Genomic DNA, 576,716 nt, shown 5'->3' on the forward strand with positions numbered 1-576,716 from the left:
ATGGAGTCTTTTTTCAGATGTTGAGGAATCTTGCCGAAACAAGGAAGCAAGCACTATTGCTTGTAATCAATGAAATCTGGAATATTGGAATTCCCCACAGAGTGGAAACACTTGGTCATGATGCCACTACCGAAACCAGGCAAGAAACCTGACACCATAGACAACCTTTGATCAGTCTCACTCACATTGACAGTGTGCATATTGACTGAAGGAATGTGCCTCGCGAGGCTGAACCAGCATCTGGGAAAGACAAGACGATTTCCACCTGTGCCAGATTGGTTTCTGACCTAAGGTTGACATGTGCCACAATAGCCTCTTTCTGCATCAAACCACCGCCAATGCCAGCTGCTTTGGAGGAAAGATGTATGGGTTCTTAGTCACAGTCCAACCAAGAAGGATGTTGAGCACAGTCTGCAATGAGGAGGTACTGGTGGCCTTTCGTGAAGCCTGCCCAGTCATTAGTGGTGTGAAAGCCTCTAATGCAACCATATGTTTGAATATGAAGTTATAGTAAACAGCCAAAGACTTTTACCAACTGCACAGGTGGAAATGCAGGTAAAACCCGGACCAGCACACTTGGTTGCAGAAGTGATTCGCTGATGAGGTAAGAAGGTGACTTAACAGTTGGTGATAAGGTACACCGAATGCAGGTATGCGCAGTATGTATACATACTGTTAGGCTGAAACAGATTAATTTTCTCCAAAGCAATATCAAAAGCTCAATTTTGTTTAGGATGCCACTCATGTGCTTTAGGTAAAGTGTGGACATCATCATCATCAGTCTGGTTACACCCACTGCAGCGCAAAGGCCTCTCCCATACTTCTCCTACTGCCCCGGTCATGTACTAATTGTGGCCATGTTGTCCCTGCAAATTTCTTAACCTCATCCGCCCACCCAACTTTCTGCCGCCCTCTGCTACGCTTCCCTTCCTAGCAGTGTGGACAGGGTTATATACAGCGGCATAGGCAAATGATACAACTAGATACAGCTGTTATGCATAATATTTTTTTCTGGACTAAATTCTTGCTCCTTGAACTCATTCGAGATCATTAACTGTAGCACCAAAGTAGTGGAACACTACCGAACAAAGGCATGTAGCGTGCACACCTCAATTCTTCTTATGCCAGTCTTCTTTTTTACACCAATAGCTGCTATGGGCCAACTCCCCTGGTTCTGATGTCTACTGGTGTTGTCACTCTAATTCCCAAATTTATTGGAGATAAAGTTCTCATTGTGATGCGTGGATTCAGACATATGATCAAAATATTGGCAGTCTACAATTCTACATTTCAGCCACTCTGCTGAAGGTACAGTCGTGGCGAATACTGATCCTGGAGAGTGCGATCTAGCCAACAGGTGCCATGATTGGCTAACACCTGTTCAATGCCTGAGTGCTGTATATAGAGCTGGCGTCCACGCCTTCAAATTCTTACTCGTCACTTTCCCCACTTGTGAAGGCAGTACTATGTTAATTTTTCTTCTTACATGTAATGACAGTGATTGGGTGCATCTGCTTTATTAATCTTCTAGTGCTTGGCTTCTCAGATTTATTGGATGGGGCTGGTTGATGGGGCAGAGCGTGAGACCTAGCAATGGGTAGCTCAAATATAGATTTGAGAAAACCAAATTAATTCAGCAGTAAGAAGCTAAAGGGTTGTTTTTCTGGAGACCAGAGACCAAGTCTGGATGTGAAAGAGGAGGAAGAAAACTAGTCTTTCCACTTCAACACTGGGAAGCACAACTCCCACTTATTTTACTTCTTTAAAGGAGATTACTGACTTGCATTGGCAAGTGTTCACTTCAACAAACACCGAATGAAGCAAGCTTCCTGCGCATATTTCACCATTTATTGCATCACTTTCACAGTGTGAGTGAAACTCCAATTTTCGTTATGCCACAACTTGCCCAATCTTGTGTTTTGCAGTAGGATGTTAGCAGTGCTATTAAGGCACTTACATATTCGTGAATAGTAGTAGAGAAAAAAAAGTAAAAAAACGGTGGCTTTTTGTGCATCGACTATGCATGCACCTGGTGCTCTCATGTCCATTTTTTCCGCTATCTGCTAAACCATTCTAAACAAGAAAAGCTCATACGCAATTATTGTGCAGAGTCAGACAACTAAACCAGTATCCTTGGTAAGCAAGGTTTATTTATTTGGTGGCATTTTCTGTGGCCCTGCTATTGGGCTTTCTTTTCATCCTTTTCCGCTGTGCAGATTCATTAAGAAGTGACAAGACAGTTTGACAATTTTAATCATTGAAAGACTTAGCAAAACCTTTTTTGGGTTGTTTTTCCTTGCTTTCAGACTCTGCACATTGCCTTTTAAGGCATGTTTTAAGTGATTCTTTTTTTTATGGAGAGGACATGTTAGCATCTTTTATACCATGTCAATTATGTGGTGCCATAGTGTGTTCTTGGATGGAGTCTTGCCCTTTCGTTCAGTACAATATAATGTCGTTTTTTGTGTCATAGGCCATTTTACATTTGAGTATGAGTGTAGCATTTCGCTAAGTTTTGCCTCTGTCACCGAAGCTTGCTACCCACTGCTGTTGACATGCGACACACATGTGACTTTTGTTCAATAAAAGGAAGTCTGTCACTTATCCTGTGCACTGGTTGTCTTTTTGAATTACAATTTGTTGCCTATATTAGTTCTTTTGTTGTATCTCAGATTAGGAATGGCTATCACAGTTGTCATCATTTAATCATATTGCACACAATGTGGATGATATGTACTTGCAATATATGGCCACCATGAATAGAAGTTAATTCAAGAATAGTGCCTTTGCATGGTGGGGCAGCCATGAATTGTAGCTACAAGTTACCAGCACTGCAAGTAGCACTGTTTGTGCAGAATATAGTTCAACTCTACTACTTTCGAACATCATTGTTTTTATCTACATTTGTATAGCTCCAGTTCCTGTGAACAACACGCATCTGGCGAAAGAGTGGCTTGCACCTGCAGTGGGGCCCAATGAATAGCCAAATTTCTGCCCGTTTTCATGTTATTAGCATATTAGTTGAGGCAGTCGTTCTTATAGTAGCCTGTTTGCCCAGTGTAGAAGCCACTGCGGGTGTCAGGATCTTGCACACATCTTCAGCTTTGCAGGGGACACAGCATCTGGCACATAGTTTGTCACAGGCCATGTTTTTGGGGCAAGTTGGGTTTACTCACTTGCAAAGAGAGAACCAAGCTTGTTGGATGTGAATTAAACCGCCTGTACACTCGGTGGCCTTCTTCATTTTGTGTGACATATATGATTATAGCTACCCTTGCACTTCTTGTCCGGCAGCAGTTTTGCTTTTGAAACACTGAGGATAGCTTTCAGCAAGCTGGACAGGAATAGCACTGAAAAACCAGCAGATGTTAATTGTCGCACTTGTCATGCGATGCTTCCTACAGTATGATGAGGCCGGAAATTAATGAAGGTGTTCCTCAAGGCCTTCTAGCTTGTCATGAGTTTGGAGCAACGTGATGTATAGCACTTTTCTGATCGCATACTATAGGTTCAGCAGCTGTGGCCATGGTTGAAGTGCAGTGCAAGGTCAAGAAAATAGATATCTATCAGCAGCACACTGGTAAAGGAGATGCTGGGAAAACTAGTGGGAAGCCTGTTGAACATCTAATTGACCAAGTTGCTGGCTTCATCAGGCAAACTGTGATAAAGAGAAGGAAGTCATCAACACATCAGAAGGTTTTTGCGTATAGACACTGCTAAGGTTCTCAGGCACGTCTCTCGTAACACGCCAACAAATCTTAGTGCGCAGGCTATGCATGACCAACTACATATGCCTTCTGTTTGGACAAAGAACTGCTCATTGTAACTGATGAAGATGGAGTGGACAAAAAAAATGGCAGCTCCACTAATCTGGTTTCACTGGTATCAGCAGTGCTTTGTAAGTATGCATCGCCATACTCCTCACTGCCTTCTTGGTTGACCTGAGCAAGGACCGGCTTGAGGCAAGGGGTAATAGACATCTTTACAAGCTAAAGATGCATGCATGCATGGAGAGCACATTGTGTCCAAAAAGTAGGCACTTCACAGGGGCACTGGAGAAGAAACAGATTATTGACAGTGGCCAAAGGCAAGCTTATCTGCTACTAAACACCCAACACTGTTGCCATGTGACACCTCTGAAACAATCCTTCTGAAAGAAGAAATCATCCTTGTGCATCCATAAAGAGGGCGGATAGGCAAAGCCCCTTCAGCAATGCTGCCAGCTTCAAAAGGCCCACTTGGCACATCCTGAATGCTTCCTTCTTAGACTTTGCTGGGTGCAAGCATTCTACTGTCCAAAAGTTGTCATTGAGAGCACTGTTGGTTTGGTGGCAATACAGTTCAGAAGCGACTGCAAGAAACCTTTCTTCCGAGTTGGTCTGGAGGCTCATGGTGCTCACAAAGCGACACCATGAGACAAGCAAGGTGACCGGATGCCTCCAAGCCCTTGTTCGTGTATCACACTGTTCTGTTAGTAACAACCATCAGATCTGAAACCAACAAGCTCAAGTTCAGCACTCGTGTGGTTACTGTGGAGGATCCATAATAAAAAGCACAAAACAGAAAACTGAAGGGAAAGGATAAGGCACCATTTAACACCTAGTATTGCTGCAGCCCACCCCCTTTTATTTTGTCTGGTCATGCTACATTTTTTTCTATATATAGGCATGAACTTATCCTGTGCACAGCTTACTGCAGAGAGCATAGGTGATGTTCCCAATGGGTGTCCGATTTTTATATACACTATATGCTGGCTCAAAGAGGCTCGAAACACTGCAATGGAAGCTTCTAATAGAAAAGGTGCCTGGAAGAAAAAAAGGCTGTGCTGCAACCATCTTGGCAACATCGTGTCCCCTTAATAAAAATTGTGCTTCCGTATAAACTTCAGCCCTCCAGTTTAGAGTAAAGTACCACTGCACTTATGAAAAACGAATCACTTCTCAAAGAGCATGTGCAGTCCAGCCAGAAGCATAGGTATGAATCTGCATTGTGCTCCTGCATTGAAGCTGAATAATGCGTTACAAAATGACGAATGTGCCTTAGTAAGCTTCCCTGCAATATGAATTTGTAATGTACAAAGAATTGTCAATTAAGCTTACCAAGAGCACAGATGCACTTGCAAATTATATCACAATTGAAAATAATGAGCAAACCTATGTGCCCTTTCCACTATTAGTATGCTTTACTGCACGATGCTTATTTCCACCTCTGTATTGCGGTGTAGCAAGCTACGAAAGAAACGTTGCATAATTGAGCTTTTTAAGATTACCTTTTTTGCAATACACCTATGTTCTGCGGTGAAGCCTAAGCAATGTACTGCGTTGAAGCATACTAAAAGTGGAAAGGGGCCACTGTTACTGGACATAAAAAGAGTTCTTTAATTATGCCCTATGATTATACACTCGCGCAACCGCCGCCTCTCAGGTCGCCTGAGTGGACGTACTATGCTGGGTGATAGCGGCCCCCTCCCACTTTTAGTATCCTTTACCGCGTAACTAAAATGCACTGCGGCGAAGAAGCAGTACATTTGTATTGAGTGAATAAACAAATGGTTTTTACAACAGTACAGAAATAAACGCGCACCAAGCATCAGTTTACCGCATGGAAGAGCGTCGCAACAAAAGGTAGCTGATTCACACAGGCTGTGTAGCCCACTTATCAGTCGTAAAGGCTATTCTGGGTAATTCATAATTTCACACACACAGAAATATGTTTATATGTTTACGTTCGTACTCCTTGCGTAATAAGACTTCCAGAACTTCCACAACAGGAAGTAATTTACAACACACAAACGAAAACAACAGATACATATGCCTTGTTTTCAACTCGGTCGTCATGCAAATGACATATAGCACGGAAAAACGTGAACATGCTGTGTGTTAGCATCGTAAACTTCATACTAGGCAAGGAGCACACCACAATCCCGCGACAGCCGCTAATGAGACCAAAACGGGAGCACATATCTGTGAACGTGCAAATGGAGACCCTAAGCCACTCTGCTCCTCCACCACCCCCCGCTGCACGGCTGAACCACTCGTTTCAAGCACAGCACACCTAACACACATTCAGCACTGAACAGTGGGCGGTCGACGCAGTCGCATTTACATGACTTGTAGCGAGCAGCACATCCCTCGATGTCCGTTAAGCAAAGTCGGACACGGCGACGCCACATCGCGGTTCGCAGAACTTCGCTGCCGATGCGCTAGGCCACTTCGACATTTCAATTGTCAAGCAAGTACGGGTCACACAACGCAGATTCTCTACTGCCAGAGCTCACCGAGGCGAAAGCCGCACTGCCGCACCACCACTACTCGCGGCTTTCCGCCAAGTAACGCAGAACCCACAACCAACACACAAGCAACGCACGTACAATCACATGAGCAATGTTGAACAACGCGGGGTCCAGAGAACGATCACGCCGAGGACGAACACGCCACGGCGTCGCTCGCGCCAGCATCGCGCCTTCTCAAAAATCCCTAAACGAGGCTGTCCCTAGGCATCTAGGATCAGGTCACGTGAGGGATTTTTGTACGACAAATAGACGCACGCAGAACGAACACGCCACGGCGTCGCTCGGCGCAACCATCATGCCTTCTCAAAAGTCCCTAAACGATCCTGTCTCTAGGCACCTAGGATCAGGTCACGTGAGGGATTTTTGTACGACAATTAGACGCGCGCCGGCTTTTCTAATATGGTGGGGAGATCAGCGTCACTAAGACACAATTTAATTTTCGTTTTCGTTCAGGGCTGCCCACAGCCAAAATACTGCAGGCCATAGTACCTACGACGATTTTTGTGAAGTTGTTGTTGGGCAAGATATGAATGTCGGCCTTCAATTTTGTAAATAAAATGTTGCCGCTAAAATTGGTAGTTAAAACATGGTTAAAACTTTTTAATTTTTTTTTTACTTGTGACGTGACCCGTATTTTCTACGATGCCACATTTGTATTGGTTGCCAAGCCTTACAGTTTGACAGAAGATGTGCACATGCGCTTATTACAAGTTATCAGTGCAGCACCTTGTATTATTTGGCGCAGAAAAAACAGCGTGTACTGGCTTCGAGCTGCACCACTGGAAAATCGCGCCACCGTGCTATTAGGGATCACGTGGACATAGCGGCCGCGTCGGCTGCTTCGGGAGCGCCGAAGCGAGCGGAAAACGAGAGTTTAAGTTCCCTTGTACGCTGGGGTCCTCATTTAGTGGCGAGATTTTCCCCCTTCGAGTGTCTCCTTTACAACGATTGAAAGCACTACAATAGGTAGTGGCTGCCTTTGAAGGCGCGCAACATGGTAAACTACTGCTCGGTGCAGGAGTGCCAGACGTACGCAACGGAGCCCGGTGTCAACCTTATTCACAAGTAGCCGTAGGACAAGAAGCTGTGTGATGCTTGGCTCGCGAAACATAAAACCGGCAAACAGTCATCGCGGCTACAACTCGGGTATGCAGCAAGCACAGACACGAGGAAGATTTCTGCTACGGCGCCGGGTCTGCGATGTTCGGAAAACGCGCACTGAGACGCTCGCCCGAGTCCGCTGCGCGACTAATGTCATGACGGTTTGGTCTATGAACTTGTCGATGCTATAGATACTTGCAAGTTCACTGGAGGGGAAAGGGAGCGGTAAGAAGCACATAAAAAAAGAAGCATGGCATATGATCATGTTTGTGTTATGAATTAATGCACTGGATTACAAAAAAAGAAGCAGCGGGAAATCGCACGCTGGGAACACTGATAAACATATAGTGCGACGCAATTCGAGAAATAATATTGAAACGTCCAATAATTTAGAAAACAAAAAAGATTGAATCGTCGCGACGGCACATCACAGTCCCCGTAGGCGTCGATCGATCGAAGTACGTCTCTACAATGAAATTATTTTTGAACTGCTCTGATAGTGCCCACGCGACAATGGTTGCTTGTATACTGTCAAATGCTCATATTCTGCGGCCTAAAGCTCATGGCAAGGTGCGAAAACGCGCACACGGCGAAAGCGAAACAGTACGCGGACAAGCATGCATGCAGACGCGCGCAGTCGTTCGCTGCGAAGCTGTGCGATCGCTGCATTGAGGCTTCATTCTATTACGCTCCATTTAGTTATACAAACACTATAAGAACATATTTCACATAGTTTGCTCTCAGCGTTTGCCTATCTTTCACGCAAGAAGCCGGTTCGGGAGACTCCATCGCGGCGACCGTGCACATGCAGTGGCGTTCACTGTACGTATTCGGCAAAAAGGTAGCGTCTCTAAACGATTCTGTGCTTTCAGTGCAGGGCCTATTAAACGCAGAAATAAAGACGTATTAAAAAAATAAAACTCTTCTGGATTGGCCCACGCATGAAAAATTGTTGGTCTATGTTCACGGAGACGAGATCCGCCAGAACGTAACCATAAACAGCTTCGCTGTAAAATAGCAGTTCACCTGGCTAAAGCTACAACTGGTGCCAGCCGACAAGGTTCGCGGGCGCACCAAAGCAAGTAACCCCATAAAAATTTTTTTCTGCACTACATTTTGTGCAAGGAAAACTTGCCGTCCGCCAGCGTCCGCGCAACGAACGCGCGCCCGCTAAGTCTACGCACTATACAACGACAGCAAAATTGAAGACGTCATTGTGTATAACCCATGCCTCAAACATTTATACGTAGCAAAAACGTATAAATATAAATTTGCAGTTGAAATAACACATCATTATAAGAGCGTACGCTCCATCGGTCTCAGCGGCTGCGGCGGAATTACGTTGAATATGCCGCGAAGCGCGTCTCCGCCCCAATCCAGTTAAATCCAGTTCGCTCGCGGCGCCCTCGCGCAATTTTTCCACGCGCGGCGCCTGAGCAGGAGAGTTGGTGCCGTTGGTACACTCTAAGTGCCAGGCAATGGTCTGGCGCAGTCTGGCGTGCGGATATAGAGGTGGTCACTGAGATGGCATTATTCGATGTGGCATAGTGTGTACGCGTACACAGTAGCAAAAGGAGTACGCCGAGCTCGACGACCAAAGTTTCTTTTTATCAGCTGCAGTTGTGGTGGTGCATGCTGGCTCTACGACGTCTGTCTGTCGCTCCCTGCTGCCATCCACGGTGTTCTTGAGCTTTCCTCGTGCTGGCTGCGAAAGCATTGGTAGTGGCGGTGAGTAGTCGACTGCTTGGGCGCCGTGCATCATGACCGCACCGGTGGGCACACTGGCCCAGGTGGCCACCTACTTGGGATCCTCGGAAGCCGCTTTTCGACTTCTTCTCACCATCCTGTCAGGTGAGCCCTCATTTCATTTCTCGCGTCACCGCCGCCGGGTTGGCCCCTGTGTTGACGATACGCAGTGACGTGTCAGTACTATGTAAGCGCCGGGTGGTTAAACACGAGAAAAGCGAAAGGCCGCGTGGCCCTCGTTCCAGCTGAGATCCGACTGTGGTTGGGTTCGTTGGCCGAAGCGCCAGAATAGCAGGAGGAATGTGCGCGAGGTGGAGACAGCGACTGGTGAATGACGAGGAGCTAGCTGTGCCTCAATCCTTACGCTGCGTTATGTACGCTGGGAGTCGGGCGCATGCACTGCATTTATGGGTTTAGGATCAGATGTGTGCCATGGATGGACGTGCGCGCCGTAATACTGGTCTTGTGTCGCTGTTAGGTGCCACTTTGATGCCGGAGATTTTTCTTTTTCACTGTTGAAGACGGCGTATATCGTAGTTCCATCGTCTTTTACATGTTGCGTGCCATTTTGCAGTAACGTTCAGCTTTTAATAACTTCTGTTTGGGATCGCACCGCTGGTACGATCTGTTGGGAACTCGGCGCTGACGCCCGTGGTTGTACCTGGGTCGCAAGCCCCAAGGGTAGCGTTGGCCTGGCGGCCTGGGGTACAACTGGAAGCATCCGAAGGTCCCGGCAAAGCATGAGTCGACTGGTAACAACGAAACAACTTGTTTATTTTAACATCGCAAAGAGTTGGCGGTCAGGTTTGACCGAAGTAGAGAGACGGGAGAGCACTTCACTCAACAGAAGAAATCGGAGCCCTCCTTCTTGGCGTCCGGGGGCAGCTGTTTTTATACTCTCGCAGTTGAGGGCAAGAAGGAACCCCTCAAAAGACGAGCACGTGAATGTACAATGGGCTAATGGTGACGCACACTGTCGTAGCGCTGCCGTAGCACCATGTCGAGCACGATCTCGTAGCACCCTGTCGAGCACGATCTCGTAGCACCCTGTTGTAGCGCTGCCGTAGCACCATGTCGAGCACGATCTCGTAGCACCCTGTTGTAGCGCTGCCGGTCGGGCACAATGACTGTAATGAGAGGATGATCCCTGCTTTGGCATCGCCTGTTTCGGGCACAATGACTGGAATGAGAGGATGATCCCTGCTTTGGCATCGCCTGTTTCGGGCACAATGACTGGAATGAGAGGGTGATCCTTTGCGGTCGCATCGCCGCAGTCGCGCCTGGAAACACCTGCCGATGAGTGTTGCGGCGACGACGATCGGGCCAAAATGTCTGCCGCCCCGCCGCAGTCGCGCCGGCAAAACCACGTGTCGCAGGCGAAACGCAACAGACCGCCCCGCCGGGGGAAGGAGATCCCGATGGACAGGGGACTGCATCCGCTGTCCGGAGGGATGTCGCTCGATGATGCTCATAACCGAAGTCGGGCGTCCCTCGACGTTTCTTGAGCGCAGCGCACAGAGAAGGCCTCGTTCTCTCGTTCAGGTTCGCACGGGACACTGCAAAGTGACTTCGGGAGAGTTCACATTTTTGTTCTCGTTCCCGGCAAGCGTTAGAACTACGCTGAAACTCAACCGCTCAGTCAGCAAGCACGGCACAACCCTCACTAAGCCCTGCCAGGCTCTTTCCCCTTTTTATACCACTGCCTAGTTCCTTACAGTAGTCTAGCATCACTCAGAACGCGTCCACAAATTGAAAAATTGCACTAGAAAGCATATCATCACTTTGAAACACTAAACAAAAGCAATATGTTAAAAAAAATCCTGCCTCAGGAAGAAAAACATCAGTAACAAACAATTTTGAGGCTGATTCCTACGTTAGGGGCTTCGACTTAAGCCATCGGCGTTACCGTTGAGACTCCCCTTTTTGTAACGCACCTCAAAGGAATATTGTTGTAAAGCGAGGCTCCAGCGCAGGAGGCGGCCATTTTTGGGAGAGATGGTCTGCAGCCATTGGAGAGGGCAGTGATCCGTCTCAATGATAAACCTCGAGCCGGCTAGATAGCATGACAATTTCTGAACGGCCCACACGAGACACGCACACTCTTTCTCGGTGGCGCTATACGCCTGCTCACGACTGGTCAGCTTACGACTAGCATACAGGACGGGGTGTTCTACTTCTCCATTTTCCCGTTGGCACAGTACAACGCCCATGCCTCGCTCACTAGCATCGCACTGAACAATGAACCCTTTTGTATAGTCTGGCGATCGTAGCACAGGCTGGCTTGTTAGGGCACTCTTTAGGGCGCTAAAAGCTCTTTCCTTTGTCTCGTCCCAGACGACTGTTTGAGGCTCTGTCTTTCTTAGAGCATCCGTCAGGGGAGCCGCGATATCAGAGTACCTAGGGATGTACCTCTGATAGTAGCCGGCGACACCCAAGAACGACCGAATATCGGTCTTGGTGCGCGGTTGCGGAAAGTCTCGCACAGCGGCCACTTTTATTTCAGAGGGGCGGCGACGACCCTGACCAATCACGTGACCGAGGTAGACAACCTCGGCCTGTGCTAACTGGCACTTAGGAGCCTTTACTGTCAAGCCCGCTTCGCGCAGGCGGGTTAGCACTGCCCGCAAGTGTGTCATATGCTCAGACCAGGATGCGGAGAATATCGCTACGTCGTCTAGATACGGTAAAGCGAATTCTTGCTGTCCCCGCAACACTTTATCCATGAGGCTTGAAAAACAGTATGGCGCGTTCTTCAAACCAAAACTCAACACTTTAGGACGGAATGTTCCCATTGGTGAAATGAACGCCGCATACCTACTAGCCTCTTCTGTAAGTGGAACCTGCCAATAACCCCTGACAAGATCTAGGGTGGGAATAAACTGAGCGCTACTAACTTTCTCAAGGCGCTCCTCGATGTTAGGGATCGGATAAATTTGATCCTTAGTGATGGAATTAAGCCTGCGGTAGTCGACGCAAGGACGAGGTTCCTTGCCCGGTACCTCAACTAAAATCAAAGGGGAGGTATAATCACTCTCACCTGCCTCAATAACACCGAGCTGTAGCATTTTCTTTACCTCAGCCTCCATAATATCGCTCTGGCGGGGTGACACCCGATACGCCTTGGATCGTACTGGCTCTGGGGAGGTAAGTTCTATATCATGAGTAAGTACCGAAGTCCTACCAGGCCTCTCAGAGAACAGACCTTGAAACTCTTGTAATAGCTGGTGTAGTTCGGTTTTCTGCTCAGGCGACAGCGGTGCTTTACTGATAAGGTCACTAATGACTTGACCGGTGTCTTCCCTGTTCGTCACTGAGCCTAGTCCCGGAAGCTCGACCGGAAGCTCTTCAGGAACGTTTACCATCATGCACACCACTGCTTCCCTTTGTCTATAAGGTTTGAGCAGATTACAGTGGTAAACTTGCTGTGCTTTCCGCTTTCCTGGCAGACTTACCACGTAGTTAACGTCCGACAGTTTCTGAACAATTCGTGCTGGGCCCTCCCACTGCACGTCTAGTTTGTTGTTTAGCGATGTGCGCAATATCATGACCTCATCGCCAACCTCAAAACGATGGGCCCTGGCTGTCCGATCATAATAAACCTTGGCCCTCTGCTGGGCCTTTGTCATTGCTTCACCTGACAACTCCTGTGCCCTTCTTAAGCGTTCGAGGAGCTTAAGTACGTACTCAACCACGACTTGGTCGTCGCCCCTACCTTCCCACGATTCTCGAAGCATGCGAAGCGGAGATCGAAGCGAGCGACCGTACACCAGTTCAGCTGGCGAAAACCCCGTAGCCGCATGCGGCGCGGTCCTTAAAGCAAACATCACCCCAGGCAGACACAGCTCCCAGTCAGTTCGATGTTCAAAACACAACGCTCTCAACACGCGCTTCATGACGGAGTGGAGCTTCTCAACGGAATTCGACTGTGGGTGGTACACTGAGCTGTGTAGCAGCTTTACCCCACACCTTTCGAGAAAAGTTGTCGTCAAAGCGCTAGTAAACACTGTGCCCTGATCTGATTGGATTTCCGCAGGAAAACCAACTCGCGCAAATATGGACAGTAGTGCATTGACTATCTCAACTGAGCTGAGTTCTTTAAGCGGCACTGCTTCAGGGAACTTTGTCGCTGGGCAGATCACAGTCAAAATATGTCTGTACCCCGTGGCTGTTACCGGCAGAGGTCCCACTGTATCAATAACGAGCCGTCTAAAAGGCTCCGTAATGATAGGTACCAATTTCAACGGCGCCCTCGATTTGTCCCCTGGTTTGCCCACCCGCTGACAAGTGTCACATGTCCTCACGAAATGGTCTGCGTCCCGAAAACACCCTGGCCAATAGTACTCTTGCAAGAGACGGTCCTTAGTTTTCTTAACTCCTAGGTGTCCGGACCACGAACCCCCGTGTGACAAGCGCAACAGATCCTGACGATAGCATTGAGGCACGACCAGCTGATCGAACTCCACTCCTCTGCGGTCTAGATACTTCCGGTACAGGACTCCACCTCTTTCCACAAAACGCGCAGTTTTCCTGGCGATACCTTCTTTGACATTGCAGCGCACGTTTTCCAGGCTGCCATCCTTTTTTTGCTCGGCTATCAAAGCCGACCGGCTGACTTTTAGCAACCTATTAAGTCCGTCTGACGTAGGCGCGATGAGCAAATCAGTAGATAGCTCTTCTAACTTTCCCGCATCGGGATTTTCCTCTCCGCTATCTGGTGCCTTTAACGTTACAGACTCAAGTTTATTCAGTTCGGGCGTGCTCTGAATATCAGCTTGCTGCGCCTCTGACCCTTTTTCGTTGTTTGATAACGTCGGCCCCGCAACTACCGCCTTTGCAGCGAGCTCCCGAACCTTCGACCTGGTTAAGGCCTGAACACTAGCTTCACCAAACAAAAGCCCCTTCTCGCGCAGGAGGTGATCGGACCTGTTTGAAAATAGGTACGGGTACTGGGGTGGCAGCACAGATGACACTGCCGCCTCCGTCTCAAGCGCTCCGAAAGGTCCTTCAATAAGCACCTTTGCTACTGGCAGACACACGCTATGAGCTTCCACGGCTTGCTTGATCCATGCGCACTCGCCCGTGAACATATGGGGTTCTACGTAAGACGGGTGAACTACATCCATCGTAGCTGCGGAATCGCGAAGCACTCGGCACTCTTTCCCGTTCACGAGGAGGTCTCGCATGTAAGGCTCGAGAAGCTTCATGTTCTCGTCAGTGCTGCCTATTGAAAAAAACACAACTTTTGGTGTTGTTTCCGGACACTGCGCCGAAAAGTGACCCGGCTTCTGGCACGTATAACAAACGCGCGCTCGCCTCATCTCGAACCGCTTTCTGCGTTTGGCTGCCGCCGTCTCTTTACGTTTGGTCGGACTGCGTTCACTCGCATCCTCACTACGCGTGTCCCCCTTTGCTCTCATGGGTGTGAACTTCGGCCTCTCAAACTTCGAGCCAAATTCACCCTTTTGACCGTCCTTAGCTCCGCGAGCCCGACGCGTCACAAACTCCTCGGCTAGCTCAGCGGCTTTAGCCACCGTACAAACGTCTGGCCTATCCAAGACCCAGTATCGCACGTTCTCCGGTAACCGACTATAAAACTGTTCTAGCCCGAAACACTGCAGAACTTTATCGTGGTCACCAAACGCTTTCTCTTCTTTGAGCCACTCCTGCATGTTCGACATAAGCCTATACGCAAACTCTGTATATGACTCACTTCTGCCTTTCTCATTTTCCCGAAACTTCCGACGGAACGCCTCCGCAGACAGCCGGTACTTTTTTAGCAGACTCGATTTTACTTTGTCGAAATCCTCTGCTTCCTCTCTATCCAAGCGAGCGACTTCGTCGGCCGCCTCGCCGGGTAACAAAGTGAGCAAGCGCTGTGGCCACGTTTCCCGAGAGAACCCCTGCTTCTCGCACGTTCGCTCAAAGTTAACCAGGAACAAACCAATGTCCTCTCCAAGCTTAAACGGCCGCATCAGGTCAGTCATTTTGAACAATACTCGTTCTCCTGCACCGTGTGCCTGACTTCCATTACGAGCGCGTTCCATCTCTACCTCGAGACGCTTCATTTCCAAAGCGTGTTCGCGCTCTTCTTTTTTCTCTTGTTGCTCTCGCTCTTTCTGTTCTTTACGTTCACGCTCTTCTTTTTCTTTCTGTTCTTTAAGTTCGCGCTCCTGTCTCTCTTTTTGCTCTTTAAGTTCGCGCTCCTGTCTTTTTGTCCTCTCCTCAATAGTCTCAAGGCATTCCGACAGCTCGTCATCCTCAGCCTCTAACTCAAGAATAGCCTTTATCAGTTCTGGTTTTCTGAGTTTGTCCGAGACATCCAGACCCAACTCCCTTGCAAGCTCCAACAATTTCGGTTTGCGCAACGACTTCAAATCCATGGCTGCTCTGAATGCTGCTTTCTCTACTGCTTACTATTGTCTTGCCGCAAACTAACCCGGCAGCAACGACAACCACAATTACCAGCTCTGTTTCTAACACTAACAAAAGCCTGGCAAAGCTCAGAAGAAGAAAGTCCCGCACTCACCAAACCTCGCAGGCAGGAATTCCGCGCAGTCGTTCCGCTGCAGGCAACCAGTCGTCACACAGGGCTCGTTGCACTGCTCCCGGATCGTCGTTGAGCTGCTCAGCATACAGTCAACTGCATCTCTTCGCTGCTGGCCTCCGTTGTCGCGATCTCCCCGCTGGCAGACAGTTGTTTTGGAGTCGGAGGCGATCCCACCGCTGCCAACCAGATGTTTGGGATCGCACCGCTGGTACGATCTGTTGGGAACTCGGCGCTGACGCCCGTGGTTGTACCTGGGTCGCAAGCCCCAAGGGTAGCGTTGGCCTGGCGGCCTGGGGTACAACTGGAAGCATCCGAAGGTCCCGGCAAAGCATGAGTCGACTGGTAACAACGAAACAACTTGTTTATTTTAACATCGCAAAGAGTTGGCGGTCAGGTTTGACCGAAGTAGAGAGACGGGAGAGCACTTCACTCAACAGAAGAAATCGGAGCCCTCCTTCTTGGCGTCCGGGGGCAGCTGTTTTTATACTCTCGCAGTTGAGGGCAAGAAGGAACCCCTCAAAAGACGAGCACGTGAATGTACAATGGGCTAATGGTGACGCACACTGTCGTAGCGCTGCCGTAGCACCATGTCGAGCACGATCTCGTAGCACCCTGTCGAGCACGATCTCGTAGCACCCTGTTGTAGCGCTGCCGTAGCACCATGTCGAGCACGATCTCGTAGCACCCTGTTGTAGCGCTGCCGGTCGGGCACAATGACTGTAATGAGAGGATGATCCCTGCTTTGGCATCGCCTGTTTCGGGCACAATGACTGGAATGAGAGGATGATCCCTGCTTTGGCATCGCCTGTTTCGGGCACAATGACTGGAATGAGAGGGTGATCCTTTGCGGTCGCATCGCCGCAGTCGCGCCTGGAAACACCTGCCGATGAGTGTTGCGGCGACGACGATCGGGCCAAAATGTCTGCCGCCCCGCCGCAGTCGCGCCGGCAAAACCACGTGTCGCAGGCGAAACGCAACACTTCCCAGATATTTCTTGCTTAGAAACGTGACGGATTTTGCATTCGTTCGCTGCTGATGCGAACCGTTTTAATCATACACGGGTAGATTTCGATTTATACCAAACTGACCTACACGCATAGGCGGAAGGTTTAAATTTTTTCGCGGGATGGGTAGGTGGGGGGCTGGGGCCTGATTAGCTTTCCGTACCCCATATATATATATATATATATATATATATATATATATATATATATATATATATATATATATATAATAGTTGCACTCGAAGAAACTTAGCGTGGCCTCGAAGAATTGTTCACAGAAGTGACGGCCTTATACGGGTGTATACAAGACCTCATAGTACGAGTCAGTTCAATTTCACGTCCTGAGTCATTTTGCACCACCAAGACAGAGGGAGAAAAGTAAACTTTATTAGAGGTGCATTAGTTATTCAGACCCTAGCAGAGGAGCTAGTGTGGAGGCCATGTGGCCGCGACGCGGTTAACCCACTCTGCCACCATAACTTGGTATTTTGGGTCATCAATCTTGATTGTATGCTCCCAGGCCTCGAGTTTGGGAACTTGCCAAAGAATCGTGCTTGGTTGGGGGTAGGATGGGCACCCCCAAAGTATGTGATCTTGGCCTGCGGTTAGTGTTTCGCAGTGGCTGTAGTTAGGTTTAAACTCTTGCTTAGGAATTTCAGCCAACCTTTTGGGGCTTAGCATGGATTGGATCTGTGCTTGCCATAGAGTGGTTCCCTGCTCTCGGGAGAAAATCGTGATCGGGTACAAATACATTGTGTGAATCCTTGCAAAATTGAGTTAACTCATGGTATGTGAGGATGGGTTCAAGCCGACCATCCAGGTCGAGCGATTCTACCTCCTGGTTATCTGCTGCTTGGCCGGCTAGGTGAGATGCTTTGTTAGCTGAGTTGCTGGCGTGAGCTGACACCCACATTAGGTGGATAGTGTCTGGTGGTTTGAGAAATCTGTTTGCAATGAGGCTGATTGCCCCAATAGAGTAGCTTCTTATGGCCGATTTAGAGTCTGGCACAATTAATTTAACATGAGGTAGGAACGCGCCCATGGCAATTGCAGAGTCTTCCGCCTCCACAATGGAGGATGTGTTGACCGTGGTAAAACTAATGGTCCGACCACAGCCATAAACGGCAGCGATTGTGCAGCGGTCATTGCCCAGGCAAGCGGCTTCCACATAGATGGCCGGTTTGTTTTTAAGACCTCGCCAGAGAGTGTCTGCTCAGGCTTTACGTCGATCCGTGTTGTCCTTTCCCATGTTATTGGGGAGAGGGTTAGTAATTTTGGTGCGGATGTTGTTAGAGACTCCCCCGGGACATTCAAGCACTCGTTCGATGACGACAGCACTCCTCAGTTAAATTCTGTCACTAGTACTCAACTACTCGTTGCAAAAAACATGCTCGTATTGTATTATAAGATTAAATAAAGTGCTACTTGTCCAGTACCATTTCATGCTTGGAAAATAGAACTCATTGAAATTACCGTTGACAACGACGCAGGGGGTCGAAAGGTTTCGTTTTCAGTGGACTCTGCGCCGCCCACACCTTCGCGTTTCAGTACTTTCTTGATTGCATAGTGCTTTGATAGTTTTGCTGGCTCAACGAAGCTCGCACAAACTGCAAGTAGCAGAGACTTCAACTTCCATGTGATGTCGTGGGATGCCTGAATGGTCATGCCACTTGACGAAAAAGCAGCTGCAGCAGCGAATCCGCCGCTCTGTCTTGGCTCGGTGCTGCTGTCTGTCAGACGCCGTTTTACTCACCGATGGCAGTAAAGGGCAGTAATAGCTTATGCAACATCACCGCTACCGGTGGCAGGAAATGTGAAATTCGAAAACGGTATTCGAACCCTTCAGATACAATTTTCTTATAAACTAAGTCTCTTCTTGGCACTTAAGCATTTCAGTGTTTCTGGAATGGTATCTAAACAGTCCATTCAACTTCATATTTGCCTTTAGTGTCACTTTAAATACCTAGGAATGCAAATTTTTATTTATTTGTTTATTTATTTATTATACCCTCAGGGTCAAAGGCATTACAAAGGGGAGTGGCTAATATAGGATACAAAGACAATCAATACAATACAGTGAATTTTGTTAAAGCACAAATTCAGCGTTCTCCTAAGTAAACAAAGGTTGTTAGTGCATTGTGAAATTGTTAATTATCTTCAATGGTTGCAATATTTGTAGTGTGGTGGTTCTATTCAACAGATGGCCAGGGAAGGTAAGACTGAAAGAAACCTTTAGTATTGAATTTTTTTTTGTGCCAACCTTATGCCGATGATCAATGCGACGGGAGATGTATTCTGCTGGTGAAATAAGATCTTTGTGTAGCGTGATGTGATGATATACCTTGTGGGATAAAGTTAGGCGACTGATTTTCTGGCGAGATATTAAAGGTGGGAGGGAAAGGTTGGTTTTCATGACTGTGATACTTGCGGTACGGTTATATCACGAGAAGCCAACAAACACTGACACCAAGGACAACATAGGGGAAATAACTTATACTTAATAAATGAAATAAAGAAATTAAATTAATAATGAAATAAGTAAATTAATAAAGAAATAATGGAAATTAAAGGGAATGAAAAAACAACTTGCCGCAGGTGGGAACCAAATCCACAACCTTGCGGCACGGTTGTAATTTGAAAAGCTGAAGCGAACGGAGTTATTGTGGATAATTTCAAGAGAAGATACAAGATTTTCATGTGCAGGGTCCCATATAGATGATGCGTGTTCAAGTTTAGGTCGTATTAGTGTTTTATAAAGTAGTTTTAAGGACGATGGAGCATAAGAGAAGTTCCAACGTAAATACCCTAACATGCGCTTAGTGTTGTTAGTCAGGTATTCTGTATGGGCATTCCATGTTAAGTTTTGTGATATATGTACGCCTAGGTATTTGTATGATGTGACGAAATCAAGAGGAATGCCATTAAGACAATATGAAGGGGAGTGTTAGAGCAGCAAGAAATGTGCATGAACTTACATTTGTTAATATTGCATTCCATTTTCCACCTGTTGCACCAGTTAGAGACCAAATTAAGATCGGTCTGGAGAGTATTAATGTAGTTGAAGTTGCTTATTTCTTGGAAAATTGCACAGTCATCAGCAAAAAAGTGGATGGCGGAAGATACAGTGGACAGAAGGTCATTAATATAAATTAGAAATAGGAGTGGTCCAAGGACGGATCCTTGCGGTACACCAGATAGCACATTCGTAAGTGGTGAAGTTGTGCCGTTAGTGAAAAAACTGCCAGCGGTTAAGAAGGAAAGATTAAATCTATCTAAAGACATGTGGATCAAGATTAAGATGACTTAATTTATAAAGCAACGATTGATGGCACACCTTATCAAATACTTTCAAGAAGTCTAAAATGATGCAATCAGCGCAAGGTGACTTGTCAAGAATGCAATGGAATTTATCGATGAATGACAGTGACTGTGTTTCGCAGGAATATGTTTGACGGAAACCATGTTGCACAGAATCAAAGAAAGAGTTGTCATCAAGAAAGGTGGCAATGTTTTTAAAAATTATATGTTCTAGTAATTTGCGGCATGTGCTAGTGAGTGAAATGGGGCAATAATTTTGAGGTGAGTGCTTATTACCGGATTTGTGAAGTAGGACCACCTTCCAGATTTTCCAGTCGTTAGGGAGGTTTGATGAATCGAGCGACTGCTGAAAAAGTTTTGTTAGTGTAATTGAACTATAAGCGCAAGTACTTTTTAAGAATTTAGAACTAAATGCATCAGACCCAGGAGATTAATTATGTTTTAAAGACTCAATTAATTTAGCAATGCCAGGAGCATCAATAGTTATTGGTGACATAATGGTAAATCTGTAGTGTGGCATATTGGGAGGATCAACAGTCGTGCGCAAGGAAAAGCTTTCAATGAATGTGCAATTCAGTACGGTAGCACGAAGATTATTTGGGACGATGTTGCTAGAGGTATCTTGCATGTGATTAAATGGTCTTGTGCAGGGTGTATAGTGCGCCAGAACTCTTTAACACCGGTTTCCAAATATATAGGGAAGTAGAAGAGGACAAGTTGTTCTTTGTAAGTTTCAGGGAAGCAGTCCTCAGGGAAGCAGTATCGGAAGCAGTCTTGTATGTTTACCATCGCTCAATAAAAGGTGAAAGCTTGGCAAGACGGTATAAACATTTTTTTGCCTGCTCTCTGAATTGTACCAGGGTAATTGAGCGTTAGAGGTGACAACACGCTTAGGAATATCTTTGTCTGATAGTTGGTGTACCTTCGTTTTGAACGGTAGCCAGTTTTTTTCGACAGAGTGAGTGTCGAAATTAACAAGAAAATGCCCTATAAATGCAGGTAGTTCATTATTCATAGCAGCACAGTTAGCTGGTTTGTAATCTAGAATGGTTGTTCTATTTTATTCACTTTAGGACGTGGTGTATTAATGACGAAATTAAACAGAAGGTGATCACTGATACCTGGCAGATATGTTAGATCTGTAGCTAACTCTGAATTAGTGGTTAGGAGTAAATCTAGAGTATTTGCAGTACTTCTTACAGTCCTAGTGCCTTGCATTACTGAGTTAGTGAAAACAATGTACATAGGTACAATGTACAAGAATTCTTTAGCTTGTGACAAAGGCGGTGATGAATAAGGCGGTCGAGCAGTCCACAACATTGTTGGAAAGTTAGTCTCCGAGTATAAAAAGTGGTGATGAAGGATATGTGTGCGAACCAAGTTTATAGCATCATGGAGTTCTTTCAGGGTGTCTACCAACCGGGAAAACGGGGAATTCTCAGGGATTTTGAGTAATCTGGAAAAACTCGGGGAAAACTCGGGGAATTTGTGCCTCTATCAGGGAAAATTGGCTGTAATTTTATTGAAAGGGTCGAAAGTCGTGGTAATGCTGGCTCGAGCAAGACAGGAATCGTAATGAATCATCTTTGACATCCTGTTGTCGGCTGGAGGAGTTGCCAGTTTGCAGTGAACCACCGACTTTCAGGATTACTGATAATTTGGACGGCTTCGCGGAACCACCACGTACACCATAGAGTCAATGTATCAGAACGTCTGAAATTTCGGACGCAAGAACTCTTCGCCGTCCAATTTTCCGGACGTTTTGCCGTGACCGCAGGTCCGAAACAGCATTAATCAAAGCCATCACTGCTGCCATTTTGATTACCTCGCCGCCTGAAACCGGCGCTCTCGCACGCAGATCCGCTGGCAGCCTTAGCCACCGCTGCGCCAGCGCTAGGCCTAGCTGCTTCGACGTTCACTATGAAGCTTTTTGCCGTTGGGTGCCGTGTTTTTTATTGAAAGAATTCGCTGCTGTCAGTAATGCCGCGTACTCCGTCTTTGCGGTCCTCGTGATTGGCTTAGAAGCTTGGATAGCAGAGTGCGTTGCATAATGCCGGTTCCTGAAAGTCATCTTCGCCTCTGTACGGAAATGTTATTTGGTGAAGCATACGCCAAAGTATTGCAGTGAAGCGTAACAAGCGTGGGAAGGGGCTGTTGCCACGGGACGCAGTATGTATTCCTTAATTATACACACGTATTTCCAGTCACAGTATGAGCACCGATATGCCTACTGCGTGTACCGACAGTCCTTCAGAGTGTTTTCAAATGTGCCTGTGGAGGCTTGAGCCCTTAAGGCCAGTAAATGACATGCATTTATTTTTTTCCAACTGGCCAACTTTTCGGACGTTTTCACGGCCCCTAAGGAGTTCGAAAACCAGGACGTGGACTGTGCGACTGACCAAGAAGATGCTTCAAATGGTCCGTGAGGCGAACGAGTGACGGAAGGAGTACAAGAACAGAAAGGACCTACGCATTGAGGAATGAACGGGAAAGGAAGTGTGCTGCCGCCGTTTTGATTTGGCTTGAGCTCTAAAAACAAAGTGTTGGCTGATGCCGAGATGCAAGTGTCCCTCATCCAAACCAAAATAAACTCTTTGAAGCAGTGAAACACAACAATGAGGCGTCGCGCGCGGACTGAGAGTATGTCAGGACAGTTGAGGTTGATTTACGAGCCGTTGAGAGAGAATCTCATTTTGTGACAAAGTTCGGGCCTCATACCACTGAGCTTGCTTTCAGTTGATAGAAATAGCACATATTCGAAAATATTTGCTTTTGTATGCATCTCCTTTTTTATTCGTATTTGAGAATGTTCGACTCAATTCGCATTTTTTTCGAAGACATCTTATTTGCTGTGCATTTTACTAACCCCTCCCTTCTATTCTCTTCTTGAATAACATGAACACTACTCCTTAGTATTCAAATTGGATTAAGTCGTTTTTAAAAATTTTTTTGATATGCTTACCAGAAAGTGACCGCATCAGGCGATATGGTTTCAGCTCGTCTTGACATAAAACAGTTCTGCATCACTCAGGGAATTTTGCAAAGGCACTCGGGGAAAACCTGGAAACTCAGGGAATTTGGAAATGTCAACTTGGTAGACACCCTGTCTTTAGTAAATGGGGACGAATAGGATGAAGGGCGGTAGCAGACACGGATAATTATTTTCAGATGACTGATGGACCACCGAAGCGAAAACTAGTTCCAACTCGCTGCAGATTTCAATGCACGAAGAAGGAACATCTTTTGAAATAGCAAGCAGAACACCACCGCTGTGTCTTGCCGTCCTATTGCAACAATACATCGAGTAATGATCAGCGTCGTGAAAGATTTCAAAATCTGGCACATGCGTTGGGAGCCAGGTTTCTGTTATTGCAACAATGTGAGGCGCACATGTGTCAATGGCAGAAGATAAGTTAGCATGCTTATTAAGAACGCTTCTTGGGGGGGGGGGGAGTGTTAGTAATAAGGACAGACACGGGAGATAACTTCCCACTGCCCCTCGAGATTCCTTACGATACTGTCAGTCCCATTGACAGTGTCAGTGGTCACTGTCCTCTGCACACCATGTTCGTCACATGTCTTGACCTCGTCTACAGTGCCAGTGATTGCATTGTACATAAAGCATCTGTTGTTGAAGCATAGCTTGTTGCATCGTAGTTTACATGAGCGAGGGCCAGCGTTAGTGGTTCCGAATTCAGTTTTTTTTTTAGCCATGCGTGTTGCAGGTGAGAAATCTTCAGTGATTGTGATGCCTTCCGACTTGAATTCATTACGCAGAGACAGTATCTTTGCTTTCATTTTTGAGTCGGTAAATTTAACTATGACAGGACGACACTTATCATGCGAAAAAATGTCCGGGCGATGTGCACGCTGGATTAAAGTACTAGAGCATGAGTCGGCGACCTCAGTCAATGCTTTCAATAGTTTAGATTCGGTATCTGCCCAAGTCTCTTTAGCATCTGATATACCCTCAAATATTAAGTTCTCACATCGTGATCCATCTTCAGCTTCATAAACACGAGACTGCAGAGAATCATTTCGATTACATTGCTCTTCCACCGTTTTCTTTAAAGGGGTGGAGACATGAAAATTTTCGTTCATGCGTTCTTCAATTCAAGCGTTGCGTACTGCTTCAGGAAGCACGATACACACCGCGGAATTCATATATACCCGATAAATGATTTAATAATAGCATTATTATACCGAGCAATTTCGGTTTCGGTTTCTGGGCTCCGGGTGATGCTATGACGTCATAGGAGAGGAAATGCAACACGGCTTGGTCACGTGGGTAAAAAAAATAGTGACTTAAAACTATGCTGCGTCGTCTGCTTGTGCATACGCGTGCTCTGTCAGCAGCGGTAAACATCTGCCGATTCGAAGTGCATGTCGCGATTATTATAATTATTGCGAAGAGCGACAACAACGTAAAAAAATATTGTGACTTGTGAGAGTTGGGGATTCATTCCGAAGTGCCGTAAGCTTTAGCTTTGGAGTGAACCGGAAAAGGCCTAGCGACGATGTTGGCGGCGTCGAACGATCAGAGGCAGTGAGGCTGCCGTCGGTGCCAGAGTGACCACTCCTCGGTTGCTGATTGGCCGCTTCGCCGTACGGCTGTTGCACAAATGGGTTCCGGGCACGACCCCTCTATGGCAAGGAAATCTCGTCGTTCGCGAGCAAAACCGTCATCGCACGGGGACCCGCGAACGGTGTGCGGCGAGTTTCCATGCGGGTAACGTGGACAGGCCTTCACATTGAGAAAGGCCAAGCGAACGAGAGACTGCTTCGAGCTGCCTAACTATGCGACTATGCGAGGAGAGAAGCGGACAACACGAACGCCGCATATCCTGGTCCCTTTCGGAGTCGGCCGGCTAGTGTTACACTCAACGTGTCCGTCCGCACGGCAACTTGCCGCACGCAGTTTGCCGTTTGCGGGCCGCTGTACGGCGTTCGTGTTGTCCACTTCTCTCCTCCTGTGTCCGTGTCTGCACACCTTACTCGTTCTTTGCATTAAAAAAGGATTTCTATATGCCTGTAGCTCGGTCATAGTGGAGGCTGTGCTGGGTGCTTGGCTCAGCAGGCTCTGTAATCGGCATTTCATCGCTGCTCATCATACGTCACGTTTCTGTGCTAGTGTGCTATGACGTCAATATTTTCGTTCCTTCGCTGTCACGTCGTAACTGCCGCGCTAGCGATGGGTCTCGACCACGAGAAGGAGCTTTTAATGACTTTTTGGAGCTGAATTAAAATTATTTTGAAATGTTTGCAGTGTCCAATACCTCGTTGTGGGTGTCCTTGCATACGGAAGCAGCCTACAACATACTTTATATAGCCTCAAAATTTGGTGTCCCAACCCCTTTAAATATGAAAGCTCTTGACTGTCAAATTTCGTGGTCTTTTCCTCGGGTTCATCAAGCCTCTTATGCATGCCAGCTAGCTTTGATTCAACATTCTTTTGACTATTTTTAATGGCTTCTATGGCTGCAGTTATTTCAGCCTGACCTTTATTTGCAGCATACGAGAGTACTTCTTTCAGGAGCTGAAACATAAGCTTCGTTTCATCAGATGGATTGTCTGGTCGAATATCCATTTCTAGGAGGGCCATGAGAGCGAGTTGTAGCACCCAGATTTGACTCAGTGTAACCTGAGCGCAATAGCAGGAGAACCAGCGAAAAACAATTGCAAGCAATATCACAGCCAACCCGTGGGCATGGGAACAGTAACAAACGGCGATCTTCGTTCCTTTTTGCGTGCGAAGAATACTGCGTACAGACTTGAACGGTGAAAAAAACGGAGCATTGGAGCCATGCCGTTGTCACTGCTCCCATACCCATTGAAGGGCATGGGAGCTCCTCCATGATGCTGAGCCTCCGAAGATAATGAGGCACGGGGGGTATGCATACCCATATATTGTTGCAAAACGCGGCACGACACTTTTCACTAACAAATCCTGGCATGTAAAATCCCGGCACTAACGAATCCCGGCACCGCACTTTGAGGGCACATACTGCTTCACCGTAGCCAAAGCTATCGTGCGTTGGTCGACGTCCTGCAGTGCAGTTTCAGTTTAGTGTTCATTCAGGATACATAGTTGGTTGTTAGTAGTATACAGGCAAGGGTCCCAAAGTCAGACTGCAGTGGGACCCTCAGTTAACAACTAATGTTTGTGAGGTCACTCGAAAACCACAAGCGGTCATGCAAAACACAGGCCACACCAAATTGGTTCCCCACAAACTTCCTCCTTTGGTTATATTTATATATACTGCGACGAGGCTTATTGTTGTTCACAACGTTGTGGAACGCTAGGTAAATCAAGGCACTGCAAGGGCTGTCCATAGCACGGGGCTCGCTCATGGCCCTTCGTCTTCCTCTTCAGACGGCACATACACAGGGGCGCGTCTGCTTCATTACAATGCCCCGGGAGTGTAGTGTAGCCATCCTGGCGACTCAGGGCGCGGAGAAGATGAGCGGGTCATAATATGGTTTCAGGCGTTCAACATGCACTGTCTCTCGCCCATGACGACGCAGGTCTGGTGACACAGTGAGCGGCTCGATGATGTAGTTGACCGGTGAAGTGGCCTCGATGATATGGTACAGACCGTGATAACGCGCCAGGAGTTTGGAAGAAAGGCCAGAAATGTGGGCTGGTATCCAGAGCCACACAAGCGAACCAGGAGCAAAGTTGTGCGGTGGTTGATGAGCATGGTCATGTCTTGTCTTTTGATGTTCTTGAGTCTCACTAGTCAGGGCACGTGCCAGCTGACGGCAATTTTCAGCATATTTGGCGACTTCGGAAAGCAGAGTAAACTCTGGTAGCGTCAGGTTGGTACGGCAGTATGGTGTCCAAAGGGCATGAAGGCTCACGGCCATGCACAAGGACAAAGGGGGAAAAGCCGGTGGTCGCTTGCATCTCGGTGTTGTACGCGAACGTAACAAAGGGGAGTATGGTGTCCCAGTTGTAGGGGTCAAATGAAATATACATCCGCAATGTGTCGCCAAGTGTGCAATTGAAGCGCTTGGTCAGACCGTTGGTTTGGGGATGGTACGCGGTCGATTTGCGATGAATTATTCTGCACTCAGTGAGGAGGGCTTGAATGCCCTCCGACAGGAAGACACGGCCCCTATCACTCAGTAATTCTCGGGGAGCACCGTGGTGAAGAACAAAATTGTGAAGGATGAAGAAACCAACGTCACGGGCGGTCGCTGCTGGCAGAGCTGCAGTCTCAGCGTAGCGAGTAAGGTGATCTACGCTGACAATAATCCACCGATTTCCACGCCCGCTGCATGGAAACGGGCCATAGAGGTCAATGCCGACGCGGTCGAACGGACGAGACGGGCATGGTAGCGGCTGCAACAGTCCTGTGAAACGCTGGGTAGGTGTCTTGCTTTGTTGGCATGTAGTCAAGACTGAATGTGCTTTTGCACAAAGTTGTACATGCCTCTCCAATAATAGCGCTGACGCAACCTTGTGTAAGTTTTGAGGAGGCCGGCATGAGCGCTTAGGGAATCAGCGTGAAAAGACGCGCAGACGTCGGAGCGCATATGACGAGGTATAGCGAGGAGCCACTTGCATCCGTCGCGCATGTAGTTGTGGCGACATAGAATGTTGTCCCGCATGGAAAAGTGGGCTGCTTGGTGACGCAGTGCTCATGTCGAAGGGGCATCAGACGGAGCACCAAAATAGTCAAGTAACATTGCAAGGGTTGGGTCCTTGCGCTGCTCTGTGAGCATGTCAGTGATGGTGAACGGTGACAGGGTGGACGAGGAAGCTGACAAAGATGCCAAATCGGGCGACAGTGGGGAGCGAGAGAGTGCATCAGCGTCGGAGTGCTTGCGACCGGAGCGGTACATGATGCGGATGTCGTACTCTTGCAAGCAAAGCGCCCAGTGTCCCAAGCGTCCAAACAGGTCTTTCAAGGAAGAAAGCCAACAAAGGGTATGGTGGTCAGTAACAACGGTGAAAGAATGGCCGTAAAGGTATGGGCGAAACTTGCTTAGTGCCAAGATGATTGCTAGACACTCTTTTTCTGTGGCGGAGTAATTTAATTCTGCTTTCTTAGAGTACGGCTCACATAAGCGACGACGTATTCATCATAGCCATCTTTTCGTTGCGCTAAGACCACGCCAAGGCCAACTCCGCTGGCATCAGTATGGACTTCTGTGGGAGCATCAGGGTCGTAGTGGCGAAGTATCGGTGGTGAGGTCAACAACTGGCGCAACTGCTGAAACGCTGCATCACATTTAGGTGACCATGCTGCTATGCCGTTACTGGCGGAAAGTAAACTTGCCAAAGGCGCCATGATGGATGCGAAATTGTGTACGAAGCAACGAAAATAGGAACATAAGCCAATAAAAATTCTGAGGGTTTTGATAGACATGGGCGTTGGGAAGTCTGCAACGGCGCGGAGCTTGTCTGGGTCCGGGAGGACGCTGTCTTTTGAGATAATGTGACCCAATATGGTTAGCTTTCTTGCAGCAAAACGGCACTTCTTGAGGTTAAGCTGTAGGCCGGCAGATGCGAGACAGAATGTCATGGTCAGAATGTCATGCAGGCGAGCGAGGTGTGTCGGAAAATAGGTTGAGAAGACGACGATGTTGTGTAGGTAACATAAACAGGTCTTCCATTTGTGGCCATGAAGGATGGTGTTGATCATATGCTCAAAAGTAGCTGGTGCATTGCACAACTCGAAGGGCATGACGTTAAACTCTTACAGGCCATCGGGTGTAACGAATGCAGTTTTCAGATGGTCAGGCTCGGCCATTAGAACTTGCCAGTACCCGGAGCGCAGATACAAGGAACTGAAGTATTCTGCGCCTTGTAAACAGTCGAGAGCGTCATCGATTCGAGGCAGAAGATAAACGTCTTTGCTCTATATCTTGTTTAGGCGTCTGTAGTCGACACAAAAGTGAATGGAGCCATCTTTTTTTCCTCACCAATACGACAGGTGAAGACCAAGGACTTTGAGAGGTACGGATGACTTTACGTTTGAGCATGTCGTGCACTTGCTCCATGATGATTCGGCGCTCTTCGGCGGAGACACGATACGGGCGCTGTTGCAAGGGGGAGTGGGAACCGGTGTCGATGGTGTGAGAAACAACGGTGGCACGGCCCAGTGACCTCTGATGACAGTTGAAAGAAGAAACAAAGTTGTGAAGGAGAGCGAGAAGTTGGCGGTGATGAGATGGAGAAAGAGCAGGGTCGATGGAGTTGTCAAAACCCACTGAAGGTGATGAGCCGGAGACCGAAGCGATGGCGTCAATGTGACAAAGGGAGTCGGTAGGAACATCAAGGTCGTTGACGTAGTCGACCGCTTGGAAGTATCCTACGGTCTCTTCACGAAGTAGGCTGATCGGGTACTGGTAGTAGTTGGTGACCAGCATCACAGGTGACCCAGATGTTACAGTAAGCACGGCAAATGGAAAAACAATGCCCTTGCGTTGAGCAAACACATCGGACGGCGTAAACACTACAGTGGTCGTCTGATGCCGCATCTGACGCAAGACAACAGCCACCGACGACTCGGTAGGTATGGTTGCGTCGGCATCAACAGTGAGTTTGTCGGCAAAGTGAGAAGAGCTGGTCGGCAGTGATTCACATACTGGTAAAAGCGACACTTCTGCACGCAAACAGTCAATGACAGCATGATGACGTGACAGGAAATTCCAACCAAGAATGAGGTTGTGAGAGCACGATGGTAGCACGAAACACTAGATTATGTACAGAATGTCGTTGATGACGACACAGGCCGTGCATAGAGCTGGAAGGTGAATTCGCTGCGTGCTGGCAGTGAGCGAGCACCAGGCCAGAGCGAGCTGTAGTCACTTTTTGTAGCTTGCGGTAAAGGCTCTCGTGAATGACAGAAACGGTTGCTCCGGTATCGACTAGTGCCACTGCGGGTACTCGCTCTACAATAACAGTAATAACATTTTGTGGCGAAGATTGATGTCTTGAGAACGTCGATGTATTTGCAGTTCTTGCTTTAGGAACTGCACCAGTCAGTTTCCCTTTTCAGTGGGAACACGACGACGCAGGGGCGAAATCGAACGCCGAGTTTCCGACTGGTGATCAGTGTCGAGACGTCGCGGTGAAAATGGAGGCGTGGCAGCGTATTGTGGTGCATAGCTGGGCGTGTCAAAGCTGGTACGCGCAGTTGGGGTGTGGCGGCGACAGAAGCGCGCCACATGGCCAGCAATGCCGCAGACGAAGCAGATAGGCTGGTTGTCTTGAGTGCGCCACGTCTCGGTGGGATGAAAAAACTGTGGTGACGGTCGGGCAACTGGAGATGAAGCCGGATGCATGGGCGATGAAAAGGAAGCTGTCTGCGCGGTTAGCTGTGCAACCACGGCTACATAACTGAGTGGCAGCGGCGTAGGGTTAGTGGCAAAGTTGGTATGGGCCAGTGCCACACTCATAGGATTGGGTGGGGGGGGGGGGCTTGTAGCAGCTGCAGAAAGTGCTTCAGATATCCGAGTTCGAATGACTTGCTGCAGCGTTAGAGGCAAAGCGGCCGTAGGTGCGTCACTGTGACGCAGCAGCGAGAGCTGCCTGGCCACCTCTTCACGAATATGCTGTGAGAGGGTCGAGTTGGTTATTTCGGTAGAAACCCCGATGCTCGAGACGGAATCGGCGTTCTGAATGTTCTGGCGGGCGATGGAACGTTGGTGGTGCAGCTCGTCAAAGCTCTGGCAGAGGTTAATGAGGGCGGATACGCTAGTTGGGCTTTAGGTCAGCAACATCTGAAATGCGCTGTCCTCAATTCCCTTGAGGATGTGTTTGATCTTGTCATCCTCTGACATGCTGGGATTTACCCGCTTGCACAAATCGAGAACATCCTCGATGTAGCTGGGGAATGTCTCTCCAGGCTGCTGTGCGCGCTGGCGTAGATGCTGTTCAGCGCGTAGCTTATGCACAGCTGGGCGATCAAACACTTGGCTCAAAGTCTTAAGCAAAGTCTTAAGCAAAGTCTTAAACGCGGACCAGCTTGTAAAGTCTGATTCATGGTTGAAGAACCAAAGTTTGACTGCATCAGCTAGGTAGAACGGCACGTGGGTCAGCTTAGACTGGTCGTCCCATTTGTTATGGGCACTTACACGTTTGTACGATGACAGCCAGTCTTCCACATTGTGTTTGGCGGTCCCACTGAAAACGGGTGGGTCACGTTGGCGAGGGACGCCGGCGCAGATGACAGTGGCAGCCGGTGGTGCAGGCAACGAGGTGGCGGGATCAGGCATAGTGCAAGGTGATCTCGTTGGCAGGGTTCGAGTGCGGAGCTTCAGGACGAGGCGAAGGACCTTAGCAACCTCCACCAAATGCGACGAGGTTTATTGTCATTCACAACGTTGTGGAACGCTAGGTAAATCAAGGCATTGCAAGGGCCGTCCATAGCACGGGCTCGCTCGCGATCACGGTACGGCCCTTCCTCTTCCTCTTCAGATGGCACATACTCAAGGGCGCGTCTGCTTCATGACAATACATTTATTGTCGTGGGTGCCGCTGGTACTGTATAAATCTCTATAGAACTCCTCAGCCATTTCAACTATCTCATCCACATTAGTAATGATATTGCCGGCTTTGTCTCTTAAAGCATACATCTGATTCTTGCCTATTCCTAGTTTCTTCACTGCTTTTAGGCTTCCTCCATTCCTGAGAGCATGTTCACTTCTGTCCATATTATACTTCCTTATGTCAGCTGTCTTAAGCTTGTTGATTAACTTGGAAAGTTCTGCCAGTTCTATTCTAGCTGTAGGGTTGGAGGCTTTCATACATTGGCGTTTCTTGATCAGATCTTTCGTCTCCTGCGATAGTTTACTGGTATCATGCCTAACGGAGTTACCACCGACTTCCATTGCACACTCCTTAATGATGCCCACAAGATTGTCATGCATTGCTTCAACACTAAGGTCCTCTTCCTGAGTTAAAGCCGAATACCTGTTCTGTAGCTTGATCTGGAATTCCTCTATTTTCCCTCTTACCTCTAACTCATTGATCGGCTTCTTATGTACCAGTTTCTTCCGTTCCCTTCTCAGGTCTAGGCTAATTCGAGTTCTTACCATCCTGTGGTCCCTGCAGCGCACCTTGCCGAGCACGTCCACATCTTGTAGGATGCCATGGTTAGCGCAGAGTATGAAGTTGATTTAATTTCTAGTCTCGCCATTTGGGCTCCTCCACGTCCACTTTCGGCTATCCCGCTTCCGGAAGAAGGTATTCATTATGCGCATATTATTCCATTCTGCAAACTCTACTAATTAACTCTCCCCTGCTATTCCTAGACCCTATGCCATATTCCCCCACTGACTTGTCTCCAGCCTGCTTCTTGCCTACCGTGGCGTTGAAGTCGCCCATCAGTATAGTGTGTTTTGACTTTACCCATCGCCGATTCCACGTCTTCGTAGAAGCTTTCGACTTCCTGGTCATCATGACTGGATGTAGGGGCGTAGACCTGTACGACCTTCAATTTGTACCTCTTATTAAGTTTCACAACAAGACCTGCAACCTTCTCGTTAATGCTATAAATTCCTGTATGTTACCAGCTATATCCTTATTAATCAGGAATCCGACTCCTACCTCTAGTCTCTCCGCTAAGTCCCGGTAGCATAGAATGTGCCCGCTTTTTAGCACTGTATATGCTTCTTTTGTCCTCCTAATCTCGCTGAGCCCTATTATATCCCATTTACTGCCCGTTAATTCCTCCAACAGCACTTCTAGACTCGCCTCACTAGCTAACTTTCTAGCGTTAAACATTGCCAGGTTCAGATTCCAATGGCGGCCTGTCTGGACCCAGAGATTCTTAGCACCCTCTGCTGCGTCTCGGGTCTGACCGCCGGGGTTTCATTGTTGTATTCATATGGGAGGTTGTGGCAAGTACTGCACCAGGGTGGCCAATCCTGCTCTGGTGAGAGTACGTTACCGGTTCTGGTCACCGATATCAGGCCGCACTCCAGGGCTGTGTATGCAATTTTATCAACACACAGATTTAAAAATTTTTTTTAATCTGGTGGAAAATTGCGCAGCACCGGCATTCGAACCACGGTCCTCCTGCATGCGAGGCAGATGCTCTACCTCTACGCCATCGCTACAAGAGGGAATAGTCTAGAGGAATTTGACATTCCACAAATAATGCTGAAAGAAGTAAAGAAAGCTTTGGGAGCTATGCAAAGGGGGAAGGCAGCTGGGGAGGATCGGGTAACTGCAGATTTGCTGAAGGATGGTGAGCAGATTGTTCTAGAAAAACTGGCCACCCTGTATACGCAAATGCCTCATGATCTCGAGCGTACCGGTATCTTGGAAGAACGCCGACATAATCTTAATCCATTAGAAAGGAGACACAAAAGACTTGAAAAATTATAGACCGATCTGCTTACTGTCTGTTGCCTACAAAGTATTTGCTAAGGTAATCGCCAATAGAATCGGGAACACCTTAGACTTCTGTCAACCAAATGACCAGGCAAGATTTCGTAAGGGCTACTCAACAATAGACCATATTCACACTGTTACTCAGGTGATAGAGAAATGTGCGGAATATAACCAACTCTTATATAAAGCTTTCATATATTATGAGAAAGCGTTTGATTCAGTTGAAATCTCAGCAGTGGTGCAGGCATTACGGTATCGGGGTGTAGACGAGCAGTATGTAAAAATACTGAAAGATATCTATGGCGGCTTCACAGCCACCATAGTCCTCCATAAAGAAAGCAACAAAATCCCAATAAAGAAGGGCGTCAGGCAGGGAGATACGATTTCTCCAATGCTATTCACAGCGTGTTTACAGGAGGTATTCAGAGACCTGGATTGGGAAGAATTGGGGATAAGAGTTAATGGAGAATAACTTAGTAACTTGCGATTTGCTGATATTACCTTGCTTAGTAACTCGAGGACCAATTGCAATGCATGCTCACTGACCTGGACAGGCAAAGCGGAAGGGTGGGTCTAAAAATTAATCTGCAGAAAACTAAAGTTATGTTTAACAGGCTTGGAAGAGAACAGCAGTTTACGATAGGTAGGGAGGCACTGGAAGTGATAAGGGAATACATCTACTCAGGGCAGGTAGTGACGGCGGATCCGGATCATGAGACTGAAATAATCGGAAGAATAAGAATGGGTTGGGGTGCATTTGGCAGGCATTCTCAGATGATGAACAGCAGGTTGCCATTATCCCTCAAGAGAAAAGTGTATAACAGCTGTGTCTTACCAGTACTCGCCTATGGGGCAGAAACCTGGAGGCTTGCAAAAAGGGTACTACTTAAATTGAGGACGACGCAACGAGCTATGGAAAGAAGAATGATGGATGTAATGTTAAGGGATAAGAAAAGAGCAGATTGGGTGAGGGAACAAACGTGAGTTAATGACATCTTAGTTGAAATCAAGAAAAAGAAATGGGGCATGGGCAGGACATGTAATGAGGAGGGAAGATAACCAATGGTCATTAAGGGTTACGGGTTGAATTCCAAGGGACGGGAAGCGTGGCAGGGGGCGGCAGAAAGTTAGGTGGGCAGATGAGATTAAGAAGTTTGCAGGGACAACATTTCCACAATTAGCAATGACAGGGGTAGTTGGAGAAGTATGGGAGAGGCCTTTGCCCTGCAGTGGCCATAGCCAGACTGATGATGATAATGATATATACATTTGGTTATATTTTATATACATTCACATGGGAGAACGGGACCGTTGCCCCAAGGAGCCAGAGGAAACTAGATGCGTGACGTTTCTACAGGACTGCCACCACAGGAGAGCGGAAGGAAAGGAAAGGAGATATGCAAGCACTTGGAACGCCGACAAAGAGAGGGCAGTGCGAACGTAGGCAATGCCGAGGCGGGTCAAAGTGTAGTATCTGTTCTTATCAGCTTAATATCTGATACTGGTTGTGTTTGTTCCCAAGATATTAAACTTATTTTTGCACGTTGGCAGAGTGCTTGAAACCTGCTTCACGTCCACCACGGGTCAGCCCGTTATTGCACTATTTTCGGAATCGGCTCATGTTTTTAGCCTACAGACATCGATCCGCTGGAAACTAGCAATATACAGATTCGCTGTAGAAAGCAAACATTTATTTATGTATGTTTAATGCACTAATCTGAGAGCTAGTCTGAGAGCTAGTCTGAGAGCACAACAAGGTTGCAGTGTGGATTACAATTGCTCGATTGCTAAAATCTTTATTACCGCAGCTTGACCGGCCTGAAGGCCTTCTAAACATCACTGTGAATAAGCTATTCCAGTAACGCAGTAAGATATAAACAAAAATTTATGATATTTACACAGCAGGGCTTCTGCTACGAAAATGAAATGATATCGTTTTGACTTGGCCTTTTTGGGGCAGGTTGTTTCTGGACCGCCGCAGTACCTGGGTAGGTTTACTTGACAAACCCTTCGTCACGATTGCGACACCTCTCCTTGGCGAATGAGTGACGGCGCATCTTTTCTAGTAATTGCAGACTGGCAGCGGCTTTTGGGATGAAGCGGGGTCTTGGACGAGATGAGGCGCACGGCCAAGGCTGTACTGACGATGCATGTCGCTACAGAGCTACTGTAGCAAGCATGTGAAATGCACACATGCAAAGGCACTGCAGCGATCAAAGAAGATTCTTTTCTGAATAACCTGACGAATACTTGCAGCAATGAGGCTTCATTTTTTTGGTCAGAGGGCTGAACAAATCGAACCTGATGTCCAAGCGAAAGTCTGCTACGCACTTAAAGCTGTGGGCTGTTGCCGCTTAACTGCCTCACGTAATTTGTGAACATATTGATTAGTGGCAACATTCCTTGCTTTGTGTGCTCTGTGTTCTGGGTTCGGTTACACTGCACTTCAGCGACGTGACTGGGATCCGCGCATGGCCAAGGTTCAACTCTGCCCAGTAGCCGAGCAGAGTTCGCATGGAAAGGTATTGAAACTGGCTCAATATGTGAACATCTATGGTTTCTAGCCGATGCTGTTTGCTGTGCCTGCGTTTTGCCGCTTATGTGCTGCATAAAGACGACACATGTATCCTGCGTGGTATATGTATGCTGCCTTCAGTTACACAGCACTCGCGATTATGCGACCTCAGCAGGGCGAAGCTTATTCTCTGCCAAAGAGGCCTGTGAGCAGAAGGCACCTGAAAAAGCGGCTATTACATCCTAGGCACGAACTTGCCGGTTCATGCAAGCAGACCAAACAATTCTAAAGGTGTTTATTTGGCAGAGCTCGGAGCAGCGCAACGTCGACTGGCAGGGCAGTCACAGCTTCCAAGCACGAGAGCCGTTGCTGAGCAGGAGTGCTTGACCCACTAGTGTTTAGAGCCAGTAGCGCTGAACCCACTAGCGTCCCTCTTCGCTACAATCACCCCCCGGGAACGAGAAGGGAGCCGTCCGGCGACCGAACAGGTCGTCACGATGAGCGGGTCGTAGTAACGTTTTAAACGGTCGACATGGACAATGTCTCGTCCACGGCGGCACATGTCTGAAGATGGCTCAACTGGTTCTATGACATAGTTCACAGGAGATGCACGTTCGAGAACACGATAAGGGCCTTCATACTTAGGGACCAGTTTTGATGAGAGGCCAGGGGCAGTTAAAGGAACTGAGAGCCACACGAGCGCTCCCGGATCGAAGGTGATCGTGGCAGTGGCATCACCGCGAGTGCTCCTCTGGCGCTCTTGATCAGCGGAAGGCCCGTGCGAGGTCGCGGCACTCTTCTGCGTGTCTGACCGTGGCAGAAATAGGCACGCACTCGGATGCATCCGGCCGGTACCGAAGAATGGAGTCGATGGTGTGCGAAGGGTGTCGACCATACAGCAAGAAATAGGGTGAAAATCCAGTGGTGCTCTGCATAGCGGTATTATACGCGTAGGTGACGAATGGCAGAACGGCGTCCCAGTTCGTGTGGTCGGAGGCAACGTACATTGAAAGCATGTCGCCGAGCGTACAGTTGAAGCGTTCTGTGAGGCCGTTCGTTTGAGGGTGGTACGCCATAGTCGTACGATGAACAACGGGGCACTCTTTGAGAATCGCTTCAACTACTTCCGACAGAAAGACGCGTCCGCGATCGCTGAGCAGTTCTTGAGGTGGACCATGCCGCAAGATGAATCAGCGAAGCAGGAATGATGCAACATCGCATGCTGTAGCTGCTGGGAGAGCGGCGGTTTCAGCGTATCGTGTAAGGTGACCTACTGCCACAATGGCCCAGCGGTTACCAGCCGACGTCAGGGGAAGTGGCCCATACAAATCGACGCCAACGCGCCCGAACGGCCGGATAGGGCAGGGTAGAGGCTGCAGACAAGCTGGCGAGTGGTGGGGTGAAGATTTTCGGTGCTGGCAGCCGGGGCATGAGCGAACGAACTTTTGAATGTAGTTGTACATTCCTCGCCAGTAGTAGCGTCGTCAGAGGCGCTGGTAGGTTTTGAAAAGTCCCGAGTGAGCATACTGTGGATCAGAGTGGAACAATGCGCAGATTTCAGAACGCAGGCTTCGAGGTACAACCAATAACCACTGGCGGCCGTCAGAGGTGTAATTGCGTCGGTGAAGCAGGTCGTCGCGAATGGCGAAATGGCGAGCTTGACGGCGCAATGCACGAGTGGTTGGCTGTGATGACGGATCAGCAAGGCAGTCTATGATGGAGGCAATCCAGGGGTCCTTGCACTGCTCAGAAGCGATGGTCCCAATGTTGATGGAAGAAACGTCAAGCTGGGATATTGCGCAGCAGGCATTGTCGTCTGGCAAGGGAGAACGTGAGAGGGCGTCGGCATCAGCATGCTGGTGTCCGTTGCGGTACAGCACGCGGATATCGTAATCCTGTAAGCGAAGCGCTCAGTGGGCGAGACGGCCTGAGGGATCCTTCAATGACGACAGCCAGCATAGTGCATGGTGGTCCGTGACATCAAATTGTAGACCATACAAATAGGGCCGGAACTTGGTAAGCGCCCAGATGATCGCCAGATATTCTTTTTCCGTGACGGTGTAATTGGTCTCGGCTTTAGTAAGCATACGGCTTGCATATGCCACAACATATTCAGGAAACCATTCTTTGCGCTATGCTAGGACAGCGTCAAGGCCAACACCGATGGCATCTGTGTGCACCTCAATAGGTGCCGTTGGGTCGTAGTGGCGCAAAATGGGAGGAGACGTCAGCAAACGACGGAGCTTAGTGAACGCCTCGTCGCACTCGGACAAGCACGAATGGAGAGGTCCGTTACTGCCAAGGAGCTTCGTCAGGGGCGTTATGACGGTGGCGAAATTGCGAATGAAGCGCCTGAAGTAGGAACACAAACTTACAAAACTGCGCAGTTCTTTGACGGACGTCGGTTTAGGAAATTCAGCTACGGCACGAAGTTTGTCTGGATCGGGGAGGATTCCATCCTTCGAGACGACGTAACCTAGTATCGTGAGCTGCCACGCTGCAACTCGGCACTTCTTTAGGTTCAATTGGAGGCCAGCGTTTGCTAAGCACGTCAAAACACGCCGTAGGCGTTGAAGGTGCGTGGTGAAGTCAGAGGCAAAAACAACAATGTCGTCGAGATAACATAAGCACGTGTGCCACTTCAAACCGCGGAGAACTGTGTCCATCATGTGTTCAAAGGTTGCTGGCGCATTAGAAAGTCCAAACGGCATGACGTTAAATTCGTGTAAGCCGTCGGGTGTGACAAAGGCTGTCTTCGGCCTATCGACGTCAGCCATGGGTACTTGCCAATAGCCGGAGCGTAAATCTAGAGATGAAAAGACTTCTGCTCCGTGTAGGCTATCGATGGCGTCATCGATTCGCGGCAGCGGGTATACATCTTTGCGAGTGATCTTGTTCAGGCGCCGATAGTCTACACAGAACCGTACCGAGCCGTCTTTTTTCGTAACGAGGACGACAGGGGATGCCCATGGACTGTTCGAGGGTCGGATAACTTCGCGGCGAAGCATATCGTCCACTTGCTCATTAATCACACGACGTTCTGTGGCAGAGACGCGATATGGTCATTGCCGCAATGGCGGTTGGGAGCCGGTGTCAATATGGTGAGTGACAGCAGACGTCCGGCCCAGGGAAGGTTGCCCGACATCAAAAGAAGAATGAAATTCTTCTAAGATGTGCAGAAGCTGCGAACGCTGAGGTGGGGTGAGGTCATCGGCAATAGATGAATCGAACACACCTGTGGGCAAAGGGTCCGACGTAGAGAGAGAACCGAGCGTGTTGTAACTGGCGCAGGACGTGTCTTCGGGAACATCCGTAATTTGTACGGCTTCTATCGCTTCTACGTGGCCAATACATTCGCCTTGAAGCAGCATCACAGGGTATGAGAAGGGGTTACAGACAAAAATAGCTGTGGAGCCCTGTTTGATGTTCACAGTCGCAAAAGGCAGCAGCAGACCTTTTCGAGTATAAAAGTGGCCCGACGGAGAAAGTAGTGCGATGGCGTCAGAGAGGCTGCTGCAATGCATTGATACAATCACTGACGAGTTGGGAGGAACGTTTGTGTCGTGCCTGATGAGTAGTTTGTTCGCAAAAGAAGCATTATCGGCAAGCGTCATATCTGAGATCGGCGACAGTTCTAGTTTGGCCCGTGTGCAATGAATGACGGCATCGTGGCAGGCAAGAAAGTTCCACACCAGGATAACTTCGTGGGAGCATGAGGAAATCACAATAAATTCGACGGCGTATACAACGTCCTCGATGAGAACACGAACAGTGCACGCCGCAATCGGCTGAATATGCTGTGCGCCTGCTGTTCGGAGGGCGAGTCCAGCAATGGGCGGCGTAACCTTTCGAAGGAAGCGACAAAGCTTTGCGTCCATAACTGATACAGCGGCTCCGGTATCCACGAGGGCATATGTGCGCACACCGTCAACTAACACGTCTATCACATTGGTTGGGCTACGTTGAGGACTTCCGCGTTTAGACGGAGTCGCAGGCCTTGCCTCATGGACTGTGACGATTAGTTTTCCTCATCCCGAGCTTCGGGACGAGGCATTGGTGATCGGGAGCGTCGGCGTGGAGAAGTTGAGCGGCGGATGTTGGTGGACCAGCGGAATGGTAGTGACGTAGCCCGAGGTTCGTCGTCGTAATAAGGGTGCGGAGAACCCGCCATAGAACTTGGCACATATGGTGTAGCGCTAGGCGACTGCACGCGACTCACCCGCCGTGGTTGCTCAGTGGCTATTGTGTTGGGCTGCTGAGCACGAGGTCGCGGGATCGAATCCCGGCCACGGCGGCCGCATTTCGATGGGGGCGAAATGCGAAAACACCAGTGTGCTTAGATTTAGGTGCACGTTAAAGAACCCCAGGTGGTCAAAGTTTGCGGAGTCCTCCACTACGGCGTGCCTCATAATCATAAAGTGGTTTTGGCACGTAAAACCCCAAATATTATTATTATTATGCACGCGACTACAGTGGCGTGCGACGTGGCCTGCATAGCCGCACGCAAAACATATTGGTCGATTGTCCGCTGTACGCCACCGAATCGTTGTGGCAGGTCCCATCCATGTGGAAGGACGCGTTGGACGTGGCGGCTGGTGAAGTGATTGCATAGCAGGCTGTTGTCGGGGCATAGTGAGGAGTATGTGAGAGGTCCCCCCCCGTTGAGGGAGTTGTTGAGGCTGGGTAACGACTTCTGCGTAGCTGAGTGGCACAACTGTCGGGATCTGTTTGCGCCTGGCCTTGACTTCGGCGTAGCTGTGAGGCGCAGCCGCAGGAACATGCTGGTGGTGCCCAGACAAAACCTCTTGCAGTTCTTGCGCTATGACGTGGCGAAGCGGAGGCGCAAAACTTGGCGTAGGCGCGTGTACCTACTGCGGCTGTGCAAAATCCATCAACGAGAGTTGCCGGGCAACTTCCTTGCGAACGAACGCCTTCATTTCTGCGAGCAACGCTGCCTGGTTGGACATGGCAGCCAAACCAGCGAGGTGTTCGTCACGCGGTAGAGATCGACGGGTCAGTGACCGCTGCCTGCGGAGTTCTTCATAGCTCTCACACAGTGTGACAATTTCAGCCACAGAGCGTGGCCTTTTGGCCAGCAACATGTTAAAGGCGTCTTCTATGCCCTTCAGGATGTTTCGGATTCGATCAGACTCCGCCATGGTCGAATTGACTTTCCTGCATAGGTCAAGGATATCTTCGATATAGCTGGTGAATGTTTCGCCTGGCTGTTGAGCTCGTTCTCGCAAACGTTGCTCGGCACACAGCTTGTGAACAGCAGGGCGACCAAATACATCGGCGAGGGAAGTCTTAAATTCCGACCATGTCTGGAACTCTGCTTGATGGTTGTTATACCACAGGCTGGCCACTCCAGCGAGGTAGAACAGAACATGGCCCAGTTTGGCTGCTTCGTCCCACTTGTTATGGTCACCTACCCTGTCGTACGCCGTGAGCCATTCGTCCACGTCAGTGTCGTCCTCTCCAGTGTAAATAGGAGGGTCCCGATGACGAGGCACCCCGGGACACGCAGTGGGTGCAGGAGGAGGCGTTGGCTGGGAGGTGTCTTGGGGCATGGTAGATGGTAGGGTATGGGACTGGAGTTCCAGGATGATTGTCTGAGGGTCTGATGTCTGAGGATGATCGTCTGATCTCTCTTCGCTACACAATGAAGAAGTGTAGCCCATTTTAAAATCTATTTAGAACTGTTGGAACCATTTTTATTTTATTGTGGCAGTTTGCGCTGTATTTCATATTTCAAGTGCCTATTCTATCACAAGCGAGAAGGTAATTGCTTGTGATCAGAAATTTTCTATAATAAATTATGCTTAAACAAGGCCGTCATTTGTAAGCAGCACTGCCTCCAGATTATAAGACATCAAGATTGACATTTTGTTTCATACTGCCTACCTTGGGTCAGCTTTTCGGCGCTATTAGGGGGGGGGGGGAGGCAAAGGGGGGCAGGCAAGAATTCGGGGGGTGGCTGCCCCACCGTGCCCCCTCTGGTGCTGCCCCTGTCCTGACCATGCCATTGTCGGTGCATATTGTATGTTTGATGTGGTGGATCATGTGAAGACAGGCAGGTAGATCTCTCATAGTGACATTGAAAAGAAACGCAGAAAGCATGGCGCCTTTTGGCGTGCCCCGTGTTCCTATTTCCATGGTGTTGATTTTAATCTCTCCCATATTTAGAGTAACACTGTGCCCCTTGAAGAAGGTAGAACATTCCTATACGCTCTATTCCCAACATTCATTCTAGAAAGGTTTTCGAGCACAACCCTGTGCGAACCCGCCGTGGTTGCTCAGTGGCTATGGTGTTGGGCTGCTGAGCACGAGGTCGTGGGATCGAATCCCGGCCACGGCGGCCGCATTTCGATGGGGGCGAAATGCGAAAACACCCGTGTGCTTAGATTTAGGTGCACGTTAAAGAACCCCAGGTGGTCAAAATTTCCGGAGTCCTCCACTACGGCGTGCCTCATAATCAGAAAGTGGTTTTGGCACGTAAAACCCCAAATATTATTAAATTATTATTAACCCTGTGCGAAACGTTATCGAAGGCTTTGTGAATGTCAAGGCCGAGTATGGTTCTTGTCGCATATATGTGGGCTGGACTGAGAACGTCTTTTTGAATTTGCCAGAGGATGTCCTGCATTAATAATTTAGGCCAAAATCCTATCATTGTCGCCAGGAAGAGCTGGTCAATTTCTGCGTAATCCACTAGTCTGTCGAGGACCACATGTTCCATTGCCTTCCCTAAACAGGAGGTCTGTGAATATGGCCTCAAGTTTTCCAGGTTGAGTTCTTTCCCAGGTTTCGGAATGAAGATTACCTTGGCATCCTTCCATTCTTGAGGGAGAGTGCCTTCCTGCCAATGTTTGCTGAATAATGTGGTGAGGTTTATGATTGATTGATCGTCCGAATTTCTGAGCATCTTGCTTGTAATTTTGCCCTCCCTGGCAGCTGATGTCGTGCGTAGTTGGAAAAGTGCAGCTCGAACCTCTGCCTCTGTGAAGTCATCGTCTAAAGCTGCATTTGCCTATCCGTTATACCTTATGCACACATTGTTATTTTTGTCCCTGTTGGGATATCATGCTGCTAAAAGATTGATTAGAGCCGTGTCTTTGCCAGGAAAAATGCGCAGGATTTTCTGGATTCATTTCTGGGATGCGCTTTTCGAGTGATCCGGATCAAGCATGGGCTTAAGGAGGGCCCATGTGTCCTTCTTTCCCAAGTTGCCATTGATGCTATCACAAAGTTGTTGCCATTGCATATTGCTTAGTTGGTTTCGAATAGTCTTGTATTTATTTTTCCAATTCTGCAAGTTGTTTTCTAAAATAGTTGTGGAATTTGTTGCCCATCCACCTTCTCTGAAGGTCCTGCTGTTTCTACCATAATGTTACTAATTTTGAGTCTGGCATATGGCCCTCCTCCTCAAGGGGTGTTTCTAATGTTGCATTTTCGGCATCTTGTACAAGGTCTTCAGTCCATGCAAAGAGGTCTGCGATGTCCGTGAGCGACTTGCAGTTACACACGTATCGGAAGGCATTGAAAGGTATCGGAAGTTGGTATGCAACTGTTGACTGTGTCCGAGTTTAAATATTTGGGAGTGTATTTCACCACTGATTTATTTTGGGCGTGTCACATTGATCACATTACGGGCCAAAGCATCTCATGTTCTAGGCTTTATGAAAAGAAACAAAACAATGTCCAATGAAACCAAAGGCTTTGCTGTATCTTTTCAGTGTCCGATCAATACTTGAATATGCCAGCATGGTTTAGGATCTTGAATATGCCAACACGGTTTGGGATCCTCGGACATGGGCGAACATAGACAAATGAGAAAGTGTACAGAGTAGGGCTGTGTGCTTTTTATTTAAAAATTACTCATGAAATTTTAGCATATCAGAGGCCAAAAAGAAAATTGGGCGGGACATGCTGTGTGGGTTTCTCACCCATGCTCTTGGGACAAAGAAACAACAACGCAGCAGTTCAAACAATTCCAAGGGCATTTATTGCACCTTTCATAGACTAATGCCCTCATAGCCGAGTTGCTATCCACAAAACATGCCGATGGGCGCGCAACAAATCGGGAAAGTCTGACTCATCGCGACCGGATAACGAGCGAATATGTTCGCCCCATGCTGGTCACCAAACGCTTAGTCGTTCGCGCGTACGGTCATGCGAATGGTGGTGCCTTCGAACAATCGTGTTTGTCCATTTTGGGGTAGGCTCCACGAGACAGTCTCGCAGAAGCATGGATCGGCGCACGCGCAGAACGTCCGCGCTGCATGCTGATCCCGAGCCAAATAAGAAGAGCCTTCTCCTTTCCGCACCCAAGTAACACTGCCGTTAGGTGGTATTAGCAGAGCCACACTCGCACCATCTCTCGCAATGCACTTCAACCACACCGACTGCTGCAGGCACCAAGCCACGCGGCGAAGCCGGATTACAGGAGACTCGAGATATGCGGGAAAACAACATATCAGGGGATGCGTGAGAGTCGCGCGTCCCCACAGCTGCAAGACTGACAATTAATTCATAGAGTAAAACTGTTCTATGATATTTTTAATTCAGGAACAGGTATCAATAACACAAACTACTCGTATTTAAATATGCCCGACTAAGTCTTTGTGAGAGTCGATCACATACTCAAGGTGAAAGAAGCTTCAAATGATTTGTTCGTACAATTGCTTCATGATGTAATAATATAGACATCAGCATCTTCTGGTGTTTTATCCTATGTGTTCTGTATTATGCATCTTTATTTTTTTCTTTTATGTAATCCTCCCTCCCCCCCATCCCCATCCACTGTAATGCCTATTGAATGTACTGTGGGCACTCTGGTAAATAAATAAATAAAATATATACAGCAGGAACTTGTATCCAAAGTGTTGCGAGGCAAAAAGAGGTAGCGACTTGCGACGTTACTGGACGAGTGAACCGAACTCTTCTTCCAAGGTTGAAACTTGCCATTTTTCCGTCAGAGGGACTGGCTGTAGTCATGGTCACTGTGGGGATATGCAGACGGCACTCAAAGTCGATCATTCTTATTTTCCAGTGCGTTGCCTCATTGGTGCAGCTACATATCTAACCTATTTCACACAGTGACTTAAGTTGTCTGCCAGCTTGGACTACTATGTATGCACTGGCTGTTGTCTTGCTGAGCAAATAACTTGGGTTGCTAGGTATGTGCCCCAATAAAAAAAACTTGCTACTGCTACCTGGCCTAGTAGACAACTTGGGTCACAATATGTGTCGGAACAGACAACTTTGAAGATGTCTATGTGATATTGTTAAGTGCCCGTTCTTGGACAATCCCCCAGAAAAGAAGTGCCAAAGTAACACAACGGTCATGTAGCCTCAAATATTGTTATGGTGCAACCAAGAGTGGCACCAAAGTCAGAAGACTATTTGACGTGTCGAGGTGGAATCGGTCTAGACAGCCATCTTGTTTGTGCATCATTGCCTTTTCTGTAAATATTGTAAATACATCTTTATATGTGACTTCCCTAATGTATAACATTGGTGAGAGGTGCGGGGTACCTACCAGAAACAACAACGGAACTCTGCAGTAGTCGTCACGTTGGGGTGGATGTGATGGATGAAACGTGACCCAAAATGGCGAGGCCCACATGAATGCCTACAATCCCGATGGCTGTCCTGGCTCAGCTGTGGGATCCAGAAATGTTCTGTGGCACCGACCACCTCGGTGTGGAAGACTGAATTGCCACGTGTGGGCGTGCAAGTGCGCACAACAAATAGGATCTGACGAGTATGTTGGTTAACCTGGTGTTCTACCTACAAGGCACGGCGAAGGTATGGTATGATAACCACGCAGAAGAGCTTTATGACTGGGACACGGGCAAGCAGAAGCTGAGCGACTTGTTCGGCCATCCTGCTGGGCAGAAGGGCACTGTTAAGAAAGAACTAGGACCCCTCGTCTAAACTTCCGCAGAATCGTATGTCTTTTACATCCAGGACGTGCTGGCTCTGTGGTATGACTGAGCCAGAGTTGGGCATGTACTGAAGGGAATCGCTGATGGTGCTTTCAACCTGCTCATCTGCAAAAATTGTGAGACATTATAGGACATCATAAAAGAGTGTCAATTCTTTGAGCAGGCCAAGAGCCGCCACATTGCAACAGTGTTTGCATGTCTGCTGAGTACAGCTGCAACATCCTTTTGTGACGATGGGCTAGGAATGCAGCCACCATGATCATCAGACAACCTGACGTAAATAGTGCGGCATGAAGTTGAAGCCATGTCCCCTGCAGCCTTTTCTTTCTTGCCCCAGAAAGCCAAACAACTTGCCTACATCTGTTTTGCCTGCCGGCGTATCTGTCACGTTGCTCGCCATTGTAATAGCCGTACTGTCCCGTCTCCTCTGCGACTGCCATTCACCAGTTATTATCGCCCTGAACAGAGCCCATGTCGTTACCAGCCTCCATTTGAACCGCAACAGCCAAACAGTGACGCTTGTACCTCTTGGAACAGTCCCTCGTCATCATTCCAACATCGTCAGTCCCATTTGCCACCAGCTTGCTGGCCATCATACTTATCACTGCAGGCTCGTCGCCCACCGTCCCCGATGCAGCCACATTACCCCCCTTCAGAAAACTAAGCGATGAATCTCCTGGAGGAGACGCTGCATTGACAATTCGACTGCAAAACCTTCTGATCACTTTGCTGACCAAACAGAACATTATGGACGTTGTAGTTAGTGGCACTATGTCCCTACACTCGTTGACATTGGCGCACACATATCCGTGATGAGTGCCCAATTGCGCTAACGACTGAACAAAGTTCTCACACCTGCTGCACTACGCACCCTCTTCATCGCTGGTGGAGGAACGCCTACTGTGTTTGGTAGGTACACTAGCATTGGCATCATGGGGCACCTAACCACTGTTTTGTTTGCCATTTTGGAACAATGCCCTTACGATGTTATACTTGGCTGGACTTTTCATCAATCCATTCAGCCCTCTTTGACTGCGCGTCTAATGTTATTCGGCTTGAACTTCCCCACGGCTGCTAATAGTCCACCAGTCACACAACCACTGTTATGCTTTCCCAAAGACATCTGCCTGTTGCCTCAAACCACTATGTACGTCAGTCTAACGTCGTTTCCATCTGTTCCTGATGACGTCTAGGTGTCATGTCCCACTACTGACATAATGCTTAAAGGAATTTGACTGTTCCCCATACTGTGCTCACTGTTACAGGCAATCAGCCTTTGCTCCCTCGCCTTAATTTTAACTGCTCGACTAAAATTGTTCCCAGAGGCATGTCTTTGGGTGGCATCTTGCCTGTTAACGATGGCGAGATATCAGCACTTGATGCCGGAATTCGATCGCCCTCTGCAGGAACCTACGATTCACCGACTCTAGTCACAGATGAACTTAGCAAGATGATTGCACCTGACCTCCTTCCTGCACAAGCTGTTGATATCCGCCGTCTCTTGGAAACTTACCACAATATTTTAGACCTTGATGGCTGCACTTTAGCCAAGACATCGGTGGTCACCCATTCTATGTGCACCGGAGGTGCCATTCCAATACGCTGCTGACCGTACTGTGTTTCACATGCTGGACAACAAGTAATACAACAAGAGGTTGATAAGAGTTGATTAAAGGCATTATGGAGCTATCTTCCAGTTTATGGGCTTCTCCTACTGTTCTTGTCAAGACAATAGACAGCACTTGGTGCTTTTGTGTCTATTACTGACGCCTCAACAAGATTACACACAAGGATGTCTACCCCTTGCCATGTATTGATAATGCTTTGGGCTGCTTGTACGGAGCCAAGTACTTTTCATAGACAAATCTTTGATCAGGCTATTGCCAAATCTCGGTAGATGACGTGTGAAAACTGGCTTTGTGAGATCTGACGGCCTCTACCAATTCAAGGTTATGCTGTTCAGCCTTTGTAATGCCCTGGCAACCTTTAAAAGATGATGGATTCTTTACTGCGCCGCTGTAAATTGTCCACATGTCTGCATTATCTAGATAATGTGATAGCTTTTTCACTAACTTTTGGCGAGTCATCTAATGCGTCTGCTGGACATTCTTGCTGCTTTCCGAAGCATCGGCCTGTAATTGAAATCGTCCAAGTGCCACTTGGATGTTGTCAAGATGTTGTCAAATTACCATTTTTGTCCCTCTCGTCAGTGCCACTGGTATTCAACCTGAACCGGACAAGATTCGCGTGCTGTCCAGAACTTTCCTGTTCTGTCTTCCACTGCAGATGTAAGGAGCTTTGTTGAACTATGTTCATATTTTTGTTTCATCAAGAATTTCACCGACACCACTTGCCCACTCACTGACTTACTTAAGAAGGACGTTGCTTTCACTCAGGGCCTTGCTCAAACCAAAGTGTTCTCCGCCATCGTATGCATGCTAACAGCTCCCCCATTGCTGGTTTGTTATGATCTATCGCCGTCACTGAACTTCACATAGCTAGCAGTGGCTATGGAATTGGGGCTGTACTCGTTCAATGGCAGCGTAACACAGTGCGTAATTAATTGCATATACCAACGGCCTCCTGTTAAACACTGAGAGGAGAGAGAGAGAAGTGAACTTTGTTACAGGCATATTAGTTATTGATACCCTGGCTGAAGAGCCATACAAAAGTATAGGCAGAATTTGACCACCGCCAATGCGAACGCCATTTACCTTCCAAGAGGAATTTTTCAAATACTGAACGGTAGTGCCTGGCGTTAGTTTTGGCAGTGGCCGTATTCCACCCATACTTTTGTACGGCCACACAATTTCCGTGGTTGCCAATTACTATGCCTTGTGCTGGCTCTTGTCACTTAAAGACCCCATTGGACGATTGGGTCAATGGGCACTATGGCTCCAAGAATATTAATTTGTTGTTTTATACATGTCAGACCGCTTGCACAAGGACACTGACTGCCTGTTCCGTCATCCTGTTGACCGCGCTGAATCTGATGCGCATGACACTGACACTTGTGTCCTGGCCATTTCTGATCTGCGTGACATTTGCACTGAACAACGCCATGATGACTGCTTGCGTGTTCTCTTCGATCATTTCCAATTCTGGACATTCCGAGCCCACCCTGCTCATGTTTGTACCCTGCGATGACATTCTCGATTGTCGCAGCTTACGCCCTGAAGAACCAAAATGTTTACTTGTTCTACCACGCCATTTTTGGACATCAGTTCTTGAGCAGTTGCATGATGCACCTACCGCAGGCCACCTCGGCGTTTCTTGCACTTACAACCATGTACGGTGCCGCTTCTACTGACCAGGCCTGTACCACTCCGTGTGCTGCTATGTTGCAGTCTGTGCGCTCTGCCAGCACCATAAAAAACTGCTGTGCTGCCTGCTGGATGCCATCACCCCTTCCATTTGCCCTCAGAACTATTCTTCCAGATCGGTCTCGATCTTCTTGGCCCGTTTCTGACGTTGAAATCTGACAAGTGGATCGTAGCAGTGACTGATTATGCTACTCGGTACGCAACACGCATAGAGTTTCATATTATTATAACTAGAGGGAAATCTGGCGCTGCGATCGCTCAACCATCACAGGAATGATGGGAAGTACAGGCTACGGATTGGCATTCTGTTGACTGGCAAACTAGTCTACAAGTATTTTTTGGCAGTTTTGGTTTCGCTTCAAGCTCAAATGCTATAACCTGCAGTGGGACAGTGCAACGCAAAGCTCTCTTCCTTTGTTCTGTTGCTCGAAGGGGCGATACCACTCTGGGCTAGCGGCTGGGATGATGTTTGTGTCATGGTATGGTGTCGAAGCCCTGATGAGAAAGCGACGGCATCGTAAACGTTGAAAGAACATGTTTTGACCATTTGGACCTTAGTTTGTGAAGTGTGTTAGGCTAGCATGGTAGCGTTACGTGCTTTATAAAACTTCAGAATATTAAAAAGAAGGCACTACTGCTACAAGACACAGACATTTGTACTTCTAGTGGCTTTACAATCAAATTTTATTGCGGGCTTTATTATGCATTGTTCGTTTATGTGCTCACTGACATGTGTGTTTTAGGACTTTGAGAACACAAACTTACTTGTGGCAGGAAAGGTTGCTGCTTCCTGGCTGTAGTCTAGTGTCACAAAATGGTTAAGTGCAAAGCCACACCATAATGATTCGGAAGCAATACGCCAATATAATATATAATGAAGCATACTCGTAGGAGGCCACAAACGCCCTAGCTAGCACTGCAGCAGATGTGCTTAAAAGTACTTGAAGACGTTCAGCAATCGTCACAGCCGATGCAGCGTTTCGAAAGAGCGAAAGAGTTCGCAAGTGCCTATCGTCTGCGAGAAAAGTCTCGCGTTCGCAGCAAGCAGGCGTTGTAGCAGACGACCTTTGTAGTATTCCTCTCAAGGGCGCAACACTTTCTCACAATACAAAACTTTTCTTTCCATAAATACTTGATGAGTATTTTTATATAAGTACATGCGCGGTTTCATTGCTGTTGTAAAAATAATTATTCTCTGGCGTTAAATCGGAAACAGAATTGCATAAGAATGCATACGCTGGTGTGCCCTGGTGATAAACCATAGTAAACTGTGCTTCAGTCTCAGTCATACAAAGTTTATGTAACGTGTTGTACATTATATAAGATAATGCAGAAATAAAATTACATTTTACGCCATAATATTTGAGTATAGCTTTGTTTACTGCGCCCCAAGCAAATGCCGCTAATGTAAAGATCGAAGTCAATCTGACGCGTGCACTTCCCATTATTCCCATGTAGGTTGAGGCAACGCTCATGACAGCCCCCACAAACACTAGCGCCACATTTCCCTCTAGGGTATTTATTTAGAAACCCAATGCAACACGTGAGCTTGGTGCACAGGTTGCGCAACTGAGGGGGCAGATTTTCTTTTACATGATGTCATCCTCCACCACGGCGCACTACGGCAGCTCCGCACTGATTGCGGTCGCACCTTCTTATCTCAAGTAGTTGAAGACCTATTTTGCGCCTTTTCTGCCAAGCGCAAGCTTTCTGCTGCCTACCACCCACAGACAGACTGACGGAGCGGTTCAATTGCGCATTGAGAGAAATGCTGCCTATGTACATTTCTGACAACCACAGTAATGGGATAGCACGTTATCGTTTGTGACCTTTGCCTATAATTTGTCCCATCACGAGACCGATGACTTTTTGCCCTTTTACCTTTTGTTTAGCCACCACCCCTTGCTTTACTTTACTGCTTTGCTTTACCAACTGCTTCCTTCTTCAACAAACACTCTCACTGAATGCGCTCAAGACGTCTTCGCCTAGGCTTGCACGGCACGCCAGATTGCCGGCTCCCGGCTCACTGAGTCTCAGATTTATTTATTTATTTGTACATATTGCAGCGCAAAAAGTGCTATAGCAGGAGTGGATTAACAGAAGAAAATCATACAGAAAAAAGTATGATACAATGATAAGGTAGACGTTCTAGGACCATTCATCCTGGATGGCAGATACAAAACTTCGAGTGCGCATGAACGAACAGAACCAGGTAAGGAATTCCAGTATTCTATGGAACAAGGGAAAAAGCTTGCGAAAAAGCGCAGAAGATCCGGTTCGGCTGCCGACATCGGGATGTTTGATTTCCTCCCGATTCCGTTGTCCTCCTGTGGACGCCATGTTGCTGCATCAGCTTGTCTGAAAAGCTGGTGCCGCGCTACACAGGGCCCTACATGATATTGCGTCCACTTGGTGATGTGAAGTGCGAGATTGCTCCACAGGACTTGCATGTCCCCACAGACATTGTGCGTTTGTCCAGACTGAAGCCTTACTTTGCCGTGAGTTCAGCTCCTTTATAGCGCAAAGATGGCGGCGCCTTTACAGGGGGGAAGGTAATGTTACGGTGCAACCAAGAGTGGCGCTTGTAATAAAAGGACGACTTTGACGTGCAGAGGTTTGGAATCAGTTTCAACAGCAATCTTGTTTATGCATCATTGTCTCTCTTGTAAATATTCTAAATACATTGTTATATGTGACTTCTGCAAACTAAAATATATATTCAAATGATAGTGCACCATATGCAACAGACACCTCAGTGTTGAGTGCAGCCGCTTGATTAGTAGCCGTTGCAATGAAGTTTGCAATGGAGTTTCAACTGGGCTGCAGTGCATTGCAACAGTACATGCTGCTGTTAGCGAGGTTGATGCTGTGTGTGTCTGTGGTGGCTATAGACAAGAATTTTGCAGTGCCTGTCGAATGCAGCTGTCTTGTCCAAAGGGGGAACAGGGGAACAAGCAAGATATTGCCTTTGCATGCGCAGTCTTTGCACAAGCTGCACATGCCACAAGAACATGCATAGTGGTCTCTTTTGCGAAGTTCCCAGAACAAGATGCTGTCCCCGACAGGCACTGCAATATTCTGCTCTATAAAGGTGCACAATTTTCGAGTGATCGTGAAGAGCGACAGGTTTGGCTGTTCCGGAGGTCAATCCATTGCTGTTGTTTGTTGTGTCGCCGGGTTTTAGCCAGCCAGAAAACATTGCTTGTTGCCTGCAAGTCCTCGCAGTGACTTCTGCTGGGGATAGCTTTATTGTGCAACAACATGGCAGCAGCCAGTCTGCTCTGGTCTGCCCGCTTCAATCTGAATTTGCTCGTGCTACTTGCTCTCTGCCATGACCGCAAAAAAAGAAATAGTAAAATCAACCATCGTTTCACATCAACTCAAGCTTTGGCCAAAGTATTTGCATTGTCTTGTCATTGTTATTGAGATCAATTGTTTGTATTGATGCTGTTAAGCCTGAGGTGTGACAAAGAGTTGCGAAAGTGTTTTGAGTTTTGCTCACCAGATGGTGCCATGCCATTTCATGCTGACTGCGTTGAATGGATTTCCACTGGTAATGACAGCATAATAAAGCTAGGTCTTATGCACCTTGGTTAAAACATTGGCCTCATGATATGTTTGCCATTCTTTTACTGACATACGATTCTATTTATTTGGAGAACAATGTAAATTTATCGCTACATTTTTTTACCATGTTGTGTTCATGTGGTTGCACTAAGCTGTGATGCAACAGTGTTTGCCTAGGGCACGTCGCTGGGCTAGTTGGCTTGTATTTATAACAGACACGAAGCAGCGCAATACGACAGGGGCCAAGGATAAGAAAGACACACACACAGCGCTAGCTTTCTACTAAAGGTTTAATTTTCTCGCACATCCCAAGTAGCACAAACCCATCTAGAAGACATCTTTATTTGGGCTTGTTCATGCCAAAAGGTTGTCTATAATCCGGCTTGTCCAAGCTGAGCAATAGCCCTAGAACTCTGCAAGTACTCCTTTAGCCAAACTAATGCTCTCTCCATATTCGTCTTGGCAAGCTGTTCGTTAGTCTATGTGTAGAACTCGCATATGAAGGCTTATTTTGCTTGCCTGAAAAAATACAGGGTGTTTCAGCGAACACATGCAAACTTTAAGAAAAAAAATTCCTGGGGCAGATAGCACAATTCTAGTCTACTCGAAGAGACGGGCATTACTTGCAGAAGAAATTGAAATGCATAATTGACTAATTAACAAAAAATTAATTCAGTTTTAAACTAATTGCATTATGGCACTTTTGTAATTTAGAAATTCCAACAGGTGAGACTGCCAGGCATATCCACTTAAAAAAGCTCTTCGAGTAGACCAGCTGAATGAGTATAATTGTGCTATTTGCCTCAGGCAATATAAAAGAAATTCGTGAAAGTGTTCGCTGAATCACCCAGTATGCAATTCGCACTGTAAAGAAAAAAAGTTAACTATGTTACTGATGTGTTAACGCAGATCACTGGTACTGGTATGTCTTTCTTGGAGCCAGTGTCATGATTCTGGATTTCTAGTACATGTACATGTATTCAATACTACTGCTTCTAACTGCAAAATTAAAACATGCAAAAATCTAGTAATCTGAAAAACATTCTGTATTATGGGCTAAATGCATGCTTTTGCAAAGGCACACATTATTGAAAGCATCTGCATAGATTCCACAGTTTGGAATAAAATCTGTGAAGGTATAACATTGAGAGCCTGTGTATGACACACTAACATGTGTACACATGGCAGCCATGTCACTTCTGCACTAAAATGAAATTCTTCACGGATGAATAGTCTCGCAACAGCATAGCACTTTGCAAGTGAACAGCACTTTAGAAATTTGGGTACTGCTAACACAAGAAAAATACATGCAGCACACGAGGGTGTTGAATGCGGCGCACTGAAAAGACATCTTGTAAAAACACTGTGAAATGCCTTTTTGATAACCAGCATTTTATAACAATGTTTAGGAAGTAAGAAAATCGGCAAAAATTTTTATTCTTGCAAATTATGTACATCTGCTTGCCTTGCATTGATTGTGACTAAATTGATATATAGGTAATGAATGACATGCCATGCTTTGCATTGACTGGCTAGAATATATATATTATGAATGGCATGTTCTAGAAAAACTGACCCCGCATCCAGATCCTAAGAATAAGGCACAGTACTAAGGAGGACGCTGCAACTTGGCCTCCTCGTTTGAATTTGTCGAGGGATCAAATAGATGAATGACTGCATCGCCATTGCCAAGGATGCTGCAAACGAATTCTTGAACGCTACGCAATGTCAAGATAAGTGAAATATCAGTTTTTTCATGGAAATATATACTCCTATGTCCCAGAAGTTGTACCCAAAATAACTGATATAAATGCTTCCTTGTTTTTTGTATATTTAATAAGTATATAAAACATCACACAAACTTTAGAACTATATCAGTTCGAAACCAGCAAAGAAGTGCAGTGCATGCTGCTGATATGAAAAATGTAAAGGCCATGAAATGAGCAAGTTGAGGGAAAATATTTGAATGCAACTGTCATTCAAGAAGTTTACATTTTTTGCACAAATGCAACGACCAGGGAAAAAGCTCAGTGACGCTGTACTTTGTTCCAATGTATTGCTCAGGAGCAGCTTTCAGTGGTCGTGTATTTTGAGTAATTGCACCGAAATTATATTCTCAACGGAAAGCACATGTAGAAAGCAGGAGTTCTGCAAAATATGTGAGGGGTGAGTCAAATGAAAGTGAGCCAATGCGAATATATGACAAACGAGGTACTTTATTTAAAAGTACCGGTCACAATTGCAGACAAGAAGTCGTCACCCTCGCCAGTGATACCGGATCAGATGAGTCAAGGCACCACCGAACCTGTGTCTTCTGGCCATGGTTCAAAATCTTGGGCAACCATTGCGCACACAAGAGGCGATAACCGAGGTCTTCATGAATTTTGGTGTGACCCAAACCGTGGCTGATGTTCGCACGCTCTACCAGTTCATCGATGTTTATCCTCCATTTTTGTCTAATCAGCTCATCAACCTTTGCATTTGTGTTCGGGGTGATGGCACGATGGCTTTGGCCCGGTCGTGGATCGTCTTGGCAACTTTCACGTCCTTCTTTGAACTGTTTGCTACAATGCTTCACAGTGGCCAATGAAATGCAATGTTCAATGTACACGGCAGCCATGCGGTGACTAATTTATTTTTGGGAAACACCTTCAGCTGTCAAAAACTTCATGACACCACGCTGTTCAACTTTTGGAGGGCCCATTATGTCACGCAACCATGTTCAACCCCAGTGTATGAAAGCGTTAAAAAAACATTTATCCTCACACCTGTGTGTCACTTTTGTCAATGAGAGATGCTTGTGTGCTATGCACATGCCTCGCAGATGGTAACCCAAACCATTATTGCACGGGATGGGTTGGCTCATTTTCATTTCGCCCTCGTACATTAGAAATGCGAAGATACAATGGAATATACAAATGCGAAGGTAAAGCTTGATAAAGGACAAAAAAGTGTCACTGGAAACAAAGTTCAGTGCACGTATACACAAAACCTTACAACAAGATATTTAAATCTATGTATAAGTTCCAATAAATCTACATATTTAAGAAAAAGTAACCATATATAATGCGTCAAAAAAAAGGCAAATAAGCATGTTGCGCAATCACAGATTCACAGATCACAGAATCCTAAGGTCCGCCCCCCTCCCGGCACTCCCCCTTACATATCCCGTGCGAAGGAAGGCAGCACGCTTCCTTTCTGCTTTTCTCCCCTGTGCACACAAGACCGAGCCACCATTGTCACATGCGGAACATGAGGGTGATGTCAACAGCAGGAATGCGCCTAAATTGTCCATATAATTGCTATCGCCATAATATGAGAGTATCCGGCAACTGAGGCGTCCTGCAGCTCATCACTTGGCGCGAAAGAAGTAACAGAATCGACCTTTCACCATGCGAATACTCGCTGCGCCGCAACAATGCCTTCTTTTTTCTTTTGTGGGGGCACCAAAATGAAAACAATCCAAAGGGGAGCACAATCGAATGCCTACTTTGGGCACCTAATGTGGCTACCGAAGGAAGTACGAAAGGCTTCGTCCATAAAGATAGTGCTTGGTATCATACACCGGCGATACAAGGTTTTCCAGAAAGGTTGCGCTCAAGCGAAAGCGTTGCAATCTGTCGAGTCCCTGCAGTGCTGCTGGCAAACGACCATTGTTTCTTTTTCTTGTCTGCTAGCCGTAAAGGATCTAAAGCTCTGCCAGGTGAAAACGGCCAGAAAAAAATCAAATGCACGCCAAAGTGCACTGCACGGGGGTCAGGGCAACACGAAAAAATTGCATGCACTCTGGCTGGCTCTGGTAGCCCATGAGTAGCGAGAACAAAAAAATTGAAGAGTCTGTACTTGTGAATAAAAGTCAAAGTAAAAAAACAAAAAGAACCCCATAAGACTGCAGTTACCTTTGCTGGCTTTAAAGGGAAGCTGAAACGGTTTTCAATTTCCATGAATTGCTGGGATTGGGAAGAACAGACCTAATAATTTACGGTTCCGAAATTTTTTTCTTCGTTTTGTTAATATAAGAGGCGGAAATAGCTTTCTAAATCACCCCCGCAGACACGCCCCCATCGCTTCCCGGAGTGCCGGGTGAGGTGGTTGCCAGAGGAGAGAACCGGCGAGAGTGACATCACGCGCGGGGACCGAGCTGCCGGACCGACGTGCTGGCATGTGTTGGCATGCCTCTCTCTCTGTCCTGCGCTTTATTGAACGACGCTACGAGAGATTTGCCGCCGCCGCCGCCGCTCACGTTTGTTTTAATTTGCGATTTTCGTAAACCGTTCTTTCCTTCGGTGCTGCGTGAGTGCATACAACCAAGGGCGCCCAACATGCCCTCGTTCTGTGCAGCATTCGGCTGCGCGAACACAGGCGGGCGAGACGATGTGATGTTTCGCAGGTTCCCGAAGGACAAGAAGCTTGCAGCGCAGTGGGTCCGTGTGGTGAGCAGAGATAAGTTCGTGCCGACGAAGTCAACTGTGCTGTGCTCGGACAGTTTCCGCGATAGCCGGATAGCCTTACGACAAATGCAGAAACGCGTTGTTGCTAGCGTTGCTATACTCCGTTTCATACATCAGGTGCAACTCTGTGGAGGCTTGAGATACTTCTTGCAGTGGCTGCGTTCGCACTTAGAAAAAGTTCGGTGTTTCTTGACCCGATTTTTGAGAAAATTTTTCATATATAAGCTCAGTTCTGATTGAGAAAAAAAAAGAATTTACCCATAGAAACAATACGGCTGCTAACACGTTCTTTTAAATCAATTTTGTTTTCGGCACTTTTTAATTGCAGCCCGTCGCGGCAGCTTCACGTGCATGCTCGCGCAAGCAAACGCCGCTGGCACGCTGCGAAGCATAGACGGAAACGTGCGCAGTAATAAATTTTGGTGACCGGACTTCGTGCGTAGCTTCCACAGTGTTGCACCTGAGGTATGAAATAAAGTATAGGCTTGCCTAGTGACATTCGACGTACGGTTGCAGTTATAGTGTTTACCACACGGCGGTGCTAAAACTGCCTAATATCTTTATGTCAAAACTAGCATGGAGCACGCATACCGATTCTTGATTGAGCCACAATCGCAAAGTCGTCGAACCATAGTATGAATATTGCACATATAATACCTCTGGCCATCTCTGGATATGTATGATAAGCAACTTCCATGACTGTACCTCGCAGCACTGCATGTGCGCGCTTTGAAACGCGGCACTTATGTTCGCGATCGTGTATCAACGCTCAACAAACCACGGTACTTTAGACAAGCAGCGGCAAGGTGCTTGACATCGCGGAATTGCATCCGTGTTTACAATCTAATGAGAAGTTAGTGCTTCGGCATTCTTCCAGCAGCAAGTTCTTAGTGACACATTAGCGAATTTTTTCTCCCGTCATTGGAATGTGCAGCTACATGAAAAAAAAAAAACAGCATACGCACCAGCTAAGATTTCCAACGCGCGAGAAGGTGCACACATCGCTCTCGCTTTTGGCACACTCAACATCGTCATTGCCGCCGTTGCCGCCATCGTTTTCCGTATCGGCTGTCGGTTCGAACATGTACGGCGAAAATACAAGCTGTCCGAGACAGCGAGAATGTTCCATAATGCTTACAACTCGGCTATGAAGCCAGAACAGAACAGCGTGCTTACGCTCTGAAACGGCGGTGCCGACCGGCGACTGCCACGAGTGACGTCACAGCGGCCCCGACCAATCACGGGCATCAGCGACGTTCGCGCGATACCCTGAGGCGCTGGTGCGCGTTTTCATGAAAAAACAGCCGCTTGCGCTTGTTTCCGCGCTTTTTGTACCAGATATTCGTGTTCAGGGGACTCAAAACTGTAGAATGCCGTAGAGAACTCATTTTTTTCTAAAAGTGTTTCAGCTTCCCTTTAATGTCTTGACATGGATGCATTGGCGCAGGTGAAAAAAATGTTATTCTTTTCTGTGACATAACGGCACAAATGAACCACTACAATCCTTCGTTTCATTGTACCTCGCTGCACGCTTTGTCAACTTGTCTGAAAGTGTGTCGATTTCACTTGTCTCATTGTATGGTCCATTGTACTACTCACCTTTGGCGTCCAATGTTTATGACATTAAACCCACAAAGTTCTGGAATTGAAAATCTAAAGCACAACTTTGGAAATGTCAATGTACCTTTTGCATCAAAAGCTTATGAGAACTTTATGCCCATAAAGTTTCACAATTGAAATCCATGCATTCCATAGATTCCGCAGCCTCCATGAGATGTCACGATGAGCTCGCTGGCCATCAGAATGCCCTTGAAACTGTGCTCAGATGGGGCTTCTTGTGCTATGTGCCTCAAGGTGCATGGGCATTGCCACAAAACGCAGCCCGAGCTCCCAATGTTCACGCTGAAATATCTTCTCGAGCGTGAAAAAGACATTCTAGGAAAAATCCAGAATGATTTCCAGTGCCGGGGGTTGTTTTGGGTGGTGATGCATGACAGCACGAAAAAATTTAAGGGGGGGGGGAGAAGCTGAAGCCCCATACGTCCCCCCCGCCCCGGCCACGCCCCTGTCTTTGGACGTTATCTGGCCATTGTCAACGGCTATTTGAAGACCACATGTTGATGTAAAGAGTTTAAACGACAAAATATTTTAAGAGAGAAGAAAGACAAAATATTAATCACATACCATGCACTAAATTCTTATGTAGAACCAGCAGTAAATTTTATTGAAATGTAAACATGCTACACAACGCTGACTTAGTCAATAACATTAGTGTAGTTTAAATTTCTTAATAAAATCTAACTGAACAATAAGCATAAGATAATGTGCCAACTTCTTACCCACTTGGGCAAATGGCATGGGTCGTTGCATTTTCCCATGTCAAATAGATTCGAAAAGCTTCTAGAATACTATACCATCTAGTCAAACAATGCAAGTAACACAGAGTATCAGCAGTCTTGGCTGATATTCGAATCGGTGTCACATATGAACAGTTTTGCAATTATTAAATTAAATTTGTGGAAATTCAGTTCTGTAGAGCTGCAAATGAGAGGGAGTTTTATATAAAAATTGCCATCCAGCCAACTGTAGCTACACTGTATGCAGGACATTTTTTTCTTAAAATGTGACTAACAGTTTTTATTTCATTCCGAACACCATGAATTTCGGGAGAAAGAATTGCTGCATTTATGCCTAGACAAACAGCCCTCTAAAGTTACCTTCAATGACACTGTAGACATGCAGGTCTCGGGCTCCTTTTCTGCCACGGGCCTTAGTGCTGAAGTTTCCACCCAAGCTGTCTGAAAATACTCGGCAGGATGCCCGCAATGAAGCATCTCAAGTCCCAGTGCCTCATAAGAGAGAGCCGTCATGTCTGAAAAAAAAAGAAAGAAACCCTTAACAGCAAAAGGAATTCAAAGCTAAAAACTCTAACATACACAATGTGGCTATTACAATGCCTGCATTAAGGCAGGAATGAAAGCCCCAGAAAAGGTAAGGTAGAAGAGCAAATGACACTGGATGATTATGCATTCCGGAGAAATAATTGTAGCAACATTTATGCACAAGAACTGCAAGATATACATAGCATAAAAAAAGTATAACTGTACCTACTTTGCATACAGTTCGAAAACATGAAGTCGCAAAATGTCAAATAATACATTCGGGGAGCATGCGTGGGTTTGTTGACCAGCTGCCTTTGCCCAAAAAGATCATGTACTCAGACGCCGGCGGCAGATGTGGAACATCTGCCGCGAAGGTATGCGAGTGGTGGCGCTGGCTAACACTCCAAGGGTTAGTTCTGGCAGTAATGCACGAATGGCTCTGAAATGGATGGGCAAACGGCACCACGGTAGCTCAATTGGTAAGAGCATTGCACATGTAATGCAATGACGTGGGATCATTCCTCTCCTGTAGCCAGTTTTTCCATTCATTTTCATTTCAATTAATTTATCATTTCTTTCATTCATTTAGTAAGTACAAGAAATTTTCTCTGTGTTGTCTTTGGTGTCTCTGTTTGTTGGCTTCTTATGATTAATAAAAATCAGGCCCCTAGGTTCCCTTTCTTCTCGTTAATAAAATTATGAAGCCACCTTAACATGCGTGCCACATTTTTATAGCTCGTGCCAGGTGTAACCTTTTAGTTAAACCTTGCACAAATTGTAAAAACGTGCTCACATTTTAAATTCATAAATCTGTTGCTTACAAGGTGACATCGAAAAGCAGGATCGTAGCTCAACCTGGATTCTAACGTAGTCACATTTTCCTATTTCTAGAAGGGTAGCTTGTAATCGGCTATTACCATTCTGCCAGTTTTGCTGGGAACACTGATAGCTGTTAGGAGCCTTTTATCTTGATGTTTTACAGTCTTCCCATGTCTTTCAATAGTACGCAAGAACTTACAAAAGACAGACAGGAGTCATGGACATTTTGCCTGCTTGGACTGTAGCTAATAACATGCTGCATGACACACACATGACACACACAGGGTTGTATAAGACAAGCTGTTCGCTGTCGTGGACAGCCAATTTTTTATGCGGACACCCCCTGGTACGCTTTGGCCTCCGCAGCCCCAACTTACGGGCCACCCGGCTTCAACTTTGGTTCCCCACTAACCCTTGGGTGTCCTGGAGATCCTGCGCCACCTCCTTTATTATAATCTCGGGTGCTCTCCTGAGGCCTCTGTTTGCCGGTTACATATGCCCTCCTGGAACAGTACCCATAAAAAATCCAATCTATCGTCACATTGAGAAAAAGCCGCCCGCAACTTATACAACACCAGTCAGAACCTTGCCTCACTTTGTTGTGGTGCGCTACATTGCTTTTTGTTCTTCTTTTGCGCTTCCTAATATATATGTTTAGTTTTGTTTTCTTTTTGTCACTGTTGTAACCACTTGCTGAATTATGTAGGTGTGTTGAACAATTGGGTCCCATTACTAGCCAGCCAGGCTATAGGACCAAACAAGTTTTGCGAAGTTTTCTGTAATGTGAAGATCAAAGTGACAGTAAAAAGTACTAAAACAGTGGACACCATGAATGTACATGTTTGCATGCCGGTGCAATTAGTCGGAGGGACACAGATATATTATTCGGATCGTGATGCACTTTTCAGACTGTCAATGAAGTAATACATGTCAATAAACGGTATAGCTTGCATTTATATAGTTACAGCACTAGCTTAAAGAGTAGGCAATCTTAGACCATAAGGAAACTACACGGGGACTTAGCGAGAATCGGTTAACGATGTAACAATTCTAACACGGAGAATTGATACTAGCGGCATCGAGTGATCCTACACCAACCAAAATGTAATCTCAACTAAACCAGTTTATTAAGTTGTGTCCGTGGGAACGGACATGCCACAAGGAAATTTGAAATAATAGCCGACATGCATTAATTGATGTGAAACAATAAACCAAGTTGCTCATGGTGCTAAAATCACGCAACAGAGCTTTTGAAAGAGGCTAAAAGTTTGATCACTTACCCGAATGAAGCTGCGCCTTCAATGCAGAAAGACACAGACCAGGTGATACGCGCACGGAACAAACCCGTTTAACACATTAAAAAGCGTGGTAGTTAAGCGGTCAAGCATATGCAATGCATGATGGAAGTACCCAAGCCACAGTTGCGCACCTATTGTTGCGTTATGCCGTGTTACGTTAGCTTGTGAAACGTAATTAAAATATCTTTTTACAAAAATAAGTAATACCTTTACATATTTTTTATAGAAAATTTTTGTTGCATTGTGGTCAAAGACACACGAAACTTTGGCCTGGCTTTAGTTTTGGATGACGCATAAATTTAAATTGGTAGATATTCATACGCGCTGTCACCGACGGCGGTCTTCGCGAAATCGTCTCATGTATAAGCCTTGCAGTATACTGGTTGATTATTGTATTTTGCAGAGCGCTGTTATATGATGGTATCATACCGATGTAATCATTCCACTGATGGTGTTGTTGAACGAATCGTTGCAAGCCGGAGGTAAAAAAAAATGTGTGCAAATTTTGATTGTAAGACTTGGAGATCGACTTTAAAAACATACTAGAGCCTTTATGTCTCCATCAGATCTTACAGCAGAAGGCTTGAAGACATTTACGATAAGCTGTACAGAAGACGTCTAATTTGGAGCTTAACTTAGCACTAGCCAGGCCAAGCTGGGTCAAGAGGAGCCAGGAACGCTTGTAGACAACTTTTTCTTCCTGGGATGCTATTTATACATTGACAACGGTTCAATAATAAAACCAAGGAGACAAACACACAAAGATACAGTACAGAACCCATACATGTTATCACCGTAAGCACATCGCACCTGGTCATTTGAAGGCAATCATTCCAGAAACCTCTTTTCCTTCTCGATAAGGCCAAAGATGGAAGGCTCACACACTTTTCTTTCATTTTGTCAATTTTATATGTTTCAATTATTTCTTGTCATTCTGCCATCATTGGGCCTCACTTAGAATGGTTGTGTTTTCGTAAACTGGAACACAACTGCAATTCTAGCGGTGGATTCCTATTATTCCTATTATTATTGATCCGCTGTCATTGTATAAATAACACGTGTGATCAAATGAAATGTTTAGGTGAAGGTTAGCGCTGTGTATGTATCTTTCTTATCCTTGGTCCCTGTCGTATTGTGCTGCTCTGTGTCTATTATGAGGATCTGCCTGTTGCATCGCTTGAATATTGTGTGCATGTGCTTGCCGCTTAAAGGGCCCCTCACCAGGTCTGGCCATTTAGAGCTGACAATCGTAAAGCATACATTGCACAATAATAATCATGTCTGCAAAGTGTTACATCGCTGCGCGCCATGGAAAGACCTGAAATTTCAAACAGAAGACCGTTTTTTCTTCTCCTTGCTACTGCTGCGCCCCAAGTTGGAGGATGACATACGCGTGCTAGTGCGCCTACATACATGTGTTTGCACTGTGATGTTGCTCGTGGGGACATGTGACTTCGAGAAATATTCAAGGCAACATCTGTTATTTGTGTAATATGTTGCCTGAATAGACTAATTAAAGCTTAGAGAAAAAATAAAACACAAACTGGATGTCTGCATGTTTTTGTTTTCACTTCACACTGCTGCAAGAGAGATGTACTTTCATTTTGTCTGCTTGTTCCCACGTCGTGCAGTCGTGCATGCAGACACCGAAACTACGTCATTTCCTACCATGTTCCAGCGCGGGATGATGCTCTGTAATTCGCTTGAGTCTGCTTCAGTGATTGTGTAGCACTGATTTATGTTGTTAGTCAGGTGTCCTCAGGCACAACGCGCAAAGTTGTGTGCTACGCGAAACGATACAATTACAACAGCTGGCGCACAACACTGTCAGTGTAAGTGTGCCGTGCTGCAAAAAAGCGAGGCGAGAAAAGAAAAGACTACTTCCGCAATTCCACATTTCGCACTCGTTCGCGCGCCAGGCGGGGCCCGTGATGTATGCGTCATGCAATCCTTGAGGTCTGGTAAGGGAGAATGCAGCGAAGGAATTTCACTTGCGTTGTCTAGACGGTGTGAGTCGAGAGAGTGTTTTGCTTTGCAGTGGCGCTCGCCTCCTGAAATCATGGGTGCTCGGCACTGAAATATTTCTATCTCCGCTATTAATGAACTGATGTGAAAAATTTTTGTGGCAGAATGCTCCCTAGAGGACATGTAACAACTTCCAGTGTATAACCGAAGTTTGCTTTGTGGCCCGAGGAGGGGCCCATTAAGGCATGTCTCTACATTACTTTAAATTTTATCACATTAATGCATCTCGCATTCATTGTCAACATTTCGATGGGGGCGAAATGCAAAAACACCTGTGTACCACAGATTGGGCGCACTTTATTGAAAACCAGGTAGTCAAAATAGACCTGGAATTCCCTCACTACAACAGGCCTCATAGTCATATTGTGCTTTTGGCACGTAAAACCCCAGAATTAATTTAACTACTTAAACTGACATTCATCATGGAATGGGTTCTGCTGGAATTTTTTGTTCTCATGGGGAAGTGATGTTTCCAGAGAGCAATAAATGTGGCAAATGTGTTCATTTTGATGTCCTCTAAGAATGTGCTGATTTAAAAGCACTACACAAAGAAACATGAGTTGACAGGACAAGATGTCTTGTTTCTCTGTTTGGTGCCTTTAAATCAGGATGCTCTTAAATGAAATCAAGGTCTTTTAAGGCAAGAGAACAGCAGTGGTTCTGTTTTCTTGTCTCATGCAACTTCAAAGTGTGTGAAAGTTGCCCAGGAGAAGAGAGCATTTGTACAAGTGGCAATGTAATGATGCCTGCTTTTAAATTGCTGCCTTGCAGGTTGAGGAATTTTTTATTCTCTTGTGCTCATTGCAAGCAAGTAAATGCTTGCTTTCAGAGAAAAACAGCAGTGACAACACTTTTTTTAATGGCACTATAACAGGGTAACTGGCATGCCATTGTCACTTTCAAGCCACGCCTGATACACTGGCAAAAATGTGTAAAGAATTTCAACTACCAATAGCAATAGTATTTCAGAATGCTTAGGTGGCTGAGCAGATTTGTTGCAAGGGTTGTGCCACAGCAGAGGGAACAGTTGCTCCCACTATTAGCTGAGTGCAAGTTTATGTACTTGATTCGGATGGGTGGGAAAAGAATCTGCTTTGTGTGCACCCCCAGATGGTTGAAGTGAATCTTACTGCTCTCCACAGTTTTAATTTAGTGAACAGTTGCAAAGTTACACACATAATCTAGCTAAGGGTATGTGAATATTAAGTAGGTATATGGCAGCACTAAGCACTGAAAGGGTACTACTGAAACTACAATTTCTGGCATAGCTTTGATATACCTTATCTTTATGTGGTTCTTTGACGAAATCTTAAAATTTCTGGTGGGAGAAAATAGTTCAAACTTCTTGGAATGGTTTGTTCGTGTACATCACCTCAGAATTATCACAGGGAAAGAGCATACATTTATTTTGTACAAAAACTTGAATGCAGGGAGTGAGATTCAGGCTGCGACTATTGACATGATGATCAGAGTAAGAAAACACTCCTCAGAAACATGTCTGGTTGGGCAAACAGAGATATTTGCAGTTATGGTAAACCACTTTGGGAAAGGCCTGCTTTTCACTAACTTACGTTGTAGGGAACAGTTCGTACAGTTCTGACTTGCTCCTTTTACTGTGCAAAATGCGCTAAGGTTGTAGCATATCGATTGCATCTATAGTTTCGCACTCAATGCACACATTCTCAGGCTAAGAAAAGCATAGAGAAGATTTTCAAAATTTTAAGGTTGTTGGAAAATTAGCATAGTCATAATCAATTGCCGAAAATTGGTGAAGATTGGTTGCTGCAACATTGATTTCAGTGCAGCATTTATTCTCATCATTCCTCTCCTGATAACAGCTTCTCTTTGTTGTGCTAGATGAGAGTCAACAATGTGTTGTTGTCATCGTCACCTGATTGTTATTTTTTCACTGTCGTTCCTGTCATCTTGACGTCTATGATGACAGCTTGATCAGAGGGTGCCATGTTTGAAGAGGCTGACTGTGGTGTGTGTCTGTGTGTAGGCTACCCGCTGGCCCTGGTTCATCGTAATTTTCTGCTGGGCAAGAGTCCCAACGCGCAGCACTTCTACTTTGCTGCCTGTGGCCTGGTGCTCTGCTGCTTCAACTATGGTGAGTGTTGCTGCACAGTGTGGCAGTTCTTTTATTTGCAGAGTACCAAATTTTGCACTCTTGTCTTTCTGGGCCACAACGTCGGAAACAGCTCTCAATGACTACCAGTACAGCTCTTAGATATATTGGTGCTCATACTGTGACCGGAGGTAAAGCATGCATGCATGTTTAATGAGGGAGCACTTACTATATCCTGTTGGAACCTTTCCACTCCTAATATGCTTCGCCACATAACAGGTATGCACAGGTGCAAAGTTAGCCTGGGAAAACTGGCCATTATGAAACTAGCCATTATGCAACACATAATAGACCTTTATTTATTTACAAAATGCTGCAGGCCGATGTGTGGCCAGGTAGGAGGGGATTATTGTTTATACAGTTGTGATACCTAATACATTCCAAGGAAACGAAGAAAAATAATTGTGTACAGTGAAGAGGTAACGTACAATGCAAGGAACTGCATACATGTCATTAAAAGCAAACAAAACCTTTTCGTGAAAAGAGTAAAATATGAGCAGTATAAAATACATGAAATAATCAAGCACAATTTTCCATTGCAAGTGCCACATTATTGGACGTGAATACATTGACTGGCGGGGCGTTCCATTAAGTAATTTTTCTGGGGAAAAAAGAAAACAAACTAATTTGTGTTTTTGAAAGTTGGAGTTATCTTGTTTGGGTGATGATGCCTAGTTAGTCTGATAGCACAAAGGATCAAACTGAGCCACGTTTCGAGAGGCCAAAAAGAAATTTTAGCTGCGCCACCTTTCTTTGAGCTTCAAGTGTGGCAATATTATTTTTATTCTTTAAGTGAAATGTCGTGATGTCCATAACAATTAAAATGAAGTGTACGGCTAGTCTGTTGATGTGCTCCTGTTAACGCCCTTTTTCGTAAAGGGGTTCCAGGTGACACAACCCCCCCCCCCCCCTTCCCTGCCCTGCCCCTTTCAGGGGTGTCTGCATCAGCAGGCAGTTTGGTGGGTTGTGATGTGGCACCACGACAAGAGAGTTGGACCCTCCTGTGTGTAGCCGAGCGTGGCTGAGTCATGTCTGGGGAAAGGGAAATCCTGGGAGTTGAGCCACTGCCGGGCGTTTAGACCTTTAAGGCCCCCCGGGGGAGACAACAAACCTCTTTTGTCTCAGCTTTTCCTCCAGACTGACCGAACTTGGAGAAAATTGCCATTCACCTTTTCCTATCCTCCCCTGCAATCTTTGTCTTCCTCTCTCACTTTCAGTTGTTCCTGTCTTCTACTCATTCCCTTTTACTTCTGACTTCCCGGGTGGCGAGGGTTAACATTGTGTAATATATTCAGTCTTGGGTATATATACATATTAGGTTACAGCGGCAATGCATGGCTGGTGTCTGCAGGTATTCTTCCAACCTAGTAGCGTCTGCTTGTTGGGCTCGGTGGTGGGTGGCCACCATCACCACCCATATTTAGAAGGATTACACGGCAAGCGCTTTCCCCCCCTTCAATATTGCCCCTAAAAACAGAGCACAATGAAGCAAGTTCGTAGTTCTTTTTGAAAGAAAACATAAACACCTTCCCTAAGTACCATGTTGCTCACAGTGAAGGCAACACAACCATAAGAAAACTGTCACCCTTCCTAGTATCCGAATACTTAGCAAACACGATTAGACCTGGCTCATCATCATCATCATTATCATCATCATCAGCCTGGTTACGCCCACTGCAGGGCAAAGGCCTCTCCCATACTTCTCCAACTACCCCAGTAATGTACTAATTGTGGCCATGTCGTCCCTGCAAACTTGTTAATCTCATCCGCCCACCTAACTTTCTGCCGCCCCCTGCTACACTTCCCTTCCCTTGGAATCCAGTCCGTAGCCCTTAATGACCATCAGTTATCTTCCCTCCTCATTACATGTCCTGCCCATGCCCCCATTTATATTTCTTGATTTCAACTAAGATATCATTAACTCGTGTTTGTTTTCTCACCCAATCTGCTCTTTTCTTATCTCTTAACGTTACACCAATCATTCTTCTTTCAATAGCTCGTTGCGTCGTCCTCAATTTAAGTAGAACCCTTTTCGTAAGCCTCCAGGTTTCTGCCTCGTAGGTGAGTACTGGTAAGACACAGCTGTTACACACTTTTCTCTTGAGGGATAATGGCAACCTGCTGTTCATGATCTCAGAATGCCTGCAAAACGCACCCCAGCCCATTCTTATTCTTCTGATTATTTCCGTCTCATAATCCGGATTCGCGGTCACTACCTGCCCTAAGTAGATGTATTCCCTTACCACTTCCAGTGCCTCGTTACCTATTGTAAATTGCTGTTCTCTTCCTGGACCTGGCTACAAAGCCTCAAAGATGGCAAGCGGAGGCCTCTTCTTCTAACTGACAAAGAAAGACCAAGTAGAAAAGCTCACTAAACTCACCAGTATCGGTGACATTAATGTGACAATCTCTCCACATCACTTGCTCAACACAGGCAGGGGAGCAATATCAGAAGATTTCCTGAACCTTAGTGACGAAAAGCTCCTTGAAGGTTTCCATGATCAAAACGCTATTAAAGTACAAGGAATAACACTCTGCTGAAATGACCAACAGATCTGCACGAAACACGTGATACTTGCCTTTGATATCAGTACTGTGCCCAGTTCACTTGACGCAGGATACTTGAAAATCAATGTCCAACCATACATACCGAAGCCGAAGTGGTGCTTCAAGTGCCAGAGGTTCGTGCATGCCTCACAATCATGTAGATAGAAAGAAACATGCACAAAGTGCAGTGCCAATGACCATCCTTCTGACAACTGCAGTACTCCTGCACAATGTGTCTATTGCAAGGGAGGCCATCCAGCTTACCCGTGGAGCTGCCCTTGCTGGAAAACAGAGAAAGAAATTATCCTAGTCACTGTAAAAGAAAAAATACAGTGGTGGAACAGCTGTGCCAATTGTGCCAAACTGCGCCAAGAGCAGGCCTTTGCGCCGTGCTGCGAGAAAACGGCATTTTAGCGGAAAATTGTGCCAAGCCTGCACCAAAGCAAGCATACGAGCGAAATCCTCCTTCCATCTACGCTTCGCAGGTCAAATCAAAATTAACCACACGCTATCATCATTGTCATAGAAGGAAGCATACGCCCGTCAGAATCATCCGGTTCATCCCTCCCAAATTTTTTTCTGGTGGATGTACAATGTAGTGGTGCTGTACCATCTTGGTCGCACTTTATATTGGTGTTCATTGAACCTGCATGGTATTGCAAAGTTTGCCATTGAGGATGCTGCATTCTAGGATTAAAGGTTAGTTTTTCCTATGTTTATGGGTGATAGCAGGGTTTTGTAAAAGAGTCGCTGTGATCAGAATTGCACATGGTGCATAGTTTAGAATAGTATTAGCGAGCACATGCTGGCTTTCGCATCTCTGAGTTAGTGAATAATTATAATTCATAATAGTGCCGCCTTGTACCACTTGCACGGATATGGGCCAGATTGCCAATTTTGGCATTATGTGTAAGCGCTTGGTGTGAACACATGGGGGCCGTTGAGAAAAATAAATAATGAGCCATTGCACTCTGTGAATGTGCATGACCAGCAAAGCTGTTTAGTACACGATACAGAGGTGACACACAATTTTGAACAAAAGTATGAACACATTTATTGTCTTGATCAGTGGTCATCGTGATGATAGGTATGCACACACATTATTGTATCACGTCTGTTATTATTATGCTAAATTCATCATATTTGCGTATAGTCTAGACTCCTGAGGAGCAACACTCCTACGAACAGCGATGGCAGGAACAGAGACGAGAATGTAATCGTTGCCAGCTGGTGGCAAACATCACCAATGAAAATCGTGCACAAAATGCCAAAGGCATGCGGGACATTGCTTTTTGTAGGCGCATTGATCCTCTGGAGTCCAGACTAAACAAGGCCACCCTATTATGATGACAGAAGTGAAGTGAAATCGAAAATGGACAACGGCAACTTGTCTTTCTGATTTTTTATATACATCTGCATGGACGACGGGACCACCGCCACGAGGAGCCGGAGGAAACTAGACATGCATGACATTTCAATGTCACCACCACCATGGGAGAGTGGAGGGAAAGGAAACTAGATATGCAAGTGCTTGGAATGTCGACAAAGAGAGGGTGGCGCTAACGTAGGCAGGGCTGACGTGGGTCCGCCTTTTAGCCTGATTCGATTGTAGTATAGTAGTAAGATTCAATCGTATCCCTGGGACCACTTTGGGTCCCAGGTATGACAAGCTTAGTTAAAGGGCGCATTACAGATTTCGGAGCCCACCACCCGGAGTCCCCAGCAGTATATGCCATTGTGCTTGGACCCTTTTGTGCACTATCACCAAGATCGGCCCACATTTTCGTTGACGCACAGAACCCTAGCCATAAACAGCTTTGCTGTGAAAGAGAACCGTGCGAGTATTCATTGCTGGCCGAAGTGCGTTCTGCAGTAATGTTTTATATGTATTCTTGAATTTATTTCCATGTCCAGATATTGCGACTGTTTTCGCAGCGCCATTTCGCACTTGCGACTTAGCTATCAGTGCACCTCGAAGTTCGTGACCTGTTGGGGTAGCGTTTACAATGGCTTTGGCATTGCACTGCTGAGGTCGAGATCGTGGGTTTGCTTGTGGCTGTGGTGGCCACATATTGATGAGGGAAAGATGCAAGAACGCTTTTAATGCAAAAATTGCAAAGGGGCAGAAATAAAATTTGTTTGCGTAACTTTCTCATGTTGTGCTATGCTTTATTGACAGATGAGAGAAAGCGAGAACCTACGACACCGTTTATTGCATTTGATGGCTACAGATTTACGAGGACTGAGGTCGAATGTAGTACATGTACACGGTGAGAGCCGCCACTTTGATGGGTGCCGTCACGTTTATTGAAGCAAAACTATTGTGTCGAGTTTGAGTCGCTGTACTGTGTTGGGGAAGTAGCGTCGCTGATGCAAACGCAAAACCCTTTTTGCATCTCGCACATGCGCAGTTGCGCTGATCCTTTTTCTTTGTTCAAAAACTTCCTAATGTGCATGGCCTGGCACGAGTGTATTGCGTGGTGTTATGTTCAGTGCAGGCGTGCATACTCGATTGGTCTTGCAGTGAGCCTTTGCCCACAAGCCGTGACTGTCGCACTGTGTTGCATCCCCGGTTAATAAACCCGCATTTGTTGACAATCTGTCTGGGGTGCCTTTTCTGTGTCTTATCGGAGAGTCGACGAACCTGGCCGCAGCACTCTTTCTGCATCGTGGTTTGAAAGAGCGTCACATCCTTTCGTGACTGAGCTGACAAGGTATGCTTATGCAAACCTGTCTCCACAATATGTCGACTATATCAATTAAAATTTGTATGGTATATGATAAGCACACGTGAGTATGATCATGTGCCACAAGTGCTTGCTGCTGTGCCAAATCAGCTGTTTGCCTGTGCCAGGACTTGTGCCGGAAGGTGAAATGTATGTTCCACCACTTAAAAATATTGTTCTATGAAGCGAGGAAAAGGCTAGGGTTATTGCCTCAGGTAAGCTACGCCATTACGTCACAGCAGGGGGCAGCTCCACACCATTTCTGCAGTCTACACTGTGCATGCCTGGTATTCCTGTAGAAACTCCATCCACCCCCTTGGTGGCGGCAGCCAGTGCTGCTCCATCATCATCAAAGATGGGCCGGCAGACCGCAGTGTCACAGGGCCCAAAGTTGAACCAAACTCCACAGCCCAATATGCGCGCTTTGGCACCTGGCTCTCGATCATCCAGTGCCTCTGAGAAGGCCCAGGAAGCAGGCAAACGAGTGAACACAATCAACAGCTGGATAGAGGAAGGTGGTGGGGAGGGGCACTGGCCTCCTCGCCATTATAGTTTTTTCACATTAGCTCTGCCATCCCCTTATTTTGATTTTTTTCATGCAATCCGGTTATAACAATGGAATTGTGGAACTTGAATATTGTTGTAAGTGGGTTTGACTGTATGAATCTGTTGCAGTCACTGCCCTTTATTTTCAATCACAATATGTTTTATGTATCTTGAACCGAGGGTGTCTACCAACTGGGAAAACCAGGAAAACCGGGAATTCTCAGGGATATTGAGTAGTCTGGAAAAACTCGGGGAAAACTCGGGAAATTTGTGCCTCTATCAGGGAAAATTAACTGTAATTTTATTGAAAGGGTCGAAAGTCGCGGTAATGCAGGCTTGAGTAACAGACAGGAATCGTAATGAATCGTCTTTGTTGCCCTGTTGTCGGCTGGAGGAGTTGCTAGTGTACAGTCAATGACCGACTTTCCGGATTCCCGATAATTTGGATGACTTCGCGGCACCACCATGTACCCCATAGAGTCAATGTATCAGAACGTCTGAAATTTTGGATGCAAGAACTCTTCGCCGTCCGATTTTCTGAACGTTCTGCCGTGACCGCAGGTCCGAAACGACATTAATGAAAGTCACCACTGCTGCCATTTTGATTACCTCACCACCTGAAACCGGCGCTCTCGCATGCAGATCCGCTGGCAGCCTTAGCCACCGCTGCGGCAGCGCTAGGCCTAGCTGCTTCGACGTTCGCTATGAAGCTTCTTGCCGTTGGGTGCCGTGTTTTTTATTGAAAGAATTCGCTGCTTTCAGTAATGCCGCGGACTCCGTCTTTGCGGTCCTTGTGATTGGCTTAGAAGCTTGGATAGCAGAGTGCGTTGCATAATGCCGGTTCCTGAAAATCATCTTCGCCTCCGTACGGAAATGTTATTTCGTGAAGCATACGCAAAAGTATTGCATTGAAGCGTAACAAGCGTGGGAAGGGGCTGTTGTCACGGGACGCTGTATGTATTCCTTAATTATACGCACGTATTTCCAGTCACAGTATGAGCACCGATATGCCTACTACGTGTACCGGCAGGCCTTCAGAGCGTTTTCTAATGTGCCTGTGGAGGCTTGAGCCCTTAAGGGCAGTAAATGACATGCATTTATTTTTTTCCAAGTGACCAATTTTTTTGGACGTTTTCGCGGCCCCTAAGGAGTTTGAAAACTTGGACGTGGACTGTGCAACTGACCAAAAAAGATGTTTCAAATGGTCCGTGGGGCGAACGAGTGGCGGAAGGGGCACAAGAACAGAAAGGACCTACGCATTGAGGAATGAACGGGAAAGGAAGTGTGCTGCCGCCATTTTGAATCAGCTTGAGCTCTAAAACACAGTGTTGGCTGATGCCGAGATGCAAGTGTCCCTCATCCAAACCAAAATAAACTCTTTGAAGCAGTGAAGCACAACACTGAGGCATCGTGTGCGGGCTGAGAGTATGTCCGGACAGTTGAGGTTGGCTTACTAACTTTTGAGAATCTCAATTGTGACAAAGTTCGGGCCTCATACCACTGAGCTTGCTTTCAGTTGATAGAAATAGCACATATTTGAAAATATTTGCTTTTTTATGCATCTCCTATTTTATATTCGTATTTGAGAATGTCCAACTCGATTCGCATTTTTTTCGAAGACATCTTATTTGCTGTGCATTTTACTAACCCCTCCCTTCTATTCTCTTCTTGAATAACATGAACACTACTCCTTAGTATTCAAATTGGATTAAGTCGTTTTTTAAAATTTTATTTCATATGCTTACTAGAGAGTGACAGCATCGCGTGATATGGTTTCAGCTCGTCTTGACATAAAACATAGTTCTGCATCACTCAGGGAATTTTGCTAAGGCACTCAGGGAAAACCTGGAAAACTCGGGGAATTTGGAAATGTCAACTTGGTAGACACCCTGGAACCATAGCTCACAGTTACACTTTATGGCTTAGAATTGCTTTTAAAGCAACTGCCAGAGCTGTACCTCCTTGTTCAGGACTTTAATCCTCAATCTAGTCTTCGGAGAAGTGAGCAAATGGACACTAGAGGCCATATTTTAGAAGATCTAATCCTATGCAATAATGTATGCCTGCTTAACAAAGGAACAAACACATACTGCTCTCCGAGTTCAGAAAAAGAGTGGTTTTGATTTATATTTTAGTTCTCCTTCAGTTCTCACAAATTTCAATTGGGATGTTCTTGATAACTTCTACTGAGGCGATCACCTTCCTTTCGTAATAAGCTTGTCAGTCCCATGACAAACCATTCTGAGTAAACCCTCTTGCTGGAAGCTCCACCTATTTGACTGGTTACTGTTTTAAGAAAAGGCCAGTCTCCTTAAAACATTTCTGATATTCCTAGTGTCGACGAACTGAATGAAATAATCGCAACCTGTATCATAGATATCGCACGCATAGCAATCCCTCTGTCCTCTGGAATAGCACAGCAAAATCACAAAGTTTGGTACACACGAGAATGCAAGGAAGCCAAAAAAAAGTAAAATAAAGCATGAGGAATTTTTCGCAGGTACCCAATGCATGAAAACCTTGTTGATTTCAAAAAGGCGAGAGCTAAAGCACGGCACATCCGTTACGTTGCGGAAAAAAAAATCCTGGAACAGTTATGTATCGTCGATAAACAGTTCCATCACATCAAAAAAAATGTGGGAGCAAGCCTCTAAAATAAATAGTAGCTTCTCCCCCTACACAATCCCTTTTGACACCCCCTGGCACATAAACTATTGACGAACAGGCAGACCCACTAGCCAAAGATTTTTCTAAAGTTTCGAGTTCCTTTCACTACACAAAATCATTTTTAAAGTACAACACAGTTGAAAAGCAAATACTTTTTGCAAGTGGCAGCACGAACGAGCCTTATACAGTCTAGCTCACTTATAACGATACCGGTTTTAACAACATACCGGTTACAACAATGTGAACCTGCTCCACCGTGAACTTTTGTATGTTTTCCATGGTGAAATAACCCGCTTACTACATTGCCCTGATGCCTCATTATCGCCTATAACGATCAAGTCTGCCTGCCAGGTGTCCGAGCTGAAAGGTAGCGAAATGCGAAATCCTTGAAAAAAAAAAGAAAAAAAAATACGAGAAATTCAACCCGCTGCACGATGGGCCACTGCTTCAACAGCTGCCGCACGCTCATTTTCCAGCCATCTCCGCATGCCTCTCTCTCCCGTTGCCCTTGTGCTCCTCCGAACACGATGAGGTTGTGCTCGCAGCTCTAAGCTGCCCCACCCTCCGAAACACTGCTCGCAGTGTTCGGAGCTCCTCGCAGGTTGCTCGCATGTTGCTCGCTGGCTCCTCATTCAGCACAGTTCTGCAAACAGCTTAATCACTCGCATTCGTCTTTGCTGGTTGCGTTGAAACCGTTCCTGGCCATGCGGTTTCTCAGCCTCGTTTGACCAACAGTTAGTTTGACTCGCCGCCGAAACGGAAGATGGCTGATGCGCCTCTGATCATAGGCAATACACGGTGTTGCCGATGAAAAGAAAGCGCACGGCTATAGATTTGGAAGCTAAGTGCTTCTAACGGATGAGATGATCGTCGCGAACGTGCTTGCATCAGATAGAGACGGCGACGAAGCCAGTGATGACACGGTAGGGCAGGCTGCCTCAGCTTTGCCCTCACATGAGGCCCTGCAGATGATTCAGTCCCTTCAGGGCTTCGTTTTCGCAAGGAACCTTCCACTTCATTACGTGGAGCACCTGGATGCCTGGGAGAAGGATGTCGGCAAGCTTCGCTTATAGCATGCAAGGCTGACAAAAGTCAGCTTTTCTCATGCAAGTCAGTGATAAGTATGTGGTGAGATGCTTGTGGCGATCACTCCTCAGCTGACAGGTGGCCACAGCGGCCTTCTTGCAATTTTAAAAGGCCCCTTTCGGGGCCACCAAAGTGGCGCCTTGGCGGTACTCGCATATCGCTTGCCACCCATGATACCTCTTTGCAGTTGTTATAGCAGCGGCATTCCTTAAAGCCGACAGCCGCGGCTTGTTATACGTGATCGGAGTGCCCAGGAAGCAGGTAAATGAGTGAACACAATCGGCAGCCAGATGGAGGAAGGTGGTGGGGAGGAGCACTGGCCTCCCCGTCATTATAGTTTTCTCATATCAGCTCTGCCATCACATTATTTTGATTTTTTTTCATGCAACCCGGTTAAAACAATTATTGGTTATAACAATGGAATTTTCGTGGCACTTGAATATTGTTATACCGTATTTACTCACATAATGATTGCACTTGCGTAACGATCGCACCCCTGAATTTTGTCGTCAAAGTAAGATTTTTTAAATTTCCCATGTAATGATCGCACCCCGAACCTGCCGCAGCGATATGTCGTGTGCCAAGTCTAGCTAATAATGATCACGCTTCATATGTCGAATGCTACGCGAACGACTCTTAAAGACAAACCAAGTGGTCTGCATGCACCAAACATTCTTAAGCAGATGCCCCACTTCATCCCTTTCATCACTTTCCGCACTTCCACGACAAAAAAAAAAAAAAAAAAAAAAAGAAGGATACAACCAAGCTTGCCTTTATTATGTGTAGGCTTTATAATGGTTGTGGTCAACAACAACAACAAAAAAGGCACCTTTCGATTCTTTTCGTCTGCATTCGTGGGCACACAACAAATCGCGAGCAGCAACAATAGCAGCCATGTTTGCACTGATACGTTAGAAGTGTACCCTATTCATACACCGACGCTTGTAACACAGCTAAGATATTTGCCTACCCTTAGCGGAAACGTGCCGTTTTAGAATAGCAGTGAAGACAAATACCGCAGTTTCCGCAGCATGCCCGCCATGTGTTTCTATGTCATTGACAGCTAAGCACGCCCATTAGTCTCTGTCCCCTAAAGTTGACATCGCTACTGTCGCAAACTTGCCGATGTTAACAATATTATTCATTATTGATACGGAAGAAACTGTTTCAATGCGTGTAATGTACTCGCGAGAAGAAAAAAAAGTCTCATTCGGTACGTTCAGTTTGCTCCGCCGGCCGCCATTTTTGTTTTAGTGTCCCTCACTGTTACAGCGGCAGCCACCTATTTGTTGATGTGTTGTCATCTCCCAGCAAACCAGGATGAAAAAAATTTTTTTTTTTCGGGAAATTTAACTCGCGTAATGATCGCACCCCTAAATTTCTGTCAATTTTTTAAACCAGAAAGTGCGATCATTATGCGAATAAATACAGTAAGTGGGTTTGACTGTAACACCTTAATTTCAATGCATGAACTCCAAAATGTGCTGGCCACCGGTAAACAGACTGCACCAGGACCTGACAAAATACATGTTCAAATGCTAGCTCATCTCTCAGAATCTGCTGTAGAGGCACTTTTAAGGTTTTGTAACAAAATATGGATGGCAGGAAAACTGCAGGAAGCATGGAATGAAAGGCCTATAACTATCCATTCCTGAAACTCGGAAAGCCACCAACCTCCCCATGTAGCTATAGACCCATTGCACTTGCAACTTGCCTCACCAAATTCTTGGAAAGCATTCTGAATATTAGGTTAATGTTTATATTCTAATCCCATGAACTTCTTGATGTTCACCAATGTGGTTTTAAAAGAACATGCTCAACAGTTGACCATCTCGTTCACCTTGAAAACACAGTTCGAGAAACTCTCATACTCGAACAACATCTCTGGCAGTTTTGTTTGATATGGAGAAAGCTTACGATACCACTTTGAGGTTTGGGATTCTCCATGGCCTTGCAGACCGTGGCATCTGAGGCAAGATGCTGAAGTGCCTGAAAGACTTCCTCTGTGATTGATGATTTCAGGTATGCCTTGGTTCAACCCTTTTGAGGAACTTTGTTGAGGAGAATATAGTGCTGTCAGGGTTGTATTGCTACACTCTTAATAGTAAAAATGAACTCCATAGCAAAAATAATCCCAAAGTCTATTATGTACTCTGTTTATGTGGATGACCTTCAAATTGCATGCATGTCCTCTGGCTTGCCAACATGTGAGAGAGAGATACAACTCACATTGAACAAACTCGCGATCTGGGTAGACAGGAATGAATTTAGGTTTGCCACACAAAAAGCAGTTGCTGTTCTTTTCTCAGGTTGGTCCTGCCCTGCACCTCAGTGAGGCAGTACTCCCAGTAAAACAGGAACACAAATTTTTGGGCATTTGCATTTGATAGAAGCTTGCATTCCTGCTGTGCACATAAACAGTTTGAAAGTCGAAGCTTACCGAGCTCTGAACATTCTTAAATTACTCTCAAATAAGTGCTGGGGGTCTGATAGCACATGCCTTCTACACATCTAACATTGTCTGGCATGTTCTTGTCTAGATTACGGGAGCATAATGTGTGGTTCAGCAAGACCCTCATATTTAAAGCGATTAGATCCTGTTGATAATCTAGGTCTGTGCCTTTCATGCAGAGCATACAGAACGTCCACTGTAGTAAGTCTTTATGTAGAAGCAGATGAGCCCTCATTAGACGATAGAAGAATAGCACTCACGTGTGCATATGTTCTTACAATCAGAGCGTGAACACATCCATGTTATCCGATTGTTACAACTTGTCCTTCTCGAATGTTGTTCACCAATAGACCCCAAGCAACAAGGCCATTTGTTCTGTGCTTCAGAGATGCCAGGAGCTGCATTTATTGGGCCTGACATTGCCTGACGCTGCACAAAACCACCTCTCACTGCCCCCTTCATACAGTTTTCCATCAGTGTTGGATCTCATTCTTACACAATTCAAGAAAAGACAAACCCTTAGGAACACATTGTGCAAGTATATCTTGCACTTAAAGAAAACTTCGATAACTGCACTGAATTTTTCACGGATGGTTCCAAAGCCGCAGCTTACGCCGGAAGTGCAGTAGTGGATGGGAATGGCAAGACTCCCTCAGTGTGCGTCAATATTTGCTGCTGAGAGTTACCCTGTGTTGCTAGCTGTAAAGAAAATAATATGCGAGAATATAGAGAGCACTATTATCTACACTGATTTCTTCGGTGTAATTGGAGCACTACACTGCAGAAATGCAGGCATGCTGTCACTTGGGGAAGTAATACATATTATAACAAGGATCACAACACGAGGACATAACATAAAGCTCTGTTGAGTTCCAAGTCATTTAGGAATTGATGGCATTGAGAGAGCAGACGTATGCATTGCACAAGCTCGCAACAATTAGGGAATATATGCATGGCCCATAAAGATTGCATGAAGTTGGTACACAGCAAACTTGGGGACATGTGGCTGTCTACATGGAGCGATCAACTAAATGACAAGCTACAAATGATAAAACCCACCTAAGGAGGATGGAAGTCATCCACAGGTCAGGAACAGTTTTTTGAAGTTATATTGTGTTGTTTGCACCACTGGGCACACACACCTCACACACAACTTCATTCTGACTAAAGAAAACAAGCCTGGTTGTGTAAAATACAGAGATAAACTGACAGTAAACTGCATCTTATTCTCATGCACAGAACTTGAAACATAGAGGAAAAAAATATTTTGCCCCATTTTACAATGGGCACATTTCTTTTTATCCAGTATTGATTTTAAGTGAAAATGCACTTGTTGACATCACACATGTTTTCAGCTTTTTTAAGGAAGCCGGGGTTTTTGATAAACTCTAAATGCTGATCATGTGCTTCGTTACATATTGTGGTACACCTCATCCATCTTCCTATGTCTGAGAAGGCTGAGGCCTTTACCTAATTTGCTGGCATGATCAGTGCCCTTACCCAGACAAGGACTCGCTGAGGGGACCCAGCCCCTTTAAAGAAACTATACCTTGTGTTCGGTATATGATAGCCTTAGTTGCCTATGTGCACTAAACCCAACACTACAGCAGACGACGATTCCAATCTCAACATTACCACTGGGTTGAACGCTAATAGTTTCATGGATGAAGGCGAATGTTTAAGCTTGCGCCTTAACAGGCATTTGCGCTGAGCAGATACACAGACATTATTGCTGTGTTCCAAACAGTTCAAGCTGTTCTTCAGTGTGACATCTAAATATTTAAAAAGTCTGTTTTGATGATTGCACATTCCTTAATAGTGCACTATTGTTGAGGGTGTTTCTTTTTAGTGATGGGCATAAACATTTTTTTCTTCATTAAGTTTCATTTCTTAAGTATTGCACCTTGAGAAATTGGGCCGAAATCATATTGAGGGTTACTTGCTCATTAGCATTGTTAATCACTTTGCAGAGTAAGCAGTTATCCACGAACGACCTCATACTAATGCCATCATCGATGCATGTTGTCATTAATATACACTAGGAAAAGTAAAGGTCTGAGCATGCACTCTTGCAGCATTCCTGAGATTACTGGGAGTCACCCACAGCAACGACCTTTGACAGCGACAAATTGCCTGTGCATGCTCAAGTAATAAGATGTCCAGGTTGGGTGGAAAGTCATGGTTGCTAAGTTTCATTATCAAACCATAATGAGAGACCCTGTTAAAAGCTTTGCTAAAATCGAGGAATATAACATCAATCTGGGGTGTTTATCAAGAACTGAAGTAAAAGTGTTGAGCGGTAGAGAGAAGCTGAGCAGATTTAGACAATCCCTTGTGAAACCTGTGTTGATATGAGGGCAGAATGTTGCATTTTTCTAGAAATTCTACGGTAATATTTGAAGTAATATGCCCTAGAAGCTTGCATGATGGGCATGTTAGGGATACGGGACGGTGGTTTGTCAGTAAAGCCGCGTCACATTTCTAAAAGAAAGGCACATGACGAGTGACAGGCGAGCATGATGGAATGATTCCATGGGAAATAGATGTGCTAAAAATTATAAGAAAATGGCAAAGCCACTCTGCATATCAATAAAAGAAAGCATTCAGAAGAGTCTGAGAACCATATGCCTTTTTCGATTTCAGATTTAAAAGCATGGAAAATAGGTCCTTGTGTGTTATAAAATTAGTAACATTTTCTGCATTGTCACAATTAGCACTGATTTGACTCTGAGAAGACAAAGTAAAAGTAGCGATTAAACTCGGAAGATTATTGTTGCTTATGAATTATCGATTAATTTTTAGAGGGCAATTATTTGAGTTGAAGTGGCACCAAAATTTTCAGGGTAAGTCTTAAAAAGCCCCTCGCCAAGTCTGGCCTTCTAGATCTCACAAGTGCTGTGCACTTCCGTAGGCACTGCCAACCATTTTATCTCAGTTTTGAATCTTGTTTAATCATTGGGATGTACAGGGATGGAACTCGAGCCAATAATTTTGGTGCAAATTTAAATTTAGATACGGTGGCTTTCAGGAGTGCCATAATACACGGCCACTAGAAGCTTTTTTAATTGAAGGCCAACTGCAACGAAATGACAGACCATGTAAAAAGCCCTGTTTCAGATAATTTATACCTACAGATAATTTATACCTCTGTGAAAAATTCTACGCTTGAAATGTGAGTGGGCACTTCACAAAATGCTCGCAAGAATTGATGTTTCTCATACCAAAACTGGAAAAAGAAAAATACTGCTGCTGTTATCAGTCGCCAAAAGTTATTTACTGTGGAGACTGTAGAGAACCAGCGTCTGGGTTGTCTGCTTCCCTTGCTTGTATTGGGAGCGAGGACTTACGGAGTTGCCATTTGTCGGAAGTGCCTCCCTTGCATAGTATGAGGGATGACTTGGCACGCTCCTCACAGGTTTCGCTTACGGTGCTCAATAAAAACGATGGGGCAGCCCTCCTGGACATTTCTGTAATTACTCTCAAAATGAGGGAAGTTTTTTACTGTCAAAATAATCATCTTGGGCCAAATGAAAGCACAGAATCGTTTACAGACGCTATCTCATTACCGAATACGTATAGTGAACACCACTCCACGCAGTCGCCACGATAAAGTCTCCCGAAACGGCTTCTTGTGTAAAGGTAGGCAAACGCTCAGAGCTAACTGCGAAATATGTTTTTATAGTGGGTGGTCTGTATAACCAAATGGAGCATAACAGAATGAACCCTCAATGCAGCAATTGCACGGGTTTGCAGTGACCGACTGCGCGTCTGCATGCATGTCCGCGCACAATGTTTTGCTTTCGCTGCGTGCGCATTTTTGCTCCCTGCTGTAAGCTTTAGGCCACAGAATATGAGCATATGGCAGTACACAAGCAACCATTGCTGAGTGGACGCTATCAGAACTGCTCAAAAATAATTTCGTTACAGAGACTTCAACGCCTACGGCGGCTGTGATGTGTTGTCGCGACAATTCAGTCTTTCTTTTTTTTTTCTTCTAAATTCCTGGACGTTTCAATACAACTTCGAAAATGTGCTCATTTTAGGAATCAATTGAAGGACCTTGTGGCAGCAGGTGCTTTTCAACTGTGTGGTGACAAGTGATTTGGTCTAGCTGTGTCAATAGATTCACTGCTTTGCACTAGCACTGCTGAAGTACTTCAGAGCTGTGTAGTGTTAGTGTGCTGCACCAGTGCAGTCCCCAGCAGGTGTTGCTCCACTTGTTTCCTAACCCTTTCGGGCACCTTTATCTCTGTTGAATAAAGTCTCTTTCACTGCATTTCTCGCCCGTTCAGAATCGTGAAAAGTCTACAGCAGCAGAATAAATTACGGATTTTCAATTTTATGTTGTTTTGTCAAGTTTACAGACAAACCTGCTGCAGAAATATTACATATGAGAATATCAACTACTTTATATGTAGTGGGCTTGAATTGCACCAATCGAGGGCCATTTGAAAATTAAGCCTGGAGTAACACATTGGGTGATGACTTTGAGCATTAATGCATGGAATGCTTTTTATGTGTCACCTGGTCACACTGGAACAACCTACAAGATTGGATTGGGAAATAACCTAGCATCACACTGAACCTCATCGCTTCTGTGCCCTTTTGGTGCAATGCCTGCACGCTATAATACATTAGCTTTTATTTCTGTTGATGCATTTGTAAAGCTGCAGCTCTTTTTCACTGCGGCTGCTGTTTGTCGTCGTTGACCCGTGGACGTGCACTTGTTGCACCTCTCTGTCCATGCTTTGACAAGTGTGATCTCCCTTCCATACCTTGAAATAAATTTGACCGAAATAAATATGCAGGCCTGGCAGTGTACCACTCGCTGCTCAACATCATGGTGGTGTATGCTGTGCTCAAACTGGCTGGTGGCACACGTGCTTCGGTCGCCTTCAGCTTCATCTTCTGCATGGTGAGGGCAGGACTGCTGCTGCTGCTCTTTCAGTTGTGTACACTGTGTGCCCCCTTTCTCACTGGTGGTGGTAAGAGAAAACAGTCTATTTACCTGAAGTAGCTAATTTCAGAGTTCATTGTATTGCTGTAGACTTTGCATTGTGAGCACCTCTGTGTGTTGGACGCAGTGTACAATGTGCCGTATTCTGTCAGAAATGATGAAAGAATTTTTTTCTGCCTTGTAATGCTTGTAGCCAAGAATTAACTTCTGCATGTTCTTTGAGCCAGAGATTTAAACGCTAATAATAAAAATAAAAGAAATGAAAAACTACATGACTGACTGACTGACAATAATTAGAAATTTAATTAGTCTGTAAGTATTATGATGGCTCACTAGCAATTGCAGAAAGCATCATCCTACCACCTTGACTTATCTTTCGTGCAGTATCGAATGCCTTCGAATAACATTATTTAACTTTGACACATTTATTGATAGTCTATTTTGTGATTGTATAGTGCATTAGCCAGCAAACTAAAAAAAAGCTTATTTTTTTGCTCACGGTATTTAGGTATTTTTTTGCTAAGTGGGGTAGCAAAGGGAAGTGAGCAATTCAGTTTGTTGTGCCCCACCAGTTTGAGTGTGCACTCTGCCCTTTTGCTGGCTTTGTTTCTTATGTGCTGCTGCGAGAGGTTTCATGGAAGCATCCGTGAAAAAGAAAGCTGCTTTTTTTTGTGTGTGTTCATCCAACTTCACTGCAGTAAGGTGCTGTTGTTTATGCTGGCACGTACTTCACTTCACTTTATTACCTTAGGGACCCTTCTAGGGTGTATTACATTAGGGGTGGATATACAGAAATAATTGGAAATGTTAACCACATGTTATTAATGTGACAGGCAATCTGTTACATTCCATAAAGAAAGTTGACGGACAAGTTGTCGGAAAGGTTGTTGCAATCTGTGGCTGCATGTGGAAAGAAGGAGGTGGGAAATGTAGCAGCGTGGCGTTGCACGACTTGTCATGACTTGGCATGACTGGTGCTGAGATGTGCACACTGTTAGGGTGATACAGCTTGGACGGTGACGGGTGCAGGCTAGAGATGCGACTTGGCAACAGTGTGCAAGAGTGGCTAGAGCTAATTGCGCATGTAAAGATGTATGGTACAAAGAAAAGGAATGAATAAACCAGGCTGCACGATCCTGTACTGCTTCAAAAGTATAAGGTATATTTGATGCAGCCTTCAAATGGCAGCAGCATATTCAAGCTTTGGTCTGGTAATGGATATGTAAGCCAACAACTTTAAGTGATGAGGCGCATGACATAACCAATGTTTTAGAAAGTTGGGCACTACTGTGTTAGTGACATGCATGTACCAAGCTAAATCATGTGGCAAGGGGACTCCCAAGTACTTCAAGACTGTTCTGAACCACCCCTTGGTCTTGGTGAAAAAACACAGTCCGTGGATAGCATATGCTGCTGTGAAAATCTCAGCCAGATTTTGCAGTCATGCGTGGTGAGTGTATCTCACAAGCAGAGTGCGAAATCACCTTTTTCACAAATGCTCTCTATTCAACAGAAGCTTGCTCCCAACTCTTTTCGTGTTGCTTTATTTAATAACATAGCAGATTCCCATGTGCGACTGCTGTTGGCCGATAGCTGACACCAATCGGGAAGGGTGTTTGGACCAGTGCGCTTCTTCCTACTGTTACTGTGTTTATTTATCGATGCACCTATATAGACCAGCTGAAGTAAGCGAAAGATCCGCTTGCTTAAAAATTACATATTTCCAGAAGAAGCTGACTATCATCTGCTCAGGCCTGGCCGCGGCCCCCCACATAGGAATTGCACTTTGGCCACCCTGCTTATCGTAGCCGTTGGGTGTTGCTAATTTCTACTAGTCTTGAACACTCAACTAGCCTCGAACCATGCGAAACTTAAGGTCAGACTACACGTACACTTGCCATTGCAAAGTTCGTTAGACGCCTTGACTGACTTACTTCATATTGAGCTATTGATAGCACTTGTAAATGTGCAAGTTGAATGTGGCTATTATCTGTTGGTCAAGCTGGTGCAGGACAAAGCAGGTCCGTACCACGTAGTGTGGCCAGACTGGAGCATATAAGCGCGATTACGCACTCTAGCGCTGTCGTGCACAAAGCAAATGTTGTGCATACACACTACACTTGCATGTAACTGCAGTCTGCTACGTAGCGTAGATACCGTAGTCGTTGCGGGGTGCCACGACAAGTCCGCTGACTGAGCTCACTGCTGCTTGACGAAGACAACCATGTTTGCCGCGTCATAGGCGCCAAAATTGGAAGTAGCAGTGTCTACGTGAACATCCAAAATGAAATTTGAACGGCTTGCCCCGGTGATGTTCAGTAGGTTGAGTGTTGTAGGTACGTCCCGCTGCTCTGTAGCCTTTGCAGTGCAAGTCGTTGCAGAAGGAGTGGAAGTGCTGTGTAGGGGACGTTTGACTGCCAATTACTTTGTGTCTGCTGAACGCGTTGAAGTACTTTTTACACAAAGTATTTAAGTAGTCTATTTTAGCTTCAAATACATTTCCCTACTTCAATAAAAAGTGGTTAGGGGCTCCTTTAAATGATTTGACTGCTTCCGTGTGGATGTTACCAACTGTTTAAGGGAAAGACAAGGGGTCACAACGACATGAAAAGATAGTGATTTACGTTTACTAAGGGCTCATTCCACGCCAAATCGGCCAGGGTTTTTTCAACCAATCACAGATATAGTTGAAAAGTTTTATGCATGTTGTTGATGTTCAAAACTAGTTCTCCACATTTATTTTTCTTCCGAATAATTTTCTAGCATTTTGACGAAAATTTACTGTTAGTGCTCAGCTGAGCTAGAAGAGACCAATCAACATTTTTTTTCAAGAGGGCTTTGCTTGATCTAAGCATTAAGGTGGTGTGTATGGCAATCTCGTTGAGAAAAATAGCCAATACTTCAAATATTTAAACACTTTGGCTGATTTTGGCACCAGCAAAAGTGAGTAAAATTGCAAAGTATGAATTTTTTTCTCAGAGTGCAGGAAAAATGTACCGTGGTAGGCTGGTCGACATAGTATAGCAAAAAAAAAAAAAAAATATTTGAAGCTTAGATTGCTTGAGAAAAAAAAGCTGCGAAGTTCAAATTTTTCTCAAAAAGCTTCGGGTTCAAGGCTGAAAAAGTTGCTTTAGTGGTTGGCTTTAATATATCCATGATATTCCTCATGTGTCTGCTAGGCATGTGAGAAGTTACAAGAAGGTATATTTTTTAACTCAAGAAATATATTTTTTAATGTTCATATATGAATCGCACAGACAGCATAAATATGGAATCCGGGCCGTCTAGCAAATAGAGATTGTTAATAAAATGAGCCTGACAAACTATTCAGCCCACTGTAACCGTTCTTTTTTTTTTGTCAATGACAGGACAACTGACGTCAAGTGCCACAGCCTCGAATTCAATTTTTTTGTATTTCCATGAATGGCGAAAAGTGAATGTCAACCACAGTTGGGCACATCAGCCTGAACATATGAATTTAATTTATTTGTTTATACAATACTGCGGACAAGAAGTCCAAGCAGGGTGAGCAAAATACAAAGTTGATATACACAGAAGAACAAGATGAAACAAGTGTGTAACGCGTTTTTCACACAAATTCTTTGGTCGTAAGGTAGACGATTAAGAAAAATTTTAACTTGATTACAATACAACTATAATTAATACACAAAATAACAAGATTATTTACACAATTGATATACAGCTCATGGGTGCTGGGGGTATGCTTCAGTTATGCTTCAGTATGCTTCATTCCAGTCATCTATTGTTTGTGGAAAAAAAGAGTACCGAAAATTGTCAGTCCTTGCGAAAATAGGTGTTCAAGAATGAGGGTAGTGGTGTTGAGTGGGTCTGCTTATCAAGGGGGATACATATTTTGCGGTGTCTAAGGCTATCCTATGAATAATTAAGTTTGAAAGAAACTGTAGTCGACTTTTCTTTCTTCGAATTTGTAATAGTTCAATGTAGTTATCAGTTAGTAATGCAGTGGGGGAGTCAGTAGCCTTAAATTTACTGTAAATAAATTGTACTGCTTTTCTTCGAATTCTTTCTAGGTTCTTAATGTTAATTTTTGTGTGGGGGTCCCAAACTATGGAAGCATACTCAAGTTTTGGCCTAATTAAGAAAAAGTAAAAGAGTAGTTTAACACTAGGTGGAGCAGTCTTGAGTTTGTGGCGCAGAAGACATAGTTTCCGGAAAGCGGCAGAGCAGATATTATTTATGTGCAAGTTCCATGATAAGTCACTCGTTAATGTTAAGCCTAAATATTCATAGCAGGTTACTTTCAGTAAAGGTGCTGCAGCCAAATTGTAAGTGTAGTCTAAGGGGACTTTTTTGCGCATTATGGGGAGAGACACACTTAGTTGCATTAAGAAGCATTCCCCATTGCTCACACCATTTCAACGCATTGTCTAAGTTAGAGTTAAGGTCTAAGTTAAGCTAACGTTAAGGTAATGCAGGTAACTTCTCTAAACAAAACACAATCATCAGCAAATAGACGAATGTGAACTGGAGTGTTAACGACATTGACAACATCATTAATATGTAGTAAAAAGAGTAGAGGGCCGGGTATGCTCAGAACGCCAGAAATTACTGGAAGGCAGCCAGAGAGTTGTTCTCCCACTTGAGCGTACTGGTTGCGGTTGTTCAGATAGGCTGAAATCCAGGAAATGAATAATTCTGGTATGCCAATCATCCGAAGCTTAGTAATTAGTTCATCGTTTGGGACTGTATCGAATGCTTTGCTGTAATCTAGGAATATTACATAAATTTGTCTGTTCGTATCTAGACAAGCCGCAAAGGTGTGAACTATAGTAACCAATTGTGTTGTAGTAGAAAATCCTTGTCGAAATCTATGCTGATGATTTGATAAAACTGAGTTTTCTTCTAAGAATTCGTGTAATTTGTTAGCTATTATGTGTTCGATAAGCTTACAACACGAAGATGTTAAGGAGATCGGGCGATAATTTTGTAATAGACGGTCGCCTTTCTTGAATATAGGCACAACTCGGGCTGACTTCCAGTTATCTGGCAATTCTGCTGATAGCAGAGAGACAGGAAAAATAATAACTAAGTATTTAGCAACAGACTCGGCATAGCGATGAAGAAATATGTTCGGTATATTGTCGGGACCGCAAGAAGGTTTAGTCTTAGAGTCAAGTAACATAGCAAGGACGCCAGGATAAGAAATGAAGTTTACATTTACAGCATGGTCCATGTTTCTGGTGGGTAGAGAATCACTAGCGGCAGAATATACACTATGGAAATAGTCATTGAAGTGTAGAGCAATGGCGGTCTGATCAGATGAACCATGGACAAGAACCTTTCATAGCCGAGCATATTCAGGCTGTCGAGCAGTGGTAACTTTGTCCGCGCTTGTGTGGCCTGTTGCAATTACGAAGGTGGTTTCTACTTGCATCATCTTGCGACAATCTTTAGGTTTTGAGGCGCAGGGCACAAGGTGTTCCTCTTAACGTAGACAAGAAATTTACCGATTGCTGTGTTGCATGTCTTTTAAAATGCTTTGCCTAAATGATATCGGGGCTCTTTCTGAATATATTTCCTACTGGGGTATAAATATTTCTATTTATAAACTGCATGAAATGCACCTTTCAGCTCTGCAGGACTCCCTGACTAAATTAACACATTGTGATATGCCATGTGCAATGCCTGTCTGGTACACCTGGCACACACCAAGTACAAGCCGCATTGCTCGAAAGCTTGTGTCTCTTGGCAATAAAATGCAGACCATGACACAGTTTCTCTGTCATCTGTGTTGCACACGAAGCCAGCTTTGTCATCTGCATCCCAGGCCGACACATCGAAGGAAATCCGGTGCCGACACAAAAATTCAAAAACTAATTTTTCGCATTTAAAAGTGATTTTGGCTAACTTCTCACATGCCTAGCAGACATGTAGAGCTATGTAGTGATGTATCAAATATAATTTTAGGCCAACTACAAAAGCTATTTTTTTACCTTGAACACAAAGCTTTTTGCAAAAAGATCTGAAATTTACAGTTTTTTTTCAGGCGATTGGCTGAACCTTCGAATACTTATGTATTTTTTGGCTATACTAGGTCAACTGGGCTACCCTTCTATATTTAATTTGTACCTCCTAGATTTTTCTGCATTTCGGGAAAAAGTTAAGACATTTCAGGTTTACTCGCTTTTGTCCGTGCCAAAAGCACTTGAATTATTCAAATATTTGAAAAATTAGCTGTTTTGGCAGTCGCACCACTTCACTGTGTTGCCATAAACGCCATTTAAACGACTAGATCATACGATGTGCTCCTGAAAAAAAAAAATTTTTGATTGATGTCCCACGCTGCGGTGGCTGAGCGGCTATGGTGTTGCACTTCTAAAGCACTAGGTCGCGGGATCAAATCTCAGCTGCATTTCGATGGGGGAAATGCAAAAATGCCTTTGTCCCATGCATTGGGGGCACGTTAATGGTCCCTTGGTGGTCAAAATTAGTCCGTAGTCCCCCACTACGACATGCCTCATAATCAAATCTTGGTTGTTTCACATAAAACCCCAGAAATCAATAAATTCTCGCCAAAATTTGACAAAATTTTTTGGCAGCAAAAGTAAATGTGGATGAGTTTTGAACTCCTACAAACATCTGAAAATTTTTTCAGGTATATCTGTGATGTTAGAAAATATGCTGGTTGATTTGCTACGAAATGACCCTAGGGTTAAGTGTCGTGAGTCAATGGTTATCATTTTGAGGGCTTTGTTGTCAGACGCTGACTGCCGGCGCGGAGAAATAGTTGAAGCAGTGGGCACTGATGCCCCATGTAGCGTCCGCTGTGCCGGACAGTCCTGCAGCACTCGTGCTGACAAGTCAGTCGTGCCGGAACATAGCTTTCCCATACCTTAGGGCGATGTACCTGGAAAATAGCATCACAGATGTTTCCATGAGAGTAGTAGGGACTGTAGTAGAGTCTGGTTCGCATGTATTGAAAATCTAGAAGGCAGAGCAACTTATTAGCAACCACAGTTGAACACTAGTGGCTGACAGGTGATGCTGGACGCCCATGCAACCACTATGACAATAGGTCGCACTACCCAAACACCTCTTATGCTAAGCTAACCGAACCTAACCTAAGGCCTTACCTAACCTAACCTTTTGCCTAACCTAACGTTAACCTAAGCAGACGTGGCCGAGACACAAAGACAATAATGTCACGGCATAACCGCTGTGAGAATACGCCGTGACACCCTATTACCTCTTACGCTAACCTAACCTAAGCTAAGGTAACCTAAACCTAAGCTAACCTAACATTGGTAAGATACAAAGCCAATAATCCTCACGCCGTGACATTAGGCAGTGATGTTCAACCGCAGTTGCTAAGGCGCTGTGCATTTATTTCATTCAAAGGGGACCACTCCAAAATGCTCCTGAAAAGTTGCGGACCGCAGCATACAAAAAGCCTGCTAAGAGCAAAGATACTACAGCAGGACAGCAGGCTCAGCCTCTAATACAGCCCCTTCTGCTTCCCCAGAAAAATCAGTGATGTTTTTTGAAGGTAGAGCGTTGTAAGGGGCAAGAAAGGTTTAAAATGGCATCACTGACTCGGCACCAGCACTGCAGGCGCGAGAAAGTCTCACCAATGTACCTGCAGACACAGCGATCACCAAATGGGGTGTCCGTGCCCACTGCTTCATCGTGCGGGTGGCCAGTGTCTGAGCGTAAGAAAACTCAATCCCACTCCGCAATGCCAGTACACCTAGGAGACAAACGCATACAACACTAGCGAAGAAACTTCTCCGTAGTGCCTAGGCAAAGTCAGATATTAAAGGAGCAGAAGCCCCCAGATTTTCTCACTCGCACCCACTCTTACTCTCGCCTACACAGAAATGTCGGGCGCCTCCGAAAGTGCTCTGCCTCGCTGTACTTACTAGCAGTTGTAAAAATGCCTCCGGGATAACCCCCCCCTCCGCTCCACTTTTTTGGTAATTTCAACTTTCTGAGGGGGTGCACTTGCTCGGAATTTCGCGGTATTAGTTCATGCGTTCTGTTCTTAAAAAGCGACCAGTTTTCTTGTACAGATTTAGGCGGCACACAGTCGCTATCTGAGTAGGACAATAGTCTTGAATGGCAGTTTAGTCATCTTTGAAAAGTGTGTGACCATGTGTACAACTGAGTCTTGATATTGAAGGAGTACTGACACACATTTTCCATGATACCACATACTTCTCTGATCAAAAAGGATCACATTTAGTTGGGAAACATACTTTAATCTGATACAAAATTAATCTTGAAATGCTTGATGCCATGGCACAGAGCAAAATTTTATGTTGTGTAGTAGCGCAGTTAGGTATGATGGCGTTGCTTGTAAAAAATGATAAATGCAACTGCTGCGTGTGTTCACAAGATGCAAGCAGTGGCTCTCTGGACAACAAGTCTTGAAGGCCATGCTGTTGCTAGCTTTGTGTGGCAAACCAGTGTAACTAGCTTACGCCTATTTGGGGCACACTTGCCAATATTTTTTTAAGCTTTTAAGGGTTCACACTTTCATGTAACATAAAAAATATAAATAACAAGTCAATAACATCCATGCTTTTAAGGTAAGTACTGTGCAAGTGGTGATGTAAAGGAAAATTGTAAATGCAACATATCTAGTGAGTTGTGCTGGCCAGTATAGAACGAGGACCCACACGTTGTGCAGGGCTACCTGGTGCTTGGATACTACAACACAGCCACCAAGGACTACGACATCACATGGACCATGCCCCACTGCATCCTGTCCCTGCGGCTCATCGGTCAGTCCTTCACACTTGTCCTAGCCAACATGCATCAATGTGACATGTTGTGATTGTGGCATTCAGCCTCACACACCTTACCGATTCGGGTTCATTAATTGCCATGCCAGCAGTTTCAACAGCTATTGCTCCAAATGGTTGTTGGGTTCATTTGCATTTGACCAGTATTATACTGGTGTGACAAGGGCACTTTTGATCCTCATTGGGCTCAACTACAATCAAATGTAACACCTGCATTATACCATCTTAGAATCAGCAATTTTCTTGTATGGAAAAGCGAGGCACATAAATGTGAGAGGGTAGTCACACTTTAAACACCTTCATCACACATCCACAATGGCAGAGAGATAAAGAACACCTTTTTCTTGTACTGTGTACTGAAAATAGAAAAAAAAATGTAGAAATTATTTTGGCCTTCATTTGGTAGTATCCATACATCACTAATTTTCTGCAAGTTACAGAGGTTGTAAACGAATGAAATTTATTTAAATAAAAGTTAATGAATATGGTAATCCAAGTTTACTTTCAAACCAGTTTCTAACATTAGGACATGATATTGGTGTTCAAATACTTCTTCTAATTGAATAAGGAATACAGTAAAGCCTAGTAAATTTGGCCCTTATTAAATTGGAAAATCTGGTAATTTGGACTCCTCTGGTCCAGGAAGGCGTACGCATTATTTAATGCTATCAAACTCTTATAGTTCGGAAATATTTGGCCACACATCGGCTAATTCAGACTGCACATGTGCGCTGTGAACAAAAGTGGTAGCCACATTCAACTGAAATGAGGTGGCTGAGGACACAAACTTGTTTATTTAAAGTAGGAAGATACCTGTAAAGAAAGGGGTCAGACAAGGAGACACAATCTCTTCAATGCTATGCACTGCATGCTTGGAAGAAGTATTCAAGCTATTAAAGTGGACGGCTTAGGAGTAACGATCAATGGCGAATATCTTAACAACTTTCGGTTCACAGGTAACATTGTCCTGTTCAGCTGATTGAGGAGCTGAATGATTGAGGACCTTAACAGAGCGAGTGTAAAAGTGGGGTTGAAGATTAATATTGTCACGTGGTAGTGATGGTGAAGAAGGCATCAAAACTGCTAATGATGAAACTAGCATTTTATTGGGCGAACCTGTGCTCTCAGAAGCAAGTTACGCTCAAGGAACAACGATAGCGACCAACACAGTTGGCGATCATCAAAAGTCTGATCTGCCAGTCAAGTGGGTTGGCTTTTATATATAAACGTCAGTCATCGAAGGTTCCAGAGTAATCGCTGGCGCCCGCATGTCTTCCAGAAAGTTCTACACCCTTCGCATCACGCATACCCGAAACGAGATTACACAAGGTTCGGTGACAGCAGACAGTGGATAGAACCATCGATACTTAACTTTAAAGAAACTTCTGATACATGCAGGCGCGTCCTGCACTGTGTGATAACATTTGTTTGGCAGTGAAAACGGTGACCTAAAAAAAATTAAAAAGTGCACGTGTCAATGCCCCCCTCTCGAAAGGCATCGTCCCGATGCTACAAACATAGCAGGAGAATGAAAAACAATAAGGACACTTCCTAACAAAAGTAACAAAACAACAAAGAAGCAAAGTGACACTTTTCTGGTTTCAACGTGAGTGTGGAAAACTTGATTGTCTTAAGTACTGTTTCAAGGCGTCTCAAGTGCTCCTCGAAACTTGCAGGAAAAAAAATGACGATGTCATGCAAATAGACGAGGCAGGTCTTCCACTTCAACCCTGCTAATACCATGTCCATCACATGCTGGGATGTTGCAGGTGCCAAGCACAGTCCGAATGGCTTGATTTTGAACTCTTAGAGGCCGTCTGGCATGATGAAGGCAGCCTTTTCGCGATCCCGCTCATCGACTTCTACTTGCCAGTAGCCAGTCTTGAGATCCATCGACGAGAAGCATTTAGCATTGCAGAACTGATCCAATGCCTCATCTATCCTTGTGGTATAGGTATTTCTTCGTAATCTTGTTCAGTTGACAATAATCGACGCAGAAACGTAGGGTTCTGTCCTTTTTCTTTGCCAAGACTACAGGAGATGCCCACAGGCTTTTCTACGGCTGGATGATGTAGTTGTGCAGCATTTCGTTGACTTGTTGCCTTATACAGTGAAACCTCGTTAAACCGTAGTTGGCCAGAGCTCGGAAAAAATATATACTAAATGGTAGTACTGCTTAACCGAAACAGCATAAGATCACCCAATTACCTGTCAAAAACGGAACTCGGAGAAAGTGAGATGAAAGTGGAAAAACCATGCAGTATTTACTGCATGCGACAAACATGTTATTTTCGTTTGATGCCATGGCGGCCTAGCAGCAACGACAGCGGTCTCAAACTTGCTGAAGCTGTGAGCCAGCTTTTCAGCCAGCCCCCTCTTCTTGGCAAACACATGCAAGGCAGATTCCTCGTTGGCACTGCATATTCTCCGTGCACAGGCACAGTACCATTGCAGAAGTCGCGGGGCGCCTTTTTCATTGCGGGGCGCCGTTTTCGTCGCGATGATTGCATTCATGAGGTGACTTTAACGCGCAGCTTCTGCTACTATCGGGCCTGAATTGCCCGTGCTGTTGCTTTTCGTGTTGTCCTTATCACTGTCGCAAGGCGACACTTCGGCAACAACAGAGGCAACAATGGCGAAAAGTCGAACCTCGTAGCTGACATCTCTTTGCGGTCGCAGCAGCACTGCCGAGCAACTTCTTTGCATTCCAAATGCCACACGCCATAGTCAACAGTAGACCCATGTCGCATGCCAGCGCTGACTTTTCGTGTCACATTCAATGGCACGAACGATGTCTAATTTTTCTTCTATGGTAATCACCTGGCGCCTTTTTTTTATCCGAGCTTCGGCATGACGTGAGTTCTCGCTTGCACGACGCCGTAGCGCTCTCTGGCACGGTGCCAAAATGATGTTGATGTTGATGGGGCTTCACGCACAAACACACAGGGCGCTTGGAGGCTGTTGTGCTGATCTCTGAGGCTTGTTGTTCTGCCTGGCTGCCCGATGAAGATGATGTGCCGCCGTGTTTGCGAGGCGAAAAGTGGAAACAGTACGTGTTAACCGATAAGCTGGTACGATTTATGCGGTTACAAAACACATTATGTTCAATGGCCGCTGAGTTGGGGATTTGACTTTACTACATTTAAAATGAAACTGCTGTTTAAGCGGGTACGGTTTAATAACGTTTTACTGTAGCTTCAAGTTCCTGCGTCAAAACTCGGTATGGGCTTTGGCAGAGTGGTCATGTGCACTCTTTGGTTATTGTGCGATGCTTTGCTACTCGTGTTTGTCAATTGCTCGATGACGTCAAAAAGCAGTCTTTATGTTGTCGGAGAAGACCTTTGATCTGTTCCTGCTTACTGATGGGGAGACTTGGATTTATGGGGAGACTTGGATTTATGTCGAAGTCTGACTTGGAACTATGGCTGTTGAGATAGATGCCGCAGAATCCGAGAGGACAAACGCGTTGCTGGTTTCCAGAATTTTCTCGATGCATGCGATCGTCCTGCCCTTGCTGATGTGCTTGAACTTCTGACTGAAGTTTGTCAGCAACACTTTCGTTTTTCCTATGTGCAGTCAAGTGATCCCTCTTGCGATGCAAATTTCATGGTCGAGCAGTAGACAATCATCATCCTCGATGATGCCTTCTGCATCTGCGGCTGTTTTGGCGCCAATGGAAATAACAATGCTGGAGGAAGGCTGGATGCTCACTTGATCTTTCAGCTCACTCGGGGCGTGGTGACTACGAGAGCTCTTCGGCGATGTGGCTTGGTCTTCTGACAGTGTTATCGACTTCGACTTCAGGTCGATGATTGCGCTGTGTTGATTCAGGAAGTCCATGCCGAGAATTACACCTCATGAACACTGTTGGAGGATAACGAAGGCAGCTGGGTAAGTGCGGTCATTAAAGGGCAATTTTTGCCATGCAGATTCCAGTTGGTGTTGGCACGTGTCCTCCAGCTGTCCGGATTTGAGGGCCTTCCCATGCAGTCTTAACTTTCTTCAACTGGGCAGTAAGGGGTCCACTCGTCATAAAGTAGTTGGCTCCTAATGCAGTGACTGCGTGGCCATCGAGAACCACGTCGAGGTCGGTGGTTCTTTGTCTCGCGTTGCAGTTAGGTCTTGGCGTCGGATCACGGCTGCATGGTGCTAATGTGTAGCTGGAATTTCGCGTCGTCAGATCTTCTTTTGTCAGCATATTCTTTGCTTCTGCGAGAGGTACTGGGTACCTCCACCAGATGTCACGTGGTAGTGATGGTGAAGAGGGGAGCAAAACTGTGAATGACGAAACTAGCGTTTTATTGGGCGAACCTGTGCCCTCAAAAGCAAGTTACAGTCGCCGATCGTTTATTCGGACCTCACGGGGACTGCGGAAATGTCCGAATAAACAGGCGTCCGAAAAAGCAGATTAAGAAAAAAAAAATGAAATCCTTTATTTCCACGCACTTATTCGGGCTCAGCAGTAGGCTTGAAGAAATCGTGAATGCGCTGTTGCACGCTGTTCCGTTTACGCGCAGTCAGATAAGCCTAAATCTCGGAGAGGGTCGTACGGTCAATATAGGCGGCTGAAAGCACAGTCACTGCTTGTACACACTCCGCATGCGACGGCAGCGTAGCACATGGTGCGTCATCTTGCGACTCAGATTCATCGTCCGGCGGTGCAGCAAAAACCTGACGAATGATCTCGCCGTCGTCGAGTTCTGCGCATGTCAATACAACAGTGTCAGCACCTATGAAACTGTCAAATGAGACGGTGTCCGGAATCGCAATGCAACCACTGCGCAAGTCTCGGCAGAACATTTTCTGCGTCAGTAGGGAGCACATCGGAAGGCGACAAATCTTAAGCCTGTTTCACATGCAAGCGATTGAGCGAACAGAGTGAACAGCGGCGCGGCGCTGCGAAGCCTTTTGCGAGGTTTTGTTTCACATGCATTGCCGCCGCGCGTTTTCTGCCGCAGCGAATAGCAGTGCTGCTCACAAAAAGCACGGGACTTTAAGCCAGTTTCGGTAGTTTGCGACTACCAACATAAGCATTGCTTTGTCCCTGCCTCTCAAATTTTTATTTTATGAATACATATCCTGCGCTTAGCAATTAACTATTCGTTGAAAAGCTCTCTGGGCATGTTGCCCGTACCCCGTGTAGCAAGTAAATAAACATCGTCCTATGGACAGGCTTTCCCGCACTAGTCCTCCACAGGTCACGTGTCGAAGCGGGCCATTCGGAAGCGGTGCTGCCGCTCTGTCGCTGCGATGAAATTCCAACTTGCCCGAACCTCGCCGCTCCCGTCACTAGTGCCGCCGCCGCCGCTCGAAACAGATTTCTGCGGCGCGGCGGCAGGATTCGCGAGCATTTTCGCTTGCATGTGAAACAGGCTTTAGGCCTCCCGGCACCCGCTTGCCGGCATTCCCCAGCGCAGTCTGCGCGGGCACTGTCGGCGCCATTAGACCCTTGACGCGATGTTTACGTATGCTGCGTTGGATCACCGATACCTCGACACAGCACACAAAGCAAACACCACCATGCCGACACCAGTCGCACAAACGAAAAACGAGGCCTACTCGCAGCGTCGTGCTTGAAGAAACAAATCAGCTGCTGGATTGTCTTGACATGGCTTACTAAGCTGAAACCGGAACTGCTGTAGAGCCACTCTATCGAACCAGGCAGAAACGATGATGATGAGTGGGGATTTCCAGTAGCGCCACTTCGTGGGGCAGCAGGGAGGCTCTGTTCAAAACAAAAATGGCGTTCAGCAAGTCGAACCATGCACCGGTCAGAGTCGGTGCATGGTGCTCTCGATCAAGTTGGCTCAAGGAGTGTCCGAAAAATCAGACGAGAGGTTGCAAGGTGTCCGAATTTTCGGCAGTTGTTATACATTGTGGTCTGTGGGAAGAATGGCGGTGCCGCGAAGCTGACTGAATAATCGGGCATGTCTGAATTTTTGGAGTCGGGAAAATCAGTCAGCGACTGTACACTCAAATAACAACGATAGTGGCGAACACAGTCGGCAATGGTCGAAAGTCTGATCTGTCGGTCAAGCATGTCGACTTTGGTACATCAGTCATTGAAGGTTCCAAAGTAATTGCTGGTGCCCGCGTGTCTTCCAGAAAGTTCTACACCATTCGCGACACGCATACATGAAACCAGAGTACAGGAACGCCTTTCAGCCTCTAGAGTCTGCGAAGGAATATGTTTACCTAGGCCAATTACTCACAGGGGACCCTGATTGTGAGAAGGAAATTTACAGAAGAATAAAGATGGGTTGGAGCGCATTCAGCAGACATTGTCAGATCCAGACTGGAGGCTTACCATTATCACTAAAAAGAAAGGTGTACAATTAGTGCATTCTACCGGTGCCAACATATGGGGCAGAAACTTGGAGACTGACAAAGAAGCTCGAAAACAAGTTAAAGATCGCACGAGAAGTGATGGAACGAAGAATGATAGGTGTAACATTAATAGACAGGAAGAGAGCGGTGTGGATCAGAGAGCAAAGGGGCATAGCCAATATTCTAATCGACATTAAGAAAAAGAAATGGAGCTGAGCAGGTCACGTAATGCGCAGGTTAGATATCTGATGGACTATTAGAGTTACAGAATGGGTGCCAGGAGGGGGAACACAGTCAAGGACGGCAAGAGACTAGGTAGAGTGATGAAATTAAGAAATTCACAGGCGCAAGTTGGAATCGGTTGGCGCAGCACTGTGGTAATTGGATATCGAAGGGAGAGGCCTTCGTCCTGCAGTGGACTTAAAATAGGTTGTTGACTATAATGATCTCAAGGCTGCTGTTGATAACAAAAAAATTTCTACTGTACTGTGGCCTTGTTAGCCGCATGTGTATCAGTTATCCTCAGACTATCACAAGGAAACTGTCACGTGTGTATGGCTAGCTAACATGCTGCACAATTACGTGCCACTGAGAATGTGCCAGTATGCAAGAAAAGAAATAAAAAAGCAGGGAACGATACTGAACAACAAAACTAAAATTTCGGAAGCTGTCAAAACTGGTTTAACTAGTGCTTTGCAGCTATAGGCGTAGGAGCATTCGTGTTCATGTCCTTTTCTGTTGCTGCACATGAGCCATTATTTTCATTGTCAGTGATGCTACCGCTGCGCCAATTGCGGCAAACTGTGCCGAGAGGGGAACCCTCACACATCTGCTACATCATAGAAACAAGGCTTGCTCAAGCTTTCAGAAATGGAACTAAGTCCTTAAGCATCGTTTCTCCATACCATCAAAAGTCGCATGGTGCGGAGCAGAGGCTGCATTAGCTCCACAGTGGACTGAGTCAAGCCTCACCCACCGCAGCTGCCTAGTGGCTGGGGTGTAGGCCCACTAAGCACGAGGTTGTGGGATCGAATCCCAGCCATGGCAGCCGCATTTCTATGGAGGCGAAATGCGAAAACAGCCATGTCCTTAGATTTAGGTCATGTTAGAGAATCCCAGGTGGTCCAGATTTCCGGAATCCCCCACTGGCGTGCGTCATATCAGATTGCAGTTTTGGCACATAAAACCCCATAATTTAATTCATCATCATCATCAGCAGCAGCATAGCATAGCATAGCAGCATAGCATAGCAGCAGCATAGCATAGCAGCAGCATAGCATAGCAGCAGCAGCATAGCATAGCAGCAGCAGCATAGCATAGCATAGCAGCAGCATAGCATAGCAGCAGTAGCATAGCATAGCATAGCAGCAGTAGCATAGCATAGCAGCAGCAGCACAGCATAGCAGCAGCAGCATAGCATCAGCATAGCATAGCAGCAGCATAGCATAACAGCAGCATAGCATAGTATAGCAGCAGCAGCATAGCATAGCATAGCAGCATATCATATCATAGCAGAAACAGCATAGCGTAGCATAGCAGCAGCATAGCATAGCATAGCAGCAGCATAGCATAGCAGCAGCATGGCATAGTATAGCAGCAGCATAGCATAGCAGCCACAGCATAGCATAGCAGCAGCAGCATAGCACAGCATAGCAGCAGCATAGCATAGCATAGCAACAGCATAGCAGCAGCATAGCATAGCAACAGCATAGCATAGCATAGCAACAGTATAGCATAGCAGCAGCAGCATAGCATAGCAGCATAGCATAGCATAGCAGCATAGCATAGCATAGCAGCAGCATAGCATAGCATAGCAGCAGCATAGCATAGCAGCAGTAGCATAGCATAGCATAGCAGCAGTAGCATAACATAGCATAGCAGCAGTAGCAGCACAGCATAGCAGCAGCACAGCATAGCAGCAGCACAGCATAGCAGCAGCAGCATAGCATCAGCATAGCATAGCAGCAGCATAGCATAACAGCAGCATAGCATAGTATAGCAGCAGCATAGCATAGCATAGCAGCAGCATAGCATAGCAGCAGCAGTATATCATATCATAGCAGAAACAGCATAGCGTAGCATAGCAGCAGCATAGCATAGCAGCAGCATAGCATAGCAGCCACAGCATAGCGTAGCAGCAGCAGCATAGCACAGCATAGCAGCAGCATAGCATAGCATAGCATAGCAGCAGCAGCATAGCATAGCAGCAGCAGCATAGCATAGCAGCAGCATAGCATAGCAGCAGCAGCATAGCATAACAGCAGCATAGCATAGCAGCAGCAGCATAGAATAGCAGCATAGCATAGCATAGCAGCAGGATAGCTTAGCAGCAGTAGCATAGCATAGCATAGCAGCAGTAGCATAGCATAGAAGCAGCATAGCATAGCATAGCAGCAGCATAGCGTAGCATAGCATAGCAGCAGCATAGCATAGCAGCAGCATTGCATATCAGCTGCATAGCATAGCATAGCAGCAGCATAGCATAGCAGCAGCATAGCATAGCAGCAGCATAGCATAGCAGCAGCAGCATAGCATAGCAGCTGCAGCAGCATAGCATAGCAGCAGCATAGCTTAGCATAGCATAGCAGCAGCATAGCATAGCATAGCAGCAGCATAACATAGCATAGCATAGCAACAGCATAGCATAGCAGCAGCATAGCATAGCATAGCATAGCATAGCAGCAGCAGCAGCATAGCATAGCATAGCATAGTAGCATAGCATAGCAGCAGCATAGCATAGCATAGCAGCAGCAGCAGCAGCATAGCATAGCATCAGCAGCATAGCATAGCATAGCAGCAGCAGCATAGCATAGCATAGCATAGCAGCAGCAGCAGCAGCAGTTTTATGTCCACTGCAGGACGAAGGCCTCTCCCTGCGATCTCCAATTACCCCTGACCTGCACCAACCGATTCCTACTAGCACCCACAAATTTCCTAATTTCCTCACACCACCTAGTCTTCTGCCGTCCTCTACTGCGCTTCCTTTCTCTTGGTACCCATTCTGTCACCCTAATAGTCCAACGGTTATCTAATCTGCGCATTACATGACCTGCCCAGTGCCATTTCTTTCTCTTAATGTTATTTTTAAATTTAATTAATTGAATTTACCCTATGCCAGAATTGTATTGCTGTTTTTTTCTGCGGACTGTTCTCTATTTTCAATATGTTCAGTCTCGCCGCATGCAGGTTGCTTCAACAATAGGACAGTATCACTTTTCAGGTGGCAGTGAGCAGTTGCACTTGCACCAAACCAGACCCCATGCTCTTCTCTTGTATGACCCACGTAAAACAGTAACCAAAGTTTTGTACACTGTGCAGAGTTTCGCTCAATTTTGCTGTTGTTTGCACATGATGTTGCAGACATGGTGGCCGTGAACAATGTTGCTGCCATTCAATTTGTTGCCTAACCCCTACTTTTGTTGACGAGGCAATTTTATGACTCTAAGATAGGCGTGTGGCTGCTACAAATATTTTGGCTGACTCTGCACCAAGCAGCAACCCTCGCCGCTGGACACCGATAAATTGCTGTTAGTTAGGCCAACGTTACTAGGCTAGGTTCAGTTTTCAAATTCCTGTGACTGCATGGCCCACCACCGATGCTCGCATCTTGTGGTGCTGCTGTCACACTTTGCTCGGTCAGCACGGTGCCGACAAGGCGGCGAAGCACTGTCTGCGGCTGTTTTGGCGGTGTGTATACTTGCATGTTTTGCTGCAATCTCGGTGCTTTTTGCGACACTCTTGTGCGTTTTCAATGCCGTGTGCTTTTTGATGAGTTTATGGCCCGTATCATCCAATTTTCTTTGGGGACACGACTGCATATTTATGCTCCGTTCCTGCAGCGAGAACCTGCCTTGAATGGGGAAGTCTGCTCATGTAGGTTTTAGTGAATGTGGTGCCCTGATGAAAGAAATAGTGCTAGCTTCATTTTTTTTTTCTTCCCGAAATGAAGTGCCAAGAGTGTGTAGGTGCACGGTGTTCCTAAACTATCCCTAAACTAGCTACTAAAATTATTTTTTTCCGTTCAGCCTAGTTAGGTAATTAGTCTTAATTAATGAATCAGTTTCTCAAATATTTCAATTGATGAAAAGTGTCAATGAGAAAATTGTAGAGCAACATGAAAAACTCCCGATACAGCTTTCTGTTGCTCAATACATGCTACATAAAAGTGTTTTTCGAGTGTGAAGAGGCCCACAAATGTACGCAATATTGTCACATGACTGGTCGCTCGAGGCACTTTGCATGTATTCCTGAGCACGCAAAGCATATTCACAGCTGCGTAAAGTTTTTTAATCAATCTCCTAAGCGCGAGACTATAAAACGTTAAATAACGCATCGTTGAAAACACTTGCTGCGTTCGTAAGTTGCAAAGTCGGAGTGCCTGAGTAAGTACCTATGCCAGCACAGAGCTGCACCCGCATAAAGCTACCTGCGGCTCTCCCGTCCTCTGATGGCAAACCAAGGCACGGGGGCGCACGCGATATACGGCGCCTACGGAGGGTTAAACAACTGAACCTAGTCTAGTAACATTGAGTTAGGCCTCGTTGCATTGTAGAACCAGGACTAAAATTTGCTGCCAGTCGACGTGGTGGCAGGCAGCAGGTCATCGCGGCAAGCTGACCTCTAGTATGTTCGGACCAGTAAACCGTCTTGGTGATTGGGTGTGAGATCAGACTAGACTAGTGGCCGGGAGCCGAGAGTGGGTCTGCAGGTGGCACGTCAGCAACTACTACGAATGCTTTTGTGCAGTTCGTTTTAGCCTGGATGGAATGGCAAAACCTCGCATGTAGGCAGAAAGATTAGGCAGACAGCCTGATCTATCTCTGCCTTGGTACTTTTCTATGAATACGTAAGTGTCTCACTGAGTGTCAAATTTAATGATGACTATCCTGAAATGGAAGAATTCTTGAAGAATCAAACAAAATGAAATTGCCTTTGAATTGACCATTCAAGTTCTTAATATAAACATATATACCATGATTTGCGAAATTATAAATGAAAATTGTCACATTCTGCCTCTACTTGTTCGCAAGCACGGTGTCTGTGAAAGCAGATAAACCACCTATGCAGGCAACTTACTGATACTTTAACTTTAGAGGACTTGTATAATCTAGAGATAATGGCATTGGGAGAACAATGCAAAAAAATGAATGAAAAATGTTAGTACTTGGATTGAGTTGATGGACCAGTGACCACTTTGTGCTTTTAAGTGCAGTAGTGGGAATGGTGCTACAATTTCTCCAATCTGCTGCATTCTGTTGAAGCTGCTATATCCATGCTGCAAATGAGAGAAACTACAAAACTGTTTCAGGATGAGTTATGCCATGCATTCTCGGAGGTAAGGCGGACACGAATTGTGGCGGCGATTGCCACTGCCTTATGCGAAATATGCCGTTGCATATGTCTTGCCATTGATAAAGTAAAATGAGCTGGGCACATTAGCTCCGTCTTCTCCTTGGCTCTGAAGACACTGGCGATGTCGGTGTGTGCATGTGCGCACATTATTGCCTTTCCCTCTGCTACGGCATTGGCGGCTGGAAAATCTGCTGAGCTGACTGCATGTACCAAGCAGCAGCCGCAACCATGGAGAGTGTTTGCCGTGTCCTTCTCCTGAGCAAGGGCATTCCAAAGACACTATAAAAATGCCTCCACCAAAGAACTTCAGCCTCGAGCACAAGCTAGAAGAGCATTTGTGTCACTCCCCCGTCACAAGGCTTGTAGAACTGACCGCACTATAGCGATGTGATGAAAGTTTCTTTGTTACTAGTTAAGTCGATCGTCTCGCCTGGCCGTCTTTGCTGGTCAATCTCAATACCGCTGGGCTCATGCTACCTCCATGGTCCTGGCAGTAATTTCAAGGGCAAATACCATGGCTATATCCCAGAAATTCTTCGTGGGGTCTGCGAGCCTCTGAGGTGGCCATGTGAGAGAGTGACAACTGTAGTAGTAGTTTAGAGGATTAGCATTTGCACACTGTTTAGCATGTAGCAGCAGCCACATCAGCGTCGCATTAGAGATATGTAGATGTTTGCATTTACATGAGCGCAGGTGCTGCTGGCATGCACTGTCATGCATTTAGATATTAAAAAGATACTACACTAAGAGATTGGTCTTGCTGGTTTGTTCTCTCTCTCGGAAAGCCGAGACTAGCGGTCTGTGCAGTCGCTCGTTGCCACAGTTTGGTGTCCCAGACGTGATCCTGCCATACGCTTGTGTGGTAGAGATGACCAGAGACCAGACCAACGCTACGGGTGCTCAAGGCCAGAACTCTTCTGAGGAACGTGGTGAGCCCTCCCTTTTTGGTCATCGCTATCCGCCTCCCACTGTACTGGGACCAGCATCCCTAGGTGTGGTTTCTTCAAGCCGAATCACAATTCCAAGTCACTGGTATCCACTCTCAAGCCTCAATGTTTCAGAAGCAAATGCAGCGCGAGTACAATGAGCAATGAGAGAGAAAGCACGCTCAGTGTAAGCGCCATGAGCAACGAAAGAGAGAGCATACGCAGTGGGACTGAGTATTGCATGCAAGAGGAGTAAATGCAGTGCAAACAGCACGAGCAATGAGAGAGAGCATGCGCAGCGTGATTGAGTATTGTGGACAAGAGAGGAGCAAATGAAGTGTGAGCACTACGAGCAATGAGAGAGAGCATGCGCAGTATGACTGAGTATTGCGTACCACGAGCAATGAGAGAGAGAGTATGCACAGCGTGACTGAATATTGCGTACAAGAGAGGAGCAGATGTAGCGTAAGTACGATGAGCAATGAAAGAGAGCGTGCTCAGCGTGACTGAGAATTGTGTACAAGAGAGGAGCAAACACAGTGCGAACACTACGAGCAACGAGAGAGAGAGAATTCGCAGCATGACTAAGTGTTGCGGACAAGAGGGGAGCAAATGTAGCGCAGATACCACGAGCAATGAGAGAGAGAGCACTTGCAGTGTGACTGAGTATTGTGTACAAGAGAGAAGCAAATGCAGTGCGAGTACAGTCGAACCCGACTATATTGAACCCGTTTACATCGAATTATTCCATATATCGAACAATTTCTGGACACGGTATAGTTACAATGAGTATATATAGCAAAAATTACGCATACATCGAACAAAACTAGTAGCGACTCCCGATATATCGAACGTCAAGCGGCGGAAAGTGCCCCCGGAAGTTGGCTTTCCCTCGCGGTGACGGGAAAATCCGGCGGCGCGGCGCCATCCAACCGCTCTTCCTACGTGACCGCGCTACCTCGGAGTCGCCGACACCCCCCTACAAAAAATGATCCTGGCCCGCCCGCCCGCAGCGCTTGCTCAGACAGCCAATCAGAAGCTCTTGTGCTCTCGTCGTGCAAGATGGCGAAAGTGCGAGTTGTCTCACTGCTTATCTGATTCATTGTGTGCGCCTTCTCCCGCAGTGTTGCCGTGATGAAGCGGCAGAATTCGCCTTTCGTCGTGAAGCTCGAAATCATAAACCGGGTCGAATGCGGTGACAAGTCGGATGTCCCCACAACGTACAAGATTCCGAGGTGCACTCTCGGCACGATCTTGAAGGGGGATATTAGGGCTAAAGCGGCCTAACTCGCGACCCGGTGCCCGTAGTGCCCGTGGCGCCCGACGCGTACGCACGGCCGTGTACGAGTGGTTCATCCAAAATAGCTTCAGCCGTACCGACTTCCGCGTGCTCGGTGATGACTGTAAATTCTGATTAATGCGACGAAGCCGTTGTCGTTGTTGCCGAAGTTTGGAGCGAGCTGTCAGAATTTCCGGAAGCTGTTGACGAATCAACGGTGGACGAGTTTGTGAGCGCAAATGATGGTGTCGCGACCACGGGAGAGCCCGGAAACGAAGACTACATTGCCGACATCGTGCCGAGCACAAGTGAAAATGGGCACTACGAGGAAAGCAACGACCGTTTTTGGCCCACATCCTCCGAAGTGATTGGTGCGCTCGCACTAGTTCGGTGCTTCTGCGCGAATGCGGAATGTTGCGGCCTCAGCTGCTCCGACTCCTTAGACAACGTGGGGAAGTGCGTGCCTCGCACGCAGCGAAATTGCCCAAGCAGAAGAAAATGCAGGACTATTTCATGCGAAACTAAGCTAGTTTCATCAATAAAGGGATTTTATAAATGGTATGTGCTTTTATGACATGCAATTATTTAGCAGGCTTATATCGAATTATGCTCTATATCGAACTGATAGGCGTTTTTTTGCGAGTTCGATATAGCCGGGTTCGACTGTACCATGAGCAATGAGAGAGAGCATGCGCAACATCACTGAGTATTGCGTACAAGAGAGGGGCAAATGCTGTGTGAGCACCACGAGCACTGAGAAAGAGAGCATGCACAGCATGACTGAGAATTGTGTACAAGAGAGGAGCAAACACAGTGCGAACACTACGAGCAACGAGAGAGAGTGCATGCGCAGCGTGACCGAGTGTTGCGGACAAGAGAGGAACAAATGAAGCGTGAGTACCACGAGCAATGAGAGAGAGAGAGCATGCGCAGCATGACTGAGTGTTGCGGACAAGAGAAGAGCAAATGCAGCACGAGTACCACGAGCAATGAGAGAGAGAGCATGTGCAGCATGACCGAGTATTGCGTACACGAGAGGAGAAAACACAGTGGGAGCACCACGAGCAACAAGAGAGCATGCACAGCATGAGTGAGCGTTGCGTACAAGAGAGGAGCAAATGAAGTGAGAGTTCTACGAGCAACAAAAGAGATGGCACGTAACGTGGCTGAGCACTGAGAGTGAAAGAAGAGCACCGGTGCTGCCTTAAAGACTACCACTGGGCCTTTTCGATTACCTTGTCCCCGGAATGTCTGCAAACTGTCAGCTGCTTCCGGTCTGACAAGACCTGATTAAAGCGCATGTGACAGTCAGGTGATCCAGCTGTCAGGGACTGTCCGAGCATTTGCTTGAAGCCACTGTGAATTTACTCTGCTGGCTGCCAAAGCCTGCTTGTAGCTAACCCCACTACCCAGCAAATTCATTAGCGTGACATCCGAGATGGTACAGCCTTGGAGGCCATGTCACCGATGCAACTGTAAAGCTCGTACAGCAGAATTACAGCCTGAGTATGCTGAACTCTTACCCTTTGTGCCACCGTAACACTGTAATTAAGATGGGTTATTGCCTGCAAAATTTAACTGGAATTCCGATACGAACGTAAGGAAAGTTGCAATCGTGCCACATTGCTGTGCACATTGATAGCATCTGCCGATATCCTTAAAGCTCGTTAGACCATCTGCGGAACACCCGACGGGTGTCTAAGGCTGAACATGAGTACACCGTTTACTAGTCCTGCACGTCAGAAAGCAAATGCTCAAACTTGGCAATAGAAGAGATAATTTGGTAAGTTATGATTGTATACCATTCCAATTATCAACGTGATATAGCCACATATGATATGATATGCTTAGGTACTCTCATATTAGCTTCAATCACCTGAAAAGTGATATCCACCTGCTTACTACGCATATTTACTGATGAGCATGACAGATTTAGTGAAATGCATCAAGAAAAGCAAGCTTGCGCACCTGATTGCTCCACTTATTTCTTAAAAAACAGACTAAAGCTGCAGCAATTACATGGGCCACGAAAAGCTCGCATGATGGCACACAAACCACCGATATAACAGACCTGATAGCTCAGTGCACAATATTTGCTGTCTGGAACACGAAAAGTATGCAGAAACAGCATCTTTCACAACATAGCGACAAACGCATCTTTTTAAGACAGCTGTTGTCTGCTAGCTGCTTGCGCTGGTCCAAGGAAATATCTGCTGACATCACCAAGAGTCCGCGGGCAGACCATGACTACAGCTTCGCGAAAAACGAATGCAATTCTAGCAGCTCTCAGCGTGATGTGCGGAGCTTCCGAAACTCTCCGAGCAAAATCGAATGCAGCACAGCAGTCCCAAGCAGTCCAGGACTGTCACGATACTGATAATCGAAGAGGCCCACTGTGGCATGGGAACACGACTACAAAATCGCACTTGTTTAAAGGGCACCAGGCCAGGTCGAGCCACATCGAGCTGCCAAGTACGGTGAATGCAATGCACGTTGACGATCATATCTGCCAAGTATTACATTCCTACGCACTGAGGAAAGAGCTTAAATTTCAAACCAAATGCCATTTTCACTTCTCCTCGCGGTTCCGCACTCCCACCTGGAGAGTCCATGTCCATCGCACTAGTGCGCCTGTGTACATGGCAGTGCTGTGACATCACTCAAGGCGATATCAGTTATTTGTTTAATCAGTTGCTTCGGTAGACGAATTTAAGTTTAGCAAAATGATTAAAGAGGGATGCGGAGATCAGATTGCGAAAAATCTAAAAAAAAAAAAATATTTTTGGCAACTACGTTTTTCGGTATCTGCAACACCTGACCTACATTGTATCAAAATGGTTTGGCTGAAAACGCAATAAAGTGCCTGAAAAAAATTAATTTGTCAATGTGCAGGGCATGAAGACAGCTTTAAATCATGTAAAATTACTGCAGTTCGCGGAGCCATATTTGCCTTTCCTGTCACCGAGCGCTGCTATCTTGGTATTGTTACAGAGCTCAAAGTTCCGCCATTCCGTTTCTGAATTCTTCGGTCGTCGCCATGTTGTAACAAACACACAAACACAAAAGAGGCGTGGGTCTGCTAGAGGTGGTCACACGGACCCTCTGATGAAAGCACGCCTGCGATAGGTTGCCGTGTTGAAAGGCGTCTCCCCATTGGTTGCTGCTGCAGCAGCGGGCAAGCTGGCAACTGCAGCGGACTGCAGTTGTCTGCTTCGCAAGCCACGCCGGCGTCTTCATTTGATATGCAGAATTCGGATTTCTGAAAGCTCCGAGCTCAGGGATAGATCGTTGCTCGTTTGATAATAAATTTTCAACGAAGCACGCCTTCGGAAAACGGAAGCGCAAGCCTCCTACGGTGAGAAAAAGACGGTGGCCCGGTGGCCAGGGAGAGAAGCGGAGCACCCGACTGAACATGCGGATAACATGTTGCGATACCTTGCACCATGCGACTCCAGCAGCGAAGCCGACAATCGCTCTGCGCCGTCGACACCGATAACCCAGCCACCGGAAGACTTGCCAACAGAGGTTCTCGCACCTCTCTGTATGGCCATGCAAGTTGGTGGCCGAGATCGCATCATTCGAGGCGATGCCAGTCGAAGGTCATCATCGCTGGCAGATACGGTGTACTCTTTCCGATGCATCGTGTGACATGGCCATGCAGCCTGTGAGTGAGCCCCAACTGTCGATGAGCTACAGTGTGATAATTGAAGGTTCACCGGATGAATCGTCGCCCGAATGTCGCACGATTCAGACACACCTCGAGCTGCGTTTCATGTCAGTGGTGACGGCAGGACTGCAGGCATGCAGTGTTTGCGACTCCATATGCGCAGTGTCTGCAACTGAGCAGAAGTTTAGTTTGATGCACCAGCAAGGACAAATATTGGCCCCTTGTGACAGTGAGTTTATTATTGTGCAGGTTTCCGTGGTGAACTCTTTTATTGCTAAAGTCCATGCCCAAGATGCCAACAGGGTTCCGTGGGTGTATACTGTGATACTAGGCTCAGTCTGGCAGTGAAAATGGTGCTGTCATGCACTACTTGTGGCCCAGTTGAGTCCCAGTGGTCCTCTCGAAGGAAGGTGCAGGGGTGTTGGGTGGGAACATTTGCTCAATGCAAGCTGGAAAGTAATAGGAAAAGGACAGACAGGTCTGTACGATTTCTGGGCCACAATGAATGTGTCCCATCGTGGTTTACACCATAAAACATTGGAATGCTTTATGGTGTTTTACGGTGTATGGTGGAATGTTTTATGGTGTTTTATGGTGTGGCCCCTTCAAGTGGCCCTGGAAGGCCACTTGAAGGGGCTGTTCAAGCCTGCTGCAGAGGAGGCTGTCAACATCTTTATGGATGGTGTAGTTGCTGTGAAGAAGGTGCACAGCGAGATGGAGGTTGGCTTCACTAAAAATGTGACTGTTGTTTATGATGGCACCTGGCTCACGCGCAGTCATAGCTCCCACATTGGGGTTGGCTACATAATGGAATACCACACAGGGCTTGTGCTGGACAGTGTTCTGTCAAACTTCTGCCTTGGGTGCAGGGCCAGCAGAGAGTAACCTCACGTAGCTTCTGTGGAGGCAGCAGCATCAGTTCCAAAAAATCACTGAAGCTGGCTCTGGCCGAATGGAAGTGGAGGCCGCAAAGCTTTTTGGCCATTCATTGGCCAAGAGTGACCTGTGATATACAGCAGTTGTCTTTGATGCAGACAGCTGTGTTTTTCAGGTGCATGTGGGTTTATGGCAGCCACAGAACATGACTGCGTAAACCATGTAAAAAAAAGTAATGGGCACTGGCCTTCGCTCCATTGTGAGCAAGGCCAAGAAAGGGGAACCACAGGGTGGCAAAGGTGGGCTCACACAACAGCTGATAAAAAAAGCTCATAAACTACTATGGCCTGGCTATCAGCAAGAACACCAACGATGTTTCTGCAATGCAGAAAGCCCACTGTCATGGCTATGTATGGTCATGTGACATCTACCGACGGTGACCCCTACCATGAGCTGTGCCCCCCTGGCCCTCTCAGCTGGTGTGAGCAGAGAGCAGCAGAAGCAAAAAAAGAAGCACAGCCTGCTCATAAATACAAGCCTATGAGCAGAGTTGCCCAAGCCATGCTACCTGTGTATCAAGTTCAACGTCTTTCAGACATCCACTTGCTGGAGCGCTGCAAGGGTGCAAGGACCCAGAATGCAGCTGAAAGCATGCACTCGGTTATTTTGTCAGCACTGTGAAAGGACGAGCATGCCTTGCTTTTTGCAATAGAGACAGCAGTGAATGAGGCAGTCATGAAATACAATTCAGGGAGCCAAAGAGCCTACTCGGAAATGTGTGCCATCTTGGGTGTACATCCTGGTGCCCTTGCTGTCCAGAGGGCTCAAGAAAAGGAACAAGAGTGCCTGAAGAAGGCATCTGTGGTGAAACACGACGACGATGACAGTGACTACCTGTGTGGTGCGTTGCGGACAAAAGGAGAGGGCTGCAGGGAAAGGGAAAAAAAAAGAGGAGGTAGCAGGCTCGAGTGCAGCGGGGGCTGGAAAAAGAAAACTGGTTCGACACTGCGTTCGAGCAGCCAGGGTTCGAGAGGATTACCCAGGTGAACCGCTTGACAGCCTCTTGACCATTCATGCTCCTGCTGATGTCGGGGTCAAGTGTGGCTACCACTTGCCCACGGCTGTTCCCGGCCAGTACTGTTCCAGGTCGACTTGATCTATTGCCGCTCCTGAATGTTTGGGCCGCTGCCACAGCTCAACCAGCACTTTGGCATGTCGACATGCTACGTCCTACTCAGTGACCAGATCGTCCGGTCACGGACGCGACCCGCTGAAGACGAGGACGTGAGCGTGAGCAAGAACTTGTAGCATAGGGACAACATGAATGTGTAGCATGTATTTTAGTTATGTGTGACATGTCCACCGTTCTGTTTGTATAGTGTATGATAGAGTGCTTAGCCCTAATATATGTTATTTACCAACTTAAACGTCCACGGCTTCATCCTTCACCATACCGCACGTCAACAAACGTTACAGTCCGCTATTTTTACGCTTCAGCATCCAAAAATAACCAAATAAAGGTGTAAGAAAATACCTTAAAGCAATAATGCAAAATATGACAGCCCTAGTGCTTTCTAATAAATCTGCAGTGCTCTTAAAATTTTGCAGCTTATTTTCTCAATTGCGTTTTTTTGTCGATGACCTCACTCATGGAAAGCATAGCGCAACAATGGCTGGACCGATTTTTATCCAGTTTGTTTTGCCGTGATCTATAAGCTATGCTGTACTTAAAGACAGTCTTGAAACATTCCTTTATCTTTCCGTGATTTATTTCACAATAACTACATGGTTCGAGCAGTGAAGCAAAATATTAACGTGCTAAAAAAAAAAAAAAAGAATCGAACGCGGTCTTACTGTAGACAAGACACTTGGGAAAATATGCACAGTATTCTTGGCTCCCTACCATGCTTCATTACTGTGCCACGATTTCCACAAGCAAGGAACTTATAAATTCTTATAAAACAAAAACTGAAGATATTTTTATGAAATTTTAAATTTGTCTCTTTATTGCAGTGTGTGTGCCAAATTTCAGCCCTTTCTGTCAAGAAACAAAAACGTTAGTTCCGATCATCTCCTCCTTCCTTAAACATACAAACCAAATGTCTGTGTGTTTTTGTTTTACTTTGTGCCATAGCAAGGGAGATATAATTCTGTTTTGCCTGCTTGTTCTCACATCGTGACATCGCACACACAGAGAACGAAACTATGTAATTTTATACCGTGTTCCACCACCATGATCATGCTTTTTCATCCTCTCGTGTCTGCCTCACTGCGCTTGGCTGTGGCAGACTTATACCGCTAATCAGTTGTTCTTGTGCAGAGCTTTCAAATTTGTTCGCTGCACAAAACGAGACAAATGCAACAGCCCGCGTGCGAGATCACCACTGGACATGTGCCACTCAGCAAAAATGTGAGAGAGCGAAAAAAAAAAAGAAAAAATGTGGGGCCCGTGATGCACTCGTCACATGATCCTCCAGCTCCAGTATGGGAGAACGCAGCGAAGGAATTTTGCTTGCGGAGGCTAGACTGGGAAGGTGAAGTGTTTGTGTTGGTGGTAGCACTCGCCTCCTGCAATCATGGGTTCGTGGGACTTGAAATATTTCTATCTCTGCTATTAATGAACTAATTTGAAGAACTCTTGTGGTAGAACGCTCCTTAGAGGGCACATAACAGCTTTCAGCGTAGAGCCAAGATTTGCTACGTGGCCTTTAACATTGGGGGCGTTTCTCAAGGGGAGCAGTAATGCTACCTAGGTGAGGTTGCGAGGTCTATACTTTCATGCATGCCTCTGTGTGATTTAGTTTACCTTTGGGGAGAAGCGGTATTTCCTTTTTTGAATGCGCTGTTTGACTTAGTGTGACTGCATGACTGTTTTAATTTGTTTGTGAGTGGTGGCGTATGCAGATTATCTTCCTCAAGAACATTCACGATGACACATGCCGGTACTCTGGAAATATTTTTTACTTGCAGGAATAGTGTCCAGCCGGCAACCATTCACAATCATCATTGTTGACTGCTATAAAATCTGCTCCAAAACGTTCTTGTTCTTGGCCATTTCTACCACTGCACATGACTTGTCCACTGTAAAAGCTGCACGCAGTGCAGTCCACTTATAATGATATCGAGAAGAATGAAAAATCCAGTTGTTATAATCGATCATTGCTCTATCTAGAGGGCCGTAAGAAAAAGTTGCTGAACATATCTTTGTAGCTCCAAAAACCAAATTTGCCACTGTGGGGATGCGCAACTCTCATGCGTCCCTGATATGTTGTTTTTCCGCATGGCTCCCATCTCCTGTAATCCGACTTCGCCGCGTGGCCTGGGGCCTGCGGCGGTCGGTGTGGTTGAAGCACAGTACGAGAGATGGCGCGAGTGTTGCGCTGCTAACGCCGCCTCACGGCGGGGTTATCGGGGCGGAAAGGACAGGATGCTTCCTCTTTGGTTTGAGGTCGTCAAGCGGCGCGGACGTTTCGTGCGTGCGCCGATCCATGCTTCTGCAAGACCGTTTCGCGAGCCTCGTTCTAAAGCTCGGGATACATGGTGCGATTTCGGGTGCGATCGGTCGTACGACCATTCGCATTGGCAGCCACACTCAACAGGTTCTCAACCAAATCCGCCGCATGCGGTGCCGAATCCACGCCGCGCATGCGACCAACTTGCTGAATATTGTCGTGCGACTGCCGCATCGGTCGGATGACCGCAGCCAATGACAGCACCGGTAGCGCGAACGTCATGGCCACGTGGTAGCCCCGGCAGGGCGGGGCCGCCGAGCGAGCGCGTCGCCGCTCCGATCATGTCTGTTTTTTTTCCTCCCTGGTCAAGACATGGGTCTCTATCGCCACTGATGGTGGCACATAAATAGGCTACAATTTGTTTCTGACTCAAAATAAATAATAGAATAAAGTGAACTCGAAAAAGTGCGTGTTAGAAAACGTGCGAAATAGTAAATTGTTTGCGTGATTTCTACTCGGACGCGGTCAGCGCGGACGCGCCAGCAATTGTCTATACGGCGATGGCGCGTGGATGGAGAGGCTTTAGTCAATATGAAGCGGCTCGCGTGACTGGCGTGTTTACTCATCGCTACTAACGGCGCCGGGAAAGCTAACCGTATTTTAACTTAAGAGAAACATAAATGTTCAGGCATTGATTGTGCTGACGAATTTAGGCGCTTCATTACGAGCTGCGGACGCATCGCAAGGGCCCTCGGCCCCGGATAGACGGCCGGCTAGCTAGGCCTACACTGTCTCCCAGCGATCGCAAGCTCGCCTGGCGTGCTCGTTCGCTTCCGTCGGCGCCAATGAAATCAAATGTGCTGCATTTAAGCGTGACATGACGGTGTACGCGTTGTGCCGACTAACATAGGCGCTTCGTTATACGAGCTGAAAGTGATCGTGTCACAAGCGCCACCGGTGTCGGATTCGATGGCCGAGTGAGCTATCCCTGCCGGCTCCTAGCCATCGGCGGCTGTCAACGGAGTCGATACTATGCGGCTTTGCGCAAACACGTCTACAGTGCTCACATAGACGTGTTTATATTGTCATAGTTTATTGCCAACAATAGAGCTCTGAAGATATGTTTGCTTTCACTCTCTGTTCGCCGTTATGCAGCATTCTGAACTTCCATGCAGGGGTGCTGGTTCTGGGCGGAGCTACCCACCGCTCTGTCATTCGTACCGTGTGTCCCCAACTGCCGTATGCGGCAAGTCGCACACGACGGACCGTACGACAGATCGCACGGAAAATCGCACCATGTGTCTCTCGCTTAATGTGCTACCGTTCGCGTGACTGTACGTGCGAACGACCAGGCGATCCATGCTTCTGCGAGACCGCCTCGCGTGGCCCGCCTTCGAAAGCGTCATGGTTCACGTGACCGTACACGCGAATGACCAGGCGTTGGGATCCAGCAGGGGGCGAACATATTCGCTCGTTATCCGCTCGCAGTGAGTCAGACTTCTTAGATTTGTTGCACGCCCATTGGCATGTTTTGTGGATAGCAACTCGGCTAGCAGGCATTGATCTATGAAAGGTGTGAAAATGCCCTTGTGATTGTTTGCACTACTGTGTTGTTGTTCCTTTGTCCCAAGAGCACGGATGAGAATCCCACATCTGCCTGCCCGACGTGGGGCTCTTGGGGCATCGGATGACATTTTTACCAGTTTTGCTTCGTTCGAGACCATTGTTTGAACCGAAGCGTAGGGCTGGCGTGGATTTTGATCGTTAGCGTTGGCGCCGTGCTTTCTTGAGCGAGGTGACGGTGGCTGTAGTGTGTTTGAACTTGTCGACATGCTAAGCCTTTTCGCAAGTGTTTTTTTTTAATGACATTCGTTGGTACGAGAGCCACGTGGTCTGCATCCTCAGAGAGCGAGGCTTAGCGCCCGCGGAGCATTGGCAAGCCTGTAGTGAGTGAGTACGGAAGCGTCATGGGTGGTCCAAATTTCTTATGGAAATAGCTTCTTCTATCTCTTTGACTCTGATGAACTCGCGGCCCTGGGAACCGGGTGGCCGCGGGCCACAGGTGCCACTACGGGCTGACTGGTATTGCGGCCTGGCACCAGGCACTCCGACACCGTCTGGGACAGTGGGCGCCGTCAACTCGGATGCTGTGTGTATCGAGCAGGGTAGGACCACCTAACAGAGCTGACGTCTCCTCACGGCTGCCTGTTTCGCGCCCATTTTGGGTGTTGTTTTTGGATGCCGGTTGTTGTCAGGGTAGCGACGCTTTATGCCTAAGGCTTAACGAAAATGCCTGTCGCATGTGAAGGGACACAACCTGGTGGACTGTGGTGTTGAGGTGTTGCACTTTGCTTCCCTCATTCTAGTTAGCCTCGCACGAATTGAGAATACTCGTTCGACTCAAGGAAGCGAGCTTCGTTCATGTGAACTTAGCATTTGAGTAGTCACTTGATCTTTTGCTACCAGAATTTAACATCGTACCACGTGGGCAATGCGCATGCAAACACTATGGTAGCTCACTTGCGCTACCTTAGTGTTTGTCGAGTGCGTTGAGTGTACGCAGCGTGAGTGGAGTCACCCCTGCTTTGCTGTTATCTGCACATCGGCTGCGCTGCTATGATCGAGCTACCAGGCAATGGTGATGCTGTGGCCAGTTCGGTGCAGCGGCTTCGGCGGCCGCCTGTATCCAGCTCGCAACCCTCGGCGGCAGAGAAAAGAGCTGGCGATCACTGACAGCTACCGCGACCCTCGCCAGCAGAGCGCGTCGGCGTGAGCGACGCTTGCTCGTACCGATTACTGCATCGCCATTTCCGGAGTCCTGGCCTAGAATCGTGCCGTTGACTCTGCAAAGCTTCTGCTGGGACCGGCGGACGCCAGCGGTGTACCCAAGGACAATGCCGGCTCGCATGCTATGGACAGCGTGGGGACATTTCCTGAGCGCGGCCACTGTTGCACGTACTACCTTGTTCGCAAAGCACGTGTTGATGTTAGACCGTGTAACATGTTTCGCCGGAATATGTAGTGATTTCATGTTGGGGGATGTGGAGATGCGCGACTCTCACGCATCCCCTGATATGTTGTTTTCCCGCATGGATCCCATCTCCTGTAATCTGGCTTCGCCACGTGGCCTGGGGCCCACGGCGGTCGGTGTGGTAGAAGCGCAGTATGAGAGATGGTGTGAGTGTTGCGCTGCTAACGCCGCCTCATGGCGGGGTTACTTGGGGGTGGAAGGGAAAAAACGCTTCCTCTTTAGTTCGAAAGCGTCAAGCGGCGCGAACGTTTCGCGCATGCGTCGATCCATGCTTCTGCGAGACCGTCTCGCGAGCCTCATTCCAACGCGCCACCGTTTGCTTGACCGTACGCACGAACGACCAGGCGTTGGTGTCCAGCATGGGGCAAACATATTCGCTCGTTATCCGGTTGCGGTGAGTCAGACTTCCTAGATTTGTCGCGCGCCCATCGGCATGTTTTGTGGATAGCAACTTGGCTAGCAGGCATTGATGTATGAAAAGTGCAAGAATTATTTACCACTTCAAATAATATTGCAGCACACATTGCAGCATAGCACATTGTGCATAATAAAATGCTCTTTCCAAAAACATTTGTTGCCAAACACAAAAATTTATTAGGTAAAACAAACAATCTAGAAAGTGCCATCTTTGTTGCTGGTTGATAAAAACAACAATAAAAACATGAATATCTAAGGAAATTGAGCATATACATTTCAAAGATAAATAACCGAGGAATAGTGTCTGAAAAAATAGATGCTCAGTACACCCTCGTTCTTCGGATACAAAAAATAAACTAGGATCAGTTCATCGCTCGTGCCATGCAGTGAAGCAGTTCCTGGATTTTGTGAAGGATAGGTGCACTCTGCACTTTTCCCACAATATGTCTGACTTTTGTTCAAGGTTGTGGTCCTTGTAATACGTTTTGCAGTTCTGCCTATTTGGCGTCTTCTGAGGATGGCGCGATGAGGAATCTAAGGAACGTACTTCACAAGTTTGTCTAGAGTCATGCACCTCTTCCATGACTGATCACTGTCAACATAGCTGGGCAACTACAAGATTATGCATCGAAGCATATCTGTTTGCATTTCTGCAGATTGTCTTTATCACCTCTGCAGAGAATAAGAGTAGAAAGAAATCCTACGCCGTTGTAAACTGTCTTGTGCTGATCCATAGTGCTGGGCCAACGTGTGCTACAGGCAGCCTTCTTGGTGTGAACGGAAATATCTTTGCTGCCGATGGCAGCACATTATAACCAAGCGAAATATGCATTCTGAAGATAATCAGTAGAGCTCTCAGATTGTGCAAAAAGATCAGGTAAGCATGCGCAACAAAGGAGACCGCTTAAGGCCATAAAGGAAACTCGTCGGTGAACAGCTGCAGATGTCCCATGCTGATTCAGATCATCAGAGCTTGAATCATCTTTGCTGTCATCTTCGAAATCATAACTTGAGTCCGCATCACTAAATTGAAGTGTGGGTGCAGCATAATTTCGAGTGCAATGCTTTTCTGGCGACGCAGCCACGCGGGACGACGCCATGGGAGCGACTTCTGATAACTGTGTAGTGACACCGGCAGCGCCCCTTGCTGGGATTTTACGAGAAAAGCGAAACCTAAACTCTTTTAAACTGGTTGAAAATGCAAGATCCACAAGTTGGACATGTGGCAGACCTTCAAAAATACACTTTGGCGGAATAATATGACTCGGACTCCAAACCAAGGCTCTTTAGTGAACAGCTGGCATTATTTTCAGTTAATTATGACTGCTCAGCACTGCTGGATAGTAAAGCCGACGATATAGTTGTTCCCGACTTGTTGGGGGTCATTTGATGACAAAATTTTGACCCTAGTGCGGCGTAATCATGAGCGGCATGCTTTTCTCGCGAGCGCGGCAGAAGACAGCCACACCTCTTTTTCCCACAACATATGCACGTTAGTTTGCAAGAAGGTCCGTAAAAAATTGCAACATCGCCGGAGCGCGAAAATTTAAACTGATTCTGAAAGCATTCTGAAAGTGATTCTGAAAGCCTGTAGTAACTACTAGATGGCCTTAAGTAGATAAGAAATGGCTCCAACATGTTGAAATCGGTGATATAATGCATCGATCACTGTTATCAATTTCAATAGGCATGGTAACGAAAGAGTTAAACAGTGTATCAAGTGTTCGGCATGCTGAAATAGTCAGAAATCTGTACTTGCTTTTGCGGTAGTTTCAGGTCCACATTTGCGGGGTCCAGCCACTGTGCAAACACTATCGGCAACAATTTAGCATGCATGGTATAAATGAGCGACTCGATTGATGACAGTGCACTTCGCTTAAACATCGGGGTCGGTGTCAATGACGGGTCACTGTCAATTTCGTCACCCCCGTCGTACAATGCTGGCGTTTGTCGCGGCAACAATCGCCCCATAGGAGATCTCTTCACTTAACAAGGCAGCACTGTCTAGACTCAGGAACTCCTCCATCAAAGCACCACCTTTTGCATCGTCATTAGCGACATGCTCCCAGGGCTCAGTAATATCAGCGGCTTCCATTGTGTCGGTTACACATAGTTCCACTATAACTAGGAGTTTCGCCCTAATGCACAAAGCCTCCCTTTTCTATTGATCGGCATGGCCCATGGTTGGAGCTGTCATGATCGTGGTGCTCCTGTGGAGCTGATACAGCCAAATGTAGGTATATCAAACAGTGCGAGGATCGCAAACTAGTTCGATATAGCCAGAATTCGATATATAAAATTACGTAAAAAATTCTTCAAAAACTTCTGCAAATCGATCAATGAACCAAGGGCGCGATCAGGGATTGTTGTTCAGAGCGCGTGTTCGGTTGCGCTGCGCACAATTGGCCTAGGCCGCGTTGACTTCGTCGGCCATGGGCGCGCGGTTGATTGCGCCACATGTAATTATCCTAGGCCACGCTAACTTCGTCAGCTGCGCGAAGTCGGCTCGGTGCAACTGATCGCATGCTCGAAACAGCGATCCCCAATCGTGGTACATTAAATACTCATTTGAAGCTTCACAACAAGTATTTATTTCTTTGGGTGAAAGTACTGCAGCAGTATAGCCTGCTTTTTATTGGTAGCCACGTGCTTAACCACAGCGTCCTCAACATACTCTCAACGATCCACAAGCTATAGACCGGTGCCTTCTATTGCGCCCCAGTAGCGACGTAGAAGGGCCAAAGCAGCTACCAGTTGAAGTCGAGAGCGGGGCTGTTCAAATACAGCCTTATGACTGAAAGTATTCATAAATAAACAAATAAAAATAAAGAAGCATCAGTATTGCGGGATCAACCTTAGCATCGTCTTCGTTTGGCCGGTACTTCCACTGCGGTCTCCACGTCCGTCAGTCAAAGCATTTTGACACACTGTCAATAACAAAGTATTAAGTCTGGGCTAAGCAAGTGTGCGCTGTCGCGCGTCTTTGTGGATGCGCACCGCCAGTCCTTGCGAAGCAGCGTGGCAGGCGCAGAATGTGGTACCGAGGAGGAGTCAGTGCGGAAAATGCATTGCGTCGTTGACGTCGAATTAGACAAGCCACCGCATGTGTACACTGCTACGTTTGAATGGCGCCCTTGGTGCAATCTGTGTGTGCAGCTATAGTGTGCAGCAGTCAGGAATGCCCATTGCGTCATTGCTATCTTCGAGGGTGTTGCAAGAAAACTCGCCGCCTGTCAAAAGAGCACACGTGGTCTGGGGTGGCAGAGTTTGATATACCCATTTTGCGTCCGACCCCGTTCGAAATAAGAAATGAGAAATGCATGCAATTTTTTAGCTAATATAAAAAGTGTTCGATATACGCAATAATTCGATGTATTCGTGTTCGATATACCGAGGTTTTACTGTACTTGCAAAATTTGCAGCTTCGTCGCAAGCGACACAACATTGCACTTTGTCGGAGCCATCTTCTATCAACTGGACTGTCTGCAGCGCGTTTCTGCACTCGCCAAGAAGGGTGCAAAGGGTGGACACCGTTGCACTTCTGCCTTTTGTCACTTCTCTCTCTCTATCCTCATGCATAGCACGCTCATGGGCATTTCACACGCAAATTGACTTGCAGCATCTTGTGGTGCAATATGCCAACTAGTGATGCTCTCCGCAGCGTTCACAGTCGGTTGCTGGGTGGGGTGCGCGGCACGGCTCATGGTGGCAGATAAGAACTCACATGGGCAAACATTTCGCCCTATCTCAACATCATTTGTCTAAGGGAAACTTAGCAAGGCAAATTTTATTATTGTTCTGCATGTAAAATGCCTTCCATAACGCAAAATTTTAATCGTTATATCCAATATGCGGGGAATAATGTATCATATGTTTTTTTCTCATAGCCCTAATGTATAATTTGACACTCTTAAGTTGACTGATTGTTATAGCCGACATATTGTTATATATGGTTTCCCTATAAGTGAACTGCACTGTATAACATAGTGAAACATGTACTTGTTAATTTTTTTTGGTGACCGCTTATCACCGTTTAACAAATGATATCGCTCAGCACAGGAAGAGTCCGCAGTATCGGAAGTTTCTCAACTGTTTCAATGGCTCTATCTGCTGTCTGTTGTCACCGAGGCTTGTGTAATCTGATTGCAAGTGCAACAAGAATTATGTGGAACATTCTGGAAGACATGCAGGTACCAGGGATTACTCTGGACTCTTCGATGGCCACTCATGTATAAAACCCAATGCACTTGACTGGCAGGTGAGATTTTCGCCAATCGTCGATCATGTTCGCCATTGTTCTGTGCTTTGAGTGTAGCCTAATTTTTGTGTTTTTTGTGTCTCCCCGTGAGTAAGCAGCGACAGCTTGGAAGTCTTCTCCAACGATACAGAGACTGCTTTTTGACGTCATCGAGGATTCGACAAACACCAGTTGCAAAGCATCGCGTAATAACCAAAGAATCTGCTCGAGCACTCCGCCAGAGTTCTCACCGAGTTTCGACATGAGAATGTGAAGCTATAAGGCAACAAGTAAACCGAATGCTGCACGAAAACATTATCCAGCCATTAAAAAGCCCGTGGGCATCTCCTGTAGTCTTAGAGAAGAAAAAGGACAGAACCCTACATTTCTGTGTTGATTGTCATTGACTGAGCAATATCACGAAGGACGTACACCTCCTGCCACGGATAGATGATGCATTGGATTGGCTACCCGCCGTGATTGCTCAGTGGCTATGGTGTTGGGACGCTGAGCACCAGGTTGCGCATTCGAATCCCGGCCACGGCAGCCACATTCTGATGAGGGCGAAATAAACACCCGTGTACTTGGATTTAGGTGCATGTTAAAGAACCCCAGGGGGTCGAAATTTCCTGAGTCCTCCCCTATGGCGTGCCTCATAATCAGAAAGTGGTTTTGGCACTTAAAACCCCATAATTTAAATAATTTTATTTCGATCAGCTCTGCAATGCTAAATGCTTCTCCTTGATGGATCTCAAGTTTGGCTACTGGCAAATGGAAGCCGACTAGAGAGATCGCGAAAAGACCGCATTCATCATGCCAGACGCCTCTATGAGTTCAAGGTTATGCCATTTGGACGGTGCTCAGCGCCTGCAACGTTCCAGTGCCTGATGGACACGGTTTTAGCAGGATTGAAGTGGCAGACCTGTCTTGTTCACTTGGATGACGTTGTCGTCTTTGCCAGAAATTTTGACAATCACCTCAGGCGGCTTGCGACAGTACTAGAGGCCATCAAGTCATCAGTGCTCACTCTGAAGCCGGGAAAGTGCCGCTTCGCTTACGATGAACTTATGTTCATTGGCCACGTCATCAGCAAATCTGGAGTCCTCCCCGACCCGCAGAAGACAGCTGCCATCGCAAAGTTTCAGCATCCCATCGACAAGAAGGCAGTGCGAAGATTCCTTCGCATGTGCGCCAACTACAGGTGCTTTGTCAAGGACTTCTCGTGCATCACTGAGCTGCTGACACATCCAACTAAATGCAATGTGGGGTTCAAGTAGGAAGCACCGCAGGTCGACATATTTCAAGAATGCAAACGACGTCTGCAGTCGCCAACGGTACTTGCGTGCTTCAACAAGGACGCCGATACAGAAATATACTGACGCCAGTAGCCTAGGCTTCGGTGCCGTCCTAGTCCAATGAAGACAGACTTGAACGGGTGATAGTTTACGCTAGCCGATCGCTGTCAAAAGCAGAAGGCAATTATTCTACGACCAAAAAGGAATGCCTTGCCATCATTTGGGCTGCAGCAAAATTCCGCCCTTACCTATATGGCAGGCCAATCAAAGTCGTCAGTGACCCTCACACATGGTGCTGGCTAGCGTATCTAAAAGGGCCCTTCAGGATGCCTGGTGTGGTGGGGCCTCAGACTTCAAGAGTATGACATCACTGTAATCTACAAGTCCGGACGAAAACACTCTGATGCCGACTGCCTATCACGCGCCCCATTGTCCCGCTGCCGCAACACAACGAGGATGATGACATCTTCTTTGGAATAATAAGTGCAAAAGACTTTGCTGAATGGCAATGAGCAGACCCGGAGCTAAAAGGCCTCATCGAGTATTTGGAAGGGAACTCCAGTGTTGTCTCTAGGGCTTTTAGAGGAGGATTATCTTCATTTTCGCTTCAAAACAACCTACTCATAAAGAACTTCTCACCAGTCTGGGCCAACTACCTCCTTGTTCCCTCAGCATCGCATCCAGAAGTACTGCATGCTCTACATGATGATACAACCGCTGGGCACCTCGGATTCTCTCGGATGCTATTGAGGATACAGGAAAGGTACCGTATTTACCCGCGTATAACCCGCCCCTGCGTATAACCCGCACCCCTAACTTTGAACTCGGCGGAAAAAAAAAAAAAAAAACTCGCGTATAACCCGCACGTTTACCTGAAAAAAAAAAAAAAAAATGAGCGCTAGAAAGATGCAACTCACACTCAGTGATCATTTCGTTTTCAGAACATTTATTCAAACGACCGCCACCACGTCACTGGTTATCCGATTCTTAATCGTCGCCGCTCTCACTACTGCCATCCGAGGCTTCATCGCCACTCTCAAAGACGTAGTCGTCCTCGGAACCATCCAGACTATTACTGATCGCACATTTTTTAAAGCTTTTGCGCACCAAATCGGCCGGTATCGCTTTCCACGCATCCACGATCCACTGGCACAGCAATGGAATATCAGGCCTTCGCACGCGTCCCGTCGGTGTGAGGGCGTACATGCCGTCGGCCATCCACTGGGCATACAGCCGCTTCACGTGTGCCTTGAACGGCTTGTTCAGGCACACGTCGAGTGGCTGTAGCATGGACGTCATGCCGCCAGGTATTATGACGAGGTCGGTGCTGGTCTCGGCAAGGCGAGCCTTCACCGCATCAGTGCAGTGGCCTCTGAAGGAATCTAGTACGAGCATCGACCGGCGTGCCAGCAAGGCACCTGGTCTTCGCTCCCAGATTACTCGAAGCCAGTCACCGACTAGGCCACTGTTCATCCACGAATTTTCTTCCGCACGCACAACGATTCCTGGGGGCAGTGGAATGCTAGGTAGCGTCTTGCGTTTGAAAATCACATACGGGCGCAGTTTCGTGCCGTCAGCCAAAGCGCATAGCATGACTGTGCAGCGCAGCTTGGCATTTCCGCCGGTCAGCACGCTGACTGATTTGGAGCCCTTTTTTTCCATGGTCGTGTCCATCGGCATCTCAAAGTACACAGGTGTTTGATCAGCATTTCCCACCTGAGACAGCAAATAGCTGTGCTCCTTCCGAAGTGCGATCACATATCGTTGAAAGTTCAACAACTTTTCCTCGTAGGCTTCAGGAAGCCGCTGGCACATGGTCGTTCGCCGCCGCATAGAAAATCCATGTCTTCGCATGAAGCGCTGAAGCCATCCACGGCTTGCACGAAACTCACGTGGAATGTTCAATTCCCGGGCCAACTTCAGGGCTTCCATTTGCGCCATCTCAGTCGAAACAGCGTGGCCACGACTTCTCTGCTCCTCAATGAACTTCGCAAGCTGCGTCTCGAGGTGGGGGTACGCGCCAGTCTTCGGACCCCGAAACGCTCGCCTGTTCCGGTTCGTTGCTTCGAGACTCTTTTTTCTTCCTCCAGTCGCGAATGCACGACTCGTCGACGTCATGCTGTCTTGCAGCAGCTCTGTTGCCGATTTCTTCGGCAGCGGCTATAATCTTTAGCTTCTCTTTCGCTGTGAAACACTGCCGTCGAGTCGCACTCATGATGCCAAAACAAAGCAGGCAAACAGTGCAAACTGGGGTAAGTACACTAAACAGCGCCTAACGCGAGGCTCAACAATGCTGGCCTTTCGTTGGCCCTTCATCGGCTTGACAAGCGTCGATGACGATGGGGATGGCGGACTACACGGGGAGGCCGCCGCACATTGCGGTGAAGCCGACCCCCCCCCCCCCCCCTCCCAAGGAAAAAATTCGCAGATAACCCGCACCCCCACTTTTTAAACGCGTTTTTTCACATTTTGGTGCGGGTTATACGCGAATAAATACGGTATTACTGGTCATGCCTGACCGCCGACGTCGCCCGTTACATCAAGGCATGCTGAGACTGTCAGCGATGCAAGACACCACTGACAAGGCCAGCAGGATTACTACAGCCGATCGAGTCTCCTTGCCGCCCATTTCAGCAGATCGGGATGGATTTGTTGGGACCCTTTCCCAGATGGTGCCCCAGAAGTCCTTATCACCGACAGAGGAACGTCCTTTACAGCAGAGCTCACCCAAGCCATCCTGCAATACAGCCAGACAAGCCACAGGAGGACAACTGCCTACCACCCACAGACGAATGGTCTGAAGAGTGCCTGAACAAGACCGTCGCTGACATGCTAGCAATGTACGTCGATGTCGAGCACAAGACGTGGGATGCTGTCCTGGAGTATGTAACCTTCGCTTACAACACGATGGCACAAGAAACAACACAGATCACGCCGTTTAAGCTGGTTTACGGCTGGAACCCGACGACGACTCCCGCTGCCACGCTGCCGCACATCACTGATGATGAAAATGTTACTACCATGCTACCTTTCTCCAGCGCGCTGAAGAAGCTTGACAGCTCGCCCGCCTGTGCATCAAGAACCACCAGAGGTTCTTGATGCACACTTGATGCACTTGGTTGTAGTCGACACTACAATCTTCAACGACACTACCTGGAATAGACGCCTGGCGACCGTGTTTGGGTTTACCCGACACGCCGACAAGGACTTAGGTAGTGAGAAGCTTTTACGGCGCTCTTTCGGACCTTACAAGATCATCCAACGCATTAGAGCACTTGACTATAAGGTCGTGCTAGATGGCATTTCACTGTCACAGTGGCGGCGCTCATTACCTGAAATAGTCCATGTTGTGTGACTTAAGCCATTCTACCAGCACTAACGAACCTTGGGACTTGGCATAGCTGAACTTTGGACTTTCTTTTTTGTCTGTTTGTTTTGTTATTTTTGTTCAATAAGTGTCCTTTTGTTTTTCACTCTACTGTTACGTTTGTTGCATTGGCACAATGCTTTTTGAGAGGGGGTGCTGACACGTGTACTTGTTTATCTTTTTCGGGTGAGCGCCTTTCACCATCTAACAAATGTTATCGCAAGCTAGATTTGGCACACGGCATATCGCTGCGGCAAGTTTGGGGTGCAGTGCGTGGGAAAAAAAATTCAATTTTGCCGACAAAATTCAGGGGTGCGATCATTACCGAAGTGGGAGCATTATGTATGTAAATACGGTATATACTTACCGGTAGGAATTTTCACGCTTCAGCAAAAATATATGCGGGTCGCTCACAATAGGCGGCCCATGCCAGTATGATATCAAGATTGCCTGTGCGTATTTGATATTTTTAAATTGCATACAGCCTGAAAAGCCTATTCTTGTGTACAAGGCCAGCTGAAAGCCTCAGCATGCTAATAAGACCATAAGCAGCCTCTTTACATAAGAAAATGGGGAATATTAACTCGCCTTATACAGCGCCACGAAAGCTTGTGAAGTGCTTAGCTCAGTCCGTCTGACTGCCTCGCCAGCTGGCGAATGAACTTGAGAGGAGCGGAGATGTGCTTGCAGCGCTCGTTGGGTAGTGCCTCTCCTGTTTCATAGCTCATAGTCTCAGCCTTGAGCTGGGATTGCGACTGAAATCCAGCAGAATTCTGGTTGTAGCATCAGCTGCTGGCTTACAGAAGTACCGAGTGCAGCCAGATGTCAGGGGAACAGTTTCTTCATCGTGGCCCCTTTATGACAGGCTCTATGACCTGCATACATATTTTATAATGATGCCCTGGCTTCTATCATTGCTGTGGGAGTCGTCTGTCTCTGGCTCCAATACTGAGCTGGAGTGCTGTAAAAACCATGTGAGTTTACCAATAGCACAAAAGCACATTTTTGGGATCGCATTTAGCCAGTGGAATTTTACAAAGTGCCACTTGCCATTGCTTTTTTATTGGAGACTGCTGCATGGGCTTGCAACAAGAGCACTGCGAAAGTTTTCCTTTCATTGGCTGATACTATAGCGTGTTTGTTGAATTGGCTTGTAGGGGTCTATAGCAGGTTTTGTTAGAGCACAGTGTGGTACACATCTCACAAATATCTTGCTTGTTGTGCTTGCAGGCCTGGTGTTTGACATCTACGACGGCACAAAGAACCCTGTGAGTGGCCTTTGTGGCATATTCATAGATTACTTCTGCCTTTTGTTCGTTATGTTTTTTTTCTGTGTTGTGTAGCAAAATTTGTGCCATTGGGTTGTCAAATCAAGATGTGTAATTTAATGTGATCGCAATGTTGCATTGATACTTGCAGCTAAACTGGTGGCAAGACTTAAGTGCAGTGCTTTTGCATTTAGTGCAAATCACTCCTCTGTATTGATCCTAGAAAGTTTACCAGTGTCCATCACTTCAAGTGCTTCTTTGCATAGTCTTCTCTGTGGTGCCTCATATACCATTTCTCTCTCACTTGGTTTTTCCAGGGTTTGTGCAGACAGTTCCTTTCTTTCACAACATGCGAGCACGATTTCCGGCTAATTTTACGGACACGAAGGGCACTGTGAAGACATAGCAATAATCAGCCAGTCTGTAAAAACAAATTTAAGAGGGGACATGTGTCTTAAAGAATTAGATATAGTGAAACAATTTATTTTTGTAAACCACTTGCTACAGCATCTGCAATGCCTAATACAGTAGAACTGCATTGATACGATCATGTTATGTATGATTTCCTGGTTTCAACATACGCTATCGAGAACACAATAAATGACCACCCAATAGAGTTACGCTTATTTTTTACTGGTTCAGATGTTTCCGGAAAAAAAGATTTTTCGGCACCAGCGTTCAGTACATCGCCAAACTGTGATTGTATGATGTTTTCCAGCCACTAGACCCCATGTAAACAAGAAAATGCGTGAGGCATGTGCGTTTTAAAGCAGTAGCTACCGGAACATCAGCTTCCCCGAAATACTTGCCTGCCCATTTGTTGTGATAACGCTGGTGCGAATTCAGTTTCTTGTTCTGGAGCAGCTAATCTCCTGGCTCATTGCATGCTGCATTCACAGCTATTGCTGCCAAACCTATTGCAAAAAGCATCTTCACTGATCTTTATTACAGCACATAGTGCATAGTGCCATTGGTAGTGTAATGCACGCTTTTAGTAGGCTATAATCCAAACGCGCTGCCGTTCCCTGCAGCAGGCAGCGCGATGTGAGTGCATCGTTTTGTTTTGGCGGAAGACAGTGTTGCCCGCCAGCGTGAGTTCGTTTTGGTTTCCTTCCACCATCTTAAAACACTATGCAATAGGAAAACAACAAAAGATGGCTCTGGCCGCTGAAGCCCCGTCCGTTCGACGCGCATCGGCATCTCGTGCCTCGTGTACAATGATTCGCACTATGTAGATGTCAACTACAGTTGAGTCTGTCAAATTTTTCAGTTTGTATTGTGTGTTTTCTCGGTTAGTATGTTGTTTCCCACACTAGTATTCCCAAATGTATGAATGAGGTTCTACTGTATATTTATTTATTTATTTATTTATTACAATACCCTCAGGGCCATTAGCGGTGTTACAGAGGTGGCGGGTGGAAAAACAAAACAAAACAAAAAAAGGACAGCAAAAATCAAAATGCAGATGCCTATTCAATGATATGCTTGGTGATGGCTGTCTTGAAGGATGGCGTCTCTTCAATGCAGCCAATAAGAGGTGGAAGGTGGTTCCACTCTGCAATAGTCTTAGGCAGGTAAGAAAGAATTAAAAAGCACATTTGTTTTGCAGCTAGGAATGGCAACTTTATGTGGATGATCAACACGTGATGATATATATGATGGGATTGAAGAAAAAAATTCCTGTTTTACTGTCTGGTTATGAAAGAAAATGCTGTATAAAAGACTAAGGCATGCAGTTCTTCTACGAACTGCAAGATTAGTGAGATCAAGTTTTGATTTCATAAAAGAAACACTAGCTGTGTGAGAATAATTCGAAAGGATGAAGTGAGCTGAGCGATTCTGAACAGATTCTATAGCGTCAATTGAAGTGAGTTGCACGGGGTCCCATATAGATAGATGCATATTCTAGTTTAGGCCATATTAGTGTTTGATACAAAAGTAAGTTCATATGGGATGGAGCCAGAGAGAAGTTTCCTTGCATGTAGCCTAGGGTGCGGTTCGCATTGTTAGTGACATATTGGATGTGCATGCGCCAGGATAGGTTGTTAGTAATGTGACCACCAAGATATATTTATAAGATAGGACACTCTCTAGTGAAACTCCATTAATCTTGTAATCGAACGTTTTGGATGGATTAGATTGGTGTGAGATGGACATAACTTTACACTTAGACGGGTTAAGAACCGCACACCATCGCTCACACCAATTAAATACGTTGTCAAGATCACACTGAAGGGCGCAGCTATCGTTAGGATCATTTATTGCACGAAAAAGAACACAGTCATCAGCAAAAAGCCTAAGGGAAGAGTTAATTCTAATCGGAAGATCATTAATATAAATTAGAAAGAGTAAAGGACCCAGTACAGAACCTTGGGGAACACCAGACGTTATGGCACATGGTGATGATAACGAGTCGTTAGCTGATACAAACCGAGAGTGGTTAGTCAATTAACATTCAATCCATTTGAAAAGTGTCAATATTCAGGGAACTAATTTTAGGGAGTAATTGATGTAGTACCTTATCAAAAACCTTAGCAATGTCTAGAAATATACAGTCGGTTAGCAGACCACTGTCTAAAGACAATGCTTAGATATTAGTGAAAGACAAAAGTTTAGTCGCGCAAGAAAAATTCTTTCGAAAACCGTGCTGACAAGAACTGAAAAACGAGTTGCTTTCAAGAAAAGAAATAAGATTAGAGTATATAATGTGCTCTAGAAGTTTACAGGGAATGCTTGTTAATAAAGTAGGCCTGTAGTTAAGGGCAGAATTCAGGTTACCTTGTTTGAAGAGCGGAACCACCCTCGCTACCTTCCAATCAACTGGCATTGTGGAGTGTTCAACAGACTGGGTGAAAAGGTACGCTATGTATACGCTGGAATAAACAGCAGTATTCTTCAAAAACTTTGAATTGATGTTGTCAACACTGCAACTAGACGATAACTTCAGGCCCTGTATTAGCTTCACAATACCTGTGAAATCGGTGACAATGGGGCCCATGGGGAAAAAGACACACTTGACACTTTCCTGTTTGCGGGAAAATAAGCAGTTTTCGGGTGGTCTAGTAAACAATTTTTTTTCTGCTACACCAAATGTTTGATATTAAAATGTTTAGTATCAATTTGTAGAAGAGGGAATGTGCTTTCTAATGGTATTATTGGAAAGCAAGCATTTATGACCAATTTATTGAAAAAAAATTACTTAAAAAATTTGTAACAAAAACGAGAAAACTCCGCAAAAGCGTCGATGCTGCTTTGCACCAAGACAACATAAAAAAATTCAAAATATACATTTTGAAGGAACAGACCGTATACAACATTCCTGCAAATGTAAACTTTCTATCTGTACAACTTATTTTTTTTTTACAAAGAAAAATGTTATCCCTAGTGGCTATCATGCCACCGCACAAAGCAGTTTCGTGATGTGGTGAAGCACAAGTTTGCGGAGCACGTCTCGCAGAAAACGTTCGTTTTTTGTTCCACTTTCTGTTCTTGATAGTACAATTTGCAGTTCCTGTATCTTTGTAGCTTCTGGGGCTTGTGCTGTTGATCCTTAGGGGCACTTGTAGTGGGAACAGCAGGAGGAGCCTTAGGGTCTGGATGTTGTTGCTCATCAAGTCCTATGAGCTGCTCCACGAGCTCTAGCCTGAATGCGAACTGATGAAAGCGCGAACCTCTTGACAATTCAAGCACTTTGAGTTGCTGCCGACGGTGCTCATCAAATAGAATAAAGCTGTTGACAACAGCAATATCTATACTGTGGAAAAACAGCGTTTTCCACCAGCGCACGCACTTCATCAGAACATTGTATGTCCCAATCAGCTGGTCTGATTTATCAACGCCGAGCATGCCCACATTGTACTTGTCAATCAGCATTGGCTTTTTCACCGATACTTCTTCCCACTTATTGTTCACTTTCCTTCTGCACTTCGCAAATACGAATTTGTTGGCTGTGTGGGCTGTCAACATCATGTGAACAACACACTTGTCCTTCCATTGTAAATATAGAACGTCCTGATCCCGTAGCCAGCGAACATCTCCTCTCTTTGCTTTTTTTTCCCATTGGGTGTCCTTCAGCTGGGCTGGAAAGCCCCGGCGATCGTTGCGCATCGTGCCGCAAGCAAGCGTCCTGCGCTCCAACAAGTGTACAAACAAGGATGTCGACGTGTAAAAGTTGTCTAAATAAATTATGTAGTCTTGATCTAGGTAGTCCTCTGCCAGGCGCGTCACATCATCGAATGCCAGCCCACGTGCGCTTGGTGCTTCACGCTTTCCTGTGTATACACTGAACTGAACAGTGTAACCAGATTTGGAGTCCGCCAAAACCCACAATTTATATCCCCATTTGATAACTTTGTCCTGCATGTACTGTCTAATTCCAGATCTGCCTTTGGACTTTACCAGCCTCTCGTCAACGGAGAGGCTCCGATCAGGTTGGAAAAATTGGGTGGATGAGGCATTGATGTGCTTCAGCAGCGAAGCTACGTGATGCAGCTTGCCATGGGATGCGGCAGTTGTCTTCTCAGGGTCGGACACACTCAGGAATGCAAGCAACGCTTTGAATCGATTTCTTGGCATTACTGAAGGCGGAAGAAGACCAGAAAATAATTTCCGCGTGTTCCAGTAGCAGTGCAAGCGTGGCACTTGTAGAATACCCATGTAAATGAGAAGTCCGATAAACTTCTTCATCTCATCGGGAATCGCTTCTTTCCAAGATCCGTCTCTCTCACTGTATGACTGCTTCTCCAAAATATGCATCCACGCATATTTATTAGTCATGTTGCATATCTCGGTGATTATTTCTGCCGTGAAGAACAGCGCGAAGTCGACGGCTCTTGCGAAGCGCTGTGCGGCACTGTGGAGCGCAATGCCGAGGTCAACTCCCGGCTGTCTTCTCGCGCAAAACTCCACTCTTTGTGTCGCCGCCGACAAGTGGTCCTGTCCAAATGACGTTGACACCCTGCAGATAAGAACCGTAGTCTTTAGAACACACCGCATGTCTTTAGATCTGATCGCAGCCGCGATAAAATGGCTCTGAGTGGAAAACGGAACTTACCGGCGGATACCTGTTGACGTTCCGGGGCTACTTGACGCACTTTCACTATCCGTGCTGAAGTCGGATGAGTCGAAATCATCTCCCGAGTCTCCGCTGCTACCACCATCACAAAATTCTGATGCAAACTCATCGGAATCCCTCGAAACTCGCCGTTTCTGAGGAGCAGCTGCGCACGACGTCGACGCCATATCCGAAACTACGCGCGCTCGTCAAGCGCGATTAAAAGGCGTGTTAAAAATCCCTCCCGCGGCCAAAAAAAGAAACACAAAAACGAAACTTGAAAAATAGTTGTCCTTTTATGCGCTGGATGGCGCTAGCTGTCCATAAGCGCGCCGAACGGGAGAAAATCGACGTTGAAACCATCGACAACATAGTGTTGATGGGCATAGGCGCGGACAGGAAAGTGTCAAGCACTTCTGGAGCCACATCAAAAGAACAATCAGAAAACGATTTCGCAAAGGCGACATTTAAGGCAGTACAGCAGTCATAACTTGCCATAGTATTTCCAGCGCTGTCAGAAAGCTGAATGACATTTCGTTCTTTGGGTTTTTATAACGCTCCAGAATTTAGATGAGCTTGTGGAAAGAAGTAAAGGAAGTGTGTTATTCAAAAAGACATGCTTGGCTTCGTTGATAGCTAATCGATAAGTTCGGAGAACATCGCTGTATGTGAACCAACATTCCTGAGTATTAATCCGTTTTGCAAGGTGAAAGAAGCATTTCTTCTTATTCAAAAGTCGTTTCAGGGTGACGGTGAACCACGGTAATCAGGAGCTTTTCGCAATTAGGCGTAATGGGACATACTTATCAACTAGGGATGCGACTGTATTCTTAAGTAAACCCGAATTTGATCAACTGTTCTCCCAAAGAAAGTAGGCATGCAAATTTCAATGAAGAGTGCAAGTTTGGTGTTAATTGATGCATAGTCACCTCTCGAATAGTCTCTAATTGTCTTGACACTTTTAACTTTCTTTGTAGTATGCACAGTTATGTCGAAGTGAATAAGGCATTGGTTGCTCAAACCAGGCATGTAAGTAACACCATGCAAAAGGGGAAGAGCAGAGGTAAGAATTAAATCTAACAGGTTAGAAGTACCGAAGCCAAACCTTGTAGGTCTTGAAACCAGCTGTGTAAGATTGAACTGCATGCATAGGTTCAAGAAGGATTGACTGACAGCGGAAGTGTCTCTGATAGTAGGAAAGGACCAGACCAATCTATCTTGGGAAAGTTGAAGTCGCCTAACAAAAATAAAGGCAGTGAAGGGTATCTCGTAACCAAACCATTCAATGCATCACATAATGCAGCACAGAAAGATGGTGTCGAGCTCGGTGACCTATAGCACACACAGAATAATGTGCTTTGATAGTCAAGGTTTATGTGGACACAGAAGGGCAGTAGCGACGATGACGATGTCTGATACGAGGTAATGGGCAACGGCAATCATTGCACCACCTCCGCGTTTTTCAGTCTGGTCTTGGCGATAATGGTGTAATTTTTTTCACAGTTAAATAATTCTGTATTACTGATAGCGTTTGAAAGCCAAGTCTCTGTCAGCACCACCACATCGGCAGCAAATGAGTCAATAATGGACGATAAATCATCACGTTTGTTTACAATACTCCGGACATTAGTAAGTAGAAACGATGAAGTCTGATGGTCGATATTAAGAGCATGTTTTTGGTTATGATAAAGACGTATCTGCGGCAGTATGGGAAGTGCTAGACGAAGACCCGGCTATACTGCTGTCACTGGTTGGTCCTAATTCACACACGCTGTCTGTGTCCGTCGTGACTTATTGCCAATATGAAGCTTGTTATACCGTAGTGAAAAATTCTTGCCGCGTCGCGTACCAAATTCAAACAACTTTTTCCTCGCATTTCTTGTCACGTTGCAAAAATCTTCACTAACGGTTACTTTGGAGGATTTTAAGTTGTTTTTTAAGGCAAAAATAGTTTCCCTGAGTTTAAAAGACACAAATTTAACAATAGGTCGACATTTGTCGGGAACAAAATGGCCAAGTCTGTGGCTGCAAGATATGCGTTCGTTGTTCCCTTTCAAACCCAAGTTAAATGAGTCATTCAGAATAGAGCAGATTTTTTGTTCAAATTCGGCCCATGTCTCTTCAAAACTAAAGGCGATACCGTGGAATAATAGATTCTCACGGCGTGAACGATCTTCGAATTTGTTCAGCCTCTGATCAAGTGTCATGACTTGCGGAGCAACACTTTGAAACTGCAGTGCCTCAGATGTACGAATGCCTTCTTCAACTGCATTAAGACGATCTTCAATATCTGTAATCTGCTGTTCCATTGAATTTTGGGCAGCCCTGACTTCATTGAGCTCAGTAATAACTTCGTCATGCCTAGAATCCATTTTTTCATGTAAAGATTTTATAAGCGAAACTAGCTCACTGTATTGCCGGGAAGACTCCTCCCTAGGGGGTCTGGGATTCAATTCTGCATCACCGGACGTTAGCAGCAATTTCGTGACGTGAACGCATTCACAAGACAAAGAGAACAACACTTGTGGGCATGGAAGTACGAGAAAAAAAGCATTGTTCGATTTTTTGTAAAATAGTTCAGGAGGAGAACCTACCTGCATCAAGAAACGGAAAGGTGTTTGATGCATGTTCGCAGTTGCCGTACCTCCATACCCACTAAGAGGATTCCAGGGGCGCCGACTTCTTAAGTAGTGTGCCGAAGATGACGCATCAGTCGATGCCGATGACATGGTCAAGTTGAGGTGAGGAACGTTATCTTCAAAAAAGGGGGTCATTCCCTTGCAGTGAAGTGGGTCCGGCTGACGGCGAAGCCAAGGGCTGGAAGCTGCCATTTGGTGTCAGCAGCAATGAATGCAGCTGCGCATTCGCGGCACCGGGAGTATAATGCCACGAGGCAAACAGGATGAAAATCTGCATCGAGAAACGGAAAGGTGTTTGATGCATGTTCGTAGTTGCCGTACCTCCATACCCACTAAGAGGATTCCAGAGGCGCCGACTTCTCAAGTAGTGTGTCGAAGATGATGCATTAGTAGTTGATGCCGACGGCATGGTCAAGGTGAGGTTAGGAACGTTATCTTCAAAAAACGAGACCATTCCCTCGCAGCGAAGCGGGCCGGCTGACGTTGAAGCCAAGGGCTGGAAGCTGCCATCTGGTGTCAGCAGCAATGAATGCAGCTGCACAGTCGCGGTCCTCATCATCATCATCATCATCAGCAGCAGCAGCAGCAGCCTGGTTACGCCCACTGCAGGGCAAAGGCCTCTCCCATACTTCTCCAACAACCCCGGTCATGTACTAATTGTGGCCATGTCGTCCCTGCAAACTTGTTAGTCTCATCCGCCCACCTCACTTTCTGCCGCCACCTGCTACGCTTCCCTTGGAATCCAGTCCGTAACCCTTAATGACCATCGGTTATCTTCCCTCCTCATTACGTCCTGCCCATGCCCATTTGTTTTTCTTGATTTCAAGCAGAACCCTTTTCGTAAGCCTCCAGGTTTCTGCCCCATAGGTGAGTACTGGTAAGACACAGCTACTATACACTTTTCTCTTGAGGGATAATGGCAACCTGCTGTTCATGATTTGAGAATGCCTGCCAAACGTGCCCCAGACCATTCTTATTCTTCTGATTATTTCCGTCTCATGATCCGGATCCGCCATCATTACCTGCCCTAAGTAGATGTATTCCCTTACCACTTCCAGTGCCTCGCTACCTATTGTAAATTGCTGTTCCCTTCCGAGACTGTTAAACATTACCTTAGTTTTCTGCAGATTAATTTTTAGACCCACTCTTCTGCTTTGCCTCTCCAGTTCAGTGAGCATGCATTGTAATTGGTCCCCTGAGTTACTAAGCAGGGCAATATCATCAGCGAATCGCAAGTTACTAAGGTATTCTCCATTAACTTTTATCCCAAATTCTTCCCAATCCAGGTCTCTGAATACCTCCTGTAAACATGCTGTGAATAGCATTGGAGAGATTGTATCTCCCTGCCTGACGCCTTTCTTTATTGGGATTTTGTTGCTTTCTTTATGGAGGACTACGGTGGATGTGGAGCCGCTATAGATATCTTTCAGTATATATACATATGGCTCGTCTACACCCTGATTCCGTAATGCCTCCATGACTGCTGAGGTTTCGACAGAATCAAATGCAGTCGCGGTGCCAGGAGTATAATGCCACGAGGCAATCAGGATAAAAGTCTGCATCAAGAAACAGAAAGGTGTTTGATGCATGTTTGCAGTTGCCGTACCTCCATACCCACTATGCTGTATCAAAATGATTTAGCTGAAAATGGACGCAAGAGTATCTGAAAAGAATCGTTTTGTCAGTGCAGATGGCAAGAAAGGGGCCCATAATGGTGCAGAAACGCCAGCGCTCATGTAGCTAAAATTCCGGAGCTAAAAATTCAGCATTTTCATTCCCGCCCTCCTCACTTTCGATGACCGCATCGGAAAAGTGCAAACATAAAAATCGGGGCCGGTCTAATGAAGTTGGCAATGCAAGCAGCCTTGCTTTTGGCTCAGCGCACCAGCAGGCTGAGAGGCGCTGTACGATTGGCTGTTGCTGCGGCAGGTGTGCTCGCCTGCTAGGCCTGCTTTGAATTCGATTCGCTGTTTCTTTGCTGATCACACCACGATCACAAGCAGTGGTTATCCAACGCTTGTTTTAAGAAGTTCAAAACTGTACTTGCATAGGGAAAGCAAAGCGTAACTGTTATCTGACCATATGGCGAGAAAGAGCAAGCGCTTGCCATAAGGATCAAACGAGCCGGCATGCGAGTAGGGGATTGGCTCGTGCCATACTGGGCTGTAAAAGTCGTCAATGCGTCCCACAGTCCCATATTGCATCAGCAGTTTAGCTATAGCAAAGCAAAGCCCTGTAATCGTGGAGTCATGGACTGTGTGACGACGCAGACATCGCATGCTTGCCGTTTTACTTAGCCAACCTTACAGGACTGCGCCCAGTACACTGGTACTTGTTCCAACGACTATCCGCACAGCTGCGGCTTCTTGCAGCCTAGACCCCATTTTGAGACTAGGTACATCTATAGTGTCACCATTAGCGGAGACAGCGCAGCACTTGGAAATGCGAATTACGCAGACACTGTGTCCGCGACCTACGTGAACATGACTTGGGTCTTGTGCACGTACCATGGCAAGTGCGGTGGTGGCGCCAATGCCATTTATGCACATTGAAAACGAACGCATATGAGCAGGGAAATTGCCCATTTTTATATATTTTAGCAATGAAAATAAACTAACCTCATGTTTCCCTGAGCAGGTTTCAGTCAATTTGGTTTCATTGTGTTCAGGAACACCTGAGCTTCATATTTCTAATTTATCATAGGCTCAATAAATATTTCCTACATTTGCTAAACTTTGAGTGCGATTTTCTTAGCTTTGTTTCTTTTGTGAGGTGCCTCTGCCTTATGGAAGCTTTGAGGATGTTTCCATGAATGGACATAAACAAACTTGGTATCATTGTTTTCAGTACCAACTCAACTACGGGATAAAGCTTTTCTTCTTTCTGATAACCTTGATACATTTGAATTTAGATGATATGTAAGTTAATTGATGATGCAGCATCTAGACTCTATAAATTTTTTCACACCATCCCAACATGGATTTAGAAAAGGCTTATCGTGCGAGACACAGCTTGCCACCTTTCTTCACAATCTTCATTCCAACCTTGATGCTAACTTACAAACTGACGCCATCTTTTTAGACTTTGCCAAAGCATTTGATAAGGTACTTCATCAACCTCTACTCTTAAAACATTCCAGACTAAACTTGCATCAAGAAATTATTGCATGATTAAAAGAATTCCTCACACATTGTTCACAGTCCATTACTATTAACTACTACTCCTCTTACTGTCTACTGGTAACATCGGGCGTTCCTCTGGGAACTGTCCTTGGCCCCCTCCTACTCTTAATTTATAATAATGATCTGCCACAAAATTTATCATGTCATGTGCGTCTGTTTGCCGACGATTACATTATTTATGCCCCAATTACTAATACCGTTGATCAAGAATCCGTCCAGGACAACCTTAAGGCATTCAATCATGGTGCAATCACTGGTTGATGACACTTAATCCCAGTAAGTGCAAGCTCATGTCTTTTCATCGCCGTCACTACCCGCATTTATTTACTTATAAGATTTCCAATTCTCCTGTCGAACTTGTCCCGTCCTATACTTACCTCGGCATCACTATCAGCAATGACTTATCATGGTGCGAGCATGTAACAAAGCTAATATCATCTGCGAATAAAGAACTAGGCTTTCTTAAACGTCATCTTCACGACGCCCCTCAAAATGTAGAGCTACTTGCTTATAAATCATTAATCAGGCCAAAACTTGAGTATGCATCCACCATCTGGAATCCACAGCAAGCATACCTCATTGACTCATTAGAAGCTGTGCAAAACAGAGCCGCCCGTTTCATTCACTGCTCATACTCATCCTATATTAGTGTTTCATCTCTCAAGCTACAGTCCCAATTATACAGTCTTCCCCTCCGTCTCCGTATTTCTAGCCTGTGCCTATTTCACAAATTTTATTATTCCCAGCTCAAACAGCAACCATACATCTGCGCACCGCCATCACGCACGTCTCACCAAATTGGTCATCCGCTGAAAGTTTCACGCCAACATGCCCGTATGACTACATTTTCCAAGTCATTTTTCCTCTGAAGAGCAAGTGACTGGAATGACCTTCCCCATAAAATTGCAGCCATCGCCTGTCCATCAACCTTCCTAGAAAAAGTTACCTCCCACCTGACATCATGAAAAAAAATGTTTTGCTTTCTCATGTTAACCCCACCCCTTATGTAAAACCCCCACAGGGGGTCTTTAAGGGAATAAAAATGAAAAAAAAAAAAATAAATGAAATGAAATTACCGCAAAGTAGTTTTGTATCTCCAATGTGGGAAATTATTTTTGATCAGTACAATAGCTGTACAAAAATTTTATTAGCTTTATCTTGTGTGGTGGACCTTTAAGAACAACTAGATATTTTTTAAAACTAACTTTTCAAACTGCAAATTACTATAATGACCTGTAAGAGATTACCTAATACAATTGAACCCGGATATATCAAACTTGAAGGAGATCACGAAATAGTTCGATATGTCAATAATTCAATATATGAAATAAGTTTTATACAAAAATTTTCAATGAAATTATAGAGCTGTCTATATATCTGGGTTCAACTGTAGTTATACGGCACTTTGTCATATCTTCCTTTACAGATGAGATATTTGAAATCTCCATTTGGCGATGGACCTGCCTGCCAAATTTCAGCAAGGTAACTTGACAAATGAAAAAAAAAAAAATTGAATTGCATAAGCATTCCAATGCCTACTCAATGAGAAAAGACCTGTCTGTAACGTAACATAAGATCGCTTTCAAGATAGGGCCCACAGCACCCAATGAATTTACCTCGAAGCAGTCCGTCTCTATCGCAGATCACTTTCAAAATAAGGCTCGCATGCCCACACCATATGTAGCCGCCAAGAGGAGGCAGTGTAATCGACCACATCTAGATGCAGTGTCTACCAAACGTGACACTGTTCAATTACGTCACATACCACAGCAAGCATCGCCAGTGCTCATCGTCCACGAAGCAGCAGCATCATCCAAACATACCATCATATAACATGAAATGCGCATTTCTACTACTCTCCTCTTTGTTGTCTCATGCTGTTCTCTGTTGACATTTCGGTATAGCAACTGCGTGTCTCTGTTTCATGATTCTTTTGTGGTGTTTCTTGCAGTTATACCAAACACAGCAGCATATGACAATGAAACAGCAGGTGATTTGTAGCAAATGCTTACGAGATTATTTAGATAACTGCCACAGGAGATTTCGTGGGTAATTTTTTGAGACTCTTGTGCCTCCTTAAGCAGTAAAATTAATTTTGTTGCTTTTTACAATGCCAGTGACACAAGAAGCTTGTCTAATTTTGCTCTGTCTTGTGCTTAGTTGAATCTACTTGAGGTACCATGATGGTCCAGGCTGTGAGGGCATTTTGGAATGGCGCAGCATTCATCCTTTTTGCTGTGGACATGCAGATATGCAAGCACAACCGTGCGCCGCTGTCCCTTGCAATAATTTGGTTTGAACCTTTCTGCGAACACTTTGTGGCAGGACTACGCTTCTGCAGCTGGTACTTCATCTTGCACCTGATTGCCATAGAGGTTTTTGGTGGTGAGCCTCCGGCAACCGTTTGCTGTCTGCTGCTCCATTGGCTGGCGGTTCCTAACAGCCATGCTGCCCATGCCGCTAGACTTATCTGATGCCGCTTCATCAGGAGTCATCACAGGGATGGAAGTTCTGTGCCGATTGTGCCACCAAACCATTGAGCTGTGCCAGCCTGCACCAAACACTAATGAAGTTGCTAAGCTTTGTGGGATGTGCATGTTCAGTGGCATCTGCACAGCCATGTGTTGGCTAGCATTTACCACTGGAAGCCAAGCCAAAGCAATTCTGCATCTCTGGAGTGTGGGTGTCGTTGGCGTCACAGGAAAATGAAAATCTTTTGGGCTATAGAATGCATTATGAATGTGTTGCTTTTTGCATATTGCATATAGTCTTGCATATTTGCATATTATGCAGACCAGCTAAGGGTGATGTGAACTAGGGCTCTTTTTATGGGGCAGTTAAGAAAGAAAGCCGCTTTCTAAGCTGCATGAATGAGTCGTACAGTCTATCATACATTTTAGGGCTTGCTTGTATGCCCTATTGGTAAATATGCGCCGATTAATGGCGAAGCCATATTCCAACAACCAACCTGCTTGCTTTTGTGAAACTTCTTGACAAGAATATCGAACGGCAACTGTAATCGTCACTCAAGTTTGGACTCTGGGTGCTCCATTTTCTGCACAAACGCATTTGCACCACAAAAGCAAACTGAGGATGTAACCTTTCGCTTTTTGTCAACCTCAGCAGTGAAATGGCGGTCATAAATGGTCAGAATATGCATAGTCAACAAAAGTCTTTTCGTGGCAGCTGCGCAGCACTCGCCGAGAAATCACCTGAACAGCCAGAATGGCAACAACACCACCGGGGTGGCAATTTCGACAGCCATTCATTATATACATGGATCGTGTCCAAAATGTTTTTTTATATTTACGAATAGTGTGGGGGGGGGGATCTTTCGTCAAGATCATAGCACGGTGGATGAACCTTTTGTTGCATACAACAAACAGGTACAAGATTAACTATATGCAGGTCATAATTATGAAAAGTGCATTAAAATGACACACGAGAACAAATTCAAGTTAGGTGCTTTTCAAATGATGACAGTGAGTCCTGTTTTGTGATGTCGTTGCCAAGGTTGTCCCTAGCTGTACAGTTGCTGACCGATAATTCGAACGCCAATCATTCAGACATGCATGATTATTCGGACAGTTTCATGGCACCACCAGTGGTCCCGTAGACTTTCTCGAATGAAAGTGTCGAACCCCTCAAGCAGTAACCACTCATGTACGCGATTGGCAGCTACGCCGGCAATGAATTGATCCTGCAGAGCATCATCTTGTGAGGCAAACGAACAATTTGACATTAGCTCCCGTACAGCGGCAAAAATATGCAACAACAATATGAACCAACTAGCCCTCGTCAAGATCTTACTACTCATGAACGGACTCGCCTGTGTTTTGGCTGCGGCGGTGAAAACGATGACGCTTGATGATAATGTTGCACGACATTGAAAACTGGTGCCGACAGATGCGGTGAGTGCAGAGTCGAATTCGTCAGGAGGGGCCATGATAGACTTGTCATTGGCGAGTGCTGCGGCACTTGGCACTGCCAGTGCCGCAGCACTGGTCCCTGCATGTAACGTCTGATAAATGCGCTGGCCCTCCACCCCCAAACAATGCAAAAGAATAGCCTTGCGTTGCTCTGGCTTGAATGCGGCGGCTCTGGATGCCAGCAAGTACACGTTGAACATCTGCTCCCATGGCAGTGAGGGACCGCCGGGTGTCAGAAGGAAAAACGGTGGCGGAGCAAGCCCGGTGAAGCTCATGGTGGGCAGATCCGGATGGTGCAGTTGGGCTGGGGGTACGTTCACAACATCCTTGTTGCCAATTTGATACTTTCGAAGGTGGGAGTCAGACTACAGCCGTCCCAATGTAAAAAAGCCGTTTTGTTCATTCAGCACATACAACCATATATATAACGAAGAACAGAAGCACCCCCTGGTGAATAAAGAATTCAAATGAATAACGAAACTGAATACAACAGTACCTGCAGTAAAAAATTAACAATAGAAGTGCAAACCAATATTAAGTGATAAATCTGCTACAATAAAAAAAAGAGCTTCTAATCACAATGATAATATAAGAGTTGTAACTTCTACGGTTATGGAGAAAAAGGTACATAAACATTGCTTAAAATACATGGCAGGTATAGGGCCTACCCTGTTCCCTTATTAAGGGGAGACATGGCTTTCAGAACCAAATTTATTGTTTCTTGATGAATCTTAACGAAAATTAATACAAAAATTAAGAATTCCTTCTTGATGCCTCCATAAAAATTTCAGTCAAGCGATGAGAACATTTTCTTGTATAAATTTTTTTTAACCTTCTGGAAGGCCTGGAGAGGTTATGAAATGCAGTCGTAGGGATGAGGGTGGCAATATGGGTTGTTAGTTGGTCATCATGGAATGGTGATGCATGCTGCCAGACAGATGCCATTCCATGCAGTGGAAGGTTTGTTTAATATTAATTGCACAGCTGAAGGTTGCGACATTCTTAATATTTTTCTTTTTCACAACAAGATAACTTTGTTTTCAGTTTTTGTCACCTTTCCATCAGACACACTTCAAGTGGTGAACAAAAAGCTATATCATAAATTTAGAATTATGCAAGCTGAGAAATCAAGAATGCAATGATCTGTACTGTGGCTCAAGGATTGTGACAAATGAATCTTGTTAAAATATACCAAATGGTAATGGAGAAATCAGCTCCACAAGCTGAGCAGACAGCGAAAAAAAGCAGTTTTGAGAAAACAGCTTTTGTATCTTCATCTTCTCTACATTTCACTAATAGGCACCAAGTCTTTGGTGGGTTTTGTGATGTGGGGCTTCTTGGACGTGTGGCCTCTGGTCTGGTGGGCCTTCATTCCCCCCCTCCCCCACCCCTCTTAACAGCAAAGCTGTTAGTCTGGGTTTTTTTATGGGCTTGTTTTGTGCTCACCCAAAAACAGTACTGCCACCTAGCAGCTGCGGCGACTCAGACCTCAAATGGCAGCTGGAAAAGTGCTTTGTCTTTGAGTTCCTGGATTACAAAATTAAGTTTTCTCGTACATTAGAATTACAATCCAAAGCTATCACGTTTGCAGCTTGTGTGTAGGTCGTACTTTACGAATTGTGTGACAAAATTCACTGGGAAATTCAATCAGTCCAATAAAGCACATGCATTTGGTGGAGGACTTAGGAGAATGAGAATGTATGCTGCACTTGTTCACTCGCATGCGCACACGTGATGTACATTGCTTGTAGTGGTGGTGCTCATTTAACGTTGGCGACAGCTTTACTGTACATACACTTCCACAGAGTGGAATGGAGGCAGATTTTTTTTATGACATCGTTTTCTGCTGCTTTACAAAGAGTATTTGTCTGGATTTGTAGCCAAATTAGGCGCAGAACTCCATGCAGGCTTAAATAGTTCCATAGTCATACCTGCTCCTTCCTCCCGAAAGAGTAGGCAGGCATTGTACTCCTCTTGGTGGCATTTGTCAGCTTGCTCCCTCCTTGTTTCCTTTGTGTGCTTGTATGTTTCCATATCTACTACTACTGCTAATAATAATTGTCGTACCTGCATACTGCCTCATTGACAGCAGTCTCCAGTGCAGTCAGTAAAGCCATTTTGTTCACATGGTAGAATGGACCCTATCACTGAATGAAGGCAGAGTCTTCTTCCCTTGATGATGGCTGTGGCAGTTATGATCAGAGAGCCGCTGATAGATAGGCAGCAGTGCAGCTGCTGGATGCTTGGCCAGTTTGTACACATCTGTGATGTCTCGCCTTCAGCTTCTGCAGCGCGATGCCTGCATCAGCTCAAGGGGCTCGGTGAACTGAGCCCATGATGTTCTCCTTATGACAGGGTGGTACGATAGATATGATAGAAGTGTCGGCACGCGATATGCTTCATTGTGGAGTCCAAGAAGTATGCGCTGAATCTGGTTGGTCACGCATTCAGATGTCCCAGTGCGTGAAATATTTAACTGCGAGTCCGAGGAGTTGGCGGGCAATGTGCATGGTTGCAGGGTTCGAGGCTTTCATGTGGGATGTGCTTGGTCGCGGGTCCGAGCAATCTACACGTTATGGGCTTCGTCTTTAGCATTTAGCCAACTCCAGCTTTGCCAAAGATTTCTCACTAAAAGGTCGAAATGCATGCAAGAATACTATTGCCTTTGCCAAATGTAAATCTGTTCTGTTTTCTATTCGACATAAAACTTAGTTTATTGGGTCGAAGTGATACGTACGCAACGAGCCATCACAGAGTGTGCAAGAGCTACCTTAGCTAACACATCAGACACTTCACTATCGACAGCCATCTCATTTGAGTAAACAGGCATTTCACCCGCAGCTCTTGCCTATTGCTATATTAATAAGTGTGAACATGTGTCAAATCTTGTCTTATAATCTCAAATCAGTCGCCTTGTACTAACGAAACCTGGCTCACAAAGGATACTTTTGACACTGAAGTTTTGTATGACTTACCCAACTTTGATTTATTCCACAAAGACAGGCAAGGATGTGGAGGGGGCAGTGTCCTCTTGGCATTTGACTGTTATTGTGGTCGAAAATGAATGTAGCACCCAAACTTGCAATTTTACGGCTACCACACCACGACTAGTCCTTTTAGGCTGTCGGACTCCCAAAGCTAATCTCAATTTTCCCAACAATCTAAATAACATCATGAATTAAAAAGTACCCCAATGCATGCCTCTTGCTGCTTCGGGACTTCAGTTACGCCGATATTTACTGGTCTAGTGTATCTGGCCTTAACGCAAGACCTACAGAGAAGCTGATGAATTAACATATGCCTTAACTTTAGCCTTATGCAGCTAATTGAGAAAACAATATGCATTACAGATGATTTGGAGAGTATCTTAGACCTCATGCTAACTATGTATCCTGAAAGTTTATCCTGTATTAATTTCCTCCAGGGAGTAAGTGACCATACATTAATTCATGCCACTCTCAATTTTTGCTCCTTCTTTATATCAAATACACAACAAATTTGTTCAGCTCTATGACAAAGCAAATTGCACTGCTATAAACAATGAACTAGTCATACGTTATGAAACATTCAAATCAGGCTTTAACTGCGCTATTAAAAAAAATGGTTGCTTTTCCTAAACAAAATGAATGACCTGCTAAAAAAGTACATTTCATAATCGTTTGCGCAAATTATAATAAACCTTGGTTCACAAAAGCACTAAAACTGCCATGTCATAGGCTAAAAAAACCTAGCCCCTGCTCGTAGGGAATGATATACTGCTGCGAAGTAGAACTATGCCTACGTGTGACAGCCATTTGCCAGTACAAATACAGCTTCTTTCACTCAGATTTGCCTCAAATGCCGACTAGCGGTGCCAACAAATTCTGGTAGGTTATGAACGTGCAATCGTCCTGGACATCGGTATTTCGAACAAGAGTGAAATATTTCCATACCCTAACTGCACTAACATGTTTAACGTTGCCATTTTGTCTGTTTTTACCACACAGTCTAATTCACCGGTTCCTGCTCCTTCCATAACTACAACGCATAAGATAGTTTTTTCAGCAAAAAAGAATTGCTTGTATAGTCGAGAATATTAAATTATCTTAAAGCATTTATTTAGGTACACTGCAAATAAAACATGGGCAGCGAAAAGAACAAGGACATAAAGAGTGTTTATATGTCCTCATTCTTTCCACTGTCTGTTTTATTTGTACTGTATCTTCCTTAAAGGGACACTAGGGGCAAATATTAATCCAAGTTAAAGTGATAGGTTAGTGCTCTGGAATGTCTAAGGCATCAAAATTATTGCAAACAAAGCTATAGTAATAAAGAAATTGAGGTAAATGCAGCTCACGATTACTCCCTCGGGACATTAAAGTGCTACCCCGATGATGAAAGCACTCCTCGTAATAAATATGTCACTAGAAATCAGCCACTCATAATAAAAAGACCATTGTATTGCATTATAAGACGAAAGAAAATGCTGCTTGTCCAGTTCTATTTGATTTTTATTAAAGAAACTCATTGATGCTAGCCTTGGCAAAGACGCAGGCGATCGAAAGGTTTTGTTTTCTCCACTCTTCACCACCTGTGCTTTTGTTATTGCATTGGGCTGCACTGATTTTGTGGCTTGCAAAACACGCAAAACTGCAAGTAGCAGAGAATTCCACGTCCATGTGATGTTGCAGGGTGCCCAAATAGTCCACACCACTTGACCAAGAGCAGCTGCAGCGGCGAATATAATGCTCCGTCATGGGTCGGTTTCTCCATGGCTCGCATTTGCATTTTGCACAGGAAACTTGTAGCACCACCTGTCGGGTGCCGTTTTACTCACCAAAGGCAGTAAACGGTGGTAACGTCACCACACCCCGCCTGGAGGCGGGTGAATTGAATTGCACTTAAAGTGTGCAGACCCTTCAGACACAATTTTCTCATAAATTTAGTCTTTTCTGGTCACAAAAAGAGGCACTGCGAGCTTTCTGGAATGGTATTTTAGCAGTCCATGTTGACTTAGCGTTTGCGTTTAGTGTCTCCTTAAGATGGTCGCCTTACCAACTAGGTCTGATACAGAGCCTATTTTATTAAATTATTATTGTCAGCCACGGTTGAGAAATTTCTTTTAAGGTACAGAAATATTGAGCACATTTCTTATGTATAGTTGACCTTGTTGTCCTCATTCATTATGTCCTGGCAGCCTGCCACATTCATGGAAGGTAGGGAAGGTTGTCCCAGTTTACTAATTGGGTGCCAGACTCGCCATTAAACTACTGCCTCATTTCCCTAACTAGTGTTTCTTGTAACATATAGAACATGTCATATTTCTTTATTTGAATATACTGCCTTGCTTTTTGGCTGCCAAAGCAGAGGTAATGTATAAAGCAAATAACACCCATAATGGACCTTTTAGATAGCAAGGACTTTTTTTATGCGTTTGTGGGGTCTCACCATCATATACTTCCACCAGCATACAAATACCTAAATCTCACCAGCATAAACATACACTCGAACCCACTTATAGCAATATTTAAGTGCCACGAAAATTCCATTGTTATAGCTGATAATTCTTTAAACTGGGTTGCATGAAAAAAAAAAAAACCAAAATGGGGGATGGCGTAGCTGTTCCGAGAAAACTATAATAGAGGAGGCCAGTTCTCCTTTCCACCACCTTCATTCATCTGGATTCTGATTGTGTTGACTCGTTTAACTGTTTAACTATGTTTCCTGTGTGCTCTGATCGCGTATTGTGAACAAGCCGCAGCTGTCAGCGTTCAAGAACGACACTGCCATAACAGCTGCAAACATGGGTCACAGGCGGCAAGCATAAGTCGGTGCACTCACTCGTGAGTGCACTCACTCACACTCACTTGAACTCATTTCAAAGGCGTGAGTGCGAATGTGTGCCAGTGAGTCTGAGTGCAGGGAAGTACGAGTGTGAGTGAGTGCCAGTGATTGTGAGCGGAGGCGAGTATGAGTGCGAGCGAGCGTCAGTGAGTGCGAGCGAGTGCCAGGGAGTATGAGTGGAGGGGAGTGTGAACGTGACTGAGTACTGTGAGTGGGAGTGTGAACGGCAGTGAGTGCCTGTGAGTTCAAGTGCAGGTGAGTGTGAACGTGGGTGAGTGGAGGTGAGCGTGAACCTGAGTTACTCAGTGCGGGTGAGTGTGAGTGAGTGCTTGTGAGTTGAGGTGACTCTGAATATGAGTGTGAATGACGGTATGAATTTAAGTGTTCAGGAATGTTCGTAGACGTGAATACGAACGTGAGTGAGTGAGCGTGAGTAGACATGAGTATTAACATGGGTGAGTACTGCATATCACAGCTAAAGCAACAATTGAAGGCGTGTAAAGTTCCCTTCAAGAGTGGAGCACGATAGCCTAAACGTGCTACGTTTGCATCGGAAATCATGGGAGGCTGTTATTGTCTGGACCCTGTCGAAGAGAAAGTGGACGCAGCATCGAAGGCACTTGCAATGCCGCATCCAAACTTATTCATATAAAACCCCATTTAAGAGCCTGTGCACCATCGAGTGACAGTGGCTTAATTCGGCAATAAAGAAAAAAAACAAGACAGTGGCTGAATGGGTTCACGTGCTGGTCTTGCAACCTATAGTTCCTGGGGTCGAATCTCAGGCCCGCAATATTATTTTCAGGTTAACGTCTATTTATTTATTGCCTTTATTGGAAATTTTCGCTCATGGCTGACAGATGCCGACAACGCCGACACCGGATTTTCTGTGGCCCCACGAGAAACACGAACAAATAGCCATCTTCACGACTCAGTCTGACGAGCACGCTAATAGAACTTTACAAAGTACTTTGCCTTTATGGTGCCTTTTTAAAATTTTTCCCTTTATGGTGTATGCATTACGCATGATTCAGCAAACTTCTCAGAATAATTTCCGGGGTTTTACTTTCCAAGACTACTATATGATTGAGAGGCACGGTGCAGTGACGGGCTCCGGATTAACTTTGAACAACTGGGGTTCTGGCATTCCGCCCCCATTAAAATGTGGGAGCCGCGGCCGGGGATCGAACCTGTTGTCCTCGAGCTTAGCAGTGCTGCTTTTTCAAATATAATGATGCTTGCCAGAAACACAATAATAGTCTCAAACGATAGCACAAACACAAAAGCCAATGGATACTATTTTGCTCAGTTCGACGTGGCTACTGGTGTAAATTCTATGATTACAAGTATTTTGGGCTGTTCACCATATTTGTAATATTTCCCCCCAAAACTGCTTTGGTATCAAAGTGAAATAAAATCTGCAAAATGTTCCAATTAACTAGTTTCTTCAGGACTGAAAAAACTAAGCATAGTGATATATCGCCTCATCCCAAACACCTTGCAGGCTTCCTCTCGCCACTTGACACTCGCCCTCCCAGTTTCAGCGCTCGGGAGGCCTAGAGCAGCTTCCACGGAGTTACGCGAGTTGAAGCATTAAATAATAAGTTCTGCTGTTTGTGCATGTGTTTTTATCATATCTTATAATGTGTAATACTTGAGAAACAATGAGAGAGCGCTGAGCGCTGTCAACCTGCCCGAAGCAAGTGATTTTAGTGCGTTTCGGCAGAATATCTGCGTTTCTTCGTTTTTTTCTTCTTCTTTTGTTGTGCTGTGTTGGCTGTCTGCTGCTAGTCGGAAGTGATTTGAAGCCAGGTCACTTTTTCCAGCCCTTCGAAACTTGCACGTACCACATTGCTGTAGTTTATACAGTTTTTTCGTGTTCTCGGCATTTATTGTGCGAAATGGCTATTCCGCTGAATCCTTGTTAGGCGGGCCAAGGGTGAAAAAAATATTTCCTTTTCTGCAGGGGAAAGAGCGCAGATTGAATGCACTCAAGCAGGGGAATGAAAGTCGCATAGCGTTTATTCATTCTTTTAGGAATACTGCCAATCTCACAAGAGATCGTTGCAAGGAGGGCATACATATAGATACAAAAGAAGCACAATCAAGTAATTTATACAACGGAAAATACTAAAAATCTAGCAGAATTAATACATGAAATGATTAGTAGCAGTACGCTTGGTATGAGTAAAAAATAGAAATCACGAAAATACAATGACAGGATACGCGATGATGCGATCAGACTATTCAACCAAAATCCCGATACAGGTTTTAAAAAAGAAATTGTTCACAGAAACTGTTCAGCATGGACATTAATTTACACCATAGCTAATGTTGCGCTTCGCTTGTGTGGCAACTGTTAGCATGAGTGCAAACCGCAGAGACATTCAAAATCAGACATGGGAAGACCTTTGCAGACGGCGCCAAAGGGCCAGGAAGAGTAAGGCTTCTTAGCTTTAAGCCAGTTTCACATGCAAGCGATTGAGCGAATGGAGCGAGAAGCTTTTTGAGAGGTTTCGTTTCACATGCATCGCCGCTGTGCGTTTCCCGCCGCTGCGAATAGCAATGTTGCTGGCAAAAAACACGAAACTTTCAGCCAGTTTCGGTAGTTCGCGACTACCAACGTAAGCATTGCTTTGTCCCTGCCTCTCAAATTTTTACTTTAAAAATACATATCCTGCGCTTAGCAATTAGCAATTCGTTGAAAAGCTCTCTTGGCATGTTGCCTGTACCACGTGTAGCAAGTAAATAAACATCGTCCTATGCACAGGCTTTCCCGCACTAGTCCTTCACTGGTCACGTGTTGAGGTGTGTGAGTGAGTTCGGAAGCGGTGCTGCCGCTCTGCCGCTGCGATGAAATTCCAACTTGCCCGAACCTCTCCGCTAGTGCCGCCGCCGCTCGAAACAGATTTCTGCGGCGCAGCGGCAGGATTCACGAGCATTTTCGCTTGCATGGGAAACAGGCTTTAGGGGGGCGCCGACAAGTCGGCGAGACACGACCGTTGGAAGGCATGCGGGCCGTGTGTGTGTGTGCATGCATCTGTGTGCCAGCAGCACCTACTCTTCCTTCGGATGCTCACCCCTTTTCCCCGTCTGCCGACGCGACAAGTTAGCGCCAAGAAGTGCGTGGTGGTAGTTAGGTGGTGGGCGATCGTGTAGTGGCTCGCATTTCACATTCTTTTTCTTTTCAAGCATTTTCCATTCCATTACCTTTCAGCACGGACACCCAGCAGCCAGACTTCATTGTTATAACCAATAATGCGGCATGAGGACATTGTAGTAAGCAGATTATTTCCCCATAGAAAACATAAAAGTTCACGGTGCAGAAGTTTTTCATTGTTATAACTGGTGTATTGTTAAGACCAGTATCATTATAAGTGGGTTTGACTATACCTAAATATATACAGAACTTCAAGTCTATGATGACGGGCAACAATTTGCTTAAAGTGTCCACATAATTGCTATCACAATAATAAATGAAAACTTCCACAGATGCAGATGGTCAAATGATTGAATTATACAAGCACCTGCTTGCGAGTGCACCTCTCAAATTGCGAGCTGCATTGATAAAAGACCAGCCACCGAAGCGGAGCAGTGTCATGTGAAGTCCATCTGTGACAAGATCCCATCGCAGCCCATGGGCTATATTGACACATGTACTTGTTTATTTTTTTTGGGTGACTGCTTTTCACTGTCTAACAAATGTTGTCGGCCAGCGTGGGACGAACCCACACGTATCGGAAGTTTCTTGAATGTTATCGATGGTTCTAGCTGCTATTTGTTGTCACCAAAGCTTGTGTAATCTGATTGCATGTGCGACGGAAATTGTGTAGAACTTTCTAGAAGACACATGGGTGCTGGCGATTACTCTGGAACTTTCGATGGCTCATGTTGACCATTAGATCACATTTTGACAATTGCAGAGTGTGTTTGCCACTATCGCTGTGCTTTGAGTGTAGCCTGTTTTTGTGAGTGCAAGTTCGCCCATTGAAAGTTACTTTCATCATTCAGAGATTGGCCACTGCATTATTCACCATCTCTACTTCGTAACATCTGGCGGAGGTGCTGGGTAGTGCGTTAATGTACCGAATGCCCCGCAAAGCCGTGAGCCAAGATCGAGCCACGAAGACAACACTATTGTCGCCAAGGGCCAGTGAGATAGCTGCAGGCTGCAAGGGCTGCCCCAGGAGCATGGACTTTTGTCTGAGAAGATCCGGAAGCGCACGGCTACGACAGCAGCTACAATGACAGCCCCAGTGTTGCCAACACAGATCGTGCCGCAGCAATCAAGGGAGCCACCCGCATTCCACGGTTCAACATTCGAGGACCTGTAAAGCCGGCTGGAGATGTACGAGAGGGTTGCTAGATTTAACAGCTGGAACAGTGATGACAAGCTGTGACAGGTCTTTTTAGGATTGGAAGACACTGCCAGGACATGGATTGAGAATCAAGAAGCCACCTTAGCGACGTGGGGCGTATTCTGGAGCGGCTTCCTACAGACATTCACAAATGTTGTATGCAAAGAACGAGCCCAAGCTCTACTAGAAACCCGAGTGCAGCTGCCCAGTGAGATCACCGCGATCTTCCCGGAGGAGATGGCCCGCCTCTTTCGGTGCACCGATCCAGGAATGGAAAAAAGTTTACTACTTAAGGAGGGGTGTCAAGCAAGAGCTCTTCGCTAGATGATAGTGCTCACCCTGTTCTACGTTCCTTTTCATTGCCTCTTCCACTTTCCTTTTTGCTCGTCTAAGCTTCGCTACAAGCCTAAAAAAGTAATGACATACCAATTCTCCCAAACTACTATGCTTTTGGCCGCCAACCCGCCCACTTGTTAGCCAGTGAAATGCCCAGAGGAAGACAGACATTTGGTGTGCCCCCGACCACCACCCGCTCTGCCACCATTGAGGAGAAGCTGGTCATGTGTACTGCCAGTGCCTATACCGTGACTTGGGACTGGAGGCTTCAACGTCAACACACCGTATCCACAGCTTGGCGAGCGCCCTCGTGACATCGCCGAAAACTTTGCTGCCACTCAGTGGAGTTCTCGACGACCACCCCATTCACTGTCACCTGGCCGCTACCTCTCACTGCAGTGCTGACCATACACTGGCCCAGCCCAGGGCCGGTCCACAAGTCGATATCCGGAAAACTAGAAGCAGCAACCGGTGCAAATACAGTTGCTGTGCGTCGAAATACAGGAGATCTTCCACCAACGATGACAACACTTCAGGATCTAGCTTGACGACGTGTCAAGAAGACGGCATCCCAATGAAGTCTGAAAGTCAAGAATACACCGGCGAAAGATGACCTGACGACGCAACGTGCCAGCTTCAGGTCAACACGACACAGCCATGATCCAATGCCAACACCTAACTGCAATGCAAGACAAAGGACCACCGACCTTAACGTGCTTCTCGACGGCCATGCAGTTGCCGCCATAGCGGACACAGGAGCCGACTACGCCATCATGAGTGAACCCATCGCCGCCCTGTTGAAGAAAGTTAAGACTGCATGGGAAGGCTCTCAAATTCAAACCACTGGAGGACACCTAATAATGCCGACTGGAATGTGCATGGCAAGAATTATGGTTCATGACTGGACTTACCCTGCCACCTTCATTATCCTCCAGTAGTGTTCACGAGACACCATTCTTGGCATGGACTTCCTGAATCAACATGGCGCAATCACCGACCTGAAGTCAATGTCAATAACACTGTGGGAAGATGAAGCGATAACGCCGGAGGGCTCTGGTAGTCAACACGCCTTGGGGGTGCTCCAAGGTCAAGTGAGAATCCTGCCTCACTCCAGTATTGTCATTTCTGTTGGCACCAAAATGCCCGCAGATGTAGAAGGCGTCACGGAGGGTGATGAGTGTGTACTGCTCGATCGTGAAATTTGTGTCGCAAGAGGAATCGCTCGACTTTACGGAGGAAAAGCGAAAGTGTTGTGCATCAACTTAAGCTAGGAGCTAGGAGTCAACAAGCGCACAACAACCGCATACGTCGAGAAATTGTAGAAACCAGCATTGTGTTTGTACTCTATGAGTCTGCTGCATCGACCCTGATGACAGTAGTTCATGAACCAGACTTTGACACAAATACAAGTCTCCCTGTGAGTAAGCAACAACAGCTCAGAAGTCTTCTCCGATGATACAAAGACTGCTTTTAGATGTCATGGAGAAATCGAGAAACACCAGTTGCAAAGCATTGCGTAGTAACCGAAGAGTGCGCTTGACCACTCCACCAGATCCCTTACAGAGTTTTGACGTGAGAACATGAAGCTATAAGGCAACAAGTAGACGAAAGTCTGCATGACATCATCCAGCTGTTGGAAAGCCCATGGCCATCTCCTGTAGTCTTGATGAAGAAAATGGATGGAACCCTACGTTTCTGCGTCGATTATTGTTGGCTGAACAAGATCAGGAAGGACGTATACCCCTCCCACAGATAGACGACACATTTTATCAGCTCTGCAATGCTAAATACTTCTGATGGATCTAAAATCTAGCTACTGGCAAATAGATGTCGACAAAAGAGATCGTGAAAAGACAACCTTCATCACGCCGGATGGCCTCTACGAGTTCAAGGTCATGTCATTCGGATTGTGCTTGGCGCCTGCAAGGTTCTAGCGCATGATGGACATGGTGTTAGCAGGATTGAAGTGGCAGGCCTGCCTTGTTTAATTATGTGACATCGTCGTCTTCGGCTGAAATTTCGACACTCGCCTTAGGCGGCTTACGACAGTACTAGAGGCCATCAAGACATCAGGACTCACTGTGAAGGTGGGAAAGTGCCGCTTCGCTTACGATGAACTTCTATTCCTTGGCCGCGTCATCAGCAAATGTGGAGTCTGCTCGGCCTGCAGAAGACAGCTGCCATTAGAAAGTTCCAGCAGCCCATTGAAAAGAAGGCAGTGCATGGATTTCTTCGCATGTGTGCTTACTACAGACGCTTTGTCAAGGACTTTTCATGCGTTGCTGAGCCACTGACACATCTAACTAAATGTGATGTTGAGTTCAAGTTGGAAACGCCGCAGGCTGATGCATTTCAAGAATTCAAACGACACATGCAGTCGCCACCGGTACTTGCTCACTATGATGAGGACGCTGATACAGAAATCTACACTGACGCCAGTAGCTTAGGCCTATGTGCCGTCCTTGTCCAGTGGAAAGACAGACTTGAATGGATGATAGCTTATGCTAGTTGATCGCTTTCAAAAGTGGAAAGAATTCTATCACTGAAAAGGAATGCCTCGCCATCATTTGGGCTACAGCAAAATTCCGCCCTTACCTATATAGCAGACCATTCAAAGGAGCAGACATGAAAGCGCTGCTAGCTTCACTTCATAGTGGCAATGTGAACATACCGTCGGCATGGCACGAAACTGTGTATTTCGTTGCTGATTCGCCAATTCAACAATAAATTATTTCTTGTTCAATTTTGCTTTTTCCAGTTTCCCGGCAATTCGAAACATTTTGCAGCCCTTTTGGCATAACAAATATCCATTGGCGACTGTACTTATTTGCATAAAAAGTTGAATTTCAATATAACATAATTGTGATATAATGAAGCAAATTGCTGATTTTACCAGCTTTGTTATATAGAGGGTTAAATGTATTAACACCCAGACCATTGTTGCCTTTGTTGATTTTCTAAAGCCTTTGATAAAGTAGCCCATAAGCGTTTAATTGTAAGCCTTTCTAAGTTGAACTTGCATCTTGACGTCGTAGCATGGATAAAATGATTACTGACGAATCGCTCGCACCGCATGCATGCTAATAACACGGTGTAAAATCAAATCGCTGTAACCACAGGTGTCCTCCAAGGTTCCGTACTAGGCCCTCTTCTTTTTTTAGTGTATGTAATGACCCACCTCTGCATGTTGCCTGTAAAATTCGTATGTTTGCTCACCACTGTGTTATTTACCAACCACTTTGAATGTTAATGACGACATATCTTTGCAAGATGACATAAACAATATTCCAAACTAGTGAAGCCATTGGCTAATGGTTCTAATCCCAAACAGATGCAAAGTAATATAAATTTCCTGCCATCATAACCCAAAATTTTTCAACATAGTTCTTGTTGTACCCATAGAAACCATTAACTTTTACCAGTTCTTAGGCGGGACAATTTTTTCTGATTTTGACTGGCGTTCGCATGTAACTAACATAATCTTACCTGCAAACAGGACTTTGAGGTTCTTGAAACATTGTTTGTCTCACAACCCCACCACATGAAGTTGTTAGCTGAAATGATCCCTATCAGGCCCAAGCTCGAGTACTCTGCACCCATCTGGAACCCTCACCACGAACACCTCATTAATGCCATTGATTCTGTTCAGAACCGAGCGGCTATGTTTATACATTCATCATACTCTTATGAAGTTGGCGTATGTTCATTGAATGTAGAATCTAGCTTGCAGTCTCTTTCTTGTTGCCATTGTATTGCAAGCCTGTTGTTATTTCATGTTTTTCTATGGCCTCCTCAAGCCGTCCCCTTTACATATCACCACCTTCATGCATATCACTTCTCACAGGTTGCTGTCAGCATCGCTTGTCCGCCTACTGTCATCTTTTCCTCATTCTTCTTTCTTTGTGCAGCAACCAGCTGGGATGACCTTTCATACAGCATCCCAGCTATGACTACATCAACCTCCATTGATGCAGTCACAATGTTTTTTACAACTTGGTCATCCTCATAAATTGTGATTTTGTGTTTCTACCACCCCTTATGTAATGCCCCAAGTGTAGGGCCCTTAACGAAATAATGGCAAAAGTGAGAGTTGTGGGGTCTGTGGAACCGGTGCGTGATGTTCTTGGTCGTGCAGTTTGAGGTGCCGATGTGTGAAATGTTTAGCCACGGGTTTGAGGAGTCAGCATGTGGTGTTGTACGGGCCATAGGTTCCGAGACATCGTTGCCTGATGGGCTTGATCACAGGTCCGAGGAATCGGCACTCGATGGGCGTCGTTACAGGGCATGAGTAGTCGGCGCACTATGTGCTTCGTCGCAGGGTGTGAGAACTATGCGCTTGATGCGCTTGGTAGCACAGTCCGAGGTCCTGATGCGCAAAATGTTTTGTTGCGAGTCTGAGGAGTTGGTGCAAGTGCAAGATGTGCTTGTGGGTCCGAGACGTCTGGTAATGAAAGGATCGTTTGGGCTTCTGCGGTGTCTGTGATGCTCTGTGTAATTTGCTGATTTAGCTTTTCTTTTTTTGCCATAAGAGACTTGCACTCATGACTGCTAAACTAATGCGCAGTAGCTTGCCGATCCGTGATAACTGAACGAGTGTGAACGCAGTACTGTGTTGCGCCCATTTTGACATAGTCGTGGAGAGGCCCCGAGGCACAATGAGCAGACGATGCCCCTGCAGAGCAAGCGCCTGACCAGCAGTGAAGTGTGCTAACACCACGTGGCGGACGTGGTCGGTCTTGAGACCTCAGAACCATGAGAGTTTCATGCCGGAGGGTACTGGAGGGCTAGTGTCTATGGGAGCTGCAGGCAGGGTAGTTCAGCCAGCATGGGAATGATGGCTAGCAGATAAATTTGCCTAAACTTGGTCCTTCTGGTTTTAAAATTGCTTCGCGACTTAAAAAAGTCTTCCTTTCCAGTTTAGTACTCCATTATAAAGAATGAAATAAACATAATAAAATTTATAACCGCAGAATTTGAATGCAGGACTTCTAGCACTGAAGCCCGATATTGAAACCATTATGCCAAGGGTGATGCATCGACAAACAGCATGAACCCCCTTAAGAATTTTTCGGGCAAGCCAGTTGGATGAAACACTCAGTGCATTTTGATTTGGCCACCTCAACAGGGAGGATCACTGCAATTAGTAGTGATTATGCGTGTTGTATAGATTGCTTTGAAATTTTGTAGGCCAATGAAGGCAGATAAAGCGTAATAAGCGAAACCACAAGCAGAAAGCTCAAACCATAATTTTATGAATGATTGCAATGCCAGAGTTCCCTCTACTAGCAACTTTCAAACATTTTTGCTTTGTGTGCTTGTCTCTGGAGATCACTGAAGGTGGAGAAATCTGACGAGATCTAGATGGCGGCATTTGGCTGTGCCATTGCGGAGGTGGCGAGGCTTGAAGCATTTTTTTTTCGATTTTCGGACAAATTTTTGCCAGCTTGGCTGACGCAAATTTTTAGACCACTTCTACATGGTTTTCATTGAAGATATTTCAGAATCAAATGGAGAAAGTGTTATAGAAACTTAAAGTGTCATTTTCAAAAAATCTACTTGGCCATTTTTTTTCAGTGCGAAAGCCATGTCCCCCCTTATGTCTTGCATTTCTACTGGGGACCACTAATTCTAATGATATTGATTGCATGACCAATGTCCCCGGACAAGATGTAACTAAATCTCTCGATGCTTGCTAGGACTGCAAATGTTGTATACATACTATTGTAAAACACTGTTGTGTATAGAGACCTTGGTTTGAATATGTTGCGCAGTCTCTGGTAAAAGAGACCTCCAACCATACAGCATAGCCAGACGTTTTCAACCCATTAGTCTTCCCTTTGCTGGTATACGGTTTTTATAATTGGTTATTAACTTTCAGACACACACAGCTTGCACACACACAGCTTGCTTCAAGCTGAAATCATGTGCTTCATCTTCATTATGAATGCTTTCCAATGAGACAGCTTAAGCACGGTTTACATTAGCAGGCATTCTGTTTGGTTTTATTAGGAATGGGTAGCACGCTTGCTTGCAGACCTGAGGTATCTTTGCATTCCCTTTTGCAGCCATTAAGTTTTATGTGTGATGCAGAATGTGTTGTTTATGCATGGGGGTAGCTGTGACATTTGTGTTCTGCTTTGCTGGTCTCACTGCAGTGCTGCTTTTGTCTTACGCTCAGTACTAGTCTACAGGTCTGTGAAATTGGCCTGCAACTCATGGTGTTTTCTATTTGGATTTTGGTGGCTTCTTTTTCTGTAGCACCAGGAGAAGAATGGGTGGGGCTGGAATTGCAAAGTGTGTGTGTCTGCCTGTCTGCAGGAGGCGCTGCCGCACGACCAGAAGCGCACTGCCCTCGCCAATGTGCCAACCTTTCTCGAGGTCATGGGGCACTCCTACTTCTTTGGCGGGTTCCTCGTTGGCCCACAGGTCAGTAATAAGGTATTCTTTCAAATGGCAAAATTACTATAACAGGAAAACAAGGCCATACTTCTTCTCTTTTTAAAAATTTTGTTCCAGAACCTCAGCACCACTGCCAGTGTTGCGTCATAGATTTCAATGCATTTTCTTATATTTTGGCAGTAATAGCGTAGTAAATGTTAATAAAAATTACGAACTTCATTTTTGACTCTTTTAACCATTTCAATGTTAATGACATTTCCATGTTTGTGTTGTAGTACGCACCTTTTGTCAGATAGACACCATCATGTCACCATGTGTCATTTGTGCTTGAAACTTTTTTGGCAGCTGCAGCAGCATATGCAATGCTCTGTCTCGGCTTGGTTTCTCCATGGCAGTGTGTTTCTGTTTTGCACATAAAACCGTTGTGCCATCTGTCGGGTGCTGTTCTAGTAAAGGGTGGTATGGAATATGCAGCATAGCATTGCCACTCCCTGCTTAGGGGTGGGTGATTTCAATTGTGCTAAAGGTACGTGGGCTCTTCAGACACAATTTTCTCTTAAACTAAGTCTTTTTCTTGGCATGATATAAGTGCTGCAAGGTTTCTGTAATTGTATTTTCAGGGTGTCTACCAAATGGGAACACTGGGAATTCTCAAGGATTTTGAGTAGTCTGGAAAAACTCAGGGAAAACTCATGAAATTTGTGCCTCTATCAGGGAAAATTAGCTGTAAATTTGTTGAAAGGGAACGAAAGTTGTGGAATGCTGGCTCGAGTAACAGACAGCAATCGTAATGAATCGTCTTTGACGGCCTTTCGTCGGCTGGAGGAGTTGCCAGTGTACAGTCAACGACCGACTTTCCGGATGCCCGATAATTCGGATGGTTTCGCGGCACCACCACATACCCCTAACAATCACTGTATCAGAACATCTGAAATTTCACAAGCAACAACGCTTCGCCGTCCGATTTTCCAGAGTTTTTGCTGTGACCGCAGGTCCAAAACGGCATTAATCAAAGCCACGACCACTGCCATTTTGATTACCTCGCCACCTCGAACTGGCGCTCTCGCACGTAGATCCGCTGGAAGCCGTAGCCACCACTGCGGCAACGCTAGGCTAACTGCTTAGACGTTTTTAAGCTTCTTGCCGTTGGGCACCGTGTTCTTCATTGAAAGAATTCGCTGCTGTCAGCAATGGCATTGAGTCTGCCTTTGTGGCCCTCGCGATTGGATTCGAAGCTCGGAAAGCACTGTGCGTGACATAACGCCGGTTCCCGAAAGTCAGCTTCGCCTCTCTACAGAAATGTTACTTGGTGAGGCATACACAAAAGTATTGTGGCGAAGCATAACAAGCGTGGGTAGGGGCAATTGCCACGGGACACAGTATGTATTCCTTAATATCACATGTGCACCCTGTATCTCCTGTCACAGTACGAGTGCCAATATGCCTGATGAGTGTACCGACAAGCCTTCAGAGCTTTTTTTGAATGTGCCTGTGGCAGTGTGAGCCCTAAGACAGTAAAAGACATGCATTGATTTTTTCCTACTGGCCGAATTTTTGGACGTTTTCGTGGCCCCTAGGGACCAAGAAGGTGCTTCAAATGGTCCGTATGGCGAAGGTGCAGCGTAAAGCGGACGAGAACAGAAAGGACCTATGCATTGAAGAATGAACAGGAAAGGAAGCCTGCTGCAGCCACTTTGAAGGAGCTTGAGCTCAAAAAACAAAGTTTTGGTTGACGCTGAAATGCAGGTGTCCCTCATACAAACCAAAATAAACTCTTTAAAGCAGTGAAGCACAACACTGAGGCATCGTACGCGGGCTGAGAGTATGTCAGGACAGTTGAGGTTGACTTATGAGCTGTTGCGAGAAAATCTCAATTATGACAAAGTTTGGGCCTCATACCACTGAGCTTCCTATCAGCTGATAGAAATAGCTCATATTCGAAAATACTTGCTTCTGTATGCATCTCCTTTTTATTTGTATTTGAGAATGTCCGACTTGATTTGCAATTATTCTTGAAGACATTTTATTTGCTGTGCCATTTACTAACCCCTCCCTTCTATTCTCTTTTTGAATAACATAAACACATAGACATTCCTTAGTATTCAAATTAAGTAGGTCTCTTTTAAAATTTTTCACGTGCTTACTAGAGAGTGACAGCATCAGGCGACATCGTTTCCCGTCTTGACATAAAACATAGTTCTGCATCGCTCAGGAAAATTTGCAAAGGCACTCAGGAAAAACCTGGAAAACTCAGGGAATTTAGAAATTTCAACTTGTTAAACACTGTTGCAAAGCCGCACAGCCTATAAGCACTGTGAACATTCTCTGTGCTCTACGACGACTGCTACGGTGGTTTAGGCTTCTTGCCTCTAGCAAGGTGGAGCCACGGCTACTCCAGAAGTTCAAGTATATAACCTCCTTGGTATCTGCGAGCTGGATGAAGCAGCCAGAGACCTGCACGATAAGTCTGTTTTCGGGTTAGAACACTGTTATGGTTTGAAAACAGTGTATGTGTATTTTTACCTCAGAGATAAGTTATCTAAAGCATTTTTGAAATTGTCAACTTCTTACTTTTCAATTTTTGCTGTTTTGAGAAAGCTCCCATAAAATTTACCCTGCTTAATAGATGCACCCCCAACCTTGCTTTGACCTTTTGGGGAAAAAAGTGTGTTAATTATGGAAGTATATACGATATAATGAAAACAGAGAGTTCCTGGCACCTGTAAAATTAATTCAAGAAATTCATATTGACAAACACAACAAAGAAATTTTGGCATTTCGGCTGGAGAAGACAAATTAGTTGTGTTTTGCACTGTAGAGTTCTTCAAATATACACTCACCGTATGCCATTATCCAATGATGAAAGCCAACACATAGATGAACCCTACCATCAGCACATGTTCTGAAACTAGTCTAGCTTTTTCTTAGTGAAGGCTATGCAAGGGGTATTAGGTTATCTTTTCTGCCTCAACTGACTTGCATGTGAACTGATCTCGATGTCTGTATTACTGAATTGGGGCATTCATCAAATAGTGGTGAGTAACCACATGCGACTACAGTCGAACCCACTTATAACAATATTCAAATGCCACAAAAATTCCATTGTTACAACCGATAATTGTTATAACTGGGTTGCATGAAAAAATTGAAAATAGGGGGATGGCGTAGCTGTTCCGAGAAAACTATAATGGCCGGGAGGCCAGGTCTCCTCCCTACCACTTTTCTCCATGCGGCTTCCGATCATGTTGGCTCATTTAACTGTTTAACTCTGCTTTCTCCACGTTCCAATTGCATGTTGTTAACAAGACATGGCTGTTGGCCTTCAAGAATGGCACTGCTATAACAACTGCAGAGAGGGGTCACAGGCGGCTAGTGACATACGAGCTCCGCTGAGGCATCGCTTTGGTGGCCCCAAAAGGCGCCTTTTAAATAATGTGGGAAGGCTGCCACGACAGCATCGCAGCTTGAGAAATCCAGAAGAAATGCTGGGATGTGATTGCCACAAGCATCTCGATGCATACTCCCCTCTGGCTTGCACAAGAAAACCGCATGTCCATCAGCCTTGCTTGCTTTATGCGAAGCTTGCCGACATCCTTCTCCAAGGCATCCAGGTGCTCCACATAGGTAAGCAGAAGGTCCCTCGCGAAAACAAGCCCAGTTGGACAGAATCATCTACAGGACCTACCGCAGGAACAATGTTCAGGCAGCCTGCCCTACCATGTCAGCGCTGCCATCGGGGTTGCCACTGTCGCTGTCTGATGCAAGCATGTTCACGACGATTGCCTCATCTGTTAGAAGCACTTCGTTTCCAAATCTATAGCTGTGCACTTTTTTTTCACTGGCAACGTTGTGCATTGCTGATGATCAGCGGGCAAATCAGCCATCTTCCGTTTCAGCGTCGATTCAAACGAAGCTGAGAAACAACGTGGCCAGGAACAACTTCAATGCAACGAACAAAGACAAGCACGAGTGACTTGATTCATTAGCATAATTGCGCAGGATGAGGGCCATAGAATAAAGAACCAATTGAGAGGGCCCAGCGAGCAATCTGGGGGCAGATCAGGTAGCGCAGTTGGCATGGTCCATTTGTGTTTGGGACGGCGGCGTGGCACAGAGCTATGGGTGCAGGTGTTCAGAGGGGGAGAAGGGCGATGGGAGAGATCCGCTCGAGGCTGGCATACATATTTCATGGAAAGAAGTGCACGGCAGCAGTTAGGGCGGCCGGCGATCATGCAACAGCTCGCATCTCACTTTTTGTTTATTTTCAAGGATTTTGCATTCCATAGCTTTCGGCATGGACACATAGCAGCCAGACTTCGTTATAACCGATAATGTGCCATGGGAACATTGTAGTAAGCGGGTTATTTTCCCATAGAAAACATGCAAAAGTTGATGATGCAGCAGCTTTTCGTTGTTATAACCGATAGTATTGTTAAAACTGGTGTCGTAAGTGGGTTCGATTGTGAGAGCCACCCTTCCTGTGTGTTACATCAGGGTGTCTACCAACCCGGAAAACCGGGAGTTCTCAGGGAATTTGAATATTCTGGAAATAGTCAGGGAAAACGCAGGGAATTGCGGTTACATCAGGGAAAATTAGCTGTAATTCTATTGAAAGGGAATGAAAGTCGCGGTAATGCTGGCTCGCGTAACAAAGAGGGATCGTAACGAATAGGTCTTTTGACACCGTGTCGTCGGCTGGAGGAGTTACCAGTGTACAGTCAACGACCGACTTTCTGGAGGCCTGATAATTCGGACGGCTTCGCGGCACCACCGCGTACTCCATAGTGTCAATGTATAAGAATGTCTGAAATTTTGGATGCAAGAACCCTACCATCTGATTTTCCGGACTTCTTGCTGTGACCGCAGCTTTCAAAGCCACCATTGCTGCCATTTTGATTACCTCGCCGCTGCGGTAAACGCTAGGCCTGGCTGCTTCAACATTCGCTGTTAAGCTTCTTGCCATTTGGCGCCGTGTTTTTCATTGAAAGAATGCATCGCTATTAGCAATGGCACCGACTCTGTCTTTGTGGTCCTCATGATTGGCTTCGAAGCTCGGAAAGCCCGGCACGTTACATAATGCTGGTTCCTGAAAGTCAGCTTCGCCTTAATACAGAAATGTTACACAATGAAACATACATTAAAGTCTTGCAGTGAAACATAACAAGCGTGGGTAGGGCCAATTGTCACGCGACACAGTATCTATTCCTTAACTATACGCGCATCCACCCGCCATCTCCCGTCAGAGTACGAGCGCCGATATGCCTAATAAGTGCACAGATAGGCCTTTTCGGATGTGCCTGTGGCGATTTGAGCCCTTAACTGTAGTAAAATACATGCATTCATTTCTTCGAACTGCCTGATTTTGCTAACATTTTCGCGGACCCTAGGGAGTCCAAGAATGTGGACGTTGACTGTACAACTGACGAAGAGAATGCTTCAAATGGTCCACGGGGCAGACGCGTGGTGAAAGGAGGACGAGAACAGAAAAAACCTAGGCGTTGAGGAATGAACGAGAAAGGAAGCATGATGCTACTTCTTTCAAGGAGCTTGAGCTCAAAAAACGAAGTGTTGGCTGATGCCGAGATGCAGGTGTCCCTCATCCAAACCAAAATAAACTCTTTAATGCAGTGAAATGCAACATTGAGGCACTGTGCGTGAGCTGAGACTATGTCAGGACAGTTGAGGTTGACGCACCAGCTGTTGAGAGAGCATCTCACTTGTGACAAAGGTCGGGCCTCAATGCACTTGCTATCAATTGATAAAAATATCTCATATTCGAAAATATTTGTATCTGTATGCGTCTCCTTTTTATTCGTATTTGAGAATGTTTGACTCGATTTGCAATTAGTTTTATCATTTTTTTTCACATATTTTTCTCGCTGTGCATTTTACTAACCCCTCCCTTCTGATTTCTTTTTGAATAAAATAAATGCTACTCCTTACTATTCAAACTGGAATAAGTTTTTTTTTAAATTTTTAGCATGCTTACTAGAGTGACAGCATCGGGCAACTAGGTGTCAGCCCCCGCAGTGGCGTCTGCGTCAGCAGGCGTTTGGTGTGTTGCGACACCACGTACCCGAGCACACGAGGGTTGGACCCTCCCACGTGTAGCCATGCGCGGCTTAGCCATGCCTGGGGAAAGGGGGATCCTGGGGGTTGAGCCGATGCTGGGTGCTTGGACCTTTAAGGCCCCCCGCGGAGGCAACACACCTCTTTGGCCTCTGCTTCGCATAGACGGCACCTCCAGACTGGACTGGACCCACCTGGAGGAAATCGGCAGTTGCCTTTTCCTGTCTCTCTCTTCCTACAACCTTCGCCTTTCCCTTACTTTCCACCTTTCCTTTCTCCTTCTCTCTTCTATTTACTTCCTTCTCCTTGGCGGCAAGGGTTAACCTGGTGTATGTATCCAACCTTGGGTATTTTATATTGGGTTATAGTGGCTCCGTACAGCTGGCGTCTGCGTTTCCTCCCGGACTCGTGGCATCCCCTTGTTGGGCTCTGTGGTGGGCGGCTGGCGTAGCTGCCGAAATTAAATTATTCTGCATGACTAAGATGTCATTCCTCCCCCCCCCCCCTTTCCGATCGTCCTCTTTCAAAAAGAGGACGATAAAAAGAGGACGCACCGAAGAAACTTTTCAGCTATTCAGCCAGCGCAAAGAAACTTCCCCCGCTTTCATGTGATACACAGTCAAGATCCCGAAAAGACAGAACCATCTCGCCTTTCATCGTAGCTAAATGCCTTACCGACACACTGGGTGCTGGCTACAAAGTGACGAAAATCAGCAGTGGCGACCTTCTTCTTGAGGTCCGCGACACTCAACAGCATGGCAAACTCTCTAGTCTCCTAGCATTCCGTAATGTGGCAATCACCGTTACTCCCCACCGATCATTGAACACGTGCAAAGGAGTAATCTCTGATGAAGATCTATTGAGCCTAAGCGAGGAAGAGCTGCTGGAGGGCTGGAAAGAACACAATGTTATCCAAGTTCAAAGAATAAAGATCAAGCGAGACAACCAAGATATTCCTACTAAGCATCTCATCCTTACCTTTGCATCGAGTGTGCTACCAGAAACCCTAGAGAAGGGATATACAGCAGCCAGCGCTGCTGCGCCGTCCCTGAAAGAGGGCCCATCGACCTCTGGGTTGGTGGCCTCCAAGGTCCTGCTTTTTGAGGCAAGGCCTACGCTGAAAACTCCCCGCTCGCGTGAGCGGAAGTCCAGCGGCTCCCAAGAGTCGATGGACACAACCCCGAGCCAGAAAGCGCATCTAGCGCCTCGGGAGCGGCGCGAGTCTCGCGACCGCTCCAAGAAAGACAAAACTCATACCATAATCACGGGGCCTGAAAAGGCTCCGTAAGTCATTTCTCTAACTTGACTCCTCTTGACACACAGCATAAAAACACGAACAATATGGCTACACAAATAATACACTGGAACGTTAGAGGTCTTATCCACAACCTCGATGACATTAAAGAACTCTTACACAAACATAACCCAAAGGTGCTATGTGTTCAGGAGACACATCTTAAATGCACACAAACAAACTTTCTTTGTCAGTACGCCATCTACCGTAAAGACCGCAACGAGGCGAATACCTCGTCTGGTGGTGTAGCAATAGTTGTAGACAAGTCCGTAGCTTGTCACCAGGTCGCCCTTCAGATGCCCCTTGAGGCAGTGTCAATTTGGGCAATTCTTTTTAATAAATTGATCACTGTATGTTGCTTATACATACCCCCTAATTTTCATCTGGAAAAAAAGTGATCTTTATAACCTAATTGACCAGCTTTCGGACCCTTAAATACTCGCAGGCGATTTTAATGCCCACAACACCGTGTGGGGAGACTCGTGATGTGACGCGAGAGGTCGTTTCATTGAAAATTTTCTTGTGAACTCCGGCGCATGCCTCTTCAACAAGAAGGAGCCAACTTATTATAATATTCATAATAATTCATATTCATCAATAGACCTGTCTATTGGCTCGGCTTCAATTTTCCCGGACTTGCAATGGCATGTAATAAAAAGTCCCTATGGAAGTGACCACTTCCCTGTAATATTAAATTCAATGCCTCAATATGAATGCCCCCTACATACACCCCGGTGGAAACTAGCCTCCGCCGAATGGAACGATTTTAAGGAAGCAACTTACTTATCACGGGATCTTATCACTGATTTTAACATAGACAATGCAGTAGCATATTTTACTTGTTTTATAATCGACGCAGCTGAAAAGTTCATTCCCCAAACACAAGCTCTCTTGTAAAATACGGTACCCTGGTGGAATGAACAGTGCAGACTGGCACGAAAGAAACAAAAAGCGTGGGGTTTGCTGCGTCGCTCCTCGACTGCAGAAAACCTCATAGAATTTAAACTCGCAAAGTCATAAGGAAGGCGCACACGGAGACAGGCAAGGAGGGCTAGCTGGGAAAAGTTTCTCTCGGCCATCACTTCCTACACCCAAGAGTCCAAAGTGTGGAATGGTGTACGAAAGATAAAGGGGCAACAAATCCACCCTCTGCCCTTAGTGCACGACCAAGGGACTACCTTGGAGGACCAGGCGAACGCTCTGGGCGAACACTTCGAACATGTATCAAGCTCCACACATTACACAAAATCATTCCTCAAATATAAACACTTAGCTGAACTTAAGACACTTGATCGTAAATGCCGTCCGGATGAACCGTATAACCGTCCTTTTAACATTTCCGAGCTTAAAGCTGCATTGAGCACATGTAGAAGCTCTGCATCGGGAGCTGATAGAATCATCTATGACATGATTAAGAACTTACACGAAGACACAAAAATGACACTTCTGGCACTTTTCAACTCTATCTGGGCTGCTGGATGCCTCCCATCCTCATGGAAGGAAGCTATTGTTATTCCCGTCTTGAAGCTGGGGCAAAGATCCTTCCTTGGCGGCAAGTTATCGCCTGGTAGCTCTTACAAGTTGTCTTTGTAAGCTATTCGAAAAAATGATTAATCTAATACATTTCCTTGAACTGAACAATATGCTTGATCCCTGTCAGTGTGGCTTCAGAGAAGGGCGGTCCACGACTGATCATCTTGTACGAATTGAAGCAAATATCCGCGATGCATTTGTGCATAAACAGTTCTTCTTATCGATATTCCTCGATATGGAGAAGGCGTACGACACGACGTGGCGATACGGGATCTTGCGAGACTTGTCGGGGATGGGCATCCGTGGAAATATGCTAAACATAATAGAAAGCTATCTGTCCAAACGTACCTTCCGCGTGAAAATCGGCAATGTATTGTCGCGACCTTTTATACAAGAAAATGGTGTACCTCAAGGAGGTGTGCTTAGCTGCACACTCTTTATCGTGAAAATGAACACCCTTCATGCTTCATTATTGCCAGCCATTTTTTATTCTGTTTACGTAGATGATATACAAATAGGTTTCAAATCCTGCAACCTTGCAGTGTGTGAGAGGCAAGTACAACAGGGCTTGAACAAAGTATCTAAATGGGCAGATGAAAACGGATTTAAAGTGAACCCGAACAAAAGTTCTTGTGTGCTTTTCACAAGAAAGAGAGGCCTCGTTGCAGATCCCAATATCGAAATGTATGACCAGCAAATCCCTGTGAACAAAGAGCACAAGTTCTTAAGTATCATACTTGACTCTAACATTTATTCCACACATAAAGTATCTCAAGGTGAGATGCTTAAAAACAATGAACTTACTGAAAATTTTATTCCATACAACATGGGGCAGCGACAGAAAATGTTTGATGAATCTTCACAAAAGCCTCATTCGATCACAATTGGACTGCGGTGCTGTGATTTATCATTCTGCAGCCCCGAGCGCGCTAAAGATGCTAGATCCAGTTCACCATTTAGGAATTCGACTGATCACTGGCGCTTTCAGAACAAGTCCCATTGAAAGTTTGTATGCCGAATCAAATGAGTGGTCACTCAATCTCCAGAGAACATACATCAGCCAAACATATTTCCTGAAAGTCCACTCTAATCCTGACCATCCGTGTTTTAATACCCTTAACGATATGACATATGATACACTCTTTCGTAATCGTTCCTCTGTAAGACAGCCCTTCTCACTTCACGTGAGGGAGCTTAATGTCGAAATGGATGTCCCAATCCTCGAATATCGCCTAATGCCTCCAGCTAAGCTGCTACCTCCTTGGGAGTGGCAGATGATGCAATGTGATACATCTTTCATGCAAGTTACAAAACACGCTCCAGAGATTGAAATCCAAATGCATTTCCGGGAACTCCAATACAAACACTCCTGCACGGAATTCTACACAGACGCATCGAAGTCATGCGAGGGGGTGTCCTATGCAGCTGTCGGCCCATCCTTCTCGGAATCCGATGTACTGCATCCGGAAACAAGCATCTTTACGGCTGAGGCCTACGCACTACTGTCGGCTGTAAAGCATATAAGGAAAACAAAACTCAAAATATCTCCCTAAACGCTGTGAAGGCTTTGATGTCATTTTGTAAGCACAAAAATCCAGTAATCAATGAACTATATTCCGTCCTATGTAAAGCATGTATATATAACCAGCATGTCATCATATGCTGAGTGCCGGGTCATAGGGGCATCGAAGGTAACGTTCTGGCGGACCAGATGGCCACATCAATTGCATCGTATTCATCCTACTGTTGCAGTCCCTGTCACAGATCTGAGGCCCTTCTTGCGCAGGAAACTGCGAAACTACTGGCAATGCTTGTGGAACAGGGAAACAAACAATAAGCTGCACGTAATAAAGCCACAATTAGGGTTCTGGCCTTCTGCAATAAAATCAGGCCGGACAGATGTCCTATTCTGTCGTCTTAGAATAGGACACACATTTGGCACCCATAACTTTTTACTCACCGGAAATGACCCTCCAACCTGTGGCAGATGCGGGGAGAGGCTGACCGTGCTCCACGTCCTCCTGGAGTGTCGGAAAGCCGAATCTGAGAGAAGGAGACATTTTTCCTTAGCATACCGTCAACACATTCCTCTTCATCCTGTAATGTTTCTCGGTCCAGAACCGCTTTTTAATACAAACAGTGTCCTAGGTTTCCTCAGAGATGTTGTCCTACACGTTATTAGTCCCATACATTCGTAGCGCTTCCTCTCTTGAGAGGATGCCACTGTGAGAGTCATACTGTATAGCACATGCCTCCAGGCCTTTGTGTTTCAAGGGCTCTGGCGAGGCAGTAGTGCTCCAGGTAATTTTACCATCTCACATATCTTTTTTAATGCATCATTCTCTCACGATGGATTTTATTGCTCATAGAACATGTCACTATCATCGACATAATCTTATAACAGATAGCTTTTATGCACTCTAGAGCGACTATATTTAAGGCCCCTTTACAGCCACGTCACATCAACCTCATTGAACTCATATCTACATTGCAAATTCATCAACACTGGCTTGGTGCTCTTTGGCCATACCTGGCCCTTGCGCCAATAAAAACCAAACATTCATTCATTCAACTAGGTGTCAGCCTGTCTTGATGTAAAACAAAGTTTTGTATCACTCACGGGACTTTGCAAAGGCACTCAGGGAAAACCTGGAAAACTCAGGGAATATGGAAATGTCAACTTGGTAGACACCCTGCAATTGTAATTATGCTCCCTCAGCTCATGAAGCATAGCATTGTTTACCATTTTTATTTACCAATGTTTTGATAAATCACTGAAAAAATCCTGCTAGCACAATACCATCATTTTGTGCTGGAGGGACTTTTGGCAGTGAATGGGGTGCTTGACCAAAACAGGCTATACACTGCCAGTGTTGTTTTCTGAAAACTTATTAAAAGGATTTTTCAGAGCAGGGCGGAAGGCTCAGATCAGCAACCTCGGCAAAGGGTCATCCCATACCTGCACAAAATTGTGCAACATGCAGAGGTTGTTCTTTGAGCACCAAACAAATTAGGTAGGCTGTGCAGGAAGACTTGGCCTGAGTCGCCAACAAAAAGGGATTGCTGTAAAAAGGAGCAAGTGTATGGAATGTATGGAAGATGTGGCTCCACTCTCACATGAGGCAAGCACCATTAGGCCTATGTGTGAACGACAGGTATTGGGAGAGTACTGCAGTGTAACACGCGCTTGCAAAGGATGGTTTTCCCTCCACCCTGCTGGCGCTGAGCCGTGCTCCCGCATGGGTTGCAGAAAATAGCGCTAGCCTTTTCTCCTTCCCCTCAAGAACCACTTCTTTTCTCTTTCTCCAGTGTGTGATTTGTTCCAGTTTGTACAGGCATTGTGATTATGTCACACGTGAGTAGTCGAACCAGAAAACCTAGACTGTTGAGCTCAGAATTACGCTCTGTGGCAGCCCTGTTCAGGCTACTGCAAGGGAAGCAGTTTCTGGTAAGAACTTTAGTCTGCATACTAATTTTGCTTACAGGTGGACATGTTCCAAAAGTACCTATTTCTGTCTCAAATGTATTATATTGTGTGCAGTTGACATTTTGGTTCATAAAGCAGTTCATTATGAGGCAAGGAATGTGGTTTTCACATTGCTGGCATGACAGTGGCTTGGCAATAACTACGTTATGAAGCTTTGATCTGTCCACACTTCATTTTTGGACTCACTGGTGGAGTGCTCGGAATCCTTGTGAACATTCACCACTTGCTACTTTGCTGCCCCGATGTAGCTTCTGCAATGGCAGGCTGACTGACTCTATTGTGATAATGTGCAGTTCCCCATGAAGCGGTACCTGGACTTCACCCAAGGCCACTTCTTCCATGGAAAAGCTGTCAAGCCCCCCTGGTAAGCAGACAGCTGCACATGGTTCAGCTCTTTCTGGTCCAACGATTAGTGAAGGAAAAGTAATGCTTTTCAAGAAATATCCAACATGGAGAGAAACAAACACCGAGACTAAGCTCAGGGACTCGTGTGCAAAGTTGATGCTGCAGACAAATGTGTTTCTCCCTAATGTGCTTGCATCAGGGTAAGATATGGAGTTTGCTCCCTTGGGTTGCACAAAGCTGAACCTAAATTATATTGTGGTTGTAATTGTGAATTCCAGAGAACACCTTCATTTGTTGGCGCACTTGGTGGGCTACAGTAGAATCTCATTGATGTAGTGTGATCTTGTACAATTTCCCGGTGACAATGTTTGCTACGTCGAACACTGTAGATGGCCCATTACTGTTGCACTTCTTTCTGACTGGTTATTGTGTACTTGGAAAATGCAATGTTCTGGCACCAGTGTTCAGTGCATTGCCAAACTGCAATCATACACTTGTTTCCGGCTGTTACAGCCCAAGTGAACAAGAGGCAGGAGGCATGCACTAGCTTTGTTTCCGACAAGTCCACAATAGGTGTAAAGCTTATTGGGTAAAATAAAAAACAGCATCTCTGCGGGAATCGATGACCTGTGTGTTGTACCCATATGTTGCATCTCTTGTATCTCTACCACTAAGGCATATATTTCATTGAATGCTTGAAACTGGAATCTTTCCCTCTGCTCTTAAGCTTGCCTGAATATGCCCAATGCACAAGTGCGGGGCCATTAGTGACGTATGTAATTACAAGCCAATCTCAGTGTTGCCTATGCTATCTAAAGTCTTTGAAAATGTTAACACGCGTCTCACGAATTTTATAACTAAACACCACGTAACAAATGACGCACAGTATGGCTTTCAGAAAAATAAAACAACTGACCTAGCGTTATTACATGTTAAAGATAAAATAATGAATGACATTGAAAATAAGCTTTACTCCGTTAGTCTCTTCATTGATCTTATGAAAGCATTCAATTGTGTTAACCGTGACATTTTATTTAACCTTATCAGGGTTGATTTTTTTCGCCATATGCGACCGCCCAGAGTCAATTTTTTTGTATTGCAGATTCCAATTCTTCGGAGGGGTCTATTTCGAAAAAAAATTTACCGTAATAGTTCTAGGGTGACCACAAAGTGGAGAAAAAAATATTTTGTGTTGGTATATATGTACTCTTTATTCATGAATAGCAACAATAAAAAAAGGAAATAAACCTATAATAATAAAAGATTTGATGCATTGAAGGCTTAGAAGTTCAAGGCTTAGAATATGCGCATACGAGAATATTTCGCAAGTCTTGAATGTTCCTGCTCTTACACTAATATTTACGTCCATAGCGTATTTGAACTGTGTAGGTGAGCCCACTCAAGAAAGCTGTGTGGTTGTGTGCCCCTCAAAAAAGCAAAACGTGTGACAAACTTCCACTAATCTTCATCTTATCTCCGTCCAGAGGCAATGAGATATTGCAAGTATCCCAAGAAAAAAAAAAAAAAGGAAACGCTTGCACGGCGGCATCTTTCCTGTGCTCACTCCTATGGGCAGAAAACAAGCGAGAAATAGGCGGCCAACCTTTGAGTGATTAGTAAGAAGATAGCTATCAGTTTTTTAAGTGCAAGAAGCCGAAACTGCCCGTGGAACAAAACCCAAACTGCCGCCCGCCCGTGCACGCGCCAATGCGCGAGTGGTACTATATAGATGCATCGGAGCAAATTAGCTATAAAACAAACCATGCAACGAAAACCGAGAGAGGGAGGTGCGAGAAAAAAATTCCTTGTATTCCCTGATAGTGGCAGTACAAGACAGAAAAGGTAAAGTTAGGAAATTGGTGCGCTTTTTAAATGTACAGACGGTACCGTAAATATACAGCATCGACCATTTTGGACTTGTTCACGGCACCGTATATTTACGTTATTGACCCTGAAAAGGTTAAAGTTCATGAATATTGCATTCAGGGCATTTTTCTGATACCTCTGTAAAGCATGCAAGTTAAGTGCACTTATGGAGAGTGCATTTCAGAACCTTGAGTGACACTTTAAGCAACGCAGTGCTAAACAATAAAACAGAGCGCACTCACACTAAAAAAAAAATGGCGACAGACTAAAATAATTTTTTTGAAGATGCAAATTAAAATTAAAAAGAACTTCTAAAAGTTCAACAAAAAACAAAAGTATCTTTATCATAAGAGTGTTACAAGTCGAGACCGGCCAAGACAAATGCCTGGCCAAAACAGACCAAGGTGGTGGCATGTGACGAGGTGGCATTTAATCCTGGTAGAACAGAATATCAGCGAGTTCTGTTCTGATTATTTTGTTAAAAGCCGTTTGACAGCTAGAATGAACTTCTGTGTCCTCTTTTATGCATTACATTTTGTATTGATGAAACCGCTGGCGGCGAGGCTACGCACTTGACCAGCAAAGTGCATTCCGTGAACGTACTCCGACTTGAGTGCACTCTTCTGTGAGTACACTCTGCTTGCGACGTTTAGATTTGGGAAAGTGCACTTAAAGCTGAGTGCACTTTCCATAAGTGCACTTAACTTACCTGCTTGACAGGGGTATTAGATCTTTAAAAAAATTATCTTTCTCACAGGAAACAGTGTATAAAAATTGGTGATGTTATTTCCCCAACTGCTACGATAAAACAAGGAGTGCCTCAGGGGTTGAGTCTAGGGCCCTTGTTTTTATACTTTAAGTAAACAGTATATTTCATATTGCCACGAGCTCTAGCAACAAAGTGCAGAAGGAGTGGGAATGACAAAGAAGACGGAGGGTGGAGGAAGAGAACGATGGCGTTCGGCAGGCTACCTTTTGACCGCTCCCTTGATCTGCCTTGCATTTTTAAGTAAACGGTTCGCGCGTAACATTTGGTGGAAGTGCTGGGCAACTCCCACTACCGACAATGAAGCTGTCTGTACAAGACCTTCGTAGAAGCCGCTGCCTTGCCGGACTTTTGCCCCCGGCCACCAGCATGCCTCGAAACGAAGATGCTTCCAGTACTGCATCGGCAGGACCAGCCCCAATTCAGCACTGCCGCGAGCCACGTACGTTCTCTGCAAAGGCTGGGGAAGATGTTGACGAGTGGCCCACCCATTATGAGCGGGTAAGCCAGTACAATCACTGGAATGCTTCCTCCCAACTGAGGAACGTTGTTTGCTTTTTGACCGACACGGCCATGGTTTGGTATGACAATCATGCGGACGCACCAACTACCTGGGCCTGTTTCGTTGAGGAGATCAAGATGTGTTTTGGCTGTTTGGATGCTAAGAAGAAACGAACGCAATTAACGTTAGCTCAGAGGGCTCAGGTCTCCGGAGAGACATGCTGCACCACATTCATCGAGAAAGTTCTGAAACTGTGCAAGACCGTAAACATATAGAGCTGCGCTCAGATTTCACATTGGGGAGTACTGTAATCGTTGGTGAATTTTTTGAGGCACTGGGCAACACCCCCACCTCGGCCAGTGTGACTCTCATTTATCGAAACACTATAACCAGGGGATATAAATTATACCTCTTAAATTTAGTCATTCAACCATGTCTCGGTGACAGTGATTTAGGATGAATGATAGGGTGAAATTAAATAAATTCTGCTACTTTATTTATGAGGCTACATGTGTTCGTGTTCAACAATGTTCGACAGAGATCGCTGAAGGAAGGTGAGTCTGTCTTGGAGGAAGCTCTGGGATAAAAAATTTTGATAATCACAATTTGGCCAACATCATACAAATAATGCGTTCCATCAATGATGAGTTGATTGTGCTGCAAAGTGATTTTTTGTGCATCATTTCTCAGTTCAACTGAGCACTGCCACAGTTCACTAGAATTGAAAAATCATGCTTGACATTTGTTCCCTATAACTTTTGTACATTGCTCAGTATTCCAAGCTTTGTTTGAAAATTGCGCAACTTAAACATGACAGGGATATGCCTATCGTTCCTGCGCATTCCAAGCCTGTGGCAATGTTCAGTATTGTTGCTTCGGCAGCAAGGTTTGTTAGTATGAAGTCAGATACTGTTGACAGCAATTGATCAGGCGATTTGTTTGGTGCCTGTTGTAAGCCATGTATCACATTGTTCTGCCGTTAATTATTTTCTAGGTTTTTGCACTGGAGCGCTTGAACAACCCTGTCAGATTAGCCACCCTTTGCTCTAAGTCATGCATGTGCTGAAAATCGGAAGATTTCAGTACATTTGATTCTAGCTTGCTTTGTCGCTCCTGGGGAGGTATTCTGTAAGAGTCCACCTAGTGGACATGTCCATTTCATCTGCTGTTAAAGTGCTGATTGGCTGGGCTGGGCTGCACGCCCGCAGCAGCGAGGTGCTATAGCCAATCAGCATTTCAGCAGCAGATGAAATGGACATGTCCACTAGGTGGACTTTTACAGAATACCTCTCCTGAAATTACGTGTCATTCATGGTGAGCTATGGAATCTCTTAGCTATTACATGCATGACCACTGAGCAGAACCAAAAGCATTTGCTCACAGTCAGGGCCAGGATTGCTCTCTACATCGGCCAAGAGCAAAAGCTGAGTTAACGCTCGAGACTAGATGCAACACTTCGAAAACTCTCTGGAGACGGGGGGGGGGGGGGGGGCAGCAGCAATAGAAAGCGCTCATCACTTCTGCAGCACTTATATCTATACGAGTGTGCTACCTGCAAGAAGAACCTGTGGCAGTCATAATCCATGCCACTGCCGGGGGCACTGAAGTGGTTGAAGTAGTTTGGCAAGACACAGAAGACCAGGACTCGAGAAGAACACAAACGACAGGACCGGCGCCAGGACTTCTTGAGTCCTGGTCTTCTGCGCCTTGCCAAACTACTTCAAGCATGAACCAACTAGCCCAAGCAAGAGTTTTACTTGAGCACTGAAGTGGAATGGGGGCAACAACGTTTTTGTATGTGTAACTTTCTATGATGATGCTGTCTGCCAGCGAGGGCACTGTGTGGTATCCATCATGTTCCCGTGGTAGGCCGCAGCATTGCACGTAGTACAACAGCAGAAAAGTTTGCAAAACTGGCGTGAGCCAACCACTTTGCACTGAAGGAATATGTTCCAGAAGGTAGGTGGTCACTGCGGCAATCTGCAAGAAGAGGTAAAAGAAGCTTTGGTGGTCCAGGCCACTGTTGGACCCACTCACTGCATATCATGAATATGACACTGTATATTGTGCCATATTTGTTTTGCTTTGTTGGTTACAAGAATAGTTATGTGTCTGAATTTCAGGATGTTTACATTCAGTGCCGTGTGACTAAGTGGCAGCCACCTGAATGTGCGAAAATTTATGCTAAATTAAAGTTTGCCTTCTGCTTAAGCTGTAGCTTGGCCAGGGAACTTATATTTTTAGTATGATCCAAGAAGACATGGGGTTTGTACTGGTGGCTGTTTGCCTTAATAGTGCAAGGGTGACAACAACATCGGAAAAAATGGCAGGACAAGCAATTATTCAAACAAAAGTTTATACCCGACCAAAGGCACTTTTTTAACCATTGTCACAAAAACATATAAGTAAAATCAAATCATGTCGTGTATGTGTGCAAACACTTCAAACTTCAAAGCATTACCATCGCATTGCTGTGCCCTCAGAATGCGAAAATTCGGGTTCACTGTTTAGTAGGGTTATTGATGAGTGGCTAACACGTGCTGGGGCATTTCTTTTTTTTTAAATGTAGAAAGTATCAACTATTTCTCCAGTTAGCCTCTCTCGGTGTTTGAATACAACTGCTTGAATGCCCTGCAATAGTGGTCCACATGAAGAGCAAGGTTCATGAATTCACTCACTGTAAGGCTTTCATACAAACTCTGCTGTGTGTGCAGCATTGTGCCGGCGCTGTCTCGGCTGGCCTTGGGCATGTGCTGCCTGCTGTTCAGCCTGATTGGCTCTGGGCACCTGGACGAGAAGTTCATGCTCTCAGATGAGTTTGTGGTGAGTGTGTGACGCAGTGCCCTCTGGTGGTGAATTTGAATGATTACACCATTGATTAGGCAGATGCCCATAGTTTATGCCTGGTCTGCACAACACTGTCGGCTGCATTTGAATGTGGTACTGGTAGGACTCCTGAAACATGAAGTACCTTTTTGCTTGCTAAGCGACCTCAATTTCTTACTTCTTGGTATCATGCTGCCTGACCAAATGAGCTCTTGTTGAACTGTTGACGATGTATACTGTAGGCCTTTCAGGTGCAAAATATGATGGACTGTTGATAAATATGGTCAAATTTACACATTGTTCGAATGCACCAGCTAAAGACTGCAAGAAAAAGTATAGTAGGATGTTCCTTTGGACATTTTCTAGTCATTCATTATATTTAGGGTGTAATTAAATATCTTCATGGTTATATTGTGCTCAGTGTTACACAGACAATATTAAGGAAGAACAGGACGTTGACGGACTTGCGCTACGTCCGTCAACGTCCTGTTCTTCCTTAATATCGTCTGTGTAAAACTGAGCGCAATATAACCATGAACGTTCACCAACTAGCCCCCTTCATTGCTTTACTAAATTAAATATTTATTGTGTATTCAATCATATTACATTCTTGCATAAAAGGAATATAATGACCGGCTTGAGGTACCTGCATGAGTTAATTAATGGCTACGAGCATTACAAGAAAGCAAAAATATTCTTTCACTGTTGCTGCCAGAACAGCTGGACGTCCTGTCAAATACACAATGCTGTCATTAGCATTGCGTTTGTGTGCAGTATATTGAAATTAATTAGAAATACATTGAGTACGCAGAGAGTTCAATTCACATACGAACTGGCACAAACAAATTGCATGCACAAATGTGCCTAACGGATAGCACTGAATCAGTGCATTCTACTAACCTTGTGGAACTAAAACTAAGAAGATAACAAAAGAACTTGAGAAAAAGTGAAGGACCATGCAACAAGGCCAATAGATGAAAAAGGGGCAGTATGCATTAGGGCAAGTTACTAAGGATTGCGTAGTGTGTAGAGAAGGAAGAGAATAGCCTTGTATTCAAGCATATGATGGATAGTGCAAGGCCTTGGACATAAAATAGGTTGACGATGATACTATAGGATGTTATTTTTTTAGCTGTACCAAATTTTTAAAAATTGTCAGTGGCAGATAGCACAATTCTAACTCTTGGAACTAAATTACTCAATGGGGCAGACATTACTTCCATGAGCAGTCAAATGCATACTTGACTAACAAACGTTAGGATGGATAGTTGGGCGTGTTGGTTAAGCATGATCTGAAGTGAAGGCGCTAAAATGACGGAGGACAAAGAAGAAACACACATACACACAGGGCGCCAAAGTGACTAACAAAGTTTTGCTAGATTCAGAGCGCAAACTACTGGGACACAGGCTAAGGCACAAGAAAAGACAGGACACGGCATTATTGCAACTGAAAGTTTATTCAGAAGGTTAGAGATACATAAACCTGACATGTCCTACGTAATCAAGCGTCATCAAATGGCTTAAAAGCAAAAATTTAAAAACGCGCACGCACACACAAAAAACAAAAATGACTGTTTATCGATGTTAGTTTGTCAAAAAATTTCCACGTGTTAGGTCGTATCTAGAAAAGATATTCCAGTGTCATGAAGCTCTCTAGAAGCATGACTCACACATCCTGCCCCCTTTATCTCATGAGCCTCTACATCTTCTCTTGTTTGATCTTTGTGCATTTATCTTGGTAATTGCAGTCTCTTACGTGCATTGCAAGATGTGTGTGCACAATTCCTTTTGTGGAATTGGAATGCTCTTTCAGTCTAGTGTTAAGATGTCAGCCAGTTTGGCCCACATATGTTTTTCCACACGAGGAAGGCACCGAATACACCACTGAAGTTGAGCATGAAATGAAATTGCTTCCGTGATTGACACTGCAACCAGACCAATTGCCTACGTCTGCAGTGTGGCTGCCCGATCTTTCACTGCACCTGTGCACGGCGGGACAAATGGTGGCAGGCTGAGAGCCAAGTAGCGCTGTGTCCTGTCTTTTCATGTGCCTTAGTTTGGGTCCCAGTAGTTAGAGCTCTGAATTTATCCATGCTTCCTTGCGAAAACACCCGTGTACTTAGATTTAGGTGCACATTAAAGAACCCCAGGTGGTTGAAATTTCCGGAGTCCTCCACTACGGCATGCCTCATAATCAGAAAATGGTTTTGGCACGTTAAACCCCATAATTTAATTTTTTTTAATCCGTGCTTCCATACCAACTTGCCCATTTTTCGCTTTTGATAAATATATAATTGAGCTTTTGCTAATTACTTTACATCACACATTGAAATTTACTAATTGAAGCCAGTGAATTGGCAAGGTATTCACTTGTAAGGAATTCAAAGGATAGCACCAGTTTGGGGATATGCGCCATCAAACTTGTGGTAAAAATGCGCTGTTGTGCAACCTACATTTTTAAGAAAACGCTGTTTTATGCATTGAAGCACAAGAGTATCTGGAATGCCAATGCGTTTCATCGCACACTTTGAAAATGAATATCTCAAAACCTGTGTGATTCTCATAATTAGTTCCAAGTGGATACATGTTGCGAACTTGTCAGCTGCAATTCATGGATTGCAATATGTGCCATGAAGTAATTAGTTAAAAAGGTATTTAGTGAATTTTTGTTCATTATCTGGTTATGCATTTTGATTTCTCAAAGAAGTAATGTCTGCCTCTTCAAGCACAGTGAACTCTCGTTAAGATAAACTCAGTTAAGCCGAATTCTTGCATATAACATGGGAATGTTTGTTTGGTTTTCCATACATTCAATGCAAAAAAATCTGCTTATGACAAACCGCCTCAGACATGCTCTTCGGTTAAAACGAACATTTGGAGTGACCACCACCGCTGCCGATCCTGCAGGCTGGGGTGCCTCGCGCCTGGTGGTGCGCGCATCAAGGCACCCCACTGGAGGCCTGCGGCACACATCACCCGTGGACAGCGGTGAAAACAAGAGGAGGAAACGAAAAGAGACAATGACGTTTCACTTCATGAACGTGGGGGACACGCAAGCGTATGGGTGCTGTGGTGCATACAAAGCTATCGGCCATCATCAGCGGCCTGTCAACTAACGAAAGCTATAGCACAGCTGTGGAACTTCTCAAAGAAAGATTCGGTCAGAAGTCTGATTGTTAACGACCACATGCACCATCTTCTAAACCTACGTAAAGTTTTCGTAAAGATTTCGAAGGACTTCAAAGGTTGCATGAAGAAGTGCAGACTCATGTGAGATCCCTGCATAACCTTGGCGTCAAAGAAAAAGAATATGGAGCGCTTCTGAAAACTGCTTTAATACAACATCTTCCGCAAGAAATGGTACTCCGTTATACTCAGTGCATCTTGTCTTTGACAAATACAGGCGTTACTAGTGACAGGCTAAATGAAATGTCTGTTCTTCTAGACTTCTTGAGCCTTGAAGTAAGAAGCCAGGAACAGGCCATAATGATGACTTCTGACAAGAGAGAACAAGCCTCAACTGCATAACGACAATATAATGAGCATTTCCAAGGTTCTGCATCTATGTTAACCATGAAACTGACTCCAGAGAGTTGTATACTTTGCGGAGACAAAGGTCACTCGGTGGATGTCTGCCAAACGGAAGTAACATTAGACTAGAAAAAAGAGGAACTACGCAAATTAGGATGCTGTTTCCGCTGCGCTAGACAATTTCACAAAGCTAAGGAATGCTGAAGCTGGAAGAGACTAAGCTGTGCAAAATGCAAGGAGCGACATATCACCACAATGTGCGATCCAAAATGAAAGGAGAAGAACACAGAAACACAGACGCTCGTCAACAGACTCGCTAAAGTACACAGTTCTTCTGCAGACTGCCCAAGTTTGGGCTCTGGGCACTGGAAGCAAATGCTTTCTAAGAATGTTGATTGATGGTGGCAGTCAACGCAGCTTCATCACGGAAGAATTGTCTAGGAAGCTGAAAACCACTGTGTTAGCCGAAGAGCAGCTCACCATCTCGGTATTTGGAAATGTTTCAGCACCGCGGAAATATTATCGGAGAGTACGAGTCGCGCTGCATAGCCAGTACGATTAAAACTCACTTGAAGTAGAGGCTATAGAAGTTCCCGAAATATGCAATGACTTGTCAGCATTGACAGAGACAAATGTACTTGCAGAGTTGAAAAGAAATTTGGCTGACGTTAACGCAGTTCAGGTCTCGCCTGAGCCTGGAATAAGCGTGCTTGTAGGTGCAGACTATATACTGGCAGCTTGTCAGCGGAAGAATTCATCGACTGGATGACTACTTGACCGCCATCGAAACTATAATAGGATGGACACTTCATGGAGATACCAGAAGTCCACCTAAGTTCTACTAGCCGGAAACCATAAGTAACTTCAACATATGCCTAACAAAAGCCAATGTTTCCCATCAACTGAGGTCTTTCTAGGAAGTAGAACATCTGGGATTGACTAACAAAGAGAGGCTTTCGAAAGATGACGAATACGTTTTGAAGAACTTCGTGGACTCAACTGTTAGAAACAATGGTCGTTATCAAGTTGAACTGCCATGGAGCAGCAATTGTTCCCAGCTTAGAAATAACCGGGATGTCATGTTAAAAAGGCTGGAGTCCTTGCAGAGAACGCTACATAGAGAACCAGAGTTTCAGAAGGAATATGACACTGCCATTAGGAGCTACTATAACAAATACTTTGCTGAGAAAGTCACAACAGACAGTACAAGTGAACGTATCAAGTACTATATGCCACACCGAGCAGTAGTGTGACGCGACAGAACTACGACTAAAGTACGGGTGGTATTCGACCCCTCTTTTCGTGCTTCGGACTCATGTTCACTCAACGACGTCTTGTGGACAGGGCCAAATTTGAACCCCAATATCCTCGACTTACTGCTTCAAGTTTCGCAGCTTCAAGATTGGAATTTCCGCCGACATTGAAAAAGCATTTCTTCAAGTGTCGCTGGCTGAACATGACCGCGATGCGTTTCGTTACTTCTGGTTTGAAGAAGGGTATTCCAATATTGAAGAACTGCGCATGACAAGGGTTCCTTTTGGTGCCTGCAGCAGTCCCTTTCTCCTTGCTGCAACTCTGTGACACCACTTCCAACTGGTAGAAGACAAATACCCTTCTACTGCCAAACTATTGAAAGATAATTTCTATGTAGATGACTTGGTCATCAGGGCACCGAACAAAGAAGAAGTGCGGCAAGTCGTTAGTGATTGCTTCAGTATCTTGAACGAGGCAGAAATGCATCTAACAAAGTGGACGACAATTGATGGACACTAACGAAACTTTTACAATAGTAGAGACTTAAAGGTACAGTTTGATGCAGAAAACGAAAAGAAGATTCTTGGTCTCGTTTGGGATGCCGACAAAGACATCTTAAAGCCATCACTAACGAAGATGCTTGAATCATTGAGCGAACAAAAGGTTATGAAGAGACAGACCTTAAGTTTCGCCTCACTTATGTAGGATCCTTTTGGATTCTTAGTGCCGTTTGTGCTGGTAGTCAAGTTATTTATACAAAGGCTGTGGTTAGGGAAATGCGCCACTTCCAAAGTCCCTTCTTATAGAGTGGACAGCTTATAGAGTGGACTAAAGGCCTCAGAACTGTTAATCAGCTGGAAGTTAAGAGACGTTTTGGTCAAACCCTCCTGGACAAGAATGTGCAGGCTACCGTCCACGCCTCTAGTGACACTAGCCCAGTTGCATACGGCGCTGTGTTTTACCTTCAGATACGAGACTTCAAAGGAGCCATAACAGTTCAGCTACTGCTAGCAAAGTCGAGAGTTGCACCTCTACAAAAGGTAACTGTGCCACGATTAGAGCTGATGGGTGCCCTCGTTGCAGCTCGACTAACTGCAACAGTGAAACATGCTCTAAATCTAGAGGGCATTGAAACAGTTATGTGGAAAGATTCTATGATCGTGATTCATTGGCTACGCCATTCAGCGAAATGCTGGGAACAGTTTGTAGCAAACAGAGTTACAGAGATACTCACCCTAACTGACTTGAACATGTGGCAACATTGTCCGAGTGATCAAAATCTAGCCGATTTGCTGTCTAGAGGATCCACTGCGAAACAACTTTTACAAAGTTCAGTTTAGTGTAAAGGACCAAACTTTCTCTACACTGAGATGACACTCGACAAGCCTCGCTACACTGAGGATACAGTCGAAATAGAAGGAACTGCCTGTACAGCAGCAGCAATTCAGGATACAGTCGGCTTAGAAGAGGAAACTACGTGTTTGAAAGCAGCTGCTCGACCAGTGCTTACAATTGTAAACATCAACAACTACAGCTCTTATAACCGACTGATGCGTATAACTACGTGGATACAAAGATTTGCTAGAAATTGCAGGCACACAGACGCCAGAAAGAAGGGACTTTTACATGCAACTGAAGTGCAAGAGGCTGAAATTTACTGGATGCATCGAACACAAGATAAGTATTTGGACTGGTTGTCAGCGGAATGGACATTATACTCCAGCGGTTCAGACCATATCACGACGAATTAGGGCTTCTTCGTTTGGGAGGTCGTCTTCAGTTCAGCAACCTCCGGGAAAGTTCCAAGCACCCCATTCTGCTTCCTGCTTCAGACACATTCACAAAGTTGTTGGTTAAGAAGGAACACCAACGACTTTTACACTCTGGACTCAGTTTTCTTTTGACTGAACTTAGAGAAAGCTTTTGGATACGGAGGGCCAGGCAGGTTGTAAAGAAAGTAATTCATGAATGCACAGTGTGCCGGCAATATTTCTGCAAGCAGTACTCAGAGCTGAGCGTGTTCAGCCCTCTCCATCTTTCGAAGTCAGCGGTATCAATTTTGCTGGACTGCTTCTGCACAAAGATAACGGAGGACCAATGAAGAAGTGTTATATACTCACCTTCACATGTGCAGTCGTCAGAGTGGTTCATCTGGAGCTTGTCACCAGTCTTACGACAAATTCCTGCTAGCATCTAAACGATTTGTGGCACGACAAGGAATTTATGAGATTGTATATTCTGATAATACAATCTACAAGACATTTAGAAAGGCCTCAAGGGAGATCCAGCGACTTTCTAAATTAATGAAATCACAGGAAGTACAAACGTATTTCGGAAGTCACAGGACCATTTGGAAATTTATCACCGAACAAGCTCCCTGCTGGGGAGGATTTTGGGAATGACTCATTAGATCTGTGAAGTCTACATTGAAGAAAACACTGGGAAATAAATAACTATGAAAAACTTTCAACCACGCTCTATCAAGTTGAAGCGACGATAAATTCACGACCGATAGCATTTGTGTATGCAGAAGCCCCTGAAGCAATGCCGCTTACACCAGGTCATTTCCTTATAGGCCAAAGATTGACTATGCTTCCTCCAGACTTGTTGAGCACAGCATCAAAAGAGACACCGTCGTCACGCGAATAACTTCAACGAAGATGGAAACAGAGAACATGTGTTAAACAATCTCTGGAACCGGTGGCAATGAGAGTACCTCCAAGAACTTCGTTCAGCTCACACTCAGAATTAGTGAAGCTTGGAGACATAGTACTGATAAAAGAATTAAACTCACCAAGACAATTGTGGAAGATGGGACTAATGACAGAATTATTTCCCGGCAGCGACGGCAAAGTTCGCTCATGCAAAGTACGCACTTCTAGTGGCAACACATTGTGGAGACCGGTACAGATGCTGTACCACCTAGAATCTGCTGGACAAGCTTCGTCTTGAAAAGAAACAAGCACACAGAAATCGTTTGACCGGGAGCTGTTAAATATTATGTACCAAAAAAGAAGAGAAGACGACGAAGTTAGAAGCAAGCGTAAACCCGAGCGTGCGCCTGCATCTCTTCTTCTTTTTGCAAGCGTCGAATAAACAAGACGTTCAGTACTTAGACTCCGCTTCCTGGTTTTCAACAATGTCCCCTGCATTTCATTGTGGCAGCAAGCCTAGCATGCAGACCCATTTCCAGGCTGGGCTGCCTTACAAGACCTCTCGAGCACATTTGTTCCCGGTTCATTGAATGCATTGCGAAACCAGTGAAATGGAGCCTCGCTTCCATTTGTGGCTCACAAGTGTAGTACAGTATGACATGTTAGTATTAACCATAAACACAGTGATATTGATGTGCAGGCTCATGGCCCACCCATGCGATTCCTACTCATGGGCATATGGCAGGTGGTGACACTGCACAAGTACGTTGCCTGCTGGCTACTTTCGGTGAGTATTGACATCCATGATATGTTATATCAGCTCATTCTGAAATTGCAGAGGGGAACATTGTGGGTGTCCGACGCCGGTATTGAAAGCATTTTCATCGCTATATTTTTAATTTGTGCATTCAAGCTTACTTATAACAATACTGGCTTTAACAATATATCTGATATAAGAATGAGCAGCAGTAGCACTATGAACGTTTCTGTCTGTTTTGTGGTAAAATAAGCCGCTTACTACAGCATTGCCATTCCACATTATTGGTTATAGCAAGTAAATCTAGCTACTAGATGTCTGTGCCAAATGAAAAAGAAACACAGAATCGTGAAAAAAGAAAAGAGCGAGCCACCTACATGCCACCATGCTCCTTCACAGTAGCGCCAGCCTTGCTCACCCTGTCCCCAACAATATGAGCTGGCGAGTGTCGGCGAGGGCAGCTGTCAGAGCTACCGTCCAGTGTTTCGGAGGGGTCGACTAGTGCTTCTTTTCCAAGATTTTGCGTTCCTTTTGCTTTTGGCAGAGATGCTTAGTAGCAGAATTTAATACTTACTTTGTCTATTAAAACATTTTGATGACTACCTCTCTTTGTTTTTTTCTGGTAACCTTGTTAAACAGTTATTGGTTGCAACAATGGAATTTTCTTGGCACGTGAATATTGTTATAACTGGGTTCGGCCATCATAACAAAACCTTACATTTCTGTCAAGTTATCTGCACTGATTTAAAATATGTTTGGGTGTGTGAATAGCAGCTTTGTTGTACAGCCTTTTCATTAAAGGGCCCCTCACCAGGCCTCATAGCAAATTTTGGTTATATGCTGAAAGTTGTTACGTGTCCTCTAGGGAGCATTCTGCCACGAAAATTTTTCAAATCGGCTCATTAATAGCCAAGATAGAAACATTTCAGTGCCGCGAACCCATGATTTCAGGAGGAGAGCTCCACTGCTTAGCAAGACACTCTCTCCACCGTCCCCGTCTAGCCTCCGTAAGCGAAATTCCTTTTCTGCGTTCTCCCATACCGGACCTCGAGGATTGCATGACACATACGTCGCGGCCCCCGGCTTCATTTTTTTTCCCTTTTTTTTTTCGGCGTTGCGCACGAGCTGTTGTGATTGTCTGGTTTCGCACAGCACACAATTTTGTGTGCTGTGCACAAGGACACATGACTAGCGGTATAGTTCAGTGCTACACGAATACTGAGTTACAACAAGCGGATCGCAGAGCATGTGGAAGACGGTAGAAAATGGCATAGTTTCGGTACCTGCACATGTGACTGCATGACCATGCGAACAAGCAGACGAAGCGGAAGTACATCTCTCGCTTCGGTGCAAAGTAAAACAAAAAACACGCAGACATTCTGTTTGTGCGTTTTATTATTTCTCTAAACTTCAATTCGACAATTCAAGCAACAGATCACACAAATAACAGATGGTGCCTTGAGTAATTCTCGAAGTCACGTTTCACCAGGAGCGACGTCACACTACGAACCTGAGTACATAGGTGCAGGGACATGAGTACGTCACCGTCCGGCTTGTAGCGCAGCAGCCGCCAGGAGAACGGAAAACGGCGTTTGGATTTCAGACCTTTCCGCGGCACGTGGGGATGTAATTCTTTGCAGACACGATCGTTGGTGCACATTGTATGCTCTGCACCTGTCAGCTCAAAATAGGCAGACCTGGTGAGGGGCCCTTTAACATTTTTCACGCCATGGTATTCACAACAACGGACAGTTTCTGTCATTGCACTGCACATTATAAAAACATGCTTTATTAAAAAACATGAAGGTAGCATTAGGAACAACTAACCATATCGTTCGCAAATTCAGGGCTCTTCAGAGCATATGCGGTCAGGCATTGTCATGTAAAGTTTATTAAATTGTTGGTCAATTAATATTTGTGTATACCTTCGTGACCCAACCAAACGTATGTCATTTCTGGTGATAGCAGAGTGATGTTTTCTCTAGTTTTGAGTTTGGGTGCCACTATTGTACGAGATGTACTGCAATAAAATCTATTCTGATTTAATGTAATGAGAGGATGCAGGTGCTGCAGTCACAAATAAGGCCAAACAATACCCACTGCTGAGTGCCATGTCCAAACATTTTATCCCGAGTGACTGTTTTTAGCCAGAAAAGTCTGGGAGTGACACAGCGAGCTCTAGTACATTATGTGCATTGCGGGTGGAATGAAAGTTATCGCATTTCAAATGCACAAACGTTTCTACGCTTGTCCAACGAGAAAACCGTCTGTCCGTCCATTTTGCAAGACAGTTGTTTTCAAGATAGAACCTGCAGCAATGAGCAACTTTACCTTCGTGCTGCCTGTCGTTTCAAGGTGAACGAAGCTGCGAGAACACAGTGCTCACGGAGCTCTCGGCACACGTTTCACAGATCGCTTTCAAGATGCAGGCCCGCACGTCTCTCTTCAATGCTAAGCAAGTGGCAAGAACTAAGCGCGCCAAGCTATCAGCAGCCGGTACTCTCTGTCGGCATCGCACATTGCTTTCGCGATATGGCCGGAACTGCTGGTTCTTGCCTTCAAGATATGAAGGCAGGAACCAGTGGCCATGCCGATCATCAGAAAAGCCGGGCTTTGTGCGCCAGGGCAAAACCAAGATGGTTGAAGCCGCTGACATTACCGAGCTCTGGGAGTATGTCGCTACTGACTATGAAACAGGTGGTGCTTCGATGGAGGAGTTCCTGAGTGCAGATAGCACTGCCTCGTTTTGCAAAGGGATCGTAAACAGGGCGGTTGTTGTCATGACAGACGGCGGCGTTGTGCGATGTAGGCAACATCAGCAGTGGCAGTGACAACAAGGTTGACACCAACCGCAATGCTCATGCAGAGTATGCTGTCTTCGATTGAGTCGCTCATTGATTTCATATGCACTAAATTATAGCCACCGGTGTTCGCTTAGCAGCTGGACATGATTCACTCGGCGGTTGTGAACCTAAAACTTCAGCGAAAGCAAGTTCAGATTTCTGGCTATTTCAGCATGCCTAATGCTTGATACGGTGTTTAGAAATATAAATGTTTTATTTTTAACAACCTACTTCCTGCCATGTCATTTTGTATCACAAGTGGCAAATTTTGTTTCAAAGTTACAACGGTATCTTTGACAGCTTTTTTTTTTTACAGCAGTCCAGATATAGCTATGATCGGTTATAACTACTGGATTTTTTGTTCTTCTTGATATCACTGTAATTCATTGTGAGCCACCGTTTTCATTTCACCATGGCGTCGACCGTGTTTTTTTCTTTTGTTAAAATGCGGCAGCTAAATTGGCTGGTTGACCACTCTAGACGAGTATGATTCAGACTGTACATGCTACCTCACCGCACATCATCATCAAACATTACCGAAGTTCTGAAGTGTCCTCAAATCTTATCACTTTGGTTGCATTCTTGATAGACTTGCTAATAAATCTTGAGTTTAGGTGGCATTTCCAGCAAACTCACCTTTTGCTGGTGATTTTTTTGCTCAGTCCTTCGAGATTGTCACAATTATGAGCTATCCAAAGGTGCTATCTCAGGATCTTCACAGTGCCAAATGTGCTGATTTGTGTATAGCATTGGTATAACTAAGAAATAAAACTATGGTGGGTGTTGTGTAGTTTCTATTTCTGTGAGCCACCATTACTGTGGGCAGTGGCTTAGCGCTGCCAACTCTTGAGTGAACCAAGTACCTATAATTTCTATATCTAATTTCTATACGTAATTTCTTTATCTTACCGTGTCCTGATATAATCATCATCATCAGCCTATTTTATGTCCACTGCAGGACGAAGGCCTTTCCCCACGATCTCCAATTACCCGTGTACTGCACCAACCGATTCCAACTAGCACTAATTTCCTAATTTCGTCGCACCGCCTAGTCTTCTGATAGTCCTGATATACAGTTCTGATATAAAACAAAAAATGGGCAGTATTCATTTACCGGACAAACATGATTACCTGTACAGATAGTGATACTGTGAATGGTTAGGGCCTAAAAAAGAACTAGAACCATGAAAAAAATGAAAGAACAATGTGAAAATGAGCTGTTGAGCATTATAAAAAAAATCTAGTCTATTTACTCTTATTCAGTGGAAAAATAAGCGTAAGTCAGGACATTTGGGTGCCTCGACTGAGTTTAGGTGGAAGATGAGATACTTGCTCAAAATTCAGAACTGTTCTACTGAATTCAGGATGGTTGGCAACTCTAGGTGGGCAGTATGGCTGGTAAGAATTTAGAATCGCAGCTCATCATCATCAGCCTATTTTATGTCCACTGCAGGACGAAGACCTCTCCCTGTGATCTCCAATTAGCCCTGTCTTGTGCCATCCGATTCCAACAAGCGCCCGCGAATTTTCTAATTGCTCCACTTAGTCTTCTGCCGTCCTCGACTGCATTTCCCTTCTCTTGGTATCCAATCTGTCACCCTAATTGTCTACGGTTATCTAGCCTGCGCATTACATGACCTGCCAAGCTGCATTTTCTTTCTCTTAATGTCAATTAGAATATCGGCTATACCTGTTTGCTCTCTGATCCAGACCGCTCTCTTTCTGTCTCCTAAAGCTATGCCTAGCATTCTTCGTTCCATCGCTCTTTGCGCAGTCCTTAATTTGTTCTTAAGCTTCTTTGTCAGTCTCCAAGTCTCTGCCCCATATGTCAGCACTGGTAAAATTCACTGATTGTACACCTTCCTTTTCAATGATAATGGTAAGCTTCCAGTCAGGAGCTGACAATGTCTGCCATAGCCGATCCAGCCCATTTTTATTCTTCTATGAATTTCCCTCTCATGATCAGGGTTTGCTGCGAATAATTGACCTAGGTAAATATACTCCTTTACCGACTATAGAGGCTGACTTGCGATCTTGAACTGTTGTTCCCTTTCCCAGTTATTAATCATTATCTTTCTCGTCTGTATATTAATCTTAAATCCCACTCTTACACTCTCCCTGTTAAGGTCTTCAATCATTTGTTGTAACTCGTCCACAGTGTTGCTGAATAGAACTATGCCATCGGCAAATTGAAGGTTGCGGAGATATTCGCCATCGATCCTTACTCCTAAACCTTCCCAGTTTAATAGCTTGAATACTTCTTCCAAGCACGCAGTGAATAGCATTGGAGAGATTGTGTCTACTTGTCTGGCTCATTTCTTTATAGGTATCTTACTATTCTTGTGTAGAATAAAGATGGCTGTGGAATCTCTGTTGATAATTTCCAGGGTATTTATGTAAGCTGTCTGTACTCCTTGATTATGTAATGCCTCAATGACTGCTGGTATCTCTACTGAATCCAATGCCTTTTCGTAATCTATGGTTTATTGTACTCTGCATATTTCTCGATTACCTGATTAATGACATGGATGTGATCCATTGTAGAGTATCCCTTCCTGAATCCAGCCTGTTCCCTTGGTTGACTAAAGTCCAGTATTGCTCTTATTCTATTCGAGATTATATAGGTGAATATTTTATGTAATACTGGGATTTAGCTGATGGGCCTGTAATTTTTCAGCTCTTTAACACCTTCCTTTTTGTGGATTAGTATAATGATTTCATTCTTCTGGGACCCTTTCAATTGATAGACACTTCGTATAGAGAGATGCCAGGTTTCCAAGCATTATGTCTCCTCCCTCTTTGATTAAATCGACTGTTATTCCATCTTCTCCTACCGATTTTTCCTGTTTCATTTCGTGCAAGGCCCTTCTGACCCCATCTCTAGTTGTAGGGGGAGTCTCTGCAACCTGTTCATTACTGCTTCGAATGGAAGTATCGTGGCTCCTCTGGGTACTGTACAGGTCAGTATAGAATTCTTCTGCTGCTTTTACTATACCTTCGAGATTGATGATGATATTACCCAACTTATTTTTCAGTGCATACATCTTATTTTGTCCTATGCCAAGTTGACTTCTCACTGATTTCAGGCTACGTCCATTTTTTACAGCTACTTCAGTCTTTCCCACGTTATAGTTTCGAATATCACTTATTTTCGCCTTGTTGATCAGTTTGGGCAGTTGCGCGAATTATATCTTATCTCTTAAGTTGTACACTTTCATTCTTTGTCGTTTCTTTATTAGGTCCTTCGTTACTTGGGAGAGCTTGCCTACTGGTTGCCTTGGTGCCTTGCCTCCCACTACAGTAGCTGCCTCTGAAGCCAGCCTAGTTACGGTTTCATTCATTAGTTCTATGTCATCATCTCTCTGTTCTAAGGCTGCATATTTGTTTGCAAGTACCAGCCTGAATTTGTCTGCTTTTACCCTTACTGCCTCTAGGTTAACGCGTTTCTTCTTGACCAATTTTACTCTTTTTCTCGTCAAATTGAGGTGAATCCTACCCTCACTAATCTATGATCACTGCACTTTAACCTACCTATCACTTCTACATCCTGCACTATGCAGGGATCGGCAGAAAGTATGAAATCAATTTCATTTCTTGTTTCACCATTGGGGCTTTTCCAGGTCCACTTTCTGTTCTTACGCTTCGTGAAGGAGGTATTTATTATTCGAAGCTTATTCCTTTGGGCGAATGCTACCAATTAACTCTCCTCTAGTGCTCCTAGAATCAATGCAGTTGTCAAATGCTTATTCACCGGCCTGCTTTTCCTCAATTTTGCATGAAAGTCGCCCAGGACTGCAGTATACTCAGTTTCCATTTTTCTGATCCCTAGTTCAACATGCTCAACGAACTGTTCTATTTCTTTATCATCGTGACTGGAGGTCGGCGCGTAGGCTTGTACTACCTTTATTCTATGCCTCCTGTTTACTTTTGTTACGACTACTCCTGCCCTCTCATTAATGCTTCTAATTCGTCAATGTCGCCCGCTATGTCCTTATGGATTAGGAATCATACCCCTATTGCTTGTCTCGGAGTCCATTATAGCAGGGGATGTGGCCGTTAGTCACCACTGTATAAGTCTTACCAGTTCTTCCAGCCTCGGTAAGGCCAGTGATATCCCAAACAATGCCTAATAGTTCCTCAAAGAGTGCTGCTAAGCTAGCCTAACTCGACAGAGTTCGGGTGTTAAAGTTTGACAGGGTCAGTTTCCATTGGCGGCCGCCTGTCCGGACCCAGAGATTCTTGGCACCCTCCACTGCGTTACAGGTCTGACCGCCCCTTTAGTCAGGTGCTGTGCAGTTGCTGGGGACTGAGGGTCATGGTTTACATTTGGGAGGGGGTGGCCGCATACTGCACCAGAGAGGCCAATTCGTGTTCTGGTGAGGGAGTGTCTGTTGAAGCTTAGTGGGCCTTTCTAATTTGGTTGTACCTGGATTAGTATAGCCCCACTCGTTTTCGGCATTTTTTGCCGGTGTTGGGCGTCGCTCCAAGCCTGCAGATGTAGTGCACTGGAGAAGGTAAAATTCACACTCACCGCCATCAGATTAAACAAAGAAAGCCTCCTTTAAGCTACCTTAAGCGTCTTTTAAGCAATCAGTTAGACATTGTTTGCACATTTTGTGCGGGGAATCTATTGAAGTCCCTTTTACCGCAGCACTTGCAATACTTGTAATTTAACAGTTGTGAATATGCACTCGCAGCTGTCCAGGGATAACTGGTCTTGCTGGTGATGGTGGCACTATAGAGGTGCATGAAATTTTTACTGCTTTGTATGTCACAAATGTGCATCTTATTTTGGCTGACGAATTTGTATACTGTCATGTTGTAATGGCGATGAAGATAACAGTCGCAAAGCTGTGAATGATGAAACTAACTTTTTATTGGGCGAACCTGTGCCCACAAAAGCAAGTTGCACTCAAAGCACAATGATAGCGGCGAACACAGTTGACGATTGTCAAAATCTGATCTGCAGGGCAAGCTTGTTCTCTTGTATACATCAGTCATCGAAGGTTCCAGAATAATTGCTGGTGCCTTCCATAAAGTACTAGACAATTCGCGTTGTGCATACAATCAGATTACACAAGGTTTGGTGACAGCTGGCAAGGGATAGAACCATCGTTAACATTCAAGAAACTTATGATACATGCAGGCGTGTCTTGCGCTGAGCGATAACGTTTAACCTTTGTTAGCCGGTGAAAAGGTGGTCACCTGAGAAAGATAAACAAGTACACGTGTCAGTGCCCCCTTCTTAAAAAAACAAAAGCATCGTCCCGATGCTGCAAACATACCAGAACAGAAAAAAAAAAGAAAACAAGAACACACCTAGCAATGAAAAAGTAACAAAGAAACAGAGTGCCAAAGTTTGTCAGCACTGGTAGAAAAGCTTAGGCTGCACAACATGGTCTATTTCAGGTTGTGAGTGGTGGCGCTGTGATAGCAAAATGCCGTCTGGCACGACCTCATGGTCCAGTGTGCCAATTCGCTGGATGATCTTGTAGGGTTTGAAGTAGCGTCATAGAAGTTGCTCACTAAGACCTCGTCGGCATATTGGATTCCAAACCCAAACACGGTGACCGGGCTGGTACTCCACGTATCGTTGTCGGAGATTGTAGTGCCAGCAGGCCCTATGCTGATTCTTGATGCGCAGGTGGGCGAGCAGTCGGGCTGTAAACAAACTGCAGTGTCGAGATTCCCTTAGCTTTGTCGGTGATGTCCAGCAGCATGGTGTCGAGAGTTGTCATTGGGTTCCTTTTGTAAGCCAGCTTGAATGTCAGCGAGAGTTTTGTTTAGGCAGTTCTCCTGTGGCTTGTCCAGCTGTATTGTAGAATCACTTGCGTGAGCTTTGCTGTAAAAGCCGTTCCTCGGTTGGTCAAGAGCACTTCCGGGGCACCATATTGTAGCAGTATATTCTCGACGAAGAATCTTGCCAGTTTGGCCGCAATACCTTTAGGCAGGGCTTTCATTCTAGCGTAGCAGGTAAATTAGTTGGTAGCCACGACGATCTACTTATTTCCAGGTGTTGGTGTGGGAAATAGCCCAGTAAGTCCATGCTGATTTGTTGGAACGGTTAGCAAAGAGGCTTGATTGGCTGTAGCAGTCCTGCTGGCCTTGTTGAGGGTGTCTTGCATCGCTGACAGTCTCGGCATGTCTTGACGTAACAGGCAACGTTGGTGGGGAGGCGAGGCCTCTAGTACTTCTCTTGTATCCTTGCGAGTGTACGGAAAATTCCAAGGTGCCTGGCTGTCTGATCATCATGCAGGGACTGCAGGAATTCTGGCTAAAAGGCTACGGGCACAACGAGAAGGTTGTTTGTGGTACTGGGGAGAAGAGGAGAAGTTCTTTATGAGGGCAACGCTTTGCAGGGAAAACGAAGGCAACCCTCACCTAAATGCCCTGGGAACAACGTCAGTGTTGCTTTCCAAGTACTCAGGGAAGCTTTTTAGCTCCGGGTCTGCTCGTTGTTTTTCAGCAAAGTCTTCCGCACTCATTCTTCCTAGGAAGGTGTCGTCATTTTCGTTGTCTTCTGGTGGCGGGTCAGTGGGGGCGGCGCGTATAGGCTGTCGGTATCAGAGTGCTTGCGTCCCGATTTGTGGACAACGCTGATGTCAAATTCCTGGAGTCGGAGACTCCAATGTGCAAGGTGTCTTGAAGGGTCCTTTAAATTTGCCAGTCAACACGAGGCATGGTGGTTGCTTACGACTATGAAGGGCCTGCCATAGAGGTAAGGAATGAATTTCGTGGTAGCCAATACGATGGCAAGGCATTCTTTTTCTGTCGTAGAATAATTGGCTTCCGCTTTCGACAGTGACTGACTAGCATAAGCTATGACCCCTTGAAATCCATCTTTTTTTCTCAACTAGGACAGTGCCGAGGCCTAGGGCTATTTGTGTTGGTGTGGATTTCGCTGTCAGCATCTTCATCGAAATGGGCGAGTACTGGCGGTGACTGCAGGTGTCGTTTAAGCTCTTGGAATGCTTAGATTTGCGGCATTTTCCGCTCCACGTCTGACTTTGTGAGAAAGGTTAATGGCTGAGCGGTGCTCGAAAAGTTCTTGACGAAGTGCCTGTAATAGCCAAGCCAAGAAAGCTTTGCACTCCTTTCTTGTCTGTGGGCTGTGGAAATTTAGCGATGGCAGATGTCTTCTATGATCAGGGTAGACTCCAGATTTGTTGATGACGTGGCCCACGAACACAGAGGGTCATCGTAAGTGAAGCGGCAGCTTTCTGGCTTTAGAGTGAGCCCTGGTGACTTGATGGCTTCTGATACAGTTCCAAGTCGCCTAAGGTGACTGTCGAAATTCCCGGCGAAGACGACGTCATCCAAGTAGACGAGACAGGTCTGCCTCTTCAACCCTGCTAACACCATGTCCATCAAGCACTCACACGTTGCAGGTGCCGAGCACTGTCCAAATGTCTTGACCTTGAACTCGTAGATGCCGCCTGGTGTGGTGAAGGCGGTCTTCTTGCTATCTCTCCCGTCGACTTCTGTTCGCTAGTAGCCAGTCTTGAGATCCATCGACAAGAAGTACTTAGCATTGCAAAGCTGATTAATGCGTTGTCTATGCGTGGTGGGGGGTATAGATCCTTCTTTTGTGATCTTGTTCAACAGACAATAAACAATGCTGAAACAGAGGGTTTTGTCCTTTTTCTTCACCAAGACTACAAGAGCTGCCCATGGGCTTTTCGACTGCTGGATGATGTCATTGCACAGCATTTCATCGTTTTTGCCTTATAGCACATTCTCATGTTGAAACTCTGTAAGGGCTCTGGTGGAGAGGTCGAATGGATTCTTCGGTTATTATGCAGTGTCTTGCAACTGGTATCTGTCGAATACACGATGACGTTGAAAAGTGGTCTTTGTATCTTCAGAGGAGACTTTCGAGCTGTTGCTTACTCATGGGGAGGCTTGGATTTATGTCGAAGATTGGTTGGGGAGCTATGATCGTCGAGGTAGATGCAGCAGAATTCGATAGGGCAAATGCATATCTGGTTTCCGCATTCCTGAAGGTATGCGAACGTCGTGCCCCTGTTGACGACCTTGAACTGCTGACTGAAGTTTGTGGGGAGCACCCGCCCCCATTTCCTCCCGCGTACTCGCGTCGTCCCGTTTGCACGTGGCGGACGGGTTGAGCCGGCGTAGACAAGGGAGAGAGGCACTACGTGCCCTCCCTTTCTCCGTCGCTCTTGTGACGCGCGTACCCCTCTCCCCCCCACGCGGCTCACGGGAAAGGGAAACGTATCCGGCGGGCGAGGAGGACTTCCCCTCGCAAAAAGGTAAAAAGGCATAAAAGCGCGCCACCGGGAGAGAGTTGCTCTCTTGGGACGCTGGACACCTGCCACCTGGACGAAAGCATCTGCCGCAACCCGTGAGTGATCTCGTTTGTCTGACCCACCCAGGCAACGAGGCAAGCCCATTTACTACTATTACTGCAAGTGTTTGTTATTGCTAATAGCAATAAACGTTATTACCATTGACGTCACTGGTTGCCTTATTCGTTCGAACCCGGCGTAGCCGCGATTCCCGCGCTACGGGTTGGGAGCACCATGAAGCGACTGCGTGGGGCTAGATCTGGAGCTCGCCTTCAGCCCTAGCCGCACGCAGAATGGAACCCCCACAAGTTTGTCAGCATCACTTTCGCTTTTCATCCATGCAGTGGTGCGATCCCTCTTGCGACGCAAATTTCACGGTCGAGCAGTAGAAGTTGATTACTCTCAATAATGCATTCTACGTCTGTGGGTATTTTGCTGCCAGCGGAAATGACAATGCTGGAGCGAAGCGGGATGCCGACTTGGTCCTCAAGTACACTCAAGGCACGCTGAGTGGAAGGCCTCTCTGTTGGTGTTGCTTGGTCTCTGGACAGCATTATTGTCTTCGACCTTAGGTCGATGATTGCGCCATGTTGGTTCAGGAAGTTCATGCCGAGAGTTATGCCTTGCGACCACTGTTGGAGAACAACGAAAGTCGCAGGATAGATCCGGTCACAAACTGTAATTCTTGCTGTGCAGTTTCTAGTTACCGCTTTAAGGTGTCCTCCAGCTCTCCGGATATTAGGGCTGTCCCATGTAGTCTTGACTTTCTTCAGCTTGGTGGCGAAGGGTCCACTTATGATGAAGTAGTTGGCTCCTGTGTCTACTAGAGTGTTGATGGTGTGGCTGTGGAGAAGCATGTCAAGGTCAATGGTTCTTCATCTTGTATTGTAATTGGGTCGTGGTGTTGAACCATGGCTGCATCGTGTTGTTCTGTAGCTGGTACCAGGGGCGTAGCCGGGGGGGGGGGGGGGGGGCTCAATTGGCTCACTTTCATTTGACTCGCCCTCGTATATTTTGCAGAATTGCTTTTATAAGTGCTCTCTGTTGCGACTATAACTTCAGTTCAATTACAATATACGACCGGTGACAGCATTGGTGACAATAGATTTGAACAAAGGACAGCGTCACTGAGATTTTTCCCTGGCTGTTGCATATGTACAAAAATGTAAACAAGGTTTTTGGATGACAAAGTTTCGTTATTATATTTGTCCTCAACTTGGTCATTTCATGACCTTTAAATTTTTCATTTCAGCGTCATGCACTGCCTCGCTGGTTTCAAACTGATATAGTAGTTCGAAAGTTCGTGGGATATTTTCTTCACTTATTAAATAGGAAACATGGAAGCGTTGATATCAGTTATTTTGGGCAAAATTTTTTTAACATATGAGTATATTCTTTTGGGACAAAAAAAAAACATATTTTAATTGTCTGTACAGTGCGTAGCGTTCAAGAATTAGTTTGCAGCATCTTTGGCAGTGGCAATGCAGTTATTATGCATGTATTTGTAGGAGGAGGCCAAGCTGGAATGTGAGCCCCCCCCCCCCCCCCCCCCCCCGAACGAAATTTCTGGCTACGCCACTGGCTGGTACATCTCATTCTGAGGTCCTTTGTCGGTGTATCCTTGGCTTCGAGGCTATGTCATGATGGCGGCATCTCTTTTCTCTGATGTCGAGATATCTTCTCACGGGGGCGGAGGATTTTTGGTATTTTGACATACAGCAACCAACCTCCATCAGTTGCTGGTTTTAGTTTTCCGGATATGGGCTTACGGCTCGGCCACGGCCTGGTCCTGTGTGCAGTTAGCGCTGCGGTGGCAGGTAGCATCCTGGTGACGATAAATGCGAATAACGTTGGGGTCTCCACTGTTTTGTGGCAGTGTAGTTGGCGATATCACGAGGCCGTTCATCAAGCTGTGGATGTGGTGCGTTGACGGTGAAGCCTTGCAGTTCCTGTTCACGGTATGGTCACCAGCGGTAGACGTGGCCTGCTTCTCTGCAGTGGTAGCAGAGCGAGCGGTGGTCTGAAGCGCGCCGTACATCTGTCTTCCTTGGGTAGCTGCGCTGGGCGACAGGCGGGCGAGCTGGCGGCTGCGGTGGCGAATGGTGCAACTGCGTTGTTATCAAGCCCTGGCGTGAGCACAGGCACGGAGGAGGAGGAGCGTGATGGCGGCGTAGGTCATCACTTCCGGCTGAGGCCGCGATGGGTCTGGGGCTCCAAGTGACTGCTGAATGTCCTCTTGGATGATGTCAGCAATGGATGCTACTTGAGGCTGCGTTAAAGGGAACATCCTCCGCAGTTCTTCGCGTACGATGGTTCAAATGGTCTCTCAGTGCTCCTTGGAGCCTAGTGCTTGAAATTCGCTCGTTGACGAAAGCACTTGGCAGTTGTGTTCGCGGGTAAGCATTTCCAGCGTCTTCTCAATTGTCATTGCCTTGTCAAAAACTCAGCTATGGTCTTCGGGGGGTTGCGGATAAGTCTGGCGAAAAGTTCTTGCTTTAGGCCCCGCATCAGGAAGCGGACTTCTTTCTCCTCGAACATTTCCGGGTTTTCCGTTAGAAAAGACGCGGGATCTCTTCCATGAAAATGGCAGTGGTCTCATTGGGCAGTTGCCCTCGGTTTTCCAGCAGAGCTTGCGCTCGCTCTTTGCACACGACGCTTGTGAAGGTCTGTAGGAAGTCGTGGGGCAATACGTCTCAAGTTGTTAAGGTGGTTAACGACGTCCTGGTGGCGTCTTCTAATGAAAAGAAGACATGGTGTAGCTTGTCGTCGCTGTTCCAGTTGTTAAATGTAGTGATCCTTTCATACGTTATTAGCCATTTTTCGAGGTCTTCTAATGATGATCCATAGAAGGTCGGTGGCTCCCTGGGCTGTTGCAGCACGCTGGGTGACGCCGGGGCTTCCTTTGTGGTTGTTGACTTGGCCACAATCTTTCCAGTCGTCTCAGGTAGAAGTATATGCTCCTGGGGCAGGTTTTGTAGTCTGCTGCTTGCTCGATGGTCTCGGGCGATGCTGTAGTTGTCTTTGGTGTTTGAGGTTGACAAGGGTGTCCAGTACATGAACGCAATACCATCTCCACCAGGTGTCACATTGTAGTGTCAATGATGAAAAGAGTCACAAAACTGCGAATGACCAAACTAAAATTTCATTGGCTGATCCTGTGCCCACAAAAGCAAGTGATACTCAAAGCAAAACGACAACAGTGAGCGCAGTTGGCGATCGTCAAAATGTGATCTGAGCGGCAGGTACGTTGGCGTTTATGGATGAGTCATCGAAGGTTCCGGAATGATCGCTGGTGCCCGCATGTCTTCCAAAAAGTACTACACAATACACTTCACCCATACAATCAAATTACGCAGTGTTCCGTAACAGCAGACAATGGGTAGAACCATCGATAACATTTGAGAAACTTCTGATGCACGTAGGCACGTCGTTTACAGAGTGATGACATTTTACCTTTGTCAGCTGGTGAAAAAGCAGTCACCAAAAAAGGTAAGCAAGTACACGTGTCAATATTGAGGTGCTACTAATACAGAAAGAGCATAAAGTTTTCCTGAATTTTTTAAAAGATTTGTTTCCCGAAATTTTTAATACTGATATATTGACGTTAAAGCTATCAGCTTCTTTCTGGGAAACCTTATTTAATCTAAGAAAATTGTAATAGGAAGTTTGTAGCGACAAAATTCCATTGTATAGGAGAGCGTGAGCAACAGGCAATGTTTCTGAAGCACAGCAATCATTGGATAGCAGCATTTGAGCCCTTTTGCACCTTTTTGTTCTATGGCCCTATGTGACCTCGCCAAATAAGTTTACTGAAAGTGTGGTATGTGAAATTGCAGTTCTGAGAACAGTGTCTTACTGGCTGTGTGACGAGCATCCCACTGGCTCAGCACTTGCAGCATTTGCATGAAATGACGTTCTTTTGTGGGACATAGATTGAAATGGTCGTGGGGATGTTGTACTTGCAGGAAGGCAGTTGCATCATGGCGGGCTTGACGTACAATGGCCAGGACGAGAATGGCAATGACCTCTGGAACGGCTGCGTCAACATCTCTGTGTGGCGTTACGAGATGGCCACTACATTCGATGACCTGATTAAGTCCTTCAACATCAACACCAACCTATGGGTTGCACAGTGCGTCCTCAACCTTTCTTTTTGTACTGGGTTATTTTATTGCTCTGCCCTGCTATAAGCCTCTATGACTCATCTGCACAGCAGCACTTTGTCACCAACAGCTTAGAAAAGTTTCAGAACATCTCTGTTTCAATAGGGCTGCGAGGAAAAAAGCTTTCATTTTCGTCTGGTTATTTCATCACCAACTAATTATCAGTGTTGATATGGCATATTACATATAAAATGAATATTCACAATTTCAGCTTAGCACCACAATTGTTTCCATAAATCACGAAATGCACAAGGTGGCTCTGGGAGTGGGCATAGTGTGGGGTTATGAAAAATATTCAGCGTTCTAATGCGATTTAAAAAAAAAAAAGGGAACTGCACAAATAGTTCTTAGATGAAATACTGCATTTCTCTGGAGTGTCCGCCTGCATAAATCCACCTTAAAAGTGCATAAACAGTATGAGATGTCTATAGAAAATTTCTTCACATAAATACCTAACGTTTAAGGGAGAAAAATAATAGCAATATAGTTACAGCAGTTTCAAAACATACAAATTCTATGCAGGCAATGCAACAATAAAAAGAAATAGGAATTTTGATACACTTCAATCAAGAAGGAAAAAAGTATGTCATTTTTCTTTATCTTTTTTATTTATTCCGTACTGCCAGCCTGTTTTAGAGGCCCTAGGCAGGAGTGGAATATACATAAAGGCTTTAAGAACCTAATAACATGTGAAACACAAGAAAGAAAAAAAAGAAAAAAAGAAAAAAAAGGTGGAAACAAGCAGAGTGTCATCTTGGTACAATGCAAAAAAAAAGAAACAACAATAAAAAGGAAGGAAGATATCAAAGAATTCTGCAATACAGCACATGTTTACATAATGGCTTATACACACACACACACAAAGAAATTAACGGTGCCCTTAACATGATATGATCTATATCACATAGTGTATGGAATAGGATAGAAATCGTGGGAAACATTTCGGTTCATAGATTAACGAGTGCGTGCATGAAGGACGATATGGTTGAGCGTTGAAGAACGTTTTCAGGCAGGGCGTTCCAGTCATGCATGGTTCGGGGGAAAAAGGACTGCTTAAATAATGTGGTATGGTGCGAATACTCGTCTAACCTGAATGAATGTGACGAGCGCGTTGGGCGCCGGCTACAAGGGGTAATATACAATTTTTTATCTAGTTTTACATGCTCCCGATGAATTAAATATAACATTTTGAGCCTCTCTCAATACCGTTTTGCCTCTAGGGTTTCCAGGTTTGCCAGCTGTAAAAGAACGCTAACTGATGTATGACGGCGGTAGGAATTAAAAATAAACCTGACTGATTTCCGCCTTATCATTTCAATCATTTTTATGCTTGCTTGGGTGTAAGGATCCCAGACAGGAGTAGCGTACTCTAACAATGGTCTGATGAAAGTCTTGTATGCTAATAATTTTATATTACTTGTAGATTTAGCCAAGGTCCTCCTCAGGTATCCGAGCTTATTCATGGCTTTCTTTTTAATGTGAGCTACATGGCTATTCCACGTAAGGTCGGAAGTAATTACTAAACCAAGGTATTTATATTCTGTAACAGAGGATAAGTTATGGCCATTAATGCTGTATACAAAGGGTAACGGCTCCTTTTTGCGTGTAATGATCATTGATACTGTTTTTGTTAGGTTAATGTTCATTTGCCACTCTAAGCACCAAGTCGCTATTGCTGATAAAGATGAATTTAGGATCGTCTGATCTGCCTCGCTGTGAATTTCATGATAAAGTACGCAGTCATCTGCAAACAGCCGAATTTTAACTGGTATGTTATTCACTATATCATTGATAAAAACTAGAAAGAACAGAGGGCCCAAGACTGATCCCTGTGGGATTCCAGATTGCACATTAGATAAGTCTGATTTCGCATCATCAATGACGACTGTCTGTCGCCTGCCCGTAAGATACGTCTCAATCCAGTGAAGTAGTTGCTCGTTTTTGAGAATAGGTTTTAACTTTGATAACAACTTTTGGTGGGACACACGGTCGAAGGCTTTCTCAAAATCTAAGGATACCATGTCAATTTGGCCTTGACCGTCTAGTGCTGCCGCGATTTCATGCACTGTTTCTAATAGTTGTGTTACAGTGGATTTCCCACGACGGAAGCCGTGTTGTCGCGGGTCACAGAGGCCATTACTTTCTATGAAGACTGAGATGTGCCTAAATATTATGTGTTCTATCACTTTTGATGAAGTGCAAAGTAGGAAGATAGGACGATAAGATTGGAGCAATGAACGGTCGCCTGATTTAGGGATGGGAATTATTTTTGCATGTTTCCAGTCACGTGGGATTTCTGCACATGAGAGTGATTTATTATAAATAACGTAAAGATATTTGGTGCACCATTCAGCGTATCTCACCAAAAAAGCATTAGGTATTTCGTCGACGCCTGGCGACTTCTTTATATCAAGATCAAGAAGCAAGGACAGTACACCTGCTTCGTTTACGTCGAGATCACCGATGGGTGGAATATCATTTAAGCAGCTATGTGCGGTGTCTATCCATCATCCCTCATGAACACAGCGCAAAAGTACTTGTTAAGTGCATTTGCAATTTTTAGTTTATCTTTCAGTATGAAACCATCCACACAAACATCGGACACGTGGGTTTTCCTTGGCGATAAGTACCGCCAGAACTTATCCGGGGATGACAGAAGAAAATTTTTTAAAACAACATTTTGATAATAGTCTTTCGCTTTCGAAATCCCAGTTTTTAGCTGTAGACGCAGGCTGGTTAGCTTTTCGGCATTAGCCTTTGAGGGTTGTGCTTTATGTTGCTTTCTTACTTGCTTTAGTTTTCGCCCAAGTCGTACAAGGTCTCTTGTCATCCACGGATTTGTTTCACATACAACTTTCCGCTTTATGGGCACAAAAGTGTCGATACAGTTGTGAACGATATTTTTAAAGAAACACCATAAATTGTCAACGGACACAACGTGAGATTCTGAAAGAGATGCAAACTCAGAAAATTTACTGTCTAAGGCATCAAGTATGTCGACATCACTAGCACGTAAGAAGTCAGGAATCGAGTACTGGTTTTTGGAGGGTTTTAGCCTGAAATTTAGCTCTAGTGTAAGGCATATCATTCTATGATCCGAAATTCTCTGGAATATGTCGACACTCGGATTACGATTGAGGACTTGGTCATTTACAAGAAAGAGATCTAATGTGCTTTGCGCGCGAGTCGGTTGTTTTACCAGTTGAGCCAAAGCATGAAAAAGAACGATGTCAGTTAAAGGCTCAGCTGCCGTGCAAAGGGCATCAAGGAAATCAAGTTACGGGACATTGAAATCACCAGCAAGCAAAACATTCTTGCCATGTATGCCAGTTGTACACAAAAATTCATTCAGAGCGTCGAAGAATATGTCACAATGTGGTGGGCGGTAAAAACCAACAATTATAAGATGGAAATCATCCAAAAACACTTTCGCGATGACGCATTCAGTGCCGGCAATGTCAGGTAACCTTTGTACTTGCAAACAGTCTTGAAACATCAAAGCGCCTCCGCCTCCATGGGAATCTCGATCTTTCCTGTATATTTTGTACCCTGGTGGTGTTATCTCGAAGTCCAGGATGCCACAGTGCAACCAAGTTTCAGTTATTATCATTACATGTGGCTCATGCACCACTGCAATGCTATGCAAGTCAGAAAGTTTGTTCACAATGCTGCAAGCGTTTAAATTAAGGCAACGGAAGCTTTTTTGAGTGCCCGAAGAAGTTCACTGTTTCTTCCTAGGTTTTTTTGGTGGGTGCTAAAACGGGAATTCTTTTCATTTCAGTAGGGTCCCAGGTATACATTTCTCCGTTTATAACGATTTTGTCATGCACAAGCCTCACTTTTTCGCCGCCCTTTCTGATATTTGCCCTGCTTTCCCATAGATGCCTTCTTATTTGCCTAGTTTCTGCAGAAAAGTCTTCTGCAATCGAGATTTCTTTTCCTTTTAGCTTAGAGCAGTTTCTGAGCACTTTAATCTTTTCACGGTGGTCAATGAGTTTGAGCACAACTGGCCTATTTTTGTTTCGCTTCTTTTGTCCGATTCGGTGAATTCTTTCGACTGCTGACACCTTTACACCGAGCATATTCTCAAATATTTCGGAAACCACAGAATTTGTTAGCGATTGAAACGTTTCATCAGGACGTTCCAGTAAACCGAACACGAGAAGATTATTGCGCCTGCTCCTGTCCTCGAGGTCGATCAATTTACTTTGCATGGTATTTATGGTTGTCTCAAGACTAGAAATCTTGGCCGTAAGTTCTGTAAATGTTACTGTGGAATGTTCGACCTTGGATTCGATAGTGTCAAGTCTTGCTTGCATGGTTTTTTTACCATCAAGTATTTGACACAATAGCTCCTCTGTGCTCGGCCCGGGGTTCGATTCTATGTCACCGCACAGCATGAGCAATGAAAATGCAACGTCTTGCACAAGAGAACATAACCCGTTTAAACAAGTGGGGCACGTCAGATGGATGAAACAACGGTTGCTAGTTTTGATAGTCGAATAGCTCTTACTAACCTGCACAAAATACAGAAACGGGTTCATGCTTGTTGGGGAGCCGCTGACGTGCCCACTGAAGAAGCTGTCGTGCATCCCACTTCTTATAGTCCTCGGCTCCGATGACGTCGAACTGGGAGGCGGATGCTCCCGGCCACTGCTGCCGCCGAGGTAACAAAGAAGCCCATCTGCGCAGGCGCCTCCAGTAGTGTCTGCCGATCGGGTGGTGTCCTTTCCCGTTACTGTAGATGCGCCGGTCAGTCCAGCCGAGCCGAGAAGTGCAATCTGCACAAAATACAGAAACGGGTTCATGCTTGTCGGGGAGCCGCTGACGTGCCCACTAGTTTGCCTGCTGGTGTTGGCATAACACCAGCAGGCAAACTATTTTGTTGTTCACTAGTTTTCGGAAAAAGGACTTTTTAGAGAACTCTGTCTTGCAAGGAATTTCGTGTACTTTCTACTTATGGTCTACACATTGTGATCAGAAATGAGGCTGTAGTACGTACTTGTCCCTTGTTATACCAGTTGTACTGTGCTATGTCACTATGTGGAATGAAAGAGCTTTTGCGTGTAACCTTCTTCATTGCTCTTTTAATGTCTCCCATTTTAAGCTTTGCTTAGCTTTTGTAGCACTGAAATTCACATTGTGTCTATTTGAAACTTACTGTGCCCAGTAATTTTGTACCCTCTCAAGTTGATCTGTGTCACGTGCCGTCTGAGTGCCTGACACTACTCTGGCACACTCAACTCAGTAGTTCCCGTGTGGACTGATTGAATGCTCTAGAGTTGCTACGTAGAAAACCCAACATATTTTTCCTTGCCTTGGCAGTTACATAGTTAACTTTTCGCTGCTTTGATAAATCTGGAGTGTGCCAAATGCCTAAATATTCAAACTCTGTTGCTTTCTTTATTACGTCATTATTCATATTGCAAAAAAAATTTCAGGTGTTCTTTATAGAGTAAATCTGATGTTGATAGTTTTTGTTAGAGTTATCTGCACGTGCCATCTGCATGAGCCTTTACTTGTAGACAGGGGTTTTCTCAAGCCGCCCTTGTGCGCAAGGTTTAGGCTTGATGCCAAACTCTTTGTTGCTTGCCTTGTACGACCAAGCTTCTGCAGTACCAGTACAAGCAGATACACAACACACTGTCACTATCTGCCTGGGCTCAGGAGCGAGGGGGTGCTCAAGGCACCTACCATCAGAGTGACGCTCTGCAGCGTGGTGGTGGTGAATGATGACTGACCGCTGAGCAGCTGTGCTCGTCAGTGTTTATTTGGTGTGGTGACCAATGTTGCCTACCGAGCCAGGCAGGCCACCGAGCCGCCAACAAAGATTATGGCTGATTATGTCACATGCTTCTCGCACCCTTTACCCCCAGTTTGTTTGTTCAATACAAACAAAATATGTCCAGGCTCAGTGTAAAGTAAGCTCACGCCCAGTCAAAGCTCTGCCGCCATCCTAGCTGGCTTGATGGCACATGTTATCCAGGTCAGTAATTAGTGAGTAATCCAGGTGAGTACGGGCTACTTCTGTGCTTCCCCAGTCGTCATGAGTGCTCACTAATCGTTCGGAACTCGTTCACAGCAGCGTTCAATAGGGCTGCCATCCTTTATGCCGAAGAAACAAATCACTGCGCAGCGGGCCGCAATTTCTATGTTTCTGAACAGGTGGTGCGAGAGTGGTGACTGCAGCGAAGTGAAATTTTCACCTGTGACGGCAAGTGAGAAATTTCCCACATGCCGAAGTCTGGACGCTTTCCGGAGCTGTAGGCTAAGCTTGCGGCGTACGTCGCTAAAATGCGTGATCAGTCCCTGCCAGTGAAGTGCGACATGGTCATGAAATAAGCCCGGACCTCCGCCTTAATTTTAAAGTTCTGCTCCGCCGTGAGTACAACGAGTGGCTGGCGGCAGAAGACTGCGAAATTACGCCATCCGGACCTGTCAAAAGAACCTCCCTGACGGCTGCGTGTGGTTGGGTGCATTTGGCGTGGGCTGCTGTTCTGCAAGATGTCCTGGTGCGGTCGTTTGCCAAATTTGAAATTTCGCTGGACCACGACGTGCTGTGGGACCGCAGCAACGATGACGAGGGCAGCACTAGTGAAAACGAGTAGTCCAATGACGATGTCAGCCACTAATAAATTTTCGTTATCGAATGCGCCCTCGGGTATGCTCTCTTTCTTTTTTTCCTTTCACGCGATATGGGGGGGTCGACTTACATTCGAGTCGACTTACAATCGTGTAAATACGGTACTCCCATCATGAGTGAACCCTTTCCTACCAAGTTGAGGAAAGTAAAGATTGCTTGGGGAAGTACTTAAATACTGACAGCTGGGGGGGACACCTCATAATGTCATTTAGGTACTGCACAGTCACAGTCACGTTCAACAACCAGTCTTACCCTGCAAGCTTTGCAATCCTGCAGCGTTGCTCATGGGACATAATCCTCTGCATGGCCTTCCTAAGCCAACACGGCACATTGATAGACTTAAGGTCCAACTCGATCACCCTGTTGACGGACTAGGCACTACAGCTGGATAGGACTCCCGGTTACCATGCCTTGAATGTACTGAAACACTAAGTTAGCATGCCACCTCACTCCAGCATCACTATATTTGTTGGCGCCAAAGCTCATGCTGACATAGAAAGCGTCATCCAGGGCAACCAGCATTTGTTGCTTTGACTGTGAAATTTGCATTGCAAGGAGTCTCGTTCGATTACATGGAGGAAAAGTGAAAGTGATAAGCAGGGAACACAAGCACATCAACAAAAGCACAATGATTGCATACATAAAAGAAATTGTGGAAGCCAGCAATACGTTTCTCCTCTTGGATTCCACCACATTTACCTCAACGGTCCTAGTTTCCAAGTCAGCTTTCGACATCAGTCGAAGCCTTCCCATGCGTCAAAATAAAGAACTTCAAAGTCTTCTACAATCGTACAAAGATAGCATTTTGGGGTCTTTGAAGATTGGACAAACAATTTTTGCAGAGAATTGCATAATAACTGAAGGTGCCCGACCACACTGGAAAAGCCGTATTGAGTTTGTGGACAAGGCCCTCGTATGGGAGCCGAAATGTCTTGGTTTCCTTTCTTTTAATGTTTTTGGTCGGCATTTATCTTACCCTTGACTATGAGCAATCCTGACCAGACAAGCTTTCGTCAAACTCTTGTTTTCAAAAAGGAATTGTGCAGGTTTCTTGGTCTATGCGTCTATTACAGGCACTTTGTCAAGGACTTTTCGCGTAAAGCCGAGCCATTGACCCATCTCGCAAAATCCGACGTCAAGTTGAAATGGGAAACGTCACAGGTCAAAGCACTTAAATAAGTTAAACAACACCTGCAGTTGCCATGGGTGCTTGCACACTTTGACGAACAACCCAATACCAAAATCCATACTGGCACAAGTAGCATAGGCTTTGGAGCAGTACTCATTCAGGGAAAAAGCAGACTAGAAAGGGTCATTGCTTATGCCAGCCAGTTGCTGTCGAAAGCAGAACCCAATTATCCTACGATAGAAAAAGAATGCCTTGCCATTATTTGGGGTATGACAAAATTTTGCCCTTACCTATACGGCACTCTTCTCAAAGTTGTAAGCGAACTTCACACATTGTGTTGGCTGGCAACCTAAATTACCCTTCAAGCTGTTTTGCACGGTGGAGCCCCAGACATGAAAGTTCAATATCACTGTGATCTACTAGTCCGGACGAATACTCTCTGATGCCAATTGCCTCCCCATGCACCTATTGACCCGCTGCCGCTAGACAGTCAGGATGATGACCCTTTCCTAGGGACAATAAGTGCCGAGGACTTCACCGTGTAGCAGTGAGCAGGCTCGATCAGAGCTAAGAAGCCTTGTTGAGTTTTGGAAGGGAAGACCGACTTTCTCTCTAGGTAGTGTGGGGATGCACGACTCTCATGCGTCCCCTGATATGTTGTTCTCTCACATAGTTCCTGTCTCCTGTCATCCGGCTTTGCCGCGTGGCTTTACTGCGGTGGTCAGTAATCTCGCAGGGTAGTACAAGAGATGGCATGAGTGTTGCTCTGCTAACGCCACCTAATGGTGGGGTGACTTGGGCACAAAAAGGAGAAGGCTCTTCCTCTTTGGCTTCGGCTCGGCAAGTGGCGCGAATGTTCTGTGCGTGCGCCGGTCCATGCTTCTGCGAGGCTGTCCCGCAAGGCCTACCCCGGAATGGCTGAACACGATCGTTCGAACGTGCCACCGTTCGCATGACCGTATGTGCGAACGACCACGAGTTGGTGTCCAGCATGGGGCAAACATATTCGCTTGCTATCTGGTTGCGGTGAGTCGGACTTCCGCGATTTGTCGCGCTCCGATCGGCATGTTTTGTCGATATCAACGCAGCTAGCAGGCATTGGTCTATGGAAGGTGCAATAAATGCCCTTGTGATTGCACTACTGTGTTGTCATTCCTTTATCCCAAGAGCACGGGTGAGAATCCCACAGTAGTTAAGCACAGATTTCTTCATTTTCCATCGCGAAAGGATGTCCTCGTAAAAAGCAAGTTCTGCCAGTACACGCCAACTGCTTTCTGGTTGTACCTTCAGTACTACGGCCATAGGTTGTACACGCCTTTCAGGATGACCCAGCGGTCCTCCAATGGTCATGCCTGAATGCCATGTCGCCCACCGTGTCAACACGTGCCGAGGCTGCCAGCCACGCATGACACCACCAACAAGGCCAGTGGGATTGCTACAGCCGATAAAGCCTTCTTGCTGACCATTTTATTAGACCGGGATGAACTTCTTGGTGCCCTTTCAGATGTCAGCATCAGAAAAGTTGATTGTTGTGGCCACCGACTACTTTCCCGCCACGGCAAAACGAAAGCTCTGCCCAATCTCAAGGCATCCCTTTCAGAGTTGCCTTGAGCTTATGCAAGCCATTCTACAATACAATTGAAATCCTTGATAACTCCGCAACAACAAAATTCTCACGACAATGAAATATTTTTGTATCCCTGGCGAGCGCCCATAGATTTCAATGCATTTCCTACCTTTTGACAACGAAATGTCGCTGTACTACAACCCCGCATCAACGAAATTTGCCAGAACGTAACTCCGCACATTACCTACTCTCGCAAGGCTAGCAGGCTCCAATATGCGCTCAGATGCGATTGCTTTGCAATAAAATAGAGTAAAGTACTACTGCATTACGCTTGCATGGGTGCAGCTGCTTTTGTTCACAAAAACAACGAAGCACTGGGGGCGATCGCATGTGCCAGAAACACGTCATGGCCGCCATCTCGTTTGATGATTGCCCATTCCAAGCGGCACGCATGTTGCTACCGACATGTGACGTCAGTTTTTGCACACCTAGTGCAGAGCTTAATATGCACCTCAGTGAGCAAAATGCAGCAAAAACAAGGAAATCTACGTCCCACCAATGTGGAATGTGGCGCTGGAGATGGCAGTTGCAGCATGGAGTGCCACGCATCAGGCCGTGATTAAGCAATCGTCTGGAAGTATGCATCCCTTGCTTCAAGAACACTGGTTTTGGTGCTACCCAACTGGCATCGCATGTAGATTCGGCACCGGATGTAGATTTTCACTAAGGGGCCGTAATCTCAATCACTTGCCTTCGGGTAGACGAGATACAATCACTTTCGCGCTCGACACAGGATGCGTCGGCCTCTATGGGCGCCGGCGTGCACTGGAGAAACGCTGCTGCTTGTGTGGAGCACTGTTGCTTTGTGTCCGGTGCTGAGCTATGCAAAGTCTCACAAAAGTGATCGTATCGCGGAAAGTAAGTGACCGTGAATACTACTGCACGCCAGTGCTGCCACTGCTGTCCTACGCATGCGGTGCACTTTGTACTGCTGGCAGTGTGGCAAAGCTTGCCAAAGTAGGCTAATGGAATTTTGACAGTAAAGTTTCGTTCTGCAACGCATTACCTATCTGTGTTGTCTCATTCTTCAACAGCAAAATTTTCGCAAGGGCAATTTTCTTCCCCGCTGATTTCGTTATTGCCAGGTTCAACTGTGTAGCCAGACAAGTCACCGGAGGACAACCACCTGCCACCCACAGAAAAATTGTCTAATGGAATGCATGAACAAGACGCTCGCCTGCACATTAGCAGTGTACGTCGATGTTGAACACAAGATGGAGGATCTTGTCCTGATGGGCGCTTGTGCACTATCGGTGAGGTCATTGTATTATTACGATATCATCGAGCGATGCTCAAGAGACGGGCCGCCGTGAGAACAAAGATGAAGTTGGTCGCAGCTCTTAGCATGAGTGAGGGTCGGCCTGGCTGCCTGGCTCCAGTGTAAATAACCTGTAAATAGCCTCTTTTGTCTGTGTCTTTTCACACATAACATTCTGGTGGAGGTTAGCGATCCCCGTCCTCGCCATGGAACTGCGAAGTGGTCGACACATCGAGCTTGTCACCATGCCTCCCGGTGACGAGCCCGCCTCTGCAATAGCTTCGGCTTGTCCGACTGCTCCAATCATCACGGTTGCCCCACATCGCGACACTGATGTGTTCTCTGGCCTAGATGGACAGGACGTTGACGAATGGATCAAGCTGTATGAACACGCCAGTGCTAATAACAGGTGGGACCCAACGATTATGCTCGCCAATGTCATCTTTTATCTCGGCGGCACCCCACGTGTGTGGCACCAAACGCATGAAGATGAGATAACCAATTGGGACAGTTTCAAAGAAAAGCTATGGGAACTGTTCGGCGACCGCTTTGGGCGCAGGGTTGCCGCGAGAAAGGCTCTTGCGTCTTGTGTTCAGTTATCTACAGAGCCGTACATTTCATGCATCTTCGACGTCTTGACTCTATGCCACAAAGCTGACGATATTGTGTCCGAAGCAGGTAAAGTGGTGCATGTGCTAAAAGGCATCACCGACGACGCTTTCAATTTGCTTGTTTTCGGCAATGTCTCGACTATCGACGCCATCATAAAAGAATGCCGTCGCCTTGAACAAGCTAAGAGCCGCCGTATCACACACCATATCATGTGGCTACCCAACACTGCTGCTACATCGACATGTGAGGGTCGACCGCACCACCTGTGACGACGTCACCCGTATTGTTCGCCGCGAACTCGAGGCCGCCTGTTCGCCAGCTTTCTCCGTGACGCCTCCCAATCAGCCAGCAACCACCATTGCGATGATTCAGGCCGTCGTCAGACAAGAATTTGAGAACATGGGTCTGAACTCGATGTATTCCACGTCTCAAACCAGTGTTTGTCAGTTCTCTAGCAGCCCTCCCCATCCCCGACAGTCCTTTTCTGCCACATCTTGCCGCAACCCGTCTGAATTGGCATACCCCTGATGACAGAGCGGTCTGCTTCCACTGCTGTTGCATTGGCCACGTCGCTCATCACTGCCGCAACCGATGGCCACCACATCCTCAGACATACGCCGCCGCTTATTCCCGCACCTTTGGACCTTCTGTTTCCCATACCACCCGCGATGAACTTACTGCCGCTGATGCTCCAGCTCTGAATCTTCTCTACAGCCGCTCGCCCTCACCTCGGCGCCATCAGTCTCATTCACCCCAACCCCGTCGCTTCTCTTTGCCGCCTATTGCCTCCCGGATCCAGCCGGAAAACTAGGCACTGCAGCTTCTGGAGGTGAAGCTGCGTTGTCGACCCTGCCCTCAAATCCTCTGCTCACATTACCTATGAACTGCTATGAACCTTCTTGACGTTGACGGCTATCCTGTCATGGCACTCATCGATACAGGAGCACATCTTTCTATTATGAGTGCTGCCTTCCGACAACGACTCAAAAAGCTCCTCATCCCAGCGTCTGCACATGTCGTCTGCGTTGCGGATGGCGGTACTGTGCCTATCATCGGCATGTGAATGGCACGTGTCAGCATCGCCGCCGCCATGCTCCTGTCCTCCTCACTGTAATTGCTCCTTGCCCCCACGACCTCATTCTGACTCGATTTTCTCCACACATTCTGCTCTTATTGACTGCTCTTCCATTACCCTTCGCCTTGAGTTGCCAATGCTCGCAGAACCTTCTGACGCACCCCACTGCCGCTTACGCTCCACCGGCTTTCTTCGCCTGCAGCCAAAGTCAATAGCCTATATTGAACTGTTGTCTTCCCCACCAGTTCCTGATGGCGAGTACCTCGTCACTCTTTTGCTCAACATTCCACTACAGTATAACATTCCCGTGCCTCACAGTATACTTAATATTACTGCGAACCGCACTCACATGCCTGTCTTTAACTTTGGATTGGCAAACCAGATTCTACCGCAAAGTATTTACCTTGCCACCGTTGATTGTCTCGGCGACCATCATGTGGCAGCGTTATCGACCGATGGCTCTCGTGAGCTTAGCAGGCCCCTCGGGCCAGTCTCGGGCGCTGATCCCAACATGAAAAAAATGGTTGTGACGGACTTGTCCTCTGCACAGGCTGAAGACCTTTGCCAAGTATTACCATCCTACCGAGATATTTTCGACTTCGACGATCACCCTTTAGGCCAGACGCTCGCAGTCAAGCATCGGATTCTTACTGGCAATGCTACGCCTCTTCACCGACGACTGTATCAAGTTTCTGTGTCGGAACACCGAGTAATTAAAAGTGAAGTAAACAAAATGCTAGATAAAAACATCATTGAGCCTTCGAGTCCCTGGGCGTCACCTGTGGTGTTGGTTAAGAAGGACGGCATGTGGCGCTTCTGTGTAGACTACCGCCATATGAACATTACTAAGAAGGACTTCTACCTGCTCCCATGTATAGACGATGCCCTTGACTGCCTGTATGGTTCCAGCTATTTCTCTTCTATTGATCTTCATTCGGGATACTGGCAGATTGCTGTTGACGATATGGACAGAGAAAAAACCGCGTTCATCACACCTGATGGCCTATACCTAGTAATGCCGTTTGGATTATGGAATGCCCCTGCCACCTTTGAGTGTATGATGCACTCCTTGCTCCAAGGTTTCAAATGGTCCACATTCCTCTGCTACCTCAACGACGTCATCGTCTTCTCGCCAACGTTCGACACTCACCTTGAGCATCTAAAACTATACTTGATATATTTCTAAAGGCGAAGCTGCAACTTAACTCATCCAAATGTTGTTTTGGCCACCGCCAAATTACTGTTCTAGGCCATCTCGTTAACGCTTCCGGAGTACAGCCTGATTCCGACAAAACTCGCGCTGTCCGAGAGTTTCCGGTTCCGAAGACAGCCGCAGACATTCGAAGTTTTGTAGGTCTACGTTCGTACTTTCGTCGTTTTGTTCCAAATTTTGCGGCAATTGCTAGACCCCTCACTAATCTTTTGAAGAAAGGTGTACAATTCTCATGGGGTACTGCAGAAGTCGCTGCCTTCTCTCGTCTCGTCGCTCTTCTAACCTCACCACCCATCCTTGCCCACTTTGACACAGATACCCCTACAGAATTACGTACAGATGCCAGCGGTCATGGCGTTGGTGCCGTCTTAGCCCAGTGTCAGCATGGCCAGGATCGCATTATTGGTTATGCGAGCCGCCTCCTAGCACCATCGGAGCGCAACTATTCCTTTACGGAACAAGAATGCCTTGCTGTTGTCCGGGCGGTTGCGAAGTTCCGTCCTTACATTTACGGTCGCCCTTTTTCCATAGTAACTGACCATCATGCTGTCTGCTGGCTCTCATCACTAAAAGACCCTACAGGCTGGCTTGGTCGATGGGCTTTGAGGCTACAAGAATTTTCATATTCCGTGGTGTACAAGTCTGGCCGCCTGCACCAAGACGCTGACTGCTTGTCGCGTTACCCTGTTGACGACTCTGACTCCTCCAATATAGCCAGTGCTTCTTGCGTATTCTCTGTATCACAGCTGCTTCATTTCGCTGACGAGCAACGTCGTGACGCCTATAGCAGAGCACTCATAGACCGTTTTGAACACACTCCGGCTGATGCTGCTCTACGCCTCTTCGTCCTCCGCGACGGTATCCTGTACCGTTGTAACCTTCATCCGGACGGTTCTGAGTTTCTACTTGTAATACCTAAACACCTCCGCTTCACCGTTCTAGAAGAACTTCACTACACACCAACAATAGGACACCTCGGCGTATCTCGAACCTGCGACCGTGTACGTCGCCGTTTTTTCTGGCCGAGCATTGCCCGTTCTGTATGACGTTACGTCGCCGCTTATGAACTTTGCCAACGATGCAAGCCTTCCCAGCTCCCCGCTGGCTACCTGCAGCCGCTCGACATCCCTGCCGAGCCCTTCCATCATGTCGGCTTAGACCTTCTCGGCCCATTTCCAGAATCTACATCAGGAAACAAGTGGGTTGCAGTCACGGTGGACTACCCGACCTGCTACGCCATAACCCGTGCTCTTCCAACCAGTTGTGCAACTGATGTTGCAGACTTCCTCCTACATAATATAATTTTGGTGCATGGTGCTCCGTGTCAATTGCTAACAGACCGTGATGAGATTTTTGTATCTCAGTTTTAATATTTTTTTATCGTCCGTACATTAAACAACCACTTCGAATCCATTTTGAACAGAAAGCTTTGATGTCCTGTATAATTTTTACTAATTGTTATACAAAAAAACTATTCCTACCGTTGTGAAGCTCATGGTTCCTAGTATCCAGCTATGTGCCTAAAGCAAGATTTTGATGAGTAATTTTTGCTCCATTGTTCCCAGAAACAATGCTAGTTAATTTTAGTAAACTTTTGAACTAATTGGCATATTTTAAAAACAATTGCATATTTGGAATCTGAATAAAAAAGTGAACAAGCTGTGCAGTTTCATTAAATTTCGTAAAAGGGGTCTTAATGAAAAACAGAATACTCACTTCCCCCCCTTAAGGAGGTCATAGGAACGGTCGACGAGCAGGGAGTGTAGAACATTGCAAACAATTGCAGCAGTAGTAGGTGGAAGCGCTCCAGCGTCGTGAATGCAGCTTTTTGTACACGAGCGCAGTACTGCACTCGTGTATCTCAGCCTTTCCTTCGTCCTCGTCTTGTGTGCAAAAAGCTGCATTCATGTCCTACCAACATGCCTTAGTCCAGCGTTGTGGTGAAACATGGTTAGCTGTGAATTGAGGTGGTGGCGACAGAACAAGGATTCGATGGTAATGAACCAAATTTCCGAGTCCGACAACCAGAACTTCTTGAGTTCGAGAGTGGAGACCTCGGAATACACTGACAGGAGTATTTTATTGGGAGAATCCGAGGCCATGCCTGAGTGGATAGGAGGAGGACAGCGAAGATAGTGGGGCTCGAGCTCCTTGCGTTGGTAGGCCCAGCGAAGTGGCTGAGTCACCCAGAGCGGAGAGGGACGACGGGAATTTCAGAGTCGCCAATTTGTGGGTGAAGAAAAACCACACAGACGCTGGTGCCTGGCATCCACAAATTATATTTTAGCGAAGCCTGCTCAATCAGGCGGGAGCCAGATTCTATTGATTCCACTGCTCGCAAACCACCAGCGTGCTGGGCGTGTTGTCATCTTTTGTGAGTGGACCATTGTGGCATGTAGTAGTGCACTACAACTCCTTTCATCTAAGCTTTCGAGAGAATTCTGTCGTACCGGATATTTGATCAGTTTGGAAGCATTCCAATGCTTGCCATTTTCAAGCTGGAAAGTATTTGGACCTATTTTGCAGTAAATCTTGAGTGGACCTGAGTACCTAACACCAGACTTTCTCAATTTGCATGCTAGGATGAGATCTCCTGGACAAAAGTGACGGAATTTTGTTGCGCGACAACGGTCTACATATGTTTTGCCATCTTGCTGTTTTTGTAGTACTCGTCATTGCACTTTCTGGTGCAACTTAGGAAAAACGAATTCCGGATGAATTGGAGGCATGTTAGCGACATCAAGTCGAGTCCTCAGTTGACGACTATAGAGCAGCATAGACGGAGAAACACCTGTAGTCATGTGTAGTGTAAACCTGTAAATTACCAAGTATTCTAAGACTGCAAACCTAAGGTCTCGTTCCAGAATAGCAATTTTTATGAATGCCTTGAGGACATGGTTGGATCTTTCTACGTGGCCATTTGCCTGTGTGTACTAAAGAGAAGACAGGAAATGCATAATGCCTCTTTCTTTAAGGAAGTTCTAAAATTCTGCAGAAGCAAACAGTGGTCCGCTGTTGGACACAGTGGCATCAGAAAATCCTTCTCTACTGAATATGTAAATAAGAGACCGCATGATAGCCTCGGATGTGACTGAAGGCATGAAAGCGACTTCGGGCCACTTGGAATGATATTCAGCAATGACCAATGCAAAGCGTGCATACTGTGGAGCACGATCAAGAGGACCTATTATGTCTATGGCAAATTTTTCCCATGGTCTTAACGGCCATTCGACAGTTTGTAGCGGAGCAAAAGATTTGGCAGATAAATCTGCCTGTTGACAAACAAAACAGTTTCTGACAAGTTCAACTTTTATACCCTTCTGAGGCTACCAGTAGAGACCTCGAAGCCTCCTCATCTAGTGCTGTTTTCGTGATGCCCAAATTACCCTCATGAGCAAAAGACAGGAGTTTCTGATGCAAAGAAGCTCGAGGAATAATCTGATCTCCTCCGAGTAGAAGGTTATCTACGTAGGATAATTCAGACTGTATGGATGCGCATGCCTGTAATTCTGGCAGAAGATCTGAAGCATTTCTCCACCGACAATTTTTTCTTTTAACACTTGGCAAACGGATCAGCCAGTGTAGCTACTTGGAACTCCTCCTTTGTAATACATGCTGAAACCAAAGACACTATCTCCTCATCTAGTGCTGGTTCAGATTCGGGAGGAACAAGTAGGTGCGACAATGCGTCAGCTATGACATCTTGATCACCTTTTCAGTACTCAGTGGTAAAATTGTGGTAAAGCAATCTTGCCCTCCACCTTGAAATCCTTAATGGACGCTGTCCAGCACCCTTTGAACACAGTGATGTAACAAGAGCTTGGTGATCAGTTCGTAATGGGAACTATCTACCTCACAAGTAAACATGCCAATGTTCACAAGCAAAAAGACATGCCAATGCTACTCGTTGGCCTATGGAGTACCGTAGTTCTGCGGGAGTTAATGTGCGAGATGCAAAAGCCACTGTGAAGAGCACATTTCCGCATTTTTGCTGAAGGACGGCCCCCAAGCCAATGTCTGAAGCATCATCTGTTATAACGATAAGAAGATGCGATTGAAACATGTGCACAACTGAACACGAAGCAAGTACTTCCTTAATAGATTGAAAACTGTATTTAGTATGCTGATCCCAACCAAAGCTTGTCCTTGGCTTAGAAGTTTCCTTAGTGGTTCGACCAAGTCAGCATACTGCAGGATAAATTTTACATAATATCCTGTGAGGCCCAGAAATGAAAGCAGAGCCTTTTTGTGTTTTGGCTGTGATGCCTCCACAATTGCTTGGATTTTGTTATCCTTTGGCGAAATACTGTTTGCAGAAATTTTTTTCATAGGAAAGTTAGTTCTGGGACACTGAACACACACTTGTGGTTCAGCTGCATGCTTGCATTGCTTATTCTCGACAGGACAGTTTGCAAATTTCTGTCCGGATCACATTGGAGTGTGACCCCAAACAAGAACATCATCAAGGTATCAGAAGGTACCTGGACAGTCTTTTAAAACAGATGACATGACTTGCTGGAATGCAGAAGGTGCCAATGCTAATCCGAAGCACACATGCTTGAAGTGGAAAAGACAGTCATGCGTGATGAACGTAGTAAACTCATGGCTTTTCTCATGCAATAAAACCTGATAATATATAGACTAAGTCCAACTTACTGAAGACAGTAGCATCAGCCAGTCGATGACACAGTTTATCGGTCCTCGGTAGCGGAAAAGCATTGACCACGATGGGCCTTGTTGGGTTCCTGGAGATTGACGCAAAGTCGAATGGAATTGCCCTTCTTCTGAACCACTACGACCGGGGAAATCCACTTGGAGGCTGACACGCGTTCGGTGATATAAGCTGATCTTAAATGGTGCCATTTGGCAGAAACTTGCTCACGGAGAACCAGACGTAGAGGACGTAGTTTCGCTGAGACTGGGTGCACTGAAGCTCGTAAGCGAACATCATGGATGGAACCCTTCACAAGTCCTATTTGACCTGAGAACAGATGAAAGAATTTTGCTGGAGTGTTGTGCGGTAAAAATGATGACTGGACACTTGAGTCAGCTGGAATTCCTGACACTTGCTGGCATGTGACCGAAGATCCTTGAATGCCAATGCCCAGAGCTTGTATTGCATCAAGGCCCTTAAGAGAAGTGCCCTGGTTCGTGATGTGAAATGTCACTACTGCAGCCTTATTGCGGTTCTTCATGACGAACAAGAATTGTCCTGAATGTATTATCTCCTGCTGAGAGTAGTTCTTGAGTCGGAGACTCGAAGCAGACAATGGGAAATCCTTGAAGTGTTCTTTGTACGTAGCACTCTTTATCAAAGACACTGTAGCTTCGTTATGAGCAAAAAACTTGAGTGAAATATTTGCAATAAGGACTTCAGCAAAAACTATTGCCGGATGGGAATTTGGTTCTTGAATTGTTTGCACAGACGAGACCGTACTTGCTGGTTCTGCTTGAGCAGAAGAGGAAATGAGCCGAGCTTGTGTGAAGACGCTTGATGCATTTGGTTCCTTGAACAGCAAACTAAAGCATAATGACCCATATTTTTGCACACACGGCAGGTAATGTGCCTGGCTGAACAGCCTGGATGAGATGCTATGGGGTGAGTTGAACGGCACCGGTAGCAATGGACTCTGGCGTCTTGACTGGCTTCGTGAAATTCTTGCGGGGTGCCATGTTGGCCGGCTTCCCCAGATCAAGGCTTCCTGCCATGTTGTTGGGCGCGTACTTGAACCTGTCGGGTCGAGGAAGAAGTTCGGCGAGGACCGCCATCTTGAGCACCCAGGTGAGGAAGGCGACGGTTAGCAATGCCAGCTTGCGCCGAGACACGATGCATGGGCAAACTGTTGAAGACGAAGTTCTCTGTGAACTTGTTCGACGCTTCTTCTGATATTTTTGCCTTCTTTAGCGTTAATGAAGGTCCTCCATAGAGTAGCCTTTCTTTGATCCTTGCAGATGCGACACCTTGTAGGATTTGGTCTCGGTGGGACTCGTCATGCCAAGTGCTGAATGCACAAGCAAGCGCCAACCTATGTAGCGCAGTGACGAAGTCCTGAAAGGACTCTCCTGGCAGCTGTCTTGAGTCATGGAAGATGATTCAATGTACCAGAGAGTTGGTACTATCTCTGTAATGTTTGTTGAAAATATGCAGGATCCGTTCTTACGTTGCAGTAGCTGGGTCCACTTGCGACGTAAGGTCGTTATATAAACACTGCCTCTCGAAGCCGAAGTTGCTCAGTCGATCGGCTTTCTTCCTTTCCTCTTGTAGTGCTTCACCTCTGGTTGCCTGAAGAAACGTGTGAAAACAGCATTTCCACGTTAGCCAAGGTGACGTAGGAGTGCTGGGTGTAGCAAGGAATGGCAGTGTAGCAGGAGCGAACGCCACGGCGGGAGCGCCGAACAAAGGAAGTGAAGAAGTTGCTGTCGGCGTAGGAGAAGTAGTTGAAGCAAGGAAAGTTTTCTCCATGCCGGAAGTAGAGGAGAAGTAGTAGCATTGGTTCCACCTCGTCGCCAGTTGTAGCACTTCGATGGGGCAGCCGGATGCGGAACATACAATGTGGGGCCTAACAGCCAGGGCTCAAAGCGCTGCTGAAAAGAGATGTCGTTTTCGGTGGAGCCGAAATGTAGGCTTAGTTTTATTTCCAGTAGAGGGGAAGGGAACACAGTGCAGCACACAATGTTAGGCGTGGCGTGGCGTTAGTGGTGAACTTGTTAGCAAGTTGTCAACAAGTAGCAGTCAACCCTGCTGAGCAAAGTCAGGTATTGTAATTTATTTTTTGAATATACTGTGTGTGTCTTGGACTAATAAAACAACTTTTGGTGTTTTTCACAAGATTTCAATATTCCATGGCTTTGGCAGTAGTATATTTTACATTTTAAGGTTGGCCGGTCATCAAACGACCTGTGGGAAAGTTATGTTTGAGCATTTTTTCCAAGAGTAATGAATGGGGTACTATATCGAACCTTGTCTACAACAGTTATTTATAGTTTGTATCATTAGTGCACAAGTGTGAGTTGGTGTCATGTCCTTTTGTGCAGTCCCTTACATTGCTTGTGCAGGTACGTGTTCAAGCGCCTGCGCTTCCTGGGTAACAAGCAGCTGTCTCAGCTGAGCGCCCTGTTCTTCCTGGCGTTGTGGCATGGCCTGCACTCCGGCTACTACGTCTGCTTCTTTAACGAGTTCATTGTGATGAAGTTTGAGCGCGATGCCCTCGAGGTGATTGAGCGGCTACCACGTCTCAAGCAGCTCATCTACCACCCATACCTGCGACTGCCTCGCTTCCTCCTCCTCAAGGTTTACGTGCTGGCCATGTTTGGATACTGCATTGTGCCCTTTGTGCTGCTCTCACACCAGCGCTACATTGAGGTACGTCACTTGGCTACACTCTAGATCCCAGAAGCCACACCCGAGTGATGCATTTTGCCAGAGTAATCCGAAGCCAGAAGCACTTGTTTCTGTTGTAAGCAAACAATGTAAGTCTGCTGCCGGAAGTGTGCTTACGCTTCCGGCAGCAGACTCCATACCAACAATGGAAGCTGCAGCAGCAGGGGCATGACCTCACTTCGCCAGATTTCGGTCATGCTCCTTGGTAGAACGGGCCTTTGAGTGCTCTGAAAGAACCAGGCAAGTGTGTTTCGAGCGATTGATTTCAATCCCTCAAATGTATGCCAGAGCACTCCTCTAGAGTGCTAATTTTGCTGCAATGTTGCTGAAATTGTTGCTAAAGCCTTTGAGTAAATTTTAGGTAATGTAAGCATTTGGGAACACTGATATAAGCTAATGTGGGATAAATTGTTTACTGAAACGTCTCACATTTGTCTGTTGTGTGTGTGGATGAGGAATCAACATTGTATTTTCCAGCAGTGTTAGTAGGCTTTTACTTAATGCTATACTTGAATGACAACTGTCTTATTTATTAATATATCTTAACCAACTTTACTCGGCATCTGTATTTTCATGTGCTGATTTTTGTCCTAAAACAAACAGTTCCTGATACACATTAGTAACTGGGTTCTTTTGTTTGGAGAAAAATTAACATCTAGACAAAGAAACGGACCATTTGTCTAAAAGAAAGAAATAATCTAAAATGCCTAAGGTGAGCACTAAGGTATAAACCAATGTTCTAGCTCCATTTGTACTAGAGTTAGTGCCCATCAATGTTGCCTGAAAGAAATGCCATTTTGACATGTGACACATATGACTCACTGGGGAAAAATTCTGAAAAAGAAAAAAGAAAATATTGCACTGAAGTTGGGCTTAGTGCATACTCCATGCATTTGTATTGTTGCAATACGAAGAAGAGTGGCGCCAGTCAGAAGAAGACGATTTGATGTTTAGAGGTGGAATCGCTCTCGACAACCATCTTGTTTATGCATCATTGTCTCTCTTGTAAATATTCTAAATACATCTTTGTATGTGACTTCTGCAACGTAACAAATTCGTGAGAGGTGCTGGGTGCCCACAAAAAACAACACTGGAGCTCCACAGTGGTCGTCACCTCAGACTGGACAACATGACGGATGAAACAGGACCGGACATGGTGTGGCCCACATCAACGCCTACAACCTCGATGGTTGTGCTGGCTCAGCCGTGGAATCCAGGAATAATCTGCGGCACTGACCACCTCGACTTAGAAGACTGGATCACCACATATGAGCATATACCGTTAAATCTCGCGTATAATACAAACCCGCATATAGTACGAGCTGAAATTTTTGGACGCGAAATGAAAAAAAAAAAGCTTTATCCACGTATAGTACGAGTTACGAAAACTCGAGGAAAACATTTATTAAAATTGCACTCTGCCACTCGCTGTCTTCCTCAGCTGCACTCTCTTTGGATAGTTCCTTGTTGGACATTTTCTTCCCAGAGGTACTTCTCCATGCCATCGAGCGCGTTCGAGATGCCGCACTTCTTCAATGCGCGACGCACAAGGTCCTCTGGTATGCTGGCCCATGCGTCCACAATCCACTTGCATAGCGTGGCTGGCGAAGCCCACTTCATCCGCCCGGTCGGCATCACCGAAGGCTCACCTGAGCGCATCCAATCTGCATAACACCGCTTGACCGCGTCCTTGAACAGCTTGTTCACGCAAAAATCTAAAGGCTGCAGCTGAGACGTCATCCCACCCGGGATAACGACGAGTTCAGTGTCGGATTTGCGCAACAGCCTCTTCACTGAGTTGGCCAAATGACAACGAAATGCATCCAGCATGAGGATGGACGAGAACGACAACAGTGCGCCGGGCTGTCTACACGAGATGGACGTTATCCAGTCGAGCACAAAATTTTCGTTCATCCAGCCTTTCTCGTGGCATCTCACGACTGCATTTTTTGGCGGCGCTTACCTTTAGGCACTGTCTTGCGCTTGATGACATAAAGTGGGAGCTTGCGTCCGTCTGCCGTGCACGACAACATGATGGTAACTCACATTTTCTCGTTGTCAGTGGACCGGACATAAACTTGTTTAGAGCCCTTTTCGTGCAGGGTGAGGGGTGATGGCATGTCGAGATAAACCGGCGTTTGGTCATCATTGCCGATTTGCCCTAGCTGGAAGTTCTTGGACTTGCGCAGCGAAATAATCTGGTGCTGGAAAGCCACAAGCAGCTCTTCAAATGATTCGGGCAGCTTCTGCGAAATCGAAGTTTGGCGGCGTAAGGAAAATCCAGCACGGGACATCATCATCATCAGCCTGGTTACGCCCACTCCAGGGCGAAGGCCTCTCCCATTCTTCTCCAACCATCCCAGTCATGTACTAATTGTGGCCATGTTGTCCCTGCAAACTTCTTAATCTCATCCGCCCACCTAACTTTCTGCCGCCCCCTGCTACGCTTCCCTTCCCTTGGAATCCAGTCCGTAACCCTTAATGAGCATCGGTTATCTTCCCTCCTCATTACATGTCCTGCCCAGGCCCATTCATTTTTCTTGATTTCAACAAAGATGTCATTAAATCGCATTTGTTCCCTCACCCAATCTGCTCTTTTCTTATCCCTTAACGTTACACCTATCATTCTTCTTTCCATAGCTCGTTGCGTCGTCCTCAATTTAATTTCGTAAGCCTCTAGGTTTCTGCCCCGTACGTGAGTACTGGTAAGACACAGCTATTATACATTTTTCTCTTGAGGGATAATGGCAACCTGCTGTTCGTGATCTGAGAATGCCTGCCAAACGCACCCCAGCCCATTCTTATTCTTCTGATTATTTCAGTCTCGTGATCCGGATCCGCAGTCACTACCTGTCCTAAGTAGATGTATTCCCTTACCACTTCCAGTGCCTCGATACCTATCGTAAACTGCTGTTCTCTTCCGAGACTGTTAAACATTAGTTTTCTGCAGATTAATTTTTAGACCCACCCTTCTACTTTGCCTCTCCAGGTCAGTGAGCATGCATTGCAGTTGGTCCCCTGAGTTGCTAAGCAAGGCACTATCATCAGCAAATCGCAAGTTACTAAGGTATTCTCCATTAACTCTTATCCCCAATTCTTCCCAATCCAGGTCTCTGAATACTTCCTGTAAACACGCTGTGAATAGCATTTGAGAGATCGTATCTCCCTGCCTGACGCCCTTCTTTATTGAGATTTTGTTACTTTCGTTATGGAAGACTATGGTGGCTGTGGAGCCACTATAGATATCTTTCAGTATTTTTACATACGGCTCGTCTACACCCTGATTCCGTAATGCCTCCTTGACTGATGAGGTTTCGACAGAATCAAACGCTTTCTCGTAATCAATGAAAGCTATATATAAGGGTTGGTTATTTTCCGAACATTTCTCTATGACCTGATTGATAGTGTGAATATGGTCTATTGTTGAGTAGCCTTTACGAAATCCTGCCTGCTCCTTTGGTTGACAGAAGTCTAAGGTGTTCCTGATTCTATTTGCTATTACCTTAGTAAATACTTTGTAGACAACAGACAGTAAGCTGATCGGTCTACAATTTTTCAAGTCTTTGGTGTCCCCTTTCTTATGGATTAAGATTATGTTGGCATTCTTCCAACATTCCGGTCTGCTCGAGGTCATGAGGCATTGCATATACAGGGTGGCCAGTTTTTCTAAAACAATCTGCCCACTGTCCTTCAACAAATCTGCTGTAACGTGATCCTCCCCAGCTGCCTTCCCCTTTGCATAGCTCCCAAGGCTTTCTTTACTTCTTCTGGCGTTACTTTTGGGATGTCCAATTCCTCTATGTCTATGGGCTATTTTAGTTGTTTTGCAATGCACTGGCCTGTAATTGAACTTATCCAAGTGCCACTTTTGTTCACTACCGCTCTTGGCCATCTCATCAGTGCCGCGGGCGTTCAACCGGACCCTGACAAGATTCGCGCTGTCCAGAACTTTCCTGCTCCATCTTCCACTGCAGACGTAAGTAGCTTTGTTAGGGCTATGGCTGTATTTCCATCATTTTATCAAGAATTTCGCCGAAACTGCTCGCCCACTCACCGACTAACTTTAGGGGGGATGCGGCTTTTGCATTGTGAATAATGGCCAAAAAATCGATTTTTCAGTAAGCACATTTTCAGTTTCTATAACTCTTTTTCTATCTGATTCTGAAATATCACTATAAACCACATAGGAGTGCTCTAAAAAATTTGTTTTATCAGCCAAGGTGGCGAAAAATTTTGTGGAAATCGGGAAAGAATGTGTTTTTCAAGCCATAATATCTCCGTAACGGTGCAACCGAGTGCCGCCATCTTGGTCTTGTTGGAAAGCACATTTCTCCATTTCCAAATCTGCTACTTCAGCTATCTCCTCCATACAGAAACAAGCATACAAAAAGCAAACGATTGATTGTCGTGCCGGAGTCTGCGATTGGCCACGCCCACCACGTGAATCCAGTGCAGTTTTCCATTGGTCCGGCGCTCGTGTCATCTGCTTGGCTCTTTGCACCTCGCGAGCCTGGAAGTCTCCAATTGCTGTAATCTCGACGCATCAGAACGGACACTACACAGACATCGCAGTGCCATGGCCAATCCCTACATTTGTGGACGTCTCAGACCCGCGGCTAAGCATACCGAGCATCGGCGATGTGGGTATCGCGACCAAAATTTGCGTGCGGAATCCTTGGGCACGGGGCAAAGTCTTTCAGTACTCGGTGTTTCAGAATTCGTGACCAAGCACATCGCGCACGCAATCCTCGGACCACGGCTAAGCATTTCACACATACGAGTCTCCGACTCGGCGATCAAGTACATCGCACACGGACATCTTGGACCCTAGCCTAAGCATTTTGTGCATCGGCGCCTCCGATTGCGTGACTAAGTACATCGATCGTCGACGCCTCGAGCCTGCATCTAGGCATTCCGTGCGTCGACACCTCGGACTGTGTGCCTACGCACATCGAGCGTCGACTCCTCGAGCCCGCAGCTAGTAATTTCGCTTGTCAGCACCTCGGACTGCGTGACTAAGCACATCAAGTGTCGACTCCTTGAGCCCGCGACTAGGCATTTCGCACATCAGCACCTTGGATTGCGCGGCTAGGGACTTATCGCGTCGGCACCTCGAACTGCACGACTAAGCACATCGAGCATCGACTCCTTGTATCTGCGGCTAGGCATTTCACACTTCGGCACGTCGAACTCGCAACCTAGCTCATTGCGTGTTCACTCTATTAATATATTGTCACATTATCTCGTAACAATATCTATCATACCACCCCTTCATAAAGAGAACCTCATCATGAGCTCTGTTCACTAGGGCCCTTGGGCTGGCACAGACACTTGGCTGCAGAAGTGATCGAGGCACAATACAAAAGTACAAGCTGGAAAGCACGTAGCAGCTGCATATCTATCACTTGCTCTCTGATCCTAAGTTCCACAGCCATTGTGAAGGGATGATGACTTGGAAGGCTGCTGAGACTCGGAGCCTTCATTCAGTAATATGGTCGATTCTACCCAAAAAAATAAAAAATATGCCTCACTGATTGTACTGGAGACTGCTACCTGCAGGTACAACACTGGTGCTATATTCATGTCCGCACAGAGTTCTGCACCTCACTTGGTTTGAAACTCAGGCACCACGCTCTTTTTAGAGCAGCAACAAAAATGCTATAAAATAATGGGGGGGTGGGGGGTGAATGAAGGCAGACCAGACCAGAGGCCACGTGTACAAGAAGCCCTGCATCATAAAACAACCCAAAGACTACAAATTTGGGGTCCTTTAGAGAACTGACGAGAAGGTGAAACTTTGGAAGCCGGTTTCTCAAAACTTTCTTTGCCTTTCTGCTCAGTTTCTGGAGCTGATGTCTTTGTTACCGTTTAGCCTATTTTGACTAAGTTTTCTTAGTCACATTCCTTGGGCTACAGTGCAGGTCGTGACAGTCTCGCTTTCTTATCTTGACTTTTTATAAATTTATAATGTGGCTGTTCGTCTACCTTGAAAGTGTGCTTAATGTGAAGGTAACATAGAAAATGACACTCCAAAAAATTTGTGTTGCGAAAAAAAAAAAAAAAAAGCAAGAATGTCACAACCTTCAGCACACATTTAATCAATACTCGACAAGCCTTCTATTGCATTCTTTAAGCTCCCCAGGCCCTTCAGAAAGTTTGAGGGAGGAAAATTCAACTCAATAAAATTCAATAGAGTGTTCTCAAGGTTTTGCTCTGAAACTTATATGGAAGCATGCATCAGGGAGACATTTGTGCCAATTTTCATCAAACTTCATGAAGAAATAAGGAAGTTGGTTTTCAAAGCCACATCCTCCCTTAAGAAGGACGTTGCTCTCACATGGGGCCTTGCTCAAACCAAAGCCTTCTCCACCCTCAAATTCTTGCTTATGGCTCCCCCATTGCTGGCTCATTATGGTCCATCTGCCGCCACTTAACTTAACACGGATGCCAGTGGCCATTGAATTGAGGCTGCACTTATTCAGTGTCAGCGTAACACAGAGCGCATAATTGCATAGGCCAGCCCCCTCCTGTCACCCACCGAGAGGAATTTTTCAATAACCGAATGGGAGTCCCTAGCATTAGTTAAGGCAGTTGCCAAATTCTGCCCCTACTTGTATGTCCACACATTTTTCGTGGTTACCAGTCATCACGCCTTGTGCTGGCTCTCCTCACTTAAGGACCCCACTGGGCGATTGGGTAGATGAGTGCTATGCCTCCAAGAATATTTATTTGCTGTTTTATACCACCGAGGCCGTTTGCAAAAGGGCGCGGACTACCCCTCCCATCATCTGAATACGATTCGCATGACACTCACTCTTGCATCCTAGCCATTTTTTTATCTGCATGACATCCGCACTGAACAATGGCATGGCGACTCCTTACGTGTTCTCATTGATCATCTCAATTCTGGACATTCGGAGCCCACGCTGTGCATGTTCGTGCTCCACAACATTCTCTATCGTCGCAGCTTACACCCCGAAGAACCAGAATATTTACTTGTACCACGCCATTTCCAAACATCAGTTCTTGAGCAGTTGCATGACGCCGCTACTGCAGATCACCTCGGCGTTTCGCATACTTATGACCACGCACGGCACTGCTTCTACTGGCCAGACCTGTACCACTCTGGACACTGCGACATTGCAGCCTGTGCGCTCTGTCAGCGCTGCAAAAAACATGCTGTGCTGCCCACTGGACGTGTTCATCCCATCGATGTGCCCTCGGAACTGTTCTTTCGCTTTCGTCTCATTCTTCTCGGCCCTTTTCCGATGTCGAAATCTGGCAATACGTAGGTCGCAGTCGTGACGGATTACGCCACCTGGTACACAATCACGTTAGCTTTGCAGACAAGTTGTGCAACTGAGGTGATAGATTTTCTTTTACATGACGTCATCCTCCACCACGGTGCACCCAGGCAGCAGTTATGTTATGGAGCAACCAAGAGTGACACCAGTCAGAACAAGACAATTTCATCTGTAGAGGTGGAATCGGTCTTGGCAGCTATCTTGTTTATGCATCTTTGTCTCTCTTGTAAATATTGTAAATACGTCTTTATATGCGACTTCTGTAACGTAACAATATTTTAGGTAAAAATATATTGTAGCTAAAATAGAACTGAAGTAATTTTTTCTCCAAAATTGCAAGTCTGTCAAAAGTATTGTTTTGAGAAATTAAAGAAACCTTCTAAAGCACTTTTATTGGCACAAAGCTTATAAAATCTTATGGAAATGAAAGGTTTTGGAAGTGTCAAAATGAGAAAACTGAGAATACAATTATTGGGCCAATATCCGACCTTTAGGTGGAGCTTCACCACTCAACCATTTCAGGCACTGTGTACACCATTGTGTACGTCAAGATTGTACATCAACAGTAAAAGCATTGATGAACGTAATGATATTTAAAATGTGTCGCACACATTTCTGGTTGGAACACTTTTGGTTGGAAGTGTGCTGCAAGCTTGAACAAAATTTGCACATTGTTTTAGTAAAACGAGTGGGGAGGTCGACGGTTGGGTATATCTTGCACAGTGTGTATCATAGTATTGTTATGCGCGAAGGAGACTGTTTATCATCCTTATGGATGAAGGGGGCCGTTTACTTTAGGTCGCGAAGGTGAGCGCAAGAGCGGCCAGCTGGTTGATGAACTCAGTGTCGTCCTCTTCCTCTCTTCCCACTCGGGACTGCAAGCGCGTTCACCAGTCTTCGTTTTCTTCACGCGTAACATTCCTTTTGTTGCAGACGAAGCTCACAAGGCAAGTCAATCCATTTGTCTTGAAGTGAACTATTTCAAGCGGGTGACATGGACCACTTGGGTCTTGGCAGCTCTTCTACCACTCGCCTTGAGACGAGCTATGTTATAGGTGACTTCCGTGAGTCTGTTAATAATAACGAATTGTTCATTGTAGATGGCCAAAAGCTTTTGGCATAACTTGCGTTTCCGTACTGGAGTCCACAGCCAGACTAAATCACCAGGTTGATAGGTTACTGGATGGTGGCGAATGTCATAGCATGCTTTTGATCTGGTCTGCGATGCCAAAGTGCGCAAATGAGTAATACAACAAGCTTCTTCAGCAAAGCAAAGAGTCTCGGTGACAGTAGGGTTTTCGTAACTACAGAAAGGGAAAACAGTGTCACTTGTGTGCTAGGGTGGGCATGCGTACAGCAGGAACAAAAGGCTATAGCCGGTAGTCTTGTGCTTGGCGATGTTGAATGCGTACGTGATGATAGGCAGTACGTCATCCTAGTTCTTGTTGCAGATGAAACATACATGGATAGCATGTTTACAATTGTTCGGTTGGTGCGCTCCGTAAGCCCATTCATTTGTGGATGGTATGGTGTTGAGTGACGCAAGTGGGATTCACGCAAGCGAAGCTGCTCCTCTATGACATCCACTGTGGATTGTCGTCCACGGTCGCTGATGATCATGCGAGGCGGACCATGTCGCAGGATGACCTATTGCAGCAGGAATGTTGAAACGTCAAAGGTAGTTGCGGAGGCCACGGCCGCAGTCTCGCAGTAGCGTGTGAGGTAGTCTACGCAAACATCTACACAGCGATTTCCATTGGCTGATTTTGGAAAAGGGCCCACGAAGTCAATGCCCACTTGTTGGAAATGCATGCTTGGAGGTGAGATCGGCTCCAGGAGACCAGCTGGAGCAGTAGATGTCCGTTTGTGGCGCTGACATTGCATGCAGCTGGCCACATACATCTCAACAGACTGTCGCATTTCAGGCAAATAAAAGCATTCCTGAATCTGGTAGAGCGTCTTCGCCAAACCGAAATGGCCAGACGTAGGTCGTCATGCATAGCACTCAAAATCGCTGTGCAAAGGCTCTCCGGTACCACTAGGAGAAAATGTGCACCAGTGCTGGAAAAGTTCTTATACAGGAGTCCATCACGTATACAGAAATAGTTTGCTGTTGTCGAGGCTGTCATAGCGGTGAAGAGCGGTGTTAATTTAGTGTCTTTTCGCTGTTTGGCATTGAAACAGTCGAAGTCTGGAAAACGCGGCGACACAGAAGCCGACCGAAGTCATCGGCCTCACAGTCCGTAGTGCCAAGTGGCATACACGAGAGGTAGTCCGCACTAGCGTGTTGTTGACCGCTCTTATTAAGAGACGGTAAAGCTGTATTTTTGCAGTCGAGAGCGCCCAGCGCGCTAGGCAGCCACAAGGGTCATGAAGATTCACAAGCCAACACAATGAGTGGTGGTCGGTGACAACTGCAAAGGGGTGGCCATACAGGTAAGAACAAAACCGCTGAACTGCAAATATTACCACGAGGCATTCTTGTTCCGTGACGGTGTAATTCTGCTCGGGCTCACTTAATGAGCGACTTGCATATGCGATCACGTGTTCGCAGTCACCGTAGCGTTGAACTAGGACGGCACCAATACGTGTGCCACTGGCATCTGTATGAAGTTCCGTCGGAGCTGAAGGACTGAAGTGTTGAAGAATCGGTCGTGACGTCAGCAGAAACTTCAGCTGACGAAAAGAAGAGTTGCACTCTGGAGTCTGCTCAAAGGGGATGTTCTTTCGTAGCAGGCATGTCAGCGGATACGTGACATTGGTGAATTTAGGAATAAAGCGGCAGAAATAGGAACAAAGCCCCAGAAAACTACGGAGCTCCTTGACAGAGCGCGGTGCACTGAACACTTCAATGGCTGCTGTTTTTTGGGGATCAAGGCAGATGCCATCCTTATCGATGAGGTGCCCAAGCACAAGGGTCTGGCGTTCTCCGAAGTGGCATTTCTTGGAGTTTAAAACTAGGCCAGCATTTCTGATGCAGTTTAGGACAATATCCAGACATGCGTTGTGTTCACTGAAGGTGTGGCCAAAGATGACGACTTCGTCGAGGTAGCACGTGCAGATCTTCCACTTCAAATTGTGCATTTCAATTGTGCACTTCAAATTGTGTCTCGAAAGTTGCTGGAGCGTTGCACAGTCCAAATGGCATCACCTTAAATTTAAAGAGCCCGTCAGAGGTTACAAAGGTAGTCTTTTTCTTGTCCTTAGGATGCATCTGAATTTGCCAATAGCCGGATCGTAAATCTACTGAGGAAAAGTAAGGAGTGGAATGAAGGCAGTTTATTGCGTCATCAATACGTGGGAGTGAGTACACGTCCTTTTTTGTTACAGCATTCAGACGGCGATAGACGACGCAAAATCTCCAAGATCCATCTTTGTTTTTTAACAAGAGTCATTGTAGTTGCCCAGGGACTCGTTGACTCTTGTACGACTCCTTTTTTCATCATTTCGTTCGCTTGTTTGTTGATAATCTAGTGCTCTGATGGTGAAACGCGATATGGCGTTTGTTTTATCGGATTTGCCGAACCTGTGTTGATGGTACGGCGTGTTGGAAACGCGGGGATTGCAGGTGTTTTGTCCTTCTGTGCAAAGTCGAATACTGAAACGTGCTTCGAAAGCGCACCCACTAACGTTTGGCGTTCACTCGTGCTGAGCGATTTATTTACCATCTGCAAAAGGGCTGTTTCCGAACCGTGGCCATCAGGTTCTTCCGGCACATCTGTAAGTTCAGCCACTGATAAGGATACGTGTTCCCTGACGAAAGCTAATTTCATGCCGTCTGGTAGTATAACGGGCTCCTTAGAACAGTTTACGGTCTATAAGCCAGTGCGTCCGCCTTTGATCGACACTGCACAATGTGGCACCAACACATTCTTCTTCACACAGTTAATGTGCATCGGTTCTATGGTAGCATCGAAGCTGTCAGAATCGGCGCCGCAGCTGACAATGGGAACACAAACGGTAGATGATGCAGGTATCACCACAAACACACAGTGTAGTTTGGCGATCTACAGGGTTCTCCGGAGTCATGAGGGAATCCTACCACTCATGAATACCTTCCCTGTGCGGCAGTTGACAGTAGCACCACACTCCCACAAGAAGTCCATGCCAAGAATAAAATCATGGGTCGACCGAGGAATAATTAAAAACTCTGTCGTAATAACACGGCCTCCCAAAAACACGTCAGCACTACACACACCAATAGGTTGCAATGGCTTGCCCCTCACTCTACAGAACTTGGAATCTTTGTCCCATTTAAACAAAACCTTTTGCCCTAACACGTGTTTAAAAGAGACACTCATGACCGAAATTGTTGCGCTTGTGTCCACCAGAGCCATCACAGGCCGATTATCTAAAAGAACGCACACTTTATTTTTAAGCATCAACACAGGAGGTATTTCTGTCAGTAGCACGTCTCCAGCGACCTCACCTCCATCGGCCACGCTAGCCAGTTTTCGGGTGACGAAGGGGACGTGTTGCGACGCAGTGGTGAGGGAGGACGGGGAGCATGACGTTGCGGTGGGGATGTCAAACTACTGTCAGATGCTGGGGAGCGATTACGGGAGCTGCTTAGCCAATACTAATTGCCAGGTGATACATGTGCTGGCCACGGGGCACCGTGGGGCCGTTCGGAGGGCCGTGAGAACTCTGAGGGCTGGCCATACCATGTGGTCATACGCTGGTTGCAAAACCGTGATATATGACCCGGGACACCGCAGAAATAGCACACCGGGAGAGGTCAAAACCTTAGTTGTTTGTCGATGAACCGGATATTATCATTTTCCCTCGTATAGTCGGTTGGTTCGTGGCATGTATCACGACGATACGGCGGGTGACGAGAAGCGTTGAGCGTGTTGGTCATAGCCGGGAGTCTGAGGGCATATTGTCATCCTCGACTGTGGGGCTGCGCTGTACTCTAACGACCGCTGCACTAACCGTTGGTTGCCAAGGGCCCGAATGTGGCAAAGTCATAGCCTCATGTGACGGGTACATGCCATGGTGGTCAGCAGTTGAATGCACCATCTCTTCGGGCCGGGAAAGTTCCTCGCGGACAATCTGTCGGATAGTTGAAGGAAGGTCGAGGCAAGTGCTCGTGTCCACACTGGCAACCGTTGTAACGTTTGCCAACAGACCAAACTTTGGTGTAATCCCACGCATCTTGAGCGTTTCAAAAGTTCTGCAATGCTGAATGACATCGGACACAGAACTGAGGCTTTACTTTCCAATTAGAAAATTATACACATCCTCAGCCACTCCTTTCAGCAAATGTCCAACTTTGTCTTCTTCCGGCATGCGAACACTGACCACCTTGCATAGCTTTAACACTTCTTCAATATATGTGGTTGGTGCATGTCTCACCTGGTAGCTGCACCCATTGCGACAGTGTCTGCTCCTCACGCTTCTTTTTGGCGACTGAGTCCCCAAAACACGCCTTTAACTCATCAACAAAAAGTTCCCACGTCGTAAGCGCGTCCTTGTGGTTCTCATACCACACGAGTGCGGTATCGGTCAGGGAGAACATCACATTTGTGAGCTGAGCGGTTGAGCGGTTACTTGCTCACTCGTTCGTAGTGGACGAGCCACTCGTCAGCACCTTCCCCCGCTTTGCCTCCGAAGGTGGCTGGAACTCGGTGGTATTGCAGTGGACTGCTAGGCACTGCCGTCGGAGCGGCTTCTTCTTCTGGCATGTCAGAGACTGTCACGGCTGATGGTGGGATGCCGGAAAGTCGACGGCTTAGACGAAGCTGCAGCAGTGACGGCTCTGTTGTTGTGAATGCTACCCCGCACCTCCACCACTTTGTTATGAGCTAAGTAGACCGTTTATCGCCCTTACGGATGAAGGGGGCCATTTACTTTAGGCCGCGAAGGTGAGCAAAGAGCGGCCAGCTGGTTGATGAACTCAGCGTCGTCCTCTTCCTCTCTTCCCACTTGGGACCACAAGCACGTTCACCAGTCATCATTTTCCTTACGCGTAACAGTATATATGACGGGTTCACTTCATTCATTGTTTTTCACAGTGTGTTGCACCAGCAATCATTTTCAAGTGGCTGGATAGGTGTTTTTCATGCCTGCTAGCCCTGAAATAGTTTATGTTCTTGTATATGATGTTCCTGAAGTGAGTTTTCGCAGGCAGTCTACATTCTGTAAACTTGACAAAACTGACTAACGAATTGAAAATTCTTCATTTATTCTGCAGCTGTAACCAACCCTTATATATAGCTTTCATTGATTACGAGAAAGCGTTTGATTCAGTCGAAACCTCAGCAGTCATGGAGGCATTACGGAATCGGGGTGTAAACGATCCATATGTAAAAATACTGAACGATATATATAGCGGCTCCACAGCCACCGTAGTCCTCGATAAAAAAAGCAACAAAATCCCAATAAAGAAAGGCGTCAAGCAGGGAGATATGATCTCTCAAATGCTATTCACAGCGTGTTTACAGGAGGTATTCAGAGACCTGGATTGGGAGGAATTGGAGATAAGAGTTAATGGAGAATACCTTAGTAACTTGCGTTTCGCTGATGATATCGCCTTGCTTAGTGACTCAGGGGACCAACTGCAATGCATGCTCACTGACCTGGAGAGACAAAGCAGAAGGGTGGGTCTAAAAATTAATCTGCAGGAAAATAAAGTAATGTTTAACAGTCTTGGAAGAGAACAGCAGTTTATGATAGGTATCGAGGCACTGGAAGTGGTAAGGGAATACATCTACTTAGGACAGGTAGTGACTGCGGATGCGGATCATGAGACTGAAATAATCAGAAGAATAAGAATGGGCTGGGGTGCATTTGGCAGGCATTCTCAGATCATGAACAGCAGGTTGCCATTATCCCTCAAGAGAAAAGTGTATAACAGTCTTGCAACAGTACTCAGTACTCAGTGTCTTATAACAGTATGTGAGTCTTGCCAGTACTCACGTACGAGGCAAAAACCTGGAGGCTTACGAAAAGGGTTCTACTTAAATTGAGGACAACGCAACGAGCTATGGAAAGAAGAATGATGGGTGTAACGTTAAGAGATAACAAAAGAGCAGATTGGGTTAGGGAACAAACGCGAGTTAATTACATCTTAGTTGAAATCAAGAAAAAGAAATGGGGGCATGGGCAGGGCATGTAATGAGCAGGGAAGATAACCGATGGTCATTAAGGGTTAAGGACTGGATTCCAAGGAAAGGGAAGCATAGCAGGGGGTGGCAGAAAGTTAGGTGGGCGGATGAGATTAAGAAGTTTGCAGGGACGTCATGGCCACAATTAGTACATGACCGGGGTAGTTGAAGAAGTATGGGAGAGGCCTTTGCTCTGCAGTGGGCGTAACCAGGCTGATGATGATGATGATGTATGTTGGGTATTTATATTTACTATATCCAGCCTTGGGGGAGTGTCAGCCAGTGCCACTCAGTTCCATGCTAGGCAGGTGTGGAACATCCATTTTTGTCCAGTGGTGTGATGTAACACATGCGTTTGGGAAAGCAGGCATGTGGGTAATAAACCCTCATATGCTATTTAATGGCATCAAGGTAGCTAGGTTTGGGACCCTTGCTATGAATGAATGAGAGGAAGGGAAGTAGCAGGGCTCGATTTTGGTTAATCGTGACAATACAAAGCCAACAGGCAATTAAGCCAAGCCAAGCATAGTGGTAATTAGCTGTGGTTGTATTTGGCATGTAGAAAATAATGAGGAAAAGTGAAAATTGGGGAAGTTGTGGGTGCTGAACCCAGATCCTTCATATTATACATGCGTTGCACTATAAATTGTGCTACAGCGATAGCTATTGATCCAGCCACTGTCTTGGGTATTTACAATTGTTATATCTAGCCCTGGGAGTGTTAGCCAATGACACTCAGCTCTGAGCTAGGCAGGTGTGAAACATTGTTTGCCCAATGGCATAAGATAAAACGTGAACTTGGGAAAGTGGGCAAATAGCTAATAAACTCTCGTATGCTACCTAATGGCATCAAGGCTGTTAAGTACGTTATTTATTTAAGGAAATCCTCGGTGCACGCACACACAGTCTGCGTTCAGTTCAGCTGAACCGCACATGGCTTGCTACACCAAACAGCTTCACTTATTCTGTTTTTTGTTGCAGAATCCCGCCATGCCGACCACGCATGCCACCATTTACTCTTTTCTTCCGCCACACTCAGTTACCTACCATCTCGTTCCTGCGACTCTACGCTGCCTGGTGTCAACATGGTACTCTCACAGATCCCCCCCCCCTTTTATCCTGTGAAGAGGGCTTCCAAGGCACATGATAAACGCTCGCTTGTTCTGCATTAGCGAGGCCTTTCTGTTTGCCTTGGTCTTTAAGTCTGTGAGTATTGCATCCAATGTGCGCAGCCACTCTGAATGGCCCTCTGCATTGAGGGCGAAACTTGGCTGTGAATCTCATGGCTGCCTTACTCAGCCAGTGCATGTTCCGGAGCACCAAGTGGCCAGCCTGGAAGGTAGCTTGTGTGCGCTTTTTGTTGTAGTGCTTTGCCTGGTTGACTCTTGCCAAAGTTTGGTAGTCCTTGTGGGGATGCGCGACTCTCCCGCGTCCCCTGATATCTTGTTTTCCCGCATAGCTCCTACAGTGCGGCTTCGCCCTGTGACCTGGCGCCCGCGGCGGTCGGAGTGGTACAAGCGCAGTGCGAGAGATGGCGCGAGTGTCGCGCTGCTACGGGGTTACTTGGGTGCGGGCAAGATAAGGCGCTCCCTCTTGGGTTCGAGATCGTCAAGCGGCGCAGACGTCCCGCACGGGTGCCGATCCATGCTTCTGTGAGACCGCCTCGCGTGGCCCACCTTCGAAAACGCCACGGTTCACGTGACTGTACACGCGAACGACCAGGCGTTGGGATCCAGCATGGGGCGAACATATTCGCTCGTTATCCGGTCGTGGTGAGTCGGACTTCTAGATTTGTCGCGCGCCCATCGGCATGTTTTGTGGATAGCAACTCTGCTCGTAGGCATTGATCTATGAAAGGTGCAATAAATGCCCTTGTGATTGTTTGCACTACTGTGTCGTCGTTTCTTTGTCCCAAGAGCACGGGTGTGAGAACCCCACATCTTGTGCAAAAACCAGGCATCTCGAAGGTGCACTAGGGCATGAGGCGCAGAAGGGGGCACCTCATGGGTGCCAGCTGCCTGATTACGATGGCTCCACGGGTTCTGTAGTTCCTGTCTGTAGCACAAGAAGGCAGGTGTAAATCAAACTTTATTTGTCAGTACAGCTTATACATACATAAATTCTGACGCGCCTAAACATATTGTGCTTATTTGCTGGTCAGGCAGCAGATGAGGAACGTTTTCAAAAAAATAACTTCATATACATGCCCCTTTTGTCTAAATATACACGACATCATCAATAAAACTGGCAACACAAACTAACCCATACAAAACAAGTCGAGCTATAGACAAGGCATTAAATTTACGCACCACTCTTATATCAGTCATGGTCTTTTTATTGCTAGTTGCAAGAGATAAATCACTAGGTACATATTTCATTAAATATAGCTGGTACATCGTAATTGCCCATCTTTTTACCATAAATAGTATAGACCCATGGTTTAACGAAACGGTCTGTTTTCCTCAATGTGACATCTTTTTTAACATGTGTTTTATATTCATTTGAATAATAATACCGCATCAACACAACAAAATAAAACAGTTGATGAATTTGAAGGATGCCTAACTCATAACATTTCTCTTTCATGTCAGCCGAGTGTAGTTTGCTGCCATAAGATTTAGTGTTTACAAGCGGTAGGCACTGCTTCAAGAAAGACGACGACGAGTTTAGTTCAAGCCGTGTGCCCACATCGCCTGAGCTGTGTCGCCTCTCGCTGCGAGCTGTGTGGCTCTCTGACAGCTTCATTAATTACCCCAGAACACCTATCAACAATTTGGTGGAGGTGCTGGGCCCTTTACCGACCTGGAACTCCGCAGCCAGACGCTCCCTCTCGTCTCTGCCATGCCTGAGGACGCCGCGCAGCCCACTCCTGCCTAGGCATCGCCTACCCTCTGCTCCTGTTCTCTATGCCAACGAGATCCTCCTGTCTTCAGTGGCACTGATCATCACGACATGGAGGATTGGCTCTCGTCATATGACCGTATGAGTGCTCATAATAAATGGGATGACACAGCTAAACCGACTAATGTCATCTTCTGTCTCTCTGGAGTCGCTAATCTCTAGTTCCGGAATCATGAATGCACCTTTTCACCTGGGCAGCATTCACGCATTCTTTCAAAGAAGTCAGGTTGCCCTGCTGTGCGCAAGCTTCGCTCGGAACAATGCTTGCATTATCACGCTCAGCAAAAGGGTGAAAACTTCACTAGCTACATTGAATATGTAGTTGACCTTTGCCGGCGCATTAATCCCGCTATGCCCAAAGCTGAACAGATAAGAAATTTTCTGAAAGGCATAGAGGATGACACCTTCTAAATGTTCTTGGCAAAAAATCCTCAAGCGGTTGACGACATGATTACACTGTGCCAGAGCTGCGACATGCTCTGCAAACAACCCCTTACTACACACCGAGCTGTCGTGCCGGACGACACGATTTTGGCCCTAACTGACAGTTCCAGTGCTGCTCCCACCCACTACTCATCCCCCGATCAAATCAAATAATTTGTTTGTGAGGAAGTTGCGCGCCAACTGTCACTTCTGCCTGCTATCCAGTCGTCTTGAGTCCTCTTTGTCTCCGCACTCCGATGGGTCATACACGAACAAGTCAGTGATGCACTACCCCTCCCTAATCAGCCACCTCCAGTGCCAGTTCCACTCATATACGCTGCTATCGTCGCCAGTCCAAGACCTCCACCTGCAGTTGTGCATTACAGAGCCACAAGCAGCTTCTACGCGTCGCATTCTGAAGCTCTGAATTACACGCCCCGAAGTGGCTTCAGCGTGTATCCACAACCGCTCCAGCTGGCTCAGCTTTGAGCACCCCAACCAAGGCCCCCTGTTCACAATTTATGGCGTACCCAAGATAACTGGCCCAACTGCTACACGTCTGGCTTTGCTGGCCATGTGGCACGGTTCTGCCTCCGGCAGAGTTGGTACCCTCCCTATACTGCAAGACCACAAGGGCATGCTCCTGACTCCCAGTCCCGCTATGCTCCACCAGTACCACCCTTCGCTTCCTCTTCCCCGAAGCTTCAGCACCCGTTGGCCTCCATCTCCCCCTCGACGTTCACTGTCCCCCATTATCTGCTGCCCTTTTGTTTTCTTTTTAGGAAAACTAAAAGGTGCAGTTCCGGAGGAAAGAACTGTGATCTCATCGAACTGCTCAAGCCCTCGTTTATTCTCTGCGAACGTCATTGAAGTCTACACCGAAGGTATCGCCATTCACCCGCTTGTCGACATGGGTGCTGCAGTGTCAGCGATTCCCAATCAGCTTCGCCGTACACTCCAAAAATTTGCGACGCTGTTTTCTGCCATTTTGCTACGTACAGCAAACACTCAGCCAATTGAGCCTTGAAGAACACGCACCTTCCGTGTTGCCATACAAGACAGTTTCTACCACACTGAGTTGTTCTTCCTCACTGCTCTCGTGCCATCATTCTAGGATGGGACTTCCTGCCATTTCATCACGCAGTTATTGATTGTGCCCATGCAGAACTAGTGCTGACTCCATTTTGCAGCAGTCTTTCTTAAGGTTTGCCTCTGTCTTCTGCTCGAGTGTTTGTCGCCACCGGCACTGATATTCCTCCTTTTTCTTCTGCCCGTGCGCATGTTTCCTGTGCTGCTTTCAACGATTCAACAGTTCTATTCACGCCGTTTGAACTTGCTGCACGCCATCATCCCTTCTTGCTTCCCTTTGATCTCCTTCCCATTCACCAGGGCTCCAGTGCACTTTACGTTTTTAATCCGTTTTTGTGTCCTTCAAGCTCGTTTCATGGCAAGTGCCTCGGTTCTGCTGACGAATTTGACGCGAGCTGTGTCTGCGATGTGCCTGATGTCAACTTCTCTTCAGGTTCATGGCTCTTCCTGTCTCAGTTCACAGACACAAGCTGTTTCATTGAACACTTTCAAGAATTTTTAAAAATTGCCTTTTTGTGATAGCAGGATTCTAGTCCATGAGCTGGTCTACTCGAACAGGCAGACATTACTAGCATAAAAAAATGAAATGCATAGTCAACTAATTATCAAACATTCATTCACAAAGTTTTTAACTAATAACCTTTTGTCACATATTGCAATTTACAAATTCTAGCAGGTCAAACTGCAAGGCATATCCATTCAAGGTAGTCGTGCGAATGACACCATTTACGAGATATGTGCTGTTAAGCCTTACTTATCAAGACATCGTTCTGGCATTGAAGCAGAGAAGTAACTGGAATGTCAATGCATTTCCCCACAAAGCTTGGAAATTAATATCTCGAAGCTGGTGTCATCTTGAGAATTTGTTCCACACCTCCAGGCCACTGGAGAGCAATGATCCTGGAGCAATGATCCTGGAGGCATGGACCACAATTCTCTTTAACACATTTACTTGTGGTTTTATGAAAATGGTAATCTCAAACTGCCTAGGCGACACTGAAGATGATGCGCTGTGGGCCAGCAACGACAATGAACCAACAAGGGGCCAGCAGCATGCAAATAACAATGAATTTTTAGATCACATACATGCTTTTAATAAAAGATAAGCTATTGATCACAATTTTTGGGTTAGTCTCTATATATTAACAAGAAATTCAGTTCTTCAAAAAAGAAAAGAAAAAAGCAATTTGTCAGTTCTTTTTATCCTTGCATGTGAACCCTCCTGCCAAATTGATGTCAGCTTCTGTGGGGAAAAAAAAGGCTTTTTTAATGGTATAACCGATGCCATATTTACTCCCATCTCTCACTTCCTGGTTGTTGTGTATTCTTTTTGGTGCTGTGAATTGCTCCTAACTTGCATGAGCAAGTTTCGTTTCACTGAAACTTTTACTTACGAGCAATGTATTGTGTCAATTCCTCTGTTTATTATCTGATCATGCTGTAGATGAAATACAACTTGTGTTTATAGCCAACAGGATGTGATTTTTGTTCTTGATGACCTGAGTACTGGTCAGATTTGTTAACTGCGTGCGCCGCTGTGCCTTGTGCAGGCATACAGTCGAGTCTATTGGATTGGGCACATCATCTACCTGAGCTGGATGCCACTATCAATGGTTGTGATGAAGGCTCTACCCAGGCCACCTCGAGCACCTGCCAAGAACGAGTGATGCAACTCGCTCACGAGGCCCTGTTTGGTTTTCTTTTTTTATTGGGAAGGTGTAGCTAAATGCGAGCCTGTCATAGAAAGGTTTGCCAGCAGTTTTGAAGCTTTGAGGAAGGATGTACACAAATAGTCTCCGCCATTTGCAAACATGACACATTTAATCTTCGGACTTTTGTTGCTGCATGCAATGAAGTCGCAGCATAGCTCGTACCTGAACCTGAAGTGTGTACAACAGCCAGTACTGTGCATCATTAGCTGGCTCTTAGCTTGCCTGTTGTTTTGTCCTGTTTTTGGGTTCAGGTGCAAACTGTGTTCCGACACATCAAGTGGCACATCAGTGCCAAGATGTGCCAACATGGAGCACGACTGTAGCATGAACAAATAGATGTTGCTATGCATTGCGACTTCTTCATCCCCAAGTGTGCTGAGCAGCCGAGCAGCTCATTTGTTTAGTAAAACAATGAACAGGGCTAGTTGGTAGATGTTCATGATTGTATTGCGCCAAGTGTCATACTGACAGAAGAACTAAAGAACGAACAAAAAGGAACAAAAGTTTGTGCCATGCGCATCCACATTTATGTTCGTTCTTTAGTTCTTCCGTCAGCGTAATACTAAGCGCAGTACAATTATAAGCGCATTTGTGCTGACGCCACTCAAGTCTCCTCACACGAAAATACTTCAATGTTGTGGACTACTTTGTGTTCGCTGCTGCAAGTTTGCATGGTTGTGCTGTTGACATTCTGTTGCTTCTTGTTTCCTATCGAGTGCCTTGGTTTGTGCCCCCTTCCTGGACCGCCGCTTTCGAGGATGGTCACGTGGACCAAATTGCTTGTCTAACTGAAGGGCTGTGTTTGTGCTCAGAGCTGTGAACTCTGTCCAGGTACTTGTGCATTGTTATGACTAAGGTATGGACACACTTTCTTTCGAGATGGCTGCATTTTGTTCTCTGGTTATGCAGAATATACCAGAGGGAGCTAGATACTTAGGTCTTTTCAATGAGCAGTTCATTTAGGTGCATCGTTTTAGGAAGTGTCTCAACTTTAGCTCAGCTGAAAGTAGCGGATCCTATAAAGGCAGCTGAACTACTTTTATAGCAGTGCACTGGAGTCGACCTGTTCCCTGTAAATAGAATCGATAGCGTAGGGCTTCATTGCAATCTCCACAGAGTTGTGGCTGTCTCTCGATGGGATACCATACTCGAGCAGCAAAATGGTTCCCTCGTAGCTGCCTTGTTATAGTGTCAGCAGATGGGTGCAGCTATGGTTCACTCTCATTTTTGAGGGATTGAGTGCTGTGATGGCGGCAGCCCCTTCTTGCCTTGACTAGGTGAATTTTGTCTTGCTCCAGGTGGTAGGATATTATCATGATAGTAATACCGAGACCAGGCATATATTCCAATAAATAATTTTCACCACCAGGACAATGTTTTACTCTGGCCATTGTACGAGGCAAATGTTAGATCACATATACCCGGGTGCCATTGTGGCAAGCCTTGCACATCATGCATTGGGGAGCTCACTCCTTGTCGTAGCCTTTTTCTGAAACTGGCCTGGTATGGTGAGACTCATTCTGTGCTTCAATGTGCTCCGTGCCAGTAGCTTTCCAACACCTTATGTGCACATGCAACAATTAAAGTTTGTACTTGGCTGCCACGCAGTGCAGTGCATCTGGCAGCTTGGCACTGAATGTTGACATGCGCGCAAAGACCTTTCATTATGCTGGAGTGCAAATTGATGATAATGATATAGACAAGCTGCTAAGTGGCACCGAGTTTGCTGAACACTCACAGCATGTTGCCCCGATATCAGCTCTTCTTTTTTCCTCTCATGGTTAATAGGCCTTTTGTTTTATTTGTGATGGAGTGAAATGGTGCTGGTGCTAGTTTGGACTGAACCAATATGTAGTCAAAATTGCAAAGCGGCCCTGTCCATTCGATAAGTTCACCTTTGTAAAGCATTGGCCTGCCTTCTTCAGGGCTTGCTGTACAGTACAGCCTGGCAGATTTTATCAAGAAATAGCCTGTTGTCTCTTAGCGCATAAAGAGGCAGGACATGTTGATGTTTCTTCACTGACGAAGCATTGGCACCCTTTGCAGGTGACACGCAATAGAAAAGCATTAAATTTTGTTTAAATAATATGCCTATGCAAGTATAGTGGAAAAGCATCACATCGTTGCACTGGCACTTGGTGACTGGCTATGAGGCCGAGACAGTTTTTGAGTCAATCTTACGCATTATTTGCTCCTTCTCACTGTCATAATTCTGTTTGGTGTGTTTCAAAATTGGCTGGTGCTTGCTGTATTAGCATTTGTGTGGTGCAGTTTTAATGGCACTAGAATTGGCAATGCAGTATGGGTGATAAGGAGCAGCACGGAATGCCAAGATGGTGCTGTGGCAGCTTGTGGTGTCCATTTTCTTCATGCATGTTGAGCCACAGCTGCCCTGCATTGCTGGAGTATGCTGAAGGCTTGCCTGCCTTATTGGTTGATTTACTTTGATTTTGATGCAGTTGGTTTCCCACAACCATATTCGTTCTCTTGTGCAGTATTATACAGCATACATGAAGGTGCCTTAATGAATAATAAAAGTTTTGTTTTGACTTGTGGACGCTGCCTGATGTTTCATTATGTATTCAACAGCTGGCTGGTAATCCGGCCCTTTGTTGGATGCCAACATATACCTTTTCTATTTAGTAGATGTAGTAAATTTAGCTTAAGGTATAAAGGTATCTAGACTATCACTAGGTACCCACTAGACTACCACTAGGAGACCACTAGGTATGCCTAGTGGGTTTGCACCAATTGTCAAAGTTAGCACAAAATAGGGTGTGTGGCACTTATGAGTGTCTTGCAGAATTTTCATTCTAGTTTCACTTTGTACTTGCCAGTCAAAGAAATGGTAGATCATTGAACAGCAGGTAATATTGCATTTCAGATAGCCCACCAACTGTCATTGGCCGCTTTCAGCTGTTGCATAAATACTTCCAGGAAGTATGCTCGCAACAGAGTTTGGGAGCTCTTGGCAGTAAACAGAGAATTAAACCAGCAAACTTGACGCAGAGACAAGAAGTGCGCAGGATGACGCTGCTTTAGAATCGTCCTGGGTACTTGTCTCTGTGTATGCATAAAGTTTGCTGGTTTAATTTTTTGTACTATGTTCAAACTAACCAAGCACTTAGCCTTACTAAACGCAGTGACCCATATTTGGCAACATATTCATGTTTCACATATTAATTAGAAGTAGTTCAAAAAGCATGAAAAAAAAAGGCATAACCCATTTCACAATGACTGTCAACAAATGCAATTAGCATTCAAGCCATGTAGCCAGACACCCTACTGCTAAAGTCACGTTTATTTCAGACATGTAGCAGTCATTCTGAGACTTCTATTGCTTCGCCTACGTGCAACATAAGCTGTGTCCGGGATCAGCCTACTTTGGTATGGCACTTGCTTGCCAAGGTCGCCCGTGAGAATTAGTGTGATGATGACTATGATGATGATGCAGTGGCAACAATAGAAAGACGAAGGAATAGCATCAATGGAAAGAAAAAGGCGGTATGACGATGGCGGCAGTTGAAGGACGCCTGTGAAATGACGACGACGGCACGAGGACAATGGACGGCGATGAGTGTATGATGACAGCCAGATGATGAAGCTGGGTTTACAACAATGGCATAGTCACGCTACTACAGAGCCCTTCCTCCACATGGAAGAAAATGAAAGCATAATGCCAGAGAAAATAAAGTGTATTGGAATCTGTAATATTTTACAGGATGAAAAGTATCCCTGAGAGTTCATAATTTTCAGTGAGGAGGCGTTGATGCATTTGTAAGATGTTTGCGGTGACGTTCAGACAATGAAAAGGAGGTTTGGAGCATTAGGGGCACCCATGCTATTTTGAAATTTAGCATTAAGGGCATGCAAAACCCAAACCCAAAAAGACTGTTTGGATTAGGCGTATGCACTGTGGCAGGACTCTAATCATTAAGGCCCCTTATCTTTGGGTCCCCTATTCTGAAACAGCCTAATGAATGCATGATGGTTGTATAATGACAGTGGTGGCCACGGCGGCATGACAACGATGATATGACAAGGACACAACAATATGACGACATGACGAGGGCATAATCACAATTGAATGATGACAGCATGATTATGCTGAAATGACAGAGAAGGAACGATGAAAGCAGTATGTCGATGACGGGATGACTACAATGGGATGGTTTTCTGAAGTGATGAGAAGAGAGAGGGAAGTTTATTTACAGGAAGGCAGAGAGGTCGGCCTGAGCTATAACCTGCTCAGGCCGACCTCAGCCTGCTACTCTACTCTGGGGAAAAGGGACGGGGAGGGAAAGAGCTGATGAAAGATGATGATGGTATAAGGAAAATATCATCATCATCATCAGCCTGGTTACGCCCACTGCAGGGCAAAGGCCTCTCCCATACTTCTCCAACAACCCCGGTCATGTACTAATTGTGGCCATGTCGTCCCTGCAAACTTCTTAATCTCATCCGCCCACCTAACTTTCTGCCACCCCCTGCTACGCTTCCCTTCCCTTGGAATCCAGTCCGTAACCCTTAATGACCATCGGTTATCTTCCCTCCTCATTACATGTCCTGCCCATGCCCATTTCTTTTTCTTGATTTCAACTAAGATGTCATTAACTCGCGTTTGTTCCCTCACCCAATCTGCTCTTTTCTATCCCTTAACGTTACACCTATCATTCTTCTTTCCATAGCTCGTTGCGCCGTCCTCAATTTGAGTAGAACCCTTTTCGTAAGCCTCCAGGTTTCTGCCCCGTAGCTGAGTACTGGTAAGACACAGCTATTATACACTTTTCTCTTGAGGGATAACGGCAACCTACTGTTCATGATCTGAGAATGCCTGCCAAACGCACCCCAGCCAATTTTTATTCTTCTGATTATTTCCGCCTCATGATCCTGATCCGCCATCACTACCTGCCCTAAGTAGATGTATTCCCTTACCACTTCCAGTGCCTCGCTACCTATTATAAATTGCTCTTCTCTTCAGAGACTGTTAAATATTACTTTAGTTTTCTGCAGATTAATTTTTAGACCCACTCTTCTGCTTTGCCTCTCCAGGTCAGTGAGCATGCATTGCAATTGGTCCCGAGTTACTAAGCAAGGCAATATCATCAGTGAATCTCAAGTTACTAAGGTATTCTCCATTAACTTTTATCCCCAATTCTTTCCAATCCAGGTCTCTGAATATCTCCTGTAAACACGCTGTGAATAGCATTGGAGAGATCATATCTCCCTGCCTGGCGCCTTTCTTTATTGGGATTTTGTTGCTTTCTTTATGGAGGACTACAGTGGCTGTGGAGCCGCTATAGATATCTTTTAGTATTTTTACATATGGCTGGCTCGTCTACACCCTGGTTCCGATGAAGAGATGCAAAGAGGAAGAGATGCTTATATACAAATTCACAAAGTTGTGGCATCTCTAAAGCCGTGCGTCCAGCCCAGTGGCTCTGAAGTGATGACGGCGAATTGCGACAGTGTGATGATGACACAATGTGCGGGATGACGATGTTAGAATCGCGACGACGGAACGACCACGTAGATGATATGACAATGGATAGATGATGACAGTAGCAAGATAACTGTTTCAGAACAATGCGATGATGAGTGTATGACGACGATGGCATGACTTTCGTATGATCACGCAGACGATCACGCAATGCCGACAGCATGATGGGAGTCGGATGTGAAAATAGAATTACAATAATGAAACAACGATATGACGCAAATGAATGATTACACGACTATGACAACGACGCAATGACTACGATGGCAAGCTAACGGTATCAGAAAAATGGGATGACAACGAGTACACGCGTATTACAGGAGGTATTCAGAGACCTGGATTGGGAAGAATTGGGGATAAGAGTTAATTGAGAATAACTTAGCAACTTGCGATTCGCTGATGATATTGCGTTGCTTAGTAACTCAGGAGACCACCGTATTTACACGATTGTAAGTCGACCCCACCCATATCGCGTGACAGGGGAAAAAGAAAGCATACCCGAGGGCGCATTCGATAACGAAAATTTATTAGTAGCCGATATGGTCACTGGACTACTCGTCTTCACTAGTGCTGCCATCGTCATCGTTGCTGCGGTCCCACAGCGCATCGTGGTCCAGCGAAATTTTATATTCGGCAAACGACCGCACCACGACATCTTGTGGAACAGCAGCCCACGCCGAATGCACCCAACCACACGCAGCCGTCAGGGAGGCTCTTTTTACAGGTCCGGTTGGCGTAATTTCGCGGTTTTCTGCCGCCAGGCACTCGTACTCAGGGCGGAGCAGGACCTTAAAGGGACACTAAAGGTTACCAGAAAGTCAAGTTAGTGATAAAGCAATGCTCTAGAACGTCTAAGGCGTCAATATAATCGCGAACGGAGCTTTAGTAACCGAGAAATTGAGGTAAAAGCATGACACGATTTGAGACCCCCCAGCGAGATTCCGGTACTAGCCCGATGACGAAAGCACTCATCATAATTTGTCACTAGTACTCAACTACTCGTATTTAAAAGATCATTTCATTAGATTATAAGACGGAAGAAAATACTACTAGTCTACTTCTATTCGATTCTAAGAAAAAATAACATTTTGACGTTACCCTTGAGTAGTATGGGTGGTCGAAAGGTTTCGTTTTCGCTCGACACTGCGCGCTCGACTTTGCGCCGCGCGCGCTTTGGAGTTTCAGTTGTTTCGTTATCTCGTCGTGCTGCGCTGGTTCTGCTGGCTCGCGAAACTTGCACTTGGAACAAGCAGCGAGAATGCCACGTCCATGTGATGTCGTGGGATGCGCGAACGGTCCACGGAACTTGGCCAAGGGCAGTTGCAGCGGCGAATCCAACGTTACTTATCACTGTGTGCCAACGAGTGAACCTATCCGTTCGAAGTGGTTAAGTGCCGTACCTCTGCCACAGCGCGCTGGCAAAGAGCCGAAAAATCACATAGTGTGCTCGCTGCACTTTCTTCCAGAGGATTACGAGTTCAACGCCGACTTACTGAAGTCGCGTGAAGTGCCTTTCAAAGCAGGCCGTCGTCGTAGTAGTACGCAACCACGCCGGCAGCGCGAGCCCTCAAAGCAGGTCACGTTCATCAGTGCTTAAATCGCTGAACTCTAGCCCAGCATCGCGAGCTAATGTGTCGTTGTCAGGGTCATCCATTGCAACGAGCGTAGAAGTTGGCGTCATAAAATAAAGAACCAGCTTATCGTCGTGCGCTTTCCCTTCCGCTAGCCACCATAGTTATGGAGGCTAGAGGGGGAGGTGTCGGCATCGGAGCGCCGGAGAGGCAGCATTTTTTCAGGACGATGCGGCGGCGCTGCTGTCGGCTCCGAGATGCCTCCCGTACGCTGGCTAAGGTCCGCTGCGGTTATTTGGTTCCGCTGTGAAGTGCTTTCTCGCTCCGTGGCTTCTTGGGGCGCAATACGCGCATCGGAAAATCATTTTAAAGGCTAGGCGACTTTATGAGTGCAGCTGGCCTAACGTACTATGTACTAAATTTTGGTCATTTTATCGCCGCGCTTTAGCTTCGCGCGCAGTGCACTACTTGTGAAACTTATAATTGCACCAAACAGAAAGCTTTCGCAGTAGGCGGTTGTTTGCAGTTTGCCAAAGCCGCTTTAACATTTTAAGGGACTATTATGGGGTGCCGCATGCAGTTCTGTCTGGCGTGAGTTTATTAGTGTCTAGAGCTGCAGGCGCTTGTCCTAATCGTCTACTGGTTGGTGCGCACCTCATTGAAGTGCGCGCCTCAGTTGAAATGGGCCGCTCGAGTGAACCATGATTATTTCAAATTTATTTAATTTTGCAATGAAAGGTAGAACTGTAGGCATCAATGGTCAAAACTCAGCATAATGAGAGCGTTAAGGGAAATTTGGTTTCCAATATTAGAAACCTAGCTGCAAAGAACTAAGTTCGCGTATTTAGTACCGCTCAAATAATGCCAAAAATGCCTTAAAAAGAATATTTATTGTTAATAAAATAATACACCCGACTCTATATGGTTGTTAGCTTTCAAACAAACAATATGACACGATATGGAGCGCAAATTCAACATATAATGGAGGTATGTACCCAGAAACGGTGGACAAGGTGCAGTGCAAACAATAATTTGTCGGGTGGGAAATTCTGTTCAGATATGCAGATATTTCTGGGCATACAATGGGATGTGAACAATTCCTGTTTTACATATACAACCGCTTTATGTTGGTCTTGCTGATATAAACTTTGCAGTTATGCAGTTATGTTGTGCGCCTCAGCTTGAGGTACTTCATTTTTTCTGGCTTCCCTTGCTTCGATGCGTTCTCTCCTGCGACAAGGACGTGCAACCTCGTGATGACGAAAAACCGTATCACTTGGTGATTTCTACGCTATGCTGCGCACAGCCAACCATATCCAGCTTATTTATTGACAGGCAGGAAATAAGGCCCATGATGCTGTCAGCCTTCAACTTGTTAAAGTTGAAACAATGCGTGAAGGTATCTTCCATCGCAGCAACCAAGTCTTTTAGTGCCTGAGATGGGTAAAGTAGGCCACCTCTATCCATGTAGTTGGTAAGGCACGACTCTTCCGGAAGCAAGCGCGAGTCTTTTGCTTGCAGCAACAGCTAGAGAACACTCTTCGCACTTTGTTCTCATTTGCATTTTCCTGGTAACATACCCGCTAACGTAGTAGGGTATGCGAGAGTCGCTATTTGATCCCATCATTTCACGATGATCTAGCATCGCATCACAATGCTTTAGCATCTCGTGAACTTCATTTATGTGGCCCACATCCAGGAGATCATCCAGCTTACTCTGCATACCGACCAAATTTTTCCAGTGGCGTGGGTCAAGAAGGCTACTCAGAACTCCTTATGACAAGCAAACAAAAGCGGGGAAGGCGAAGCTAACTTCACCACAGACTTCACGACGCGCGCTTGGAGCCGGAGAGATTGCTCAAACACATCACGCTAGGCATCTCGGAGACGACGAGCGCGCCACCTGTCGCTATCATGAAAGAATGCCGCACCGCCATACGCGGCGTAGCCCAGCCTATGCTGACACCTCCCCCATAGTTCCGCTTTCGCGCTGCTGCCGGCTCTGTCTTGGCTCTTTCTGGCCGCGCGTTTGTGTTTTGTACAGAAAAGCCGTAGCGTCGTCTGCGGGAGCCGTTTTACTCACCGACGGCGCAACGTCACTACGAGACCATGACGTCAATACTCCTCGATCGGAGGGCGGGTGATTTGAACTGCGCTAGAGGTACGCGGACGCTTCAGAACGCATTTTCTCTTAAAATAAGTCTCTTCTTCGCACGAAACAAGCGTTTCGAGGTTTCTGGGATGGTATTTCAACAGTCCACGTTGACTTAATACTAACCTTTAGTGTCCCTTTAAAAGGCGAAGGTCCGGGCTTGTTACATGACCATGTCGCACTTCACTGACAGGGACCGATTACGCATTTCAGCGCGTACTCCGTGCTACGTTTCGCCTCCGACATGCGGTATAGCCGGCGCGGATGCAACGGACGCCGGGGCTTCGTTCAAAGCGGCGGACATTTTGGCCCGTTCAGCGCTGCCGCAACGCTTCCTGCCAAGCGCGTCCAGGCATATTTCAATGCCACGTGTCTTCGTGTGCGTGTGTGCGTGTGTACATGTTGGTGCCCACGCTTGTCAAAGCGCGGCAGCCGGGGAGATGAGCTCCCCAACTGTGAAGCGAGGAGGTCTGACCGGAGCCGGCCCGGCGGATGTGTCACTTCTCGTCTCAACGTGTCCGGGCGCCGCCGTCACGTGCGCCTCATCCCGAGCCGTTCCTTCTTGCCCTCGACTCCGAGAGTATAAAAGCAGCTGCCCCCGGACGCCAAGGGAGGCTCCGAATTCTTCCGTCGAGTAACGTGCTCTCCCGTCTCTCCACTTCGGTCGACCTGACCGGCCGCTCTTTTGCGATGCTATAATAAACAAGTTGCTCTGTTAGCAATCGACTCATACTTTGCCAGGACCTTCGGATGCTTCCAGCTGTGCCCTAGGCCGCCAGGCCAACGCTACCCTTGGGGCTTGCGACCCATTTGCAACAACTGTTTGCCAGCGGTGAGATCGCGATAACGGAGGCCAGCAGCGAAGATATGTGGTTGACTGCATGCTGAGCAGCACAACGACCATCCGGGAGCAGTGCAACGAGCCCTGTGTGATGACTGGTTGCCTGCAGCGGAACGACTGCGCTGAATTCTTGGCTGCGAGGTTTGGTGAGTGCGGGACTTTCTTCTTCTGAGTTTTGCCAGGCTTTTGTTAGTGTCAGAAACAGAGCTGGTAATTGTGGTTGTCGTTGCTGCCGGGTTAGTTTGCGGCAAGACAATAGTAGGCAGTAGAGAAAGCAGCATTCAGAGCAGCCATGGATTTGAAGTCGTTGCGCAAACCGAAATTGCTGGAGCTTGCAAGAGAGTTGGGTCTGGATGTCTCAGACAAACTCAGAAAACCAGAACTGCTAAGGGCTATTCTTGAGTTAGAAGCTGAAGATGACGAGCTGTCGGAATGCCTTGAGACCATTGAGGAGAGGGAGACGGCAAAAAGACAGGAGCGCGAACGTAAAGAGCAAAAAGAGAAAGAGGAGCGCGAACGTAAAGAGCAAAAAGAGGAAGAGGAGCGCGACCGTCAACACGCTTTGGAAATGAAGCGTCTCGAGGTAGAGATGGAACGTGCTCGTAATGGAAGTCAGGCACACGGTGCAGGAGAACGAGTATCGTTCAAGATGACTGACCTGATGCGGCCGTTTAAGCTTGGAGAGGACATTGGTTTGTTCCTGGTTAACTTTGAGCGAACGTGCGAGAAGCAGGGGTTCTCTCGGGAAACGTAGCCACAGCGCTTGCTCACTTTGTTACCCGGCGAGGCGGCCGACGTAGTCGCTCGCTTGAAGAGAGAGGAGGCAGAGGATTTCGACCAAGTGAAATCGAGTCTGCTAAAAAAGTACAGGCTGTCAGCGGAGGCGTTCCGTCGGAAGTTTCGGGAAAATGAGAAAGGCAGAAGTGAGTCATATACAGAGTTTGCCTACAGGCTTATGTCAAACATGCAGGAGTGGCTCAAAGAAGAGAAATCGTTTGGTGACCACGAGAAAGTTCTGCAGTGTTTCGGGCTGGAACAATTCTATAGTCCGTTACCTGAGAACGTGCGGTACTGGGTCTTGGATAGGCCAGACGTTAGTACGGTGGCTAAAGCCGCCGAGCTAGCCGAGGAGTTTGTGACGCGTCGGGCTCGCGGAGCTAAGGACGGTCAAAAGGGTGAATTTGGCTCCAAGTTTGAGAGGCCAAAGTTCACGCCCATGAGAGCAAGGGGGAACACACGTAGTGCGGATGCGAGTGAAAGTCCCACCGAACGTAAGGAGACGGCGGCAGCCGAAGCGGAACGCAGAAAGCGGCTCGAGACGAGGCAAGTGCGCGTGTGTTATACGTGCCAGAAGCCGGGTCACTTTTCGGCGCAGTGTCCGGAAACAAAAACAAAAGTCGTGTTTTTGTCATTATGCAGCACTGACGAGAACATGAAGCTTCTCGAGCCTTACATTCGAGACCTCCTCGTGAACGGGAAAGAGTGCCGAGTGCTTCGTGATTCCGCAGCTACAATGGATGTAGCTCACCCCTCTTACGTAGAACCCGATATGTTCACGGGCGAGTGCGCATGGATCAAGCAAGCCGTGGAAGCTCATAGCGTGTGTCTGCCCGTAGCAAAAGTGCTTATTGAAGGACCTTTCGGAGCACTTGAGACGGAGGCCGCAGTGTCATCTATGCTGCCCCCCCCCCCCCCCCCCCAGTACCCGTACCTATTTTCGAACAGGTCCGATCACTTCCTGCGCGAGAAGGGGCTTTTGTTTGGTGAGGCTAGCGTTCAGGCCTTAACCCGATCGAGAGTTCGGGAGCTCGCTACAAAGGCGGTAGTTGCGGGGCCGACGTTGTCGAACAATGAGAAAGCGTCGGAGGCGCAGCAAGCTGATATTCAGAGCACGTCCGAACTGAATAAAATTGAGCATGTAGCGTTGAAGGCACCAGATACTGGAGAGGAAATGCCCGACACGGGAAAGTTAGAAGAGCTATCTGCAGATTTGCTCATCGCGCCTACGTCAGATGGACTTAATAAGTTGCTAAAAGTCAGCCGGTCGGCTTTGATAGCCGAGCAAAAAAAGGATTGCAGCCTAGAAAACATGCGCTGCAATGTCAAGAAAGGTATCGCCAAGAAAAATGCTCGTTTTGTGGAAAGAAGTGGGGTCCTTTACCGGAAGTATCTAGACCGCAGGGGAGTGGAGTTCGATCAGCTGATCGTGCCTCAGTGCTACCGTCAGGATCTGTTGCGCTTGTCGCATAGAGGTTCGTGGTCCGGACACCTAGGAGTTAAGAAGACTAAGGACCGTCTCTTGCAAGAGTACTATTGGCCAGGGTGTTTTCGTGACGCAGAACACTTTGTGAGGACATCTGACACCTGTCAGCGGGTGGGCAAACCAGGGGACAAACCGAGGGCTCCGTTGAAGTTGGTACCTATCATTACGGAGCCTTTTAGACGGCTCGTTATTGATACAGTGAGACCTCTGCCGGTAACAACCACGGGGTACAGACACATTTTGACTGTGATCTGCGCAGCGACAAAGTTCCCTGAAGCAGTGCCGCTTAAAGAACTCAGCTCAGTTGAGATAGTCAATGCACTACTGTCCATATTTGCGCGAGTTGGTTTTCCTGCGGAAGTCCAGTCAGATCAGGGTACAGTGTTTACTAGCGCTTTGACGACAGCCTTTCTCGAACGGTGTGGGGTAAAGCTGTTACACAGCTCAGTGTACCACCCACAGTCGAATTCCGTTGAGAGGCTCCACTCCGTCATGAAGCGCGTGTTGAGAGCATTGTGGTTTGAACAACAAACTGACTGGGAGCTGTGTCTGCCTGGGGTGATGTTTGCATTAAGGACCGCGCCGCATGCGGCTACGGGGTTTTCGCCAGCTGAGCTGGTGTACGGTCGCTCGCTGCGGTCTCCGCTTCGCATGCTTCGATACGGATCACTGCCCTCTCCAATGGCTGCAGACCATCTCTTCCAAAAATGGCCGCCTCCTGCGCTGGAGCCTCGCTTTGCAACAATATTCCTTTGAGGTGCGTTACAAAAAGGGGAGCCTCAACGGTAACGGCGATGGCTTAAATTAAGTCGAGGTCCCTAACGTAGGAATCAGCCTCAAAGTTATTTGTTACTGATGTTTTTCTTCCTGAGGCAGGATATTTAACATATTGCTTTTGTTTAGTGTTTCAAAGTCATGACGTGCTTTCTAGCGCAATTTTCTAATTTGTGGTCGCGTTCTGAGTGCTGCTAGACTACTGTAACAAACTAGGCAGTAGTATAAAAGGGGAAAGAGCCTGGCATGGCTTAGTGAGGGTTGTGTCGTGCTTGCTGACTGAGCGGTTGAGTTTCGGCGTAGTTCTAACGCTTCCTGGGAACGAGAGAAAAAATGGCAACTCTCCCGAAGTCACTTTGCAGGGTCCTGTGTGAACCTGAACGTGAGAACGAGGCCTTCTCGGTGCGCTGCGCTCAAGAAACGCCGAGGGGCGATCGACTTCGGTTATGAGCATCATCGAGCGACATCCCTCCGGACAGCGGATGCAGTCCCCTGACCATCGGTATCTCCTTCTCCCGGCGGGGCGGTCTGTTACGTTTCGCCTCCGACGTGCGGTATAGCCGGCGCGGATGCTACGGACGCCGGGGCTTCGTTCAAAGCGGCGGACATTTTGGCCCGTTCAGCGCTGCCGCAACGCTTCCTGCCAAGTATTTCAATGCCACGTGTCTTCGTGTGTGTGTGTGTGTGTACATGTTGGTGCCCACGCTTGTCAAAGCGCGGCAGCCGGGGAGAGGAGCTCCCCAACTGTGAAGCGAGGAAGTCTGACCGGAGCCGGCCCGGCGGATGCGTCACTTCTCGTCTCAACTTGTCCGTGCGCCGCCGTCACGTGCGCCTCATCTCGAGCCGTTCCTTCTTGCCCTCGACTCCGAGAGTATAAAAGCAGCTGCCCCAGGACGCCAAGGGAGGCTCCGAATTCTTCCGTCGAGTAACGTGCTCTCCCGTCTCTCCACTTCGGTCGACCTGATCGGCCGCTCTTTTGCGATTCTATAATAAACAAGTTGTTCTGTTAGCAGTTGACTCATCCTTTGCCAGGACCTTCGGATGCTTCCAGCTGTGCCCCAGGCCGCCAGGCCAACGCTACCCTTGGGGCTTGCGGCCCAGATGCAACATCCGCAAGCTTAGCCTACAGCTCCGGAGAGCGTCCAGACTTCGGCATGTGGGAAATTTCTCACTTGCCGTCACAGGTGAAAATTTCGCTTCGCTGCAGTCGCCACTCTCGCACCACCCTTTCAGAAACATAGAAATTGCGGCCCGCTGCGCAGTGATTTGTTTCTTCGGCCTAAAGGATGGCAGCCCTCTTGAACGCTGCTGTGAACGAGTGCCGAACGATTAGTGGGCCTGGAGCACTTATAACGACTGGGGAAGCATAAAAGTAGCACGTAGCCGGCAGTCAAGTGGAACGCGTCAAACCAATGCCTTTCGTCAAGAAAGCTAAGCGCAGCAGGCAAAGAGAAACCCGCGAGCGGTGCTTGCTCTTCCATGAACTACCATGCTCCCCGCAAGCGCCATTGGTGCAGGTGCTTCTATTGGAAACATCCAAACTATGATTTATCAAATCAGAATGCCGTCTTGTAGTTTGAGAAATTTTCCTCCGGTCTTAAATCTTTTCTGAATCTGGAAGAGCTGGCTCATTGCACTAACCACGTAGCCAATATCAGTGTTACTGTACAGCTTTCACAAAGGTCTACTGCTATGAAATTGCATGTCGATCATTTTTCTGTAGCATACATTTGTTCCGTATTCATCCGCAGGGCATAGTGTTTTGCCAGTGTGGCTGTACAGCTCATGCAACGATCTACGGCTCAGATTGCATGGCCACGCAAGTTTTAGTACTTTCACATACAGAGTACAAAATGTTCTATTCCCACGAATCTCCAAGTGTGTCGTATGATCAGTTACATGAAGAACTAATGCATCGGTGCGGCAGTTGAATTCATAAGCTGTTTCCGTTCCCGCGATCCCCCTGAAGTGTGTAGTATGCTCAACGACACTAATGAACAATCTATCGGCGCGACGTAATGCTTTGCCATTAAAGTCATCTGAGAAAGCGCCTCACGTCCAAACGTATCCCCCTGCGACTATCAGAATGTAATATGAAACCGCCGCAAGAAAAAAAAAAGCAACAAACTCGTATCGGCACGGCAGTCGAATTCATAAACTGTTTCCGTTCCCGCGAATCTCTTAAAGTGTGCGGTATGCTGACCTCGCTCAACGACACTAATGAGCAATGCATCGGCACGATGTAATGCTTTGCCACTAAAGTCATCCGAGAAGACACATCACTTCCAAACGTATCCCCCTGCGACCATAAAAATTTAATACGCTACCGTCACAACAAAATAGCAACAAACTCAACTTGGACACGGCTTCTTCGCCTTGGCGGCCACGCATTCTGTCGATTGCGTTGCTAGCTCGGCTAGGGACGAACGGAGCTAACAACTTCCTTCTCTATGGTACCTAGGCGAATAGAAATCTCAAGGACCGAAAGTCCCCACATTTCTCTCTCGCGACCACTGCTCCTCACGCATGCGCAGAAACAGCGGAGAAATCCATTTATGCATAGAGTTAGTAGAACAACTCTAGAGGAAAAGCTGGGCCGGAAAAGTGGGAACCTCTAGGGCGCCGCCCTGTTGCTACTGGTCAATGTGGCCAGCGCAATTACTATTGAAAGAGCTGAAAACAAGTACAGGTCACCTTATGGTTTGTCATCTAAAAACGCATACCTGATGGCTTTATGAAGATGGTACGTCAATAATAAGTTTACAGAAAGCGATCGCTAAGTCTGTGACTTATGTAAATCACGATGTACGCATTCATGCAATAAAAGATGACGCGAATTTCGGTTTCGAATCTGTTTTTTGGATGTGTAGTAGTTTCGCACAGCTTAGGTTTGACATGCGATCGCGCGTCGACAGCGGACGCTATGGCACACTCGTGCCTTATGTGCCACCGAAGCCCCGAAGTGCTCTGGCATACACCGTCACATGTAAGTAAACGAATGTATCTCCTTGTTGAGAATATCACGCGAGTATGCAGCTCTTGTGGTGCATCACAATCGTTTGAGAAGCGTCACGGTAGAGCATTTTTCTACATGCGGAGCGGTGTTTTTATTTGCAGGTTTCCCTTCAGTAGGAAATTGCTGGACAGGAGGACCAGCGCACCGGAATTGTGCTGGCAAAGCCACAAGCAACTCATAGAATCTGCTTAATTGTTGCACTTTGAACAATCATGCTTCTACAAAGGCCACAGCAGATAAACAGTGTGATGCCGAGTATTTCTGTGCCACGAAGTAATCAAGAGGCGAGTGCCTAATGCGGACGAAATCGAGTGCATCGAGACTTGGAATGACAGAAAGCTGAGCTAGTTGGTAAGGATTCATTATGCAAAACAGAAGTGAGGCGTGCAGACAGGACACAAGAGTAGAGAAGTGGACGGCGCTCGTGTTGTCCACTTCTCTACTCTTGTGTCCTGTCTGCACGCCTCACCTCCGTTTTGCATAACGAGTGCTGCAACCCACATATTAATAGCGTAGGCGTTTTACTAACTGTGCAATATTTTCAACACTTCCTTGCATGCCATTTCATGTGGAATATCTTTTCTGGTCACAAATTTGTGCGGCGAATCTATTTCCATGATCGACTCCGCGCCTGTGGGACCGTTCACTTGCACTTGATGCTGAGTCTTTTACATGTATCCATAAACTGCAGATATTCACATCAGATCCCTGCGAGCATTTTCAAAATTCAATTATTTTAGACAACAGGCACATATGCAATACTGACATAATCTCAAATACCACTAAGCAGCTGGGACACATTTTTGTTGACCATACTCGCAGGTAAAATAAGTAGATCATGTGGACAGCTCCAGCTCATTTTCCTTAAATCAGTGTGTACAAGGGGTATGCAAAAATATTTTTTTCTCGCGCACCGATTATTTTGCTGTATAAGCAAGAGAACCCACCACGTTAGTGTAACATATCTTGTACATCACAATAATATGTGCTTTAATTTACCAAGTGAGATGAGTTGCTTTTATGGCTCATTCAGTCAAATCACGCTGCAAGCTGCATTCATCAATCTTCAATTGGATTTTGCAAATGTTTAATGAAACATGTTTCCCTTTTATGCAGATATGCAATGGCAAGCCCTTCCGTGTGTTCCAAAGGTAAAATTTAAGCTCTAAATTAAAGAAGACATTTCTAGTCAGAAACAAGCAAAAATGGTGAATGCAGAATATCAGAAGCCCAAGGTACAGAAATTATGAGAAGTGTTGAATGATTTTAAGGAAAGAATGCTATTTCAAAATGCAAAACTCTTTAGTGGAGGTCAAGCAAGTCACTATAGGTAGAATACTCTGCAAAATTATGCGAGTGAGGGGATGTCAAACAATGGGTCAGGAAATGCATTGTTTTTCTGCAAAACAAAAGCTGATTGCCATTACATGAGTCACTTTCGCATCATGACACTGCTGCTTGATAAATTCAGAAATAAACCAAAAAACAAGACACGCAATAATAAAAAACATTTTAATGATGCTCTATCCACACTGGGATAAATAAAAACAAACACATCAAATCTAATGTGGCCATATTATACGCTTGTGAAACACTAAAGGAAAAATTCAGTTTCAAGCTATGGCACTTGCCGCATAGATGTGGGGGGCCTTGCACTAATAGTGATAGTTACCATTGCATTTAGAAATTGAAAGCATTCATGCAGACAAGGATGATTCTTCATATTTTTGGCTACCACTTCAAATGCCTCCACCAAGTGTTACAATGCTGCGCGCAGCCATACTAAGGATGTCGCAGCAACACCTGCTGGTAAAAAGCAGAAGCAGTCAAAGTGCTGGTGTGTTCTGGACACTATGTTTGAAAAATTTTAGGCAAGAAGAGTGCAAGAAGCAGACATAACAACTGCATTTATTTCCATAATTCCCCATTTGAATGGCCTTTTCTTTTTGCTTAGACAATGCCTACGCCTAGCCACAACAGCTCCCTCATATAGACTCCGCAAGCCAAGAGGCCGTGGAGGCAAATGCAGGTAAGAGGCAAGGAGCAATAGCACTGGTATCGACATTCATCTAATTTCTTTCTCTTTCTTTCGTTTAGGCAGCCAGCAAACCTCGAACAGCCACCTTGACTGCGGATGTGTCACCCTAGTCGCCAAGGAAACATTTGAGGGAAAGGGACAAGCAATGTGATCAGCCACTTCTCCATGTAAACGATACTCTTTCTCTCGGATGACTCCTACGCCTCGCCACGCCAGCACACTTGTGCACAAAGATGTCGCGGAGGCACATGCAGGTCAGAGGCAAGAAGCAGTGGTACTGGTGTCGACATTCACCCAATTTCTTTTTCTTACACTGAGGCAGCCAGCACACCTCGAACAGCCACCTTGACTGCGGGTGTGTCAGTAGATTCCTGTTGTACATATGCTCATAATAAACTTCAGTAAACTTGAACTTCATAATAAACTTGAAGGCAAATGGGACGTTGATGCATTGTTCTTTTGAACATTTATTGTACACATACAATATATGTTATACTTTGCAGTGCTACAGAGCGTATTTTGAAGCTTCCACCTATATTTTGCACCTTTAATTACGTATGTGTTGTGTGGCCCTCAATGCAGTTCATGTTGTAGCAGCTGCTTTGTCTGTGTATCGCACATTGGCTTAAGCTCGTGATATCCATACTTCTCTCACATATACAAAATAAAGTTCCATGTAGTCCTCAGTGTTACAAAAAAAATGGAAGTAAACAATTCGATCGTTGAATTGTATTTATTACAGTGATTCCCATGACAGTTAGACAAGTTGACAACTTGAACTGGTCAATCCGTCCACAGCCTCCTCTATTTTTCAAAAATAAAGGAGGCTGTGATCCGTCATGGCAAGGAATTGTATGTATACATTAAAAAAAAAAAACGGGTATGTGTGTGTTTGTAGTGGGGGGTATAGGATTAGGTCGGTACGAAAAAATGTACCAACACCGTCCTCTAGTCCCATTCCGTTAAGGTACCGTCACAAAGCGTATTATGCATAAAGTTCATACAACCAACTCTGATATTACTACACACGCCAGGCGACGCGAGCTACGTTTGCCATGACGCATTCGCGACTGCACCAGATGCCCTCCATATTATTCTCGTTAATCGTGCTCACTGCACCGAGGCAAAAGAAAGATCATGGGCGCAGGCGCCTTTAAAGTATCTCGACCTTGCGAGGCACTGCTGCGCGCGCCAGGGGAGCTGTCCGTGCGAACACTCCCTGGCACACACCTGCCTCGGCGGCCCCAACCTACGTACCGTTCTGCTTCGAGCTTTGATCCCCCCACTGTCCCTTGGGTGCCCTGGAGTTCCTGCGCCGCCTGCTTTAGTATAATCTCAGGTGCACTCCTGAGACTTCCGTTTCTCGGTTACATGTGCCCTACAGCTGGATCAGTACTTATAATAATAAAGAAACCCGATCTATCGTCGCGACGATAGATCGCGAAAGCGGCTTTTGCAACATACCGCGCCCGTGCGAAAAGAATTACGGAACGCCAACGAGGAATCTGACCACAGCTTCGAGCTCGTAACCTCGTCGAGTGACACTCCTGCAACAGGCGTGACCGCTGCAAACCGCATACCGCCGGAAACTTAAACAGCATCATCCCTCGGTTGCATAACTGCCACCTGTACGGTCAACATGGACCACACCCCACACCGTCCCGCAACATAGAACAAAGAACCAACTTAGCCCAAACACACGGCTGCACCCACACATCACGACACTACAAGCGAGACGCCATGCTGCTACGCTGCTACGGTTGCCGGATTAAAACTGACTACTGTCACCAAGTCTAGCAAGCGTCTCAGGAGCTGGCAACCTCGGCGCGTAGCAACATGGCGCCGCTCTTGCGGTTCCCGATTTCAATGCATGGGCCCTATGGGTAGCTTTTCCTCTAGAGTTAGTATACTAACTATATGCATTTATGATATAGTGCCTAGAATATACTGGCTAGTGTGCCGTCCACCCATGGTCCACCCACTCTTTTCAATGGAGGAGCGTGGCGCCGCCTGCAATGAATGCCCACGGTGGCCGGCAGAGGTCGCTGCCATATGGGTGGGTGTAGTGTTCCTGTATATGCTGTGTTCCTGTAGTGTTCCTGTATATGTATATGCTGCGGGAGCATATACAGGAACACTAGGTGGGTGCAGACTGCGCGTGTCGTCTGCTTCGCATTTCGCAGCGGTTGCGTCGGTTTCCATGTTTGCGTTCTCAGTGTTATTACAGTGTTGCGTGTTTGTTCTTGGTGTTATCAAAGAGTGAGTGTGTCGCTGTTGTGTTTGTGTGCCTGTGAAAAGATGCCGAAGCTAAAGAGACAGTGCAAGGAGAGGACCTGCTTTGTGCCGTTGTGTAAAAGCGGTTACCGCTCGAACACAGAGCGTGTATCCTTGTTCACTGCACCATCTGATGTGAAGCGGTTAGCAGAATGGGCAAGAATGATCAAGAGAACAGACAGAAGACTAACACCAACTGCTGTGGTTTGCGAAAAACATTTCGAAAGCAGTTTAATCGAGCGCGCGTTCTCTGTCACCGTGAACGGCGTCGTGCAGGAGATTCCCCGCGATAAACCGCGCCTGATACCCGACGCCGTACCCACGATATTTCCTGAGTATCCTAAGCACCTTGTGCCTAAAGGGCCAGTAAAAATAAAAACAAGAAATCTGTGCGAGCAAGATCTAAAGCTTCCATCAAAGCGGCGCAAGCGCGGTGAGTCAGCTGCCTCTGAGCTGTGCTCAGCCATTGAGGGAGCGGAAACAGAGAGTCTCGAAGGTGTCCACCAGAATGCTGCTGTACCTGAAGAGTGCATCCCACGCAGTAGCTTTGAAGCAGCGAGCGCGCAAAATGATGGAGCTCAGTGCCTGCAAAACACTACTGAAAGTCGCCATCCGTTCAGCGACCTTCCTGTCGCGTGGATGAAAGTGCCATCTCTGCCAGCAGAATCAGTAGCTTACGCTTATTCTGAAGCCGAAATAAATAACTTCGCCACCCTTTTCATTGAGAAAATGGTATTGTTCGAAAAGCCTTTGCCTGAGCGACAGTAGTAGCCACGGTTAACTTGAGAGGGAGAGAGAAATCAAAACAAGTCCTCACAACTCGTGATGAGGCCGAATCCCTGATCAAGAACGTTTCCATTGACAGTTCTTTGTGGTGGATGCGGCCTAAAGCCTGCTTCAAAGACGCACACTTCCTACAGAGACATGTATTTTGCGGAAAAATGCTTGTTATCTACGAAGTCTGAAGGGGAGTCCTGCGTTTTCTGCAAGTACCAAAAAGTTCTAGCTCAAAACCAAGCCTGCAGGAGAAAGAAAAGGGAAAAGGCAAGCGCAGGGAAGCGTGGCGAAAAGAAACACTAAGAACATTTCTCGAAATTTGTCGAGAACCAAGAAACGACTCGCAACTGCAAAAGAACAGGTGGCACACATGAAAGAGCAAAATGAGGCTGTTAGCGAAGAGGCATTTGAAAATAAAATTAAATCTCTTCCTCACAAACAGCAACTCGCTGTCAAAAACTGCTTCCTCGCTGCAAGACGGAAGTCACATAAAGGCATGCGATACAATGATGAGTGGATCGTAGAATGCATGATGATGAAGATGCGAAGCCCGAAGTTGTACGAACATCTCCGCAGAGAAACCATTATGGTACTGCCTGGGAGAATTTGCCTGCAAAGGTATCTGCAACGCTTCAAGGGTGGCTTTGGCCTCAGTACGTGCCAATATTTTCAATGCCTTGACTGAAAAGACGAAGGCCATGGATGTTTACAGTCGACACGGTGGTCTCGTCATCGATGAGATCAAGCTTTCAGAGCACCTAAATGTAAAATCAGCAGGTGAGTAAAGCTTCATTGAATATTCTTCGAAACTCCTGCGTACATGAAGAAAATGGAGTGTTTTGCTAACCGCTATGATTTTCCTCAAACGAAATGTATCACGATCGAACGCCCATATGCCTAAGGTGCTCTGCAATGTGTTGCTTAATTTTATTGCGATATTATATGAACACGTACTCCAGGTAAATTTTCGCCACCGCCGTAATGTTCTGTGTAAAGTTAAAGTGCGGTAAGATCCATTCACACCCCGAGCGCCGTATGGTGTGCGTGCAACGGTGCGCCAAAACTTATGATGGTTTCATGCACACCGTCTTCCCGTGCGCTCTAGTGTTGGAGCTGACATTCAAGCGCGAGCTATAGGGGGTAGCAGGCTCCTCTAGCCCGGCCGTGACTGCGCATGGCTGTTCGCGCACCGCACCTTTGCGACCGGTGCATAGCCTAATCAGGGCGAGCCGAGATGGTTTGTGGCTACATAAACGCTCTCTGTTCGCCTTAATTGAGTCGGAGGTCGTGTAACATCAAATTCTGGAACGGCGGTGAAGCGAGAGGCATTTCCTCCCCGCTGCATGTGCTCTCCACCAGAGTTCCTGTTCATCGAGTGCTGTCCGTCAAGAAGTACCGGTGCGCACGCGACACCGTACTTGTAAATTGAATTAGCGAATCTTTACTGTAACCTATACGACTGATAAAACTACGAACCTTAATACTTCGTGTAGGTTAATGCTTTGCCATCGCTATAAATTCCTCGCCTTTCATGTGAAACTGGCATGTTTACATTGTTTTACTAACGAGTGATATGTTCCAACCTTTCTTGAGATGTCAAAGTAAAACTGGATGTTCCTCCTGTGCTTCTTTTTTACAATTAAGGCCACATTGAAGGCTTTGTCGACCTCGGGGATCATACACCTGCTGACCAGAAGAATGTGCTGGCAGACCATGGCATGGTAGTGCTGTTTCAGCCATTTACTGGTTAGCTGATTTCTTTTTCTTTTTTGCTTCGCAACCGTATAATATGTAAGGCGTATGCTCTCAGAAAATACCTATACATTTATGCAGGAAGCTGGACACAAATTCTTGGCGTTTTTGCTTCCAAAGGCAATGTGAAATCCGCGACACTGCGGCGAAAATCATTGTGGAAACAGCCATCCTTGCGGAAAAGGCTGGTCTCTTTGTAGACTGCATAACATGCGACGGCGCCAGCTGGAATAGGAGCATGTGGCGGCTGTTTGGAATACACGGTGAGATATCTTATTTGAGTGCAATATGCTAAGTTGTTCTTGCAACGTTGGGCTAGTACTGCAGCACACGCTCTACGATTTTTTAACTTGTGATGAATTAATCGCCAACCGTGGTGGAGCAGTGGCTTTGTTGTAGAGCGCGCTGCAAAGCCCGAGGGTGCGGGATCAAATCATTGCTGCAGCGGCCGCATTTCGACTGGGGCGAAATGCAAAAACGCCCATGTACCGCGCATTGGGTGGACGTTAAAGCACCCCAGGTGGTGAAAATTAATCCATAGTCCAGTCACCCACCACGGTGTGCCTTAAAATCTTATTGTGGTTTTGGCATGTAAAACCACACAATTAATTTTTTTTGAATTTAGGTAATAACTGCTTCTCCTTGACATGTTTTCTTTATTTGTTTTTTACAAGGTTCTGCAAGCCACGTTCGGAGCAGCACCAAGCACCCAGTCGATCCGGAGAGGCAGCTGTTCTTTGTGTCCGATTTTCCACACTTAATGAAGAACGTGAGAAATGGATTTGTTGCAAAAGGGTACCTGACACCAACTGGACATGTCCACAATGGTATTGTTCAAGCAGCTTTCGAAGCAGATAGGGAAAGTGTTACACTGAAAGTGATGCCGAGCATTACAAATGCACACATTAAGCCGAACTGTTTCGAAAAAATGAAGGTGGACATCGTGTTTCAGCTCTTCAGCGATCAGGTCATCAAAGGGCTATTTGTGTACAGGGAGCGCATTGAGTCTTCGTATGGGACTGTGCAGCCGACTGTAGATTTTGTGAAAGAAATGAATCGCCTGATTCGTGTCATGACATCACGGACAAGCGGAAAGGCGCTCAAGCCTGGAAGTCCAAACATGCGCTTCTTGAAAGGGTTTCTTGAATATTTGCGAGAGTGGGAGCAGCATGCAAAGCCGGCTGGTGGTGGTTTTCTTACAGAAAGCACAGCTTCTGGACTAAGGGTTACCATCACAAGTATCCTTAATCTGTTGTCCTACCTGTCATCTACCGTGGGCTTCAAATATCTTTTAACGTCCCGCTTAAGCCAAGATAAGCTAGAAAACCTTTTTGGAATAATTAGACAATCATCAGGGTGCAACGACCATCCAACAGTTTCGCAGTTTCTCGTGACTGTCAACTTACTGGCATTTTATAATCTAGCCAAACCACCCAGAGGAGGAAACTGCCCACCAGACGTGGTCAGAGCACTGCTGAATCCAAATGAGTTGTGTGCAACAACAGGCAGAAGCCTACTGGACAGGATAGACGGCCTTCTTGACCGCGGAAGTATCAACGAAGCTGAGGATGTCATTCAATCTCTTGCGTCCATTGGTGAACACGAAGCTTACACAGAAAAAAGGAGCAATAGCGCTTTGATATACTACACTGCAGGTTATGTTGCACGAAAAATCATTGCCAAAAATTCTTGTCCCCAGTGTGCAGGCTGCCTTTGCGTAAGTAATGCAGAAGCTAGTGCCGACGCTGCTTCATATTTCACAACCCATTTTGACAATGGAGGCCTTGTCTATCCTAGTCAGACCTTGTCAACAGCTCTGAAGGCCATGGAAGATGCATTCACTGCGTTCTTGATCTAGTATTGCTTGTGACACATCCCTTTGTGTGTGGCTTATTAAGCGAAAGCCTTAGACCTCTGTTTCAAGGTCCCGTTGTGAGCTACAGAAAATATCACGTTACCGAAGGAAGGCGGGAAGCGAACCAAAGCATGTGCAACCGCGTATAAGAGATGATTAATGATTAGCAAAGTAATGATTGATTAGTGATTGGATTAAGATGAATTCGGGTGTATTAAAGAGGATTAAAGTGGATTAAAGTCGATGAAGGTGCATTAGGGTGAATGAATGTGCATTAAGGTGCATAAAGGAGGACTAGGTTGGATTAAGGTCGATGAAGGTGCATTGAGGTGCATTAAGGACATCTATACTGTATTAGGGTGGATTAAAGTGCATGAAGAAGGATAAGGGTGGATTAAGAAGGATTAAGGTGCATTAAGGAGGATTATCGTGGGATAGGGTGAATTAAAGTGAATAAAGGAGAATTAGGGTGGATTAAGGAGGATTAGGGTGGAATAAGGTAGACGAATGAGGATTCGGGTGGATTTAGGTGAATTAAGGACGATTATGGTGGATTACGGTGGATTAAAATGAATGAGGAAGCATTAGGGTGGATTGAGGAGGATTACAGTGTATTAAGGAGGGTTAGAGTAGATTAAGGTCGATGAAGGTGGATTAGGGTGCATTAAGGAGGACCTTCGTGGATTACGGCGGATTAAAGTGAATGAAGGAGGATTAAGGTCTATGAATGTGGACTCGGTGGATTAATGTGGATTAGGGGGATTATGGTAGACTAATCGGTCTTAATACTCAATGAACCCTAATCCACCTTAATGCTCCTTCATCCAGCTTAATACTCCCAATCCACCTTAATACAACCTACATCGCCCCTAATGCACCTTAGCCTGCTCTATACTGTCTTAATCCTCCTTTATCAACCATAATCCATCATAATCCGCCTTAATCCACCTCTAAGCACCTTAATCCTTATTCATGCACATTAATCCAACTTAATCCTGCTTAATAGTCTGAATCTACCTTAATACACCCTGATCCACCTCTATCAAAGCTAATCCAGCTCCATGGTTCCTAATCCACCTTAATCTACCCTAATCCATCATAATCAGTCTTAGTCCTCCTTTATTAACCCTAATTCACCGTAATCCACATCAATCTACCTTAATATTCCTTTATTCACCTTAATCCACCCTAATCCTTGTTCATGCACCCTAATCCACCCTAATTCGTCTGAATACCCTTTCACCAACCTTTCACCTTAATCCACCATAATCCGCCTTAATCCTCCTCCACCCACCTTAATCTTTATTCATGTATCTTAATCCTTCTTAATGCACTCTAATCCACCTTAATCTTTTTTAATACACTCTAGTCAACCTTAATCCTCCCTAATCCACCTTATGTCAATCACTAATGATTCATTAATTAACTTGGGTAATTATTCCCCTATGTAGGGGTGGACATGCTTTGGGTCACCTGTGGTCATCCTTGGGTCACGTGATACTTCCAGTTTACAACGCGACCTTGAAACAGATATAAAGGCTTCCGCCTTGAAACTTAAAAAAAAAAGAACTCAATGTTGACTAGCTAACGCTCATCACCTGCAATACCACGGGCATACTTGCCACTAATTTTTTCAGGGCGCAAATCAGAATCTATAATGCTGCACTTCCGACGGAATAACAGACAGCGACGTGCGAGGTGATGGAGCCGCCCCAGAATATTAAGCATACTGAGGACAACCGCAACAAAAACGCTGGTGAGCAGGCCGGAAGCATGAAAAAAAAAATGCAGCATTACGTGATGCCTTGCTACGAGCTATAACAAAGACGCCTCAGCTCGCAAAAAACGCTGTTCTTTGTCGGAACAAAGTTCTTTCGGCCAATGTCATGCAGCCACTGCTTCCTGCGCAGGCCGTCACGCTTTCTTTGTGGTATCATAAAAACGGCATAACCATCTTCAGGCTTCTTGCTGCAGTTATATGCGCACCAGCCCGGCATAGCTCTAGCCCATAAAGCAGGAAACACAGCGTACAACGTTCGCTACGCCGAGCTAAAGCGCCGAGCCAGCCGTGCTCAGGCGGAAAATGGCGCGAATGAAAAAGAAAAACACAAGCAAAAATTGGAGGACGCTTAAGCTTCCCCTTCAAGAGTGGAACGCGACAGCGTTCCCGTCGACCCGCCAAGGGGTGTAAGACAATGGGCTACGGCGCAGCGACTACGCGCCCCGCATCGGACGCGGTGAGCGTCGAGCAACGCAGCGTTCGGCGCGACAACGAAATGTGCGCCTGAGCAAGCGACGCACGCCTGAGCCTTAGAAACAGCTCGTTTCTAAGGCAACACCGCGTTCACTAGAGGCGCTTTTGTACCGCTTTGAAGCGTCGAACTCGTGGCTCAGTAAAAATAAAGAAAAAAAAAACTCGTGGCTCAGTGGTAACGTCTCCGTCTCACACTCCGGAGACCCTGGTTCGATTCCCACCCAGCCCATCTTGCAAGTTGTTTTTTATTCATGAAGTGCCTGCTGGGATTTATCGCTCACGGCCAACGCCGCCGACACCGACGCCGACGACACCGGCTTTTCTGCGACACGAGCTCCTTAACGCTGTCGCGTTAAAACTCAAGATCCGCGCGTTTCCAAGGGCAACGGCAGGGAGACCAATCGTCGTGCAGAAAAACGGGGGCAAAACTGGTTGCTGCGGGGGAACGCGCAAGGGGCGAGGAGGAGGTGAGGAGGTAGCGCGGCGGCGGCAGAGTTCCAAAGAGTGTCGCTACTTTCAAATTATCAAGGGATTTTAGAGTCCACTAAAGCTGGATATGTTCGCCGAGCTCGTACGCGAGTTCGCCGCTTTGACGCGCCTGCCGGACTAGACAAAATCGGCCCAACAGGGCGTGTGCCATTGGATCGTCATCACCGGCCCATTAGGGTATTCCGACCCCGCTGTTTGTACTCAGAGAAACTCAAGATCGCTCGTGCGGTGTTCGAACACATGCCAAAACTTGGCATCATCCGTCATTCCTCTAGTAATTGGGCATCACCACATCACAAGGTGCCTAAGACTGGAGACTGGCGCCCATGCGGCAATTACCAGGCGCTGAACAACATCACACTTCCCGATTGCTACCCTCTCCCGAACATTCAGGACTTTACGATAGCGTTGCACGGTGCTACAACTATTTTAAGATCGACCTCGTTCGTGAGAGAGAGAGAGTAAAACTTTATTCAATGTAACTAAAATAAGGCACGATGGTTGGAGCACCTATTCCAGGGCCCCACTGGCACGAGCGGCTCGCTGGGCTTGGTCCAGAAGAGCCAACTGGCTCTCCCGACCCTCGTCCGCAAGCCATGCCTCCCACTGCCTATTCCTCATTAGTGGATGTTGGTGTAATATGGTACTATGTGCGGAGGCCTCCTGGGGCACTCCCATGTCATGTGTTTTAATGTGGGTGTGTCAGTGCACCACGGGCATTCGTCAGTGAACCTCGTGGGGTGTATTCTGTGTAGGTGGTGCAGGTTGGGGTATGTATTCGTCTAAATACGACGCCAGTCCCTCTCCTGTTCGCGGTTTAAATCGGAGTGAGGATGTCCAAAACGTCTCCGCTCCTGCCTTTGCTGTAGGAGGATGTCACGAGAATTCGGTGGAAGGTCGTCGCTAGGCCATGCCGTTGCTCGGACGTTCAAACCTCGAGCAATACGGTCTGCCCTAGCGTTTTCTGCCAGTCGCTCGTGTGCCGGACACCAGACGATAGTGTGGTGTGCCTCTAGTTGAGTGCCTAAAATTTTGATTATTGATTTGGGTTCCGTTCCTTGTAAAAACAGGCGGCAAGCCGCTTGTGAGTCGGATAATATGACAGCTGAATTGGTTTGGCGCTCGGCGTCCTGAATGGCCAAGGCGATTGCTGCAGCCTCTGCCACGCATGCCGAGGCGGTTTTGAAGGATGCCGTTGTTATGTTGTTGTTCATGTAAGACTATGGTGAAAGTGTCTGAGCTGGCTCGACTGGCATCCGTATAATACACCCCCGGTCCCATGCCGAAGCGTTTGTGAAGGGTCTTGGCCCTTGCTCTGCGCCGTCCGGGATGGTACTTAGGGTGCATGTTTTTGGGAATTGGGGCCACCGCGGGGTGCGATCGAACATTGCGGTCTATCTGTGCCGTTTCCTTTCCGCAATACTGGGGTCTCAGGGGAAAGCCTAACCTCGCCAATACTTCCCTGCCCTGAGTTGAAGAACAAAGTCTTTCTTTCTGGGCATATAACGTCGCGACTGCGTACTCGTCAAAAGTATTGTGCAGGCCCAGTCCTTCGAATCTCTCTGTGCTAGCGCATTCGGGAAGACCAAGGGCGGCCTTGAAGGCTTTTCTTATTATTGTGTTTGCCTGTACTCTTGGTTTGGCAAGGCCTGATGCGGAAGTGCGTATGTGAGTCGGCTAATTACGAATGCGTGAACCAGGCTGATGGTCTCTCCCTCAGTTAGACCGTCTCTGCTTCTTGCCACTCTCCTTATGATTCTGGCCACGTTTCCTGTGACCGCCTTTTGTTTTTGTAGGGTGTGAGATGTTCCAGCATTCTGCTGTATCCACATCCTCAATATTCTGAGTGTCTCCGCTTCACGAATTCGCGCCCCGTCGAGAGTCAGAGTGAGCGGCACCCAGTCCTTTTTTCTTGCGTATTTCGCATGCACCCGAATGAATTCCGATTTTTCGGGTGCGCATGCCATATCCGCCGCCCTCGCGTATTCCACGACTGCGTCTATGGCCTTTTGAAGGGTTTCTTGCTTGTCCCCGTAGGACCCCTGGTGAGCCCAGAACGTGATATCATCGGCATATATGGCTCAACCGAGATTCGGGTGTTTATCTAGCTCCAGGGCTAGCTTTCTCATCCCTACATTGAATAACAGTGGAGAGAGTATAGCTCCCTGAGGGGTACCTCTGTCGGGACAGTTGAAGGTGTCGGACCTCGTGGAGCCTTAATCCGATTGTGGCCGTGCGATGGCTGAGAAACGAGCGCACGTAGTTATAAATTCGCGTTCCGCAGTTCACCGCTTCCAGTCCCTCCAGAATAGCGTGGTGCGAGATGCTGTGGAAGGCCTTTTTGATGTCCAATGCCAGTACAAATTTATCTTCCGACCCTCTATTGGGGTGCAGGACCTCGTGCTTTAGTAGTAGAAAAACGTCCTGCGCTGACACGTGGGGTCGGAAACCGAACATGTTAGAGGGGAACATGTTTAGCTCTATGTGGTTCGAGAGCCGGACCTGCACAACCTTTTCAAAGAGTTTCCCAGCGCACGACGTTAGGGAGGTGGGTCGAAGGTTGATGTTACGAGGCTGGTTTTGGAATAAGCATAATTTTTGCTTCCTTCCATTCTTTTGGAAAGACGCCGCCCTCTGTCCAGACCGTGTCGTTAAAGAATTTGGTCAAGCTCTTTAGCGTGTCGTCACTTAGATTGCGAATCATTGCGTTCGTGACCTGATCTACCCCTGGGGTCGTGTTTTTCTTGAAGGAGTGTGCCGCTGCGTAAACCTCTTCAAAGGTTATGGGGGCGTCCAGTTCCGGTTGGTCCTGACCTTCGTAAACGGGTTTGGTGGATTGCCCGGTCGGTACAGTTCCTACGTATATCTCTTTAATTTTGTCAATCATGTCAGCTTCTCGACCTTCAAACTCGTTTTCAAGCAGCTTGAGTGTGCGATTCGCGACTGTTTTTGTTCCTCCCGGGTCAATCATACTTCGAAGAATGCGCCATGTTTTCTTTGTAGTCAACGTGCCCCGAAGCGAGTCGCTGAACTGACGCCAATTGCTATCGCTTAACTTTTGTGCGTATTTGTTAGCTTCCTGCGCTAGCTGAGCTATCCGTATCCTGAGTTTACGATTAAGCTTCTGCCTTTTCCACCTTTTTGTGAGGCCTCTCCGGGCTTCCCAGAGATGCAAGAGGTGACGATCCACGGCTGGAGCCTCCGTTGTCGTTTCAATTGTTTTTGTGACCCTAGAGTGAATAACTCGGATCTGCTCGGCCCATTCTCCTACGTCTGTTATGCTGCCGATTGTTTTCTGTTTTTCACAAAATTTGGTCCAGTCGGATAGCCTTGCCTTGTCAATAGCTCTTCGAAACCTGGCTGCATTAACCGATATGCTTAAGATATAGTGATCGCTTCCTAGGTTTTCACCTAGGTTCGTCCATCGCGTCTCACTTTCGTTGTTGGTGAACGTGAGGTCGGGGGAAGTGTCCTGGGACACGCTGTTCCCGATTCGCGTTGGGAGATCCGGTTGAGTTAGCTGGAAAAGTCCGTAGCGCTCTACAACGTCTGCTAACAATATGCCCTTGGGATTGACTCTACTGTAGCCCCAGTTTGAGTGTTGTGCGTTAAAGTCGCCTAACAATATTAATTTGTCCCTACCTTGAGCGAGTCGTACAGCGGTGGCCACCACGTTTTCAAAATCCGCCTGTTTTTCTCTGGGAGAACTATAAACGTTGACAATAATTGTTTTAGGTTTGCCCCTTTTCTGCGGCCAAATCGTGATTATCTGGTGCTGAATAGGTTCCCGAAAAAAATAATTTACGCTAATCGCGACATCCTTCTTGGCAAAGGTGGCTACTTGAGGGTAGTCAGGATGAGCATAAAGCTCGTACCCTTTGAGTTCTTTCAGCGCTTCATCAATTCGGTCACTCGAGGTCTGCCTTTAGTTTTTGCATACATTGGCGACCTTCGCGTCGCAAGCTTTTCTACAAAACATCTTCAACACGTGCGGTTCTTGTTTTCAGGCCTTGCCAGTAAAGGAATTGTTACGACCACGACCGAACACACTAATCAAGCTTCGCCATCTTTTCGGGTTCGTCGATTTTTACCGCCGATTCATTCCCGATGGCGGATGACTTGTGGCTCCACTGGACGCTCTGCTGGGAAACGAGCGCAAGCAAATTCCGCAATGGACTGAAGAGGCCACGGACGTTTTCACAAGAGTGGACGCGTCCAAGGCATCGTGGAGTGTGGACGCACTCGCATCACGCTCCGCAATTTCCACGTTTTTCGTGTGGTCCAGTTCTTCGAACCTACGAAAAGTGCACCTCATCGTTTCCGGGGAGTCAAGCGGCAGCCAGGGAGGCCAGAATTTTGGCCCTTGGACCATTTTTCACGGAAAAACGACCAAGGGATTGCTACTTCCACAAGTGAGCCTGCCTACCGACGAGTAGCGAGCGGCGGCAGCCGCGACGCCGGCTGCGACTCCGCCACCGCCGCGACGCCAATGCAGATGGCGTCTCAAACTCCTGCGCGTTGTGCGAAAAGCGGTTCAGTGGGAAGAGCCTCGACCAGCCATGATTCCAACACCGAAGAGCACATGAATTGCACGGACATCCGACCGCACCAGGCGATGACCACCGACGCAGGGATAAGCCCATCACCGTGCACCATCAACAGCGGTGAGAATACGACCGACAAACGCATTCAAGACGCCCAAGAGGGATGGACCACAGTTGTGTCCGTCAGGGAAAGAAAAATGCAACGGAGAGAACGTGCGCAGGAGCACCGAAGAACGAATCCCCCAAGAACGCAGACAAGCCAAGATTTCGCCCGAGACGCAACGGGAAGAAACTACCACCCTTACCAAAGGACGATTTCAAGGTCATTGTGAGACCGCATCAAGGACTCCCGCTTCGAGCAATTATAACTCCCGTGATGGCCCGTGCTATTTATAGGCTTGCAATGAAAAGATCCAAGGTGAGCAGTTTCTGCTACGTATTAGGCCTGGATCGAACATTGTAATTATTTCAACCCCAGAAAAGGAAGTCGCAAACACATTGCGCCAGATTACATCACTCAAGATAAATGGAAAACCCCATGCGGTGAAAGCGTATGTAGCTCTGGGGGACGGAGCAGTTCGGGGGGTAATCCATGGACTCACCCAACATGCGCCCTCAGACGTCCTTAAATCGAAAATCAGAGTGCGCACGCTAAATGTGGAAGTCGCTCACGCACGAATGCTGGGGGACACTAAGCGTGCCGTCATTGTATTCTTCAGAAACCTAGTACCAAGATATGTGTACTACGAGGGAGGCGAAATGGCCTGCTATCCGTATCGAAATACAGTGCGAGTCTGCAAAACATGTCAAAGGGTGGGTCACAGAACTGATGTGTGCCCACAACCGGAACTGTGTGTGTGTAAGGATTTGTGGAACGAAAGATCCTGCAGACGGACACGAATGTAATCCGAAGTGTGCCTCGTGCGGTTAAGCCCACCTAACGGGGGACCGAAGCTGCAGAAAGCGTCTAAAACAGGTTCGCCGACCAGAACCGTCGTCAGGACGCCAAGAACGGAAGCCATCAAAGGAACGCAGCCTCAAGCGTAAACAAAGGTGGTTCGAGTCGGAGGAAGAAGAGCACGGATATACCACGGAAGGATCTATTCCCTTCGACCAGGAAAATTTCCCGGAAGTACACCGTCAAGAAACCGGGCGGGGACCAGAGAAGTCCAAGATGAAGAACGCAACACCTCAACACCCTCAGTCCAGGGAAACCATTGGCCAACCACAAATGGCGGCACCAAAGGTAAGCTGGGCGCAAGTTGCAGCTCCCACTGCACAACATCATACGAATCACAAATCGGTAGCGGATCAGAAACTTATAGAAGAAAATAGATCACTAAAAGCCAGTCTGGCAGAATTGAAGAAAGCGATGGCTGCTCTTAAGCAAACAATACATGACCTCGCAAACAAAACAAAAGAAGCGTCTACAACACATGTTAGTAAACCCACACCAACACCAGAAGAGCGCATAGGCAAGCAGCTGGAAACAATCACACATCAAGTACAGATAATGTTCGCAGAATTGCGTGCTCTTAAGAGACACGTAGACGACTCCCTAAGCTGCATCAAAGTAACCACACGAAAACGCGTTAATGATAGCCCAGGAGCTCCTACCCGTCGTCCTAAAGTGATAGAGACGACGGATAGCGATAGTACCATTCATGGCTGACACGACACACAGAAACACTGAAAACCTTGAGGTATGGCAGTGGAATTGCCGTACGTTACGTAACAAACATGCTGCCCTTGCACAATATATACAGTCAGCGCCAGTCCTACCCGATATTATATGCCTACAAGAAATTGGGCAAATTACACAAAAACTAAAAGGATACGAGACGTATTCCAATCCTGATTATCCTAGGGTCGCCAGCTTTGCGAGAAAAGACCTGACCCTCAGCGTCACGTATATGCCACAGCACGACACACAGCATCAAATACTAACGGTGTGGTCATGCAAAAGAAATAAAGCCAAGACTGTAATCGTAAATATATACAGTCCTCCTCGAGAGCGAGCACCATGCTTCGATACCCTACTAATTTATGCAATATCAGACATGGAGCGAAAAGACAAGCTGCCAGTGGTTGGTGACTTCAATGCACCACACTCCGCCTGGGGTTACAACGAAGACTCAGTGAAGGGAAAATCACTAGTTGAGACGACAGATCGATACGGGTTAGAACTCATTACAATACCGGGGTGTTACACACGTTTAGGCAATAGTGTAGCGGCGGATACAACCCCAGATCTAGCTTTCTCGAGCCATCCAGAGGAGACGCGGTGGACAAATTTGGAGGAAAATTTGGGCAGTGACCATAACATTGTCTCGATAGGTATCAATTCCCCCAAAATCCGTCGCTCTCTGGGGAGGGCTTGCATTACAGACTGGACTGTATATCAAGATAAACAAGAGCAGCTCATTTTCACAGAAGATATTGAAACCTGGGTGGAGCAAATACGCGAAACACACGAAAGAGCAACGAGGGAGATTGCTACAACATCGGATATAACAGCGGTAGACAGCCGCCTCATACATTTATGGCAAGCACGCAGAAGCCTGACGAGACGATGGAAAAGACAAAGATTAAATAGAAAGCTCAAAGTACGTATAGCTCAACTAACACAGGAGGCTAATGCTTATGCACAAACACAAGAAAACAATAATTGGCACCAATTCTGTGAATCTCTACAAGGAACCTTACACACAAAAAATACATGGGCCATTTTGAGAAGCATGATAGATCCTGCAAGTACAAAAACAGCGACGAACCGAGATCTGCGATTAGATGAATGCGAATTTCGAGACGCTGACACCCATCTCCTAGACACACTAGAAGACATGTATATAGGAGCAAATTTCACTAAAAACCATGATACTCCCACATATTTAGGAGGGAACAATGAGGAGCTAGATGCCTCTATATCGGTGGCAGAGGTTTTCGCGGCAGCGCAAACTTTCAAGAAAAATACGGCGCCTGGACCGGACAAAATAACAAACGCCATGATTCGCAATCTTAGCCTCAATGCTTTAACAGGGCTAACAGATCTTTTTGACAAACATGTATGGACTGAAGGAGGTCAAATCCCACAGGCATGGAAGCATGCAGAGATAATTCTAATACCGAAACCAAAGAAACCGAGGGACATAAAAAACCTCCGCCCCATATCCCTTACCTTATGTCTGGGTAAGCTTTTTGAAAAGGTTATACAGATGAGACTCACTACGTACATAGAAAACAGCAACCTTCTCCCGGAAACTATGTTCGGCTTTAGACAGCATGTGTCGGTACAGGACGTGTTTCTCCTACTGAAAGAAGAAGTATTAAACACAGAGAGAGGAAATGCAGACAGATTCCCCCCCCCCCCCCCCCATAGTGGCATTAGATATCAAAAAAGCTTTCGATACCATCTCGCACGAAAGCATTTTAACGGAACTATCGAACATGCACTGCGGACAGCGCACTTATGAATACATAAAATCCTTTCTAGACAACCGCACAGCCACGATAGGGCTAGGATCCACCCGCTCAGATGTTCTACAGACCCCCAAAAGAGGAACGCCGCAAGGTTCAATTCTTTCACCGCTACTCTTCAATACAGGGATGAAAGGACTAGCGGTGAAACTACAACGGATCCCAAACTTAGGACATGCGATTTACGCGGACGACGTAACTCTCTGGACCGCAAAGGGATCTTTAGGGCAACGTCAGGAAGCCCTCCAGAAGGCAATTAGCATTGTTGAGGATCATGTAACAAAAGCTGGCATGAATTGCGCCCCGGAGAAGTCCGAACTAATCCGAGTAAGAGCGCCTTATATACGAAAGGACGATAGACTTCCGATAAAGCTTGCTCTGGGAGGTCAAACAATACAGGAGGTATCTAAAGCTCGGATACTCGGACTATGGATAGAGGAAAATGGAGAAGTAGGGCACACGATCGCAAATCTCTGGAAAACGGTTAACAGCGTGTCTAGGATGATAAACAGAGTAGCAAGAAAGAGAAAAGGCTTCAAGGAGGAAGAGACGATAAGGCTCGTACAGGCATTTATCATAAGCCGTGTAACCTTTGGCCTTCCTTTCCAAAAAGTATCAAACTCAGAAGAAACTAAAATAAACGCCCTTATACGCACAGCTTATAAGGCGGCGCTTGGTCGACCGATTTGCACTAGCACGACCCTTTTTAATGCAATGGGTATTAGCAACACATTTGAAGAACTCGTGGCTGCAACACTGATTGAACAACGAGAAAGGCTCAATTCTACGGAGCAAGGTCGAACACTTCTCCGCCGATTAGGGTATCCACTCAGACCGGCACATTGTAACGACCAAACAGAACTCCTCCCACCGAACATACGAGCTCAGATCTCTGTGTCCCCAATCCCTAAAAACATGAGCGAGAAATACCACAGACAACGGCGCCTTGCACGGGCCAGGGCACTCGAACGCAGGTTCGGTAGAAATCCGGAGGTTTATTACACGGACGCGTGCAAACAGGATAGCAAAACTTTCACTGTCGTCAGTGGGGCCCTGGACTCAGGGACCCACCCACTGAACCTGAACGTGATTTTTTTAAATAAAAGTTTTATACTACTACTATACTTCACAAGAGTGAAGTCTGCCCTCGCCGACGCCACGTGGCTCCGACACCAAAACCAGACGCGCCCACTGCCATCATGACAGACGCTTCAAACACAGCTGTTATTGCCGTTCTGCTGGAATTTATCAACACTGCGTGGCAACCACTCGCTTTCTTCTCCAACAAACTGAAGCATTCATAGTCCCGCTACAGCTTGTTTGGCCGTGAATACTGGCTGTTTACCTGGCTATCAGTCATTTTGGGCATTTTCTCGAAGACCGCGCATTTACTGACTTGAAAGACCAGAACTCGCTTGTCCACGCAATGAGCAGATATGCGTCCTGTTACTCCGCCCCACGAGAATCGACACATTTCCTTATCTCGGAGTTTACAACAACGTCCCGTGATATCAAGGGCACCGGCAACGTTCCAGCTGACAATCTGAGTCGCGTCAATGCCATTTCGACGTCAAAACCAGAACGCTCCACCATTGATGTCGACTTACTTGCCAGTAAACCGCATGACGACACCAAAACTTCGTACCCTCCGCAATTCGTCTACTTCTCTGAAATCGGGGGACGTTGTTTTGACTCCCGTTGGTATGTCCGTGGTCTGCGACACCTCTACCGGCACACCTCGACCATACATTCCAGCATCTCTTCCCAGACGTCTACTCGAAACCACAACTTGTCGCATACTGGAACACGCACGACACAGAAACTTCTTTCCTGTCGTTTTGTTTGGCCTCAGCTAAACGCGCAGGTTCGCGACTGGGTTCGCTGCTGTTTGTCGTGTCAACGCTCCAGATCCAGCGTCACCCCATCCCGCCTGCGGAAACTTTTCTTCCACCGGATGCTAGTTTTGACACCGTGCACATAGGCCTCGTCGGCCATCTCGCACCTTCGAAAGGTTATTGTACATACTGACATGCATCGACCGCTACACGCGGTGGCCAGAAGCCATGCCCATATGTTGTAACGTGCGCGACGTGTGTCTGGTAAAGGTCGAGGCAACTACACGATGGCAGGAACAAGAAGCAGCGAAGGGTTTATTGGCACGCACTTAAATAGTCAGACGCACGCGTGATATCAGTGCTGTCCTGATAAGGTAGCGCAGACAGCGCATGCCCGATACATCCTCTGATGGGTAACGAAGAAGCGCAGCAGTTCAGGTTACTTGATTAAAGGCCGCGTCGTACCGAAGCCGCTGCGGTGGCCTACTGGTGCGACCCGACCTTCTTGGTACTGGCGTCGGCCTAGGAGGAGATAGCACGTGGTGCGCTGTAGTTGGTGCTGGGCCATCGGCGGACGACGCTTGAGGATGCGGGTGTGTAGGCTGGCACGGTGCAACATCAACGGAGCTACTTGCACTAGAGTCAGTGCCCAAGCTGTAAGATGAACCGCAGTCATCATCATCACTCTCGTCTGCTGTCCACTGTTCGCGAGTCTGAAGGAGATGCCGTCTGTTACGTCTAAACACCCGACCACCTTCTGTTTCCACGTTGTAGGACTTCGGAGACGTTCTACCCATCACAATACCTTTCGGGGACCATGTTGTGTCCCTGAGCCTTACGATCGACCCTTTGTCCAAGGGTGACAAATGCTTTTTCAGTAGAGCCAACTGTTGTTCGCGAAGCATTTTTTCGCGCAACTTTGAATTATTCGTGCCGAACACTATTTGATCCCGGATCATTGAATTACGCTGTTCTCCGAAATTGCACTGCCCAGCTTGCTTTCTTAGGTGACGAAGAAATTTTTCGAACGGTTCCCCATCTGCCTGCTTCCTCGAGCGAAACAGATATCGCTCATGCACTTCGTTGCTTACCTCAGAGCAGTAAGACTCGAACTTTTCAACGATTGTTGCGTAGTCTTCCTTGGATTTTTGTGCTTCAAACTTGAACGTGTTGAACACGTCAAGTGTACCAGCCACACTCAGAAGGAGTGCCGCTTTTGCAGCTTCCGTGCGGGGTTGCTCCTTCGTCGTGGTTGCCACTATGAACAAGTCAAACTTCTGCTTGAAGCGCTTCCATTGCTCAGAGAGAGTACCGGTAAGTTGCGAGGGTGGCGATGCCTTCAGTAGTTCCATCGTTGGGGCTCTGCCGGATCCACGCTTCGACCCAAAGTGCCCACTTCTGACACCATGTAACGTGCGCGACGTGTGTCTGGTAAAGATCGAGGCAACTACACGATGGCAGGAGCAAGAAGCAGCAAAGGGTTTATTGGCACGCACTTAAATAGTCAGACGCACGCGTGATATCAGTGCTGTCCTGATAAGGTAGCGCAGACAGCGCATGCCCGATACAATGTGAAATCTCAATTGTTGAATCAGCTTGCGTGTCTACATAGATTGCAAGGTTCGGCTTCCCATCCACAATAGCCACCAATCGCGGTCGGCAGTTCAACTGGGCACTTTTCAACGAGCTACTGAAAATTCCCGCAACGACACGCTTTCTGACGACTGCTTATCACCGGCAGTCTAATGGACTTGTTGAACGTTTTCACCGGCATCTCAAGTGCTCTCTTCCATGAATCGCCGCAGGAGTGAGTCCTACAGTTGCGTCTCGTCTTGGCATCAGAGCCACATCAAGAGTGACCTTGGTTGCTCATTTGCCGAGCTAATCTATGGCACTTACCTACGCCTTCCAAGCGATTTCTTTGCCGCCACCACCGGAACACCTCTGCCATCACTTGCCGACTTCGCTGCCGAACGGCAAGCTTTGTTCAGTGTGCTTAGATTTTCGCAAGAAGCAAGATCTCCGTACGTTTCTCCTGCACTCAGCTCTGCTACCCGCGTTTTCATGCGTAACTGTGTCGTGCGGAAGCCTTTGCAGCCAGACTACTCCGGCCCATATTCTGTTTTTAAGCGCCGTCCGACCAATTTTGTTGTGAATATCAATAGCCGACCAGAGACAAATGTGGTGGAACGTCGCAAGCCCACCTACACTGAAGCATCCCCACCGTCGACGCCATCAGTGTGAGATGCAACCTCGCTGCATCCCTCGACGACGCCTCCGTACGGAAACACCAAGGCACGCTGCGTCACGTGGATTTTTCTTCGTTCATCGAACTTTCCACCTCTTTTCTTTTTGGAGGGGGAGCCCTCTGTAGCAGCAGCACCATCACCGTGGCATCAGAATTACGTAGACGCTCGCGTCTAAACGAGACAGGTGCTGTTGCCACGCACCAGCACGGGCTAGCGTTTGAGGATACTAAAAAGACTAAGAGATCGGTCGTGTCGGTTTGCTCTCTCTTTTGGAAGGCCCAGACTCCAGCGGTTTACGCGATCGCTCGTCACCAGGAGGGCTAAGCGAACGAAGCAAAGCCTAAGAGGTTGTCGTCGTCTTCGTCAGGGCCATGACAGGAAGAAGGTGCCGCAGCTGTTCGAAGAGGCGAAGATGTCACTTCGCCTGATGCAAAGCCAGGTGCGTGCCATGGTCACAAAATACCCGCACACCAGGAAGGGCGACTATCACGAGGAAGGGCCGGCAGCCCGAAAAGGATGGGGCGAGGCAGCACCATGGGTCAGCCAGCAACGCTTGGGGTCCGCCAAACAGGAGCTGCCAGGAACACGCGGAGCGCGGCGGCCATTTTGGTGCAGCAGCCACAACGAAAGTCACTGGGCTCCGTGCATTGCTCGCTGACAGGAACGGCAGCCCGGGATGACTGGCAGCCAGGTTAGCAGCGGTAGTTGGAGCGACCATTCTCGGCCAGGGGCCAGAGTTGGATTGGGCGGACCAGCCACAGCGAGCAGCAGCCTAGGCGGCAGTAGGCATGGCTGGCACGGGTTCATGGCCCCCAAGGCAGGAGTCAGTCACGGTGGCAAGACCAGGGACAATAGGCCTTCAGCGACAGACTAGCATTGTAGGACCAGGACAGCTGGACTCGTGGTGAGCAAAACTGGCGGCACAATGGAAGCAGGCACAGTTAGAAGGCTGGGCGATGCAGGAGAAATCAGGGAAAAGCCCCCGGCATAGCCGGCTTGCAAAGAAAGGTTGCCGCCCGACTGATTGGCCAAGAAAAGACGGTTGCCAAGCTAAGGCCGCGGCAATACATAAGAGGGTATACTAGGCCACATGAGGCCTGCCAACGCTTCAGTGTGCGCCCTCGCCCTATAGTTGAATTTCTCCGTTCACCGGCACTGTAAGGAATAAAGTTTAGCTGCCAGCTAGTCGGAGAGAGACTGTCTAGGTGCAATTCCGCAGGTATACCGGTGGCGTGGCCCGGAACCAGCCGTGTCAGGGTTTTCTTGCGGTTCGTTGACCGGCCCACGCTCTATCCACTTGCTGCTCCTGTCAATGAAAGGTTTAAGGTCCGAGACGTGAACTTGACCACCGACTGGTCTATCTGGGAGTCCGTCAGCTTGCATGCTGAAGGGGACATTTTGGTCTCTACTCGCTACGGGCCTGTGATATGATGCGCGCGACGTCGGACTTGCGTTGAGACGTCCTCGACGACTGCAACACAATCCCGGGAGGAACAAGCAACAGCCCGGAAAAATAAAATAGTATCAGACAGGAGGCGGGAAGCTGAAGAAGGAGAAGGAAGAAAAAAGCGCGAGGCACCAGGCGAAAGAGCGTGCGCTGGGAAGGGGGGGGGGGTCGGAAGACTGGCGACAGGGAGGCGGTGCCCATTCGTGGAGCGGAAAAAAGGAAAGCGTGCCTAGGCATATCCAGGCGGCAGTCCTGCCATTCCAATGCGCCGGACTGTTTCGGGGATGTCCACGGTCGAGCTGAGTGTGGTGGATGGAGCCGACGGTCGGTCAGGACCCAGGCCTGCCCCGCCGACCGATGCTGAGCGGCGCTCCTGCGCCCGACCGGCGCTTCCCGCCGAAGAGCGACCCGTACGCCAACCGTTCGTAAGCGCTGATCCAGCACCCGGCAATTACTGACCCGTACAACGAACCTGGGACCCGTTCATCGACCGTGCTGGTCGCGACTACCAAGCGTCGCGTGAAAGTCAGCATCGACAAGTGACCCTGCGGTTCATCCACTGCCGCATCCTCAGCATCTCCCCCGTCACCTGGGCCGACTCAAGTTTTCCGGTGAAACCGTGTTTATACCATCACTGTGACTTTATGACTTATAAGGTCGTTAGCGGGAGGAGTAGTGAAGCGTGTAGAGCATCTCTATAGCTGTGATCGCGCCCTGCTTAATTGTTCCTGCCAGCTATAACGACGTTTTCTTCCGAGTACTCCTGCATGTGCTTTAAATATAGCTTATTCGATCTTATGAGTGCGTATACAGTGTGAAAAAAAATCACATTTCGTGTGCAAACAGCTCTGTTTATTATTTGCCCCAAAGTTGCCCTTGCGTGCAAGATATTGTCCCAATAACCTGACATTACAGGGCGCAACCATTTGGACCCGCGACATGGTTGCGCCGGAAGAGGAGATCGCCGACACCGCAGTGCGCGTCCCGAGGGGACAAGCTCGCGCTTTTGCCAGGTGGGATTGGGTCGGGCCGCACTTATCTGTGAGCGCACCGGTTTTCGTGGCGCATGGCTGGTCCGCAGTACGCGGTCCATGGGGTTTGGCAGCTCTCTCCCGAAGTGGAGGAAAGCGGCCGTGCACTCTGTCGAACGGTTCACCGTGGAGAAGCCTGTCTCGTTAACATCCAAATCACTGCGTTGCCGGGACCGCCAGCAAGGGCTTGGGGTTGCGGTCAATCCGCTCTGTCGGGTTTGCCTGTGGGTCATACCTGGTTGTCTTGCGGTGCGGCACGCGCATCCCCGAATACCTTGGCCTTGAACTAGGACACGTCGTTCGATATCAGCTCTGCCGCAAAGTAGAAGCGGTTAAAGACCTCGGACAACTTGTCCGAGACTGCGCGTGCTCTTAACTTTCGGAGCGGAAAAAATTGGATCATTTCATGATCTGATAGTTTTCCATTTATGGAATGCATTACTGGGACAATTAAGTGACGGTATTGTGAAAGCTATCGAGCGTTTGCCATCGTTTTCTAGTCCTGGTCCTGACGGTATTTGTACTAAGTTACTAAAAATGACAAATCACAATTATGCTCTTATACTTACACTATTGTTTCAACAGTTTCTCGACACCGCCGAAATTCCAGACGACTGGAAATTGGCACATGTGATACCAACATATAAAACCGGTGACAAAAACAAGCTAACAAACTGTAGGCCTATATCCCTTACATCTTTTGTATGCCAACTACTTGAACACGTGTTATTTTCTCAAATCATGCAGCCACAGCTAGCAACCACATTCTATTTGCAAGCCAACATGGTTTTCAACGAGGCCGGTGATGCGAATCCCAGCTTCTTGAACTAACTACAGACATTCACTTAACCTTCACGAAATTACACAAGCTGACGCCATATTTTTAGATTTTGCTAAAGCCTTTGACCGTGTGGCTCATAACCGCCTCATATATAAAATGAAGCTGATTAAAATTGACGAAAAAGGAATAAACTGGGTTAAAATATTTAAGTAACACACGACAAGTTGTCGTAATTAATAATGCCCGTTGGTCATTTCAACCTGTTCAATCCGGTGTGCCTCAAGGTTCCGTTTTGGGACCCCCCACTCTATCTTTAATTTATATAAATGATATTGACACGTGTACTTATATTTAACGGGCGACCACGTTTCGCCGCCTAACAAATGTTATCGCACAGCGCGGGACGCGTCTGCATGTATTCGAAGTTTCTGGAAAGTTATCGATGCTTCTATCCGCTGTCTGTTGTCGCCGAACCTTGTGTTATCTGATTTCATCGCGTGACTCGAATGTTGTAGAACTTTGTGGAAGGCATGCGGGTCCCAACGATTAGTCTGGAACATTCGATGAGTGATCCCGTTGTTGATCCGAGTGATCCCCCCCCGTTGTTGCGTTTCCTCTCCTGCAACTAAAACCCCTCCATACACATTTCCGCCGACGGCGGCGCGTGGATGGAGGGGCTTTACTGCAACGTCATAGCATCACCCAGAGCCTAGAAACCGAAATCGCTCGGTATAATAATGCTATTATTAAATTATTTATCGGGTATATATGAATCCCGCGGTGTGTATCGTGCTTGCTGAAGCAATACACAACGGTTGAATTGAAGAACGCATGAACGAAAATTTTCATGTCTCCACCCCTTTAAATATACAGGTATTCATCTTTCTCCGACTTTGTATTGGCATACTCAAGTTAGTTGTATTGTTTCCGCTGCATGCAAATCTCTTGGCTTCATTCGTCGAACGCTTCGTCAGGCTAATAGTGATACCAAGCTTCTTGCATATACCACCGTACTTCGTTCAAAGCTTGAGTATGCCTAATTTATATGGAACCCTCACCAGACGCATCTTATTAATAAATTACAATCTTTTCAGAACAACTCAGCGCGATTTATTGCAGGTAACTATTCACAACATTCAAGCATCACCAAAATAAAACATGACCTAGGACTCATCCCACTGCAGACTAGAAGAAAGATATCTCGGTTAACTTTCTTCCATCAGCTTTTTCATCACCCAAATATCTTCTCTCAGGCACACGTCTTACCAGCCAAAAGGAAATTCCCACAAATTGATCACATATTTAAGCTCGAACAATCATTTGTACCTACTAAACTATTGCAGTTTTCATGTCTGCACTTATCTGAATGGAATTATCTCCCAAGTAATATAGCAGAAATAACTGACCATATTATATTCAAACAAGCACTTAATGAAACATTCGGAAATTAGAAACATGAACATTTCTTCCCGCATTTCTTGAGATGTCAGAGGATGTAAGATTATTGTTTCTATAATGTAAGAATTATTGGCGTATGATGTCGAATGAGAAGTGATGTAAAAGTTGCATAGCATGTACGACCTCATATAAGGATATTCGACGTATATGCACGTTGCCTTCAATCTGGATGATGGCACCATTCAATCTCTTACTGACCTCTTTAATCATCACTGGGAAGCGGGTACGCTACCAGCAGACTAGAAGCACGCGGACATCATACTCATTCCGAAGCCAGGCAAACTCTCCAGCTTAGAAAATATGAGACCAATCTCACTGACTTCATGCCTAGGCAAGCTCCTGGAACATGTCATTCTGAACCGGCTTCAACCTTACCTAGAATCCAGCGACCTCTTTCCCGAAACAATGTTCGGATTCCGGCCCCACCTTTCTACCCACGACATCCTTCTTGAGCTGAAGGAACGAGTCCTTGAACACATCTCACCGCACAACACCGGAGCGATTTTAGCACTCGATCTCAAAGGCGCTTTCGACAATGTGGCTCACCATACCATCCTTACAAACCTAAGCCTCACGAGCTGTGGTCGTAATACTTACAATTATATACGCGCCTTTCTAAGCAACCGCACGGCCACAATAGGCATTGGCTCACTCAGAACCCCGACGTTACTTACCCGCAACAAAGGAACCCCACAAGGTGCTGTTCTATCACCCACCCTTTTCAATATTGCCATGATGAAATTACCTGACAAACTCAACGCAATACCAGGAATCAGGCATGCAATATACGCCGATAAGATCACTATCTGGACCACCACTGGTTCCGAAGGAGAGAAACAAGACGCCCTTCAACAAGCGACCGACGTCATCCAGAAATATGCAAAAACAAGTGGTCTCCGGTGCTCCCTCGAGAAGTGAGAACTATTAGTCGTTCGACAGAAGTCAGGAAGAAAACTCATTGAACTACCCCACATCACACTCACCCTCGACGACAAAGAAATACCCACAGTAAACCGCGTCCGCATTCTCGGACTCCATATACAACAGGACGGCGGAGGCGCATACACCATCCAACTTCTCAAGCAGACCACCTTCCAAATCATGCGAACGGTCAGCCGTATCACCACCAAACAATACGGACTGAAAGAAGACGACCATACTTGCCCCTCACTCCCAAGGAGATAGATCAATTAGACGTTCTTCTTCGGAAAGTCTACAAGGAAGCGCTCGGCCTACCACCGGGAACAGCGACACCCAAGCTTGAAGCCCTAGGAGTCCATAATACTGTAAGAGAAATTATAGACGCCCACCTCACAAGCCAACGAGAACGACTAGCCCTCACACCAACAGGAAGAACAGTACTAGCGCGCCTAGGCTACCCACACACGGCAAAGGCCACGAACAAGCAATTCATCTGGCCCCCAACTTCCGGGAGCACATCAAGGTAGCCCCTATTCCCAGAAGCATGCGCCCGGAACATCATGCCGATCGTTGCCAAGCTTGCGCAAAAACTCTACAGACAAAATATGGCAGTCTTCCCACCACACTATACACAGATGCCGCGCAGTACCTCCAAAAAGCAGCCATGAAGGCCAGCTTTGTCGACTGTAACCTACAAGAGGTGGTCTCGATGACGGTCCGCACTGCCAGCGCCCTCGTAGCGGAGGAGACAGCCATCGCCTTGGCCATCACCTCTAGTCTGACCAACGAGTACGTCACATTACTGACTCCCAGGCAGCTTGCCGTAGGTACGCGAGGGGCAGAATATCTTCAATCGCCCACCGACTCCTCAAACAAGCCTCCCAATTCCCGGACGTTGAAATAGCGTGGACATCAGGACACGAGTCCCCTCGTGGAAATCAGCGAGCGCACGCTGTAGCCCGAGCTCATGCCTCCCGGGCTTCACAAGAGAGGGGTACGGCCGCATCCATGGAGCCCGTACCTTTACAATACAACGCCATACTACAACACCACAGATTGAATAGACGACAATACCCACCTCCACAGAAGACCCTCTCACGTGAAGACGCCGTAACATGGCGACAACTACAAACCAAAACATACCCCCATTTAAGCAGACTACACGCAATACACCCTACACTATATTCATACAAATGTCCCCTTTGTAATGATTACGCCTCCCTATATCACACCACAAGGGCGTGCCCCAACGTGAAGGCGGCCCCGCAAATACCCAACCCTACACCCGAGCAGTGGGAGGCCGTGCTGACTAGTTCGGACCCTCGTAACCAGCAGCAACTGGTGCGGCGGGCGCGGGAGACAGCAAGAGATAGTCCAGTCGTTGTGGTGTGAACCTCTCCTCTTGTCCTTTGTGTTTTTGACTGCTTTTTTCGTTCAAGTATGTACCAACTGGCCCAGATTTCAACCCTTCTGCAGACAGCAAGAGCCGCAGGAGCCCTGGACTAAGGGCGCCTCTCGCACAAGCAGAAAGACACCTGCTTGTCCTTTCTTTTTTTTAATAACTGTTTCTCCTCCTCCTCCTATACCTTTGTATATTGACGCGAAATAAGTTTGCACGTGATGACACGGGACCCCTAAAGGGAAGCTGAAACACTTTTCGAAAAAAAATGAGTTCCCCGCGGCATTCTGCAGTTTTGAGTCCATCGGACGTCAGACTCTGGAGAGAGAGTAAAACATCTTTATTAATAATATTTGAATGGCGAGAGCAGTGCGGGAGGAACCCTCAGTCCAGGGTCCCTAATATGATTCCGGCGATGTTTCGAGCCCATTGTATCACAGCTCGGAGGACCTCAGGAGGTCCGTCGCGGAGGGCATCGTCCCACAGCTCTTTGTTGCGTAGAGGGTAAAGGAGAGTTGGCAAGGGAGAAAAGAGGTTTGCAGTGCGCTCAATCGTGACGTGGAAGATTGTGGGCGAGCTGCCACAGCCAGGACAACGATCTGCATAACAGTGTGGGTAGAATTTATTGAGAGAGACAAGATTAGGAAAAGTTGCGGTTTGTAACTGGCGTAATGCCACTGCTTCCTCCCGTGAGAAGGACGGCGGTGGTGCGGCGTGGGTGCGACGAATGCGTGTATAATGACCGAGCATGTCTTTGTAACGGAGCAAGGGATCCCCCCACTCTGAACTAGTCGCCTCACCACGCCGAGTCGCCCGGAGGGAAATTTCTCGGGCAACCGCATGTGGGCGTTCGTTACCCGGCAGCGAGGTATGACCAGGGGTCCAGAGTAAGTGGATGCGGGGAGGTGTGGTTGGTGTATTTTGCGGGATCTGTTAGCGAATTTGGTGCGCCGCTCTCGGGATGCCATGTCCTGATAGGAACGCCCGGCATGCCTGTTGCGAGTCCGTCAATATATACACTTCCTCAGGAACACGGATGGCGTATCGAATCGCAAGAGCAACACCGAGAATTTCTCCGTAAGCGGCATTTGTTCCGCGCATTGCAGCAGAGTCTCTCAGGGATTCGGTGCCATCCAAAACTACCGAGGTATAGCCCTCTTGAGTGCGTGATGTGTCCGTGTATAAAGTATGCGTTTCCGGGATGTTTGCAAGCATGCGGCCAATGTATCGTTCACGGGCTTTGCGCCGCCCTTTGTCATGCTCACGGTGCATATTACGTGGCAGTGGATGAATACTTAGTGCTTGGAGTATCGCTGACGACAAGATCGTTGGACGGGTTTCTGACTCAAGGGTAGGGACAGAGTATCCTAGCTGGGTGAGAAGATGGCGGCCAGTAGGAGTGAGTAGGAGGCGCTGGCGATGGCTGACCCAATGTGCCTCTAGCAGCTCGCCTAATGTGTTATGTGTCCCTAAGTTAAGGCGACGGTGTGTGGAAGTATAGTTCGGGAGACCATGGGCCAGCTTCGTCGCTTTGCGAATCATTGCGTCTATGCGAAGTAGTTGCGCTTGGGTCAACCGCTGAAATGGGAGATGGCATGTAAGGCGGTTGATCACGCATGCCTCCACCAAGCGCAGCAGGTCCTCTTCTCGAAGGCCCGAGCGCCTGTTGGAGACCCTCCGGATCATGGCCAGAATTTGCTCAATCTGTCTGGATAGAAGGGAAACTGTGTAGTTTGACCTGCCATCTGCTTGGACGTGTAGACCGAGGATACGAGCACGATTAACCTGTGGTATCGGTGTGCCATCCACGTGCACAGTGATAGGGGGAGTAGAGGAACGGCTCCGGGGGCGAATGATTATGAGCTCCGACTTTTCCGGAGCACATCTTAAGCAGCATTTTCTCGCGTACTCGGAAACTGTATCGACTGCTTGCTGCAGTCGGTCCTGGATGGCTCCGTCGGAACCCCGTGTCGACCAGATAGTAATGTCGTCCGCATAAATAGCGTGGGCGACATCAGGGATCTGGTAGAGTAGCAGGGGGAGCCCTGCGAGCGCGATATTGAATAGAGTAGGGGAAAGAACTGAGCCCTGGGGTGTCCCACGTCCTACAAGGCGAATCGTACCGGATCGATGCGGTCTCATTCCTACGGTGGCTGTGCGATCTCGAAGAAATGCGCGGATATAATTGTACATACGAATTCCACAGTGTGAATGTGCAACATTGCGAAGGATGAGGTCATGTTCAACATTATCGAATGCCCCTTTTAGGTCTAAGGCGATGAGTGCTCTCGTTTGGGTGGACGACGGAAGTCCTATGACTTCCTCCCGCAATTGTAAAAGCACATCTTTGGCAGACAGATGAGCCCGATATCCGAATTGAGAGTTAGAAAAGAATGATTTTTCTTCGAGAAAGGGCTGCAGACGCCGCAAGAGTACATGCTCCATCAGCTTACCAATGCAGGATGTTAGGGAGATGGGTCGTAAGTTTTCAACCTTAACAGGCTTACCCGGTTTGGGGATCAGTGTGATGTCGGCATGTCGCCATGCTTGGGGAAGCATGCCCTTGCGCCAGCAATCATTGAAGATATGGGTGAGGTGATTAATATCCGCGTCACTGAGGTTACGAAGGGTGGCAAATCGGATGTGGTCGGCTCCCGGTGCCGTGTTGCGGCGTAGGTCTTGTAGGACCACCCGCACCTCGTGAGATGTGATGTCTGCATCGAGAAATTCGTTCGCCTCGCCTACACAAGGATGGTCAGGGATCTGCGGCGGCGGGCCTGTGGGTATGAAATGCTTCTCTAGCTCCCTGAGGAGTGTCGAGACATCGTCCCTGTACTCGTGCATTAGGATGTGCAGCAGTTGAAATGTTTTTCCCTTTGTTGTGGTGGGATCTGTGACTGAGCGAAGAATCGGCCACGTTTTTGCTGTGCTCAATGTGCCTGAGAGGCGATCGCAAAATCCTCGCCAGTTATTACTCGTAAGGATCTCTGCATACTCCTGAGATTCCCGTGTAATTTGATCTATACGTTTCCTAAGTTTGCGGTTGAGGCGTTGTCGTTTCCATCGTCGTGTCAACCCTCTGCGGGCGTTCCAAAGATGAAGTAAATGCGGGTCTATGTCTGGTGTCTCGGTTGTGGTGCGCAGTGTGCTCGTGGTGGCCTCTAGATCTTGTGCGAGAGAGTCAAGCCAGCGTCCGTACCCTTGGCGCTCAGGTGGGTCCTGGCGACGTTCCCTGAATTTCGCCCAATCCGTTATACGCACATTTCGCTCGGGCCTGCGCGCACCCCGTAACGACAAGGTGGTCGCCACAATGTAGTGGTCACTACCAAGGTGCTCCTCTAAAGGCCCGTGCGCAACGACTGGGCCAGTATTGCGCACGAAGGTAAGGTCAGGGCAGGTGTCACGAGATACGCTGTTGCCCATCCGAGTGGGGTGCTCTGGGTCGGTAAGCAGTGTGTATCACATGTTACAGATGGCATTCCATAAGCGGGTCCCTTTAGCCTGCGATTTAACGTAACCCCATGCAGTATGCGGAGCGTTAAAGTCGCCGGCCACCACACAAACCCGTCCAAACCTACCAAATTCTGTTAGTAGGTGCTGAAAACAGTGCGTTCGCGAACGGGGGGAACTGTATGCATTGAGTATAAACAGACTCTCGCTGCGTTTACCTTGCGTAATTATTTCCAATATTTGGTGAGGAATGTCAATGTTAGTGGTATGCATGCGACATGTAACATGTTTCGAAACTAAGGCTCCCACACGAGGAGAGACACCCGAGAGCGTGCTGCAGCCGGATAAAGAAGGGGTGCAATTGACTTCTTGTAAGAGGATGACATCGGGAGGGTTCGTGGATGTGGCGATATACTGCTGTAGGGAACCTCGTTTTCTGCGGAATCCCCTACAATTCCACTGCCACACCACTAGTTGCTCCGCGTTACGCGGCGCCATCATCATCGCGAGAGGAAGGAGGCGGTCGTGCATAGGGATGCGGGCGCCAGGTGCCCACATTTGAAGGTTGCGGCCGAGAGCCTTGGTCGGAAAGCGCGCTTTCGTTGTTACCGCTAAGCTCAGGAACTTCCATGCGTGCGAAAGTGCACTCTATACATGATTTCACTTGCTCCGTAATTCATACTTGAAGGGCATCCTTTTGGCGTTCTATCCTGTCCAGTGCCGCCTGCATACTAGTGCTCATGTCTGCCACCAGCGTGTTCATTTATTTTTGCAGGCGCTCACAGCGCGCCTCCATGTCACGACGTAGGCGGGCTATTTCTATTAGAGGATCGGGATTTGGTAACGAATTGGTAATGGGGAAAGGGGTAGGGAGAGATTTACTGGGTGGAGCGAGCTGTGGGGTACCCTTCGCCCGACCTACCTCCCGAAGCGCCTCCATTGCTGTTTTCTTCTCCGGGGTCCGCTGCACCTCTGAAGGGACCAGGGTCACCTTGGCTGGGGCGTTGGTCTGCAGGGCCTTCTTGTAGGGTTGTTGGGAAGATGGGGAATGAGGGCGCTTCTCTGGGAGGCGCACCGATGCCTAGCGGGATCGGGACCGAGAGTTTTGCAAGGCGCGTAGCGCCACCTGCCAGTGCGAAGAGGCAGTAATTGAGTAGTGCGAAGCCCGACTCTCTTGATAAGTTGGCTATGCAGCTAGCGACTGCGAAACAACGATTTAACTATATTTTGGTCCATATTGCGAGTGTTTTGCGCATTTAACACCCAGACAGAGAGCTATGGATTTCTACGATAGTCGGACGGGTCGCCGAACTGCCATAAAGCGCTTCAGACTGACGGCAGAAACGACGGCAACCGGGATAGCTCCGCGCGCTACGAAGAAACGCCGCAATCGACGCTACTGTTGTGTTGTAAATTGACATGAACGTGAAGGACGGAATAACGTTCAGTTTTGCCGACTTCCATTGCGATCGTATGAAGGGGAAAGGCGAGAGCGCTGGATACGGGCCGTTCAACCTGTTGGGTAAACGGATTACTTGCATTCCCCACAACAAAGCGGCTCGCATGAGAAAGTGCGACAATTTTGTTCTTCTGTAATTGTGTTGCGTAGCCCTGACGGAGGACCGTGGTAACCAAGCGAAAACTCAAGAATCTGCAGCAGCCACTTCGCTGGTAACAGAAAAAAAACGGCCGTGGCTTAGCTTGGTTAAGCCTGTTGATTGCGAAGCAATAGTGTGTTATTCTCGGATCAGCTGGTAGTATGGCTGGTGGTAGTCTTGGGTTATGCTAGTATTACGGCTTACAGTGAATCATCTAAGAGGTTAGAGGAGCGGGAGTTAGGCCGCCGTTGGTGGCTACCGCCTCGCCTCGCAACGGCGTGAGATGGGGCCCCGTTTTTACACAGCTGGTGTGACGTCACTCTAGGTCATGTGGTGTGACGTCACGCAGCAAGGTCACGCTAAAGGTCAATGGTGCCTACCACCGCCTCTCCACGGAACGGGCTGAAGTGCGACCTAAAGTAGTATTGCTTCGAAATATAACAACGTTGCGAACCATCCTGCTTATGTGCTATCGATATCTCCACCTTTCAACAGACGTCCGCCTCCGCTGGACTCAACAAGTGGAATGGAGAGGTTTAGCAGGTCAGCTTAACCAAACATTTTGGTTCGTTTATGAATTCAAAATCCTGTTCTAGAGCATCGTTGTATCGCGAGCTCATTTCTACTTTCGGTATATATGTTCTGCGCCGATACAACAAGCACGCTTCGCAATGTGCTGAGCCTGTTCGACTGCGTTTTTCAAATGTGAGCAATAAAGTTGCTGTAGCAGCACTGTATGTGTAATTGCGAAGTAATGCACGTGTGTAAAGAAAAAAATTTCGCGTTTATTTACATTTATTTGTGCGCGCTTGTTGCTCGAAGCGTCTGCGAAAAGTTCAAATTAAGGTACTGAGCGATGCTGAATGCATCTTTCTTTCTCCTGCGAGAAAGATGCAGCGCGTAGGCACTGTAGGAAGCTTACTTTCGTTATGATCGCACGCTGTTTGCTGCCTTGGAAAACGTTTTCTGTTTGCTACCCTGGAAAAGGCTATGAATGGATTTACTCTGTAAATAATTGCGAGACAAAACATTACTATAAAATACATAAAAATATAGGAGATACTTAGGTCTTGTGTTCTGGACATATTCAATATGAACCAATTTGAAATGCTTAGATTTTTATGCTGATATGCCTACAAACAAACCTGATGCTCTCTGTACTTGCGAGTTGCAGCACGCCGAAATAACACTTGAGACTTTATTTTGTATTGTACACGTACTTTGCCCTGCTGAGCTTCCTTTCCGAAGCGTGGATGGGCGGAAGAAGCTTTCCAGGTCCTTGATTTTTAGGAAACCGTGCCTCAACACAAACGAAAGAGAAGGGTCCATTGTGACCGATGCAGCTTCGCTTGCGGACAGCTCTCCTTGCACTACTCAGTTCGTGCCAAGGCTGGGATGGGGGCGCTGGTGACGGGTTTTTCCGCAGCGCCGCCTGGGCAGAGTCTGAGGTCTATTGAACACGAAAATCTCGTTTAAAAACGGCGGAAACAAACGCAAGTGGCTGTTTTTTGCAAGGCGCACCAGCACCTCAGGGCACCGCGCGAACGCCGCTGTTGCCCGTGATTGGTCGGGACCGCTGTGACGTCAGTCACGGGGATCGCCGGTCGGCGCCGCCGCTTCAGAGCGCAGCACGCTGTTCTGTTCTGGCTTCACAGCTGAGTTGCAAGAATTATGGAACGTTCTCACGGTCTTGGACAGCTTGTATCTTCGCCGTACATGTTCGAACCGACAGCCGATACAGAATACGATGGCGGCAACGACGATGTTGAGTGTGCCAACAGCGAGAGCGATGTGTGCACCTTCTCGCGCGATGGAAATCTTGCTGGCACGTATGTTTTTTTTCATGTAGCTGCACGTTCCAATAACCGGAGAAAAAAACCAAGGAGGTTAAAGAAAATATATATACCCTATATATATAAACTAAAGAAATATATATTATATAACCTCCTTGGAAAAAACGCGCTAAGGTGTCACTGGGAACTTGCTGCTGGAAGAATGCCGAAGCACTAACTTCTCATTAGATTGTAAACACGGGTGCAATGTCGCGATGTCAAGCACCTTGCCGCAGCTTGTCTAAAGTTCCGTGGCTTTTTGCGTGTTGATACACGATCGCGAACATAAGTGCCGCATTTGGCTACTTCAAACTCTTCAACATTATCTGCCTGTGTCACACTGGCTGCTTCAAACTCTTCGATTGGTGATGATAGTGGAACAGGTTCATCAGGGGCTCGGTTCTCAAGGAGCTCTGCTAGAACCTGAAATAGTGCAAGGCATGGATGTCATGAATTTCAGCATATCATGCGTATCAGCAAACATGATAACAGTTGGATTACTTACAGTAATTGAAATACTTTTTGAGTAATTTATGTGATGGATTAGTTATCTAGTGATTTAGTAATGTTAACTGTTTGGTGTCTGTAATTTCATGGCTAAAGTAAATTATTAATTACGTTAAATATACACCAGTAAGCTGTGTACGGCGCCAGAACGTTGATAGTGTGGTGAGGTGTCGTGGAGAAACATTGGGGGGGGGGGGAGGGCATGAAATGTTGGCAAGTGTATGTTACCTTGAAGAAAAGTTGGCTTCCCTTATACTTTGCTTTTTGCTTCTTGTATGCATGAAAACTGTTTGGAAGCAATCGCAAAGTAATACCATTACTTCTTTGAAAGCGGTAATTGCTAATGCAATTCAAATCAATGAGCGTAGTAAGAAAGTAATGAGTATGTAATATAATTAATTTCAAATAATAATTTTGCCATGCGTGATGCATAGCTAGTTCTCTAGGTACAAGGGCAAGAAAACATTTTTTGTCCAGCAGCGATGCCTGATTTCGGCTAGACCACGTCGAACGCTGACAGCTTCAATACCTCACAACGTTACTTCATTATTTGAGCCTGTTCGCCTAGCTACGGGCGCGGCTGTGCCGACGCTCGTTTTTCCGGCATTTCGCTGCTGGTAGCAAGCTGTGAGTGCGAAATCTACGGAACGAATTTTTTACACGCCGAGTTCAACTACTCTAACGCGAGCATGAAAATATTACCGTAACGCCTCATGTCGTGCGATTTAACACGAATGCTGAACGGATTAACCTGCGGGCACCGCGTGGTAGGACGAATAACAAATATCACTGAATGCGCAAGCGTACCCCGGGCCAGTTATTTCACCATATCAAAACAGCGCCGAACAAACAGCCGTAGTACAGTGTCCCGTGACAAAGTTAAGTGGCAAAACGGCAAGCACTGTGCACGCATGTGCATATTCCCGGTTGTGCCTCCAGCTCGCTTCGTCATATGCCGCTGTAAGACCGCTTGTTCGGTACTCAGGTCATCATCTGTTAAAAAATTGCCCGTGTGCACATTAAAACCCTTAACTCACGCTTTCTCCTCTTGGCGAAGCCGCTCCTGGAGGTGGCGAGGTGTTTCTCTTGTGGAAACAAGAGAAACACCTCGGGCTTTAGAACAACGCCGGGCTTCAGTCGCGCTGATTTAATTGGAATACCGATTGCCCGCATCCTTGTCAAGCTCCGATTATAATCACTGTCGCGAAAATGGTCCGAGCACAGCACAGTTGATTTCGTCGGAACGAAATTGTCTCTCCTCACTGCACGGACTCACTGCGCTGCAAGCTTCTTGTCCTTCGGGAACATGTGAAACACCACATCGTTTCGCCCGCTAGTGTTTGCACAGCCGAATGCTGCACAGAACGAGAGCATGTTGGACGCTCTTGGGTGTAGGCACTCACGCAGCACAGAAAGGAAGCACAGTTCGCGAAAATCGCAAAATAAAACAAACGTGAGCGGCGACAGATCTCTCGTCGCGTCGTTTAGTAAAGCGCAGGACGGAAAGAAACATGCCAGCACATGCCAGCACGCCGGTCCGGCAGCACGGTCCTCGGGAATGACGTCAGTCTCGCCGGTTTTCTCCTCCGTTATCCACGGGCTCGAGCATACCATATACGCAGATGACATCACCATGTGGGTGTCCAAAGGAACCCCGGGCATGGTGCAGGACATTTTGCAAGAAGCAGTGAACGCCATAGAAGAATTTCTCATTCCCACAGGACTCAGATGCTCGCCTACCAAGTCTGAGCTGCTCGTACGCAGACCCACGCAGAAAGGCCGCAGGCCATACTCGTCAGACTTCGACTATAATCAAGAAATTATCGTACGTTCCGTCGTGGGAGACGCCCACTCCATGAGAGCCCGAAGCTCTCGTGGCCTGCAGGACCTGAATAAAGTTGATTTCCTTCCTTCCTTCTCCTCCGTTTGCCTCCTCCCCCGGCGCTCGGGGAAGCGACGGGGGCGTGTCCGTGGGGGGGATTTGGAAAGCGATTTCCGCCCCTTATATTAACAAAACGAAGAAAAAAATTTCAGAACCGTAAATTAATAGGTCTGTTCTTCACAACCCCAGCAATTCATAGAAATTGAAAACCGTTTCAGCTTCCCTTTAAGGCGAGAACGACGAAGTTCGTGGTTGCGCGCGCGCTCTCCGAGGACCAGCCATCGCTAAAGGCAGACGTCTTTTTGCCAATCTGTCGGTGGTAAACTGTTTTAGTTGTAATAGCTGGGTGACATTTCTGGTGGAGGTGCCGAGTACGGTCGATGCTAAGATCTCCGGAGCGTATCCCCAGACTTAAGCCCGGCGAGTAGTTCAGCCGAGCTTACCCCTGTGCACGTACGTGCCAGCCGACGTCTCCAGGGACTCCAGCCACAGCACGGTCTGCTACCCGAACGGACTAGAATGACGAACCAACCACCTCCTGCCTATCCTGCAGCATCGCACATTGTCGTCAATCACATCCGGATGCCGAATCTGTTCTACGGAAGTGCTTCAGAGGACGCCGGCGACTGGCTTGACCATTTTGACCGGTTTGCCAACTTCAACGACTGGAACCATGAGCGTAAGCTGCCCTACGTGTACTTCGCTCTTGAGGATTCCGCGAAAACACGGTTTGAGAACCACGAGGCGACACTGATGTCATAGGAAGCATTTCGTAGGCAGTTCCTCAATGCCTTCGCCAGGGCGGACAGGAAGGAGAGGGCGGAGTTAGCGTTGGAGGCAAGAATTAAAGGCCCGAATGAGCGAGTGACAGCGTACGTAGAAGACATGAGTCGGCTTTTCAGACGTGCGGAGCCTTCTATGACTGAAACAAAGAAGGTGCGCCATCTTATGCGCGGCGTCAAAGAGGAAATCTTTGCTGGCCTCATTCGAAATCCGTCGACGACACTTGCAGAGTTCCATGACGAAGCCACTACTATGGAAAAGGCCCTTCAACAGTGGACCAGGCAAAACAACCGCGAACGCCATGATTTCAAGGGAGCTCTCTACAGTTACCCTCGGTAACGACGTTGGCGCCTTGCGAGAACTCATCAGGGCTGTCGTCAAGGAGGAACTGCAGAAGATGCAGACGACCACTGCACCTGTGGGACAACTTTCCATTGCGGAAATGGTGCGCGCCGAGGTCCGACAGGCCGTCCATATTCCTGTACAGTACGAGGCACCACAGCAGGGACCGCACGCCGAAATGAGTTACGCTGAAGCAGTACGCCGTCCGCCACCCTCAAGTGTGTGCAGCATGGTACACCCCACTCAACAAATGGACGTAAGCTTCAGGCCGCCTCGCAGCCCAGCGCACATCGCCGAAGCAATGGCTAGGAAGAGCGACGTCTGGCGCGCCACAGACTACAAGCCCCTTTGTTTTCATTGTGGCGAAGCCGGACACATCTACAGAATGTGTCCTTATCGTCATGTTGGGCTCCGTGGATTCTCGCCGAATGCACCTCGTCCACGATCTGGTGAGCGGCCCCCGGAAATAGAGAGTTTCGTCGCGAATCGTCGCAAATTTTGATCAGCGATGGCAGGAGCCCCGTTCGTCGTCTCCTGATCGCAGGTCACCATCACCAAGCCAAGCCTTTACTCGCGGCGCTCTGAGACGCCGCTCGCCTAGCCCGGCGGGTCGGGAAAACTGACTTCAGCGACCTCCGGAGGTGAGGCCGCTGACGGCGACCGTACGCAAGATCCTCCACTACGACGACAACGACGAAAACAGAACGATGCAGACGTACAGATGGAGTCAAACACCCTACGAGAGGTAGTAACGTCGAACATTCCCGTCACCATAAACGACGAAGAAATAACGGCATTAATCGACACTGCAGCGGACACCTCAGTTATGAGCATGAACCTTGCCTGCAAGCTGAAGAGAGTTTCTACCGAATGGACTCGGTCGCAGATTCGCACTGCAGGAGGCCATCTGCTAACCCCGGTAGAAAGATGCACAGCGTGAGTGAGCATTCGTGGGTTTACGTACCTCGGAGATTTCGTTATCCTCCCAAGCTGTTCGAGGGACTTAATTCTGGGAATTGACTTTCTGCAGGCTAATGGAGCTGTGATTAACTTACAAAAGTCACCGGTAACGTTTTCGATGGCGCAGGCCTTAGCAGGGAGCAGCACTGACGACACGTATGTGTCGTCATCAATCCTCAAGGCGTTGGCCTTGAGGATTGTTGACGAGAACATCACGGTGCCGCCAAGGAGCAGCATAGTGACCCTCGTCACCTGCGACGCATTCGACGGCTATGAGGGTATTGTCGAGGCAAATATCCCGCTGCTGCTCGAAAGACACATCTACATCGCCCGGGGTCTTGTTCCAATACAGCATAAGCGCTCGCAAGTTTTGTTGACAAACTTCAGCCATGAGTATCAGCATGTCCCTAAAGGTGTTATGTATCTCCTGGCGCCCCCTACAAATCCGACATTTTTAATAAAGGCTAGGCCAGTCGTGGCCGCCAGAGTTGTCAAGAAATGGAGTCTGTCACTCGCGGCTTTGTGCCGTCGCATTTTAAATCACAACGCAACCAACCCAAACAACATAACATGGTGTCAGAAGTGTAAGCAGATCGTCCCCACAACGCCTGAAATCAACAAAATGGCCAACGTTTTCATCCAGCCCCCCGCTCACTTCGAACCTGGTGACACTCCTCAGAACGCATGGGAAGAATGGCGGGAAGCATTCACCATATATGAACTGGCTTGTGAGTACAACACTAAGCCTAAATCAGCGCGTAAGGCATTGTTGCTTCATGTACTTGGCCCGCATGCTCGTCGCATCGCACAGACGTTCCCTCCAGACCCTGCCGCCGGAAACGAAGACGCAGACCCAGTGAAATACATACTTGACAAGTATGATGAGTTATATCGCCCGTACAAGAACGTCATACAAGCAGCGGCGGTGTTCAACTCGATGGTACAAAAGCCGGGTCAGTCAATTGACGATTTTGTGACTGACCTTCGACCTTGACCTTGTTACTGACCAGTCGTTGTGATGTGAAGCTCTCCTCTTGTCCTTTGTGTTTTTGACTGTTTTTTTCGCCCAGTCGTTGTGGTGTGAACCTCTCCTCTTGTCCTTTGTGTTTTGACTGGTTTTTTTCGACCAGTCGTTGTGGTGTGAACCTCTCCTCTTGTCCTTTGTGTTTTTGACTGGTTTTTTTTGTTCAAGTATGTACCAACTGGCCCAGATTTCAACTCTTCCAGAAATGCGACTTCGGTGACAAGTGCGACAGACTCATCGGCGACCGCGTGGTGGTTCTTTCGGGAGCGGCTCTTTCGGGAGCGTGACCTCACTCAACGGCTCTTTCGGGAGCGCGACCTCACTCTGGAAAAAATCGTCTCAGCGTGCAAGGCAGCGGAAATATCAAAGAAACATGTGCAAGAGATCGTAACCAGGGATCAGCAGTCAGAAGTGAATGGCGTTCACACGTATAATCGGAAACCCACGAAGACAGCTGGTCGTCCGCTAGGTATCAACAAGCCTCAACAGCCTCATCGCTCGTCTCAAAGGTCTAATCGTAAATGTTCTCGCTGCGAAACCTCGCACCCTCCACAACAATGCCCAGCTTTTGGCAAAAACTGTTACAGCTGCGACAAACTTGGCCATTTCGCGCACCTGTGCAAGCAGCCACGTCGGCAGACAGCAGTGCATCGACCACGAGTCGGACTGCTTCATGAGCATCCACAACAAGACTCGCAAGAGGAATTATACTCGGGCTGCTTGACTACGTGCAGTGTCAATGCCGACACAACAGACTGCAGCGAAAGTGTCAGTGTTAATGGACACGAGGTGACATTCAAGTTAGACACCGGTTCGGACGTCGACATAATTCCAGAACATATGTTCAAGCAGTGGCCGTGCAGACCAGCAATCAAACCAACCACAGCTAAAGTGACTACGTACAGTGGCCACCAGCTTCCAATAGACAGTGAATGTGAACTGTCTTGTGCGGTAAACAACAAGGAGTGCCGTCTGAAATTTCTGCTGGTGAAGGAGCCACTCAAGCCGATACTGGGGGCCACTGCATGCACAACTCTGCACTTGCTTTCCCATGTGAAGACCCTTCAAGCAACGACAAAGTCCACTGACACAGTGTTGCAAGAACAGTTTCAGAAAGTACTGAATGATTTCCCTGACATATTTGTAGGAATCGGCCAGCTTGCGGGAGGTTATAGCATCCAGCTGCGTCAAGGTGCAGTGCCGACAGTTTGTGCTCCTCGCAGAGTACCTAGTGCACTCGAGGATAAGGTCAAAGCAGAGCTGAAGCGCATGGAGAAGAATGGCGTAATCACGCGAGAGTCAGAACATAGTGAATGGGTCCATCCCATAGTGGTGATAACCAAAAAAGGCGGAACTGTTCGGTTGTGCCTTGATCCACGGAATCTCAATACAGCACTAAAAAGGCAACACTACCGCATACCAGTACCAGAAGAGCTTTTTGCAAGCCTGAATGGCTCAACAGTCTTCTCTGTCCTTGATGCCAAGAGTGCTTTCTGGCAACTGACTTTGGATCAAACAAGTTCACGGCTTTGCACATTTGCAACACCATGGGGCCGTTACCGTTTTCTTCGAGTACCGTTTGGGCTTGCGACAGCCCCGAGCTGTTCCACCAGGCCACTGACAAGGTATTTGATGGACAGGCCGTTGTGAAGCCGTATTTTGATGACATACTGGTTGCCTCAAGGACTCCAGAAGAACACAAAGTACATCTCAGAACTGTTCTGACCATAGCTAGACAAAACAACCTGAAGCTTAACAAATCAAAACTGAAGTTAGAACTTTCAGCCATTAAATATCTGGGTCACCAGCTCTCCTCAGATGGGCTATCCTCAGACCCTGACAAGGTCAGATCGATTGAGGCCATGTCACTTCCATCAAAGAAGTCAGAACTGCAAAGATTCTTAGGAATGGTGACATATCTCACGAAGTTCATCCCTAATTTTTCGGCAACTACTAGTCCTCTGCGTGAGCTTCTTAAGGCAGATGTAGCGTGGCACTGGACAAGCCAGCACACAGAGACTTTCAAGCTCATCAAACAGAAGCTCACAACAGCACCTGTGTTGCGTTATTTTGACCCATCCAAGCCGATTACAATTTCAACAGATGCCAGCTCATACGGCCTGGGATCGGTTCTCTTGCAGGAAGGCAGACCAATCGCATATGCTTCTGCAGCCCTTACACCTCCCCAACAACGTTATGCTCAAATAGAAAAAGAACTTCTAGCTGTGGTGTTCGTATGTGAGTGGTTCCGCTATTACACTTTTGGACGCTCTGTAACAGTAGAAACAGACAACAAACCTCTTGTTGGACTGCAGACAAAGGATCTAACAAAAATTTCACCAAGGCTGCAAAGACTTTTGCTCCGGCTACAGTGCTATAGCACTAAACTAGTGTACCGGGGAAACAGCTAATTGTGGCTGGTGCCTTGTCAAGATCCCCAAACCCCGAATCCAAGATGGAAACTGCAGACAGTGATCCAAGACTGTTGGTGTCCAGTCTGGTTCTAGCGTCGCCCACCAAGCTCAAGCAGATCCAGGAAGCAACAAGTCGGGATCCAGTCTTGCAACAACTAACCAAGTACATTCAACAAGGATGGCCTGATCGCCCTAGTGATGTTCATCCTATGGCAAGACCATACTTTCACATAAGGAGTGAATTGTATATCACAGACGGCTTCATTTGCTGTGGTCAATGGCTTGCCATTCTAGCAGTTCTCCAGGCTGATGTTCTTGAGAAACTCCATCAGACACATCGTGGCATAGTGGCTTGTAAAGGACTAGCAAGCCAGAGTGTTTATTGGCCCACACTCAACAAGGACATTGCCACCCTTGTCTCAAGCTGTGACACCTGCCAATCCACCCAGAAGGCAAACCCTCAGCAACCATTGCTTGACAGAGTTGCCAGCACGACCATGGGAAAAGTTGGCCATTGATTTCTTTCACTGTCAAGGCAATGCATATTTCCTTGTTGTTGACTACTTTTCAAAGTACGTTGAAGTGAAACGTATGGAAACCACAATGGCAACTTCAGTTATTTTAGTCCTGAAGGACATCTTCTCACGTTTTGGACTCCCCAATGTGCTTATCTCTTATCAGGGACCACCGTTTGACTCGCAGGCATTCAGAGCATCCTGCAAGAATGGGATATTGCTCATGAACCGTCATCACCCCACTACCCGAGGTCCAATGGGCAGGTCGAGAGAACAATACAGACTGTTAAGTCCATGCTGATCAAGTCGCACAGCGATGGCAAAGATCTGTCTTTGGTTCTCCTCAACTACCGTGCTACCCCAACCATTGGAGCATCTTCCCCAGCAGAGTTGCTAATGGGCAGGAAATTGAGAACGTTCATACCGACCTTGCCCCATATTCTGAAACCACACTACCCCACAGATGCACATCCGAAGCTCCTCAAACGCAGACAGAGTGCACAGCACAGATATGGAGACAACCACACTCGCATACTTGCACCTCTGAAGAAACATCAACCTGTATGGGTGAGGCACAAGAATGACTGGAAAAAAGCAGTCGTCACACAGGTTGGTCCTCAACCAAGGCGCTATGCAGTGCAAACTACAAGTGGAGCAGTTTATGTGCGTAACCGTGTGCACCTGAGGCCACGCACTCAGGTGGTCCGTGAAGCCACTCGTACAGCAGAAGACTACACCCTGGATGAATCGGGGCCAACAAGTGCCAACGATGCTAAGCCTCACAACTATCCTGAAGAAGCACGACATGCTTCGACATACGTGACAAGGGCTGGAAGAGCCATACGGCCACCGGCCAGATTTCAGAACTGAACGTCATGAAGTGTGTGTTTTATTGTTGTAATCGTCACTCAAAAAGGGGCGTGTTATGTATCTCCTGGCGCCCCCTACAAATCCGACATTTTTAATAAAGGCTAGGCCAGTCGTGGCCGCCAGAGTTGTTCTCAATAAATGGAGTCTGTCACTCGCGGCTTCGTGCCGTCGCATCTAAAATCCCAACGCAACCAACCCAAACAACATAACACAAGGTACAGCTGTGGCATTCCTGAACGACATTGCTGACTTCTCCGGCATCGGCACGTTACAAGTGACTTCACCGGATGCAACAACTCACGCCAGCCTTAATACCCGCGTCGACATTAATGCTGACTTAGCAGATGTACAGAAGGATCAGCTGCTGGGCCTACTGACAGAATTCTCCGGCTGTTTTTCCACGGAATCCAAAGTCCAGCGCACTTCCGTTACGCAACACCGGATCGTTACAGAGGAGTCGGCGCGGCCTGTTCGTCAGCATCCGTATCGCGTGTCACCTATGGAGCGGGAGGCGATTAAGCGTCAAGTTCAAGAAATGCTAAATGATGACGTCATCCAGCCGTCGACAAGTCCGTGGGCATCGCCTGTCATACTAGTAAAAAAGAAAGACAACACACTCCGCTTCTGCGTTGACTACAGACGGCTTAACTGAGTCACCAAACGCGACGTTTATCCCCTGCCACGGATCGATGACGCTTTGGACTGTCTGCGTCATGCTCAGTTCTTTACTTCGTTAGACCTAAAGTCAGGCTACTGGCAAATCGAAGTGGACGAGCGTGACCGTGAAAAAACCGCCTTCGTGACTCCCGATGGGCTGTACGAATTTAAAGTGCTGCCTTTCGGTCTCTGTTCCACTCCTGCTACGTTCCAACGAATGATGGACACTGTACTCGTTGGACTAAAGTGGCAGACGTGTCTAGTGTACCTAGACGACGTTGTTGTGTTTTCCAGCACGTTCGATGAACATCTCGCCCGGCAACAAGTGTCCTTACCGCAATACGCAAGGCAAACCTCACCATCAAGCCTGAAAAATGTTACTTTGGCTTCCAGGAACTCAAGTTTCTAGGCCACGTGATCAGCTCCCAAGGAGTACGACCAGACCCAGAAAAACTCGCTGCCGTTGCCGAGTTTCCTCGTCCATAAGTCAAAAAGGCTGTTCAGCGGTTCCTGGGCCTCTGCGCTTACTACCGCCGTTTCGTTGAAGGCTTCTCAAGGATTGCTGAACCGCTCACGAGACTGACGCGAGAAGATGTGCATTTTGCGTGGACGGAAGATCAAGAGCAGGCCTTCACCGAATTGCGTAAACGCCTTCAATCCGCTCCAGTGCAGGCGCATTTTGATGACACCGCGGCAACTGAAATACATACCGACGCCAGCAACGTAGGACTCGGGGCCATTCTGGTTCAATGGAAAGATGGCGCAGAACGTGTAATTGCGTACGCGAGTCGTATTCTGACAACAGCAGAAGCTAATTATTCAACGACCGAAAAAGAATGCTTAGCAGTCGTGTGGGCCATCAGCAAGTTCCGACCCTACTTATACGGCCGGCCATTTCGAGCGATCAGCGATCACCACTCGCTCTGCTGGCTTGCCAATCTACGAGACCCGTCAGGTCGCCTCGCTCGTTGGAGCCTCCGCCTCCAGGAATACGACATAACTGTTGTCTACAGATCCGGCCATAAGCATAGCGACGCTGACTGCTTGTCACGTTCTCCTATTCCCTTGACATCCTCTGACTTGGAGCTGGATTTGCCGTTTCTTGGTGTCGTCGACGTGGTGCGCATGGCTGACTATGAACGTGCAGAGTCTGAGCTGCTTCTAGTCATCCGATATCTCGAGGGAGCTGACGCTGTTGTCCCACGCCCACTTTCACGAGGATTGACGTCGTACTGCCTGCGAAACGATGTCCTGTACAAGAAAATTTCGAGTCGTCGTCCCGACGGCACTGCGCGAGGAAGTTTTACAGGCGTGTCGCAATGACCCCTGTGCCGGCCACTTAGGCTTCGCGAGGACATTAGCGCGCATACGGCAAAAATACTATTGGCCACACCTATTTTCGTCGGTTCAGCGCTATGTGCGAACGTGCCGTGACTGTCAGAGGCGTAAAGTTCCGCCCGTCAAGCCTGCCGGCCTCCTTCAGCCTTTGGATCCGCCTCTGGCGCCGTTCCAGAAAGTGGGAATGGACCTTCTTGGGCCATTCCCCACGTCATCCTTGCAAAATAAGTGGATAATCGTGGCAATTGACTATTTAACTCGCTATGCGGAGACGAAAGCTGTGCCGCGGGGAACTGCTGCTGAAGTCGCCAGCTTCTTCGTCCACACCATCGTGCTTTGCCACGGTGCACCCGCTGTACTCATTATTGACCGCGGTGCAGCGTTTACAGCGGAGTTATTGCAACAAGTCGTCACACTGACGCACACCGACCACCGAAAGGCCACAGCCTATCATCCCCGAACTAACGGCTTAACAGAGCGCCTAAACAGAACATTAGCCGACATGCTCTCCATGTACATTGATGTGAAACACAAAACATGAGATGAAATTTTTCCATACGTCACGTTTGCTTACAATACCTCTGTACCGACCACCGAGTTTACACCATTCGAGCTTGTTTACGGACGTCGCGGTACAACCCCCTTAGACGCCATGCTCCCGGTAGACCACGGAACCACAAGGAATGACACCACTGAAGATTTCGTCGAGAAAGCCGAGGAAGCTCGCCAGCTTGCTCGGAATCGCATCCGCACCCAGCGGAATACCGACGCCTACCGTTACAACCGGACCTGACGGAATGTCCAGTACTTACCACGGGACCGCGTGTGGGTGTGGACACCTATCCGACACCGTGGGCTCTCAGAGAAATTGTTGCCCCGTAATTTCGGCCCCTGTGAAGTTGTACGCCACCTCAGTGATGTGAACTACGAGGTGGTGCCTCAAAGCTCTGATCCTGGTTCGAACCGACGCCGTCCCCGTGCTTAAGTTCGTCCGCGTAGTACGGATGAAGCCGTACTCTGTACGCGAGGGATAAGCAGCCCTCACAAACCACTTCAGCATTGTACATTCCTGTATGTTTTTTTTTGTCTTTTCATGTTGGCACTCTTGCCCATAGTGTGCTCCCGCTGCCCTTGAAGCGACCGGGCCGGTCGCTCTTGAGAGGGGAGCAATGACGCGAAATAAGTTTGCACGTGATGAAACGGGACCCTACGAGAACGACGAAGTTCGTGGTTGCGCGCGCGCTCTCCGAGGACCAGCCATCGCTAAAGGCAGACGTTTTTTTGCCAATCTGTCGGTGGTAAACTGTTTTAGTTGTAATAGCTGGGTGACAATATCAGTTGTTCTACCCCCCCCCCCCTATGTAATGCGTAAGGTGGGCCTTTAGGGTAAATAAATGAAAAAAAAATAAGTGATACCCAGGAGAAACATGCCGGCTTCTGGCATATGGTCTCATAATGCCACAAGCTGCTACTTTCCAGGGTCGCTGGCTGCATGAGCCCCGCAGGGCTCATGCACGTGGCTTTCCGCAATGGCACACGAGCGCGCGTAGTGAACCATGCTTCATGCCTCGCCAGGTAGTGAACCCGCACAACTTTTGGGAAGTCTGTCCATTCGCATGTCCGGCCAACCGTGACTCGTGGACAGTGGCAATCTAGAATCCGTTAGTTATGTTGACAACACTGCCCCCCCCCAAAAAAAAAAACAAAAGAAAACGAAAAAAAAACCAAAGACGCCTACGGCATCCAAGTCCGCGGTGGCTTTTACACTTGGCGCTGCGCTCACGTTTCTTGTTTATGGCGTCGAATCCAGGCGTTTCGTCGAAGCCAAAAGGGCGCGTGCTGCCGGCCTCATTATTTAGAGCGTTCTCAAGGATTTCAGCGATGAAATCGCGGAAATAGTTGCGCTGTGCCTGCAAACGTCTGCCCAGCTGTCCGCACCAGATTTCTTCGTAGCCTTGCTAGCGCGCCCGAGGTTAAAAAGCCAAGTGTTTGTAGTGGGCCTCCGAAAGGTGCAAGCAGTGGTTCGTGGCGTTGCTCGACTGGCACAGGTACGATACTGACTGTTTCGGACCTTCATAGGGAACTCCGCATTTCGACTCGTTTTGCAGTATATCACACATAGTATCTTACAATATATAGACCGTGTGTCGCGCTTTGAAAAGCTTACTGCGGATATGCTGCACTGATAGAACAAGGATAAAATAGTTACCAGGTCAGTGTGTCTTGGGATAAAAACAAATGAGAGTTCCCTTTGCGAGTCGAGGAGGAGGAGGAGGAGGAATGAACGTTTATTGTAATAAACAGCGAGAAACTGTTCTTCCTTCGCCCTAGGTGGGCGGCCCTCTTAGTCTAGAAACCCGTCGGCTAATGCCGCAGCCCGGGCCCGAAGTGCATTTTATTTTTATATTTAGCTGATACGTGTGATAAGGTCAACTGCGTCCGATGACTTGGGCTTCTTCGAGCTTGCAGCATAAAGTGTTCAGAGGTAGGGTCCAGGCTTGGGAACACAGCATAGACACTCTGCCCGTAGAAATTAGGGATTATCAAACACTGCTGAAACGTGACAAGTCAAGCAAAACCAATCGAACCAACTTGAGTGTCTTACAACCGGTTTCCAAAACTTAGCGAGGGGTTCCTTTCGGGCCATGTCACTTGTATTACTGTAAATGCTTGGATTGGAAACGAATTGAACCTATTGTAATGAAATTTAGCCGTGTGCACACTGTTGGGAAACAAAATAGCGGCGCTTTGCCCAGGCCTAATGCTCCAAAGCTATTGCTTCTAAATTTCTTGGGAGGAAATAAACCGACAGCTCACCGCTTTGAAAGAGAAGAAGAGCCTCTTCTTCTTGTACCACTAAACTAGACCATGCTAAGTCACCTCGCGGCATAACATCTGTCATGATCAAGTGCAGACATTGCGAGGTAGTTATCATTCCTGCTCCAGTGCCAGCGAACAAAAGTATATTTGCGAGAACATTGACGCTGGGCCATTAAACTGTAAACGAGCAAAACGAAATGAAACTCAAGCGTACATAGCTATGATTTAGTAGAACACCTAAACAATGTACATTCCGCGATTTGAAACACCAGCAAGTTATTTAATATAAACAAAAGAAAGCAATGTTCTACTGGCCGGCAAAAAAGAATTAGTTCCGAAGGAAATATTTTGAACAAACTGTTATGTTACCAGTCACTTTTTCCCAATGCGCAAACCTATTTTGTGGCTCTCCGATGCGCGTCGTCTATCGGGAAAGGAGGAAGCCATACATTGCCGTCTTTCCACCGCGACGACATGCACAAACGTACTCAACAACAGCAGCTCGATATGCATCTTTCAGTTTTGTCTGCGGTGGCATCGCGACAATTAGTGCGATAGAAGACTCGCTTCAGCCTGGATCGGCTGGTTCTCGCCGCTAGGTAGCGATAGTTTACTTGGAGTCGCAAATAGGGCAAGACGTCTCAACAGTTACATTGAACCATACTGAGCGCGAACTATACGACCAAATTTTCTAATGGGCTGCAATGGTCCGGTAATTTTCTCCATCGCGAAAATAGACAGAAAGAAATGCTACATTCTTATGGAGAAAGCACCATTTGGCTTGTACCCATATTTAAAGCACACGATTATTCCACCGCTATATTAATGCAGATAATCTACACCACAGTACATTTGCCCTGGAGGCTTCTCTTCACACGAAGCACGGTACAAATTCACAAAACACCAGCAGATGTACTTGGAAAGAACGACGTGCTGAGACATGTTTGCGCCATTTGCAAAACAGCTAACCAGATGTTTACAGCCGAGAGTAGAGAAGCGTCCGTTCTCTCCCATTTTTGCTGGTGCCCGAAATCGGTGCCGACGACGCTTGGTGCGCGACGGAGATTTGCCGCCTACAAGAAACGTTTCGCTGTGAAAGGGCTATTAGTGATCCGGTTTTGTAATCAGCTCCTACTCGCTGAGAAATCGACGACCACGACGAAGCGCCTGAGAAGTTCGGAGAAAGAGAGAGAGAAGAAACTTTATTAATGAATGGTCCGGCAGTTTCGTTGTGGTGGCCTCAGGTGGCGGCTGGAAGTCCTTGGACTCGGGCGGCATCCTTGGCTTGCCGGACGGCCCAGAGCTGGTCTGCCAACTCTGAACTTTTGACAGCCGCCTCCCAGCGGCGGCGACGCCGATGGAGAAGGTCCCCGGCGGCCCCCGCAGCCGGGGCGCCGTAGGGAAGAAGCGAGCTCGAGGCTTCCCGTACTGTGGTAACGGCCGCGATTACGGACGCGTCGCGAACGGATGTGGTCCCATTACCGTGGTTGCCGGCACATTCCCAGAGCATGTGTCGCAGCGTTGCTCGCTGTCCGCCAGCTTTACAGGCATCTGTTGGATATAAACCCGGGTAGCGGTGATGTAGGGCCGCGGGGCTAGGGTAGGTGTGTGTCTGGAGCAAGCGTAAAGTTACGGCCTCATTCCTGTTTAACTTCTCGTGTGGTGGCGGGAATGTGCGTCTTTGAAGTCTGTATTGTTGGGTGAGGTCTCTGAACGTGGTCAGGCGATCGCCGCACGCCCATTGTGATTCCTGTAGCCGCATTTCTGTTGTAGTGTCCCGATCAGGCAGATCCGATGCCCCGCTCTCGGGGGCGGCGGCGGCGGCCACATATTCTGCGGCGGCTCGGCGTGTGAGACCTCGAGCCGCGGCGTGGGCCGCCTCGTTGCCCTGGAGCGGGACATCGGTGTGTGCAGGGATTCAGTGGAGGAAGACTGTAGAATTTTGTGGTTGCGAGGGCGATGACGAGTCACCGTCGTCACAAATTTGGAGTATGCGGACCGCTTCCCGCGAGACGCGACCGCGCGCGAACCAGCGGATTGCCGCCTGCGAGTCGCTGATCACGATCGCAGCGCTAGGCACCGTGACCAGTGCTAGGGCTATTGCGGCTTCTTCGGCCGCCTCCGTGTGTCCCGTGGCGCTCGCCAGGCACGGTCGACAACAGTGATCGCGTGGGCGCTTCTCTCTCCTTCATATCGCGCAGCGGCTGCGTACACCGCCTCGCTGCTGTTGCCAAACTTCTTCTGAAGGTCTCTTGCTCGTTTGTTGCGTCTCCCGGCGTGGTGCGTCGGGTGCATGTTTTTGGGAAGCGGCGGGATGATCAGGCGGTCGCGGACCGAGGCTTGAACCACCATCTTTTCTCCATGCTGAGTGTGGTACGCGATGCCGAGTGACTCGAGGATGCATCGACCTGTCTTTGAATTAGATAATCCTTCGTATTGCGCAATGTCGTGCGCCTCGATGAACTCGTCAAGTGAGTTGTGAAGCCCGAGCTCCAGAAACTTGTCGGTGCTCGCGTTGAGTGGAACGCCGACCGCCCTCTTAAAAGCCTTTCGTATCATGCATCCGACCTTGTTTTTTTCGCACCCTATCCCCTTAAAGGAGCACTGACACAAAAATTTGAAGTCGAGATAACTTGTGAGATCGATTTAGTTCGTCACACACACATCATCTATAATATATCAGCGGCGAATATCGCTTAGAACATATTTAAAACCAATTTTAAAGTACGTGCGCTCAGCCAACCGCAAAACAGAGCACCTCGCGACATTGACATCAACCGGGATTGTAAATAGCCAAGAAAACGCTACGTCATGTGGCTACGTCATGAATTTTCGTTGGCTGCCATGCGGCTTACATGTGCTCTTCTCCTCTGTTGTTGCTTGTTCTAACTGTTGTAGTGGGACGCTCTCCGTGTCGCTGCAACTGCAGTTTTTGTCGTGTCCATCGGGATATTTCCCACACTATCAGCTTGACTGCGCTGCCACAACGTTCAACGACGATTTGCTGTGTCTTACCATTGATTGTGGCCGATGCGAAGGTTTTGTTGAGGTTCGTCCTCGCCATCGCCAGCGGCAATGTCTGAGTCGCTAAGTGATTGACCACGTCTAAAGCGCGAGACACATGGCGCGATTTTCCGTGCGATCTGTAGTACGGCGCGTTGTGTGCGACTTGCCTCATGCGGCGATTCGGGACACATGGTACGAATGAGCGAGCGGCGGCCCAGAGCCGGCGCCCCTGCGTGGAAGTTCGGAATGCTACGTAACTTCGAACAGAAAGTGGAAGCACCCGTATTTGCACAGCTATCTTGTTTGAAACAAACGATGACAATATAAACACGTCTATGCGAGCACTGTAGACGTGTTTCCGCAAGGCCGCGTTAGCAGTATCGGATCCGTTGACAGCCGCCAATGGCCAAGAGCCGGCAGGCATAGCTCGGTGGGCCATCGAATCCGACACCAGTTGCGCTTGTGACACGATCGCTTGCAGCTCGTATAACGAAGCGCCTATGTTAGTCGGCACAACGTGTACACAGTTATGTCACGCTTAAATTGCAACACATTTGATTTCATTGGCGCCGACAGAAGCGAACGAGCATGCCAAGCGAGCTTGCGATCGCTGGGAGACGATGTAGGCCTAGCTCGCCGGCCGTCTATCAGGGGACGAAGGTCCTTGCGATGCGTCCGCAGCTCGTAATAAAGCGCCTAAATTCGTCAGCACAATGAATGCCTGAATATTCACGTTTCTCTTAAGTGAAAATACGGTTAGTTTTCTCGCTGCCGTTAGTAGTGATGAGTAAACAGGCCAGTTAGGCGAGCCGCTTCGTATACAGACGATTGCTGGCGCGTCTGCGCTTACCGCGTCCGAGCAGAAATCACGCCAACGGTTTACTATTTCGCACAACGTTTTATGACTCGCACTCTTTCAAGGTCACTTTATTCTATAAGTTATTTCGCGTCAGAAAGAAATTGTAGCCTATTTATGTGCCGCCACCAGCGGCGAAAGAGGCCCGCGTTTCGACCAGGGAAAGAAAAAAAAACAGACATGATCGGAGCGGCGAGGCGCCCGCTCGCCGGCCCCGCCCCGCCGGGTCTACCACGTCACCATGACGTTCACGCTACCGGCGCTGTCATTGGCTGCGGTCGTCCGACCGATGCCGCAGTCGCACGACAATATTCAGCAAGTTGATCGCGCACGCTGGCTGCGCATCAGAGCATACGTCATGGCTTTTTGTGAACACGTGACCACTTTGTTTACATTCCAGTTTGTGCCGTCTCGTTGCTCTCTGGAACCGAAACTTCGACTGGTCGCTACAAAAAAGACTGCAAATAATTATCTGTCGCGCTCTGGCGTAAATGAGGTTTCGTGCCGTGATTACTGGGTCATTAAGTACTTATTAAAGCAGAAAAAACCACGTGGATTTTTTTTGTGTCAGTACTCCTTTAAGCTAGGGGGCAACATACGTTATGCGGCTTATCGCGTACGCCTGCACGAGACGGATCGTCCAGTCTTCACGCATACCATTGCGTCTATTCGTGATGTGAAGCAAGAGTCGGATCGTGTCATCTACCGAACGACGAAGTCTTCGCACCGTCTCACCGTTATGGCCATTTGCCTGCAGGTGTAACTCCAGGATTCTAATTTTGTCTACGTGCGGTACGGGAGTACCATCTACCAATATAATACGTATTTTGGAGTATTCCCGTTCTTCGTCGCGCAGGGTTTTACGACCTCTCCTTGTGGGTTTGTAGATTAACAGTTCGGACTTGGTAGCCGAGCACTCGAGGCCCGTTCCACGCAAGTAATGGACCGCATCGACTCCTGCCTGTAGCGTTCGCTCGACGTGACCGTCAGATCTTCCCCCGGGAACCCAGAGGGTGATGTCATCCGCGTATAGACTGTGATGCAATCCTTCTACTTCTGTTAATTTCTCGGGTAGACCGAGTAGAACTAAATTAAAGAGTAATGGTGATATGACGGATCCTTGCAGCGTGCCGGACGGACCCGTCTCAAATTCCGGCGATTCGTCGTCGCCAACGACGCTGCATGCACGCTGTTAGATACGGGACCGTTTCCTGAGCCTACTTCGAGTTCACCAGACCACATCGAATCGCGCCACAGCTAATTAAGGAGCGCAGAAGCACGGATACCACATTCCTGAGGCGCGGCACGTGCAAACAAGTTGGCGGCCCCCATTTCGTGTGCCCCAGGTGGAGCTATTCACTGCTTGACTCTTCCCGAAAGTGAAGCGAAAGCCTGGCACTGTTGCGGGTAAAGTGGGTCCCGAAGCAAGACGGCTGTAATGCGCCGTGAAAACATGGCAGCGTCGCCCCCAATCCGCCTATTGTGACGGCGCATTGCAAATCAGCAAGGCAAGACCGCAGGGAGAAATAAGCACTCGGACAATTGAGGACCGAACAGCGACCCTCTCCGCCGGGTGTGACACCATCGCACGGGCGCCTACCATTGGCCGAAAATGACGACACCCGAGCGGGCTCGCCGATTGGCCGAAAATGGCGTCACCTGAGCGGGCTCTCCCATTGGCCGAACGTGACGTGTCTTCGAGACACCGAAGGGCGTAAAAGACGCAGACCGGGACCATTCCTAGAGCATTCCTTGATTCATCTCTTTCGAGCTTCCTCTCACGGGCTGCAGCGTCCGAGTTGCTGCCGGCCCGTAATGACTTTAAAACTGTTAATTGACTCTCACTGTAAATAATGTAAGTAAACCTCCCAAGTTTTTCATCCCGATGTCCTCCTCAACTCTTACAACACCTGCACGCGAGGAAATCTCTAACGTAATTATACGTTCTTTGGCCTTGTCCTGATGTTCTAAATGTTTTTAAGATTGCTTCGTGTTAACGTTGTCAAAGGCCTTTTTAATATCTAGGCCGAGGATTGCCTCAGTGGAGCTGGTAGTGTCGTCTACGATCTGGTGTTTAAGCTGAAGCAATGCTTCCTGTGAGGAGAGGTTGCTGCGGAATCCTAGCATGGTGTGCGAGAACGCGTCACGGTCTTCGAGAAAGTCGGTCACGCGGGTGAGAACTGCGTGTTCCATGACTTTGCCGACGCAAGACGTAAGCGAAATCGGTCTTAGATTATCGAGCGTAACTTGCTTGCCGGGTTTCGGAATCATGATAACGCGGGCCCGTTTCCACGCTTCGGGGAGGGTGCCCCCTCGCCAGCACTCGTTGACGTAGGTCGCGAGGCGGGAGATTGACTCGTCGTCTAGGTTGCGGAGAGTCTTGTTGGTAACTCGGTCCGGGCCGGGCGCCGATCGGGTGTTTAGTTCGAACAAGACTATCCGAATTTCTGCTTCGCTAGAATCCGCGTCCAATTTATCGTTTGCGACGCCGTCGTATTCGGCATATTGGATGCTTTCGGCCTTCTTAAAGTAACGATCACGTATTTCGTCGAAGAAGTTATCACTTTTGTAATCTTGTACTAGTCTACGAGTCTTGTGGCCTTGAGCCTCCTCCGGATCTAATAGGTGTCGAATGACGCGCCAAGCGCTCGCTCCGGACATCTGCCTCTCGAGGCCTTTGCACGTGTCTTCCCACTGTGCCCTGGATACTTCGAGTGCGTGCTCTCCGATCTCTCTGTCTAATTGTGCTATGCGTTTGCGCAAAGCCTTATTATGTTTGACATTTCCATCTCTTTAGAAGTGCTCGCTTTGCTTCCCACATGTGTAGCAGCCTGCTGTCAATTATTTCGAGGTTCGCCTCGGGCGGAACTTCGCTCGTTGCCGCGTCTACGTCCCTTCTGAGCGCCTCAGTCCACTCGTCTATATCCGTAATCGGCTCGTCGCCTCGCCTCGGTTCTTCTCGTTTCTTGCGGAACGTGTCCCACTTCACAAGTTTGAGTTTACGGCCATTGCTTACAGGGTTAGTCCCACGACCGCTCGGGTCCGTGCCTATCGTCATCTCGATCAGCATGTGGTCACTTCCTAAATCTTCTTGCGTATTTTGCCAGTGCGCTGTGGTTACATTCGAAACGAACGCGAGGTCTGGTAGCGTGTCGACACTCACGCTGTTCCCTCTGCGTGTAGGATCGGCGGGATTCGCGATCAGTTCAAGCCTTTGGTCTTGCGAGTCTTCCCAAAGGTGTTTGCCTTTGGGTGTTTCTCGGGCGTAGCCCCAGGCTCCGTGGGGCGCATTAAAGTCGCCCGCAACAAGTAGAGGCTCGCCGTCGGAAGCCGCGCGCGCGCCCCGGAGCAGGTCCCCGAAGCGGTGCAGCAGCGTGGGTTTACTGTACACGTTAAGGACGAAGAGTCCGCGGCCACTCTTAGGAATTAATTCTACGAATACGTGAGGTATCTTTACGCAGGGAAGTTCGCGCTGCGCTGCAATGACGTTACGCCGAACGAGCACGGCGGCGACCGGCAACGGGCGGAGCGGGGGCGACGGCCGGCGCGCCACCACCGCCCCCACGCCATCTGCCACGCGGGGTGTAGACCGTTTCCTTTGTCTGTTGTCCGTCGCGGTCGCGTCTATGGCTTTGTAGCCAGCTAGTTTGACCGGATGGTTTGTCTCCTGCAAAAGGATCACGTCCGGTTTCGTCTCGCGGCTGCGTATGAATTGCTGGAGACTAGCGCGCTTGCTCCTGTAGCCCCGGCAGTTCCACTGCCAGATTGTGTATTGTTGTTTCCCAGTGTTAGTGTGGTTCGTTGCGTGTGTAACCATGGTGATGCCTGTGTTTAATTTAGCCCGTCGCCATCGAGGTGACTTGGTTGCTGCTGCGGTTGCGCCTCTACGTTTGTGAGCGTGTTTTTCTGCGGCTGATTGTGTTGTTGCTGTCTAGAGTACGGCTTGCTCATCGTTTTTATTAGTCTACCCGCAGCTGGCGGCAGCCTCGCTTCTATGTCGTCTATGCACGCCAAGTGCGCGGCGAACATTTGTGTTGTTTGCTCAGAGAGCTTAGCTACCGCGTTATTAAACATTTCGTTCATATGTGCCGTCTGTTTTGCAAAACGTTCCTCGAGGCTCTCCTCGGTGCTGTCTACTCGTTTCTCTAGTTTCTCGTAACGACCGCATCGCTGTTTGGTGTCGGGTCTTGCGGGATCTAGTGCGATCCTTTTCGCGGTAACTAGACGATTATCCCGTTCATCCGCCGTCTCCACCGAACTGCCCTCGTCATCCGTGTCCAACCCGGCCGGCTCAGGCCGAGATGGAGTCGGTGATCGAAGCACCGAGGACGGCGGCATCGTCGTGTGACGTTGCTGTGGTTGCTGCGGTTGTGGAGCCTCGCCTTTCAATTTGAAATTTTCCTCTCTAAGGAGCGCATTTTCGCGTTTGAGCTCGCCAATCATCGATTCTAATGGTTCTAGGCGTTGTCGTAGTACTCGCTCTATCGCTCGTTCGAGCTCATTCCCACCGCCGCCGCCGACGGCGGGTCCGCCAGGGCGGCCCACCGGAGGGCCTCCGCCGCCGGGAGAAGCGGCGACAGCCGCCCAGCTCACCTGTTGCCCAGTGCTCCTGTGACCTTGTTGCTGCTGCCACGGCTGCTGCTGCTGACTTTGTTGATTGATGTGGCCGACAGCTGCGATGCCCGGACCACCGCGCGCCATCGACGTGCTTCTCGGCCGCTGTGGCCGGTTGCGAGAGCGGGATCGGGATTTTCCCGCGCCACCCTTCCCGCCGCGGCTAGTCTAGCGTCCTCTTCGGTTGTCGGTGACTGAATGACGGTCTATCTCTGGGTAATTGAGGTAGCAGCATCCGTTGCCATTACAGTCGCTGCTGCTGTTGCAACAGCTGCCGTACTGTGCGGCCGCTTCTTCCTCTTGTCTTTTTCGTTCTAGTTGGCGGCGCTTGACTATGTACGGGGTCTTGTATCTCACCTTGCACCTGCGGTCTCCCGTGAAGTGTCCCTTGCCGCACAGTCTACAACGCGGCTCGCATCGATGGTCAGGCGACGGATTGTCGCGTCCGCATCCACTGCAAATCTTGTCGTTGGGATTGGGGCACGCGTCGGCGCGGTGTCCCATCCTCCCGCACTCGTAGCATACGTCAATCTGCTTCCTGTAGAGGGAGCATCTGACGAGCATAGGTCCGCAATATACGTATCTCGGAACGTGGAGTCCGTCGAACAAAACGATTATGTTGTCTGTGTTGCCCATGCGCTTGGCGTGCAGCACACCGGGGTTGCGCTGCGTCACTATAGATTAGCGATGACGTCTGCCGGGCTCTCGGTCTTTATAATGTTCCTGATCAGGCGCTTGGAACTGTTCTCCGGGGCGGCTTGATAGGCGTTCGCCTCGAACTCTCGGTCTCCGATGCAAAGCTTGCTAATGACTGCGTAACGTTTAGCTCTGTCTCCAGACGGCGTGTTGAGCACCACAACGCTCTGTTTAACGTTGAGGCAGATGCTATCTTCCCCGGCCGCTTCTCTGCCTACACCCGCCGCGTTACGTAGGCAGCAGTATATGCGATCCGTCCCGGTAATCGCGCACGTTGAAACCGCCGGGCGTACGACGATTTTGTAATCGTCCGGCGGTAACTCTGGCATTCGGCTTGCCATGGCAATCTGATGCACTTGTCGAGCGTACTTCCTTTTCTAGTGCCCTGTGGTGATTCCCGTATTCGACGTGGCTACCGTCCGTCGCTGCATGTGCACCTGCTGCTTATGCGCCGACTCGGTCACACCGTCGGCCTGTTTCTTCCTATTGACATCGCACCACCCCGCTCCCTCGCCGAAATCTTCCGGCCTGATCTCTGTTCCTTCTACCTGGACAACTTCCATTTAACGCCGGGAAAGGCCTGGCACGTTGCCGTCGGCGACTGGGAGCCCCACTGAGCTCCGGCGACAAATGGCGGCCGGGCAATGGTGGCGTACGTGGAGATGCTGTCAGTAGTGTAATGGCCAGTCACGAGATGGCGCCATTTATCCATTGGTGCGCCGTCGCCGTTTCACGTTTTCAAAGCCACTCTTGTATTTTTTTCTCCCTCTCGTTTTTTTTTGTTCCGAGTTCGTTAAACAAAATGGCAGCTTGACAGTTGTGTGTCGTTTCGTTGGCTTCGTGCCAAATACACTCAATCCGCGACTCCAAAAGATCTGGTCACCCTGTGTACTCAACAAAACCAACAGGTTATGGGCCCAGGACGACGCATCGACCACCTTTTGGAAGAAATGAGACGGATTGCCTTGGTTGAGCGATGAAAAAGTGCGACCACGTTGAAGCAGAAAACGTCAAGCTACACCGCCTTCACTACGTCGTGCCGATGTCTTCAGAAGTTTAGACAGGCGTGAGTATCGTAGAACTGTCGGGAAGAAGTGACTGACAAGCGGTGTGTGCCCGTGAAGAAAAGTGGGAAGTGCGTATTTTTTTTGTAAGTAAGACGGTCCGTCACGCGGCACCGGCGTTGCTGCATGCTCCATGTTGGATGTGTGCGGAAGACGCTCAGATACGTCCGGCGTGAGTACGGCATAACTGTCAAGAAGTGACTGACAAAATATTTTCAGTGGGTGTTAGTGGCGAAATTTTTTCGGCAAGAAGTGACCGACAAATCGTGTTCGCGTAGGCATTGAGAAACAGCCCCGAAAAGGAAGTTCGTTGTCCCTCTTGCGTTCGAGGACCAGCGAACATGTCGGCATTAGACGAATTTAGACTGCCGAAGTTGTCATCAGATAACTATCACACATGGTCAATAAGGGCAAGAGCAGCTCTTGTACAGAAAGGATGCTGGGAAGCGATCAACCCTGGATTCTCGAATAGAGAAATGTACGAGCGAGAGAAGCAGACTGACAACAAGGCCCTGACCTTGCTGTTCCTTATCGTCGAGGACAACTACCTGGACGACATCGGGACTTGCAGAACTGCAAAAGAAGCCTGGAATACGCTGTAGGAAATGCACTCAAAGTTTGGACTCTTGCATATACTCCAGCTGATGCCCGACCTTTTCTACGTAAAAATGAAGAGAGACGAGTCAATGGAAGATTACCTTGGAAGATTGATGATGCTGCATAGGAAGTTGTCAGATGCAGGCTATGCATTTACAGACAGAGAGGTTGCATTAGTGATGCTAATGGGGATTCCTGATACATATGAACCGCTCATTGTGAATTTGGAACAAGACGAACAAACTCTCACGACCAAAGCAGTGAAGACAAGGCTGCTGATTGAAGAAAAGAGAAAGCTGCGTCGTGATGAAGATCGGTTAAGCGGCGAAGAGAGTCAGACGAGAGCCCTGATCACTAAAGTTCGATTAAGGACTGAGAGCAAGCAACCCAATGAGAAGGTGCATCATCAACTCACTGTCAAGATGGACGAAAAGTTTCGTCAATGCACCTCAAGTATGCAAAAGAAGAAGGTGCGGTGCTTTGCTTGTGGCAAGACTGGTCGTATAGCCAGATATTGGGACCAGTTCCAAAACGAAGGGGATGACCAGAAGAGAAACTTATCACAGGCAAAGATTGCAACACAGATGGCTTTATGTGCCAAAAATGTGATAACAGCGCTTCCTCAAGTGTGGCATCTTGATAGCAGTGCTACAGATCACATGACATCGCACAAGGCAAAGGTCATTGACTTCAAGCCATGCGAGTCAGGAGTAGAAACTGCAAACCAAGAATCCATGAGTGTCATGGGGAAAGGAAGAGTTCAGATTCAACTATCTGAAGAGTGCGGTGAGTCATTCATCACGCTAGAAGATGTTCTTTATGTGCCCGACTTGAACGGCACCCTACTATCAGTCGGAAGAATTGAAGAGCGAGGTTTGCAAGTGACGTTCGCCGAGGGCAAAGCCGAAGTTACGAAGGACACCGGTGAGCTGATCCTTACTGCAACTCGAGAAGGAAGACTGTACTCTGTCAAAGAAGAAATAATGTTGACAAAGATGGCAAAGACAAATGACAGCTTTGTGGCGCAGACGACTAGGCCACCTTCACCAGGATGTTGTTAGACGCCTCTGTGGAGCTAGTGAAGGCCCTGTGAAAGACAAATGTGACACATGTTGTCTGGGAAAGCTAAGGCGAAGCAGTTTCCCGAAGGGTGAGGTAACACGGGCTAAGATTCCACTGGAGCTGGTGCATTCAGATGTGGTTGGAAAGATCACACCAACGACCAAAGGGGGCTCCAATTACTTTGCAACCTTCACAGATGACTACTCGAGATATACTGTGGTGTACCCCATGAAGGCCAAAAGCGAAGTGCTTCAGAAGTTTGACAAGTACAGACGCATGGCGGAAAATCTGCAGAACACGAAGGTGAAGACCTTGCGTGGTGACAATGGAGGAGAGTACACAAGCAAAGAGTTCCACGAGTACCTGGCCAAGCATGGCATAAGGCACCAGCTGACCATTCCTTGCAAGCCTGCATGAGCAGAATGGGGTCGCAGAGAGAATGAACTAAATATTGCTTGATATGACGAGGTGCCTTCTCATCGAATCAGGTGTCACCAAAAGGCTCTGGGCTGATGCCGTTGTCACTGCAACTCATCAGAAACAAGTGCCCATCAAAGGCGGTTGGAGGAGAGTCACGAGAAGCTCTGTGGACAGGGGGAGAAGTGAAACTGAAGCACCTAAGAGTGTTTGGGTGCAGAGCATGGAGTGTGCGAAACAGACGGTGCAAGGGGAGCAAGATGGACCCGAAAGCAGGTGAATGCATACTGTTCGGCTACCCAGAAGGAGTGAAGGGGTACAAGCTGTGGAACCAGAAGGAAGATCGCTTCTTCGTAAGTCGGGACGTTACCTTTGAAGAAGAGTCCTTCCCATGCAAGATTGCCCAAGTAGCAAATAACAAGACTGAAGCACATAGCGATACTTATTTCACAATCACATTACAAGTTGAAGACAGCTTGAGGGAGCCACATGATGTTGGTAGTTCAGATCGCAATGATACTGATTACAACTATGCTGAAGAAGTTGGCTCATCAGCTGATGAAGACGAGGCAACTACACAGGACAAAGGAACTACGCAGCGACTGTCCAGCGTGGCAGATTGTGGTACACAGGCACTAAGACGGTCAGAAAGACTAGCAAACAAGAAACCACGTCAAGGTGAATGTCACAGCTGCTGCATAGCCAGACAAAACAGCCAAAGAGATCCAGAAACTCTACACGAACCCTTATCTGCACCAGACAAGGAGGAATGGAAAGCAGCTATACAGAGTGAACTGGAGAGCCTCGAAGCCTCCATTACATGGGAGCTAGTGCCACGACCAAAAGACAGACAAGTAATAAAATGCAAGGGGGTGTTCCGCAAGAAGTACGACGAAAATGGTGACCTAGAGCGATACAAGGCGCGGTTGGTTGCATGCGGGTACTCACAAGTGAAAGGTACCGATTACAAGGAAACTTTCTCTCCTGTTGTGAAGCTGAAGGCCGTCAGGACACTGCTGGCCATAGCAGTTGAGAGGAATTGGAAGATACACCAGATGGGCATCACGGCAGCATACCTAAATGGTATTCTGAAGGAGACCGTCTACATGGAACCGCAGCCTTTGAATGACTGTAAGAAGGATGAAGTCTGCCTTCTGAGGAAGAGCCTTTACGGGCTAAGACAGTCTGGAAGGGAGTGGAACCTTGCTTTGGACAAAATGCTCAAGTCGGAAGGGATGACAAGATCAAGAGCAGAACCCTGTGTTTATGTCAGCAAGAAGAAGAACCTCATCGTAGGAGTCTACGTTGATGACTTGCTGATCATCGCAGAAGACGAGAAATAGATTGCTGACTTCAAGAGCCACCTGGGTAAAAAATTTGATGCAAGAGACTTGGGTGAAGCTAGCCACATTCTTTCCATACGACTGAAGAAAGAAAAAGATGGGAAACTAACACAGGACCAGACGGCCTATGCTAACGACATACTGGAGACGTTTGGCATGTCAGATGCAAAGGCAGCATCATCTCCTTTGGATCCTGGAAGCAAGTACCAAAAAGGAGACAACAATAATCCATCAAGTGAGGACCTGCCTCGCAAGTACAGGCAAGCAATTGGTGCATTGCTTTACCTTGTCGGAGGCAAAAGGCCGGACTTGGCTTTTGCGACTACTTACACGAGCCAGTTTAATGAACATCCCACAGAAGAACATTGGAATGACATAAAGCACATTCTTCGCTATGTGAAACACACAAAGGACAATGCACTAGTCTACCAGAGAACTAGGAAGTGCACACAAGCCATTTGTGACGCAGACTGGGCTAGTGACAAAGCTGACAGGAAGTCATTCAGCGGGTATGTGTTCACGCTAGCTGGTGCTGCGATTTCCTGGAGTAGCAAGAAGCAGCAAAGCACTGCATTGTCAGCAGTCGAAGCGGAATATGTAGCAATGTGTCACGCTACAAAAGAGGTAATGTGGCTCCAAAATTTCATGAAGGAACTTAATGCGCAAGAATTCATGCACGAACCACAGATTTTAATGGCTGACAACCAGGGTGCAATTGCGCTTGCGAAAAGCCAAGTTACTTCGTATAGAAGCAAACACATTGACCTGAAGTATTATTTCCTGAGAGAAAAGGTCGAAGAGGGAAAGTTACAACTCCAGTACGTCGAATCGTCGAACAACTGTGCCGACCTCTTCACTAAGGCCTTAAATGGAAGAATGACTCTCAAGCACTGTGAATGTTTGGGCATCAAAAGTGTGGGCGCAATGACAGTCCATTAAGGGGTAGTGTCAGTAGTGTAATGGCCAGTCACGAGATGGCGCCATATATCCATTGGTGCGCCGTCGCCGTTTCATGTTTTCAAAGCCACTCTTGTATTTTTTTCTCCCTCTCGTTTTTTCTTTTGCTCCGAGTTCATTAAACAAAATGGCAGCTTGACAGTTGTGTGTCGTTTCGTTGGCTTCGTGCCAAATCCACTCAATCCGCGACCCTAAAAGATCTGGTTACCCTGCGTACTCAAGAAAACCAACAGATGCTAGGCTTAGCTTGCCCCGCCTGCGTGGCGGGACAAAACGCGCTGCCTATTGGCCAGAAAATGGGCCCACCTGGCAGAACTTGATGTTGAGGGAGTCCTGAAGCTTCCGCCTATCGCTGGCAAGAAGGAATTTCTACGAGAAGTTCGCCAAAAACAGGAAAGTAGCGGAACCGACACGAAGCACGTCAGCACTCTGTGGTCTTCTTATGCTTACTTATTTAGTCTTCCGCTTAACCGCCGTTTTTAGGCCGTAGTGGGTAACACGCAGCCAACTGCCGACGATCAGTGACAGACAGCGACAAGTGACCAGTGCCCGAAGCAAGCAAGAAAGGTGAGTACTGGATTAGAAATTTAAGCCGCGCAGCGAATGGATCGATGCCGGAGAGAAAGAATAATGTGGCCAGGGTGTAAAGCACGGTCGCGATGTTTGCCCGACCTCCCGCGACCATCTTTCCGAGGGGCTCGTGTTCCAAGCATGTCAGAGATCGTGGGGTTTCCCGTTCCTAAACGACAATCTCGGTTAAAAAGTTGTCGCAGTAAACTGTAATCCGTCGAGGGGAATTATATCGTACGAGCGGCTGCTGCTGCTGCTTGTCGCATGCGGTTGCCATAGGTGCATCATCATGTTAGGGATAGTCCTAGAGAATTAAAAATTCTGCATTTAATATTACCGATTTATTTGCATTAATTTGCAGCCTTTGTTTTGCTTAAGGTTAGAATAGTTAGCGTTAAATAGCGTTTCCGAGCTATGCTTCTGCATATTTTTATAAAATGATGAATCGTGACAAAAGAGACTTCTTGCTCTTATGCAAATGTGCTTCTCTGCCTAAAAGAATCTAAGCATAACTAAGCTTATGCTCTGATATCACATATATAATGAAACCCATGAGTTTTGTAGTGTACTATTTTTTCTATACTTCTGATTTATTTGGATTTTTCTCCCCGGTCGTCTGAGAAAGTGAAGCGGGAGCGCGGCGTAAGAAACCCGAGTGTCACTCGATGCTCGTGCCACTTAACAATTTCACCAGCACCCATCTCACGATGTCGGTCGACGTTAAAGATAGCGACACCGTCGAAACTGTGTGGAGCGCAGAGACTCCCCTGAGGACACTCGGCGCCATCTAGCGCCGCCGCTGCGAAGCCTGGCCTCCGAAATGCACGGCCCGCCCGGAGCGTGCAAGCTTGGAGAAACGCGTCGCAGCGAATGGAGCGAAAAACAGCGGTGCACACGTTCCAGCGCGATAACTAAAGCGCTCATTTCACACGATTTCCACAATGCGGCTGGTGCGACGCCTATAGGGTTGCTTGCAGCAAGATTTTCTGGCATATTCTGTGGCAACTAATAAACCTGTGCGTTGTGATATTAACTTGTCCTTTATAAGAGGTACTAATTGGGGGAAAATGAGACATCCACCCTATCACAGCAATTGCTACAAAGGAAACCCATACGATTTCATCGAAAGAAAAAGCCTCGCAGTTGAAGAAAAATTCGTCCTGGTCCGGGACTGGCATTCAGCTAGCCAGCCGCACGTGGTCTTCCTCCTTCACCTGCTTTGAATTCCCCACATACTCTTGAGGCGTTAACCAAACACGCACGTAAGGGTGTCACATGTGCAGATGTGTCACGCGCACACACACACATATATATATATATATATATATATATATATATATATCAGAAGAAGCCAACAAACACTAACACCAAGGACAACATAGGGAAATTACTTGTGCTTAATAAATGAAATAAAGAAACGATAAATTCATGGAAATTAAAGTGGATGAAAAAACAACTTGCCGTAGGTGGGAACCGAACCGACAACCTTCGCATTTCGCGTGCGATGCTCTACCAATTGAGCTACCGCGGCGCCGTTTTCCCATCCACTTTCTTGGGTATTTGTGTGTCCTAGTAGAACCCTGGGAGTGTTAGCCAGCGCCAGCAACGGCGCCGCGGCGCCGCGGTAGCTCAATTGGTAGCATCGCACGCGAAATGCGAAGGTTGTGGGTTCGGTTCCCACCTGCGGCAAGTCGTTTGTTCATCCACTTTAATTTCCATTAATTGATCGTTTCTTTATTTCATTTATTAAGCACAAACAATTTCCCTATGTTGTCCTTGGTGTCAGTGTTTGTTGGCTTCTTCTGATATGATTAATAAAAATCGAGCCCCTCGGCTAACCCTCTTTTTTCTCATTTATATATATAATATATATGGTGTATGTGTGTGTGTGTGTGTGTGACACATATGCAAATGTGACACCCTTACGTGCGTATTAGGTATATATATATATATATATATATATATATATATATATATATATATATATATATATATATATATATATATATATATATATCAGTCTATATGAGTGAATTCTATCTTCTTCCGCATTACCTTTATAAATTAGGCGTATTCTGTTCTCTCGTCAATTGTCTGCTTTTCCGCTATCCTAGCTAATTAATCAGCCTCGCGGGAACCTAGCCTAACCCTGTGGTTGTGCGTTTAGGATTTTCCTCTCCACCGTCCTCGGAAACAGCTCGCCATTGCCTTGAAATGATTCGGCATATACTTTCCGTTATGCGGCGTTCCGTTCTAGTATGTTTTTCATCTTTGTCGAGGATATTTTTTTGTATCGTTTCCGACTTCCTGCCTGATAACTTATTGTAGTTACAAAGTACTCTAGCTGCGGCCTTTTTTGACAGCTCTATATGGCGAGCCGATTCGTCCGTACGTCCGTCTGACGCCTGTACGTCGAAAAGACCTCCGGCGCAACTCCATGCGCATGCGCGACACAAAAAAGAGAAAGAGAAGCGCGCGATTGGCTGCGTAAGTAGTGACATCGTTGCTCTTCGTCGCAGCCGAGCATGCGCGCAGCAGTTTCTGTACGGCTCCAAATTGGGAGGCCACGCGTGATACATACTCCTGAGGAGCACGCAGCTTTCGGTCAGCAGCGCCGCGAGCAGAACCTTGAAGGAGCTCGTCTACGCGGTGCCGATGCTATACACGAGAAAACCATGGCCAGGCAGCGGTACTGCGCCTCCTGACAGCGCCCCCAATGTGGAAACGTCAAGCAGCGCGGTCGCGCCGTAACGCAGCCTCCGCTTTGTTTACATTGTTTCGTCCGTTTTTCGCTGCTCGTGCTCACGGCGCTCCGTTTTCGACGGCGGCAGATCGCCTGCTTGTGCAACAGCGATGCAAAGATTGCAGTGCGGTTTCACGAAGGTTGCCGACGCCGACAGCTTTTTTCGCGGCTACAACCTCACGAAAGGGGAGTGTCTGCTTCCGCACGTGTACGGCGTTGAACAGATTGTGGACGGTGATGTGACAGTGAAAGCCGAGTGCGGGTCACAGGTGTCCGACAAGATGGTATACGACGTCGAGTTAGAGGTGCGCACCAAGTTCAGAAATTTAGCCACTTTTATTTCAATTACAACATAAGTCACTCTGGCAGTAGGAACTTCTTTTGTCATACTACTCGATGACTGCAGAACCAGTGGGCTGCTTGTTGACGGTTGCGTCACTTCAGAAAGGCATGTTCTGGAGTCTGTCTCACGTTTGTCTTACTGCTGCTCAAGAGCTGTGTCGCTGCAGTACGAAAGCACATGTCCCGGTGGTGCTGACTGCTGAGAAAACTGCTGTGATTGCCATTGGTCTGTGAGACGCCGCTGCCATCTGCATCGCATAGAAATGAGACAGTATGTGTCTATTGCGGGAATTAAATTACTCCCAATAATATGTTTGCAAAGGTAACGTTCCTGTGAAATACTTGTTGGGGGGCTAGTTGGTGCATGTTTCTAGCGGTTCTAGCGGAGGGTTGTAGCGCCGTAAAAGACAACACATAGCAAGCGAGACGGGACAGGCATGTGTTGTCTTTTTTGACGCTACAACCCTCTTCTGGAAACGTTCCTGTGATTATGTGCATATATTATTCTACAAGAATGCTACCACTACAAGTTATGATACTTGCATACTGCCAATCATACCTTTTCGCCCTCTCTCGACCTGGTGTTTTCTTTCTGTATACAGGTGGGAAGATGGTAGGGATGTGTGGTGGATGCTGACTTAGGTCACTCGCGCAGTTGCCAACGAAATGGGTGCTGCGAATTCGCGTGCTTTTTGCTAGCTCCCAGGGAGTGTCATCAGCACTGCGAGCAAAGAAAGAACACATGCGTTAGGCACCAATAAGCATGTCACTATACTAACGAGAAAGACCCTCTTCCCATCTTCAGCAACGTGGCGTAGCTTGTAGCTCCTTATACCCTCTCAGCCTTAGGTTCAGGCAAATCACAAATTAAGATGTTTTGGCAGACTATACACGCCTTTAATATATGGTGATTCGGAGATGCGTGTAACTTGTGCTGCCTATTTCTTGTCACATAACATCACTGCATGGCACGACGAGAACTGCATTATTATAAAGCTAACGCAGTAATGTGGAAAGTTGGGCGAGTTGGTGATTAATAATCAAACCGTGTTGGTGAAGCGGCACACTGACCAGTACAAAGCGAGTGTCATGTATTCTTGTGTGTCCGCCTTGTCCTGGTCAGTCCGCTGCTTCACCAGAACACTAAAGCAGTTTCCTTCCCAGAGTACTCAAAATCCTAGAGCACGACAGCCAAAGCACACATCTGCTCAACATGTAACAATTTAAAATTTTAATTAACAATTAACAATTTAATTAACAATTTAAGTACTACATAGGCTCATATTGCCTTATATCATGCTGCAATAAATATTAAATGTATATCACGCCTTCTTCAATGCAGATGTTGGAGTCATATTGCAACAAATTGCATTAGTCAGCAAGGTATATTTCCACTGCCCATGAGAAATGGCTCGCACAAACTGCTCCGCGAAATGAACCGAGACCACGTTAACCGGGGATTAACTTGGCACCAGCAGTACAAGCGCAAGCATTAGCGATACATGCCTCACCAAAGCAAATCATGCTCCTCGTCGGGCGAGCAGCTAAAGTAAGCTCGCGCCGATGGCCGGCTACCAGTGGCGTAGCTAGGTCGTCTGGCACCTGGGGCCCATAGGTCTGCTGTCACCGCACCCCCCCCCCCCCCCCCTCTGGTGTAGTCGAGGAAGACGAGGATGACAATTTCCGGGTGTCTTCACACGTATATGACCCCCCCAACTGGCCCCTTGCACCCAAGGCCCACGACCCCCTCTCCCCCCTCCCCCCCACCCGTTGCTACGCCACTGCCGGCTACTACAGGAAACGAAGATTTGTGGCAGGAAGAGTGAATCAGGAAGAACGTGCAAGGTGGTAGTTAACTTAAAGCATGCTTGGATACTGTGAACTTAGAAAGCGTGGCCAAACAACAAACATAACCCGCACGTCTCGAGCGGCTGCTTTCCGATCTGCCGCTTACCGACGCGCGCGATGACCGCAGCTTACATTAAATACGGTCTGCTACTACACGAAAGTAGCGCGCGGCCCCTTTCGTTTCCTGCACAACTGGTAGTTTAAGTTGCAGCGTTTGGAAAAGGGAAATAATTCTCTTTAGCTCGTTCATGTCGATTGCGAGGGAAGGAAAGTGTAATAAAAGAAAATCGGGGGTTCTAAGTGCCAAAACCATGCCAAAACCACGAAATCATTCAGGCACGCTGTAATGGGGAGTCTCAGGAATAATTTTAACCTCCGGGGGTTCTTTAACGAGCACAAAAATCAAAGCACACGGTAACAAGGGTGTTCTTGCATTTCGCCCCTATCGAAATGCGGCCGCCATGGTCGGGAATCGAGCTCGCGTCGTCGAGCTTAGCGGCGCAACATGCGTGCATTTACCGCTAACAAACGGCGGATGTCACCACAATTCAACTGCGCGACACGACTAAACAAACGGCCGTGCGCTAAAAACAGGCATATCCCTATTCCGCTTTCATTGAGCAGCCATGATATTGCAGGCGAATGCGAAAGTAATAGACTTACTTGACTTGCGGACTTCACCTGTGCCTGTGACTGATCGTGTTGCCCAATGGCTTTGTGGAAAGCGACGTGGTTTGTGTGGATGTCATCGCAGTATTTGCCAGCTCCTGGGTGGCCCCTGTGCAAGCTATTGATGGCGTTGCCCAGTAGCTTTGTGGAAGTTGAGGTACCTTGTGTGGATTTCGTTGCCGCTTATGACTGCCTTAACTATAGGTGGTCACGCTGCCTTTTGAAGCGCGTGCGGGCGCGAGAAACTTCACCGATTTTTGTGTAAACAACGTGGACGTCTCGAAATGTTAGCTAGAAAATCAACCAGCAGCAAGTGAAGTCTGTGTTTTGTGGTAGCAGAATGACAAAAGATCCTTTACATAATGTGAGTTCCATAGACACAGCTTTGCCGCAATACAGTCATGTTATGCGGTGAAGCATACCTAATGTATTGCGGTAAAGTATATGAAAAAGTAGGCAGGGACCACTGCGTTACTGTTGCGATTTTCTTTTATTATGGTCATGGGCCTGCGCGAACAAGGAAGAATCGCGGTCGAAGCGCATGGCACAAAACCCTTGCCAATGCTTCAATTAAAAAAAAAAAGAAAACGAGTTGGAGTGGGTGATGCCAAAAACAAAGCCTTGACTTTTGTATTATCAAAGCAGTTCCGAGAATATTAAATCATATTCCAAGCTCCTGCCTTATTTATGATTGTTTAAAGTTTAAAGTTCTTTCAGCGACAATATGCATATATTGTGCACCAGCCTTGGCACCAATTCTAATGTACTTTAATGATGTAAGTTTATTAACACGTGGCAAATATATAATTTGTGCTGTATGGTGTTGTGCTGTTTATAAGCTGCTGCTTTCATGTAGTAATGTGTACATTGGCTGGAAGAGTTGATGCATCCTCCTTATAGAACTCATTGAAAGGTGCACCACCTGTCAAGCCATCGTTGTTCTTGCGGTTGTACACCAGATTACACAAACATGGGGATAGTTATGATACACAAAGTGGAGCTGAGGCTTAACATATCCAGATGCATGCACAGGAGTGCGGGAGTCGACCATCTATCTCTCTAACTCAGGTTGAATGTGCACACTTGAGTAACATGTAACACTTGTTGGGTGTCTGGTTTCTTTTATTGTTAGCTTAGCTTGTGTTTTTTCTCCCATTTGTAGGTTTTAGTGGGTGTTCAGTGTATGTATATGATTGCTTCCAGAGTGGCTTTCTTGTTGCTAATAAATTTAGAGAAGGCAGCGTTCTTCATTTTGTGCATCAGACAGCAAGTGAGCATGTTTCAAAGGATTTTGGATTTTGTTGCCATAAGCAACAAAAAGGCATAATCATATAGACTGCTTGCTGGAGGTGCTCTTTATAGCATTAAGGATATTATCACGCTGATAACTTCGTGCACAATAATGAGAAAGATCACATCTTGTCTGACATGTCTTCTTGCCACCATGAAATGTTCTCAGATGCATAACATGGGACATATACCACAGATCTTGGCCAGCCATTCTCATTTGTGGTCTCGACCTCCTACCACTGAGCAGACTGGTCCAAGAGACAAAACATACAACTTTTATCTTATTAAATGTAGTGTATGTTGCACAAAATTAGGAGACCATGTCAGGTGTTGTTGACACAGATACATATCTGTGAGCTTCATAAGCTAATGTCAAAAGAAATAGAATAATACCCATGAAATGCACTCTTGGTAGGATGGCAGGACTCTTCTCTTGCAGAGTTAAATAACAACTATGCAGCAGTATCATGACATCAAGCTGAACAATAATTTACTCCAAGGATAGTTTTCTTCGTGCAACATTGCACTTATAGTCTTGAAATACATTCTAACAGAAGACCTTCCAAATTAGCATGACAGGAGGGCATATTTTAGGAAGCAAGAATGAAAACGGAGCCGGTTAACTATGAAAGTTGTGAATGCAACTCTGCTGAAGTTAGAAAAATGAACCAAATGGATTAGTTTAACAGTAAGTGGTTTAGAGACAAAAAGCCGTTTTATTCCATGCCAGAAAAGCAAGCAGATGTTGAAATACTTTCCACATACATACCTTCAAGGTACATGTACAGAGTATGTCCTGAAAGTAATGTCAGTAAGGCGATTAAAAATCATTTATTGAATTTGTTGTTACAAAAAGTTTAAAAATCTTCAAAACACTCTCCTTTTGCGTCAATACATCGGCTCCAGCGAGACTTCCAGCTCTCGAATGCCTTGCGGTAGTCCTCCTCCGGAATGGCCTTTAATACTGTGGTGCTAGCTGCTTTGATCACGTCCACTGTCCCAAAATGATTGCCTTTCAGAGGTGTTTTGAGGCGTGGAAACAGAAAAAAGTCGGGGTGAGCCAAGCCCGGTCTGTACGGGGCTGGGGGATTGTTGGCACCCCTGCTTTAACTAGTTAGTTGGTGACGAAGGCACTGTGGGCCAGCACATTATCGTGGTGCAACTTCCAGTTGTGTACAATGTCCATCCGGATGTGTTGAACCCTGCGTTTCAGTCTTTCGAGGACATCCACATAAAATTTGGAGTTCCCAGTGGTTCCAGGTTCTTCAAACTCATGATGAACCAGTCCGTGGATGTAAAAAAAAAAAAACGATGAGCATGATCTTGATCTTTGATTTGCTCATCCTGGCTTTCTTCTGGGGAGGGGACGAGTGTGTGTGCCACTCAGGTGATTGCCTTTTGGTCTCCGGGTCATATTGAAATTAAGTCTCGTCATCTGTAATAACGTTGTCCGAAAATTTTCGCTCACGTTTGCACATGTTGAGATTTTCTTGGCACGTTTCAACGCGTCGTGACTTTTCGTTGTCAGTGAGCACTTTTGGAAACATTTTTGTGCACGGCTACCACATGCCGATATCGTCTGTAACGATTTCACGAACTTGAGTTTTCGGAATGTTTAAGATGTCGGCCATTAAACGAACACTTAATCGTTGGTCTGAGTTCAACAGTACCCTCACTCGTGTGACATTGTCAGTCGTAGTGGTCGTGTATGGCCATCCAGCGCAGTCCTTGTCGTCGCCCTCTTCCCGGCCTTCCAAAGGCCTTGTGCCACCGAAACACTTGCCAATCTGACAGGGCATGTTCTTTATAAGCAGTCTTGAGCATAGTAATAGTTTCCGCAGTGGTATTGCCAAGTTTCACACAAAACTTGATCGCAAGTCTTTGTTCTAATGAGCGCTGCATTTTCGCAATGTCAAGTTAAACAGTACCTCAGTGAGTGGCGCGACGCAGTGCTGGTGACTCCACAAGAAGTCACACAAAAGGAGCACAGGCGCTCGTTGCTTGTGAGTGCTGCACAACAGGCAATGTCACTTGTTCAACGCGTGGATTCCGCTGCATTTGATAGGCACAACTTTTCTTTAGTTCAGGCTGTGCTTACAGGGGAGGACACGTAGTTATTCTCGGGTTGTTTCTATAGTCCTATTCAGAAAGTGCCCTGGTATCTTGTGAAATGAAATACCGCTTGGAATAAATTACATCTTTTCGTTCAAAAGAACTTACCGTAACTTTGTACATCTGGTGTCGAGCGAGATGTCTCATAAAATACATCACGACGCTATTTTGCAGGTTGTCCTTCTTGCAGTCCACCCTCGAGCTTTAGGAGAAAAGAATGCGTACTCAATCCAACGCATCCGAGATTCAGCTATTCGTCAGTTTTTCACTTATATTTGACTAACGAGCGGCAACCATCAAAGTATAAGCCTATGCAATTATATTTTATTTTGAGGTTGGTAGCATAGGAAGGTTGCTGGCCATATTAGAACTATAGTTATATTATGACCAATACAATTCATTTGTAAGAAAAAGGTTTGATTCAATTCATATATCTCGCCCTTTAAACATATTTTAAATGAATGCAGCCCTTAATGGAGAGTGCGTGCTGAATAGTCTTCATGGTGACGTCATGTGAGTCACCATCATAACGCGGATTGCGCGTGTCAATTAGCCTCTTCTTTAACACGGTACCTTGCGCGAGTTTCTCAGAACAGCGCATCCTCACTCACTAGTGATCACGTCATGTTTATAGGCGATACTAAGCCCTTTGAAAACAATTTCTTTTGATATACGTGCCGGCAGGTGAGGAGTTTTGACGCTCGAGTGCGAATGTGGTGACGTCACGTGAGCCGCTAGTGATCACCTCATTCGACTTTGTGATAGTGACCTGGTTGTACGTCTTTAAAAGCCATTTCGTTTTACATGCACATCGGCAGGTTAGGAGAGGGCATGGTTAGGTGAGAACCATGGTGACGTCATGTGAGTACTAGTGATCACCTCATTCTAATTTGTGATAGTGAGCAGGTTGTTCCTCTTTGAAAGCCATTTCGTTTGATGTGCTTGTCGGCAGATTAGTAGAGTGCATTGGTGGGCAAACCGCGTGGTGACGTCACGTGAGTAACTAGCGATAATTTAATTTGGCTTAGTTATAGTAAGTAGGTTGTTACTCTTTGAAAGCCATTTCGTTTGATATGCATGTTAGTAGGTTCGAAGAGTGCATGGGTGGGTAAAAACGTAGTGACGTCACGTGATTCACTAGTGACCCCCTCATCCTACTTTGTGATTGTGAGCAGGTTGTTCCTCTTTAAAAGCCATTCCGTTTGATATGCATATTAGTAGGTTCTAGACTACATGGATGGGTAAAAAGCGTATTGACGTCACGTAAGTCACTATTGATAATCTAATTCGACCCTGTGATAATGAGCAGGTTGATACTCTTTAAAAGGCATTGCATTTGATATGCATGTCGGCAGGTTAGGAGAATGCATAGTTGGGTGAGAACCTTCATGACGTCATGAGAGCCACTAGTGATCGCTTCATTGGCTGGGTGATAGTGAGCCGGTTATTACGCTCTATGAGCCACTTCGTTTGATATGCTTGCCGGGAGTTTAGAATAGTGCATGCGTGAGAAGCGTGGTGACGTCACGAGAGTCACTAGTGATCACGTCAATTGAGTGAGTGATAGGGAGGAGGTTTTTAAGCTTTGAAAGCTATTTGCTTTGACATGTTAGTAGGCAGGTTAGGAGAGGTGCGACGGCGGTGACGTCGAGTAGGTCACTAGTGACCTAATCATGTCACTCAAGAATAAGCTGTTACATTCTCAGAGCCATTTCATTTGATATGCGTGTTGGAAGCATAAGAGTGCATGCATGCAAGACAAGATACAAGCTTAGTGAGCTACAATGAGTCGCTTAGTGATTATCTCAAGTGCCTGGGTAATGGTGAGCAAGTTTTTACCCTTGCGAATGATGTCGATTGATATGCATGACGATAGGGAAAGAAATGACACGTCATGATCGCAACCAAATTCGCGTAATATCCGTTACGATTCTGACTCACTTATGTGAGTCATTCTTGTCTCTCGGAAATACGACTCGAAAAGGAGCAAATGAGCGAGCGGTATAACACGCGGAAGTGTTTCTGAAGCAGTCACACCAATACAATGATCCCATCAATGAATAGACGGCATTCATGACGCCTGTTACGACCTCTTCTGCAAAAATTATTTGTTTCTCAATCAATTTCCAACAGGATGAAATTGACAGGCACTGGGATTACAATGTGTGGCACTTGGATTAAAATGGCTGGCGCAAGGATTAAATGAATTGCCACGCGGATTAATTCAGATGCCGCCGGGATTAAATGTGGTGGCTCCTGGAATAACTTACTGGCACTTGGATTAAAATGCTGGCTTTATGATTATATTGGCTGGCACCTGGATTATCTTAAATGGCGTTTGGATTAAACTGAGTGGCAAAACTGTAGTGTCGTCGACGATTGTAGTGTCGGCTGTCGGTCTTCTACTGGTTCTTGTTCCGAAATCGGGCGAGCTGTCGGGCTTGTTCGGTGCGCTGGAGATTCTCGGCGACGTCGAGATCCTCTTCGTCGGTGACGTGAGGCAGCATGGCGTCTAGAGTCGTCGTCACGTTCCTTCCGTAAGCAAGCTTGAACGCCATGATCTGCGTTGTTTGTTGGACCGCCGGGTTGTAAGCGAAGGTTACGTACGGCAGGACGAGATCCAATGTCTTCGGTTCGAAGTCTTTCACCTAGATGATGCCACCCTCCTTTTAACAAGAAAGGAGCACCTCCGGCGCCGCACACGTGCTCTCATACCTCCGTGTGCGGTAAACCTCCCCCGCGGTCTTACCCGTGCAGAGGAGGTTGCGCTTCGGAGGATCCCGGTCGGGGTTGCGCTCACTCCTGCCGTGACTAGGAAGTGGCCGCACTTTCGCCCGCTATATGCTCGTCCTGAGTTTCCACTCTGCAAGTCACGAAATGTTGAACTGCACTGAAACCGACGAGGCTCCGGCACCTCGCAGCAGCGGGACTCTCGCCGCATAATCTGAGGCATTACACTGCTTGGACGCAGGGACCGCATTATCGATCCCTCTTGGACTTCATTAGGTCAACAAATCCTTTTTCATTCATTTAATTATCCTTATTAACCCCCATCCCATACCCTTGTATGCCCTGAGGCATTTATCATCGCATTAAAAAAAAAGTCGACGGACATGGCTAACATGTTCAGTGAGCGTCTTGTTCAGACATTCCGTTAGGTCATTCGTCTGCAGGTGGTAGGCAGTGGTATTCCGGTAACCTGTCGGGCTATATTGCAATGTGGTTTGAGTAAGCTCAGCTGTAAAAACCGTTCCTCTGTTAGTAAATAGGACTTCTGGTGCACCATGTCGTAGCAGGCTTTTCTGGACGAAAAATTTGGCCCCGTCTGCTGCACTACCTTTTGGTAGGGCTTTCGTTTCGGTAAAGCGGGTAAGGTAGTCGGTGGCCACGACGATCAGCTTGTTTCAAATGTTGAGGTCAAAGGGCCCCAAAAATTCATGCCGATTTGCCGAAACGGTCGGCAAGGAGGTTCGATTGGCTGTAGTAAACCCGCTCGCTTGGTCGGTGGTGCCTTGCGTCACTGGAAGTCACGCATGTCTTGACGTAGCGAGTGAAGTCGGCGGTCAGGCCCGGCCAATAGTATTTCGCGTGTATTCTTGCGGGCGTACGGAAAAACCTAAGCTGCCCGTCTGTCTGATCGTCGTGCAGGGCGTATAAGACTTATGACACGGGTGCTGCTACCAAATAGAGATGGCTGTTTGAGCGCACTGCGGGGAACTTCTTTTTAAAGCGAAAGCTTTACTGGCCGCGGACTTGGGATTTCGCCGTGGCGGTGCTCCGAGGAGGCACATGATGTCACAACGCGCGCCTCGCCGCGGATATTTCTCTCTCTCTCTCTCGCTCCCTAGTCACTACTGCGCATGCGCCACTAGTAGCACCGAGCCACAGGTGTTCCGCCGCTGGGCAGCGCCGCGCCTTTCCGGCGCAACCGTTTGGTATGACGTCACACCGCGTTCCTCGTCGTTGGGCTCGCCTCTGCTCACTTCGCTAGCTTCGTCGCATGCCTGATAACATGTCGGAGGATTGAAAAGGAGAGCTCACGTGCGCCGCAACCACAGTTTAGGCGGCAGTATGGACGGCGACAATTCTGATAAGCAGGAGGATGCCTGTAATCGACATCGGAACGAGATGAAGAAGGAATGAATCGCCTAGAAAACTGATGAATAGCGCGCTGAACGACTGGCTAAACGGCGCAACATAGCTTGACAACCAGACTAACCTGGACTTGCAATCAAGATTGACCAAGGCTAACCATGCTATGCCTTAGATTTCGCTACGTATATCCTGGCATAGCCGAGCTAAGCCATTGCCAATTTTATTCGCGACGACGTCGCTGCGCAAGCAACACAAAGACACTCTATGCCGAAATACCCTTTCGACAACGTCAGTTTTGTCTTCTAGGTGCTCCACAAGGCTTCGTAACTCCGGGTCTATTCGTTGCTGTTCGGCGAAGTCGTCTGCAGTTATTGTTCCCAGAAAGGCGTCGTCGGCCAACTCGTCTTGCCGTGGCGGGTCAAGAGGGGCGCGCGACAGGCCGTCAGCGTCAGAATGCTTTCTTTCGGACTTATGCATTACGGTGATGTAGAATTCCTGGAAGCCCAGACTACATCGCGCTAGACGACCTGAAGGGTTCTTTAACTTTACCGACGAACAGAAGGCGTGGGGTAGCTTACCACTTTGAAGTACTTACAGTATACTTAAGGCCGAAATTTTGTCGTAGCACAAATGATGGCAAGGCAGTCTTTCTCCATCGTAGAATAATTCGCTTCCACGTTTGTCAGTGACCGGCTAGCATAAGCTATGACGCTTGCTACTCCGTCCTTCCTTTGAACTAGCCTGGCGCCGAGGCCGACGCTACTTGCGTTAGTGCGGATTTCCGTGTCGGCACGTTCCTCTAACTGTGCAAACACCGGTAGTGATTGCAGTAGTCGTTTTAGCTCCTCAAATGCGTTGTCCTGCCGTGTTTCGCATTTAAAGTCGATGTTGGCTTTCGTGAGAGCAGTTAACGGTTCCGTAATTCTTGAAAAGTCTTTTACAGAGCACCTGTATTAGGCAAACAGGCCAATGAATCTGCGCACTACCTTCTTGTCGACAACCCGCGCGACCTTAGCGAGGGCAGCGATCTTGTGTGGGTCAGAACGGACCCCAGACTTACTGATGACGTGGCCCAAGGACAGAAGTTCTTGGTAAGCGAAACGACACTTTTACGGCTTCAGCGTGAGTCCAGATGACTTCATCGCCTCTAGTACTATCTGAAGCCGCCTCAGGTGACCTTCGAAATTCGTGGCAAAGCCTACTACGTCATCCAAGTAAGCGACATCATCATCATCACCATCATCATCAGCCTGGTTACGCCCACTGCAGGGCAAAGGCCTCTCCCATACTTCTCCAACAACCCCGGTCAGGGTTGTTGACCACCGGATTAAAAAAAATTTTCCACCGGATTAAAAAAAAAATCCGCGTGTTGATAAAATTGCACAAACAGGCCTGGAGTGTGGCCTGATCCCGGTGACCAGAACCGGTAACGCACTCCCTCACCAGAGCAGGATTGGCCACCCTGGTGCAGCACTTGGCCACAACCTCCTATGAACACAACAATCAAGTAAGCGACACAAGTATGCTACTTCAGAACTGCCAAGACTGTGTCCATCACGCGCTGGAACGTTGCAGGCGCAGAACAAATTCCAAATGACATGAACTTGACCTCAGAGAGGCCGTCTGGCGTGATAAACGCGGTCTTCTCTCCATCCCTTTCGTCGATTTCAATTTGCCAATAACCAGCCTTGAGGTCCCACGATAGAAAATACTTAGCATTGCAGAGTCGGTTTAGTGCGTCGTATATCCGTGGGAATGGGTATACGCCATTTTTGGTGATTTTGTTCAAGGGGTGATACTCGACGCAGAAGCGCAGAATTACATCCTCCTCCTTCCCTAAGACTACAAAAGACGCCCAGGGGCTTTTCAACAGCTGGATGATGATTTCGTGCAGCATTTCGTCGACTTTACCCTTGTGGCTTCTCGTTCTCGCGTAGACACTCGGTAAGGGCTCTGGTGTGGTCGAGCGGATTATTCGTTATTATGCGATGCTTTGCAAGTAGTCTTTGCCGAATCTTCGGTGACGCCAAAAATCAGTATTTGCATTGTCAGATAAGCTGTTGTTGCTTACTCATGGGGAGGCTTAAATTTATTTCGAGGATTGGTTCGGGAATTATGGTCGTTGAGATAGGTGCGGCAGAATGGGAGAGGACAAGCGCATTGCTGGTTTCCACCACTTTCTCGAGGTATTTGATCGCCATGCCCTTGTTGACGTGATTGAACTCCTGGCTGAAGTTGACGAGCATCACTTTCGTTTTTCCTCCGTGCAGTCGACTAATCCCTTTTGTGACGCAAATTTCACGACCAATCAGTATATCTTGATAGCCCTCTATGACACCTTCTACGTCGGCGGGTGTTTCGGTGCCGACGGAAATGACAATGCTGGAATGAGGCGGGAAACTCACTTGATTTTCGAGTACACCCAAGGCGTGGTGGCTACGAGAGCTCTCTGGCGGTATCGCTTGATCTTGTGATAGCGTTGTCGACTACGACATCAGGTGGATGATTTCGCCATGTTCTTCAGGAAGTCCATGCCGAGAATGACATCTCGTGAACACTGTAGAAGGGTGACAAAGGTGCTAAGGTAAGTCCGTTGATGAACGCTAATTTTGCCTTGCAGATTGCAGTCGGCGTTATTGTGTCTGCTCCACGGTCCAAATGTGGAGGCCTTCCCACGAAGTTTTAAGTTTCTTGGCGTCGGATCACGGCTGCGTCGCGTTCACCTGTGGCTGGTACGTGGTGTCGTCGGGGCTTCTTTTGTCGGAGTAGTCTTTGCATCTAGGCTACGTTGGGATGGCGGCGTCTCGTTGATATGTCGTCTAGATAGTCTTTTCGGCGTATTCGTCAGTGGCGGGGGATCTTCGTCAATTCGACGAACAGCAACCGAACATCTATAGGTTGCTACTTTAGGTTTCCGAATATGGGCTTGCTGACCGGCACCGTGCTGGGCCAGTGTATGGTCGGCGTTGCCGGGACAGGTAGCGGCCTGGTGTGGGTGAACGGGAGATGTGTCGAGGGGCTCCTCTGAGCGGCGGCGACGTAGTCGGTGATATCACGCGGCATTCCACCTTGCTGCGGGCGCGACGCATTAACGGTGATCCGTCGCAGTCCCATCTCCCGGTATGGGCACCGGCGGTAGACATCACACGCTTCTCCGCAGTGGTAGCAGTGCGGGTGGTGATCAGGAGCGTGGCAGAAGGCGGCCTTCCTTGGCTAGTTGCGCTGGTCGACGGATGGGCGAGCTAGCGGCGGCGGCGGCGGATAACGGGACTGCAGTGTTGCGGGGCCTTGGCGTGGACGCGGAGGGGTACTTGAACGCTGGCCACGGGCGGCGTAGGTCGTCACTTCAGGCTGAGGCTGTGGCGATTCCGGTTGTACTTCCGGAACTCCCAATAACCGCTTGATTTCACCCCGGACTACGTCGTCAATCTAATTAATTTAGGACTGAGACGCAGGGAACATACTCCAGAGTTCGCACGCAACCAGCCTGATTGTCTATCGCCAGTCGATGGAGGAGAGGGCTTGAACTTTTGTATAGGCAGGCACTGAGCGGGGATTGAATTGCCTGGAGCGCAATTTTAACGTGTTCTGGATCGTCGTTGCTTCTGACAGAAACTTTGCTCCGGCAGTTGGCGGGTTGCGCATCAGTCCTGCGAAGAGTTCTTGCTTTACGCCGTGCATGAGAAGACCTACTTTCTTCTAGTCAGACATTTCTGGGTCAGCGTGACGGCAAAAACGAGTCATCACTTCCGTGAATACCGTGACGTTCTCGTTAGAGAGCAGCCATGGTGCTTTTTGTCGAAGTTTGGCCCTATCCCTTCTGTCAGCACTTGTGAAAGCCTTGAGGAACTGGCTTCACAACAGGCGCCATGTGGTTAACGAGGGCTCTCGGTTTGTGAACCAAATCCTGCGAGAGCCTTCGAATGAGAAATAGACGTGGCGAAACTTCAGGGTTCCGCTTGTTCTAGGGTGACACCCTCTCGAATGTACCGAGGCAGGTCTCCAGGTCCTGCGATGAAGCTCCGCGCAAAGTAGGTGGCTCCCTGGGCAGCTGAAGCTCTGCGACTGATGGCGACGCTGTTGCGATCGCTGCTGCTTACTTTGTGTTCATGCTTCTGCTCTGCTCGGGTAGAAGACTGCGCTCCGGGGACAAGTTTCATAGTCTGCAGTTTGCTCGATGGTCCGTGCTGACCTTGGTGCTGTATTCCAGGTTCGGGCTTGCATCACGGCTTTTCGGGTGAGTTCAGTGCTGAACGTACCCAGCAACTCCACCAGATGTCATGTATTAGTGACAACGAAGAAATCAGCACACTGTCAATGACGAAACTAGCAATTTCTTGGGCAAACCTGTGGGCTCAAAAACAGGCTACACTCAAAGAATAACGATATGGCGAACGCAGTCGCCGATTGTCGAAAGTCTGAGCTGCAGTCAAGGGCGGCAGCTTTTGTACTTGGGTCATCAAAGTTTTCAGAGTAATCGTCATCCTAAAAGTACTGCACACTTCGCGTCACATATACATGCAGATTACACAAGCTTCAGTGACAACAGACAATGCATAGAAACAACAGTAATATTCCCGTAAGTTCCAATCATGCAGGCGCAGATTGCGCTGAGCGATAGCTTTAAGTTGTTGGTGGTTGAAATGCAGTGCCCAAGAAAAGTACAAATAAGTACACGTGTCAATATTATAACTATCGACCGGCATCTGGAGTAGAAAATCAGAAAAAACGCCAGGCTAACATCTCCAGCATCTCATTAAAACTCTCTCTTCCTGTGCTATTGTTGGGCTAGGAGTGTTTTGAAACTATCTATTGCACACGACTGGGTAACATCGTGACGTTGCAACCACAGAAGCACAGGCAACGTGCACAGGCGCCGTCGCCAGACTCCTCTCCCCTCTCATTACTAGTCAAAGAGGATTTTAAACAAATAAAGCGCATGAAGGCCAGCTTGCCACACTATGGGCACTTTCTAATATAGAGGGGTGCATTGGCACGTGGACTGTGTTACTTTGGACTTTGTTAATTTGTTGTTTTGATACTTTTGTTTAATAAGTGTCCTTATGCGTTTCGCTCTTCTGTTTAGTGTGTACCATCGGGACGGTGCTTCTTGAGTACAATCGATGCGTGGAATTGTTCATCTTTACGGGTGAGCTCTTTTCACCGTCTAAGAAATGTCATCACTCAGCGCGGGACGCGCCCGCATGTACCAGAAGTTTCTCGAATGTTATTGATGGTTGTGTTGTCACCGAAGCTTGTCTAAGCTGATTGCGTGCGAGACGCAAATTGTGTAGAACTCTATGGAAGACAAGCGGGCGCCAGTGATTACTATGGAAACTTCGATTACTCGTGTATAAAAGCCGGCGCCCATGACCGGCAGATCAGATTTTCGTAGATCGGCGACTGCGTTCGCCGCTATCGCGCTTCTTTGAGTGTAGCCTGTTTTTGAGGGCACAGGTTCGCCCAATTGCACGCTGGTTTCGTCATTCCCAGTTTTTCTACTTCCTTCACCGTCACTAATACGCGACAACATATATAGCGTATCCTTTAAAATTACGAAATTATGCGGTTACATTTGGACCCAAAATATTAATGTTTCAAAGTTGGCGGATACATTTCGTCTGGCAGGTCTACGAGTAAATACAAGTGTTCGTCTGACCAGACGATGTGCTTTGGTTCGTACGCGCCCTAAGAAATTCCTGTGACGAACAATCTGTTCTACACGCTAACTTCGCAGCTACACATATTAAAGGGACAAGCTTTTGTTGCTTCCTGTAACCCAAACTTTCTTATGAAACGTTCTTGCCAGCCCATTTATTTTCAGGACTGGTAATGCCTTGCATTTTGTTCCTGTTGTTGTTGACCACTGCTGTTCATGTTATTACTTCGTACATTCACTTTATTTGTTCTTCAAAACATGACGTACGCATTGTGAAAGGGGCAAAGGATAAAAGCCGTTTTATTACGGCTTGAAAGAAATCTTGGTCCCCTAGGCATTGACGGCAACGAAGCAAGACAGGCCAGAAAAGCTGCACTGGCAATTGTACTGCCATTTTTGCTTGTATGATTTTTTGGCGCTTTGTTACTTTCTTTCTGCATTACATGTCGCTTGGTAATGCTTGTCCAATTTGCAGTTCTTATGTATTACTGGCCGCCCCCATCTTGCTGTTCTGCCAACTTCCAAGTAGCGGTGACCTCGTGAAGTTGTTGGAAAAAAAAGTTAATATTGAAAAGAAATTATGGAGTTTTACGTGCCAAAACCCCGATTTGATTATGAGGCACGCCGTAGTGGGGGACTCCACAAATGTGGACCATTTGGGGTTCTTCAATGTGCACCTCAATCTAAGTACACTGGTGTTTTCGCATTTCGCCCCCATCGAAATGCGGCTCCCGGTCAAGCTGTTACAGCTTTCAATCCCGTACTCTTCCTTTTCAAAGAAAATGAATATAATTAATTAATTAATTAATTAATTAATGTTTTCAGCCTGATTCACCTCCACCGCGGGTAAGCCCGGTATTGCACTATCTCGGGGATCAGCGCACACATTCCTGTCACCCATACGGACTTAAGCCGGTCAGGGTATTCCCCCTTGGAAGCGCATGCGGTAATGCATACAGGGACTAGAGGCCTACAGCTTCGGTAGGAAACGTTATCATAACGCTTGCGCTATTTTACACGAACCATCAATAAGAACACGGTGGTTAGGTAACACCTACCTCACCGGCAACGATGCCCTCGAGTCACGCAACACCGATGACCAGTTCGGCGAGCATGGCACAACACGCAGTCATGTTTAATGCCGTTCAGATTACCGCGGCTGAAAAAGTGCGCATGCGCCATGCGCGAGCCCTCGCAACACTGTCACCGTCGTGCGCATCTATTCTTTCCCCCTCCTCGTACAGTGCGCATCCGCGGGGCTCTTGAACCGGAACTTCGCCGTTTTTTTGCAGAACAAGCCTAGGGGCAGCGAAAAATGCGTTAAAAGATTTCATAGCATACCGTAAAGTGCCAAGAACCAGGCAAAGAATGCGTCGCTATAAAGCCGACTTTTTCGCCTTTAGCGATTCTATGATAAAACCTAAATGTACCAGGAACAGGCTCTCCAGATGTTTTGCTTTGTTATTTTCAGGCACGCATTCAGTTATGAAGAAGCAAGTTCCTGAGGCAGAGTCCGGCAGCGGAACAGGGGAAAAATCGTAAGTTCTGGGAATGTGCCAGATGACGGTTTCAGTTCTGTGAAGAGCTAGCGGCTTAAATTGCCAATAGACTTTATTGAGTATGAGCGGACTTCTCCTAGTAACAGCATTACCCCACATTGTGTCAGTGACGTTGATTAGTGCGAAATATTTATAGCATTTGGTAATAGCTGAACTTATACACCTAATGAAGTCAGCATTGTTAAATCGCAGCGCTGAGCTCAAATTGTCAAAAAATTTAAAGCCCTTGAAAATTCGGGGTACTGGTCTGAAATCTCTGTGTCATGCATGTTAAACAAGTCTGGTAGCAGGTCGAGTCCTCAGAAGTGATTTTGAAGGACGCGATGAGTGAGCCCCCGCGTCCCAGAATTACAAGTAGCCTTTCTTTATTAGCCTTATTTAGTAGCCCTTATTTAGTAGCTTTTAAATGGAAGGTAGAAATGCATTCTCGAAGATTTTCGGTACTTTCGCTTAGTGCCTGGCTCGCCTAGAAGTCAAGCTGAGAACACTGCACCAGGAAGCTTCACGTAGAAATCCTTTCGCGATAGCTTCTGGCCCCGACACAGGTTTTCTGTGGCGCATTGCTGCTTGTAGAAAGCAGGTTTATTCCAAGTCTAAGGTTGAACATGTCCATTTTGAATGGCCATCATCTGCTTTTGTCACTAGAAAAATAGATTTAATTGAAGCTCTTTCAAGTGTAGCCGGTGGAAGAGCCACCAGGGACGATCGCTTTCTCATTCATCTTAAAGGGACACTAAAGGTTAGTATTAAGTCCACGTGGACTGTTCAAATACCATCCCAGAAACCTCGAAAGAGACTTATTTTAAGAGAAAATGCGTTCTGAAGCGTCCACGTACCTTTAGCGCAGTTCAAATCACCCGCCCTCCGATCGAGGGGTATTGACGTCATGGTCTCATAGTGCCGTTGCGCCGTCGGTGAGTAAAACGGCTCCCGCAGACGGCGCTACGGCTTTTCTGCACAAAACACAAACGCGCGGCCAGAAAGAGCCAAGACAGAGCCGGCAGCAGCGCGAAAGCGGAACTATGGTGGCTAGCGGTAGGGAAAGCGCACGACGATAAGCTGGTTCTACTACGCTCGTTGCAATGGATGACCCTGACAACGAAACATTAGCTCGCGATGCTGGGCTCGAGTTCAGACATTTAAGCACTGATGAACGTGACCTGCTTTGAGGGCTCGCGCTGCCGGCGTCGTTGCGTACTACTACGACGACGGCCTGCTTTGAAAGGCACTTCACGCGACTTCAGTAAGTCGGCGTTGAACTCGTAATCCTCTGGACGAAAGTGCAGCGAGCACACTACGTGATTTTTCGGCTCTTTGCCAGCGCGCTGTGGAAGAGGTGCGGCACTTAACCACTTCGAACGGATAGGTTCACTCGTTGGCACACAGTGATAAGTAACGTTGGATTCGCCGCTGCAACTGCCCTTGGCCAAGTTCCGCGGACCGTTCGCGCATCCCACGACATCACATGGACGTGGCATTCTCGCTGCTTGTTCCAAATGCAAGTTTCGCGAGCCAGCAGAACCAGCGCAGCACGACGCGATAACGAAACAACTGAAACCCCAAAGCGCGCGCGGCGCAAAGTCGAGCGCGCAGAGTCGAGCGAAAACGAAACCTTTCGACCAGCCATACTACTCAAGGGTAACGTCAAAATGTTATTTTTTCTTAGAATCGAATAGAAGTAGACAAGTAGCGTTTCCTTCCGTCTTATAATCTAATGAAATTATCTTTTAAATACGCGCAGTTGACTACTAGTGACATAAATTACGATGAGGAGTGCTTTCGTCATCGGGCTAGTACCGGAATGTCGCTGGGGGGTCTCAAATCGTGTCATGCTTTTACCTCAATTTCTCGGTTACTAAAGCTCTGTTCGCGATTATATTGACGCCTTAGACGTTCTAGAGCATTGCTTTATCACTTTAACTTGACTTTCTGGTGACCTTTAGTGTCCCTTTAAGGATCACAGGAGTCCGGAACCGCCCCGCACTCCCAGAGGGACGGTTTGGAAATCTAATTAGAATAAATAAAAAACAATGTCTCGAAAGACGGCCTAAGCTGTTAGTGCTTGGGATTCTGCTAAGCATAAATGACTTGACCACCTTACCACATTTATTTTACAATTCGAACATGTGTCATATATAATAAATAGTTGAAATTTCTTACACTTATATTACCTAGCTGCATATTGCTATTTGTCGTGCAATTCCATTTCTGCTTTTACTGAGCGCGTAATGGCTGAATTATAGTGCACGCGGTTCGTTATTTTTATGTAATGTGTTCTCCGAAAAAAATAAACCCATGCTATATTTCAAGGACAACAGCACTAAGTCTTGTCACATCCGCGCTGCTTAAATCCAGTAATATCCATATTGCTATAATGCCCGATCCAGCAACTAACAGAGAAGTAAGTAAGTTTAAGAGCTGCCAGTGAGAAATTAGGATGAATGATCCAAGTGATAGCCAGTTAGCTGATACGCTAATACCAGAGAGAGTTAAGTTGCTGCGAGTGTGATCGGGAGAAATATTTAAATTCGACCCGTGCCATGACTCCTCTTCAGGTTCACTTGCAAATGAACTCATTACAAGGTGCAGCAATGATTTTGTTCTCGTTCTGAAAATGCGCAGGCGAGTGCTTTGAAGCTTCGCGCACCACAGATTCGGCTTCGACGGGTCTAGCGATGCTCCCCAAGGGTGGTTCTCTCTATCGCGAATACATATTACGTACGATATGTGTACAAGTTGGCTTACTACGCGGGCTTTGGGGAACTGTCAGTGTGGTGTATTCAGGCACAAGTGCTCCATTTTTCTTGAAATACACCAAGAAAGGTACAGATGGTTAAGTTATAGGAAGACCTGACGGAGACCTCTATACCGGCTATACAAGCATATAACATTTCAAGTGGATAGTCACAAGTTCGCAGCATGTAGTAGGTTTTTTAGGCACATCATGGAAAGTAATTCACATAATAAAGAAACTGAAAAAGGTAGAAGTTTCACAGCTCATTTCATCTATAGAAAAATATACCAAAAAACCCCGATACAAGATAGCTTACCTACGTACAGTGCAAATAATCTATCTCACAAATATAAAATACATTACCATGCATGACAAGTGCACCCTCCGTAACGCAAAACGTTTTTGTATTCACTAAAAGGAAAGAAGATTCATAAACTGACTAATGGGAACGTATTGGTTGACAATATATTTTAGTTGCTATTTAAAAATGTCTACACTGGCCTCAAAGTACATATTCGTTTCGAGTTAATGAGGAAGCAAATTTATTTGGTAGGACATGATTATCCACCGTGATTTTTCTGCGTATATATTATTAAAGGAATTGTTTGTATTTATCAATCAATCACTCCATCAGTCATTCAATCAATTTTTTATTTTCTCTGAAATAGAGAAGGAGACATGACTAAAAACTCGCAAGCTTGACGGAGGTCGTGCGCCATTTTTCAACTTGGCAGTACAGCAGAACAACAACAAACGATGATTTTTTTTACAAAAACAAACATTTGAGGGAGAATAGAATAAAAAAGAACACTAGGTAAGAAACACCGCTATTCATTGCCGTACAAAAAAAAAGAAACACGCTATGGGAAAGAAAGAAACAATATAATGATAAAATGCATCTCGTATCATCACATAAACTTGTTTAGAAAACAAATGTTTAATGAAAAGATTTGAATACTCAAAAGGGTCAACTATGTCTTGGTTTAACTTGTTGAATAACACTGGCAGAGCTTAAGAGATAAATTTTTCAGTGTAATGTCCTCTAGATGTCGGAACTATCTACGTTTCTTTAGGGCTAGTCTGCTGGGCATGGTTTTTTTTACAAGTTCTGCAAGACGACCAATATAATATTCACTACTTCGTGAAGTAGCTTTGAGACGCAATAAAGGTTTGTAATTGTATAAAGCAGACGCGGGTAACATTCCATAATAATGAAACAGGTCACGTGTTGGGAAACAGTAAGGCACACCAGCAATGCATCTCACAGCTCTTTTCTGAGGCAGGCAAATTAGTGATACTCATACCCCAAACCCAAAGTAGTACCCCAAAGGGTACGGCAGTGTTGTAAGAGTGTGAGGGAATTAAAGAGCTATAAATGAGCAGCCTAACTTTAACAGGAAGAATAGCGCGCAGGTGAGACATAAAAACTGAGTGCTGAAGATATTTTTGACCTGATATAATCAACATGATCATTCCAAGTCAAGTGCCTAGAAAATATGACGCCAAGGATTTTGACATAAACTAATATCTCTACAAGATGCTGGCTTAAGAATACATTGAGCAGCCTGGATATTTTCTTCACTTTTGGAAATTATAATACCGTTTTTGTATCTTTAAAATTAATCTACAGACTATTTGCTTCCGGCCATGTATTCATGAATCTGGTCTTTTACTAGCTTTCTCTTCGATATCAATTTCTGATTTCCGGATATGAACACTGAAGTGTCATCAGCATAAGACACAAATTTACTGTCAATTCCACAGTGCTAACTCCCAACATTCCCATAAGATATCATTTAGATAAATTAACCGCAAAGGCTACACCAGAAGGCTTCCTCGAGAGACTCCTGCACTAATATTTTGTATTGAAGACAAGGAAGTAAAAGCTTCCCGTGAATGTACAAGAAGGCGCTAAGAAAAAGGCGCGATCACCATGACTACTGCTGTCATGTGACCGGTGAGATTACGATGGCTTATTGTTGGGTATTAATGGAAAGGCATATATGCCCCATAACGCAAAAATCCGGCTTTTTAACCGGTGGCGTGACCGAATGCTGGTGCCAAAACTGCCCGATAGCAAAAAGGACATACGGATTGAGTACATACGGGTTGGAGCTTTCGCTGGATCTGAAAAGGAAACGCGTCCGACAATTCTCGGTTAACGTACTTCCCGGCGCTTTGTGGCTGCTAGGTACGGGCTAGACTTTTCTCTGCATCTGAAAGTGAGACGCATGACGAAAAATCTGGGAGCACTTTGCTGAACTGAACCGCGATAGGCGAAAGCCTGTCTATAACTCCCTTTATTGCTGTTCTCAGAACTGTTCTGCTAACGGACGCCGCCGTGGCTGCGAGCATGGGATGCAAACACAGCCATATGGCTTCAAGGTTTGTCACCGTTAAGCGCGCACCCCCCCCCCCTCCCCCGCTCGCCCGCGCTCGCCCGCGCTCTCCCACGCGCCCACTTGCACAGCGCTACTGGCATGACGCCTCCTCTCCTTGCTCCCCTCGCCGGTAATCACCACTTTCCTGCGTCCACTACGGACTGTGCACGGACACTCTAGAGCCACTAAAGGCTAACGCCTTAAAATCTCGGACAACTTTCTTTCATGTGCACGCTAAGGCTGCTACGTAGCGGATGGAGCTTTCGCTGGATCTGAAACTGAGACGCGTCGCACAAATATCGTTAGCTTCTTTCTCAGTGCACGCTATATTATAGGTAAGGGTTAGACCATTCACTAGATGTAAAAGTGAGACGGGTCACATAACACTCGGATAGCTTTCTTCCAGGCACGCGCTATCGCTGGTACGTACTTTCGCTCGATCTGAAACTGAAACGCATCCCACAACTCTGGGATAGCTTTCTTCCATGAGTGCACTATGGATGCAACGTGCTGTTTCGAGCTTTCAATTGTCTGAAACTGAGACGCATCGCACAACTCTCGGATAACTTCTTTCCCGGGGCATGCTATGGCTGCAACGTACTGTTTGGAACTTCCGCTGTATCTGAAACTGAGACGCATCGCAGAACTCACGGATAGCTTTCTTCCATGCCTGCACTATGGCTCCAACGTAGTGTTTGGAGCTTTCACTTGGTCTAAAACTGAGACGCATCGTGCAACTCTCGGATAGCTTTCTTCCCAGGGCGCGCTATGGCTGCAACGAACTGCTTGGAGCGTTCTCTGTATATAAAGCTGAGACGTGTCGCGCAACTCTCGGATATCTTCCATGCGTGCACTATGGCTGCAATGTACTGTTTGGAGCTTTCGCTTGACCTCAAACTGAGACGCTTCGCACAATTCTCGGATAGCTTTATTCCATGCGTTCACTATGGCTTAAACGTACTGCTTGGAGCTTTCGCTTGACCTGAAATTGAGAGGCATCTCACGACTCTCGGATAGCTTTCTTCCGTTTGTGCACAATGACTGCAACGTAGTGTTTGAGGCTTTCGCTTTCTCTGAAACTGAGCCGCGTCACACAAATCTCGGATATCTTTCTTCCATGCGCGCACTATGGCTGCAACGTACTGCTTGGAGCTTTCGCTTGACCTGAAACTGAGAGGTGTCGCACAACTCTAGGATATCTTTCTTCCATGCGCGCCCTATGGCTCCATCGTACTGCTTCAAGCTTTCGCTTGGTGTCAAACTGAGACGCATCGCGCAACTCTCGGATAGCTTTCTTGGAGGGGCGCGCTATGCCTGCAACGAACTGTTTGAAGCTTTGGCTTTCTCTGAAACTGAGACGCATTGCACAACTCTCGGATAGTTTATTCCACGCGTTCACTATGGCTGCAACGTACTGTTTGAAGCTTTCGCTTTCTTTGAAACTGAGACGCGTCGCACAAATCTTGGATATCTTTTTTCCATGCGTGCACTATGGCTACTGTTTGGAGCTTTCGCTTGACCTGAAACTGAGAGGCATCGCACAACTCTCGCATAGCTTTCTTCCCGGGGCGCGCTACGGCTGCAACGAACTGTTTGGAGCTTTCTCTGTATCTAAAACTAAGACGGTTCGCGCAACTCTCGGATATCATTCTTCCATGCGTGCCCTATGGCTGCAATGTACAGTTTGGAGCTTTCGCAGTATCTGAAACTGAGACGCATCGCGCAACTCTCGGATAGCTTTCTTCCAAGAGTGCACGATGGCTGCAACATACTGTTTGGAGCTTTCGCTGTACCTGAAACTGAAACGCATCGCACAATTATCGGATAGCTTTCTTCCATGCGTGCACTATGGCTTCAACGAACTGTTTGGAGCTTTCGCTGAACCCGAAACTAAGACGCGTCGCACAATTCTCGGATAGCTTTCTTCCATGCGTGTACTATGGCTGAAACGAACTGTTCGGAGCTTTCGCTGTACCTGAAACTGAGACGCGTCGCGCAATTCTGGGATAGCTTTCTTCAATGCGTGCACTATGGCTGCAACGTACTGTTCGGAGCTTCCGCTGTATGTGAAACTGAGACGCGTCGCACAAATCACAGATAGCTTTCTTCCATGCGTACACTATGGCTGCAGCATAATAGAGAGCTTTAGCAGATCGTTTGCGATCCGCTCCGCTGAGACCGGCGTATCAAAACAATTTGCACATAGGCACTCAGCAGAACCTTACCGGGAACAATGACGCACCTGAGCGCAACGCTCATTACAGCATCGGAACGTAGAGTGCTGCGGACGTTCCATGAGGAACGTGATTTTTCGGAGCGTCAGGGTGCGTTTAATTGCTGTCTTTGTCATTTTACAGACCTGCAGAGAGCACCTAACTGGCCTCTCTGGGAGACGTGCTTGTTAGATAACCGAAGTCAATGCATTCTATGCAGCCAAATGTGCCCGGAGCGGAGAGTAAGCAGAGCTCTGCTGAAACTGTCTAATGTTTGTAGCTTCCGCTTGATCTGAAACTGAGACGTGTCGCAAAACTCTGGGATAGTTTTATTCTATGCGTGCACTATGCCATCAACGTACTGTTTGGAGCTTTCGCTTGATCTGAAACGAGACACATGGCACAACTCTCGGATATATTTCTTCCATGCGTGCAATATGGCTGCAACATACTGTTTGAAGCTTTCGCTGTATCTGATACTGAGATACGTCGCACAACTCTCGGATAGCTTTCTTCCAAGAGTGCACAATGGCTGCAACATACTGTTTGGAGCTTTCGCTTGATCTGAAACTGAGACGTGTCACAAAACTCTCGGATATCTTTCTTCCATGCGTGCCCTTTGGCTGCAACGTACTGTTTGGAGCTTTCGCTTGATCTGAAACTGAGACGTGTCGCACAATTCTCGGATAGCTTTATTCCATGCGTGCACTATGGCTGCAACGTACTGTTTGGAGCTTTCGCTTTGAAACTGAGACATGTCGCACAACTCTCGGATATCTTTCTTCCATGCGTGCGCTTTGGCTGCAACGTACTGTTTGGAGCTTTCGCTTGATCTGAAACTGAGACGCGTCGCACAACTCTCGGATACCTTTATTCCATGCGTTCACTATGGCGGCAACGTACTGTTTTGAGCTTTCGCTTTACCTGAAACTGAGACGTGTTGCACAACTCTCGGATAGCTTTCTTCCGTGTGTGCACAATGACTGCAACGTACTCTTCGGTGCTTTCGCTTGACCTGAAACTGAGACGCATCGCACAACTCTCGGATATCTCTCTTACATGCGTTCACTATGGCGGCAACGTACTGTTTGGAGCTTTCACTTGACCTGAAACTGAGACGTGTCGCACAAATCTCGGATATCTTTCTTCCTTGCGTGCACTATGGTTGCAACGTACTGTTTGGAGCTTTCGCTTGACCTGAAACTAAGACGTGTCGCACAACTCTCGGATAGCTTCCTTCCGTGTGTGCACAATGACTGCAATGTACTCTTCGCTGCTTTCGCTTGACCTGAAACTGAGACGCATCGCACGACTCTCGAATATCTTTCTTACATGCGTTCACTCAGCCTGCAACGAACTTTTTGGAGTTTTCCCTTGACCTGAAACTGAGACGTGTTCCACAACTTTCGGATAGCTTTCTTCCGTGTGTGCACAATGACTGCAACGTAGTATTTGAAGCTTTCGCTTTCTCTGAAACTGAGACGCGTCGCACAAATCTTGGATATCTTTCTTCCATGCGTGCACTATGGTTGCAACGTACTGTTCGGAGCTTTCGCTTGGTCTGAAACTGAGACGCATCGCACAACTCTCGGATAGCTTTATTCCATGCGTTCCCTATGGCGACAACGTACTGTTTGGTGCTTTCGCTTGACCTGAAACTGAGACGCGTCGCACAAATCTTGGATATCTTCCTTTCATGCGTACACTATGGTTGCAACGTACTGTTTGGAGCTTTCGCTTGGTCTGAAATTCGGACGCATCGCACAACTCTCGGAAATCTTTCTTCCATGCGTGCACTATGGCTCCAACGTACTGCTTGGAGCTTCCGCTGTATGTGAAACTGAGACGCGTCGCGCAAATCTCAGATAGATTTCTTCCATGCGTGCACTATGGCTGCAACGTACTTTTTGGAGTTTCGCTTTATCTGAAACTGACAAGCATCGCGAAACTCTCGGATAGCTTTCTTCCATGCGTGTACTATGGCTGCAGCATAATAGAGAGCTTTAGCAGATCGTTTGCGATCCCCTCCGCTGAGACTGGCGTATCAAAACAATTTGCACATAGGCACTCAGCTGAACGTTACCGGGAAGAATGACGCCACTGTGCGCAACGCTAATTGCAGCAGCGGAACGTAGAGTGCTGCCCACGTTCCATGAGGAGCGTGATTTTTCGGAGCGTCAAGGTGCGTTTAATTGCTGTCTTTGTCATTTTACAGACCTGCAGAGAGCACCTAAGTGGCCTCTCTGGGAGACGTGCTTGTTAGATAAGCGAAGTCAATGCATTCTATGCAGCCAAATGTGCGCCGAGCGGACAGTAGGCAAAGCTCTGCTAAAACTGTCTAATGTTTGTAGCTTCCGCTTGATCTGAAACTGAGACGTATCGCACAACTCTCGGATAGTTTTATTCTATGCGTGCAGTATGGCTGCAACGTACTGTTTGGAGCTTTCGCTTGGTCTGAAACTGAGACGTGTTACACAACTCTCGGATATCTTTCTTCCATGCATGCGCTTTGGCTGCAACGTACTGTTTGGAGCTTTCGCTTGGTCTGAAATTCAGACGTATTGCGCAACTCTCGGATATCTTTCTTCCATGCGTGCACTATGGCTGCAACGTACTGTTTGGAGTTTCGCTTTATCTGAAACTGACAAGCATCGCGAAACTCTCGGATAGCTTTCTTCCATGCGTGTACTATGGCTGCAGCATAATAGTGAGCTTTAGCAGATCGTTTGCGATCCGCTCCGCTGAGACCGGCGTATCAAAACAATTTGCACATAGGCACTCAGCAGAACGTTACCGGGAAGAATGACGCACCTGCGCGCAACGTTCATTGCAGCAGCGGAACCTAGAGTGCTGCCCACGTTCCATGAGGAGCGTGATTTTTCGGAGCGTCAGGGTGCGTTTAATTGCTGTCTTTGTCATTTTACAGACCTGCAGAGAGCACCTAACTGGCCTCTCTGGGAGACGTGCTTGTTAGATAAGCGAAGTCAATGCATTCTATGCAGCCAAATGTGCGCCGAGCGGACAGTAGGCAAAGCTCTGCTAAAACTGTCTAATGTTTGTAGCTTCCGCTTGATCTGAAACTGAGACGTATCGCACAACTCTCGGATAGTTTTATTCTATGCGTGCAGTATGGCTGCAACGTACTGTTTGGAGCTTTCGCTTGGTCTGAAACGAGACACATGGCACAACTCTCGGATAGCTTTATTCCTTGCGTGCACTATAGTTGCAACGTACTGTTTGAAGCTTTCGCTGTATATGATACTGAGATGCGTCGCACAACTCTCGGATAGCTTTCTTCCAAGAGTGAACAATGGCTGCAACATACTGTTCGGAGCTTTCGCTTGATCTGAAACTGAGACGTGTTACACAACTCTCGGATATCTTTCTTCCATGCATGCGCTTTGGCTGCAACGTACTGTTTGGAGCTTTCGCTTGGTCTGAAATTCAGACGTATTGCGCAACTCTCGGATATCTTTCTTCCATGCGTGCACTATGGCTGCAACGTACTGTTTGGAGTTTCGCTTTATCTGAAACTGACAAGCATCGCGAAACTCTCGGATAGCTTTCTTCCATGCGTGTACTATGGCTGCAGCATAATAGGGAGCTTTAGCAGATCGTTTGCGATCCGCTCCGCTGAGACCGGCGTATCAAAACAATTTGCACATAGGCACTCAGCAGAACGTTACCGGGAAGAATGACGCACCTGCGCGCAACGTTCATTGCAGCAGCGGAACCTAGAGTGCTGCCCACGTTCCATGAGGAGCGTGATTTTTCGGAGCGTCAGGGTGCGTTTAATTGCTGTCTTTGTCATTTTACAGACCTGCAGAGAGCACCTAACTGGCCTCTCTGGGAGACGTGCTTGTTAGATAAGCGAAGTCAATGCATTCTATGCAGCCAAATGTGCGCCGAGCAGACAGTAGGCAAAGCTCTGCTAAAACTGTCTAATATTTGTAGGTTTCGCTTGGTCTGAAACTAGACACATGGCACAACTCTCGGATAGCTTTATTCCATGCGTGCACTACAGTTGCAACGTACTGTTTGGAGCTTTCTCTTGGTCTTGAAATGAGACGCGTCGCACAATTCTCGGATAGCTTCCTTCCCTGCGTGCACTGTGGCTGCAACACACTGTTTGGAGCTTTCGCTGTATCTGAAACTGAGATATGTCGCTCAACTCTCGGATAGCTTTCTTCCAAGAGTGCACAATGGCTGCAACATACTGTTCGGAGCTTTCGCTTGATCTGAAACTGAGACGTGTTACACAACTCTCGGATATCTTTCTTCCATGCATGCGCTTTGGCTGCAACGTACTGTTTGGAGCTTTCGCTTGGTCTGAAATTCAGACGTATTGCGCAACTCTCGGATATCTTTCTTCCATGCGTGCACTATGGCTGCAACGTACTGTTTGGAGTTTCGCTTTATCTGAAACTGACAAGCATCGCGAAACTCTCGGATAGCTTTCTTCCATGCGTGTACTATGGCTGCAGCATAATAGGGAGCTTTAGCAGATCGTTTGCGATCCGCTCCGCTGAGACCGGCGTATCAAAACAATTTGTACATAGGCACTCAGCAGAACGTTACCGGGAAGAATGACGCATCTGCGCGCAACGCTCATTGCAGCAGCGGAACCTAGAGTGCTGCCCACGTTCCATGAGGAGCGTGATTTTTCGGAGCATCAGGGTGCGTTTAATTGCTGTCTTTGTCATTTTACAGACCTGCAGAGAGCACCTAACTGGCCTCTCTGGGAGACGTGCTTGTTAGATAAGCGAAGTCAATGCATTCTATGCAGCCAAATGTGCGCCGAGCAGACAGTAGGCAAAGCTCTGCTAAAACTGTCTAATATTTGTAGGTTTCGCTTGGTCTGAAACTAGACACATGGCACAACTCTCGGATAGCTTTATTCCATGCGTGCACTACAGTTGCAACGTACTGTTTGGAGCTTTCTCTTGGTCTTGAAATGAGACGCGTCGCACAATTCTCGGATAGCTTCCTTCCCTGCGTGCACTGTGGCTGCAACACACTGTTTGGAGCTTTCGCTGTATCTGAAACTGAGATATGTCGCTCAACTCTCGGATAGCTTTCTTCCAAGAGTGCACAATGACTGCCACATACTGTTTGGAGCTTTCGCTTGACCTGAAACTGAGACGTGTCGCACAAATCTCGGGTATCTTTCTTCCATGCGTGCACTGTAGCTGCAACATACTGTTTGGAGCTTTCGCTTGACCTGAAACTGAGACTTGTCGCAAAACTCTCGGACACTTTCCTACTATGCGTGCACTATGGCAGCACCGTACTGTTTGGTGCTTCTGCTTGATCTCAAACTTAGACGCGTCACACAACTCTGCGATAGTTTCTTCCATGCGTGCACTATGACTGCAGCGCACTGTATGGAGCTTTCGCTTTGTCTGAGACTGGGACGCATCGCACAACTCTCGGATAGCTTTCTTCCAGGTTGCCACTATGGCAGCTACGTATGGCTTGGAGCTTTCGTTCGATCTGAAACTGAGACGCGTTGCACAAGTTGCGTTAGCTTCTTTACCTGTGCGGGTTACCTGCTCCGTATGGGGTTTGATGTTCCGCTGGATCTGAAACTGAGACGCGTCGCTCAACTCTCGGATAGCTTTCTTCCCGGCGCGCTATGGCAGCGGCGTGCGGTTTGGAGTTTTCGTTTGATCTGAAACTGAGACGCGTTGCACAACTCTCATTAGCTTTCTTTCCTGCTTGCGCTATGGCCGCTAAGTACGGTTTCGAGCTTTCGCTCGATGTAAAACATAGACGCGTCGCACAACTCTCCGAAGCAGGGTTTGTACGAAGCTAGTCTCTCTTAAAGAGTGCTTGTCTTCGTCTTTCTTTGGTTTTCTCTGTCTATGTACGCGCTGTAAGTGACGTTTGCACCACAACTCTCGTTTGCTTTCTTCTCCGTGCGTGCTGTTGTTGCTACGTACGTGTTGGAGTTTGTGTTGCACCTGAAACTAAGACGTGTCGTAGAGCTGTCGGATTACTTTCTTTGTTGTTCGCGATGGCTGGAACGGGAGGAAGCGGTCCTTTTGCCCTGCTTCTCCTGGAGTGTATATTTGAGAATTCAGCCCAGTTGCTCCTAGAGCAGAGCAGCTGCGGGAAAGGGTGGTTTGATGATTTCAAAGCTGTGCTGGTGCCTGAGCGTGAGCCTTTAGCAAGGATTCCTGCTGCATAGGCTCGCGCTATCGTGACGCGCGCAAACAATCAGATCCGTTTCGCTTCCGCCGGGGAAGTATTGAGCCGGATAAGGTCCGGGCGCGCGGCGCCGGCTTCGTTTCCGTCCATGTCAATGTGGGAAAACCCATGTAATGACCATGCGTTGTGCGTTCACCTAGGAATGTGCAGCGTTTGAGTACCTCGGACGAGATTTCGCCCATGAAAGTGCTCCCCGTCGGCGCACCGATCCAGCTGTCAATTGGACAACACCACCAATTGGCAATTGGACAGTAACGAGAAGAAGATTCCGAGCTGATGTAGCGGCAGGCCAAGCAATTCGGCACCGCTACCTGTGGGTCATTTAACCGTCACGAAGATCAGGTGAACGCAGGGAAGCTGCGCTTACCCCTTTTTCCGTTAAAGGAAGGACTGGTGATCTTTGTTTCCGGCGGGCGCTATGGCTGCTATGTTCGGCTTGGAGCTTTCGCTGGATCTGAAACTGAGGCGCCTCGCACAACACTACAGGGCGCTCTTTTTCTGCTGCGTGCGATGGCTGCAACGGGATGAAGAGGCTGCTTTGCCTTGTTTCGCATAGGGAATTACTTGGGGCTTTCGCTGCGCGTATTGCAGGCTTTTCTGAAGCGCGTCGCAAAAAAACCCCCTGCGCTTTTTTTATCGCTACGCACGCGTTCCCTGGCGCAATCGCGCAGCGCGCCAGCGCGGTTTTACAGCTGCCTACAAATTATTCCTACCTGCACAATAAGTGTGCTTATTCTTGTTTGTCACCAAGCGCTGCAGCCTAAGCACTCTCAGAGCTTTCAGTCGTAACGGCTGCATATGTCTTAAATTTGCATTGAATGCGCTGGAATGTTGCAGTAAATGCGTATTGTAGTGAAACCGAGGTATTTCTCGGCTGGAGAGCGTCGCGGTGGGAGCAGCGTGAAATATCTGAACCCAGCCGATGCAACATTAGAGTACCTCCGAGAAGAGCCCTTTTCGAAAAGGTAAATAAAAGGAGACAACGAGGATATCTCGCTGCAGGGGTAGTCAAGCAGCTGCACGAGCTCATTGACGAACATCCACCACTTCGTGGCGATAACGATATACCCGACGCGAAGCAGCAAAAACCACTTTGCCCCTTCGCAGCCGTCATGAGCTGCGAGAAAAGCTATCCGAGTACGAGTTGTGCGACGCGTATCAGTTTCAGATCCAGCGAAATCTTCAACCTGTACGTAGCACCCATAGCGCGAGCAGCGAACAAAGGTATCCGAGACTTGTGCCAGGCCTCTCAGTTCCAGATCTACGGAAAGCTTGAACCTGGGCCGATATTCTGAAACATTCGCCTTCGGTGAAACTATCGCCTTGGCAAGGCCTCCGCGCTGGTATTGCGGTTTTAGCAAAACCGGAAAATAAACAGCGCCATCTAGTATTTCCCGCCTATGTCATTTTAACGTCATGGTGTCGATGGGTGCTCTCGACATATATTGAATAAACGAATTGGCGTTAGGTTGGTGGTGCAATGTAGTGGAAATAAGAAAGGTGGTAGTGTATAGTAGCCTTTTTGGTAAGCGTCGCACACGCGTTCTTTGACGGCGATATTTCTTGATTCATTTATTACAAAACATTTCACACTTTCTTATTCAATTTATTTTACCTGAAGTGGCCGTAACCAACCGTAGTCAGTGCGCAGAACACGTACTGCAGCTACTACAACCGAAAACAACCCACCCGGGCCGCTCTGCGCTCGCGCGGCGCGCTCTCTCATGCGATGTGAAGCGTTCGACAGCACGTGTTGGTAGTGCCCGCTGAAGTCATGAGTGAGCAGTCGCTTGATTTATTGAACGTGACTATCACGACGGCGAAATTATCGCGGAAGGCGAACGTTTCAGACTACAAACCCTGTACGTAGTACAGCGGTTGTAGCCTGACACAAAAAAATTGTAGTTGTAGCCTGAGTGACTACAACTACAAATTACAAAAAACTCAACTACAAAAAAAGTTGTTGTCTGAGCGACAAAAAATTTGCGAGAATAGTGCGAGGCGTCTCAGATTCAGATAGAGCGAAAGCTTCAGCTTGTATGTAGCACCCGTACTGGGAGCAGGGACAAAAACGTATGCGAGAGTAGTGCGAGGGGTCTCAGATTTAGTTACAGCAAAAGCTTCAGCTTGTATGTAGCACCCATACAGGGAGCAGGGACAAAAACTATGCGAGAGTTGTGGGAGGCGTCTCAGATTCAGATAGACCGAGAGCTTCAGCTTGTATGTACCACCCATATTGGGAGCAGGGAGAAAAACTATGCGAGAGTAGTGCGAGGCGTCTCAGATTCAGATAGAGCAAAAGCTTCAGCTTGTATGTAGCACCCATACTGGGAGCAGGGACAAAAACTATGCGGGAGTAGTGCGAGACGTCTCAGACTCAGATAGAGCGAAAGCTTCAGCGTGTATGTAGCACCCATACTGGGAGCAGGGACAAAAACTTTGCGAGTGTAGTGCGAGGCGTCTCAGATTCAGATAGAGCGAAAGCTTCAGCTTGTATGTAGCACCCATACTGGGAGCAGGGACAAAAACTATGCGAGAGTTGTGGGAGGCGTCTCAGACTCAAATACAGCGAAAGCTTCGACTTGTACGTAGCACGCAACGCGTGAGCAGCGAGAAAAGCTATCCGTGAGTTGTTCCAGGCGTCTGAGATTCAGATCCAGCGAAACCTTCAGCTTGTACGTAGCACCCATATCGCGAAGAGGGAAAAAAGCTATCCGAGAACTGTGCCAGGCGTCTGAGATTCAGATCCAGTGAAAGTTTCAACCTGTACGTAGCCGCCATATTAGGAACAGCGACAGAAACTAGGCCAGAGTTGTGCGAGGCGTCTCAGTTTCAGATCCAGCAAAAGCTTCAACCTGTATGTAGCACCCATATCGCGAGCAGCGAGAAGAGCTCTCCGAACGTTGTGCCAGGTGTCTGAGATTCATCTCATCTCATCATCAGCCTGGCTCCGCTTACTGCAGGGTAAAGGCCTCTCCCAGGCTTCTCCAACTACCCCGTTCATGTGCTAATTGTGGCCATTTTGTCCCTGGAAACTTCCTAATCTCAGCCGCCCAGCTAAATAAAAGCCGCCCCTTGGTACGCTTCCATTTTCTTGGAATACATTGCGTAACCATTACTGACCAACGATTATCTTCCCTCTTCACTACATGCCCGGCCCATGCCAATTTCTTTTTCTTGATTTCAACTATGATGTCATTAACTCGCGTTTGTTCCCTCACCCTATCTGCTCTCTTCTTATCCCTTGACATTGCACCCATCATTCTTCTTTCCATAGCCCGTTGCGTCGTCCTGAATTTAAGTAGAACCATTTTCGTAAAGATCCAGGTTTCTGGCCGGTAGCTAAGTCCTGGTAAGACACAGCTGCTATACAATTTTCTCTTGAGGGATAATGGCAACCTGCTGCTCATGATCCGAGAATGCCTGCCAAACGCACCCCAGGCCATTCTTATTCTTCTGATTATTTTGGTCTCATGATCCGGATCCGCGGTCACTACCTGTCCTAAGCAGATGTCTTCCCTCGCCACTTCCAGTGCCACTCTACCTAGAGTAAACTGCTGTTCTCTTCCGAGACTGTTACACATTATTTAATTTTCTGCAGATTAGTTTTAGACCTACCCTTCTGCTTTGCCTGTCCATGTCAATGAGCACGCATTGCAATCGGTCCCCTGGGTTTCTAAGCAAGGCAACATCATCAGCGGATCGCAATTTACTAAGGTATTCTCCCTTAACTCTTATCCCCAATTCTTCCCAATCCAAGTCTCTGAATACCTCCTGCAAACACGTTGTGAATAGCACTGTAGAGATCGTATCTCCATGACTGACGCCTTTCTTTATTGGAATTTTGTTGCTTTCTTTATGGAGTACTACGGTGGCTGTGGAGCCGCTATAGATATCTTTCAGTATTTTTACCTACCGCTCGTCTACACCCTGCTTCCACAATGCCTGCACGACTGCTGAGGCTTCGACTGAATCAAGCGCTTTCTCATAATCAATGACAGCTATATAGAAGGATCGGTTATATGCGGTACATTTCTCAATCGCCTGATTGATAGTGTGAATTTCGTCTAATGTTGAGTATCTTTTTACGAAATCCTGCCTGGTCCTTTGGTTGACAGAATTCTAATGTGTTCCTGATCTATTTGCGATTAGCTTAGTAAATACTTTGTAGACAACGGACAGTAAGCTGATCGGTCTATAAGTTTTCGAGTCTTTGGTGTCCGCTTTCTTATGGATTAAGGTTATGTTGGCGTTCGTGTAGTTTTTCTAGAACAATCTGCCCACCATCCTTCAACAAATCTGCTGTAACCTGATCCTCACCAGCTGCCTTCCCTCTTTAAATAGCTCCCAAGGCTTTCTTTACTTCTCCCGGCCTTACTTTTGGGATGTAAATTTACTCTAGACAATTCCCTCTTTCATTATGTTCGTGGGTGCCACTGGTACTGTATAAATCTCCACAGAACTCCTCAGCCACTTGAACTATCTCATGCATGTTAGTAATGATATCGTCGGCTTTGTCTCTTAACGCATACACATGATTCTTGCGTATTCCTAGTTTCTTCTGCACTGCTTTTAGGCTTCCTCCGTTCCTGAGAGCATGTTCAATTCTATCCATACTATAGTTCCTTATGTCAGCTATCTGACGCTTGTTAAATAACTTGGTTACTTGGAAAGTTATGCCAGTTTTATTCTAGCTGTAGGGTTAGAGGCTTTCATATATTGGCGTTTCTTAATCAGATCTTCCGTCTCCTGTGATAGCTTACCGGTATCCTGTCTAGCGGAGTCACCACTACTTCTATTGTACACTCCTTAACGATGCCCATAAGATTGTCGTTCATTGCTTAAGACTAAGGTCCTCTTCTTCCTGAGTTAAAGCCGAATACTTGTTCTGTAGCTGGATCCGGAATTCCTCTATTTTCTCTCTTACCGCTAACTCATTGATCAGCTTATTATGTACCAGTTTCTTTCGTTCTGTCCTCAAGTCTAGGCAAATTCGAAATCTCATCCTCCTATAGTCACTGCAGCGCACCTTGCTGAGCACGTGCACATCTAGTATGATGCCAGGGTGTGCGCAGACCATGAGGTCTATTTCATTTCTAGTCTCGCCATTCCGGCTCTTCCTCGTCCACTTTCGGTTATGCTGCTTAGGGAAGAAGGTATTGATTATCCGCCAATTATTCCGTTCTGCAAAATCTACTAATAACTCGCCCCTGCTATTCCTATAACCTATGCGATATTCCCTCACTGACTTGTCTCCAGGCTGCTCCTCGCCTATCTTGGCATTGAAGTCGCCCATCATGATAGTGTATTTTGTTTTGACTTTAACCATCGCAGATTCCACGTCTTCAAAGAAGCTTTCAACTTCCGGGTGATCGTGACTGAATGTAGGTGCGTATACCTGTACGACCTTCAATTTGTATCTCTTAATAAGTTTCACAACAAGACCTGCCACCCTCTCGTTAATGCTATAGAATTCCGGCATGTTACCAGCTATATATCCATAATTATCGGGAATCCCACTCCCAGTTCTCGTCTCTCCGCTAAGCCCCGGTAGCACAGGACGTGCCCGCTTTTTAGCTATGTATATGCTTGTTTTGTCTTCCTAACTTCGCTGAGCCCTATAATATCCAGTTTCATCATCATCATCATCATCATCATCATCATCGTCATCCTGGTTAAGCCCACTGCAGGGAATATGCCTCTCCCATACTTCTCCAACTACCCCGGTCATGTCCAAATTGTGGCCATGTCGTCCCAGCAAACTTCTTAATCTCATCCGCCCACCTAACATTCTGCTGCCCCCTGCTACGCTTCCCTTCCCTTGGAATCCAGTCCGTCACCCTTAATGACCATCGGTTATGTTCCCTCCTCATTACATGTCCGGCCAATGCCCATTGCTTTTTCTTGATTTCAACTAAGATGTAATTAACTCGCGTTTGTTCCCTAACTCAATCTGCTCTTTTTTTATCCCTTAACGTCAAACCCATAATTCTTCTTTCCATAGCTCGTTGCGCCGTCCTCAATTTAAGTGGAACCCTTTTCGTAAGCCTGCAGGTTTATGCCCCGTAGGTGAGTACTGGTAAGACACAGGTATTATACACTTTTCTCTTGAGGGATAATGGCAACCTGCTGTTCATGATCTGAGAATGCCTGCCAGACGCCCCCCCCCCCCCCAGCCCATTCTTATCCTTCTGATTATTTCCGTCTCATGATCCGGATCCGCCGTCACTACCTGCCCTAAGTAGATGTATTCCCTTACCACTTCCAGTGCCTCGCTACCTATTGTAAATTGCTGTTCTCTTCCGAGACTGTTCAACATTACTTCAGTTTTCTGCAGATTAATTTTTAGACCCACTCTTCTGCTTTGACTCTCCAGGTCAGTGAGCATGCATTGCAATTGGTCCCCTGAGTTACTAAGCAAGGCAATATCATCAGCGAATCGCAAGTTACTAAGGTATTCTCCGTTAACTCTTATCCCCAATTCTTTCCAATCCAAGTCTCTGAATACCTCCTGTAAACACGCTGTGAATAGCATTGGAGAGATCTTATCTCCCTGCCTGACGCCTTTCTTTATTGGGATTTTGCTGCTTTCTTTATGGAGGACTACGGTGTCTGTGGAGCCGCTATAGATATCTTTCAACATTTTTACATACGGCTAGTCTACACCCTGATTCTGTAATGCCTGCACGACTGCTGAGGTTTCGACTGAATCAAACGCTTTCTCATAATCAATGACAGCTATATAAAAGCATCGGTTATATTCCGCCCACTTCTCAATCGCCTAATTAATAGTGTGAATTTGGTCTAATCTTGAATATCTTTTTACGAAATCCTGCCTGGTCCTTTGGTTGACAGAATTCTAAGGTGTTCCTGATTCTATTTGCGATTACCTTAGTAAATACTTTGTAGACAACGGACAGTAAGCTGATCGGTCTATAATTTTTCAAGTCCTTGGCGTCCCCTTTCTTATGGATTAAGGTTATGTTGGCGTTCTTCTAGTTTTTTTAGAACAATCTGCCCACCATCCTTCAACAAATCTGCTGTAACCTGATCCTCCCCAGCTGCCTTCCCCCTTTTTATAGCTCCCAAGGCTTTCTTTACTTCTGCCGGCGTTACTTGTGGAATCTCGAATTTCTCTAGACTATTCTCTCTTCCATTATCTTCATGGGTGCCACTGGTACTGTATAAATCTCTATAGATTTAAACTCCTCAGTCACATTAAACTCCTCAGACACTTGAAGTGTCTCACGCATATTAGTAATGATATTGCCGGCTTTGTCTCTTAACGCATAGATCTGATTCGTGCCAATTCCTAGTTTCTTTCTCACTGCTTTTAGGCTTCCTCCGTTCCTGAGAGCAGGTTCAATTCTATCTATATTATAGTTCCTTATGTCAGCTGTCTTACGCTTGTTGATTAACTTCGAAAGTTCTGCCAGTTCTATGCCAGCTGTAGGGTTAGAGGCTTTCATACATTGGCGTTTCGTGATGAGATCTTTCGTCTCCTGCGATAGCTTACTGGTATCCTGTCTAACGGAGTTACCACCGACTGCTGTTGCACACTCCTTAATGATGCCCATAGGATTGTCGTTCATTGTTTCAATACTAAGGTCCGCTTCCTGAGTTAAAGCCGAATACCTGTTCTGTAGCTTGATCCGGAATTCCTATATTTTCCCTCTTACCGCTAACTCATTGATTGGCTTCTTATGTACCAGTTTCTTCCGTTCCCGCTTATTTACCTATTTTCCTTCTTATTTATATCCCATTTACTGCCCTCTAATTCTTATTATAGCACTGATAGACTCGCCTCACTGTATAACGTTCTAGCGTTAAACGTGTCCAGGTTCTGATTCCAATGGCGGCCTGATCGGACCCAGAGATGCTTAGCCCCCGTCGCCGATTGCACGTCTTCATAGAAGCTCTCGACTTCTGGTCATCATGGCTGGATGTAGGGGCGTAGGCTTGTACGACCTTCAATTTGTACCGCTTATTAGGTTTCACAACAAGACGTGCCACCCTCTCGTTATGCTATAGATTTCCTGTATGCTACCAGCTATATCCTTATTAATCAGGAATCCGACTCCTGGTTCTCGTCTCTCCGCCAAGCCCCGGTAGCACTGGACGTGCCCACTTTTCAGCACTGTATATGCTTCTTTCGTCCTCCTAACTTCACTGAGCCCCATTATATCGCAATTACTGCCCTCTAATTCCTCCAATAGCACTGCTAGACTCGCCTCATTAGATAACGTTTTAGCGTTGAACGTTGCCAGGTTCAGATTCCAAAGGTGGCCTGTCCGGAGCCAGGGATTCTTAGCACCCTCTGCTGCGTCGCAGGTCTGACCGCCGCCGTGGTCAGTTGCTCCTCAGCTGCTGGGGTCTGAGGGCCGGGGGTTTTATTGTTGCATTCATTTTAGTAGGTTGTGACCAAATGTTGCACCAGGGTGGCCAATCCTGCTCTGGTGAGAGAGTGCGTTGCCGGTTCTGGTCGCCGGAATCAGGCCGCACTCCAGGCCTGTTTATGCAATTTCATCAACACGCTGATTTTTTTTAATCCGGTGGCACCGTGATTCGAACTCCGGTCCTCTTGCACGCGAGGTGGATGCTCTGACTCTACGCCACCGTTGAATTGCCTGAGATTCACATCCAGCGAAAGCTTCTAACTGTACGTAGCACCAATGTCGCGAGTCGCGAAAAAAGCTATCGGAGTGTTTTGCCAGGCGTCTGAGATTCATATTCACACGTGCACTTGCCTATCCTTATGGATCGACCACGTTTCACCGCCTAGAAAATGTTATCGCACAGCGCAGGACGCGCCTGCATGTATCGGAAGTTTCTGGAATGTTATCGATGGTTCAATCCGATATCTGTCACCGAACCTTGCGTAATCTGATTGCAGGTATGCGCGAAGCGAATAGTTTAGAACTTTGTGGAAGACAAGCGGGTCCCAAGGATTACTCTGGAACATTCGATGACTGATTTATAAAAGCCGACGCGCTTGACCTGCTGATCAGATTTTCGAGAATCGGTGGCTGTGTTCGCCGTTTTCGTTGAGTGCAGCCTCTTTTTCTGGGCATACGTTCGCCCAATAAAGCTAGTTTTGCCATTCACAGTTTTGTTGCTGTGGCCTCAACCGTCACTACCACGTGACAATATACAGCGAACGCTTCAATCCTTACGTAGCACCCATGTCGCGAGGGGCGATAAACGCTATCGGAGTGTTGCTCCAGGCGTCTCAGACTTAGATCCAGCGAAAGATTCAACACTTACGTAGCAGCCAAAGCGGCCATAGCACGCGCAGCGAAAAAAGCTGTCCAAGTCTTGTGTGACGCGTCACAAACGCGCACGCACGCGCAGCGAATTATTGCCAAAGACATAACAAACGGTATCCGGCGCGAAGCAAGGCTGCGCAATCGCTTTTGTCCCGTAGCAGCCAGCGCGCAGAATAATGTTCAGCAACGCGTCCCAAAATCTAGAAAACGACGCTAAAGCTGCTGGCGATGCAGCATCTTTAAGGTAATATCTGGCGGGGAGAGGGTGTGCATGCGTTGTGATCCTGGTGTGGTAACTGTGCCCCTCGGAAACGATGTCCTGGCGTTGGCTGTATTTGACGGTGATGTTTCCTGTCAAATTTGGCAGGTGTTTTGGCAAAATTGACCCAAAATCTGGCAACAGACTTCTACCACACCATTCAGAACTCTGCTTGTTTAAGAACCCCAGGTGTTCCAAATTTCCGGGGGTACTCCACTACAGCGTGCCTCATAATAAGATCGGAGTTTTCACACGTAACACCCCATAATACTTTCCCACATGTCTTCCGTAAAGTGCTACACAATTCGCGTCGCTCACACAGCCAGATTACCGAAGGTTCGGTGACAATAGACAGCAGAGAACGGATAGAACCATCGATAACAATCAAGAAACTTCCGATACATGCACGCGCATCCTGCGCTGACCGATAACGTTTAACCTTTGTTAGCCGGTGAAAAGCTGTCGCCCAAGAAAGATAAACAATTACATGTTTCAATGTCCCCTCCTAAAAAGCGTCGTCCAAAAGCTACAAACATAACAGGAAAGCGAAAAAAAGCACACCTAGCAAAGAAAAATTATCAAACAAGCAGTCTCAAAGTTTGTCAGCGCTGGTGAAAGGCTTAAGCCGCAGAAGGTGACTATTTCAGATCGTCAGCGGCGCCGCTTTCATATCGATATGCTGCCTGGTACGAATTAGTCGGGTAATCTTGTATGGTTTGAAGTAGCGTAGCAGACGTTTCTCGCTAAGACCTCCTCATCCTGTTGGCGTCAAACCAAAACACGGTCACTGGGATAGTGCTCCACGTATCTTCCTCGGAGATTTAGTGCAGGCATCCGGTCCTCTGCTGATTTTGGATGGGCAGGTGGGCGAGCTGTCGGGATTTTTCGGCGCGCTGAAGATAGGCGGTGACGTCGAAATTCTCTTCGCCGGTAACATGCGGCAGCATGGCGTCGAGAGTCGTCGGGTGTATGGAACTTGAATGGTGTGATCAGCGTTATTTCTTGCACGGTCATGTGAAAGCAAAGGTTACGTACGGCAAGGCGGCAGCGCACGTCTTGTGTTCGAGGCCGACGTGCATTGCCAAGATATCGGCGAGATTCTTGTTTAGCCTCTCCGTAAGACCATTCGTCCGTGGGTGGTAGCCAGTTGTCCTCCTGTGGCTTGTCCGGCTGTCGTGCAGAATCGCTTGCGTGAGCTGCACAGTAAAAGCCGTTGCTCTGTCGGTGATTGGCATTTCCGGGGCATGATGCCATTGCGGTACATTCTCGAAGAAGAATTTGGATAGATTGAGCATTTTGGAGGAAGTTGGAGATTAAGAATTTGGACACTTCGGCCGCACTGCACTTAGGCAGGGCTTTCGTTTCGCTGCCACGAAAAAGGTAGTCGGTTGACACAACGTCCACTTATTTCCGTGTGTTGACGTTGAAAATGAGTTCAGTGAGTCCATCGGAATTTGTTGGAGTGGTTGGCAAGGCTTAAGTTCAGCTGTAGCAGTCCCGATAGCCTTGTTGTGAATGTCTTGCGTCGCTGACAGTATCGACATGTCTTAACGTAACTGGTTACGGCGGTGGCGAGGCGCGGCCAGCAGTACTTTTACCTTTGCGAGTGTGCGGGAAAATCCGACGCGCCCGGCTGTCCGATCATTTTGCAGGGTGTGCAAGATTTTGGCCGCAGTGCTACGGGCACAAGCAAAAGGTAGTTTGAAGCGGACAGGAGAGAAGTTCTTCCTTATTAGGACGTCAGTTTGTAGAGAAAACGAAGACAAAGCTTGCCCAAATGTCTAGGGTCGACGTCGGTGGTGCCTTCCAAATGCTGATCGAAGCTTTCTAGCTCCGGTTCTGCTCGTTGTTGTGCAGTGAATTTTTCCTTGGTTATTTTTCCTAGGAAGGTCGCCCTTTTCGCCGTCTTGCGGTAGCGGGTCAATGGGGAGCGGGATAGGCAGTCGGCACGAGAATGCTTGCACCCGGATTTGTAGGTGATGGTGATGCTAAATTCCTGGAGTGTGAGACTCGAACGTGTGGGGCATTAGGGCCCATTAGGTTTGCCAGCCAGCACAAGGTATGGTCGTCAATTACGACTTTGAAAGGCCTGCCGTAAAGGTAAAGACGGAATTGCGTGATAGCCCAAATTATAGCAAGGCATTCCTTTTCTGTCGTAAAATAATTGGCATCGGTTTTCGACAGCGGCCAACTAGCTTAAGCAATCACCCTTTGAAATCCATCTTTCCTCTGGACTAGGACGGCGCCGAGGCCTAGTCTACTTGCGTCGCTGTGGATCTCGTTGTCGGCGTTTTCATCGAAATCAGTGAGTATTGGTGGTGACTGCGGCATCGCTTAAGCTCTTCGAATGCCTATATTTACGGCGTTTCGCACCTGAACTCGACGTCTGACTTTTCCAGAATGATTAATGGCTCGGCGATGGGTGAAATGTTCTGGACGAAGCGCCTGTAGAGGCATACAAGCGAGAAAAAAATGCGCAAATTCAGCGATGGCTGTCGTGTTCTGCGCTGTTGATGTGGGCCAAGAACAGAAGCTCGTTATAAGCGAAGCGGCCCTTTTCTTGCTTCTGAGTGAGCTCTGATGACTTGATGGCCTCTAGTACTGCTCCAAGCTGCTTAAGGTGATCGTTGAGATTACCGGCCAAGACGACAACGTCATCTAAGGTGACGAGACACGTCTGCCACTTCGACCCGGCTAACACCGTGTCCACCACACGCTGAAACGTTGCAGGTGCCTAGCGCAGTCCGAATGGCATGAGCTTGAACTAATTCGCAGAAGCCGTCTGGCGTGACAAAGGCGGTCTTCTAGCGATCTCTATCGTCAACTTCAATTTGCCAGTAGCCAGTCTTGAGACCCATCGACGAGAAAAGCTTAGCCTTGCAGAGCCGATGCATTGCGCCGTCTATGTGTGGGAGGGGGTATACATTCTGCTTTTTGATCTTGTTCAACAGACGATAATCGATGCAGAAATGCAGGGTTACGTTATATTTATTTAACGAGACTACAGGAGATGCCCAGGGCTTTTCGACAACTGGATGATGTCGCGCACTGTTTCATCGACTTATTGCATTATGAGTTAATATTCTCGCTTCGAAACTCGTTAAACATTCTGGCGAAGTTCAGTAGATTCTGCGGTTATTATTAAACTCATTAAACAATCTGGTGGGGAAATTCAGTAGATTATGCGGTTATTATGCGATGTCTTGCAACTGGTATTTGTCGAACACACGATGACGTGCTAAAGCAGCCTTTGTATAGTCGCAGGAGAACTTACGCTGTTGCTTACTTACGGGAACACTTGAATTTATGCCAAAGACTGGTTTTCAAACTTTGACCGCCGAGGTAGGTCCGACAGAATCCGAGAGGAAAAACGCCTTTCTGGTTTTCCCAATTTCCTTGATATATGCGATAGTCGTGCTCTTGTTTATGTGCTTGAATAACCTGGCTCAAATTCGTCGGCATCACTTCCGCTTTTCCCCCTTGCAGTCAAGCGATGCCTCTTGTGACGAAAATTTCAAGGTGGAGCAGTAAACGTTCACCATCGATGACGCTTCTGCACATGCGGGTGTTTCGGTGCCGACGGAAATAACTATCCTCGAGCGAGGCTGGATGCTGACTTGGTTTTAATGTACTCTGGAGGCACGCTGACTGGAAGTCCTCTCTGGCGGTATCACTTGGTCTGTCGACAGCGTTAGCCGCTTCGACTTTACGTCAAGGATTGCGCCGTTTTGATTCAGAAAGTCCATGCCGAGAATCACGTTGCGTGAGCACTCTTGAAGGATAACGAAGGTCACAGTGTAAGAACGGTCATGCACTGTAACTCTTGCTGTCCAGCTTCAAGTCGGCGGTATAAGAATTCCTCTAGCTGTTGAAATGTCTTGGTTTTCCTCAACTTTACGGCGAACGGTCCACTGATGATGGAATAGTCGGCTCTTATGTCTACTAGAGAGGTGACGGTGTGGCCCTCAAGAAGCACGTCGAGGTCGGTGGTTCCTTGTCTTGCGTTACGGTTAGGTCGCGGCGTCCGATGACGGCTGCGTCGAATTGTCCAGTTGTGTCGCTCTCGTCGTCATGTTTTGTCGGCGGCGTACTAGTGGATGCGAGGCATCGTCTTGCTGTTGGCGTGTAATTACTACGTCGTCGAGTAGGATGTGAAAGTGTCGTCGCTGGCCGTGGAGAATGTATGGCCTTTTGAGGAAGAGCAACCGCATCTGCATCGCTTGATACTGTGGGATGTCGTGTCTGCCGAAGGACGAATCCCAACATAAAAACGTAACGACTCTTTAATCGAATAACTATGGCAGCGGACTGACATACCAACGCCACGTTCGTCCCAGTAGCGGAAGGTAGAAAGCGGTCCTTCTCAGCCAGGCAACCTGTTTTTATAGCCACCGTCAGTAGCGCCCTGGTGACGGAAAACAGGAAAGACGTCGTGGACTTCACTTTGTTGCACCGATGTAGTCGACGACACCACGAAGCCGTTCACCTTGATGTGTGCGCGGTACCTTGACGGCTAGCGCTCGCAGTCCCAAGTCATGGCATGGGCATCGCTGGTAGACATGGCCGGCTTCACCTCAGTGTGAGCAGAGCGGGCGGTGGTCGGGGACGCGCCAAATGTGCGTCTTCCTCGGAATGTTGCGCTGACTTACAGGGGGGCGGGGTGGCGGAGTCTGGCGACAAAATTACGGCGCTATAGCGGCATTGCGGCTTCGAAGAGAGCGTGAGGGGCAACCTGGCGGCGGGTGATGGCGGCATGGGTCATTGTTTCCGTCTGAGACTTTGACGGTTCAGGATGTCTGAGTGACTGCCGGATCTCCTCTCCGACCATGCCAGCAATCGAACTCACTTGGGGCTGCGAGCTGGGAACATCTTTCTTAGTTGGTGCCCTTATAGTCTACCGCAGGTCACTGGAGCAAGTCTGCACTGTCTGGCTTCGAGCGGCGATCGTAATGTCTTGTACGTCTTTATAGCGTCTTCTCAGTCGTCCGAGCGTTCGTCAAAAATTCTGCTACAGTTTTGGACGGATAGCGCATTAGTCCGGCAAAGAGTTCTTACTTGACCCAGGCATGAAGAAGCGAATTTTCTTTTCTTCAGGCATATTCGGGTCGGCATGACGGAAAAGTCGGGTCATTTCTTCCGTAAAAACGGTAATGGTCTCGTTGGGCAGCTGCACTCGTGCTTGCAGTAGATGTTTGGTCCTTTCTTTTATGACGACTCTTCTGAATGTCTTTAGGAACTCGCTGCACACCAGGTCCCATGTAATTAAGGAACGCTCTCGATTTTCGAACAACTTTCTGACTGTTTCTTTCAGGAAAAGGTAGATGTCGCGCAGCTTGTTCTCAGCCTTCCACTTGTAGTTTGACGCTTTCGAATGTCTCAAAGCAGTGTCTTTATCGTCCCATGAAGCTTCGTTGAAAGTAGTGGGCCCACTGGGTTGTCCAAGCACGGTGAGGGGCGCTGGGAGTGCCATTGTGTTTCTGGACTTGGCGATCGACATCTTCCTGGTTGTCTCAAGTAAGAGCCCGCGCTCTTGGGGCAAGTTCTTTTAGCCTGCGGCTTGCTCGATAGTTCGGGGCGACGCTCGTGTTGTTTTCGGGGAGTGGGTTTGACGGGGGCGTCATGGTACATGAACGCAAAAGCACCTCAACGGAATGTCACTCTGTAGTGACGGTCAAACGCATATTAGTAGCAAAATTGTGAATGACGAAACTAACTCTTTATTGGGTGAACTTGCGCCCCTAAAACCAAGTGACATTCAGCGCACATCCATAGCGGCGAACAAAGTCACCAGGGTAAGCGGGTCGGCTGTAATAGATGAGTCATGGAAGGTTGCAGAATAATCGCTGGCGCCCGCGTCTCTTCCAGAAAGTTCTACACAATTCGCTTCGCGCATACCATCAGAGCATACTAGGTTCTGCGGTGACATACAACAGATAGAACCATCGATAACATTCGAGAAACTTCCGATACGTGCAGGCGCGTCCTGTGCTGAGCGATATTGTTTAACATTTGTTAGCCGGTGAAAAGTCGCTCATCTGAGAAAGGTAAACATGCACGCGCGTGAACATCATTGGAGGTACCACGTAAATACGCAGAGCCATACGTACATCAATATAGACAAAATGAGCAACTGCGCCTAGTTTTTAGGAGTTACACCATAGACACTTCGGTTTGCTACCAATGCTCGATCACAGAAGGTCTATGTTCCTCTTAAACCTGAAGAAATATCAGTCGTAGAGGAAATTTTTATTTGGCAAGAATAAAAGATAAATATGAATAAAGAAATGAAACGGTCACACAAACAGGAAATCTGCAAAGGTTAAGATGATTCCAAGTATTTAAGACAACAGGGGGTTATTAAGATTGCAAGGTCGTGTACAGCAGACAAATATGAGGTATGACGACAAGCACCCGACACTTGTACCTGGAAATAAGAAATTCACGAAGGTGTTGGTTCATCACGCACACGTTGTGACCTTCGATGGTGGTGAGTGATACACAGCGACACATTCACAAGCACGTTTTGAATTACACGAGGCCTTCAAACACTTACAGGAGAGTAATACGAGGTTCGGAAAAGATATGGAAGAAGGGACATACGATGAAGTTATATGAGGTTCAGCGAAGACATACGCAACACATAGAACCAACGATAACATTCGCATAAGTTGTTAATCATGCAGGCGCGTCTTGCGCTGAGCCATAATTTTTCATGAGCGGGTCGAATGTAGATCCTGAGAAAATGATAAATAAGTTCGCAGTGCTAAACTGTTGCCGTTGCGTTAGGTAGTAGTCAAACCGCCGCAGAATATGCTCATTTTAAAGAGATGTTTAAGTGTAAATATCATCTTGGAATGGGAAACGCGGTCAAACGCTATTTCAAAGTCTAGAACGTTGATATCGACCTGGCCAGTATTATCAAAAACTGAAAAGAAATTTCTAGTATTGGCAAGTAACTTGGTCAGTGTTGAAAGGCCATGCCTGAATTCAGGCTGCATGTTGCAGAAAAACTTGTTGCCTTCTAAAACGCCACTTAAACGTTTTAAAAGAAAATGTGCCAATGCCTTGCGAGTTGTGCACAACAAGGACACCGGGTGATAATTTGTTGCTGCGAACTTATCACCGCGTTTATGTATGGGCATAGCTTTACCTATTTTCAGTAGGAATTTACCCTTTTTGTAAATTTTCGCTAAAAGTAATACAATGATAGTTAGCACACCACTCCGCGTTTCTAAACAAAAACGTATTTGCAGTTTCGTTGGGCCCCAAAGATTTCGAAGTGCCTAAATTAATTGATGCTGAAAAAATGCCTTCTTCTATGATTAGTAGCTTGGGAAGTTGTACCGAGATGCGCTGCTGAAATTTTTACTGTTATCGGTACTGCGCAAAAAAAAAACCTGATTAAAAGTATTCACTGCAATGTGTTGCTACAATGGTTGGGCCAATGACCTACTTATCGTACACTCTCAATTCATTAATTGGTCCCTTGTATTGTATCAAGTGAAGCGAACACTTTCTACGATCCGTGGAAAGTTCTCCATTCTCACATTAAAACGTTTATCTGGACATTTTTATTTTCAGTCGAAAATTTGATCCAACCATAGCCAAGATGCTCCTATCTTTCTGATTTTCTGACGATAGCCCTTTCACGCACCGCATTAGATGAAGTATTTGGCGCGTTATCCAGGGGCTTCTAGGTGTCACATTCGGGCAGCACGACAGTGCTTAGCTGCTCCTCTGACAAGATGGCTAGTCGAAGTAGCAAATACAGATGAGCTGCACTGCGCATTTGTAATGCGCATGGTACCCCTTGCGCTGAGTGTGAAAGAGAAAATGTTTATTGGTGTGTATGTATAGGGCAACAAGCAGCTGTGATTAAGCGACTAATACGGGCACAAGGTTCTATGTGTTTATTTATTTTTTGTGTCATATACTCTTTAAATTTGCGATACTTCAAAAATAAAAGTAGTCGTAAGCCACCTAATGTGTTTGTTGCCGTCTCGTCCTTGTATTTTCGCGCTGTGATTTGTCTAGTATGAGTATCCATGAGCCTTAACAAAAAAAGTACTGCTCTGTATGTTTCCTCTGTCCGTCAGTCTTAAATTCCCACTGCTTTATTAATCAAAACTGGCCATAAAGAAATTGGGGCGAAATGCTTTAAAGGCATTATTCAGGAAATCACCTTTCTCCATGCCTTGGTGTATTTCGCAATTTTATTTGAAGGTACAGATTCTTACGAAGAAGCAGTTTCCAGCGTTCCCCTGCTATAGGTCGTTTTCTAATGTTTTATTTTTCAACCGGCGGACACCGGCTTTCTATTGAATGCAACTGTCTGCTGACGAGGCATCCATCCCGTCACGGCACTTCGTGTGGGCCATTTTTGTGATCGATGGATGCAGCACCTGTGGCGGTTGCTTAGTGGCTATGGTGTTGGGCTGCAAGCATGAGGTCGCAGGATTGAATACAGAGCACGGCGGCTGCATTTAGATGGAGGCGAAATTGGAAAACAGGCGAGTACTTGTATTTCAAGGCACGATAAAGAACCCCAGGCGACTCAAATTTTTGGAGTCCTAAACTACAGCGTGCCTCATAATGAGATCGTGGTTTTAGCATGTAAAACCCCATAATTTTTTATGGGTGCCGCATGTACAGAAGCGAAATGCTTTGCGGCTTCGAAAGAGTACGTCTATACTGTTATATAGCTCATAGCGGAGCGCTGGGTGGAAGATGCAAACGCATGCTTTGCATGAGATATATATCCCGCATACTGCGTGAATGCCCGTGGCCGCGTTGATGCACGTCGCACAGCACCTCGGTGGCACAAGCAAATGCTTGCGCCGCCGCTACAGGAGCGTCCCGCGTTTTCGTCGCCTGACATCACTGAGACCAAGAATGTACACAATGTGGGACAGCAGGCTGCTTCAGATTGGCGATTATGATGAGACTGGTGTGACTCTTTTCTCTTGTGTTTTTATTGTGGCTACAAAATGCTTCTGACGGAAACTTCCTGCTGTCGTGCCATTAATGCAATATGTATTTATCTCATTTCTCAGAGGTACGCCAAGATCAACGGGCACTTCAGCTGAAAACTCAGAGAAGACTCAGTCCAAAGATAAGTAAGTCGACCGGTGTGGCTGTTTTGGCTTGTTGGTAGGACCTTTTTTTTAAAGCGCTATTTAACGCGACCGTTTCAGGAAGGAAGGCAAGGCAAGACAACGCAATGCCCTGCCCATGTTTTATCATTCAGGCACTTGCGCTAATAAAAAATCTTTTTACAGTGTATGTCGACTGCCGTGTATTATAAACGCAATGGTCTTAGAATTGTGGGAAGCGGCGCGAAGTGGTATCCGCTGTAGACATGGTTTATTTAGGCCGACAAGCCATGGTGCAATTGCAGTATCTCAGCCGATACCACGGCCGCTCACGTCAAGCCTGTGTTCTATCCTCGCGCAACCTGCACGTGATCCATCTTCTTCGCCCGTTTTGGAGCGATAATCGCGCTTGTACGGCACAATTTTCAATTCAATGAAAATGCTTTTAAATTTTAAGACATGGACCTTGTTAGAGTGAGTAATGCTGCATATTTACTTTGTGTAATGCACACTTGAGAGATCTGGGAAGACGGTATTCCAAATTCTAGGACAACTACAGAATGCAGAAACGATTTTGTAGAATCCCGCAACAACCGCATGGTCAGTATCATGACAAACATCGAGATTAAAAAAAGACAATAAGTTGTGCTGGTGATAAAAAGTGAGCGGAGAAGTTTCAACAAACTCCCCGCCCCGAAAAGAAAGTGGTATTTCCGTGCCCATTGCGAAAGGGCAGTCCGGCAACACCACCGGAATGCAAGGTAAAGTGGGCCGGTGTAGAACTGACGCACAGACCTTGTAAGTCCCTAGGTGACACGAGAAAATTTGTCTTGTGATCCGAGCCCACCGCCATCTGCTCCAGGTCATTTCTGCCTTACCAAAATCAGGATCGAGGATTCGCTTACTAACGTTAATACGAGTGTACACACAAGCAGGGTCAGCCGATATTGCTCAACGTTAAGCACTGTGCACTGAGTCTTGATTTTTCTGGTTTCTGTTTGTTCCCTCCGGGAACGGAGGGAACGGAGGGAACTTGCGTCGTCGCTACGAAGCCCAACAAAGAAAACAATTTAGGTTGTCTTCGCATAGCAGTGACGATACATAAATGTCGGCCCGTGGAGCGGCGTAATCATGCTGCGGTCCTTCAGGATATCCACGTCAAGTGTTTGTTGTCAGCTTTTTGCGTTCCGTAGACTGTTTTCGGTGTAAAGCGCTGAGTTCCAGCACAGTTGAAGAAGGTAGTGAAGTGAAGATATCGGTCATCGTCCTGTCGGCACTTGTCCTGACTAAAGCTAATATAGCTTCTCCATTCCGCTTGGAAATCATGACCCTCCTCGTGGTCAGAAAAACGTGCTCTCTTCCATTCCCTGTGCCATGATTTTCCGTGAAGATGAGGTTGTGGGAGGCAGCGCGAAGAGGTAGCCGCCGTAGCCATGGCTTATTTAGGCAGGCTGGCCATTGTACAGCGAGATCTCAGGAGCGAGCGACACCATGGCCGCTCTAGTCGAGTGCGCCAGCGCGTTCTATACTCGCGCTACCTGCGCATGTCTTCTTCTTGGTCTGCTTTGGAGGTGATAGTTGCGCCGCATTGGGGCCCTCCTCTTAGTGCGAAGCGTGATTGAAATTAAGTTCAGTGGTAGAATCTAGGCACCGGAGTCCCTGTAAAGTTTGTGTTCGTAGTGTCGGTTCCACGCGATGCAGGAGAGATGTACCAGGCAACGCCAGCAGCATAGGTTGTGAGCGAGGCGTAGCCACAGTGATGCCGTATTGCGAAATCACGACCTGCTGCAGGCTTTCGCAGATGCCCAGGCCTGTCAACGTGATAGTTCCAAAAGTAGACCATCTGGCGGCTCGGTATTTGCGTGGAGATGGCGCAAGGGTTGGTCACTCATGATGTAGACGTAGAAGTAATGTTCGTTTGAAGACCCGGATAACTGGCTGGAAAAATATGAAAGCGTCGCTGCATTCAACAACTGGAACTCCAACGACAAGCTCCGGCATGTGTACTTCGCCTTAGAAGGCGCGTCGCCAGGACGTGGTTTGAGAACTGAGATCAACCGTGACTACATGGCACCTGTTCCGTAGCGGCTTCCTGCAGACGTTCGCGAGCGTCCTGCGCAAAGAGCGAGCCCAAGCTATACTGGAAGCCCACATGCAGCTGCTGAACGAGAACATCGCGATTTTTACAGAGGAGATGACTCGCCGATTCCGACACGCCGACTCTGACATGTCGGAAGAGAAAAAAATTCGCTTCCGGATGCGCGGTTCGAAGTAAGAGCTTTCGCAGGATTGATACGCAACCCGCCTAAGACCGTTGCCGAATTTATTTCCGAGGCGACAACTATTGAGAAGAGGCTCGATATGCGGACAAGGCAATACAATCACCGACCGCTGACGACACCTCTTTCCAAGGTCGCAGCCTTAAGTAGTTTCAGTCACCGACATCGTCAAAGAAGAGGTTCGACGATTGCTTGGAGTTCCTTAAGTGCAACCATAGCCCCAGCCGGAAGCGATGACCTACGCCGCCGTTGCCCGCCGTCAAGGTCCCGCTCCGCGACCGCGCCAGTGCCCTGTGACGCTGCAATTCCATCGTCCACCGACGCCGCCGCCAGCATGCCCACCCGTCGCCCAGCGCAGCTACGCGAGGAAGGTGAATGTTTTATTTTATTTTTTTTATTTATTTATTGGTACCTCAAATACCCCATTTTGGGTTTTACATGAGGGGTGGACATGTTTAGATCATATTTTCAATGAATGCCTTGAACGATGAATGACTGGAGTGGTGCATCGCTTCAGCAGGTAGATGATTCCAGTCTTTCGCTGTTTGAACGAAGAAAGAGTTAAGATGAGCGGAGGTGCGAGCTGGAGGGGGATAAACAGCCTTTGAATGGCTATGACGGGATGAAGTGCGATGCGCAGGCGTGATGTCAGTCTGGTGAAGTAGTGAGTGATGAAATTTGTAAATAAGGCAAGGTCTTGCTATTTTGCGGCGCTGCTCGAGCGTTGGAAGGTTCAGAGATGACTTAAGTTTAGTGACGCTAGTGTGGTAAGAGTAGTCAGAATGAATCAACCTTGCTGCACGATTCTGTATGGATTCTAGCGCTGTTGCCAAGTTTGATTGGTGTGGTCCGACACTGAGCATGCGTATTCCAGTTTGGGTCGAACGATGTGTACTGCCGATGCCAATACCGCTACTTGGGGCTGAGACAGTTCGCCGTCAACGTGCCGCGCTCACAGATTCGGGAGCACGCGCGTGACATCGCCGACTACCTCACCGCAACTCAGTGGAGCTCTCGACGTCCGTCCCGGTCGCCCTCACCAGGCCTCTACCTGTCGCCGCCACGCCGACCATAGACTGACCCAGCCCAAGGTCGGTCGGCGAGCCCATATGCGGAAAACTAAAAGCAGCAACCGATGGAGGTGCAGTTTCTGTTCGTTGAACTGACGAGTATCTTCCGCCCCCGACGAAGAGACCGAAAACGCTGTCTCGACGAGATATCAACGAGACGGTGCCATCCCGACGAAGACTGGAAGCAAAGAATATGCCGACAAAAGAGGACCCGATGACACCACGTACCAGCCAGACGTCAACGCGACGCAGCCGTGACCCGGTGACAACACCTAACTGTAACGCAAGACAAACAACCGACCCCGACGTGCTTATCGATGGCCACGCAGTCGCTGCTTTAGTGCGCGCAGGATCCGATTATTCCGTCATGAATGGATGCGTCGCCGCCCAGTTGAAGAAAGTTAAGACGGTATGGGACGGCCCTCAGATTCGGACCGCTGGAGCATACCTCATAACGCCAACTGGAATCTGCATGGCAAGAATTATCGTTGATGACCGCACTTACCCTGCCACCTTCATTATCCTCCAACAGTGTTCACGAGACGTCATTCCCGTCATGGACTTCCTGAACCAACACGGCGCAGTCGCACACCCTGAAGGCACACCCTGAAGTCGAAGTCGATAACGCGGTCGCAAGATCAAGTGCTACCGCCGGAGATCTCTCATAGTCACCACGCCTAGAGTGTGCTCGAAAATCAAGTGAGCATACCACCTCGCTCCAAAAGTGTTGTTTCAGTGAACACCGAAACACCCGCTAACATAAAAGGCGTCATCGAGAGCGACCTCCGTCTACTGCTCGACCGTGAAATTTGCGTCGCAAGAGGGATCGCTCGACTCTACGGAAGGAAAGCGGGAGTGATGCTAACCAACTTCAGCCAGGGGCGCTGCAACGTAAAGCAATTCCAAACTTTTCTATTCCAATTCTGCAATCAGCTCTCCGCGATTGGTCGAAAACTTTTTTGAACCACCCTCACTTCGCCTGTCTTTCAAGTGACTGCACAAAAACCGCAATAGCTTCCCATCTCATATGACGTTTACACACTGATTATGCATGATTGGACCGAATAAAAGAAAAATAGTTATTTCTGATTCGACGCCTTTTCGCCATAAGCCCTCGGCTATTGGCCAAAAGTTTTCCGGTGGCCGCCATTTCCCCTGCTTGTCACACGGCATCACAAAACCGAGAAATCTCACCGCGTCCAGGTAATGTGTACGCGTTAACGATGCATTAATATGCCGAACAAAATTGAATTGTCTTCCGAATAGACGCAGGCTCTTCCGTTCCGAAATGAACAAAAGAAGGCTGCCGCCGATCGCTCAGGCACTGGTTACTCGCATCTGCCAGAGAGCTTGGGATTATTTGCGTTACATAAAACTTCTTGCATGGCAGTGTAACGTTTTCGAGCACTTTCGGTGCGCTTACAATCTCGCTCTGCCAACTCTTCTTTGCTGAGAATCCGCTGTAGCGGCATTCTTAAAATTCGCTTGCATGCCGCTGCGATTTTCAACTGGTCACCGCAAGCAAAGTAACGGAAAGCGGACCAATTGCAGACGCCGGCAACACCCTCTTCTTAAGCTTATGAATTTTCAGTGCACTGGCTAGGCCCCATCGAATCCCTATCCACTTGAGCGGGCTCCTCGACTCGTGTCAGCCAATTAGATAAGACAAGGCGCTCAGTGTAGGCAATGCTATTCGTTTTTAAAGCAAACCCAAGTGGCCTCCTATAATCGACGAGAGCCTTTGATTGGTCCGCTGAGACAACCCTGAGGTTACCACCTGATGCTTGCGTCGGCGGTTACGCGAATTTGATGTCAGGAGATTAGAATAACAACAAATTGAAATAGTTTTACGGTGCAGGGCCCCATGAGTTCAAGCACATCAAAAAGGGCACGATAATCGCGTACATCGAGGAAATTGTGGAGACCAGCAATGCGTTTGTCCTCTGAGATTCTGTCACATCTACCGCGACATTTCACGCACCGCGGCGCCACAGACACATCCAACTAAATGTGATGTCGAGTTCAAGTGGGAAACGCCGCAGGCCGACCTATTTCAAGAACTCAAACAGTGCATGCAGTCGCCACCGGTGCTTGCACACTTCGACGAGCCTGCCGACACAATAATCCAGGCTACTGACGCCAGTAGCCTAGGCTCGGTGCCGCCCTAGTCCAGAGGAAAGACGGACTTGAAAGGGTGATGGCCTACTCTAGCCCGTCGCTGTCAAACTGGAAGGCAATTATTCTACAACTTAAAAGGAATGCTTCTCCATCGTTATGGGCTTCCGCCCTTACCTACATGGCAAGCCGCTCAAAGTCGTCAGCGACCGTCACACGTTATCTTTGCTAGCGAATTTAGAGGACCCTTCAGGACGCCTGGCGCGGTGGAGCCTTAGACTGCAAGGATATGACATCATTGTAATGTACAAGTCGGACGAAAACAGTCTGATGCCGATTGCATATCACGCGCCCCACATACCTGCCAACACAAGATGACGAGGATTACACGCCTTCTTTGGAATAATAAGCACGGAACACTTCGCTTAACAGCAACGAGCAGACTTGGAGCTGAAAAGCCTCATGGAGTATTTGGAAGGGAACACTGACGTTGTTCCGAGGGCATTTAAGCGCGGATTATCTTCGTTCTCGCTTCAAGACAACCTACTCATAAAAAACTTCTCACCAGTCAGCGTCAACTACGTCCTTGTTGTTCCCTCAGCGCTGCGTTCAGAATTGCTGCGCGCCTTACATGACGATCCAACCGTTGGACATCTCGGATTCTCCCGGTCGCTATCGAGGATACAGGAAAAATATTACTGGCCGCGCCTGATCGCCCATTACGTCAAGACATGCCGAGAGTGTCAGACGCAAGACACCACCGACTAGGGCAGCGGGATTACTACAGTCGATCAATCCTCGTTGCCGTCCATTTCAGCAGATCGGGATGGATTTGTTGGGACCCTTTCTTACGTCAGCTTCTGGAAATAACGAGATCGTCGTGGCAACAGACACCCTCACCCGCTTCGTTGAAACGAAAGCTCTGTGAAAAGGTAGCGCAGGCGTAGTGGCTAAATTGTTGTCCAAAACATCATGCTGCGACTTGGCGCCCCAGAAGTCCTCATCACGGGCAGAGGAACGGCCTTTACAGCGTAGCTCACCCAAGCCATTCTGTCATACAGTCAGACAAGCCACAGGAGGACCAGTGCTTACCACCCGCAGACGAACGATCTTACGGAGCGCCTGAATAACACCCTCGGCGACATGCTAGTAATGTACGTCGACGTCGAACACAAGACCGGGAATGCCGTCCTGCCGTACGAAACCTTCGCTTACAACACGGTAGTGCAAGAAACAGCACAGATCACGCAGTTCAGGCTGATTTACGGAAGAAACCCCACGACTCTAAGAAACATGACAGCTCGCCCGCCGGCGGATCAAGAACCAACAGAGGACTGACAGCCGACACTAATACCTTCGATAACGCCACGTCTAGTACAAGCCTGGTGACCGTGTAAGGGTTTGGACCCTGATAGGCTGACGAGGACTTAGAGAGAAGCTTTTGAGCCGCTATTTGGGAGCCTACAATATTATCCATCGCATTGGAGCATGAGGTCATACCAGGTGGCATTTCGCTATCGCAGCACGCCCCTCATGACCTCAAATAGTCCACGTTGTGCGGCTTAAGCAGTTCTACCCGAGCTAATGAACTTTGTGACTTTGCGTAGCTGACCTTTGGACTTTTATTTAGTGTGGTACTTTCGACTTTGTTTCTTTGATAGGTGTCCTTTTGTGTTTAGCTCTCCTTTTATGTTTGTAGCATCAGGACGATGCTTTTTGAAAGGGGACATTGACACGTGGTCTTGTTTATTTTTTCCGTTCAGCACTTTTCACCGTCTAACAAGAGTTATCGCCCAGTGCAGGACGCGCCCGCATGTATAGGGAGTTTCTAGAATGGTATGGATGGTTCTTTTGTCACCAGAGCATGTGTAATCTGATTGCATGGGCAACGCGAACTGTGTAGAACTTTCTGGAAGACTCGCGGGCACCATCGATTACTCTGGAACCTTTGGCGACTCGTGTATAAAACCCGATGCGCCTGACCTGTAGGTCAGATTTCCACGACCGTGGACTGTGTTCGCCTCTATCGTTGTGTTTTAAGTGTACCCTGTTTTTGTGTGCACAGGTTCGCCCACAAAGTTAGTTTCTTCATTCACAGTATCGCTACTGTGTTCTTTGCCGTCACCGCTACGTGACAATAGAATGCGAGAGCCACGCTGGGAGATAGTAGGAGGACAGTAGCCAGGCCATGCCGGGCGTTGCTACTTTTCCCGGAAGAAAGTTGCCCCAAACTGGTGCCTGGCCTATACTGAGAACCAGTGGAGAAGACCAGTTGGGAGTAACACATCTGCTCTGCCATTGACACGGCCAGACCATCTCTCCGTCTTTCGGACTGCTGGAACTGGGTGGGGCCGCCGCTTCCATAATCCGTCCGCAACCGGCTTGTTTGTGCTTATCGATAGGCTGTCGTTCTGGTGGGATGTTAACTGTGTGTGATTGGCTACCACCAGGAGGGAGGCTTGGAACAGCGGTGTTATAATGACATTTCGGAGAAAAAAAGAAGCGGCTCTGGGCCATGGAAACGATGCTCATAGATACGCTTGACGCAAATACTTGACTTTTTTCCCCTTAGGCAACCATATAAGTGGGTTTTGTTCACTTGCCAGTAAACCTGTTGGCTACCATTTTCCCAATTCCGAGCTTCAGATTTCTTCAATCTGAAGCCTCCGCCACCCTACCATATAGAGCAGTGTTCGAGACATAACCTGGCGCTGCAACAGGGCTGACATCACTAATATCATAATGACACGTTGTAGTAATGGTGAAGAGTGACTTAATGTCAGCACTGTGAGTTCAATTTTTGGAAGATGGTCACAGAAAACGGTAATAAGTAAATGTGAATATGGCCAGTCTTAAAAAGCATCGTCTCAATGCTAGATACATAACACAACACGGAAAATTTCACCGACGAAAACGGTACTTCCTAATCAGAAATTTCAGCGCGGCTGTATAGGTGTTTTCATTCAACAATATATTGGCTGGCGCAAATCATCTGTCTCGTGCGGCATGTTGCAAACGGAGCGAGAGTTGTCGGACTGCCTCGCTAATTGGGCGATGACGAGAAGAAGCGCGTCGGTGACAAGTGGGCGCGACTCGCAGCGGCCGCCAGAGACAACATCTGCTCACGCAGCATTTTGTTTCCATACAGTCGATGCGCGTTGCTCTGGCGCCATCTCGTAGCCATCGTTGCCGCAAAGCCCTTCCTGCGCGGGACTTCGCTTTTTTTCGCATGCTTTCGCCATACCCTTTTCCTCCGCTATTCCTCTCGCGCTCTCTTCGGTCACGCCGTTTTTAAACAGCGCAGCTGTTTAAGTTTTTGTTGCGCCATGGAGCGCTACAAGAAAACTCTGCCCAGCTGTGCGGCGCCTTCCTAGGAACCACCTGCGATAGCACCTAGCCGCGTAACCTCCTCGCACCCCACGCGCGTTGGGCGGAGTCGTAACGTCACAGCCAAGTGTGAGTTCGAGCTCGGGCTGGTGCGGTGACACACCTCTGGCCTCCTCAACTCCGTGCGTATGTGCGGCTGCCGTGGGAAGACCGAAGAGGATCCGGACGCCTGAAGAAGAACACCGTACTGGAAGAGCGCCGTACTGTCAAGCGAGAAGCTATGCGTCGCGGCCGAGTTGATCCGGAACACCGCGCCGAAGCTGTGGCTGACAATAGGCGACGCCTAGTCCAGGATCCCGAGTTTCAGTGCAGGGAACGCTAGAGTCGGCGTGAACGCTCGACGTCACCAAGAAAGTGATCTCGGCCCTTCGACTGCTCGAAAATTTCCAGCGTCAAGCCCATTGAGACACCGGGGGTGCGAATGGCCGATTCCAGCGCGCATGTCTGGGCATAGAGTTTGGGCACAGATTCCGCATCTGTGACCGGCTCTGGTTCAAGGTGAATCTCTGAATCGTGAGGAACGCGAACGTCGCTCCTGTCCGAGCATGCGTGCCTTCGCACCGCTCTAAAGGAAAGACCCGAATGCCAACTTATTCGACAAGGACCAGTCCTCAGACACGGCTCGGCTCCTCTAGAACATAATCCGAACGTTGTGGCCAGCTTTTGCTGTGATTGGACCAACGTACTGTGAGTTTCTGTGCTTTTGTCACGAACCTGGCAGGGCGCTCAGCTAGCCCTAACCGCTGGGAGAGTGGGCCTACCGTCAGGTACGACAAAAGCCCGCACTGCTGCAGCAGCAATGGCCCCAAAATTCGTCACCGACGCTGATGGATGGACCACCCGAGTATCAAAACATTCCCAAGGTACGCAGCACGTTGCAACGCTCATTTTGCGTCCGCCAACTGGCCTTTTCCTACCTCTGTGGAGCCCACGAACGCTTCACGATGTGCTAAGCGTCTCAGCAGCCCTGACTGCTGCAGAGGCTCACGCCGCTACAGTAGACATCAAAAAAGAAAAGCACTTGGCTATAATAACCAGTGATGACTCCTCGGCGACAGAAAAGCTTCAGCGCATTAACGAAACCACTCTTAATGGCGAAACTTACCCTTTCCACATCTATATCGCTTCGCCCCACAACTCGTGTAGAGGTGTGATTCACAACGTGGAACTGAACACCCCAACGGGAGAATTGATGCGTGAACTCCGAGCCCCAAATTATGACATTATTGCGCCTCGCATGATGGGTAAAACAACCACTGCAATCAGAACTTTCAAGGGTTCGCATGTACCTCGCCAGGTGTATACCGCTGCGTCCCTCACCGACCCAAGGCGCAATTTTGCTCAACATGCTTTGCTATAGGACACCCATCAGACGTTTGTCGCAACAATGGAAAACAAAGGTGCAGAACATGTGGAAAGACTGTCGGAGATCGTGTAGGGGGTCATGACTGCAAACCAGGCTGCCCTAATTGTGGCAAGGACCACGAGACCGATGACCCAACTTGTGAAGTACGACGAGCCGCTGATAAAGCGGTCAGAGAAGCGGCCTACCTGGAGCGTTTGAAACAACGAAAGGACAACAAGCAAATGAAAACAGTCGCCATCGCAAGCCGAAGCCCAAGCCCAAAACGCAACTCCGACAACACATCGAGAGACAGAAGTAGCTCCAGAATCTGTCAACAGTCCAGGGGCCGCAGCCGCTCCAGAGGCAGGAGCCGATCCAGGGGCCGCAGCCGATCTAGGGGACGCGGCCATTCCAGGGGCCGGGACCACTTCGGGGGCCAAAGCCAGTCCGGCAGCAGCGGCCAGTCCGGGAGCGGCAGCCAGTCCGGGGACTGCAACCGGCCCGGAGGTGGCAGCCAGTCTCCGGATCACAACCATTCCCGAGGTCAACAAGACGAGCAATCCGCCAACCACCGAAACGTGAGTCAGTCACCCGGCACCTCCCCTTTCCCTCCCGTGACCTATGCATCTCAAGTTCAAACACGAGCTCAAAAAGTAGCCAAGGATTATAAGAACGCTCTACCTCAAACCCGCAGACCTAATCAAATGTCAACACTATCGTCACAATCACTAGAGCCTACCGAAGACATGGACATGTAAGCAGCGGCACACGCACCTGAAGCTATACTATTGGGTGATATAGTGCAACCATTAGTACAGGAAGTAGAACTAGCGTCGTTGCAACCGGCCGTGAAAAAGGCAAGATACCACACAAGAGCCCTACAACACCTTCAAGCAGATTTTAAACAACTACGGGACGAAATGAAAGAAATGCAAACCAGTCTAGAGGCCAAGATAGCTCAACAGGTTGCTGCTCACGTTGAGGAGGCGCTAAAACACACACTGAGCAAATAATGAGCCAAATGCGCTCCCTGTTCAACGAGCTCCTCAGCAGCCAGGCAGAGGCTATGGTCTCTACACAAGTGCAGGCTGCGATGGCCGCATTACCGCGCCAGGAAGAGTGCGAACGACCCAAAGCACGTCGATCTACCAGCATAACGCGACCCACTCCTTACCCTACAGCAGGCGCTCCCCAAAATCATCAGTAGAACAATGGCGAATAATCTGGTGGTGTGGCAGTGGAACTGTAGAGGGATTGCTCGAAAACGGGGCCTTTTCACGCGGTAGATTGCTGCTCAAGATCGTCGACCCGACATTCTCCTACTCCATAAAACTAACCAAACACCTCATCTTGCAGTCTATACGGCGTATAGCCATAATTCGGCACTGGCCATTCTTATTCGTAAAGATATAGCGGCAAATGTTGTCCACAGCACGGAACAGAGCCTCACTGCACGCGTCTTTCCAACTAAAAATGTCAAGAGCAAGACACAGCCCACTTATTCATCACGAATGTTTATAGCCCGCCAAAACAGAAAGTAGACTTCTTCAAGGAGGTTGCGAATCTGCGGCCAACGAAGTATTTTGATCATCTAATAGCAGGCGACTTCAACGCGCCACACACTTCATGGGGATACACAAAAAATTCCTCCGAGGGATCCGCCCTAGTATACCATATGTAACAGGCCCAGCTAACTCTCCTTAACGAGGACGACTCCCGGACGTGGCACGGAAACTCCGTAGAAAGGGATACCACGCCCGATCTCGCCTTCATTAAAGGACGACTGTCAGCGCAATGGGTTAACTCGCACGATACTTTAACGAGTGACCACACTGTCATACAGATATTTCTGCAAATGAGAGGTTTCCCAAAACGCCAGCGCAAGCATCTCCTCACGGATTGAAATGAGTCCCGCAAGACACATGTAGGAGACTTCCAAAACATGCACTTGAAAGATTGGATAGAGATGGTCAGGCAACGAATCCAGTCACACACGAAGGAAATAATAGAGAAGTGGGAGCAACCAAGCACGGACAAGCATCTTCTTCATCTCTGGGAGGCATGACCATGCCCTCATTAAGAGATGGAAAAGAAATAAGCTCAATCGAAAATTACGCTCACGCATCAACACGCTCAGCGAGCAGATCGTCCGCTACACTGAACATCTCACACGTGAGCAGTGGTACGATACGTGCAACAAGCTCAATGACACATCGAATATGAGCTCCACATGGAATCTCATCCGATCATCCAGTGACCCAACCCAGACAAAGACCGAAACATCCCATAAGCTGCGAAAGCTGCTCGAAACATTTGAGCATACCGACTACCTATTCAACGAGCTTATAACAGCACGCATTGCAGATTCAGTGCAACCACAGTATGCCGACTACAAAAGCGCAGAGCCAGAATATGAGGGTCTCACCGGCCCAATCACATTAGCGGAACTACAGCGTGCCTTAGCAGAAGCAAAGCCGAATAAAGCGCCAGGACCAGGCCAAATTACGACAACACAGCTCCGCAACCTTACAGAAGCCGATCAGGCATTCTTACTTCAGCAAATTAACAATGTGTGGGACACGGGCAGCTTGCCGGAAGAGTGGAAGACATCCAGCATCATTTTCATTCCCAAGCCTGGGAAGCCATATTGAATCTGCGTCCAATATCGCTAACATCATGCGTGGGTAAGCTAATGGAGCGCATCGTGCTTAACAGACTTCTTAGTCATCTTGAGCAATCACACCTACCCCATAATTTGAGTGGATACAGACATCACTTGTCTACTCAAGACGCTCTGTTGCAGCTACACGAAGAAATCACGAAGGAAACAAGCAGCGCTCAACTTAAAGCTATTCTTGCCATAGACCTCAAGAAAGCTTTTGACTGTGTTGACCATGATGCTATGCTGCAAGAGCTCGAAGCTACTGGCTGCGGAACCAAGCTTTAAAACTATATCAGGGACTTCTTACGGAGTTCCACATACACGCTACGAGTAGGCGACATCACCTCACAACAGTATCCCCATCCGCAGAGAGGTATCCCGCAGGGTTCCGTGATCTCGCCCCCACTCTTTAATCTTGCCGTGTGCGTAGTCCATAGAGCGCTACGAGACATTCCCGACATCAAATATGCGATTTACGCAGATAATATCACCATCTGGATCAACACGGGTTCGCAAGGGCATACCCAAGAAAATCTCCAACATGCTATGAACAGGGTGCATGAGGCTGCTCAAACTATTGGCCTTAGATGTGCGCCGGAAAAATCTGAGTTGCTACTGGTCCATCACAAAAGATGGAGACCGCCCACCATACAAATTGTAAACGAAGGCGTGCCGATTTCCCAACCAAAATGTATTAAGATCCTCGGTCTCCATATCCAGAAAGATGGAGGTCCCGCTGCGACGGTGCATCACCTGCTCAGGCAAGGAGAACAGGTGCTGCACATGGTGCGCAGGGTCTCCAACCGAGCAAATGGAGTGAAAGAGGCGGATATGCTTCAACTAAGAAACGCACTAATTATGTCGCAGCTGTGCTATCATCTGTCCTATACGAATCTCCGTCAGCAAGATATCAATCGCCTTGATGCGCTCATCCGGAAGGCGACAAAGCTGGCCATTGACATCCCGTTTAGTGCCAGCACTAAGCTCTTCCTTGACATTGGTTGCCATAACAGGGTGGCGGAACTAGTCAGCATTCATCGTCGTCGCCAAGAACTACGTTTGCTGCGCACGTGTCAAGGCACGCACATCCTCCATAGCATCGGTCATCATCCAGAAGCTGCGCCCCTTCTGAACACGCGCCGACTACACCCGAAACAATGCGAGCTCCTAACCATAGCTCCACTGCCACGCCATGTGAATCCAGAACCAGGCAAGGACAGGCGACGACAGCGAGTCGCCTACTTCAGGAGGTACACGGCAAGACACCCTGGCGGCATATACTTCTACGCTGATGCTAGCGTTGGTTCACGGGGCTCCGCTATAGCAGTCGTGAATAACGACCTCCAAACTGTACATACTGAGTTACTCCCAGAGACAGATCCGACCGTAGCGTAACTGACAGCCATCGCAACCGCGATCAAACACATGACCCTTAGTAACTCAGCCTACCCAAGAATCATATTTACCGACTCCATGGCGGCTTGCAGGAAATTGTTGCACAACGATCTCCCGGCCCACATTTTGACATTTATTCAAGAGCACCTTCAGGGTGGGTCTTCTGGAAATCATCTGGATACCTGGTAATGATGGGCTGCCGGGAAATGAAAGAGCTAATCAGCTCGCCTGCGAGACTTTGAACCAGGCACCCTGCATTCCGCGACCAGCCCAGACGAAAAGGTGGGCTCCCCTGCTTCTGTGGCCGTATCAAGAGGCAAGGCACAAGTTCCCCAAGCTCGGCAAAGTGCTCACCCGTGAACAGGGTGTACTGATTCGTCAGGCCCAGACTGAAACACTCCCTACACCAGCGAGAATGCACCTCCTCCGCGGCCTCTTACCTGAAGATCCCTCACCCTGCCGACACTGTGGCGAACACCCGAACACATCCCATACCCTCCGGTCCTGTGGACCACCCCCCACCTCCCCTTTGTGCCCCCACAAATCTTTCCCCTAAACCCCATGCCGGGTGACTGACAAAAGCAGCCAGCGCCGGCGACCAACGGTACCTTGCGGCGCTTATCAATGCTGCACTGAAGAATGCCGCAAGCGAGGCTCTGGACTGAGGGCCTTTCCACCATACCACCCAACATGAAAATAAAGCTTTTTTTGTCTCTCTTAATCGTGAGCTCGGTGCTGAACTTTGAACAGAAGAGCTCTGCCTTGCAATTGTTTCGCGAAGCCTTTCCTGACGCCACCGACCACGACGACGACTACAACGATGATCGGATGTCAACAAGGACCGGATCCACGATCATGACTACTGGTCCTATAAAGCACGGACCATATTACATTGTGATGCACGTACTGTGGCTTGTATGCGTGTGACTTGCTGGGGCTTGTATGGCTTACCGGCCTGGCCGTGTATGACCTCGCAAAAACTTGGCGACTCTTAGTATGAGCATAATTAAGTCACGCATAACCTCATAAGACTTAGCAAAACATAGCAACGCTTGGTATGAGCCTAGCCAAGCCATGGATAACATTGCAAAACTTAGCGAAACCTAGGAACACTTAGCAAAAGGCGGAACTAACTCCACTGTGACCCAGACTTGCACAACTAGCGCAAACTGCGCACATTTATTTTTCATCCCCGCAGTGCTCCGCGTTCTCTCTCTTCTTTCGCTTTGCTCGTTCGCCTGGTTGCGAGGCAGGACACCGACGCTCGCCGCAGGAACGGGCGTCTAACATGTGCGCTCTTAAAGGGATACAGAATAAAAATCGGAGAATATAGAGAAAACCCCACAATTGCATTCCTAAGACACGATTGCTATAGTATATAGTCATTATTCGTGTTACTTTTGAGCGGATGGCTTTATTTTTGACTCTCTATGAGCGGCCACCGCGTAACTCGCAAAGCGCTCCCAACAACAAGCCGGCGGATCTGACGTCACACCTACCCTCAGCAGCCGCGGAGCGAGCTGGCCGGCTGCGCAGTTTTGTTTTCCTCGCGCTGCGCAGTGCAAAATGCAAAGTTCTAGTGAGAGCGATAGCATGAGCGGAACTTATGACTCCGACTTGGATGAGCGGCCTACTGAACGACCACGAACGATAAAGGCGTATGCCTACGATCCGTCCGCGTCGTCAAGCGAAATTGACGACGACCCGCCGCAGCAGTCCCCCTCCGTGGTGCCGAGAGAGTCTGGACCAGCAAAGTGGTGTTTACACTGTGCATTCCATGTACAGCGTTCGCCTCGAGAGATCAGGGGCGGCATCATAGGTGGAAACCAGATTTAAACGCGGTTCCTGCGGCTCGGATCGCAAGCTCGCACCTGTCACGAATGAGTTAGCGAGACGAGAGGCGCACGCCTCATTGACAGTGTTGCATCCGAGGCGGTGCGCCCAGCGTGATTCACTCACGCAAACGCTTTGCCATGTTTGGTTTCGACAGAGCGAGGACGCTTATGCCTCAGGCTATGCAATGTCAGGCGACGTAAGGAATTTACTCTGCATTCTGCGCAAAGCGGCTTGCTCCACCTGCTTGGATGGGTAGCTGCTAGCGCGTAAAACATGAAATCCATCAATGCACAGTACAGGTGCCGTGAGTACACACTGTACAAAAAAAAAAACGTAGAAATCGTTGAAGATATTGACGCGTGTAGACCTCCCTGTACCTACGCCATCGGAGCAGGTGTGGCCGGCGGCGTGAGCATAACAGTCGGCTGCGGACTCTCGCGCGGCAGGTGCTTGATGCGCGCAAGTAGCTGTTTTGAGAATAGATGCGATGAAGCAACGGGTGAGGATTGGAGCCAGGCATGTGCAGTGACTGAAATGCGCCTCTGTAAGCAGGGAACGTCTTGTTATTCACGGAGTGAACGAGTACATGCGCAGCGGTTTCAGCGTCCCGTTGTTTCATCGCAGCCGAGCACTCCTTCCCTTGGTGCACACGAGATGGCGCCACCAGTCTCATGTCGGCGAATTTTTTTTCGTCAGCCGTGTTGCGATGCGATTTCGATTCATTCTGGCAGAATTGGCCAAACATCTGGCTCAGAACGTCGTACAAACGACAAATTACGGTCAAACAGCACCTGTGCGCAAAACTACAGCGTGAACAAGTACGCGAGAAAAAGACTATCGCTCCCTGCCGTTTTCACATGCGCACAGCATACCCTCGGCATTTTGCGGCGTTGACACGGCTGCTCCACACATCAAACCACAAATCCACGAGATCAAAGACGAGGTTTTCGAACAGCTCACACGAGGAAGCGGTACGAATAGGACGGTCGAACAAAGAAAGCGCGTTGCTGCAAACGTCAACTTCCCCCTTCGCGCGCTCAGTGTGGACGATCGCTCGCAATGGGCCTCGGGGTGGGTAAGCGTGACGTGATATCCGGTTTTGCCAGAGCTTTTGGAGGAGGGCGGTAGGTGCTGTGATTTGAGAAATATTCACTAAAATAATTACTTTTCGCTCACTTCTCCTCAGAAAGAGTGTTGTTTTGGTCGCTCTCGGTGCGACAGCTATCAATGGAGACAGAAATCTCGGCGACAAATTTTTTATTTACTATCCCTTTAAACAAAAGCGCAAGTAACAAAGACGACAATTTGTCAAAGAATAGAAAGTTGGGCGAGTTGGTACGGTAACATGATCTTGGGTTGTAGCGCGAAGTGACACGGACAGAGACTAGAAGCAGACAGGACGAGCGCTCGTCCTGTCGGCTTCTAGTCTCTGTCCGGGTCACGTCCTGCAACAATCCAAGATCATGATGATTTGTCTCAGATGATAATTTGCTGGAGCTGACTGAGGCTGAAATCTTGGAGGGCTTCAGTGAGCAGAATGTCGTAACCAATAAACGGATTAAAAGTAAGGCGCGACGGCAAAGAAACTGTGCCAGAAGTTCGGCCACAGTTCACAGAACTGTCGAGGCCACCTGACGCGTCAAGTACATCAACAATGAACATTCCTCGGAGACATGCAATAGCCCTGTGTCACACACTGTGTCAAATGGGACGGTTGTGAGCACGCCACATACTCGTGGTCGTGTCCACCTTAGAAGCAGCAGAAAGAAATTGTGACAATTAAACTAAAAGGCTATATCTCATTCAAAGAGGCACGCAGGCGGGCACCTTACTTACCCAGCAATAGCTTTGCCGAAGTGGCACATCAGGTTGCAGCGACAGAACGGCTTCCGGCAGCTGTCCGGCCCACACACATTGAGCTGGCGGCGACGCCATCCGCCCCTTTGGCGGCATCAGCCAGCACTGCTCTGCCATCCCAGAAGGTTCTAACGACTTCAGGCTGGTGGCCTCAAGAGCCTCGTCCTTTGAGGAGAGACTCCCTTGTCAGTTAGAGCACTCATAGGAAAGGGTGTCCAGCGCCCCAAAGAGGAGATGGGCACAACTCCCACTAAAACGGCTCCACCGGCGCCCAAGGAGGCGTCGAGAATCTCTCGACCGCTCCAAAAAATAGAAAGCTCGCATCATAGGGCCTGTATATGACTCGGCAAGTTTGCACTTCCTATAATATCATGAGAAGCCAACAAACAAAGACACCAAGGACAACATAGGGGAAATTACTTGCTTACTAATCGAAATAAATAAATTATGAATGAATGAAATTAAAAGTGGATTAAAAACAACTTGCCGTAGGTGGGGAATGATCTCACGTCTTCACATTACGCGTGCGATGCTCTAACCAATTGAGCTATCGCGGCGCCCTATACCCATCCCATTTCTGGGATATTAACGTGCTTATGTATTTATGCATTTATTCCAAAGGCTTCTTGAAACGCAAGAATAATGCAGAGAGTAAGGCATCGAATCCCAATTCCAGTGGAATTGAACGATACAACCGTCCTTATGGTTAAGTTAGCTGCTTAGGTAAGCTGCTTTGAATATCTGTGAGTAGTCTATTCCAGAAAGTGATCGGATTACGGACGTGATGACCAAACAACTTCTCCCTTACACAGAAACAGCCCCGTTGTTCCTTTTCAATAGTATCTGAGTAAGAAGGCAGATTCCGTAAATTTGGAAAGAGGCTACTGTAGTTCCCATCTTGAAACAGAGTAAGGTTCCATCTTTTATTCTGGTTTATCGGCCTATAGCGCTAACAAACTTCCTGGTTACGCTATTTAAATAAAATTCAGCAATCAACGGCTATCACAGTTCCTCGAATGCCACAAATTGCTTGACCCACATCAATGCGGATTTAGAGAAAGCCGATTCACAACTGACCACGTCGTGCGAGTTGGGGCATACATTCGAGAATCTTTTTCTCACAGCCAGTCCTTTCTGTCGGTGTTCCTAGATATATAAAAGGCTTATGACACCACTTGGCGCTTTAAATTTTTGCAAGATCTCTTGGAAATGGGTATACATGACAACATGCGTAATATATTAGCAATTATTCATCCAATCGCACGTTCCGTGTTACAGATGGCAATGCATTATCCAGACTATTTATCCAAGAGACTGGGGTACCCCAGTGTGGAATACTTCGTTGTAGTTTTTGTTGTTGCAAAAATGAATTCACTGCGTTCATTTATTCTACTGAGTATTCTTTATTGCACTGATGTTGACGACGAGCAGATGAGATATAAATCTTGTCACCTCGCCATCTGCGAGCAACAGGTTCCACTTGGCCTGAAGAAAGCGTCGAGACGGGCACTGAAGAATGAATTTAAGCTAAATTACTTGAAAAGCTCCTGTGTCCTTTCGAACACAGATCCTCCTATTGAGCTGCAGCTGAGAATTGCAGCTGCTCCCTAACCTGTAAGCAGACAAAATAAATTTAGGCACGAAGTCAACCTGTATTGCACACCTTAAGTACCTTAAGAACAAACGCCTAAAAATAATGAACATTCTTCAAAATATTTCAGACACAAAGTGGGGTAGTGACACGAAGTGCCTCATGAACCTTTACAAAAGCCTCATACCAACACGATTACATTACGGGGCTATCGCGTATCGATCGGCTACTTCCAGCGGCTTCAATGTGCTGGATCCTGTCCACCAGCTTGGTATCCGCTTGGCGACTCGTGTCTTCAGGACATTTCCTATAGAGAGTATCCGCGTTGAGTCTAACGAGTGGTCGCTCTACTTTCAAATGACGTACTCCAGTTTTATCTACTTTCTGAAACTGAAAGCAAACCACAAACATGACTTTTAAGTAACCGTAAACGACGTGACATCTGCGAAGCTGTTTAATAATGGACCTGTGGCTAGAGAACCATTCTCTCTGCGCATCAGACAACTTTGTGAGCAAATGGGAGTTCTAATTTTCGAGCATAACCTGATGGTCCCAGTGAAGCCGTTGCCGCCATGGCAGTGGCAGCTCATACTATGCGATACATCGCTCGTAGAGGTGACCAAGCACATTTTAGAGGCACGTATTAAAATACGCTTCCTACAACTCCACTCCAAGTACTCGTGCACAGAATTTTGCATTGACGCTTCAAATTCTCACGCCAGTCTGTCGTATGCAGCCGTCGGCCCATCGCTTTCGGAATCCAACGCCCTCCACCCGGAAACAAGCATCTTCAGCGCAGAAGTTTATGCAATACTGTCCGCTGTTAAATAAACCAAGAAAACAAAGCTACACAAAGCAATTATAGTCTCGGACTCTCTAAGCGCTGTAAAAGCCTTAGTGTCACTGCGCAAACACAGAAACCCTCTACTCACTTAGCTTTGTTCCGTTCTTTGCAAAACGGCATCGAGTGTAATAGGCTAGCAGATGAAATCACAACATTTACATGACACATTATAATTCTACAGCTGCTCTCCGTGCCATAGAATATCTACCGTTTTCCTTGCTTCGAGATACTGCGAACCCACTGTCAACGCTTGTGGTACGCTGAAACAAATAATAAGTTGCACAGGATAAAGCCATAGCTGTTCTTCTGGCCTACCGCAGCGAAAACACGAGAACTGATGTCCTATTCTATCGTCTCAAAATAGGCCCCACTTATGGCACCCACAGTTTTTTGCTGACTGATGACGAACCTCCAACTTGCGGTCGATGTGGTCAGAGGCTGACCGTCCTCCAAGCCCTCCAGGAATGTCGGGAAGCCGAAACACAGAGAAAGAAGCATTTCCTTCTTGCATACAACTACATGTACCTTTCCAGCCCATTATGTTTCTTGGTGAAGAACAGCTTTTTAACACCAAACCAGTCCTATCATTCTTTAGCAATGCGTTTTGAAGTTTGTCGTACACGCCATTAGTCATTGCAATAATCTTATTAGATGCACGCTTTACGAACATTAAAGCGACTACTTTTAGGCCCCTTTACAGCCACGTCACATCTACTTCTCAGAATTCATTACTACACTGCGAACTCACTAACATTGGCATGGCGCTCTTTGGGAATACCTAGCCCTTGCGTTGCTAAAAACACACATTCGTGGCTGGAAGACGTGGGGGACTTGCTCGCTGATCACGGAAACAGCATAGAAGTGCGAGAAGCAGGCTACCCGGGCGCTGGTTCTCTACAGTGTTCAAAGTATGACACTTCCAGCGACAGGTAATGGCGACGTCTTTTTCAGTTTTTGTGTTAAAAACATCGATTATTGCGAGTGTCTTGTGAAGCGCCCAATTCCATTTCAAGCTTAAAATTTTTCACAGAGGATACTGTATGTGTAAAGTATCTCAAACGGGGACTTTTACGCGGTTAAAAGTTTCGCTGTAGTTGGCCTTTCATCATGTCCTCCTTAAGTAACACCAAAGGCCATGGTTTCGTATCCTACCGAACGGCGAGGATAGGAATCCAACGTCCAGGTATGACCGGTTCGCCCATATCTCTAAAGTGCGTTGATTCCCGCCAAAGATCGAGGGTTTGATTCGCACCAAGGGTCGTGCGTTCGGGTGCCTAAATAACTTCATCTTAATTAACTGGGGCCTAAATAATTTCGCCTTAATTAACACATGTTGTGCATACGCTTCTTCGCCTCGGCTTCACGCTTTCTTAAAATGAATTGATGGCCCAATCGTTCTAAGTAGCACCAAAGGTCGCGGGTTCAATTCGCACCATAGGGTAGATGATTCGACTCTAAATAATGGTCTTGGGTCTTAATTAAATTCGCTTTAAGTAATACCACAGGTAGCCGGTTCGACTCCCACCAAAGCTGGTGGGCGAGACTCTCGACTTTCATGATGTCAATTGGAATCCAGCTTGAATGTATGGCCGGTTTCCCCCATATCTCTAAAGTGCGTTGACTCCTGCCAAATGTCGACGGTTTTATTCGCACCAAGGGTCGTGCGTTCGGGTGCCTCATTTACTCTATCTTAATAAACTGTGCCTTGATTCACTTCGCCTTAATTAACACGACCAGTTGTTTCGCCATGGTTGTGGGTTGGGGTCCCATTAGAGGTTGTGGCTCCGTGGCGGCGACGAAATCATGTTTTTGTGGATGCTTTGCGCTTGCTTCTGTTTTTGATTTGCAGATTTTTTAAAGCTTTCTTTTTTTCTCACTCGTTTTTCATGAACGCTGGAGTGTTTCGTGTATATTTGGTTTTGCAGGGTAGTCAGAGCCTACTTTCGCGCCACGTGCAACCCGGTTGGATGTTAAATCTTTATAGCCTTTATATTGTAGCTTGGAAATGACAAATTCAATAGCTATTAGTGGTTTTACTGTGTGTGCATTGGTATCGGGAAAATTGCATTGGTAGAAAAGTGAGAGCGCGGCCTCGTAGTTGAACACGTGCGAACACATGTCATAACATAAGCCTGTGCGGCATTGATTGCTCTTAAAACATTGGTGAGAACTACTTTGCGGAATTTTAAGGATTTAGATTTTGTGCGTATCGGTGTTTGCAGAAGGCACCTGCTCTGAAAGCTTCGGTATTTGCAGCAGAAAAAGCCGTGCAATGAATGGCAAGAAAGCCGAGAAAGCGTGCAGTGTGCAGGGGGTCCTTCAATGCATTCGATTGGACGAATGGGAACGGAGAGGGAACCGAGTCAATGGGCACACACTGTGATGTCGATGCTAGGCTGAAGAAAATGGAGGCTTGCCTGGATGACCTTGTTGAACAGGTCGAAGAGCTCAAAAATTAGCTAAACATGAAGCGGGGTGCATGGAAAGTAGTAGAAAAAAGACTTCAAGCAGCCGAGGAAAAGCTGAATAAGGCCGAAAGTGTGAACGAGAATGGTCGTGGCAATGGAACGCCGTCTCCTAACGGTACTGGAGAGCACGTGAAATGCGTGCAGCATGGGGAGGCGGCAGCTGGAAAAGCGGCTCCTACCTTGAGGCCGCCACACAAAAACAAGAGCGCAGGGGCCAATGCCCCTTGTGAAGTCCAAAGCACGTGAAAAAGGACAAAGGGAAGGAGGTAGAGGTAAGAGCCAGTGAAATGGCGATTATCGCCGGCGATTTAAACCTGGCTAGGTATTCAGAAACAATCGTGGAGAGAGTGAAAGTAGAAGAGTAGCGTTAGGGACATTTTCGGGGCGGACGCTGGGTTCTGTCATGACGCGAGCAAACGGAAAGCTCGCGGAAAATGCCCACGTGCGGAACCAGGTGGGCTCGATGACGTCCTAAACAGGTAAGGGACAGGACTAGCCAAGCCAAGGGGTGGACAACTTGCACAAGCTGTTCCCTCAGGTGAAGATCGTGGTGTGCTCGGTGCCGGCGGTGCCTGTACGTGATAGTCACGTACAGAGAGCCGTAGTGGCTACTAATGAGGCGATATGGAAAATGAGAGGAGAGAAAGGCTTCGAAGTTGTCGAAGTAAACAGGGAAGTGAGAAGGTGCGGCAGTTTTCACCGAGATGGGATCCACTTTAAAAACAGGCTTGGAAGAGAAGTGGGCTGGCGACTTACTGGTCGCGCAGTTGCTTCTTTAGGGGGCCTACGGGCGCTCAGAAGGCCACAGTAAGTAGTAATGAATAACGTCCCCCAAGGGAACCGCAAAATAGTATCGCCGTCAATAACAGAAGAAATGAGGAAAGCTATAAATAGAGCTCGCCATGCAATAGACTACATGCCGGACGACAGAAGAAAGGAAAAGTGGACTCAGATTGAGGAGCAGTCAAATAGAGAACAAATAGGGGTGTGCGCAGTTACAGAAACGCACCTTAGAGACACGGAAGAGACGCCAATGATTGCGAATTATGTTTCGGGTGGGTGCAAGAGAACTAAGTCGGAAAGAGGGAGGGGGAGTCGGAATGCTCATGCATCAAGGAGCCAAATGCAAAAGAGTAAATTCAAAATGTGAAGAGCATCTTTGGTTATCAGGTACAATGAGTGGAAAGAAAACTTGTTTGGGCGTAACGTATTTGTGGACCAGAAATAATTGCACAGAGAAGAATCAATAGTTAGTGGAATGCGTAAGTGCTGATATTAAGGGCTCGGGAATGATGCCGAAATTATCGTATTGGGTGACATAAATGCCCACATACAGGATCTAGATGGCGATACCGTCGACAAGGGGAAGTCAATGCTAGATCTTTGTGAGCAAGATAACCTCGTTATCGTGAATACATGACCTAAGTGTGAAGGGCCGATCACTTGGGAAGTGGGAAACAGGAAATCGACCATTGATTACTGCCTGATCACAGAATGAAGTCATGATAAATTGAGGGAAATGGTCATTGCGGAGGAATTGTATAGCTGCATAGGGGGTGACTATAAAAGCATCATTTTGAACATGGGATATGTAGTTGCGAAATAAAGCACGGAATGTAAATAACAAAGATAGCCGCAAGATTCGAAGAAGAACATGGAAAATGGCCAAGTAAACAGTGGGAATATAGTGAACTTTTAGGTGTAATAACGACAGAAATACGGAAAGAGAAACAACATGTTGGTTCGAAAGGAAACAATAAACCGAAAAGCTGGTGGAACAGGGAGATACGAGAACCGATCGCAGAACGACAGAAAGCATCTCGAGGGCACAGGCAGGCAAAGAAGGCGCAGTTGTCACAGGATGAAGTAACCAGTAAATGGGAAATATACCGGGAGAAAAAGCCTATGGTTCAAATGGTTGGCGCGAGAAAAGATAAAAGGTGAAAGTGAACGTTGGTTGTCAGAAATACGCGAGAAAAAGAAGGCCGCACCTAGAATATTTTGGAACCACATAAAATTATTAGGGAGGAAGTTGACAACAATACAACATATTCCAGACGATGATGGAAAGAAACTGGAAGGGGAAGCGGCAATAAATTTCATCCGAAAAATAACAACCGAATCTTTCCACGGCAATGATATGGTTCTATTTGAAGAAAAAAAAATGATGAGAAAGAACCAGATGGAAAAGTAGCTGGTGCTGAAAAATTTCAACTGGAAGAAAGTCTGAGAGAAAATTTCTCTCTCTCTCTCTCTCTGTCTATATATATATATATATATATATATATATATATATATATATATATATATATATATATATATATAAGTAAGGGGTAGAAAGATAGATTTCACTCGTATAGACCGTTGACTATTACGTCGGTAATATACGGGTTAGCAATGCAGGCAATAAAATCAAGGCTGCAAGCATGGACAGAGAATGGCGGCATTTTGGGAGAAGTTCAGAATGGCCTAAGAATAGGTAGGCGTGTGGATGATAACTTATTTGTTCTCACTCAGTGTATTGAAATATCAAGAGTGGAAAGCAGACTGTTATATATATGGCCTTTCTAGACATTACAGGAGCTTATGACAACGTAGATCGCCGCAACATATTGAGATATTCTGGAAGGGGAAGGCGGCGATTGTGTACAGCTTTTGAGAGACATTTACCTAGAAGAACCGTTTGTGTGGAATAGGAAAAAATGAGGAGCGAGGAGAAAGATTATATCAACGAGGAACTGAGGCAGGGGTTCCCTTTATTCCCCCTTCTGTTTATGATGTACATGGTGAGGACGAAGAGGGCACTAGAAATAAGTAATGTCGGGTTTATTATCTCATATAGACAGACGGATACAGTAACAGAGCACAGCTTCCAGGTTGATTTTATGCGGACAACATTGTGTTGCTAGCTAACAAGCTAAGTGATTTGCAACATCTGGCTAATATTTGGGGACAGGAAGGTGAGAATTTTGGTTTTAAATTTAGCGTTAGAATAATCCGGTGTTGTGGTATTCAATGAAAATAGGGACGAGACATTGGCAATAGAAGGCGCGGCAATAGCTCTGGTAGAAGAATATAAATACGTTGCTGTATGAATAAACGAAGGCAATAGATGTATGGAAACACAGAAAAGAACAATAACAGTGAAGGGAAGAGAAATGCAGCCGTAATGAAACACAGAGCGCTACGGGGATACAATACATATGAGGTTCTCCGGAGTGTGTCGGAAAGTGTAATGGTTCCAGAGCTTACTTTTGGCAATGTGATTGTTACCTTCAAATCAGTGGTAGAATCAGGACTCGATGCGAAACAAATGTCAGTGGGACGCTTCGCACTATGCGCTCACGGGAAGACTACAAATGAAGCTGTGCAGGGTGATATGGGCTGGACAAGCTTTGAAGTCAGGTACGCTCACAGTAAAATTGATTATGAAGAACGACTGAGGAATATGGAAGAAAGGAAATGGCATGGGAGAGTGTTGAAGTATTTCCAGAGAAAAAAACATTGATTCACAGTGGAGTAAAAGACCTAGGACGCTTACTAGCAAGTATGCAGTATGTACGATGTGCAATACAGCAACAAAGAACGTCAAGCGGAAAGTCAGAGAGACTAAAATAATCTCATGGGTGGCGGCAATGGAAAAAGAACCTGCCATGAGTAACTACTTAAGAGGCAAAAACGAAATCAGGAAAGAAACAATTTATGATAACTCAAAGGGAAGCTCATCAGTTTTCGAAGCGAGATCAGGATGCCTTAGAAAACGCACCTATAAAGCAACCTATAAGAAGGAAGAAGCATGTGCTTGCTGCGGTAAACCTAGAGAAACAATGAAGCATGTTTTGTTAGAGTGTGAAAATATCTGCCCGGCTGTTGATTTAGACACCACTGGCCTCCTTGAAGTCCATGGGTTCAGCGAGAGCAGGGGGGAACTAAACATTTCTGCAGTAGAGACTAGTAAGAGGCCATTGGAAGACTGATGGGAAAAAATAGGGAAAGGACAAAAAATGAGACATACAAAAATAAAGTTCACAATAGGGTGGCAAAAAATTTGGTTATGAGAATTCGTCGTGTTTTTTTTTCTTTTCTTATGTTTGTTACCTATGTAGGACATTAGGCCGTATAATCCCAAGAGATTGGTGGCGAACCCACCGCCCCGTTAAATAGGGGACGCCCATAACAACCATGCATCCATCCATCCTTGGCGCTTGTCTACGCCAGCCATACAGCTTTCCAGCACGGCTGCCACTTCCCATATAGAAAGGCGAGCCCCTATTAGATTCATATTTGCAAATTGAACTGCAGGAGCTTCCGCTGGAACCGGGGACAGCTGCAGTATTTCACACGACGCTCCAACAATCCACCGTATCTACTGGTCCTAGAGGAGACCCACCCACTGACCAAACTGGCGGGATACAAAGCTTTAACCAACTCAACAATCATGGCTCCCATCTAGTAACTGCCACTTCAGTCCAGCGCAATCTCGCTGCGATCAAGCACAAAGTTGCTGTCGCTTCAGCAGCCTACACACTGGTCAAAATTCTTCATAAATGCCTCACAGACATGTTCGTGCTCAATGTCCGCAGTCCCCCTTGGGACAAGTGGTCTAAACTTTAATAGCTCAGCGGAGTGGTGCACCCGGCTCGTGATACCTAGCTCATAATCGCTAGCGATTTAAGTGCCCCGCATACCGTATGCAGCTAACCAAATACGAGCGTAAGTGCACTGTGTTGTGGGAGTCTATCCGGGATCTTGGCCTCACCATTCTTATTGACCCTTGACATCACACCCAAATCGGGAGCAGCGTTTCTCGTAACACATCACTGGACCTGACCCTCGTAAAACACGCGATGCACGCTAGCTGTACCAGCAGTATCTGGGTAGTGACCACTATATTCGTTTCATCATGATTCCCAATGCCAGTGCACAAGTCTCATGCCTTCGTTAAGTCGTACACTAACTGGGACAAGCTTTGCCGCCTTTGCGAGCGTAAAATTCTTAGTGAGATTGCCGGAGTGGACAACTTCCGTTTATTTGGCCGAAAAGGCCACCAGAACTGACTAATTTGTAGCCCCTGACCAACCCATGCTGGACTCCCGCCTCGCCCATATGTGGGCAGCTCAAGTACGGCTCGAGTGCCGTGGCTTCAGCAGCAACACAATCGTACCCTCCGACTCAAAATCATGGCTATGGAGAACAAGATTGAGAAGCGTTTCACTTACCCAGAGCACACACAATGACATCAACTGTGTAATAGCCATAAAGGGCAGTTGGACCAGCCGCTCTCCTGGAATCTGCTCCTCCACGTTCTCTATCCCTCGAAGTTAAAGCCATGTCTGACTCCCGCTTTCATCAATTGGTGCATGAATTCCGTGACACCGATGCGGAGCTTCTTTAGGAACAGCAAGAACGGTATGCGAATCTCCATGACCCACTTTCTCCACATTCGGGTGCACCTAATGCCTTGCTCGAGGCCAACAGAAGGCGAAATCATCACTCTTCTCGGCCAGCTTAACACCACTTCTGGATAATATCATTACTAACAAATGCTGTGCAAGCTCGGCGCGCCATGTATTGGAGCCCTTACTAACAAGATAAATTAGTATTAGTCATCAGGCACCCTGCCTAACGAATGTGGAGGCACGCTCGCGTAACTTTCATCCCGAATCGAGGGAAGACTCTCGGCCGTGAGAACCTTCGCCGGATTTCTCTGACCACTTCCAATGGGAAGGGGATAGAACACGTGGTCCTTGCACTATCACCTGCGCTGAATATAATAACCTCTTCCTAGAACACCGTTCTTGCTTCAGGTGCCATCTGTCGACGCAATGCTCCAAATGCAGAACGATATCCCATACCCCCGCTCTGTGCGGGCCACCAGGGTCATTCTGGGGCTTGATGCCAGTGAAGCATTCGACGGCCTGCCGCATGCTGATATCGTGGCAAATCGAAATTCGATCAACCAAGATACCCGCACATGAAACTTTGTCAGGTGCCTCTGACATACTGTATGGTAGAGTGGACCCTCGCCGAGTTTACGAGCGATTATATTTCGCTCGAAATTAGCGGCACGTCTCAAGGGTCTGTTCTTTCCCAGTTACTCTTAAATCTGTGTTCCAGATACCTACGAAGATGGCATTCATGCCTCATATCTACCACTCCCTCTACGCGGGTGATGTTACCATCTAGGCCTGCAAGGTCTGTGATAGGGGCATTCAGACTGCCCTTCAAAGGGCTGTTTACACTGCAGTCACATGTTGAGTCCATGGGGCTCAGTTGCTCACCAGCAAATTCTTAGTTTCTCATAAATCGCAACAAATCCAAAGCTCTGCGAAGATTTTCTGCCACCTGTCACCTTTTACATTCGCCACAACGGCGTCAGCATGACTTAGCTTCACACCATCCGGAGTTAGGAATGCTGCTGCAAAATAACACGCACAATGGGGAATCCACCATCAAGCTGAAAACAGTGGCGCAGCAGATGGGCATGCCTCATTCGTGGAATTGCCGCTCGTAAGCACGGGGTTATGCAAACAATAGTTTGCAAGCTGATTCAGGCATTTATTCTCAGTCAGATCACATGCCCGCATCTTTATGTGTATCTTTGTCAGGCAGTTAAGAGCAAGGTGGATTGCACCATCCACCAGGCCTACAAAGCAACGCTTGGCATCGCACCAGCACCGATCAACTCCTCCACCTGGGCTTTCATAACATTGTAGATGAGCGCTGGGAAGCCCATCGAACAGCGCAGCAACACCATTTAGCGCTTACAACAACAAGCAGGCGTGTTCCTGCCAAACTAAACATACAGCCTGGCCCTACTCACACGAGACGCGAGAAGCGTGTCTCTTCCACTTCTGGTCCGAGCCAAAATATTCGATATTCCGCGTCCCAAGTATATGCTCGCAGGGATCCATGATGACAGGCGTAGAGATCGCGCGGACTCAGCGCCATTTCTATAACGCGCCGCCCAGATATCCCACAAACGGACGCGACTCACTATAATCCCTCTCCTAGCTACTCTCACTAGCAGTCTGGGCGATGATAGGCTTGGGGCGAATCGCTCCCTCAGGTACCCTCTCGACACACAAATCAGATTAAAGCTTGCGTTGGGTGTAGTAAAGATATACCTGTGAATAGCGTCTGCCTGAGCTCGTTGGTTTAACGTAGCACAATTGGTTTCCAGCAGAGCGTACTGACACAGACCGAAAGGAACGATGACACACGCTGGACTGGCAACTGAATCAGTTCAGTTGCTAGTCCAGCGAGTGCCTTTGTTTTTTTCTGTACAGGTAAGTATGTTCTGCTGGAAACTATTTGTGCTATCATACTTCTGCTTATGAAGGAGCGCTGTAAAGACGAGAACTGGGACGAGAACGGCACAGACGAAGCGCAATTAATACCTGTTTATTAAAACGAGCAGGGGGTGTACAGTGCCGGCAACAACGCCATGCACAAAGAGTAATGCGCAAACTGAGCTCAACCCGCCGCGGTTCCTTAGTGACTATGGTGTTGGGCTGCTAATCACGAGGTCGCGAGATTATATCCTGGCCACGGCGGCCGCATTTAGATGGGGGCGAAATGCGAAAACAACCGTGTACTTAGATTTAGGTGCAGGTTAAGGAACCCGTAGGGGTCCAAATTTTGTCAGTCCGTCCCTACAGCGTGCCTCATAATAATATCGCCGTTTTCGCACGCCAAACCCCAGAATTCAATTTAAGCTTAACTTCGCACTTGCGGATTATCTCATTGTACCTTTCCTAAGCATCTGGTTAAGTCATATTCCTAGTTCTGCGCAGTCTCGGTGTTTTCAACCGAAGCTTGTATTGGCTCACAAGTGGCATTGTAGTGGTAACGTAAAGATGCAGTGGCACCAAGAGCAGAGCAGCTGCGGGAAAGGGTGGTTTGATGAGTTGACAGCTGCGCCGGTAGCGGAGCGTGAGTCATTAGCAAGGATTCCGCAGCCAGTCAGAGCCGTTTGGCTTCCGCCGGAAAAAGAAGGGGCAGGAAAGGGTTTCGGGCGCGCTGCGCCGCCTTCGTTTCCGTTCAGTTCATTCTCGGAAAAACGGATAGGACGGCCACGCGTTGCGGATTCCCCCAAGGAACTGGCAGCGTTTGACGAGCGGCGGCGAGAACTCGCCCGTGAAAGGGCTCACCGTCGGCGCGCTGACCCAGCCGTGAGGGCCTAAATATAGTCCAACGTAGCGCGAACGCGAGCACACGTTACGTCACGTTGGTGAGAACAGCGTCTATAGTTCGACTGATGGTTCAACGCACTGGCGCCGCGAATGTAATCGGACGCGACCAATGCGTTCCGACGTACCCAGCGTTTACCGACGCTTGCCCACGCGCCGAGCGATAACCTTCGACTATAAACGTACCTTTAGGGCCGACCGAGCCCAGGTAATCAGAAAGCAACAAGAATATACAGAGCTGAGGGAGCGGTAGGCCGAAGCAATCCAGCACCGTTACCTGCGGGTTACTTAAGCGTGACGAATGTCAGATGTACGCAGGAGAAACTTCGCTTACCACCCTTTGCCGGTTTGGGAAGGGTGGCTCATTTTTTGTCTTGTTTCCTAGGATGGATAATTGCCTTTCTGTGAGCAGGATTTAAGGTCAACCTACGCATGTACCGAAGTTTCCCGAAAGCATACTGGACGCTTGTAGAATTGTCCTTATAAGCGTGTCTTTATTGCTTCATAAAAATGATGTGTCCTTAATAGTACAAGGACAGTTGCAGCTGCAGCCGTGGAGAGCAGGGTTCTCCTCCTTTCCCACTCTACTACACAAGCAGTTGTGCTCCTGGAGCATCTTGTTAAGGCACGTACCCGTCTGTCCAATATAGAATTCTCCACAAGACAGAGGGGCCTTATATAAGACTCCTACATTGGAGTCAACAAATTTCATTACATCTGTGACAGCACATTCTGCAGTACGGAGGTCTCTTGCACTGCTCTCCACGTTCAATTTTTTACACAAACCCATCGTCTTCCTTGGCGCCAAATATACTACCGGGAAGCCACGTTTTTCTATCTGTGCCCTACTCTGTGTATCTAAGACAAAGCAACCATGCGTTGCTTGCCATCTTCCTTCATTAATACCTTCAGAACTGATAGCCTTCAGAAAACTTTCCGCCACGGCCGCTACATGTTTCATGGGAAGTCCATCCCTTCCTAGGCACTTTTATTGCAGCTCCATGCAGTGACTTTTGTTCTGGCACAATATTTTGATTGCCTCTGTCATACAAGTGTTTGCAGTAAGTTTGGTGAGGTTGGATTGATTTGGTGAAGGAGCTTTCCCGCTGTGTGTCTTCCCGCTGTGTGTGCAGTATGTACGTTGTAACAGTGTAGTGATTTCCAAGTCTAAGAACTGCAGCTGGCTGTCGACTGCGGAACCAAAAGTGAAATCAGTGCCACTGTGTGCAGTCTCAAAAATAGAGCATATGATGTCTTTCACAGTAAGTGAGTACGCATCGGTGGGTACCTACACTCGATAGTAATCCGCATAACGGAAGGACTTCACCACAGCAAGGGCGATCAGTTCGATTTTACAAGAAACAAGCGTCAAAGGGCTGGCGCAATTTACCACCCGATGTTGACACCATCCTCTTGGGCGCACAGCTCACCGTTGAATTCAAGAAACAGAAAGCTCAAGTACTTGTTTAGCATTGTCATGGATGCTTCCGGGTACATCTCACTCTTGATCATGAACCGCGTGTTCCCGTATTTGTTTATGCACTCCTGAACATTCTTTATTATCTCTTGCTATGTCACCTTGTAGAACAGATCCTTGACGTACACTGAGAAATAGGCGATCTGTCTCATTTTTCTCAGAAAATCCACTGCAGTATCTGAATTGAGCATAATGAAGGGAGTCTGTACTGGTATCAGCAGCAAATGTTCCTTCAGAAAACTGTCAACGTCGCTCTGCTACAAACCTTTATCTTCCATCACCGAACAGAATGACTTTCCTTCTTCGGGCGTCTTCATTGTGATGAAAGAACTCAAGCTACTCTTTGTGCTTTCTTTTACTCCTTTGCCAGTTTTTCTCAATTCCGCCATTTCGCAGAGCTTTCAAACATCTTTTCTCGCATTATGAACAGACATATCTTCATTTATTTCCTTCTGGTGTGTGCTAATTGCATACATGAAATTCAGGTCGTCTTATTCTTTGTTAAAGACCACGAACTCTCCAGAGTTGCAGGACATAACCATTCTAAGGCGGTGTCTTCTTCTCAGCCGTTCCACTGCGCCCCTTTTGTCAGTGACTGGCTTCCAAGTAGACTTGCTCTTGCGTGCCTGCTCAAGGACTGTCTTAGCTTCCGCTGCCCAAACGCTCTCTCAGCCTCCGGAACCTTGAAAATTAGGCTTTCTGTCATACATACTAGGTCTAGTGGTTTTTTTCACGGCTCAGCAGCATACTTGGGGCCTTTTCTCAGAGTTCCCTGTGTTCAGCTATGCAAAGCAACGTCTGAGTGATTACCTACATGTTCCTTACGGCCATTTCCATCACTTCTGCTGCTTTCTGGCACAGCGTAATGGAGTTTGCTTCAAGGCGGGATTATACAAGACAGAAACGCGGTAGAGAGGAAAGGTAACGCGAAAAACTGGGTGGACCTATTCGTACCGTCGCCACAATGCCCTCTGGAACGCTCTGGCCGTCCCCTTAATACCCTGTTGACGCCAGCAATTATCCGTGATCCCTGGCAAAAGCATTGCACAAACTGCAGCGCTTACCTTTGTACTGACGCGAAACAGTTCAAAGAGAAAGTAAATAGAATGGTAGAAATGAGGTAGAACCGACGCCCCCACAAAACAAGTAAATAACAGGCTTGTTACTGTTGGCTGCATAAGGACTTGCGCATGGAGCTCGCATGCCTAAGCGTGGACGGGTTCTCCTTTAGCACCCGTCCTTAGCGACATTTTTCTCAGCCATGTCAACATAATTTCGGAGCACTTCACACAGACAACAGAACGCATTTTTCGCTACGTTTACGATTATTCCGTTTTCATGCGTGAAGACAATTACAACCACTGGGTCATTAACGGGCTTAAGGTCCTTCGAGAGAATGCATTTGGCCTTCTCATTTGAGTTTGGGCAGTACAACATGCTCGTGATGAAAGATGGCAGCACACTTCCAAGCAAGGAAGTAACACAGAGCGCGCAAACACGAGCGCTTTCTGTACTCTCTGTGTTAGGTCCTTCTTTCAAACTGCGCTGCCACATTCTGTATTTATTATCCAACTAGCCCACCAGTACGTCTTAAACATGCTCCGGTTTTCGAACACACGGATGTGGTTTCCGCCTCACCACGTGTATTGGCGTTACAAGACATGAGCCATGAATACCCTAATAAATATTTTCTCCACGCATTCTAATGTTACTAAAAACGGAATGGTTTGTTCTGTTGCGCTCGTCGCACCTGCAATCCTGTTCGCACGAAGTTGAAGAAAGTTTTCGTTAAAGCTTGGCCTCCTTGTTATGAAATTTGTCGAGGGAACAGATACAGGAAGAATAACTGAATTGCCATCGCCAAATATGCTGCAAACGAATTTGAACGCAACGCACTGTGAAGACAAGGAAAATATGATATCAATGCTTCCATGTTTTTGTGCATTTAGTAAGTATCGCACGAACTTTAGAACTATATCAGTTCGAAACCAGCCAAGCAGTGCATGCTGCTCATATGAAAAATGTAAAGGCCGTGAAATGAACAGGTTGAGGACAAATATTTTAGTGAAACTTTGTCATTCAAGAACTTGTTTACATTTTTGTACAAATGCAACAAACAGGGAAAAATCTCAATTACACCGTTCTTTGTTCCAATGTATTGCGCAGGAGCAGCTGTCACCGGTTGTGAATTGTGAGTAATTGCACTGAAATTGTGGTCACAACAGATAGCACATATAAAAAGCAGGAGTTCTGCAAAATATATGTGGGTGAGCCAAATGAAAGTTAGCCAATGCTAATATGTCACAAACGGCGTACTTTATTTAAAAGTAGTCTCCATGACCATTTCGACATTTGTCCCACTGACTAACGAGTCGCGTGATTCCCGTCGCAAAGAAATCGTTGGGTTGCTGCTTCGAAACGCCTCTGGCTCTTTCTTGTCATCGTCCGACAGGAATCTAGTTCCCTTCAGCTGTTTCTTGAATTGCCAGAAAATATTGAAGCCGCAAGGCGACAGGTATGGGCTGTATGGAGGATGTTTATTTATTTTATTTATTTTTCCATACTGCCAGTCCCATCAGGGAGCATAGCAGGTGGACATACAGAAATGAAAGACATGGTAATAAACGTGCACATACAAATTGCGTGTCAATAAGCCAAACAAGAAACGTAAGGGAACAAGGTAAGAATACATAAAAAAACAAATATAGATATCACATTTCTCGGAGACATGCGCAGAAATACAGATAATACATCATGAAAAGAACAGCAAACGGGAACAAAAATAACAGTAAACACCTTCACGATAATCAGCATGGCTTACAAGAATTGCAAAGCATATTATGTGAATAAGACTGCGTTACTGAATACTAGATGTGGATTATAACCGTGATGTGAACTGAGACAATGAGTCTGCAGAAATGACTGACGGATCGAGGCGATTCCATTCCCTTATCACGAGGGGGAAATAAGAGTACATGAATGTGTCATTATGGCATGAATATTCTGTTAAAGCGTGTGCATGTTTATGTCTCGATGATCGTGACTGCGAAAAACGTATGTATTTTGTTAGGTCAATCTTATAATAGTTGTGAATCAAGTTAAATAAAAATTTTAGCCGTGCTTGCTTCGCCCTTGATGAGAGCGTCGCTAAACCCGATATAGCCGCAAGGTTAGTGGGTGAATCTGTACGCTTATACTTGTTGTGAATAAACCGCAGCGCTTTTCGCTGTACTTTTTCCAGTTTCGTTATGTTAGTTACTGAGTGGGGAAACCAAACTGTGTTAGCGTACTCCAAAACCGGTCTAACGAAAGTAGTATACGCGAGAAGCTTAGTCGACGTTGGTGCAAGGCGGAGACATCTTCGCAGATAAAATAGCTTGCGTAATGCCTTCGAGGTCACGTTGGCAATGTGCGCGTCCCATCTCAGGTCAGAATTTAGAGTGATGCCTAAGTATTTATGCTGGTGAACTTTCGTTAGCATTGTGCCGTTAATAAAGTATGGAAAGTCGTAAGGTTGTTTTTTTCTTGTTACCGTCATGCAAACTGATTTAGTTGTGTTTATCGTCATTTGCCATTTTTTGCACCATTCATTTAGCTGTTCTAGTGAGTGGCTAAGCGAAACATGATCTTCGTGGGTGTAAATTGTTTGGTAGAGGATGCAGTCATCAGCAAACAGTTTGATGTTACAGTCAATATTTCTGGTTATGTCGTTAATGAAAATTAAAAATAACAGTGGCCCCAACACGGATCCTTGGGGGACGCCTGATGTGACAGGCACTGTCGCAGATTCCACATGCTGAAATAGTACGAATTGTGTCCGGTTTGTTAAGAAATCCGTTACCCAGTCTAAAATTTCCCCATCCCCAATAAAACCTCGCAATTTTGTTAATAATTTACGTTGGCATACGCGATCAAATGCTTTGGAAAGGTCTAATAATATTATATCAGTCTGGCTACAGTTATTGATGTTAAATGCGAGGTCATGCACAACTGCCGTAAGCTGCGTGACGGTTGACAATCCGTGGCGGAATCCGTGCTGATGTGGCGTTAATAACTTGTGAGTGTCAAGAAAGTTTGTTAGGTGTTTAAGGATGATATGCTCGAGCACCTTGCAAGCGGTGCTAGTAAGAGATATTGGTCGACAATTAGAGGGCAATGAGGTGTCTCCTGTTTTGTGTATTGCGATGATTTTCGCATTTTTCCAGTCGTCGGGTAAGGATGACTGTGATAGGGATTTTCGAAATATGAGGCCCAAGTATCGGCTGCACCACTCTGCGTGGTTTGAAATGTCATCTGGTCCGCATGATTTTTTAGGGGTCAAGGGTGAGCAACATGTTAAGGATACCCGCGTCAGATATGATTAAAGGATCGATGCGCGATGTTGAACTGCTACTCAAGTCTGACAGGTTACCGTCATCTTTTGTGAAGTTCGAGTGAAAATAGTTATTGTACGCATTAGCGTTGTTAGTTTTTTCCTCAGGAGACAAGTCCGATAACGTGTCTTTAGTAGGGCGAAAGTGGTTCCAGAATCGCTGAGGGCTGTTTGTCAGAAAGTTAGGCAGCGTTACATGAAAATAATGTTCCTTAGCTTCTTTGGCTGTCTGCCGAAAATGTGCTACTGCGCATGCTAGTTTGCTAGTTTTGGATGGGCATGGTCCATGATTTTTAATAGTGTTACGTATCCTTTTTAGATTACGTTTTGCGTGGATGACTTCCCGAGTTATCCATGGGCTTGTTCTTTGTGGTCGCTTGCTTTTTAACGGAACATAGTGAGTTACACAGTAGCAAACCATATTCTTAAAATGCAGCCAGGCTGTGTTCACATCGACTGACGGGTCGGAGGTTATTTCAGTGAAGGCTTGAAATTCGTGCGCAAGGTGGGTTAGTATGCTGGCGTCATCCGCCTTCTCGAAGTTGGGTACTATAGACGTACTACAACGTGTTCTTATCGAGCAGTCCAGAGGCAACAAGCATAGCGGTATGTTGTGATCTGAAATGCCTTCAATAATTTCTGTCTGTGCTTGGTGCCCTGAAAAATGATCACTGATTAGTATAAGGTAAAGGATATTGTTGCTGAACCTTGCTTACGCGTCGGTTCTAGGATTATTCGGTGAAGGTTAAATGATAACATTAGGTCAAACAGAATTTCTGAAGAAGGTGATGTGTGATGCATAGTTACCCAGTCTATGTCTGGAAGGTTAAAGTCTCCCATAAGGATAATTCTACAGTTGTTAGCATATCGGTGTAGAAACTCATGAATGGAAGAAATGCTCTCATCACCCGAAGAGGGGCTTCTATAGAAGCAACCCACACAAATAGTAGTATTGTTACAAAGAATCCTGCAAAACACGCTTTCAGCACCTGATACATCTGGCAGTAAAACAAATGGAAGATTTTTCTTTATCACAAGAGCCACGCCACCCCCACGGGAACCCCGATCTTTTAGAATGACTGAATAAATCGGTGGAATGATTTCATGGTTGGAAACATCCGGTGAAAGCCACGTTTCCGTGACGGCGACTATATCAGGTCCGCGATCAGTTAACATGTTTTCGAAAGATTCTATTTTGTTTAGTAAGCTTCTTGCATTTGCATTTATGATTGTTAGTTGTCTTATCGATCTCTTCTCCGTGTCATTGGCGGGCCGTTTGTTTTGCTTGATTCCGCTTCGTTTTTTTTAAGGGGTACTTTGTCATTAGTTTCGTCGTCCCATTCATAGGCGCGACTGTTAATGTACAGTTTGTCGAAGGCGAGGGAGGCTTTGTCGTGTTTGTGGCGATTTTCTTTGGCACTGTTCCACAGTTTCTTTCTAATGCCCCGTATTTTAGGAGAAAAATCTTCCCCAATGGCAAATTTTGAGCCTTTAAGTTGAAAACCTTTTTTCGATATTGCCGATTTGTCGCGGGAATTTAGGAGTTTAAAAATTACCGGCCTAGTCTTTTTCGCTCGCGGTCTGCCTAACCGGTGTATGCGTTCTATCGTAACTGGGTCCAGCTCTAGGATATCTTGTATGATATCTCTGCTAACCATCTGCTCAAGACTGTCGCTCGTTTCTTCTTCCGATTCCGGTATGCCATAAACTATTAAGTTAGCTCTCCTGCTTCTGTTCTCAAGGTCATCGATTTTTTGTTCCATTGTTTCTATTACGCGACTCATGCGGGAGATCTCGGTCTGACAAGATTGTACTTTGCTTTCTAGAAGTGCTATGGCATCTAATTTGGTCTCTATATCGGCAAGACGTTCTTCCTTTATTTCTTTGATATCAGCAGCAATTTCCTTCAGTTGCTTAACGATGTCCTTTAGTTCAGGGCCGGGGTTCGTTTCGACGTCTCCTGATAACAGCAGCAACTTCCACAGAAATACAGCCATATCAAACACCCCGTGACGTAGCTGCGGGCACGGCAGCACTACCAAAAAACGGTCGCTCGAGCGGAAGCATTTTCCAAAAGGCCTTCTCACCTGCACAACGAAGATGGGAGGATTAGCGCACCGCATGCTAGTAGTGCCGCCGTGCCCACTGCCGATGTAGTGCCCGTGCGGGATACATATGGTCCACTCCTGTGGTGCCGCTCGTAGCGGCTTATGCGCCGAACAGTCTGCGCACGTTGCCGTCCCAAGGTGACTTGGCCGATGATGGTCTGATGACGTCAGCGTATCCCACACGTGGACGAGCGCCTTATTCACCGGTGGGGTGACAAAGGTTATCCCGGGATGGTGGATGCTGCTCTTGGCGCCATGAAAACAGAGATCAAGGGCGAGCTGCACAACGGAGATGAGAGGATTAGCGCACCGCATGCTAGCAGTGCCGCCGTGCAACGTTTCCCACTTGAACTTTGCCAGTTTTGTGTTCACAACATCAGCGACTTGGCGATGGGCATTGTCGTGGAGCAAGATGACACCATTCGTCAAATTTCCACGTCGTTTGTATTTCATTGCCGCGCGCAGCCGATCCGGCGTTTCACAATATTAGAAACGATAGATAATGCCTCAAGGTTTAGGAAATTCGATCAGTAATGGCCCCTGACGATCGAAAAAAAGTCAACACTTTCCCGGCGAAATGACGGCCTTTGCTTTTTTTGGAATGGTGAATCCGAATGTTTCCGCTGTAATCTTTGTCGCCGTGTTTCAGGCTCGTAGTAGTGGAACCAAGATTTGTCCCCGGTCACAATTGCAGGCAAAAAGTCGTCACCCTCATTGTGATACGGGATTAGTAGAGCGAAGGCAGCGCCGAACCTCTCCGTCTTCTAGTGGTGGTTCAAAATCTTGAGCATCCATTGTGCACACAAGAGCCGATAACCGAGATGTTCATGAATTATGATGTGAACCGAACAGTGGCTGAAGTTCGCACGCTCTGCCAGTTCATCAATGCTTATCCTCCGTTCTTGTCTAATCAGTTCATCAACCTTTGCAATTGTGTTGGGGATGATCGCACGGTGGCTTTGGCCCGGTCTTGGATCGTATTTGCAACTTTGACGTCCTTCTGTGAGCCATTTGCTCCAATGCTTCACAGTGGCCAATGAAACACAATGTTCCATGTACACGGCAGCCATACGGTGACTAAATTGTTTTTGGGAAACAGCTTCAGCTGTCAAAAACTGCACGACAATATGCTGTTAAACTTTCCGACCACCCATTATGTCACAGAACCATGTTGAATGCAGTGTATGAGAGCGTTAAAGAACATTTATCCTCACACCTGTGTGTCACTCTTGTAAATGAGAGATGCCTGTGCACTATGCGGATGATTTGCTGATAATTAATTGAACCATTATTGCACGGGATGGGTTGGCTCACTTTCATTTGACTCACCCTGGCATATTGTAAATGCAAATACACTATGAAATATACAAATGCGAAGATAGAGCTTGATAAAGGGCAGAAAAGTGTCACTGGAAACAAGGTTCACTGCACGTATACAGAAAAGCTCGCAACAAGGTATATGAATATACGTAAATGTCTTCAATAAATCTAAGTATCTAAGAAAAAGTGACTGTGTATATTGCATCAAACAAGGCAAATAAACATCTTGCGCAATGACAGATCACAGAATCCTAAGGCTTGCCCACGTTCCTCCCTCTACTCCCCCTGCCGTATAGCTCGCGGCGGAAGGCGCCGCGCATCCTCCCAGTTTTCCTCCCTTGCGCACACAAAACTAAGCCACCAACGTCGGCTCACCCATACCACGCTCCCACCCCCCCCAACCCCACTCCCCACACGCTTTCACTCGCACACAAAGCATGCAGCACGTGGTGCCGTTGTTATCGCCCTTGGACTTCATACGGAACATGAGGGTGACGGCGACAGCAGGAACGCGCCTAGAGTGTCCGTATAATTGCCATCGCAATAATATAATAAGAGCATCCGGCAGCTGAAGTGTCCCATGGCCCATTACTTTCCGCAAAAGAAGTAACAAAATAGCACTTTCACCATGCGACAATTCGCTGCACCGCAACAACGCTTCGTTTTTCCTCTTGTGGAGCGTAATGAAAAAAAAAAACGCTAAGGATGTTGGTCACAATAGGATGCCTACTTTGGGCAACGGATATGGCTATTAAAGGAATATCGAAGAAAACACGAGTCGCTTGGTCCACCAAGAATCATGCGCATACTGCTCGGTATCCTACACCGGCGAGACAAGACTTCCCGGAGAGGTTGCGCTCAAGAGAACGCGCTGCAATCCGTCGAGTCCCCACAGTGATGGCGGCTAGCGACCATTGTTTGTTTTTCTCGTCTGCTAGCTAGAAAGCGTCCAAAGCTCTGCCAGGCAAAAATGCACTCGGCCAGAGAAAACAGAACGCGCACGGAAGTGCGCCGCGCGTAGGTCGGGGCAACACGAGAAAAACGCATGCGCTCTGGCTGGCTCTGGCAGCGCGCGGGTAGCGAGAACAAAGAAAATTGAAGAGGCTGAATGTGTCCTCGCGAATAAAAGTCTAACTACAAAAAATAACAATTTTCTGGCTTTACTGTCTTGCCATGGATGTTGTCGCAGGTGAAGAAAAATGTTGATATTCTTTTCTGTGACACGACGGCACAAATGAACCACCACAACGCTTCGTTTCATGGGACCTCGCTGCGTGCTTTGTCAACTTGTAAGCTAGTGCGTTGATTTGGCTTGTCTAGCTGTATGGTCCGATCTATGACTTTGGAAATGCCAATGCACCTTTCACATCAAAAAGTTTATGCGAACATTATACCTATGAGTTTCGGAATTGTAATCCACGCGCTCCGTAGATTCCGCGGCCTCCGGGAGATCCCGCGACGAGCCTGCTCGCCATGAAAACACCCTTGAAAATTGGTGCTTGGATGGGGCTCCCTGCGTTATGTAACTCCAGGTGCATGGGCGTTGCCACGAAATCCAGCCCGAGTTCACAATGTTCGCGTTGAAATGTGTATGTCTTTTCGAGCGTGAAAAAGGACATTCTAGACACAAAATTCAGAATGATTTCCGGCGCAGGGGACTGTTTTGGTCGGCGGTGCAGGACAGCAAAAAAGAATTTCGGTGGGAGGATGAACCCCATAAGCGCCCTCCTCCCCTCCCCCCCCCCCGGCTACGCCCATGGTCCCTGGCGAGCAGAATGTCGGGGTGCTGGTGCATTCCAGCGTGGTTCATGACATCGAGGTTTTCGTGTTGGTTTTCAATGTCCAGAAGAAAATTATTGAGCTTGCGTGACTCTAATGCGTGAGCTAGGACTGTCTTTGATTGTTGAGTAAGTGGCCTGTGTTTGTTTGAAATCCTGGGAAGTACTGTTGTCAGGGTGATTTCTGCGTTTGGGGTCTGTTGGTGTTGAAATCGTTTATGAGCGTTTTCATGGCCTTAACTGTGTTGTCACCAGTGCCGTGGTTAAGGTCATTAGGCCCGCAGTGAATGACGAAATGTGTGATGTGCTGTGGTGCTGCGGCAATAATGCCTCGGATGGCGTGTGTTGTGGCGCCACTCTTAAACCTAATGTGAGGTGAATGTTGGCATGGCGGGAAGTGTTCGTGAATGTACTTGTAGTGACTGTCTGCAATCAGTGCTACGTGTGACAAGGAAAGCAGAGGGCACTCATATTATTCGTTCACCTTCCGTCGATAGAAATCTAGGAAAACCAGGGGGAACGCGGCAGATGGAAATTCAAGACGATGAACAGAACGACAACAAGGTGAAAGCAGGAGCCAACGTATCGACAAGTGGACTTGCCTTCTTCAAGGCGACCAGTCCGCTTGACGAAACGTTGGCTCTTGCTTTTACCTTGTTCTCGTTTTGCTCTTCGTCTTGAATTTCCATCTCCCGCCTTCCCCTTGTTTTCCCTAATATAGTTGTGTGTTTCATAATCACGCACCGTCTCCTCCATCTTGCTCGTGCCGCACGCCTTGTGACGTGATGACCCTAGCCATCACACATGGCTTGAGGCAAGCTGATTCCGAGTATAAATGCGCCGTTTATACCATGAGCAACAGTAACTGTGCCGGCAATACAAGATTTTCCCGTATGCTCAGAAACTTCCATGAGCTTATGAATGTCGCGACAAGACACTGTGTTACCACAGTTTTCACAGCACCCAACAACTTATCGAAGTTGTGCCTGCGAGTTCGGAAAAAAAGTAAAAGCTCTCGGTATGCATAGTTATGACGGTTGCTGGATCAAACACAAAGATTTCTCCCGGTTATGCAAGACAGCTGTGGTCAACGAAATGCTGCTAAGTTGCGCCAAGACAACGGCCAAAGCGGTCGCTTTAATTACACAAGACTTAGGGAGCATTAGTTGGCCCTCTGTGGCTTACTCCGCCCCCATTTAGTTCATCATCCTGGTTCTTGCTGCAGTGACCGTTAGCTAACGATGCGCTTCCTTTCGATTGACAAACTAAAAATGAACAGCGGAAGCATAGATGAGTTTAATATCATAGGCGTAACTGGACGCATGTGTCAATCAGGTTTCCATCAGATTGTCAAATAAAGCATTCTTGCACAGCACGCGTCGCATTAAAGCACCCCAACAATTGTGCGAAACGAGAACAAGGTGAACGCAGAAGCCAACGTTTCGATAGGTGAACTTGTGTTCTTCAGGTCACCTTGAAGAAGACAAGTCCACTTGCCGAAACGTTGGCTCCTGTTTTCACCTTGTTCCCCTTTTGCTCATCGTCTTGAATTTCCATCTCCTGCCTCCCCCGTGTTTTCCCAACAATTGTGTAACTTCGGCCTTTTTAAAAGTCTCATAGCAACTTTTTGTTTAGCTTTTCCTTGTGGTTTGCAGTTCCACTACCAGTGCTGTTATGCGACAATGAAGTACTTAGGAGTAAAATTTTCCTGAAGTATAACCATTTGAGTGTTTGCGCTTGTGTCGTTTCATTTATTGGTCCGCATGTTGTTGCGCAGTTAATATGATTCGCGACCTACTAGGAGAAGGCGGGAAAGGGTAAAGACGACGTAAGAAATATAGGAAACGCCACTAGACAAGGCTGTAGCTGCGGACAAACCGTATAAGTTCACCCTAAAATACGGTGCGTTTCTGCTATTTCTAAAAAAATAAACACTGAAAAATTTGACGAGCGGACAACTCACCCAGGGCGTGCAGATGCTAAAAAACAGCACAGTGTCTAGACTACTCTATAGGGCAGCGGCTGAAACATCAAATCAACCCTTCTGTACCAGCTGTGGTATCTTCGTGGCTCTGGCGTTGCTTAAGTTTGCGTGTACAATTACAACCACGGCAGCCATATATCGACGGGGGCGAAATGCGAAAATGCTCCTGTACTTCTGTGCGTTAAAGAATTCCACGTGGTTAAATTTATCCGGACCACACACTGCCGTGTGTCTCATAATCGAATTCTGTGTTTGCCACGTAAAGCCTCATAATGTAAATAAATTTAACAATTCTTCCTGAATGCGACATGGGCCCTGTGAGTAAATAACAGTGCTTATCTCGCAGTCTATGAATTTCGGCGCACAACTACACCGCAAGGAAACACGCCTCGCTCTGTGTTATTTGTACTGCGCAGGCAAACAATAGTGGTGCACGCGATCAAACGTTTAACAAATCACCAATTTCGTATTGCACAAACGCGGAAGAACTGAAACATTCGCTGTAAATGTGACCGTCAGTTATCGTCGATTGACGCAAGAATCACACAAAGCATCGCTTACATTTTTTGACACAGTGCGTGGGATTCGCATATTTTTTGTTTCCATGTCTGTGCCTGATACACGAGCTTCGCAGTGACAAATATGGCGACTGAAGGTCTCTACTCAATGCTCGCGAAAGTCAACAGCGCGGCAGGCTAAACACTCTCGTGTTACTGCGAGATATTCCCACCAGTGTGCAACCACATCGAAGTATGAATGGCACACGCATGGTTGCACGTGGAGTGGGTTTCCTTGACTAGACTGGCATTTTACATGTGCGGGTAAAATGGTCTTATTTATTGTAATAAAGAGAACAATTAAGTACATATCGAGTACCAATTAATTACCCAATGAATAGGAAAAATCACGTGGTAAGCCACGCCCTTCTCTCTATAGGCGGAAGCACTATGAGATAGGTGTGTTTTGAACATTGACATCGCCGCCGAGATAACGCTGCCACGTGAAAACGTGAAAATGTGAAAGCTGCTACAACTGCAGCATAAAAATCACATTGCTTTGTACTGAGTTACCCAAGCTAAAATTAGAAAACAGTGAAGCAACTTGTTTCAGAGTGCTACATGAGGTAAACAGAAAACTGCGTCTGCATTGCTGGCTGATAGAGCCGAAGTTTACGCAGCCCTGACAGACTGCTCCAAAATTTCACGAAGAGCGTTGACTGGACGCTAAGGCATCTTTGCGCCTAGCTTGCTTTGAATCTATTGATACGAGGGTGAGGTAATGGAACGAGACATCGCGATTGTTTAGTATTGGTGCGGAGCGCGCGCGTCCGAGCAGCCCGGTTGCGCGCAACGCTGCGTGGTTTCGCGAGGCATGTAAACAAGAGAGGAGAGCTGGCCCGATAGGCGGAGCAACGCCATGAGCACCGCCAACTTCCGGCTTCACTTTAGCTTCACAAAGAGTGACGTCAGGGCCTCTCCTGAGTTTCCTTCCTCCATGGTCTCGGGTGTGCGAAAACTCGAAAGAGCTAACTAAAAGCACAATAAAATACCAATACTTGACTGGTGAAAGTTACGTATTGTTTCAGATTAGGTGCTGTAAAAAACAAAAAAAGCATTGTTTCCTATTTCCCTCCTATGAAAACACGAGCAAAACTGCGGGACTACTTCCAGCAGCGGTGAAAGAGGCGCGCTTAGTTTCCGTAGCCTTCGCTTCACAGCCAAGAAAAGTTGTCCGCGAGTATAGAAGGGAGCCGCTGGTCGCGTGTGCCGTGGCCCCCGATCCGGCGCCGCGCCTAACAGGTGGTCTCTCCGTTGATATGACGGCCTTATCGCCTTGCGCTCGCTCTGTGGCGGCTTCACTGGATTATATAGCGGTGCGCTACGCGTTGGTTGATCAGCCTCGCCATGGAAGTTACCGATGATAAGTGTATATCCATGCAGATATTGCTTTCCCAATTCAACCAGGTTTAACCAGAGCTAAACCACAGCCAATGTTTGTGATACACGATAACTATATGTTGTGATTGCTTACTGCTCTGCAGTCACGTCGATGTTTAATGTATTGTGTAGAATAGTACAGGTAGATTCGACCCCACCTTCCTATGAGGAAACAATGGCTGCAGAACAAAGACCGTAAGAAGCCGAACCCCGGTACGCTTGTCCATTTTCTCAAAAAGATATGAAAACCGGACGAAAGGAAAAGCTTTCGGTGGCGACATACTGATTTGACTTTGCCAGACTTCTTGCATCGTAGTTGCACGACGCCCATCTGGTAAATTTCATCTATTTGCTTCTTTATTGCAGATCCCATGAAGTCTCCGGTACCGGGTCCGCGACCGCTACTGTGAGACCGCCAGCGGCTCCTGGCGCGACTGTCGCCGCAGACTCAAAAGAGGGCGAGCAGGTGAGTTTCCTCGCATATACGAATATTGTCTAGGCTAAAGGGGCAGACTCAACAGCTTGACGAGGACCCATCTCAAGTACACGGCTCGGAGGTGGAGAACTGCAATACACATGCTAATACGCATAATAAAATTTATCGACACAAGGAAAGGTGTGATCAGTGCAAATCTCCACTCAAATTGCATAGAGCTCGACTGGCAAAATTGGGAATTTTACATGCTCGTTAATGTGTAATACAGAGGAATAGCTTTGTTAAAGAGGAATATTGAGAAAATGTAACTTTCATCGTCCTTCGTGTCGGCGTTCTTGCTGCCTTTTATTAGAAAGCTACACTGGTTACCGCTAGTTCCTCAAAGCCTACAAACGTATCAAGGCGTGGTTCGTCTGGGCTTTCATCAATCACCACGCAATGAATTGCATCGTATGCATTTTTGCAAAAACAGCGAACGCTCAACAGCTGCGTCCGCTTGTTGAGCTTGTTTCTTGCTCGTGTGCAATTCCCGGCACTCCCCTTCTATTAATGATCGCCGGCATTCCTTGTAGTCTAGCCGTTGGACGCGCTGAGGCTGATCACCTCGTTTCCGGGGCACCCTTTGTGATCGCTGACGTCTTGCGGCATGCACTCAGTCGCAGTGGATTCTTCATTCACTGACTCGTCAACTAGGCTGACTGGACGGTCGGGTCTTTCATGACCATTAAACTAGAGCCGCGTAACCTTTACCTGGGCTTAGTTTACCACGTTTCAAGAGACGTCGCTACATGTGGCGTTACGTGGTAAACGATACAACTTATATTTTTACTAGAAAGAAAGCAATGAATTTATCGTTCATTTTAGCAAAATGCTACCGCAGAGAATTCTAATGAATTTAAGATGACGACGTGTTAGGTCTATAGCGTCATAGACCAAACATGCACTGGCCATTTCGAAACGATGGAAATTAGAATAACAATAGGCCGAAGATCCTTTGGAAGCACGTAAAACGAAACAAGGATGTTTCAATTCCGGCTCTGAGCAGAGGCATGCCAACAATAGTGAGCTACGGAAAAGGGAACATTGTTCAATTTTTATTTTACTTCAATATTCGCAAGCGCTTACTAATCTTGGATAATATCTTGATTTGTCGAGGCCGAAATCGCCTCCCACGTCTACCTAATAATGGACTACTGAGGCGTTGAAATACTACTACACTATATAAGTAGTCCGAAGGCTATCGGCACTAATTGTTCAACAACTGTCATACCGAAGTCTTGTTCCCACGCAGTACCAGTATCCTCTTTGAAAATTACTTAAATTACAGCTCTCTCGAGGCTAAACAGAAGATGACATCGGTTGCTCCTATCCGTGATTATGGTTCGAGTATTGTTATTATTAACTACCATTCTATGTTCCTTACCTGTATGAGCAGTAAAATTCTCCAACATATTTGTATATATTGCAGGAGCCGAGCACATAGATGTGAATTTATTGCTTAACCCGTACCAACCCCGATTTATCTAAGGTCTAGAATTTAGACATAATTTAGCGGCAGCACATTTCGCAGTGTGTCACCACGTAATGGGGAAGATTTGCTCAAATAAAGGCCCACAAAGACGAGCTAGACCGGCCAAATGCTTGGGACCTTTTCTCTTCACCAATTTCGGTTTATATTTAGCTTTGTGCCACTGCATAATTAAGACAATTTGCACAACTAAAGGCTCATAAAGACGAGCTAGACAGATCTAATGCTCGTGCCTTTTTCTCTTCAATGTGGGCGTTCTATTTTGCAGTGTGCCACAACGTAATGGGGAAGATTTGCTGAAATAAGAGCCCACAAAGACCAGCTAGATAGGCCAAATGCTCGTGCCGTTTTCTCTTCACCAATATCGGCGTTCTATTTCGCCGTATGCCCCCTTATAATGTAGATGTTTTGCACAAGAAGGCTCACAAAGACGAGGTAATCAGGTCAAATGTTCGGGACCTTTTCTCTTCACCAATTACGGCTTTATTTTTAGCTGTGGGCCACTACATAATAGATACGATTTGCGCAAATAAAGGCCCACAAGGACGAGCTAGAGAGGCCAAATACTCATGCCGTTTGCTCCTAACCACTGCTTGAGTTTTATGTCGCTGTGTCTCACTGCATAATGAAGACGATTTGCACAAATAAAGGCCCACAAAGACGAGCTAGACAGATCAAATGCGTCTGCCTTTTTCTCTTCGTCAATGTAGTGTTCTATTTCGCCGTGTGCCACCACGTAATGCAGAAGATTTGTTCAAATAAAAGCCAACAAAAACCAGCTAGATAGGTTAAATGCTCGTGCCGTTTTCTCTTCACCAACGTCGGCGCTCTATTTCGCAGTGTGCCAATACATAACGGAGACGATTTGCGCAAATAGAGGCCCCCAATGACGAGGTGGACAGGTCAAATGCTCGGGACGTTTTCTCTTCACAATTTCGGCTTTATCTTTAGCTGTGTACCACTACATTATGGAGACGATTTGCGCAAATAAAGGCCCACAAAGATGAGCTACAGAGGCCAAATGCTTGTACCGTTTGCTCTTCACTAGTGTCGTCGCTCTATTTCGCAGTGTGCCACTACATAATGCAGAAAATTTGCTCTGATAAAGGCGCACAATGACAAGTAGGAGAGGCCAAATGCTCGTGCCGTATTCTCTTCACCAATGCCCACATTCTATTTCGCGGTGAGCCAGTACATAATGCAGATGACTTGCGCAAATAAAGGCCCACAAGGACCACCTAGACAGGCCAAATGCTCGTGCCGTTTTCTCTTCACCAATGTGGGCGCTCTGTTTCGCAGTGTGCCACTACATAATGGAGACGATTTGCGCAAATAAAGGCCCACAAAGACAAGCGGGAGAGGCCAAATGCTCGTGCCGTTTTCTCTTCACCAACTTCCACATTCTACTTCGCTGTGAGCCAGTACATAATGAGATGATTTGCGCAAATAAACATTCACAAGGACCAGCTAGACAGGCAAAATACTCGTGCAGTTTTCTCTTCACCATTGTCGGCGCTCTATTTCGCTGTGTGCCGCGATATAACGGACAAGAATGCCAGAAATAAAGGCCCACAAGGACGACGCGAAGGGGACGAGTCATCTTGCCGTTTGCTCTTCACCAGTGCTTGATTTCCATGTCGCTGTGTCTCACTGCATAATGAAGACGATTTGCACAAATAAAGGCTCACAAAGACGAGCTAGACAGATCAATTGCTCGTGCCTTTTTACCTTCATCAATGTAGTGTTCTATTTCTCAGTGTGCCAGCACGTAATGGGGAAGATTTGCTCAAATAAACGCCCAGAAACACCAGCTAGACAGGCTAAATGCTCGCGCCGTTTTCTCTTCACAAATTTCGGCGTTATATTTCGCACTGTGCCACTTTATAATGGAGATGTTTTGCGTAAAAAAGGCCCACAATGACGAGGTAGACAGGTAAAATGCTCGGGACGTTTTCTCTTCACCAATTTCGGCTTTAGTTTTACCTGTGTGCCACTACATTATGGAAACGATTTGCGCAAATAAAGGCCCACAAAGATGAGCTAGAGAGGCCAAATGCTCGTGCCGTTTGCTCTTCACCAGTGTCGTCGCTCTATTTCGCATTGGGCCACTACATAATGGAGAAAACTTGCGCTAATAAAGGCGCACAATGACAAGCAGGAGAGGCCAAATGCTCGTGCCCTATTCTCTTCACCAATGTTCACGTTCTATTTCGCTGTGAGCCGGTACATAATGAGATGATTCGCGCAAATAAAGATCCACAAGGACCAGCCAGACAGGCCAAATACTCGTGCCGTTCTCTCTTCACCATTGGCGGCGCTCTGTTTCGCTGTGTGCCGCGATATAACGGAGAAGAATGCCAGAAATAAAGGCCCACAGAGACGAAGCGGAGGTTCCGACTCATCGTGCCGTTTGCTGTTCACGAATGTCGGCTTTAGTTTTCACTGTTTGCCACTACATCATGCAGACGAATTGCGAAAGTGAGGGCAGACAAATACGATGTACACAGGCCACATGCTCGTGCCGTTTTTCTTTACCAGTGTTGGCGTCCTATTTCGCGGTGTTGGACTGCATGATGAAGACGATTTGCGCGAATGAAGACCCACAAAGACGAGCTAGACAGGCCAAATGCTTGAACCGTTTTCTGTTCACCGATGTCGGCGTTCTATTTCGCAGTTTGCCACTACATTATGGAGACAAAGGCCACAAATAAAGATAGACAGACGAATTATGCAGGGAAAGCACTCCTCCCGTTTTCACTGCACTGATATCGGCGGTTTTTCCTCGCGGTGTGTCACTATATCATGGAAACGAAGGGCACAATTAAAGGCACACATAAAAAGCATAAAAGCTTCCTAACTTAGTTTAATTCGGCGAATTCCCTGTGAGAATATGCCCGCGCCAAATTATGAACATCAGGTGTGGTGTTGCTTCCGATGATGACCTGATCGAGCTCACAGAAACAGAACTGTGGAAGGCTGGAGTGAGTTAAATTTGAATAATGTTTAACGAGTTATCTCAAGGAGCGAGGGCACGGCGATCAAAACCAAGGTTTTAGTACTTATCTTTGGCTGAAGCATACTGCCCGAGACAATCGAGGCATGCTATGTGACGCTACGATTCATACCATATGTTCTAAATCCTCTTCGATGCTTGAAATGGCAGCGTATCGATCACAGTTCCCCGAACTGCCGAAACCGTGAGACATGTGCTAACTGTAGTGCTGGTGACCATGCCTCTGAAACTTGCGAAAACGCTCGACGCTGCCTGAACTGTGGTGGCGAGCAATGCGCATACTCGCAGACATGCCCATGCTGGAAGAAAGAAAAGAAGCAGTCAATGTAGAGGAAAACGTAACTTCAAGGAGGCTCGCAGGCGGGTTTCCCACGTGCAAACGAACAGCTTTGCCGATGTGACGCGTCAGGAGGCGGAGCCGCAACAGTCCCCCGTGGCTGTCTGGCCCGCATGCAGTGGAGGAAGTGTCACGTGATAACCTTGAACGCTAGTTACAAAAAAATTTAGTTAAATGGAATGATAGGAAATAGGCCCTCACGTGATAGGCAAGCGGTAGAAGTAGTCGGCTCGCTTTGGCTGCTTGTGCAACGGTGCTTTCAGAATAGGCGCACGTATTAGGCGTGACAAACGCATATCGAGGTTGAGTGAAGGAATTGACGTGTATGAAGCAGTCGAGTCTCTCCTTATGTCAGTCAGGTAACGCACCGAATGACAATGAAGCTCGCCGCTTAAGCAAGCAGCAGACCAGGCGGCAAATCTGTAGCATATGAATGCTTCGGGTGATTAACCAGCATTGTGCCCAACACGCCGTGAGGGCCTCGTCAAGGACGACTGGTTGCCTTTCGGGGCGGCTTCAGGGAAACTAGGAAACCTTTCGCCCTACAAACGTACGTGTGAATGCCACCAAGCCGCCCTTCCGACGGCGATTTGTCCCGTTTTGGCGAATCTTCAGGGAAACGGTGATGCCTTTCGCCCCTGAAAACTGGTGCCGGCGATCAGGCGAGCGTCCAGGTTTCGCAGCGACTGCTTTTCCGTGCGTGAAAAATTAGGCCCATCTTGTTTCCAACGACTCAACGATGCACTTACAAGCCGGGGACCTCCACTATATTTATGGTGGTGCCAGCTCATTGTTATGGCAGACAGTGCCTGTCGACGCTGTCTTTCTGCTCAGAGCCTTTCGCTTCTCTGCGGACCGGCGAGAACTCAGTAGGTGCGTCTCTACCGCGTAATGACATCGCACCACACAATCTTACAAAATACTGCACGGACACCTCAACAAAGGCGAACACTTCGGAGTTTAGAGTGCAGGCTAATGCTATTTATTTCTCTCATAATAAAAGAAGCACAACAGAACGTTTCACTAATGAAACGTGCGAGAAGTAACTACCCGCGGTCGGTCTCGTCCCATCCTATATAGGTGCAAGACAGCAGAATGAAAATTAGCAAGGAAATATGCACTGGAGTTTAAGATACACAACAGCTAATTCAGGAAACGATAGACCGCGCTCGGGCATACTCTTGGCGGGTTTCGAGGTGAGCGCGCGGATTAACAGCGCTGGTAAGCGTAAGTGATGCTTTGAAAATTATGTCGGGATGGGTCTGGCTCCCCAGTCTTTCTCGACGTTTCAAGGGAACGCATTTGAATCGAACAACGACGCCTGCGGTAGCAGAAACCCACGCGTTATGCTTCTTACGTGGTTCCATGCCCTTGATGGCAGCTGCCCACTAATCGTTACCACGTACGAAACAGTCAGGAACGGTACGGCAGCAGTGTGGGCCTATTCCTACCCGAAAGGCTCCACGCACAAGGCCCCGAAGAGTAGGAGGGACGGCTTCAGAGGAAGTTGGCTTGCCGAGGCGAGCCTTCCTCCATAGAGCCGGCAGTGACACTACACTAATACATTACAATAGAATCTTTATTGCGCACAAAGAAAACAAAGTACACATAGCAGCCTCCAAAGCCTCAGAGGGCTTGAGTGGCAGTGCCTGGCATTCAAGTCACAGAAAATTGCACAGGGTTAATAGCGGAGTTAGCTATTAGCGGGTCGGAGCAAAATGTTGAATAGTTATACAACATGTTACATTAAACATCGAAAATTCTAAGTAGTTTCTTAATCCCACGTCTTGTGTTTGCTTCTAACACAGGCATTGGCAGTTTATTAAATATGGCTGGAACATAGTATTGCTGCGTTCTCCTTCCCTAGTTTGTCGCAGTCTTGGGGATGACGTAGGGTTCCTTCGGTCTTAAGGAGCGGAAAGGCGTATCTCGTGTTTTAAAATTATTATTCCAGAAGTGTTTAATTACAAGACTTTCTACATTGAGGGAAGTGAAGTTTGGCAAATTCAACAACCTAAAGACGGCTGAATCTTGCTTTGGACACAAATTGTAAGCCACTGATGACAGCTGTGAACGTAAAATTGAATTAATTCTTGAGCTCCACCTAAGAGTACAATGGCCATACACAGTCGAGCCATAACGTAGCACACTGTAGACTGAAGCATGGACAATAATGTTTTGAACGGAGATTGGCATAAGACATCGCATATTGTATAATACACAGGAGACCGCGCGCAGCCTTTTACAGAGGTGGGATAATTGCGAGTTCCATAAGAGATCACAGTCAAAAAGCAACCCAAGATACTTCAAAGATGCATTTTTAGCAGGTTGACTTGTACATTCATAAGAGTCCGATGTGTGTAAGAATAATGATGTCGTAGGCAGGAGTTTTTTCATGGGCTTATGGAAACAGACAAGTCGCGTTTTGGAAAGGTTGATGCTTATTAAATTAGCCGCAAACCAGTCCATAGCTTTCGTTGCTTCATTCTGTAAGGAGCTGATTGCACAAGAGTAATTAGTTGCACAGGATACAAGAACAGTATCATCGGCATATTGATATATATATAATTACCTACTACATTGGACAAATCATTCACATGAATGTTAAAAAGCAGGGGGCGTAATATCGAGCCCTGAGGGACTCCAGAATGAATACAGGCAAAAACACTTAAACTATTTCCCACAATTACACACTGTCGTCTGTACTGCAGAATGTTAGTTAATAAATTCAAGAATTATCCACGAAGGCCTGGGAGAGACAGTTTCTGTAACAAAATGTCATGACAAACAGTGTGAAATGCCTTAGAGGCATCCATAAAGAGGGCACATGCTACCCGGTTACGGTCTAGTGTCAAGTTTAAAAGATCAGAGAAAGCTTCTAACAGTGTTTGTGTACCCTTCCCCAGAACAAATTCATACTGATGTGATGATAATACGCTATGCTTATCTAGAAGCTGTGTTGCCGTAAGAGCCACGTGTTTTTCTAATATTTGAGCTATACAGGGAATTATCGAAATAGGTCTGTAATTTTCAATACTATTGCGCGCACCTTGCTTATGAAGCGGAATTACAATTGCGGTTTTCACATCAACTGGAATCAAACCACCATCCAAAACAGAGTTTAAAGGCGGTAGCAATACATGTTTAATTGCGTCAAAATTTCTCTGGAGTTCACTGACAGAGATTTTGTCGAAGCCAGGTGATTTATTCCTCTTGAGATTGAAGACAATGGACCTTAATTCATCAAGTGATAGTAAAGGAAGATATGCGGAATCTAGCAAGCTATCTGTTAAAGCACACACCTATGGCCGCCGTGTCCTCGATCCCGAAACACTTGAAGAGAACTGATTACATAAGTCTGCCACAGTTTCGTCGTCTGCAGAAAAATAAGATGAAAGGCGCTGTTTAGGCGTTGTAATGTTGCCGCCGCTAAAATTATTGACTAGGGACCATGTTTTCTTTATGTAAGATCCAGCTTCTTGAAATTTCTTTCTAAAATAAACGCGCTTCGCAGGTATGATCATTGCATTCACCTTGTTTTTGGCACATTTATATCTTAAGCGCGTGTCATGGCAGTTTGAGAACCGCTTGGCCTTAGTGCACAGCAAGTCTTTTTCCTTAATAGCAGATAGGATTTCGCTGTCAATCCATTTCTTGCTTAGGTTACGTTGCCTGATTTTGACAACGCGTGTTGCCGCCTGCCTAAAAGCATCAAACGCAGCACAGCACGTAAAAAATTATCCCAATCATTTTTCTGGACTAGTTTATCGAAAAGCCTTGGATCAATTATACAAATTTGTTTGACAGAGTTAATAGCCTCTGATACCAAAGATTCACAGTCTGTTTCAGTGAACAGCACACGAAGTAGTGGTCAGAAAGCTTAACCTGTGCAATGGTAAATTTTACTTCCAGATTATGGGCTCTAACATTTACATAATCAATGCAGGATGAAACAAGACGTTGAGATAGGAATTCCTTGCGAGTTGCTGCATGGATTGTCATTTCAGTTCCCGATTTAGATAGTGTATCTATATAGTCAGCAACTATTCCTAGTGTTGGACGTAACGTATCTATATTAATGTCACCTGTGAAGCAAATACATTAATCGGTTCCTAGACGAGATAACGCAGAGTCGAGCTCAGCCAAAAGAAGACGCCTGTTACCACATGGGGGCGATCTACAGAAAGCAAGGCCAATGAAAATCGAGGATTAGATAAGCAGAGAGTAACAGTTTCGGCATGGTCGAAAGGCAATTTAGTTCGGAGACTGACCAAGTCCTTTTTACGAAGACAGCCATGCCTCCACCCTTCCGGGCCGGACGAAAAAAGGAGAATGACTGATAGCCCGGCAACGCGAAACTAGAAAATAGACCTGGCGAGATATTTATCTCGGTAAGTATGATGACATCAAAAAGCAGTGGAACAGAAGATAGAATGGCTACTAAACGGTCCCAGTGCTTACGATGATTCTCATGTTTACGTGAGTAACATGGAAAGCGTCGTTACCGGGATAACAAAAAAAACCGCGAAAATCTTCTAAAAGGTCATTGCAAACCTTGGAAGTACTACCCATGACTAGATAAGCCTTTCAATGTCCAATTTTCTATTATTGCGAATGAGTGGAGCGCCGTCTGCTTTCCTTGTAAACACCTTGCCATTTCTTGTCCAGACGTACTTCAAGGACATTTCCTTTGCTTTAGTACGAGCTAGCTAGAACAGTTCACGATTATCCCTTGTGAGGTTGTCATTGAAATAAAACCATGAAAAATCATTCTGAACTAATCCTAGCAAGTTTTTACGCGATCGAAACCGTTGTTCCTTCGCTTCAAGGGAGCACATCTGGACAAGAATAGCTGGTGCAGTATTGTCCCTACTGGGTAGACGGTGGATAGCAGAGACTTGAGTTGCTGCAAAGTTAGGTACCTCAAGTTATTGCGCAAGATCATTGAGGAAGGATTGCAAGTTCTCCTTTGGCTTGCAGGGAAACCCGTGGATCTCCAAATTCTTTCTCCTACTATAATGCTCCATTTCATTCATTTGATCGCTTATTTTGTCAGTCAGGTCTGACTGGAACTCGACGGTAGAAGACAGCGAGTCAACCTTGGAACGTAATTCCGCCACCTCCGTCTGATTTTTCTTGACTGTATATAATACCGAGTCATATCTTCTGGAAAGAAATTGTATTGAAGTCTGCACTTCCTATATCGCGTTCTCGATCTTTCCAACCGAGTCCTTAAATGTAAGCAGTTCCTGTACTTTCGTGGCGAGTATTTCTACGTTAGATGCAAGTCGGTCTAGTTTTGCATTTGCAGCAATAAATTGCTGTGCAAAGGATTCTTCTTTTGCTGTCTGTGCCGTCTCTTTGTATGCTTTTTTTCCGGTCCACATGTTTGGCACAGCGAGGTTTCACGTTTAACTGTACTCATTATTGCGTAGCTGTTTTCAACTACTGTAGAGCATCGTTTTCCAAGGTGGAAACCTTCTTGGCAAGCCGAACATGTTAAAAATTTCGCATCCAAAGGTAACGGCTTAGAGCAAGCAGCACAATCAGAAGGCAGTCATCCGCCTTCTTGGCGACTAACCTTACTATTGGGGAGGCGCTGCTCCACCTCTCCAGCAGAAGGGGCCATTGACCTTCAGGCAGTTGCTGGCTTCAAAGGTCTTGTCGGACGTGTCACGGCCTTTAAGTCAAACACTCGAAAGAGCACCGTGTCCAGGCCTTGCAAGTAACGATGGGCACAGCAACCAGCCAGGCGGCGCCGCCAGCGCCTAAGGAGTGGTGAGAATTTCGCAATCGCGCCAAAATAGATAAGCCTTGCGTCATGGTGCCTTGAAAGGGCCAGTGAGCTAATGTACGTCTCTTAAACATGCTGTACATAATACCTTTCTCAGAATGGGGACACAAATACTACAATGGAATGTCACAGGACTGGTTCATAAGCTCGACGATATTAGAGAAGTCGTACACAAGCACAACCCGAACGCAAGCACAACCCAAACATGCTGCGTGTTCACAAGATACATCTGAAACATACAAACAACTTTCTTCATAGTTACACCATCTTCCGGTGCGACTGTGACGAGGCCAACGCCTCCGGTGGTGTAGCAATAGCTGCCCTCAAGCCAGTAGTTTGCTGACACGCCGCCCTTCAGACGCTTGATTGGGCATTGTCAGTTGGGGCCATTCTTTTTAATACATTGGTCACTGTATTTTTCATTTATACACCCTCAACCATTATCATGAAAAAAAGAGACATCTCTAACCTCATTTATGAGTTACCCGAGCTTTTCATACTCATGGGAGGTTTTAATGCTCACAGCACAATGTGGGGAGACACACGATGCGATGAGAGAGGTTGGCTTCCTTGTAAATTCCGGTGCGTGCCTTCGCAGTAAAAAAAGAACGAACGAACATCATCATAAGTCACACTCTTCAATAGCCCTTGCGATTAGCTCCGTTTCTATTTTCCCTGATTTAGCATGGCCTATAATTAAACATTCATTCGGACGTGATCACTTCTCAGTAAAGCTGAACTTAGTAACCAAGCATGATTACCCTGCGCATGTCCCTCACCAGAAACTGGTCTCAGCTGACAGGGAATGTAATAACGAGTCCACCTGTTAACATCAGAGCTGTTCTAAGTAGAGCCTTCGCCGTTTGAAGTCCGATGTCACGCAGAAGGGCAGGGTTCGCAGCTCACCGCCAGTGGACCCGCCGAAGGTAAGAGCGGGGCCCCTCCAGGACGGGAGCTGACCATTCGGAGGGCGTGCCGGAGCGAGGGAGAGGCGGACCAATCAGAGCGCGCGCCGGGGGATGGGGTAGAAGAGGGTCTAGGAGCAGGTGTTTGGTCGGTGCGCGCCCTTTCGTCACCTGATTCCCCTCTGATTCCCCTCGGCGCGAGCGGCGGCGGGAGCTCACATGAGAGCGGCAGCGCCGATGACGCGTAAATCCCGAGCTTCGAGAGCGGTAAGCGCAAGTAAAGCGCCAGCGGATGGAAGCCGCTACCGCCGAGGATTGAGAACGGTACGTGCAAGCCAAGCACCGGTAGAGGCAAGCCAACGCCCACTTTCAAGAGAACGCAACCCAAGCGACGCGCCAGCAGAGGCAAGCTAACCCCAAATTTGAGAGTAGGAGGGCGAGCAGAGGGGTGGACGCTGAGCCATTCCTCCCACGGGAGCGCCTATGGACCGTCGCAGAGAGAATTCCTCGACCGTGAGTGCGGGCACAACTGCAAGGTGTGTGAGAGACTTTGGTTTTGTCACACCCTCACGCAGCTGAAGAGTGCGCAATAAGGAAGCGAAGCTCAAACCTAGCAAAATGACAACGAGAAAAAATGCTTTCATGAAAATCGCGCTAAACCCGAGTTCAAACATGAGAACACGACCACCCGCTTCGCTGTTTTGACAGCCTTAACTGCGTATAAACGGCTTTCCTTTTGAGAGGTTTTACAAATAATTTTCGTATAAATCATGCTGTATCATACTTTACCGTTTTGATCATGGACGCCACTGAGATATTCATTCCTCAAACTAGTGGTACATCATTCAAAAGACGGGTCTCTTGGTGGAACGGCGATTGTATATAGGCGCGAAGGAGACCAAATAAAGCTTGTGGCAAACTACGTGTATGTCCTGCAGCTGAACATCTAACAGAAGTTAAGCTTGTTAAATCATAGTTAAGAGGCAGGCGAAGACAGGCGAAGAGCTTCGAGGCAAAGACATATTGAGCGGGTATCTCGTTCCAGTCATAATTCTCAGAAGTTCCTCAAGCACAAAGAAATTGCCAAAAGCTACGCCATCGACCGAAAATGCGACTGAACGAATCCTGTAACCTCCCTTTTAACATCGCCGAGTTGCGAGCCTCCTTGACTGCATGTCAGAGCTGTGCACTTGGATCTCGCAGAGTCATGTCTGACATAATTAAACACCTCCAAGTGACACTGAAATAGCGCTATTCGCACTTTTCAATTCTATATGGGCTGCCCAGGTGCGTTCCTGCCGCATGGAGAGAATCCCTTGCCGTTCCAATTCTAAAACAAGGTAAAGACTCTGCATGAGCAACAAGCTATCGCCCAATCGCCCTAACAGATGTATTTGCAAAATTTCTGAAAAAAAGATAAACCGTTGCCTTTTACACTTCCTCGAATCAAACAAAATTCTTTATCGACATCAATGCGGCTTTAGAGAAGGGCGGTCTACAGCCAATAATTTCATGCGCATCGAAGTATACATTCCTCATTCCTTCATGCATAAACGTTCCTTCTTATCCCTGTTTTTCAGTATGAAAAAGGCCTACGCTATCACTTGGCGTTACGGAATCCTGCGCGACCTGTCGGCGATGGGCAGCCTGCATAACTGTACATGCCGGGTGAAAATAGGCAATGCACTGTCGCGTGCATTTATACAGAAAGCTGGGGTATCACAGGGAAGTGTCCTGAGTGGCACGATCTTTATTTTTAAGATGAACACGCTTCGTGCATCATTACCACCACCTTTATTGCATTCCGTCTAAGTAGCCGGCATAGAGATAGGTTTCAAATCCTGCAACCTTACAGTGTGTGAGAGACAAGTACAACATAACTTGAATAAAGTGTATAAGTTGGCACACAAAAACTGATTTAAATTTAACCCCCACAGAATCTATGTTTTTTTTTAAAGAAATAGGGGCGTAGTTCCCGATCCTAGTGTATTAGTGTATGAACAACAAATGTCTGTAAACAAAGAACACACGTTTTTAGGCATCCTAATTGACTCTAAGCTTAATTTCATTCAACACAAAATATCTCAAAGCGAAATGCCTAAGAACAATGGACCGAATGAAAATTCTATCTCTCACAACATGGGGCGGCCAAAGGAAATGTTTAATGAACCTTTACAAGAGCCTCATCTGATAGCAACTGCATTATGGCACTGTAGTTTATCACTATGCCGCCCTGAGCGCTACTAAAGTTGTTAGATGCCGTTTAGGGTCTACATATCCGCCTGGCCACCGGCGCTTTCAGAACAAGCCCTATTGAAAGCTTATGCGTAGAATCGAATGTTCGGTCGCTCCATCTGCAGAGATCATACATCAGCTTCACATAGTTCGTCTAGGTGCACTCTAACCATGAACTCCATGTTCTAAAACCTTTAACGATTTAGTGTACTACACTTTTCCATAATCGATTCTCAGTGAGACAGCGTTCTGACTGTATATGAGGGAAATTTGCCATGAAACGCACGTCCCACTCCTCGAACGTCGCCTAATGGCTCCAGCGAAGCTGCTACCGCCTTGAGAGTGGCAGCTGATAGAATGTGATATAGCTTTTGTAAAAGTTACAAAGCACGCACCAGAGCTCGAAATTCAAAGGCATTTCTATGAACTGCAATAGAAGTACTCTTCCTCTGAATTCTGCACCAATGCATCAAAGTCGAAATCGGGCGTATGTAACGCGAGTGTTGGTCTCTCGTTTTCTCAATCAAAGGTATTGAATCCTAATACAGAATAATATCTTTACTGCAGACATTAAGTAAAAATTTATGTGGTTAAACACGTAAAAATTAAAATAGAGAAGGAAATACTATTTAAGGACTTCTTAAGGCTCCTAAAAGCACTAATTTCCTTAATAAAACAGAAAAAAATCCTGCTGTTTATGAGCTTGACTCATAATTGTGCAATCTTTATTTATCTCGTAGACATGTGGTAATATGGCGGGTTGCTGGTCATAGATGCATCGAGAGCAACGTGCTAGCAGACCGAATGACTACACCAATTACATTGCCACCAATTAATGCTACCACTTCTACTCCAGTCACAGATCTGAAGCATTTTGTGCGAAAGAAACAGCGAAGCCGCTGGCAATGCTTGTGGAACGCCGAAACAAATAATACGCTTCCCTTGATTTAGCCACAGTTAGGTTTTGGGTCCTCTACAACGGCAACATGACGAATTGATGTTGTATTCTGTCGTCTCAGAACAAGACACTCCCATGGTACTTTAAGTTTTCATTGACTGGTAATGAACCTACCATCTGTGGTAGATGTGGTGAGATGTTCACCGTCTTCCACATCCTCCTGGAGTGTCGGGAAGCCAAACGAGAGAGAAAGAACCATTTTCCCCTAGCATACCACTTTTGCGTCCCGGTCCATGCCGCTATGTTTGTTGGTTAAGACCGCTTTTTAACACCAAAGTTGTGCCAGGCTTCTTGAACGATGTCTACTTGCATGAAACTAGCGCAATAATTTTGTAGCGCATCGTCTCTCCTGAGGATGCCGCTGTGATAGCAGTTTTGTATAGCACACGCTTCCATGTTCTTGAGTTTCCAGGGTTCTGTTAAGAAAGCAGATGTGTTGAAAAATTTTTGCATCAGGCATATTTTAGCACATCGTCATTATTTCACAGTGTATCTCTCGCGCCCGTAGCACCACTTCATTATTCATTGCGATATCTTATTACACATAGGCTTTACGCCCTTTACTGCGACAGGAATTTAGGCCTTTTTACAGCGCCATGACATCCACTGCTCGTAATCCATCGCTTCATTTTGAACTCATTAACCCCGGCCTTGCCCTCCATGGTCATAATTGTCCCTTTCGCCACAAAACACTACAAGGATCATCAGTTCAGGTAAATACTAAGTCGACTACATGGAGGAGGATGCCATCTGTCTTTCTCTAGCGGCGCTGCTCTCAGGATAGTTAGTGTGATCTATTAAGTATATTTTAAACGTCGAAGTGCCTTGAAAGACGCAAGTGGTATTAGCATGTTCAGCGACACGCATGAAATGTGCAGCATTAAGTTACAATATGGCAACATTTCTTTTTTGCCGCTAGGATAGAAAGGGTAACAGATTAAGAACCATTTGATAGAAATTATATAGATACAAATTGTGGTATATTAATGAAGTTGAACTTTGTGGATTTTTAATAATAGCTTTTATGACCTACCTAGTCGAAAGTATTTGCGAAGTCAACGAAAGTACTATCGATATAGCGAGTCATATGCAATGAAATCAGATGAATAGTCATGAGTTGGAATAATTTATTTTGCCAGGATCGTTCATGTCAAAAGGCGCGTTATTTATCAGGAAAGACGGGTGTGTCATTCGGGTGTGCCATATTTTGTTAGTAGATGATGTATTTGAATATTTTATAGCTGACTGATGTAAAGGAAAGAGGCCTGTAATTAATGGAAGTATTCACATCGGCAGATTTAAACGCGCTTGTTACGTGAGCCATATTACAATCATTAGGTAGGCAACTAGAGACGAGGGATTGCTGAAAAATTAAGTAGTTCAGACAGATGCAAAGAGGCAGGTAAATTTTAAGAGTTCTGCGCTAGAACCAACTGGACAGCGACTTGTCTTATTGCACAATATTTCAAAGGCGCGAGTTACGTAGTCTACACTAAGTTGAATGGGTGAACAACCAATCTTATTGTTGGTTAATTGAGTATAATAAAATTGGTGAGACGCAATGCACCTTTCCAGGCAGTTAGTACATTGCACAAAGCTGATGCGGCGAAACTGCGTAAGCCCTTTTTCTCGACGTCTTGTATGTTCAGACTTGGTGGTGTTGCCTATCGAACATTTCGACGGGTACGTCCACATGAAACTTTTTTTGTTTGGATGCTTATTAGGATGCTTATTGCGGTCAAATAATAGTAAAGTGCTTGCCGGGGATTCCGAAGCATGTACACGAGCAGTTCGCAACTGTCTGACATGAATGATAAGGGGAAACTTCGAAAATGAATTCCCATGACGTCTTCGCATTCGCGTTGAGAGAAGCTGCCCGACTCACCCTCTCGCCAGAACAAGACAACAGTATTAAGCGCGGCACTGGATGCTTCTGAAAAGCTCCATTCATTAGTAAATACCTGAGAGAAGTGTTGACTGAATAGATCTGAGCAATCAGCTATAGACACTGTGTTACCCTATTATTTAGTGAATGACGGCACAGCCTGATTGTACTTCTTTTATATAACACACGAAAACTTTTGCGTATCAGTTTTTAACATATTGAAACAGGCAGAGGTATAGGATTAAATGGGACCGCGTTTACTCTACAGAAGATATGGCCTGTACAACCAGTATGGCCGAACATTAGGTTAGCCCCACTACATCGTCTCTTTCGTTTTCTTGGTGTTCGTCGTCTTTATTCATCTAGTGGCACCGTGACAGAACCCCCGGCGCAGAAAGCGCCAATCCGGCGCCTTCTAGATGGCGGCCGCATGATAGGATTTGAGACGACCCACGTGGATGATATCAGTTGACGTGGACCATGGGAAAGCATCGGCTGGGGCTACATCATAAGTCACATCGCTGAGCTGTCGGACGACGCGGTAAGTACTATAGTACCGGGAGCGCAATTTTTCCGAGAAGCCCACACGGCGTGAAGGAGTCCAAAGGAAGATGAGGTCGCCGGCAGAGAACTGGACATCACGATCACGGTTGTCATAGAGACACTTCTGTCTTGCCTGCGACTCAGAAAGGCGACGGCGTGAAATCTGGCGTGGCTGGGCGGCTGTTGCTATAGGGTCGCGAGCGTACTCAGACGAGGACTCGAGAGCAGTTGGCAGGAGCGTGTCGATAGGCAATGTCGGGTCACGACCAAAGAGGAGATAGAAGGGGGAGTAAAGAGCGGTGTCGTGACCTGACGAGTTGTGCGCGAACGTCACAAATGGAAGCGCGGCGTCCCAATCACGATGATCTGAGGAGACATACATCGAGAGCATATCTGTAAGTGTTCGGCTCACGCGTCCAGTGATGCCTTTCGTTTGAGGGTGGTATGCTGTCGTGAACTTGGTGTTGCGTGGCACAAGAGCAAAGCGGATCGTCAATAACCCGAGATAAAAAGTATTTGCCCTGTCTGTGTGAAGCAGGTGAGGAGCTCCGTGGTGTAAGATGACGCCTTGGAACAGGAAGTCTGCGACGACGGTAGCAAGACTGGTCGGGATCGCTCGTGTGACGGCATAGCGGGTTGAATAATCCGTTGCAACGACAATGAACCAAATGCCCGCTCTGGAGGTAGAGAAAGGGCCCAACAGGTCGAGGCCAACACGATAAAACGGTTCGATGGGTATATCAAATGGCTGGAGGGTCCCAGCCGGAAGCAAAGCAGGCTTCTTACGACGTTGGCATGGTTCGTAAGCAGTGACATAACGTCGCATGGCACGGTAGTGTCCAGGCCAATAAAATCGTCGCCGGATACGGTCGTAGGTCCTGGAAACACCCAGGTGGCCAACGGTGGAGACGTCATGGAGTTCAGCGAGTACAGCTGCACGGAGTTGAGAAGGAACGACTATCAGCAGTTCATGTCCTTCTCTGCGTATATTTTGGCGGTATAAGATGTCGTTCAAAACTAGGAACAAGCTAAGCGAGGGGTCTGACGGGTCAGAACGGAGGCGGCTGACGAGTTCGCGCAAGGATGTATCACGTGCTTGCTCCTCCCCGATGGGGTGGAAGGCGGAGAGCGTGAATATACCACTAGTTGTACCACTAGAGTCAGGAGCGTTGACGGGAAGCCGAGACAAACAATCGGCATCCTGTTGTAGCCCACTGGACTTGTACATCACTGTGCAGATGAATTCTTGAAGACATGGTGCCCAGCGACCTAGACGACCCGTTGAATCCTTAAGTGTCGAGAGCCAACAGAGAGCGTAGTGGCCCGTGGTAACAGTGAAAGGTCGACCACAAGTACGACCGGAATTTGCTCACTGCCCATACGAGTGCGACGCGCTCGCGCTCTGTAAGGAAGTAATTGCGTTGAGCGTGTGAAAGCAGTCGACTTCCATACGCAATAACTTTGTCAAGCCCACCGTGACATTCAGCTAAAACTGCGCCAATTTCATAGCCACAAGCACCTGTACGGACCTCTGTTGGGGCAGATGGGTTGAAGTGAACGAGAACTGTGTCTTGCGGCGGCACGATAAGCACATAGTTCAACCTAGTCTGCACTGTCCTTCAGATTGCCGCTTGCAACGAATACAGATGTCTTCAGGAATATGCTACCTCGGCGCATGATCCCTTTGGCCCATTCTTCAACACGTTACTCAGAACCGCGTGATCGGATGATGTGATACAAGCATCGCATCATCGTTGGATTGATGCACCCTTTCTGGGTGGCTTAACCTTTGGCGAGCCCGTTTGCGCATGGAGTACTACCACAGCGTCACCTGGTCGTTTCTGCAGTACTATAAAGCCGAGGACGGACGCTATTCGGTTCAGTGCGTCTTGCCGCGGCACGATGAGCACGTGGTTCAAACTTGTCCACACTGTCTTTGACGTAGGCCGGAAGCACAAGTTTTCCTGTGATAGAAGTGACGATCGATATGTGGTGCTGCTGCCTGGCCCACTGATGAGAGCGTTATCTATTTTTTCTGTCCGTAGAATGTTGTTGACGCCGTCTCGTGACGTCGAGACCAACTCTGGTCCCGATATGTTAAAAGAAACGCTATTGCAATTGCTCGCAGGGCAGGAGAAAATTCGTTCCGATTTATTTTCTTGGACAGCCAAGCTTGCTTCCATCGAAGAAAGGCTAAATAGGCTTGAGACGCCAGTACTACCAGTGATGGAAGTGATTCCGCGCGTTCAGGAACCTGAAATAACTGCCGCTCATCTTACAAACCTGGTATCGAGCTGGACAGTCGGTCTGACGATCTTGAAAACAGGTCCCGCAGAAATAACCTTGTAGTCTACGGACTACATGAACACCATTCGGAGCCCTCCGGGCAACTACTGGATGCGTTAAAAAACCTAATATCTGATAAACTTGGTGTTCAGTGAGCAGACATTGAACGTTGGCACAGGCTTGGGGCGCGTTCAGGTGATAAACCACGTTCTGCTATTTTCAAATTTTTGAACTACAGATCAAAGCTTGCAATATTAAAGAATACCCGAAAGTTTAAAGGTACATAAATATATGTATAAATGAGGACTTCTCTGAACGGGTTCGAAAGATACGCAAAGCTCTTTGGAGACGTTCTGTAAATCAAAGGAAAAATGCCTCCACGGTTCGTATGCAATATGATTCCTTGCTGATAGACAATGTACGCTGTCTGCTGAATGAAGCAGGTGATTGAATCATTAAAACCTAAAAGCAAACCTCTGCAGTACATGAAACTTGACTGCATTCCGACACTAATTTCTCGCTAGGAAATGCTAATGCTCGCAGTCTTCTTCACAAAATTCAAGACTTTCATCACTTCGTTGCATTTTAGAATCGTTCTGTGATTTGCATGACTGACGTGGCTTGGTGAGCTTACATTCTGAAATTTTACCACCACGTTACGGAAAGATAAAAGTGGCCGGCACGGTGGCGGTGTGGTACTCATCATGTACCAAGATATTGAGTTTACAGTATTGCCTGACGTTCCTAAGTGCGAATCTGTATAGTGCAAAATCAGGCTTTGCGGTCTACTTTGGCTGTATGGGCTGCTTATCGACCCCCTGACATGAATTTTAGTGTCTTTTCTGGTCTTGCCAATTATATAACCAAACAAAAACTTAACTGTTGTAAAATATTACTGGTGATTCAGCACCCCTGACATAGAGTGGCCAACGCTATCTGCAAGTGGCTGTCACAAAGTCATTTATGATTGTTTGATTAACATGACTATATAAGAGCAGCATTACGGGGAAGTTGGTAATTCAATACTCAAATGATATTGTGCAACAAAAAACGACATGGACGTAAGAGAAGACAACACACCACGCGCTTGGTGTGTCGTCCTCTCTTACGTCCATGTCGTTTTTTGTTGCGCAATATCATTTGAGTAATGACTATATCTTTCGATTTGACGGAAATTGTGAATTCCGAAACTCGCGAAAGCTCAATTTTAGACCTTGTTTTCATAAATGAGCAACCTAAACAAAATGGCTACGATTGTAATATTGTTGAAGGCCTGTCGAACAATAAGGGGGTCATTGTTTATTTCAATTTAGGCTCTAAGCCTAAGCTTCCTTCACATCAGATAGTATTGAAGTTTGAGCGTGCCGATGACAACTCCATAACTGAGTTACTCGTATGGTCTTTTGATAAATTTTTAGCTCCGCGAACCATTCTGCTGGTAACGTGTTAGTGAAGCGTTTTTGGTCAATTGTCCATCAATGTATAACGGATTACATTCCAACCAAGTGTGTAAAGCTCAATCCCAAGCACCCGTGCTACACACGTGAAATTATAGACCTAATTCATCGCATTAGGTGTCTCCGCAAACAACCCTATGCAAACAATCTAATGGAAGCTTCAGTATCGTTCACACTTAAAAAAAACGCTTATATCTGTTACGTCGAATGCGAACAATTTCTATTTTATTAGCACTTTGTCATACTTCATTAAAAGCAAACCATCAAAGTTCTAGCGAACCATCAGTCCAACAAGTCATAGCTCTCCTTCATTCATTATAGCCAATCAACCCTGCTCAGATAACCTTAGCATCACTGAAGCCTTTAATAATTACTTTAAATGTATCGTCCACTGTAACTGCGAACCAGATAGCAGTCGGCGAGCTTGGCAGGCAAGTAGGTACAGTCTCCGCTGAGATTGTTGCCCAGGCTGAGCTGCTTGAGAAGGTTGGCTCTGAACTTAGCGACTTAGAGCAATACAGCCGACGCTGCAATGTTGAGATTCATGGCTTGCAATATAACCCCAATGAGGACCTGCCTTCCTTCTGTCCGGACTGGCCGCGAAGCTAAACATTTCCGAATACAAACCGACCGATGTTTTGGCCGTTCAACGACTTCCCGAACGAAGCAATACCATTTCTGTAATCCTTGTGCAAATGCACACTGTCTCGGCTAAGCAGGAGTGGCTCACTGCACGAGGAGTCCTACGCGAGCTTGCTCATGATAGCACCTTTCCGCGGCTTTACTTTAATGGCAATCTTTCGCGTGCACAACGGTAGCTGTATCGGCTGACAAGACAGAAAGGCAAAGAAAAAAATTAAATTCGTTTGGACCAAAAACGGCAGGGTGCTGTCTAAGAGGGACGAAGATGCACCTATTCTGTATATGAATAAGACATATGATCTTGGGAGTATTGCATGAGCATGAACAAAGATGCCTTGAAGACGCACTAATCTGAACGAGGTCTGTAGTTTCTTTCCAAATCCTTATGTTTGCGCCTTCCATGCCGTTTATGTCAATATTCACAGTATTAAAAAGTATTGAGATCATTTTCAGTCCTTAATTACTCCTCTGAACTCCTATTTTGATGCAGTCCTTTACCGAGATTAACATTCCATCCGCCTGCACCAATGAGTATCAGATAGTTGGATACCAAGTTTTTTCATACACTCGGCCGATTAAAAGGGGAGGAGGCGTGACAGTTTTCATTCGAGACACATGGGCGATAACTGAGCTGACTTTCTCATTTTGCCAAGCTGAAATTGTGGCAGTGCGTCTTTGCGCACCTTGCTTGTCACTAATTCTGCTTGCGGTTTATCATCCACCATGTTGCAACGGTCGTATATTCCTGGATGAACTGGATGCCGCCCTGGCCTCGATTTCGTCAATGGGCCATGTTAGCCTAATTGGGGATGTCAACATAGATACGCTACGCCATTCAGCCACGACATTTAGTAATCATCTGAATGGCATTTCCAAATGGGGCTTGCAAAATACGATCTTTGAACTTAAGCGCGAAGAATTCCTCGCTGGTCCTCTTGCCACATCTTACATATATCATATAAATATACGTGCACATAACTTGAGTGTCAAATCTGCCGTTATTGCAACGAAACTTGCTGATCATTACATGGTCTGCTGCTCTCTAACAGATGACACTGCTGACTTGGGCACTCCAAATCTCAATTGTTGACCCCTTGGCTTTCAACAAATTCATAATGAATCACGACTGGTGTAACTTTTTGATGAGTGTTCCTCCAGGCGACGCCTATGACAACTTTGTAATGCTGTTCATCGATTTCCGGTTTTCATCTACAGGGGTCTGTAAAATCAAACAACGTAACTTGGACCGAAAATGGATGTCGAGAGAAATACTCGCGGCAATACAAGCAAAAGACTTGTTATGGGTTCAAACAGAGAGAAATCCCAATCGTACTGCTTTGCGGCTTCGGTTCAAAGAGCTTCGAAATAGGGTCAATGCTATGATACGCCTAGCAATACGTAATAACACACGAGCAAAATTTACGGACACTCGTTGTGACAGCAGGAAGACGTGGTCCCTAATTAACAATCTTAGATGTGGTGATGTAAACGCTAATCGCCATGTTGATCTGATGTCTTGTTTTTCTTCAAATGCTACAGCCACCGCTAATGATTTTAACTCATTTTTTTTTCTAATTTGTCTGGTGTAGCGACACCTCATCCAGATATTTGCACATTGCAAACAAGTATTTCAGAATCCGCCTTTCTTTCCATGTTTTCGGAGTATGATGTGAAATCAATCCTTCTCTGTCTAAAACCAAATAAGTCACCAGCAATTGATGGTATGTCAATATTAGAGCTGCGCAGAACTTTCGAAGCAATAGAAGATGTGCTACTACTCATTTTAAACAATATTACCACTGGCATCATTCCCTATAATCTGAAGATTGCGCTGGTCATTCCTCTTTTTAAAAGCGGCGCACGCAACAATATCGAAAACTAACGGGCTATTTCAATCCTTTCATGCGTTGGGCAGATATTGGAAAAACATCTGCTGAAGATAATGAGCAGCTTTTTAAACAATCATGGCATGTTATTTCCTATCCAGTATGGCTTTGTGCCGAATCGGGGCACGCAGTTGCTGCTTGAAGATTTTTCGGATACACTAAACTCTGCGTCTGAAAACAATAAGATTGCTTGTGCACTGTTTCTCGACGTCCGCAAAGCGCTTGACAGCGTCTGTCATAGTTTACTGCTAACCAAACTTTCTTTGCTAGGCTTTTGCGGTATGTTTTAGCGGCTTCTGAAAAACTTCTTATCTCACAGGCACCAATTTGTGTCTATTGAAAAATTTCCTAGCAACCTGACCTAAATTAAAGCTGGCGTCCCCCAAGTTTCAATATTAAGTCCGTTATTATTTAATTCATATTTGAACAATTTATGTAATGCTGTGAACGTCAAATTATATCAGTATGCTGATGATGCTGTCGTTGTTTCATACGCTCTAAGTTACACTGACGCCATCACTTCTTTACAAATGACAACAACAAAAGTGATGGATTGGTTTTGGAATAATGTAGCTGATATTAATGCCTCCGAAACTCAACTAATCTGTTTCCACAACCCTGCCAAGCAGGTTACCCTATCGTCCCCATTATATTTGCACACATCACATTGCAATCCCTGTTCGTGTGACCCTGTGGAATACGCTTGTTCAATTAAATACCTCGGTGTTATTTTTGACAGTGATTTATCCTGGAACTCTCATTTCACACATATTTGTCAAAAACATCGCGCAGTGTCTTGTGTTTTGTATAATATTAAATTTTACATGCCACTGTCTGTCCGAAAGCTTCTAGTACATGCCTTATGCCACAGTGTAATCCGGTATGGCATATCTACACATGGTCATGGCGCTCAACATTTGGCAAACAGGGTCAGTTACGTCCTTCATGGTATTCTGAAGCATGTGGCACATGATGTCTCCCACAAATCTGATGTATGGAAAGCTTTGTCTTTACCTGATTTCAATTTTTAGCTGCTAGAAACTGTTGTCGTAAAACATTTTTGGGTAAGCCAGTATAAAATTCCTTATATGCCTGTTGATTTCCTGAGACAAAAGAATCCTTATGTTATACCCCGCTGTAAGACGAGATACGGTCGACGACTGCGTAACTAATATGTCACCGCAATGCTTGATTTACTACCCCAAAGCATACAAGGCGTAAAAACGAAATGTGGTCTCAGAAATTCAATTATGGGGTTTTACGTGCCAAAACCACTTTCTGATTATGAGCCACGCCGTAGTGGAGGACTCCGGAAATTTTGGCCACCTGGGGTTCTTTAACGTGCACCTACATCTAAGTACACGGGTTTTTTCGCCCCCATCGAAATGCGGCCGCCGTGGCCGGGATTCGATCCCGCGACCTCGTGCTCAGCAGCCCAACACCATAGCCACTGAGCAACCACGGCGGGTGTGTGGTCTCAGAAAGGCGCTTAGACACATTAATGCGTGATCGGAAGCCTGTCAAGTGTTTTTTTCTCTTTTTTCACTGTTGTCTACAAAATAATAACGTGTTACTGATGGCTCTGTCGCTCTCTGCCGGGCACGGCCGTTCATGCCCAGTGCGGCTTTGGCCGGCCCGAATCTTACATTGTATTATACTGAAGTCATCAATAAATTATTATTATTATTATTATTATTATTATTATTATTATTATTATTATTATTATTATTATTATTATTATTATTATTATTATCAAATGAGTGTTCACCTGTGATGACAGACGCACCCGCAGGTTTCGCACTGTTCTTTCGTCATGACCTTTTCCTAGTATGGGAATCACTTCAGCTGGTGTACATAATCTTATACCCAAGATCGCTACTATGAATAGTACTGGGCCAGACAATACACCAGATATGTTTTTACGGCGGTGTTCTGAATGGAGCTCTCGGTACTTATGCCTAATTTTTACAAAGTCTGTAGAATCATCGACTGTTCTAATTCTCTGGAAATATGCTAAGATTGTTCCCATTCAAAAAGACGGTAATAAGTAGGTATTCTCTAACTACAGACCTATTCCTTTAATATCAACATCTTCCAAAGTATTGGAACACATTATTCACAAGTATATCATTGAGTACTTAACTAAACATAATGTCCTTTCGCATGCTCAGCATGGCTTCCATTCTGGAATCTTGACGGTAACACAACTTCTAGAATTCTCCCATTATATTTCATCCACGCTTAACCTTAGAGGACAGCTTGATGCCATTTTCATTGATTACAGAAAAGCTTTTGACACAGTGTGTCGTAAGAAACTTCTCATTAAACTCACGGCAATAATTCATGATTATATACTACTAGGCAGGATCAGGACTACAAATATATATAAACCCAGTTTTTTACATTTAAGCATGTTCACTCATCTCGTGTCAATTATACATCCGGTGTACATGTCTGTCAGACATGTCTGTCTTGGGTCCTTTGCTGTTTGTTGTCTATGTAAATGATGTCATAGAAGTAATTGCAGGCGCTTCTGTCAAAATAAGACTATATGCTGATGACTGTGTCATTCATTCTACTATAACTAGTAATCACGATAAGTTGGAGGTGAACGAAGTCTTCGCCCGTTTTTGCGAATGGAGCAGAACATGGCAAATGTCACTTAATTTTAAGAAAACCGTATCAATGACTTTTCCGAATAAAAAACAACTATTACAATTTACATGTTTCAATGAAGCGCACAAGCTTGCAAGCGTCCACATCTTCAAATAACTTCGTGCTACTTTTTCCGCTGCTCTGAAATGGCATGCTCACATTAAATGTATGACCAACAAGGCGTTGAGAAAATTGGGTTTTCTTAAAAGAAACTTAGGAGATGCAACTAAAGAATGTAACTTAACGTCATACATATTGTTATGGTGAAGGGAATGAAGAAGTTGAATTGGACTAGACGAAGACGAAGTCTGGCAGTTGCCTGAACGCCATATGCGCCAGTTGTAAATATACGTTATTTTACACTCGTGGGCCTTTCTTCCTGCAACATTTTGGTGGAGGTGCGGGGTACAATCACGGAACTTCGCAGCGGACGTCATCTACCTGCCGCCACAACGGCAAATAAACCGATACAAGCGACAATGCTTCAGCAGCCCGTGCCAACGGTCATCCTCACTCATCCGCGGGACCCAGGGACATTTTGTGGCACGGGCAATGCCGACGTCGAGGACTGGCTTACGATGTACGAATCAGTGTGCGGCAACAACAGGTGGGATCCAACAATGATGCTAGCAAACGTGATATTTTACCTAAGAGGAACTGCGAGGCAATGGTACAACACACACGAAGCTGACCCAACGAGCTGGGATGTCTGCAAAGAAAAAATGCGAGACGTGTTTGGCAGACCTGTCGGTCGTCAGCTGGCGGCAAAAAGAGAACTTGCGTGTCGCGCTCAAACGTCCTCAGAATCCTATGTCGTCTATATACAGAATGTGCTGTCCCTCTGTCGCAAGGCTGATAAGAACATGACCGAGGCAGACAAGATTGGTCACATATTGAAAGGTATTGCAGACGATGCCTTTAATCTCCTGATGTGCAAGGATTGTGCCACTGTGGATGCAATTATAAAGGAGTGCCGGCGCTTCGAACAAGCGAAGGGCCGCCGCGTCGCTCAAACTTTCGACCGATTGCCCAATACCGCCGCGACATTTTCTTGCGAAGACCCGCCGCGCTTCGTTCAGCCCACAGGACCGGAAGAAATCACGCGCATCGTTCGCCGTGAGTTTGAGGCCATGGCTCCGGCTCCAGTTCGTTCTGACTGTCGGGAAAGCGTGCCCGCTATCTCCTTTATACAAGCGGCCGTTCGGGAGGAAATAGCAACTTTGGACATTCCATCTCTCTGCTCGGTCCGCCATACAAACACCTACCAAATTTCTCCGGCCGCTCGCTCCCAGACGCAAAGATTTCCGCCCCCTCGTCGCAACCCAACTGACTGGCGCACAGCGGATGATAAACCTGTTTTAATTGTTCCGGTATTGGACACATCGCCCGTCATTGCCGCAAGCATTGGTCGTCGACTCCTCGGTGGACGTCTCCGAGTCACTACCGCCAAGTACCAGACAATCGTACTTTATCGCCCTATACGCCGACTAGGGACATCAACGCCGACAGTGTTCCACCAAGATCCAGCCGCTCCCCGTCTCCGCAAGGTCGTAGGTCCCGTTCGCCTCTCGTTCACCGCTCTTCGTCCCCTTCTGCAACCGGTCGTTTCGCTTCGGGAAACTAGGTGATGCAGCTCCCGGAGGTGAAGCTGCAACTTCGACCCGGCCCACAAATCCTCTGTTGACTCCGCCTACATGTGGAAACCTACTGGACATTGAAGTTGATGGCGTTCCTGTTAGATCTCTCGTTGACACAGGAGCGCAGCTTTCAGTTATGAGCGCTGCTCTCCGCCGAAGGCTCAAAAAGGTTCTGACACCCGCCGTACCGCGCACTGTGCGAGTCGCCGATGGGAGTACGTCACCGGTTCTTGGAATGTGCACAGCACGTGTGACCATTGGGGGTCATTATACCGTTGTTATATTTATCGTCCTTGAACACTGTCCACACGACCTAATTCTCGGCCTCGACTTCCTTTCGAAACACTCTGTCCAAATTGACTGCTCCGCAGGAGTTGTACAGTTGGATCTGCCGTTTCCTGCCGACGCAACAATTTGTGCTTCACACCGCTCATGTTCTGCTGAGTTTGCAAGGCTGTCTCCACAGGCGGCTACAAATGTCCTCCTGACGCCCTGTCCTCCCGTACCTGATGGCGAGTACGTCGTATCGCCGCTTACTGACGTGGTTTTGTCGTACAATGTTGCCCTACAGAGCACCTTAATCCGGATCCGCGAGAACTGCTCATGCGTGCCCATCCTCAATTTTGGATTTTCGTCGCATGTGCTGCCACACGGTATCGCCATAGCGCATATCACTCCTTTGGAAGAATTGGATATTTATTCTTTGACCTCTGAATCCTTCGTCAGTACCGACGGACCTTTGTCACCCACTCCTCCGTACTCGACGCCTGTGCACGATGCTTCTAAGATGATCGCCCCTGACCTTCCTTCCTAGCAAACAACAGCTCTTCGTCACCTCCTGTCATCTTTTCGGGACATCTTTGATTTGGACGACCGTCGACTTGGCCAGACATTTGTTGTCACGCATCGCATCAACACCGGTGACGCCAGCCCCATTCATAGGCGGCCATATCGTGTCTCCGCAACAGAAAGGGCCATCATACAGAAAGTAGACAGGATGATGGACAAGGACATCATTGAACCTTCCAGTAGCCCGTGGGCATCACCGGTTGTCTTAGTAAAGGAAAAAGACAACTCGTGGCGCTTCTGCGTTGACTACCGTCATCTCAACAGAATGACAAAGAAGGATTTTCATTCCCTGCCGCGCATTGATGATGCTCTTGACTGCCTTCACGGATCACGATACTTTTCATCAATTGACCTCCGCTCCGTCTATTGGCAGATTAGCGTCGATGAGATGCACCGCTAGAAAACCGCCTTCGTCACACCGGACGGTCTGTACCAATTTAAAGTCATGCCGTTTGGATTATGCAATGCGCCAGCTACATCCGAGCGCATGATTGACTCTCTCTTGCGCGGCTTGAAGTGGTCTACATGCCTCTGCTACCTCGACGATGTGATTGTGTTTTCGCCGAGCTTTGAGAGCCACCTGCGGCGCCTCACAACCATATTCTCCGTGTTTCGCAGGGCTGGCCTTCAGCTAGACTCCTCGAAGTGCCATTTCGGTCACCGTGAAATTAACATGCTCGGCCATCTCGTAAACTCCGCCGGAATCCAACCTGATCCACAGAAAGTTCACGCCATGCCAAATTTTCCTGTACCTTGTTCAACAAACGATGTCCGTAGTTTTCTGGGCTTATGCTCTTATTTCCGGCGATTTGTGAAAAATTTTGCCGATATTGCTCGCCCTCTCACTGACCTTTTTAAGAAAGACGTCTCTTTCTCTTGGGGAACACTGCAGGAGAAAGCCTTCTCTACCCTGATTGAGCGACTTACAACTTCCCCGATTCTTTCACACTTTGAACCTTCTGCGCCCACTGAAGTACGAAGTGACGCGAGTGGTCATGGCATCGGCGCTGTCCTTGCTCAGCGTCAACAGGGCCAAGACCGTGTCATCGCTTACGCTAGCCGCCTTCTTTCCACGCCCGAGCGAAATTACTCCATTACTAAGAGAGAATGTCTCGCGCTCGTATGGGCAGTCGCGAAATTTCGACCGTACCTTTTCGGTCGGAGCTTCTGCGTCGTAACCGATCATCACGCCCTCTGCTGGCTCTCCTCATTGAAGGACCCAACTGGACGCCTTGCACGTTGGGCATTGCGTCTACAAGAATATACATTTTCTGTTATGTATAAGTCAGGGCGCCTGCATAAAGACGCTGACTGCCTGTCCCGCCATCCCGTGGATCAACCGGACGATACCGATGCAGACTCGGACATCAGTGTTCTATCCCTCTCCGGCTTCCTCCATATTGGCGACGAGCAGCGCAAAGATCATGTTATTCGAAGACTTATGGAACGCCTAAGCTCCTCGCTCAATGACCCATTCCTCCTGATGTTCACCTTGCGCGATGGAACTTTATACCGTCGTAGCGTTCGCCCTGACGGCCCGGAGCTCCTCCTAGTCGTTTCCAAGCACCTTCGACTAGCCGTGCTCCAGCAACTTCACGACGCTCCTACTGCTGGACATCTGGGCATCACTTCTACATACGACCGCCTGCGGCGCCGCTTCTTCTAGCCTGGCATTTATCGCTCGGTGCGCCGTTATGTCGCTTCTTGCGACCTGTGTCATCGCCGGAAGACGCCTGCTACGCCTCCCGCTGGTTTGCTTCAACCAATTGATATCCCCACAGAGCCTTTCTTTCGCGTAGGCCTAGACTTCCTTGGCCCGTTTCCAATTTCTATCAAAGGCAACAAATGGATTGCTGTAGCAACCGATTATGCCACGAGATATGCCATCGCACAAGCGCTACCAACCAGCTGCGCTAGAGATGTCGGCAACTTCTTACTATACGACGTCATCCTGCACCACGGCGCCCCTCGCCATTTGCTGACGGATCGCGGCCGCTACTTTTTATCGAAGGTCGTCGATGACCTGCTCCACTCCTGCTCTACAGAACACCAGATTGCTACCGCGTACCATCCTCAAACGAACGGCCTCACCGAGCGACTCAACCGCACGCTAACTGAAATGCTGGCCATGTAGGTTTCCGACGATCACCGTGACTGGGACGTCGCTTTACCATACATCACTTTCGCATACAACTCGTCCCGTCACGACACTGCCGGATTTTCACCATTTTACCTTTTGTTTGGCCCCGACCCCACCTTGCCCTTTGACACGTTGCTACGTTCCGCAGTACAATCACCCAGCAGTGGTTACGCTCGCGATGCTATTGACTTAGCCGCCCAGGCCAGAGATGTCGCCAATCATCGCCTCACAGTCTCGCAAGCTTCTCAAAAGCGACGCTACGACCTTCGGAACCGAGACTACCATTTTTCCCCTGGTTCCCTTGTCCTCTGGACGCCTTCACGTCGCGTCGGCTTGTCGGAAAAACTACTTTCCCGGTATTCTAGTCCGTACAAGATCTTACGCCAACTGTCCGACGTGACATACGAAATTGCCCCAGTCGGTCAGCCTTCAGTGCATCGCAACGTCACCAGCGATGTTGTTCACGTCGCCAGGCTTAAGCCCTATGTCTCCCCATTAAGTGAAGCTCTATAACTTGCACCGGGACGGAGTTACACCACCGGGAGCGTGATGTTACGGTGAAGGGAACGAAGAAGTTGAATTGGACTAGACGAAGACGAAGTCTGGCAGTTGCCTGAACGCGATATACGCCAGTTGTAAATATACGTTATTTTACACTCGTGGGCCTGCTTTCTTCCTGCAACAATATCACTAATAAGCCCCCTACTTAATACGCGTCGGTAGTGTGGTCACCACATCATTCCAAAGACATAGACACGCTTGAGTCTATTCAGAAAAAAAAGCCATAAGATTTATATATAATCGTTATGACCGCCATTTCTCGCCGACATCACATGCTAGTAAGCAGCTATTAAAGCCTCGGGCCCATAGACGTACTTGTGACCGTGTTGCTCATGGGAAAACTTATGTCAATGCGCCTTTTGTTTTCACTAACCCTCCTTCTCGGCCCACCGGAAGACGTCATCGTCTTAACATTGTTCCTTTGAATGCATCGATTGATTGTTTTAGGTTTTCCTTTTTTTCACATACCATTGCGATTTCGAATTTGCCTTGAGGGGTCCTTGCGCGAGTTATCGTGTGATGAATTTGCCTACCTATTGCCTAATGACGTTCATTAATCAATTAGCTCTTCCTGATATTGTTTTTATATTGTTTGTTTTCTTTTTTGCGACTAAAATGTATTCGTCAATTTATTGACATATATACGCACTCACTCCTGCAATAGCTTGCAATGCAAGATGGCAGTATATTACATAAATGTAAATAAAATAAATAAATTCTCGGAGTAGTGAGCCGGGTGATGAGGCGTTGGAAGGCAGCAGCTTAGTCAGGACCCCATGGGAAGGGGGCGCGTTTCTTCAGAAGTTCAGTCAGAGGCTGAGCAATGAACGCAAAATTTCTGACAAATCAATCAATCAATCAATCAATCAATCAATCAATCAATCAATCAATCAATCAATCAATCAATCAAAGCTTTATTTACAACGTCAGTTGGCGGTCTCTTAGGCGAAGAGTGGCAACAACGCCACTTGAAAATGCCTAAAGGCCCATGTGAGTGACAGCGGTATTAAGATTCATATGCTTAAAAACAAATTTACAATAACCGAGTAAAAATACAGTTTAAGAAAATAAAAGAGGTTGTGAAAATACAAAAATGGAACAATAGAACAAATAAGGTCAATATGTAAGTAAACTCCAGAACAGTTGTACGATATAGATGAAATAATCAATGTTCACGTAAATAAAATGTCATAAAATGACGAAAACAATAAACGTGATACAAAGAGTAATGATACCTACTTGATCATGTTCGAACAGTATAAAAGACATTAGACAAGGGTTAGAAAAAATGCACGCATTTCTTCTTTCGTAAACGTAGAAAAGTTGACATCTTTATTTTCATATTTATTAAGTAGGCACGGCAGTGTGAATCTAAGAGACTGCAAAAAAATAGGCCGTGCGGTACCGAGGAACAAGCAACTTGTAGGCGCTGCGGGTGCGTGAATCGGTGTAATGCGTGTTTATATTAGGTAAATCTTTAATAAACAGTTTGAATTGTGCCTTTGGGAACAAATAAACATATATTAAACGAAAATCTAACATGCGTTTCACACTGAATATTTTATAGCGGGTAAACAATGTAACTGTAGAACTATTGCGCGGGATGTTTGCAATATACCGAAGTACTCTTTTCTACAACAGGTGAATTGTATTTATGCTCCTTAGGGTTGTCGTGCCCCAGACTAGCCGGCAGTAATTTATGTGGGAAGAAAACAGAGCATGATAAATCTGAAGTTTACCTTTTTCAGGGAGAAAGTGCGTACATCGTGACAGAACACCAGCAGCACATGATAAGGATTTAGCCAGTCATTCAATATGACACGTCGATATCATATGAGCAGGAAAAGTCACATCCAGAACTTTATGTTTTTGTACTGCTTCGACAGGTATTCCCTCAAGCGTTAATGATTAGTTCACGTTGACTTCCGTGCCACGGGATCTGAAAAAGACAGCTTTTGTTTTTTTCGCATTTATTCGTAGGCTATTAGCAGTGGACCGTTGCAGCACATCTGAAAGTACACTTTGGGTTCTGACAACAATTTCGATTGGATTTCGTGCAGAAACAAAAACACTAGTGTCATTCGCATAGAGCAGGAATGAGGTGTCATTGTTTATCTTAACAATATCATTCATGTAGGCATTAAAGAGCATTGGTTCTAAAATGCTTCCTTGAGGCACGCCACAAGGAATGGTTTTAGATGACGAAAAACAGTTAGAAACTTAGACGCATTGTTTTATCTCAGACAGATATGAACTAAACAATGAATTAGCAACACCACGTACCCCATAAGCGCTTAACTTCCCGAGTAAAATGCAATGGTTTGGGGTATCGAAGGCCTTGCTATAGTCAATGGAAGAAACCCAGCGTAAGCTTTTTATTCTGCGATGTTATTAATTATCAATTGTTTTTGAGCTAACAGTGCAGTCTGTGTAGATTTACCACGTTTAAGACCGTGCTGATACTCCAAAAGTATATTGTGTTTCTTAAAGAAGCTATTTACTCGACAGAATATTATCTTCTCTAATCCCTTAGAGAATACAGGACACATAGAAAGTGGTCGGTAATTATTAGGATCTATAATATCTCCACTTTTAAATACAACAGAAACTTTTGATATTTTCATGAGATTTGGGAAACAGCTAGTCTGAAAGACTACATTGAACACGTAGGCTAGACAAGGAGCAAGCAGGTCACTTACGTGCTTAATCGCGTCTACCTGAAATCCATCGACATTGACAGCTTTACTGTTGTTTAGGGAAAGAAATGTGCATAGTGTTTCTGCTTCATCTGTAGGCGCGAGAAAAATTGTATCGGTATTATGGTAAGTAATGCGAGTATGAGCAATGTTTCCCAGTGGTTGAACCGCATTAGCAAAGTGCTCACTGAAGTGCTCGGCTAAATGCACACCGGAAAGCTTGTTCCCGCTGATGGTTATTTCCGTTAAAATATTTTGACCCTCTTTGCGGTTCAGTGCCTGATTGATGGCTTTCCAATGTTGGTTTTGGCGCCGTCGACAGATGTCAGAAAACATGTGGTTATAGTAGGAGGCCTTTGCCTTTTTCAATGCGGCAGTTTGTTTCTGTAAATTTTAAATGCCTCAAATTCCTTAATATCGCGTGTGCCCGAAAACTCCTTAAAAAGGCGACTTTTTTTTCTTGATCATTTTGATATGCTCGCACCCTACGCAAGGTTTTCTTCTTTTTCGGTTAGCTCTGGCGCTTACGTAAGGAAAAGATGTGTTGTAATGACTAGGGAATATTGATACGAATTCGCTGTAGCTCTCATCTGGGGCTAGGTTATCATAAACAGACGACCAATCTTCCCTCAGCATACGCATGCGGAATGAGGTAATACTTTTGCTAGACATACATCTATGTTTAACGACATCATGACAAATTATTTCATTTTCTATAGCTTTAGGAAAAGCAATAAAGACAGGACAGTGGTCACTTACGCCGGCGCATACCGTGTCGGCTGCGCTCACATGAGTGTCTATGCTGATGATAAACAAGTCTAGTATGGACTGGCAAGTTGTCGTTACGCGTGTTGGCGTAGTAATGACGTTATTGTAGCCACAAGCGTAAAGTTTGTTAAGGAATTCGCTGGAGGTCAAATTATCCTTCAGAAGGTTTATGTTAAAGTCGCCACCTATTAGAGTGTTATACTGATGACATATTGAGTATTCTAACATTTCTTCAATAAATTACAGGAATACACTCATATCACAAGACGGTGGGCGGTAAAACGCCACGTACATGCTGATATTGCTCTTTATGCAAAGCACTTCATAGTCAGCTGTAATGCACGCAAATTTCGGGATTATGTCGCAGAGCATGTGTTTTCTTACGTGCATTGCCACTCCGCCACCGCGGCGGTCACTTCGATGGATAAAATAGTGATTGTAGTCAATCATATTTAACATGTCGCTTACTTCACGATATCACGTTTCAGTCAACGTTATCACGTTGAATAGGAAGTTGAATTCGTTAAAGAATGTGCTTAACTCATCTAGCTTAGTGGCGGTGGAACGTACGTTGAGGTGAATGGCAGTGAACGTGCCCTGCAACCGCGCTGGAAGGTTAAGTTCACATGGCAGACAAAATTCTCTATACAGCGCCGCGCCTACAAGAAAAGGTAACACAAAATATATGCATAGGCACCCAAGGCAATCTTGACGAGGTCAGAATCTGTTTCAATGCGCACCATTTGGCTGGACTGTGTCTTGCGCGCGAAAATCTTCCCATTCTTAGTCCACACAAGCTGCCACTGATTCTCCCGTTCTTCGCAATTGCCTGTGCAAGCGGCTGCTTCAGTGTTGGGCAGAAATGCTCATTCGCGAAGATTTGTGCTTCGCTGGAGATTCCTACGTCACGATTGCGAATGCGATTCCTGCGGGCTTTCTCGACGGCATCGTCCCGTTTCTGCTTGCTTTTGAACTGAACAATAACGTTCATTTTGCCCTGCTCACGAGTTTCGCCCTGCCCCGGTACTCGGTGGCGCACTTCTATTTCGCTAGCAGAAATGGGTTCGCCAACGACATCACCAATCTGGCCTACAAGATCAATGATGTTTTCATTTTTCATCTCAACGAGCCCTTTTATTTCCACATTCGACCTGCGCGAGCACTGCTCACCTTCAACAACTCACTTTTGCAGCTCTACAATGATCGACTCATTTTCACTGGATTTAGCCTTCAGCCCTTCATTTTCCTTCCTTAAGCTTTCTCTCTCGGTGCGCCCTTTCATTAACCAATGTTTCAAATTGCGTTTCCGTGAATTCTAGTCCCGCTTTCATTTGTTTCATTTCGGCACGCAGTTCGCGCAAGTCGGAGCGTGCATCCCGTTCCTTCTGTGACGTCACAAAGCCATCGAGAAAGTGCAACGTGTGCAAAAAGAAATTCACTAAGCAAAATTACACAGTGAGTTGGCAGCAGTGACAAAGAAAATAAAATAAAACGCGCCTATAACAGACAGAAAAACAGCACCAACCTGCAGTACAAAACCACTTTGATTAGTCTTGCGCCTGCTGGCTGTCACAGCTGCCAAATGCTCCGCTGAGTGTCGAGTGCTTCCTTTTGTATTCTCGCTGATGTACTGTGGGTAGATTCCGGGTGATGCCGATGCGTTGCCTTTCGTGTACCTCCGGTGAAGGGCACGTTACACCTAGCGGTTCGTCGCGGCAAGTATCCGGGTTAATGACGCAGTGGGTAGCTGCAGGGCTGCTTCCAATGCTGCGCCGCTTTCAAGCTTCCAGTGAAGGACACCCTCGTGCCTAGCAGTTTCTTGCGGTGAGTCTCCGGTTATCTACAGTACAAAACCACTTTGATTAGTCCTGCGCCAACTGGCTGTCACCGCTGCCAAAATCGACGGAAATAAGAGTATAAGCCTAGAAAGCTGCGGACGTCTTTGGCACAGTTCGGCACAGGAAAATGGAGGGCAGCACGAAATTTTGCGGTATCGCGGCGGACGCCAGACGAGTCGACGAGATGACCGAGGATCGTAATTTGGCGGTGACGGAAGTGGCACTTCGAAGAATTTAATTTTTGCCCAGCAGCACAGAATACGGAAAGAGTACACGAAAGGCGTTCCAGGTGTGTCGTGAAGGTCGGCGAGAACACGATGACGTCGTCGAGGTAACAAAGGCATATAGACCACTTAAAGCTGGGCAACAGCGTGCACATCATACGCTCGAAAGTGGCCGGAGCGTTGCACAAGCCTAATGGCATGACTCAAAGCAGATAAAGGCCATCTGGCGTAACAAATGCGGTCTTCTCATGGTCCATGCCATCGACGGCAACCTGCCAGTATTCGTAGCGCAGGTCTATCGATGAAAAATACGTCGCACCGTGTAGGCAATCCAATGCTCCGTGTATGCGTGGCAGTGTGTACACATCCTTTGTTGTTTTGCTTGGATGTCGGTAAACAATGCAGAATCGCCAGGTGTTGTGCTTATTTTTTACCAAGACAACAGGAGGAGCCCACGGGCTCGAGGATGGTTCAATAGTGTTCTTGGTAAGCATCTTATAAACATCCTGTTGTACTACTGGGCGCTCGGCGTGTGACGCGCCATAGGGCCGTCGGTGAATAGGCGACGCATCGCCGGTATGTATGCCATGCTGAACTAGGGAGGTTTGACCCAAAGGCCGACCGTTAAGCTAAGAAACAATGTCGCAATAAGATGTGAGGAAACCACGAAGATCGTCAGTTTGTGTGGGGGTAAGGACCAGGGCTATCATCTTGGTAATGCTGGAGGCGACGTGGCAGAATGAGGATTGCAGGTGGCGGAAGAGTTAAAGGAAGACGGAAGTGGCGAGAGGGAAGAAAGGTCGTACTCGTGCGCTTGTTCTTGTTGCCCTTTTGTGCCTCGTGTCCACTCTTGCGCTAGTCACTTCAGCATGGCGAGAGAGATCCCTTTAGGGAGTACCTGAGGGCAGAAGCCGAAATTCATGAGCGGAAGGTAAGTTTGGTTGCCAGATACGGTCACTGCGGTGTGAGGAAACGATACGCCGTGCTAAAGTAAGGCACTGACACAGGGAGTGACGACATAGTCACCATCCGGTACACAGGCGTTGGGCGCAGCAGTGATACAGGTCAGTGCCTGCGGAGATAGACGAACCAAGTCGGCACTACAGACCTGGATCAGTACGATGTCGGTAAGGCCGGAGAAAGGCCAGAGAAATCAAGGCCAGAGAAATCAAGTTTCACCACACGAGCCGAGCCGTTAATTACAGCTGAGTGGGCCGATAAAAATCAAGGCCAAAGATCACGTCGTGAGGGCAATGGTGAAGTACGTGGAGCAATACAGATGTGCGGCGACCCGCAACGCTGACACGGGTGGCACACATTCCTAGCAACGTGGGAGTTCCCCCATCAGCGACTCGTACGACGCGGGACTCGGCAGGAGTGAGCATTTTCTTGAGCCGGTTCCGGAGATCAGCGCTCATGCCCGAGATGTGTGCGCCAGTGTTTATCAGGGCAGTGACAAGTAGGGCATCAACTTTCACGCTGATTAGGTTCTGATCTGTGGGCAAGGTGAGGAGAGGATTTTGCAGGTCGAGAGTCCGATGTAGCGTCACCTCCGGGAGCTGCGTCCGTCAGTTTTCCGGGGGCGATCAACAATGGGTGATAAACGGCGGGGCAGGGGTGCGCGGTGTTAGATATGGGACCTTTTCCTGAGCCTCCTTCGAGTTCACCAGACCACATCGAATCTCGGCACAGCTAATTAAGGGGCGCAGAAGCACGTATACCACATTCCCGAGGCGCGGCACGTGCAAACAAGTTGGCGGCCCCCACCTCGTACGCCGCATCTGGAGCTATTCACAGCTTGACTCTTCCCGAAAGTGTAGCGGGAGCCTGGCACGGTTCCAGGTAACGCAGCTCCCGCAAGTGTAGCGGGAGCCTGGCACGGTTCCAGGTAACGCAGGTCCCGAAAGTGAAGCGAGAGCCTGGCACTGTTCCAGGTAACGTGGGTCCAAGAGGCAAGACGGGTATAATGCACCGTAAAACCCTGGCAGCATCGCCCCCTTCCGCCTTTGTGACGGTAGTTGCAGACCGGGACGGCAAGACCGCAGAGAGAAGTAAGCACTCTGACAATTGGGGACCAAGAAGCGACCCTCGCCGCCTGGTGTGACACGATCGCACGGGCGCCTACCATTGGCCGAAAATGACGACACCTGAGCGGGCTCGCCGATTGGCCGAAAATGGCGGCACCTGAGCGGGCTCGCCGATTGGCCGAACGTGACGTGTCTTCGAGACACCGAAGGGCTTAAAAGCCAGAGACCGGGAGGGGCAAGGGAGCATTCCTAGAGGATTCCTTGATTCATCTCTTTCGAGCTTCTTGCCACGGGCCGCAGCGTCAGAGTTGCTGCCGGCCCGTAATGTCTCTATGACTGTTAATTTCTTGGTCGTCTTACTGGAAATAATGTAAATAAACCTGCAGTTTTTCATCCAGACGTCCTCCTCAACTCTTACAGTGGGACCAACGATCGTGCGGCGACCTCGAATGGCTCGAGTGTGTGAGGGACGCAGAAGGGCGGCGATCATGGTATTTCGGGACATTTGGAGCATAAAATGACTTTCGCTGGTTGCCATTGTTGAAGTAGAAGAATGTGCAGTGTGAAAACGAAGGCGGTCGATAATGGCAGCAGCGAGAATTATGCCCCACGCCGCTACAATGGAAACATATGGGATGGTCATCTGGTGTTCGTCATTGGACCGGAGCTGGATAGCGTCGAAACGTCGGCGCAGGGCGATGAAGAGGAGCGGCGCTAACCAGAGGGCGTGTGATGGAGCACATGGGTTGAATTCCGGCGTCTGCCAGTTTTTTGCGGACTACTGCCTGGATGAGGGAGATCGTCACTTGCGTACGGCGCACGAAAGAAGATGGCGACGAAGCCTCGATTTCGCGCCGCAGAATCCGGAGAACGCTATCTGTAGTGGACGATTGAAGAGCCGAACGAGCGTTTTCGCACGACGACGTAGCGGCGGTGTTGGGAAGCCGCACGAAATATCCGGCGATGCGACGTATCTTTGCGTCTTCGAAAGATCTGCACTCACGGATAATTTCGTCTACCGTCCAGCAGTCTAAAAACGAGGAAGTTAAACACATGATCGGCGATGCCTTTCAGAATGTGCCTCACTTTGTCAGCCTCGGGCATATGGGCATCGACGCGGCGGCAGAGAGCTAGGACATCAAGGTTGTACGCAACGTACGACTCGGCAGCTGTCTGAGCCCAACACGGTAGGTCTTTCGCAGCGGTGAACTTGCGACCAGCGAGCTTGCCGAAGAGGTCGCGAAGTGTTTGCTTGCATACGTCCCAGCTGGTCAACTCTTCGTGTGTGTCATAGCAGGTGCGTGATGACCCCTGGAGGTAGAAGAGAATATTTGAGAGCATCACTGTCAGGTCCTATCGGTTGTGTGCAGCGACACGTTCGTATGTGCCAAGCCATTCTTCGATGCCGACTTTGTTGGTGCCCTTACCAGAGAAGGTGCCGGGGTGGCGGATGGGTCAAGACGACTGACGGTTGCGGTGTCGCGGATGCCGACGGCCCGGGTGCGCCGGGTGATGACGCCGTACTTAAACCAGCGGCCTGGTCATCTGTCAGCGTGGTAGGACGGCCGAGGACAAGTCCGCTGCGGATTTCCGTCTTGTGTAATACCCAGCACCTCCGCCAAAACTGAAACGGGCAGAGATATACGGCTAAATGGGAACGTGTTTACTCTGCGGCAGTATGGCCGAACGCTAGGTTAGCCCCCCCTACGTCGTCGCGTTCGTCTTGTTGGTGTTCGTCGTCTTTATCCATCTCGTGGCACCGTGACAACATTTTTTGAGCGTGAAGTTTAAGTAGTTACCTGTTGTCGTCGGAAGTATTAGTGCTCATAGATCAAAAAATTTCTTATAAGATATCCAATCATGTATATATATTATTCAATCATAATATCCCTTCTATTGACCAAAGTGACTTATTCAATCTTCTCCTATCGCTTTTCGCCGAGACATGCTTTACGAAGCCCTTCTAATTTCATCGCTAGTTGGACAAGGAGTCTGTATCATGTGCGTCACTGCTTATAATTAATTGATACGAAAACGTCAAATTGCCCGTTGAGCGAAAAAGCCGGCGTCTGTAGCAGCGAAACGGCACCTAACTTCGCTTGGCTGCAACGTAACATCTCGAGCTCACCTTCGCGGAGTTCCCATTGGCTGCGATGCCAGGGCGCGAGAGCCACCTCGACCGAGCAGAGCGGGTGGAAAGGGGCGCCTGCTGCCTTGGAAGCGCGCCACACGTTGCGCGACGTCAGGTGATTTTCGTTGTTGCTCTCGGTAGCCTGTGTTATCCGCGCCTTCCTTATTAGCGTGAGCTCCCGCCTGCGTTCTAAGTGCGCCCCCGTGAGGCCAACGCGCCTGCCTGCCTGCGAGTTGATAACTAAAAGGACCGTTAAGCGGTGTTGAAATGGACAATAATATTTCGTATTAGAAACTCGTAAGAAGGGCTTAGGTGGCTTCGGACTTTTATTTGGCACCATAGGTCCAACTCAGGAACAAGAGAGCAGAGGTCGTACTCACCAAAACATAGAAATGACTCAGAGTTGACATGACAACAAATGAATGTGTAATGAACATTTAAACAATAATTTTCCATTTAAGTGCTAATATCGCAACAAATACTAATCGCACAATGAGAGAAATAAACATACCAAGTATAAACACACACAACTGAAAAGAGACACGAAAACAAATGAATAGGCAACGAACATGTAACTGATACCTGAGAACCCAATCATCATTCAATGGCATATTCACTCTCTATATGAAAAAGCACCAGTTAAGCTATGGTCTCCATACAGCGTGCGTCATAGATAATTACGGAATAGTTAGTTAACTATATTGTTACCGGGAGAAAATATATGTATTTACAATATGTACAGTTACAAGGTTGTAGCTCAGTGAGGGTAACCCCATCTACATATCTTAGAGATACTTCAACCCCCTCTTCACCTCCCAACGTCATTTTGTCGACAGAGGCACATATGTACGTCGTTTGACAGTTGATATGTCATATGCGATGCTGGTGACTTGGCTAAGAACTCGGTATGGCCCGACGTATCGCGACAGTAGTTTTTCGCAAAGGCCGACGCCAAGGAAGGGTAACCAAAGCGGGACAAGTGACCCAAGGCCGAAATGAGCGTCCTCAAGACGACTGTCGTAACGGTCCTTTTTGATAGTCTGAGACGCCAGAAGACAGTCACGGGCAATGCGACGAGCTGTGGCCGCGCGAACAATGGCGTCGTGAGCACAGAACGTGGTAGTGGTCGCACCGGAAGGGAGCAGCGAGTGAAGAGGCAGGAGTGGGTCAAGACCATATAGTAGATAGAATGGCGAATAACCGGTAAAATCGTGTGGCGACGAATTGTATACAAACTCACGAAGGGTAAGGTGCAGTCCCAATTCCAATGAGCGTCAGACATGTACATGGAGAGCATGTCCGTGATTGTACGGTGGAGACTCCCGGTAAGTCCGTTGGTCTGTGTGTGGTAAGCCGTCGTTAACTTTTGGGACGTTGAGCAACAGCAGAGAAGGTCGTCGACAACTTTAGAAAGAAAACAGCGACCTCTATCAGTGAGTAGCTGACGTGGAACACCATGATGTAGGATGACTTCATGGAGAAGAAAATCAGCCACATCAGTTGCTTAGCTCGTAGGGAGGGCCCGCGTTATGGCGTAACGCGTGGTATAGTCCGTCGCAACGACCACCCACTTGTTGCCCGAGGATTAAGTAGGAAATTGGCCAAGGAGGACCAGGCCGGTACCAGGTACCAAACGGGAGACAACGGAGGCTTCTTGCGGCGTTGACAAAGTTCGCAAGCAGCGACGTAGCTTCGAACAGAGTGATATAGCCCAGGCCATAAAAGTCACCTGCACACTCGGTCGTACGCACGGGAGACACCCAAATGAGCAGCGGTGGGCACGTTGTGTAACTATGAGAGAATTGTAGAGCGGAAATGCTGGGGAATGATGAGAAGCAGTTCAACACCATGTGAATTCATATTGCGTCGGTATAAGGTTAGTCCTGGAGAAGAAACATACGGAGGGAAACGTCCTGTTGCTCCGAGGTAAGGCGTTCCATGACGGATGGCGAATATGGATCACGACGCCGCATGTCGGCGATGCGTGACAAGTCGGAGATTGACAAAACGCAGGTATTTGTACCGGTTTCGGTGCCATCGGGTAGGTTGACGGGATAGCGGGAGAGGCAGTCGGCGTCCTTATGTAGCCGCCCAGGTTTGTAGGACACGGAAAAGGTGTTCTCTTGCAGGCGTAAAGCCCCGCAACCAGACGGCCTGTCGGGTCTCTGAGTGAAGATAGCCAACATAAGACATGATGATCTGTCACGACGATGAAATGCCGACCGAAGAGGTAAGGGCGGAACTTAGCAATGGACCAAACAAGCTCCAAGCATTCACGTTCTGTTATGAAGTAGTTGTGCTCTGGTGCTGAAAGAAGGCGGCTAGTATACGCGGTCACGCGATTGGTGCCCCGTTGTCGTTAGGGCAAGATAGCGCCAATGCCATGGCCGCTGGCATCAGTGCGGACTTCTGTGTAGGCATGCGGATCGAAATAACCCAACACGGGTGGACTGATAAGGCGACTGATAAGCCTTGAATATGCTGCAGCCTGGTCTAATAAGGACACCACGAAAAGTGGTGTCCTTATTGAGGAGGTCTACGAGAGGACGAGTGGTTTCAGCAAAGTCCTGGATAAATCGCCGAAAATAGGAACACAACCCTAGGAAACTTGGGACATTGGTAGAAGAACGCGGAAGTAGAAACTCACCAACGGCACGAAATAATACCGATCAGGCTGCACGCTAGCAGCGTCAGCCAAGTGACCAAGTAGTATTTGTTGGTGGACGAAATGGCATTTCGCAGAATTGAGTTGTAGGCCAGCTCGTCGAAAAACAGCAAGGATAGCTGAGAGTCGGTGGAGGTGACTCTCAAACATCGGTGAAAAAACAATGACGTCATCAAGGTAGCAGAGGCATGTGGTCCATTTGAATTCGTGCAGAAGAGAGTCAGTTATGCGCTGGAAGGTAGCAGGGGTATTGCACAGTCCGAAAGGTGTCACTTCAAATTGGCAGAGACCATCTGGGGTGACGAAGGCGGTCTTTTCGCGATCTTGTTCATCCACTGCTATTTGCCAGTAGCCAGAGCGCAAATCAATCAAAGAAAAATACCTGGCACCGTGTAAGCAGTCCAGCACGTCAAAAATACGCGGAAGCGGATACATGTCCACCCGCCGTGGTTGCTCAGTGGCTATGGTTTTGGGCTTCTGAGCACGCGGTCGCGGGATTGAATACCGGCCACGGCGGCCGCATTCCGATGGGGGTGAAATGCGAAAACACCAGTGTACTTAGATTTAGGTGTACGTTAATGAACCCCAGGTGGTCGAAATTTCCGGAGACCTGCACTACGGCGTGCCTCATAATCAAATAGTGGTTTTGGCACGTAAAACCCCATAATATAATTTTTTTAATACACGTCCTTCTTGGTAATCTAATTGAGGTGACAATAATCGATACAAAATCTCCAAGTATTGCCCTTCTTTTTAACCAAAACGGCAGGTCACGCCCACGGACTGCAGTAAGGCTCGATAATATCGTTGGACATCATTTTGTCCACCTCCGTTTGGATCACTTGGCATTCAGCCGCAGACACGCGGTAGGGCCGCCGGTGTATAGGAGGAGCTTCACCAGTGTGAATTGGATGGGTGACGACACGGGTTCGACGTAGCGGGCGACTGCCAAAGTCAAAGATGTCTTCATAGGATATCAGAAGGCGGCGAAGGGCGTTGGCGTAAGCAGGTCGTAAATAAGTAGCTGTCGTTGGGGAAACTTGTCGTTGCGTGAAGTAGCAGGGGCAGAAGCTGCAGCAGTATCGAATCGTGGTTCGGCCGTAAGAGCAGCTACTCCACAGTCTTCCAAAGGGTACAGCACAGCGAGAGATACACCTTGAGGAAGCACTTGCAGACACGAACCAAGGTTTAGAAGAGGAAACCATGCTTCAGAAGAACTTCAGTTTGGCCTAGTTGGCGTTTACTGCATATGATATTGACCGCAAGTAAAGACGTGGGCAGCGGAAGGGAACACAAAATCGACACGGGTGATTGTTTTTGTGTTTTATTTCACTGTCCCCATCTTTATTTGCGGTCCATATGATATGCAGGAATGCTGTATCGTTGATAAGAGTTACAATTGAGCTTGGTAGTGCTACTTGACGGGCCTGGAGGACGTCGCAAAGTGGGGACACCACGTAAGGAACATTTCGAGGTGGGGGAGAAGGCGACATGAGGACGTAAGTTGCAGCATCAGGTTGCAGTCGAAGAAATTTAGTAGAACGAAGTCGGGACTTGTGGTTGGCGGTCGGATCATAAAAGTAACGCGGCAGTTCAAAGCAAAGGGTGCCGGTTCCACGGTCAGTAAATGCTGAATGGGCCGTCAGAAAGTCGACTCCAAGAGTCACTTCATGGGGACGCTCGGCCTCTACAGTGAACAGGACTAACACTAGATGGTTGGCAATGGAATACAGATAGCGAACATTCCCATCACGGCTGTTGTGCTGCCATTAGCTACTAGGACGACGGGCGTCTCGGCCGGTGTCAGGAATTTACGGAGACGGCTACGAAGGTCTGATCCATAACTGACACCACAGCGCCAGTATCGATGAGGGCTTGAACGGATACATCATCAACAAAAATTTCAACAAGGTTTGGTCGAGCAGCAGGGCGCAGCAGACGTTTTTCAGTCCGTGTCGTCATGTAGCCTCTCCTCCGGGGGCTGCATTGCTTATTTTCCCGAGAAGCGGCGCGCATAGGACGCGGACGAGGGACGTCGTGTAGGTGAACGGGACTGACGGCGTTGCGGCGAGGGTGAGCGGCTAGTGGTGTATCCCCAGGAGGGAAGGCCGGCATATGGTTTAGAGAGGTGTAACAAAGGCCGAGGTTCTCGGTCGAAGCGGCGATGAGCATATCAATCAATCAATCAATCAATCAATCAATCAATCAATCAATCAATCAATCAATCAATCAATCAATCAATCAATCAATCAATCAATCAAAAATCTTTATTCCATCCACAAGTCTGTTCTTTTGTGGAAGACGAGGGCTCGAGTCGGGGAGTACCAGCGGCTACTACGGCAGTGGCGGGAGATGGGACCGACCCGGGAGCAAGCAAGCAAGTTGGCCTATCATCCGGTGCTCGCCACTCAGAGTGGTTCCCGATATCGATTCGGGAACGACTGTCGAGGTGCAGCAGAGGCAATCACAGGAGTGGTAGGGGTGGGACATGGGCGGACGGCAGACTGGGTCTCAATGTTTGGAATTTTTTGGCGGACAACAGCTTCAGTGAGAGATGGTCATTTTGTAATGCGTATGGGGGCAACGAGAATTTGGAGCCGCTGTCTCAAGTTCGCGACCGATGACCTGTGTCAAGCTTGGTAGTGTAGGCGGATGCGAAGCCGGAGGGTCGTTGCAGTTGGAAGTGGCAGCCGTATTCGGAAGTCGGTCGAAGCGTTGTACGATCTTTGCTCATGGGTTACTCAAAATTCCGGCATTCCGTTATGATCGACTCAACGCTTGAGCAGTTCCTGCAAAGCAGGAGGTTGAATGCATCGTCAGCGATGCACTTCCAGATATGACCAATCTTATCGGCCTCCAGCATGTCCGTGTCCGTTTTACGGCAGAGAGCCAGAACGTCTTGAATATACGCGACGTACGATTCGATTTCTATCTGGGCACGAGACGCTAGCTCTTGCTTGGCTTCCATTTGACGTCCCACAGGTCCTCCGAAAAAGATCGCGTAGCTTTTTCTTGCAGGAGTCCCAGCTTCTAATGTCGGCTTCATGCGTCTCGAAACATAGCTTCGCGGTTCCTCCCATGTAAAAGATCGCGTTGGCGGGCAAAAGTGTGACATCTCACTTGTTGTGCTTACGGGTGCGTTCATACGACGTCAGCCAGTCTACGACGTCGACCTTACCAGTGCTGATGAAGATTTCCGGGTGACGTAGCTGGGTTAGCACTACTTCCGCTGGTGTCTGCGTGGCGGAGGCAGCGTCAGTAGCTATCACAGCGGAACCGATGTGACGCCCGTTGCGAAGATCCAGGGCCGGCCTGTGGCGAGAGTACCCCGCACGTCCACCAAAGTGTTACGAGGAGCAAATATATGTATGTACAATATATACAGTTACAAGATTGTAGCTCAGTAGTGAGGGTAACACCATCTACCGATCATCCAGACACTTCAACCTCCTCTTCACCTCCCAATATCCTTTTGTCCACAGCGGCACGGACTCGTACGTGACAATATTATCAAAAACCAAGAATGGGAACACTTCCTGGTTCCCCTCTATGACTACTTGCTGGCCTGAGAAAAAAACGAAAACCTAGATCGACATGCTGCACAGCGAACAGAGAGGACGGCAGATGAAAGGCGCTAGAGGAGCCATATGAAATTGTGTGTTTCTGTAGATATCTTTAGTTGTTCTAATTCTGGACCTCGATTCGCTTTTATATTTGGATTTCTCATATCGCATTAGATTGTTAAGTGTTTCATGCGAGAGGTCAAATTGTTTTTGGTTTCTTTGTGACACCAGCAGGGAAATATTTTGCTGGCGTATAAAGCGAAAATGCCGTAAGGTTTTGACCGCGATGCCAATAATTACGCAAACCGACCGGAAGGCCGCTGTATCATTTCTAATTTTAATGCACGCGTCTTGGAGTGCGCATTTCAGGCCCCACAGATATTCTCCGCTATGAGTTGCACTAAAATTTTATACGCGGTTAGCTGGGTTTCAGAAATGGCATGTGACAACATTGGCCTTATCCACACTTATCGTTGGTTACCATTACCCATTTTCTTGTTTGTGCCACACCAGCTATCGTATTCCCATTATTTCGCCTCTTTCTGAAATGTTCCTATACCGCATGTTCGTAGTCAACCCCATTGCAGTGCCACCTAAAGAATATGTAATGAGAATATTATTACTGTGTTCGAGGTTTTTATGGCCGTTTGAAGTGGCACTCGTGGGATCGCATCAGCTCGAGTTAATTTTTCAATTTTGCTTAGTATACTGAACACGAAGGGGTGGATGAACACCATATAGGCGAAGTTCGAACCGATTGAGCGTGACCTGAAGAAAACGTACTATGAAATCGTAACAAAATGTCAATTACACACTACATAGCTATGAATGCATTTAATAAGTGTGTCTTTCATGCGTTTCAAGGCAAATGGTGCACCAGTCTGGGTGCCCCCGCCGTTGGACCTACCTTTGCCCTCTGCGTTGGATGTGGGAGAACCTCCACAGGCAGCGCCGGAGCTACCAGCGCTGTTCGGTTCGGACATGCCACTTCCGCCTGCCCCGGAAACGCGCACAACATCTCAGGATAAGCCCTTGGTTGACGAACCAGCGGTACCGAAACCAAGAAGAGGCGTATTTAAGTTTCCTTTTTTCAAGACCGGGGGACCTTCTCCAACACCTCAGCAGGAGGAAAGCACGTGAGTTGGCACGGCTGAAAAGGCATGCGTAAACTTTTCGCCCGTGTTTCTATTACAGGTATTGAAGCATAGTTTAAAAACGCTGCAGACAGCAGGTGTCCTTTTTCAATAACATGAATAAAAAGAATGATATGATGTCATGCAGTTTTGTGCCTTGTATATAAGTCTCGAAGGGCAAAAAGAGTGTTAGCAATGTCTTCTGTGAGAGTATTTGCTCATCTCATATGTCACTCCCTTTTAAAAATAATTGTCCCATTTTGTGAGAGACAGAGCACAATAAATTCATTAGATAAATTTTCACTCTTTCCAAAAGCATCGTAAGTAGGCTTATACTAAAAACTTCAGAAAGGCGGTACCAGTGAAACACAAAGGACGCACACACAAGAAAAAGGCGTTAGACATGGACGGACGCTGGAAGTTAAACTTAACGTTATTGGAATACCCATTGCCGCACATAGCCTCCGACACATGCGACTCCTACTCCTCCCAAGTCATGTGCAATGATAACACTTCGAAAAGTTCATTGCCGCGCGAAAACAGCTGGCGCATGCGCAAAGTGTAGTCGGTCCAAGACCCGTGCATCGATGTGAGTTTTTAATAATGTTTTACGGACGCGATAGATAAGCACGTTGCTTGTTCGTTAAATACGAAGACGTATCACTGACACAATTTTCTTTCTCATTTATATTGCGAAAGCTTTTAAGATTTACCGTTCGTATCCAGCCTTAGCCCTCGCTAAGATGATCACACGACCAAACAGTGGCGCACATTTTTTGCACTTCTTGCAGCCGCGATATTGAAGTGCCACAAACACGTCAAACCCTTCATCGAGTGCAAGACTGAGCTTGTTTACCGCATTCCGTTGGCGTGTGATAAACTATATATAGGCCAGACAGGTAGGTGTGTTAATAAGCGCCTGCAAGAACATAACACGTCCTTAAGCAGGGACCAGGGAAGAAATCTGGCACTTGATTACCACGGCTGCAAGCAGTGCAAAAAAAAGTGCGCCACTGTTTGGTCATGTGACCGTTTTAGCGAGGGATAAGACTAGATCCGACGATAAATCTCAGAAGCTTTTCACGTTGGAAATGAGAAAGAAAATTATGTCAGTGATACGGCTTTGTGTTTAACCAACAAGAAACGTGCGCACCTATCGGGTGGGTAAAATACGATTCAAAACTTGACATTGATACACGGGTCTTGGGACGAGTACACTTTGCGCATGCGTCAGCTGTTTTCATGCGGCAATGCACTTTTCGAACCGTTGTCAATGCACATGACTTGGGAGGAGTTGAAGAATCGCATGCGTCGGAGGCTATGTGCGGCAATGGGTATTCCAATAAAGTGCTGTTGAAAGACCAGCGTCCGTCCGTGTCTAACGCCTTTTCCTTGTGTGCGCGTCTCTTTGTGTTTCGCTGGCATACATTTTCAAGTTCATCATTCACCAACTGGTCCATGAGCTTGCGCTAATGCACCTCCATACTCAGAAGATTTCAACCGAGTGCAAGCGCAGCATGCTAGGCACATGCACCTACTAATGGCAAGTAGACAAACATTTTTATACATGCTCAGTGCTTGTCAAGCACACCACGCTTCACCCAGCGTTTGCGGTTTGATAAGCTCTCACTGACAGCGGCATGGAAAAAAAGCAGAAGGAACAATCACGATGAAGTTCTTTTCCTAGTGAGATTGATGGGCGCACCGTGCCTGCTGAGTCGATTGTCAGACTAGATGACTGCCTAGAAACAGGTTGTTATATAGACAGATTGTGCCACGTTCATTCGGAATCACTTACCATGGGGAAGGCAGTGTTCAATCCTAGGAATCGTAATAAATAAGTTAGGGGGTTTTACTTGCCCAAATGTCTTTCTAATTATTAGGCACGCCGTAGTGGAGGACTGCGGAAATTTCGACCACCTCGGCACCTAAACCTAAGTACACGGGTGTTTTCTCATTTTGCCTCCATCGAAATGCGGCCGCAGTGGCCGGGCCTAGGAATCAGGCATGAATGATCTAAAAACTGTGCGGTAAAGCAACAGGGCTGCTGTGAATTATCATTTGGCGCCTGGCTGCTCTGCAGAAATAGTTCGCGCGACTTCAGTCCCGTTTGCATTCGGACTATTTCTGGCATCAGAAAGTACGAAGTGCTTTACAAAATCACCGCCCAAGCACTCCGTGCAGCTCGTTAACCTGCAACGCTGAAACGTGCGGCCCTGGTACTTATCAGTTGGTTAACACCGGCGGTTCAATAAACGATGGCTTGGTAGGCTGCCGGATCCTCCGTACGCAGTTACTGCTTGCGCTAGGCTGCACCAGTCTGTTCTTGTGCCCGGGCTGCAGCATCGATATGGCGTAGAAGAGGTGGTTCCCGGTTCTGCTCTTGGTGTTGCAGATCGAAAGCTGCCTGCTCCTCAGGAGTAGGTATGTCACCTTTGCTTGCAGCGGATAGTCCTTTATGGTATCTGACAACAAGCCGGTTGGCAGCATTCGCAGGAGCGCGGAGGAGAGCAAATCTCTCTAACGGTCCCTTTCGACTCCGAGCGCCGTGAGAAAAACGAGATTGCGTTGCAGGTGGCCATAGTGTCGACGCAGGCTGATGTGCTCCTTTTCGTTCCGTACCGGCGGCAAGTCGAGTAACTGAGTCAGGTGTTCTTGGATAAGCACAAATGGTCGACCGAAGTGCTCTTTTAGGAGTTCGATGACAGTGGTGTAATTTGCCCCAGTCACTTGAATGCCTTCAATGGCCGCTGCAGCTTTTCCGTCGTTTCTGTGAACCGCTTGCTGGAAATGCTCCCAGAAGACTGCCACGCCGTGGCGGCGCCGCTAAATCATTGTTACTCGAGCTTCGTCAGTTTCAATTTGGACTTTGCCCCCACCGGAGGGCCCTCGGTCTGCGCCCGCGTCGCCGCCATTCCTGCTTGCTTTGTTCGTGGGTCTTTTTCTGAAAGCAGAAGTAGAGAGCCGGGAAAAGGCACTGCAACCTGATAATCTCCAAGCCTGAGAATTAAGCTAACAACAGCGAGACAAAGAAAAGAGCAAACCTCAAAAAGAGTCAGCAGCTTCTCTTTTCTCTGCGGGTGCTTCGAAGCAGTCTGATCCGTGTGCATTCTCTGCTGCGAAAAATCATGCGATTCACGATTGCCAGGCGCCGATCTCATTGGTTGAAAAGAAGAAAAGGGTCACTATATCTGGCCGGTGTTTCCGATGCTGCATAAAAGGGCGCACTTAAAGGGAATGCTGCAACAAAAGAATAAAATGCTAGGAGTGTGGCAGAAGACATCTGACTAAGATGTGTGATCCCACATGGAAGCCGCCCGAGAACAAAGCCGCACAGTTGCGCTCTTGGACACAAAAGAAATCTGAAAAGGTACCAACTGTGCTCTGCTCCAAACCGCTCAGGTATGGATGGAAACAACTTTATTCTGAATCCGGCAAATTTGATGACCCGGGCTCAGGTCTCCCATGAGGGGACTTCGAGGCCTTGCCTCGTCGCCGCCTCTCGGGCTTGCTGGACAGCCCACTCTTGTGTCTTGAGGTTGGAGCTGCGCAGAGCGGCGGCCCACTTCGACGCAAGAGCTTCCGGAGCTACTGCCATTCTAGCTGATGTAACCCGACACTCCCACAACATGTGTGACAGCGTCGCTCTAGTTTCCTGACATAATTTGCAAAGAGCATTCGGGTATTGCGCGGGGAAAATGTGCTGCAATCGCACCGGACTGGGGAATGTTTGTGTTTGCAATTGTCGCCAGATGACTGCCTGGCGACGTTTCAGCATGGGGTGAGGTGGGGGCAGCAACCGCCTGCCTAGCTGGTAGTGCTTGGTGATGTCATTGTACCTGACCAGGCGTTCTCGCGTGTTTTGAGCCAGCAGTTGCGAACTCGAAGAGGCGGTCCCCCATTCTGCGTGGCGGGTCAGTTCTCGCGCAGAGCGGTGTGCTACCTCGTTCAAGTTAATGAGGCCCTCATCGGTGGGGGTGGCGACGTGCGCTGGAAACCATATGATGGCGGTGTTATCAAAGTGCTGTCGACCAGCTTTCCTTAGAATCCGGAGAGCTTCGGAGGAAATGCGCCCCCGCGCGTAGTTGCGAACTGCGGATTGTGAGTCGCTAAACACTACCTCGCAGAGGGGGTCCGTAAGCGCAAGCGCAATCGCTACCTCTTCTGCTGTTTCGGGGTATTCCGTTGCGACACTACACGCGTGCGTAAGCCTGGAGCTAACGTCTACGACTACCGCCGTGAACCGGTGTTCTCGTGTGTATTCTGCGGCGTCTACAAAGCGCGTAGTCCTCTTTCCACCCAAGGAGCGCAGCAGTGCCTTGGCACGGGCCTGGCGTCGGCCCCGATTAAATTCGGGGTGCATGTTTCGAGGTATAGGGGCGACAATCAGCGTGTCATTGAGGTCAGGTGGAATGACCTGTTTCTGCCCGTGTTGGACGTGGTAGTTGAAGCCGAGTTTCTGCAGGATGTACCGGCCCGTGGCTGTCAGAGACATGCGTTCGAGTTGAGAGGTTCTTTGCGCATCCACGATTTCCTCAAGCGTGTTGTATACCCCCAGCTGTAGCAGACGAGCAGTGCTTGTGGACTCCGGTAGGCCAAGGGCGATCTTGTAGGTCTTGCGTATAAGGGTGTTGATTTTCTCCCTTTCAGTGACATTCCAATTGTGGAAGGCAGCCACATAAGTGATGTGACTGATTGCGAAAGAGTGTATGAGGCGCATGACACTGTCCTCCTTCATGCCCGTGTGCTTGTTTGTAATGCGCTTGATCAGGCGGGTAGCCGCTGTAACCTTGCCTTCGATTTTGCGAATAGCTTCTATGTTTGACCCGTTGGCTGTTATATGCATGCCTAGGATGCGTATCTTCGGGACTCGGGGAACGCAGGAGCCGTCTTGCGTATAGAGGATTATGTCGTCACATTGGCGCGATTCGGCTGTAGGATTGGGCCGCATTTGGGCCGCCCCCATCGAAATGCGGCGGCCGCATTTCGATGGGGGCGAAATGCGAAAACACCCGTGTACTTAGATTTAGGTGCAAGTTAAAGAACCCCAGGTGGTCAAAATTTCCGGAGTCCTCCACTACGGCGTGCCTCATAATCAGGAAGTGGTTTTGGCACGTAAAACCCCATAATTTAATTTTCTTTAATTAAGTACTGACATTGAAAAAAGCATTTCTGCAAATTTCGGTTCAACCGGCGGATTACGATGCCCTTTGATTTCTCTGGTATGCGCATCTACCAACGAATGAAGACCCAGAACCTCCTATTGAGGTCTGGAGAAGGACACGTGTTCCTTTTGGTGGGACAAGTAGCCCATTCCTCCTCGCAGCCACCATGCGCCACCATCTGTCCACGACAGGAGGTTATCCAGAAATAAGAAAAACCATCAGCGAGACCCCTTACGTGGACGACCTCATAACCGGAGCGAATACAATGGCGGAGGCTACAGGTTTCTATCGGGGAGCACCAGACGTCATGAATCGAGCAAGCATGACAATGCGCAAGTAGAACACAAATTCCAAGATGCTTAAACAGGTTTTAAACGACGAAGGAACCGGATATGCTCTTGGCTACGTGGAATGTCTAAAATACAACTGTCTCACGCGTCATCAGACTTGCATGAGATAAGGACAGAGATCACCTGGCATTTTCCATGGAGGCATTTTAGACTTTCTAGACCGAAACAGCAACACAAAGCGACTGATCCTTCAAGCATTGGTCGTATATATGATGCACTTGGTGTGATTTCTTCGGTCACAGTGACAACTAAGTTGATCTTCCAAACACTGTGGGAATTAGGTATCGAGTGTGACACCCCTCTGGGGGCGCCTGAAAAAGTCGAAGCTGCTTGGACGCAGTGGCACACTAAGCTACACAATTTAACGGACCTAACAGTGCAAAGACGATATGGTAGCTTACCCTAAGATATCTGGAAGGAAGTACGCATCTTCACTGATGCCAGCCCCAAGGCTTACGGCGGAGTTGTATATTTGCGCATCTCCGGGGTCAAGGAAGCAAAGGTTATTCTGGTCCTCTGAAAGTCCCGAGTAGCACCAATTAGGATAATTTCTTTTCCAATAGTGGAGTTGATAGGCATGGTGATAAAAAATGGCGGTAGTTACCGGTGCGGCTAGCAGTGTCGTCCCGGGCGAACGGTGACATGCAAAGGTTGTTGCAAGGGGGCGCGACGGGACCGATACGGCAACAGCTAAAACAAATCGGCCCATCACCTGCCGTCCGCCATTCAGCCGGATTCCGAGAGCGAGGGTAGAACTGTTCTTTCCTGAGGTGACCATCCTGCTGGGGCGCCGAGGCGGCGATCAGTAGCAAAAGTCAGGTATCCGAGAATTAGCAACACTGCAAACGACGAAACCGAAGTGTTGCCGAGTTCCTGCCGCACATTGCAGTGGACTACCGAAACGGCAGGCACGTGAAAGTCGCCATGGCAGGTGTTATGAAGAGCAGGAGCAATTGCTTCGAATTCCCCAACGGGCGATTCGTGTAAGTTCCAACCGCGGCAACGTCTGCAGATGAGAAACCTGTCTGTCTTCGTATGATGACGTCGTAGCGGTATTCGGTAACTGAGAGAATGTCTTCTCAATACTGCGGCTTTCGGCCTGCTCAAAACGCCGGCGTTCTTCGATAATTTCGTCCATCGTTGCACAATTACGGCATAGTAATAGGTTGAACGCATCGCCTGCGGTACCCTTCAGCACGTTACCAACCTTGTCCGACTCCGTTATCTCACTGTCAACTTTACGGTAAAGAGCAAATACGTCCTGAATGTAGGATATGTGCGATTCAGTGGACGGCTCAGCGCGGATGGATAGCTCTTTTGTGGCGGCGGCCTTTTGACCCATGAGCTTCCCAAACAAGGCCTTAGGTTTTGCTTTGAAGGTGTCCCAACATCGAATCTCCGCTACCTAGTTCTCGAACCATACATTTCCCGTTCCTTTAATATAAAATGGCACATTCGCCAGCATCAGCGTTGGGTCCCAACGACTGATATCACTGACGCGTTCATAATCGGCAATCCAATCTTCGACGTCAACTTCATCCGTACCGCGGAACGTCCCTGGGTCCTTAGGATGCGCAAGGAGGATCATTGACGTCGTTGTCGTGGCTGGTGCAGGCTTCGTACTGACCGGCGCAGGCGTGGTCGTGTGTCTCGTTTGTCATCTTGATGAACTCGACTCGACGACCACTGCGGAGCTCCGTTGTACAGCACTTCTTGTACCGTGCACATCCACCAAATTGTCACGGGGATTCACGAGTACGCGAGGAAGGGACGAAACCGTATATTGCACTATTTACAGGCTGCTGCTACCCCAGAATGGCTGACAGCATCTCACGGGGCACTTGCCGTCTTCTTTCTGTCGGCAGAACGAAGCGGTCCTTTAACGGCATGCCCATACGCGATGGCTCGTAAAACTATAGTCACGTACTATAGTGACGGCAAAGGACACAGTAGCAATACTATGCATGACAAAACTAACTTTTATTTGGTGAACCTACGCCCAGAAAAACAGGCTACACTTAAGGCACAACGATAGCGGCGAAAACGGTTAGGGATCGTTGAAATCTCATCTGACGCTCAAGCACATCGGCTTTTATACACGAGCCATCGAAGGTTCCAGAGTAATCGCTGGTGCCCGCGTCTTACCGAAAGTTCTACACAATTCGCGTCGCACGTCCAATAAGGTTAAACAAGCTTCGGTGACAACAGAGAGCAGCAAAAACCATCGTTAACATTCGAGAAACTTCCGATAAATGCGGGTGCGTCTTGCGTTGAGCGATAACACCTTTTAGACAGTGAAAGTGGTCACTGGAAAAAATATATGCAAGTACACGTGTCAATATGAACTAACTGGCCTTCATGAAGATGTTACTAATCCCAATGTCAAGTGCAAAAATTCTACAACATCGGCCAGTCGAATAGGTGTTTTAATTAACATATTAGAGAGCGGGCTCCAAAAGTGAAAAAGAAAGTGGATACTCACGCACATTTGGTCGCGCACGTTCCCGCATGTGGCTGCGAGCCACGTCATGGAGATTCTAGGCAGCAGTAAAAGTTGAACGGTTGGAGGCGTTTCTTTTGAAATAGAATGTCTCTATTTGTATTAGCGAAGCTTTGATAAGCTTGCATTTGTGTGAATACAAATTAATCCAAACCGCTTTTTGATACGCGTGTAGCGGTGTCTTCCCTCGGGATGCGACGAATCTCATGCGCAACAAATTGTGCAAATATTTGTGGGGGGCATTCGAAAGCAATGTTAGCGGCCGTCCTTGCAAACTTTGTGCTTTTGTGCCTGTGTATTGATTTTTGCTAGACTACCAGAATTATAAGGCAATATATAGCTATGTGGTGTACCGGCATGCAAGAAAATGTGTTTAATGAAAAACATTATCCTGATACGAAGCCTGTGAAATAAAAAAAATATTATTTGAGCCCAGAGTAATAATGTTTCTGTTGCCCTGTCTCGTTCTTTTTTCATTCTTACCACCTATGAAGACAGAACTGATCACCACTGAGTTATTTCAATTCGTCGCGAAAGACTTGTCTACCTTAGAATATTCGCTTTTGATGAATGTGTCATGAATAAATCAATATGTCACGATCTTATCATGCCTCTTCCAAAGCAAACGGAAAAGGTGTATGCATCAGGCACTGTTTTCAAGCCTTTTCTGCTAACTTCCTGTCCTCGTAGAAAAACAGCTAGAAGCAATTGCATAGAAAATTTGATTTCTTCGCTAAACACTCCAACCTATGCTTGGCGCGTTGGATATGGAAGAATAGCCTACTATTGCATAACGTTCGCCTAGAGTAGTAAAGTGCATAAGTTGGTAGTGATTCATGTTTGAAGGCACTACACCCACACACGACAAAGGGAGGACAAGCACAGATGACATTAAGTTTTAATTGATAGCGGAACAACTAAGCTTTATGTGGATACCGATTAGTGGCACCCAATCAAGCCCATAGGTAACGGTGCAGGTTTTCATTACTGCGTTCGTAAACAATCTGCCATGCCGACGGTCACAGTATTCCTGAGCCACGCGCAATTCCCAATGACTAATGCGGCTCTAATCTCTCTTTCCAGGACCACCACGGTCGATCCAGCGTTGAGTTCTCAGATGCCAGTGTCCGTGTTCCCAGATTCTTCTTCGAGAACGCCCTCATTATTTTCCAGGATTACAGGACTTTTGAAGAAGCAGCCACCAGCGATGAAAAAGTACGGCATGCTCACGCAACAAAAATGATGTTTTCGCATACGATGGACGTATGGCGGAACTGCACGCGGCAAGAGATGGCCTAGCTTTACTGCGCCCCAACGGGGGACGTGCCGGCCAATGCGAACGAGATAATGGCCCACGGTAACTAAAAAAAAAGTAGAACGTTGAAGAAGCTTCAGGAAATGGATTTGTGAATAGACGATAAGCTATTCAGAGGCTAAGAACGAGCCCTAAATTTGACCGCACCAAGAATGGATAAATGTCAAGTGCTCAATTGCAACTGATTTTTAGAATAAATGCAGCATTTCAACACCAATTGCGCCCCGGATTGTCAGGCATACGCACAGTGAAGGTCACAAATGCGTTTAAGGAAGCTTCTTTATTAATACAAATTTCACTTTCCTAAGTAAGACAGACGCGCCAATGATGCACCCATCCGGATAAATAAAGCAAGCCTCAAGACACTCGCATGCGACATTATTCTTAGCTTTTTCGGACACGCCAGTGGACGCCAACAGTCGCGTGCATGATCATTTCTCACAATGCGCTGGCAAACGGTGACGTGTCTGTTTTACTTATAAATGTGGAATTTGATGTATTCGGTAAACTTTGAATGCATTTAGTAATTTTTGTGCACATGTAATAATAATAATAATGCATTTAATAATAATAAATGGTACGGGTTCTCTTCTGTGTTCTCTCCCGTCCCCTTCATATCTTGTGCTCGCTACTATCCGCAAAGACTGTACCAACTCAACCAACAACGCACGATAACATAAATCATTTGTTATCACAAAAACAAAATAATTATCTATAGAAGATACTGGACCTTCGTACTTGACTTTCCAGGATGCAAATGGAGCTTATGACAACGTCAAAAAATATCTATTTTGGTACCTACTTAGGAATGAAAGTCTGGAGGAAGCCCTGTTGAAGATGTAAGAGAACAATTGCGTGGAGATGTAATGGGAAAGGCTACCTAAGAAGGAACGGTTCACATTAGAACGCGCTTGCGCCAGCGTTTTTCGTTGTCTTTGCTGCTCTAATGATGTTCTTAATAGGCATGGACACGTGGCTAGAGTCAGGTAGGTCAAGATATATTTGGTCGTAAAAACGAGATGTCGAGCCACGCGAACGTCTCTCAGGTTCGCTATATGCAGACCATATTGTTTTGATTGTGGACAGCGAAAAATATTATGAGATCCTGATAGTTAATAGCGGAAAGCGAGGCGACGTTCTAGGATTTCTGTTCAGTGGAAAGATATAAGGTCTCATGGTATTGAATAGTACCAGTGGTCAAATGGACCCCCTCCCCCCAAAAGAAGACGAAACCCCCGACACTACAAATAGCGTTCCCTAAATATGTGGATTGACGGGGTAAAGTGTTACTTCGAAATAAACAAGTTATGCTCGGTACCTTTGTGTATTTCAGCAAGGCTTTCCACTCTCCGAAGGGAAAGTTACGACTACATCAGATAGATTTATATAGTATACGCGTTGTGGCCTTTTAGAATTCGTACTCTAAGGAAAGAAAGCAATATGTGTGTACAAACAACTTTACTTCGATCGTTAAATTTTCTCACTGTTCCTCAAGGCAATACTGTATGATTCTTTCTTTTCAATTTATACATAAATGATATGGTAAACATATAGTATGAAAAGAAATCCATCATTTATGCATATTATATGAGTGCATTTTTTGCTCAAGAAGATAATTACGTGTTATTTCAAAGAAGCACTCATGTATTACAAAAGGTATACGACAGGGCTTCGTCGAATTGAGTGCAAATAATTCAGAAAGACGTCAAACGGGTTAGTTTTCGAGTAATATGCGAACAGATGCTTTTAGGTTCTCTCTATCCTAAACTAAGAGTATTGAAATGGTGTATTACAAAAACAGTGGGTGTCATATTCTCTGGCAACACGCTATAGGACGCACAAGTAGAACACGTAGAAATAAATAGAGTATAGTTTATCGCACTATTATTGAACCTGAATATGATGCGACTATCAACTGTAGAGGGAATGGGGAAGGTTATAGCTGATTTGACAACAGAATTTAGAAAGAGCCAGGTGAGATACGGGTACCTATTGCAAAGTTTATAACAAAATTTGGAGCTCGTGACGCATGAAAAAAATATTAATGCAAAACTCGAAGAATTTAAGACTGAAATGATTGAACTGAACAGGGACCTTCTTGCTGCTAAAAGAGTGAAAATGAGAAATAAAAGTTTTTAACTTTCCAAGGAGGTAGAAGAAATGAAGAAAAAAGTGAAACCGCAGGAATACAGCAGCAGAAACATCACAAACATCAAAGAACTTCCTGTAGCTAGAGATTAAAACAATCATGCAGCAGTGTAACCTACTTTAAAGTGCCTGAAAGGCACACGTCGCTGACTGTGACGTTGAAGGGAGCCATACAGAGCCTTGAAGGAACAAAGCACAACCGAATATTGTAAAATTTACCTCACGGGAGACAACAGACAAAATAGCAACAGTGTTGAGAAAATGTAAACCTAATGGCACTGAGTTTGCTTCTTTAGAAGGCTCTCAAACTACGCGAATCGGCATTTGTGTGCTGCAAAAGTAACACTTCTAAGAAAGGCTTTGAACGCCAACACAGGAAAGAACTGGAAGTTTACAGAGGTCATGGGTGATGAAATTCTAATCCACAAGAGTGACAAAATATCCGATACTTCATATGCAATTCAATGGCGACCTCGTTCAATTAGCATAATAAAAGCCACCTCTAAGTGCCGCTGTGTGCGCAGCGTTTGCGATAGCACATAGCATTACTGCAACTGAACAGAAGCATCAAGAGTGAGCTAGCTTGTCTGTCCATTTAAAATTGCAATGCACGCAGCATTAGAAAAAGCTGGATAATCTCGTGTCTACATTTCGCAGTGTTCATTATATTGACACGTTTACTTGTTTATATTTATCGGGTGACCATGTTTCGCCGCCTAACAATTGTTATCGCACAGCGCAGGGCGCGCCTGCATGTATCGGAAGTTTGTCGAAAGTTATCGATGGTTCTATCGGCTGTCTGTTGTCACCGAACCTTGTCTAGTCTTATTTATTCGCGCAACGCGAATGGTGTAGCGCTTCCTGGAAGACACACTGCTCCCTGAGATTACTCTGAAACGTTCGATGACTGATGCATAAAACCCGACGCGCTTGACCCGCTGATCAGATTCTCGACGATCACCGACTATCTTCGCCGCTATGAAATAAGTCGACGAAATGCTGCGCGACGACATCGTCCAGCCGTGGACATGCCCGTGGGCATCCCCTGTTGTCCTGGTGAAGAAAAAGGGCGGAAGCCTACGTTTCTGCGTCGGTTATCCTCGACTGAACAAGTTCACGAAGAAGGACGCATACCCCCTCCCACGGATAGATGACGCATTGGATCGGCTCTGCAACGCTAAATACTTATCGACGATGGATCTCAAATCTGGCTACTGGCAAATAGAGGTCGACGAGAGAGATCGCGTAACGACCGCCTTCATCAAGCCAGACAGCCTCTTCGAGTCCAATGTCATGTCATTCGGACTGTACTCGGCGCCTGCAACGTTCCAGCGCGTCATGGACAAGGTGTTAGCAAGATAGAAATGGCAGACCTGTCTTGTTAACTTGGATGATGTAGCTTTCGCCGGGAATTTCGACGATCACCTTAACCTGCTTACGACAGTACTAGAGGCCATCGAGTCATCAGGGCTTAGTATCAACGCGCAAATGTGCCGTTTCGCTTACGATAAGCTGCTGTGCCTAGGCCGCATCACCAACAAATCTGGAGTCCGCCCCGACCCGCGGAATACAGCTCCCATCGCAAAGCTCCCGAAGCCCATCGACAGGAAGGCGGTGCATTGATTTCTTGGCTTGTCTGCCTACTGCAGGCGCTTTGTCAACGAATTTTCACGCATCGCTGAGCCGCTGACACATCTAACTAAATGTGATGTCGAGTTCAAGCGGGAAACACCGCAGACCAACGCATTTCCAGAACTCAAACGACGCATGCTGTCGCCGCCGCTACTTGCGCAATTCGACAAGTACGCTGATACAGAAATCCACACTGACGCCAATAACGTAGGCCTCGGTGCCGTTCTAGTCTATAGGAAAGACGGATTCGAACGGGTGCTATCTCATGCCAGCCTGTCGCTGTCAAAAGCGGAAGGCAATCATTCTACGACCCAAAAGGAATGCCTCGCCATCGTTTAAGTTACAGCAAAATTTCGCCCTTACCTATAAGACAGGCCATTGAAAGTCGTCAGCGACCATCACGCGTTGTGCTGGCTAGCGGATTTAAAGGATCCTTTAGGACATCTGGCGCGGCTGAGCCTCAGGCTAAAGGAATTCGTCTTCACTGTAACCTACAAGTCCGGACGAAAACATTCTGATGCCGACTGCCTATCACGTGTCCACATTGACCCACCGCCGCGAGGGGACGAAGGTGACGACGCCTTCCTTGGAAGAATAAGCGCGGAAGATTTCGCTGAACAGCAACGAGCAGACCAGGAGCTAAAAAGCCTCGTCGAGTATTTAGAAGGGAACACCGACGTTGTTCCTAGGGCATTTAAGCGCGGATTGTCTTCGTTGACGCTACAAAACAATCTGCTCGTGAAGAACTTCTCACCAGTGCACGCCAACTTCCTTCTTGTTGTGCCGTTAGCACTGCGTGCAGAAGTACAGCACGCCCTACATGACAATCCGACCACTGGGCACCTCGGATTTTCCCGGACACCATCAAGGATACAGGAAAGATATTACTCGCCACGCCTGACCGCCGACGTCGCCCGTTACGTCAAGACACGCCGAGACAGTCGACGACGCAAGACACCACCGACAAAGCCAGCGGGATTACTGAAGCGGATCGAGCCTTCTTCCTTACGATTTCAGCAGATCGTGATGGGCTTGTTGAGGCTCGTTCCGACGTAAAAATCCAGGAATAAGTGGATCATTGGGGCGAACTCAGCCGCTTCGATGAAGCTATAGCTCTGCCGAAAGGTAGCTCTGCCTAAGTGGCGAAATTCTTCGTGGAGAACATCCTGCTGCGACATGGCGCTCCAGAAGTCCTCATCACGGGCAGAGGAACGTTCTTAACAGCGGACCTCACACAAGCAATTCGGCCGTACAGCCAAACAAGCCACAGGAGGACAACCGCCTACCACCCGCAGAAGAACGGTCTTTCGGATCGCCTGAATAAGGCCTTAGTCGACATGCTAGCTATTTACGTTGACGTCGAACGCAGGACCTGGGATGGCGTGCTGCCGTACGTAATCTTCGCTTATCCACACGGCGGTGCAAGAAACAATGCAGGTCCCGCCGTTCAAGCTGGTTTACAGCAGGAACTAAACAACGACTCTCGACGCCCTGTCGCCGCACGTCACCGACGAAGAGAACCCTGACGCGGCCACCTATCTCCAGAACGCCGAAGAAGCCCGACAGTTCCCCCGCCTGCGGATCAAGAATCAGCAGAGGACCGACAGCCGACGCTACAACCTTCGACGACGCTACGTCGAGTACCAGCCAGGCGATCGTGTTCGGATGTGGACTCCAATACGCCGACGAGGACTTAGCGAGAAGCTTTTACGCCGCTATTTCGGATCCTACAAGATCATCCGACACATTGGCGCACATGACTATGAGGCAAGGTACCAGTCGTCATTTTGCTATCACTGTCTGTTGTCACCTAAACTTGTGTAATCTGATTTATTCGCACGTCGCGAGTGGTGCAGAACTTTCTGGAAGTCACGCGGGCACCAGCGATTACTCTGGAACCTTGGATGATCGATGTATGAAAGCCGACGCGCTTGACTCACTGATCAGATTTTCGACGATCGCCGACTAAGCTCACTGCTATTGCCGTTCTTTCAGTGTATCCTGTTTTTGAGCGCACAAGTTCGCTTCAACTTCTTCAACAAAGCGCTAGTTTCGTTATTCCCAGTTTCGCGGCTTTCTTCACCGTCACTACTACGTGACGCCATTATGATGTTATGAAAGTGGAAGAGTTAATATTTCTTAGTGTAAAACGCCCTCGCGACCTTGACACTACTTTACAAGTCACGGTGATGGGTGTGTGGGGGGGGGGGGGGGGGGAGGTGTCCTGTTTTTAAAAAGCAACCCTGATTTCCGTGGTCATGAAGATAGTGATCATGGGGACAACTCATTTCAAACGCTTTTATTACAACTGAAATGCGCTCAAATAATCTGTACCGCATATCGCCCTCCAAACGCATACAATGTTGTCTTTTACTTCAATATGAAAAGCATCGTTAGAAAGCTGACAACTTAAACAGCAGCCATACGTATATATGGTGATTTTAATATTCATTTACTAAAATATCACTGTGGCGTTTACCTAATTCTAGTGGAGTTTTTTACCATATAATATGTAATACCTGGTCCAACAGGAATAGCGGACGACTATGTCTTTGTTAGACACGCTGTTGTGCGATGTAGACACAAGTGTATTTGGTTTCTGCGCACACACATGCTCCAACATTGCTAGGCAATTAAAGCGTGGGATGTAAAATGGCTTTCTTGTATTTGTATTTCTTGTAAGCCCAGCAGATTCTGTCGTCTTCTTTAAAAATTCTGGGAAACTAAAAACTGAAGGAAACGGTCGTGCTGGAGCTCAAACACAAACGTCAGTTAGGAGGAAGATCTGCTAAAGGTTTCTGCGCCCGGCATAGCCTGCGATATTAAGCCTGGCGGTGTGTCTATATTTAAGATGACTGAAGAATCATCCACTTATCTAAATACATTTACTAAGCCTAGTTCGGCTGTGTTGAGGTGACGTTTGAGTTGACGTTCAAAGCTGCCTAAAAATTTCAGAGGACAAGAGCTATGCAAGAGCCTATATAAATAGCCTGCTTCTGAATGTGCAAGTTCTTTTGAAAAGAAATTAAGGTGGTGCCAAGGTAACAGCTCAGAAGGTTGAGCAACTGCTCTTTGAACACGCGACAACCGTGCTGAAAGGCGCGAATGTTCGTTTCATCACAGACATTGCCTCCGGGTGCCCTGAGCACCTGCGTTCTAAAGCATCTTAAGTTCTCGCTAACGGATTCCTTCAAAGTCAGGAGTTCCGAAAGTGCGACAGATGTTCTTCAGCAAGGCTTCAGAGGAGCGAACTGCGGCATGTCCATAGGCATCGAGGAACTCTTTTACTCCGCCCTACATGACTACATTTTTTCCATCTGTGAATGAAATGACTGACGCGTCCGGTACGTGTGCCTTTAAACAGGAATGCGACGTATCCGCAGAGCAGTTCCTTTAGCTGCTGATATGCTGCTTTGAAATATTAATTCTAGAGTTTTCCCTTCCGAAACCACGATTTGATCATGTAGCACGCCGTAGTGGTAGACTCCGGATGAATTTCAATCACCAAGGCTTATTTAACGTGCCCGCTATGGATATGGTGTCTTGGAGCTTCCCTATATTTTGTCGAAAACAACTTGCGTGTTCAGACGCAGGGCATCTGTATAGGCTCTTGCGTATTTCTTGTCCTTTGTCCTCGAGATCGCTTCGCTCGCGCGCCACGTCAGCTGCATAGGTCAGTCCGCGGTACCAGTGTGTGTGACGGTGTTCACTGCTCCTGGAAGAGGCGATGGTGAACGGCTACGAGTTAGGTTCGATGTAAAAATCTCTTCGGTGTTCTCGGCGCTGATGCTCGTGGCATGATTTCCTCGCGGCGAAGGGCTGCTCTCTTTGTTGGTGGAAAAGTCTAGTACCATGCAAGGGCCCTATAACGTAAAGCTATACCAATATGTTTTTATTCCAATCTCCTGACGTCGAATTTGCGTAACCGCCGACGCAAGCATCGGGCGGTCACTCGGAGGCTTTGTCTCAACTGTCCAATCAAGCGCTCTCCTCGTTCATAGGAGGACACTTTTGTTGGCTTGAAAAACGAATAAAATTGCCTACACTGAGCGGCTTGTCTTATCTAATTGGCTCACAAGAGGCGAGGAGCGCGCTCAAGTGGAGAGGGATTCGATGGGGCTGAGCCACTGCACTGAAAATTGATAACCGGATGAAGAGGGTGGTGCGGGCGTCTGCGATTGGTTCGCTTTCCCTTACATAGCTTGCGGTGGCTCGTCGACCATCGCCGCGGCATGCAACGGAAGCTTAAGAATAATGCTAAAACGTGTCCTCAGCAAAGTAGAGTTGGCAGAACGAGGTCGCAAACGCGCCGAAAGTGCTCGAGAATGTTAGACGGCCATGCAAAAAGTTTTATTACACGCAAATAAGCCCATGCTCTCCGGCAGGTGCGAGTAGCCAGTGCCTGAGCGATCGGCGGCAGCCATCTTTTATTCCTTTCGGAACGGGGCAGCCTGTGGCTATTCAGAAGAAAATTCAGTTTTCTTCTGCATATTAATGCATCTTTAACGCGTACACGTCATTATGACGCGTGAGTTTTTGCGGTTTTGTGACGTCGCGTGAGAGGCAGGTGGAGTGGGTGCAGCCCGAAAACTCTTGACCAATAGCCGAGGGCTAATGGCGAAATAGCGTCGAATCAGATAAAACTATTTTTCTTTCGTTCGGTCAAATCATGCATAATCAGTGTGTGCACGTCTTATCAGATGTTGAGCTATCGCGGTTTTCGTGACGTCGCGTGACAGACAGATGAAGTGGGGGAGGGCCAAAAATTTTTTCGACCAATCGCGGAGGGCTGATTGCAGAATTGTAACAGAAAAGTCTGGAATAGTTTTAAGTTATAGCGCCCCAAGAGGGCTGTGTGGCGGCGTTGGCTACGATGTGGCGCCAGCGTAGCGCGCGTGGTTTGTATGCAAAGAAAACGCGCTACTCACAGTGTTAGCTTCCTAATATTGTCACGTAGTAGTGGCGGTGAAGAAAGCATCAAAACTGCGAATGACGAAACTAGTGTTTTATTGGGCGAACTTATGGCCCTCAAAAAGAGGCTGCACTCAAAGAACGGCGACAGCGGCGAACACAGTTGGCAGTCGTCGAAAATCTTATCAGTGGGTCAAGCCTGTCGGCTTTTATACAACAGCCACCGAAGGTTCGAGAGTAACCGCTGGTGCCCGCGTCTCTTCCGAAAACTTCTGCACCATTCGCGTCGCGTATATGTGAAATCAGATTACACAAGGTTCGGTGAAAAGAGACAGTGAAAAGAACCATCGATAACATTCGAGAAACTTCTGATGCGTGCCGGCGCGTCCCGCGCTGAGCAATAACATTTGTCAGATGGTGAAAAGCGGTCTATGCGGAAAAGACAAACAAGTACACGTGTCCACGCCCTCCCTCTTAATAAGCATTGTCCCGCTGCTACAAAACAGGAGAGCGAAAATCAAAAGGACGCTTAATGAACAAAAGCAACAAAACAATGAAAAGGAACAAAGTCCAAAGCAACAAAGTGAAAAGAAAGAAAGTTCGAAGGTAAGCTACGCAATGTCCCGAAGTTCATCAGCGCTTGTAGAACGGCTTAAGTCGCGTAACGTGGACTATTTGAGGTCGCGAGCGGCGCCGCTGAGATAGCGAAATGTAGTCAGGTAAGACCCCATAGTCGAGTGCGCCAACGTGCCGGGTGATTTTGTAGGCTCCACGTCCTCATCGGCGTTTTGGGACCCAAACCCAAACACGGTCGCCGGGCTGGTACTCGACGTAGCGTGATCGAAGGTTGTAGCGTCGGCTGTCGGTCCTCTGCTGGTTCTTGATGGGCTGGTGGGTGAGCTGCCAGGCTCCTTCGGCGCTGTGGACATATAGACGGGCGACGTCGACGTTTTCTTCGTCGATAACGTGCGGCAGCGTGACGTCGAGAGGTGTCGTCGGGTTCTTTCCTAAAAAGCTTTAATGGCGTGATGTGTGTTGTTTTTTGCACCATCGTGTTGTAAGTGAAAGTAACGTACGCCAGTATGGCATCCGATGTCTTGTTTTCGACTCGACGTAGACGTACCTTGCTAGCATGCTGGCGCGGATCTTATTCAAGCACTCGGTAAGACCATTCGTCTGCGGGTGGTGGCCATTTGTCCTCCTGTGGCTTGTCTGGCTGTATTGCAGAATGGTTTGGGTGAGCTCCACTGTAAAGGCTCTTCCTCTGTCGGTGATGAGGATTTCTGGGGCGCCATGTCGCAGCAGGATGTTGTCGACGAAGAGTTTCGTCACTTCAGCTGCGCTACCTGTCTGCAGAGCTTTCGTTTCAGCGAAGCGGGTGAGATAGGCAGTGGTGGGCGACTGTACTGTGGCGATACCGGGCGCAGGTGCGTAGGGGGAACGTGACGGAGGGCTACGGCGGCGTACGTCATTGTTTCCGGCTGGGGCGGCGGCGATTGAGGTACTTCGAATGATTGTTGGAGCTCCACCGCGTACGACCTCGGCATTCATAGCCACTTGAGGCTATAAAGGGAACAGCTTCCGCAGCTGTCCCCGCACCACCGCTCTGTTAGTCTCGCGCAGGTCATCGGTGGCCAGCGATTGAACTCCGGCATAGTTTGTTGAGTTCGTGCGGCGGTTTGTTTGCCGGTTTCGCATTTCCAGTGTCTTCTCGATGCTGGTGGCCTCGCGAAGAAACTCGTCGACGGTCTTCGGTAGGCTCCGTACCATTACAGCGAACAGTTCCTCCTTCACACCACGCCTGAGTAGGCGGGATTCTTCTCCTCGGATATTCACGGGTCGGCTTGGCGGCATAGACGGCCCATCTCCTCCGTGAATATCGCAATGGTCTCATTGGGCAGCTTCACTCGGGTTTTTAGTAGAGCTTGGGCTCGTTCTCTGCGTACGACACTTGTGAATGTCTGCAGGAAGCCGCTTCAGAGCTGGTCCCACGTTGTCAAGGTGGCTTCTCTGTTCTCGAACCACATCCTGGCGTGTCTTCCAATGGTAAAAAGACATGTCGCAGCTTGTCGTCGGAGTCCCAATTGTTAGTTTTTTCATTTATTTATTTATTTTACTTATTTATTTGTTTAGCATGGCCCTCAGGGCCATTACGATATTATAGAGGGGAGTGGTTACAAGCTAAACGGCTCAAATCAACAAATAGGAGTAATTAAAGCAGAAAATTATGTATATATACACAAAAACAAACAAATTGCACCTAGATATACGAAGTTAGCTATGGCGTTCGTGAGTACAGGTTGAACTTTGTGAAGAAAAAGGTTCTTAGTTATACCGTTCTAGGTATGACATTCTTGAATAATTGGTGATCTGCGATGGTGGTCGTCGAGGCGGGAAGGCGATTGCGCTCATTGAAAGTGCGTGGTACAAGTGACTGCAAAGAAGCGTTGGATCTGCATAATGGGATGCCAACCTTATGAATGTGATCTAGTCTGGGCGATACATACGGAGGCGGGGAAATAAGTTTGTTACGTAACACCGGGTGATGAAATAACTTATGAAAAGGGCAGCGACGGAACATTTTGCGACGTGATTACAAGGACGGTAAGTTAAGGCTAGATTTCATGGCACTGACATTGGCGGTTCTATGAAATGAGTAGATTTATTCTGAAGCATTTCGAGTGAGTGCGTTAGGTTTATTTGACATGGATCCGAGATAGAAGCAGCATACTCAAGTTTGGGTCGTATTAGAGTTCCAGAGCGAATTAATTTTAAGGAAGAACGTGCTTTGGAAAAGTTGCGTCGTTAGTAACCTAGCATTCGGTTAGCGTTACTTATGTGTGCGATGTGGGTATTCCATGTGAGATCGGAGGTGATTTGAAGGCCAAGGTACTTGTAAGTTGTTACCAAATCTAATGGAGGGTTATTAAGGGAGTACACAAGTAGTTCACTGGTAGTTCTAGATACACGCATAAATTTGCATTATGGAATTTGCAATTTCCATAAACCATGAATTACACAATGCAGAAACAGCGTTCAGGTCAGCCTCAAGCCTACTTACATCCTCATCGCAAATTATTTCGGTGTAAATTATACAGTCGTCAGCAAATAGGTGAATTTCAGTGAAACACAGGAAGGTAAGTCGTTAATATATATGAGAAATACGAGGGGTCCAAGCACGGAGCCCTGTAGTATATCCAGGACAGGACTCAGATTTAGAGGTTACTTGGCTAGGTGAAACAAACTGTGTACGGTTAATGAGGAAAACCACAAGCCAGTACCAAATTTTAGAATCATGGTTTAGTTGGTGCATTTTATAGATTAATAAGCTATGGCAGTCTAAAAAAAATAGGTCTGCAACAGAAGAGTGGTCAAGCAATAGGTTCAGTTTAAGCGTGAATGATGGTAGTTGGGTGTCGCATGTGTATGTTTTGCGGAAGCCGTGTTGAAACTCAGAAAGGAGTTTTCTTCTAAGTTGGCAATATGAGAAACAGAATATGCGCTATAATTTTGCATGGTATACTGGTTAAAAAAATGGCGGATAGTTCAGTGGGGAAAGTTTAGTACCTGTTCTGTAGACTGGAATCACCTTCCCCACCTTCCAATCAGCAGGCAGTGAAACGTTGTCAAGTGATTGCTGGAAAATCTTTGTAAGAATAATGAAACAATATGTGCTAGTGTTTTGTAGAAACTTTGCATTAATTAAGTCACAGCCAGCAGCAGATGAGAGTTTCAATGATGCGATTATTTTTTCTACGCCGACGTGTTCGATTGTTAAGTATATTGCGGCGTAGTCGTACGATAGTTTAGTTTGGTGTGTTACTTGAGGATGTTACGCCGGCAGGGGGAATTGCGTTATCAGTGCTATCAACAAGGGTTATGGCGACGCCATGTTTTGTGTTAATAGTGCGCCGGAACTTTTTCGTACCAGTAGTTAGCATAGATGGCAATGTGTTCTTTAAAAAGTTATCTTTAACTTGCTTAAGCGCTGTTATGTAGTTATATATAGCGCGTTTGTAGGCTGCCCAACTTTCAGCGTCCGCGGATGTGTTAGCTCATTTGTACATACGTTTCTTCTTGTTAGAAAGGCGTTTAATGTGGTTGTTGTACCAGGGAGCGTTATCATTACACGAAAGAGCGTAGGTAGGTAATTCACTAATTTTAATAATAAACATATTCCAGTATGATTGCACACTGCGGTTATCGAAACCAGCCTGGAAAGGGCCAAGGAAAATACAGAGCTCGTTGTTAATCGACTCAAAGTAAGCGTTCTTATAGTCGTAAATTGTCTTGATCTTTTTTTTCTGATTTCGGACGTGAAATGCAGATGTTGAAATGCATAAGAGAGTGATAGCTTAAGGACGGTAAGTAAGTAATGTTCGAAAGAAAATCGGGTGGTGTTGTTAGCAGAAGGTCCAGGGTTTTAGCAACTGGAGTTGTGATTCTGGCTGACTGTGTTACCAGTTGACTGAAAGAGAACAGTGCGCACAACTCAAGAAAATATTTTGCTAATGCGGAGAAAGCGTGTATCACAATGGGTTCGCTATGCCAGGCTATGTCACCCAGTAGAAACAAAGATAACGAAGGAAAGCGTGTTACGACGATATTGATTATGTCTTGTAATTCGTTAGCAAAGGAGGCAGCGTCAGTAGGAGCACGATAACACACGCCCATTATATTTTTTTCGTATATTTTGCCTTGGTCAATGAACGGCTTGCATAGGCAACCGCGTGGTCAGCGCTGTCATGACATTACACGAGCACTGCCCTGAGTCTGATTACGCTGGTATCGGTATGAATTTGCCAAGGGGCAGAAGAATCAAAGTGGCGCAGCACCAGTCTCGATGTCAGTATGAACTTTAGCTGCGTAAATGCAGAGTCAGAATCCGGTGTCCAGTGGGAAGGCACATCTTTTTCAGCAAGTAATTCATTGATTGCGCCCTATCAGCAAAAGTTGGAATAAAGCGGCGGAAGTATGAGCTTAGACACAGGAAACTTCGTACATCCCGGAGAGATTGAGGCTTCTTGAAGTTGCTGACTGCGGCGATTTTCTGCGCATCCGGTCTAACGCCGTTTTCGTCCACAATGTGTTCCAGCACCAGTGTTTCACGTTCTCCAAAACGAGATTTCTTGGATTTCAATGTCAATGCAGGTTTCTCCACAGAGGTCCGAACAAGATCAATGCGATGGTTATGTTCCTCGCATGTTCGGCCAAAGAGCCATCGTCCAGGCGGCATAAACAGAGTTCCCTTTTGATGCCCTGCAAAATTGTGTACATATATCTTTCAAACGTTGCGCGGACATTACACAACCCTAACGGCATAACTTTAAACGCAAACAAAGCGTTAAAAAAGCTTTCTTTTCTTTGTGATTCGGATCTGTAGGAATTTCCAAAGGAATTTCAGTCTTATGGCGCGTGCGTGAGCTCGGTACTTGAGTTCCCTGCACCTTCTGCGCAAAATCAAATATTTAGCTTGTCTAGCCAACAATGTAACTAAGGCTCTGCGTTTCTGCCCGGCACTTGCTGATCATTTTAAGTACTCCAATTCTGTAACAGAGACATTAGCAGGGCCAGACTGAGTGCAGTCGCTTAGGGCTCCTATGCAGATGGTATGGTATGAAGAACTTTATTTAGGTCCTGAGGGATCAGTCTGGCACTGATGCGATGTCACACTCCTTTTCAAAGAGGGCAAGGCACGTACCCTCTGGGAGCATAACTGACTGATCTGTGCAATTCACCGTCCATAACTGTGTTTTCCCGCCAGTAAGCAATGCAAGGCAGCCAGGCACAAGCATGTTTTTCTTCACACCAGGCAAGGGCAACGGCTCAATCACAATTTCAAATTAACCTGTACTCGGGTGGGCTGTCGAAGCATTAACTGCTACGCTGGACGCAGACCAAGCCGGAAGAACAGAATTTTTTACTGCAATCAGGTGGTCGCTTCGACAGGGAGGCTGCAGGGCGAGAACGGACAACAGAACCTCGCCAGCCTGCTATGCACAATCGGACGACACTCCTGCAAAAAGTTGATGCCAAGGATAACGTCCTGCCTGGAATGAGCAAGTACTGCAAATTCTGCCTTGAAGGCCTTGCCAGTGACAAAAACAGACACGATGCATACACCGATTGCACACAAAGCCGTGCCCCTCACTGAAAGGCAGTAGGTTTGTCCTAATAAAACATAAATTTACGGCCAAGTAGTTCCTTGATCACTTAACTTATCACAGAAACAGTTGCTCTGGTGTCCATCAAAGCCACTGTGGAGACATCGTCAACAAGCAAATGAGCCTTGTTTTGAAGTATCGATACTGGTGGAGGCATAATTGTGTGCAATATGCAACATCCAGCGACCTCACCTCCATCGACCGCGCCGGCTATTTTCCCGGTGGCGGAATTGAAAGCCGCGGCCAGGACCGTGGAGAAGATGACCATTGCTGGCGCGTAGTAGGGGTGTCAATATTTTTGCATTAGCGTGAGAAAGCGCACATATTTAACCAAAATCAGCTTACAGACGCAGTAACATATAGCCTGAACAAACAATAACAAAATGAATAGCCAAAGTATATTATTTCATATGAGAATAACATTGGTAATGTGTAATAATAAATATAACCTACATGTTTCACGTAACTCGCAAAACTTGCAAGAATAAATATCAATGTTTAGCATCATATAGTTAAGAAGCAAAAGCAATCAAGCGCAGACATCGTTAGCTAGGGCTGAGACGAGGTGTACACAGAACCTGACTCACCATGTCTTGTTTGTTAATTGAGTATATATAGCTCTAAGTGTGACAGACATTGCAGAAGATGTGCGCCTCCTTGCATCTCCAGTTCAAATTTTAAACTGAGCCGATATGCATATTACCGGTGTATGCTAATTATCTGGCACTCTTTAAATAGATCCGTGCTGATGATATATGTGCTGCATTGTAAATGTGACGGAAAATTCACAATTCTTTGCCGTTTAGACATCAGCATCACCTTTCACATGGGTAACACCTGCTGGCTTTACTCGCCTCGAAAAAAAAATGGATTACTACCATATGCGTCGTTAAACTCCAAGAGTGTTAACAGAGTCTATTGCTAAACTTTGCCTTCAATCCGCTCTTGTACGGCCGAGCCCTGTTACGACTTTGAGGTGGACCCGTAGCGCTCGTCACCCGTTTCGTAACAGAGCGTTGGTAGCGAAGGCTCCGAGTCAGGCGTCGGTGAGAATAACGAAAGGGACTTTATACACTGTATACAGGTCATCATACAGGACAAGATCGGATCGGCACGGGGGCCGAGAGCTCACAGCAAACGCGACTGTTCCCTCACGGCGACTTCCGGCGAGACACCAACGCGTGACACATCTCACTCCACTCGAGAGCGGCACTCGGCTCACGGTGGTTCAGTGGATCCGGTTCTCCCGGCGGCGGCGTCGGGGCTTATCAAGCCCAGAGAAACGATTGTCCCTCAAACGGCCCAATACAAACTCGACGGTCGTCCGAGAGGTCTAACCAGCGACAGCGCTGGCTACCCGCTTCAAATTTGCAACGCGCGGTGACCTCCGGGGGAAAGGAAATACGGCGCCGGGCTGTCTAGCACTTTGTTGCACGTTTGAACAAGTCGCTCGCCGATGCTTCTCCTCAGGATGCCGCTGCCTGGCGGCTCAGTATCTTGACTTGTCAAGGGAGAGCTAGGGCGCTGTGCCTTTCGGCGCAGCCCCGGGTTTGTCCAAAGAGCGATCGCAGGATAAATTCTGCATCTTGTAGATTCAGAATCCGGGCTGGTTGTACGGGCACAACAGCATCCCCGCCATCAGATAAGGCGCCGGGAAGACGAGCTGCCTCCACGTGGCTCGGATGCCAGGCGCGCACTTTCGTCAGGCTCGTACAAGTTCACGTCCAGTGTCCGGACGCCAGGTACCTTCACGTGCCCAAGTCCCACTCGCCAGGACAGGAGCTCTGCTCACCGCGTTGTCGCCAAGGCACCTCGACCAGCTCCTCTCGGGTCGTTCCTATGCCCTTGCTTCTCGCCACTGGTCCCGGTTGGTCGTTCTGCAGCTTGCAGAACCGACCGGCAAAAGGCAACACCCAACACGAACATTTGCCCTCGGTCTCCCGTCAAACAACAGACAAGGCCATAATCCAAATCAACCTAACTAAATTGCTATCCCCCTTTTTGCTCCCCCTGCTACAAGAGGCAGGTGTACGATCTGGTACACAAGGCTCAAACAACCATTCTTCAAATTAACAGCGCACCAAAATATCATGAACAATTAATAATCAGCAATAATAATGAAAATTAGAATGGTCCCCTTGAAATCACTTGGACCGAAAACATACTACTGAGGAAGCAAATGAGGTCCTTCAAAAAAATTTTTTTTCGGTGATATTTTCGAGGAATCAGAAGCTGCTCATATTTGCGACCCTGCTTATCCGTGTAGCGGCGGTACAATAAGCCAGATTCCTCGTAAAATGAAACCCTCTTTTTTTTCACTCCCCGTTTGACGCTCTTCATCAGATCGGATATTGATCGCGAATCAGAGTTTCCCTTTCAACTGCAGCCTGCTCTTGCCAACTGGCGGAAACCGGAGCGAGTGTGGAGCCCGCGTCGCCTAACTGCGGCGTCGTGTCTATATCGCGGCTAGCACTGCACGTGTCACTCCCAGTCACTTCCAGGACACGCTCGCCTAGGCCAGCCTACGAGTTCTGCCTCTCCCGTGCCTGCTCGCCACTCAAGTTACCTTGATCGGTCCGTGTGCCGCACCGCTGTTCGCTCACCGACGCAAAGTTCTCTCGACAGCGGGCGCGCTTTGGATCGCGTGAGGGCCATGTACGCCACGTCGGCAAAGAATGATTTGCCCTGATCCTTCAGCAGCTGCTCTGAGCTATTTGAGAAGAGGTAGGGAAAGTGCTCTGGGAGGGCGGCAGACACAGCGGCTTCTGTGTTAAGTGTCCCAAACTCCCCTTCAATGATAACCGTTGCGATCGGTAAACAGGCACTCTCCTCCTCGGCCACTTGCCGTATTCAAGCGCACTCGCCCGTAAAATCACTCGAGGAGACGAAAGACGGGTGGACAACGTCCATAGTTGCCGCAGAGTCCCGAAGTGCTCGGCACTTCTTGTCGTTTACCTCAATTCCCTGCATATATGGCTCCAATAGTCGTATGTTTTTGTGAGTTTCCTGTATTGTTGCAAAAGCAATTTTCTCTTGGCTGTTCGCAGCGATGTGCCCTGGCTTTTTGCAATTGTAGCAGCTTAACGGTTTCCGTTTTTCAAAAGAACGCGTCGTATCGTTTCGCTGTTTGGGATCATCGTTATCATTCTGAGATGCATTCTGTCCTTCCCTTACAGTTTCTTCGGTAAGGGACTCGTCTTCCCGAAACTCGCGACGCGTGATTTCCTTCCGTTCGTCGGGCTCCCTGGAAAACCCATCTCTCCTATCTGCTTTTTCTGCGCGCACGGCCTTGCTGTGCAAGCTGCGGTGGGTGTAATAATCTTACGCTAACTCTGCTGCCTCCTTTAGCCTATCTTGCAGCCAGAGCCTGACATCCTCATCAATGCAACGGTAGAACTGCTTCAACGCGATGCATTCGACGATTTTGTCGCGGTCGTCGTAAACCTCTTCGCCCGTCAGCCATTCCACCAGGTCGGCTTTTAGACGAAACGCGAATTCAACATTCGACTCCTTGCCCTGTTTTGCATACCGGAACTTCTGCCAGAAAGCTTCGGGCGACAATTTGTACTTCCGCAGTAGCGCTTCCTTCATATCACTGTAGCTCTCAAACGCCTCTTTCGATAAGCACGTTATTACGTCCGATGCCTCCCCAGGAAGCAAGGCTAACAGATCCTGTGCGCAGAGGGCTGGCTCAATGCTATTCCGTTCGCACACGTGCTCAAATTTCACGAGGCATTTGGCCATATCCTCTTCGACGACAAAGGGTGGAAGTTGATCGCGTATTCTTGGACCGTTAGAAGTGAGACTAGGCGCTGTTTGGGTCCCACCGATGGCATCGGTTGTTGGGAACTCGGCGCTGACGCCCGTGGCTGTACCTGGGTCGCAAGCCCCAAGGGTAGCGTTGGCCTGGCGGCCTGGGGTACAACTGGAAGCATCCGAAGGTCCCGGCAAAGCATGAGTCGACTGGTAACAACAAAACAACTTGTTTATTTTAACATCGCAAAGAGTTGGCGGTCAGGTTGACCGAAGTAGAGAGACGGGAGAGCACTTTACTCAACAGAAGAAATCGGAGCCCTCCTTTTGGCGTCCGGGGGCAGCTGTTTTTATACTCTCGCAGTTGAGGGCAAGAAGGAACCCCTCAATAGACGAGCACGTGAATGTACAATGGGCTAATGGTGACGCACACTGTCGTAGCGCTGCCGGTCGGGCACAATGACTGGAATGAGAGGGTGATCCCTGCTGTCGCACCGCCTGGTTCGGGCACAATGACTGGAATGAGAGGGTGATCCCTGCTGTCGCACCGCCTGGTTTGGGCACAATGGCACATACACTCACACACGCACATGAAGACACGTGGCATCGGAACATGCCTGGAAACGCCTGGAAACACCTGGCGGGGAGCGTTGCGGCGACGCCGAACGGGCCAAAATGTCTGCCGCCCCGCCGCAGTCGCGCCGGCAAAACCGCGTGTCGCAGGCGAAACGCAACAGACCGCCCCGCCGGGGGAAGGAGATCCCGATGGACAGGGGACTGCATCCGCTGTCCGGAGGGATGTCGCTCGATGATGCTCATAACCGAAGTCGGGCGTCCCTCGACGTTTCTTGAGCGCAGCGCACAGAGAAGGCCTCGTTCTCTCGTTCAGGTTCGCACGGGACACTGCAAAGTGACTTCGGGAGAGTTCACATTTTTGTTCTCGTTCCCGGCAAGCGTTAGAACTACGCTGAAACTCAACCGCTCAGTCAGCAAGCACGGCACAACCCTCACTAAGCCCTGCCAGGCTCTTTCCCCTTTTTATACCACTGCCTAGTTCCTTACAGTAGTCTAGCATCACTCAGAACGCGTCCACAAATTGGAAAATTGCACTAGAAAGCATATCATCACTTTGAAACACTAAACAAAAGCAATATGTTAAAAAAAAATCCTGCCTCAGGAAGAAAAACATCAGTAACCAACAATTTTGAGGCTGATTCCTACGTTAGGGGCTTCGACTTAAGCCATCGGCGTTACCGTTGAGACTCCCCTTTTTGTAACGCACCTCAAAGGAATATTGTTGTAAAGCGAGGCTCCAGCGCAGGAGGCGGCCATTTTTGGGAGAGATGGTCTGCAGCCATTGGAGAGGGCAGTGATCCGTCTCAATGATAAACCTCGAGCCGGCTAGATAGCATGACAATTTCTGAACGGCCCACACGAGACATGCACACTCTTTCTCGGTGGCGCTATACGCCTGCTCACGACTGGTCAGCTTACGACTAACATACAGGACGGGGTGTTCTACTTCTCCATTTTCCCGTTGGCACAGTACAACGCCCATGCCTCGCTCACTAGCATCGCACTGAACAACGAACCCTTTTGTATAGTCTGGCGATCGTAGCACAGGCTGGTTTGTTAGGGCACTCTTTAGGGCGCTAAAAGCTCTTTCCTTTGTCTCGTCCCAGACGACTGTTTGAGGCTCTGACTTTCTTAGAGCATCCGTCAGGGGAGCCGCGATATCAGAGTACCTAGGGATGTACCTCTGATAGTAGCCGGCGACACCCAAGAACGACCGAATATCGGTCTTTGTGCGCGGTTGCGGAAAGTCTCGCACAGCGGCCACTTTTATTTCAGAGGGGCGGCGACGACCCTGACCAATCACGTGACCGAGGTAGACAACCTCGGCCTGTGCTAACTGGCACTTAGGAGCCTTTACTGTCAAGCCCGCTTCGCGCAGGCGGGTTAGAACTGCCCGCAAGTGTGCCATATGCTCAGACCAGGATGCGGAGAATATCGCTACGTCGTCTAGATACGGTAAAGCGAATTCTTGCTGTCCCCGCAACACTTTATCCATGAGGCTTGAAAAACAGTATGGCGCGTTCTTCAAACCAAAACTCAACACTTTAGGACGGAATGTTCCCATTGGTGAAATGAACGCCGCATACCTACTAGCCTCTTCTGTAAGTGGAACCTGTCAATAACCCCTGACAAGATCTAGGGTGGAAATAAACTGAGCGCTACTAACTTTCTCAAGGCGCTCCTCGATGTTAGGGATCGGATAAATTTGATCCTTAGTGATGGAATTAAGCCTGCGGTAGTCGACGCAAGGACGAGGTTCCTTGCCCGGTACCTCAACTAAAATCAAAGGGGAGGTATAATCACTCTCACCTGCCTCAATAACACCGAGCTGTAGCATTTTCTTTACCTCAGCCTCCATAATATCGCTCTGGCGGGGTGACACCCGATACGCCTTGGATCGTACTGGCTCTGGGGAGGTAAGTTCTATATCATGAGTAAGTACAGAAGTCCTACCAGGCCTCTCAGAGAACAGACCTTGAAACTCTTGTAATAGCTGGTGTAGTTCGGTTTTATGCTCGGGCGACAGCGGTGCTTTACTGATAAGGTCACTAATGACTTGACCGGTGTCTTCCCTGTTCGTCACTGAGCCTAGTCCCGGAAGCTCGACCGGAAGCTCTTCAGGAACGTTTACCATCATGCACACCACTGCTTCCCTTTGTCTATAAGGTTTGAGCAGATTACAGTGGTAAACTTGCTGTGCTTTCCGCTTTCCTGGCAGACTTACCACGTAGTTAACGTCCGACAGTTTCTGAACAATTCGTGCTGGGCCCTCCCACTGCACGTCTAGTTTGTTGTTTAGCGATGTGCGCAATATCATGACCTCATCGCCCACCTCAAAACGACGGGCCCTGGCTGTCCGATCATAATAAACCTTGGCCCTCTGCTGGGCCTTTGTCATTGCTTCACCTGACAACTCCTGTGCCCTTCTTAAGCGTTCGAGGAGCTTAAGTACGTACTCCACCACGACTGGGTCGTCGCCCCTACCTTCCCATGATTCTCGAAGCATGCGAAGCGGAGATCGAAGCGAGCGACCGTACACCAGTTCAGCTGGCGAAAACCCCGTAGCTGCATGCGGCGCGGTTCTTAACGCAAACATCACCCCAGGCAGACACAGCTCCCAGTCAGTTTGATGTTCAAAACACAAGGCTCTCAACACGCGCTTCATGACGGAGTGGAGCTTCTCAACGGAATTCGACTGTGGGTGGTACACTGAGCTGTGTAGCAGCTTTACCCCACACCTTTCGAGAAAAGTTGTCGTCAAAGCGCTAGTAAACACTGTGCCCTGATCTGATTGGATTTCTGCAGGAAAACCAACTCGCGCAAATATGGACAGTAGTGCATTGACTATCTCAACTGAGCTGAGTTCTTTAAGCGGCACTGCTTCAGGGAACTTTGTCGCTGGGCAGATCACAGTCAAAATGTGTCTGTACCCCGTGGCTGTTACCGGCAGAGGTCCCACTGTATCAATAACGAGCCGTCTAAAAGGCTCCGTTATGATAGGTACCAATTTCAACGGCGCCCTTGATTTGTCCCCTGGTTTGCCCACCCGCTGACAGGTGTCACATGACCTCACGAAGTGGTCTGCGTCCCGAAAACACCCTGGCCAATAGTACTCTTGCAAGAGACGGTCCTTAGTTTTCTTAACTCCTAGGTGTCCGGACCACGAACCCCCGTGTGACAAGCGCAACAGATCCTGACGATAGCATTGAGGCACGATCAGCTGATCGAACTCCACTCCTCGTCGGTCTAGATACTTCCGGTACAGGACTCCACCTCTTTCCACAAAACGCGCATTTTTCCTGGCGATACCTTCCTTGACATTGCAGCGTATGTTTTCTAGGCTACCATCCTTCTTTTGCTCGGCTATCAAAGCCGACCGGCTGACTTTTAGCAACCTATCAAGTCCGTCTGACGTAGGCGCGATGAGCAAATCAGTAGATAGCTCTTCTAACTTTCCCGTGTCGGGCGTTTCCTCTCCAGTATCTGGCGCCTTTAACGTTACAGACTCAAGTTTATTCAGTTCGGGCGTGCTCTGAATATCAGCTTGCTGCGCCTCTGACCCTTTTTCGTTGTTTGATAACGTCGGCCCCGCAACTACCGCCTTTGCAGCGAGCTCCCGAACCTTCGATCTGGTTAAGGCCTGAACACTAGCTTCACCAAACAAAAGCCCCTTCTCGCGCAGGAGGTGATCGGACCTGTTTGAAAATAGGTACGGGTACTGGGGGGGCAGCATAGATGACACTGCCGCCTCCGTCTCAAGCGCTCCGAAAGGTCCTTCAATAAGCACCTTTGCTACTGGCAGACACACGCTATGAGCTTCCACGGCTTGCTTGATCCATGCGCACTCGCCCGTGAACATATGGGGTTCTACGTAAGACGGGTGAACTACATCCATCGTAGCTGCGGAATCGCGAAGCACTCGGCACTCTTTCCCGTTCACGAGGAGGTCTCGCATGTAAGGCTCGAGAAGCTTCATGTTCTCGTCAGTGCTGCCTATTGAAAAAAACACAACTTTTGGTGTTGTTTCCGGACACTGCGCCGAAAAGTGACCCGGCTTCTGGCACCTATAACACAAGCACGCTCGCCTCATCTCGAACCGCTTTCTGCGTTTGGCTGCCGCCGTCTCTTTACGTTTGGTCGGACTGCTTTCACTCGCATCCTCACTACGCGTGTCCCCCTTTAATCTCATGGGTGTGAACTTCGGCCTCTCAAACTTCGAGCCAAATTCACCCTTTTGACCGTCCTTAGCTCCGCGAGCCCGACGCGTCACAAACTCCTCGGCTAGCTCAGCGGCTTTAGCCACCGTACAAACGTCTGGCCTATCCAAGACCCAGTATCGCACGTTCTCCGGTAACCGACTATAAAACTGTTCTAGCCCGAAGCACTGCAGAACTTTATCGTGGTCACCAAACGCTTTCTCTTCTTTGAGCCACTCCTGCATGTTCGACATAAGCCTATACGCAAACTCTGTATATGACTCACTTTTGCCTTTCTCATTTTCCCGAAACTTCCGACGGAACGCCTCCGCAGACAGCCGGTACTTTTTTAGAAGACTCGATTTCACTGTGTCGAAATCCTCTGCCTCCTCTCTATCCAAGCGAGCGACTACGTCGGCCGCCTCGCCGGGTAACAAAGTGAGCAAGCGCTGTGGCCACGTTTCCCGAGAGAACCCCTGCTTCTCGCACGTTCGCTCAAAGTTAACCAGGAACAAACCAATGTCCTCTCCAAGCTTAAACGGCCGCATCAGGTCAGTCATTTTGAACAATACGCGTTCTCCTGCACCGTGTGCCTGACTTCCATTACGAGCGCGTTCCATCTCTACCTCAAGACGCTTCATTTCCAAAGCGTGTTGACGGTCACGCTCTTGTTGCTCTCGCTCTTTCTGTTCTTTACGTTCACGCTCTTCTTTTTCTTTTGCAGTCTCCCTCTCTTCAATGGTCTCAAGGCATTCCGACAGCTCGTCATCCTCAGCCTCTAACTCAAGAATAGCCTTTAGCAGTTCTGGTTTTCTGAGTTTGTCTGAGACATCCAGACCCAACTCTCTTGCAAGCTCCAACAATTTCGGTTTGCGCAACGACTTCAAATCCATGGCTGCTCTGAATGCTGCTTTCTCTACTGCTTACTATTGTCTTGCCGCAAACTAACCCGGCAGCAACGACAACCACAATTACCAGCTCTGTTTCTGACACTAACAAAAGCCTGGCAAAGCTCAGAAGAAGAAAGTCCCGCACTCACCAAACCTCGCAGCCCAGAGTCCAGCGCTGTCGTTCCGCTGCAGGCAACCAGTCATCACACAGGGCTCGTTGCACTGCTCCCGGATCGTTGTTGAGCTGCTCAGCATACAGTCAACTTCATCTCTTTGCTGCTGGCCTCCGTTGTCGCGATCTCACCGCTGGCAGACAGTTGTTTGTAGTCGGAGGCGATCCCACCGCTGCCAACCAGTTGTTTGGGTCCCACCGATGGCATCGGTTGTTGGGAACTCGGCGCTGACGCCCGTGGCTGTACCTGGGTCGCAAGCCCCAAGGGTATGTTGGCCTGGCGGCCTGGGGTACAACTGGAAGCATCCGAAGGTCCCGGCAAAGCATGAGTCGACTGGTAACAACAAAACAACTTGTTTATTTTAACATCGCAAAGAGTTGGCGGTCAGGTTGACCGAAGTAGAGAGACGGGAGAGCACTTTACTCAACAGAAGAAATCGGAGCCCTCCTTTTGGCGTCCGGGGGCAGCTGTTTTTATACTCTCGCAGTTGAGGGCAGGAAGGAACCCCTCAATAGACGAGCACGTGAATGTACAATGGGCTAATGGTGACGCACACTGTCGTAGCGCTGCCGGTCGGGCACAATGACTGGAATGAGAGGGTGATCCCTGCTGTCGCACCGCCTGGTTCGGGCACAATGACTGGAATGAGAGGGTGATCCCTGCTGTCGCACCGCCTGGTTTGGGCACAATGGCACATACACTCACACACGCACATGAAGACACGTGGCATCGGAACATGCCTGGAAACGCCTGGAAACACCTGGCGGGGAGCGTTGCGGCGACGCCGAACGGGCCAAAATGTCTGCCGCCCCGCCGCAGTCGCGCCGGCAAAACCGCGTGTCGCAGGCGAAACGCAACAGCGCCGGCGAGCTATTTCGGGTCCCCAACTCTTTCATTTTCAGCTCGTGCTCACGACGCTCCTTCACCCTCCTTTCCTCGCGACGTTACTTTTCTCTCCTTTCCTCCTTTTCCTCCTCGCGACGTTCCTTTTCTGCCTGCCGCTCCCGACGTTCATTGATATCCGCCCAGGACTCTTCGGCTTCCTCAGCCGTTACGTCCCCAGTCCCCATGACCTCAAGGATCGCATTCTTTCTTTTGGTTGAGCCCAACTCAATGCCCAATTCCTCACAAATTTGGAGAAGTTCCTTGGCCTTGTACTTCTCCATCGTTCACGCTGTCCTCCTGTTGTTTACCCTTTTTGAATATACCTGCCGTACGCTACTATAATGCTACTAGTAAGACATCCGCAAGTATTTCGCAGACTGCCCTGTTTACCCCCTCAGCATCCCCTGGTTTTCAAAACACTCTCACTAGGCTTGAAACACTCAAGGTTAACATAATGCAACACCAAATCCTTCCCTAAGCTACTATAACCTGTGTCAGAGAAAGTCTGGTGTTTGAGGTAAACTTCAGTCACTCACCGCGCCGAAGTAGCCGATGCCGGTCAATGCCGTAGCTGACATCCACTGTTACCACTTTGAGGTGGTCCCGTAGCGCTCGTCACCCGTTTCGTGACAGAGTGTTGGTAGCGAAGACTCCGAGTCAGGTGTCGGTGAGAATAACAAAGGGGACTTTATACACTGTATACAGGTCATCATACAGGACAAGATCGGATCGGCACGGGGGCCGAGAGCTCACAGCAAACGCGACTGTTCCCGCACGGCGACGTCCGGCGAGACACCAACGCGTGACACATCTCGCTCCACTCGAGAGCGGCACTCGGCTCACGGTGGTTCGGTGGATGTGGTTCTCCCGGCGGCGGCGTCGGGGCTTATAAAGCCCAGAGAAACGATTGTCACTCAAACTGCCCAATACAAAGCCAGCACTCGACGGTCGTCCGAGAGGTCCAACCAGCGACAGCGCTGGCCACCCGCTTTAAGTTTGCAGCGCGCGGTGACCTCCAGGGGAAAGGAAATACGGAGCCGGACTGTCTAGCACTTTTTTGCACGTTTGGGCATGTCGCTCGCCGATGCTTCTCCTCAGGATGCCGCTGCCTGGCGGCTCAGTATCTTGACTTGTCAAGGGAGAGTTAGAGTTAGGGCGCTGTGCCTTTCGGCGCAACCCCGGGTTTGTCCAGAGAGCGTTCGCAGAATAAATTCTGAATCGTGTAGATTCGGAATCCTGGCTGGTTGTACGGGCACAACAGCCCTGACGTAATGCAGGCATGCTTTAAGAATCAGTTGGTTCGATTGTTTTTGCTGGGTTTCCCTGCGCACTCATTGCTGCTGTTGCCGAGCCGCTCCTACAGAAATTTAAGAGCGACGAACCCAGGAGCCGCGCTCAGCAAGCGCAGAAGACGGTGAGGCCTTACCTTATATGCACCTCAATAAGGTTGCAGACAGACATGGGGTGCCAGTTGTATTCTCTGCACCACGCAAGCTCGCCCAGATGTGTCCACGCATATTTTCTGATGGGAGCAAGAAGCGTGGTTGTAAAATAAATGCCAAGCCGTACAGAAAGCGTGCTACTTGAGTCATCTATGAGTTTCCGCTGTCTTGTGGTAAGACATATGACGGCCAAACTGGGCGCTACGTAAATGAGCGTGCGCGGGAACATGAACTGTTACTGAAAGGTAAAGACGGAGCACATATGCCTAAGCACTGCAATACATATCCGCGTGAGCCAGGACTGGACAAGACACGGACTCTTGGAAAAAGCAGGGACACCATGGCACGTGAATTGTTAACGGCGTTTCATATTAAAGAGCGAGGTCCGTCTTGTATTGACGACACATAATTTCAACTTTTGCATGCAGAACGAAGGTTTTTTGATAGCCGGCTGTGATGAGGGTGTTGCGCTATTGAAGCTGTTCTGTATGTTACGCATTCACTTGCGTGTATATATTGCATGTTGTACAATATAGAATAAACAATCAGAAGTTGGCGCTCCCGTTGTTCCCTTCCGTCTATCCTTGTTTGAGCCAAAGCGATAATTTTTATCATCGTACTCAGCAATAGGAAGCGACGAGCCTAGCAACACGTACTTCTGTATAACGCTGTAGTGATTGCATTCCTTCATTACGCGGTAATACTCCGTAACATCTGTTCCAGAAAAAGAAATGTTCTGGCATTATCTGAATAGACAATAAATTTTACTTTGCTGACTTATTTCTCGTAAATTCATGCAGAGGACGTGTATTTTGTGCTAGCTGTAAAATAGAAAACCCGCGTGTGCAATTTTTTTCGATATTTTTGGAAAATATTAACAGAATGGTAATTTAATGGTAATGGTAACAGAATATGTAATTTGATATATCTTTTCGATGTCTTCTTTATGAAAAAATATTCGTGCTTGTTTCTTTTTATTTCTCGGAAAATTCAATTTGTTATTGAAATTACAAAAATATCCATGAGAACTGGAGCAAACATATCAGCTACATATTGACGGGTGTACTTATTTGTCCTTTTCCCGGGGACTGGATTTCACCCGCTAACAACTTCGCGTTATGACTCAGTGGAAGACGCCCCGTCATTATATGGAACCTAGTCGAATGTTATCATTTATTCTATCTTGTATGTATGTTCTCGCCGTACCAAGCTTAATCAGGTTGCACGCGGGACATGAATTGTGTAACACTTTCTCGCAGGATCGCGGGCACAAGCGATACGCAGGAACCGTGGACGAATCATGCATAAAAGCCGACAAGCTCGATCCGCAGATAATATTTTCGATCATCGCCGACTTTCCTGACTCTTATAGCTCTGCTTAGATGCTACTTGTGTTGCTGGACACAATTTTGCCCAATACGGAATTAAATTTGCAACTCAAAGTTTTGAGCTGCGTTACTTTTCCCCACCAGTACAATGCGACGACAATTAGCAAGTCTTATCTGGATTCCGTAAATGTCACAGCTAGAGATTGTTTTCAAATTATGGTAACATATGCTACTTTTCGCGGCGTTGGAAGTACTAGAAATATATTTTAGTCAACGTGAACGTGAAAGGAAAGTAATCAAGTACGTCAGGTAAATCACGGGCTACTGGTATAAATGTTGCTAAATTAAAGATAGTCGTTTACCATCAGTGAACAAGTTTAATGGCGGAGTATAAAAATTAGCGCGATGTAGTAACGTGTTAAGTCGGGTCCGCAGTAGTTCATGGTGATAACGCGGCACATGTAGATAAGAAAACTTTTAGTGCCCTTCCACTCTGTGAAGAATAACTAACGAAGCTATATTGTGATGACTATTTCCACAACTATAATGCTATTTATGGTTATTCCTATATTGAATGAATAAAGACACATGATTGTAACTCTTCGGTCGTTATCGTCTTTATTTGGTCTCATTCGTTATCACAGTGACCATAGCTTTATGGTCGCTGTGGTACACCGCGATCGGTTCTACTGCTATGCTATGCACGTTCTTGTCAAATGTTAAATCTGTACACGACCAGTGACACGTGGTCGGCACACTGACGTCCGTGTAGCATTCAATTCCAAACCGTTCCAACAGAAAACATACAATCCACTTGCCGTCGGGTTGCGCTAGGTCGACGTTCACATCTCCTGCTATGACGATCGACTTGTCTGCGGCGAATGCGATCCAAACAAAGGCGTCTATTAGAAAGGCCTCAGTGTCTCGTTTGGGCGTAGCCGGATGGACGTAGACCGTCGTGACGAGGGTCCCATCTTCCGTCTGCACGGCGCACACTTGATGATCGAGAATAGTCGGCCGCTTCGCGTAAGGCGGCAGCGGCTTCTCGTCGCTTTCGCTTTCACTCGCGCTTTTGCTCTCGTTGTGGCTCTTAGTGTTCTTCCACAGAGCGAACTGCGCGCGCCCTGCTCATATCAAGACCAAAGCGCTGATTAAGTCGCCAGGGCGCTGCCCACTTGCCTAAGTGCACGCGCCCTTCTCAGCCCAACAGCCCACAGTTCGTCGTCTCTCCCTCTCACACCGTTGCGCGAGGGCTCACGCTCACAGGATGGAACGAGACACTGTGATTGGTGGGTAGACTATGACGTTTTATTCTTCTTTCAACCCCTCCAATCGGGAACGAAGGAGCGCCGCCGGTGCACAGGTGATGTGAGGAGCGGCTGGCGCGCCGCGTAATGCGAAGAGCTGGGATCGTTCCCCACCTGCGACAACTTGTTTTTAAAATGAAAACTGCGGCAGCCAGCGAGCTACTTCGGCTCGTCGCGCCGTACGCCGCACGCAGGCAGCCGTATGCCGTATGCGATATGCCGTGGCCGTGGCCGAGCAACGAACTTGAGCCGCCGTTGCCTTGCAACGCCGCAGCCGCGCTCCAACAGATGGCGCCGCCGTCGACGCCGCTGTAAAGCCCTTAATCTCCCAAAGTAGCGCCATTCACTTCCCTCCTCCTCCGCTCGGCGCGGCCTCGACGGTGGCGCCGCCGGTGGTAGGCCTGCCATAGCAGACGACGGTTAACACGCTACGGGAAGAAATCCGCGGAAAAGATTGTCCGAGCCCTGCGGAGCAGTTTTTTCAATACAGATGTTACTTCGTCAGTCGGTAACTGGCCTTAAAAATGTCGTGTTGGAATTGTGGAAGAAATAGAGAAAAGGACTATTATTCAAGGCGTATTTAAGGCGTAAAATGCGCGCACGTTGAGAGTTCGTGTTGCTGAAACACGACGCAAGCAAGCGGTGTGCTCAAACACGCGCGTAATTACGAAAGTTTCAGATTTTCACAGCGTGAAAGTATGTGTACGTGGTTTCATAGGTTCATTTACGTACCTGCAGGATACTTTTGTTCGGCCGGCGCGTGAGAGATTCCGACTGTCTGCGGTCAGCGATGCCTGGCAACAGGGCCGCGTTTTTCATTGCGGGGCGCTTTGGTAACCGTGACGATAGATTGTTGTTTTTTTTTTACAAGTACTGCTCCAGGAGGGCACGCGTAACGGCTAACGGAGGCCTCTGAAGAGCACGTGACATTACAATAAAGCAGGTGGCGCAGGGAATGTTCGCATACAAAAAGCGGCTGTCCGCATCGCCTATGATATACTCCCTTGACATGCACAGGCTCCGGCGAGCCCCATCCAGCCCTGGTTCTAGCTTTGGTGCTCCCGATGCAGCTTTGGTGCCCTGGAGGCGCCGTCAATAGTACGAAATAATGACACGTTAAAATATATTGAAGAAATACAATCGCGCTGAGGCGCCAACTTCTAAAGCAGCGCTAGCGCGCCCGCGCGAGAATTGTGAAACACCAACGAAGAAATTACCGGCCCACGTACGACTCTACGATCAAAGTGCACGTTAAACATCCCCTGGCGACCTAGACAACGTTATCCGGAGCCATGCACTACGACCTTCATCAGAGCTTTAGTCGCTTCGGGACGTTAAAAACGGTAATCACCACAAACCAAATCAATACATGCGGGCGTACATTCGAAGCTAAAAGACTGCATCCGTAAGTCATAGTGAGCCTTCCAAAAGCATCGAGAATGTGCTAACTTCTGGTGGAGCTCAAAACACACCCAGTATAAAGTCGCTTCTATGTGAAAGGCCAGCTGCAGATGCGTGCACTTTCACCGCAAGACGAAACTACACGAAAAAAAAAGAGCACATTCGTAAATAAAGTCAACTTCAACGCGCTAAAAACCACGCAGAGCATGAACACATACACTTTTTCGAAGCGGAAGGTGTCAACTAGGCTCAAACGAATACGTTGCGAGAAGCCGTGGCACTTACTTCACGAAGCCATGCGTTCTTTGCCATTTCCTCGAAGTCAACCCGCCCGATCCTGTGAATCCACATTTTTCTTTTTGCGTTGCGCCCGCCGGATGGCAAAGCAAAAAGCTTTTTGCCCTCGCTGTGTCTGTTGCGGCAACCGAAGGTGCAACAGCACGGCATCGCAATTAAGTTTTCGGCCCTAACATTCTATTACGCTAACGCATTCCGTCAGTCCACCTGCCGTACCTTCGTCGCGCAGGCCCAACAATGGAGGTCGGAGCGCGATGGAAAGAAAAAATATACAAAAGCGCGGTGCCTGCTCCACTCTGGAAAGAACAAAACATACAAAAGCGCGGCGCCTGCTTCCACGTGACACAGATTGGCCAATGGGGGAGCGGAGGAGGCTGGGGAGACAAGAGACGTGGAGGAGGAAGCGCCAGGGTGAGCAGGGTGGCGGAAAGATCTAAGAATGGCGCTACTTTTGAAAAATTGAGGGGTTTTACGCCGCTGCCGTCGCCGCTCGCTCCACCAGATGTGCTCCGCTGGAGCAGAGGGAGAGGAGGTTTCGCCTCGCGGGGGGGGGGGGTAATATATATATATATATGCCACAATGGTTCGAAGCTCACCAACTGCTTTCATACAGATGCTGCTGCTGCCTGTCCTGGGACAGTTGCTGTCGCTGCCTGCAGTACAGCCGTCTGATACCCGTGCCGACAAACAGCGCATGAGTACGGTGGACTGCATGGACAACCCGCCAATCTGCCGCGACTTATCAAGTCTGCTGCATCACCCGCCGCCGATCCTGGACAATTTCATGCTGCTCGTCGGGCAACATGGGACGGCAATATCTACAGCGCCTCCTCAAAAGCGCGCCCATTTCGACGAAGCTTCGGGCCACGACACTGCCACAATGGTTCGAAGCTCACCAACTGCTTTCCTACAGATGCTGCTGCTGCCTGTCCTGGGACAGTTGCTGTCGCTGCCTGCAGTACAGCCGTCTGATACCCGTGCCGACAAACAGCGCATGAGTACGGTGGACTGCATGGACAACCCGCCAATCTGCCGCGACTTATCAAGTCTGCTGCATCACCCGCCGCCGATCCTGGACAATTTCATGCTGCTCGTCGGGCAACATGGGACGGCAATATCTACAGCGCCTCCTCAAAAGCGCGCCCATTTCGACGAAGCTTCGGGCCACGACACTGCCACAATGGTTCGAAGCTCACCAACTGCTTTCCTACAGGTCTGTTACTATCAAACTCGCTGTTACCGTAGCAATAATGTTTGTCTTCTGGCGGTGTCGTGGCCACCCAACCATTTCAAACGGTCTTGCACTGCTCTTGTTTATGTTTTGCGACTGTTGCTTTTGAGTGGGGATGTTGAGGAAAACCCCGGACCTATGACAAAGGCTCAAGAAGAGAAGTTAGATGGTGTGGCCGAGGCTGTAAAGCGTCTTGAAGCCAGCAACGCAAGTCTTCTCGAATCAATAATGAAAGTTCTAAATATGCACGCAGAACTCAAAACAGACCTCGAAAGCTTAACCAAACGTGTGCAGGAACTGGAAAACAAATTAGAATCTGCTCCATCTGTTCATGCCTCAACATCTCTCGATAGTGGTTTTTCTAGCATCATTAACAAAATCGATAACCTAGAAAACCAGTCGCGTAGATCAAATGTTTTGTTTTATGGTGTTACCGATACTAACGAATCCGAAAGCTGGGAAAGTTCAGAGCGACTTGTGCATGAGTTCTGCCGTGATAAGCTTGGTGTCACTGTAAATTCCATTGCTAGGGCACACCGTGTGGGCCGTTTTTCAACTGTGAAAAAACGCCCCATTATAGCTAAGTTCTTCAACGATAAAGAACTTGAGGTTATTTTAAGTAAAGGCAGCAAGCTGAGGGACACAGGTTTCAGCATAGGACGCGACTATTCCCAAGCCGTTCGTGACAAACGCCGGCAACTTCTGCAGTTCTCTCGATCAATTAAAAAGCAAGGTGACCGTGTGCGCCTAACATTCGACAAGCTGCACATCAATAATGACACCTATGTGTGGGATGTCGCGGGTAACCGTGCTGTGCCAGTTCGTCATCCCACCACAGTATGACACGTGCCGGCTGATAAGTCATCTACAGAATCTACGTCATTCTTGCCCAATGTGTGTCATAATTTAAAGAATAATACACATTTCCTGTTCACAAACATCAGAAGTGTTCTTTCCAAAACTGTCGCCCTTTCTTCGCTAATAGATTCTACGTGCGTTTCACTTCTAGTATTGACTGAAACTTGGCTGGACGATACCGTTCCGGATGATTACATTCTTCTGAGTGAATCTGAATTTTCCTTTTTCCGGTGTGACAGAATAAATAGAAAAGGAGGAGGTGTCCTTATAGCCACAAAGAAACAATTATCTGCTGTTCCCCTCGCTGTTGATACTTTCCTCGAATGTGTATTGATATGGTGTAAATTCGGAGTTACTGATGTTATTATTGGTGCTTTCTACCGGCCACCCGATATGTCTGATGGATTCTCGGGTGAATTCCATAGAATACTCAGCGACTTACATGTGCGTTTTCCTAACTCTATTTTCCTCGTATTTGGCGATTTTAATTTTCCAAGCATTGAATGGTCCACTCTCTGTGTTAATTCCAGTGATAAAGAAGCCCACACCTTTCTTCATTCCTGCTTGGATTTTTCTTTTGCTCAACTTATTACTAGTCCTACCCGTCGCTCCGCTACCACGGCTAATATCCTTGATCTTGTCCTAACAAATAACCCGGACGTTCTTTCTGATATACTACATTTAAATGGTTTATCCGATCACGACATTATCACTGGTTGCATCACGCATCCATTTACTGAAAAGAAAACTACCATTAAGCAAATTCATTGCTACAATCGCGTGAATTTTGAGATGATTAACTCGGAACTAAACACCTTCTCTGAAAGCTTCCTGGCTCAGTATTCATCACGCTCAATCGAATCAAACTGGCTGGCATTCAAAACCACCTTGACTCACCTTGTTGATAAGTATGTACCAATCATCACCATCCGACATCATAAAAATTCACCTTGGTTCACACATCGTCTTCGTCGTCTTAATAATAAGAAAAAACGTTTGTACCGCCAAGCAATGACCACACGTCTCCTGTCATCATGGAACAAGTACAAAAATTGTGATAAAGAGTATCAGTCCCTACTTAAAACAACCCGTCGTAATTTCTTCACTCACGACCTGTCTACTATGTTAACCAATAATTCTCATAGATTCTGGCGCATTATCAATCCGAGTTCCTATCCTGATATAGTACTAATTAATGCTGACGGACAACCAGTCACTGAAACTGAGTGTTCGCAGCTTCTAAACGATTCATTTTCATCAGTATTCACAAATGAAGATATAACTTCTTCGCCTATATTAGAGCCATTGCCTAACATTTCCATGCCAGAAATTGTCATCAGTGATTCGGGTATTCTTGCCCTGTTGAATAACCTCAAAACTACTACTAGCTCTGATCATCTTGGTTTCAATAACAAGGTACTTAAAAACGCTTCTTTAAACATTTTTCAAGTGTTATCAGCCATGTTTTCACAATCATTATCATCTGGCATTATTCCTCATGACTGGCGAATAGCTAAAGTAATACCAATATTTAAATCAGGTGATCGCTCTGTCCCACTTAACTATCGTCCTATCTCATTAACTAGCAACATATGTAAACTTCTCGAGCACGTCATACACACACAAGTCATCAACTACCTAGAAGACCATGATATCATCTTCAAGTACCAGCACGGTTTTCGCAGGGGTTATTCATGCGACACTCAGCTCGCCGGATTTACTAACGATATATTTTCCGCATTTAACGAAGGATTCCAAGTTGACGCAGTGTTTCTTGACTTCTCTAAAGCTTTTGATCGCGTTCCTCATCACAGGCTTCTAATCAAATTAACACACTTAAACCTTCACCCAAACGTTCTTGCATGGATTAAAGATTTTCTCTCCGACAGACAACAGTTTACCTGTGCTAATGGCTGTAACTCTTCTTCTGTTCCTTTAACATCTGGAGTCCCCCAGGGCAGCGTCCTCGGTCCCCTACTTTTCTTAATTTTCATTAATGATCTACCCAAATGTGTCTCATCTCGAATTAGATTATTCGCAGATGATTGTGTTATATATCGTAATATTAGTAATGACGCTGACCGACTTTCCTTACAAACTGATCTTGATGATGTGACCGCTTGGTGCTCTTCGTGGTTAATGTCTTTAAATACATCTAAAACCAAGCTAATGTCATTTACCAACCATTCCACTCGACTTCCTACCACCTACTTTCTCAATAATGCTAGAGTAGAACTTGCGCCAACTTACAAGTATCTTGGCCTTCATCTTCAGTCTGACTTAACTTGGCATTACCATATTAACACCGTCTTAGCATCAGCTAACCGAGCACTCGGTCTTCTTAAACGTAACCTCAAGCACGCACCTTCTCACTTAAAAAAACTTGCTTATATCACGCTGATCCGCCCAAAAATTGAATATGCTTCTGCCATATGGGATCCCGATGAAGCATACATAATCAACAACATTGAATCTTTGCAAAACCGTGCTGTTCGCTTCATCTTTTCCGATTATTCACGCTTCACCAGCGTCACATCGTTAAAACAACGTGCCGAGTTGGAATCACTATCACGTCGACGCCAGTTTGCTCGCCTAACCTTATTTCATAAGCTTTATCACCATTCCACGCTTCACGAAGACTTCTTTTCACCACCCCCTGCAGTTTTCCCGCGCCGTGACCACGCTAACAAAGTAAAACGCATAATGTGCCGCTCGTCGCTCTACGCAAAATCTTTTATTCCTCGCACAATAATAGAATGGAATAACCTACCATCACACATAGCTACTGAAGTTAGCCTACCATCTTTCCAAACTTTGTTGCATGAAAACGGTTAGTGGTAGCAGATTAGATATTACTTATGCCTATATGCACATATTAACATATGTAAAATGTTCTTGTGTTTTCATGACTAAGTGCATTTACCCCTTGTTAATATCTATATATTTTATGTTCCTTGTGTGTAGTTTATTTTATGTAGTTTTATTTCTTGTGTATATTTCATCTTTGTACCCCCCCCCCCCTATGTAATACCCTCATGTCAGGGCCCTTAGGGGTAATGTAAATAAATAAAATATATATATATATATATATATATATATATATATATATATATATATGCGCTCCGCCTCGGTGTATTTAGTTATGGAGAGCGCGAAAGAGGCGCAACAACGACAGAACGAAGCGAGGAAGAGACGATGCGCTCAAGAGACGCCAGAAACCGTGCAGCTCTTGCTTTCGCACTTCAACTAGGGTTAACCAGAGCTAAACCACAGACAATTTTTCATGCAGTTTCATTGCCAGTACATAATTTCTTTAATGAAACTAGTAAGTACAAGCAATGTACCCTATGTTTTCTTTGGTGTCTCTGTTTGTTTGCCTTTCAAGACAAATTATTAGTGAATAACTCAAATACGTATTAGATTCACTGTTAGTATAGTTCACGTTAAGTAGTAATTCAAGTTGGTTGAGTGATTACATTAAAAAAACTTGGAGGTATTAACTGTGCTGAAATACTTGGTTCCTTTAGAACTACCATATATATCGACATTAAAATGTTTAGCAGCAATTAACACATTCATTCTCAGCAGCAAACGCAAGAACGTTATTATCAAACAATTCACATAACTTAGCAATATTTCCTGAATGTGAGTGGTAGCGTATAGAATGCACTGTCTGTTTAGCCAACAAGGTGAGCATCTCAACATCGGGTGTAATGACATAGTATTGGTCAAGCAATTTACAATGTGTATTATTGAACAGAAATAATACAACCCCAGCTCCATGACTACTTGTGCGATTCAGATAGTGTGTTATATATGTTATATACTGCGGTAGACTCAACACATCTTTTTTATAAGTACTCCATCTTTTCGTTAATATCATAATGAAAATAATGAAACGAAATTCCAATAAATAATTCTTGTAAACAAAATACTTTATTTTTACCGTATCGTGCGTTTCGATGAGATGCTTTTAACAAGGTGGGAGAGAAGTTGAATACAATATTATACACTCAGTCTAGACAATAGTAGTGAGTAGCCATGGTTTTCTATGTGAACCAATTCCTTGCTTAAAGCTTACCCTACAACCGGCCAGGACCATCAACAGTTGATTTGGATTACATTAGTACCGTCTGTTTTACGAAACAAATTTTTTTCTTTAGAATGCGAAACAAAGCGTCAGCCCCGGTTCCTAGTCCAAGTTTTAGGAGATCAAAGAAGTTGATGATCCGATCTAGGGAAGTTCTCGGGAACAAACCAGCGTGGCTCACTAGTTTTACACCGAAGCTGTTTATGCGGACCTAGTGCCATCGTTGTCGGACTTGACTAAAAAAGGGGCCACGTGACCTAGCGGGAGAGGAAAAGAAAAACTCAACAGGGAGAAAGTGGTTGGAGTGACACCTTTCCCCCTGTGAGAATGATACTGCTGTCTGAGCGTTGTCACAAGGTGTATTTTCGGCGATTGAACCAGATCGGCATAGAATTTATCGAGAATTAAAAGTTAAATACACAATGCTGCGAAACAAACAAATGTTATCCTGGCCTTTTGCTACCAACGAACAGTGCCCAGCGATTGAAACGCGATACTAGGAGCCCGCGGCTGCTGGGACTTGTGTAAGCAAGAACTGCCAGCAGTTACGTCAATCGTCAGACCAATCCAACCAATTGTCAAAACTGCTGCAGCGCCCGCATCTTTAGTGGAGGGCCTTGCGCCCAATATACGGATTAGCAGTTCCAATTCAAGCTACAACTATGGGAAGACCGTTCCTGAGAAAGAAGCTTCCTACCCCCAGTGTCAGCGACAGCTGTCTGGGCTCGTCGTCACAGGCGACGAGCCTATTCAGTTCGCACACCGGCAGCGCCGAGAGGCCGGCCCCGAGCTGCGTGCCTGAGACGCGGAAACAAATCGGCGCCGTCGGAATGAAGAGTCCGAGAGAGACTGTTTCAGAAGTTTGACTTCCCTGGTGTAACACTCGGTGTAACTCTAACACAGTTGTGCTGTTTACCATATTCAGGAACTTGAAGGGGCGGTGATTTCTTAGCCTGCATTTCTTTTTCAAACAAGTATCTCTGATTTGTTGCCCAGTAAACTGGACTATTACCCCAGCATTATTTTCTCGCTTTGAACCAGCCTGTGAACAGAGGCTACATAATTTGGAGTAATGTGTGGGGCTTCCAATTTGTCGGCAGCGGTACTCAACAAAAGAATAAAAGCTTAACCTTAAAGCTTTGTAGCCCCATGAACTTCTTGGTTTATCCACCTACATATAAATTCAAGGTCATAAAAGTCATGTTACAGTTGAGTACGCACTATATGGTTATCACCATTCTGCTCCAATTCACAAACTTTGTTCTTTACATTTTTGATTTCAACGTCTTGTCAATTTATAGTGTTTTCAACTCATAAAACTTCCGTGACATATATTGTACAGCGGGGTCCATGCTTTCCACTTTATCCTTTAGGGCAAGCAAGCTATCAAGCTTGAAAAGTTTTGATTTCACTCAAACATGCTTTCACTGCTGCTATTTTGACATGGTCCGCTCCTCCTGCCTGTATGGCACCGCCACGCTTTCTTTGGGACTTCATTTTTCCGTTTATAAGATTTTTGTGTCACCGAAACGCATTGTCCAAAATGATAGAGAAGGGTACCTTCTGAGCATCTAACTCGCCCGTCCTGCTCACTTATAGCCGCTTCGCATGATCAGACATTACCCAAGCAGCGGACCTGTAACGCATTCATTAAAGCACAGGAATGCTTCTCATGTCAATGGTAGAATCAGCTCTTACATGCAGTATTCGCAAACTAAAAAGAGCAGCCACTAACCTGGAATAGGCAGAATTGTGCTTGGAGTGGCGCCGCTGCTAAGTCACTTCGCGTTTTAGAGCGCAGCCCTTAGGAGGCCCCTGTTCCTTCATTGAGCTTCGGCGTCCCTCGGCGTAACCGACTGAACGAGCACGCCGTGGGATGAAAGAGCGAAGGCGGGGGACGGAAGAAGAATATAGCGAAAAGAGCTCGAGCATGAAAGTGGAAGAGGCGACAGTGAAACATGAGGCGGAAAGTGGAGGGGGACAATATTGCGAAAGGGTAAGGGCGAAAGCGGAGTACCGCAAAAGAACATGAGATGGCGCCATAGTAGTGTGAGCAGTAGTGCGCTGATGACGTGGTTACTAAGGCATGCGGCGAGCGTTGGGCCAGCGCATCCACCCTTATCATATATAGAAACAAAGCACTGGCGCGTGCTTCGGACCCACATCGCATGTTCTACTTCGCCGATACAGAATGCACTCCACGCGAGACACGCGTTCCGATGTGTGCGCTTTCTTTCTGAACAATAAGCGACGCTACCGGTGGGATTCAAAAACCTGAAAAACTGCGATCAAAATGCGCATTAAACAGCATCAAAATCGCCGGTGAATTTCGTTTCTCTGCCGATGGTTCAGCCAACGCCCACTCGCAGACGTAGCAAAAGGAAGTTGTGCGACCGAGCCGGGGAACAGCACTGCAGGATGCAGACTTGTACACCCACGTAGCAACTTGAGCAGCTACTTCGGCACAAGATGAAAGGACGTTAGTTCGACAATACGGCAGCAATGTCCACAACGTTTACCAGCTAAAACCTTGGAAGAGCCAAAGCTGAAAGCAGAAGAAGAATTATCGACATGCACGGAGTGCCACCGCTGCTGCCAAAATCGTCATCATGAAAGAGACATCAATTTCAGGTTTGAAACCACCGTATCGCCCTCACTCAGCTCAACGTTCCCCTTTGACTTGGCACCGCATGCCTGCGCACCATCTCTCGTGGCCTCGACAACCGCTCAAGAATTCACGGAGATTTGCAGCAGGATAAACTGATCCATCTCAACATATCTCTCCTGAATGTTTAGTGGTTTGTGTCTATGCATGCCTAAAAATTACAGACGCTGTCTAGGTATTGATGGCATCTGCGAAAACTTACAAACTAAATTATAGGGTTTTACGTGCCAAACGAACTTTCTGATTATGAGGCACACCATAGTGGGGGACTCGGGAATTTTGGACCACCTGGGTTTCTTAACGTGCACCGAAATCTAAGTACACGGGTGTTTTCACATTTCGCCCCCATCGAAATCCGGCCCCCGTGGCCGGGATTCGATCCCGCGACCTCTCGCTAAGCAACCCAACACCATAGCCACTAAGCAACCATGGCAAGTTGGAAAGTCCAAATGTGATACACCGGTGCCCTCCAGACTGGCGTTAATTGAGGTTCAGTTTAGCCAGCCAGTTAGTGCACCGCCCTTGTACTCAACGATGGCATTAACTACCATATTGAGATTGAAGTTCTCTATTCGGGCACTCATCAAACGATGTTATAGTGGGACTTCGTGTCCGCAGCATCTAATGTCATTTCATGTAGTGACACGATAGTACACTGTATGGACGCAGACCTCCCTCCTGGGTCGAAGTTACCGCATCTACACCACATTATAGAGACGTATTTTCTACTCGCGCAAAGGCAATGACGTGTTCTCCCCGTCAAATGTACGCATTGCATCGATGGCAATGTAGTTTTTTTTCTTATCAGCACTCTAATGTTCCTGGAATCGCCATAGCCTCATTTCTGTCCTTTTTTCGGCGTTATGCCAAGCTCACGGCCTTCCACACTCATAATTGCTTCTCAGTTTGCCATACAGTGTACAATGGTTCTCGGCAACATAATTGTTATTCGTTTTGACGCTGATTATTTATGTTTTAGTTTGCATATTATACGCGCGTTTGCTTATTCGTCTGGTTTGTTTGCACTTGTTCATAATATGGTGTTTAGATTCTTGCCCCTTCCTCATAGTAGACTTTAATGGGCAATTAGCATAATTAAAAGAAAGCATAAATAAAATTCATCAATAAAATTTCATACTGTCGACCAATACTCGCGTGGCGCGTGACTCCTGGCGATTTCAATACAGATAGGAAAGTAGATGCGCGAGAATGATCACCGCTACAATTTCATGAAGAAAGAAACAACGTGAAAGCAAGATTTCCCTAAATTATTATTGGTTGCGGTCTGTTAAAGTGCGTCATAAATTTTATGTTTGGAAAAGCTATCCTAACATTTTAGTGCACGAGGAAGAATTCTCCGTTTCACTTAGGAGCCTTACCATCTCAACGGACGCGCCTTGCAGCACTCTCGCAACCATACCGGAGGATCACACGCCTGGAGAACCAGAACAGCCAACGCTCACCAAGCATTCAGTCACAGGCCAACCGTTCCGTGAGCAGCCACCAGTGCAAGTTTTCCAGGCAATGGCTGGTGAGCTTTGCTATACTTCGCACGAAGCCATATTTACCAGTAATCATCATCATCATCATCATCATCATCATCATCATCATCAGCTTTGTTACGCCCACTGCAGGGAAAACGCCTCTCCCATACTTCTCCAACTACCCCGGTCATGTACTAATCGTGGCCATGTTGTCCCTGCAAACTTCTTAATTTCATCCGCCCACCTAACTTTCTCGCGCCCCCTGCTACGCTTCCCTTCCCTTGGAATTCAGTCCGTAATCCTTAATGACCATCGGTTATCTTTCCTCCTCATTACATGTCCCGCCCACGTCCATTTATTTATCTTCATTTCAACTAAGACGTAATTAGATCGCGTTTTCTTCCCTAACCCATTCTGCTCTTTTCTTATCCCTTAACGTTACACCCATCATTCTTATTTCCATAGCTCTTTGCGTCGTCCTGAATTTAAGCAGAACCCTTTTCGTAAGCCTCCAGGTTTCTGCCCCGTACGTGAGTACTGGTAAGACACAGCTGTTATACACTTTTTTCTTGAGGGATAATGACAACCTGCTGTTCATCATCTGAGAATGCCTGCCAAACGCACCCCAGCCCATTCTTATTCTTCTGATTATTTCAGTGTCATAATCCGGATCCGCGGTCGCTACCCCTCCTAAGTAGATGTATTCCCTTGCCACTTCCAGCGCCTCACTACCTTTCGTAAGCTGCTGTTCTCTTCCGAGCCTGTTAAACATTACTCTAGTTTTCTGCAGATTAATTTTTGGACCCACCCTCCTGCTTCACCTCTCCAGGTCAGTGAGCATGCATTGCAATTGGTCCCTGAGTTACTAAGCAAGGCAATATCATCAGGGAATCGCAAATTACTAAGCTATTCTCCATTACCTCTTATCCCCAGTTCTTCCCAATCCAGGTCTCTGAATACCTCATGTAAACACGCTATGAATAGCATTGGAGATATCGTAGCTCCCTGCCTGGCGCCTTTCTTTATTGTAATTTTGTTGCTTTCTTTATGGAGGACTACGGTGGCTGTGAAGCTGCTATAGATATCTTTCAGTATTTTTACATACGGCTCGTCTTCACCATGATTCCATAATGCCTCCATTACTGCTGAGGTTTCGACTGAATCAAAGGCTTTCTCATAATCAATGAAAGCTATATATAAGGGTTGGTTATATTCCGCACATTTCTCTATCACCTGATTGATAGTGTGAATATGGTCTATTGTGGAGTAGCCTTTTCGGAAACCTGCCTGGGCCTTTGGTTGACAGAAGTCTAAGGTGTTCCTGATTCTATTTGCGATTACCTTAGTAAATACTTTGTAGACAACGGACAATAAGCTGATCGGTCTATAATTTTTCAAGTCTTTGGCGTTCCCTTTCTTATGGATTAGGATTATGTTAGCGTTCTTCCAAGATTACGGTACGCTCGAAGTCGTGAGGTTTTGCGTATGCAGGGTGGCCAGTTTTTCTAGAACAATCTGCCCACCATCCTTAAACAAATCTGTTGTTACCTGATCCTCCCCAGCTGCCTTCCCCCTTTGCATAGTTCCCAAGGCTTCCTTTACTTCTTATGGCGTTATTTGTCAGATTTCAAATTCATCTAGACTATTCTCGCTTCCACAATCGTCGTGGGTGCCACTGGTACTGTATAAATCTCTATAGAACTCCTCAGCCACTTGAAATATCTCATCCATATTAGTAATGGCTTTGTCTTTTAAGCATACACATCATTCTCGCGTATTCCTAGTTTCTTCTGCACTGCTTTTAGGCTTCCTCCGTTCCTGAGAGCATGTTCAATTCTATCCATATTATTATGTCGGCTGTCTTACGGATTTTGATAACCTTGGAAAGTTCTGCCAGTTCTATTCTAGCTGTAGGGTTAGAGCCTTTCATACATTGGCGGTTCTTGATCAGATCTTTCGTCTCTTGCGATAGCTTACTGGCATCCCGTCTAACGGAGTTGCCATCGACTTCTATTGCACACTCCTTAACGATGCCCATAAGACTGTAGTTCATATCTCCAACACTAAGGTCCTCAGTAAAGTGCAAATAAATGAAATAACGTTGTCGCGCTTATTAGCAAATAAAAAAATGTTTATTTTTTTGCAGTTATATAGATTTGTCTCACTGGAATTTGCAATAGTCTCATTTGATATAAAATTGGCTTAGAGCACCATACTTGCTTATGTGCACTTTGTTAGTTCCGCATCATTTTCGTATGTCGATATATATTATGCCACGTATAGTTTGCTAGATAGCTCACCTCCAGGGAAGATATGCAATAAAGCTGAATTCCATCAATGTCTGGAGAGTTATTTACTCTGTAAAAAAACTGGATGTATATTTAAAGCTAGCACATTGAAATACATAAACTCAACAAGTTTCATCAAATTCAACAAAGAAAAAAAAGGTTGTCAGGCGCAGGGTCCCCCCTTTACGGCTCTTTTGGCAGTGACATTTTGTTTATGTGTATTGACACGTGCAATAAGAAATGCCATAAGCTACTGTTGCATTTAGGGAAACATGGCTACAGTGAAAGGTGCAACCATGTAGCACAATACCTAGTTGCTATTTCTATAGGGTGTAAATAAGATTTTGATTGTTCCTCGTGTATACTAATATGAGCTATGCCACGTGCAACAAGATGCATCCTTTAGAACCACCAAACCTATAGTTAGTGCCCTATAACGTAGAACTATTCCAACCTGATTTTATTCCACTTTCGTCTCGACAAACTTACGTAACCACCGAAACAAGCATCGGGCAGCGTTATTAGAAAAGCTCAATAAAACGCGTTCCTTCTTTATAGTAGATCACTTTATTTCGCTTTCAAAGCAACAAGCATTGCCTGCATTGAGCATTTTTTCTTAATTGGCTGACACGAGGCGAGGAGCCCTCTCAAGGGGAGAGAGTTTCACTGGGGCCAGTGCAGTGAAAGGATATAACCGGACGAGGAGGCCGGCGTCTGCGATTCTCCTTAGCTTACGGTGGCTGGCCTAAAATCACTGTGGCGTGCAACGGAAGATTAAAGATGCCGCTAAACAGACCTTCAGCAAAGAACATTTGGCAGAGCGATTTCATATACAATCCGGAAAGGCTAGATAACGTTATACTGCCACCCAAAAATGTTTACTGTACGCAAATAAATCCATGCTTCCGGAAGCTCCAAGCTGCCGGTGCCAGTGCGATAGGCGCGCAGCCATCTTTATGCCTTTCGGAACGTGGCAGTGCCCGGCTGTTCAGAAGAAAAAATCAGTTTTGTGGGGTATAATAATGCGGTTTTAACGCATACACTTTAATTTGACGCGGTGAGTTTTCGCGGTTTTTTGACGTCGAGTGTCAGAAAGCCCAAGTGGGCGCAGCGCGAGAACATTTGACCAATAGCAGAGGGCAAATGGCGACGAAGGCTTCCAATGAAAAATATTTGTGTTTCTTTTTTTTTCGTTTGGTTAAATCATACAGAATGAGTGTGCACATATCATAGTAGATGAGACGTTTTCGCGGCTTTCGTGACGTTGGGTGACAGCCAGGTGAAGGAGCGAGTGGCCCGAAAATTTGTTGGCCAATTGCGGAGGGCTGATTGCAGAATTAGAACAGAAAAGTTTGTACTAGCTTTGCGTTATAGCGCCCCATGTTACGTAGAAAGAGTGTGCTGGTCTGGGCTGGTTGGTACATCATCAGGACGGGAACAAACAGCGCTTGGACGGGATAAATTGAGGATAGCAGATAAGGTGCTGAACTAAAAAACACATGCTCAGCGCGGAAGACCAATGAAAACACGATATATGCGGCCAGGACACGAATTAAATCATCACATCCCACGCGTCTTCATAGCGGGTCGTCGTGTTTTGTAGAAATTGTTTATCTTATATCTATGTAGAGATACAGAGGGCACGATGACGCAGCAGTTTTTATGCGACTGGATACAAAACGCTTGGGAAATCTCGCGTACTCTTTGTTCTGTATATCTTCCTATCATTGTGCATTTCTCAAAGATAAGTTCACAGCCGCATTCATTGCAGTATTGGGCTAAATGGGCTGGGTACAGACCTTTTCAGTGAGTACGCGTGCTCTCTCCGCCGGTCATTCAATCGTCGGCCTGCTTGGCCAATCAAGCAGCGCTTGCTGCTCTGAGGCGGAGGAGAGCAGTACTTCTTTATTAATTTTTCAGTGCGGAGAAATGAAGGAGAGAGCACTTTTCTCCGAGCGGGGATTGTCTATCCAACATACGGGAGCAATTTCAAACGATATCTTGAGGTCTATTATTGTCGGGGGATGCTCTATTGTTAGTAGCAAAGCTTTCATTACCGATTTAAAGATGTATAAAAATTATTTTGCACGCAAAAACTCGCCCCTTTGGTCGGGTCTGTGAAGTGCAAGGAAATCGTCTACAATGCCAAAAACATTAGTAACGCCGCTTTAAAGCAGGGCACCCATGAGACCAAAACGGGCTATTAAAACGCTGCTACGAACTGGAGCGATACTGGAACCAATGCATACCCCACGCCGCTGGATGAAAATCATCCACCACAGCCGTCATACCATATGTCTATGAGGTCTCGTAAAGATCGAAAAACAGGTAAAATAGTCGTACGCATTTTGTTCAGCGCAAGGGACATTCTCTCAGTGCTGTGCCTCATAGTCAACAAGGAAGGCGCAAAAAGAGTAATCTGTGAGAAAAAACGCACAACGGCTTTCGTTCACTGCGCAGGTTATCTGCTTATATGATTCCCCTATAGTGCAGACGCTGTTACGTAAGCCAAACAGGCCGATGTTTGAATAACCAGACGAGAGAGAGCGTGCGTACTCATTGAAACGGCCTGTGCCTAGTCATTTACCTCACCATTACTGCAAAAAATGCAGTTCCGAACCTACCTTTGTAAAATGCAGAATATTAGGTAGATATACAGAAGGCCCACGCAAGATTTGCGCAGCATTTTCTATCCAGTCGCATGGAAAATCTTGCGTCAGCGTGCCCTCTGTTTCTCTGCATAGATGTGAGATTAACTATTCTTTTGAGATACGAACTTTAAATAATTCTTAAGGACGTGACAGCCTGCTATGACGGCGCACGTGATGGGAAAATTTCATTTTTATGAGAGTAAGTGGGTGGGGAAACGGTGCCGCGGTAGCTCAATTGGCAGAGCATCGCACGCGAAATGCGAAGGTTGTGGGTTCGGTCCCCATTTGCGGCAAGTTGTTCTTTCATCCACTTTCATTTTCATTAATTAATCGTTTCTTTATTTCATTTGTTAGGCACAAGTAATGTCCCCTATGTTGTTCTTGGTGTCAGTGTTTGTTGGCTTCTTGTGATATGACTAATAAAAAGCAATCGGGCCCCTCGCTTAATCCCCTTCCTTATCCTTTATGGTAGTGATCACTTCCCCTTCCTTTTAAGTTTCACAAAACAAGGTAAGTGCTCTACACACATTACTCGATGGGAACTCGACTCAGCTAACTGGACGACGTTTCGCGAACTAATACACCTACCTTGGAATGATATTTGCGAACTTAGTCTAGATGATGCAGTAGCGTACATAACAGCATTTAATATTGATGCTGCATCAGTATATATTCCCCAAACAAATGGGTCACCTTCAAGAGGATGTATTGCATGGTGGAATGAGGAGTGCAGGGAATTCCGGATAAAGCAAAACAGGGTTTGGAATCTCCTGTGCAAATCCCCAACCACAGAAAGCCTAATTAATTTTGAGGCGATTGAGTCACAACGTAGGAGAATACGCCGCCGTGCTAAACGGGAAAGTTGGGGAAAATACGTAAGCAGCATCAGTTCTTATACACACGAACAAAATGCCTGGAACAGGGTGAACAAAATAAAAGGGCCCGAAACTCATCCTCTACCTTTAGTAAGTACACAAAGAAGCACTCTTGAGTACCTGACAGATTGTCTAAGAGAACATTTACAGCACATTTCCAGTACATACCATTACACAGATTCATTTCTGAAAAACCGGAGACAAGCGGGGCGACTGCGTCACGATCGGAAAGGCCCATGCAATGACGTATACAATCGTCCATTTATCATGGCGGAGTTCCAGACCTCACTGAATTGTTGTAACAGCTTCGCTCCTGGAGGTGACAGAATAAAGTAGGAAATGATCATACACTTAAACCCTGAAACCCACCGAACACGACTGTCACTATTTAACTGCATGTTGTCTGCAGGCTACATTCCGTCCTGCTCGAAAGAAGCAATCTTAATTCTTATTCTGAAAGCGGGCAAGGACCTTTCCTCAGCGAGCACCTATAGGCCTATAGCTCTGACAAGTTGTCTATGCAAACTTTTTGAGAGAATAACCGGTGCCTCATCCATTTTTTAGGTAATAAAATAATCGAACCCTTGAAGTGCGGTTTTAAGGATGGTAGATCCACAACAGATTACTTTGTCCGCATGGAGACAAATATGCGTGATGCTTTTGTGCACTAACACTTGTTCTTGTTAGTGTTTTTCAACATGAAACAAGCGTACGACACAACTTGGCTCTTTAGAATTATCCGTGATCTATCTGAAATGGGAGACCGACGAAACATTCTGAATTCGATTCAGAGTTACGCCTCCCATCTCACGTTGCGTGTTAGAGCTGCTAGCGTTCTGTCTCGTCATTTTACGCAATAGGCTGGTCTTCCGCAATGTGTTGTGCTGAGCGGAACTCTTTTTCTTGTAAAAATGAACTCGCTCCACACTGTCATACCACGTGCTGTTTTATTCTGTATGGAGCTGGAACTTACAAATTATGTAATCTAAGTAACTGCAAGCGACAAGTACAGCTTTGTTTAAAGAACTTGTATAAGTGGGCAGACGACAATGTTTAAAACGAAACCTAAAAAAACTATCTGCGTTCTGTTCTCTCAAAAGAGAGGCATACTGCAGGATGCCGTAATAGATCTCAATGGAGAACGGCTTTCTGTGAGCCGGGAACATAAATTTTTAGGGATCCTTTTAGATAGAAAGGTAAGCTTTGTCCTGCACCTTAAGTATATTAATGAAAAGTGCCTCAAGACTATGAATCTGCTGAAACTCTTGTCACGCACATCCTGAGGAAACAATATGAAATGATTTGCAAGCTTGTACAAAAGTCTAATATTCTCACGTCTTGACTACTGAACCATGTCTATACTTTTACTACGCCCAGTGCTTTGAAGACGTTAATCCTACGTACCACTTAGGCATCCGCCTTGCTACAGGCACATTCAGGACTACTCCTGTGCGAAGCCTGTACGTTTAATCTCACGAATTGTCGTCATAGCTCCCGAGGATATATCTAAGCGTTTCCTACGAGTGGAATGTAAAATCAGTTCGAGAACATCCATGTCATTGAACTATTGATGACTTGTCCACGGCCAGGCTGCTCCGTAACCGCCCAGCCACTGCGCCTCTTTTGTCCCTCCGATTGGAAGCACTGTCAAAAATCAGGCGCCCCGCTTTTAGAGAATGTCCTAACGTCTCCTAGTAGGCTTCCATCGCATTGAGAGTGGCAGATTATCCATTGTGGCATTTTTCCTTCGAAATATCAAAACGAGGCCCTGGGGCACATAGAGATTCGCATTTTCTTGAGCTTGAGAAGTATTCCTCTGGTGAATTTTATACAGACGCTTCGAAGTCTCCTCTTGGTGTTGCTTACGTAGCTCATAGACTTTCTTAATATTAGGCACATATAAGTATTTTTACGGCGGAAGCATATGCGATCCTCTCTGCAGTTAAACACAATAAACGAACAAACATCATAAGGCTTCTGTGTTTACGGACTCATTGAGTGCAGTCCTAGCCCTAAAGTGTTTACGAAAACGTAAGAAAAACGTTTGTTTCGCCGAACTATATACATTGCTGGGCTCTGCTTATATGGATAAACAAGTCATCATCCTTTGTTGGGTGACTAGCCACAGTAGCATAAGATGCAGTGAAGCGGCTGTTGAGAACGCTACCTCAGCAGCTTTTAGTGACACTGACACAAACGTACCCCTTCCATCCACGGAGCTCAAACGATACATGCGTCACCAGCTGAAGAAGCACTGGCTGAAACAGTGGGATTCCCAGGTATCTAGTTAACTGCACTTGAAACCCTAATTAGGGCACTGGACATCGGAGAATATAACACGATGCGAAAAAGTTTCCTTTGTCGACTAAGAATGGGTCATACCTTAGGCACCCACTCTTTCCTACTGATTGGAAGGGATCCTCCCCCTTGTCGAAGATGTGACGACAATGTTCCAGTTCTCAATATCCTCGTTCAGTGCAGGAAAATAAAACCTCATTGTAAAAATACTGTTATTTTGCGTATCGTCAGCAGATTCCACTTCGCCCAGCATGTTTTCTCAGTAACCATCTGCTGTTTAACCCGTAAACAGTTTTTAGCTTTTGATATGAAGTAATCATCCTAGAAACCTCATGGCCGGGTCACGTGCAGCACGGCCTCACCATTGAGGCTGTACCTGCACGGACATAAGTTTTTACAGCCCGTGCCTCTCCGCTCTTGCTTTACTTCAACATCCCCGTGGGGGCAGCACTGCTTTTAGCCACCCTATTATATAACTTCTTCATACCGAAACTTAATGCCCTTTTTTATCATGAGCCATTGTCAATATAATGATGCTTATATATATTACACAGTTTACAGCGACCTGTTTTTATGCCTCCTTAGAGCCACATTACATCTACGTCTGCATCTAATTTTGACAGTTTCGTAGTTATTACTTACACAATTCATTACCACATGTCAAGGCGCTTCTTGGCCGCAGCTTACCGATGTGCCGTTAAACGCCATACATAATCTAACAATAAATTGGCACAAATACGAAAAGATAGTAGGCAGCCTCGAAAATTTTTCAAATTATTTTTTTCTTTTTAGAAGAGCAACCTGGGAGGTCATGTTCCTTGATGTGGCCTAGTGGTTCAACTTTATTTTTTTATTTGTCTCTCAAAAGCCAGACATCCTGCATATGATTACTTTTTCTTGGCTATCTCAGAGCGCGCGTCCAAAGTGACGTAGGTGTGCTGTTCGATATGGTGTATTGTCGCCTTTCTTGCCTTCGGAAAGCACTTCGCCTATGTGGATTCTTTCGGGAAATACACCTGATTGCAACGAAACATATGCGGGAACTGACACTGGTAATCCCGCCGAAAACATTCACAACTAAAGGGGCTAGTGTGAGATGACTTGTACAACATAGGAGTTATTATCACACGACAAAATTCCTGTATTTCATAATTTTTGGAAACGTGTTTATGACGAAGGCCACTTAACTGAGTTTGCCTCTACAACAAAGAAAATTACATGCCCTGACCGCATAATTGTTGCCTTACAACAAACGCCACGTAGCGCTGCTGCGACTGCCCTCCGCAGAGGTCACCAGTGTCTGCTATGCGTTGGTGCCACGGCAGCGCTAGTGAAGCATGTTAAAAGGGAACCAGAAGGGTCCCTGTGCACTGCTCTAGGAACCATTCATGTCGCAAACTGTTAGTTCTGGCGCATCCGTGGGTGCGTCGGCTGACGAATACGTCCAGTCGATGACGACCTGATGATGTAATCAAACTGGCGGCTGACGACCTCTTCAAAGCCACCTAAGGCAGAAATCACTTAAATCATAGGTAAGGCGACATCGATGAATATCTTGTACAGGAGCCAGGAATATTGACAGCAAGGCCATCGTGGCGCTCAACGATCTGCGACGTTATTTTGTGTAGACATCGTGCTTTACCGCCAAGCATGATGTGAACCTGGGTAAAATAAGCTCAGCTGCACTCAATAATTATGTTAAGCAATGAATTGGAACTCAAAATAACCAGTTCTTTTGATATTAACAAGTTCTTTCGATAATTTTTATCCGCTTAGCTTGCACTATCGTAGGCGCCACAGTGCACCACCTTTAAGAAATGACTGTAATAACGAAAGATTCTGGAGGTACCGTACACTTCGTTTTAAAAGCGTTCGACTGTGGCATATCTAAACCAATCCTGACTGGTTTAATGTGCGTCTCGAGGGTTGTGCTGCTACTTAGTTGCCTGAAAATAACAGCTACTTAGAATGAGTATTCATTGCAACAAAATGAGCCCAGTGCAGCTTTCTATAATAAAATGACAGGCTTTTATGCTTGGAATTGGAAGGCAGAGATTAGTAAATTGATTAATAAAGGGAAAATGAAACATCGACCCAAACGTAGCTAAGTGCTACAAATCAAACCCACACGGGTTCCCCGAAAGGAAAGCTTCGCAGTTGAGGAAAAACTCGTCCTGGTCCGGGACTCAAAGCTGGGACAACCGCCTTACTCGGGCAGCCGCTCTACGATATGAGCTAACCAGGCGGCTAGAAGATGGCACGCGAAGTCAAATTTATCAACAACTCAGAAGCAAAGCAAGAGTTTGAGGCGATGGTTCCGCGGAAACCCGCAAGGTGAAGAGGAGTAATTAATTTATTAATTACTCCTCTCCACCTTGCGCTTTTCTGCTGGGCTATTGCGTCATTAGTAAATTGATGTTTAAAACAGCCAGACGGCGTTTTATCAGCTATTTTCGTACGATTTATGATCGTTCGCGGCCATCGTTTCCCGGTAAACATTACGGTTACATACGCTCCAGTTGTAGGGGAGCGTGAGGAGCAGCCAGGGATCTTTGAATTAGATCGCATTGCACTCTTAAACACGAAGCTTAGGCGTCCTCCATATTTCTTTATATGCTGGTATCGACGTTTTTAATTGTAATGATATTCTACTATAGTAACCAGAAATCAAATAAGTTTTTTTTTTCTTTTAGCCCTCTGGAAGTGTTCCCAGCGGGTCGCCTTTCAAGCGTGCATGCGTTGGCTTCGGAGACGTAGCGAAACGTGCAATATTCTGATCCTAAAATAATTATTGTGAATTTCAATGAAAATGTCAATCATATTTCAATGAATATGTCAGCCAAACGAAATAAAATTAGTCTATGCCCAAAGAATCACACACGCTTGTTTTTTTTCCACTGACATTTATTTGGTGTTTCAATATTCATACTTCAACAGCGGCACTAGCGGCCCCATCCGGCCCTGCGGCCAGAATTATTCGAGACGGCTACTTTAGAGGAATGGGACAGCGCTTTCGGTGGCGTGTCCCTCGTTACGTCAGGCGGAAAGCTCAAAAATGCGAAACCATTAAAGCTTCTGCTCTCCTACCGTGCAATCAACAGTCGGAAAGGCAACTGGGTGATCGCTAAAGCACTGTGCTCCATTCTGTTTTAAAAATATTCAGTGGCGATTAATAGGTGAGTGCGAGAGAAATGCGGTAGCAATACGTCACACCTCTTTGAGGTCCAGCATCCACGATTCTTACCGTGTTCACCACATTGCAAATTTTTGTTGAGGAGCTCAATCGACACGCTTCCTGCCTGTTCGAGGAGCCAAGTGCTAGTGACGGTGCTCCGGAACAGACTTTGGGGACAGCTATACAACGCTGCGCCTTTTCTATCTTTGTTCCTGCGTTCCAGTTCCGACTGGTTACTAGACAACCCACGCTCTCCTAACCCCGCTCTACCCCTATCAAGAGACTGGCTTCCAGTACTTCGCGCACATACACTGTTTCCCACTTCGACCCTCCTAACGCTGATGCATTAAAATGTGGGCAAGCAGAGGGAAGACATCTCCAGTAGTTAGTTGCCAATATATCGACTGGAATATTATGGAATCACTCGAATCCGTGTGGTCAAGCTCTGAGACCGCTGCTACACAAGGACTGCCTGGATCGTCAGCCCTCCGCGATGCACGCCTTTTCTCATGGGTATAAAATGTCGTCATGAGCCATTGTTGCATCGCTAACCTCCAAAGAAAGGACTTCAACTCCACAACGTCAGCAATGGAGAGTACTACTCGTGACAATGAGACAAAAGTGGTAACGCTGCTTCGTCGCAAAGTTTCTCACACATTATCTACACACATCTACTTGAATCACACGCAAACTTACTTCAACTTTATCGCCCACGTATCAAGAATGAATGAGTTGGCGCACTCCTCAATCATTGCGCCGAAGCATCGGTGGCTCAATACACGGACACAACACGAATGTTTGAAGAAGGTGAACGTTTCGTGAGGGCCCACAGAATAAGCGAGTGACTAGCGATAATACTTCTCTGCTATACGACATTACGAACTACAAAACTTCGACGTTTCAAGCCTTGTGCTCACTAAGAACACGTCTCCCAGAATTGAGGGAACGCGACGAGAAACATTGCTGAGTCAGAAACATCACAAACCGCCGCTTCAAGTTTATTGGAAAAGAAGGAACGACGAGCAAAAGACACTGACTCTAGTCCAACTCATTAGCAGAATGTTTGGGCAAGTTGGAGTACATTTCAAGCCCCGCTGTATAGGCTGCTCGCACCGTTTCAACGAGGGGTAATCAGCTCCGAAAACGCATACATGCTACCTGAAGCTGTCACCGAAGCTTTGTGTCGTCCACCCAGTCCCCGTCTGCGATTTCCGCTGAAACAGAGGTCTGGTGAGTCGTGCCGGTGTCATGCACATCCAGTTTAAGCACGGAGACAGTGGAAGCAATTGAGGCAAGCAATATAAGCGCCACCACGCGATCAAACATGGTGGTACCGATAACAGTGCCTTAAAATGTTCTATACGCAACCGTTCATGATTTCCCGTGGCGCTAGAAGACGGAATTACCATAGACCTGGTTTTAGTTCTATACTGCTTCTCAAATGGCGCAAGTCTGACTGTGGTGCCTGGAACTGTGCTCGTAGCACCTTTCTGAGATGGGCGTGCAGATTATCAGTAAAAACCAGGGAGTTGCCACGCGGAACGTCCAAGCGCGGTGACGATGCGGGACCACCTTGTTCGTTAGCCTTTTGTCAGAGTACTCTTGCTGCTCTTAAGAGTGACGAAGCTTCTGGATGTCGTCGGCGACCGTGTTCTCAGCAGAAAAAAGTAAAAAAAAAGAATTAGCGATAAGCGATATCAGTAGATATGATGTCGTTTCGGCGGGAGTGTGCTATGTAGCGATCTCTAGAATTTTTTTTAGTTTAAGCAAGCTTCACGCATACCTTGCCCAGTTGTGCTTACCACTTGGTCAGCTGGTTAGCATATTTACCGTGTTGCTGTAATAATACCCATTTCATATTGTTATACACCTCGTTCTCGCACCTCGGTATTATACACCTCGCAATTCTGGTTCCGCTACCTCGTTTGTAGCTTCTCTCGCTGTATACTAGGTAAATGCAGCCATTAGAAGAGGAGCTCGGATAATACAGAGAGGAAGGAGACATGGTGAGCGCCCGTCCTCTATCCTTCCTCTTTATGATGGCAATTTGCAGTGCTTTCTTTATAGCGATGCATCCCCAACTATTCAAGAAGTACTCCTCTATAAATAGACTTTTCCTTCAGTTTTCCACGCTCTTATCTCCGTCGCTGTTTCAATGGAGGTAGGAGGCATCAGTTAGATAAAACGGAGCTCTAGAGCGGTGGACGCCTGGCTCTTTTCACCATGACAGAAGAGACCGCCACCACTGCGACAATGTCAACGTTAATTGTCGTCCTGGTAAAGCCAAGGGAACCATGCAGGTTTTGCGGGACTGGTGATATCGACATTGAAGATTAGTCGGTAATCTACGAGAGTGCAAGTAAGGACAACGGATGGGATGATTTGGTCATGTTGGCTAAGAGCCTATTTTATTTTGAAGTGTCACCAAGAGTCTGGTTCCAAAATCACGATGACGAAATTAGAAGCTGGCACAATTGCAAGCAAAAGACGTGTGCTTTGTTCGGTAAGTATGTTGGTCGAAAAATGGCGCCAAAGTAGCTAGCACCGTATGTTCAAAGTTTACGGAATCCCACCTGTCTGGCCAGCAGTAAGTGCTGGTCCTTTGCCGCCAAGCGGACAAATGCATGGCCGAGTCTTAAAAAGTGGGACACGTCCTGAAACAGATAGCAAATCATCTGCTCAATCTGCTAATGTGCAAGCATCATTATGCTGGAGTGCAAGCGTTTTGAGAACGGCAAAAGTCGACGTCAATTGCCCATCAGTTGAGTCGACTTTTAAATACAACAGCCGAGTCATCTTTCTAAGACGCACCTCCACCACAGATGCTCCAAACCACGGAAGACGCGACAACATTATCCGGTGTAAACTTGAGGCTACGTCTACTGCCTCCCCGTGCACCTGTAAGTCTATCTCTCACATGATAATAATTGCCCAAGCCATCGTTTGTGAGGACCATTCCTATGTTGGCATGGACTCTGTGTGCCATCGCTTCCTCCAGCCCGACTGACTGTTTCCCGAAAGCCAGAAGTTCCCGTTGTGCAAGCGCAATACGACCGAGTGAAATACAGCTGACTACTGGCCCATTTGCATTAATTGGTCCTCTATTGTAACAGCCGGTAGTGTTGGCCCCGCACACCTTAGCATCATAAAACCGCTGCCTTGGGACTAACACTGGCCGCTTGCAACCTTACCACGAGTCTCCTCAGGCTATCGGCGATGACGTTTCGACCATGTCGTACCGTCGTTCACCGCCTCTGCGTGGTCACCAGTCCCGTACGCAGTTATGTCAGCTATCATTCCACTCCACACAATTCCGTCGCCCTCCACCACCGATTGGTTGCCTACCTCCCGTTAACAAGACGACGCAGCGCTACCAAGCGTGAAGCTGCGTGTCTTTCTCCGGTCCGTGTCTTATTTTTGCGCCTAAAGACATTTCTAGCCTTGTACAACTAGCCCGAAAGCAGATGCCCGCAAAATCCTCTAACCACGCTACCGACTAGACGCAACTTAATTGGTGTTTAGATAGACAGTGCCCTTGTTTTTCATCTCATTGACACGGGGTGTTGAAAACCAGGAAGCGGAGCCGAAGTAGAGAACGTCTTCTTTTATTCGACGTTTGTAAAAACAACTAAAATAATGCCGGCGCGCGCTCGGCTCCACGCTCGTTTCTCACTTCTTCTTCTTCTCTTCTTTTTTCGGAGCATAATATTCAAGAGCTCCCGGCCGAACAATTTGCGCGTGCTTGTTTCTTTTCAAGACGGAGCTTGTCCGACAGATTCTAGGTGGTACATCGTCTGTGGCGGTCTCCACAACGTGTTGCCACTAGAAGTGCGCACTTTGCATGAGTTAACTTTGCCGTCGGCACCATGAGCACTTTGCTGTGCTCGTGGTGGAACCATTGCTAAATGGTGCCTTCCTGATAGGCGTAGGTGCCGCAGTGGAAGCCGTCGCAGCCACCACTGCTGACGTGCTGCTGGTGCATGCGTCGGGTGTTATGTGACTGGCCTGCCCCGGCCCAGACAGCATTCCTAGCCCTCCAGGGGTTAAAGGTGGTGGCTGCTGGGGTGAAGGTAATTCCTTTTCAAGGCCTGGCGAGATGTTGCGGGCGGCCATGGCTTCAGGCTGTCGTGGAAGTGGCATTCGCTCCACCTGCACAACGGGGGCCAGCATGCGGTTGTTGCGTTTTAGCCTTTCCACCCCACTGCTGTGCCTCCCTGACAGTGAGGACCCAGATGGAGCCTTTGATGTTGACGACGGGCGCCCGGCAGGCCCGCTCGAGTGTCGCGGGGCGGAAGACGATGACGTTGAAGACGACGATGAGGACGACGATGACAAGGAGCTGTTCCCCGACGACTTCACTTCACCCGCCGGGTTGAGCACGGACGTGTCAGCAGTGTGGTCACCCCGACCAAAGGTGTCAATGCTCCCATGCCGCTGCTTCAAGTGATTTCGCGGAGCCTGTGGTTTTGTGACTTGGTTACATATTTCACGCACAACTAAATAGAAATCATCCCACGCTAGACAAAATCCGAAAAGTTCCATATCCTCTTTTCATAATTTCATGGCTTCGCTTTCTCTTTTCGCTGTCTCTGTCTCTGTATCGGCTTCTTTGTTTTCTGGACTCCTGAAGCAGATAGTTTCGGCCCAAGAATTCCATGACTGTCCTTCAGTAGCCGACACACTATTAGTAGCCGCCATTTTGTGAAGATATTTCAATAGTTTGGCAATAGAAGGGTATTTGTCTTCTACCAGTTGGCAGTGGTGTCGCAGAGTTGTAGCAAGGAGAAAGGGACTGCTGCAGGCACCGAAAGGAACCCTTGTGATGCGCAGTTCTTCAATATTGGAAGATCCTTCTTCAAACCAGAAGTAACGAAACGCGTCTCGGTCTTGTTCAGCCAGCGATATTTGAAGAAACGCTTTTTCGATATCGGCGGAAATTAAAATCTTGAAGCTGCGAAACTTCAGCCGTAAGTCGATGATGTTGAGGTTCAAATTCGGCCCTGTCCACAAGACGTCGTTGAGTGAAGGTGACTCCGGAGCATGAGAAGAGGCGTCGGATACCACCCGTACTTCAGTCGTAGTTCTGTCGCGTTGCACTACTGCTCGGTGTGGCATATAGTACGTGATATGTTCACTCGTACTGTCCATTCTGACCTTCTCAGCGTAGTCTTTGTTATAGTAGCTCCTAATGGCAGTGTCATATTCTTTCTGAAACTCTGGTTCTCGATGTAGCGTTCTCTGCAAGGACTCCAGCCTCTTTAACGTGATATCCCGGTTATTTTTAGGCTGGGAACAATTGCTGCGCCACGGCAGTTCAACTTGATCGCGACCATTGTTTCTAATAGTTGTTTCCACGAAGTTCTTCAGGACGTGTTCGTCATCTTTCGAAAGTCTGCCTTCGTTAGTCAGTCCCAGATGTTGTATTTCCCAGGAAGACATCATTTGCAGGGAAACATTGGCTTCCGTTAGGCATATGTTGAAGTTCCTTACGGTTTCCGGCTTGTAGAACTTAGGTGGACTTCTGGTATCTCCATGAAGTGTCCATCCTATGATAGTTTCGATAGCGGTCAAGGAGTCGTCCAGTCGATGAATTCTTCAGCTGACAAGCTGCCCGTAATAGTCGGCACCTATAAGGATGCTTATTCCAGGCTCAGGCGAGACCTGAACTGCGTTGACGTCAGCCAAACGTAAGTCTTGCTTTTCAACTTTGCAAGTACATTTGTATCTGTCAATGCTGACAAGTCATTGCATATTTCGGGAACTTCTATCGCCTCTACTTCTAGTGAGTTTGAGTCGTACTGGCTATGCAGCGTGACTCGTACTCTTCGATAATATTTCCGCGGTGCTGAAACGCTTCCAAATCCCGAGATTGTGAGCTGCTCTTCGGCTAACACAGTGGCTTTCAGCTTCCTAGACAATCCTTCCGTGATGAAGCTGCGTTGACTGCCACCATCAATCAACACTCTTACAAAGCATTTGCTTCCAGTGCCCAGAGCCCAAACTTGGGCGGTCTGCAGAAGAACTCTGTACTTTAGCGAGTCCGTCGATGAGCTGGAAACAGTTGTCTGCGTTTCTGTATTCTTCTGCTTCCATTTTGGGTCACACATCGTGGTGATATGTTGTCCCTTGCATTTCGCACAGCTTAGTCTCTTCCAGCTTCGGCATTCCTTAGCTTCGTGAAATTGTCTAGCGCAGCGGAAACAGCATCCTAATTTCTGTAGTTTCTGCTTTTTCTCGTCTAATGTTAGTTCCGTTGGGCAGACATCCACCGAGTGATCTTTGTCTCCGCATAATATACAACTCTCTGGAGTCAGTTTCACGGTTAGCATAGATACAGAACCTTGGAAATGCTCATTAGATTGTCGTTTTGCTGTTGAGGCTTGTCCTCTCTTGTCAGAAGTCATTATTATAGTCTGTTCCCGGCTTCTTACTTCAAGACTCAAGAAGTATAGAAGAACAGACATTTCATTTAGCCTGTCACTAGTAACGCCTGTATTTGTCGAAGACAAGATACGCTGATTATAACGGAGTACCATTTCTTGCGGAAGATTTTGTATTATAGCAGTTTTCAGAAGCACTCCATATTATTTTTCTTCGACGCCAAGGTTATGCAGGGATCTCACGCGAGTCTGCACTTCTTCATGCAACCTTTGAAGCCCTTCGAAACTTCGCAAGAACGAACTTTACGTAGGTTTAGAAGGCGACGCATGTGGTCGTTAACAATCAGTGACTTCTGACCAAATCTTTCTTTGAGAAGTTCTATAGCCGTGCTATAGCTCTCGTTAGTTGTCGACAGGCCGCTGATGACACCTTCCGCTTTACCCATCAAGTAGCTCCGAATATATTTCAATTTTTCTACGTCGGTAATATATCAGTTCTGGTGAATAGTAGACTCAAATTGATCCCAAAATTCCGGCCATTTAATGGGGTCACCATGAAACATCGGCACATCGAGCTTCGGTAGCTTAACGTGTGCGCGTGCTAGACGAAAGTCATCGTGAGATTCCTGCATAGTCGTTGTTTGCTGATCGGATAAAATGCGTTCAGCGTGGGATTTCGCGAGGACGATAGATTCTTGGTACTGTCCTACGCTTTGAAGCTCATCCTCAAGGTTATCATCCGTAACATGCTCTTCTACTTGGTTATCAAGGTCCGTAAGCATAGTTTCCTTTATCTTCAATAGGTTAAGATGGTCGGTCAGCTCACCATATGGCGTTGGTTCCGTCTGCATAAGAGTTGTCATCTCGTTGATGATCCTGGTGACCGCCGCTCGAACGGTAGCACGCTTCCGTCGTAGTCTTTCCATGTCGTCACGTCGGGAATGGTAGGCCTCGTGATGACGTGGATCGTTCTTCGATTCTGTCGCAGCGTCGTCGCGTTGATCGCGTCGGTCGGTCGTCCTCTTCAGGTAGCTCGCTTCATCGTCAGGGGTTTTCAACTCTAGATCTGAAATCCTGGTCACGGCACCATATGTTGAACACCAGGAAGCGGAGCCGAAGTAGAGAATGTCTTCTTTGATTCGACGTTTGTAAAAACAACTAAAAAAATGCCGGCGCGCGCTCGGCTCCACGCATGTTTCTCACTTCTTCTTCTTCTCTTCTTTTTTCGGAGCATAATATTCAACACGGGGGCATGTATATCAGAGTTGGATTCGGAGCATCGCTGTCGTCTTTACAAGGTTCTTACGCCACACACGTTACCACCCACCGAGTCGCTGTCGAGATAAGGGTTCCCGTCCGTGGTGTATTCTTCGCATGAACAAGTGTCGCCGGCTACTGTACTAATGAATGACTTCTTGTTCGTGAACACTGCTCCCATGAACTCATCCTCGGCGGGAACTTTCTATCCGGTCGCTCCGCCCTTATTAGCTCCGATGATGAAGATTATAATTTATCGTCGTCCTCTTTGAAACGGTGCGGTGACAAATGCCGAGGGCTTCCTAAGCCAACCAGCCTACGGTTAACTTTCAACCCCTAGAAGACCTCCGTTTTCGAGCACAGCTTGGAATTTGCGAGCGTTAGCACAGGCATCATTACTACTTGCCAGATTCTACGAACCACCTCACATTTATTCTGGCCCCAATGTGCTCTATTCTTCATTATTGCTGCATTGCACTTGCCCTTTATTTTCAGGTAATCTTGGTAGGTGCTTCAGTAAGTCTTTCCTTCGTTTACGTACAGGCCCAGGTATTTTGTTATCATTGCAATAGACAACATGCTGTTGGTGACGTGCGAGAGTACAATTCGATAGCTACGCTGGCAAGATAGTCGAAGGACAGTTCCCACACGATGCTGGGTGCTGCTAATTTTCCCGTAACGAGCTGCCTCGTCAGAGAAGAGAGAATAATAATAATATTTGGGGTTTTACGTGCCAAAACCACTTTCTGATTATGAGGCACGCCGTAGTGGAGGACTCCGGAAATTTTGACCACCTGGGGTTCTTTAACGTGCACCTAAATCTAAGCACACGGGTGTTTTCGCATTTCGCCCCCATCGAAATGCGGCCGCCGTGGCCGGGATTCGATCCCGCCACCTCGTGCTCAGCAGCCCAACACCATAGCCACTGAGCAACCACGGCGGGTAAGAAGAGAGAAGCAGCACCACAAAGGGAAGAAAGAGTTGAAACGCCAGGGGAGACCGAGACGACGCGAAGGGCCCATGGACGTTTTCCGGAAGAAAGCCACCTCGAGCTGGTGCCAGCCCAGCACCACTTGGGAGCAGCAGATCTCTCCCATTCCACAGCCAGACCCTTTCTCCGCCTCTGCGCCCGCTGGAACTTTGTGGGGCCCCCGGTCCGATATTCCGTCTGCGACCGTGTCGTTTGTGCTCCATGAGTGGCTACCGCTAGGAGGGAGGGTTGGAACAGAGGTGTTATAATGATGGCGTGGGAGAGAAAATAAGCTTCTCTAGGCCTTGCAAACGAGGCTCACCCGGGAGCTCATTGCTAAACACTTCACTTTCTTTGCTTTTTCTTATCAACGAATAAATTACTTTTGTGCAAGTGCTAGTAAACTTGTTGGTAATTCTTTTCTCAACTTTCGAGCTTGTTTCTTTAACCCCAAGCCTCCAGCACGCTACCATATGGAGCAGGGTCCGTGACATACCGTAGCACTGCAACGAGTTAAATTGCTTGAATAAGGGCATGATTTGCTGTTGAAATGATAGCATGTAATTTCATGTGCATTCTTTAAAGATGATAATTCCTGATTTCTCTGTGATATACTTGTGGCCTAGATTTGTCGCGGCGTTGCCACACATATTTCCACGTTTCTGTAAATCTATCGCATTGCCCGCTAGTTGCACTATCTAACCAGAATATCCGGCAACCTTCTCTTGAACCATTGGTGAATTACACAAAACCCAAATTCAATGTCTTCCAGTCGTGTTTCTATGCCCTTAACATAAGACGTGAACAACAATGAAAGCAGAGAACATCCTTCATAGAAACATTGAGCATAGAAATTATTTTATGAATTTCCAGCACTGAATTACATTGCCGGAGTCCTCATACAATTTCTATTCGGTTATCTCTATATACGTCCGTGAGGTGCAGCAAGGAAACGTCATGTATGCTATCTTGCTTGAGAATATCCTATAAAAATTCCCTGTCTGCATTGTCGCGCAGACGAGCTCGTCCAATCATTATCGCCTTTGCCTTTGCAGAGGAGGTTGCTTCGTTTGCTTCCACGCCATAAAACCAGAATTTTATTCATTTTAATCTCCTTTTGTACGCTAGCCAGCAGCGTCTGGCTCATTATGCCGAGAGTTTTGATTAGCTGTGCTGGGATTTCAAAGGGTTCCCGTGGCTGTGTTATTGGGGATATTTTCATCTGCTTATTTTAGTAAAAGTTTTAGATGCTTAATTTCCATCTCCAAGGTTTGTCTATTCTTGCACCATATGTTTGAGTCAAAAGTACGCTTTCTTCGGTGTCTAAGTTATACCTTATAATGCTTGCGGTGTACCGAAGCGCACTGTCTCCTTCGAAGATCTTACCGTTCACATCCCTTATAGTGGTTTGTGAATATTTGTTAGTAGCTCCGAGTACTCTTACAGGGTTCCGGAAACTTTTCGGTGCACGTTGGTCTGTGGAGAATGTTATGCACCCTGCGCTCACTTGTGTAGCTGATTTTCTCTTGCACGAGCTCACTCGCCACCTTTTTCTTTTCTCTATGTGTCTTCCATCGAATCAGCATCTCTTCTTCGTGTAATCCAACGTTTTCGCTTTTTGATGATACCTAGACGCCTGCTTACGCTCTTCTATTGCTTCCTTGATTTGCTCGTTGCACCACCTTGGTGGATTCCTCTTTTCAATCCGGCAATTTTTGCCTTGCCTCCACATGCCCCGGGATTTGTGAGTGGCGCGCTCTCGGGTGTGACGTCAATTCGGGGAATCTGCTGCCTGAATGTGAGAGCGCTCTTTCCGTGAAGCTAACTTGATGCTGGCAGCCAACCTGGATTGCTAGAGTTTTTTCATTTGCGAATTTGCAGGTTTGTAGAAGAGCATAAACGCAAGTTTCCATGATTCTATTCCCAGCGACATCGCGTGAAGTGGTCTTCGTCGACACGTTTGTCTAGCGTGTGCGCATGTTCGGCCGCCACCTCAGTTTGCCACTGCATTTTAGTTTTGTTGCTGCGCAGCACGTTATCCATACTACAGACATTTGATTCCATACTCAGGATACTAGGCGCTCAATGCGGGGCGTTAATGGAAGCACTATTTTTGTGATGCTGCAGCGAAATAGTGTCTTGAACGTGTTCTTGTAGGTCTGACAAACGTAGGGGGCAATACAAAGTTACGTAGTTTTGGGCTGCAGCGATGACCTAACCATATTTTACTGGACTATAGTTGCTACACATCCACTGACTCGGCTGGCATAAGAAAATGCGGGAACAACCTTCGTTTGTGTGAAGGTAGTTTGAAGGACTCCACTGGAGACAAGGTATCTTTTGATACACTTTCATTTGTATTTTCTTCATTGTTTTCAATATATACGTTTCAACCACAGATAAGTATTTATTGTTCATCTTTGCTTTATTACCTTTGGCTCTTAATGGTAGAGTCAGCTCTACCGTTACCTCAGCACATGAATCTAAATAACGTTGAAAACTTCCACCGTGACCAAGCACGCACCGACTGTTAATCGACTCAGCGCCATCCGTTCTTTCTTTGCTCCTGCCACGAGTAGCGAGAATGTTTCTCACGCGAGCTTTGTCCAGCGATGAGAATTATTGCTACCGTGTAACAAAAGCCGGCAATAACCTTCGCCATATAACAATGTTCAACATATATAGTTATGTAAGCGCGTCATGCGTATTTAAAACCAAAACAACAAATTTCAGACGTTTAGGTTTGCAAGCACTTGACTGAATCGGTACCTAAAGTACTGAACGCACAAGAAATACAAGAAACGAAAGGCTCGGATAGGGCTGGGGGAGGAAACGTACGAAGGCGCGACAAAATTTTCAATGGCTTTCCTGCATTTAATTATGTAACCTAACATGTTTACGCTTGTAATGTTTTGCTAGTGGCGTGCATTAGTCTGAACGTGCGCTGAACCAAGGTAATATTCAGGCTTGGAGCTGCGCCTGACACCGGCTAAAAAGCCGAGATCCAGTGGGCATATGCTAAACCAATTAGGAAGGCCCACTAAGCTTTGGAATTGTCCTCCCTGGTGCAGTATTCGGCCGCTTCCTTCCTCGTGACTTCTACAATTAACCCATGGCCCTCAGTGCCCAGCAGCGGCGGACCACCTGACCAAGGCGGCCGTGAGACCTGCAACGCAGCTGAGAGTGCTAAGAATCTCTTGACCCGGGCAGGCCGCCAATGGAAACTGACCCTTGCAACCTTTAACACGCAAACTCATTCGTGTGAGGCTAGCTTAGAAGGACTCCTTGAGGAACTATCAGGTATTGTTTGGGGTATCATTGGCCTTAGTGAGGTTAGAAGAATGAGTGAGGCTTACAAAGTGCTGAGTAACGGTCATGTCCTCTGCTATATAGGACTCCCGGATAGGAAGTTATTCCGGGCAGAATTCCTAATACATAAGGAAGGAGCGGACAACATTTACGAATTCTACACCATTAATGAGAAGGTAGCAATAGTCATAATAAATGTTAATAAGAGGTATAAATTAAAGGTGGTACAAGCGTACGCTGTAACCTCCAGTGATGATCCTGAAGTAATAGATCAGTTTTATGAAGATGTGAAATTTGCTGCCATAAAAATTGCAAACTAAGTATACTGTAGCAATGGGTGACTCCAATGCAAATAGAGGGGGGGGGGAAGCGGCCTGGTGAACAAGCAATTGGCAACTATGGCGTCGGTTCTAGAAACATTGGAGGAAAGATGTTGGTATACTTCGCGGATAGGAATAAGCTGCGAAGAATGAACCCCTTTTTCAGAAAGCGTGCAACAAAAGGTGGACCTGAAAAAACTTTAATGGTGAAACAAGGAATGAAGTCGATTTGACACCTTGACACAGTAAGGATAAAAGCGGACCAATTGAGGGTGGTACTTGCAAACAAATATGCAGCCTTAGCGCAGCGAGATGTGGAGGACATAGAGGTGATGAATGAAACTAGGCTGGCCTTGGAAACAGCCATTGAGATGTGGGGCAACACACCGAGGGTACCAGTAGGTAAGCTTCCTCAAGAAGCGAAGGACCTAATAAAAAAACGACAAAGAATGAAACACTCCAACTCAAGAGATCAGATAGAATTCGCGGAATTGTCAAAACTGAATATCCATGAGAAAATGAAGGATATTCGAAATTATAACGTAAGAACGACTGAGGAAGCAGTAACAAATGGACGAAGCATGAAATCAGTGTGAAGAATACTTGGCATAAGACAAGCCAAGATGTATGCACTGAAATAATGGCGTGGTAATATCATCATCCATTTCGAAGCTATAGTAAAAGCAGCGGTAGAATTCTATACTGACCTTAAGAATACATAGATGAACCAGGATACCTACATTGAAAGTAGTAATGAACAGGTTACAAAAGCTCTTTCTATAACTTGCGATGAAGTTAGGATGACCTCAGAAGATATGAAATCGGAGAAGAGGCAATAACAGTTGATTTAATCCAAGATGGGGAAAACATGATGCTTGAAAACCTTGCGGCCCTTAGTACGATGTGTCTCATGACTTCAAGGGTTCCGTAGAAGTGGAAGAATTCCAAAATTATACTAATCAACAAAAAACGGAGAGGTTAAAGAATTGAAAAATTATAGGCCCATCAGCTTACTTGCAGTGTTGTTCCCCAAGATAATTTCCAATAGAATAAGGATAACACATGACTTTATTTAACCATGGCAACAGGCTGGCTTAAGGAAGGGATACACTACAATGGATCACGTCCAAGCAATCGATCAGGTAATCGAGAAATCTGGAGTGTACAATCAGCCTCTCTACATGGCTTTAATATATTACGAAAATGTGATTTCATTCAGCAGAAATACCAGCGATCGCAGAGGCCTTACGTAATAAAAGAATACAGGAGGCTTACGTAAATGCCTTGGAAGATATCTACAATATCAATATCTACAATATCTACAATATCAATATCACAGCTATCCTAATTCTCCCTAAAAAAGTGGGCAGATAGCTATAAAGAAAGGAGTCAGACAAGCAGACACAATCACTCCAGCGCTATTCATGGCGTGCTTGGCAGAAATATTTAAAGTAAAAAATTCGGACGCCCTAGGAGTAAGGATCAACGGCGAATATCTCAGCAACTTATGGTTTGCAGATGACATTGTCCTTTTCAACAACACTGGGATTTACGAAATCATTCAGGAGCTTAACAGAGAGTGTTAGAGTGGGGTTGACGAATTATGTGCAGAAAACTACGATAATGATCAATAGCCTGGCAAGGGAACAGGCGTACAGGATCGCCAGTGCGCCACTAGAGTCTGCCAAGAAATACGTTTACGTAGGTCGATTACTGTAGACCCTGATCACAAGAAGGGAATTTACAGAATAATAAAATTGGGTAAACGCCAGACATACTCAGATCCTTACCGGACTCTTGCCATTATCACTAAAAACGAAGGTGTACAATCAGTACATTCAACCGGTGTTATCATGAGAGGGAGAAACTTGGAGACCGACACAAAAAGCTCAAAAACATATTACAGACCGCTCAAAAAGCGATGGAACGAAGAATGATATGTTATTGTATGGTAATTTTTTTATGGTATGGTGAAAAGGTGGGGCAGTGAAAAAAGAAATTTGCCGGCGCAAGTTCGAATTGGTAGGGGCCGCATAGGGGTAATTGGAGATCAGAGGAAGAAACCCCCGCCCGGCAGTGGAATTAAAATAGGCTGATTATGATGATGACGAACCTGAATTAACATACAATTATTACATTAGAAAGCGCGGTTTATTCTAAAAAAAAGTGTATGACTATTTCGTAACATGATAGAGCATGGTGCTACTAACGCTGGAGATAAACCCCTTGTCAGTGTGAAAACTTTTATTGAAATGAGGTGCGGATTCTCGACTTTATACGCCAAGGCATGCCTCTCCCACGATCGCATTGTCAGGCCAAGCCCTTCGGCGACACCATGGGCCCTCTGGACGGCCCTTAGTTGCTCTTGAAGCAATGGGCTTTGAATCCATTTTTCCCACTGTGTCCATTCTTCAACGAGGTTGGGGAGAGTCGCGGGACACCATGCCCGCATATGTCTGATTCCAAAGATGTCATTACAATCGTCGCAGTCTATCTTAATGTCCATCTAGGGATATATTTTATTAACGTGGTACGGCGTGGGATACGTACCTGTTTGCAATGAGCGCAGTGACATTGCCTGAGCCCTGTTCTGTTTTGAATGTGGCAATGGGAATTGCCTGCGTCCTAAATAATAATGTTTGGTATTGTCTTTAGAAGTTATTAAATCATCTCTACATTCCCTGGCTTGATGCTGAACGGCTCGGTTGTGACTGTCACGGATATCAAGTGCTTGTGCCAAGTCATGAGCAACCTCATCGAGGTTTACCCGAGTCTCATCTACTTTCCCCTTACGCGCAGGACACCATCGGATTTCAGTTCACATAATCCCAATGTTTTCAAAACGTTTAGCTGCAACTCCAGCTGCGTTTCCTTTATCAAAATACTTTATAGCTAATTTCGAATGACTGTGAATGCAGGCCCACTTATTATCCCTGATGGCTAGAGAAATTGCCGCTTGTTCCGCCACCATGAAGTCCTTGTTAAAAATAGTGATGGCGCCTTGCATCTTCCCTTGAGAATTTAATACAATGGCCGTATATGCTTCTTTACCTTTCACCTAGATAGCATCAACTGTAGCTGCCATTTGGTTTTGCAGCTTTATTTCTTGCAAGCGTGCTTTAGCTCTTGCCATTCTCCTTTTCACATATTCTAGATGCATGTTTCTGGGGAGAGGGTTGTTGCTGATAGTATTCCTAACTTCAGTCCTTAATTCTATTTTAGCCTCTATTTGGCTCCTTGATTTATTCAGTTCAACACCTATTGCCTGTAATATGTTTATGCCAGCTCGTCTTTTTTGTCAATCTTTCGTGCTGCGATAGCGGTTGGGCCTCAGCGATTTCTTCCATTGTGTTGTGCACCTATAGACTCACGAGTTTATCGGTTGCAGTTATACTGGGTACCACTAGGGCTACCTTAACAAGCTTCCCGAGCATATCAGTAAGTTTGTTAAACTCTGCCTGCTTCTATTTCAATAATCCAGGCACATAAGTGAAGCGACAGAGAGCAAAGGCATGTATTAGCCTCAAAGCGCTGTCTTTTCCTAAGCCTCTGTGTCTATTGGCAGTTCTTCTTGATAACCTAATGACTTCGTCTAATTTATTCAAGATATGTTGTATTGTTCTATAGTTACCATTGTTCTTTTCTAGATGATACCCAAGAACCTATACTTTTTAAACTAGCCTGACTGCGGATCCTTCACCAGTGTACAAGCACACTCTTGGCTCATCTTCCGGAATGTAGCCTCTTGGTTTACGACCTTTTCTACGACGTTTAATGACCAAGAGTTCTGATTTTAGCCCTATGTCTCTTAGTGTGCTCTCTACAACATATCAAGTTTCCTGTAATCTGGTCTCTGTCTGTCCTACATTACCCTTCGTACTCTATATGGTTATGTCGTCGCTATATACCACATAATGTATGTCCTCAATTTTTACCAGATTTGTTGTAGCCTTGGACATTGCTACATTGAATAGCAGGGGTGAGAACACACCCTCTTGTGGAGCGCCCCTATTTTCCAAATTCTTAGCTTCTGATTTAAGCTCTTCCAGCAAGAGTTGTGCAGTTCTGTTTCCAGGAAAGTCATTAATCATGTTAAAAATCCCTTACCTAACCCCATATCCTAGAGAACGTCAAGTATTGCCTGATGCTTTACACGATAAAAATCTTTTTGCATATTCAATCCCAAAAGAGCTTTTGTGTGCGTTGGGATGGCCTGCATCAGTAGGTGTTTGATCAATAGCATAGCATCCTTAGTTGACAGCACGGGACGAAAGCCGGTCAAGTTGTATGAGAGGAAGTCGTTCTGCTCAGTGTATTTCGTGAGCTGATTGAAGATGACATGTTCCATAGCTTTGCCTAGACATGAAGTTAAGGAAGACGGACGGAGGTTGTCCAGAGTGAGTTGGTTGCCTGGCTTTGGTATGAGGATTGCATTTGCCACCCTCCATTCCTCTGAGTACACCCCTTTTCTTCAATATTCATTGAAACGTTCAGTTCGATAAGAAATTGATTCATCATCTAGATTTCTTAATATCTTATTAGTTATTCCGTCAGGTCCAGCCGCCGATCTACCATTAAGACTCTGAAGAGCCTCCCTCACTTCACTCTCAGGGAAGTGCGGGTGGCTCTCAGTCCCGGTAAAGTTCTTTACATATGCCTCCCGTATACTCGGGGCTCTCGTCCCCTTCGTTTGGACCCGCCGTGGTTACTTAGTGGCTATGGTGTTGGGCTGCTAATCACGACGTCGCGGGATCGAATCCCGGTCACGGCGGCCGCATTTCGATGGGGGCGAAGTGCGAGAACGCCCGTGTACTTAGATTTAGGCGCACGTTAAAGATCCCGAGGTGGTCAAAATGTCCGGAGTCTCCAACTGCGGCGTGCCTGATAATCAGAAAATAGTTTTGGAACGTAAAACCGCATAATGTTTTTCCTTTATTTGGTTGTTTAAGTGGGAGATATTTGGCTAAGTTTATCCTATCCATGACTTCCCTCTGTGTCTTATGCTGGCTTTTCTGATGCACCAACTTAGCTGTAGCTGTTCTCTTGCTTGTCATTGTTTCATTCTCGTTGATCAAGTGCTTGCGGATGTTCCAGCTACCTCCATGTTTGAGTCTACCATCAGACGGGTTACAAATCTGATCTCACTGTTGCTTCACGGGGTCTTCGAGGATCAGAAATTTCTCTGTTTCATTGTGCTATTTATTCCTTAGCCTTCTGTTAAGTCCTTGCGTTTCCATATCTGTAATAAAGCCTGTTTGGCCTCAATGAGATGCGCCAGCCTGCTGTCCATAGCCTCCCTATTTTACTCTGTCCTGATTTCTTTAGTGGCCGGAGCTGGATGACTCAAGTCTGAAAGGACTCCTGCTCGCCATCTAGAGACCCCACTCTCCTTCTGTTCGCCCTGATTTTCCTGAACTGATCCAAATCAGTGAATTTGAAGAGTCTTGTTTCTGGTCTCGGTATGCGTGTGGTTATGTGTATGATGTATTGATCGCTGCCGAAATCCATGTTTCAATTTTTCCATTGGCTCCTCTTGAGTTGTTTACGAAAGTGAGATCTGGTGTGGAGTCCCTACTTGTGGACGTGCTACAACGAGTGGGATACGCTGGATCAATAATCAAGCATAACCCCAGATCTATGGCGAGACTCCATAACTCCTCTCCCTTCTTTGTGTTCCAAGTGTATCCCGATGTGTGATAAGGAGCATTAAAGTCCCCTCCAATAATGAGCGGGTAGTTTTTGGCAACCAAAACCACCTTGTTGATGAGTGCCCTAAACCACTGTCTTATGTCGTTAGGCTTCTTTCCTTGGATAGTGAACGGTGCCTGGATTTGGTCCAACTGCTGCAGCATGAGTGCTCCCTGTCCTAGGGGCAATAGTTGGGCACCAGCTGTGGCGCCTCCGACGGCATTCTTGTTGACAACCGAGTCCTACGAGTCCTGTTGCGCTCTCTTCAACGTAGTCGTACGACGTAAAGGATTTGAAATCTTTGCTTACAAAACTTTTCACCGGTAGGGGGTCACCTTCACAAAATTTACACTTAGGTACACAGACATGTTCATCTCCCGGGTTGCTAGTTTCACATCCCCTGCGCCGAACAAAGTGTTGGACGCAGATCAGAGTGGTGCCCGACCCTTCCGCAGGTGAAGTAGACGTCGAATTGCTGGTGCAAGGTAGCATCTCACTAGTGTGGATCGATATCTGACAAAATGGGGTACTTTGAGTCCATCGAAAAGTACAATGACCGATCCCGACGTCTTGATGCGCTTGGTAGCCAGCGCAAGCGGATTCAATTCATGCACGATATTTCTTGTTATAGCTAGCGAGTCTCTAAGGTCCACTCTTCGGATGACACTTTTGCACGTGGCATGTGGTGCCGCTTCGTATGTATTTACCTCGAATTCCGCTTCCATAATCTTGAAGGACTTGATTCTAACGTACTTCACTACATGTAGGGCTTAGGTGTGCTGACTGCGATCATATTTTGAGTGAAGTTTGGGCTGACAGCATCTTCTCGGGCCCCGCCTTCCGTTAGGCCTGACACGTCCATTACTGTGGAACCAATGGTGGTGGTGCTCACCTTGTACAAATTGAGTCTTTCTCGAGGTTATATAATGTTCTTTCTGTGCTCCTCAGGCAATTCAGGCATCCTCGAAGCTTTGATAACCTGATTTTTAACCATTCCACCGACGGCGGTTCCCTTGACGCCATGCTCTAACTGATTACGCGACAGTGTGCTCTCCTCATCCACAGACTTCGTGGTAGCACGTGACCTTCGTGCAGCCACTACTTGCCAACCGAAGTCGCCCTGAGCATTGTTTCCTTAATTTGTAGCAAAATCTTCATCTCCTATGTTTTTATCCGCCATGCCTGCGGGAGGTGGGCTTACTAGGCCCAGTAAAGACTCTACTTCTTTTTTTAGGCTTGTAGCGCAGCTCAGAAAGAGCAAAAAAGGAAGGAGGTAGGGGTACCGAAAGGGAACGGAAAACTTTAATTACCGCTACCTCCTTCCTTTTTGCTCTTTCTGAGCTGCGCTACAAGCCTCAAAAAGTCATGACATACCAACTCGCCCAAACTGTCACGCTTCTGACCCTGCTCCTGACTAAGCATTGCTCCGCTAAGCTTAACTCGGCATCTAGGAGCAGAAAAAGTCCCGTAATATTGTGAAAATAGAAGCCCCGCCTCGAATCTTGGTGTCAGTCGATTCGCCGTCAGTTCGCGGATCGAGTGATTTGCTTCTTTTTGTTGTACTCACAAAATTGGCGAGCGGAGCATGGAAAACAACAGAGCCAATGCTTCCACGTCTGCACTGCCCGGCGCTTCTTCTTACCGGTCAGTGAAATACTGAGAGTTTTCTTTTTGCAGGCATAACTGCAGCGCCAAAAATACACACGGAATAAAGGAACACTTACAGACATGGACAATCGCTGCACTCACAACTGATTTTATTCTATGAAAAGAAGTTGAATAGACAGGCTGCGTCGCGCATGTGCGTTCAAAGACAAAGAACGCGTGCCACCACAACACCGCACAAAGTACAACTTCTTGCTGAGAAAACATCACATTCCAAGCTTTATAACGAAATTGACGTATAACGAATGCAATGACTGACATCTGTCTTTATATGCAAGGCTTCCAGCAGCTCTCGTGTGGTCTAGCCGTTTCCCTTATCTGATATCTTCGCACTCTCAAAATGCGGCGAACACTTCTTGCAGTAACTGCAGTGCTGTACTAAGCGCACGTCTTTCCTGTTCTCTAAATTTCGTTGGAGACTCGAACTAGCATATTCGTCCTCGTTGAGTGCCCGCAATACCAACTGTGAATAGGCAGCGCCGAAGGTAACTTCACCATTTTGCTGGGTCGAGGAGATGGCGTCACACAAGGTCTCGTAGTGCTCCAAATAGGCAAACCACAATCCAAGTTACTAACTTCAATGACGACTACAAGCACTTTGCGAGGCATACCACCATGGCCTACACTGGACGAGCCCAGCACCTGTGCTTCGGCAACGACAGCCTCTATTAAGGAACACAGCGATGTGGGCTTGACCAGTCCCATCAAAGTCAATCCACAACTGGAACAATGAGGAATAGAGACGCTCCTCAGTTTACTACCATCCTTTAGCCACTTTTTCGCCAGCACATCGAAAGTCAAGCAGATTCTTCTAACCAAACACAGAATCATCACTGGCCCGACCGTCCAACCTGTTCGCCAACACGCTTACCACGTGTGGCAGAGAGAACAGGATGACATTCGCCGTCAAGTTAAAGAAATACTGTATGATAATGTTGTAGCGCCCGCGTACGCTGCTACGCGTGGACGCCAAGGGTCGACGCTCTCGGTTAGTAATGCAAACCGATTACCAAAATAAAGTTTGGTGGCGCGTGCTCACCGCGCAAGCACGGCACGCACTAGTTCGTAGTATGAGCTTACTACGCTGGTCCTCTGGTCCTGGCGCTCCACTACAACCTGTCGGTTAGCAACATTTGGTGATTCTGCACTACGAAATAACCGGCCCTAGCAACCTACCACCATCAGGCAGCCTTCCGCCTGACGCTACCTCACGCCCACAGGACGTCGCAGCTCTACAGCTTCACCTGTGCACGTTCTGCTGCAAGGACCCGCAGGTTTGGCTCGTGCAGGTCGAATTCTTCTTCGGTCTACCCTACATCACCTCGGAGACTTCTCGGTACCGCCACTTCCCAACCATTCTCCTGAGGTCGCTCACGAGGGGGTGGGCGTCATCGCTGCACCTTTGGGTTCTGCCCATGCCAGCAACTGAAGCGGAGTATTTTGGCCGCACCTCTGTGGCTGAGAGCGCGCGCCTCCAGCACCTGCTCACCTTCGACGAGCTGGGAGATCGCCGCCCTTCCCAGCTGTTCAGCAGCATGCGACCGCTACGCGGGTCAAGCAATGCCGACGCGAATTGTGCGCATCTGAAACAGCTCTTCCCGCAGCGCTTGCCGTAGTCCACCCGCATTGTCTTGGCCGCTACAGGACAGTTAACCCTCGACCGCCTCGCCGACCTCGCTGATCTTGTCGACTACACGACTTCTCCGATTGCCGCTTTCTCTTCTGTCGCGTGGTTAGTGCCGCGCGGGGCACGAACACGTAGTGACGGACCGACACGTACCGTCTCTTGCTTAGACGAAAAGGGGATGCCCCTCCTTTATTGGGCCCGAACATATATACACACACACAGGTCACAGGGGCTGCCACACTCTGGTGGTAGCCTAACAAACAGGGCTGAACTGTGGCGACCTCTACATCTCCCCCCTTGAAGCATTGAAGGTTAGACGGGTAGGACTCAGGAAGCCAAACCCGTCAAAAGTTTCACAAGTTCAGACGGCGTGGCAGAACAACAGGCCGGCCGTAACGTGTTCGTGTTACACCGTCAGTGCGGTCCCTGGCTGCAGTGGACTGTTGCCCAGACTGTCCAAGGGGGACCGTTGATTTCACGATGTTGGCACGCTGAGGTTCCTGACAGCGAACTTGCTGCAGTGGTGGTGGTTTCTCTCCGGAGGCAGTAGGCGCAAAAGGCACTAGGTGGCGCCGGTTGCGCTGTAGGGTGACACCTCGCTCCGTTACGACCACGTAGCTTTTTGGTCTTTGCCCCGGACTGAGGACCGTAGCCTGCACATGATCAGGTCCCACCCAGACACGCTGACCTGTTTGAAGTGGTGGTAAGTCTCGAGCTCCATGATGCCTTTTGTATGGGCCTGCTTCTGCTTGTAAGCCACATCCTTGGCGACGACGTCTTTCGTTGGCGGCCAGTTGGGACGTAGCTGGGAGTCTTGCTTTGGGACTCTGGTTCTGAGTTTACGTCCCATCAACAGCTGGGCTGGACTAAAGCCGTTGACTCCTGGAGTATCCCGATAGCTGAGCAGCGCCAGAGGAGGATCCTTTGACTTGCGAAACAGGTCCTTGATTGTACGCACCATCCTCTCTGCCTCACCGTTCGATTGAGCGTAGTGTGGACTGCTGGTCCTATGGTTAAAGCCATATGACGCTGCAAACGCCGCCAACTCTTGCGGCGAGAACGGTGGGCCGTTGTCTGACCTGACTTCTTGCGGGGTTCCATGGCTGGCAAAGATGAATTTGAGAGTGTCGATGACTGCCTGAGCTGTCTTGCTCCTCAGGGTCACCACCTCAGGAAACCTTGAGTAATAGTCCACTACCAAGATGAACGTCTGGCCGTTGAGGTGGAACAAGTCGATTCCAAGGAATTCCCAGGGATGTCCAGGTAGGGCCGTGGAGAGCAGGGGCTCGGCAACGTTCACGCGGGTGGAAGCGCACTGTTCACAGTTGGCGACGCGCGAGGCGATGTCTGTCGAGATACCAGGCCACGAAACTGACTCCCGAACTTGGGCTTTGGTCCAGCTGATGTCCTGATGACCTTCGTGCAACAGCTTCAAGACCGCTGGTCGAAGGGATGATGGGATGACTATCCGAGCGCCTTTCAGCAGAACACCGTCGCAAACAGAGAGCTCGTCTGTCACCGAGCCGTATTTTGAGAGGTGAAGTGGCATCTTGGTCTTTTGTGGCCAACCATGCTGGCAATAGGAGGCGAGGGCCTTGCACTCGCCATCGGACTCTTGTGCCTGTGGCACGTCTTTAGGGCTGAGTGGCAAGACTTCCGACGTGCAGCTGACTGCCTGTGCTGCAAAAAGTTCGAGCGTGTCTAGAGGAGTGGGTGGCTTCTAGGTGATGCGCGACAACGTATCGGCTGTGGCTAGCAGCTTTCCTGGCACGTGCAGCATACGGAACTCGTATCGCATGGTCTTCAGCCGTAGTCTCTGAATACGAGGCGGCAACATGTCCAGTTCCATCTTGCCGAGAAGTGAAACGAGTGGCAGGTGGTCAGTCTCGACGTCGAAGGGGGTGCCATGGACGAACTCGTCGAACCTTTGGATATCCCACGTCGTTGCCAATGCTTCTTTTTCAGTCTGGCTGTAATGCTGCTCGGTCTCAGTCATTGACCTCGAAGCGAACGCGACTGGGCGGCTCTCTCCTGAGGGTTGCGTCTGTAGCAAAACTGTGCCGAGTCCGAATGAGCTTGCGTCTGCAGACACCGTAGTGGCGTACGACGGGTAGTACTTGGCGATGCACCTGTCTGACGTCAAGAGTTCCTTGATTTTCTCGAATGCTGCCTTTTGCTCGTGCTGCGCCACACTCTGGTGGCAGCCTAACAAACAGGGCTGCCACCAGAGTGGCGACTTCTACCGGAGTCCTCTATCATGGCCCACTTAGAATCCCGGATTGATCAGCTGGCCGTCTTTGTCGACACCCTTCATACTACCTCTTCTGACCCGCGCGGCTTCTCACCACGCCTAAGCCACCGTCGTTCCAACCTGAACACTCCCCGCTCGCGTAGTCGTCTAAGATCGTCCATTTGCTGGTGCCATCGCACTTTCCAGCACCGCGCCCGCTACTGCAACTCTCCGTGCCAGTGGTCGGGAAATGTTTTGTGAGATCACTGACGGCAGCCTGTGACTTCACCTTACAACCCGGTGGCGTTTTCATCGTCATGTATCGCACTTCCGGCCTGCGCTTCTTTGTAGGCACGGGTGCGAAGGACAGCGTACTACCGTCCTCCAAGTGTAACCATCTTTAAATTACTTGTCCCTACGCTCCGCGCGGCGAATTCTATCACCATCGCCAGATATAATCTATGATAAACCACTCTGTACCTTGGCCAGGCCCACGCATGTTCGCGTAGGTCTTCAACGTTCCCGACGTCAATCAACCTATCCTCAGCTCCGAATTCCAGACCCATTTCGACTTCGACGTCAGAATACGCCGCCCTCGACTGGTTGACAGCAATACGCCACTCTCCATACCGGCAGTTTTGTCGACTTTCGCTCCCAGTGGCATCTGCACGCTGATTGCACCATGCCCGTACACGCGCATCCTCGAAGAGTTTCATGAGGTTACAAGGCCCTGCCGTTTACATCATCCCCCCCCCCCCCAGCACAGTGTAACCCACCCCATCATCACGGGCGTTCCATCCGTCGCAGCTTGTCCGCGCTCCCTCTTCTTTTAGCGTCTGGCTATTGCTAAATGGGAACTCAAGTCCATGCTCCAGCTGGGTATTTCTCGTCCTTCGTCCAGCCGTTGAGCCACCTGACTCAATCTGATGCCCAACAAAGAACTGGGTGACTGGCGTCCGTACGGCGTCTAGCGGGTGTACAAACATGGTCCACGATAGCTATCCCCTTCCATACATTGAAGATTTCACAGGCCACTTGGAAGAATGCAAAACCTTTAGTAAAGTGGGCCTTGCCAAGGCCTATCACCAAATGCCCACTGGCCTGCCGATATACCGTGGACCGCCATTACTACACCCTTCGGCCTGCTTGAGAATGAGCGCATGGCCTTCGGGCTACGCAACACAGCCTAAAGGTTCCAAAGATTCGTTGCAGTGGTATTGCGCGGACTCCCGGCTATATTTGCCTACATCGACGACATCGTCGTCCCGAGTCCCAATCCACAAGATCATGAGCGTCACCTACCGGATCTCTTTCAACGTCTTCAACAATTTGGCCAGGTGGCCAACTGTCAGAATTGCGTCTTTCGGTATTCCGAGCTCGAGTTCGGGGGTCATCACATCTCGGCGCTGCATATTCTACCGCTGCGCTACCACATAACGTATTTGTCGCATCAAAAGATATCTCGTAAGAAGCGATAACAAACACCAATTTAGAAGAATTATCTAATGGTTACACCAAGTAAGCTACAAATAAATGCAAAGAAAACACAAAATGTACCCTTGGACCACTAAACAAACGTGCACGTGTGTTAATCTAATTCATTACGAATCAACACAAATTACGCGAAAGAATGGAGAAAATTCTGGCAGCCTTCTTTCATGAAGACATGACCTGGTATCCACACATACTTCATTTTACTTCAGAGATGCCCAGAGCCACAGGTTGGATTATTTTTTTATTACCGTTGTGACTCAAGAGAAATCTTTATTAGTTATTAGTGTGTTCAAAACTTGCATATTGTACTTCAGCCTAGGGGAAAACTACTGGCTGCAACGACAAAACTTATTGGTCTTTCAAAAAAGGGTACTGCGTCGATTTGAAAATTATATAAGAGACACATGTGAATTAACGACGCGGAAATTATTCATTAAACATAACATGATAAAAGCCAGTCAAATATACCTATTGAAGCTTATGCGTCATGTGTACAATACAAATGGTTTTAAAGAATGCACTACTAGTAAAATTTTAACATATAAATGATGTAAATTTGAACGTCGGCTTTCTCAAGTCAGAATAAATTACGAAAAACGGGCCGTACATTATCAAATTACGCTTATTCTGAATAAAGATGAAGGTATGCTGTGCTGGAATGATCCAGAAAAAATCAAAGCGTAGATTCCGGATGCATCTCATTACTACAAAAGTCGGTTTTTCACTATCCCTGTATTATTAGCTATTCGTAGAAAAACAATGTATGAATTACTATGGTGTTCTGCAACACTTTGAATCTATACGTACTGTGAATCAGTTGCTCTACAAATTACTCCTGCTCGATCTTTTTCAGGATGTGAAATTGCAATAGGGCATTGTCAGAATTGTTTCTGTTATAGTCAGTTTATTAGGTATTTACTTTGTTGCTAAAAAGTTGTAATTTTTTTTTTCAGTAACTCTTCTAATGGGAAGAAATGTATAAGTTTTCGCATCACGGTGATCATCACTTCAATTTTTGCATCACTGTTCGTTTGTATGCAGCTCTGAATATTCTATTTATGATTCTTTTTTACTATTGAAGTTGTTGCAAAATGAGAGGGCCAGAGGCCACTGTCAGGCGATTGAAGCCTTTAGAGTCTTTCTCTTATGGCAAGACGTGCCATAAAATGAAATTGAATTGAATTGAATAAATTGCGTGAGTACAAGTGCTTAAACTGAATTGCTCGATGAGTCATTTTGAAATAACCCTATCTGACTTGCTCGAAATAGATAGAATTTCCACGACTCATGACTGTGTTCAGTGCTTATGTTGCGTTACTAGTTTATGTACACAATTAGGGAAAGCGGTGTTGACTGGTTTGCTGGATTTTGATTATTTGCATTGCTATCATCCACTACGTGCGATTCTTTGCAGACACAGAGGCGCCAGTTGGCTGGAAGCCTCCTTCTGCGAGATCTGGCTCCAGACAAGCAGGTACTTTTCGACAGTCCAAGGAAGCCAGTACTCAAGAAAAGTCTGACGTAAGGTAGGTTCCTCATTGCCCTTATTAAATATAAGATTCGCCGCTCAAATTATTTATTGTGTACTTCTTTTTCTTACGCGGACAAGTGGGTCACTCTATTATTTTTGGGTGACCATCTATTGCCAGCTTGCTCTCCCAGCTTGTGGACGAGGGTGTCTTCTAATTTGGAGGAGCATCCAGTGTTAGCTGCCTTTCTAAGCATGTGAATGATGGAGTGCTAACAGTTATTTTTGGGGTTAACATTTAAATATGGCTTGCTATCTCAGTTTGTCAGTGCGCGTGATGCTTTCGTTATTCTTTGGTTACCATCTAAGGCTGGCTTGTTTTCACAGCTTGTGAACGTTGAGGTTGTTTTAATTCATTTGGGCTGAGTATCTAACGCTGGCTTGCCTTCGGAGCTTGTGAAGGACGGAGTTCTTGTTATTCTTTTTGGGTGACCACATAATGCGGGCTTGTTTTTCAGCTTGCGAACGATCAGGTAATTCTAGAACTTTCAGGCTAAGTCTCTAATGCTGGCTTGCTCTCTGAACTTGTGAATGATGGTGTTCTTGTAATTCTTTTGGTGAACTTCTAACGCGGGCTTGTAGTCTCAGCTTTTCGACGATGGCATTCTTCTTAGTGTATTTGGGTGATATTTAAAGCTGGTTTGCATTCTCAGCCTGTGAATGACGGGGTTGTTCTAATTCATGTTCCGCGACCGTCTCATGCTGGCTTGTTTCCTCACCTTGTGAATGACAGGCTTCTTTAAATTATTTGGGTGAACATCTGAGGCCAGCTTGCTTCTTCAACTTTTGAATGACTGGTTTCCTCATATTCTTTTTTGGGTGACTATCTAATAACGCTGGCTTGCTTTCTCAGCTTGAGAATGACAAGCTTCTTGTAATTACAATGTTGTGGACATCTCAAGCTGGCTTGCTTTTTGAGCTTATCAATTATGGGCCTCTACTAATTCTCTTTGGGGTAAAATCTAACGATGGCTTACTTTCGGAGCTTGTGAACGACGGGGTTTCTCTAATTTTTTTACGGGGGGAGGGGGTTATCACCTAGCACTGCCTTGCTTTCTCAAAACTGTTATGAGGCTATTTCAATTCGCTTTGGGTGATCAGCTAAACCTGGCCTGCTTTCTCAGGTTGAGAATGACTTGACTTTTCTCATTCTTTCTGGCGACCGTTTAAGGCTGGCTTGCGTTCTCACCTTGTGAGCAATGAGGTTGTTTTAATAGTTTTGGGATGACATATAACGCTGACTAGCTTCCTCAGCGCGTGAATGACGGAGTTCAAGCAATGCATTTCGTGGTTACATCTAATCCTGGCTTGCTTCCTCAGCTTGTGGTTGACGCGATTCTTTTAATTCTATTCGAGTAAGCATCTAACGCTGGCTTGCGCTCTCAGCTAGTGAATGACAGTTTTTTTAATTTTTTTTAAACGATCATCTAACGCTGCCTTGTTTTCTATGCTCGCGAACGATGGGGTTCTTTAGTCTTTTTGGGGACCATCTAATTCCAGCTTGTTTTTCAGCCTGTGAATGGCAGGTATCTTCTAGTTCTTTTTGAGATATGATTCAACACTGGCTTGCTCCCTAAGCTTGTGAATGACAGGTTCTTCTAACTCTTCTTCAATGACCATCAATGCTGGCTTCTTTTCTCAGCTTGTGGATGATGAGGCTTTTGGAATTTGTTTTGGCTAATGCACCTAATTCTGGCTTGCTTTCTTCGCTTGTTGATTATGAGCTTGGCCTAATACCATTTTCTGCGAGCATCTAATGTTGGCTTGCTTTCTCTGCTTGTGATAAGGCGGTTCTTCAAATATTTCGGGCGACCATCAAACTCTGCGTGCATTTCTATAATTATGAATGATGATGTTGTTCTAGTTCTTTTTCGGTTAGCACCTAATACTGGCTTCAGTTCTCAGCTTGTGGATGACGGGGTTCTTCAGTTTTTTTGTGCGTTCATATAACGTGGGCTTGCTTTCGGGGTTTGTGAATGACGGTGCTCTCCTTATTGTTCATAGGTGACGGTCTAATACTGGCTAGCTTTATCGGCTTCTGAATGACAAAATTCTTTTAATTATATTGGGATAAGCATCCATCCCTCGCTTGCTTCCTCAGCTTGTGCATGACGGTGTTCTAGCGCTTCTTTTTGAGGGACCATCTCATTCTGGCTTGTTCTTTAGATAGTGGGGAACTGGGGTCTTTTCTTTCTTTTTCGCTAATCAAGTAAGGCAGGCGTCCTTTCTGAACTTCTGAATAACGGTTCTCTTCGAATTATTTTACAGTGACCGTCTAATGCTGGCATAGTTTCTCCGCTTCCGAACGATGGGGACGTTCTAGTTCTTATGGGCTAAGTATCTGACGCTCGCTTGCTTCAAAGCTTCTGACTTGCGGAGTTCTTCTTATTCTTCTTTAAGTGACGATCTTACGCTGGCATGTTATCTCAGCTTCTGTTATATAAGGTTGTTAGGTACTTTCTGGGTACGCATCTAACGTTGGTTTCTTTCTCACTTTGTGAGTTTCTTGCGAATGGTAATTTTTTTAGGTTAAGCACCTAATCCTCGCTTGCTTTCTCAATTTGTGAATGGCAGAGTTGTAACTTTTTGGTCGCCATCTAACGCTGACTTGCTTTCTCAGATTGTACACATCGACGTTGCTCTTAATCTCTTTCGGTGAACATATAAAGCCGGTTTAATTTCTCTGCTTCTGAATGACGACATTCTTCTCGTTCTCTTCAGGTCACCATCTAATGCTGTCGTGTTTTCTCAGCTTGTGAATGAAAGGTTCTTCTAAATATTTTTATGTAAGCGTCTAATTCTGGCATGTTTCCCCGCTTGTCAATGACGGCATCGCTCTAATCATTTGGTGGTCAGCTTGTAATGGTGGCTTGGTTTCTCAACGTGCGAATGACGGGGTTGTTATAATTATTTTTCTTTGAGCGTATAAAGCTCACATGTGTTTTTCAGCTTGTGGATGATAGAGTTCTATTTCTTGTGGCATGGCCGCCTAAATCTGGCCTTATTTAGCAGTTTGTGGACTATGGCGTATGATTTCTTTCTGTCTTTTTGCATGGGCATCCGGAGCTGGCTTGCTTTCTCAGCTTGAGAATGACGGGTCTGTTATATTTCTCTTTTGGCTAGTGTTTAAGGCTAACCAGTTTTCTCAGTTTTTTATTGACGGGGTTCTAGTTCTTTTTGGATGACTGTCTAATAATAGCTTGTTTTCTAATCATGTGAGCGATGAGGTTGTTATAATTCTTTGGGGCGAGCATATTTTGTTGTATTGCTTTCTTAGCTCGTGAACAATGGGGTTGTTCAAATTATTTTTGGGTGACCGTCTAATGCTCGCTGCTTCTCTCTGTATGTGAATGAAGAGGTTGTTCTAATCCTTTTTTCCGGAAGCATTTAACGCTCACTTCGTTTGTAACGTTGTGAATGACTAAGTTCTTGTTTTTCTCTGATCATCTAACGCTGGCTTCGGATACATGCAGGCTCGTCCCGCGCTGTGTGATATTTGTTAGGCGGCGAAACGTGGTCGCCCGATAAAGATAAGTACACGTGTCATTACCCCCCTCTTAAAAAGCATCGACCCGATGCTGCAAACAAACGAAAGTAATAAAGAAAAGCGCTCGTAGGATAGAAATCAAAATAAGGAAGTTCGTCAGCGTCCGTAAAATGGTTTAAGGCGCACCACGAGGACCACTTCAGATCGTGTGCGGCGCCACTGTGTATGCGAAATGCCGTCTGGCACGACCTCATAGTCCAGTGCGCGAATACGTCGGATGACCTTGTAGGGTCCGAAATAGTGTCGCAGTAGCTTCTCACCGAGTCCTGGTCGTCGTATCGGGGTCCATACCCAAACACGGTCGCCGGGCTGGTACTCGATGAAGCGTCGTCGGAGGTTGTAGTGTCGGCTGTCAGTCCTTTGCTGGTTCTTGACCCGTAGGCGGGCGAGCTGTCGGGCTTCTTCGGCGCGCTGGAGATAGGTAGCGACGTCAAGATTTTCCTCGTCACCGACGTGCGGTAGCATGGGGTCGAGCGTTGTCGTTTGGGTTCCTGCCGTAAACCAGCTTAAATGGCGTGATCTGTGTTGTTTCTTGCACCGCCGTGTTGTAAGCAAATGTTACGTACGGCAGGACTGCATCCCACGTCTTCTGCTCGACCTCGACGTACATTGCTAGCATGTCGGCGAGGGTTTTGTTCAGGCGCTTCGGGAGACAATTCGTCTGCGGATGGTAGGCAGTTGTCCTCCTGTGGCTTGTCTGGCTGTATTGCAGAATGACTTGCGTGAGCTCTGCTGTAAAAGCCATTCCTCTGTCGGTAATGAGAACTTGTGGAGCACCATGTCGCAACAGGATGTTCTCGACGAAAAATTTCGCCACTTCGGCTGCGCTGCCTTTCGGTAGAGCTTTAGTTTCAGCGAAGCGGGTGAGATAGTCTGTCGCCACGACGATCCACTTATTTCCGGAAGGTGATGTTGAAAACGGTCCCAACAAGTCCATCCCGATCTGCTGAAAAGGTCGGTAGGGAGGCTTGATCGGCTGTAGTAATCCCGCTGGCCTTGCCGGTGGTGTTTTGCGTCGCTGACAGTCTCGGCATGTCTTGACGTAACGGGCGACATCGGTGGTCAGGTGCGGCCAGTAATACCTTTCTTGGATCCTCGATAGCGTCCGGGAGAAACCGAGGTGCCCTGCGGTCGGATCGTCATGTAGGGCGTGCAGTACTTCTGGACGCAGCGCCGACGGAACAACAAGAAGGTAGTTGGCGCGGACTGGTGAGAAGTTCTTCTTCACGAGTAGGTTGTTTTGAAGCGTGAACGAAGACAATCCACGCTTAAATGCCCCAGGGACAACGTCGGTGTGACCTTCCAAATACTCGACTAGGGCTTTTAGCTCCGGGTCTCCTCGTTGCTGTTCGGCGATGTCTTGCGCGCTTATTATTCCAAGGAAGGCGTCGTCACCCTCGTCATCTTGCGGCGGCGGGTCCATGGGGGCGCGTGATAGGCAATGGGCATCTGAGTGTTTTCGTCCGGACTTGTATGTTACAGTGATGTCGTATTCTTGTAGTCTGAGGCTCCACCGTGCCAGCCGTCCTGAAGGGTCCTTTAAGTTAGCTAGCCAACACAACGCGTGATGATCGCTGGCCACTTTGAATGGCCTGCCATATAGGTAAGGGCGAAACTTCGCTGTAGCCCAAACGATGGCGCGGCATTCCTTTTCGGTTGTAGAATAATTGCCTTCCGCTTTTGACAATGACCGGCTAGCGTAAGCTATCACGTGTTCATGTCCATCTTTTCTCTGGACTAGGACGGCACCGAGGCCTAGGCTACTAGCGTCAGTGTGTATTTCTGTTTCGGCGTGCTCGTCGAAGTGTTCAAGTACGGGCGCCGACTGCATGCCTCGTTTGAGTTCTTGAAATGCGTCGGCCTGCGGCGTTTCCCACTTGAACTCGACGTCACATTTAGATAGCTGTGTCAGCGGCTCAGCGATGAGCGAAAAGTCCTTGACAAATCGCCTTTAGTAGGCACACATGCCAAGAAATCTACGCACTGCCTTCTTGTCATTGAGCTGCGGGAACTTTGCGATGGCAGCTGTCTTCTGCGGGTCGGGGCGGACTCCAGACTTGCTGATGACGTGGCCTAGGAACAGAAGCTCATCGTAAGCGAAGCGGCACTTCTCTGGCTTCAGAGTGAGCCCCGATGACTTGATGGCCTCTAGCACTGTTGCAAGCCGTCTAAGGTGATTGTCGAAATTTCCGGCAAAAACAACACGTCACCCAAGTAAACGAGACAGGTCTGCCACTTAAATCCTGCTAACACCATGTCCATGACGCGCTGGAATGTTGCAGGCGCCGAGCAGAGTCCGAATGGCATAACCTTGAACTCGTAGAGGCCGTCTGGGGTGATGAAGGCGGTTTTTCGCGATCTCTTTCGTCGACTTCTATTTGCCAATAGCGAGACTTGAGGTCCGTCGACGAGTAGTATTTAGCGTTGCAGAGCCGATCCAATGCGTCGTCTATCCGTGGGAGGGGAGATACGTCCTTCTTCGTGATCTTGTTCAGATGACGATAATCGACGCAAAAACGTAGGGTTCCGTCCTTTTTCTTCACCAGGACAACAGGGGATGCCCACGGGCTTTTCGACGGCTGGATGATGTCGTCGCGCAGCATTTCATCGACTTGTTCTCTTATAGCTTCACGTTCTCGCGGCGAAAATCGGTAAGGGCTCTGGCGGAGTGTTCGAGTGCACTCCTCGGTGATTATGCGATGCTTGGCGACTGGTGTTTGTCGAATCCTCGATGACGTCGAAAAGCAGCCTTTGTATCGTTGGAGCAGACTTCTGAGCTGCTGTTGCTTAATCAAGGGGAGACTTGGTATAATGTCGTAGTCTGGTTCGGGACCCATGGTCGTCTGGGTAGATGCGGCGGAATCCGAGAGGACAAACACATTACTGGTTTCCAGAATTTCCTCGATGTACGTGAACGTCGTGCCCTTGTTGACGTGCTTGAACTCCTGGCTGAAGTTTGTCACTAACGTTTCAGTTTTCCCTCCATGCAGTCGAGCGATCCCTCTTGCGATGCGAATTTGACGGTCTAGGAGTAGACGTTGGTCGCCTTCGATGACGCCTTCTACGTCAGCAGGTGTTTCGGTGCCGACCGAAATAACAATGCTGGAGCGAGGAAGTGAGGCTCACTTGATCTTCGAGCACACTCAAGGCGTGGTGACTACGAGGGCTCTCCGGCAGTATCGCTTTATCTTCCAACAGCGTTATTGACTTCGACTTCAGGTCGATGATTGCGCCGTGTTGGTTCAGGAAGTCCATACCGAGACTGACATCGCGTGAACACTGTTGGAGGATAACGAAGGTGGCAGGGTAAGTCCGGTCATGAATGGTTATTCTTGGCGTGCACATTCCAGTCGGCGTGATGAGGTGTCCTCCAGCGGTCCGAATTTGAGGGCCTTCCCATGCGGTCTTAACTTTCTTCAACTGTGGGGCGATGTGTCCACTCAATACGGAGTAATCAGCCCCTGTGTCCACTAAGGTGGTAACTGCGTGGCCGTCGAGAAGCTCGTCGAGGTCGGTGGTTTTTTGTCAGGCGTTGCAGTTAGGTCTTGGCGTCGGATCACGGCTGCGTCGTGTTGAACTGAAGTTGGAACGTCGCGTCGTCAAGTCGTCTTTCGTCGGTGTAGTCTTGGCTTCCGGACTTCGTCGGGACGGCGGCGTGTCGTTATAATGTCGTCGAGATGGTCTCTTCGGCGTCTTCGTCGGCGGCGGAGGATCTTCGTCAGTTCGACGAACAGCAACCGCACCTCCATCGGTTGCTGCTTTTAGTTTTCCGGATATGGGTTCGCAGAGCGGCCCCGGGCTGGACCGGTGTGTGGTCGGCGCTGCGACGACAGGTAGCGGCCTGGCGACGGCGAACGGGACGGTCATCGAGGATTCCACTGAGTAGCGGCGAGGTAGTCCGCGATGTCATGAGGGCGTTCACCTTCCCGCGGGAGCGGTGCGTCGACGGCGAACCTTCACAATCCCAGGTCGCGGTATGGGCATCGGCGGTACACATGGCCGGCATCGCCGCAGTGGCAGCAGAGCGGGCGGTGGTCGGGGGCTCGCAAATGTCCGTCTTCCTCGCGTAGCTGCGCTGGGCGACGGGTGAGCGTGTTGGCGGCGGCGGCGGTGGACGACAAAATTGCGGCGTTACAGTGCCCTGGCGTTGTCGCGGAGGGGGACCTTGACGGCGGGCGACGGCGGCGTAGGTCATCGCTTCCGGCTGAGGTTGCGGTGATCGTCGTTGCACCTCAGGGACTCCAAGTGATCGCTGAACCTCTTCTTTGACGATTTCAGTGATTGGATCCGCTTGGGAGTGCGTGCTTGGGTAGAACTTCTGCAGCTCCTCCCGTACGACCGCTCTGATAGTCTGGCGTAGATCGTCGGTAGCCAGTGATTGAACACCGGCGTAGTTTGTAGAGTTCGTGCGGCGATCGAATTTCCGGTTTCGCATCTCGATTGTCTTCTCGATGCTAGCGGCCTCGCGAAGAAACTCGTCGACGGTCTTTGGTGGGCTTCGTACCATTCCGGCAAAAATTTCCTGTTTCACACCACGCATGAGTAGGCGGACTTCTCCTCGGGCATATCCGGGTCGGCGTCGCGGAACAGACGGCTCATTTCTTCCGTAAAGATGGCAACGTTCTCGTTGGGTGGCTGCACTTGGGCGTCTAGCATAGCTTCGGCCCTTTCCTTTCGCACGACGCTTGTAAAGGTGCGCAGGAAGCCGCTACGGAACAGGTCCCATGTTGTCAAAGTCTACTCCCTGTTCTCAAACCACGTTCTGGCGGCGTCTTCTAAGGCGAAGTATACATGCCGCAGCTTGTCGTCGGAGTCCCAGTTGTTGAAAGTTCCGACTCGTTCGTAGGTCTCCAGCCAGGATTCCGGGTCTTCATTCACTGCTCCAAGGAAGGTTGGTGAGTCCCGAGGTTGTTGTAGGATAACGGGGGACGCTGGGGCAGCCATTAGAGTTGTCTTGACCACGATCTTCTTGGTCGTCTCAGGTAGAAGCCCGTCCTCTGGGGGCAGACCTTGCAGTCCGCGGCTAGCACGCTGGTCTTGGGCGATGTTGGTTTTGTTTTCGGGCTTCGGGCTCGGATCGCGGCTTTGCGGGGGCGTTCGGTACATGAACGCACTAGCACCTACACCAAATGTCACGTGGTGGTGACGTCGAAGAACACAGTAGCAATACTGTGAACGACAAAACTGACGTTTATTGGGCGAACCTGTGCCCACAAAACAGGCTACACATATAGCGCAACGATAGCGGCGAACACGGTCGGCGATCGTCGAAAATCTGATCAACGGGTCAAGCGCGTCGGCTTTTATACGTGAATCGTCGAATGTTCCAGACTAATGGTTGGGACTCGCGTGCCTTCCACAAAGTTGTACACCATTCGCGTCAGGCGGTGAAATCACATAACATAAGGTTCGGCGGCAACAGAAAGCGGATAGAGGCATCGATAACATTCCAGAAACTTCGGATAAATGCAGGCGCGTCCCGCGCTCTGCGATATTTGTTAGGCGGCGAAACGTGGTCGCCCGATAAAGATAACTACACGTGTCAATACAATGGTGGCCTATTTTTTCATCCTGTGAATGACGGCTTCTTGAAAATATTTTTGTGTGACCATCTAATTCTGGCTTCCCTTCCCAACTTGTCAATGATGGCTTTGTTTAATCGTTTGTGGGGTGAGCCACTAAGTGTGGCTAGCCTTGTCAACTGGTGAATGACGAGGTTATAATAGTTCATTTTGGGTGAGCATCTAAAGCTTACTTCTTTTCTCCGCTTGTGAACAACAGGGTTCTTTTATTTCTTGTTGGCTGGCCTTCTAATTATGTTCGGTGGCGTTCTAATTCCTTAGTATGGGCATATAACTGCGACTTGCTTTCTGAGCTTGTGAATGACGTGGGTGTAATAATGTTTTGGGGGATATGCATTGCTGACTTGTTACCTCACCTTGCAAAAGACTGGGTGTTTGTATTTCTTTGAGGGTGGGCATCTAGCGATGGCTAAATGTGCGAAGCGAAACTCACGGCACAATATGTCAGACAAACTGGGAGCAAATAGGGCAGATCCGTCCATAGGAAACTGGGCTACCAGAGCCCAGAATCGCGAGAGGGGATAACCGCCATCCCGAAAGAAATTACCAACAGGTTACGAATACCCCCCCCCCCCCTCATCCGAAGAAGGATGCAACCCATACACCACGAGGAACGCAGGCGAAGCAGAGTCCAAAGGCTCCAAAGCCCCCTCCTCCAAAATCGAGGGGTAGTGTACACCGATGCGTCAGAGTACCCAGAAGGGCACTACGCTGCAGAGGTAGAGATGGCGGCGATTGCCCTCGTAATCGCAAACCCATCAACCAGAATAATTATCACTGATTCTAAAACTGCAATCAAAGCCTATGACACCGGCAAGGTGTCCAAAGAGGCCGGAAAAATTCTTCAGGCAGGCGAGGAGAACGCACACAACGACCTAATTAGAATAATATGGGCGCCCACCCACAGTGGACTCACAGGCAACGAGATCGCCAACGAGGTGGCCCGAGGACTCACACAACGGACCCCAGCGCAGGCAGACTACTCCCTGTCCGAAAAACGCGACTTAACCACATACAGAGAACTTCTAGAACACTATAGAATGGGCAGAAGAACCTCCCCCCATAGATCTCTCACAAAGAAGGAAGAAGTAATCTGGCGAAAACTGCAGACGGGTACCTTCCCAAACGCGTATATCCTACACAAATGGCATCCTGAGGTGCACTCTTCGAAATGCAAAAACTGTCAAGGCATAGCGACTCTAAATCACATGCTCTGGGCTTGCCGAGCGCTAATGGTCTACATGGGAACAAAGAGTCATGAGAATTCTCCCTCTGTAGCCAGAAAGAACGAGCCCAAAGGGAAGTCATTGGTCAAGCCCAGGCCGCCACCGGAAGCCACCTAATTCCGGCCGACGTCTAGGGGCAGGAAGACGGTGAAAGGGGGAGCTGCGTCTCAACCCAATCACCCACACTCTCTCACGGGTGCAAATAAAGTGCTTCCTCTCTCTTTGTGACTGCGATCGATCAGGTTGTTCCTTTTCGGTAAGCACATAATGCCGACTTGCTTTCTCAGTTTATGAATGAAAGGGTTATTTCAATTTTTTTTGGGTGGCCATGCAATGCTGGCTTGTTTTCTCAGCTTCTGGTCGATGGAGATGTCTTATTTTTTGGTGCTGCACATGTAACTCTAGCTTGCTTTCTCAGCATCTGAATGAATGAGTTCTCACGCTTCTTTTTGGGTGACCATATCCTCCTGGCGTATTTTATCAGCTTGTGAATGACGAGTTCGACTCGTTATTCTTGGGAGATGATTTATTGCTAGTTTACTTTTTAGGCTCCTGATTGATGGAGTTCTTCAAATTGTGTTTGGGTGAACGGCTAAAAGCGGCTGGTTATATCTGATTGTTATCAATGAAGTTGTTCTTATTCTTTTGGGTTGAACATCTAAAGCTAGCTTGTTTTCTCAGCTTCTCAATGACGGGGTTGCTACAATTTTTTTTTGGCGAGCATCTACAGCTGATTTGTTTTCTGAGCTTATTAACTACGGGGTTCAATTTTTTTGTGGTTACAATCTAATTCTGGCCTATTTTCACATAGTGTGAACAATGGCATTGTAAATTTTTTTTTGGGTGGGGGGGGGGAGAATGCCACGGTCACTAGCATCTGCAGGTCGTCAATGACGGTCTTGTTACAATATTTTTTCGGTGACTCTATAATGTTCATTTATTTCCTTCGTTTGTGAAAGACAGGATTCTTCTAATTCTTTTCGGGCGACCATCTTATGCTGGCTTGCTTTCACAGCAAGTCGACCATGTGGTTTCTCTGAATCTTTTAGGGTCAGCAATTAACACTGGATTGATTTCTCAGCTTCTGAATGAAGGGTCCTTCTAGCCCTTTCTGTGTGACCAACTAACGCTGGTCTGCTTTCTCAGCGCGTAAATTACGGAGTAATTTTAATTCGACGTTGGTGAGCCTCTAACGCTTTCTTGTTTTCTCAGCTTGAGAACGACGGTCTTATATTTCTTTTGGCTTATCATCTATAAATTGCTGGTTTCACAGGTTACGGAAAAATGGCGTTGTAATTTTTTAGGGTGACTATATAGCGGTGGCTTGCTTTCTGAGCTTCTGAACGACGGCGTTCTTATATTTTTTCTGGGGTGACCGTTGTTGTGAAACTCAATAAGAGGTAGAAATTGAAGCTTCTATGAAGACGTGGAATCGGCGATGGGTAAAGTCAAAACAAAATACACTATACTGATGGGCGACTTTAATGCCAGGGTAGGCGAGAAGCAGGCTGGAGACAAGTCAGTGGGGGAATGTGGCATAGGCTCTAGGAATAGCAGAGGTAGAGCTATTAGTAGAATTTGCAGAACATAATAATATGCGGATAATGAATACCTTCTTCCGCAAGCGGGATAGCCGAAAGTGGACGTGGAGGAGCCCGGACAGCGAGACTAGAAATGAAATAGACTTCATACTCTGCGCTAACCCTGGCATCATACAAGATGTGGACGTGCTCGGGACTGTGAAGATGCTCGAGAACTCGAATTAGCCTAGACTTTAGGAGGAAACGGAAGAAACTGCTACATAGGAAGCCGATCAATGAGTTAGCGGTAAGAGGGAAAATAGAGGAATGCCCGATCAAACTACAGAACAGCTACTCTGCTTTAACTTAGGAAGAGGACGTTAGTGTTGAAAATATGAATGACAATCTTATAGGCATCATTAAGGAGTGTGCAATAGAAGTCGGTGATAACTCCGTTAGACAGGATGCCAGTAAGCTATTGCAGGAGACGAAAGATCTGATCAAGAAACGCCAATGTATGAAGGCCTCTAACCTTACAGCTAGAATAGAACTGGCAGAACTTTCCAAGTTAATGAACAAGCGTAAGACAGCTGAGATAAGAAAGAATATATGAATAGAATTGAACATGCTCCCAGGAACGAAGGAAACCTAAAAGCAGTGAAGAAGAAACTAGGAATAGGCAAGAATCAGATGTATGCGTTAAGAGACAAAGCCTGCAATATCATTACTAATATGGATGAGATCGTTCAAGTGGCTGAGGAGTTCTATAGAGATTTGTACCGTACCTGTGGCACCCACCACGATAATGGAAGAGAGAATAGTCTAAAGCAATTTGAAATCCCACAAGTAACGCCGGAAGAAGTAAAGAAAGCCTTGGGAGCTATGCAAAGGGGGAAAGGCAGCTGGGGAGGATCAGGTAACAGCAGATTTGTTGAAGGATGGTGGGCAGATTTTTCAAGAAAAACTGGCCACCCTCTATACGCAATGCCTCAGGTACCTTGGAAGAACGCTAACATAATGCTAATCGATAAGAAAGGGGACGCCAAAGACTTGAAAATTTATAGACCGATCAGCTTACTGTCTGTTGTCTAGAAAGTATTTACTTAGGTAATCGCAAATAGAATCAGGAACACCTTAGACTTCTGTCAACCAAAGGACCAGGCAGGATTCCGTAAAGGCTACTCAACAATAGACGACATTCACACTATCAATGAGGTGATAGAGAAATGTGCGGAATATAACCGTCCCTTATATATAGCTTTCATTGATTACGAGAAAGCGTTTCATTCAGTCGAAACCTCAGCAGTCATGGAGGCATTACAGAATCAGGGTGTAGACGAGCCTTATGTAAAAATACTGGAACATATCTATAGCGGCTCCACAGCCACCGTAGTCCTGCATAAAGCAAACAACGAAATATGAAATAAAGAAAGGCGTCAGGCAGGGAGATACGATCTCTCCTATGCTATTCACAGCGTGCTTACAGGAGGTATTGAGAGACCTGGTTAGGAAAGAATTAGGGATAAAAGTTAATGGAGACTACATTAGTAACTTGCGATTCGCTGATGATATTGCCTTGCTTAGTAACTCAGGGGACGAACTGGAATGCAGTCTCATTGACCTGGAGGGGCAAAACAGAAGGGTTGGTCTAAAATAATCTGCAGAAAACTAATGTTTAATGGTCTCGGAAGAGAACAGCAGTTTACGATAGGTAGCGAGGCACAGGAAGTGGTAAGGAAATACATCTACTTAGGACAGGTAGTAACCGCAGATCCGGATCATGAAGAATAAGAGTAGGCTGGGATGCGGTTGGCAGGCATTCTCAGATAATGAGCAGCAGGTTGCAATTATCCCTCCAGAGAAAGGTGTAAAGCACCTGTCTCTTAACAGTACTTACGTACGGGGCAGAAACGTGGAGGCTTACGAAAAGGGTTCTACTTAAATTGAGGGCAACGCAACGAGCTATGGAAAGAAGAATTATGGGTGTACCGTTAAAGGGATAAGATGAGAGCAGATTGGGTGAGGGAACACACGTGAGTTAATGATATGTTAGTCCAAATCCAGAAAAATAAATTGCCATGAGGAGGGAAGATAACCGATGGTCATTAAGGGTTACGGACTGGATTCCAAGGGAAGGGAATCGTAGCAGGGGGCGGCAGAAAGTTAGGTGGGCGGATGAGATTAAGAATTTTGCAGGGACAACATGGCGATAATTATTACATGAGCGGGGTAGTCAGAGAAGTATGGGCCAGGCCTTTGCCCAGCAGTGGGCGTAACCAGGCTGCTACTGCTGATGATGATGAGCGTCTACTTCTGGCTTCTGTTCAGGTGTTGTAAATGGTGGTGTTCTCTTTCTGGGGGTGAACATTGAAAGGTGACTTCGTTACTGAAGTTGTGAATGACGTGACTGTTATTTTTAATGCGACAGCGTTAAGGAGCTCCTGTCGCAGAACAACCGGTGTCGTCGGCGTCGGTGTCAGCTGCGTTGGCTGTGAGCAATAAATCCCAGAAGGCACTTCATTAATAAAAAGTAAACGTCATGCAATATCGGCTGGTGGGAATCGAACCAGGGTCTCCGGAGTGTGAGACGGAGACGCTACCACTCAGCCACGAGTTCGTTCATTCAAAGCGGGACAAAATCGCCTCTAGTGAATGCGGTGTTGCCTTAGAAACGTGCCGTAGAAAGTCATACTGTGCTGTATATAGGTAATTATGACCATGTAACTTACAGAAGTCGCAGTTTCACGAGTAGCAAAGTACGTTTCCGCTACATTTCTTCTGCGCTCTGCGCACATGCAGAGCCGTCTTGCGGCAAACACAGAAGACCCCCTCCTCGCAATGTACGGCGCTGCCCCGACACGTGGCCCGCCACTCGCCCCAAGATCGCGTCCGCCTTCATGGCGCGTCGCGGCCCGGCTATCGGTGCCGATTGCGACGTTTGGCTGGCGTAGATCGTTTGAGTAGGCGGTGCGAACGGGGTGCGATAACGCTATCGCATTCCACTCTTGAAGGCGATGCGTAAGCTTCCTCCAAATTTTTTTCGATCAGTATCTAATGCTGACTTGTTTTCTCACCTTGTGAAATGCAGGGTTCTTAAGTTTATTTTTTGCTGAGCATCTAACGATGGCTTGCTTTCTCTGTTGGTGAATGTTGAGGTTCTTCGAATTCTCTTTGAGCGAGCGTGTAATCTTCCTTGCTTTAACTGC

The 576,716-nt window shown here is 47.0% G+C and overlaps 2 protein-coding genes, 1 long non-coding RNA gene and 1 pseudogene across 4 annotated transcripts; all 4 read left to right on the forward strand.

Annotated features, from left to right (window-relative positions):
- The first annotated feature begins 8,826 nt into the window (after positions 1–8,826).
- nes (lysophosphatidylcholine acyltransferase 3 protein nessy) lies at positions 8,827–245,524 on the forward strand. Its single transcript, XM_075686866.1, has 12 exons — positions 8,827–9,244; positions 66,192–66,299; positions 83,150–83,256; positions 91,970–92,063; positions 127,541–127,578; positions 159,217–159,324; positions 171,974–172,044; positions 177,874–177,982; positions 186,125–186,211; positions 201,296–201,462; positions 222,107–222,413; positions 242,808–245,524. The coding sequence occupies exons 1-12, from the start codon at positions 9,154–9,156 to the stop codon at positions 242,922–242,924; spliced, it is 1,404 nt and encodes a 467-aa protein (XP_075542981.1). The 5' UTR covers positions 8,827–9,153; the 3' UTR covers positions 242,925–245,524.
- LOC142576924 (U2 spliceosomal RNA) lies at positions 34,807–34,985 on the forward strand (annotated as a pseudogene).
- A 13,986-nt stretch (positions 245,525–259,510) lies between the features above and the next one.
- On the forward strand, positions 259,511–261,562 carry LOC142576645 (uncharacterized). Of its 2 annotated transcripts, XR_012826906.1 has the most exons (3): positions 259,511–260,234; positions 261,038–261,112; positions 261,181–261,562. It is a non-coding gene; the product is annotated as an uncharacterized LOC142576645 (long non-coding RNA). The 2 variants fall into 2 exon arrangements; XR_012826905.1 differs by having other exon boundaries at positions 259,511–261,112.
- A 13,762-nt stretch (positions 261,563–275,324) lies between these two features.
- LOC142575024 (uncharacterized) lies at positions 275,325–524,288 on the forward strand. The gene is made up of 8 exons (XM_075683996.1): positions 275,325–276,312; positions 346,068–346,134; positions 378,272–378,334; positions 424,694–424,793; positions 472,851–473,122; positions 482,218–482,349; positions 523,800–523,927; positions 524,260–524,288. Exons 2-8 carry the CDS (start codon positions 346,082–346,084, stop codon positions 524,286–524,288), a joined length of 777 nt encoding a protein of 258 aa, XP_075540111.1. The 5' UTR covers positions 275,325–276,312; positions 346,068–346,081.
- Positions 524,289–576,716: the final 52,428 nt, after the last annotated feature.

Source organism: Dermacentor variabilis, chromosome 3 (genome assembly GCF_050947875.1).
Source record: "Dermacentor variabilis isolate Ectoservices chromosome 3, ASM5094787v1, whole genome shotgun sequence".
NCBI lineage: Eukaryota > Metazoa > Arthropoda > Arachnida > Ixodida > Ixodidae > Dermacentor > Dermacentor variabilis.

Coding starts and splice junctions, on each gene's coding strand:
- nes (XM_075686866.1), top strand. CDS start 9,154: ATGACCGCACCGGTGGGCACACTGGCCCAGGTGGCCACCTACTTGGGA. Junction 83,257..91,969: donor TCAGCTTCATCTTCTGCATG/GTGAGGGCAGGA, acceptor CACGTTGTGCAG/GGCTACCTGGTGCTTGGATA. Junction 92,064..127,540: donor CCTGTCCCTGCGGCTCATCG/GTCAGTCCTTCA, acceptor TTGTGCTTGCAG/GCCTGGTGTTTGACATCTAC.
- LOC142575024 (XM_075683996.1), top strand. CDS start 346,082: ATGAAGAAGCAAGTTCCTGAGGCAGAGTCCGGCAGCGGAACAGGGGAA. Junction 482,350..523,799: donor CAGCCACCAGCGATGAAAAA/GTACGGCATGCT, acceptor CGCGCCTTGCAG/CACTCTCGCAACCATACCGG. Junction 523,928..524,259: donor AGTTTTCCAGGCAATGGCTG/GTGAGCTTTGCT, acceptor ATTTCAACTAAG/ACGTAATTAGATCGCGTTTT.